The sequence below is a fragment of the Cervus canadensis genome, chromosome 3 (genome assembly GCF_019320065.1).
Source record: "Cervus canadensis isolate Bull #8, Minnesota chromosome 3, ASM1932006v1, whole genome shotgun sequence".
Taxonomy (NCBI): Eukaryota; Metazoa; Chordata; class Mammalia; order Artiodactyla; family Cervidae; genus Cervus; species Cervus canadensis.
Genome location: NC_057388.1, coordinates 18001549 through 18578264, shown reverse-complemented (window position 1 = coordinate 18578264; position 576716 = coordinate 18001549). Strand labels below are relative to the sequence as shown.

The 576716-nt window shown below is 37.1% G+C and overlaps 1 protein-coding gene across 1 annotated transcript; it reads left to right on the top strand.

Annotated features, from left to right (window-relative positions):
- The first annotated feature begins 113461 nt into the window (after positions 1–113461).
- On the top strand, positions 113462–565987 carry THSD7A (thrombospondin type 1 domain containing 7A). Its single transcript, XM_043462735.1, has 28 exons — positions 113462–113746; positions 296382–297213; positions 348099–348347; positions 351051–351232; positions 396147–396302; positions 397380–397592; positions 459704–459898; positions 471041–471275; positions 476134–476249; positions 487238–487370; positions 488770–488873; positions 502859–503053; positions 504495–504758; positions 519936–520114; positions 522394–522399; positions 524398–524531; positions 529519–529672; positions 532392–532536; positions 534091–534206; positions 537642–537759; positions 538007–538152; positions 538572–538746; positions 549923–550096; positions 553621–553716; positions 556745–556827; positions 557175–557385; positions 559811–559898; positions 560576–565987. The coding sequence occupies exons 1-28, from the start codon at positions 113587–113589 to the stop codon at positions 560658–560660; spliced, it is 4944 nt and encodes a 1647-aa protein (XP_043318670.1). The 5' UTR covers positions 113462–113586; the 3' UTR covers positions 560661–565987.
- The last annotated feature ends 10729 nt before the right edge of the window (positions 565988–576716 follow it).

Genomic DNA, 576716 nt, shown 5'->3' with positions numbered 1-576716 from the left:
AGAATGATGTGGTTTGGACTTCGAGGGAGAAGAGGCAGGTTAATCAGTTTACTCTAGAAATTGACAAAAATCTTTCTTTTTTTCAGTTTTAAAGATTTGTATTCTTATTTGCTTTATCTTCCTTTCAGTTTGGCTTGTGAATATACATCTGTCTACTTCTGTATATGTATTTACACACAGACATACATTCCCTCATAGAGTTAAGCCATAATATATATAGTAAGTCTAATTTAGAGATATTTTCACTAAAAACTTAATCATCTTTTTTTGTCTCGATTTTCTGAGTAAGGAAAGGAGAGTGTTTGTTTTATCAAGTCCAAGCTCACTCTGTTCATTGCACTACAGGCCATTAAATTGGAGACTAGGTGTTGAGACAAGGATTAATGACTTTATTTGGAAAGCTGGCAGACCGAGAAGATGACAGACTAATGTCTCAAAATAACCATCTTGTCAGAGTCTGGATGCCAGGTTCTTTTATAAAACAGAGAGAAGGAAGAGGTAGTAAAGTAAAAAGGTCATGAGTCTTGCAGAGGTCTCCTGGAATGGCCAGCCTCAGAGAGGGAATGTGTTAATTTCGTCCTCCAGTAGCCATTCACAGTGGACAGGATCAGACTCTTTCCCTGAACAAAGGCAGTTTGGTTTAACATTCAGGCAGATGGGCACAGTTCCCTGAGGCAGGCCATTATGTATAGACAGTATCCTTTTAGTAAACAAAAGCAACTGGAAGCAGAGGTTAAAATAAAAAACACATTCAATGAAGAGTCAGATTTTGTTGATCCCTGTAACAGTTACAAGGTTAGTCTGAAATGGCAGCGATGGATTCTAGCCAAAACATAAAGGGATTTTTTGTTTGAATTAGCAGAGTAATATAAAAGCAAAGTGCTGGATTTAAACTCCATTAACTATCTGAGGACCTTTGGGCATTTTCTTAGTAATATGACTTCATTCATAACCTGAAAAGAATAAATATTATAGAAATTATATTCTGTAACTAAGTACTAGTTTTTCTTTCCCTGAAGACTATAAGTACTCCTTAAATATTCATTCATTCTTTTAAAATATTTCCTGTATGTTTCCACAACGTATGGGGCAAGCATTGTAAAGGATGAATATAGTCTCATCTTGCAGAACTTGAGTTTTAAAGGATGCAGATTTATAACTTAAAAATCCAGGTGATTTGGGCTGTGGAAAGGAAAATTTTAGTTTGCTCTATGAATACAGAATCTATTCAGTGAATCTACTCTGGTGTGGGTGAGGATCTGGGCAATATATAGGGGTTAAGGGAGGTATTATGTGGCTACAATCTGAAAAGTTTGGAAGGTTAGCAGAACCAGGTTATGAATGGTCTAATGAATTATGCTAAGAATTTTGAAACTCATCTCATTGACAGTGGCAAGCTGTAAAATGGTTTTGATATGGAAATGAGTGAACAGATTTGCATTTTAGAACATTGTTTAAATTGATTTGTCAATTAGGATTCTTTTAAGACAGGATTTATTCCCTTTAAATCTTGATAAAACTCCATGTCAATAAAGTCTTATCAGATACTGCAAAAAAAAAAAGCAGGGGGTGCGGATTCCGTCTTGTTCAATTCTGTTTGAGAGTTATCTATTTTGTACCTATTAGGTATATTGCAGCTTGCTAGGTTCTATGAAATATAAGACTCCTTGAGACCACACTGAAGCTCTCCGAGTTCTTAAAGTGATAAGAATGATAATTGAATAAGAATAATTAACGAGTAATCCCAGGGTTAGCACAAGTTTGCCCGACATATAGTGAGGCCAAACAACCAAAATGTCAGAGTTTGGGGCAGAGGAAGTTTTATTGCAGGGCTATGCAAGGAAATGGGTGACTCATGCTCTGAAAATCCCAAGCTCCCTAAAGGGTTTCAGGCAAAGCATTTTTTAAAAGCCAGGTCAGGGAGAGGAAGTTTGCAAGGTACACGATCAAATTGTGCACAGTTCTTTTGTTGGCTGATGGTGAGGTAACAGGGTGGTATCACAGAGTTTAACTTTATCAATCCTTAGGCTCCAGGAGGCCTGGGGCTCTGTGCTCATGGTCATCAAGTAGTTAACATCTTCCATTTGGGGTGTGTGTGTGTGTGTGTGTGTGTGTGATATCTGTAGAACAACTCAGAAAATCTGCATCAAATACTATCCTTTAGGTACTTCAGAGAGGAGCTTAAGCAGAGGATATGGGGAAAGAGCTTATCCTGGGAAGCGCCCATATGGACCTGCTTGATTAAAACCATATTCTCTTGATTTATAGGATTTTTGATCATTTGTTGATTTATGGGGTCATATGATCATTGGTTGACTGTTTTCTTCCATTTCCTTTTTAACCAATGCAAATCTTCTTACATAAGTGCCTTGAAACCATCCTCTTGGTCTTCCTCTCTCCCATGGAGTTTAATCTCCTGACAACCTTGGGTTTCTCCAAGAAAATTGTTTCGTGCAGCTGTCTTTTGAATTTATGTCTGCAACCCCCAGTTACCTTGGAACTTCAGTCTAAATAGCATATAGAAGACAAATGTATTTATTTCTAGAAATTGAAGATGACATAAACAGATGGAGAGATTTCCATGTTCCTGGGTAGGAAGAATCAATATTGTGAAAATGACTATACTACCAAATGCAATCTACAGATTCAATGCAATCCCTATTAAATTACCAATGGCATTTTTCACAGAACTAGAACAAAAAAATTCACAATTCATATGGAAGCACAAAAGACCCCAAAGAGCCAAAGCAGTCTTGAAAAAGAAGAATGGAGCTGGAAGAATCAAACTTCCTGACTTCAGGTTATATTACAGAGCTGTAGTCATCAAGACAGTATGGTACTGGCACAAAGACAGAAATATAGACAAGTGGAACAAGATAGGGATCCAAGAAGTAAACCCATGCACCTATGGGTAGCTTATTTTTGACAAAGGAGGCAAGAATATACAATGGGGGCAAAGACAGCCTCTTCAGTAAATGATGCTGGGAAAACTGGACAGCTACATGTAAAAGAATGAAATTAGAGCACTTCCTAACACCATACACAAGGATAAACTCAAAATGGATTAAAGACCTACATGTAAGACCAGAAACTATAAAACTCTTAGAAGAAAACATAGGCAGAGCACTCAATGACAGAAATCAAAGCAAGATCCTCTATGACCCACCTCCTAGAGTAACAGAAATGAAAACAAAAGTAAACAAGTGGGACCTGATTAAACTTAAAAGCTTTTGCACAGCAAAGGAAACTATAAGCAAGGTGAAAAGAGAACCCTCAGAATGGGAGAAAATAATAGCAAATGAAACAACTGACAAAGGATTAATTTCAAAAATATACAAACAGCTCATACAGCTCAATGCCAGAAAAACAAACAACCCAATCAAAAAGTGGGAACAAGACCTAAACAGACATTTCTCCAAAGAAGACATACAGATGGCTAACAAACACATGAAAAGATGCTCAACATCGCTCATTATTAGAGAATTCAAATCAAAACTACAATGAGATATCACCTCACACTGGTTAGAATGGGCCTCATCAAAAAGTCTACAAATAATAAATGCTGGAAAGGGTGTGGAGAAAAGGGAACCCTCTTGCACTGTTGGTGGGAATGTAAATTGATACAGCCACTATAGAAGATGGTATGGAGATTCCTTAAAAAACTAGGAGTAAAACCACCATATGACCTAGCAATCCCACTCCTAGGCATATACCCTGAGGAAACAGAAATTGAAAGAGACACATGTATCCCATTGTTAATTGCTGCACTATTTTCATTAACTAGAACATGGAAGCAACCTAGATGTCCATCAATAGATGAATGGATAAAGAAGTTGTGGTATATATACACAATGGAGTATTACTCAGTCATTAAAAGGAATGCATTTGAGTCAGTTCTAATGAGGTGGATGAACCTAGAACCTATTATACAGAGTGAAGTGAGTCAGTAAAAGAAAGACAAATACCATATTCTAACACATATATACAGAATCTAGAAAAATGGTACTGAAGAATTTATTATCAGGGCAACAATGGAGAAACAGACATAGAGAATAGACTTATGGGCATGAGGGGAGAGGAGGAGAGGGTGAGATGTATGGAAAGAGTAACATGGAAACTTACATAACCATTTGTTAAATAGATAGCCTAAGGAATTTGCTCTATGGCTCAGGAAACTCAAACAGGGGCTCTGTGTCAACCTACAGGGGTGGGATGGGGAGGGGGATGGGAGGGAGTTTCAAAAGGGAGGGGATATATGTATACCTATGGCTTATTCATCTTGAGGTTTGACAGAAAACAGCAAAATTCTGTAAAGCAACTATCCTTCAATAAAAAATAAATTTAAAAAATATATATCTTTTAAAATATTACTGATTGCTTTTCATTGCATTACTTTGATATATCATCATACTAAAATTGGGTGCACTGATAAATGTTTAACAAGTGATACTTAAGGGGGAAAGCATGCTCCTGTCCCTGGTGCAAATAATTCCATCATTGCAGATTCCACACTTCCAACTTGACATCACTCTGAAGTGATGTTCAGAAAGAGATATTCACAGTGGACTGTTTTAAGTTGGTATGAGCCAGCTCTGGCACATTGCTGAAACATTTCCTTCCCGCAGCACAAGGTGATTGAGTGGGACAAAAAATGTAGAGGGCAGAGAACTCTGAAACCCCATCATGCCTCAGATGCACCGAACAAGAGTAAAATGATGCAAGGGAAAATGAATTTGAAAAAATTCTTTCAATTTTAAAATATTAACAATGTTCCTTCACTTCTGGGCTTAGAAGCTAAGAATATACTAGCAGTTAGCTCTTAGTCTATTAACTTGCTTTCAGTTTTGAAATCTAGTCCATAAATCTAGCCATTAGAGAGCTATTTCTAAAATACTAATGTGGGGAGAAAAAATAATCTTCCCTCTATCCATCTAAGTTCTTGGCTGAGACCCACCTCCCCACTCCACCTTATAAAAATCAGATTAACAGTACAAGAACAGAAGTTTAATAAAACATATATATGTCTTGTATATGTGGGAGTTACCCAGGAAAAGTAACTCCTTCTATGGTCCAAGCCTTTATGTTAAATACCATTGCAAGCTAAAGAGAAGAAAGTGTTGAGATTGGGGTGAGGAGAGATTCAGTTATGGGAGATGAGTATGCAAAGCTGAGTAAGCACAGGTATAATTGTCATGAAGATTTAAGTCCCTGCCCTCTTTATTAATAAAAGAGTTTTTACCATTTTGCTAATCCCCTTCTTCCTGAGATAATGAAGAAGGCATTCTTACAAAGGGAAATTTCCCTCATAAATGTAAATTTTTCTTATAAAAGGATAATGTCTCAGTTTTCAGAGTTTTTGCTAGATCTGCTGTGCTTAAAAATAATTTTATGCCAAAGAAGCATATTTTGGAGTGACAAATTCTGCTCCCCTTCACTACTATAATATGTTCTGCTCTTCTACCTGCTTTTTATTTTATTTTATTTTATTTTTTCTACCTGCTTTTTAAATTAGTCTGTTTCATTGGTATTGTGCTTATTTTACTTTTTCTTGACCTGCTTATGTTATATTTAAAAATTAGAAATACATAAAAATAAATGTAAAAGTATTATAGTTCTCTAACAAGTAGGTCAGTACTGTAAATATTTTTGAGTTTCCTTCAAATCTATCTGGTCTCTGATTCTGTGCATGTACATTTGTATATATGTAAAATGTATTTGCAGATCAGATTATACTGTGTACAATGTTTGTATTTGTTTTTCCTTAAAAAGAAATCATGCGTATTTTCTATATGAAAAATTTCTAGTAAACCATATTGGTAGTAGTTAGATCATATTTTGTGGTAAATATCATGTTAGGTAGATAGAATAGGAAGAAAGAGTCCAAAATGGCAGTGGCTAAAAGAAAAAGAAAGGAGGAAGCCCGAGAAAACAGAACAAAAGTAAATCCACAGACCAGAGTGAGAACTTCAGGTGAAACAAACACGCTTCCTTCTTGACCAGCCCAGTTGGCTTAGGGCAGGCTCAAGTAGGGGAGGAGACAAAACATATAAAAAGAGGAAGCCAAGACGGATTGAGGCCTCTCCTTTGGAGTCATCTTGCCCTCACACCTCGAGGGTATACTAACCTTTGTTTTTTGAATAAAACTGAGCTGTAACCGAGCTGTAACACTGGTCCACTGTTTCAAATCTTTGCTGCAGTGAGACAGAATTGAGGAAATTATATACTCCCCCGACAATCAGAATAAATTATTTGTGTAATTTTTAAATTTAAGTAAGGAGGTTACAGTTATTCAGTATTATGAATAATGCTTCTGAAACTATGTACCTCAGATTGGGACTAAACCCACACAGCCCAGACTCAAACCTGGCCAAAACTCGTGTTTTCTAACCGAGATCACACACCTGGTGTCAGGACTTAATAAAGCTCAAGTTCCTTCTCATTGCAGAAAGAATTCAGTGAGAGATAAAGTCGTTAGGGGAAGCACACTGACTGAAACTGCCCACCCTGGCCAGGCACCATAGTAACCATTTGCATGAGTTGTTTTATGACAGGAGGTCCTGGTAAGGAACAGGGAACTAATAAGCCACTGCCAACAGGGAGAGTTCAGGAAAGGTCAAAAATGACACTACATGTGGAACCATGTCACAGAATCCTCACTGCCATCCATCTTGGCTGAACAAGGGGTGCACCACCAGGAAGGACTCCGAGTCAGAATGATTGGCTAAAGACAACTGGGAAACTTAATCCCATCACCATTAAAGCTGGGGTTGGGAGAGAGGTGGCAGCACAGTTCTTCTGGGTTCCATTTCTCTACTGCTGTCCTCCCGGGCATCCCTTCCCAAAAATTCTCGTGCTTTGTCAGCATATGTGTCTCCTTGGACAATTTATTTCCAAGTATTAGACAAGAGCCCACTTTTGGGCCCTGGTGGATTTATTTGCAGAGAAGCATATGCCACAGATAGAGTGTGGGCCATCTCAGAAGGTGAGAGGAGGCTTGAAATATGAGGTGGTTAGGTGTTATGGGCTGGCTAATTTTATAGGCTGAAGAATGGGAAGATTATTTAAACTGTTTCAGGGAAGGGGAAGGGATTTCCAGGAACTGGCCCACCACCCACTTCTTGGTCTTTGATGACTGACCTCAGAACTGTCGTGATGCTGGTGAGTGCGTCATTTAGGTTGCTGATGTGTTAAGAGTGTGTTCTCTGGCTCAAGGTCTAGTGGAATTTGACTTGTCTGCCATCTTGGACCTCATTGGTTCTAATCAGTTTATGTCTTGTCTTTGGGCAATGTTTTTCTTTTAAAGTTTATGTCCTGCCCCCTTCTCTCCTGTTTCACCTTGAAAACACAATTCTTTATATGCTTTTAAATTATTCCCCCCTTGGAGTAGCCTTTCACAAATTAAATGAATGTTTCAAAGGAAATCAGTTGACAAGAACTTAGATACAGCTTTCAAAATGCTTAGAAGAAAGTATAGTAACCCCCCACCACCACTCCCCACTAAGCTGGGCTTTACCTTTTCCTCAGACTCATTAAACTGTAGACAGTCTACTTCCTGACCCTGGATCCTTGAATTACCTTTTCTTAGAGTGTTTACTGTAGAAAATTTGTAATTGTTCATTCTTTATTTTCCCATTGAGATGTACATCTTCTTAAAGATCTTTGACAGCTTTTTCTTTCAGGACTGTGTTTCTCAAAGGCTTGGGGGCTATCCCTCTAAAATGTAATCATCATGGAAGATAGGTGCTCTGTCTTCTGTCATAAAAATAATTGAAGATATTTTTCCCTTGGGTGAAGCCAGTTAGTAAGGTGGCCTAAGATCCTCTTGCTCCATCTCTTAAAATTCTCCAGCCCTTCCTTTCAGAGTAGTTGAGTTCAGACTAAACTCTGGCCTCTATTCTGTTATAAAAGCTGTGATCACAGTCTTCCTTGGCCAGTGTAATTTTTATTTTGACACACCATATGGGCTGAATTGTGCCTCCACCCCCTAATTCATACATTGAAATCTTAACCCCAAGTACCTCAGAATGTGGTTATATTTGGAGATTGGGCATGTAAAGTGGTCAGTAGAAAAGATGAGGTCATATGGGTGGCCCATGTTAGGATACAGACATACAGCAGGAAGACCATTTGAAAGTATATAGAAAAGATAGCCATTATAAGCCAACCCTGCTAACACCTTGATTTCTGACATCCTCTTTTCAAAGCTGAGAGAGAATAAACTTCTGTAGTTTAAGTCATTCATTCTTGGTCACCATAGTAAAATAATAATGCCTCACTAGTAGAATATGAGAGGACCTGTCTTGTTACATCATCAGTATTTAGTGCTTAACATTTTAAGTGAAAGTTTCTCAGTCATGTCTGACTCTTTGAGACCCCATGGACAATAGAGTCCATGGGGTTCTCTAGGCCAGAATACTGGGGTGGGTAGCCTTTTGCTTCTCCAGGGGATCTTCCCAACCCAGGGATCGAACCCAGGTCTCGCACATTGCAGGTGGATTCTTTATCAGCTGAGCCATAAGGGAAATCCAAGAATACTAGAGTAGGTAGCCTATCCCTTCTCCAGAGGGTCTGCCCCACCCAAGAATCAAACCGGGGTCACCTGCATTGCAGACAGATTCTTTACCAACTAAGCTATCAGGGAAGCCCAAACATTTTAAACTATTTACTAAATTAGTAAATTCAAAATTGTTTTTGATCGACTTGCTTTGTATTTACATTAGTTAGTAGTAAGGTTTTCTTTTTCCTGTGTTTATCATTTACCCTTGTATACATTAATTTTTATACATTATACATTTTATACATTAATCAGTATAATTAATGCCTGACCCATTTTTCTTTTGTGCTTTTAATATTATTGTTCTTAAAAATCTTTCTGAATGATTTTTCATATTTGAGTATCAAATGATTCCTCAGTTTGTCATCTTTTTTGCTATTTTCTTTAAACATAGATTTCTGTGATATATTTACTTTTATACTTAGAAACCTGTCTTTTATCTAAGGAATAGAGACAACTTTTCCTTGGATACTTTTTTCTAGGATTTTTTTTTTCTTCTAGTGTTTCTAAGATTAAAAAAATAGTTCAGTGCTTTAATCCATCTGAAATTTATTCTAGCGTGATATGGGAGTTGTTTATTTTCCTAACACCTCTTCAGTTCCCTATTAGCAGTTACTAAGTAATACATTCTGTTTATTGACTTGGTGGTTTATGAACTAGTAAATGTTATATAGTGTGTGTTCAGATGTGTCTGACTCTTTGTGATCCCATGGACTGTAGCCTGCCAGCCTCCTCTGTCCATGGAATTTTCCAGGCAAAAATACTGGAGTGAGTTGCTATTTCCTACTCCAGGAGATCTTCCCAACCCAGGGACTGAACCCACATCTCATGAATCTTCTGTATTGACAGGTGGATTCTTTACCACTAGTGCCACCTGGGAAGCCCAAATTTATATTAAAAGCATATCTCTAAGTTATGTCTTGCCCTCTATGTTTGTATAAATAGCATGCATATAGCATGCATGCTACTATACTATTATACAACTTTTTTATTATTTAAATATGATAATGCAAATACTTTCTCAAGACTTTTTATAAAAATTCTTGGCTCATTGTTAATTTTCTACTTGAACTTCTTTATCATTTCATTAAATTTATTTTCAATTCTCAACCCCATTGGAGTCTTATTTTGTGAAGAATCCAGCCTTTTAATAAATAATTTGTTCCCTTTCAGTTAACAAGGATTTTTTTTTTTAATCTCTGATAATTTAGTTATTTTGCATGTATTTCTATAAAAATGTAGTTTATTTAAAAGCATATTGCAAGTTAGTCATTCTTTCCTTTCCTTACTGTTGTTAATGATTTGGTTAATGGTTCCCACATCCATTAAATAATCCATTCATTTGGTGCCCGGGAACAGTCATTTAACAAACAATAATATAAATATTTTTCAGTTACTTGTTCTCTTCTACTTCTGTATTTTTAAGTGAATATTTTTGAAATGTAGTGAATGTCTAAAAAATGATAGTTGTTTTTGCTTTATCACTTCTCTGCTTTAGGACTTGAAGAATGAAATTATTACTGATGCTATGAAACATAGTGTTCCCACCTTTAGCAAGGAATTTCTAATGTTTTGTTTTTAAGTATAAAGCTGAACAGTAATTATCTCTGCAAGTTTTTTTTTTTAAACTAAGGAATGGCATTGAATTTTATCAAAATTATTTGAGAATGGTATTGAATTTTATTAAAATCATTTGAGTTAGATCACATTCTTACTCTTCCTTTGTTCACATAGTTATACCTATAACATTATACTGACACCTACTGCTAAGATATTAATCTGTTCCTATAATTAGTAACTGTTCTATTATGCACTTGAATTCCATTGATTTGCTAGTAGCTTGTTTAGCATTATGAAATTCATGTTAGATCATTGGTTGTATTATAGTATATGGCTTTATTACTTTATTAACAGGCACTAGAAGTTTGACTCTCTTGAAAAACTCAAGTTGTATACATTTCTTGCAAGTTAATAATGAGGTTCTTAAAAATCTCAACTTGAACTTATAGGAAAAAACTGAAAAACTTTTAAAGCTGTATAGAGAAAAACTAGGCTTAAAATACCTGTTTGTTTTTTCCAAAAAGAAATATCTGAGTAAAAATAACTCTGTGTTGCATAAATAATTTTTGTATCAAAATCCTATTGGCTAGTCATATTGATAGTATTGTCTACATTAAATGATTTTCTGACTTTCCATATTTCTTGCCTAGGAAATACTGAAATATCTTAGGGATGAGTGAATATTTCTTGAATGTTTTATATAGCATTGTAATTATACTTTTTTTCAGTATTGTCAGTTTATAATGTGACACATATTCTTAAAAATCACCTACTATGAAAAATGATTCAATAAAACACTGTAAGGATTATGGGAAAAAGTTGAAACCTCATAAAAATGGAAGCATAGATTTATATAAAATATATGAAAACTGCGATAAATATTGCATTTACACATTTTAAAAAAAGACTTGAAACTTTGCTTATGGAATGAAAGTTAGAAAAGAGTTATCTCAAAGTAGTGAAAGTAGGCTTAGCTGAAATACAGAAAAAGTTGTAACACCATTTGTGGGTGTATGTGGCTCACAATTCACACCAAACGGGTGGCTGGAAGGATGTGTGTGTGTGTGTCCTTGTATTGTGTATTTCTACCATCTCTGTTCAGCTGGGTGCAGTTTTCTGCCATCACCAAGTATTTCTTACAGATGAAATTACATTTGTGTTTACTTAAACACAAAATTCTGGATATGATAAATTTTTCTCCTTAGTATTTCAATCATGTTGGAACAAATTCACTATTTAAAACAGCTGTTAGAACAAAACTGACTTTATGTGGTGAGCTCAAGTACCTAGTCTGGTAATTCTTTTGGAACTAATTCTTTTGTGTAATTTTTTTTTTTTAAATTTTTTAGATCTGTTCAGGTTATCTTCTTTTGGAATTATTTTTGGTCATCTCATTGATTTTTATCTGCAATCTGAGTGTGTTTCTGCTTCTGTGGTCTGATTTTAGTCTTTGCCTTGGCCCGATGCCCAGCTCAAATCTTTGTATATGAGTCAATTGGGAAAAATAGGATGAAACCAATAGTTCCCAAAGGAAATTTTTATAACACCTTCTTCCTCATTTCTCTGCTGTGCTTGAAGTCATGCCTGATTTGAAGCTTTTTTTTTTTTTTTTTGCCAAAACAGTGCAGTGTAGAGTTTGTACAGCTACTGTTTTCTGTGAAGCGTGATCATGATAGTCTATAAAATAAGGATTCCTCTCTTACTGCCATTAGGAGTGTATTCTGTAATATGACAAAAGTTTTTACAAGAGCTTCAAGTAAAGCAAATCATTTAGTATTGTTATTTTACTAAATGTCTCAAAAATGAAATGTAAATATGGAGAGTTACTTTACAGCCTCAAAAAATTTTATTTGCATGTTGAACAATTAGATCCATCATTTATTCAAAATCATGTTAAAATGTGAAACATACTTGCTTGAAAATGCTAAAAGTACCTTTCAAAAATAACCACAATTACTGGACTGAGAAAATGCTGAGAAATACAAGCAACTCACTGAGGTATAATTCATTGAAAAGACCAGAAAAAAGATTTCAGTGCACTTCACAGCTAAATAATGTTGCTTGTGTATTACTTATTCTTATTCAACCGTGGACTATGGTAAATGGTTGCTCACCCCTCATGGTAATGATAAGAGTTATTAATAATAATGTTATTCATTCCTATTAACACTCCTATCAATGGTAATAATTCAAGCTAGTATAATATAGTAAATTGTAATTTACAAAATAGTCTCACTTATATTATCTGTTTGATGAAGCAGGCTTCCTGATGACAAATTATTCCATATAACCATCCATCCGACAGAACCAGTGTCTGTTCTTCAATTAATATGGTAGAAACCATGTTAATTTGTTCAGCTGTAGTCGTTGACAGTGGTTATATAACATAATTCCTTAGAAAATCAGATTCCTTGGTTATTTGTCAAAATATCTGTAGTTGCAGAGCAATTTTAAAATTATCAAGTTAGTAGATTTTCAAGAAAAGAAAGCTTACCCTAATAATATAGGCAAGTTGAATCTTAATCCATAGCAGCTGGATGTGATGTTAGCAAGGTAATGAAATAAGAGGTCCCCTACTTGTATTCCGCCATAAGAACACTAACTTGGTAGTCATCTGTGGACAGAAGTGCCTTTCTGGGAACTTTGGGATCCATTGGGAGGTAGGAGGCTGTGAAAGCCTAGTAGAGGTGAAGACTGAAAAGGGTCATTTTAAGAGGCCAAGTCTGCATCCTGGTGGCAGGCTTGCTGACAATGGTCCCAGTTACTAGCCTGATGTAGTCTTGTCACCTTGTAGACCCAACCACAGCCGCATTTGGGCTGGATACTCCCACCAGCACCATCTCCCAAATTTTTGTTTCAGTGTACTTTTTAAGTTTCACTTGTGATTTCTTTTTAACTCATGGTTGTCCAGGAGTGTGTTATTTAATTAGCACATATTTCTGAATTTTCCATTTTTCCTTCTGCTGTTGATTTTGTTTCATACCAGTGTGTTTGGAAAGGAAACTTGGCATGATATTTTAATTGTCTTAAATTTACTAAGACTTGTTTTGTGACCTTACATATGATCTATCCTGAAGAATATTTTGTGTGTGTTTGAAAATAATGTGTGCTCAGATCCTGTTGCGTGGAATGTCACAGACATGTCTGTTAGGAATATTTGGTTTAAAGTATAGCTCAAGTCCAAAGTTTGCTTATGCATACACTTTTGAGATTATCTATCTGTTGTTGAAAGTAGGGTATTAAACTTCTCTACTTCTGTTGTATTATTTATTTCTCCTTTCAAATGTGTTAGTATTTGCTTACTAAATTTAGGTGTGCTGATGTGGTGCATGTTTATTTATAGTTGTTATATGCTCTGGGTGAATGAATCTCTTTATTATTATACTGCTTTGAGTAATTGAAATTTGGCAAGAGACTGTCTTGGGAGTTAGCCAGTGGTCTTGTGGTTAGGATTCAATGCTTTCACACTGTAGTCTGGATTTGATTCCTGGTTGGGGAACTGAGATCCTGGGAGCAGCAGAGCATGGGCAAAAAAGAAAAAGAATAGATCTTAGCAAACCCACACAGTGGCTATGTGAGGTGATGGTTGTGTTAATTAGCTTGATTGTGGTAACTCTTTAAAAACATATACATATATTAAATCATGTTGTACATCTGATATATATATATGCTTTTAGTTTGTCAGTTATACTTTAATAAAACTGAGAAAAACCATTATCACCTAATTTAAGAGTTCTAAAGGAATGAAAACAACAGCAATGACCATAGCTTTCTCTTGACTATAACAAAAGTGAGCCATAGGAGCAATAAGTGCAGTATCAAGTTGATTTTGTCTTCATTTGCAGATGGTCATGTCGCTGTTTTTTAAAAAAAACTTTATTTTGTATTGGGGTATAGCTGATTAACAGGTTATGATAGTTTCAGGTGAACAGCAGAGGAACCGAGCCACAGATGTACATGTATCCATTCTCCCCCAAACTCCCCTCCCATCCTGGATGCCGGGCAAAGCTGAGCAGAGTTTTCTGTGCTGAACAGTAGGTCCTTGTAACCAACAGGGTCGTGCAGGTTTTATGCCATGCTTTCTCTTTGGTGGCTGAAGAGTGTATGTATATAAAGACATGCCTTTTGACAATTCACTTTAGCTAAAGAGAAGCCTAGGGAAGTAATACACTGTCTAAAATAGCTATTTTTTTTCCTGAAGTTTGTTAAGTTTTGAGTCATTGAACATGTGATGTTTAAAAATCTTTTAGACAACAAATTTTAGGAGAACTTTATCGTTGTACACTTACCAGTTTATGATGTCTCTCTCTCTCTCTCTAGTCCCTCACTCATGCCTGACTCTTTGCAACCCCATGGACTGTAGCCTAACAGGCTCCTCTGTCCATGGAATTCTCCAGGCAAGAATACTGGAATGGCTTGCCATTCCCTCCTCCAGAGGATCTTCCTAACCCAGGGATCACACCCTGGTCTCCTTCATTGCAGGTGGATTCTTTGCTGTTTGAGCCACAAGGGAAGCCCTTAATGATGTCTACTCTTAAAATATTCCAGAAAAAGTGTATTATAACCTTGACAGTGACACAGATGTCTCATGGAAAGAGTTCTGATGCCTCATGCCAGAAGGAGAGGGAAGGGTCAATCTGGAGGGGAGAAGAACTATATTGAGCCAAAACAGCTTGCTTGATCCCAGAAGCCAGAGTGTACTTAACTGATGAGATCAAGACTTGAACGTGTTCCAAGTGTACCTGCACGGTACTCACGTGTAATGACTTCAAGGTCATTTGAGCTTACGGTTGTAACTAGGCCTGAATACTCATCTTAGTTCCTGAGTTTCCATAGATTATAAACATAATTTGTTCAGAACATATTTTTAATGTTTATATGGCTTGAAATTGTGAAACTGGATAGAATTAAAAGCAGCTTGCAGAATAGTGTCACTAAATATTATTTCCTAATGTTATTAATAGATCTTTCCACTGATCCCTACGCATATGAAGTGAGGGAGAATTAAATCTATTTACTGTATTTTCAATGTGTAACATCATTATTTGTGTAAGCTAGTTATTGTGATGATTGTGATTACTGAGATTAATGTATCACATTAGTGCCTAACTGAAGGGAGTTAGACACTGCTGTGGTTTAAAGCCCATAGTGGGTTCAGTACCTATTCTCAATTCTAAAGAAGCTGAATTTAGATGAAGGTGAAGAGGTCTGCCTGGCTTTCCCAGTGGGTAGAGCAGAGGAAACCTTGGAGAAGATTAACTGAAAGAAAATTGAAAGGCGTTTTTCTTCTTATTTTATATGTACCATCAGTTCAGTTCAGTTGCTCAGTCATGTCCAACACTTCGCAACCCCATGGATATAACATGCCAGGCTTCCCTGTCCATCACAATCTCCTGGAGCTCGCTCAAACTCATGTCCATTGAGTCAGTGATGCTATCCAATCATCTCATCCTCTGTCGTCCCCTTCTCCTCCTGCCTTCAATCTTTCCCAGCATCAGGGTCTTTCTCAATGAGTCAGTTCTTCGCATCAGGTGGCCAAAATATTGGAGTTTCAGCTTCAGCATCAGTCCTTCTAATGAATATTCAGGACTGATTTCCTTTAGGATAGACTGGTTTGATTTCCTTGCAGTCCAAGGGACTCTCAAGAGTCTTTTCCAACACCACAGTTCATTTCCAAATTTTGGTGAATTTTACTTCTAGTGATTGATATGTATATACTTGTACATGTTTTGATTAAAAAGTCAGGATTCCTTTTATTAGTATCTTGAAAGTGAAAATGGCATTTGCTTTGTCATGTCTGACACTTTGGGTGATTGTAGTCCTCCAGGGTCCTCTGTCCATGGGAACCTCCAGGCAAGAATACTGGAATGAGTGGCCATTTCCTTCTCCAGGAGAGCTTCCTGACCCAGGGATTGAACCCAGGTCTCCTGCATTGCAGGCAAATTTTTTTTTTACCATCTAAGCCACTAGGGAGCTGTGGTCAAAGCACTTTGGGCTTTTAGGGTTTCATTGTTTCATATGTTAAATGAGGATTAAAATGTCTTTGTGTACTATAAAAGGTTGTGAGAGTGAAATGAAATAATGTAATAAAAGTATTTTTTAAGCTGAAAGGCATCGATAATGTGCTAAGTAATAGTATTGTGTGTCCATGTAATGCTGAAAGAACTTAAGCATACTATACTTTTTCCCACTTATTTACTTTTTTTTTTTGAGACTTTTTCTTTTCAGAACACTTGTAGATGCTCTGAAATTGAGGGGAAAGTACAGAGATTTCCGACATGCTCCCTGCCCCCATGCATATGTACATGTTAGTCGCTCAGTCATGTCTGACTCTTTGTGACGCCATAGACTGTAGCCCTCCGGACTTCTCTGTCCATGGGATTCTCCAGGCAAGAATACTGGTGTGGGTAGCCATTTCCTTCTCCAGGGGGTCTTCCTGACCCAGGGATCAATCCTGGATCTCCTACATTGCAGGCAGATTCTTTACTGTCTGAGCCATCAGGGAAGCCATGCCTTCATAGCCTCCTCCATTGCTGACATCCTCCACAAGGGTGGTACATTTGTTATAACTGATGACCTTGCAGTGAGATATCATTGACACCTTGGATCCACATATTACCAGAGGGGTCATACTTTGTGTTCTGCATTCTATAGGTTTGGACAAATATATGAGGATATGTGTCTGTCCTATGGTATCACACACAGTATATTCACTGCCCTAAAAAATTATCTCCACTCTGCCTATTCATCCTTCCCTACCTCCTAACCCCTTGCAACCTCTGTTTCCTTACTTTTATGTATTCCAGAATGTCATACATAAGGAATGAAACAGTACATTGCCTTTTTGAATTGGCTTCTTTCACTTAGTTATGTTGCTCAAATTTTCTCCATTTCTTTTCATGGCTTGATAGCTCATTTCTTTACTATGTTCGATATTTTGTTATAACCTATAAGGGAAAAGAATCTGAAAAAAACATATATGTATGTTCAACTGAATCACTTTGTTATATATATGAAACTAACACAGCTTTGTAAATCAACTTCTTTCCTCACTGGAAAGGAGTCATGAGATGGTGGAGAATGGAATAGCTTTATAAAAAATAACAACAACAACAAAAACTGCATGCCAACATATTGAGTGATCCATAGCACCGAGGGATTGCCAGGTGGCTCAGTGGTAAAGAATATTCCTACCAATGGAGGAGATGCGGGTTTAATCCATGGGTTGGGAAGATCCCCTGCAGAAGGAAATAGCAACCCACTCCAGTGTTCTTGCCTGGAAAATTCCATGGTCAGAGGAGCCTGGCGAGCTACAGTCCATGGGGTCACAAAAGGGTCAGGCATGACTGAGCAGCTGAGCACGCATGGCACAAAGAAGGTGCACAACCTAAGTGTTGGAAGGAAGCAGTAAAGGAGAAAAGAAGACAGAAGGAAGGAGCAAAAAAGAAAGGGGTGGTTAGATTTTGGTTATACAGGTTGGTCATTGTTTGCTACTGTTTGCTACTAATAGTAAGCTAATGTATTGCCTGAATATTTGGAACTGATTTTCAGAGCATCTAAGGCTTTACTAAATGCTTTATGATTTCCGAGGCTGTCTTATATATTCCATGTATTTAAATGGATATGGATGTATATTTCTAAATATATATCTCCATGTGTCTAATTACCTTTATTTTTCTGTTATTCAGGGGCTTCCCTGGTAGCTCAGCTGACAAAGAATCCACCTGCAATGCAGGAGACCCCAGTTTGATTCCTGGGTCAGGAAGATCCCCTGGAGAAGGGACAGGCTACCCACTCCAGTATTCTTGGGCTTTCCTGGTAGCTCAGCTGGTAAAGAATCTTCCTGCAATGCGGGAGACCTGGGTTCAATCCCTGGGTTGGGAATATCCCCTGGAGAAGGGAAAGGCTCCCCACTCCAGTATTCTGGCCTGGAGAATTCCATGGACTGTACAGTCCATGGGGTCACAAAGAGTTGGACATGTTGAGTGACTTTCACTTTCTGTTATTCATGCCTTCCTGTGTGTGGGTTGATATCTTTCATTTCACTACATTAAAGCTATTTGGGCAAATCACTGCTGTATATTTTCCTTGTATATCAAAAAGAATAAAAAGTTATCAACAGTCCAACAAAAAGTTTTACTGTGGCAGGCATTTCTCCTTTAATAAATGTGAGTAAAAGGTGATGTTTATTGTTGGTGTTGCTGCTAGCTTACTTCTGCCTCAGAGAAACTAGCAGGCAGCGTGATTATTACAGCTGTCCACAAAAGCAGATTGTGGTACTGATGGTAATATGGACCTTAGTAAAATAACGGAGTTCAATATGTATGAAATTTACTGGCTATATATTCTATTGTATATATATTTTCATAGTTAATGACTTGACAGTTAATAGATAGATCATAAACATTGCTATTTAGGTTTATAATAATTACCATGGAGACCACATTGGTAATTATTGCCATCCAATGCTCTCACAACTCTGTTCTTCTCTAGAGATACAGACTTCATTGTGAGAATCAATCACTAGGTTTCCTTACTGTGGTCTAATGCAATAGATATTAAATCATTATATTTCTTCATTCACTAAGGTTGAGAGTGAGTTTGGACTCGAAAGCAGTTCCTATTCTGTAATAAGCTATTGGTCTCAATTATAGGTAGATTTAGAATCTCATTATCCCTCTGCTGCAGAGAGGGAACCACTTCTGAGCATTTACCCTGCATTTTATATGGCATATGTTAACAAACTATACATCTTCTTTTGTGTGTCATGATTTTCCCCCCTAATATTCTTTGGATTGCATTGTTAGGGAGGAAAAAACTCTTTACTAGATATTTTTCCAATATAAAAAATGCTTGTTAATCAGTTTGAAAACTTGAAAACAAATATAATCAGTCTCAGATTGTTAGTTCTCTACTGTTAAGAGACAATTCCGAGAGCTTTACATGGTATGAATGTTTTATTGAGTGAGAAATAAACTCCAAGAGTAGGGTTCCTTCAAGTCTTAACCTGACATGTTGCTCATAATGTTACAGGATGACTTACAAAGTGAAAATCGAAGTTTTTTAAACTTTACAAGGATTAGTTATTACTGTGGGGGTTTCCAGAGAGCAGGGGGTTGGAAAAAATGATTAACTTGGAAGATGCCATAAGTTTCTTTTATGATTATCAGAGGCATTTATAAGAAATGACCTAAAGTAACTTTCCATTATATCTATGAAATTAGCTAGACTTAGTTTTTCTTATGTGGCTTAAGTGATCTTTTGTCTGCTTGGGTGTTTTTAAGCTTGGTCTCTATTTTATTTCAATACTACTATATATCATATACTTTAAAAAATTTATTTTTTAATTGAGGGATAATTGCTTTACAGACTTTTGTTGTTTTCTGTTAAATCTCAACATGAATCCGCCATAGGCATACGTGTATCCCCTCCCTTTTGAAACTCCCTCCCACCTTCCTCCCCATGCCACCCCTCTAGGTTGATACAGAGTCCCTGTTTGGGTTTCCTGAGACATACAGCTAATTCCCGTCGGCTATCTATGTTACATATGATAACGTAAGTTTCCACGTTACTCTTTCCATACATCTCACCCTCTCCTCCGCTCTCCCCATCTCCGTAAGCCTATTTTCTATGTCTGTTTCTCCATTGCTGCCCTGCAAATAAATTCTTCAGTACCATTTTTCTAGATTCCGTATAAATGTGTTAATATACCATACTTATATTTCTCTTTCTGACTTACTTCATATCACATACTTTTTGTTGCCTCACTTAAACCTGTAAGATCTAGGTTAAAACAATTTTCAGTAAGTTAAATGATATAGCCTTTCCTAATTATATTGGTTAAAAGATCAAAACAATATTCAGAATTACTATGCAAACTAATTTTTGTTAGGTATAAAATTTTAAGCATTAAATTGCATATTTCTTTAAAGAGTCTTCTTTTGTTGAATGCTAGGATGTTATGCTTCTCTGTGCTTTTTTTCCAGGAAAATTATTTCTTATGGATATTTCCTAACACTAGCTACAATGTTTTATCTGCAAACTTTCGAATTTACCAAGAAGCATTTGAAGTACTAGTTAGTATTTTTATTTTGTATCATAGTAGTACAGTATGATCCACATGTGAAGATATTTAAAAGTTTTCTCAACTTTTAAATTAGAGCCTAACCTTAATATGCTGTCTTCCACAGAAATATTACTGAAGTAAATCTATAGAATTATATAATATTGAAATATGGATAACTGACAGAAAGTAACAGTATTTTTACCTGAAACTCCATTTCAATTTATGAGAACGGGCCATTTTAATATTCTTTCTACTTCTCCTTAAATATTATGGTGTGCTTTCTGTTTTATCCCAGTATAACATTTGCTGAGAGCAAAGGCAATGAATTCCACCTATACTGGAGGAAATTTATGTGCCCATGGATTTCATCAGCCTCATGAAGAATATCATGACTCCACAAAATGTAAAAGCTGGCACTCTAGATGGTATACAGAATTTTGTGTATGATTTAGGGGTTCACTTATTTACCAGAGCCTATTTATATTTAAGTATATTTTTATTTTGTCACATGAAATATTCCAGCATTCAATAGGCCATATAAAAACCCAAGATTATAACATTTTTCTTGCAGACTCAAAAGCAGGCGGCGCTTAACCTTCAGTTTAGAATCCTGCCTTCAGTCTTAACAGCTATTGCTTATAAACAGCTCATCACTCCTCCAAAGACAGCAGGGTTGCTACTGGGCAGTGAGAGACTTCTCGTATTTCTGAGGTCATCAGTTGTGGGCGTTTTTCTAGAATACCTGAAAACAGTATACTAAAATGTGAGTTGTCAACAAGATGATGATATTAACAGAATATTAATAGTTCAAAACACTTTAGTATGAAGGTTTTAAAAAAGGCTGTTCCATTGATATCAGGCCTCTACTCTGGGAGAAATTAATTTTGATTAACTTCTGTATAATTTTTATTTTGCTAAGCTATGCTACACAAATATTTTTTATTCTTCTGTCCTTATGGTCTCAGTGGAAGAGAAACTCTTGTCTACCCTTTAAATTTTACTGTATACCCAGTATTCTGACTTTTGCTCAGAGACTTTTGTTTCCATGATTATTCCTACAAACCTCTATATGATATCCCTCTCATTTTCCTTCAGGTTGTAAAATGCTTTTCTTATATTGTAAAAACTTATATTTAGTTTCTAATCCTGCAGTCTTTCTAGTTCCAGTGTCTTTATCCCTTCACACCTGAGCTCCTTGAAGAGGCAATTTATTAGCTTTGTCTCCAACTTATCTCAATTTACTCTTCAAATTAGTTGACCAAGTCAACTTTAAAAATCTCTTCATCTTGACTAAAGTTTAAAAAGGCTTCTTCTTAATTTTAGGCCCTTAACTTACCTTTCCTTAGAGCATTTACTTCAGAAAAAATGGAATTTTCTGTTCTTTCTCTTCCCTTTGAAATATAAATCTTTTAAAAGACCTCTTGACAGTTTGGGCTTCCCAGGTGGCACTAGTGGTAAAGAACCTGCCTGCCAATGCAGGAGACATAAGAGAGGCAGGTTCAATTCCTGGATTGGGAAGATCCCCTGGATAAGGAAATGGCAACCCATTCCAGTATTCTTGCTTGTAGAATCCCATGGACAGCGGAGACTGGCAGACTACAGTCCATAGAGTCACACAGAGTCAGACGGTTTTATTGATAAAACCAAGGAATGTCTTTTTCAAAACCTGGGAGCCATCCGTCAATCATTAAGAAAGATAGGGCCCCTGACGGCCAGTTTCTAGGCAAGAATGGAAAACCTACAATGGGGAGGCACTTTGCTCCAGATTGTAAAACTATCACCTGTCATGAAGATGGGAGAAGATCTGTAAGGCCAGTTAGCAAACTGTGGGGGCCCAAGATGCCCTGACTCCATCTCTTAAAACTCTCCAGTCCTTTGCCTCAGTGGAATTGATCTCAGGCTGAGTCTGTCCTTTCTTCCCTCTGGCAATAGCCATGAATAAAGTATTCCTTGTCTTTTTAACTTTGTCCAGTACGATTTTTTGCTTCGGCATGGTACAATCTCTTTTCTTCTCTAGTCCCTCCTCTTTATCTTCTACCACTAAGATCACAACTTTTCTCTTAAATTAACTCACTTGTGAAAAACGTTTCATTAATTGACAACCTCATGGCAGCCCACTTCAGTATTCTTGCCTGGAAAATCCCATGGACGGTGGAGCCTGGTAGGCTACCTTCCACGGGGTCGCAGAGTCGGACATGACTGAGCAAGACTTCCAAGACTATTCCATAGTGATAACCATGACTTTTTTCTTAAATTAGATCAGAGCTCTTTGACCTTTTCTGATATTGTTCCTGATTTCACAGTTCTTTAGCCATAACTGTTGGTAATCCCTATGTATTCTTCCTTCATCGTTTACCTGTATATCTCTACTTTGTTAACTTCAAATATATTTGAATTCTCAAGTACGTGCTTATGGCTTTGAAATATTCTTCAAGCCATGCTTCTCTTGGGTTGCTAGGCCATGTTTCCAGCTTCTTCCATGTATCTTCACCTTATGCCTCATAAGCATTTCAGAACTTCAATTTATTTGGAACCTCACCTTGCAGCTTTTTCAATACTCTTTTACTGGATGAGTGCACATCTCTACACACAGCTGGCCAAGCCAATAACTTGGGCATTGACCTAGAGCAGATTCCTTAATTTACTTTTTCTGATACAAAGGAGGTGCCTAATAAATTTTGTTGAATAAAACAATATACGGATAATATTTTACAGAATCTTATTTTTTAACCTGACTTTTTATCTTCTCTCTGAATGATGGCCAGGGATTGAGATGTAGCCAGAATGAGTTAACAGCTTAGAAAACTTAACCTGAGGACAGGGATGCTGATAACGTGGTGATAGTTGGTTGCTTTTTGAGATATTAAAAGCCTAGCTCAAAGCATGACAATAATTAGTTTATAACAACATTTCAGTATATGAGTGCTGCTGCTGCTGCTAAGTCGCTTCAAGTCATGTCTGACTCTGTGCGACCCCATAGACGGCAGCCCACCAGACTCCTATGTCCCTGGGATTCTCTAGACAAGAGTACTGGAGTGAGTTGCCATTTCCTTCTCCAATGCATGCATGCATGTAAGTCGCTTCAGTGGTGTCTGACTCTGTGCGACCCCATGGACAGCAGCCCACCAGGCTCCTCTGTCCATAGGACTCTCCAGGCAAGAACACTGGAGTGGGTATATATGAGTGCAGTATACTCAACAACAGGACAAACTTTCTGTAAACTGTCATGTACAGACAGTTTAAACTTTGTGTACCAAGAAGGAAAATGGTTATGTAGGTCCTTATATCATCATTTAAAATGTGATCATATAAAATTGTGAAAAAAACATTCTAATCCCTCCGCTGATATAAAACCAGTTAGAAGGCAGATTTAGCCCACAGGCTATAGTTTGTCAATCCACACTCTGTAACATATTATAAATGAGAGTATCACATTCATGATGCAGTGAGCCTGTCTAAAGCCTTTTAAAAAATTAATTCCAAATCTGCCACCAGTTATACTGTGTGGTGTGGATGCATGCATGCGTGTGTGTGTGTGTGTGTGTGTGTGTGTGTGTGTGTATGTGTGCATGCATGTACATACATATTTTTTGTTGTGTTGAGGGTTTTTTATTGGGACACAGTCTTTTTCATACCGTGGGCTTAATTTTTATTCCTCTGTGTTATAGTTTCTTGGTAGATATAATTGGTAAAGAACTAAATGAATTATTTAATTGAATTTTTATTGTGGTTATATGTGAACAACTAGTCTATGTCTCAGATGGTAAAGAATCTACCTGCAATGCAGGAGACCCAGGTTCTATCCCTGGGTCTGGAAGATCTCCTGAGAAGGGAATGGCAACCCACTCTTGTACTCTTGCCTAGAAAATTCCATGGACAGAGGAGCCTGGTGTGCTACAGTCTGTGGGATCCCAAAGAACTGGATACAACTGTGCAATTAACACTTCCACTTCCAATCATTAAATGGAAATGAGATGAATTATAGTCATTTCTTGTCATAAAGTGTGAAACTAGTATTAATCTAATTGGCAAATGCTAGGAAAAATGGTAATATTTGTATTTATCACAAGATTATGTTCATGATGTAGATTTCATTGAGAAGAGGTATTTGTAAGTTAGTTTCTTTCTAGTTTTATGGAACTCAGAGATGCTTGTTGTTGTTTTCTTTCACTTGATGGGAGCTGATTGTGAGCATGCCTTGCAGACCAAGGGAGTTCAGAGGCTTTTACATCTGTCAACAGCTCTGGTAACCCAGTGGGAGTTTGAGTTCTGTCTTGATTTGGCTTCCTCCTATCTACTTGCCTCCTGTCCTACCGCCTTCCTCCTGCGTTGCCTTCCTCTCTAAATTCTCTGATCAGTGTTGTGAGTTCTAGTCCATGTAGATTTTGCTTAGTTTCTTCTTAATGCATGTGTGTGTTTGGATTTTTTGTTGTTGTTTTTTAGTTAGTAACATTGGCAGCTTCTAAAGGAATCCCTAATCAAGAAGGTAGGCATATTTCCCTGGTGCTATGAAACTGAGGTTTAGTTTGAGGGTTTGATCCATTTCTTCTCCCCCAAAACATGTATTTTGTGGGATTTTCCTTTTTATGTATTAAAATTTTTTTAATTAAAAAAAATTTTTTGGCTCTTTTTAAAGGTGGTCAAAATCAAAGTGTTCAGTCTAAAACACTGTCATTTAAACAAGAGGCTAGTCAATATTTCAAATAAAAGGACACATTATGATTTGAATATTGTTCCCACCAAGGGAAAATTAAATCTGATTTATTAGCTTGACAGATGATAATAAATTTTTTTAGAAAGTCTGTTTTTCTTTTACTGCTTTTCGGTTGTTCTGTGCCTGCCATGTAGTTAAAGGGAAATTAGACTTGTAGTTCCTAAATCTTTGAATTCAACCAATTTATTTAGATCCATCTTATTATTTTGAATAGTTGCTCAAAGTGGCTTTGGCCACTTAATAGTCCAGTCTGAACCTCTCACATGGTTGATCCAATAATCACTTATACTTAAAAGAAAGATGGCTGGACTCAAGGCAGCCACGAAAGACTAGTTCTAACCACTGCCCTCCAGTGGAGACACCGGGGCTTCCCTGGTTGCTCAGAAGCAAAGAATCTGCCTACAGTGCAGGAGACCTGGGTCCCATCCCTGGGTTGGGAAGATCCGCTGGAGGAGGAAAAGACAACCCACTCCGGTATTCTTGCCTGGAGAATTCCTTCATGGACTGAGAAGCCTGGCTGGCTTCAGTGCATAGGGTCACAAAGAGTCGGACACAACTGAGTGACTAACACTTTCACACTTTTTGACACTAGCAGTACAGGAAGTTAAATGTTCTCATATTACTCAAAGAACAGAAATCCTCAGATAGTTCTTGATATTCATAAACTTAGAGTTGACAAGTAGTAACCAGAGATTAAGAAATTAAGAGGCTAAGACAACAGAAAAAGGAGAGCATGGCATGCAGGAGAGAGTAATCACAATTTAACTCATGCTTTTGGAGGCTTTGCAGGAATGCAAGCTCACAGTTGTCAATTCCTAAGATTTCTTTCTTTCAACTGCAGCTAAAAGTCTGGAATTTATTGTTGGAGTGTTATGGGTTGAGTAGTGTTTCCCCACTGCCAGCTTAAAATTCATATGTTGAATCCTCACACCAGTGGCTTATTTGGAGTTAGGGTCGTTACAGAGAAAATTAAGTTAAAATGACATTCTTAGTTTAGGTCATAATGGAATATGATAGGTGTCCTTATAAATATCGAAGCACAGACACACAGAGAAAATGATGTGAAAAGACCTAGGCCTAGGAGGCCATCTGTAAGACACAAGAGAGAGGCCTGGAATGAAACCTCCCCTCACAGGTCTCAGATAAAACCAACCCTGCCAACTCCTTGATTTTTGATTTCTAGTCTTTTTGTTACATCGTAAACTTCTATTTTTTATGTCATCCAGTTTGTGATACTTTATTGTGGCAGTCATAGTATACTAACACATAAAGTCTTCCTGGGTTTCAGGTATTGGTAACCTGTTGAATTCAAGTTGAAATTAAATCATTATCTTCATCCGTTTCCCTTTTGACTCAGAATTACAGCTGATTTCAACAATTTTATCATCAGAGGCAAAGGCAAGTGTATGTGCCTATCTAAGGATGTTGAGTGATGATTGAACATTTAGTAGTATATTTGGGATTTGTCTCAATCATTGTTGTTGGATAATAATTTGGTTATTATATTATGTTATTAGGAAACAGGGCTTCCCAGGTGGCTCAGGTGTAAAGAACCCATCTGTCAGTGCAGGAGACACAAGAGACATGGGTTTGATCCCTGGGTACGGAAGATCCCCTGGAGAAGGGCATAGCAATCCACTCCAGTATTCTTGCCTGGAAAATCCCACGGACAGAGGAGCCTGCTGGGTTATAGTCCATAGGGTCACAAAGAGTCAGACGTGACTGAAGCAACTTAACACACACAACAATAATTGCTTGCTAATTAGTACTTATTTTTCCTTTATAAAGGCCTCAAATTCAAATTATCCAAGAGAGAGGATTCAGGTGGTTGAAAAGCCACATGCTGGATCAAATACTTTTATTTATCAATGTTCAATTACTTTTTTTTCTTAAAGCAGATCATCTAAATGGTTGAATACCATTTAGGCTAGCATTTATAGATGAGGGAGCAGGTCACGAGCAATCACTGTATGAGGACTCACCTATGGTTGTGGGTATAGAAGGTAATCAGTCTTTCATAGACTACTCTCCACAACAGTTTAGCTCATTGACAAATGCATGTAAGGTTTTGGTCACATAAAATTTGTCCAGAAATTTATAATATTCACTTACTGAGTAATTGAAGAGAGAAAAGTTAAGCTCAAATATCTTTACGGTTGGTTAAGTCTTCCGGCATCTGTGTTCATCAAACATTTATCCAAATCTGGAACAATATAATAATCATAGTTGCAGGCAGAGAATAGGATGCTTTAAAAAATGATGTTTAAACATAGTATCATTCTAAGCTATATTTAAATCCCATATTGTTTAAGAGTATAGTCTTGTTGGTTCTGTTAGTTAAATGACTGTTGAAATCAACTGATACATGCTGCTAGCAGTTTTATGTAGTTCATAATCACAAGCAAGTCTATTGTTAGACTATTTTCTTTTACTATTTTATACTAAACCAGATCTTAAATCAGTGTATGCTATGATAATAAAATTCAAGAAAGAGTTAAATATGTATTTCAATAAGCTAAGAATTTTTTGCATAGTAAAAATTATTTTAAAGAGATATGACCAAGTCAATTAGATACAACATTACTTTACATGTCTCATTTTCTCAGTCTTTGAAATTAAGTTAAAAGAAATGGATTATAAGGGCCATTTTAGGACCAAGATATAAAAGCAGAAGGGTAGGTAGTTTTGTCTCCGTTAGTTATGGAAAATGTGTTTTATTTGATGGTTAGAAGAATATTATGGAAAAGTGATATTCATGGAAATATTAAGTTCTTTGGTATAATTTTTTTCTTTACATCCATTTTGCTTATGGCACAAATGGGCTAGAACATACATTTGAAGAAGTTACAGCCTGTTTTTTTTCCCCTATTTTAAATTAATGAGCATTTATCGAAGAAATTTTTTTGAAAGAGAGAACTGCCCACAGACTTTAGCATGTACCTTAGAAGGCACTGGTGTCAAACAAGGCCATGTCACTTGCAAAACAAAGTCTGCTAACTGTAACTATTACTTTTACCTGCTTAATGAGCAGCAGACCTCCTGAGTGCATATAAGTAAGCCATTGTTTAGGCATTAAGAGAACCTAGGAGGGGGACTGTGACGACCAGTGAATAATACAAAATCTATTCTCCTTTGAAGATTCTATAACTCAGAAAATGCAGGAGGGAAATATGATTTTGGGAAGACAAACATTCATTTTTAGTAACATTTAGCCACGCTGGAAAAACTGATGTTTGAAGAATAATGCTCTATACTTTCTCTGGAGAGCTTTGCAACTATCTGCCACACCCATGGCATCCTACGGAGCGTTTATGCTCTGTTTGGTAAAACCCCTGGTGATGGACTCATAGTTTCTCTCCCAGTGCTGTGTACTGATGGCCCTAAATAATATATAACCCCAAATTCTAAACTGTGTGTTTGCCATTGACTTTATAGGAGGAACATATATCAGAGTAAAGACAAAGATCACGGTTTAGACAGCATGATTTGTTTTTGAGTTATAGGACTCAATTTTGATTGATATATGTGTAGCAGCTGGCTTTTGATATGAAATACAATTTAAACCTTAGAGATCTGTTAACTAAAGAGTCATCATTGACATTAATCAAAGTTACTCCATACCGGGAAGTGAACTCATACAGTACGGCATCATTGTTGAAAGTATATTGTAAGCATCTGGGCAACATATTAAGATGTTATGCCCAATTTTAATAGGCTGATGTGATACACAGTGCATAGTACTTTTTTCTTTAGGTGATATGAAAATAAATAGAAACTATTGCATACTTGCTTCCTTTCATTTACCAAGTGCCCTTAACTCAATTTTTTAAAACCCAAGCTATTCTCACTGTTCTGTTCAGTTCAGTTCAGTTCAGTTCAGTCACTCACTGTCGGGCAGGTGAAAAGCCTGGTAGCATCCTGAGTCATGACAGCATTCAGTTCCGTTCAGTCGCTCAGTCGTGTCCGACTCTTTGTGACCCCATGAACTGCAGCACGCCAGGCCTTCCTGTCCATCACCAACTCCCAGAGTTTACTCAAACTCATGTCCATTGAGTCAGTGATGCCATCCAACCATCGCATCCTCTGTCTTCCCCTTCTCCGCCCACCTTCAATCTTTCCCAGCATCAGGGTCTTTTCAAATGAGTCAGCTCTTCACATCAGGTGGCCAAAATATTGGAGTTTCAGCTTCAATATCAGTCCTTCCAATGAATATTCAGGACTAATTTCCTTTAAGATAGACTAGTTGGATCTCCTTGCAGTCCAAGGGACTCTCAAGAGTCTTCTCCAACACCACAGTTCAAGTGCATCCGTTCTTTGATGCTCAGCTTTCTTTATAGTCCAACTCTCACATCCATACATGACCTCTGGAAAAACCATAGCCTTGACTAGATGGAGCTTTGTTGGCAAAGTAATGTCTCTGCTTTTTAATATTGCTGTCTATGTTGGTCATAACTTTCCTTCTAAGGCGTAAGCGTCTTTTAATTTCATGGCTGCAATCACCATCTGCAGTGATTTTGGAGCCCCCCAAAATAAAGTCTGCCACTGTTTCCACTGTTTCTCCATCTATTTGCCATAAAGTGATGGGATGATGCCAGGTGCCATGATCTTTGTTTTCTGAATGTTGAGTTTTAAGCCAAGATTTTCAATCTCCTCTTTCACTTTCATCAAGAGGCTTTTTAGTTCCTCTTCACTTTCTGTCATAAGGGTGGTATCATCTGCATATCTGAGGTTATTGATATTTCTCCCAGCAATCTTGATTCCAGCTTGTGCTTCATCCAGCCCAGCGTTTCTCATGATGTATTCTGCATATAAGTTAAATAAGTACAGTGACAATATACAGCCTTGACATACTCCTTTCCCTATTTGGAACCAGTCTGTTGTTCCGTGTCCAGTTCTAACTATTGCTTCCTGACCTGCATATAGGTTTCTCAAGAGGCAGGTCAGGCAGTCTGGTATGCCCATCTCTTTCAGAATTTTCCACAATTTATTGGCAACATTAACCAGCAGTTATAACTATCAGAGTACTGAACTCCAAACGGGGAGTTCATTTTTCCAAATGTAACACAGACTGTTTGACACTTTACCAGATGACAAAAATAAGTGAAAAGTGTACAACTCTTAGCCAGTCAGTCATGTCCAACTCTTAGCAACTCTATGGATGGTAGCCTGCAAGGCTCCTCTGTCCATGGAATTTTCCAGGCAAGAATACTGGACTGGGTTGCCATTTCCTTCTCCAGGGGATATTTCCGACCCAGGAATCAAACCCAGGTCTCCTGCATTGCAGGCAGATGTTTCACCGTCTGATCCATCTTTGCTTTCAGATAAGTGATGAGTGAGTTTGATTGCAATTTATAATATATATTGATATTGTAAAGTCAGTTTTATCATATTAACATTTGTTAACCTATTTCATTTTCTTTTATGTGTTGCTAAAGGTGATGTCAACTGTACTATTTTTTCTTTGAAATACACAGATAAACACCATAAAAATTAGCAGGAGACTGCAGGAAAAGTAATTTATTGCTGTGCTTTTTAAAAAATTGGGCTGCCAAATGTCCATCTCATTTATGAGACCTTTTGCTTTTATGGCTCAGACAGTAAAATGTGGTGAGAAAGGAAATTTTCTGGAATTAGTATATTTTTGTATCTTCCCAGGTGCCTGGGCTTCCCAGGATGTGCTAGTGGTACAGAACCCACCTGCCAATGCAGGAGACATAAGAGACACAGGTTTGATCCCTGGGTCGGGAAGATCCCCTGGAGAAGGAAATGGCAACCTACTCTGGCTGCCTGGAGAATTCCGTGGACAGGGGAGCCTGACGGACTACAGTCTACAGGGTCACAAAGACTTGGACACAACTGAAAGGACTTGGAATGCACTCAGTAAATCTTAAGTACAGAAATCTTTTATGTTTTCAAATTAGAGTATCCTCAGACGCTTTTAAAATGACAGACTTGGAAACCCCATCTGCAGCTCCTCTGCTAGATCTTGCTGAAGTCGAACCCAAGTTGCTGACTAGTTAACAGCCGCTGCCTCATAGTGGTTCTAATGAAATGCTCCTGAGAGAGGGACGTGTGGGAGATACTAAAGCAGCAATAGTTGGTCTAATCATGTGAACCCATTACTATTTTCTCTTACATCATTAATTAATAGATATTTATTCAATATGCATGATCAGTAGTTCAGTATAGGTTTATGTATTTCTATTGGAAGAGATCAAATGGTTCAGTCTGCTTATTTTTTGATTTTGTTGTCATTGATGTCATTTGTTTAGGACACTAACATTTTTCAAAAAACATTAAAGTGAAAGTCACTTAGTCATGTCCGACTCTTTGTAACCCCAAGGACTGTAGAGTCCATGAAATTCTCCAGGTAAGGATACTGGTGTGGGTAGCCATTCCCTTCTCCAAGGACTCTTCCCAACCCAGGGACTGAATCCAGGTCTCCCACATTGCAGGCAGATTCTTTACCAGCTGAGCCATAGGAAAGCCCAATTAGGTTTTCCACTAATACATTTGAATTTTTTTCAAAAAGGAAACAGCAGGACTAAAGAGGAATGCTATAGTTAATTTCACTTTTTTGGTGTCAGATTGTTTGAAATCTGATGTTTATCCCTAAAACCTATGTCACAGAGCTTACCAGCTGTTTTCTTCTAGAAGTGTTGTGGCTTCATAGCTTAATCCATTTTGATTTGATTTTTGTGTGTGTTGTAATATAGTGGCTGAGTCTTATTCTTTTTCATGTGTTTGTCCAGTTTTCTCAGCACCATTTGTTGAAGACATTGTCCTTTTTCTGTTGCATATTCTTGGCTTCTTTGTCTTAAGTTAATTGATATATACGTGTGGATTTGTTTCTGGGCTTATTGTTTCTGTTTCGTTTATCTGTGTATCTGTTTTTATGCTAATACTATTTTGTTTTACTACTATAGCTTTGTAATGTAGAGGGAGCACAGTGCCTCCAGCTGTTTTTTCTTTGAATTTCTTTGGCTATTCAGGGTCTTTTGTGTTTCCACACAAACTGTAGGATTGTTTTTTCTAGTTTTCTGAAAAATGCATTGAAACCTTGATAGAGATTACATTAAATCTGGGATTTCCTTGGGTAGTATGAACATTTTAACAAATTGTTTTTTCCAATCTTGTCTTTCTGTGTATTTGTGTCTCGTTCAGTTTCTTTCTCCAATGTTTTATTGTTTTAAATGTACAGATCTTTAACCTCCCTGGTTAAGTTTATTCCCAGGTATTTTATTTTTTCTGATAGGATTGTTTTCTTGATTTTTCTTTCTGATACTTCATTATTAATATGTAGGAATACAGCAGAGTTTGACATAATGATTTTGTACCCTGCAACCTGGTTTTTTTTTTTTGGTAGAAACTTTATGGTTTCCTTTATATAATGTCCTCTGAAAATAGTGATAGTCTTACTTCTCCCTTTATAATTTGGCTACCTTTTATTTGTTTTTCTTGCCTGATTGCTCTTTAGCTAGAACGTCCAGCACTGTGTGGAATAAAGATGCTAATTGTGGACATACTTACTTTGTTCCTGATGTTAAAGGAATAGCTCCTAGCTTTTCACCATGGCGTATAGGATTAACTGTTGGCTTGTCACATGTACCCTTTTTTATATTGAGGAACATTCCCTCTACACCCACTTTGTTGAGAGTTTTTATCACAAGTGAATGTTGACTTTTGTCTCTTTCTGCGTCTGTTGAAGTCATCATATAATATTTATTTTTTGTTTTGTTAATGTCGTGTGTCACATTGAATGATTTGTGGGTGTTAAATCATCTTTTCATCCTTGGAATAAATTCCAATTGATCATGGTGGGACTTCTTACATTTTTTCTTATATATTGTTGAATTCTCTCTGCTAATATTTTATTGAGAATTTTGAATTATTGACTTGTAATTTTCTTATAGTATCCTTGTTTGATTTAAGCATCAGGGAAATAATAGCCTCTTAAAATGAGTTTGGAAGAGTTCTTTTCTGTTTTTTTTTTAAAGCATTTGAGAAGGATCAGTATTAATTCTTTGAATGTTTGGTAGAGTTCACTAGTGAAGCCATCTGGTCCTGGAGTTTTGTTTGTTGGGAGGTTTTTTACTGGTGAATCTGTCTCCTTACTATTAATTGATATGCTAATACTTTCTATTTCTTCCTAGTTAAGTCTTAGGAGGTTGGGTTTCCAGGAGTTCATTCATTTTTTCCCTAGGTTGTCCAATTTGTTGGCTTGTGATTGTTTATAGTAATCGCTTATAATCCATTATATTTCTGTGGTGTCACCTGTAACATCTCCTCTTTTATTTCTGATTTTGTTTATTTGCAGTCCCTCTTACCTTTCAGTTTAGTTAGAGGCTTGTCAATTTTATTTATTTTTTCAAAGAACTGTTAGTTTTATTGATAATCTCTGTTGTCTTTTTATTCTTTATTTCTGCTATAATCTTTCTTTCTTTCCTTCTACTGATGTTGGGGTTTGATTGTTCTGCTTTTTCTAGTTCCTTGAGGTGTAAAGTTAGGTTGTTTGTATGAGACGTTTTCTGTGAGATAGGTATTTATTGTTATGAACTTCCCTCTTAAAACTTTTTTTTTTGCACCTCCTAAATTTTGGTATGTCATATTTTCATTTTTGTTTGTCACAGGTATTTTGTGATTTCTCTTTATTTCTTCTTTGATCTAGTGGTCGTTCATTGTCATGTTTTCAATCTCCACATTTTGTGAATTTTCCAGTTATTTTGTTTAATTATTTTCTAGTTTCATACTATTGTGGTTGGAAAAGATGCTTGATATGATTTCAGTGCTTTAAATTTTATTAAGGATTTGAATTCTTTGACTAAAACTTAGAGGTGAGGTGGACTTACCAAAAATAATGCTGCTGCTGCATGACTTCAATCATGTCTGACCCTGTGCGACCCCATAGACGGCAGCCCAGCAGGCTCCTCTGTCCCTGGGATTCTCCAGGCAAGAATGCTGGAGTGGATTGCCATTTCCTTTTCCAAAATAATGCTAGTTAGCTCTAAACCCCTCAATTACAATATATTGCTTTCACCTCAGACTTATTAATTAAAATAGCTTTCTTTCTTCTGTATCCATAGATATAAATTAAGACTTAGAATATTAAATGAAGTATAGGCTCAGTAAATCTTCAAGATCCTTACTTGGCATCGGAATGAGACATATTTCTCTTTATTTTTAAAAAACCTCCATCTGTCAAGAAAACAGACAGGAACCATCAGAGATTTGCTATTATAATTGACTTTTCAGTGTTTTGTGTGTGTGTGTGTTTCTAAACAAACTAAATTTTCATAGACTAGAACATTTAATATGATTTTCTAGAGATAAGCAGAATAATACCCTGCAGAACCGAGAAGCATTTTAGTACTACTTTTGCAGTTAACCAAGCAAACAATTAAAAAAATTACATAAAGCCAAAAAAACTGAAACTTACTAAAGTTTTATACCTTTTTCCAGCTATTTTAAAGAAAAAGACCAAGGAAATGTATTAATCTTTTAATAAAATTCTGCTTAATAATTCCAGTCACAAAAGCATATGCAAATACTCATTTAACTGTCATTTTAAGTGAGCATAGTTTTCTCTTACCTGGTAACATTCAGGAAACTATTTTGACACCTATACCAAGGAGCTATCCCTGGTAAGAAGTTGTATTTTTTGTTCCTGTTACCATAATAACTTTCTGGTCTCAAGCTGGCTGATTTTTTTATTTTAAGTAACAAAGTTAGCACATTATCTTGTCAGAGGGTTAGGAAAAATATGTCTATACAGATACATGAAATCATCTAAACTGTGGTGTTTATCAAGGATATGGAAGCACTGGTGGGAGCTAGCTGAGTCCATTCTGAGTAATTGTCAGTAGAGATGAGTTTGGCCATTTTCTTTTTGCACTAGGAAATTTAACCAATATTGGTGAGTAAATATTGATACTGCATTTCTGCATTCATTAAAATGCAAAAGCTTCTCATTTTGAATTCCATGGGTGTGTATTAGAAGAAGGAAAGGATTAAATGGAAATACCCTGAAGTATAAATGTATTCATGGGATAGATAATTTTCATCTAAGTACAGTTGGATTTGCACAGGAATCCATATTTACTCCTAGTGGGCTTTGAGATGATATACCATTTGGGGAGAAGAGAATCCCTGCTTGATCATGATAGAAACAACATCAGCAAATACTTCGTTCATAAACAATTGTTTCATGCCATAAATTTATATGCTAACTTGTTAATTGATTATTTGCCCTTTAGATAGCTGTAATAATGAATGACCCATCCTTATTTTAAAAGCCTTCATGAGTTTTTCTCTGGGTCTTAAAAATGATTTCTTTTCACATTAAAAACCATAGCATTAAAGTTGCTTTCTCAAACGGTGCTGTCCACCAGCACCAAATTTTATAGTATGTTGTTAATATTGTGTAGACATAGCTCCATTTAAGATATAGTTGGAGATATAATGCACACTATGCATTTCTTTTTGGAGAAAAATAGTACAGTTACCACCAAAAAATTGATAGACAAATACCACTTATTCAGAAATTGCCTTGGATTACATGGAAAAGAAAATGTGTAATGAGGAAAGCTATGTGTTTAGAATAATATATTCTAAACCTAGTGCTACCTTCAAAAGCAGTGGGACTGCAGAGGTGGCAGTGTCTTTCTCTGTCAATAGGTCCAAAAGGAGATAGTTTAATATTTTTGTGCTGAACTCAGGTGACGTGAGAGTAATAGTTGGCTACTGTGTATGTGCTTGCTTGCTTACTTAACAGTCATGCACTAGCTTGGGCCCTGCTAACAGCCATGCTTTTCCATGCTAGATTTTACCTCTGCCTGTGCTGCGTGGATAAACAAGTCAACTGTTCAGAGTTTCCTCAACTAAATTCACCACACATTTATTGAAACTACATGTGGAAGATATTGTTCTAGGCGTTATAAGGGATAAAAGTGAAGTGATCTGAAAGGCATCAAAGAAGAGCTGTATAACTGTTGAATAAAGATGAGTTTAGGAGACACATGAATGCAGAATGCTTGGTCTCATTTTGGAATATTGATCCAGTGTATGGAAAAGGAGTTGGTAGGGGAATATCTTGAGAGTCCCTTGGACTGCAAGGAGACCCAACCAGTCCATCCTAAAGGAGATCAGTCCTGGGTGTTCATTGGAAGGACTGATGCTGAAGCTGAAACTCCAATACTTTGGCCACCTCAGGCGAAGAGTTGACTCATTGGAAAAGACCCTGATGCTGGGAGGGATTGGGGGCAGGAGGAGAAGGGGCTGACAGAGGATGAGATGGCTGCATGGCATCACCGACTCGATGGGCATGAGTTTGAGTAAACTCCGGGAGTTTGTGATAGACAGGGAGGCCTGGCATGCTGCGATTCATGGGGTCGCAAAGAGTCGGACACAACTGAGCGACTGAACTGAACTGAACTGATGGTTGGGATAGGTTAAAAAGTTAAAATGGAAGATTGTTTCAAATTTATGGGAAACTTAATGCTCTTACCAAGAGTTTGGGTCTTATGTCGGGTCAGTAAGGAAGCATACTTTGGTTCTGACTAATAGGTGACCTCCATCCTCACTGCATTAGTTCAGAGTATCATCTTTTCTTATATGATGGCTTCAATGTTTTTCCATCTACACCTCCATTGTATTAACCCTCGATTTCATTCTAAGCACAGTGAAATGAGGGCTTCCTAGGTGGCGCGGTGATAAAGAATCTGCCTGCCCGTGCGGGAGATGCAGGAGACATGGATTCTATCCCTGCATCAGGAAGATTCCCCCTGGAGAAGGGGATGGCAACCCGCTCTAGTATTCTTGCCTGGAAAAATCCATGGAAAGAGGAGTCTGGCAGGCTACAGTCCCTGGAGTTGCAAAGAGTGAGACATGACAGAGTGACTGAGTGTGCACAATGCACGTGCACGGACACACACTCTGAACTGAAGACACGTTCCCTTCCTATTGTGTAAAATCCAATACGTGTCATTTTACCTCTCAAGATAATTTAAGTAGGTTTCCATTGCTTATAGGATAAATTCTAATCTCTGAGTATAGCCAACAGTATCATTTATGACTTCCCCTTTATTTCTTCCCTGGTTGTTGCTTCCACTTTCTACTTTGTCTTTCCAAACCTGTTTACTATGCTAATTCAGATATACCTGATCTTGCACAAATTATTCCTTTTGCCCAGAATACTTTCCCTTTCGTTATGTTGCTTACTCAGGGAGTGTCTATAAAGGCTTCACAAACCAACTTAGTAATCATCTTCTGTATGAGAACTTCTGTGGCCCCCTCTCTGACTCATCATGGTTTTATCACTCATGATGAGCGTTACATCATGCATTACTGTGCGACTGTTGTTTCATGAGCACTCTCCACTTGTTGGATCTGCAATACTGTTATTTGTTCAAATCTCTTTTCCCCATTACGTGGTCATTCTTGAGAACAGAAATTTTATTGTATTTGAACATTTTTCATTTTTTGGCTTGAGATTTTTCATCTTGATATTACTTTTTGAGCCGTTCTGGACTCAAAGGGGTCCTCTTTAAATAAATGACAAAGTGAATATCACTGTAGACAGAACCATGCTAATTGTCTCAATTACTATCACTCTAGGTTCTAAACACATTTCTAAATGGAAAAAAACACATTCACATGCATAGCTTAGGAGGAGAAGAGCTTATCTAAAACAATTGAAAAATCAGTGCAGAGATTAGTTCACTCTTTTGGAGGCTATAGAATATTTTTATATCTTTTAGTTGAAAAGCATTTTACTCTGTTTACAGGAATTTTTAGAAAAATATATATTGAGTCATTTTTTACATTCAGATGCTCACTTGTAGGTTTGCATCACCGTTTGTTTCCATCACAATTTAGGACCTTCTTCTACTAGCTCATTTATAGAACTGGGACATCTGCTACTCTTGGACATTCAAGCTCATGTAAGAGCCAGCTGCATCATACATTATTTATTTGAACAGCTGGTTGATTTGTAAGTTTGTAAAAATTCTTCCTCTAAAAGCATCAATGTATGATTTATTTATTTTGTATTTTCCTTTTTTGCTCAGTGAATTTCAATATGTACAAGATTCTATGAACAGGATCTGGGTAATTAAAATAATAACAGTAAGAAATCCCTGAAACAGTGGCATCCATCCCTTAAATAAGGGAAAAGGATACATTGGATAAAGGAAAGAGATGGCATTATTTTACATTCTGGGAGGCACTTATTAATGTATCCAACTTATATATTGAAAAACTATTTTTGTTTATATAAGTACTTATGAGTGGATCAGTCAGTAAAATTGATGCATATAAAAAATGCATGACCTAGTGGTAAACAAAAGTTTAAACAGGTGAGCTTTAAAGATTTATTTTCTAATTGGTTCCTGCAAACTTTATCAAATTATTGAATTAAGTAGTGACTGAATTACTTTTAAATACTAAGATTTCAATAATTAAAATTAGAGAAAAATATTTTTGGAACTTAATATATACTTTTTCTTCCTAAAATGGTCATGTCATTTTTCTTTGTTGTTGTTATAAAAGTATAAGGCTGATACTGTCAAAAACAAACTGATATTACACTGGACTATATACATATTTATCCTGTGTATTTTTTCAAGATGTTCACTGAAGCACAGAGGATGAAAAAAGACTTAAATACCACACAAAGAATGCTTGAGAAGTCTTAGTGTGTTATATGAATGCTTACTTATTTGTGACACTTATTTGTCACACACTTAATGTGACACTTATATGTGACACATTTGTGACACATATAATGCTTACTTATTTGTGACACATTCTCTTGTATTCTTAATTAGCTGAAGCTTAGATCTTGAAGCAGTAACTTTTATGGCTAATTTATGTGGATCACAACACTACATTATGGGTTAGTTCATTACAATGAGTACCATATTATGTGAGTTTTGATGTTTTTAAACCGTGGATTTTTGATTATATGTGAAAATTAACATTAGTATTTTTTGTGCAGTGAATATGATGTTGCATAGTCAAATTATAGATTCTTTTGCAATTATCTCATTACATAGTTACAATGCATAATTATTATCGAAGATTTGGAAAGTAGAGAATTCTCAAGAACATACAAAGAGTCACCTTTTGCCTTGTGTCACTAGTAGTGTATCATGTAGTATATACACTCTTAGGAAATTTTCATTTAATGTGTATTAAACGTTTCCCATGCAACTGAAAATCTTCTATGATACATTATTTTTAAAACATTTATTGTATTCATTCATTAAGAAAATCTTTAGTTTACTTAACCAATTCCTGTATCTGAACATCCCTGTATGTTGAAGACACCACCTCTTGTGCTCTGTTCTGATTGTTAGAAGGTCAGCAGAATATAGTGTGTTATCAGGAGTATTGTTAATAGACATTTGCTATTCGTAAGTCAGGAACCATTTAAAAAGTGAATCTTTTTCATTGTATGATAAAACTATAATTAAACATTGCTGTAAAGAACAAGGGGAACCTCCATCTTAAGTGATATTGATACTGTTGATGTACTCACCAGAAATTTTACACCTCTTAGCTTTAGCTGCAAAACAATGTGTTGTATATTTTTATAATTTCTTTAGTAAACAAATATGTTAAATGTATGAAAACTTTTAAGGTATCTCAAGAGCAGAAATTCACCCAAACATAATATAAAAACCAGAGCTTTCCCAGTCTCATTTCTTGGGTATACAAAGTTCAAAACAATTAATGGGCACACCAGAAGTGTAAGATGATACTTTGTCCCAACCTCACTGGATATTTTGGAGGGTTTTGTGTGTGTGTATTTTACCCAGTCGTTTTTTTTTTATCTATTGAATGTATTTTCCCATCCATTCCAGTTTATTTCCTTAACTAACTTTGAAGGTGCACACTTTTTTTTCCCCCTTCTTTTAGAAGTTAGTATTGAAACAGGTGTTACTAGCTAGGTTTACATTCAGCCAGCATGTTGCCTGTTTCCCAAAGAATCCAAGTACTACAGAGTGTGCCAACACTGGTCTCTCTTCTGATACAAATGCTCTTGTTCAGTATTATCATTGTCCCATAAAACAAGAATTGATTTAGATTGACATATGTACTTACATATGCACTTTTCTCAGCTTAATATTTTTCTTGCATCTCCAACATTTCTTTTCCTCATTCCTGAAATGTCCATGTCAAATATGTGTGTATACTGTATCTTGCACATACTATTCTGGATGCCTTTTATCTGCAAGTATTGCAGAGTTTTCATTTGGATTTTTTGATAGCTGTATCATCATTTATGAGATAAGAACTGTGCAGACACAGTGTTTTTCAGAAAGTGTGGTTAATTGTCAGTATTTTCCAATTTCAGCCTACTTTTGTGCAGGTTACTATACAGTGGAGATCAGCTTAATTTACATAGCTGTCAGTGACATTCTGGCTTTAAATAGGATTCTCCTTGGTCTGTACCCTCTTGATCAAAATCATATTTCTTAATCCTTTGCTCTTCAACCTCAGTCTGTTTTGGGGAATACGTTAGGTAATGGAATACATGCAAAATGAAAATGTTTAGAGTTTAATTCTATCAAAATTCTTTATATATATGGCTCAACCTATATTAGCTGATAAATGGCATCCTTCATTTGTTTTTAAAATCATAAAACCTGATTCAGAATGTAACAGTATGAAATATCTTTGTATATTTTCCAGTATGAAAATTTCTTTTTGTTTCATTGAATATTCTCATGATTTTGTGATGGTGTGTAGCAGTGGAGGGGGAATGTCCCTTAATTTACCATGTTCCTTGAAAGTCTCCAGACTGAGACTTTGTGAGTAACCTCTGAGGCATCAGAGTAGTGTAGCTTCCAAGATAAACTGCATTTTGCTTTGTCTTTTCCTATCTTCTAATCGTGGAGATTTTTGCATGTGAAATGCTTCATGGTTCTACTGTATCTTTTCCTCCAACATCTTGTCTCTCATTTGTCTCATCAACTTCCATAATTCTAACATCTCCTGTTTTCTGTACAATTGTCAGTTCTGTAGTCTAGTCATGATATTAATGTTCTGAAATATATTACTGAAGATTGCATCCACTTGTTTTTCTGTTTCTCAATTTTATCTGAACTCTTTTTCTCTTATGCATGTCTTATTTCATTAATTTTTTTTCATTACATTTCTTTCAGAAATTTGCCATTTATGACTATTTTGGTGACCTTATTTTCCTGACTTTACAGGGTCGATATATCAGAATCACTTTGGTAGTAAACTTCTGCTTGGACTCCAAGGACCTGCTATTCTGTAGGTTCAACATTGTTCCCCCCCACCCCCACCCCATACACACTTTTTCTTCCCCCAGACACCAGTGCTGCTATTCAGTTCACTTATTAAGGAATCAGAGCCTTCAAGCTAGCTTCTATAGACCTGACTATCTTAAAGTCACTTCCAGGGACACCAGAAATACCCTTTTAAGCCCCTAATAAATCCAGCTTCTTACATAATTTGCTGTTAAAACTGTGACTAGATAGATACTAATCATAGTGGAGCAAATTTAATCATCAAGAACTATCCTTGGTAGTCCAAATGGAAATTTTCTACCTTTTCTGAGTTCCAGGAGCACCTTAGAGATATTGGCATATTGATGATATGTTTTTGTACATGTCTGGTTTTCTCTGTAGAGTCTGGTGTGGTGTGATTCCTATAGTGGCAGTAAGCCAAGTGTGGCTACAGATCATTTGAAATATGATTAGTCTGAATTGATGTGCTGTGTGTGTAAAATGCATACCAGATTTTCATGACTCAGTATGAATAAAAAATGTAAAATATCTTATTATTTTATTGTGAACCATAATAGCTACAAGCATGTTGCGACTTGTAGCACACATACACAAATGTTTGCAGAAATCTTTACTATGTTAATATGAAATCAGTTCTGAAGTCACGTAGTTTCCAGGAAAATACCCTGGTTAAAAGGAAACCTAGATCATCTGGCCTGTAGACTTACCATTTTTCCTTTCAGTTCTGTGTCTTGAAAGGAAATACACAGAACAAGAAGCCCACTGAATCATCTTCCCAAGCTAGAGCTCACTTCGTTTTTCACACCCATCTGTGGCCTTGAGGTAGAGCAGTAATAAAGAGCAATAACTAGTTAAATCGTGCCTTTGAGGTCTGAACTGTGCAGCTTCTCGTGTAATAGGGATTAACTGAAACCCTGAGATTACTTAGGCAAATACGTGTTATCTGATAATGATCCATTCTGGCTGCTTTGTGTCACTTGGAGTCGTCACTTTGGCTTATAATGCAAAGTCTGGTGACGATCTGACATAGACTTGCTCTCAAACTGGCCTTGTGTCTTTCCAGTGTCAAATGACCTTGCAGCGCTTGATGGACTTCCCCACCCCCCACCCCCACCTCTAAAGCTGGGAGCACAGCAGTGTCCACTTGAATGGCAAATTGTGATAAAGTAGCAGGAGTGAAATTGCATAGCATAATCACTGCAATTTTTTATTGAATTGAACCCTTTGCTCTTTTTCTTGACAGAACAGTTTATTGAATGTGCGTGTGGAAAACAAAGAAAGGCAGTAAAGAAACATATCATTTTTTTCTGTCTGAGAATAGAACAGAGAGAAAATGTGTCTGCTTTCAGAGTGCACTTCTTAAGTGGAAGAACATTTTCAGGTGCAAACAGACTCTTTAGAAATATTATAAAACCGTGCCGCTCAAGGGCAATTCAGTGACTGATGAGGTTTCTGTCTGGCAGCCCTATCAACTTGAACAATGGAAGTTTCTTGTGTCCTTTATTCCTGGGAAATAGAGAAATTCTACCGACTAATAAAAATTTTTCATTAAAAGGTAGAAAGAAAATTTTAACAGATGGCTAATGTTTTATTTTGTACATTCAATAAGAGAAGGTCTGTCAGCTGCAGGTTGAAGTTTTATAATGAACATGATTTAATGGAAAATCGTTTCTTCAGAATTTCAGGTAGAAATTCACAATGGAAATTTCTAGTTTGACTCATAGGGTGAGGATTGGTCCATTTGGCATATTTCAGAAGCTTCCTAGCTTTTCTTAGCACTCTTGAACTTCATAACCTTTGAAAATAAAATACTGAAATTGTTTAATTTCACAGATTCTTCAGTTTAAATTGGAAACAATGGTGTTGTCCCAAAATGTTTTGGTGAAATTTATCAATAAACTTAAAGCCTCAAATTCAGATACTGGATTTTATTATTTAGTTACTGCACATACCAATGGGCTTTCCAGGTGCCTCAGTGGTCAAGAATACACCTGCCAATATAAGAGATGCAGGAGATGAGGGTTCTATCCCTGGGTCAGGAAGCTCCCTTGGAGGAGGAAATGGCAACCTGCTCCAGTATTCTTGCCTGAAAAATTCCATGAACAGAGGAGCCTGGCAGGTTACAGTCCATGGGACCGCAAAGAGTCGGACACGGCTGAGTGCACACACACACACACACACACAACAATAGATGACTTTGATAGAATATTTTCACTGATGCTGTAATCTCAACACATTCTAGTTATGAAGCATAGGCTTTTGTCATATATTTTAAATATTCTTGAAAAAAGTAAAAAGTTGAAGTGATTATCAAGGGTCTTGGGACTTTCACCCTTTTGTTAAGTTTTATTTACTCTTAATAGGGTTTTTTGTTAAGAAAATTAGAAGCATATTTTGCAGTTAAAAAAACCCCTCCTTTAATACTAAATGGGAGTTTCCCTGGTGGCTTATATGATAAAGAATCCACTGCAATGCAGGAGACCTGGGTTCAATCCCTGGATTGAGAAGATCCCCTGAAGAAGAAAATGGCAGCTCACTCCAATATTCTTGCCTGGAGAATACCATGAAAAGAGGAGCCTGGTGGGCTACAGTCCATGGGGTCACAGAGTCAGACATGACTGAGTGACTAACATTTAATACTAAATACCATGAGCATAATATTGTTTTTCTAAAAGTTGCTTAGCATGAATACCATGTTATTAAGTGTTTTGTTTTGGAATTCTTCCAAGCAAGGAATATTATACTTAAAACTTGGAAAAGTTTTAGCAAATATACTGTAGAGAAAAAGTAGGCAGAATGGCTATTTAGCAGAATGGCTCAAAAAAGCTGGCATTTATTTTTTTCTTCTCTGGGAATTCCCTACTATCCATATGAACTTCCATTATTACTGATAAATCTTAAATGCAAACTAATAAGGTCTTACTTCAAAAAGAGTTTTACTTACAGCAATCGTAGTGGCTAAACACCAAAGTGTAGTCACTCTTGAACATCCGTTAGCTGTTTTTCACATTTCTCTTATATTGGTTTTGCAGTGTACATATTTGCTAATTGAATGAAACAGTTTATTACTAAGCATTAGTGTAAAATTAAGAATTTAAGTGAATTTAAAATTTAAGAATTTTAAACAGCAGAAGATAAGAATTTCATCCCCGTTCCCCCCACCTCGCCCTGCCGTCAAAGGGCTTCCCTTATGGCTCAGCTGGTAAAGAATCTGCCTGCAGTGCGGGAGACCTGGTTTTTATCCCTGGGTTGGGAAGATCCCCTGGAGAAGGGAAAGGTTACCCACTCTGGTATTCTGGCCTGGAAATTTCCATGGACTGTATAGTCCATGGCTTTGCAAAGAGTCAGACACGACTGAGCGACTTTCACTTTCACTTTCCCCATCAAGGCCTTTGGTTTTATACATTTATATGATTTTCACAATTTTATTTTTCAGTCTTTAGAACTAATCTTACTTGGAGGTAGGAATGCTATAATGAATTACACTCTTCAAGATGATCTCTTTTAGTACTCTGGGTCTTCAGTTCAATTAAGTAACATGTATGTAGAAAAGAATTGAATGGTGTTCAAAAATGTGTGTTCGAAAACTTTATCACAAGTTTTTATTGTGATAAAATATAATGTTATACTTATCTAACTGTTGATGTAATGATTCACAATATATAAAGAAAACTTAAGATACTAAAGTATGTTTTATCTGATTTAGCAATTCATATATCAGCTTTATTAGAAATTACAATTTGTTTTCTAAACCCAGGTTTATTAAGGTACGTATTATACAAATAAAATGGAAAACACTTCTTCATGCAAAATGTAAAAATGACCTAAATCTCTGAATGGCTTATTAAACAACAAAAATGTGAAATTAATTTTGTCATTTTAATTAGTATATGTAGCAATCATCTTGTACCTGATTTTATACCATCTGTTTGGTATTTTAAAACTCCCTACTGGTTTACAAGTTCTAACTTAAAGAATAAGTAGTACTAGATAATTTTCTTATAATTCCTTTTCTCTTGTAAATCAGTGTGAATGAACAGAAAACCACGATTTATTGCCTGTCCTGTGCCCTTTATATCAAAGGTGCTGGTTCCTGGTGGCCCAGATTGTGTAGGATGATTCTTCTGGTGCCTCGTTCCTTAGATTGTGTCCTTAGGCTGGCTTCCTCACTGAAGTGTGTTTCTTTTCCTGGTAACTCGGTTCCCTTCTCAGCCTGGAAGCCTAGTTACTGCAGTGCCCGGGCTGCTACTGTTTTGGCACTGATGGGCTCCTGCTGTTTTGGCATAAATGTTGCATTTACACTCTGAGAATAGTTTTCTTGGCATTTGGGAGCGCTGTTATCATGAACATGATGAATTCATGAACCAGAGTGTTTTTGCACTCTCTATTCTATTTTTCATGTGTTTAGTATCACTCGTTATGGTGCTTCAAATAGGCATTCATGATTTATTTTCACAGTTTTGCTAAGAACACAGTGTACAGTCAGATATGTATCCCAACAGATTTTGTTTTCCTATGAGGTTATGATTTATCTAGTTTATATTTGTCACTTAAAAAAACTATTTTCATATATGTTTAGGTTTCTTTTTTAGAAGATATATATGTGGTTGAAAAGCTCACACTTTGGGATAAGACATAGTTGAGTTTTACACTGAGCTCCACTTCTTACTCTGTGATTTTGGAAAAGTTATTCTATACCTAAAGACCTAGTTTCACCTTCTGTAAATGAGAATAGTACCTTCTTTATAAAGTTGTGATTAAATTGAATAATGCATCTAAAATACATAGCACAAGGAAGATGTTGAACAAATTTTACCATCTCCATACCAGAAGGAAATAAAATTTGCAAATTACGTTTCTGACAAGGAATTTGTACTCAGGTGTATAAAGAAATTCCCAAACCCAACAAATAAAATAATATTCAACTTAATTGCAAAATGATTTATGTTTTGGGAAAGGTGAAGTTGATAATACTGTCCCTTATTCTTCTTATGCAGTAAATCAAAAACCCTGGACATTATGAATGATGTGCATATGTGTATATATCATGTGTGTGTGTGTGTGTATATATATATATATATATATATATATATATATATATAATATGATAGCTTTTAATGGTGGAGAGAACACAGACCCTCTAGGGACCTTGGGACCCAAGAAGCATGATGGTGAATTTCTTGAGTTTTTCTTTTGCTTTATGTATTCCAAACTAGGCCCTAAAGTTGGAAACCTAGAAACACCAATAGGCACAGACAAAAAAAAAGTGTCCTAACAGAAAGCTTGCCCTCTGCAGCCCAAGGACCAGACAAGCAAAGACAATCTATCAAGATAGACAGTAATCTCTCTACAGAAGCCAGACACTGAAGAAGACAACTTGGTCCCCTCCCTCCCCCTTTCCACTCTCACCAAGGTATAACAAGATGCCTCAATCCTCCCACAGGAGAGGTGTCCAGCAAGGCCCAATAGGGAGCCAGGATTTCTCATCTCCAACAGCCAGCTATCTCTAAGACCCCCATTATGTCAGTGGAGACCACTTAAAGAGCTTGGACTTTCATCCTTACCAAGAAGTAATGAAGAGTCCCTCCCCACCTCACTGGGACCGTTTCAGAGAAGCCACAGTGGAGAAGGAGATAGAATTGTGCAATTAGAGGAACACATAAATAATCTCCATAAGATAGGTCCATGGATAGATGTTAGGACTAGTAGGTATCAAACAAACAGGCACAAATCATCTACATCATCTCCAGTGTCCTCCTCCTACAAATATATTTGGTTATTAAATAAGGATGATAGTCACTACAGAGTGCAGAGTCCTGGCAAACACCACTTTAACCAGGTCTTTGAGGTTAACATCCCAGTAATACTGATACATACTGACCTCATATATTCCCTGATACAATGCACTGTGAAGGGCACAGCGTCTCTGTATGATTTTTCCCAGTAATGTAAAGTCTGAGCCTAATTATGAGAGAACATCAAACATCAGAGGAGGACATTCTAAAAAAGTAACCAATCAGTAATCTTCAAAAGTGTCATGAAAGACAAGGGAGGGCTGAAGAAATCACAGATTGGAGGAGACTAATGAAACCTGCTCATGAAATGCTGTGTGAAATCCTGAATTGGATCCTGAAACATAAACAAGACATTAGAGGAAAAATTAATAAAGTCTGAGCAAGTTAAATGTATTAGTTAAAAGAGTAAAATACCACACCAAGTTTAATTTCTGAGTTTTGATAAATACCCTGTGGTTAAAACGTTAACAGAAGGAGAAGCTGAGTGAAAGGCTCTTCTTGGGTATAAGCTGTACTGTTTTCAAAACCTTTAAATATGAGCCTGAAATTACCACAGAATAAATTTTTAAAATTTGAACATTTGCATCTGAAGCGAATGAAGCAGAACATATTGATTGTGGTCAATAAATTAATTTCTGTAATCATGTCACAATTCACTGTTTAGTCCCCTATTCACACTGTTTTTCCAGCCTGCTTAACTGACATTTCCTAGAAATAGCTTTGCTCCACAGTGTAAGTGTTCTCAGTGTAGAAATATTTGAGTAACATGATTCCCAAGGACCATATAGTTTTTTTTTTTTGTATTTAAGAAATATAAAAAATATGTCATTTTAAGGTTATTCAAAAGCATTTATTTTTTAGGAAAATTACAATGATAAAAAAGAGTGCTTGTCTGAAAGATGATATTTTGAGTGTCGATTTGAATTTTTTCAGTTTTTGCTTCGAAGAAATATTTACGTCTTGTGTTTGGGTGACTCTAAGTTAGGTAATGTTGTATAGAATTTAGGATAAAATTTAAAAGCCATTAAGGGCTGATTACATTATATTAACAGAAAGTGAGAAGATAGCATTTTCCATGTTCTGTAAGAAGTTGTGTTTGAAATATCTGATAGGTTATTTTTTTATTTTAAGCAGATCCAGAAACTTATCAGAGCTCTTCTTGTAGAGTGAGAAAATGCTGGAGGTACAACGAATGGTGAGTGAGAACCCTGCAGTACCACTTGGTGGTTTACCTAATGCTTCATATACATCTCATTTAGTTCTCACTAACAATTTCTGAGTAGCTTAAAAGTACGAAAAATCAACCCCACTATCATATTGGAGTAAAGGAGTTGGGGAAGATGCTACCTTTTTACTTGAAAAAGGACTCTTCTGACCAGTCAGTGTCAAAACGAGTAAAGTGAATATTGTGCAAGGAGTTAAGGTGATTTTCCTTTGAACTGTTTCTTTGTAATAAAGACAAAAAGAGTTTAGTATGTATAGAACCTAACTTTTTATGGCTTGTACATATTTGTTGATTTACCTCTTTTTTTCCCCCTCAGCACTGTGTCTGTCATTTTGTGTTTTTGTCTGAGCTTTCTACTATGTTGTGGAGAACAACCAGTGCAATAACATAAGCCTCAGAAAATGAACATCAGTTTTGAGTTTTGTTAAATTAGCTTAAGAAGTTTGTTTCATTTTATCATTGTCCAGCTGAGATAAAAATTTACAAGGAATTTTAGAGTCTTTCTAATGGGTATGTTATGGATCTCATTTGGAGTTTAATTTGCATTTCTCTGATGACCAGTGATATTGAACTAATTTTCCTGTGCTTATTTGTTATTTTTGTCTCTTGTAGAAGGTCTGGTCTAATTGTTTGTCTCTTTTTAATTTGGGTGTATTTTTATTATTGAGTTCTGAGTTCATTATTCTATCTACTTGTTCTTTGGCAGAAAGTGCGTTAAGAATATTTTCTGTTATGTGTGATTTGCCATATTTTCTAAATAGCCTTTCAAAGAGCAGAGTTTTAAATTTTAACATCCAGCTTATCACTTTTTGTGTCTTTAGTTTGTACTTCTTATATCTTAGAAGTCTTTGCCTGCTCCTGGGTGGCAAATGCATCTGTTGAACTTAGGAATGTGCATAATTTTAGTTTTTACATTTAGTTCTATAATTCATACTGAGTGAATTTGTGGACATGGTAAAATTAAGATTCAATATTTCTATTTTCCTATGGATAATTAGTTCTTGCACTACTTGTTGAAAAGGGTATCACCCACTGAATTGCTTTGGTATTTCTTTTGGAAATCAAATGGCCATGCATGTGTGGGTTCATTCTTTTACCAGCTGAGATACAAGGGAAACCCTTTTTTTTTTTTAACCCCATGGACTATACAGTCCATGGAATTCTCCAGGCCAGAATACTGGATTGGGTAGCCTTTCCCTTCTCCAGGGAATCCTCCCAACCCAGGGATTGAACCCAGGTCTCCTGCACTGCAGGCAGATTCTTGGGTTCACTTTTGAACTCTCTATTTGGTGTCACTGAACTTTAGCCTTTTTTCAGTCCCAGGCAATGGAGATTACTGTAGATTTATAGAAATTTTTTTCAATCAAGTATTGCTAGTAAAAGATTTCTTTTTTTACATAACTGGTTTATCTTTTCTAGACTCTTTATTTCCTTATATATTTTAGAATAAGCTTGACAATTCTAAGAATAAAAGCCTGCTGCATCTTTGGATAGGGTTGTCTTAAACTTACAAATCCATTTGGGGAGAATTTGCAATTTAATAATATTAAGCCTTTCTATTAGTAAATATTGTGTGTGTTTGTGTGTGTATAATATAGTATATAAAACTATATAAGAGGATCTAGTGTATATAATCGCTATTTAGAACTTCTTAAAATGTGTTTTTGAGAAAATATCTGAGTAGATTTAAGAGAAATTCAATATAAAGCAAATTGGTAAGCTGTGTTCCCATGTCTTTGGCTTTTCGTAACTGAAAACAGTTGCATTAAGGTCTCTAATCTCAGTGAGTAAACGTTTCAAAATTAGGACAACATGGGTAAAATTGGTTCATTATAGGGAGTCAGACCTGAAAAGAACTAGGGCACAAGAAAGATAATATTCTTAGAACCTGACCCTAAACTATTACATTTTGACTTTTCATCCCAAGAACTTCCCTATTTAAATCTTTTCCCCCACACAGGTTTGTTCAGTCTCTCTGAAAGTTTTTTGTTTTTCTCCCTTCATATATTTTTATTGCTTTGTGACATATATGGAATACCAGACTTTTTTCAGTCTATTTACACAGGGCCTCCAGGTCCATCCTGTACTTACTCCTCCCTGCCTGCTCTAGTCTCCAGCTGATCTTCGTGTATTCCTAATCACAATTCTGCGTCGTTACAGTGGAATATGATTTGTTTGGTGGAGACCTATGTGTTCGTTCATATTAGCTTGGCTATTCCATTATTCCTCTTCACTTAAGCAAGTTGTTATATGCTGTCATGTACATATGTTTAATTGTAAAGACAGGAAAGAATAAGACTTGAACAGGTCTTTTTATTCTTGTCATAGTTTTTCATTTCTGTGTGGCAGACTGGTTTTAATGTCAAAACTGATCAGTTACAAGTGGTTTCCTGCCATGCTGTATGGCAAAAGACGGAAGCTGCAGCTCTACTTGCTGGTTAAAAAGTAGCATAATCAATTAGCAATGTCTACCAGTGTTCTGGGTGGGAGCTGCCAGTGTGTCCAACCAGCATTGTATTAGTCACCCTGAATGTGGGCCTATCCCTTTGCTGGTCCTCACATCATAAATGTGGTTTAGAAAGCAATTGTACTGTTATTATCTCATTTTAGGTGTAGATTTCTAATATTCTTATAGCATATGATGATGTTGTAATCATTTATTTTGGTTTCATATGAGCATTTTTTTAATCACTGCGTTTCCATTTCAAACCAAGCTTATTGTTTCTCTCTTTCCTCTGTCTATCTGTCTGTCAGTCTATCTCCTATTTATATTTCTCTCTGTAATAGATAGAAAAAAAATCAGTCCATCATCACAGATAGATTGTGAAGACCTGGGCCAAAGAGCATTGATTAACTTAAATGGCATCCTACATTCGGAAAAGCATTATAATCTAAATATGAAATCTTTGAAAAGTGATTTGTAGTTACCCCAATTATTCTATGTTAAAAATTTGATGTTATGTGGAAGCAATCATTAGGTACTGTTTTTCCTCTTACCTTCTTGGTACCCACATTGTTTCAAGTCTATAGACTGTGTGCTTTGGCTTTGGTTTGCTGTTTATATGCATGGATACTCCAGGAAGGTTAAGACTTGACTACAGATTTTATTTATTTCTTTTTTTTTTTTTCTTTTTTTTTTTTTTTTTATTAGTTGGAGGCTAATTACTTCACAACATTTCAGTGGGTTTTGCCATACATTGATATGAATCAGCCATAGATTTACACGTATTCCCCATCCCGATCCCCCCTCCCACCTCCCTCTCCACCCGATTCCTCTGGGTCTTCCCAGTGCACCAGGCCCGAGCACTTGTCTCATGCATCCCACCTGGGCTGGTGATCTGTTTCACCATAGATAGTATACATGCTGTTCTTTTGAAACATCCCACCCTCACCTTCTCCCACAGAGTTCAAAAGTCTGTTCTGTATTTCTGTGTCTCTTTTTCTGTTTTGCATATAGGGTTATCGTTACCATCTTTCTAAATTCCATATATATGTGTTAGTATGCTGTAATGTTCTTTATCTTTCTGGCTTACTTCACTCTGTATAATGGGCTCCAGTTTCATCCATCTCATTAGAACTGATTCAAATGAATTCTTTTTAATGGCTGAGTAATATTCCATGGTGTATATGTACCACAGCTTCCTTATCCATTCATCTGCTGATGGGCATCTAGGTTGCTTCCATGTCCTGGCTATTATAAACAGTGCTGCGATGAACATTGGGGTGCACGTGTCTCTTTCAGATCTGGTTTCCTCAGTGTGTATGCCCAGAAGTGGGATTGCTGGGTCATATGGCAGTTCTATTTCCAGTTTTTTAAGAAATCTCCACACTGTTTTCCATAGTGGCTGTACTAGTTTGCATTCCCACCAACAGTGTAAGAGGGTTCCCTTTTCTCCACACCCTCTCCAGCATTTATTGCTTGTAGACTTTTGGATAGCAGCCATCCTGACTGGCGTGTAATGGTACCTCATTGTGGTTTTGATTTGCATTTCTCTAATAATGAGTGATGTTGAGCATCTTTTCATGTGTTTGTTAGCCATCTGTATGTCTTCTTTGGAGAAATGTCTGTTTAGTTCTTTGGCCCATTTTTTGATTGGGTCATTTATTTTTCTGGAATTGAGCTTCAGGAGTTGCTTGTATATTTTTGAGATTAATCCTTTGTCTGTTTCTTCATTTGCTATTATTTTCTCCCAATCTGAGGGCTGTCTTTTCACTTGACTACAGATTTTAAATGTGTTGCTAAAAGAAAATACTGGAGCAAAGACATTAATCATCAATATTGACACTCAAGTTTTTACTGATTCGCTAGATTCTAGGTATAGAAGTAAACAATAATACCACTCTTTAATGACCAGTTTACTTATTACTTGTCTAATTAAAAACATTTTACCTCTCTGAATGATTTTTCTGACAAGTAAATTATGTGACAGAGGTCTATGGACAATTATTTATTTCTTTGCCTTATCTATATTTAGTGATAACTTACTTCACATCTTGTATGTTATATTTCTATATTAATTAGACAAAAATTAAATGTATTTAAACAACTTTAGGAAGTATATTTTTTCGTTATTATTATTTAATGCAGTTTTGTATTAAATATTGAATTTTAAGTTAAATCATTGCTCTGATTTCTTGTTCAAATAAGTGAGAACAAAGGATTTCTGTGTAGGCCTTTCTTGCTGTCACTTCCATATTAATTCAGCAAACTGCTGTACAGAAACTACCTTTTCTTATGAACTAAATTTATTAGGAGCTATGTTCTTTTTAATTGTGAAGTGCTTAGATAGAAGTTAGCTTCATTAAAATGTCAATTTTCTGTATTTTTTCACTAAGATAGTAAAAACATTTTGTCAAATAATTTAATTCATTTTAAATCTCAGCTGGAAGAAAGCTGGGCAGATTGGTCTCAATGTTCTTATTCCTTCTTTAAATCATATTTAGTGTGATTTAGCTCATCCTAGTATGATTTCTTTTTCTCTTTAGTAAATCTGATATTTCAGTCACATTTTCTCATGTAGTATACAGAACTGACATATTTATTGGTCTCTTTTTATATCTATTATGATACTTCTATTGAATTTTTAGGTAACATGAAGTTCATGTATTACTTGACTATATATTGATCTACTTTTAAAATCCATTACATATAATATTTTTAATTATATAAATACTTTTAAATATCTGAATCATTTACAGTTTTTACAATATATTACAAATTTTTAGTTTTTTTAGCATTTATGATGGGAAAATTCTTTTTCATATTTACTTGTGTGTATTCTTTCCCTTATATTCTATTTTATTTTATGTATATTGTTAAAGGAGGTGATAGTAATCATTAATAGCTATAATTTGTTTTTTATTTTTATTGGACAGTAATTAAAATCAATTATCAGCATCATTGTTCATGGGATGAACTCTGGAGAGACACGGGTGGGTAGAGCTGAGTGTTATCAGCCAACAGGTGCTAAAAGAAAACTTGAAAATGAGCATATTCTCCCACAGATAAAATGCAAAATAAGTTGAGGGCTGAGGTATTCTCTCTACTGCTCAAAGAGCAGATTGCTTCTTGAATAGCAAATCTAATTCTTATATTGACTGTAGGGTAAATCTAATCAGACTTTTGCAGAATAACCATAAAGAAGTTTCCTAATTTAACCTACTATCTGTGTTGAACAGTCCAGCCCAATTTTTAACTGATGTCCAGAGGCCAGAGAATAAGGTTTCATAATAAAAAGATTTCAATTTTCAGGATAATTACTTGTTAGACCCTTATGAGAAAGACATCTATTCTTTTAAACTTTATATATGCTTGACTGAATATGATTGCTGTTTTATTTTTTTCTCCGATTTCAAATAGCTTATTGTAAACTTTAGAACCCATAATAAACTTGTATTGGCACTACCTCTTTAATACTTGTATTTTATGTATGTAAACTATTGTTGTTCATTCATTCAGTCATGTCCGGCTCTTAGCAACCCCATGGATTGCAGCACGCTAGGCTTCCCTGTCCATCTCTATCTCCTGGAGTTAGTTCAAACTCATGTTCCTTGAGTCGGTGATACCATCCAACTATCTTATCCTCTACTCTCCCTTTCTCCTCCTGTCCCCAAGTCTTTCCCAGCATCAGGGTCTTTTCCAGCAAGCTGACTCTTCACATCAGGTGGCCAAAGTACTGGAGCTTCAGCTTCAGCATCAGACCTTTAAATGAATATTCAGGACTAATTTCCTTTAGGATTGACTGGTTTAATCTCTGTGCAGTCCAAGGGACTCTCAAGAGTCTTCTCATCAGTTCTTCAGTGATCAGCCTTCTTTATGGTCCAATTCTCACATCTGTACATGACTACTGGAAAAACCATAGCTTTGACTATATAGACCTTTGTAGACAAAATGATGTCTCTGATTTTTAATATGCTGTCTATGTTTGTCACTTAATTTCATGGCTCAGTCACCATCCACAGTGATTTTGGAGCCCAAGAAAATAGTCTGTCACTGTTTCCATTGTTTCCCTATCTATTTGCCATGAAGTGATGGTACTGGATTCCGTGATCTTTATTTTTTGAATGTTGAGTTTTAAGCTAACTTCTTCACTCTCTCCCTTCCCTTTCATTATTAGGCTCTTTAGTTCCTCATTGCTGTCTGCCATTAGAGTGGTATCATCTGCATATCTGAGGTTATTGATATTTCTCCTGGCAATCTTGATTCCAGCTGTGCTTCATCCAGCCTGGAATTTCACAATGTTTTGCATGTAAGTTAAATAAACAGGATGACAATATACAGCCTTGATGTACTCCTTTCCCAGTTTGGAACCAGTCCCTTGTTCGTTGTCCAGTTACTTCTTGACCTTCATACAGGTTTTTCAGAGGGCAGGTCAGGTGGTCTGGTATTCCCATCTCTTTAAGAATTTCCCACAGTTTGTTGTGATCCACATAGTCAAAGGCTTTAAAGTAGTCAATGAAGCAGAAGTAGATGTTTTTCTGAAATTCTCTTGCTTTTTTTATGATCCAACAGATGTTGGCAATTTGATATCTGGTTCCTCTGCCTTTTCTAAATCCAGCTTGTACATCTGGAAGTTCTCAGTTCACTTATTATGAAGTTTAGCTTAAAGGATTTTGAACATTACCTTGATAGCATGTGAAAAGAGTGCAGTTGTGTGGTAGTTTGAACATTCTTTGACATTCCCCTTCTTGGAATGAAAACCGACCTTTTCCAGTCCTGTGGTCACTGCTGAGTTTTCCAAATTTGCTAGTATATTGAGTGCAGCACTTTAACCAGCATCATCTTTCAGGATTTGAAATATCACAGCTGGAATTCCATCACCTCCATTAGCTTTGTTCATAATAATACTTCCTAAGGCCCACTTGACTTCACACTCCAGGATGTCTGGCTCTAGGTGAGTGGTCACACCTTCGTGGTTATCTGGGTCATTAAGACCTTTTTTTTGGTACATTTATTTTGTGTATTCTTGCCACCTCTTAATATCTTTTGCTTCTATTAGGTCCATACCATTTCTTTCCTTTATTGTGCCCTTCTTTGCATGAAATATTCCCTTGTTATCTCTAATTTTCTTGAAGATATCTCTAGTCTTTCCCAGTCTGTTGTTTTTCACTGTTTCTTTACATTGTTCACATAAGAAGGCTTTTTTAAATCTGTCCTCGCTATTCTTTGGAATGCTGCACTCAGATGGGATATCTCTCATTTTCTTCTTTGCCTTTCGCTTGTCTTCTTTTTCAGCTAGTTGTAAGGCCTCCTCAGATAGCTGTTTTGCTTTGTAATTGGCCATTCCAGTTTAATTCTATTAAACCTTCCTCCCATAACATACTCTATATATTCAGAAAGCCAGTGACACTAGTCTAAGAAATGAAAGACGGTGCAAAGTGGGATGCAAAACACTCATTCCTCTGTCCCCCGCTGGTTTACATCTAAGGGTGTGTCACCTCCCAGGGCCCGCCTCTTCAAGTGAGGACTTTCTGTCCCGTGTTTGGTCATTAAAAATCCTAAGTACTTAGGAGCTTCAGGCTGTGTGTTTGTCACTTTGTTTCCCTTTGCCTCTGCGCAGTGTCTGTGAGAAAAGATTGTAGAATTGAAAAAGCTGTCCAAATTGCGGCCGGGGGCCCATTCCCAGCGATTTCTTCCTTGAGTGAAGGAAGCCTTTGCACATGCCCTTCACTCCAGGGATTTATGCCTCGGAGAACCAAGTGTCAAAAGTGAAACTAAGTGACAGGATAAAGTGCGGTGAATTCCAGTAGTGCCAGGTAAGTAGAAATCACAGCATGCTTTTGGGTAAATTTCTTTTTTTCATTTTTTTTTTTTTCAAATTTGGTGTAGTCTAAAGTTAAGTTTCAGAAATCCTAAATTTAAAAACAGATTTTTTTTTCTTGAAGCTATTATACTATTTTCACTTGCACTCCGCTTATTTCACATTTGCAAAGTTGACACATCCCAGGGTAATATTTCCTTATAGCATTAATTGCTTACTCTTTAGATATTTGTAGCCATTACAGTGATTTCTTTGAAGACAAACTTAGGAAAAGTAAATTTTTTTATATTGAATAATCTCAAATGTTATCAATTTGTTTAAAATAATTTATTTGGTAATAACCAAATTTATTATTCAAATCTAAAAAACTCATCATTTCAATGCTGCCAACATCCAGTTTCTTTTTACCCTATTAGCTGGCTTCATGGCATTTTTCTGTCTTTTGTTGTTGTTTTGTTTTTGTTTTTTTGCAGACCTCTTTATTGCAACTTTTAAAATACAACTTTTATATAAAAATCATATAAAATATTTAATCTAGATTAAAAGTCAACATGACTGATATGATAGAAGTAAAATATATGGCAAGAACAGACTGGTGGTTTCAGCAGTGAATTATGGAAGACTGTTAACGTTCTCGGATTTCACCTCTGGGTACTTGGTCATAGTTCTATCCAGACAGCAGTGTTTTCAAGCTTTGTAGGCCAGATGGTACAACAAAGAATTTTAGGGAGGAGAAAAAAACAATTAACAACAAACACACAAACTTTTATTAAAAAAGTTTCTTATTTGTTCATTTAATTAGAATAACTATTAAGTCCTGATTAGATATATGTAATCTCAGATTGCCAGTTTCTTTTTTTTATTTCAGTATAGTGGTTAGATTAGGTTGAAAGATCCAGAAAAATGAAAGAACTCACGATTATCTTTTAAATTAAATTGTTGTTTATTTATAGTCATGGAAATTAACAATGTTTAAATGACTTAGGAGTTTATATAGTATTTTGAAAGAAATGAAATTTAGGTATACCTGTTAGCTGAGTAAATTGAATCTTGCTTTTTTGAGATTTCACTTGTCTTCTGGTCTAGTATAAAGAGTGTCCTAAACTGAGCTTCAGATAACCAGTTTTACTCCCAATTCTGCTTCCAAATAAATCACTCCTTTACCAAGTATATTATCAAATTATTCAACACAAAGTTATTGTCTCCCCCAAATTTTGTAATTAATTAATTACATTACATTAATATATTACATTATTATACATTATATATACATTATATATAATATATTATTATATACACATTATATATACATTATACATATTATAATACATTATATTACATTAATATATTACATTACATTAATACGATATAATGCAAAGGATAGGAAGCCAAGGCTTTATCTAACATCTTAATTTTGAATAATTATTACTGGAATATGCTACAGGTACTTTGTTTAAATAAAACCAGTGTAGTTTGTTTATATATAAAATTTACTTTTAATAATAAATAATATTTAAAGCGTATAGTGATAAAATGATTTTTGGAAGGCAAGATTTAACAAATTTATTTAATCACAGTAAGCTTTTATTTTAAAGTTCTTTAGTAAATTTAATTGTGCTTTTATCTAACATTTATATTTTGAGTAAATACAAATGCAAAAGCAAAATGTTTACTTTTATTAAAACTTGGAGATCCCGAAGATGAAGTAATATAAAAATAGAAGCTGACACTACTGGCATAAATTTTCAGTGCTAATTAAGTTGTGGTCTGCTGGTTCCCATATGTTTTGCTTGGTTGCTATGATCAGTGTTTTCTTATCTCCTGGGCTTGAGGAGATAAGTGGAGGTCCATGTGCCCATGGCCTAATGAGTACTGGGCAGTTAGCCTAAGTGAAAATTTAGCACTTCTTCTATTTTCCTTTGTCATTATTTTTAATCTGCCTTGATATTACATCAAACATTTCTCCTTTAAGCAAATGTCTTTGCCTATTGATAAACTCAAGAAATATTGATAACAATCTGTTATACATAATGCAGAATGCAAGGTTGTAGGAAAAGCACTAAAATGGTCCTTGTTCTTAAGGAGGTTCTAGTAATGTAGAAAGTTTAGGTATGTAAACAGTCATTTTATACACTAGATCATTGTTTTCAAAGTGGGTGTAATCATGTTTGTCTTGGCAAGTCAAGTAATAAATGGAATGATTTTAATACACATTTAAATCCACATGCACATCTCTTGTAAATTACTGTTCATTGCTAATATACTGTCAATATTTTGCAGTTGTGAAAATGCCTTAGAAAATGGTTGGAAAATGCATAAAAATGGGGAAACTCTGAATTATTGCATGAGGGTCAAATAGGAATGTTGTACCTTCCTTTTTTTTAATACTATTTTCCTAAACCCATTCTAGCAAAGATAATTAGTTTAGAAATGCAGTATAAAGGCAATATCACACAACTCAGACAACAAATAACAGTAATCACTCATATTTAAATTTTAAGTTATAAAACCTATGAGGTGTTTGCTTCATATTGCTTATTTTTTAAAAGATGCTACATTTCTATAGAGAATATTCTATATTCATAATTATTTTATTCAATCTGCATATTAATGAGAGGTGTGAATCAGTTGTATGTTACTGATTTTTAAATATATTTTGTCTTCTATCACTTATAGCTTTTGATTTATGGATGTTGGTATCATAATGTCACATATATACAGATATTTGTCTGTTATATTAATTTATACTAGGAAGTCAAAATAAATTACAAATGCTGTTTCCTTTGTAGAATATTCAAATGCTCTACTATATAGGTCTAATGATAAAATATCCTCTTTCTACTTCACTTCCTTTGGCATGTATCTCCCTTTAATCAATTATATTTTTCATTAGAATTTGCTTATGTACTATTTAATAAGCTACTGTTCTTGAGCTCTAGGCTTTAAAATATGCTTATTGATATCATTTGCATGGAAGAGATAAAACTACTCTATTTGCATTATCGTCATCTTTTTGCATTCTTCCCTTTTTGGTGTTTGTATTTGACACATTCTATTTTACTCTGTGTGTGTGTCATCGTCTGCATTTACTTCAGGTGCATTATGGGAACACGATGCTGGTATAAAGATTTAGACTTCACAGCTGCACCAGTTAGTTGACTCGATTCTTAAGGAAGAGTTTAGGGGACCATTCTTCCCAATACTTTTACATATTTAAAACTTTTGTGTATTACTTGGGTACACATTTTTGGGTTATACTAGGTCTCACTTAGGAATTTGTGGAAATTGTCCAGTGTCTTTGGACATTAAAAGTTGATATGAAGAATTCTAAGACCGTTCCAAAAATTTCTCTGTTTATTTCTCCATTTATGTTTTGATCTTTAATCTAGCTGGACAAGTGATAGTTTCTTTGATTTCAGTTACTGGTAACTTTAGTAGTATATGTTTGCATGTTGTCTATTTTGCCATTTTTTGGCAGTAGTATTACATGTTTCTACCAAAGTTTAGATTCAAATATACTTGTATTTTAAGACTTTACTTATTTGTATATCTGTAATTATTAATTTTGTTCCACTGTTTACTTTCTTCTTTAATAATATTCTGTTTTCATGTTCTTTAGTTTGTTTCTGTCAGGCTTATTTTAATTTTTCTTTAATTTTTGTGATATTTAATTTTAATGTCACATCTTTCCTGAACTCTTTACCTTTCCATTATATCTATTTCTGTTTTCTCACCATCTCATCTCTAAATTCTTATATTTTTGTTTGGTATGCTTGATCGTAAAAGCAGCATCTTTATTCATTTTGTGAATTCATAAGAGAAGTTTTTGGACTAAATGTTTGTGTATTCCATGGTATACCAGGTTGAATAGTGTCCCTTCAAAATTTGTGTCCTTCCAGAACCTCAGAAGATGGATATTTGGAAATAGGGTCTTTGCCTCCATAAGTTGGTAAAAAGAGGTTTTGAGGAATTAGGGTGGTCCTTGAATCCCGTGACATGTCCTTGTAAGAAGGCCATGTGGAGACATAGAGACTCTGGGAAAATCCATGTGGCAGCGGAGGCAGAAGCTGCGGTAATGCAGCTGCAAGCCAGGGAGTGCCAAAGAAAGCCAGCAACCATCAGGGGTGAGGAAGGCACAAGGGAGGCTTCAGAGAGCGCGGCTCTGCTCACTCCTCGATTTTGGACTTCAAGCTTCTAGATCTTGGGCAGAATATATTTCTGCTGTGTTAAGCCAACCACTTTCTGGTAATTTGCTCTTAGGAAGCTAATATAATTGGTAAACTTGCTGTAATGAGTTTTCTTCATCTGCCACTTTTCTTTTTCTTGTCTTACAGTATTTTTGTGTGCGTGTTATATGCTCTATACTAATCAGTCCCTTAAAGAGGCGGTGTTTCTGTTTCTTTCATTTTTTTAATCATGGAGGACCAGGGGTGTTTTCTAGCCAAACAAATTTTTGCTAACGACCTAGGGATTTGTGTTTATATTTATTTATCTGTATTCTAAGCCAGTGGAGATGGGCGACTGTAATTTTGCACCCAGTAAAAGATGTCTTTTCTGCCAGAATAATGTTTTCTTTTATGGTTTGCATATGTGCTCTCATCCTTAGCCTATGCATCTCATTAGTGCCACTGAAGACTTGAATTTTTGATTTTGCATCATGGTTTGGTCCCTTTGATCTATTCTGTAGTTTCCAGTTATAAAGCTAGTATTTGCTTTTCTGTATATTCTCTCATTGGCTTTAAGGTATTTTTTGAAAGACAAAGTGTGATGCCAATATCCTACTACCATTTTCACACAGAAAGTTCTTTAACTAATTATATAAATGGCAGTCCAAGTTTAATTTGCTTTCTATTATCCTAGTAGGAGACAGTTTAATATTTTGAGTTGAGTATATGGGATCCAGAACCCTGTAGCTCAGATGCAAGTCCCAGCTCTGCCGCTTTTTATATCTTTGGGGAAATTACTTTTATCTACTTCAGTTTGCTTGTCTATAAAATGTAATAATAAATAGATATCTTTTAAAGTTTCTGAGAACACTAGGTTATCTCTGTAAAGTGTCACATATATAAAATCTTTAGTACCTGTTACTATAATTTCCTGTTCTATTTCATTCTTGTTCACAGATAGGTGTGCCCGGAACAAGCAAAAGATCTTATTCTGGAAACCATCCAGATATTTGCAAGTAATTGTTATACTTTAATTCTGTCTTAGTCTTTACTCACTAAAAAATACTTATTTTAATATCATTGAGATTACTTTATCAATCCTTAATTTATTCTTAGTGTTCATTTCTGAATTTCCATAAATTATCTTAAACTTCCCTTTAAGGATTGTGAAATGGCTGATTTCTCTCAGAATCATGAACCATCCTAGCAATATGTAATAAACTGGAAAAAAAAATCTTGGAAAATATTTCGTTTTTCTGAAATTTGCTGGAAGAATAGCTAACAGTGTAACTCAATTTCTTACTAAAAGTAAAGGGGGCTTTTATGTTTGAATACTTTCTATAACATTTAAAAATCCATTGTCCTCCTGCTAAAATTGTCTCATCTCACCATATGAGATCATCTTTTCTGATCCTTTTAACATTCTTTTAGCATAAAATTCTAGCTTTTAAGCATCAGATATTCTTGGTACTAGGTGGGAAAAAAAAGCTACTACTAAATGTCTTTGAAGAAAAACTGAATTTCCATGTTGAAATTAGGATTTCCAACATGACATAAACTGAGTAGAACTGGGAATTTTTCTCTGTTAATTTCTATGGCTGATGTTATAGTGAATGTGAAATCAGGGCAGGATCAGGGCAGGTCATCCTTCCAAATCAGAATCTTAGAAACATGGACTGCATTACAGACCAAGAACTTTTCTACTTCTTAGGTATTCATTTTTCCTTTCAAGTAAATGAAGGGATAATGTCAATCTTGAGTCCTTTCACTAAATCCATATACTTTTGACTTGATGAAGACTAGTTTAATTATGATTAGTTTAATGTAAGTGAAGAATGTGTTATGATGATTGAGTAAGATGCTCCAGATGATGCTAATATTGTAGAAATGTAAGCACTCTGACATTATGGCCTACTTCTTGTAAATCAGTGTATATGAAATAAGGAGAACATTAGCTAGTTTATTGATTTTCTTCAACTTGTATGTAATTCCTAAGCCATACATATCCATGTTTAAATGCTTATGCAGTAATAAGATTTAAATCTTCTTTTTAATTGATTAGATTTCAGATGTTTAGGAGAATGTCTTCAGACTTTGCATTTAATTGAAATTGACATTTGTAGATGTCCAGAAGGTGAGACCTTAAGTGAAAAACTTGCATTTTTATTTTCTGTTTCAAAAATATATTTTGATGACATGTCTCTTTGTCTTAGCTGGCAAGAAAATCTGGAAATAAACTCAGGACCTAGTTTTAACACTGTCCTTAAATATATATCTTGTGGTCCTTTTACTCACTTAGGTGGCCTGTGATATAATATATCCATATATCCATTTATTTTACATTGCTTTTGAGCTTATAACCTTCTTAAATTTCCTTGAAAGGAGACTGAATATTTGTTAAGGATAAAGGATACTCTCCATAACCATGTATATTTAAAATATCCCATTTAAATTTTACTTTAGAAGTATTCTCAGTACTTCTTGTGTACTTATCATTCTTAAACTTATGATGATGCAGTGTTTGTTTATACATGTAAATGTAACTGGTAACAGAGCTTTTATATTGACATATTTGAATTGAATTTTAGTCTCAAAATGAAACTCACCCAGGAAGCTATTTGAAGAAACATGATTAATCTTTGAGTAAATAAGAGTGGACCAGGTAGCTACTATCAAAGACACCACAAATATGGTAGCTTACAAAGAAAGAAGCTTCTTTCTATTTCACATATAGCCCTGGGTAGGCAAGTTCTACTCCACTGAGTTACCCGGGGACCCAAGCTAGGGTGGTGGCTCTGACATTCTCACCATACATAGGGCTTCCTACCTAGGTCATGAGGTGGCCGCTCGGTGGCCAGTCTGCACTATCTAAGGAGGTGGACCAGATGTCCACTGAAAATGTGTTGTGCTTTTATAGCCTTGCTGGTGAGCCATGTTGGCAATGCAGTTTCAGCCTTCATTGTAGCTTTCGATGTTACCTGTATCCACACTCCCATCTCCAGCTCATTTATCCAGTCTTCTCTGTTGCTACTTCCTCAACCAAATCTCATTCTACCCACAAGGAGCAAATCATGGTTCCCAAATGCACCATGTCATGTTCATAATATTTATACATCATTTTCCATGTTTTTTCCTGTACCTCTGACACCTTTTCTTTTTCTCAGAATGCTTTATCAGTCTTCAATACACAAATCTCTGTGCCTTTGTTCAAAATATATTATATATCCCAGTTGTATTGTAAACTCTTTGTAGGCAGCTACCATGACTCACAATCATAGTTATGCCATTTCTGAGCTGTGTGACCATGAGCAAGTTATTTAAACTTTCCATACATCATTTTCCTTATATGAAGTTGTGATAAATCCTTGGACAGAGGAGCCTGGTGGGGCACAGTCCATGAGATCACAGAGTTGAACATGACTGAGCCACTAATACCTAGGGGTTAGGTAAAGATTGAATGAACTTATCTAGGCAGAGCTCTTTCAAAAATAGCTCTTTCATCAAAAATAGTATAAGCACTCCACAGATGTTAGTTATTCATAGTTATCACTGTCTTTTGTGCCTCTAAGATACATAGCTTCCCCATAGGTTTCAAGAACATTTTTTACTTGATTTTATTTGAAAATCACAACCTACATGGTGAATTTCATAAGTTCACAAAAGACAAACAACTTGGTTTGTGACTGAGGCTATAATGAGAATTAGAAAGAGAAGTGATTGTGATGGCCTGGAAGGAAGGATAAACCAGGGCCAGGACAATAAAACATAATGGCTTATATTCATCAAGAGTCTTTTTCAGCTGATTCATGTCAATGTATGGCAAAAAACATTACCATATTGTAAAGTCATTAGTCTCCAATTAAAATAAATAAATTAATTTAGATAAGAGTATTTCTCTCTCAGGCAGGCAAAAATACCATTCCAATCGCATTTTATGCATGGCTTCAGGATGGAATTTATTTCTGTAAAGAATGTCAACACAAATTGTATTTTCTGTGTTTTGTACTATTCCACCAATAGGTCAGACAACTTGAGATAAGAATTCATTGTTCAGTGTATTAATACATGTTCACTTGTGCAAATATGTACATAAAAAGATGTCTACCAAGTATTATTTGTAATTTTAAAAATAACAGAAATAACATAAGTACCTAAAAATAGAATATTGAGTAAATCACCAATGTTTAATGAAATATTACATAGCTATTAAAAAGAATACGAAAAATCCATATTTATAGGCATAGAACAGTATGTTGAACTGTTACCTGAAAATATAATATAATCATAGCAATATTAATAACATTAAATATAATAATTTATTATTTCTGTGTCATTTCATAAATGTTTTTAAAAATTATATACATAGTACATTTTTACCTCTAGAAGGATACCTATTTGAGCTGTAAACAGTTCTGGACAACAGTTTCAAATCTGTATGCTTGGTTTACTATTTGAACCATTTAAATGAGCATATATTGTTTTCTAATAAAATAGTAATTTCCACCTAAGAATATTTCCTCTCAAGTATCAGGAATGCAACTTACAGTTCATCTTTGAAAAAGAAAAGGTACAGTTTTATGACCATCCACAGATTTGCAACTTAGCTAGACACACATACCAAAGGAACATTATCTTCTTATCCATTGCTTGATTTACTGGTTATCTTCTGGTTTGACCTTATTCTTAATTCTGAGTCTCTTATCAGCTCTAGATTTCTCTGATCCTTTAATTGGCAATGCCATTGAGAAGAAAATGCTTTTGTTTTTGACAGTTGTAATAGTGGTCTTAGAGCTGAGTTTTACTCTTCTGGCTTTCTTTGTGAGCCCATCCCTGAATCAATCATTGTGATTTATTGGAAGAGTACTTCATCTATGTCAGGCCAGACATGCTATATTAGAAAATTTGCAACATAATTAAAACCTTCTATTACATAAGGTGGTTTTATATTTTACCTTAATACTTTCCTTTTGTATTATATGTAGAAACAAATGTCCATTTTACAAAAAGATTTTCATAAATGTTTATTTATATTTTGTTTCAGTATGCTGATGGTCTCTTGGTGTTTAGCTCTTCACCTATTTGGTATTATTTGAGAGAAAATAATAAACAGTTATTCCAGAATGATTACTTTCCTTCTTTCTCCATCAATTCAAATTGGCATTTTTATATCCCTCTCACTTGCAAGCAAATACTTCTGGACATGCACATATAATATAGAAGTACTTTTGTTTTTGAGAGTTTTTGCTATTTGTTAAAGAACATTGGCTCTTTCACATATTTTTTTTTCTGGTCATAACAATATAACTTATTTTACACTGGATTTCTATTTATATTTATGTGTTTTGCTGTTTATATGTGTCATACTGTGCTAAGATGCTTCAGTCATGTCCAGCTTTTTGCAACAATATGGACTATAGCCCACCAGGCTCCTCTGTCCATGGGATGCTCCAGGAAAGAATTCTGAAGTGGCCATGCCTTCTTCCAGGGGGTCTTCCTGACCCAGGGATCAAACCAGTGTCACTTATCAAACCTTGCATTGGCTGGTAGGTTCTTTATTAGTAGCGTCACCTGGGAAGCTCTTTCTCTTTTTCTCTCTCGTGGTCTCCTTTGTTATTGTTATATGACATTATTCCTTTATATTTTGTGTCTCTTTTAAAAGTTTTTCTTGTTATTCTGAGGCTTACGTGAAATAACATGTATTTATAATGGTATTTTAAACTGATAATAACTTACATTTAATTTCAAACAAACACTCTATACTTTTATTTCTCTTCCCTCCACATTTTGTCAACTGATAACATACTTTATGGGCTTCTCGGGTGTAGGAGGGTCCAGTGATGGTACTCCTGAGCTTTAATTTTGTCTTGCAGTGGCTTTCTTTCATTTCTGGAAAACACTTTTTCTAGGTATAGTATTCTTGGTTGGCAAGTTATTTTTTTTTCTTTCAGCACCCTAAATGTATAAAACCACTGCTTTGCCTTGGTGTTGCCGTGTTTTCTTGATTTTTTTTTTTTTTGTCATCCATGTAGCCTTGTGTTGGTATCTATCTGTGCATCTGAGTAAGCAGACCTTTCCTCTACTCTTTACAGACTGGTTTCAGTAGGCAATGACATTCTTCTGTTGGTTCCCCAGGCTGATGGAATTATCTCCAAACTTGCAATCAGCCTAGGTTGGAGCTGGGTCATATGACTGTTGCTGAGTCTGCAGTGGGTTCCACAGTTGGTGAACCTGTTACCAGGGGTTAGGCAGACTGATCACTTGGTGAAGGAGACTACCTCCAACACCTTGTTCAGTAGGGTTTGACACTGGGCACAGGGCTGCTTTAGGGTTCATTCGTATTTGGATACAGAGAGACTGGGTCACAGAAATATAAGCAAGGTATACAGATGACCTTGACTCCCACCAAGTCCTTGGGAGAGCGCCTTTCAGATCATCTGGGGAGTCTGTGGGCAGTCAGGACTGTCCTCTGACTGCAGCTGAGAGAGGATGGAACCATTGCTGTTTAAGGGTCCACAACTAGGATGAAGTCCTCAAGACCTCTTCCCTGAGTTGTGTATGGATAGGACTCGTCCTGGGTCACTTAGTATATATGATGCTAGTGGTGGACTCAAAGGCCACTGGGGCTGTAGCCAAGTCCATAGGGGTCAGGGTTTTTCTAAGTCTGTAGCCAGGAGTCAGCCATCTCAGCATTGGGCTGTTTTCCCAAAACAGTCCTCCTCAGTTTTAGACTCCTTTGGGGTTTCACAGTTTTCTACCTGGATCCCAAAGCTCCCACAAAATCACTGTTTTCTATATAGATGGCTGCCAAATTAGTACATTGAGGGGGGATATGAGCAGGGGACCTTCTAGTCTATCATTTTGCAGCTCATTGTTTTGTTTTTTTTTAATCTATGTCTTTCTTGTTTTATAAACTTTGCAAGAAAAGTCCTTCTATAATTTCTTTCTTTTTCTTGGTTATTGTTTTCCTCCTTTTCTCTCATGCCTCCGAAATTTCCACTGCAGATGGACGGAACTTTATTGAAATAATTGACATATCTTGTATGATTTCACATCTTTGTAATTTTAATTTTGATATGAGGGAGAATTGCTTAAACTTCATTTAACTTCATATATTGGGGTTTATAAAAATTGGTTTAATGCAATCTGATGTTCATTCTTTCTATTGCAGTTTTTAATTCAACTGTATTTTAAATCTCCATTTCTTGATCTCAGATTTGTTCTTTTCAATGAGTTCCAACCCTGTTTGAATAGAGACAGAATAGTTTTGAATCCTATCATGATAATAAGTTAGACATGTTTGAAAAATTCCTTTTTTTTTTTTTTAGTAGTTTTATTTCCTTGACAAGACATATGCTCTAACGTCCACTCCCCACTTCTTTAAATAGTCTATCATATTTTCACTTGTTTTGTAATGGTGTTTCTTTTGATGGTATTTATGAGTCAACCCATGGACTATTGAAGCCTGGCTTTGAGAATTTGAGCATTACTTTGCTAGTATGTGAGATGAGTGCAATTGTGTGGTAGTTTGAACATTCTTTGGCATTGCCTTTCTTTGGGATTGGAATGCAAACTGACCTTTTCCAGTCCTGTGGCCACTGATGAGTTTTCCAAATTTGTCAGCATATTGAATGCAGCACTTTTCACAGCACCATCTTTTAGGATTTGAAATAGCTCAACTGGAATTCCATCCAACAGTACATGAACCATGAAATTCCAGATGTTCAAGCTGGGTTTAGAAAAGGCAGAGGAACCAGAGATCAAATTGCCAACATCCGTTGGATCATCAAAAAAGCAAGAGAGTTCCAAAAAAAAATCTACTTCTGCTTTATTGACTATGCCAAACTTTGACTCTGTGGATCAAAACAAACTGTGGAAAATTCTTAAAAACATGGGAATACCAGACCACCTTACCTGCTTCCTGAGAAATCTGTATTCAGGTCAAGAAGCAACAGTTAGAACTGGACAGCAGACTGTTAGGGAACAGCAGACTGTTCCAAATCAGGAAATGAGTAGGTCAAGGCTGTATATTGTCACACTGCTTATATAACTTATATGCAGAGTACATCATGTGAAATGCTGGGCTGGATAAAGCATAAGCTGGAATCAAGATTGACAGGAGAAATATCAATAACCTCAGATATACAGATGACACCACCATATTGGCAGAAAGCGAAGAACCAAAGAGCCTCTTGATGAAAATGAAAGAGGAGAGTGAAAAACTGGCTTAAAACTCAACATTCAGAAAACTAAGATCATAGCATCCATTCCCATCACTTCATGGCAAATAGATGGGGAAACTGTGGAAACAGTGGCAGACTTTCTTTTCTTGGGCTTCAAAATCACTGCAGATGGTGACTGCAACCATGAAATTAAAAGATGCTTGCTCCTTGGAAGAAAAGCTATGACCAACCTAGATAGCATATTAAAAAGAAGAGACATTACTTTGCCAACAAAGGTTCATCAAGTCAAAGCTATGGTTTTTCCAGTAGTCATGTATGGATGTGAGAGTTGGACTATAAAGAAAACTGAGCACCAAAGAATCAATGCTTTTGAACTGTAGTGTTGGAGAAGACTCTTGAGAGTCCCTTGGACTGCAAGGAGATCCAACCAGTCAATCCTAAAGGCAATCAGCCCAGAATATTCGTTGGAAGGACTGATGCTGAAGCTAAAACTCCAATACTTCGGTCACCTGATGCAAAGGATGGACTCACTAGAAAATATCCTGTTGCTGGGAAAGATTTAAGGCGGGAGGAGACAGGAAAGACAGAGGATGAGATGGTTGGATGGTATCACCAACTCAATGGACATGAGTATGAGCAAGCTCTAGGAGCTGGTGATGGACAGGGAAACCTGGCATGCTTCAGTCCATGGGGTCTCAAAGAGTCAGACACGAATGAGCAACTGAACTGAACTGATGGGTAAAGTCACAAGTTTTAATCATTCCTGGTAACTTAGATGAATCCTATTAATATCTCATTTGCATTCTTCAAAGTTTAGTACCAGATGAGAGCAGACATAATTTTTTCTGTGTTGGATTTACTTTGTCAGATTAGTGGTCCAGCAACCTGGGCAAAGTAGGAAGGTAGGACTCATCCAAAACAACTGTGGCAGGAGAGAGCCCCATTTCCTATGTGACAAGCAGAACAAGAGGCCCCATGCATTTTCTGTGCAGTGTGTTAGTAGAAAGTAAGCACAGTTCAGTGGTACTTCCAATTGTGGTGACTTCTGACAATTCATCTGTTCCCAGGGGCTTTGAAAAAGACATAGGGGTCTTTCCCCAGGGCCTTATCCCCCTGGGTTAGGGAGTATCAACATGGTTCAGCAGTGATTTCTTTTTTCTTTTTCTTTCCTTCCTTCCTTCCTTCTTCTTCCTTCCTCTCTCCCTTCCTTCCTCTCTCCCTTTTTTTCTTTCTACCAAGTAGCCTCTTTCACCACAAAGAATCCTTAAGTCTGGCCTTCTTTCAGTTTCTATCAGGACTCCTTTTTGTGGAAGATACAGTCCTTAAACTTTCAAGTATGTCCCTATCAGCCCTCTCTAGTTTCCAGGCCTCATGCCAAAAATTAAGTTCATTTATGCCTTTAGGTAAAATTTAGGGAAAGGGGGAGAGTTGGACATGTTTGATAAAATTTGCTTTCTTACTCAGAAGTAGGTTTGATTTTTAATCTATCAAAAAACTCACTTTTCCCCATTAATTATATCTTATTACACACAACTTATCATTTAGGTCTTTCCATATAGAGTACTTGGATATATTTTTGTTTGCAGTCTGATATATTTGATATCCCTGCAGTTTAGTTTTATCAATGTGATAAACATCTATCCCATGTATTCATCCAGATTTTTAATAAAAGAATGAAAAGGAATCAATGTGTAGTTTGTCTCAAGAACTTACTTGAGGTTGTCAGCTCTTATATTATGATCACTAATATCCTTAATTGTCACTGTTCACAATTTAATATTTTACTATATTGTTCTTAAGAACAGGCTGTGTTGTGTTTGTTAGTCACTCAGTCATGTCCAGCTGTTTGTGATCCCATGGACTGTAGCCTGCCAGCCTCCGCTGTCCATGGGATTCTCCAGGCAGGAATACTGGAGTGACTTGCCATTCCCTTCTTCAGGGGATCGTCCCAACTCAGAGTTTAAAGCCAGTCACCTGTATTGCAGGCAGATTCTTTAACATCTGAGCTGCCAGTGAAGCCCAGGGTCAGTGGGTCAGTCAGTTCAGTCTCTCTGTCATGTCCAACTCTTTGTGACCCCGTGGATGCAGCACGCCAGGCCTCCCTGTCCATCACCAACTTCCGGAGTTTACTCAAACTCATGTCAGATCATGATTGGGTGTGACCTAAATCAAATCCCTTATGACTATTCAGTGGAAGTGAGAAATAGATTTAAGGGACTAGATCTGATAGACAGAGTGCTGGATGAACTATGGATGGAGGTTCGTGACATTGTACAGGAGACAAGGATCAAGACCATCCACAAGAAAAAAGAAATGCAAAAAAGCAAAATGGCTGTCTGAGGAGGCCTTACAAATAGCTGAGAAAAGAAGAGAAGCAAAAAGCAAAGGAGAAAAGGAAAGATATAAGCATCTGAATGCAGAGTTCCAAAGAATAGCAAGGAGAGATAAGAAAGCCTTCCTCAGTGATCAGTGCAAAGAAATAGAGGAAAACCATAGAACGGGAAAGACTAGAGATCTCTTCAAGAAAATTAGAGATACAAGGGAACACTGAATGCAAAGATGGGCTCAATAAAGGACAGAAATGGTATGGACCTAACAGAAGCAGAAGATATTAAGAGGTGGCAGAATACACAGAACTGTACAAAAAAGATCTTCACAAACCAGATAATCATGATGGTGTGATCACTCACCTAGAGCCAGACATCTTGGAATGTGAAGTCACGTGAGCCTTAGGAAGCAACACTATGAACAAAGCTAGTGGAGGTGAAGGAATTCCAGTTGAGCTATTTCAAATCCTAAAAGATGATTCTGTGAAAGTGCTGCACTCAATATGTCAGCAAATTTAGAAAACTCAGCAGTGGCCACAGGACTGGAAAAGGTCAGTTTTCATTACAATCCCAAAGAAAGGCAATGCCAAAGAATGCTCAAACTACCGCAGCGTTGTACTCTTCTCACACACTAGGAAAGTAACGCTCAAAATTCTCCAAGCCAGGCTTCAACAGTACATGAACCGTGAACTTCCAGATGTTCAAGATGGTTTTAGAAAAGGCAGGTTAACCAGAGATCAAATTGCCAACATCCACTGAATCATCGAAAAAGTAATAGAATTCCAGAAAAATATCTATTTATGTCTTATTGACTGTGCTAAAGCCTTTGACTGTGTGGATCACAACAAACTGGAAAATTCATAAAGAGATGGGAATGCCAGACTACCTGACCTTCTTCTTGAGAAATCTCTTTGCAAGTTAGGAAGCAACAGTTAGAACTGGACATGGAACAACAGACTGGTTCCAAATAGGAAAAGGAGTACGTCAAGGCTGTATATTGTCATCCTGCTTATTTAACTTATATGCAGAGTACATCATGAGAAACGCTGGGCTGAAAGAAGCACAAGCTGGAATCAAGATTGCCGGGAGAAATATCAATAACCTCAGATATGCAGATGACACCACCCTTATGGCAGAAAGTGAAGAAGAGCTAAAGAGCCTCTTGATGGAAATGAAAGAGGAGAGTGAAAAAGTTGGCTTAAAACTCAGCATTCAGAAAACTAATTTCATGGCATCTGGTCCCATCACTTCATGGCAAATAGATGAGGAAACAGTGGCAGACTTTATTTTCTGGGGCTCCAAAATCACTGCAGACATGAAAGCCCAGGTTGAAGGACAGTAAGAAACCTACTTTGCTTAAGATTTCATACATTTTGTTAATATTTTCCACCTTTTCTTAATTTATAAGGTTAAAATTTTACAAAGAAAATGAGGATAGTCTATGTTATTATTTACTAATGAATTTTGCTGTCTGTGATCTTTGCTTGCTTTTTAAGAAAGTGCTCACAAACCATGCCCTTATTTCAGGCAGACCTCAGAGATATTGTAGGTTTGGTTCCAGACGACTGCAATAAAGTGAGTTACATAAATTGTTTGGTTTCCCAGCTCATATAAACGTTACGTTTATACTATAGTTTGTTAAGTGTATAATATTATACTTTAAACAATGTGCATACCTTAATTAAAAAATACCTTATGACTAAAAGATTCTAAGCATCACTGAACCTTCAACAAGTTTTAACTTTTGCAATAGTGACATCAAAGATCACAGATCACCATAATGAATGCAATAATAATGAAAAAGCTTGAAATTTAGCCTCATATTACCAAAATATGACACAGAGACATGAATTGAGCTCTTCGAAAAAATGGCACTGATAGGCTAGCTCCAAGCAGCATTGGCACAAACCTTCATTTTGTAAGAAACGCTGAATCTGTAAGGTGCAATAAAAGGAGGTATGCCTATTATTTATTTTAGGCTCTCAAGTAAAATTGACGTTAGATTCTCTTTCTAGAGTGTTCAGTATCAAATTATCTCCCTTATGAAAATGCACCCAATAGCTTACATTAAATTGAAAATGGAAAAAGTCTGAAACGCAAATGGTCTGCAAAATGTAAATAATTTTAGCCCCATCTGCTTCAGATATTTTTGGAAAATGGAATTTTGGAGCACTAAAACTGAAATACCATTTTCATATTTTCAGAACGTATTACTGTAATGTTGCAGACACTGTAAAATCTTATACCTATTTTTGTGTTAGGGTTCTGAGACCACTTTACTAAGAGTTGCCTTGTATACAGAAAAAGCCACGCGAAGATACAAGTACCTACATGCCAATAACTTGAAAAGAGGCATTAGAATGAAAGAGGACAAAGAATTTAGTCACATAATTTTTAGGAAGTGTGAACTTGAATTTGATTTAGCCATTCATTCTATTGTCTTTAGTAGTCAAGTCACTCAAACAGTGAAATGGGTAAGTAGAATTAATAGTCAATAAATTCCTAATATGCCTCAACTCTGAAAATTCTTCAACAAGTTTCTGTTTCTACCTTTGTGGTGATAGCTGTCCGGATGTTTTGTTACTCAGGAGCCATTTTGTTTGTTTACATTTCAAATGCTCTGCCTAGGATAGACTTGCTAAATAATTAAGCCTGAACACCATTTGGATCCTCCATTCGGATCCTCAGTCAAATGACTGTCACATAATTATTGCTCTGCTTGAACAAATCAGTATCTAAAAAAGAGATCTATGACTAATCTGGGGAAATAACACTGCTCCCTTTAACTGTTTCCTATGCCATTTGCTGTTGCTTTCTGTTGTGACTGTTTGATGCTACAAAGATGTAATCTTAAAATTCTACTGTCACTATAAATGTGAATTAGTTTTTTTGTAAAAACATTTTAAAATTATGGAACTCAGGAGTTACACAAAATGAATCCATCAAAAATTTAAAATCTCAGTTTACTTGAATTATTTAAATAAAAAGTCATAAAAAATATTAGAGACTTTGGAATAAGTTAAGAATAGATGGGTTCTCTAGGCAATTTGGGTTTAGTGATTAAAAAGCCAGTCTCCCTCACTTTAGGGAAAATGCTAACAAACCTCCCCTCCCCCCATAGTGCATACTAATGTATGTTTTGTTAGCCCTTGATGGCTGGAAGAATCATTTTATTCAGTAACTGAAGTCTCATACACCCTTGCTCCTGTTTACCCCGCCTTGTAACACAGATGGACTAAATGGGCCTGCAATTCCTCAGGGTTTTAAAAAATTCACTGTTGTGGTTTAGAAATTGTGGCTGCACCATTGACTTCCTACTAAAATAGCCTATCTCAGTATGGTATTCTAGATGTAAAGCCTGCATAAGATGAAACCATATCCCTAACATCTCTTTATGGACTGTTAATCACCAAAGCAGATAATATAATGGATTGCAAATATTTACTAGATTTTCACTTCTATATTTAGCTGAGATTAGATAATTTAGTTAGGGTTTGCAAGACAGTTTCTTCCAAAGAGTTTTGTAATTCTGAATTTAATAAGGAATAACTCCAAGAAAAATACTATGCATTATAGTGATATTGATTGTTGGCCATGAAATAAAAAATGCTTTCATTTCTGATATATTATGTAAAAACTATAAAAACAGACATAATATTATCTATTCACGATATACAGTTGCATGCTTAGGTTTAAAAAAAACATGGCTCCATAAAAGCTCATTGAGGTTTTTCCCATGGGAAAGCAGGAACAGACAATTCTGTTCAAAGGGCAGAAAAACAGAATAAAATGAATATAAATCTTAGGGAAAAGGATATCAGTTTCATTGATGCTTTACTGATGAACAGTATTCATTTCAAATGCATTAATAAAAACCTGTCTCACAGATAATTTCCTTCTCCCCAAATGGACATTGCTTTATTCAATATTTTAAAATTTCCTGGTGAGAATCCTTACGGGGGAATATTTAGGCCCTGATTTGTTTGTCATTTTATTAAGTTTGCTTCTTTAGCCCATATCTGTTTTGAAAATGCATAGCCTCAAACACAAGCCCGCTGAATAAGCAAATCATATAGGAAAACCCACGTAAGGAAACAAAAGGCAGTAACAATAAGTCATATGTAAAAACATTTATCAGTGATGATGCAAATGAATTCTGCAAGGAGATGTTTCATAGAAACTCATTAAGATAAAAATCAGTGTTGGGATATATTTGTTAGAGTAAACTCTAAAATCATCACAAAGAAAAAGGAACTTTGTACTTGAAAAGATAATAAAGCCCTGTGATTTTCAGACTGAAAACCACAATGTTTAGGAACTAAGCAGTATAAGTGAAAGATTCAAAAATTAAGTGGGAATAAATTTAAAACTGTGCAAAACTGCTCTAGGAGGCCTGCGTGACACAGGCTAAATATTTAATGATTCTGTTTCTATACTATAGAGAGATCTAAGATGCCAAGTTGAAAGTCCTTATAATGGGCATATCTTGAATAAAATGTAAGAATCAATTACCACAACTTTGTGGCACATACAGCAATAAATGTACTAAATCAAGAACAAGTCAGGTTAATTTGTGTTAATCTGGTCTTACGCTTGGCCATTTATTTAAAGTATGCTGCAGAATAATGTAGGAATAATAACTATTTTACAAAAATTCTTCACATGGAAATAAAAAAGAGACTGTGTAGTTAAGGTCTAGGGACACTCTATTAGGGCCTTGAGGGTGAGATAATCATGGGAACAGGGAGGCTTTTATGCCACTTCCAAGGGAAACAGCGCGTGGTGTGGTATACCTCTGAGGTTGTTGGTGATGACTATAGAATTAAGCCTCTGGGACGTTTTGAGGGAAGGGTAGGAAACTGTTTGGGGGCTGTCGGAGGCTTGCCTAATATTCCTGCATATCCTTAACCCTAGCATAATTTTATCACCTCTAACCTCTAAAGCTATAATGCAAGATGTGTGTAAAACCAATTTGCTTTCAAGTTCAATCTGTGGAAAACAAAAGCTTCAAAATGTGAACAAACAAAGTTTAGGGATGGATGGAATATTTTCAAATGTAGTATAAGGTGATTGAAACACTATTGGATTGACTTCTGATGGGAGTGAGTGGGGCAAACTACATTCTAACACTGAAAGGATTAAGGATCATGTTTACTCTTGAATGCCCCTATCTAAGCTTGTGAGAACTTTCCATTTTTCATACAATCTATTGATTTCTCTTTGAGTTAACTCATATCTTAGTTTTTACCTTGTTTGTAAGGCTGATGAATTTGTTGAGGATGGAACTAAAATAATCTTGGCAAAAACATACTGTTGTTCTCTGGAAAAAATTAATACAGTAATTTGAAAAGATGAACACACCCCAGTGTTCATAGCAGCATGATTTACAATACCCAAGATATGGAAACAACCAAAGTGCCCATAAGCAGATGATTGGATTAAGAAGATGAAGTATATATTTTACAATTGCATATTACTCAGCCACATAAAAGAACAAAATGCTGCCATTTTCAGCAATATGGAAGAACTTAGAGAACATTATGCTTAGTGAAATAAGTCAGAGGAAAACAAATAGTGTGATATCATTTGTATGTGTAATCTAAATAATAATACCAAATGAGTGTATAGACTAAACAGAAACAGAGATACAGAAAAACACACTTCTGGTTATCAAAGGAGAGATGGAGACGGTATAAGATTAACAGATACAAACTACTGAATAGAACAAAGTTGCAAAGATGTATTGTGTAGCACAGGGAATTATACCCATTATCTTACAGTAGTCTACAATGGAAAATAACCTGCAAACATACTGAATCACTATTTCGTATACTTGAAACTAATGCAACATTTTAAATCAGTTATGCTTCATTAAAAGCAAAATAATAGCAAAATAAAGTCAGGAGTACAGGCACAGGCATGCATATATATTGTATCTGTATTCTCAGAAAAAAAAAAAAAAAGAAATGTTGGCTTTCTTTCAGGATTGGGAAGTTGGAAGGGATTGTTGTAGAGGCTAACGAAGCATGATGAGCCTTAACTGGATCCAACTTAAAAAATCAAAACAAAATGAAGCAAAAGCCACTAAAGTTATTAGTTAGTTATTGCTAAAGTTATTAGGATAGTTATTATTGTTGTTGTTGAGTTGCTAAGTCATGTCCAACTCTTTGTGACCCCATGGACTATAGCCTGCCAGGCTCTTCTGTCCATGGGAGTTTCCAGGAAGAATACTGGAGTGGGTTGCCATTTCCTTCTCCAAGGGATCTTCCTGACCCAGGAATTGAACTCACGTCTCTTGCTTTAGCAGGTGGATTCTTTACCAACAGCCACCAGCAAAGCCTTTGAATAACAGACCTTACATCTAATTGCCCACTTAAATTGTTTTCCCACATGTTTACATATTATACTTGTCAAAATGGGACCTTGGTCATTGCTTTAATACCACATTATCCATCTTGGATAGCATGAAAAATGAGTATGATTGAGGATCAACAGGAAAAATACCAGTTTTAGAACAGAAATTTCATAGCATCTTATTGACTGAATGAAACTTGGTCTTTTAAAAATTCTTTCCATGTAGACATGATATTAACAGAGATATTAGTAGACCTGATACAGAAGCATTAATGTGAGGGTATTTATACAATTTATTTCTCCTATTTAGAGGTTAGTATCTATGAAAATTGCAAATAATCATTAATGTGATGTGGCTATTTACTTACCTGATGATGAGAGAAATATTTCTCTAAAAATATGACTTAAAGATAGGTCTTAATCCAACAGTCTCTTTTTAAAATGATTTTTCAGAGCACATTAGCCAAACTGATAAAACTTTAGTTGAGTGTGTAACATCTTTTTGTAAAGATATATTGTTAATTGAAAACCTTGGCTCTCATTCCAAAATTTAACTTTCCATCAGACTCATCAATAAAAATATATTTGACATAGAATAATGTAATTCTTTCTTTTCTTCCAAGGGCTCTTTTTGTCTGTTCCTCTAAATTATGTCATATGTTAGCAGTTAATTACCACTTAATATTTCCACCCTTTTGTATAGAGAGTGACTTCCATAATATATTTGTCTTTTCCTAATAAACTAATTTGATAGTTTGACATCTGAAGTGTAGTTTAAAAGTGAAAGCGAACAATGGATAGGTTAAAATGTGGTGAGTGTTAAAGTGGACTATAGCGGGATGTTTTTATTAGATTTGAAATACTATATCTTACAACTGAAAATGCAAATTATGCTGTACCATAATGTTCCTTTCAAGCACACAAGATAAAATTTGCATATCTAAATTGAATCAGGCTGAATGGGTTTCCCTGGTCTCTTTCCCTTGAGCAGCAATCAGCCTGGAAAAGCTTGCAAGTGGTCCCAATAGCGAGTTTTTTAAGTCCACATTCAAGAGTCTTCTTGTGTGTGTATGTCTACTGAGGTGTATCTACATGTATCAGTGATGTATAAATATCAATATATCCATACTCTATTTTTATTTTAATTTCTTAGGGATTTATAGCAAAACTTTTCCATCTTCTGATGATTAAATGCTTTACATTTTATGTTATTTTGGTATATTTTTCAAAATCTTTCTGCCTAATGTCCACATTGTGCTTTTTCTTTTACTGATATTATTGTTAGTTGATGTTTTAGACTGTGGTATATACCTGAAACTTTGAGTTCTAAATGAAATTATCTTTACATATTAATAAAGTATGTTCTCTTCCATTCATCTTTAAGGAAATAACTTAAATATTTAATGAAAAAGAATAAAGTTTTATGGGGCTATTTGTTACCCAAATATATCCTATATTTTATTTTTTAAGTACAAAATTCTTATTCAAATTGTATTTTTTAGTCTCTTTTAATTATAGGTATATGCTGTAACTAAATTTGCAGACAGTCAACTGTTCAACAGATAGAAAGTTCACTCAAGAATAGAGTTTACTTAAATTTTAATGTTTACAAACATGCTAGTTTAACTTTCTTTTTTTTTTATTTTAACTTTCTTCAGTGGAATTAAAAATGTAGTTTAAGAACTTTGAAATATTGTCCTGGTTGATTACCTTAACAACATTTATGTGTGTATATGTGTGTGCATGCTGAGTCATCCATGGACTGTCCCCATGGACTGTAGCCTGCTATGGAATTTTCCAGGCAAGAATACTGGAGTGGGTTGCCATTTCCTTCTCCCGAGAATCTTCCCAGTCCAGGGATTGAACCTTTGTTTCTTGCATCACCAGCATCTCCTGCAGGTGAATTCTTCACCACTGGACCAGTAAGTTTAGATAAAATGAATATAACACGGAAAGTTTTGGATGTAATGGACAACTACGTCATTATCAAGACCAGCATTCCAGGTCAAACCCCCCTGACTCTAGATGCTATTAATAAAAATCAACTTTAGCTATGTTTAACATATTTTCAACTTTTAGGAATTTTTGGTAATTAAAATAAATCCCAAGTATTAACAAGTCAACAATAACCTTATGCCAGTTAGTGTTTAAACAAATTGGCAGTGTTTCTGTTTTTACAATATGTCAGATTCACTCCCAGTATATTTGCATCTAGAGGATTGTATGTTTTATCCAAATGTCATAGAAGTATTTCTGTGATGTTCATTCTTTTCCATTATAGGTCATTTACAAGATACTGAATTTATTTCCTTGTGCTTTACAGTAGATCCTTGTTGTTTATATAGAGTAGTGTAAGTCTGTCGATCTCTGATTTATCCTGCCACTTCCCCTTGTGTAACCATAAGTTTGTTTGCCATATCTGTGAATCTGTTTCTGTTTTACATATTAGTTCATTTGTATTATTTCTGTAGACTCCACGTACAAGTGATATCATATGATATTTGTCTTTCTCTGTCTGACTGACTTTACTTAGTATCATAATGTCTAGATGCATCTATGTTGCTGCAGATGGCAGGCATTATTTCATTCTTTTTCATAGCTAAGTAATATTCCATTATATATGTATACACATATACACAAGCACATCCCTATATACATATGTATACCACATGTTTTTTTATCCATTCATATGTCAGTGGACACATCATTGCTTCTGTGTCTTAGCAATTGTAGTTGGTGCTGCTATGAACATTAGGGTGCAGGAATCTTCTCAAATTAGAGCTTTTGTCTTTTCCACATATATGCCCAGAAATGGGATTGCTGGATCATAGAAGAAACTTAATTTTTCATTTTTTAAGGGCTCCATACTATTCTCATAGTGGCTTCAGTAATTTAAATTCCCACCAACAGGGAGGGTAGAAGGGTTCACCTTTCTCCATACCCTCTCTAACATTTATATTTGTAGATTTTTTTTTTTTTCTGATAGCCATTCTGACCAGTATGAAGTGGTATCTCCTTATAGTTTTAGTGCATTTCTCTACTTATTAACATGTTTGAACAGTTTTTCATGTGGCTGTTGGCCATTTATATATCTTGTTTGGAGAAATAATTATTTATATCTTTTGCCCATTTTTTGATTGAGGTTTTTTTTTAAATTTTGAGCTGTATGACCTGTTTATGTTTTTTCGAAATTAAGCACTTGCTGGTTGGAACTCTTGCAAGTATTTTCTCCCAATCAGTAGGATTTTGTTTTGTTTTGTTTTTAGTTTCCTTTGCTGTGCACAAGCTTATAAGTTTAATTATGTCCCACTTGTTTATTTTTGCTTATGTTTCCATTACTCTAGGAGATACATCCAAAAAAATATTACTGCAATTTATGTCAAGGGGTGTTCTGCCTGTATTTTTTTTTCCTTTATGAGTTTTATAGTATACACTTATATTTTGGTCTTTAAACTGTTTTATTTTTATATATAGTATTAGAGAATATTCTCATTTCACACGTGGACATGTAGCTGTCCAGTTTCCCTAGCATCACTTATTGAAGAGATGGTCTTTTCTGCCTCGTCTGTTCTTGCCTCTTTTGTCATAGATTAATTGACTAAGAGTGTGGATTTATTTCTGGGTTTCTATCCTGTTCTGTTGATACATGTGCCTATTTTTGTACCAGTATGCATACTGTTTTGATTACTGTAGCTTTGGAGAAGGAAATGGCAACCCACTCCAGTGTTCTTGCCTGGAGAATCCCAGGGATGGAGGAGACTGGTGGGCTGCCGTCTATGGGGTCGCCCAGAGTCGGACATGACTGAAGTGACTTAGCAGCAGCAGCAGCAGCTTTGTAGTATAGTCTGAAATCAGGGTGTGTAATACCTCCAGATCCAGTCTTCTTTATCCAGATTGCTTTGGCTATTCAGGATATTTATTGTTTCCATACAAATTTTTAAAAAATTATTCTATTTCTGTGAAAAATGCTGTTGGAAATTTGATAAGAGATTACATTGAGTCTATAAATTGTCTTGGGTAATGATTCTTCCAGTTCAAAAACATTTCTCTTTTCCATCTGTTTGTGTCAGCTTCAGTTTTGTTTTTTGTTTTTGTTTTTTTTAATCAGCATCTTCTAATAATAGTTGTTCAGAGTACAGGTCTTTATCCTCTTCAGGTAGGTTTATTGCTGGGTATTTTATTCTTTTTGATGGATAGTAAATAGGATTGTTTCCTTGATTTCTTTTATATGTCATTATTAGTGTATTGAATTGCATTCAATTTCTTTATATAAATTTTGTATCCTGCAACTTTTCACCAAATTCACTGATGGCCTCTAGTGGCTTTCTTGTGATATCCTTAGTATTTTTTATGTATAGTATCATATCATCTGCAAACAGTGACAGTTTTACTTCTTCCTTTCCAATTTGGGTTCCTTTTATTTCTTTTTTTTCTCTGATTGCTGTAGCTAGGACTTATAAAACTGTGTTGAATGAAAGTAGCAAGAAACAGTTAACAAAATGGCAGCAATAACATACATATTAATAATTACCTGAAATGTAAGTGTACTAAATGCTCCAACAAAAAGGCATAGACTAGCTGAATTGATGCAAAAAAAAGACCCGTATAAATGCTGCCTACAAGATACTCACATACATACTGACAGTGAAGGAATGAAAGGAAATAGGTATCCCATACAAATGGAAATCAGAAAAAAGCCATCGTAACAGTACTTATATCAGACAAAATAGCCTTTAAAGACTGTTGCAAGAGACAAAGGCAAAGTCAAAGACAAATTACTACATAATTATAAAGGGATCAGTCCAAGAGCTATAGCAATTGTTCATATATAGGATCACCTCAATATATAAGGCAGATATTAACAGACATGAAAGAATAGTAGTAGGGAAATTTAACACCTCTCATCAATTGGCAGGTCATCTGGACAGAAAATTAATAAGGAGACACAGTCCTTAAATAACACACTAGACCAAATCAACTTAATTTATATTTATAGATCATTCCATCTAAAAGCAGCATAATACACATTCTTTTCAAGTACACGTGGAACATTCTCCAGGATAGATCACATGGTAGGCCACAAAATGAGCCTCAGTAGATTTAGGAGAGTTGAAATATCATTTCAGTCATTCTTTTCTCAAATTTATTTTTATCTAGAATTTCACTGGAGTATATGAATGTTAAGACAGTTTAATATTTTAAAAAAACTTCCTAGAAAATAAAAAGATGAAATGCAAGAATACACCACCAGTACTAGTTTTATGATGGAACTGACCGTGACAAAGTTGCACATTTTATTATTTAAGTGCATTGCCACTATGTTGTAAACATGACTTCCAAAATCCTTGGTTTTGTAGTGATTCCTACTGTGATCTCTCTCATGTTCCCAAGTTTTAGTTCTTTTCTATTTGTGCTTCTTTTCTTCTAGGTAATGAGAGGACTTAGCAGAGTAAGCAATCACTATTTGAAGATATTTGGGCCTTTAAGAGGGAACTACTTTATGAATATGGCAATTTTCCATAATATTCTATAATTTTAGATTCTGTGTAAGGGCTATATACTTGGTGTATATTATTCATGATGAAGATACATATGCGTATATTTGTACAGTACATTGATTTATAGATATGTGTACATATTCATACATTTATATTGCCAAGTTGGAGAACATATACTAGTACTTTATTATAGTATGGTGATGATGGTTTAGTCACTAAGTCATGTCCAGCTCTTGTATAGTCATGTCCAACTCTTTTTTAGTATAAGTAAATGTAATTTTATATATAAACATTTTCCTCATATGTATTTATATCTGTTGAGTTGTCTCTAATTCATGTGAGTAGTAACTTTTAGCTTGGTTGTAGTTTCTTGGACACACAGAGTTCTCTCTTTTTTCCACTTTCTCCACTGGAATAAATGGCTAATTCTGATTTGTTGATTCTTTGAAGAAATATGTAGGAAAAAAATGAGATTGATGAAATTTTTAAAACTTATGAAATCAGTTTTTGCTGGAATAAAATTTTATTAACTATTTTGGACTATAATTTGGCAGTATCTGAGTAAGTGAAGACATATTTGCTTATGATGAAGCAATAGTATCACATGGGATGTTTTAAGGAGAGAAACTTGCCTGTGTGCCCAAAGATGGTATACAAAGATGTTCATGGCAGCCTAATTTTTAATAGCAAAATAGTGAACTCAATCTAAATGACCACCAAAAGAGGAATACATAAATAAAATAAAATATGGTTAAAGTGAACAAGCACTATTTGTCATCTGTGTTGACGTAGATTGGGAGATATAATAGTTTGAGTTGCACTGAAGCATATCCTGAGGCAAGACTTTAAGTGCAGATAGTTTATTTGGGAGAGCGTGCATGCTAAGTCGCTTTAGTAATGTCCGTCTCTTTGTGACCCCAAGGACAGTAGCCCACCAGGTTCCTCTGTCCATGGGATTCTCCAGGCAAGAATACTGGAGTGGGCTGTCATGTCCTTCTCCAGGGGATCTTCCCGACCCATGGATCAAACCTGGGTCTCTTAAATCTCCTTTATTGGGAAGCAGGTTCTTTACCACTAGCACCATCCGGGAAGCCCTACTTTGGAGATAATCACAAAGGAAACCAATAGGTGGTGGAGAAATGAAACAGAACAGAGAAGGAATCCAATAAAGGATGTGTTACCAAGTGATTCACAACTGTGAATAACTGGGACGAGCACAGTCCTGCTGAAGAACTCTGGAAGACTGAATAGGCTCACTTAAGGGATGCAGGGTGTCAGCATCCATCAGTTGCTTGTTAAGGGCCGCTGTGCAGGAGGAGAGGAGCTGATTTTGATCCTTCTGGCCTGATGTGCTGGGATGGGTGGACTTTAGTGGTCCAAGATAGGGATGCGGGTGCTTGCTGTTGAAAGTCAGGACTATTGGCAAGTGCCTGGGGAAGACCTTGGTCCCTACCAAACTGATGAATGTGCTTGTTGGTGAGGATTAGTGGGAGGGTAAGGAATTAAGTTGGGGATGCAGGACAAATTCCATTTACATGATTTTCTTTTGATCTCTACTAAGTAAAAATATTTCATGTAAATATTATAATATATTAATGTCTTTCTGTTCTGATATGAATGCACAGATATTTGGGATGGCATTTTTAAAAGTTTCCTACAATTAAAAATAAACTAAAAATAAAGTATAATGAAAAAGCCAATTAGCCTTTTATTAGCACACACTGATTCAGTTCTGAGAGTAAAGATACATATTATGAACTCCTTGAGATCAGGTATCATAAAATTTTATTTACCAGAAGATATACAAAGAATCTTGGAGGAAACTTGTAAAACAAATGCCAGAATTAATTAATTCTGGATTTTAGTTTACAAAGTCATATCTCTACAGGCATTCTAGGCCAGCTGTGAGTTAGCCTTTTTGGCTTTAGCCATTATAAACATAATTGTCTCATACTTCTCTGATGTACTTTGGTATTGGTTAGGCAAGAAATTTAATGTCCGTCTTAACTGATCTTAGTATATAATGTGTGGGCTCAGCCATGTTTGACTCTTGTGACCCCAAGGACTGTAGTGCGCCAGGCTCCTCCGTCCATGGAATTTTCCAAGCAAGAATACTGGAGTGGGTTGCCATTTCCTCCTCCAGGGGATCATCCCTTTCCAGGAATTGAACCCACACCTCTTGAGTCTCCTGTATTGGTAGGTGTATTCTTTACCAACTGCACCACCTGGCAAGCCCCTTGTATAGAATACTGGCATCAAAAGAGATAAGGCCCTAGGTATTAAAGGCATCTTCCAGTGGATGTGAATAACCAAGACAACAGGAAATTTAAGAAGCTGGTTATTTGAGAGTCTTGATACTCCTCGATGTAGATCATAGTAAGTCTATGTAGATGGGTTTTCCATTTTTTTAGTATCTTGAGAAAATCATCTTAGATGCAGTTGTGAAGACAGTAAATCTCAATCCTTGTATAGAATCAACAAAGAACAGTAAGATATAAGTTTTCTTCCCTTTATTATGATTACAAAGGTACTGATACCAACAAACGTTCCCTGTGAATGTTAAGAAACATGTTGGGAAATGAGTGAAGTGTGTATAACCCCATTCCAAAATATATCAGCTCATGAGGCAAAAACTTACTTGCGATGAGCCAGTTGAAGGCTGTGCTGTCTAAATATCATGAAATGAATTTTATCAGCCTTACAAATAGCTGCTTTCTTAGTAACCGAAGGCTGTTAACAATATTTGGTGGGTAAGAAAGGGTGTGTCTAATTTGTTCTTTTGGCGGTAGTAAGAACTAATAAAACTAAAATGAAAAGGCAGAAGATGGAAATGCTTAAAGCCATACAGATAACTACTTCACAGAAACTATCATTTGAACTAAAATTATGAAATATTTTTTTAAATTATGAAATATTGATTGGAAAAGAAACTTGTCTTCTGTTCCTAACATAATTATAATGTGAAGAAATATAACTCTTCTTTGAAAATGAAAAGTCCTTTGTGATACCAACACTGAGTAATTTTAAAAGTAGTAAGGATGTAGTCCATTTAAAGCTACTGTCCAAAAATAAAGTATGGCAAAGTAAAATCTCTAAAGTTCACAAGGCATATAACATTTTGTTGTATATGATTTACAGGTCTGAAAAGTCACTGCTTGGTTTGATTAAATTCTAGACAAGATAATCTTGCAAAAGTAACGGACCAAACACTAACCCCAGACTTCATACTGATTCCGCTTTTCCCTTAGGCAGTATGTAATGCCAGTATGTTTCAGGGTTTGTTTCTGAAGCTTGATGTCTAAGTACCAGCATTCTTCATTGCGTACTGTGTGAGCTCTAACTAGTTAGTGCCTGTGAAGCATCCTGAAACACAAGCTGCCGTGTCCGTGTATCATGCACTCCTTTGCCTTCCTGTTTCTCGACTGGAAAGGCTTAGTTTCTCCCACTTTCTGCTAGGCTCGCAGCATGGGGTTTAAAGTTGCCAAAGTATTAGAACTGAAAGTGTGGATAGATAATCTTTTAAAGTAGATACGGTTCACATTCTGTTTGTGTCTTCACATTGGTTTTAAGTGAAATTACCTGTTATGAAAGGGTTCCTAGATGAAGCTAGTGGTAAAGAACCCACCCGCCTTTGCAGGTAAGAGATTGCCTGTAAGAGATGTGGGTTCGATCCCTGGGTCAGAAGATACCCTGGAGGGGAGGGCACAGCATCCCACCGCAGTATTCTTGTCTGGAGAATCCTGTGGACAGAGGAGCCTGGTGGGCTGTAGCCCATAGGGTCACACAGAGTGGGACACAACTGCAGTGACTTAGCACACACACACCGGGAGAAATATCAATAACCTCAGATATGTGATGACACCACCCTTACCGCAGAAAGTGAAGAAGAACTAAAGAGGCTCTTGGTGAGCGTGAAAGAGGAGAGTGAAAAAGTTGGCTTAAAGCTCAATATTCAGAAAACTAAGATCATGGCATCTGGTCCCATCACTTCATGGAAAATAGATGGGGAAACAGTGGTTGACTTTATTTTTCTGGGCTCCCAAATCACTGCAGATGGTGATTGCAGCCATGAAATTAAAAGATGCTTATTCCTTGGGAGGAAAGTTATGACCAACCTAGACAGCATATTAAAAAGCAGAGACATTACTTTGCCAACAAAGTCTAGTCAAGGCTGTGGTTTTTCCAGTGGTCATGTATGGGTGTGAGAGTTGGACTATAAAGAAAGCTGAGTACCAAAGAATTGATGCTTTTGGAACTGTGGTGTTGGAGAAGACTCTTGAGAGTCCCTTGGACTGCAAGGAGATCCAACCAATCCATCCTAAAGGAGATTAGTCCTCGATGTTCATTGGAAAGACTGATGTTGAAGCTGAAACTCCAAATCTTAGGCTACTTGATGCGAAGAGCTGACTCATTGGAAAAGACCCTGATGCTGGGAAAGATTGAGGGCCGGAGGAGAAGGGGATGACAGAGGATGAGATGGCTGGATGGCATCACCGACTCGATGGACATGGGTTTGGGTGAACTCTGGGAGTTGGTGATGGACAGGGAGGCCTGGCGTGCTGCGGTTCATGGGGTTGCAAAGAGTCAGACACGACTGAGCAACTGAACTGAACTGAACCTATTATAAAGTGTGAATTTTATCTTGTGAAAAAATTTTTAGCCTGATAAAACCCACCCATTCCTTGAAGAAGAAAGTTTAGAGAAGACAGCTTTGACTGCTATGAATGAACAACAAAGCATGTAGTTGAAGAGTCAGAGAAACTTGTCAAAGCAAAATCTAAATTTTCTTTAAAAGGTTATTGAGGAGAATCTGTATGATCCTTCACTAAAATTTTTCATCAAAAGTAAAGTTCAATTTTCACAATATTTATCAGTATTATTATTTTTGTTCTTAATCTTACAGTGTATTATTTCTTTGAATGGATTGTCATTTCACTAATTATATGAAAAAATTCAAATAAGACTTTCAAAATGGAGACTCCTTTTTTGAATTTTAAGAGATTCCCTTTTTCTTTCTAAGGGTAATTAGTTATTTTGTTCCAGTTATCTCCGTTTCCTTCTCAAGAGAGCTGTGCTAGCACTGTGTCACTGAGATACCATACTCACCATGACGTTGGTTATTCTATCTCAGGACCTTTCTTGTGATATTTTTTGTATATTAGACCACTAATTGTGTTCTGCACATTTATATTTCTGCTTAGTGCTCCAAGATGAATTTTTAATTTTCTTGTTATTGATTTAATTTTATATGCTTTTAAGTAGATTAAAAAAATCATACAAACAGTACTTACATATTTTGATACAGAAGTCAAATATCACTGGAGGACAAAAACCAAAGGGAAATATCTCCTGTATCTTATATCTTTTATATCTTATATATTGAAGTTGAATTTCTAAAAAGTACAACAGTTTAAAGGATAGATTACCCTTTAAATTTTAATGAATATTGCCAAATTGCTAAGAGGTTGTACCTAAAAATTATCTCACTGTAGAGTGTGAGAGAGCAGGCTTATCTACAGAATCTCTTAGAGCAGCCTGTAGCTGCTCCTGGAACTGGGGGATGATGGAGCTGTTGACTGACCTGTGGAAAATAAATAGGCGGCATTACTGTAGATGGTGTTCCTTCACCAGCACCATTTTGTGCTGGGTGCACAAAATGTAGGTGTCTGCTGCTGCTGCTATGTCACATCAGTCGTGTCCGACTCTGTGCGACCCCGTAGACGGCAGCCCACCAGGCTCCCCCGTCCCTGGGATTCTCCAGGCAAGAACACTGGAGTGGGTTGCCATTTCCTTCTCCAATGCATGAAAGTGAAAAGTGAAAGTGAAGTCGCTCAGTCGTGTCCGACTCTTCGCGACCCCATGGACTGCAGCCCGCCAGGCTCCTCCATCCATGGGATTTTCCAGACAAGAGTACTGGAGTGGGGTGCCATTACCTTCTCTGGTAGGTGTCTACTAAATGCTATTAAATATACTTGAATCTTGCTAATACTAATATAATAGGTAAAAAATTGGCTTCTCATTGCTATTTTGAATTTAATTTTTTAAATTATAAGGTTGAACTCTTTTTTTCTTGTCTCCTGGCCGGTTGTATATCGCTTTCAATGAACTCCCTATTGATAAACTTCATCTGCTTTTTTATAGTATTGTTAAATATTTGTCGTGCTAGGGATTTTATATGTTAAAGAAAATTGAAGGAGAGCATAGAAAAAGCTTCTTTCCAGTTTTTCTTGGTCATGGGAGCTTACTCTTGATGTGTTATTTTAATTAATTATTTTAGTTAAATTATTAGTATTTAATAATTTTTGAAATTATAATGACTAATTTAGTAAGTAATTGTTAAATTATTTTAATTAATTATGATGAAGCCACATGTCATCTTTTGGCTTCTGAGTTTTTGACTATGTTAGCCCTCCTCACTCCAAATTTATCAAAATATTCTCCCACATTTTGTATTAGTACTTGTACAGTTTTGTTTTATTCATGATTCATTCATCTGTAATTTGTTTTAAATTTTGAGGAAAGATTCATTATTCCTGACTTCCAAATGGCTGGTACTTTGTTCAAACAACATTTTCTGTTTTATTTTTTCTTTGCTGATTTGAAATGTCACTTTTGATCTATTCTAAACTGTCACAAAAACTTTTTTTTTGTTTGAAAACTTCTATTTATTGATTGGTGTGCAGGTCCACAGTTTTGCACACCTCGTGCTGTATATTTCCATTTAAGTACTAGAATACATTTATCTGGTTTAATATTTTACTATCACTTAATCATATGGAATCATGTAAGGAAAATATGTATGAAGTGGATTAGCAAGCATGAATTCCAGTTGAGCTACTTCAAATCCTAGAAGATGATGCTGTGAAAGTGCTGCACTCAATATGCCAGCAAATATGGAAAACTCAGCAGTGGCCACAGGACTGGAAAAGGTCAGTTTTCATTCCAATTCCAAAGGAAGGCAATGCCAAAGAATGCTCAAACTACTGCACAGTTGTACTCATCTCACATGCTAGTAAAGGAATGCTCAAAATTCTCCAAGCCAGGCTTCAGCAGTACGTGAACCATGAACTTCCAGATGTTCAAACTGGTTTTAGGAAAGGCAGAGGAACCATACATCAAATTGCCAACATCTGCTGGATCATCGAAAAAGCAAGAGTTCCAGAAAGCATCTATTTCTGCTTTATTGACTGTGCCAAAGCTTTTGACTGTGTGGATCACAATAAACTGTGGAAAATTCTGAAAGAGATGGGAATACCAGACCACCTGACCTGCCTCTTGAGAAACCTGTGTGCTGGTCAGGAAGCAACAGTTAGAACTGGACATGTAATAAGAGACTAGTTCCAAATAGGAAAAGGAGTATGTCAAGGCTGTATATTGTCACCATGCTTATTTAACTTCTATGCAGAGTACATCATGAGAAACACTGGGCTAGAGGAAGCACAAACTGGAATCAAGATTGCTGGGAGAAATATCAATAACCTCAGATATGCAGATGATACCACCCTTATGGCAGAAAGTGAAGATGAACTAAAGAGCCTCTTGAATGTGAAAAAGGAGAGTGAGAAAGTTGGCTTAAAACTCAACATTCAGAAAACTAATTTCATGGCATCTGGCCCCATATCGTCATGGCTAGTAGATGGGGAAACAGTGGCTGACTTTTTTCCGGGCTCCCAAATCACTGCAGATGGTGATTGCAGCCGTGAAATTAAAAGACACTTACTCCTTGGAAGGAAAGTTATGACCAACCTAGACAGCATATTAAAAAGCAGAGATATTACTTTGTCAACAAAGGCCCGTCTAGTCAAGGCTATGGTTTTTCCAGTAGTCATGTATGGATGTGAGAGTTGGACTATAAAGCTGAGCGCAGAATTAATATTTTTAAGCTGTGGTGTTGGAGGAGACTCTTGAGAGTCCCTTGGACTGCAAGGAGATCCAACCAATCCATCCTAAAGGAGATCAGTCCTGGGTGTTCATTGGAAGGACTGGTGTTGAAGCTGAAACTCCAGTACTTTGGCCACCTCATGCAAAGAGCTGACTCACTAAAAAGACCCTGATGCTTGGAAAGACTGAGGGCAGGAGGAGAAGGGGACAACAGGGGATGAGATGGTTGGATGGCATCACCAACTCTATGGACATGGGTTTGGGTGAACTCCGGGAGTTGGTGATGGACAGGGGGGCCTGGCGTGCTGCAGTTCATGGGGTTGCAGAGTCAGACATGACTGAGCAACTGAACTGAACTGAAAGTCACTTAGGGAAAAACTTGCCCTTTATATTTAAATTTAAAGGTAGTTTTTTCCTTATTTTGGAAAAATCCCCTGAGAAAAATTCAAATTTTCTTTTCCTAACTGTCTTGTACAGCCCTTATTAATTCCCAAGTTTTTAAGCTTAGTTTATTTATACATAGGAATTCCTTTCACTATGTTTTACAAATGATTATTCTTAGTTTCAGGGAATTAATGATCATTTTACATACTAAAAATTTAATTTTTTGACTTCTCGGACATTTAAAAGGCTTTTCTGTTGATATCTTTGGTTTTTTTACATATATGATATTATAAATTTAGTTACTGATAGTTTTTACTCTAATAGTTGTTTATTCTTTCTTTTGTCCAATTATATTTTTTGTACCATTAGAATAATTTAAAACTTAATTGGCAACATTGGTATTTGTATCTTGTTCACTAATTTAGTGAGAATATATTGAAATGTTTTCTGGAGAATGCAATTACTTTGTGGTAGGGGACATACATCTTTTATCATTATGAAAATATCAGTGTATCTTTTGTTAAGAAACTTTATCAAATTTCCCTTTGGTATATTATAATGATCACAGAATGTGTCTATCTCTCCCTAGTCATATGGGGAAATATAAAAGTCCTGATATTCAACTATTTGCATTCTGGGCATAACTCTAAATAATGTTTTGTAGCATTTTATTTTTCTGCCAAGTAACTAAGTTTGCCAGTATTTTATTTCAGAATTTTGCATCTGTATTTTTAATGAAATCTTTTTTAAAATTGAAGTATATTTGGTTTACAATATTGTGTTAGCTTCTGGTGTACAATAAAATGATTGTACTCCCATAGCTTAGCTGTTGTAAATAGTGCTGCTGTGAACATTAGGGTGCATATATCTCTTAAATTAGTTTTCTTTGAATATATGCCCAGGAGTAGAATTACTGGATCATATAATATCTCTTTTCTTAGTTTTCTAAGGAACTTCCATCACATTCTCCATAGTGGCTGCATCAATTTATATTTCCACCAACAATGTAGGAGGGTTCCCTTTATCCACACCTTCTCCAACATTTATTATTTGTAGATTTCTTGATGATGACCATTCTGACGAGTGTGAGATGATACGTTGTAGTTTTGATTTGCGTGTCTCTACTAATTAGTGGTGTTAAGCGTCTTTTCATGTATATACATGCCATCGGTAGGTCTTCTTTGGATAATTATCTATTTAGATCTTCTGTCCATTTTCTGATTGGGCAGAAAATTTGTTGTTTGTTTGTTTATTTATTTATATGAAGTGCTACATGTGGTATTTATATGAGGCTTGTATATTTTGAAAATTAATCCCATGTCAGTCACATCTTTTGCAAATATTCTCTCCCACTTATCTTTTCATTTTGTTTATGGTTTCTTTTGCTATGCAAAAATTTATAAATTTAATAAGTCCAGTTTGCTTGTTTTTGCTTTTATTTCTTTTGCCTTGAGAGACTGACTTAAGAAAACAGTGCTTAAATTTGTGCCAGAGAATGTTTTGCCTATATTCTCTTCTAGGAGTTTGGCATCATGGGTTATATTTAAGTCTTTAATGACTTTGAGTTTATTTTTGTGTATGGTTGAGGAAGTGTTCTAACTTCATTGATTTACATGTGACCAGCTTTCCCAACACCACTTGCAGAAGTTTATCCTTTCTCTATTGTGTATTGTTGCCTCCTTTGTCAAAGATTAATTGACCATAGGATGTAGATTTACTTCTGGACTCTCCATTCTCTTCTATTTATCTGTATGTCTGCTTTTGTGCCAATACCATGCTTTTAAAATTACTGTAGCTCTGTAGTATATTGTCTGAGGTCTGGGAGGATAATGCCACCAGCTTTGTCTGGCATAAGAAGGACTTATACAGACCCTTCTGAAACTCTTCCAAAAGACTGAAGAGAAAGGAACATTCCCAAAGTTATTCCATGAAGCCATCATCACCCTGATATCAATACTAGATAAAGATATTACCAAAAAAGAAAGTTAAAAGGCAGTGTCACTGATAAATATAGATGCAGAAATCCTCAACAAAATATGCACAAAAGAATCTAGCAATATATAAAAAGGATCATTCATCATGATCAAGTTGGATTTATTCTGGGTTCACAAGGATGGTTTCAGCATACTCAATCAATGTGCTACACCATATCAGCAACAGAAAAGACATAAAGCACATGATCACCTCAGTAGATATGGAGAAGGCATTTGATACAATATTCAGTATCCATTCATGATAAAACTCTCACCAAAGTGGGTATACAGGGAGCATATCTCAGCAAATAAAAGCTGTTTATGACAAACCTACTGCCAGTATAATACTCAACAGCGGAAAACTGAGAGCCTTCCTGCCAAAATCTGGAACAAGATAAGGATGCCTACTTTCACCACTTCTATTCAACATAGTGTTATAAATCCTAGCCACTGCAGTCAGACAGAAAAAGGAAATTAAAAGGTATCCAAATTAAAAGAGACGTGGTAAAATTGATGACATGATACTCTGTATGGAAAACGCTAAAGACTACACACAAAAGCTATCAGCTCTAATAAACTAATTCATCAAGGTAGCAGGATACAAGATTAACATACAGAAATCAGTCACATTTCTTTGTAAGTATAGACTGTCAAGTTTAAAACGTTTAAAGCTTGTGTTTACCTGCTTAGTCCAGAGACATTTTAGAGGATGGTCTGTTTGTAGTGAGTTTGGAGTGGCTGAAGGAGTCTTGCATGCAATTAGATGTGCCACGCCAGTGATATATGGAACTATAAGATGCTCAGTGTCTCTGTGTAATGGCAACTTAAGTTTCCTGTGGTCATGTAGGGAAAAGAAAGTCAGGTTTCATTTCAGAGCAGTATGTATTCATGACCTTTTTGCTGAGTGGTGAACTCTGTTTAATGTTTCCATTCAAGGTGCTGCAGTAATTGTTAATTCAACAAGAATCTTAACTAAAATATAAACAGTTGAATGAAGCTTTCAGTGCAGATTTTACTGGTTTAAAGAAGATTAGCCTCTTAATTGTAAGAAATTATAATGATTTCTCTGTTGCTGTTACTCAATGACTTCTCTTTAGTATACATTGACTTGTGGGATTTAATTACCACATTTATATTGTCTCACCAAAATTAAGTAGAAAATTCAATGAATCTGGCTGCTTTTAAGTGTTTTGCTATTAGATTAACAAAAGATTTTCAGAATATCAGGGTGGATTGAGCAGGAGAGATAGCACACTACCATTCCAGTAGCCACAGCCAATAATGAAATTTTGCATGAATTATGACTAGATCTAAATAATATTAATAAATAATATTTTATATAGATATTTTAATGAAAACTGACAAATCAAATGAACCATATCAGTGTCTCCTCATCTCCAGGTTTCAAAAGCAACACTTTATGATAATCTCTGGGTCACATAGTTATCAGGGAATTAAGATTATAAAAAATATTAATTAACGAAGTAACCGGTATACTGGAAACACCAAGATAACCTGGGTATTCTGTAGTTATCTTTGTTGAAACACAGACTTGGTGTTTTGCAAAGAAATCATTTGTTCTGCCTTAGTGAAGCTAATTATTCTCAGCATGCAACCACTGTTTCAAAAAGGCACATCAGCCTTTGCTGTGTTGCAGGAATTAAAACCCAATCAAATGAGATAATGAAGTGCATACAAAGAATATGATTTCACTTTTGCAATGCAATAAAAATGAAGGCCATTAAAAATCTTGCAAAAATCATAATTTAGAGAGGAAAACATGCTATAAAACAAATGTTTACCATTTATTTTAATTACTTATTGCTTAGAGGTAAGCATTAGGTTTATTTATGGTGTGGTTAAGACTCTTCTTTTCAATGACTGAGGAATATGGTGGCTAACTGTCCAATATGAAGCAGCATAATGCAGGAGCTTTTTAAATTTCAAAGAAAACTAAAAGGATATAGTCCATATTATTCAGGGATAAAGCTATATACCTGTAGGAATTTCATGATAAAATACTAAGAAAGTGGTTATAGTAAATAGTAATAGACCAATATTGGTGCTCCTTTGTACTGCTCCTATTCATTGAAAAAATAATAGCATCTATGTTAATATCAGCAACATATTACCTGTTTGAAAATCTCTATTTCCTCTCTTTTTCCTGTGAAACTTACTTTTTTCTAAGAGTATATAAATCATTAGTATAGCCTCCCATAATTGCATAATATGAGAGCAGAACATGATAGGGTGTGGGTCTGTCATTCCATTTTACTGAAGAGAGATCTCTTGTGATTTAAACCCATTGAGTTAGTACTTTTTTCAGTCGATTGTTTTGGTGTTTGTTTTCTTCCACACTCACCATTGTCAGTGATTCATCCTGCTCCCACCAACACTACCATTTTAGTTACCTGGGGTGAAATTAGAATGGATCCTCGGTTTTGTCCCTAAGCTTATTATGGGAGAGACCAGAGGAAGCTTTCCTTTCAGCTGCCAACACAGCACAGCCATTGCCGCAGCCCAGAAAGTGAAAGCAGCGGGATCCAGACATCAGCAATGACGACGCAGAGAGCCTGAAGTCTCTGCTCGTTACACACTGTGGGGGCTACCTGTCTGGAGCAGTTTGCCCTGCAGAGTATTGATTGAGGATGACGCCCACTGTTAGTTATTTACATGTCTAACAATCCCTGGGGTTAATATGTTCATGGACTTTTCTCTTGCTTCTGTGTCCTGTCTTCATTTTACATTTTGCCTTGGTTTTTGTGATGCTATCCTATGTATTATTTTGTCCCAGGGTTGAGGAACATGGCAGTTTGTCTAGCAGGTACCCTTCCAAGCTCCTTAACGTGCACACAGGAAGACTCAATGAGTCATGTGTGGTGTCTATGTATGTCACTGTATCTCCAGAGCTTCACAGTTCTTGGCACATGGTAGGCACTCAGTAAATATTTTCCCATTGGCTGAATGAATGGGTCAGTTTTCATCAGAGGTTTGATGTGGCAGACACAGTGGAGATCACACAAGAACTGCGATGAAATTAACTTTCCGCAGTCACATCTCGGTTACAATTTAGCAAGCCCTGGAAAGAGCCTTCATCTAGATGCTTGGCTTGTGTGATGTTGACAGTGTTGTACTTGTCAGTATTTATATTCTTACTTGGGGCTAAAAATGTAAAGATTCCAGAATATTCAAACAGCTGCAAAATGTGGTTTCTGTCACTTTTAATTTAAAGACACATGTGTTTATAAGGGCATTTTGTCCACACTCTCAAAAAGCCTTAAAAACATTGGAAAATGAGATATGTTGTGGATTAAATAGTCATGTTTGCTAAGACACTTTTGCAGTACTGCTTTTATTCACATCCCAGTTGAGATGCTTATGTGCATTTCTTTGCAGTTGAGGAAAGTAAAATTGGATAGTGAGCTGTTCAGCCTCAACTTGGCTGTTCTCAACCCATTACTCAACTTAGAAAGGGAAACAGGTTTGGAGTACCTTTCTGTCCCCTTTATCATCTGCTGGGATCTGCAACATTTTTTGTGCCACCGATTAGCACATGAAAGAAAAATTATTTTCATTGTAAATTGCAGAAGGATGCTATTGTCATAAACTGAGACAGGTTAGCATCTATATCTCAAGGGAAAAACTTTTGGAAGTAGCAGATCTGCCAGTAGCAATTAATTAGAAAGCTTTTCATACTGTTTTCAGCTGCAGACATGTACTAGCAGCTAGAGAAAATTGATAGTGACGTCCACTGTCACCACAGGATAGCACAAAGGATGGAGCTCATTTACTGACATTTGCTTTTTTCTTAAAGTATCCTGTCTTCATCTTTTGTTGAGCTTGATTTTCATTTTCAAATGCTGAATTCAACATAACTATAGATTTTTTATGGCCTTGCAATGCGCAGTATGTAAGATGTAAGCATATCTTTCTCCATAAGAATGAATACATCTTACATTTGTGAATGCCAAGAATCAGTGTTGAACAGTTATCTCTTCACCACCTACTAAGCTGAAGTATAAAGAAAGGCCACACTTTTAGTAAACAAAGATATATCAGCTTAAAATACCAGTAGCAAGACTGTCAGAAATTGTCATTAAAAAAAAAAAATAGGCATGACTTTTATATAACAAATTGTTTTATCTTAAGGACAAGCTTGAGTTTTTAAGTTCCTTTGTGGATGATCATGTATGCCAAGATTAATTTTTCTTAGGAAAATATTGCTACTGAATTCATTCTGTACATCTGGTCCTAGGACATTTGAGTACAGTTGTTTATCTCTGAGTCTAATTACTAAAAAGTTACTTTTAAATTTTAAGCACATGAATTATTTAAATTATTTTCCTTTTTTTCATAAGCACTTTTCATGCATTTATGTCATGGACCTTGTACTACTTAAATAAATTCAACTTAGACAAATAGAGGCTTCCCCAGTGACTCAGCAGGTAAAGAATCTGCTTGCAATGCAGGAGACACAGGAAATGCAGGTTCAATCCCTGGGTTGGGAAGATCCCCTGGAGGAGGAAATGGCAACCTACTCCACTATTGGTACCTGGAAAACCCCAGGGGCAGAGGAGCCTTGTGGGCTACAGTCCATGGAGTCCCGAAGAGTCAAACCTGATGGAACAACTAACACTTTCCCTTTGTGTCTGTTGTATTTTTAGTGCAGATATTCTCTACAAAATCATTCATTTTCAGAAACCTGTCTCTCACTCGGCAAAATAACATATAGGGAGATCATGGTATCTTACTACCATTTTTTTGGCCACACTGTGCTCATGGGGAACTTCCCAGATGAAGTTCCACAACCCCTGCCGTGGAAACTAGCAGTTTTAGCATGGGACCACCAGGGAAGCCTGATATGCTACTACTTTTAAAATCATCGCTAAGCACATGGGCAAATTGCTAAACTTCTGTGTTTCTTTTTTTTTTTTTTTCTGTTGTCACATAATGATGCAATTTCCACTTCTGTTGTGAAAGGTTTAATGGACATTTAACATATGAAAGTAATGAACATCAGTTTGCCTTCATAGTTGATTAAAAATATAAAAGAAAAATGCAACTAGAAAATGAAATTATTGACTCCCAGTTAAACATTATGGGTTGAACATAAGAGTTCTCTGTGCTTCATCTTCAATCCCCACTAAAACAACAGTAGCAGAATTTTAAATGTATTAAAACAGGGCTGTCTGGTGATGAAACTAAAATCTAATGCTGCAAAGAATAATATTGCATAGGAGCCTGGCATGTTAGATCCGTGAGTCAAGGCAAATTGGACATGGTCAAGAAAGAGAGATGGTAAAGAATAAACATTGACATCTTAGGAATCTATGAACTAAAATGGATGGGAATGGGTAAATTTAATTCAGATGACCATTGTATCTACTACTGTGGGCAAGAATCCCATAGAAGAAATGGAGTAGCCCTCATAATCAATAGAAGAGTCTGAAATGCAGTACTTGGGTGCAGTCTCAAAAATGACAGAATGATCTTGGTTTGTTTTCAAGGCAATCCATTCAACATCACAGTTATCCAAGTTTATGCCCCTACCACCTATGCCAAAGAAACTGAAGTTGATCAGTTCTATGAAGACCTCCTAAAATTAACACCAAAAAAGATGTTCTATTCATCACTGGGGATTGGCATGCAAAAGTAGGAAGTCAAGAGATACCTGGACTAACAGGCAGGTTTCGCCTTAGAAAACAAAATGAAGCAGGGCAAAGGCTAACTGAATTCTGCCAAGAGACTGCTTTCATCATAGCAAATACAGTTTTTCAACAATGCAAGAGACGACTTTACACATCAGTTCAGTTCAGTTCAATTCAGTTGCTCAGTCATGTCCGACTCTTTGCAACCCCATGGACTACAGCACACCAGGCCTCCCTGTCCATCACCAACTCACAGAGTTTACTCAAACTCATGTCCATTGAGTTAGTGAAGCCATCCAACCATCTTGTCCTCTGTTGTCCCCTTCTCCTTCCACTTTCAATCTTTCCCCGCATCAGGGTCTTTTCAAATGAGTCAGTTTTTCACATCAGGTGTTCAAACTATTGGAGTTTCAGCTTCAGCATCAGTCCTTCCAATGAACACTCAGGACTGATTTCCTTTAGGAATGACTGATTGGATCTCCTTGCAGTGCAAGGGACTCTCAAGAGTCTTCTCCAACACCACAGTTCAAAAGCATCAATTCTTCGGCACTCAGCTTTCTTTATAGTCCAACTCTCACTTTATAGTCCAACTCTCATACCTGACTACTGGAAAAACCACAGCTTTGACTAGATGGACCTTTGTTGGCAAAGTAATGTGTCTGTTCTTTAAAAGGCTGTCTAGGCTGGTCATAACTTTTCTTCCAAGAAGCAAGCGTCTTTTAGTTTCATGAGTGCAGTCACCATCTGCAGTGATTTTGGAGCCCCCCAAAAGAAAGTCAGCCACTGTTTCCACTGTTTCCCCATCTTTTTGCCATGAAGTGATGGGACTAGATGCCTTGATCTTAGTTTTCTGAATGTTGAGCTTTAAGCCAACTTTTTCACTCTCCTCTTTCACTTTCATCAAGAGGCTCTTTAGTTCTTTGCTTTCTGCCATAAGGGTGGTGTCATCTGTATATCTGAGGTTATTGATATTTCTCCTGGCAATCTTGATTCCAGCTTGTGCTTCATCCAGCCCAGCGTTTCTCATGATGTACTCTGCATATAAGTTAAATAAGCAGGGTTGCAATATACAGCCTTGACATACTCCTTTCCCTATTTGGTACCAATCAGTTGTTCCATGCCCAGTTCTAACTGTTGCTTCCTGACCTGCATACAGGTTTCTCAAGAGGTAGGTTGGGTGGTCTGGTATTCCCATCCCTTTCAGAATTTTTCACAGTTTGTTGTGATCCACACAGTCAGAGACTTTGGCATAGTCAATAAAACAGAAATAGATGTTTTTCTGGAACTCTCTTGCTTTTTCAATGATCCAAGGATATTGGCAATTTGCTCTCTGGTTCCTCTGCATTTTCTAAATCCAGATTGAACTTCTAGAAGTTCATGGTTCATGTACTGTTGAAGCCTGGCTTGGAGAATTTTGAGCATTACTTTGCTACCATGTGGAATGAGTACAATTGTGCAGTAGTTTGAACATTCTTTGGCATTGCCTTTCTTTGGTATTGGAATGCAAAATGACCTTTTCCAGTCCTGTGGCCACTGCTGAGTTTTCCAAATTTGCTGGCATATTGAGTGTAGCACTTTCACAGCATCATCCTCTAGGATTTGAAATAGCTCAACTGGAATCCCGTCACCTCCACTAGCTTTGTTTGTAGTGATGCTTCCTAAGGCCCACTTGCCTTTGCATTCCAGGATGTCTGGCTCTAGGTGAGTGATCACACCATTGTGATTATCTTGGTCGTGAAGATCTTTTTTGTACAGTTCTTCTGTGTATTCTTGCAACCTCTTCTTAATATCCTTTGCTTCTGTTAGGTCCATATCATTTCTGTCATTTATTGTGCCCATCTTTGCATGGAATGTTCCCTTAGGACCTCTAATTTACTTGACGAGATGTCTAGTCATTCCATTGCTATTGTTTTCCTGTCTTTTTTTGCATTGATAACTGAGGAAAGCTTTCTTATCTCTCCTTGTATTCTTTGGAACTCTGCATTCAATTGGGTATGTCTTTCCTTTTCTCCTTTGCCTTTTGCTTTCTCTTCTTTTCACAGCTTTGCACATGGACATCACCAAATGGCCGATACCAAAATCAAACTGATTACATTCTTTGTAGATGAAGATGAATAAGCTGTGTACTGTCAGCAAAAACAAGACCTCGAAGTGACTGTGGCTCAGATCATCAGCTTCTCAATGTAAAATTCAGGTTTAAACTAAAGAAAGTGAGAAAAACCACTAGGCCAGCCAGCTACGACTTAAAATCCCCTATGAATATGCTGTGGAGGAAATGAATAGATTCAAGGAATTAGAACTTGCGAACTGTGGATGGATGTCCATAATATTGTACAGGAGGCAGTGAGCAAAACTATATCAAAGAAAAAGAAAAGCAAGAATACAAAGTTCTTATCTGAGGAGGCTTTACAAATTGCTATAAAAGAAAAGTGTAAAACAAGGGAGAAAGGGAAAGGCATGTCCAACTAAGCACAGATTTGTAATGAACAACAAGGAGAGACAAGAAGGCCTTCTTCAGTGAACAGTGTATAAAACTAGAAGAAAACACCAGAAGGGTAAAGACTAGAGATCTCTTCAGGAAAATTGGAGATATCAAGGGAACATTTTGCCAAAATGTTCACAATAAATGGGCACAATAAAGAACACAAAAGGTAGAGACCCTGTAGATGAATGAAGAGATCAAGAAGAGATGGAAAGAATACATGGAAGAACTATATAAGAAGGATATAGATGAGCTAGATGACTGTGATGGTGTGGTGAGCTGCCCTGAGCCAGACATTCTGGAGAGCGAAGTCAAGTGGGCCTTAAGAAGCACTGCTGTTAATAAAGCTGGTGGATGTGAAGGAATTCCAGTAGAGGTATTCAAACCCTAAAGGATAATGCCATCAAGGTGTTGCATTCACTATGGTCAGCAAATGTACAAGACTTAGCAGTGGCAACAGGACTGGAAAAGTGAGTCCTCATCCCAATTCCTAAGAAGGGTAGTACTAAAGAATGTGCTAACAATCAGACAATTGTACTTATCTTCCTTGCTAGTAAGTTCATCCTTAAAATCTTGCATGCTTGGCTTCAGTACTGTGCAAACCAAGAACTTCCAGATGTCCAAGCTGGATTTAGAAAAGGAAGAGGAACCAGAGATCAAACTGCCTACATTTGCTGGATCATAGAGAAAGCTAGGGAATTCCAAAAGAAACATCTACCTCTGTTTCATTGACTATGCAAAAGCCTTTGACTGTGTGGATCATAATAAACTGTGGAAAGCTCTTAAAAAGATGGGAATACCAGACCATCTTACCTGTCTGTTGAGAAATCTGTATGTGGGTCAAGAAGCAGCGAACCCTATATGGAACAACTGATTCGTTCAAGATTGAGAAAGGAGTAAGACAGGCCTGTCTGTTGTCACCATGTTTGTTTAATCTATATTCTGAGCACATCATTAGGAATGCTGGGCTGGATGAGTTACAAGCGGTAATCAAGATAGGCAGGAGAAACATCAGCAACCTCAGATATGAGAATGATGCTACTCTAGTGGCAGAAAGTGAAGAGGAACTAAAGAGCCTCTTGATGACAGTGAAGGAGAAGAGTGAAAGAGCCAACTTAAAGCTAAACATTAAAAAAACTTAGATCATGGCATCTGGCCCCATTACTTCATGGCAAACAGAAGGGGAAAAGGTAGAAGTAGTGACAGATTTCCTCTTCTTGGGCTCGAAATCACTGCGAATGGTGACTGCAGCCATGAAATCAGGATATATTTGCTTCTTGGCAGGAGAGCATGACAAACCTAGACAGCATGCTGAAAAACAGAGACATTACTCTGCTGACAAAAGTCTGTATAGTCAAGGCTATGGTCTTCTCACTGGTCAAGTATGGTTGTGAGAGCTGGACCATAAAGAAGGCGGAGTGCCAAATTATTGATGCCTTCAAACTATGATGCTGGAGAAAACTCCTGAGAGTCCCTTGGATAGCAAGGAAACCAAACCAGTCGATCTTAAGGAAAATCAACCCTGAATACTCATTAGCAGGACTGATGCTAAAGTTTAAACTCTAGCATTTTGGTCATCTAATGACTCACTGGAAAAGTTCCTGATGCTGGGAAAGATTGAGGGCAGAGGGAGAAGAGAGCATCAGAGAATGAGATGGCTGGATGGCATCACCAATGCAGTAGATGGGAACCTGGGCAAACTTCGGGAGATAGTGAAGGACAGAGAGGCCTGACATGCTGTTGTCCGTGTAGTCGCAAAGAGTCAGACATGACCAAGTGACCAAACAGCAGCAATACAGGGCTTCCCTAGTGGCCCAGTGTTAAAGAATCCACCTGCCAGTGTAGGAGACATGGGTTCGATCCCTGATACGGGGAGATCCCACATGCTGTGGATCACCTAATCCCATACACCACAACTACTGAACCTGTGTTCTAGAACCTGGGAGCCACAACTGCTGGAGCCCATGTTCAGCAACAAGAGAAGTCTCCACAACCAGAAGTCCAAGCCTGGCAATTGGAGAGTATCCCCTGCTCGCCACAACTAGAGCAAAGTCTGTGCAGCAGCAAAGACCCAGCACAGCCAAAAGTAAATAGATAAAAATGTTTAAAAATGTGTAAGTACATGAGAGGAATTAGTACAAATAGTGTAGTGTCTCCAGACTTGCATCTCCTGCTTGTTTGTTTTTTTTTTTCCCCCACCACTGAGAGCTACCTGGGAAGCCCATAGCTCTCTAGAGAGCTGAAAACATGTTAAGAGGGGTATATCATCTAGGTAATCAGACAAAGAAAAATCAGAAGGCTTTTGGGTGACACAGTTGTCTGAAATGCAGGAATTTATGGTTGAGATATTACTATTTATTTATTAAATCTATTCCATTTTCTTCCTCTTGAGCCTACAGGGAGATAAATTTCCCAGCCTCCCTTGCAATCAGATTGTGACAATATGATATCTTTTTGTACAATGGTATACAGAGATAAATAATGTAAACATCTCATAGAACTATAGCACTCTCTTGCCCTCTTCTTTCTTTCAGAGGCAACCATATAGAACACATGTTGAAATACTGAATCAAAAGATGGAAGTACTCTAGGTCCCTGGAAATTAGAACAGTTGAATCAGTAAACTTAAATATAGATCAATTGAAATGATCTAATCTGATGAATATTGAGGGTGGGGGGGAAGATAACATGACCAGTGCCTCAAAGATCTGTGAGACAGCATCAAACATGACAACAAATAGGTCATGGAAATCCCAGAAGTAAAGGAAATAGAAGGGAACCCGAAAAAAAATGTATTTGAAGAACTGGCCCTCAAATTTGATGAGAATTAGGTATTAACCAAATACCTAAGGAACTCAACAAAGCCTGACTAGAATGAGAAATCTACGTCAAATACAGTAAGAATTTATTATAAAACAAGAGAAAAAAAGACTCATCAAGTCCAAGGAAACCACAATTGGAACCATGGGTTAAATCCGTTTCATCTTCCTTCACTAATTAGAGTCATTTTAGGATTTACATGTCCTCCAAGCAGCATGTAACCTGGACAGTAAGCCATGTGACTGAGTTGTTTGCTAGGAACTTGGAGTCAGCTGCTTCTAGTTCCAGCTGAGCTGGTTAAGACAGGATAGACCCACCGATCCTTTAACTGGGCAAGTCTGAGTATCCTCTCCATGACATTTTGAACATGCACGGTCCTGTAGCTTAGCTATCCATTTCCATAATAACAATCACCACAGCTTTTTTTCCAGTCACCTTTTCTATGCTCCCCATGCCTCAAACTGCCCTGCTTCATTATTCATTATCCCATAATTGCCTGGAGCTCCTTGCCTTTAGGGAGGCAGATTTGAGATTTGGAAATTAACAAATATATGTAAAAATAACTCATAAAACAAGGAATTCATCCTAAGGGAAATTAAAAGTATATTTTGAACTGAATGAAGATGAAACAATATGTCAGACTGTATGTAATGCAGAAGAGCAAGGCTTAAGAAAATGTTTTGGCTTTAAGGCCTACTTCAAAAACCAAGAAAGGCCTATGTCAAAAACCAAGAAAGGCCTACATCAAAAAGCAAGAAAGGCTTACATAACTTCAGTAAGTAACCTAAGTACCTAAATAACTTAAGGCCTCAGTAACCTAAGTTTCCACCTTAAGAAATTAGGGGGAAAAAAAAAGCAATTAAGCCTTTGGCAAAAGAAAAGAAATTATAAAGTTAGAGTATAAACCAATGAATTTAAAGAAAGAAAATCAATAGAGAAAAATTGAAGAAATCAGAAGTTCTATGAAAAGACTGGAGAAAAGGACAAACTTAACTAGGATGATTAAGAAAAAAGAAAACAGACATGAATCACCAAAATCACGAATGAGAGAGGAGAACTCAGTATCAACTTTATATAATATTTTTTGGTTTAAACAACAGAAAGTATTTTAATTAAGGTATGTATGCTTTTTTTCTTTTTTGAGACATGCTGTTTCACACTTAATACACTACATTATAGTATGAAAATAACTCTTATGCCCTGGGGAAGCAGAACATTCCTGTGACTCCCTTTATGATGATGTTTGTTTTATTATGATAGTCTGGAACTGAACCACAGTCTCTCTGAGATATACTTCAGAGTGGAACAAAAGTAAACCATTTGATATATGGTCTGTTGATTTTTGATTACAAAGTGCTGAGACTTTTCAGTGAGAAAAATGGCAATCTTTTACAATTGAGTGTCCATGTGCCAAGTAATGAGTTTAGAACTTTACTATCATACCATGCATAAAAATTAACTCAAATGGATCAGACTTAAACCTATGTGGCCACTGCACCTATTGGTGGTGTGCAAAGGGCCACCATGGAACTCAGCGTTGCTGGTGTCTTTTTAGCCTGTACATTTCTGAAGGCCTTGGTGATTCGTGTGGTCTCTGTGTGTCCTCTTGGAGGAGCATAATATTTTCTTTGGTCTTCCTTTTCCTTACATAATATATTTAATCCAGCATGCCTCTTCCTGCCCTGTCTTCCTTCACTGTCATTTCAGTTTCCATAAGTGTTTATCCAGGCTTCTAGGAACTGTCAGTTTGCACCACCCCTTTTAGTCTTTGGCAGAGTATTAAAATTTGTATCCTTAGTAATACAAGTTAATAAATCCTTCTCCAAGTTAATCAATCTCTTATCCCCATGGATTCTGAACCCTAATCAAACACGCTCAAAAGCAAGCCTCTTGAACAGTCTTCTGGCTCATACCAGTAGTTGCTAGCTAATTCTCATAGCTACTTTGCGATTTCAGCCTTTTATTCTCTTGACAAACTCAGCATGACTAGGCTGACTTAAGGCTGTGCTTGGCCTTCCCTGGCAGCTCAGCAGGTAAAGAATCCATCCGCAGTGCAGGAGACCCAGTTCAGTTCCTGGGCTGGGAGGCTCCCCTGGAGAAGGGGTATTCTCTGGTATTCTTGGGCTTCCCTTGTGGCTCAGCTGGTAAAGAATACACCGGCAATACGGGAGACCTGGGTTTGATTCCTGGGTTGGGAAGATCCCCTGGAGAAGGGAACAGCTGGCTACCCACTCCAGTATTCTGGCCTGAAGAATTCCATGGAGTCACAAAGAGTTGGACATGACTGAGTGACTTTCACTTTCACTTTCTGGATTTTGAGCATTACCTTGATAACATGTGAAATGAGCAGAGTTGTGAGGTAGTTTGAACATTCTTTGGCATTGCCCTTCTTTGGGATTGGAGTGAAAACTGAACGTTTTCAGTCCTGTGGCCACTGCTGAAATTTCAAAATTTGCTGACATGTTGAGTGCAGCACTTTCACAGCATCATCTTTTAGGATTTGAAATAGCTCAGCTGGAACTCCATCACCTGCACAAGCTTTGTTTGTGGTGATGCTTCCTAAGGCCTACTTGACTCCGGGATGCCTTGCTCTAGGTGAGTGACCACACCATCGTGATTATCCAGGTCATTAAGACCTTTTTTCATATAGTTCTTCTGTATATTCTTGCCGCCTTTTTTTTTAATATCTTCTGCTTCTTGTTAGGTCCGTACCACTTCTGTCCTTTATTGCGCCTATCTTTGCCTGAATTGTTCTCTTAATATCTCCAATTTTATTGAAGAGATCACAAGTCTTTCCCATTCTTTTTCCACTATTTCTTTGCACTGTTCACTTAAGAAGGCTTTCTTTTCTCTCCTTGCTGTTCTCTGGAACTCTGCATTCGGTTGGGTATTTCGTTTCTTTTTTCTTTTTCCTTTTGCTTCTCTTCTTTTCTCAGCTATTTGTCAGGCCTCCTCAGCCAACCACTTTTCCTTGTTGCATTTCTTTTTCTTTGGGATGGTTTTGGTCACACCTCCTGTACAATGTTACAAACCTGTGTCCATAGTTCTTTAGGCACTCTGTCTACCACGTCTAATCCCTTGCATCTATTTGTCACTTCCACTGTATAATCATAAGGGATTTGATTCAGGTCACACCTCAATGCCCTGGTGGTTTTCCCTACTTTCTTCAATGTAAGCCTGAATCTTGCAATAAGAAGCTGATAAGCTGATGGTCTGAGCCACAGTCAGCTCCAGGTCTTGTTTTTGCTGACAGGATAGAGCTTCTCCATCTTCAGCTGCAAAGAATATAATCGGTCTGATTTCAGTATTGACCATCTGATGATGTCCATGTGTAGCGTCATCTCTTGGATTGTTGGAAGAGCGTGTTTGCTATGACCAGAGTGTCTCTTGGCAAAAGTCTTTTAAACTTTGCCCTGCTTCGTTTTGTACTCCAAGGCCTAACTTGCCTGTTACTCCAGGTATCTCTTGACTTCCTGTTTTTGCATTCTAATCCTTTGTGATGAAAAAGGCATCCTTTTTTGGTGTTAGTTCTAGAAGATCTTGGAGGTCTTCATGGAACTGTTCGACTTCAGCTTCTTCAGCATTAGTGGTTGGGGCATGGACTTAGATTACTGTGATGTTGAATAGTTTGCCTTAGAAATGAACTGAGATCATGCTGTTGTTTTTGAAATTGCACCCAAGTACTGCATTTTGGACTCTCTTGTTGACTGTGAGGCCTACTCCATTTCATGAAGGGATTCTTGTCCACAATAGTACATATAATGGTCATCAGAATTAAATTCACCCATACCTGTCTCTATTTTAGTTCACTGATTCCTCAAATGTTGATATTCACTCTTGCCATCTCCTGGTTGACCACGTCCAGCTTACCTTGACTCATGGACCTAACATCCAGGTTTCTATGCAATATTGTTCTTTACAGAGTTGGCTTTTGGTTTCACTACCAAACACATCCACAGCTGAGCATCTTTTGCACTTTGGCTCAGCCTCTTCATTCTTTCCAGAGCTATTTCCCTGCTCTTCCCCAGTAGTGTATTGGACACCACTTGACCTGGGAGGCTCATATTATGACATTGTATCTTTTTACCTTTTCATACTGTTCATGGGGGTTTTTTGAGGCAAGAATACTGGAGCAGTTTGCCATTCCCTTCTCTAGTAGACCATGGTTTGCCATCTAGGCTGACTTAGTGCTTACTCCCAGCTATCAACCCGAACACTAGGAGAAGTGGTATATGCCATCTCTTAACAGGGAGAGGGGGGCTGCCTCTCAAGGCTTCAAGAGTTCAGAGGAGTCTGGGGAACCAGACATGGGGGCATTGACTCACATATCAGGTTCCAGTTTTTTCCAAGCAGATCCTAATCTTAGCTTAACACATGGGTCTCAATTGACCATTCAGTTATCTTTGAAGTTGTCAACTCTTAATGATTAAGTTTTCAGTTGGATTTTCAGCTTTTTTTTCCACTCTGCCACAGTAGGAGATAAAGAGTCTGTTTTTCAGGGTTCCTGGTTTTCATATTTAGTTTTCAATTGTTTGTTAAAGTTCAGTACATTTTCATTATCCACCTGTAGGCCACCAGCACAACTAGTGATAACTAATCAATTCTGTTGCCCTTGTATACATTATTCCTCTGTACTTTTGAACATCTGAATCATTGCATTGGCCTGAGTGTTGTGTATGGAAGCATTCTCCCAAGTTAACCCCTGGTGAAATGTTTTAATTATTGGGGTAATAAGTTGTATCAGGACTATTGATGCCTCACATACCACCCAGGATGGGGTCCTTATTGTAAGGTTTACAGTGAGTGATCCAGTCTCCAAACATGGAAGGATCTGAACCAAAATACTGTGCATTTTTACCTGATACTCAAAATAAGGAGTCTGAATACTCATAGCAGATCTTTATTGGTTCCAGAGTTAGTTTTGAGTAAAATGGAGACAATCTGGTGTTTATTTTCTTTCTGTAAAAAATATACTGACAAGCCAGCAAACTAATAAAACTAAAAAACTAATAAAACTAACCAACCAATAAACAGAACAAAGTAGTTATAAAGAAAAAGGAATTAGAAGGAAAATAGATGATTAGTATCAGAGTCAGAACTGGGGAAGTAAAATTCATGGCTACTTATTGCAAAGATAAAAAGTGAAATATTTTATCTTTTAATAGTCTGGTGGGTGTGGCAGGAAGGGGGAAATAGAAAGAAGCCCAAAATTAGTTTTTTCTACCCCAAATGTTGGTCAAGTATGACACCTAGAGGCCACACAAACAGAATCCCTTTGGGTAACTTTTTATAAGGCAAGATGTGTTTATGTAGAAAATTTCTTTAAAGTTATTTCAAAACAGATATTCTTAGTGTGTCATGTAGTCCTGAATAACAGTTATATTCCCTCATTTACTCATTATTTTTCTTCATAAAAACTGGTGATATTAAATGTTATTTCCCTCTCTGTCAAGTAAATGAATTTTTGATTGACTTTAAGCGCTGATCCTAATCACTGAAAGTCATTGTCTGTATGTCTTTTGGGTCATCAAGTATGGCTGTATACTTATTTATGTTCTACTGAAAGAGAAAACACATGTATACATCTGTGCACACCACCCTCTCTGGAATTTGGAAACAAGAGCAAAAATAATAAAGACAGATATAAGAGCAACACATGAGAGGTGATAGGGTCAGAATTGTCTTCTTTCTAAAAATTAAAAAAACCATAAATTCTTTGCCCTTTTTCATCCATTGCTTTGGAAACTTTTATTGCCCTGGCTCATTACTACTTGAACAGTTCTTCATGAAAAATGATGAATGATTGACTTCAAGGCAGGCTGTGCAGATGGTCAGTTTGATCTGCATCTTTGAGACATCTCATGACTAAATGTTGACATCATGTCGTTAAACATTTGTGTGTTATCTATGTCATATGCTAGAAAACAAAGATTGCTGTGTCTTGCTATCTCTTGCTGTTTCTCAGTTTTATTGGTAAGATTTATCTAACTGGATACTATAGCTTTCACAAAGGAACATGTATCTGAATATATATATCATTTATCTGTCCTCAGAGACCCATACATTTTTGTCCTCAAGTGCAATAATGACATTGTTATAGATAACATATGTGTCAGTGGTGGAGACAAATGTTTCTATGACTTAGTTTCTGTAACCTTGTCCAGAGGTATCTATTACTAATTGTGCATGTGCGTGTATCTGCAGTGATTTTTTTTAACTGTTTAAAATTTAAAAAATCATTAATTGAAATATAGTTGATTTACAAATGTTTCTGGTGTCCAGCGAAGTGATTCAGTCATACACATAGGTATATATCTATTATTTTTCAAATTCTTTTCCAGTATAGGTTATTACAAAATAGTAAATATAGTCCCCTGTGCTATACAACTGGCCCTTGTTATTTATCTATTTTATAGACAGCAGGGCATCGCTGGTGGCTTGGACAGTAGAATCTGCCTGCAATGTGGGAGACTTGGGTTCAATCTCTGGATTGGAAAGATCCCCTGGATCAGGGCATGGCAACCCACTCCAGTATTCTTGTCTGGAGAATCCCCATGGATTCTTGGGGAGGAGCTTGGCAGGTTACAGTCCATGGGGGTCACAAAGATTCAGACATGATTGATCAACTAAGTACAGTGTATATCTGTTAATCCCCAATTCCTAATTTATCCCCCTTTCCTCTTTGATAGCCATGAGTTTGTTTTCTATCTATGACTCTATTTCTATTTTGTAAATAACTTCATTTGTATAATTTTGTGGATTCCACATATAAGTGGTATCATATGATGGTCGTCTTTGCCTGACTTACTTTACTTAGTACGATAATCTCTAGCTCCATCCATGTTGCTGTATATAGCATTATTTCATTCATTTTTATGGCTGAATAATATTATTTGGAGTAATCTTTAAGCTTTGTGTAAATTGAAATTAAAAGAAGGAAACCAGTTGTTGGCTGGTTTCAAACACTGCAGCAGAATATGAGCCCTAGTTGTGTATTTTAAATCACAGCAGATTTGGAATTAGCACCAATCCCCCGTTCTGTATAATGCTTGAAAGTGTAGCCATGATGTTTTAACTCTTGACCAGCTGAGGAATTATTATACAACTATGGATATATATAAAAACCAGAATCTTAAATTTTCTTTTGACATTAAGCGATTAAGTATAGCATCTAATAGCTTTTCAAAGGGCTAGGTCATTATCCTGTACATCAAATTGTCCTAGCTTCACTCCTTAGATTCTGTCTTCTGTTATTTAATGACTTTCTACTTGGTGGATTGGTTTGGGAATTCCCAAGATTGCTTAGAATGGGCTGATTAACTGAGTACTTTGAATGCTGTTTGTGCCAGAAGTAGAGGATTTTAGGGTTTATCACCCTAACATCTGAGAAATGAAACAGGATAGGAAAACACTGCCTTTGTAGAGTGGTATTACAGAGTGTTCTCTAAGAAGACAGAACCAAGGAAGCTATAGCAAATCCTATTCTCTTCTTTGGTCTAACTGTTGAAACAAGTGCTCTTCCAGGCAGCCACACACAAGTTGGAATCAGGTTTTTTTGTATCCTTTATCAACCTATAATCTCTTGATGGTTGCCTACTATTTTTCACCAGTGAAGAAATAGTAATCCACACTAGCTTATCTCTCCTAATCACAGACTCACAGAGGGAAGGCTCTCTGAGCTTTTAATTCCCTCTTAGAGGCCTAACAGAGTGGAAAGTAAACAAAGACCAAATTTGCAACCTTCAACATTGCTAATTTCCTCTGATGTCAGAATGCTTAAATAGGCAGGACCTAGAAATTATTTGATCAAACCTGCTTTTAATCTAATGCATGCAGCAGGGCTGTGTCTGGAATGATCTGCAAAACGACAGGCTTCCCAAGAGAGCTTTATGGAAGGTTTCCTCTTTCAGGAACAGTAGCTTCCTCATTTTAAACTCTTTGCTTGGCTATGCTGATGGAGTAAATTCATAAAGAGTAGTTTTCCTGCTTTTTAGATTTTATTTTTTTTGGCCAAATATTGCTGACTGGATGTGAATAGTTTTCTTTGGCTTTCTTTTTTGCCTGGTTTTTAATTGGCTAAATGCCTTGATATTATTTTAGCTTTACTAGGAAATGAATTAGTAGAGGTTATTATTGGGGAGAAGAGAGAAAGGGCAAAGCATTATCAGACTTCACACACATTTCTTTATTACTACTGGTTTAAGAAGGAGAAAACAAAGAACAAAAGGTCCAAACCCATTAAATTATATAAAGACACTTTTCCTACAGTAGTGTTATGAGAAATCAGTGTCAAATATTTTTAAGTAAAGAATTTACTAATTTGGAGATACACAAATGAAAACTCAATTTGTTCTTTAATTTTACTCAGAACTGTGTGAATCCTTAAAAGTAACATAATTTTGACAGAGGATAAAGGGATAGCACTTTTATATTTATATAAATATAAAATATTTTATAAAATATAATTTTATATGTGAAATATAATGTTACGATTAGTTTTTGTAAAATGTTATCCATATAATTAGGTATCACAGTGAATACTTATTAATACTAATTCGGTTTTAAAGGCTGTTAAAAGACAATGTACTTTGATTTCTAACAGATCAGTACTGCTCATATTTTTATTGAAGATAGAATTAAGTTAAAAAAGGAAGATTTTAAAAAGTTTAAATGCCTTTCAACAGCAAGTAAATATTTCTGCTGTTTTCCTATGTTTTTCACGTCTGGTGATAAGTACTGCTCCCCACATAAAGTAATTCAGAACCACTGATGCTTTGTGTAAAGAAATATATACTAAGAACAGGCCACTGGATCTAGCATTTGACTCCTTGGATGACGATGAATTTCAATGCCTGTTATTTGTCATGCCGAAGCCTGTCGGGTGATGATTCTTTTTATTGGTGTATCCCTCCAAACATATTTCATCACGCCATGTGCACCGGAGTTCTTTGGGTGTGTTGGATCCGGGTGTCCCCTCTCCGGGGCACTCGCCTCCTCTCTCGCCCTGGCGCTCTAGCCGCCCCCCGCCTGCAGCGCCCTCGGTGCCGGGTCGGCTCACGCCCCCTCCTCTCTCTCCCGCCGGCTGCGGCGGGGGCGCGCTGCCTCCCGGACTGCAGGACCTGCTCCGTCAGCTGGGGCCCCCTGCGGACGGCTGCCTCCCTCGCCGCCAGGACCTGCCACTCTGCGCGGAATGGCAGCGGCGGCAGCATCCCCGCCAGCGGCGGCGGCGGCGGCCACCGCAGACGCTATTGTTCCCCGGTGTTAAACGCGCTTTCCCTCCTTTTCATCTGACACGAAAACGAACAATAGCGGGAAAGAGCTTTGCGTTCTGTACTTGGGAAGACATTCCGAGGGCGAAGGAACATTCCCTGCCCGCCGCGTCCCCTTCAGCGATCCGGACCCTGGAGCGGCTGCGGGCGGCATGGGGCTGCCAGCGGGGCGCTCGGCGTCCCGGAGCCCGGGCGCTGCGGGCCGGCGCCCGGCCGCCCTGCCGCTCCTCCTGCTGCTGCTCTGCCCGGGCGCCCGCGGGGCTGCGGCGCCGGGCGAGGCGGAGGCACCCATCCTCTATCTGTGGAAGACTGGTAAGTGGAATGGAGCCCCCCGTGCTTCCCATCTCCGCGTCTGGGTCCACACCACGAAACTGCTGGGCTTCAGGAGGGACCCCTGTGCTTCTTGGTGACCTGGGTGTGCTGGGATCCTAAGGTAAAAAGTATGATTCCTAGGACGCGAATTAGGTCGTGTCCGAGGCAATTAGGAAAGAAGAACCTAATAACTAAAAGGCATTAGTGAGTCACTGGAATGATATTTCCCTCACAGCTTCATAGTTAATGAGGGCAACCAACGCTGCACTTTCATAATTAAGTGCAATATTTTTAACCTCTCTGTTCTCATTCTGCTAGGACTTTCTTAAATATATTTCTGGCAAAGAGCAAGCAAACATTTAGCCCCGGTTTTTATCCTGTGTTAAGGCAAACAGTTCGCTCCATGCCATGATGTATACGGATACAGACTTAAATTTTAAGTGCAGCTTATGTGGGACACGTGGAAACGAGCCAAGTGAGGGCATGTCTAACAGTTAAAGGCAAATGGGGCGCCAATGAGCTGGCTGAGACCTTGTAAAGCTCCATTCTTAATGAGTGAATTGTGGGGTTTTTAAAAGTGTGTAATGGTTAGGATGTTTAGGTTTAAACTTTTCTTGTCTTGAAAAATTTTTTTTTGCTTTGTTTTCAACCAGCCAAGAAAAGCAAGCAACTAATTGCCCCTTGGAATCTCCCAGCAAAGTGCTGACTAGAGGTCCTGGTGGGGCAGTGACAGGCAGGAAAACAATACCAAATGAGGAATTACCACTCCTCTCCCGGGGCTCCTCTCTCCTCTAAAGGACACTGAGAATTCTTCAGCTGACCTGAAACTTCTGGTTTATAGGAAGATAGTGGGAAGCATTATGCTTAATGCTTCTGGCTAGGGATGATTAAGAGTTTCTTGGCAGTGCCTAAACATTAAGAGAAGGATGCAGTAGATATGAGTAGGGAAGGTATATTATTGGTCATGGGATCACAAATGAGTTACAGAGAGTGACTCCTACCTGACTTCAGCTGTTTTTAGAGCTCTAAGGCAGAGACAGATTAGTCTGCACTATAATAACATTGATATCCTGGTTTTTTAAATAAAAAAATGTTGCATCTGTGTAGCAACTTAGTGAAGAGATTGAATAGAAACTTGCCTAAAGCCAAAGTACATAATTTGCCTCAGAATGTTGCATGAAATAACACACATGTACACATGTTTAGAAAAGCCTTTTGGATATTAGTGTGAGTCGTTCTTGTTACCACTTGAAGTTTAAAGATCGACTGATTAGTTGATAAAGATGAAATCAAATAAATTTTTTTTTTCAATTTGAAGTAAAGAGTTGAAGATCTCTGATTTAGCTAAAGCCAGGGTTCAAATTTATACTTTTAAAGTACTAAGAGCTGAGCAGCAATTCAGATCAAAGATGAGTCTAGGCAGCATTCACTGTACACAATCGGCCAATATGTGTCAATATCAATGTTGTGATGGAAACATAAGCCAATAAACAGTTTAAACTAGTGGGAAGCTCAGAAGAGCAAGGATATGGAGACCTTGATTTCAGTGTCTGTTCCAGCTGTTGCTCCCTTCAGGAACATTGGAGTGTCACTTAACTTTTGATCTCCAGTTTACTCATCTGCCTGTAAATATGACCTCCTGACTATTCTTCATATGAAGATCAAATGAGTGAGTGATGAGAATGTAATCTTTAAACTTTAGAGTTATGTGCATGGGCAGATATAAGCTAGTGTGATGAGGATAATGTAATCTGTTTTATGGTGAGCCTTGGTTTGGTGAAAAAAAAAAGGTGAATTAAACAGGAGAGCAAGATAAGGACCTTTTTATCTTTTTCTGGAGGGAAAGTAGAATTTACCATATCTATGAAGGAACTGAGAGTAGTTATCAGAGGAAATAGGGAATATTAAAGAAGAAGGATAAATGTAAATAAAAATACAGAGATGATAGAATCATAAGTGTTCCTCATTTGATGGCACTAAGGAGACAGGCAGGGATTTGGGAGAGAAAATGAGGTGAGACAGTCTTAAGATTCTGGTGGGATAAGCTTGGTCTTGCTAGAGCAAATTATTTAGAATCACATTATTGGTGAGATCATTGAATTAAAGTGATTTAGTGAAAAGTACACTGGATGAAGAGCTGAGAGAGGAACTTAACACTGTGTTTGGCACTATCAAGTTTTAGAATGTTGGCAAGGTCATTCAATGACTTTAGTTCTTGGTTTCCTATTTTGTGATATTTACTGACTAGGAAAGATGATATTTAAAGGCTTTTTCAACCCTAAAGTATGTGCACATATGCACATACATACAGCATAAACATAGCTGTATGCATCTATACATATATATAATATTTAAACACGTATATATACATATAGGATACATATGTACATAATGCGTAAGGTTTAGGATATATAGTATATATTATTGGAAAGTTTAATGTATAAGGTGTTTTGAATTAATTTTTTTAAGTCAGTTCACAACAAAGAGTTGTTGAGGACTCACTGTGTGACTTACGTGAAGTCATTGTGGTAGATGATTAAGATACTGTTTTCCCTGCTCCCAACAGAGTCCGGTTGAATAATATACAACACTTGGAACATGGCATACCATACTCATGAACAGAACACTATGAGAGCAAAGAAGTTGTGTAGCTGATAGAAGGAAACAATAAAAATGTAAAGCATGACAATACAATATTCATAGGTCTTATAAGTATTGTAGCTCAAGTCTGGAATATTTGATGGGAATGAATAGATTTAGTGCTAATGAGATGAGTTGGGCCAGATTGTAACAAAACTTTAAACCTATGAGAAAGATATTATAATCTAACCTATAAGCTGGTGGAAGCCATTATAACTTAGAGCAGAGTAGCTTTTCCTGGTAAATTTTAGGTTCTTGCCTCATTGCCAAAGAATTTAATGAGAGATAGTTGATAGGTAAGAAGTGGATTTATTTAGAGAAAAACACACTCCACAGACCAGAATGTGGGCCATCTCAGAAGGCAAGAGGCCCTGAAATATGACTTGGTTAGTTTTTATGGTTTGGGCAATTTTATAGGCTAATGGGTGGGGTTTCCCTGGTGGCCTCAGCAGTGAAGAATCATCCTGCCAGTTCAGGAGACTCTGGTTCAGCCCCTCTGGTTGGGAAGGTCCTCTGGAAAAGGAAATGGCAACCCACTCCAGTATTCTTGCCTGGGAAATCCCATGGATAGAGGAGCCTGGTGGGCTATAGTCTATGGGGTCGCAAAAAAGGAGGACGTGATTTAACTACAACAACCTCAATGAGAGAGAAACTGTTGAAAGAGCCTGACAATGTGTAGTCAGAACAGGTCCAAAGAAAATGCCAGTAGGTGCTAAATGAAGAAGATATCTTCAGAAGGGAATGGGGCACAAAGTGTAAGACATTTCCGAGAGTCTGGAAAGGGATTATGAAATATTTCAGAAAAGATCAAGTGAAAGAAGGAACTAATAAGATAATTCTTTTGGGAAAAGACATTTTAAGTAGAATGGTAGAGCTAGAATCTTGGTTGAATAATAAACCAGATAGTGGGAAAGTTATAGTATTGATACAACCAAGTGGTATTTAAGCCTTTCCACAACACTGTTGCTTTTCAACAGAGAGAAAACCCAAAATATATTATAAAAGTAAATGTTTCAATAGTTTTATGTACAGTTAAAAGGTAACTTTTAAAACTTGAAAAACATATTTCATGTATGCAGAGTTAGAGAACTTACATTATTGGAAGGTGAATAATTACTGTTACTGATAAGTGTTAGTTTTTTTACTTTTTAATATTCTTGAATATGGAATTGTTTCAATAATAATTATGGCTAATTATATTCACCGAGCAATTCCAAATGAAATGCATTGAACAAAGTATGACTGGCTTAACATGAGTCAGGCAGAAAATGGTAAATACATCCAACTTTAATCAATTTAGGCTGCAGATATATATTTTCAAAAAAGTTTTAATGAAATAATTGAATTTATTTTTATAACAATGAAATTACACTAAAATCCAAGAAATAGATGCACACTTCAGTTCAGTTGTTCAGTCATTTCCGACTCTTTGTGACCCCATGGACTGCAGCATTCCAGGCTTCCCTGTCTGTTACCAACTCTCAGAGCTTAATCAAACTCATGTCCATTGTGTCGGTAATGCCATCCAACCATCTCATCCTCTGTCATCCCCTTTGCCTCCTGTCTTCGATCTTTCCCAGCATCAGGGTCTTTTCCAATGAGTCAGTTCTTCACATCAGGTGACCAACATATTGCAGCTTCACCTACACCCTAGCCACACAGCTTCAGATACAGCTTCAGATACTAGCCATTTTTCAGAATCAGGTGATGAGGATGTATATATAATTAGTTCTGAGTTTTTTCTCAAGGAAATTCTCACATTAGGCACTTTTGACCTGGGTTCATCCAGTGCGAGACAGTGCTATTAATGACTGTCACTTTGTGTTTTACACGGTTAATTGCACATAAAATAATTGTTTCATCAGTTTAAAATAAAAACAGGTATTATCCTTTTTTTCTTTCTGTACTAATATAAAATATTCTGCAATGTATATGAAAAAATATCCATCCTAGTCTTACCATTCATTAAATAACATAGGAGAGAGGAATGTTATTCCAGGTAGTAGGAACGTAAGGGGGACATTATCTTAAAAAAAAGTTTGCATTTCAGTTGTGATTATAATTTGTCTTAATTTGGAATGTGACACAGTTTGCTTATTAAATGAAGAATAGAGATGGAGCAGAGGGAGGGATGGACAGAGTGTGGGCATCAACGCCAATTAATTTGGAATAACATAGATCAGAATGTTTTTGTCATGGTACCTAAATTATTTCATCACCCTGAATATTTTCTTTCATCCCCAGTATGGATAAACATCTTGTTTTCTGTAGGGGTTTTTTGAGGATTAAGTATAATAACATGTGTATATACTAGTAGAACTTCATACATATTGGGACTTCAATGAATGTTAAGGTATATTATTGCTATTATTCTATTATATAATAGAATGGTTACTTAATTTTATGACCCATAGTAAGTCTAATAGTGCCTTAGCTTTCTGTAAAGGATCTGTTTTTTGTAAATGCACTAGAAATTGCAAATTGATACAATTATAGTGCTAGATAGTCCAACAAATTATAAGAGAAGCAGCATTGTAGAATGGGAAGACCGTGGACTCTGAAATCAGACAAATCATTTTAAATCTTGCCTCTGCCTTATTGGTGAAATTACTTATATCTGACTTTTTTTCTTACCTTAGACTGGTGACAGGAGTTGTGAAATGAGAGGGCATTTGTAGAGTTTTAAAAGGTAGTAAATACTGTTTAGCACAGTACCTAAAATATAGTGACTATATTTTTAAAAAATGTTAATTCTTTTCCCATTCTTTACCTTTTTCTCTCCTAAAAATGGCATAACTTGAAGGAATTTTACTGATCCAACACATTATTCTGTTTTCTCCAACTAAGAAACACCAGGACAAACAAACCAAATCTAGAAAGAAATGTTTTATTGTAGACTTGTCTTTTTTTTGTTGTTATTTAATTACTTTGGCTCTTACATGTAGACAACATGGACCAAAGACCATCAAAATATTCTGAGCTGCAAATTCAGGGTGAATTATATAAATATAATTTTTATACTTTATTTTGTGTAGTTTCTTAGGATTTCTTCGGAATCTGAAATTGCACATTCTTGCAATTATCGGTGTCACCAGTGATTTCCAAATTAAATATATTCACAGTAGAATTGCTTGTGGTTTATGATTTGTTTAACATCTTAGGTGATTATTTAAATAAATAAAAATCTACAGTTTGTGTCCTATTTTCCTGCTCATCTTTCTTAGCATACATAACACATTTAGCGCTCCAGTTTTATTATGAGCTTATTGATTATTTGGTCCAAAATTCAAATGCTTAGGATTTGTGAAGGTTTTATAGCTCAATGGACTGTGGTAACACCTATCACTCCTAATGCAAATTATAGGTAGCTACCCTGGAGAAGGAAATGGGAACCTACTCCACTATTCTTGCCTGGATAATCCCATGAACTAGAGGACCCTGGAGGGTTACAGTCCATAGGGTCACAAAGAGTTGGACACAAGTGAGCAACTGAACATCTGGTTTGTAAAATAATAAAAGGTCCAGTCCAGACTGAGATTAAGAATTCTGTGGAGCAGCGCATACTGAGGTCTTTTTCTGCCTTTTGTTGTTATATAACAAAAGGTGGGAAGAGACGGGTAGGGTGAGGTGCTGACATTCTGATTAGGTTATTGGGGAAGTGTGATATGCTTTGAATCCTTTTAGGCAGAAATGAAGCCTCTCAATCTCTGATTTAAGTTTGCATGATGACACTGGACAGTGGGTCTTTCTAGAATGGGAGTGTGGAAGCCTCCAGGCTTCCTAATATAAAGGCACATTAGCGAGGTCCTTAATAACAGAAGCACTGGGGAAGTGGCATCCAGGAAAATACATCTTTCCTATCACAAGCGTATCATGGAGTGTGAGTTAGAGGTGCCAGTGAGTCATAAGATAGAGAATTTTTTCTAATTTTCTTCATTGGAACTTTACACTTGACACTTCAGAATGAACTAAAATGATGAAAAATAAAGGAATTTGCCTTTAATGCCCAAATACCTAAGCAATAAGAAAAGTATTTTATTTAAAGGAAGAGCTATAACAATTGGGCTTCCCTGGTACCTCAGCTGGTAAAGAATCCACCTGCAATGCAGGAGACCCCAATTCGATTCCTGATCAGGAAGATCCCCTGGAGAAGGGATAGGCTACCCACTCCAGTATTCTTGGGCTTCCCTGGTGGTACAGACCACAAAGAATCCGCCTGCAATACAGGAGATTCGGATTCTATCCCTGGGTTGGGAAGATCCCATGAAAAAGGGAACAGCTACCCATTCCAGTATTCTTGCTTAGAGAATTCCATGGACAGAGGAGCCTGGCAGGCTACAGTCCATGGAGTCGCAAAGAATTGGACATGACTGAGCCACTTTCACTTCACTTCACTTATAACAATTAAAAATAACCCAGGAAGGAGAGGGGAGGGAACGTGAGTACTTAAAACAGTGACACCACAATGAGGTACCATTACACACCAGTCAGGATGGCTGCTATCCAAAAGTCTACAAGCAATAAATGCTGGAGAGGGTGTGGAGAAAAGGGAACCCTCTTACACTGTTGGTGGGAATGCAAACTAGTACAGCCACTATGGAAAACAGTGTGGAGATTCCTTAAAAAACTGGAAATAGAACTGCCATATGACCCAGCAATCCCACTTCTGGGCATACACACTGAGGAAACCAGATCTGAAAGAGACACGTGCACCCCCAATGTTCATCGCAGCACTGTTTATAATAGCCAGGACATGGAAGCAACCTAGATGCCCATCAGCAGATGAATGGATAAGGAAGCTGTGGTACATATACACCATGGAATATTACTCAGCCGTCAAAAAGAATTCATTTGAACCAGTCCTAATGAGATGGATGAAACTGGAGCCCCTTATACAGAGTGAAGTAAGCCAGAAAGATAAAGAACATTACAGCATACTAACACATATATATGGAATTTAGAAAGATGGTAACGATAACCCTATATGCAAAACAGAAAAAGAGACACAGAAATACAGAACAGACTTTTGAACTCTGTGGGAGAAGGTGAGGGTGGGATGTTTCAAAAGAACAGCATGTATACTATCTATGGGTGAAACAGATCACCAGCCCAGGTGGGATGCATGAGACAAGTGCTCGGGCCTGGTGCACTGGGAAGACCCAGAGGAATCGGGTGGAGAGGGAGGTGGGAGGGGGGATCGGGATGGGGAATAAGTGTAAATCTATGGCTGATTCATATCAATGAAAAATAAATAAATAAATAAATAATCCCTTCTCTTAAGGGATCATTTACTAGAAAAAAAAAAAAAAAAACAAAAACAGTGACACCAAAAGTAATGTCTATTGCTTCTGATATGTCCTTGCACCTAACCAAAAAGATATCTTCTCATCTTCTAGAAGAACTATTGAGCTAATTGGTATTTTGCATAATTTAACATGTGAAATCATAATCTTTGGGATATCATTTTTATTGGCTCTATATTATTGAATCAGCTGTACTATGAGAAAAGAAATGAAATAAGGGCAGATGGAGAAAATCACAAATAAAGACAATATAAAGACAACCATTTTCAAATGGCACATGTAATCAAGTAATGTTCAGATGGGCTCATGTTCCAGGAGCCATCAGAAAGAGAGATGGTTCATGTAGAAGGTGTGACATCAGTTAATTCAGGAGAAGCTATGAATGACTGCTAAAACTTGGAAAGAAAGTAAGACGCAAGAGAGAACAATAAAACAAGGAGAGAAAAAACAGGCAAATCATTTACATTCTTTTAAGAGCTATGTTTTAATAGGCTTTATTTTTGAGCAGTTTAGGTTTATAGAAAATTAAGCGGAAGTTCAGAGTTCCCATATACACCCCTCATCCTCTCTCCAATTCTCCCTATTATTAGCATCTTACACCAGTGTGGTACATTTGTTAAAATTGATGAGCCAATATTGATGCATTATTATTAATTAAAGTCCATAGTTTGTGTTATAGTTCATTTTATATGAGGGTTCACGCTAATGTACTTTGGTTGATTTTGAACAAATACATAATGACATGTATTCTCTAGTATAGGTATGGACTATTACAGTGTCATACAAAGTAGGTTCACAGCCCTAAAAAATCCTTTATGCTTCACATGTTCATCTCTACATCTGTCCATCTCTCCTCCCAAATTGCTGGTAACCACTGGTGTTTTTGCTCTATCCATACATAGGCTTTTTCAAGACTGTCATGCAGTTGGAATCTTACAGTATGTGGCCCTTTCAGATTTATTCTCACTCAATAATGTGATCTAAGTTCCTCCGTTCTTTTCATGGTTTGATAACTCATTTATTTTCTTAAATTTATATTTAATTGAATGATAATTGTTTTATAACGTTGCGTTGGCTTCTGCCATACAACAGCATGAATCATCCATAAGTATACATATGTCCCCTCCCTCTTGAACCTCCCCCGACCAGCTATCCCCGCCTCTAGGTTGTCACCCAGCGCCAGATTGAGCTCCCTGTGTTTTACAACAATTTTCATTAGCAATCCATTTTACATATGGGGATATACATGTTTCAATGCTATTCTCTCAATCCATCCCATCCTCTCCTTACCCCTTTGTGTCCCAAGTATGTTCTTTATGCTTGCATCTCTATTCCTGCCCTACAAATTCATTCATCAGTACCATTTTTCTAGATTCCATATATGTATGTTAATATACAATACTTTTTTCAATATTCCATTGTGTGGCTATAGCATGGTTTATCCATTTACCTATTGAATGACATCTTGATTGCTTCCAAGTTTTAGAAATTATGAATAAAGCTGCTTTAAACATCCATATGCAGATTTTGTGTGGACCTGATTTTTTAGCTCTTTTGGGTAAATACCAGGGAGTGTGATTGCTGGATCATATGGTAAGAGTATGTTTAGTTTTCTAAGGAACTGTCAAACTGTCTTCCAAACTGTACCATTTTGCATTCTTGCCAGCAGTGAGTGAAAATCCCTCTTGCTCTGCATCCTAGCCATGTTGTCAATGTTTTGAGTTTTAGCTATTTAAATAGGCATCGGTTATATTTTCTTGTTATTTTCACTTGCTATTCCCTAATGAGAGATATGATGTTGAGCATTATCTTTTCATCTTGTCATCTACATGTCTTCTCTGGTAAGGGATCTGCATTCTTTTCATCACATGAATGAAAGTAGCACAAGTCAGTAGAACTCTTACTTATGGAGTTCAAAGCCTCAATCCAGGCTGTGCTGCACATACTCCATTCTTCTTGTTGCCCTGATAATGTGTCCCACAGTGAAACACAATTGTTCATATAAAGAGAAAACATATATGGGAGTTAAATAAAGAATTAATGGAGGTGGGTGTATACTTGGTCGAGTTCTGCCCTGAGTGGGAAACTTTGGGAGAGAGTTTGAGAGCGACGGACAATATCTTGAAAGAGAAGCAAATGGCCTGATACAGCAGCCTACAAGCTTGTGAGATTTTTAAGTGTACTGTGAATGTCTTATATCTCTAACTTACTCCAGTCTGGTTCATAAATCACGTACATAGCTACCTATCCACTTGTTCTTGCATGGAGGAAGCCAGGAGCCGGCAGAAAATTGAGGTGCAATATCCTTCTGAACTTCTGGGGAACAGGGGAGGTTCACTGTCCTGAAGCCATGGGGAAGTTGACCTGAGAACCAAGCTGTCAAGGTTAGTCTGCCAGTCAGATTACTCCCACAGACCTTCCTATAGACACAGAGTGCTGAGCACCACCAGAATGGGAGTAGTAGGATGATGACTCAGAATGGGTAGTTTGTGTGCACAAGGGTAGAAATATAGCCACCAAATTGCTCTGGTGAGAGAGCCTGATAGAAAGTTAGCTTTTCCAAACAAATGTATCAGGCACAGGTGTGGACTATGTGGTTGGAATAATTTAACCTATGGTATATGGCCAATGTGGGGCGATCTAATTGTGACAGTCTGGGTGAGAAGTTATCCTTTAGATTATTACAGCAGTAGCAATAGCTGGTGACTGCAGCCATGAAATTAAAAGATATTTACTCCTTGGAAGGAAAGTTATGACCAACCTAGATAGCATATTAAAAGGCAGAGACATTACTTTGCCAACAAAGGTCTGTCTCATCAAGACTGTGGTTTTTCCAGTAGTCGTGTATGGATGTGAGAGTTGGACTATAATGAAAGCGTGGAAGAATTGATGCTTTTGAACTGTGGGGCCGGGGAAGACTCTTGAGAGTCCCTTGGGCTGCAAGGAGATCCAACCAGTCCATCCTAAAGGAGATCAGTCCTGGGTGTTCATTGGAAGGACTGATGCTGAAGCTGAAACTGCAATACTTTGGCCACTTGATGTGAAGAGCTGACTCATTTGAAAAGACCCTGATGCTGGGAAAGATTCAAGGCAGGAGGAGAAGGGGACGACAGAGGCTGAGACGGTTGGATGGCATCACCAACTCAATGGACATGAGTTTGAGTAAATTCCGAGAGTTGGTGATGGACAGGGAGGCCTGGTGTGCTGCCGTTCATGGGGTCGCAAAGAGTCGGACATGACTGAGTGACTGAACTGAACTGAACTGAGCAATAGCTGGACATCCTGAGTATTGTAGACGGATAGGTTTGCAAGTATGTTCTATAGCATGCCTGCTAAAGAAGGGCATCAGAACGCAAATGGTGCCAGTTTGGGTTCCACTATGTAAAAATCATTTTGAGTTTTCTGCATTCAGTACTTCCCTTTGACAATGAGTGAGAGTGGTTGCAGAGAATTGAACCCATATCTTGAAATGAAATAAACACTTGATTGCTCAGCAGTTAAATAAATGTATGTGTGCGCGTTTGCACGTGTATGTAATAAATAGAAAGGGATGTTCCCGTGGAGACTTTTGAGCTGGATAGACATGAATCTTGACCTAATTTTGTTGTTTATTGAGAATGTGATCTCTGATCTCTCTGCTCTTGTTCCTCAGACATACCATATGTATGAGGTTAGTATCTACCCCTCCAGGTTGTTTTAAGGGTAACTTGAGAGAAACCTGTAGTGCACTTAGGTGATGCCTGGCACACATCAGTGCTCATAAACATTCTCTCTGACTCGGCGTGATCCTGCTGTGAGCTATGGATGCCTCCTCTCTGGGATGGGGTTTGTTTCCTGGATCTCTCTGCATTCTTTCCTTCAGTTTGATTCTTCTTTCTTTCTTGCATCTGCATTTCAAGATTCTCTGCAATTGATGTTGCTCTTCTTTCTACCTGCTGTCAGAGCCACCCATGTAGTTGCAAAACCCTCAGTTTTGCTCTTTGCAGAGTTTTCAAAGTAGTTCTAAAACAGAGACATTCTACCTTAGGGTTTTATTTTTACTGTGATGGTGCATATCTTTGTCATGTAAAGAATGCTGGAGGTGTGACTCCTTAACTGGGGCAGTGTGTTCCAAAATTCCTTTGTGTGAAAACACCTAAGAATATTCTTGGCAAGACTTTCCTGGTCTGTGATGCTGTGAGTGAAAGGGTGTAGGAAATGCACAGACAGCGCTGAGGCTTCCTTTCTCAAGGTTCTCTTTCCTCTCTATAATACGTTATCTCTTTCGCTCCCTCACTCCTTTCGTCCCCCCCCCGCATGTAAATGTATGTGTCATGTATGTGCACATCTTGTGTATATATAAATATCCTACTCACACACCTCAGTACATGTGGTTCAAAATCTTCTGAAGGAAATTAAACGGTTTCTCAATTTGGAGGAGAGATGGTTATTCTACAGATTTATTCTAATTACAACCTGTCTAGCTGTATATTCCCTAAATTTTTATAGCATTTATAAAATTGTGATAGAATTACAGTAAAAATTTAATGTACCATTACAAGCATACATATACATGCACACACATACCTAGATACATGAATGCATGCAACATGACATATACATGCTAATAGCACAATCATTTATGGTTAAATGATTGCACAGAACTTCACATATTCTGGTATCATGGAAATTATTATACCTCCTCACATGTGTTTTATATCTAACATTTATAGAGGTGAGTTTTAAAAATGTATGCAATTAGGAATACTTTTCACTAAAATATTAATTACAAAATTTATATTAAAACTTTATTTTAGAAAATTGTATGCCAATTTAATATTCGTCGGGAGCCAACTCATGTATAAGATCTCATTACCTGAGTCCTTGCATTACCTCCCACTAACTTGTAGCTTTTATTTTAAGATCCTTTTTATGTCTCACCATCTTCCTGCATTTGCCTCTCTGGTGCCTGAGCAGGCTTCAAACTGCAGTCCCTGTGCAGATTTCCAAGAAGTACTTTTCTTCTAATAGCACTGCCGGCCAGAATGTCCAGTAACATTGCTTATATGAAGTATTTCTCATAGATAGTTTACACTGATTGGGCTATCATTAAGGCAGTACATGTCACAACCTCAGGTGGAATGATGTAGATTAACTATTGTTTTATTCTACATGTGTGTATGTATAACGTATATATCCAATGTGTTTTTTCTATGGGAAATATAGTTTACTCAGAGCCACTACATTATACAACTCCAGGGACTCCAGTTACGTTTCTTTTTTTTAAAGGTGACTTTTTTCTTCATCAGTTTGTGTTGATCAGGTTCAATAAAACTGGCAAGTGCCTAGAGCCTGTCCTATGCCTCGCTCTATGCTAGGTGCTAGAGCTCAAACATACACAGCACATAGACCCATCCTTTCGGAAGTCCCCTATCATGGATGTGCCTGTGCTGAGTTGCTCAGTCATGTCAAACTCTTCGTGATCCCATGGACTATAGCCCACCAGACTGCTCTGTCCATGGGGACTCTCCAGGCAAGAATACTGGAGTGGGTTGCCATGCCCTCCTCTAGGAGATCTTCCCCATCCAGGGATCAAACCCAGGTTCCCGCATTGCGGGCTATTTCTTTACTGTCTGAGCCACCACATAAGCTCCCGTATCATGGATAAATAAGTAATTAATTCTTAGTGAACTTACTGCAAAAAACAGAAACATATAAAAATATAGAATGAGAAGGGGGTGATTATCTTAGAGAAGGAGACAGGGAAGGGAAGATTTGCATAATATACAAATTGAAAAATAAACAGTTTACAAAGTGGACAAAGGCTGAAGAGGGAAGTCCGGGCAAAGAGGAACAGTTGTGAAGAAAGTAAATGCACATGTCCAGGGGCAACAGGAAGTTCTGAGGTATGAGCAGAAAGAAGGTAGTGTGTGGTCCACAGCAAACAGGCTGTCATATGGAGCTTAGCTGCTGTTTGTAATTATTTGACTTATGGAATCTAGAAGCCCAACTCTATTTGGATAGATAAAATATTACTAAGAATAAAAATATATTTGGAAATATAAGTCAAATGTGAATTTATGGATTTTAGAAGATTGTTGATTGTATGAGTAAACTGTTCTAGCTCTTATTGCAAACTTGCTATGAGCATTGCTGTCTTTATTAAGTAATGTTGATTAAACACAGTTACTTCAAGAGTGGAGTATCCTTTCAGGTTTACATATTAGGGTGATTTAGTATTTTATCTTTTCCTCTGCAGTTTTGATTAGACCAATGTTGAAATGAATAAACCCGAAATCTATGTATTATTTGTCTGAGAAGTCAGTGACAGAGAATATAAATGACTGAAGTGGACCAGCCATGGTATAAAGGCTGGTTAAGCTCACTCTTCTCTATGGAGACTTGGTTAATTAAAGAAACTACACAGCTTCTCACTCTGCTGTGGGTCTGTTGAGTTCCACCATTTAGAGTTGAGGTTCAGCTGAAAAAATTCTGAGAAAAGGGACAATTTGTTTTGTTTAGTCACTAAGTCATGTCCAACTCTTTTTCAATCCCATGGACTGTAGCCTGTAGACTCCTATCCATGAGATTTCCCAGGCAAGAATACTGAAGTGGGTCCCCATTTCCTTCTCCAGGGAATCTTCCTGACCCTGAGATTGAACCCATGTCTCCTGCATTGGCAGGCAGATTCTTTACCACTGAACCACCAGGGAAGCCCATAACAGACAATACTGTGTGCCAAATACAGTGTCTAGTGAGCCAGAGTTGGATTATGGGGCAGTAGTTCACAGTCTGTTTGACCATCATATCAAGTCTTTAAACATGTGAGGTTTAACCATAGGATGGAAAAGATATTAAAAAAATTTTTTTTTGTTTGAGAATGACTAACATGAGAATATATGAAACTCCAAAATCAAAGTATTGAACAGTCCTGTTTCCAGTGAACATCAACATTTCCCTCCACTTAACATGCTGTGCTTCATTCATTCTTATTAATGAACATGCCCCTGGAATGAGAGAGACTAGCAGGAGCAAGGCATTTGCTGCCTTGAGGTGGTATATGTAATCACAAAAGTGCAGTGGAGATCATAGAGTTCAATCTCGCTATAAAACAGCTTCTTCTGACAGCTTGCAGTGGTGACTGTACACCTCTAATTGGTGCGCCATCAGACTGGATTTGGATTTATGGAATCACATAATTCATAAGGAAAGCTTTGAGTGCTGCTAAGATACATTTCTCTCCCTGTCCGTACTGCAAGATTTAATATAACTTCTTCAGTTCTATTGGCTTGTTTTATACAAGTACTGGCTTTGGACTCCTTGAGCTGTGAAATATTCCACTGGAAGAGAATAAATATTATAGAGCAGATAATGTGGACTTTCAAACCTGGTTGATCAAGCACTCCACACCGTGGGCATCATGATGTCCCAAATCATGATGAAAGATCTCAGAGATCTCAAGATCATTCTTCCAAAAGTAATTTTGTCTCTTGATAGAATCATCTACAAGCTGAATCAGTTTGATGATTTAATGAAAAATGTGAATATTAGAGGAAAGAGTGATTCTTGTACTCTTGTCATTGTAGATAAGATGAATCACTCTTATTGGCCGTATGCTGAGTATTAGAATTGCTGTCACAGAGCCATTTTTACCAGCTTTATTGGACATAATTCAGATGCCATACAGTTCACTCATTTAATGCGTGCAATTCAATAGCTTTTGGTATATTCACAGAGTTGTGTATCCTTCACCACAAACAGCTATAAAACATTTTCATTACTCCAAAAAGAAATCCTGTACCCCTCAGCCCTTGCTCCCAAACTTCCATTCTATGCTGTCAGACCCAGCTCTGGCAAGTATTAATATACTTTCCATCTCTTTATGTTTACCTATTCTGGACATTTTACATAAATAGAGTCATACTTGATGTGATCTTTTGTGACTGGATTCTCTCACTTAACATATTTTCAGGGTTCATCCATGTTGTAGTATGTAGTAGTACTTATTTTTTTATGCCAAGTAGTACTCCATTTGTATGGATATACCACATTTTAAAAGTCCATTCATCAGTTGATGGATATTTGAGTTGTGTCCAGTTTTGGTCTGTAATGCTGCTAAGAACATTCATGTACAGGTTTTGGTGTGGCATGTATTTCTGTTTCTCTTGAATATATACTAAGGAGTGAAATTGTTGGGTTTTATGATAAATATATTTAATCATTTGAGGAACTGCTAGACTGAGCCATATTATTTTTAAAATTATTTTTAACTGTTTGTTTTATATCAGAGTATAGTTGAACAGTGTTGTGATGAACAAGTGTACATACACATGTATCTATTCCTTTTCAAATTCTTTTCCCATTTAAGTTACTACATAATATTAAGTAGAGTCCCCTATTCTATACAGTAGGTGCTTGTTAATTATCCATTTAAATATAGCAGTGTGTACATGTTAATCCCATACTCCCAAACTGTCCCTTCCCCAAACCTTTCCTCACTGGTAACCATAAGTTCATTCTCTAAGTCTATGAGTCTGTTTTTATTTTGTAAATAAGTTCATTTGTATCATTTCTTTTTCGATTCCATACATAAGCAATATCATATGATACTTCTCTTTCTCTGAGTTTCTTCACTCAGTATGAGAGTCTCCAGGTCCATCCATGTTGCTACAAATGGCATTATTTCATTTTTTTAATGACTAATATCCCACTGTATGTATGGACCACGTCTTCTTTATCCACTCCTCTGTTGATGGACATTTAGGTTACTTCCATGCCTTACCTATTGAAAACAGTGCTGCAGTGAACATTGGGGTGTGTATATTCTTTTGGACCATGTTTTTCTCTGGTTGTATGCCCCCAAAAGTGGGATTTCTGGAACCTATGATAGCTCTATTTTCAGTTCTTTAAGGAACCTCCAAACTGCTCTCCATGGTGGCTGTACCGATGTACATTCCCACCACAGTGTAGGAGGGTTTCCTTGTCTCCACATCCTCTCCAGCATTTGTTGTCTGTGGATTTTTCAGTGATAGCCCTTTTGACTGGTGTGAGGTGATATCTCATTGTAGTTTCGATTTGCATTTCTCTAATAATTAATGATGTTGAACATCTTTTCTTGCGCTTCTTGTCTATTTGTATGTCTTCTTTGGAGAAATGGCTATTTGCGTCTCCTGCCCATTTTCTGATTGGGTGTTTGTTTTGATGATATTAAGCCACATAAGTTATTTATAAATTTTGGAGACTAATCCCTTGTCAGTCACATCATTTGCAAATATTGTCTTCCATTGTGTGAGTTGTCTTTTTATTCTGCTTATGGTTTTGTTTGCTCTGAAAAAACTTGAGTTTAATTAGGTCCCATTTCTTTATCTTAGTTTTTATTTTCATTATTCTCATAGACAGATCAAAAAGATATTGCTGCAATTTATGTCAGAGAGTGTTTTGCCTGTGTTCCCCTCTGAAAGTTTTGTAATGTTTGGTCTCACATTTAGGTGTTAAATCCATTTTGAATTTATTTTTGCATATGGTGTTAAAACATATTCTGATTTCACTTTTTTTACTTGTGGCTGTTCAGTTTTCCCAGCATCGTTTATTGAAGAGACTGTCCTTCCTCTCTTAAATAGTGTTGCCTCCTTTGTCATAGATTAATTGACTCTAGGTATGTGGGTTTATTTTAGACTTTCTATCCTGTTTCACTGATGTGTGTTTCAATTTTTGTGCCAGTACTATACTGTTTTGATGACTGTAGCTCTGTAGTATATAGTCTGACATCAGGGAGCCTGATTCTGCCAGCTCCACCTTTCTTTTCCATGCTTGCTTTGACCGTTTGGGGTCTTCTGTGTTTCCATACAAATTTTAAGATTTTTTGTTCTAGTTATATGAAAAATACCTTTGGTAATTTGATAGGGATTGCATTGAATCTGTACCTGTAGATTTCCTTGTGTAGTATAGTCTTTTTGACAGTATGATTCATCCAGTCCAAGAGCATGGTATATGTCTTTTTCATCTGTGTTGTAAAACTTTAATCCAGTTGTCTTCTGATTGGTGGGGCTGTGTTCATGAAAATTTCATGAAAATTTTTCATGAAAATAAAATCACATTTAGAAGAAAAATCTTGAGTGCACTTGATAGGATGAGTTGGAAGAAGCTTCTTTTGGGGTTTTAATCTGATCATATAGTGAATCTTCAGTAAAGAAAAAGTAGTTGGGATGGGAAAGCTGTGATAAGTTAAAGAATGAGTGGATGACTTAATCATATGTATCTAAAATGCACAGAAATGAAAAATTTAAATGTTAACAAATTTTAGAAGTTGCCCATTTGGTGGTTTTTGCAACGTAGTGAGTGTAATAACAATTCCTGCTTGTATTCTCATCAGTTCAGTTCAGTCGCTCAGTCGTGTCCGACTCTTTGAGACCCCATGAATCGCAGCACGCCAGGCCTCCCTGTCCATCACCAACTCCCGAAGTTTACTCAAACTCATGTCCATTGAGCCAGTGATGCTATACAGCCATCTCATCCTCTGTTGTCCCCTTCTCCTCCTGCCCCCAATCCCTCCCAGCATCAGGGTCTTTTCCAACGAATCAACTCTTTGCATGAGGTGGCCAAAGTATTGGAGTTTTAGATTCAGTCCTTCCAATGAATGCCCAGGACTGACCTCCTTTAGGATGGACTGGTTGGATCTCCTTGCAGTCCGTGGGACTCTCAAGAGTCTTCTCCAACACCACAGTTCAAAAGCATCAATTTTTCGGCAGTCATGGTACTCTACAATTCTCTAAGCACTCATACTCAACATGTCCTTTTGCTAAATTCTCATGATCTCTACATTAGTGCCAGGCAGGACATATGTTCTTCCATTTTAATGAAAGAATAAACCCATGTTCCTAAGGTCAAGTGATTTCCCCCAAACTGCACTGTTAGTATAACACTAGCAGTCAGTATAAATATCTTACTGTCTTTGATATTATGACATAAACAAAAATAAAAATTTTATACACAACACTTTAACTTATATGCCCTAATATTTTAATTGAAGAAGAGATAGGGAAAATATTCTTGGGTATGTTAAGAATGAGCTTTAAATATTTAAATTAGCATTATGTAGGATAGCATGTAGCATTAAGTAGAAGGAAGTGGCAACCCGCTCCATTATTCTTGCCTAGAAAATTCCATGGACAGAGGAGCCTGGCAGGCTATAGTTCATGGTGTTGCAAAGAGTCAGACGTGACTGAGCAACTGAGAACACATGTAGTATAAATATGAGACAATAACAGACATTTAGTTTGAATACTTTCAGATAAGCATAGGGAGATGTGGTAAATGATTACAGATTTGGATATTAATAATTATTTTGACTATTTTGTATCTTGATTGAGCATTTAACAATTTCCTTGAGATTTTAACATTTACTATAATAGTTTTCTTCAGTTTTGTGACATAAAATAATGACATGCTTTTTTCTAAATAATTCATTATCCTGTAATCAAATGTAAATGTATTGTCATATTGTTCCACAATGCAAAGAATCTTCACATTGAAAAGTGAAAACTACTGCTTCAAGTCATAACTCAATATTTAATTTCAATTTATTGATGTTATCCTTTTTTATTCCTCTTTTTTAAGAGTCTTATATGGATTTTGACTGTAGGTTTTCTTGACAGTGTAACACAGGAGTTTATACTAAACACCATAAAACAAAATATCCCAAATCTTCTTTACATCTCCCCAAGTGTCCCACAGAACTTCTCTGTCTGTCCTGTAGACTCACAAACGTACACACATGCACGCAGGCACTTGCTTACACAGTCTCCTTTCCATCTCCTAGGAGTCTCAGGTTTCTCTCTCTCTCTTTTTAAGCTTTTCTTTACTGCTGGCCTCTTTGTAGCCCTTCTGTTCTATTAATTTCCACCCATTCTGTGGTTCCTTATAGCTTAAGGAATAAAGTATATATATATATATATATTAGTGGTTTGATTTATAATATGTAAAATATGATGATGCATTATAAAAGTATCACAGTTTGTAGTCTTCCTTAAGGAGTGAAGATTTGCCTTTAAATTTAACTTGATTGTTTTTTTTTGTTTTTTTTTTGGCTTTAGTTTAATACAATAGAAAACAGTAAAAGTAGTCAGACCATCTGTGTTGTGTTTTGGTACAATATTGCGCTCTACCTTTAATTTCAGGGACTGGTTTTCCAAATATATAAACTGATGCAGTTTCTTGAATAGGCTTATTATTGACAGCAAAACTGCTGACTTGCAGTGTCCTGTACTGAGAGACCATCTTTCCAGCTGTAGAGTTCCTTTTCTTTTCTTCCCAGAAAGAGACAAAGTGAAAACCTGCCAGCATCATTATATTTGCCTGCAGGCAGGGAAACTATGATACATACACTGTATGGGATACAGCTGTGAAATGAGCTATAATTTATTATTGAAAGTAAAAGAACTAGTGTAAATTTATTCAAATGAAATTCTTTGCAAACATTACAGTAAATAGGCTTGGGAGCATTCTCATTCTGTCTCTTGTACTTCAAAAATAACTTTTCTGAAGACACTATATCTTACGAAATGTGATGAAAGAGATGAAAATTAGGGTTGTAAGTGTTCATGAATTTATGTGGTAGGTTTTTCCTACTAGTATAGTAGGTTTTTAAATTCAAATTCAGATCTATGCTTCAGTTCAGTTCAGTCACTCAGTTATGTCTGACTCCTTGTGACACCATAGACTGCAGCACGCCAGGCTTCCCTGTCCATCACCAACTCTTGGGGCTTACTCAAACTCATGTCCATCGAGACAGTGATGCCATCCAACCATCTTACCTTCTGTCGTCTCCTTCTCCTTCCGCCTTCAATCTTTCCCAGCATCAGAGTCTTTTCCAATGAGTCAGTTCTTTGCATCTCATGGCCAAAGTATTGGAGTTTCAGCTTCAGCATCAGTCCTTCCAATGAATATTCAGGTCTGATCTCCTTTAGGATGGACTGGTTGGATCTCCTTGCAGTTCAAAGGACTCTCAAGAGTCTTCTCCAACACCACAGTTCAAAAGCATCAATTCTTTGGTGCTCAGCTTTCTTGATAGTCCAACTCTCACATCCATACATGACCACTGGAAAAAACACAGTGTGACTAGACAGGCCTTTGTTGGCAAACTCATGTCTCTGCTTTTTAATATGCTATCTAGGTTAGTCATAGCTTTTCTTCCAAGGAGCAAGCATCTTTTGATTTCCTAAATATAGGACCAATGTCAAAAGTCTGTCTTGACAGAGTGGATGGTTAACTCCTAAATGTATCATGAGCACATTGAAGGATCATTTAACCCTCAAGTATAAAGTATCCAGCCAGATAGCAGTTTTACTTGGAGGAAAATGTGGAATATTCTAGAATGTTCTATTTTGAAGGTCTTTACTAACTTCTGTACAGTACATGTCCTTATTTTAAGTTGTGTTGTATGTGTGAGTGTGTGTGTATTTGATAATTCTCTTGGTTAATGTGCACAGGAAATTTGGTATCTTAATCAAAGTCTGCTTAGTGGACAGAAGAGACATTATACACAAATCGCCAAGTTTTAAAATATTGTAATCCAATAAGACGTACTTAACAATAACATCATAGTGCACATAATTTAATATGCAGTTTATCATGATGCATAAATGTCTTCAGAAGGTTGAAGTGCAGCAGAGTCTTCATTATGAACAAAATTTTATTGCTGAATAGAACTATGAGGAAGTTCTGTGAGAAATGCTTCATGGGTAGGATGCTGAATTAAGTGATATTTAAGTAGTCTTTTAGTCTTTCTGATTTAGTGATTTTTCTACATTTAAAAATGTACAGAGACTTATATCATTCTTCTCACATCTAAAACTTTGAGAGTTGAAGTTATTCTAGTTCTGTGCTAATATTGTCAATGATTGTGCCTACATGTACATGTGTGTATTTCTTTTATTATATGTTGCATCATATTAATGCATCTAGAATGGACAGATGAATTCAAGTGGTACACAGACTGTTGTTATTTCATCTTCTAAACAAAGCTGTTCTCCCCTGTTCCATTTTAATCTATTGCAAACATGTTAGTGATATCAGCATTAGGTATGGTGCCCTCTGAGCCCTGATATTTACTGCACAAACATTTTCCCCTACTCCTGTCTAGATCCTTGTCTAACAGTGGGGAAGTGTAGACTCACAGGACTGATCCTTTGGTCACGGAGCTCATGAGAGGCAGAGACAGAGCAACCATAAATCAGTGTAACTGGGGCTATGGAGGAGGCATGTTTGAAGTGCTCTAAGGACACTGAAGAGGCAGTGATCAATTTGTCTGGACTGGAGAAGGGCGAGGACGAGGAGGGAAAGGCTTGACAGAAGCGGATGACTATAAAGCTGAGAGTTGAAATGATGGGAGAGCATGCATACTAAAGGCAGAAAGCTATGAATTGACAATCTCAATGGATTTTATACTGCAAGTAGCTTTCTCCCTGCCTGTGAAACTTGTAACACCTCCCTGTGGGTATCTTCAGCAACCTCAGTGATTCCCATCGGTTTTATTTCTTCTTTCATAAACCTGCCGGCTTTATGCAGCAGCTGCCATTTCTACCTCGTTTCTGATTCCTTGTTTGGTCTCTTATAATGTCTACTTGAGCTCCATTTTCTGACCCTAATCCTAGCTAGTTACTTTTTCACATTCTTCGCTTCACAGTTTAACCAAACATTCAGTTTAGGTCAGCTTCTTTGTCGAGCCCACTGTTCCACAAATTCCAACTTCAAAATGAACCCAGAAATATCCAATGACTGTAACTGGTTATTACATCCAACTTCCAGCCATATTTACCTTGAACCATGTGTTATAGCATTTATGCTTTGGTACAAATGAACATTCTTTGGGGCTTTAGTGGGAAAGTCAATGAAAATTTGTGTATAAAAGGGTGTTATATGTCCATTAGATCCAGGAATTAAGCAAGTGAGCAAGTTCAAGATTTACATAAAGTAGTTCATTTGTATTTAAAAAGTGTCTTAGCCCTATCTTACTTGATGATATATACTGGTGCTTACTCTAATATTCAGTTGGTTAAGTCTTAGGGCTCCTCTTCATGTGAAATACAATTTGATGCATTTGTAACTCTATAGTGATATGGTTGTGAAAATCCTGCTATAGTAAGTGAGCACTCTTAAGCAACCACTCAGAAAGAGAAGGATAGTGCTATGTAATAAAATGTAATATTTGAAGTTCTTGGTACATAAGCGACAGATAGCCATAACTCTAAGAGTAAAAGATTATGGGATCCAAAATTTGCTCTGCTGTGAAGACTCAGCTCAAGTACCACTTCCTTGTGAAGCTTCTGTGATTTTTCTTCCTGGTGGGTGGTAGCACCTTAAAAGACAATATTTCCTCTTCTTTGCACCCAGCTGAGGAGGTGCTTTCCCAAAATACCTGTAACTTTCTTTTTGATACTTTATATGTCTCTTACTCTTGAAATGTGAACTTCTTTAGTCAGAGGTTATTTTAATCACTTTTGTTACTCAGTATGTATTACATACCTGATGTCAGTATATGGCTGATGAATGAATAAATTACCTTATTTTAGATCACATAATTTTTATATCACTTTTGTTTTACTTCATAACATTCATGGACAATTTTCTTATTTTATTAAATAATTTAGAAAAGTTGATATTTTTAATGGAGTATATTTTCTATTATACTGGCCATTTAGGTGGTTTTATTATGGAAAAGATGCTAAGAATTAAATTCGTGTAGGTATGTCTCTTTTGCACATCTCTGAGTGCTTCTTCATGACACAGTCCTAGAAAGAAAGTCATTTGGTTAGAAGGATGAATTCTCTTAAGATTCTTGGTACAGATTGTCAGATTATTATAACTACTAGTAGAGAATGGATGGTGCCTCTGTCACATAACTAAAACTGGGCATAAAAGTTTACAAACTTTTGACAGTATAACAAACCTTAAGTCTTCTATCTCAATATTATCATTATTTTTAATTGATACATTTTAAATATGTTAAAATATATTTTTACATTTTAATATATAATTATTTTTGTTAGTTTTGGTTTATTTTGAAACTGTCCTGAAGATGTTGGAGCTGGACCTGGGAGGTGTTCCAGCCTGGCATAATCAAAACATTTCACAAGAGGGAAGGAGGGCTCTGTGGAGCTGTGCATGGTGATAGATAGGGGAGAGTCGGAGAGAGGCCTTCCAGGGTGCTTAGGCAGGAGAACAATGAGGCATATAGAAGAGGCACATGGGGGTGGGTATCAGTATTGTTCTGAAGTTTATTGTTTGTCAGTTATCATTCATTTTGGTTTTAATTTAGAATTATTAATCTTAGTTGAGATTTGAGAAAATAGGCTTAAAAAGTTAGCTTTATAGGGGGCAACTCTTTTTTTGGTTAAAAAGTTATAAAGAATTCAGGCTTGTGTATTATAGTTGTAGTGAAATATTCATTGATTTAAAAGTCATGTCAGGTGATTTTTTACAAGATCGTGTCAACATGATCATAACTATGTCTTTTACTACTCATGTCATGAATTTTTAGAATCTATTCTTTTTTAGATTCTCTTCCCATATAGTTATTACAGAATATTATGTAGAATTCTCTGTGCTGTACAATATGTCCTTGTTGATATCTATTTTTAAGACAGTCATTCATAAATGGTTTTGAATATAATATATTATCACCACTTCTGAATAAAATTATTGTGGTTTTTAATATTTCAGATGTTTAAAATTGCATATGATTATGAATTTGTCTTAAAGTTGAAATCACTATGATTTATTTTACATTATGTTAACTAGCTGACATTTCCAAGCCATAAAAGCAGATGTGAATCAATAAAATTTATCATCAAATCTTTGCATCTGTTCATGATGCAAGGGAATTACGTTCTCTAAAGAAGTTTTAGAGTAGTGTTAAGGATTTCCATGATTATTATTAGGGATAATTAGAAATCTGTGGCGGAGAAGGCAATGGCAACCCACTCCAGTACTCTTGCCTGGAAAATCCCATGGACGGAGGAGCCTGGTGGGCTGCAGTCCATAGGGTCGCGAAGAGTTGGACACGCCTGAGCGACTTCACTTTCACTTTTCACTTTCATGCATTGGGGAAGGAAATGGCAACCCACTCCAGTGTTCTTGCCTGGAGAATCCTAGGGACGGGGGAGCCTAGTGGTCTGCCGTCTATGGGGTCACACAGAGTCGGACACGACTGAAGCGACTTAGCAGCAACAGCAGAAGTCTGTGGAGATTTTTGTTTAAATATATATGATATTTATATATGTCTGAATGCATTGCATTAATAGGCTAAAGAACCGTAGCCACAAGTGAAATAGCAAGTATATATACTTTTATTTAGTAAGCAAAAGTAATATTATATAATCACATTATTGTGATTCTTCTATAAGTACTAACAATAATAAATACAATGTAGTATTTCAATTAATATTTGATGACTGTAAGATCAATCATTGGGATGTAGAAAAGAGACAGTCTCCTGTTTCTCCAAATTCCTTTGGGAATGAGAAAAAGTATTGCAATGGAAGCATGAATGGAGAACTAGAATGAATGGAAGAAGTCTGGATGTGTGAACCAGAAGTTAAGAGACTTGCCATGAACAGAAGTGCAGGTAGGTGGTAGGCTGAGATGGAGTGGCTAAGAGGTAGGTGATGGTATAATTACAGTCCTTGGAAGGAAACCAGTGCAAGGATTCAACTTGTTACTCAATTCCCATAACTGGGAGGGAACCTGAGGGCTTGAGGATAGTGAATAAGAAAAAAAAAAATTATCAGGCTTAATTATCAGAATTAATGTTGTTTCTTTATGGAGTCACCAGTTTTGTGTAAAATCTCTCTGACTTTTCCACCGTCTCAGTCAAATGATCCTGGAAGCAGGCTGGGTGGGCTCAGCCTGCAGATGGGGCCTCTCAGGCCCCAGGTGTGGGGACTGAGCACTACCAGGCAGTTCATTAAACAAACAATGGAAGTGTTCAAAATGAAGTCACAATATTTAAAGCATTAAAGGTGGTATAAGCCGGGTTTCCATTTCCTCTGTGAAAGGAAAGAGAGATTAGCTTTAACCATTAGTTAGGAATTGACGGTCACATGATATTGTAAACTTATAATATATCAGCCATAAGCACTATCTTGGCCAGTGTAATTCGTGCATATTGGAAAACTGTGTACAGCATTTTATGTAGCACATTGAACACATCTCCAAAAGCCTCTTAAGTAACTTTCAATGTTGGGTTAGAAGTTGATATGTATCTCTGGGATTTTCTGTTTATTTTTACATCATGTATGTCAGGAAATCTCTTCTTCATGTCAGTGTTTATTGGGAAACTAATAATTTTGAAACATCTTCAGAAATCTAGCTGAGCATATGTTTTCTGGATAATAGTCAAGAAATCTGCTATTTTTCTTTTAATACATAGAATAAATCCAAGAACCCACAAAAAGAGAACTTTAATCATTTAATCAATACTGTGCATAAATATCTTGCTTAGAAGGAAAGAATACCTAAACATATATTTCTAAAATCTAATTTTACTAATTTGGAATAGAAATGAATGATGATTACAAATAAGTTCTATTTAATAACAGAATAGTCTTCAGTGGCAGAGTAGGAGATAGGTTGTGAAAATGATTGAATATTCATTTAAATTTCTGAAATAGAAATTGTAAACCAAAATAATTTTAATAACATTTCAATTGCCTTCTGAACAAGATAATTTAATAATGACACATTTACTATACACACAGTGTCTCTCAACTGAATCTGTTGTCTTTCTAGTAATGACACTTATGAGACAAATTCCTCCTTGTCATTTCGTCTCCTTGTCTCCTCACTCTATCTGTTAGAGACCTAGTTGCTCCCTGATATCTAACTCATATTCTGGAGAAGCTTTTAGTTTTACACTTTGAAATACAGTTGTACTCAAATGGAGTAAGAAATCATAGACTTTGAAATTTCTGCTTTTAGGTCTTTTGTTACATTTTGTGTGACTTGCTTAACTTTTTCTAAGTTTTCCACTTCTCAACTAAAAATATATTGATTGTAGTTCCTAGTGTAAAAAATTACAATGACTTAAGATAAAACCCCCAGCCAAGTATGGTCATTCAAACTGAGGCATTTATAGTAGCCACAAGGCCCAGCACTTGCTGTTCTCTCTTCCAAAGATACCATTTGTCCCTACTGTCTTCACGCCTGCTCTTCCTTCAGATTTCTCAGGAAAACATTTACGTTATCTTATCATCTTATATAGTCTGTTAGCTCCATCTGTCTTTTTCTAGATACAGGCACATTTTGAAAATATATGAGCAGTTATTTGATTAATATATGTCTTCTCACAATATTTTAAGCTTTCTGAATGGAAAGGTGCTATGCCTAGATTTTCTCATCTTTGTATTTTGATAACATAACACAGAGCTTGACACATTTTACGAGTCTAGTGCTAGTTAAATGGATACATGCATGGATGAAAGAATGAATAAATATATGGTAGTGGAAATATTTAATGAACATTTAATATGTCAGATATTGCACATCAGATAACACACGAATACCCAAAAATCTACTAGGTACTTTTATATTCTCAGTTTAACCACAGAAAGCGTGACTAACTTGACAATGATACACAGATGGGAAAGAGCAGAACTGGAAAAATAGTTTATTTCCCATCCTGCTTGAAACTCAGCCTCTCTCCATCCTTCCCTTTTATTTTTTCCATTTACTTCTAAATGCACTTAAGATGTCCCAGTATTAGTACCTGCAGAGGATCCAGAGACTTTTTCACTCGGTCCTTCCTTGGCTTCTCCCACAATGTGGTGACCACACATTTACAATTCCAGATTCAACAATCTCAGGCCTCTAGCACAAACTCAATGTTTCTTGAACTTTGTTCTGTATCAGAAGCATGGGAGGAAATGTTCATTACGCACATACTGTTTCCCCACTCTGGGACTGTTAATTGAACAATGCAGTCTCCAGGAGATGATATTGCAGTTGCCATGCTGCATCAATGTTGAGGAATGTAAGCCTGAGGAACTCTGATTTGGGAACAGAAACAGATTGTGTGGGTTAGGTATAGTGCAAGAAAGTGATACAGTCAAAAAGATTCCTCTGCTCTAAAAACAAGAAGTTTCAGCCTTGGGAAAATGAACTCAGTGTTGCAGACAAAACGTTTTGTAAAGAACATAGATTTGTCTTTATGATTAAGAGATAGTTGTACATAAGAGGCAGAAAAACTGTCAATATTAAATGGCTTTAAAAATCATATGTAAATACTGCCTGTGAGATGAGAAATTTTCATTTTGTAAAAATAACAGTAGAACAGTAGAAGCGCTTATGTGAACTGATTTAAATGTGTTCCTAATAACCATGCTATGTGAGACTGTGCATATATATTCTTAAATATGTATCACTGTAATTTTGTAGAAAGTTTGCCTAATTAGAATAATACACTATGTATGTAATATCACAGACTTTAAAATTTTTTGCTCTTAAGTCAGAAAAACATGATCATAAGTTAGAGATTTATTGTGTTTATTTTTGTCATTGTCTGTATTTTTGTATTTTTATCATTTTTTGTTGTTGTTGTTTGGCTTATTTTTCCCTCTCTGGCACAAAAGAAAAAACATGTAGCTACTCACTTCTCCAAATATAAACAGAGTTTACTTATTTTTCCAATTCTCTAGAAAAGTATTTTACAAATTTGAAGTAATATGTGATAAACATTTATATGGTTAGATGTGAATACTTAAAATTAAAACTCACGAACATAGATTACATTAATTTGGAATTCATAATATTTTGAGGAGTGACGAAAGTTCTAAACTCAGGCGTGCTGGCTTTTTTTGTTTTTACTGAAATACAGCCGATTTACAATGTTATGTTAGTTTCAGGAGTACCATGCAGTGATCTATTTGCATACATTGTGGAATGATCACCATGGTAAGTATCAGTCTGTCTCCATACAAAGTTATTAAAATACTATTGATGATATTCCTTATTCTATGTACTACATTTTATGACTTGTTTACTCAGTTCAGTTCAGTCGCTCAGTTGTGTCTGACTCTTTGTGACTCCATCTACTGAGGCACGCCAGACCTCCCTGTCCATCACCAACCCCCGGAGCTTACTCAACCTCATGTCCATCGAGTCGGTGATGCCATCCAATCATCTCATCCTTTGTCGTCCCTTTCTCATCCCACCATCAATCTTTCTCAGCATCAGGGTCTTTTCCAATGAGTTCTTTGCATCAGGTGGCCAAAGTACTGGAGTTTCAGCTTCAGCATCAGTCCTTCCAATGGATATTCACAACTGATTTCCTTTAGGACTGACTGGTGGATCTCCTTGCAGTCCAAGGGACTCTCAAGAGTGTTCTCCAACACCACAGTTCAAAAGCATCAATTCTTCGGTGCTCAGCTTTCTTTATAGTCCAACTCTCACATCCATACATGACCACTGGAAAAACTATGGCTTTGACTAGACGGACCTTTGTCATCCAAATACGTCTCTGCTTTTTAATATGCTGTCTAGGTTGGTCATAGCTTTTCTTCCAAGAAGCAAGTGTCTGAATTTGATGGCTGCAGTCACCATCTGCAGTGATTTTGGAGCCCCCCAAAATAAAATCTCTCACTGTTTCCATTGTGTCCCCATCTATTTGCCATTAAATGTTATGTAACTGTAGTTTTGTATCTCTTAGTCCCTTTCAGCTCTTTCGCCCCCCACCCGCCAGCCTTTCTACAAGTTAACGTAATGTTTTCCTGAGATCTGTCTGTGTTGTCACAAGTGGCAATTTTTTTTTATGGCAAACATTCCATTGTCTGCATCTTTTTTATTCATTCGTGTATCAGTGGATACTTAGATTTCTTGCATTTCTTGGCTACTGTGAATATGCTGCAGTGAACGTTGGAGTGCACATATCTTTTCAAATTAGTGTGTTTGTTTTCAAATGCCCTGGTGTAAAATACTGTTTCTGGCACTTTCTAGTATTATTATTTTGGACATGTTTCTTAAGCACTTTATCCTCAATTGAGTCAGCTGCACATCACAGATTTTCTGTCAGCATTAGGTGAAATAATGTATGTTAAAGACTTAGCGTGGTAGTTCCTGTACTTAGTTAAAAAAAAAAATAATGCAGTGAGTCAGTATTGACGCTTAGTACCACATCCAGCAACTTAACTTTCTGAGCTGCTCTAGGAGCCTCTTGAGACTCCTGCAGTCCTCACCTTTAGACCACTCATATATACTCTTCATTGCGCTCTACCTGGGATCCTGGATCTACTGCATGTGTTCTAGATACATTCAGTGGAGCCAGCGTCTCACATGCCTGTTGAGTCAGTGTACCGTCTTCACAGGTTTTCATGTGTCAAAGTCAGCACAACTGTTTCATTTTATATATGTCCACTGTAATATCAAAATCTATATTCTTGCTGCTAAATAATTGTGTAATCTTCAGCTTCAACAATGGTAACAAGTGGATTGGAGTTTTCCTTATACTCACTTTTAGCTGTTAAAATCTCTGTCATGATGCCTCAAGGAACACTCTTCCTATACCATAACAATTTGGATCTGGTTTTGTTTATAAAACAATTATTAAATAAAAGACAATTTTTTAATATTCATAGGAACTTTCAGTATGAGAGATGAAACCCTAAATAATTCTTTTTTCTTTTGCTACCAGTGAATAATACAGATAAATGTTTTAGAATGACAACCAAGAATATCATCTAAGGTATGAGTGCATTTATATTGCAGGTGTGCTTGTATGCTAAGTCACTTCAGTTATGTCCAACTCATTGCAACACCATGGACTGCAGCATGCCAGTCCTATATGCATACTTTTTATTTAAGAAGATTGATGAAGCTTCTTAGAATAAAAAAATCTTTATTTTCTAGTGAAATGTGTTCTTAGTCCCTCTTGTTTTACAAAATGGAATAGTCTTATTAACTGAGCATTAATGTTTTCCTGATGCAATTATGAAGTAATATAACTTGGGATATGATGTAGTCTAAAAATCAATGTAATTGAAAACAGTATATCATATTAAGTCCATAAAAATAAAAAGGTCCTAAGTGCTGTAGAATTTTCTTCACTGGAAACTTAAGAATTTATTTGTCCAAATCCATTTCCCTATTTTAACCGTTCTGATAACTAAAACAAGGTAGGAGACAGTGTAAGAGACATAAAAGACGCAAGTTCAGTTCCTGGTGGGGAAGATCTCTGGAGGAGGGCATCGCAACCCACCCCAGTGTTCTTGCCTGGAGAATCCCATGGACAGAGGAGCCTGGTGGGGAAGATCCCTGGAGGAGGGCATCGCAACCCACTCCAGTGTTCTTGCCTGGAGAATCCCATGGACAGAGGAGCCTGGTGGGGAAGACCCCCTGGAGGAGGGCATCGCAACCCACCCCAGTGTTCTTGCCTGGAGAATCCCATGGACAGAGGAGCCTGGTGGGGAAGACCCCCTGGAGGAGGGCATCGCAACCCACCCCAGTGTTCTTGCCTGGAGAATCCCCATGGACAGAGGAGCCTGGTGGGGAAGACCCCCTGGAGGAGGGCATTGCAACCCACCCCAGTGTTCTTGCCTGGAGAATCCCATGGACAGAGGAGCCTGGTGGGCTACAATCCATGGGGTTGCAAAGACTCAGACGTGACTGAAGCAACTTAGCGCACATGCATGCAAAGTGCTTTTTACATTATTTGCTAATATGTTTAATATTATTTCTTTACTCTAGCACTGTTTTACCAAAATTATGAATGTTATTGCTAATATATATGCATGTGTAATTCTTGATTTTTCAAAATAAGTAAAATGATTTAAAGAGGATTATCTGATTTATCAGTTATATATTGACTTCACGCATTAATAACATAAAATATGTTCATATTTTTATTTCCACCTTTGTGTGTATTTAAAAAACATAAAAACGTTACTCAAATCACCTAAATAATGGTTATACAAAATGCTCAATTTATGAATATTCATCAATAATACATGATTTATATATAAATGCATTTTTGTGTGTTTTATTTTTTAAAAAAGTAAGAAAAAAGAACATAAGTCTATTATAGTAGTAAGAAGATAGTGTGAATAGTTATACCTTCACCTGTTCATCTTAATAGGACATAGATGGTTAGATGAATCCCATACAAACTTTCTATCTTAACTGCGCATTAATTCAGATCAATGCTTCTGCCTTTGCCTCTGCCTGTGTGTTGCTCACAATGTCTGTGTGTCATATATTTTATTTTAAGATAAAGGTCTAGGTGACTGAGTTAAGTTTTCTCTTATAAATTATTAAAAATATTATTAGTTTCCCAAGCAATAATTTAAATTGAATGCAAGTAAATTTAATAACTATTTTGAGGCCATTCAAAGTAATGCATCATGGATTATCTATTGAAGTGCTGTCTTAACATGTGAAAGTGACATTCGATAAGCTTCTACACTTAGAGTAAATCAGAGAGCAAATGAGGGACGTAGGAATTTAAATTGCCACAAAAAACACTGACTTAAATGTGTTATCCTTAAATAGCATCAGTGTTCTCATATATAAACAGTTAATCAGTTAAATATAAAAGCAAATTTTTAATTTTTACTGGAGGTAAAAGGTAAGAAAATATGCATAAAAGCATAGAAGGTATAAATATTTATTCAGAGTCATTTTGATTTACAGCATTTCTGAATGAGAAATTTTCTAAATTGTGGAGTCTAGCTAGAATTTACCTCAAATAATTTATTAGTGGCTTCCTTTAGAGAGCTTTTTTCAGGCTTAGAAGTGAAAACAAAATAAAAAAAGAAAGACTCTTTGTCCCATATTCAATTTATTTCACACCTGAGTAGCATCTTGGATGGCAGCTCAGATGGTAAAGCGTCTGCCTACAATGCAGGAAACCTGGGTTCCATGCCTGTGTTGGGAAGATCCTCTGGAGAAGGAAATGGCAACCCACTCCAGTACTCTTGCCTGGAAAATCCCATGGATGGAGGAGCCTGGTAAGCTACACTCCTTGGGGTTGCAAAGAGTCAGACATGACTGAGCGACTTCACTTCACTTTTGGATGAAACCTCAGCAATATTATTTTAGCATGCATACATTTGAACCATATTACACATGCTGTGACTGTGTACCTACAAAACTCAACATGGTATAGCAAAGTGTTACCATTAATGGGAAGGTTTGCTAAGTGACTGGATGCAAGAAAAATATACACAAATTAGTAGTTATATTTAAAGTAACTAACCAAACCACTGGACATGGAACAACAGACTGGTTCCAAATCAGGAAAGGAGTACATTAAGGCTGTGTATTTCACCCTACTTATTTAACTTATATGCAGAGTACATCAGGAGAAATGCTGGGCTGGAAGAAGCACAAGCTGGAATCAAGATTGCTGGGAGAAATATCAATAACCTCAGATATGCAGATGACACCACCCTTATGGCAGAAAGTGAAGAAGAACTAAAGAGCCTCTTGATGAAAGTGAAAGAGAGTAAAAAAGTTGCCTTAAAGCTCAACACTCAGAAAATGAAGATCATGGCATCCAATCCCATCACTTCATGGCAAATAGATGGGGAAACAGTGGAAACAGTGTCAGACTTTATTTTGGGGGGCTCCAAAATCACTGCAGATGGTGATTGCAGCCATGAAATTAAAAAATACTTGCTTCTCAGAAGAAAAGTTATAAACCAACCTAGAGAGCATAGCAGAGACGTTACTTGGCCGAAAAGTGTCCATCTAGTCAAAGCTATGGTTTTTCCAGTAGTCATGTATGGATGTGAGAGTTGGACTATAAAGAAAGTTGAGCACCGAAGAATTGATGCTTTTGAACTATGGTGTTGGAGAACACTCTTGAGAGTCCCGTGGACTGCAAGGAGATCCAACAAGTCCATCCTAAAGGAAATCAGTCCTGAATATCCATTGGAAGGACTGATGCTGAAGCTGAAACTCCAATACTTTGGCCACCTGATGCAAAGAACTGACTTGTTTTCTAGTATATGTGCTGCGAAGCGAGCACCAAAGAACTGGCTTCTTGGAAGAGACTGATGCTGTGAAAGATTGAAGGCAGGAGAAGAAAGGGACGACAGAGGATGAGATGGTTGGATGGCATCACTGACTTGATGGACATGAGTTTGAGCAAGTTTTGGGAGTTGATGATGGGAAGGGAAGCCTGGTGTGCTGCAGTTCATGGCATCGCAGAGTTGGACCTGACTGAGCGACTGAACTGAACTGAGCCATATTCTAAATGGGAAAAGTATCATAAAAATGATAACAATTTCCAGATTAATATGTATGTGATGTAACCACAGTACCAATGGATTTCTGTAGAAACCTATACAAAATTATCTTAAAGATGATCATAAAAGCTAATGAATGCTTGCTAAATGTTGACTTCTAGGTGTCATTACATTTTTAAAAAACATGAAAGTTGCTCAGTCCTTTCCGACTCTTTGTGACCCCGTGGACTGTAGCCCTCCAGGTTCCTCTGCCCTTGGAATTCTCCAGGCAGGAATACTAGAGTGGGTTGTCATTCCCTTCTCTAGGGGATCTTCCTGACCCAAGGATCAAACTCAGATTTCCTCAGTTGCAGGCAGATTCTTTACTGCCTGAGTCACCAGAGAAGCTTGCTTAAAAAAAAAAAGGGTATCCTGCATTTAAATCCAAATAAATATCAGACACATATTTTAGCACAGTTCTAGGAAACAGTCAAGGCATAATTATGAGTATTATAATTTATAATGATCAAAAATTTTTTGAAAATAGTTGATGGGTTGACCTTATAAAAATTGTTGAGCTAGGTGAAGTTTTATTTACTTGTTTTCTGACTCTTCTTTTGAGTCTTTCTTGAGCCCTTATTTTTACTCCTCTCTACTCAAATATCTTTCATGTTTCTTGGGGCTTTTCATTCCAGCAGTTCTTTGCACACTACGATTCATTGGTTCCAAAGTTTTTGGTCTCTATCCTCGTCAGGAAGCAGAAAGAAAGGGGTTCAAAGAACAATCCAACAAATGTGTATTTATTTATAAATTAGTACAAGCCTTCTGTAGTAGTATATTTTTATTGATATGTATTTGAAATATAAGTAAGTATTGTATTTCAATCATATCTTATAAAACTTAAATCTATGGGCCAGTGAAATGAATTATAATGATTGGAGACTACAAATTGTATTCGATTTTAACAGTCTTTGTTTTGTTTTGTTTTTAAATCAAGCCATTACCAGAAAAGTAATTGAAGGCCATCTGCTATTTGTAAAGCCTGATTTCCTGTATGTAGATGGCATCATTTTCTGACAAATCATAAATGGCTTGTAAATGCTACTAGGGGCTGAGTTTAGGATTATTAGGATATCATGTGACTCTTGAGTTTCTAAAATCATTTTTCTTTCCTCTCCAAAAAGACAAAAAAGTTTTCTGCGTATGCTTATATGTGTGTTTGTGTGTGCATATGTGTGTGTATATTCACATATATTTTTTAAAATATAGCTAATTTTCCTAAGAATGCTGTAATTCATTAAAATGATTATCCATTTAATTTTGTGCAAAATCCAAAGTTGGGTTTTGCTGTAGTAAAAATAGAAACAAAAACTCCTTACAAGTGTTCATTAGATATAATCTGTTTAAAAAAACAGCAACTACTAAATTCTCTAACTTCTAGGTATAACAACATTCAGAATTAACATGTATAACAACATTATACATGTTAGAAACTGTTCTAGAGGATAAAAAATCTTCAAGGCCAATGATAGTATTTATATGGTGGATAATTTGTTTTGTTGTTCTTGATACTTTGAAAACAAAATCCTATTTCTATTCTGTTGCTGTATTGTCCCTAAATACGGCACAGGTTAAATAAGTTACCTTCTGGTGCTTAGTCCTCTGCCATACATAATTTGCTTCTATTTTGAAGAAGACAAAGATGGCATGAGTGCTTTTGTATGATAGGCGAGTGGGTGGGAGGGATGTTGAAAAATGTTTCACTGGCAAAGAGACTTATATTTTAAGTGACTTTATGAAGATGAGCTTCTCATTATTGATTCTTAGGTCTTAGGTGACGATATTAAAGCTTCCTGGAAAATTAAGCAAGCTTAATGCTGGTACAGACCCCTTAGCTATGCTACTTTCTCATTCACGGTGTGGATTAGCACGAGATTGACCTGAATTAAATCCTTATATCATATTGCTTGTTAGAAAAGAAGCAGGGGGGAGAGAAGGAAGTCGATGTATAGCACAGAAGAGATTTCCATTTTCCTTTATATTTCGTCTGAAGGACATCACTAATGAGCATTAATTCCTGAGTATAAGCTTAATATGGATATAATTCTAGACCAGAGGGATGCTATTCAGTTTGACTTAATAAGAAATTCTCAATTGAATTTTGCAGAGAAACAGTAATGATTGACTGGATAAGCTCTGAAGTACTGACTATAATTTTTCAAGTTATGAGTAAAATTGTTTTTTATGCATCTGTGTAACATATCCTTTATTTTACTATTGAAGAAAAATGTGATATGAAGTATAACTCATGTATCTTGACCTCACAAACTTATTTATCTTATACCCTCTGTGTTTTACTGGCTTTAATGTAAGTGAAATATATTAGAATATAATTACATAAATGAAAATATAATTTAGAAAATCTTTATGTCCTTAAAAGTTCTGCTTTCCTGATTCTTCTCTACCTTTTTCCTCACTATATTACATTTATTTTTGAAAACATAATCTTAAGATTCATTCTGTTTTTCTTCCTAAACTTTCCACAATTTTATATGTTTTTATGTTAAATAATCTGATCACCAGATTGAAAAAAAAATCTGGACATTTAGTGTTTTTTACTTGTTCTTCCTAAAAATTTTTGGAAAAGTCAAGGAATACATAGGCAGAAAAATACTATACTAGAAGTCCAAGGCAGCATAGTTAACATTAAGCATGAGTATTTTCATTTTGTTTTATTCAGCTATTTTTTAGAGTTTGAAATTGGCTGCTTATAAAATTTTATTTTTTTTAACTTGAAAAGTATAGCATTTCCAATGACTTTTAGAAAGAATGTATTACTTAATGACTATGTAATTATTCCTTTTTGATTATTTTTTTATGATTTTTGTATGTTTCTCCATTTTGACATCAAAACAATATATCTTTTTTATTGTTTTCATTTCAGACTATTTCCTTAGATTTATAAAAGTGAAAAACACAGTACATAGTATAATCATGATTTCCAAATTCTTGAGTTTTTGCTAATTTTTTTTTTTTAAGTCTAAATTTTATTTTTGTAAAAAAACTGATTTCTTCCCCAGAGGAAGAAACATTTTTCCAAGTTCACTGTTCAGTCTCTATATGTCATAGCTCTTTTTGTCATTGCTCTATGTTTTTCCATTATGTACTGGAATAATTATTTTGGTGTTGTCAATTATGTTTTCTTGCTTAAATGTGAATATTAAACCTGCCGTTCCATTTCGATGACCTGAAACACCTATGACTGCCTCAGTCTCTCCTTTCACCCTTCTTACTGTCTTACCATTTCAACCCGTTAGCTTCATTTCTTCATGGTTGTCCCTTTCCCTTGCATGGAGACTATATGATTCTTTTATTCTTTCAGAGATACCAAGCAGTTTAATGTAACTTTTTTCCTTTCCAGTAATAACTCATTAAACACACAACAACAAAATTTTAATTGATCCATATGTACCTTGAAATTATGGTGCTCTGGCACAGTGCAGAGATTGAGAAGCCACAGCCCGCAGGCCAAATCTTGCCGCAAACCTCCTTTTGGAAGCAAAATGTATTGGCACAGAGCCTTGTCCATCCTTTTACATGTTGTCTATGGCTGCCTCTGTACCACAATGCAGAGGTGAATAGTCATGGTAAAGACTATGTGAATCAAAAACTCTAAACTGTTTACTAGCTGGCCCTTTATAGAAGATGTTGCTCATTTATAACATAGCAGATTAAAAAAAAAGTTTTGTTATGTTTGCTTTAAGCTACCCATGTATTTCCCCTCTCTATCTTTTATTGAAATCACAGATACTTTATTAGATACAGTTGGGAGCTATTATATTTACTCGATGCAGAATGTATAACCTTGGCTAGTTTATTCACATGTACTCTGGAATTTGTATTTGAATAGATTGCATTTTGTGGTGAAGCTCTGATTAAACTGTCCCCACTACAGGACTGCTGCAGATATATTGCGGGAGAGGAGAGTTGATAATAAACTCAGGAAGACAGAGTTTGGAGTTGGGAGTCAGGTTGTTAAGGATACATATACCATGAAGAGTAGTCTGCATTGGGCAGCAGCCATTAAGGACTTTTCATCAAGAGAGTGACATTCTGATTTATGCTTTAGAACAAGCAGATTGCCCTGCCTCTGCGGAAAAGCTTTGCTGTAAAGTCGAAGAGCTTTTCCATTATCAGCAGAGTGATCCAAGCCAGAAAGGGTAAGAAACTTCAGTCAAGCAGTGATGATGAAGAGGTAATAGAGCGATGTTTAGAGAGTAAAAGCAATGACATATAAGATGGGAAGAGTGATACGGGGGAAGTGGGAAAGAGTTCCAAGGGTTCTAGTCTGGATTACTGTTTATGGCAGGGAATGCACAGAGAAGAGAGGTACAAACTAATGGTTTACTTTTTAGACATATGAAGGTGAATGTGTTTCTGGGGAATTTAGGTGAACTTATAAGGTGAATAGACTACCAGGAAACAAGAATAAAATTAGGGAAAAACTTCCAGGGATAGGACTAGGAAATGCCCCAAAGCGAGGGATAGGCAAGGAAGAGGAGGAAGCAAGCAGGAGGAAGCATGAAGCATCCACAGAAAGGAAATGGTGCTATGCGTCATTCATTTACACACCTCACTCATTTTATGCAATTCCTCTGTGACTTTGCGACGTAGAAATTATTTTTCATTTGCTCACGTGAAGAACAAATAGCCATCAGTACCAAAATCTGAGATGTAAAGAACTAGACTATATAGATTTCATGTCCTTTGTGCACAATCAGTCACTCAGTAGTGTTTGATTCTTTGCGACCCCATGGCGAAGAGCCCCAGGCTTCTCTGTCCGTGCAATTCTACAGGCAAGAATGCTGGAGTGGGTTGTCATTTCCTCCTCTAATGGATCTTCCCAGCCCAGGGCTTGAACCCTCATCTTCTGCATCTCCTGCATCGCACGCAGATTCTTTACCACTGAGTCGCTGAGCCCTGTGTTCTGTTTCTGTCTAAACATTTTCTTAAAAAGAAGACAACAGTAAATACCTAGGCTGCCATAATTTGCTAAGGAATTTTCTTTATGAAACTTTTGTTTACGTGAGCAGACAAAGGTTCACCGTGACACATACTTTACCAAAATTACTCAACTGTCAAAATCAATTCAGCTTTCAGAAACTACAGTTGTTCCCTAGTTCTTAATAGAAGGTAAATATATCTGATCTAACTGCTTATATTCCACAATTTCCTAAGAAAAGCAAATAATGATGTGGGGAGAATAATGTGTTTATTTGTAGGAGAGCAGTCCCAACAAAATTGCCATAGCTATCTACAATAAGAGATAACAAAATCCAGTTGCCAAGTGAATTGGATGGAGGACACTTGGTGGTAATCAGAACAAGCTGCTGAGACTTGCAAACCTGAAGGTTTTAGGCTGTAATGTCAAGCTGTACTTGTTTATATACTAGTTATTATATTTATGATTACTTTTATTTCTATGTTACTATACATTTATTTCTCCAGGGAATCTTCCCAACCCAGGGATTGAACCCAGGTCTCCTGCATTGTGGGCAGATTCTTTACCAGTTGAGCCACAAGGGAAGCCCATATATTTATTTATACTATATTAATTGATATTGACTAGCCTGTGTCCCACCAGGTTAAGTAGTTATTGTTAAAGCTGTCTGCAGAAGTAAAAGTTTCAAATATAGTTTTATTTTGATCTTGTAAATTTTTAGTAGATCAGAAAATTATGCATGGTTAAATTTTCAGCCCACCTAACTGTTTTTTCTTCTTTACAATAGTATAAACTTGATTGCATATTACAATAGAATACAGGGGGATATCTAGAATGGGTTTTTTCATTTAAAAACATTGTGAAGCAGTAAGATTTGTGAGTAGTCAATGTAGTAGAAAAAACTTGTTTATTTAAAACTTTATCTCTTGAAGAAAATTGATAGAAATTAAAATAAAATCACCTATTGTCTCACTGACTTGAGTCTATCAGCCTTAGACAGACTATAGACTATGGTCTATCAGTCTTCCTATTTTATTTTTATAAGCTTGTAATAATACATATTTTTGGCATTTATATGTATCTACATATATGTGTGTACCTGAATCTAAAAATCTTAAAAATCATTTGGTAAAAGCTTTTCTAGGCATTAAATAACCATATTTTTTATCAGTGTTGATCAGTGTAGTAAGCTTCAAAATTTTTGCAGTATTAGGAAAATTTCAAGTGAAAAAAATTCCTTGTTTTTAATGTAATTTTAAATTTCATCACACAGAAATGCTCCTACTCTCTCCCACTAGGAAGATCTTGCTTTATAAATTTAAATTTTTTTTTGTTGTTATTGTACTAAAACAGACAAGGAACCAACATAGGAGAATTTGAAGGACTGTGTGTGAAGCCATTCTATTGCCAAGTAGGGAACTGATTGTTCTTTACTTAAGCATCCCCAGATCTCTGTACAGTTTTTCTTACTGTTCCTTCTGTGTAAATGTTGCCAATCTGAAGATATGTTACAGCTCAGCTTCCTAATATCAGTTCAGTTCAGTCGCTCAGTTGTGTCTAACTCTTTGCAACCCCAGGGACTGCAGCGCACCAGGCTTCCCTGTCCAACACCAACTCCCGAAACTTGCTCAAACTCATGTCCATCAAGTCGGTGATGCCATCCAATCATTTCATCCTCTGTCGTCCCTTCCCTCCCCCACGTTCAATCCTTCCCAGCATCAGGGTCTTTTCCAAGGAGTCAGTTCTTTGAATCACGTGGCCGAAGTATTGGAGTTTCAGCTTCAGCATCAGTCCTTCCAACAAATATTCAAGACTGATTTCCTTTAGGATGGACTGGTTGGATCTCCTTGCAGTGCAAGGGACTCTCAAGAGTCTTCTCCAACACCACAGTTCAAAAGCATCAATTCTTTGGTGCTCAGCTTTGTTTATAGTCCAGCTCTCACATCCATACATGACTACTGGAAAAACCATAGTTTTGACTAGACAGACTTTGTCAGCCACCTAATGTCTCTGCTTTTTAATATGCTGTCTAGGTTGGTCATAGCTTTTCTACCAAGGAGCAAGCATCTTTGAATTTCATGGCTGCAGTCACCATCTGCAGTGATTTTGGAACCCCCCCCAACATTAAGTCTGTCATGTTTCCACTGTTTCCTCATCTATTTGCCATGAAGTGATGGGACTGGATGCCATGATCTTAGCTTTCTGAATGTTGAGTTTCAAACCATCCTTTTCACTCTCCTCTTTCACTTTCACCAAGAGGCTCTTTCCTTTTCGCTTTCTGCCATAAGGGTGGTATTATCTGCATATCTGAGGTTATTGATATTTCTCCTGGCAACCTTGATTCCAGTTTGTGCTTCATCCAGCCCAGCTTTTTGCATGATGTACTCTGCATATACGTTAAATAAGCAGGGTGACAATATACAGCCTTCACGTCCTTCTTTCCCAATTTTTGAACCAGTCTGTTGTTCCATGCCCAGTTCTAACTGCTGCCTCTTGACCTGCATATAGATTTCTCAGGAGGCAGGTGAAGTGGTCTGGTATTCCTATCTCTTTAATCATTTTTCACAGTTGGTTGTGATTCACACAGTCAAAGGCTTTGGCATAGTCAATAAAGCAGAAGTAGATGTTTTTCTGGAATTTTCTTTTTTGATGATCCAGCAGATGTTGGCAATTTGATCTCTGGTTCCTCTGCCTTTTCTAAATCCAGCTTGAACATCTGGAAGTTTCCTCAGCAATATTGGTTGTCATATAGTCAACACTGTTATGATACAGTCAGCATCATTTCTTTTCTATTTATTTATTTTTAATTTCTGTACAGTATAACAGTATTTGAGCTGCTTAATTTAATTTTGAACTCCAAATAATTTGGTTGCACTCATTATAGAACACTCAGAAATTTTAGCCTAGTCATGTAGGCTTTTATTTTCACTTTGATTGAGAAGCCCATGAATATTTAATTTGCCCCTTCTAGACTTCAAATGGATAAGGAAATGCAACCCACTCCAGTATTCTTGCCTGGAGAATCCCAGGGACAGGAGCCTGGTGGGCTGCCGTCTATGGGGTCACACAGAGTCAGACATGACTGATGTGACTTAGCAGCAGCAGACTTCAAAAAGTATCTTTATTTCACTTAAAATCTCTATTTCAGTACACTTCTTGTATCTCCTTGCCTCCAATCTTATCTCCATAGTTTTATGGAGATAAATAAATATTGAAAGTAAATAAATAAATATTGGAAGTAAATATTTATTCAAATAAATATTGGAAGTAAAGTATCAATGCAGAACAAAGATTGTGTTATTCATATTCTATAAAATTTTAATATTGATTCTAGATATGCAAGATCACATGTACAAATTGACTTTCTCCAACAAATAGTTATGACAACAAATTGGACTCCCAGAAGTCTCTATCACATAAATCCCCCATAAGGAGTTTAGAAGATGCTTAAGAAGAAGTGCACCCTATGAGTAATTAATTATTCACAAACTGCCATTAGGGAAATACAGATAAATTGCAATTTAACAGAAGATCAAGAGAGTTTGTAAAACAAAAGTATTTTTTGTGTTGGTCCTTAAAAGACATGATTTATTTACTTGGAAAAGACAGTTGTGGGGTCCACAATTTGCCTGTTAGACCAGAGTGGCCTCCTAACTGATCTTCTCGCTTCCGTTCTTGCCCTCCATATAGCAGTCCAGGTGAGCACGCCCGCTCTTAAAATACTCCAAGGGCTTCCCTTTCCCACTAAAATAAAAGCATAGCCATTTACAGTGGCCTGCAGTCCCCTACATGATTGGTTAATCATCCATCTTTCTGATCTAATCACTTGTGCCTTTCTACTTTGCTCAACAAAGTTCCAGGCACCAAAGCCATCACTTCAGGCCTCTGTACTTTGTTAATCCCCTTGCTTAGAAAGCCTCTTTGGATCTGTAGGGCACTGGGTGCATTGGATCATTCCGGTCAGTGCTCCAGTGTCCCCTATTCATTGAACTTTTCCCTGACCATCCACTCTGTCTCCTCACCCTGAATTACTATTTGACAAATCACTCAGTTCTTATTCCTTATAGCACTTACTGCTATAAAGCTTCTTACTTCTTGTAGATTTTACTCACTGGACTATAGTAACAACAGCTAACATTTAATTGACAACTTATTTTCTGGTGCCTAGTCTGTTACTGAAGTGAAGTGAAGTTGCTCAGTCATGCCCGACTCTTTGCGACCCCATGGACTGTAGCCTACCAGGCTCCTCTGTCCATGGAATTTTCCAGGCAAGAATACTGGAGTGGGTTGCCATTTCCTTCTGCAGGGGATCTTCCTGACCCAGGGATCGAGCCCAGGTCTCCCGCATTGCGGGCAGACGCTTTACAGTCTGAGCCACGAGGGAAGCCCTAGTCTGTTTCTACTCAGTAGTAAGTATTAACTCATTTAGTCTTAGAGCAGCACTAGTGGTTTGTTATAGTGTTATCTGAATTCTATGACTAATGAAATCCGGTCACAAAAGACTTAAAGACTCCAGGTAAATGATAGCATTGAGATATGAATAAAGGAGCCTTAACTCCAGAGCCTGTGACTTTCCCTATGGCTCTGTGTTACACTCCCGCCTCCACACTAAGTCTTCTTTGTTAGTATCTAAGAAAAAGCGTTATTGGTACTCAAATAGTTGTTGAAAATTTAAAAAGACAGGCTGTAACTTGAATAGTATGTATATGGGCATGCATGGCTTATATAAAAGCTGAAGGGAAAACAGTTCCCCAGCCGTGAATAATACCAAGAGTCTCTCAGGTAAAAAAAAAAAAAATCAGAGGGCTATGTAGGGACTATTGAATACCTTAGAAATATAATTCTGTTCAGTAGATTTGGACCAGACTACCGAAGATTACATGCCAGGTAACATTAAGCTGTTGAAATTAAACAGTTGAGGTATTTCAGTAGGAGAGTAAGTATCAAATCTGTCCTTTTAAAAGGATTGTGGCAGAATCATCGAGAAAGAAGAGTAGAATACTAAAGGTGGGTATACCATGACTGCATTAATAGAGGCAAAAGATATTGACATAAATAAGGCGGGCTTAGAGAAATGATTGGGATGGATTAGAGGCAAAAGATTGTTCAGAGGCTGAATAAAAACTTGTAGGATGGTGATGTCATTAAAAAAGAGAAGAAACAGAGAAGAAAACCTGCATAGAGAAGAGGATGAGTTTGGATTTGGATATGCGGACTTAGCAGTGACTGTGGGACATTCAGTTGGACATTTCAGCAGGCACTGGCAACCTGGAGAGTGGTCATGAGTAGTGAGAATGGAAGTTATGTGTGTGGAAACACCATTCCACTTGGAGTCATTCTCTAGTACAGCCAATTGAGAATGAATAGAGAGAGAAAAGAAAGGTGAAAGATCCTAGGACAGCATCTTTGGAGCAAAGGTAGGAACAGAACCCAGAGAAGAAGGTCACAAAGGATCCAGCATTCGGGAAGACTGAGGAGGAGAGCACGTGCCACAGAAGGTAGGGATGCTCAGGAGTGACATTGTTCCTAGAGAAACCGATGAGACTGAGAGCTAAGAACAGTCTATTAAGATTAGTTCATCAGTGAAGACAGTATCCAGACTGCAAGTGGTAAATGCCCAGGGAGGGCAGGCATGTGATATAAGTGGACAAAGATGAGTTGATAAGCATGGTAACGACCTGGAGAAAACGGCTCACTTTAATTTTTTTCATAGATTTGTCTTTTTTAAAACAAAAAGATTTGTCTTTTGCTAGGTTCACAGCAAAATAGAGTGGAAAATACAAAGAGTTCCCAAGTACCCCCTGACTCTCAGGCAAGCACAGCCTCTCCCACTATCATCTCCCTGAGGGAGTGGTTACATTTGTTACAGTTGATGAACTGACATTGGCCCATCGTAATCACTTGAAGTCCATAATTCATTTAGGATTATGTTAGGGTTTACTCTTTTTGTAAAGTCAATGTATTTTGATAAATGTATAATGACATGTGTATAGTATTATACGGAGTATTTTCACTGCCCTAAATATCTTGTGCTCCACCTGTTTACCTAACCTATGGCAACCACCGATCTTTTCACTGTCTCCATAGTTTTGCCTTTCCCAGAATGGCATATAGTTGGAATCATACAGTATGGTCCTTTTTCAGACTGGCTTTGTGACATTAATGTACATTTAAAATTTTTCTGTGGCTTAATAGGTCATTTCTTTTTAACATGGTGTAACATTCCATTATATGGATGTACCACATGTTATTTATGTATCCACCAACTGAAAGAAACCTTGGCTGCCTCCAAGTTTTGGCAATTATAAATAAAGATGCCATAGACATCCATTTTTTACTGCAGTAAAAAAGCAGTAATTTTACTGCTTCGGGTAAAATTACCAAGGGGTATGATTACTGGATCATATGCTAAGCGTTTGTTTAGTTTTGTAAGAAACTGCCAGACTATCTTACAAAGTGAGTGAATCATTTTTCTTTCCCATCAGCAGTGAGTGAGAGTTACTCTTGTTCCACATCCTCACTAGAAGTTAGCATTGTCTGTGTCAGTGTTTTGGATTTTAGCCATTCAAATAGGTGTGTAGTGGTATTTGGTTGGTATTTAAATTTGCAGTTTCCTAAAGACATATAATGTGGAGCATCTTTTCATATGCTTATTTGCCAGCTGTACATCTTTGGTGAGGTATTTGGCTCATTTTTTAATCAGTTTTTTAATTCTTAATGCTGAGTTTTAAGAGTTATTTGCATATTTTGGATAATAGTTCTTTATCAACAGTGTCTTTTCAAAATTTTCTCCCTGTCTGTGGCTTGTATTCTTACCCCTTTGTCATTGTCTTTCACAGAGCAGACATTTTTAATTTTAATTAAGTTCAGCTGATCAATTATTTCTTTCATGGATTGTGCCTCTGATGTTTTATCTAAGAAATAGTCACTGTATGCAGGGTTATCTACATTTTCTCCTATGTTATCTTCTAGGAATTCTATAGTTTTGTGGTTTGCATTTATTTCTGTGATCCATTTTCTGTTCATTTTGGGGAAGGGTATAAGGTCTGTGTCTAGATTCTTTTTTTTTTTTTTCCCCTGTCAGTATCCCAGCCACATTTGTTGAAAAGGCTGTCTTTTCTCCATTAAATTGTTTGCTTCAGTTTCAAAAGCAGCTGTTACACAACTTCATGTGTTTTGTCCTCAGGAAGTCCTGGTCAGTCCAGTGTTCCCTAATCATTTTAAGGTTCATTGAATCCAGAAATCCCCAAAGCTAACATTTTCTAATGCTTAAGTGTTGGTGATTAATTTAACATTTATATAAACTATTGTAGGTAACTCTTGCCACTAATGTGCCCTGAGGGCCACTAATTTGTAGCCACTGTGTTGTGTGAATGGTTGGTTATAAAAGAGAGATTAGCAAGCATAATTAGTTGTTTCATGTTTTAATTTTTGTCAGCTGGGTGTGGAGGGAGATCAATATCAAAGAAAGATATTTATTAATATTATTTGCAAGTAACAAAAGTCAAACTACATTTTTTGTTTGTATGTTTTTTAATGAGCATTCCTTTGAGAACTCTGGCATCAGAGTTCTGTGGTTGAAAAATAAATCAAGGTCTCAGGTGCCTTTTGCCTTTTTTTACTTCACCTTTCTTAGCATTTTTTGTAAGGTCACAGCAATTGCAAGACAGCTAGCTGCTGCACCTCTAGACTTAGCAACCACACTCCAGGCAGAAAGTGGGGGAGGCAAAGGAAAGCTACTTCTTGCAAGGCTTACACTTTTTAATAAGAGAAGCTCTCCTCCAGGGTTTTCTAGCTATATTTGTTGGTTGGCCACAGCCCTGTAGCTTGACTTTTCATGACTGCAAGGGAAAATGCGCAATTGGTAATTTTGCTTGCTTCTCTCTATTATAGAGGAAGGTGAGACAGCAGAGGGTTAGTGATGGCTTTTGTATGATTGGTCCAGTGTCTGTCCCAGTGTGGAGGTGGGAGAAGAGTGAATATAAGTAGTAAACAAAACATTCTCAAATGGGATAAAGGATCTGCTGGAGAAGGAACAACTCAGCATTCAAAATAACAGGAAATAGTAAGTAAAGCAGATTACTTTTTTGAGAAGAGAGAAAGAAATGAACTAATATGCAGGTCTACTCCATAATGGATAAACCGGGTTAAAGGAAATTACTTAAGATTGAAATTGGAAATGAGATTGAGGGGAAAGCAGAAAAATATCTCCAAGATTTAGTGAAAGATGAATTAAAAATTACAAATTAACTCATTTGAGTTTTGAGAAAGGTTTTTTGGGCTTTTTTTTGGCTATTGTCTTCCTTAAGTGTTACTTTCTTCATTAAGTATTACTTTTTTCATTAAGGCTTGGCAAACTGATTGCAACTGTATGTTGAGGGCAGGATATATTAAATTTAGTTTGGGCTATGATATAAAATATTGAAACTAGGTGAGTGAATTTATTAGAACATGATTTTAATAATCACAAAAATGGAAGAAATAAAAGCATGGTGGGACACATACTATGCCAAAAGGAACAGGAGATGTTTTAGGGACAAGATTAAAACAGTAAAGATAAAGAGTAGGTAAAAATGGGAATGAACAGATGAATCAGAGATAATATTCCACACACTGTGAAATACTACATATTGTGAAAGCCCTCCTTATACAGAATGTTAATGCTCAATAAAATGTAGTCTAGTATTGAAAGTAAGAGTGAGCTTACAATAATAGAAAGGAAATTTGAAGGATCAAAAATAGTAATAATAAATCCAGAGTCATAAATCCCACAGTGAAGCCAAGGCTGACCTGGAGTGTGTACAAATAATCAGGGAACTGGGATTTTCTAGGAAGCTGAAGACAGGAGAAAAGACTGTGGAACTAGAAGAGGTAGGCAGTTGGAATTGAGATTCCCACATAAAGTTCAGACATGTGAAGAGCTATGCACCTTTGCAAGAAAGAAAATAAAAGAGGACTATAATCATAGGTCTCCATCTCATATGTTTAAAGTTCAAAACTGTCCTATCTAAATAATGTGAGAAGTTAATTCATAGTGGTCCCTTTTGGGTTCCTTAAAGTACTTGGCAAAAATCACCACAAGCCCACAATTTGCAGTATTCCTATAGCCTGAATATTTGCTCACAATATCCTGTTTGCAATACACACACAAACATGCACACACACACATACACACATTGACTAAGGCTCAAGAGAAACTATAGACCTTATTATGTTACTGCATGAAATTTCTGGCCCCAGTCTGTATGTTTAGAATGACTGAAAAATTCAATATGGAGTGAAAACTTCTGAGAACAGAAAAGGTTACTATCCAGGAAAAGGAGGAATATTTGAAAGGGAAAAAATTAAGCTAGAAACAAATAGAAACAATAATAATTGATATTAAGAATTCAGTGGATTATTTAAGAGCAGATTAGGTATGGATGAATAAAGAATTAGTTACCTGGAAGATGAAGAAATTAAATTTAATGGAGGAAAAATATTGCAAATTATGGAAGAGGTTAAGGGGCATTGGAAAGAAAAATGATATGATTAAACTGATGTCCAATTGGAATTTCAAATGATAATATTTGAAGAAATGTTGGTTGGGAATTTTTCAAAAATGGTGAAAATATCTCCTAAAATTCAGGAAGCATTAAAAAAAAAACTCATTCAGAATCGTATATATATATGTATATATATATATTGATTTCCAGAAAGAATAGCAAGCAAGTATTAACTATAGCAAGGTTAGGGAGAGAGCCCAGTTTCAAAGGAGAAGGTATTGACTTTTATTTTGTAACTTTCTGTACAATTTGAATTTGTTAATGCTGTAGTTTTCAGTTAACAGGGTTTTTAAAACTTTATCTTAAGAATAATTAAATTTTATAAACAACAGATAATAAGTGGGTAGTTATGGTTTATATCAATTAATTGATCAACCAAAGGGGAATTGATTTTCATTTTTTAAATTTCATTTGGATTCTCCTAAAAGGACATTTTTATCACATCTTTAATATGGAAAGACAAATATTTCCTCTCGCTAATATGCAAGAATATCTAACTAGGAAGGTAGTGTTGCTTTGACATTTCTGTACTACGATATTTATATTGTATGATAGAAATTGTGAATACAGATACAGACAGTACCCTACCTCTTTCTTCTCTAATTTATTAGCGATTTGACTTCTAACTTCTCAATTCTGCATTTGTTTGTTTGAGGGCCTTCTCTGGCCATTAAAGCCTGCTTTCTCTGCCTGGGAAGAAGGCCACATATGCCAGAAAATTAATGTTCTTGTAGTAGCCCCCAAAAAATAGTAGGTAAGAGTTTGTGTATAAATACCCCAGCTCCCTTGCCTCTCAGCACTGTGATAATGAATTGTCAATTTCATATTGGCTCTCAGAGTTTAAGCTTCTGTTGCTTTCTGTGACAGCTAATTTAACATGTGCCCTTTATTGACTCCCCCACTCTTTTGGGTCTCACTTTCTTATCCCTCTGGCAATGTTTCCTTTCAAGGAAGTAAACTGTACACACTGGAATCATTGTGTTAGACTTTGCTTCTGCAGGAACTTTAACTAAAACAAAAGTAGTTATCTTAGTTTATTTTCCTAATTGAGATTTCAATAAAATAGATGTTCTTCAGTCATTAAAGTGGAAAACTTTACATAATTTGATCACTCCTTATGGAAGAGTATTTCAGATACCTAAAAAGAAGTCCCTATTATTGCAGAAATAATTCCATCTCCTTTTCTGTAGCCACATGTGCCACAGCAAAGCATTTCATGGCAGAAATATCTATAAATCTAAAAAGTAGGAGAGAATCACAAACACAATTTTACATATTACATGTGTATTTTATTTTGCATATGTACTGCTTTTCCAAGGCCATTATTAAAGTTTCTGGCCTCAAATTTGTTTAAAACCTTTGACTGATTTAGGTGATGAATATTGCTTACTCAACTTTGAAAGTTTCAACAAAAGAGACCTGAATTGTGATTTCTGTCATCCCCATTGCCTGAAGGTCACTACTTTTTTTTTTCCCCTAAATAATGATTATAGTTCATTTGGGAAACTACTAAAAGTACAAGGAATGAATGACTACTTTTTTCCAGAGTACATGTGTGTATGTGTGTGTGCTTAATTAAAAACTGTCTTTGCCTTCTGCAATAAAGACATCATAGCTCCATCTCTAAAAATATATTTTTCATGTTGATTCCTAACATCGGGCCGATCATTTGTGACAATCTGGCAGGTTATTATAGCCACGGCAGATGGCCTTAGACTTTAATCAGAAAATCCAAACTGAAGGTCCTGGATTTTCTTTATATTTTGTCCTAAAGTATGAAGTGCTACAGAACAGATGGGAACATTCCTACTTGTTGGAAAAACAATTTTTTTCCCAGTAAATGGTTATCAATTACCTTACATCCTAGAGTCTAAAACTATGGTCACTAGCCAAGGGTGATTTTGCCCTCTTGGAAACACTTGTTGGTATGTCTGCAAACATTTTTTATTATCTTGACTTGAAGCAGTGGAGAGAATGGTGCTCCTGGCATCTGGTGGATTGAGGCCAAGGGTATGCTGAGCATCCTACCGTACAAAGCCCCCTTAACAAAAGATGTAGAGCCTGGGAGATCCTGGTCTGTATGTTGGGAGAATTTGCACATGTTTCTTTTAAATTACAGCTTCTTGAGACACTCAGATATTATTTTCCCCTTAAAGTTTTGAAGATAGAACCCTTTATCCCTTTAACTGGATTTCAAAGTAGAGAAGAGGGGTTGATTTGTTATCAATATGGAGCCAAATCATTTTATAGTTTGTTAGTATCTCAAACAGATGTTCAATAAATATACAAGTAAGAGTAACATGTGACTTGCAGATCTTACTTATTTAAGATCCACCCAGATTTTGATAATAGCTATTTCACTTGTAGCAAACACATTAACTATATATGGAATAAAACAGACTCTGAGAAAAGATTGTTAAAGTGGATTTTTACATGGAAATGCAGGTTGCAGAAAGATCATCTCTATCTCCTGACCTTGTGGAGTACTTTATGCAGCATATGCTTCTACTGATTCATACCCAGCACCCATGTTTTATTTCTCTGTCCAGGATATCTTATTACTACCTAATGCTCCCTATGAAATTATAGCTCTGATTGTATTAATTATCCATTGCTGTGTAAAAAAAAATTCTAGCGAACCTAGTGGCTTAAAATAGGCATTTATCGTTTCACACAGTTGTCAGATCAGAAATTTGGGGAGTAAATTAACTGGATGAGTCTGGAATAGGATCTCTCATAAGATTGAAGTCAAGATATTTGTAGAACTACAGCCATCTGAAGGCTTGACTGATGCAAGAGAATCCACCTCGGAGATGGCTCATTTGCATTCCCAGCCTGTTAGAGCTGGCTCTTGGCTGGAAACCTCAATTTCTTACCATGTAGACCTCTGTGTAGGGCTGCTAATACCCTCAAAACATGGCACCAGCTTCCATTGGAACTAATAATCCCAGGGAAAGCAAGGCAGAAACCAGAATATTGTTATGACCTCATCACTAAAGTCATTCACTATCATTTCTGCAAAATCTGGTTGGTTATGAAGATCAGCCTTATTCACAGTGGGAGGAAACTGTATAAGACACAGAAGCCAGGGGGTGCAAACTATTGGGGGGCACCTGTGATTCTGGTCCCCACACTTTTGATATATTCAATCAAATATTTTACTAAAATTAGCCAAAGTTCTCTCTTCCTTCTGCATGTTATAGAGTATGTTCATAAGCTATTTAGCTGTATTTTATATTAATTCAGCACCCATTGATTGACTTGAAAAAGAAAGAGGCTACTAGAAGGAGAGAAATCAATAAGCAAGTTAATATAATGGTTCATTCAAAGTAGGATGAGGACTAGGCTTATGAAAGCATAAATAAAGAGTGGTGGGAAAAGATTGGGGAGATGTCAGATTGGGTACATAAATATTCGATGTCAGAGACCTAGATTGCAGATGATTCTGAGAAATTTTACCTCTGCTTGTAGATAGAGCATGACCTTAAGTAAGATAGCAAAACAAACAGATAAAGAGTACTTTTAGATAATGAATCTAGTTTTGATCTTTTGGGCCTTGATATGTCAGACAAAGAAATTCACATAAAAATATCCAGGAAGGAGGTGAAAACTTGAATTTGTTTTATGGGAGAGGGTACCTAATTAGAGATCTTGTCAGGGAATTAACTGCTCAAAGGTATAGTTAACACAGATGAAGTTGAGATGGTTGTGTGGGGGGTGAAACATTAACACTGAGTGGAAGTAGATAGTTTTTAAAGATTGATGAAATGCTTCTTGATGCCTGTGTGCTAAGTCACTTCAGTCATGTCCAGCTCTTAGCAACCCTATGGACTGTAACCTGCCAGGCTCCTCTGTTCATGGGATTCTCCAGACAAGAATACTGGAGTGGGTTGCCATTCTCTCCTCCAGGGGATCTTCCTGACTCAGGGATTGAATCCGCATCTCTTACCTCTCCTGTATTGGCAGTCAGGTTCTCTGCCCTCTAGCACTGCCTGTTGTTGCAAAGTTGCTAAGTCACTTCAGTCGTGTCTGACTCTGTGCGACCCCATAGACGTCAACACCAGGCTCCCCCGTCCCTGGGATTCTCCAGGCAAGAACACTGGAGTGGGTTGCCATTTCCTTCTCCAATGCATGAAAGTGAAAAGTGAAAGTGAAGTCGCTCAGTCATGTCCGACTCTTAGCGACCTCATGGACTGCAGCCTACCAGGCTCCTCGGTCCATAGGATTTTCCAGGCAAGAGTACTGGAGTGGGGTGCCATTGCCTTCTCCGCTAGCACTGCCTAGGAAACCCCAAATACTGTTTTCTAATTTAAGTAACTTGGTTTAATGATAAGAACATCACATTGTGTTAAATCTCTCTCTGGTACTAATTAGTAGATTGATCTTTGACAAATCATTTAATTTCTCTTATCCTTACTTTTCAATCTATTTAAGACTTTATAGTACATATATAGTACTATATAATTGTATATAGTATAGTTTATAGTCTATATATTCTATATAGTATAGTTCTATACTATAATTCTATATAGTACTATATAGGAATCTATATAGTACTATATGCTGCTGCTGCTAAGTCGCTTCAATTGTGTCTGACTCTGAGCGACTCCATAGACGGCAGCCCACCAGGCTCCCCCGTCCCTAGGATTCTCCAGGCAAGAACACTGGAGTGGGTTGCCATTTCCTTCTCTGATGCGTGAAAGTGAAAAGTGAAGTCGCTCAGTCATGTCCCACTCTTCACGACCCCATGGACTGCAGCCCACCAGGCTCCTCCGTCCATGGGATTTTCCAGGCAAGAGTAATGGAGTGGGGTGCCATTGCCTTCTCCGATATAGTAGTATATAATTCTATATAGTACATCTTTGTCAAAAACTTAATGACACATATATTCACATTTGTTTTATGTGAATATTAATATTTTCATTCATAGGATTAGAATAGGAACAAAATAAGATGATGTATATAAAAGTATTATTCGTGTAGAATCTGCATGATGTTTAAAAATAAGGATGTTATAATTTTTGTGTATATATAGTTGGTAGACTCATTGGGTATATTTCTTAGTACATGATTTCAGTTTGACAGTTTCTGTTCTATGAGAGTAGTTTCTAAAAAAGTCAGTGTACAGTTGCTCTCTTTTAATTGTCCCTCTAGGTATAAAGCATGAATTGTGATCTCTGAATATAAATATCATTCTTCATAATTATAAAAGTAGTTATTTAATTTTTAAAAGTACTTTCCACTTATTTTGATCTCTTCAAAAATAAGAACTTGATTATATTAAGCTTCATTTTTGTTGACACAATTAACCACATTCAAATCTTTGAAAATGGAGAGAGTAACATGGGAACATATACACTATTGTATGTAAAATAGCCAGCCAGTGGGAATTTGCTATATGACTTAGGGAACTCAGAGTTTGAGTTTGTTACTCAAACTCTGTAACAACCTAGAGAGGTGGGATGATGTGGGATGGGGTGGGAAGTGGGAGGGAATTTCAAGAGGTAGGGGACATACGTATACCTATGGCTGATTCATGTTTATGTATGGTAAAAACCAACACAGTATTGTAAAGCAATTATCTTTCAAATAAAAATTAATAAATAGGTGTGGAACTACAGCTACCAATTAAATAAGTATTACAACTTGGTTAGTCATAGTTAAAGCATTATCTAGGAAGAAATAATGAATGGCTTTATGTTTGAATCAAGAGTTGAAACATGTGACAAAGATGTTCTTGTCTTTTAGGAATTCCTAGGAATCTGTTTAGTGGTTTACCTTTTCCAAAGCCCTATCTAGAAACCAATACCCAAACTCTGTTAATGTATCCACTGCATAGAGAAGGGTTTTGTTATTGGAGCAGATACAATTTTATAGCCTCCATCATGGGATATGTTCAAGATTATCATAGAAAAAAATACCAAATTTAAAAGGAACCCATGCCACAATTCCCATATCATTTGTTCCATTCCTGTTCAGTTAGTTCAGTTCAGTCGCTCAGTCTTGTCTGACTCTTTGCAACCCCATGAACCGCAGCACACCAGCCCTCCCTGTCCATCACCAACTCCCGGAGCCTACCCAAACTCATGTCCACTGAGTCGGTGATGCCATCCAACCATCTTATCCTCTGTCGTCCCCTTCTCCTCCTGCCCTCAATCTTTCCCAGCATCAGGGTCTTTTCAAAAGAGTCAGCTCTTTGCATCAGGTGGCCAAAGTATTAGAGTTTCAGCTTCAACATCAGTCCTTCCAGTGAACACCCAGGACTGATCTCCTCTAGGATGCACTGGTTGGATCCTCTTGCAGTCCAAGGGACTCTCAAGAGTCTCCTCCAACACCACAGTTCAAAAGCATCAATTCTTTTGTGCTCAGCTTTCTTTATAGTCCAACTCTCACATCTATACATGACTACTGGAAAAACCATAGCCTTGACTAGACGGACCTTTTTTGGCAATGCAATGTCTCTGCTTTTTAATATGCTGTTTAGGTTGGTCATAACTTTCCTTCCAAGGAGTAAGCATCTTTTAATTTCATGGCTGCAATCACCATCTACAGTGATTTTGGAGCCCCCCAAAAAATAAAGTCAGCCACTGTTTCCCCACTGTTGCCTTGAAGTGATGGGACCAGATGCCATGATCTTAGTTTTCTGAATGTTGAGCTTTAAGCCAACTTTTTCACTCTCCTCTTTCACTTTCATCAAGAGGCTCTTTAGTTCTTCTTCACTTTCTGCCATAAGGGTGGTGTCATCTGCATATCTAAGGTTATTGATACTTCTCCTGGCAATCTTGATTCCAGCTTGTGCTTCTTCCAGTCAGCGTTTCTCATGATGTACTCTGCATATAAGTTAAATAAGCAGGGTGACAATATACAGCCTTGATGTAGTCCTTTTCCTATTTGGAACCAGTCTGTTGTTCCATGTCCAGTTCTAACTGTTGCTTCCTGACCTGCATACAGGTTTCTCAAGAGGCAGGTCAGGTGGTCTGGTATTCCCATCTCTTTCAGAATTTTCCACAGTTTATTGTGATCCACACAGTCAAAGGCTTTGGCATAGTCGATAAAGCAGAAATAGAGGTTTATCTGGAACTCTCTTGCTGTTTTGATGATCCAGCAGATGTTGACAATTTGACCTCTGGTTCCTCTGCCTTTTCTAAAACCAGCTTGAACATCTGAAAGTTCGCAGTTCACGTACTGCTGAAGCCTGGCTTGGAGAATTTTGAGCATTACTTTACTAGTGTGTGAGATGAATGAAATTGTGGGGTAGTTTGAACATTCTTTGGCATTGCCTTTCCTAGGGATTGGAATGAAAACTGACCTTTTCCAGTCCTGTGTCCACTGCTGAGTTTTCCAAATTTGCTGGCATATTGAGTGCAGCACTTTCTCAGCATCATCTTTTAGGATTTGAAATAGCTCAACTGGAATTTTATCACCTCCACTAGCTTTGTTCATGGTGATGCTTCCTAAGGCCCACTTGACTTCACATTCACATTCCTGTTAAATGTTTTTAATTTAATATGAATCTGCTGAATTTGACTTCACTAATGCCTTTCTTTACATCTGTGGACTTCAAGTGTTAGGGAATTCTATAGGATTGTTACCACAGATGGACGTTGGAAATTTGGGAGACACAGAAATAGATAAGATCTAGGAGCCACCTTCAAGCCCTAGTCTGGGTCCTCAGTGATGGGGATGATCTACCCACATAGGTAGACTTTGAATCATATTAGAATACACTGTATGGTAGTTAATAGCCACAGTTGGCTTAAGGCTACAAGTTAGTGTTTGTGCGTGCGTGCATGTGTGTGTGTGTGTATGAGAAATTAATTTACATTTGTAACTGCTTTTGTTGCACCATTATGGCAAAATGATGGCCTTATGAGTTTTATTGGGTCTATTGGCTTTAACATTCTCTCTGTTGTTGAACCTGTTATCTTTACTGAATTTTGACTTCTTGTGGAGAAAAAAGTGTAATAAGTCTCCTGAAAATGTTATCAAATGCCAGAAAGTGTCCCCTTCTGCTCATAAGAGACAGCTGTAACTTTGCATTCTCTCAAGGAAATGGGCTTTTCAGAAACTGAGCTGAGCAATTTATATTGCTTTTTGTATTTTTCCCATTGCACATTATCTCTGGTGATATGCTGTCATACAAAATAAGCATTGCTTTCCATTCTGGTCTCAAAAATGAGAAATTATATCTTTTAATGCTTTTATAACAACTAAGAATATACACATAATGAATGCCTAGATGAACAAATGTAGTATGGTTAGACTTCTTCACATTAAATCAACTGAAACATCTATAGCAGTGTTTCAAAGGTGATAGCCATTGCCACACTGATGGCTGAAATACCTTAAATTTAAATTGGGCCTGATGAGACAGAACCACTAATAATTGGAGTTTCACTGTTTTCTTTAAGCTGCCAATAGTTTCAAGGTCTCCAATGTTAAGACTTTTAAATGGAAACAGTTTTATTAATTTATTAATTTGGCTCTTTTAGAACACTTCTATAATGTTTCATCAGTTCATTCAGTAGATATAATATCTACATTTTCAGAGGCTGATTTTTTTAAAAAAATTTACAAATTGGGTATGAAGAATGGAATGATATAATCCCATGTCTTATGAAACATTACAAACATTAAAACAGAAGAATCCAAAAGGGACAATCATGATGTAATTCTTCACCGACCATAATATGCATTCAAAGTAGATTCTGTATAAAGTCAGGAAACGGAAAATGAGATCTGATTATAATGGACCACCCACTCTATTAAGGTTGTGAATAGTGCCCAGATAATAAAGGGAAGGTTTTTTATTTTTTTTAATTTTCTTTTTCTCTCTCAGGGACCTCTGAAAAAATATAAAGCCGTCAACATTTCCTTCCAGGCATGTAGTCTCAGCAGTTTGATGTATTTCATTATTGGGGCTGAGTTTTCATATGCAGATTCAGTCTCTGGGGCAGAATTTCATATGTGAGTTTAGAACAGCTTCTTCTACAAATTTGTTAGCTGCCCTGGGGGAGAAGATGAAACATATGCCCCAACGTTCATGTTTCTGATCATTGGTGGTCTGGAAGGATGCAATTTTCCCCCCAGTAGAACCTATCTAGAGAATCATTTTCAGTTTGCTTCATTGAAATTGCAATTCCCTTGGGTCAGTTGTGCCTTAGGGAACATCTGCTTCACCATCAAAAGAGGTCTACAGAGGAAAACTACTCTCCTTAACTTACCTTTTAAAAGAATACCAGATCTCATTTATTTTACTCACCAAATGTGCCCAACAGTGGGGACGTTTGGGGAGAATATTAGAGAATATGTAAGTATTTCATTATTTGAATGTTCATGGTTATTTTATATTTATGGAAAGCAATTTTATCCTTTTTTGTTTTTTAAAATTGTTACATACATAACAAAATTTACCATTTTCACCATTTTTAAGTGTACATTTCTGTGGCTTAAGTATGTTCACGTTATTGTGTAGCTGGTACTACCATCCATCTCTGGAATATTTTTTATCTTGTTACCCTGAAACACTATACTCACTGAATAATAACTCCTCATTACCTCCTCTCCCCAGGCCCTGAAAACTACCATTCTACTTTCTGTCTCTATGAACATCCTACTCTAGGTACTTAATGTAAGTTGAATCATACAGTATTTGTCCTTGTAGCTAACTTGTTTCACTTAGCATGTCTTCAGCATTGTATCATGTGTCAAAATTGCCTTCTTTAAGACTGAATGACATACCATATTTATTTTATTTATTCACTCATCCACCAATAAACACTTAGGTTGCTTCTACTTTTTTGTCTGTTGTGAATAATACTGCTATGAACCTGAGCGTACAACTATCTCTTCAAAACTCTACTTTCATTCTTCTTAATTTTTATTGGAGTGTAGTTCAGGTGTAAAGCAAAGTGAATTAGTTAAACACATACATATTCCATTCTTTATTAGATTATTTTTCCATATAGGCCATTACTGATGATTGAGTAGAGTTCTCTGTGTCCTTATTAGTTATCTATTTTATATATAGTTGTGTGTAAACAAATGAACTTACTTACTTTCACTTCTTTGAGGTATATACCCACCTGGAATTCCTGCTCATATGGTAATTCTATTTTTAGATTTTTGAGGAACCACCATACTATTTTTCACAGTAACTGTACCATTTTACATTCCCATCGAGACTACACCAGGGTTCTATGGATGGACCTGGAGATTATCATACCAAGTAAAGTAATTCAGACAGAAAAAGACAAATATAATAATGTGATATTGCCTATATGTGGAATCTAAAAAATTATGCAGTTGAACTAATTTACAAAAATAGAAATGGGCTCACAGACTTAGAGAAGGAATTTATGGTTACCAGAGGGGAAGGGTGAAGGGAAGGAATAGATTGGGAGCTGGGGATTGACATGTACATACCACTGTATTATTTAAAATTGACAGCTGACAAGGATCTACTTTATAGCCCAGGAAACTGTCCAATATTCTATAATAACATAAATGGGGAAATAATTCAAAAAATAATAAATGCATGTATGCGTATAACTGAATCTCTTTGCTGTACATCTGGAACTTATACAACATTGTTAATCAACCATACTCCAATATAAATTTTTTTTAAAATGCCAAAACCTTTGAAAAGTGAAAGGTTGGCAAACACATACACACACGTATATACACATACATATAATGAGTGATCCAAGAGTTTTGTACAATATTTGGTGGTTATGTTTTATGTAATATTTCTGTGTTCCCAAATAGTAAATGGAAATATAAAAAGTAATCCTAGTACCACAGGTTATCATTCCTAAAAAGACGATTCTAAATCTCGAGTACTAGAAAAGTATATGTTTCAAGTTAAAAAAAAATAAAACAGTACATAAAGGGTTCAATTTTTCCACATACTCATGAATACTTGCCATTTTCTGTTTTTTTTAAAGTTAATAATCATCCTAATGGACATGTTGACTTCACTTTTTATTACAAGTAATAGCTCATTAAACAGTCTTCTTATTTTCTTGGAATACATTTCTAGATAAAGATTTATTGGCATAGAAGCAAGGCTAATTGTATGATTCTTAGTAAATTGCCTTTTAAATTATTATTCTCATTTATATTTCAGCTATTGGTATGAGTGCCGCTTTCAACAGAAACTAACCACTGCTGGTTATCATTATTATTTAAGTTTGAATAACTTCTTATTGAAGCTTTTTTTAAAAACAGTGAAGTTTCACAACACTGTATTTATTTAAGTAGTGTTTATTTACAGTGTTTCAGGTATACAACAAAATGGTTCATTTATACATATATATCCTTTTCAAATTCTTTTCCTTTATAGGTTATTGCAAGATATTGAATATCGTTTCCTGGCTACAGAGTAGGCCCTCATTGTTTTATTTTATACATGGTAGTGTGTGTCTGTTAATCCCAAATTCCTAATTTTCCATTGCTCCTTCCTCTTTGCTAACCAAGTTTGTTTTCTGTATTTGTGAATCTGTTTCTGTTTTGTAAATAAGCTCATTTGTATCATTCTTTAAGATTCCACATATAAGTGATAAATATTTGTCTTACTCTGACTTGCTTATTAACATTATTTTACTTTTAAGATGCTTGAGTTAATAATTTCTATATGTGTGCTAGTCATTTTAGTCATGTCCACTTTGTGACCCTATGGACTGTAGCCCACCAGACTCCTCTGTCTGTGCGATTCTCCAGGTAAGAATACTGGAGTGGGTTGCCATGCCCTGCTTCAGAGGATTCTCCCCACCCAAGGATGGAACCATCATCTCCTGTGTCTCCTGCGTTGCCGGTGGATTCTTTACCACTGAGCCACCAGGGAAATCCAATAATTGCTATATATTGCGAGTAGTCATAAAAATGTTTTTAGGTTAAACTTAGAAAGACTCATTGAAATAGTTTTCATTTAGAATTAAACTACTGGTGAAGAAAATTAAATTTGTCACTATTCTTGGATATGAGTAAGTGAAGTGGCTATAAGTAAACTGTTCATTTGCTATATGTATATTGAAAAACTACATGTAGTACTTTATAAGTAGTTGGACCTCAAGAACTATTTGCCAAAACTAATAAATCAATTAAGTTATTTAGAATTACATGGGGAATGGTAAAGATCTTAAATATAATTACCAGAAGTGTTTCTAACTAAGCGTACTAAAAATGTTTTTGCTTAGAAAAGTATTTCCCTAATGCCTATTATTTTGGAGAATAGATCCTGCAAAAGAAAGATAATGTCCAGTTAAACTCATTTACATCACACGCTAATGTTAAATGTTAACCCAGTGATAACCTTACAAACTCTCTTAAGCCCCAATCAAGGGACCACCTTAACTGATTCTTTAATAATTAATGCTTGTTTGGTTACAGATATATTCAAAATGGATTTTATGGAATAACTTGCTCTGCAAGTGATTATTTTAAAATCCATTAAATTTACTATAATAGGCCATGTGTTTGAGAGTGTAAAAGATTGTGATGCTTGTGATATTGAGGTTGATTGTGTTCTAGAAAACTTGTAAGCCAAGTGATTGTAATTCAAAATACATTTTTTCATTTAAACATTATAGTTTTAGATAGGGCTTCAAAGATGAAGTGTTCTGTATTGTAATTTAACAAGGGATCATAAATTGGCAATCTTTTCTTTTAAAGAACTGAGATGTATATTAAACACATGGAAAACCTCCCAGCTCTTTTGAAATAAAACCATGGTCTCACTGTCCTTGTTCAAGAAGTCTATTCCTATGTTCAGAATCTCTAAGGTAGAGTTGGAGATCACTTTTGATCATACCCATCACTAATTTCCTAAATAAGTACTACTTAAATAACCAAGAATAGAAGAGTGACTAGGTAATGCATATCCTAAAAAGAAGTTTGAGTGTCAAGCCCTGCAACCTGAAGATTCCTATTCACCTCTCCACTCTCAGAGAGTAGATTCCATAATTCCATGTTGCCACAACATGAATTACATGCCATTGGCTGTTTATTTCCTTTGGTATTAAGATAGTTTGTGATTACATTGCTGATGTTAGAATTTGAAATATGAAAACCTTACCAGGTGGTTTTGCCTGCTAACAAGCATATGCTTTCATTTGCTACTGTCCTTAAAGTAGTATGGGCTGATCAGGTGGTCAGTAGTGAAAAATTTACCTGACAAAACAGGAGACCCAGGTTTGATTCCTGGGTCAGGAAGATCCCCTGGACAAGGAAATGGCAACCTACCCCAGTATTCTTGCCTGGGAAATCCCATGAACTGAGGAGCCTGGTGGCTACAGTCTTTTGGGGTCACAAAGGGTCAGACACAACTGAGCATGCATACATGCCTTTTAATGTGTTATAGGACAACCACCACCCTTGGTAGTAACCCAGGCTTCTTTGCAAATGAGCTTTGAAGTCAGGTCACACTCTCAGCATTAACATAAGTACCGTCATTAGGATACTACATAGTATGACAAGTATAGTGTTCTTACTCCAATTCTGATTAAATACTTCTTGTACATTACTAATAAAACACTTCATGAGCATCTGACTGGATTGTATTTATTCTGAATCTTTTGATTATAAATGAGCTTTCTCATATTACAAAATATCTAGAGGGTAGTCAATATATTTATTTTATTTTCCTTTCAGTTCCTCATTCAGTTTGTAAAAGTGAGCACATATCTCAGTTGTCTTGAGGTCCTTTCTTATTCCACCTCTTTGTTGCTTTGTTCTCCTCCCAGATTTCTGTATCTCTATGCAGAACTGTTTCTTCCTTGCAGTTTTGTTTTCCACAACCCATTGTGTTCTATCACAAAATTGCACTAAAATCTTTCATTTTCTAAGTAAAAAGAATGCCATAAAGTTTTTTTTTTCTTTCATTAAACTTTCAACAAGGATTAGTTAAGAATCTTTTATATGCTTTTATGTGCTATGAGCTCTCCCAGGTCCTTCAGTGAACATAAAACCCTACAGTCCTACCATCTTGGAGCTTACTTTGGGGGTAACGCATGCAATAAAAGTGAAAATACTATGTAATCAAATATGTAACAATTTGAGAAGTGATTTAAAAAGAAAATGTACACATTAACAATGTGTTGCAGCCAAGTTACAATTTTAAATAAGAGGGTTATACTAGATCTCCTTGAAGTGCCTTTAAATAAGGAATTAATACATCTAGAGGAATGGCGTTTCAGGCTGAGGAGACAGGCCAGTACAAAGGCATGGCTGGTATGTTTGAGAAGCATCAAAAATTCCAGAGTGGCTGAACTGAATTAACAAAATGGGGAGAATTACAGGCAAAGAGATCAGAGAGATTATGAGGAATTAAATCATGTTGGGCTTTGTAGGTCACTCTGAAGAATGGCCTAATTCCAGATAAAATGGCATACCAGTACAGATTTTTAAGCAGATGAATAACGTGATCTGATTTTTTTTTTAATTAAAGTGTCTTAAACCCACATAAAAGTTGAAATAAAATGCAATGTATCTATGTACACTCTTTTCCTAGATTCATGAGCTCCTTACCTCTTCCCACAGTTGCTCAATGTACACACACAGACACACATTGTTCCACTTTGCCAGTCATCACATGTTGTCTCCAGACATCATGACACTTCCCCCCAAACATTTGGTTTGCCTTTCCCAGAAACAAAGACCTCCTACAGAGTGCCATCTCCATTATCATACTGAGTGCAATAAGCAATAGTTTCAACTTTCCCCAGTTTCTCTCAAATATCCTTTTCACTACCTGGCTATTCTGTAATCCTGGATAAGCTAATAAGGCTCACTCATTGCATTTGCTGAGCTCTTCATTATTCCCTATTTCTGAGTTCTCCCTCCTGTCTTCTTCATGGCAGCTAATTTCTGAAAGAATTCAGGTCTCTTGTCCTGCAGATCACCCCTCATTCTGTATCTGTGTGACAGGCTCCTGATTATATTAGATTTGGGTTATAATATCATACTATACTTTGCTTCTTTCTGTATTCATTGGCTAGTTTGGCAGAGTAAGTCAATCTCATATTTACAAAGTTCACATGACATTCACTTGTGTAATCTCTAGAAGGACAAACATTGAACCAGTAGAGTTATTTCTATAAGTCATATTCATTTTAAATGATAAATGAGACTCTTGGTGAGATAAATTATCTTGGGATCAATACCTCTGAGTTTGCCTTGGAAAGTTGTGTCTTATTTATCTACTTTGTTTTTTCCCTCATAGGGCAGATAGTTGATTTCTAAAATTTGGAAATTTCTGGTTAGATGTGTTATTGATGAAATTGCTGTTCAGATCTGATGACATTTTAATATAGAACAAAAGTGGATTAAATGACCTTTGCTGCAGTTGATGTTGGCCTTTATTCTTGTTAAGTGACTGGGCAATTTATCTAAGTTAAGGGAAATGTAGTGATTGCTAAATCAACTGTCATAGATAAAGATATACACCATTCATCTTGAAAAGGTTCGCCAGGCAATAGTAATAAGAGAAGGTCAAGGGGCATGGGACTTCATAAACCTTCTTTTAAAATTCATTGTCCTTCCACATTTAAGTAGTAGTATTTTTTTCACTCTTAGTTCTGTATTCAGGGTTTCGTATCACTGAATAGACACTGTACACACCCAGTAGTTAGAAGAGATTTTGCTGGATCATTGTAAAGTCAAACTGTTAGATTTTGGTCCAGGATAAAAAATAATCTGTGTTTATTCTTCTTGATGGGAAAGCAAGCTCAAATAATTATGACTTTAAGTTGCTTAGGTTCTGGCATATTTCTAAGGAAAGTGGGATTTATTTCCTTATAGTGTTGTACATGTTTAGGGTATATAGATTAGAAGGGACAGAACCATAGAATCATAACCAGCTTGGGTATAAAATGGAAGACTGCTGCTGTGTACTTGGCATGAAACTATTCAAGAGAATTGGTCCTTCTTCAGGAGAATTGGAGCGGGTGAAATGTTTAGTATTCTCAGTGATACAATGTGTGATTAAAGTAAACCAAGAAAATGTGGTTGAAAAACAAAATTTCAGTTGGCAATAGCTGAAGTTCTTTCTCTATACAAACCGTGTATATTCTAATCATTCATTGGCCTAAGCAACTTTTAAGTAATGAAAGCATTTGTTAGTTCTGACTTTATTTGCAGATCTTCATAGGTAGCTGGTTACCTGTGGTACTAATGGAAAGTGATATTCGTGTTGTTGTTCACTGGTATTTCTAACTAACACATGCCAAGGCTGGGCAAGTTTACATATGGTTATGTACTTTCAAATCATTTCTTCCTGTGTTACAATGTGACTTATTAGCCTCTTGAAATCCTTGTCTCACATTTTAATGGCTTTTCCTACCTTAATATTTAACTATATAAGCAGAGAAATTCACTTAATTTAGTTACTTCATTAGAAATACCGTATTTGCCAGAAGGCTGGAGTTGAATAAATTAACTTCCTAAAGTCCCTTTGAAGTACTATGATCTATTAGTTTACTATATTTGTTTACCCATAATTACTCAAAATTATGAAATCAATATTTAGATTTTAATAACATTTCAGGATATTGATCTGATTCTCGTTGTGATCTTTACATGACAATCTATGTAAGATCATTATAATTTCATTCCCTTCCTTTTACTTTCTTATTTATCTATTTATAGTAGAGATTATTTGTAAATATTGTTTAATTTCAATTTCTCTTTAATATCAGAGGCATCTGTGCTGTGAAACACTGACATAACCTTTTCACTGTCGTGTGAATCATTCAGCTTTTGAGATAGTTGAGACAGAATAATCGTGTTGGACTGAATTAAATCTTTTGGAACAATAGATTAGTACTAATATATTTTAAATGAAGAATTGCAGGATTTATTTATGTTCTTTTTCTGATTCTCAATTGGAAAGAAGAAATAAAAATTGGTAAAGGGAGAAAAATGTTTAACAATATAATGAATAACTCACAGATTGTAAAGTTTACATTCTTTTAAGAATTTTGCAAAATTTGACTGACCTCCTTTTTATACTAATCATAGTCTGTGGTAACTACTCCATAAGCAAATTTTACATTATCTTTCCAACTGATATTAAAAAAAAAAGTACATCATCTTTAAATGCTGATAAAATGAGTAGTAGAGAAGAGCTTTGAAAAACAACTAGAGCAATTACTGAAATATGTTTTCTCCTGAAAACTCAGAAACAATATTTAATGGCCAGGCAAAATAGTGCTATAATCATTAAGGGAAATTATGTTCCAAGGATAAGTTAAGGTGATAAAAACTGATTGTTCATTGATAAACTAAATTAGAAGAGCTGACAAGCTTTATTAGTACATCTACTTGACTTTTTTGAGTAAGACTATTTTCAGATACCATGCTATATGTTAGGTTTATTTATATAAAAAGTATTCATATGCATATATTAATATAGATATCTGTGTTTATATGTGTATATACAGGTACATATATATCTGTTCGGGTATTATGTGCATATATGTGTATGTATACATACATATTTATATACACATTACAAACAAAACAATATATAGTAAAAATAGTCTTAATTTCTATGAGCACAAAAGGAGAAAGCATCTCACACAACCTAATGGAGATCTAGGCAACCAAAAATTAACCCAAAAAAAGGTGTTCTAGCTGAGGCCTGAAAGTCAAATAGAGTTGCTAAGGTGGAGGAGGACAAGACGGGAGAAGGCATCTAGACAGAGAGAACAGCATGACTGTTTCTGACTGTGAGATGATTTGGGTACCAGCGGGTGTGTGTGCTGAGTTGCTCAGTTGTGTCTGACTCTTTGCGACCCCATGGACTGTAGCTCACCAAGCTCCTCTGTCCATGGGATTCTCCAGGCAAGAACACTGGAGTGGTTGTCATTTCCCTTTCCAGGGGATCTTCCTGATGGACCTGAGTCATCTGAGTTGGCGGATTCTTTATCACTGAGCCATCTGGAAAGCGAGTAGGAGCATAGTTTGTTTTGGGGGAAAAAAAGATATTTGTAAAGGAAAGTAATAAAACAATTCAGAATGGCTTTATCTGTCATAAAAAAACTGTTATTTTCATTTTATTTTGTGATTAGTGCAAGGGACACAAGAATTTCGAACAAGTAATTGGGATGACATTAGTTAGAAGACTATTATGATATCAAAGGGGAAAAATGGTTTGAAGGCTGTTTGTAAAAACAGTTTTTGTTATTGTTTATAGTTGCTCAGTCATGGACTGCATCCTTCCAGGCTCTTCTGTTCATGGAATTTTCGAGGCAAGAATACTGGATTGGGTTGCCGTTTCCTTATCCAGTGGATCTTCCTGACCCAGGGATTGATCTCATGTTCCCTGCATGAGTGGATTCTTTACCACTGAGCCACCAGAGAAGCCCCCTGTAAAAAAAAAAAAAATTAGAGAATTTTAAAATTTGTCAATTTTCAGCTCTTTCATAGTGTATTGGGCTTCCCAGATGGCACAGTGATAATCTGCCTGCCAATGCAGGAAACTTAAGAGACAGTTCAGTTCAATATCTGGATTGGGAAGATCCCCTTGAGTAGAAAATGGCAACTGCTGCAGTATTCTTGCCTGGAAAATTCCATGGACAGAGGAGCCTGGCAGGCTACAGTCCATGGAGTCACAGAGAACTGGACAAGACTGAGCAAACATAATGAATTACTGCTCATTCACATGTTAATACAGTCTTTTCAATGGCGTACTTCTATATACAAGGAGATAATGCCCCCTCTTATAAAAAACATGCATTCTAAAAGCATCCTTGGGAAATAAGCTCTAAGAAAGTGTTTCTAATAAGTCATTCTATCTAAATATGTGATATATTGACCAAAATTGTGATGGTCAAAAGTATTATTTCTTTTTCAACAGATTTTTAAAACAGATTTTAGATTTCCCTTTTCCATGGAAAAAACAGATTGTTAAATATCTTGTTTAACCAGTAATGAAATATGTTTTATTAATGAACACCAAAGGCAATTTTGGGATTTAGAAATAGAAATACTTTTTAAAAACGGAGTATAAAACTCTTACATAGTGTTTGATGTGATTGGAGTCTTCCTCTGGTTTCACAAACAGCAATTAAACCTTCAAGGTCTGCCAGCAGAGTTTTTGTTGGTTTGACATGTTTGTAACTTTGCATTAGACATGTTTGTATTTTATCACAATTTTAACAGCATGACAAGTTTGTGTTAGAATAATAAGTTAGAATAGTATAGTTGAGTAGTTTTTGTTTTCCAAAATATGTGAAGTTAGTGGATAATTAGTTTTTGAATACATAAAAAATGATTAGTATCACATTAAATTCATAATTCGTTTCCAGTTGAAAGTATTAATTTTGATTATCTGGTTTTTAATTGGCTGTTTGCTGATATTATTAGCACAGTATGTGCGAAAACCTCTGGTACAACATGAAAGCAGTAATAAAATCTGTAAGCCATCCACGAAGGGGACTCTTACAAATGCTGTGATTACGTGAGCCTGCAGGCTACATGGCCGTAATTGACCTACTGTGAGGCTAGAGTTCTGCAATCCTTCCTGTAAGCTCAGCGAATAAAATTGGATTTCACGATGTTTATATTTGTTGACTGATATTTTTGAGTTAGCAAAGTTCACATGATGATGAAAAGCAATTCCTGCTTCTATCATTGTTCTTTGGATATGAATTGCAAAGTTACATCTTAGTTTCTCTTTTTTTTTTCTGCTAGAATTTAGCTACATAGATATTTTTGAAATGACTATCCAGTAAATATTGCTGAATCTTCTTAGTTTCAACACATTTATTCCTTCCTCTGTGTAAATATACTTTACTTGTAGTCCTATAAATCTCTCCAAATTTAATTCAGTTAATTTTTTTTATATTCTGGTTTGATAGTTTTACGCTTCTTAGCTAGTTAGTGGTTGTAATAGACATCTTATCAGAAATATTTAAATTTACAAATCCTGAATTTAATTACTGTCTCTTCCTCCTGCAAAATGCAAGTGCCTTAGACTGTTTTAAATCACAAAAAAAATAAAAACAAAAAAAAATCAAATCACATATTGATTACTAACCTAATTCCACAGTGATAAGTGAACAGACTCTGGTATGATTTCAATAACATTAGACTATGAAAATCTATGGGTTCGCAAAGAGTCGGACACAACTGAGCGACTAACACTTGCTTTTTCTATTGAACTCGTGTTCCTTAGAACATTACTGATGGGAATTCTTTGAAGTTTGGGTTTGAAGTATTTTCTGCAAAAGTGATTTGTGTTTTTTTCCTGCCAAGTCCCTGTATCATAACCAGCGTGGTGTCTCTTAAAACTGATCCTTTCCTTAAGGTACTTTTGGCCAGAAATCAGCAAACTACAGCCTTAAGAACAAACTCAGGCTGCCTGCTGCCTGCTTTTATGATTTAAGTTTTATTGGAAATACAGCCACAGTTAGGTTTTGTCCTTGGCTGCTTTTACGACTGTAATGGCAAGATTGAGTGGCTCCACAAAAACCATATGATTCACAAACTCTCAAATATGTACTGTCTGGCCATTTGCAAGAAAACTTTGTCAACTATGGTTTTAGAGCATAGAGGTAGTATGAATTCCAACCCCACCCCTAAAGGCTGATTTGTGGTTATGAATTATCACAGTTTTTAGAGTACTGACTAATGAATACTGACAGTATTTAGAGTACTGACCTGGTGGGAGTCCTAACATCCTGCACTGGTCTTTGGAAAAAAATCTTAATTTATTTTTTAATAGGAGGAACATTGCTTTACAATGTTGTATTGGTTTCTGCCACTGTACAATAGCACAATATGTACTGGTCTTTAATTTGACTTTCATTTGGAGCTGGTTTAAGACTTTATCATATGTCCAGTATATCTTTAACCATTAAAGCTAAACCCTGTACCATCAAAGATGAATGAAAGATATCTCTGGCAAATACAGATTTTAACATCTTGTCTCACTGAATTAATATGAGAATAAGAATATTAATATTCTGGAGATTCAATAGTCAGCTTCTATTTGGTCAGTAACAAAAAAGTACCTCTAATCTCAGTCTAACAGTCTACTCACTCTGGCAAGTTTTATTTAAAGCAAAAGACAAGGAAGTGAGAGTTTATATTTCTGTGACACTACTCTTGCTCCTGCCCCAAAGTGTATTATCAACAAAGAAAGAAGGGTGTTTTTTTAAAGAAAAAAGAGTATTTAAATTATCCTTTAGAACTTCCAGTAGCTTCCCATCTCTCTTGGAATAAAATCCATATTCTTTATCATGATTATCTAAGCCCTGCATCACTTTACCTGCATGACTTAACTCTCTGATCTCATCTGCCATTTTCTTATCTATTTTATAGTCTACAGTCACACCTGCTCTTTTGATATTCCTTGGTATAAGAAGGATATGTCCATCTCAATGTCTTTACCACTCCTGTGCCTAAGTATTTTGGTCCCTTAATGTTACCCTTTCAGAAAGGATACTGCATATCCTACTTAAAATAGTACCTTCACCCATCACTTGCTACACAATGAGCCTGCTTGTTATTTCTTCCTCTTCCCTACTGATGTTATTATTTCTTTGATACTGGTTTCAATTATCTACTAAATTATCTACTATCTTTCTCTCCCTACTAAAGTATGTTTCATGTGGTTTGTTGTTCAGTCGCTCAGTCGTGTCCGACTCTTTGCAACCCTAGGCTCTTTGCAGCACTCCAGGCTCCCTTGTCTTCTACTGTCTCCCAGAGTTTGCTAAGGCTCATATCCACTGAGTAGATGACGCCATCCAAACATCTCATCCTCTGTCTCCCCCTTCTCCTCCTGCTCTTAGTCTTTCTCAGCATCAGGGTCTTTTCCATTGAGTTGGCTCTTCACTTCAGGTGGCCAAAGAATTGGAGCTTCAGCATCAGTTCTTCCAATGCATATTCAGGGTTGATTTCCTTTTAGGATTGACTGGGTTGATCTCCTTGCTGTCCAAGGGACTCTCAGGAGTCTTCTCCAGCGCCACACTTTGAAAGAATCTGTTCTTCAGCTGTCAGTGTTCCTTATGGTCCAACTCTCACACCTATACGTGACTACTGGAAAAACCATAGCTTTGACTACATGGACCTTTTTGGCAAAGTGATGTCTCTGCTTTAAAATGTGCTGTGTAGCTTTATCATAGTGTTTCTTCCAAGGAGCAAGTGTCTTTTAATTGCATGGTGGCAGTCACCGTCCCCAGTGATTTTGGAGCACAAGAAAATAAAGTCTGTTACTGTTTCCATTGTTTCCCCATCTATTTGCCATGAAGTGATGGGACCAGATGCCATGATCTTCGTTTTCTGAATGTTAAGTTTCAAGCCAGCTTTTCACCCTCCTCTTTCACATTCATCAAGAAGCTCTTTAGTTCCTCTTTGTTTTCTGCCATTAGGGTGGTGTCGTCTGCATATGTGAGGTTATTGATATTTCTCCCAGCAATCTTGATTGCACCTTGTTTCATCCAGTCAGGCATTTTGCATGATGTACTCTGCGTATAAGTTAAATAAGCAGGGTGACAATATACAGCCTTTACATACTCCTTTCCCAATTTTGATCCAGTCTGTTGTTCCATGTCCAGTTCTGGATATTGTCCAGTCCTTCTTGACCTGCATACAAGTTTCTCAGGAGGCAGGTAAGATGGTGTGATATTCACCATCATTTTAAGAATTGTCCACAGTTTGTTGTGATCCACACAGTCAAAAGCTTCATTGTGGTCAATGAAGCAGAAATAAATGTTTTTCTGAAATGTCTTTGCTTTTTCTATGATCCAACCTCCATGATTCGTGAGATTAGGGACATTGTACTTGTTCGTTATTGTATACAAGTACATGGTCAAGTTCTTGGCATACAAAGGGGGTTCAGTTAACAGTATCTGAATAAGAAGATGAATTCGAACTCAAACTTACACAGACTGCAAAATAAAAGTTTACCCTTTCCATTGTACCGCACTCTTCTTATTCCTAACTTATATTTAAATCCTTTTAATTTCATGGCTGCAGTCACCATCTGCAGTGATTTTGGAGCCCAGAAAAATAATGTCAGCCACTGTTTCCACTGTTTGCCCATCTATTTGCCAGGAACTGATGGGACTGGATGCCATGATCTTAGTTTTCTGAATGTTGAGCTTCAAGCCAACATGATTTTGGGTTTCGTCATTGACTATTACTCAACAACATAGCCTAACAGCACCCTTCCTTTACCCCTCATAGTTTTTTTTTTTTTTCTGGATTCACGAGTGAGATCTAGATACTTAGTGTGTATAAATATTAGTCTAAACTTCTGAAACTTCCAGGAGCAGTCTATAGGCTTCAGCCTCTAGTGCTAAAGTGGTGAAATATGGGAGCTGGGTGTCCTAGACTGGAATGGAGGTTGGTGTTAGGGGAGAAGCTGTCAGCAAGCTGACAAGTAGGAAATAACCTGTCTAGTTTGAAGGACAATAAGTACTTTAAAAGTTGTGTTTACATTGTTTTCTCTATGGACTTTTCCTCAGACTCTAATATTAAAGTTACAGGACAACATGGACCTTTGACTCTGTTTCCGATACATGTAAAATGATATCTGCTACATATTAAGGGCTTAATACATATTTTTGAATGTATAAAATTGATATTTTTTGAAGGTAAATTCAATAGCATTAGCTTATGGACTGGATGTGATAAAATGAGAAGAAAGAGAAATCAGTAACTTAAAGAATGAAGTTTTATTTCTGAAGGAAAGGGAGGACTATGAGAACAGATTTATTGGTGATATAAAGGGTTTATTTAGGATATATGAAGTTAGGGATGTATATTAGATATCAAAGTGGAGATGCAAAGTAGGTAGAAAACGTGTGATTTAGAAATTCAGGGAAAAGACTATGGTTGGAGATATCAATTTAGAATTTGTCCATGTTGGGCTGGCTAATGGCTGTACAGGACAGCAAAGGATTCTCTGAAGGGTACTTATAAGGGATGGCTTCTGCATTCAAAAGATTATTTTGGCAACAGTGCAAAGAATGAAGGAGAAATGTAGAAGAAACTGTTAATACTTGAAGTGGGAAATTAATATTTTATGCAAAATAAATGAAAAAGATAAATCCTTAACAAGAATAGAAACAAGAGGAAAAGAAAGGCAGTAATGGCTTTTTGTGCATTTAAGGAGGTGGGATGTTTAGATTTCACTGACATAGTGAATATGGAGAGAAGAAAAAGAAAGTAATCACAGGGGCCTGAATGAATAACTGAGTGCTTTGACTATGTAAGTAAAGAAACTAGAATATAGGGACGTTCAAAATCATATGCAACCTTAATGTTAGTTTGAGATAGGTTGAGTGAAGTAGACCATTCAGGTATGACCTCAATCAAATCCCTTATGATTACACAGTGGAAATGACAAACAGATTCAAGGGATTAGATCTGATAGACAGCCTGAAGAACTATGGAGGGAGGTTCATGATATTGTACAGGAGGCAGTGATCAAGATCATCCCCAAGAAAAAGAAATGCAAAAAGGCAAAGTGGTTGTCAGAGGAGGCCTTACAAATAGCTGAGAAAAGAGAAGCTAAAGGCAAAGGAGAAAAGGAAAGATATACCCATTTGAATGCAGAATTCCAAAGAATAGCAAGGAGAGATAAGAAAGCCATCCTCAGTGATCAGTGCAAAGAAACAGAGGAAAACAATAGAATGGGAAAGACTAGAGATCTCTTCAAGAAAATTAGAGATACCAAGGGAAATTTTCATGCAAAAATGAGCACAATAAAGGACAGAAATGGCATGGACCTAACAGAAGCAGAAGATATTAAGAAGAGGTGGGAAGAATAAACAGAAGAAATATACAAAAAAGATCTTCATGACCCAGATAACTATGATGGTGTGATCACTCACCTAGAGCCAGACATCCTGAAATGCAAAGTCAAGTGGGCCTTAAGCAGCATCACTATGAACAAAGCTAGTGGAGGTGATAGAATTCCAGTTGAGCTATTTCAAATCCTAAAAGATGATGCTGTGAAAGTGCTGCACTCAATACACCAGCAAATTTGGAAAATTCAGCAGTGGCCACAGGACTGGAAAAGGTCAGTTTTCATTCCAATCCCAAAGAAATGCAATGCCAAGGAATGTTCAAACTACCCCACAATAGCACTTATCTCACATGCTAGTAAAGTAATGCTCAATATTCTCCAAGCCAGTCTTCAATAGTACGTGAAGCATGAACTTCCTGTGTTCAAGCTGGTTTTAGAAAAGGCAGAGGAACCAGTGATCAAATTGCCAATATCCATTGGATCATCAAAAAAGAAGGAGTTCCAGAAAAACATCTACTTCTGCTTTATTTACTACGGCAAAGCCTTTGACTATGTAGATCACAATAAACTGTAGAAAATTCTTCAAGAGATGGGAATACCAGACCACCTGACCTGCCTCCTGAGAAATCTGCATGCAGGTCATGAAGCAACAGTTAGAACTAGACATGGAACAGCAGACTGGTTCCAAATCAGGAAAGAGTACGTCAAGGCTGTATCTTGTCACACTGCTTATTTAACTTATATGCAGAGTACATCATGTGAAATTCCGGGTTGGATGAAGCACAAGCTGGAATCAAGATTGCTGGGAGAAATATCAATAATCTCAGATACTCAGATTACACCACCCTTATGGCAGAAAGTGAAGAAGAGTTAAAGATCCTCTTGATGAAAGTGAAAGAGGAGAGTGAAAAAGTTGGCTTAAAACTCAACATTCAGAAAAAAAAGATCATGACCTCCGTTCCCATCACTTCATGGCAAATAGATGGGGAAACAATGAGAGACTATATTTTTGGGCTCCAAAATAACTGCAGATGGTGACTGTAGCCATGAAATTAAAAGACACTGGCTCCTTGGAAGAAAAGCTATGACCAACCTAGGCAGCATACTAAAAACAGAGACACTTCCCTGCTGACAAAGGTCTGTCTAGTCAAAGCTATGGTTTTTCCAGTAGTCAGGTACAGATGTGAGAGTTGGACCATAAAGAAAGCTGAGTGCTAAAGAATTGCTGCTTTTGAACTGTGGTGTTGGAGAAGACTCTTGAGAGTCCCCGTGGATTGCAAGGTGATCCAAGAAGTCAATCTTAAAGGAAATCAGTCCTGAATATTCATTGGAAGGACTGATGCTGAAGCTGAAACTCCATTACTTTGGCCCCATGATGTGAACAACTGACTCATTGGAAAAGACCTGATGGTGGGAAAGACTGAAGGCAGGAGGAGAAGGGGATGACAGAGGATGAGATGGTTGGATGGCATCACTGACTCGATGGACATGAGTTTGAGTAAGCCCCAGGAATTGGTGATGGACAGGGAAGCCTGGCAATGCTGCAGTCCACGGGGTCACAAAGCGTTGGACCTGACTGAGTGACTGAACGGACTGAACTGAGTGAAGTATCTTTTAATATCATAAAAGTAGTTTTTTAGCTGAAACATGAAAATGTAGGTGTATATGCAGATTTTTGAACATGTCCATTTTTTTCAGACTGGTTTAAAAATGCATCTCTGGCATATTTTTACCTTTATTTGTCTAAAGAAAGTGAAAGTGAAATTTGCTCAGTTGTCTCTGACTGTTTACAACCCCATGGACTGTACCCTGCTAGGCTCTTCTGTCCATGGCCAGAATACTGGAGTGGGTAGCCGTTCCCTTCTCTAGCGGATCTTTCGATCCCAGGTCTCCCTCATTGCAGGCAGATTCTTTACCATCTCAGCCACTGGGGAAGGTCAAGAATACTAGAGTGGGTAGCCCATTTCTTCCAAAGCACATCTTCCCAACCCAGGAATCGAACTGTGGTCTCCTGCATTGCAGACGAATTCTTTACCAGCTGACATAAGAGGGAATCCCTTCTATCTATCTAAAGGTTGTTATAAATGTATAATTACACAGCAATTTTTTTTACTTTATTTCAGGTTATTTAACTGAAAACACCTGTATTTTTTAAAAGAGTATTTCTTTGAAACTTAAACATATTAAAAAGTTTAACTTATTTTTATAACAAGTGAACTGCACAACTCATATGCCTGGAATACATGCATTTGTTAACTCAGATATGTGATTACATTGAAATCTCAATCCTAAAAGTAAATGACACAGATGGTTTCCTTAATATAACATCCTCTTTTTATCTAGCCTATAGATAATATTCCCTTTACTGTGTTATTTAAGCTAGTAGACAAGTTAAAAAAAAAAAGATTTCATATTGAATTGTTTCAAATACCCTTGGTGGTGGTCATGAGCTGTATTGCTAGTTATCTGAGAAAACCTAGTGCTGGAAGCAGACTTCCTGGCTGTCTTCGGTAGCAGCGCCTTTGGCTCCATTAGCAGTGGGTAGCCGTGGTGCTGATGCCAGGACCGTGCTTCCCCTGGGCTGCTCCCAGCCATTGACTGCCCCACCGCAGGGGTACCAGAGCCAAGACGGTCTGCTCAGCAAGAGATCTTCTCGTTTGTATTTTTGGTCCAAACACTTCCCATCAGCCTGAGACTTCCCAGAATTGTACCGCATCAGAGGCTTTGTCCATCCCATTCTATGATCCTGTCCTATGACCCTACCTGGGCCATAGGTAAGACAGCGCATCAGGGACTGCAAGGCTCCGCATTATTTCCGCCCCTTCCCTTTCAGTCATTTTAAAGCATGTTTATTGATTTGGGGCTGTGTTCAGGCTTCGTTGCTGCCCTGGCTTTCTCTTGTTGCAGTGAGTGGGGTCTCCTCTCCGGTTCTGGTGTGAGGGTCTCTCATTGCAGTGGCTTCTCTTGTTGCAAAGCGCGGGCTCCAGTAATTGTGGTGCGTGGGCTCAGCAGTAGTGGCTTACAGGTTCCAAAGCTTAATCTCATTTGTTGGGGCCCATGGGCTCAGTTACCCTGCAGCATGTAGGATATTCTCAGACCCGGGATGGATCCAGTGTTCCCTGCATTGCGAGGTAGATTCTTAACCACTGGACCACCAGGGAAGCCCCCCCCCCCACTTTTAGTCTTAATTAGCATTTTCTCCATAAATATCTTACATGTCCAATCCCATCTTGGCATCTGCTTCATGGAGGACATAAAGTGTCATCCCTATATTATTGTGTTCTTGGGTTTAAGATTTTTCATATGACCTTATTGTTTTCATATTCATACTTTTAGTTGGAATTACGGTAATTCAGTGTGGACACTTGCTATTTGGAGAAATGCTTTATTGAAGATTTCTGTGAAGTGTTCACCTGTTTTATAGCATGTGCCTAAACCAGAGTTTGTCAGCATCACCGCTAATGAAGTTTTTGGATAGCTCTTTGTTTTGACAGCTGTCCTATCCGCTGTGTGAATTTCAGCAGCATCTGTGGCCCCTCTACCCACAAGCTGTCAGTAGCGCTATCTTCCAGGCTGCAGACATTGTCACATGTCTCCACACGTTGCCAGTGGCCTTTCATAGGCAAAATCATTCCCAGATGTAGAAATACAATATTTGATAGAATCAATTATACCCTAGGAAACAAGAGAAGATTTGATCATTACAGCTGAACCAGTAGGAAAGGTTTTTAGGAGATGGCACGGAGACAGATTTTGAAGAATGACAAGGATTTCCTTACCTTCTAGGCAGTTTTAATTGCATGACTTAAAACATAATAGCAGAAATAAAAGCACGCAAAAGAAAACCCTTTCCAAGGAGACTGCCTTGATATAATCAGAAGACATGTCCTTTACCGGCAGTGGCACAGTAATAGATATGTAACTTCTCCAACAGTAGTGTTCCGTAAGGTAAAAGCTGTATTTCTTGTTTCATTCCCTTTATTCTCTCAGTTGTTCACTAAATGCTGTGTGCGGCCTCATCGTGTGACTTCAGTGTCTTCTCTCCATTGTAGTGCCAGCTACTAAACCCATGCAGTCTGTGTCAACATGACATTTCATCACGTGAAGCTCCTACTCCCAGCTCTTTCCTACATTTTATTATCTCAGTCTCTTTATTGCTGTTCTGTATTTGTGTGATGTTATTCTCATACTTTCCTTTAGTTCTTTAGACATGGTTTTTTTTCACTTCTTTGAACATATTTATAATGTTTGATTGAGATATTTGTCTACTAAGTCCAATATTAGGGCTTGAGGTAGCTTCTGCTGACTTCTTTTGTCTATAAATGGGTCAAAGTTTAAAATTTCTCTTATGCCTTACCATTATTTTTGTTAAAAAGTGGAAGTTTAATATAATGTGACACCTCTGAAAATGATACCCCTCCCCCTGTTTGCTACTGCTGTTGTGATAGTTGTTTATATTGTTCTGTATCTGTTGAGTGACATTCATGAACCAAGTCTTTAAAGTTAAGATCTAATTCTCTTAAAATCTGTACTAATGCCCCTTCTTTATTCTTGATATTGATAATTTATGTTCCCTCTCCCTGTCATCCTTCTCTCTCATCAGTTTTGCTGGAAGTTTATAAGCATATCAGTGTTTTCAAAGAGAACTTTCTTGAGTGTTTTACCCATGTGTGATCTCAAACCTCAGAACAGTTTTAAGGAGGGATCCAGTTTTAAGGCGGGTCTAAGTTTTAAGATGGGTCTGTCCTTAATGTGGAAACTGGGCCCAGATGACCCATGGTGATAGTGGCAGCTACAGCTGAAACCGTGATGGTGCTACTGACTGCAGCCATGAGAGGGAGAAATGATGCTGCGTTTTTAATTTCCCAAACTCCACTTTTCCAGTATCGTTATATTGGAAAGTAATTGATTTTTATATATTGCAACCTTGTATCCTGCAACTTTGCTATAATTGCTCATTAATTTCAGGATATTATTGTTCATTCTTTCAGAGTGCCTTCATAGATGATCATGTCTTTTGCAGACAAAGACAGTTTTAAGTCTTACTTTCTGATCTGTATGCCTTTTTTTTCCTTACTGCATTAGCAAGGACTTCTGGTACAGTGTTGAAAAGAAGTGGTGATAGGGAACATCCTTGCCTAGTATCTTATCTCAGAGAACACTTAGTTTCTCACCATTGAGTGTGATACTAACCGTAGGTTTGTTATAATGTTTATTAAGAATGTTCCCCATATACCTAGTTTACAGAGTTTTAATTATGAATGAGTATTGGATTTTGTCAGACACTTTTTATCAATCTATGGATTTGATCATGCAGTTTTTTTTTTTTAATAGCGGTTATTTTAATTAATTTTCCAGTGTTGAACCAGCCTTGAATACTTAGGATAAATCCTGCTTGGCTGTGGTATATCTTTTAAAATGTTTTTTAGATCTGATTTGCTAACATTTGTTGAACATTTTTGTGTCTGTGTTTATAAGCAATACTGATTAGTAGTTTTCTTGTAATGCCTTTTATCTGGTATTGGTATTTATGTTAATTTCCTGTAATGAGTTACGACTACCTCTGCTTCTGTCTCCTGAAAGAGATGGTAGGAAATTGACATAACCCCTTCCTTAAATGTTTGGTAGCATTCACCAGTGAACTTGTGACTCACATGGGCCTGGTAATTTCTGTTGTGGAAGTTATTAATCATTGATTCATTTTCTTTTGTAGATATAGGCCTATTCACATTGTTTGTTTCTTCTCGTGTGTGTTTCAAAAGATTGTGTTTTTCAAAGAACTGGTCCAGTTCATCTAAGTTATAAAATATGTGGACACAAGGTTTGTTCATAGTACTCCGTTACTGTCCTTTTGGTTTTTGTGGGACATATGGTCATGTTTCCACTTTCATTTCTTATATTAGTTAATACTTAGTCCTTGATTTTTGAAAAAGGACCCTGAATTTTTATTTTTCACTGGACTCAGCAAATTATGTGTTAATCCTTAACTCTTAAAGGTGTACATAGTTTGGAAATTTATACTTTAGTAATCTAGTATATCATTTGCTTGCCTTTATATGATTTCTTTTGGCTTTGTTCTGAGTTTTATTTTGGAGGGGGAAAGAATTAAAGATTAAATTACAGAAATATCAAGAATATGTGTTTGCTTTTCTGTTCAACTATTTGCGTATTAACAATTTATATGGCAAATACTTTTAAAAATTTCTTCCAACATTTTGTCCTAGAAGTGTTTTCAAGAGCAAATGACCTTTCACAAATTAGGAAACAGCTTCATTTCCAATAACCTGCAAAGTCATATTATCTGAAAGCTCCATTATCTGAAACAACCTTGATCTCATTCTCCTCCTATTGAAGCTTTTCCCAGAAAGAAAACTTCTTCACTCCTGAAATTTAGTCAGTTCACCAAGTCTTACCAGTTTTGTCTTCTAAACAATTTAGCAAATGACTCACTTCCCTCCATTTCCACTTCTATAATCAGACCCTGTGTACTTCAGTTCCATTATACCAGACCTTTCTGTCTTGACACTGTGCCAGACTGCTTTTAAAATGAGTAATCATGTTATATACAACTCCCCTATTTAGAGTTCCTTAGCTTTCGAATTAAAGCAGAAGTCCCTTCACATGATATAGATTTATTCATGATTTGGCCAGTGGCCTCAACCCTCTTGTCTGAAACCTCCATGTATATTCTGACATGCAAAAACTGTATTTCCTTGAAGGTGACCTGTTGTGTGAATATCATTGTGCCTTCCTACATACTTCTCTCTGCCACTAATCTCTAGTTTTCCATTGTTCTGTTGGTTAATGCCATCCTTAAGAATCAAGAGTATGTCAGTTTGTCTGCGATACTTTCCATGTTCTGCCAGGGAAACTAAACTCTCATAGCTTGATCCTACACAAGATCCCCCTTTCCATCATTACAGCAGCACATATTCATTGTAGAATTATTGTTTGTTTACTTATACATATCTAAACATATTAGGTAATCTTTTTCTTACAGGTAGATGCTGTCTTCTCTATATGCATCTCCGGCACCTAGAACAGGACTTGACATATGCTAGACTTAAAACTTATGGGATGAAAGAATCAGTGAGTGAACCCAAGAAGCTAAATTGATAAAACTAGTTTAGATATATAAGTGTGTTTGTAGTCATTCAGTAATTTAGCATGGATAAGGAAAGATAGTCACTTTATGATGGAGAATCCTGGTAAACACTACCTTAGCCAAATGATTAAGGTTAACGTCCCTAATGAAGATCAAGATTACCAAGCCTAATGATGTCAAACTGAAACAATGTATACCTTACATATTAGGATGAGAAAGTACTCCATCTCTGAGGTATTTGTTCATAAAACCATTAACTACAAGCTTATCACGAGAAGAACATCAGACAATCCCCAATGAAGGATATTTATAAAATATGTGGCTTGTCCTCCTCAAAACTGTCAAGGTTATTAAAAAAATGAAAATCTGAAAAATGTCATAGTATCGAGAATCCTAAAGAGACATGACAACTACATGCAAGGAAAGAATCTTCAATTAGATCTTGAAACAGTAAAAGATATTAGAGAAAAAATACTGATGAAATACACACAAAATCTGGGATTCAGATGGAAGTAATTTACCAAAGTGTGTTTCTCAGTTTTGACAAATGTGCTTTCTTTCATTTCTTTGAGTATAAGATGTTAACATTAGGGAAGGTTGTAAAGGCTATATTTAAACTCTTTATACTATCTGTGGCTTTTCTGTAATTTTGTAGGTATACCAATATAAATGTTCATACACAAAATATAAAGACTAATGCCGCAATTGAAAATACTAACAAGTGAATACAGTTTCTAGTTAATGGTTAGTTAAACACAGTATGAAAATTTACATGAACACTATTAGTCTACATATTTTAATTGAAAACAAATGTACATTTATTAGTCAGTCTTTTGATGTCAGGAAAAGGCTTGCCCTACAAGTTTATTGTCTCATGTGTTGGTACATTATTCAGTATGAACATAGGGCTTAATTTAAATTCAATAAGTGAGTTATATTAAGGTCAAAAAAGATATCTCCTTCTAAGAACTTTTTTTTAACCTTAGAGATCACTAATAACAGGACAGCGGATGTATTAAAGACCGTTATCTGCTGTACCCAACCTACTGTGTGAGAAATCATGAGATGTTAAATTTTTGTGAAAGCTGTGGATTTGTTTTGTGTTCCTCAACAATGAGGGGATCTCTAGAAGGAAGGTGCAAGACCCTTCAAAATGCTATATAGTGTCAGGCCGTGTCAGCTTTGTCTGTATTAAGTGTCTGACAACATTCTGAGTGGCTGTACTGAGAACAATGGTAGGAGCCATCAAAAGTTAACAAAGTGAAAGTCACACAGTTGTGTCTGACTCTTTGTGACCCCATGGACTATACAGTCCATGGAATTCTCCAAGCCAGAATACTGGAGCAGGTAGCCTTTCCCTTCTCCAGGGGAGCTTCCCAGCCCAGGGATCAAACCCAGGTCCCCTGCATTGCCAACAGATTCTTTACCAGCTGAGCCACAGGGAAGCCCCAAAAGTTAACAAGATTATAATTTATTTTTGTTGTTGTTTAGTCCCTAAGTTGTGTCCGACTCTTTGAGACCCCGTGGAATAGAGCCCGCCAGGCTCCTCTGTCCATGGGATTTCCAAGGCAAGATTACTGGAGTGGGTTGTCATTTCCTTCTCCAGAGGTTTATTTAATGATTGGACATTCTACTATTCATTAATTTTACCTAAAACTTGAATTTTTAAAAATCAAGACCTTTGTAATTCTTTATAGACTGTTTGAATATCACATAAATAGGCAAGAAGTGCTTTTTGGAAAGATGTCTAAGTGCACTATAGAATTATTGGTTGGTGACCATACCGTGGGATTGGGCAGACAGATCTCTATTAATTCAGCTCTGAGTATTTTATAGATAATAATAAAAATTAGTGAGTTTTCACACTAGTTTGTACTTAATCTTCATGTGGCCATGTTGTAGTCTTTCTCGGGAGTGAAAAAGCAGTTTTCAAGAGGAACTATATCACTGAGAAAATACATTATATACTAAGAGGAATTAAAATGCAGTAACTGAAAATAATATCTGACACTAGAATGGATAGGATTAGATTACAAAAGAGAGTGCAGTGTTTATTCTTAATTATTTAACATGCTCACAGAAATACTGCTCTCCATTGCACTCATCACCAAATTGATGAGACATTTGAACATGCAGAATATAAGTTTGACCTCAGACTTAGATGAGTATCCCCAGTGGATGATAAATTTATTTCCAGTTGCTATAAATTTCAGGTCTAAGAGATAAGGAAATACAATACCATAAAAGTAGGTTCAGTGTTACATTCTAAACACCTTCACTATTTATTATTGAGCTGATTTGTAAAGATAACCAAAGTCAATAAAGCATTGCTTTGTGTCTTATCTATTAGGGCAGTAAAATATTTGTATGCTTTCATAAATGTTAATGAAAGAGACTAGGTAAGCAAATGTCACTGACTGCAAATTAGAGTTTGGAAAGACAGTAATATGTTGCACGGTAGTTTAAATCATAAATTTTCTTGATCTTTACCCTTTGAATAAAGGATAAGGCCACCTCGATGTAGCTGAAGTCTTCAGTAAGGGAAAGGAGTCAGGACTCTTGATCGCAGGCACACTTCTAACCTTAATGGTAATATTTTTGAAGAATTGTATCAGAAAGTAGCAGATGGTATGGTGAACCTCAGTGAACAAAACCATAATGACACAAAAGACAGCCATTAATTAGGTATGAATTACTGTGTTTTAAAGTGCTGGCTGTGGAAGGAGAAATGCCACCTTTGAATGAATAGCTTCCTCTGTCTGACCTGACCTCCTCCCACTTAGATGTGAAGGTGATAAATCACGAAGTGCAGCAACAGCAGGGATCCTTATTAACAGCTACATCCAAGTCATCTGGCAATCACTGCGAGTGCCAGTGACTCGCACAAAGGGTTTCCTTCTCAGCTGAAAGGATGTGAATTTTCTATGAGAATTTGTTAGAAGTGGATGGGATGTGGAATCCTCCGGGTTGTGAGTCTGAGCACTTCATCTACTAGACAAGGTAGAAATTCTTAGAACGTGCTGTATCAACACACGAAGGCATCATCACACTGATTTGAATTGAGAATTTTATATTATTAGAGTAGGTATATTCTTGAAACAAAAAAATGACTATTCAGTTTCTCTTTAATGAAAATAAAATTGAAGCAATGAGCAAAGTATTTGATTTTTACTAATCACCTGAAAGAAGAATCAAATTTTTAAATGACAACTTAAAACAGCAACTGGATTTAGTTGTTTTCCCTCTCTCAGCCTAATTGTTACAGAAACAATTGAATCTGATCATTTCTTTTAAAAATATATTTTTCAAGTTTTCTTAAGTTCAGTCATTCTGGTACTGCCTCTGAGTTTGACAGCTTCTACTGAAAACCATAACCAGATGACAAGCAAGAAGCAGTGAGGTTTAATTTTGATTTTACAAGTTTTCAGTACTCCCAAAGTTAAAAGTTAAAGACTTGCTTGAAGGAATAGAAAGAGTTTGAATTTAAGAAGCCTAAGTTTAAGCCCCAGATTAAGCCTTGTGTGACTTTGGACACATTACTTATCCTTGAGACTTAGCACTCACATTTATAAAGTAAAAATTAGCATGCCAGCATTATCTAGTATAAGGATTTTGGGGTGAGCACCATATTTAAAAATGTATACATGTGAGCTTTGGAAATAGTAAACTTATATATAGTTTAGAAGTAATATGAGAACTTTCTTCAACTATATTCTTTGTTTCTGTCATCAACATAGTTATTAAAAATTGATTTATAGAGATGCTGTATACCTTTGCCTTTCATTTTCCTTTTGCCTTCCTAGAGGTGTTAGCTTTATAATTTAAAAATATTTGTTATCTTAGATATACTTTAACCAGTGAATACTCAAGTTTTCATTTATCTAACTAGTATTTTATCTGTTATAAAGATAATAATACAACATTAGATGAGATCAAGCACATTCAGGGTGGTGTGGCCCTAGACAAAAATAATATAATATTAGACAACTTGATTGAAAAATTGCTCATGAGTTTATTTTCAGTGTTCATTTTATATATATATATATATATATACACACACACACACACATATATACACACACACATATGTGCATAATGTATAGCATATATATCCCTGCAAAATTTATTATTAAGTGTTTTAATATTTTAGATACAGAGGATGGGCACAGGATAAAGCATAAACATTCACTCAGAAGTTGGTATCACATGAATGCTTCAGATGAAGAGACGTCTGTGTTCCCTTTGTATCTATTAAGCAGGGACTAACTTTCCTGCTAGAGATTAATTGAAATAGTCTTTCCTATAAAAATACTGAATCCCTACGCTGTACACCTGAAATGAATATAAATCAACTATACTTCAATTTTGGGTCTTCCCAGGGGACACTAATGGTAAAGAATCTGCCTGCCTGTGCAGCAGATGATCCCTGCGTTGGCAAGATTCCCCTGAATCAGGGAATGGCAACCCACTCTAGTAGTCTAGGTGGCAGAATCCCCGGAGAGAAGAACCTGGAGGGCTACAGTCTATGGGGTTGCAAAGAGTTGGACATGACTGAGAGTCTGAGCACATATTTCAATTAAAAAAAAAACTTTCCTATGTCAAGAGTGCAAAGCAAGGTGATCTTATAGAGAGTCAGACATTTTATATATATATCAGAAGGAAAAGCCATAATACATTTAAACACACCTAGCAGATTTCCTTGGACACAAGGGCAACCACGTCTGCTATTCTGGTGTAATTATTAATATCATCCCTTGCGCTTTCTGTTTGGACAATGGACTGTATAATCATTTACATAATAGGTACTTAGCAAATGTTACTATTCTTTTCAGTATCCTAGTTTGAATAATAATAATATATATGCACATGTGCATGCTCAGTCATGTCTGACTGTATGCGACCCCATGGACTGTAGCCCACCAGTCTCCTCTGTCCATGGAATTCTCCAGGCAAGAATACTGGAGTGGATTGCCATTCCTTTCTCAAGAGGATCTTCCAACCCAGGGATCGAACCTGGATCTCCTGCATTGCAGGCAGATTCTTTACCATCTGAGCCACCAGGGAAGCCTGATAATGTATATGGTCACCACTTAAAATGGTAATTTCATTTTTTTTTTTTTTACAGAAACAGTATTATGGTAAAACTAAAGTCATTTATTTATCCATTCATTCACAGCAATTATTTGAGTTCTTGCTGTGTTCTGGGTACTGTTCCCTAAAATTGTAGGGAAAAAGATAAATAAACTTCATGACCTCAGGGAATGTATATTTTAGTGAAAAAGCAGACTCTAGAGTAGTAAATAAATATACAATATACTTTTAGGTACTGACATGTACTTAACATAATCTAAAGATAGGTAATTGAAAATAAAATGTTGTGGGAGAATGTAAGCACATTGAGATAGAGAAGACATCTCTCATAGGACGACACTTGGGAAAACATCAAATGATCTGAGGGAGAGTGCCATGTAGATATCTTAAAGAAGAGCTTTTCCAGGAGAGAAAACACCTTTCTTAAGTGTTCAGCCACAGACTTTCCCGGTGGTCCAGGGGCTAAGACTCTGTGCTCCTAATGCAGGGGGCCAGGTTTCCCCCATGCTGCAGCTAGGACCTGCTGCAGTCATAGAGTGTTCAGCCATTGAGGTGGAAAAGATACTTGGCATATTTGACTAGCAACAAGACCAGCGTAGCTGGTACAGAGTGTGCAGAGAATGGATGGGGTTGGAGGGAGGTTGAGTGTCATGGTAAAGAGTCTGAATTGTCTTCAGAATGCACTGCGGAGTTACTGGAGGTGGATGCAATCTTAATTTAGCTTCTAAAATGATCATCCTGTGTGCTGTGTGAAGAGAAGACTGCAGAGAAGTGTATCACATTCCTCAAATGTACGTCATCAGGTGTTGTCAGCTGCACACCTATCTCTGAGCTCATTGATCCTCATTTCACCCACCCACCTTGGTTTCCAAATTAACATGAGCATGACCTGAGATTACCTTTTCTCACGCCTCTCCCCTTCCATTTTAGGGTGTCACTGAGGTGTGAGACGCATGAGATCTTACTAGTTAGTGTCCATGCAAGTACAATCTGTAATTATAAGGGGATTAACTCTAGAAGAGAGAATGTGGACAGTTTTTTTTCTCTCTTCCTCAGAATTGTCTTGAGTTAGAGTAGCTCTTGTGGTCTCTTAAATATTTGTCTTGAAAGAGTGAGCAATGCATTATTCTTGGTGCCAATCCATGGGCAGCATTGTAGTGCACTCTGCTATCGGCTCAATTCTCTATCTCACCTACCATTTCCATTATTCTGTATCCTTTGGGAATGCACTTCCTAACACAAGAGAAACATAAATTCCTTCCCTTCCTCTACTTTCTGGGGAAAGCAGGCTAAGTAAGATATGAAGAAGAGGACAAGTATAAAGATCAGTTGACAGTATATTAAAGTCATCCAGGAAGGAGATGCTGGTGACTTGGAACGTAGTGTTTGCTACTGTCTGGTAATCAAGAATGTGATTTAATTATATTTTTTCTATTTCCTTTCTTCATTACCATACTACCTACCTGATTTTTTATCCTTGCAAGAATGAAATACTGTTGAAGATGGTTTTATTTTGATCTTTACCCTCCTCCAGCAACTTTTTTCATTTTTATAACTATGTCATTCTAGTACTCAAAAGCCTTTGTCCTTCAGTTTATCACCATATTAAATTTTAATTCTTTTGTTTATGTTTCATGCTCTTCCATTAAGTGAAAGTGAAGTCGCTCAGTCGTGTCCGACTCTTTGCGACCCCATGGACTGTAGCCTACCACGCTCCTCCATCCATGGGATTTTCCAGGCAAGAGTACTGGAGTGGGTTGCCATTTCCTTCTGCCTCATTAAAACTATCCAAATTTATGTCATACTTCTTGAAATATAATAATCTCCTTACTGCTCAAACGTATGTTCTTATTCTTAGCATTTTCCATATGTTACCTTCTCCACAGCCAAATAATATCAAATAGTGACAATTTTACTTCTTCCCTTCCAAGTTGGATGCTTTTTCTCTTTCTTTCTTGTCTTTTTTTTCTTCTTTTGGTCTGATTGCTGTGGCTAGGCCTTCCAATACTGTGTTAAATAGAGGTGGCAAGACTGGGCAGTCATGTCTCGTTCCTGAAATCTAGAAGAAAACTTTTTAGATTTTCACTGTTGAGTGTGGTGTTAGTTGTGGATCTGTCACCATCTTATGTGTGTTTAGTCGATCAGTCACGTCAGACTCTTTGTGACCCCATGGACTGTAGCCCGCCAGGCTCCTCTGTCCATGGGGATTCTCCAGGCAAGAATACTGGAATGGGTTCCCATGCCCTTCTCCAGGGGATCTTCCCAACCCAGGGATTTAACCCAGGTCTCCCACACTGCAGCTGGATTCTTCACCATCTGAGCCACAACAGAAGCCCGTGTGGATTTTTCATAAATATGCCTTATTGTGTTAAGATATTTACCTTCTATATCCAGTATGTGAAAGTTTTTATCATGGATGAATTTTGAATTGTCGAACGCTTTTCTGTATCTCTTGAAATGATCGTGTGATCTTTATCCTTTAGTTAATGTGATGTATCACATTGCTTAATTTGCAAATATTGAACTATTTTTACATCCTTGATGTAAATCTCACTTGATCATATACTTATTCCTTTTTATATATTGCTGGATTTAATTTACTGATCTTTGTTGAGGACTTCTGCATGTATACTCACCAAAGATATTGCCCTGTTATTTACTTTCTGCCCTGTTGTGTCTTTGTCTAGTTTCAATACCAAGGTAATGATGGCCTTGTAGAATGAATTGGGGAAATGTTCCATATTCTTCAATTTTTTGAGTAGTTTGGGAAGGATAACTCTTCTTTATATGTTTGACAGAATTATCCTGTGATGTTATGTGGTCCTAGACTTTTGTTTTCTGAGGTTTTTTAAACTACAAATTCAATTTCGCTATTAGTGATTGGTCTGTTCAAATTGCCAATTTCTTCTTGATTCAGTTTTGGCAGGTTGTATATTTTTAGTAATTTCTCCATTTTTTTCTTAGCTGTACAGTTTGTTGGCATGTAACCATTTATAGCATTTCCTTATGTTTTTTAAGATCTTTGAGGTTTTCAGTTGTTATTTCTCCCCTTTCATATCTTATTTTGTTTAGTTGGGTTCTCTCTTTGGGTGAGCCTGGCTAAAGTTTTATCTATTTTGTTTTTGTCTTTTCTAAAAAACTAGGTCTTGATTTCATTGATCTTTTCTCTTGTTTTCATGGTCTATGTTTTATTTATCCCCTCTCTGATCTTTATTATATCTTTCTTTCTGCTGACTTTGGGCTGTATATTTCTTTTCCTAATTCTTTCAGCTGGTATGGTAGGTTGTTTGAGACTTTTCTTGTTTCATGAGGAAGGCCTTTATCACTGTAAACTTTCCTCTTATAACTGCTCTTACTGCATACCCTTGGTTTTAGAAAGTTTCATTTGCATTTTCTGATTGCATCTTTGGTTTCCTCATTGACTCATTGGTCTTTCCATATGTGTTCCATTTGCTATATACATTTAGGTGCTCCCTGTATTGGGTGAGTATATATTAATGAGTGCAGTGCCCTCTTCTTGTATTGGTCCCTTAATCACTATGCAATAACCTTCTTTGTCTTTTGTTATAGTCTTGTTTTGAAGTCTGCTTTGTCTGATATGAGTATTGCTACCCCTGGTTTTTTGTTGTTATTGTTTGCATGAAATATCTTTTTCCATCCCCTCACTTGGTCTATGTGTGTCTTTAGTCCTGAAATGAGTCTCTTGTAGGCAGTATATTGAAGAGTTTTTGTTGTTGTTGTTTTTCTCATTCAGCCACCCTATGTCTTTTGATCAGGGCATTTAATCTACTGAAATTTAAATAATTATTGATAGCTATGTACTTATATGGACTTCCTTGGTGACTCAGTGGTTAAAAAACAAACAAACAATGCCTGCCAGTGCAGGAGATGCAGATTCTATCCTGGGTCAGGAAGATCCCCTGGAGAAAGAAATGGCAACCCACTCTAATATTCTTGTCTGGAGAACTCCATGGACAGAGAAGCCTGACCGGCTATAAAAGAATCAAATACAACTTAGCAACTAAAGAACATCAGCAATGTACTTGCAAGTCATTTTATTACTTGTTTTCCAGTTGTTCTATAGCTCTTTTACATTTATTTCTAATTCTTTTTGTTTTTCTTATGGTTTGATACTTTTCTTTAGTAGTATGTTTAAATTATTTTCTTTTTGGTTTTTGCTTATCTGTTGTAGGTTTTCAGTTTATGGTTACCAGAGGGTTCACATGTTGACCCATAATTATATCTACTTGCTCTAAATGGTAGTCTTTTAAGTTAGGACACGTTCTAAAAGATCTACATTTTTTAATCTTCTCCCCACAAGATGATTTTGTATTTCTGATGTCGTGTTTTATGTCTTTGTGCTTATCCCTTAGCAGTTTATTATGGTAGTTATAGTGGTGTTTACAATATTTTGTCTTTTAATCTATATACTGGCCTATTTAAGTAGTCATCAATCCTTACTACATATTTGTCTGTCTTTTCTAGTGGGATTTTTTCTTTGCTGAAGATTCTATTTTTCCATTTAGAGAAGACCCTTCAACATTTATTTTAGGGTAGGTTTAGTATTGATGAAGTCTTTTAGTTTTGCTTGTCTGAGAAGTTCTTCATCTCTCTTTCTATCCTAAATTATACTCTTTCTAGGTAGAGTATCCTAGGTTGCAACTTTTTTCCCTTTCAGCACTTTGCATATATCATGCAACTTCCTTCTGACCTTCAAAGATTATGCGGAGAAACCAGCTTATAGCCTTATGGGGATTCCCTTGTATAAGACTCTTTGTTTTATTCTTGCTGCCTTTAGAATTCTCTATATATTTTTGACTTTCACCATTTTGCTTGTGATGTTTTGGTTTGGGTCTTTGGGGTTCATCTTGTTTGAGTCTCTCTGTGTTTTCCATACCTGAGTACTGTGTCTGTTTCCTTCTTCAGGTTTGGAAAGTTTTCAAACATAGTTTCCTTAAATACAATTTCAATCCCCTTCGTCTCTTCTCCCTCTGAGACACTGACCTCAGATATCTTTTTTTAAATTAATGTATTATTTTGACTATGCGGGGTCTTTGTTGCTGCACAGGCTTTTCTCTGGTTGTAGTGAGTAGAGGCTACTCTCTGGTGGGGCATCGGCTTCTCGTTGTGATGGCATCTCTTGTGGAGCACGGGCGCAGCGTGTCCGGCACATGCAGCATGTGGGCTCCATACTTGTGGCTCCCAGGTTCTAGATCACAGGCTCAATAGCTCTGGCACATAGGCTTAGTTGCCCTGCAACATGCGGGATCTTCCTGGATCAGAGATCAAACCCGCGTCTCCTCCACTGGCAGGCAGATTCTTTACCACTGAGCCACCAGGGAAGCCTCTCAGAGATCTCTTAAACTATATTAATTTTTTAAAATTTGTTTTTCTTTTTGCTTTTATGAATCAAACGCAAAAAATCAATTAGGGATTGATTCAATTATTTAATCTTCCAAATAACTTATATGTTCTCCTGTATCAGTCTGTTAGTCATTCCCTCTAATGTATTTTTTATTTCCTTCTAATGTGTTTTTTTATTTGAAACTTCATTTCTGATTAGGTCTCTTTTACGTTTCCTAGTTCCTTGTTAAAACTTTCACTGTGCTAATTTATTCATTTCCCTAATTTAGTTAGCATTTTTATCACCAAAGCTTTGAATTCTTTATCTGATAGGTTATTTCTGGGGATTTTTAGGGACTTTTTTTTGCTCTTTCCGTGAGAGCACTTCCTCTGCCTCTACATTTTGCTTAACTTTCTCTCCCTCTCTGAATTTAGGTTAAACAGTTACCCACTGAGATCTCAAAGGGATGTTCTTATGTGGGAGCATCATTATACAAATTGTGTGGACCCAGTGCGTTTGGTGGAAAAGCTGGCTTTGCCGTGGATGCTCAGGGGGTACTGGCAGCCCCCACTTCGGTACGGGCTGTGACTGGGGATGGAGGAGCCGGGTTTGAGTTGGGACTTTCCCCTGCTCAGTGGCCTCTGTCAGGTTGGGATCTGTTCCCAAGCTCTTGCAGCAGAAGCCCGGGGGGTTGAGCGCAAGCTGGCCCTGTTCCCTTGATGTGTGTGTTTTCTTCTGTCCCCACGCTGGGCCCCGTGCCCTGGAGTCAGCGGAATGCCGAAGCAGAAGGGGGCTCGTGTAGGCTCTCGGCTCGGGTGAGCCGCAGAGAACTGTCCAGGCTGTCTCCAGTGCGCCGCCTGCTTAGACACCAACGATTGTTTCTCTCATTTTACGCAGATGTAGCCTTGTGTGCAAGTTCCCTTTGTCACTTACAGTGGGGCACTGACCCCGGCTACTGCCGCCCCAGCCCCCTTGTGGACCCACACCGCAGGACAGGCAGGCCCTACGTGGACTTTTTGCCTACTTTGGGGCAGAAGCAACTGCTGCCGGGGCTGCAGGCTGCTTCCAGCGTTCTGCTTGAGTAAGTGCCCATGATCGCCACCCTGCCCCACCCAGGCTCCGCCGAGATGGGGCACCTCTCTGTCTGTCGGCTGATCTTCACATTCTGGCATATAAAATATTCTTCTCATTATGTCAGCAAAATGAAATAAATGTCAGTATCCTTCTTTGAAGGTCAAAACTGCCTTTTTAAGTCATTTAGTTCTTAGTTTTCCATTTGTGTATATAAGTATCATAGGTGTACTTAGCCCTTTCTTTTAAGTATCAAGAAAAATGATGGCTTTCTTTTATGATTTTGGTTCCAGACGAATAAAAGCAATATTGAGGTTTCTGATGGCAGCATTAAAATAGCTTTGAACAGCCCTAGATATTAGAAAAGAAGGAGAAATTTGTTCTGACTGTTATCATGTAGACCTAGTTTAGTGTTATTATTCAGAACATCTTAGATGCATCTATGATGTTAGCCAGGTGATATCTGTATTTCCTCTATGGGTTCATCATTAGAAAATAATGCATTCAATGTCTATAAACACTATATTTCCTGCTTCTTTGCCTTGATGTTAATATGAAAATTTAGTTGTAAATTAGATATATTAAAAAAAGGATTGTTGAACTTTAAGTACTATGTGTTTACCATGGGAATGTTTAGAACTTAATAAATTTAATTATGTTTAACACTTGAAGTAATATACTGCCATTTGAGTATAAGAAACCAGGTCATATTGGTTCCATTTTTCTGGTCATAAGTTTTTCACTTTAATACAGAATATTTTATGTATATATCCATTTTACACCCAGTTAAGAATATAACAACTAGATATTTATAATTATAAACAAAGCACTTGGTTTTGCTTTCCCGTGATTCAAAAGTGTTCTTATCCATCCAGGAATGAATACTTAACAATTTTAGCATCATGTCACACTATGTCAACATGAATACCAGCATCAACATGAAGATGTGTTAGTCACCTTATGTAAGGCAATATATAATTTCTGACTTTTGGAACTGTCAATCAAAATTCAACAATGGCGGTAACTGACATAGTGTGAGTGAAGCGCCTCATACCTATAGTGCATGGATATGTCATTTATGTTTTGCTCTTTACTCCTGTATGCACTATTCCCACAGAAAATGCAATTCTCCAAGGGATTTTTTTTAGAGGCCAAAAACCCAGCATGGTAAGTTCTTGTTGAGAACTGAGATGGGATTGATTTGTTCAGTTGGTGACAATAGAACTGTCATCAGAAATTGTCAGTAATTTTTCTCATACAAGTATATTTAATTACAGTTCTGGATAGTCAACACTAGCCTATGCTTTTTGAATATTTATGTTCCAAGGGTTATGTTTATTAAAAGTTCATAGTTATAAAAGGTAGTTCAGTGTCACTAAATATGTTCAAGGTCATCCCAATGTACATGTGGTCTTTGAAATTACATTCTTTGAAGGCATTTACAAAAAAATCTGTGTGAGGTAAATAGGTTACAAACTTTGAAAAGGATTCATCTGAAGAAATAGGCCTTCAGTCACGGTTCACATGCCCTCACCTCCATTGGATAATCTTACAGTAGGGTCACTGCCATGGGCCTCTTACATGTACTTTCAAAGCTGTAAAGATAACTAACTCTGGATTCAAGGTTAGGCAGAGTTGTAAAGATGGAGTTGAAACCACATTTACTGTTGTTGTTTTTTTGTTGTTGTTGCCTTGTAAATAATTGAAAGATCTTCATGCATGAGTAAATGTGTTGTTTTCTGTTTTAAATGTAAACTATATACTCTAGGTACAGTGTAAACTATATTTGACTTTATAATGTGCTGAAAACATTTTGAAAGATGAAAGGACATTGATACTTAAGGCTGGAAGAGTAATCCCTTAGGGTTAAGCTCATGAATGAGAATCAGTTTCATGTTTAACGTGGTTTCACTCACTTGACTCTGTTCTGCAATATGCCACATGGCTGACTGCCCTTGGTTTTCAAAATTTTATTTTATATTTCTGAATTGTGGCTTATCTATTTAATGATTATGTATTATCATACTTGAAGCAGTACATGGTCAATTTTTCAAAATCTTACTGTCAGGGTATTACCAAAGGGTGTTATGTGAATCTCTATCAAAGTAAAAATGTGTTCATGTTTTGAATGATCAAATATGTGCCCATGTATTTGATGCTTAATAAAAAAAACACCCTCTCTTTTGTGCAGATAAAATCATACCTCTGCTGTGAGGATTTTTCTAGAGAAATACTTTTTAAAATCCTTAAGTAATGAATGGTATTGGTCTTAATATATGTGTGATTGTGTGAATATTCACTTACCACTTTTGCTGAAATGCCTGAAATGCATAATAACATACATAAACATTAGTATACTCATTTAAATTTTAGTGTCACACTGAAATAAGCTGGACTTAGGGTGCCATTATTTATGATAATGATTTGGATAATCAGATATATAAGGCTTTTTAATAGCGTTTTTTTTTTTTTAATAGTGTTTTTGAAGGAGAGGACTGGAAGGCCATGTGTCATAATACTTTTTTTTTTTTCATTTATTTTTATTAGTTGGAGGCTAATTACTTTACAGTATTGTAGTGGTTTTTGTCATACATTGACATGAATTAGCCATGGATTTACATGTATTCCCCATCCCTATCCCCCCTCCCACCTCCCTCTCTACCCGATCCCTCTGGGTCTTCCCAGTATACTTCTTATATCAACAAGATTTCTCTGTTTCCATGGCACAAATTAGATTCTTTTACAAAAGTTATCTGAGAGTTAGTCTATAATTTGATTTCCTTTGTCATTTCAACCACATTACATTTCTGTTTTACATGTGGATCGATTTCTGTCTGGCTTCTTGCTTTTATTATTTATTTAGATCAGGCAGTTGAACTTTAACTCCACAGATGAAATAAAGTAGATAATAATGAAATAATAAAAGAAAAAATGATCTTGAGATAATAGAAATAGACCAGTTTTGACCCAAGCAATTGACTTTAAGAATTCACCGTAAACATGTAATTTCTATTAATCTCTCCAAGGCATAATGGAAGTACTTAGAATTCTTAATTTTATGAGTTAAGCAGATGCATTATACATAGTTGATGAATCTTTCCTGTCAGGCTTCCTTGGTATCTCAGCTGGTAAAAATCCGCCTGCGATGCAGGAGACCCAGTTCGGTTCCTGGATTGGGAAGATCCCCTGGAGAAGGGCTAGGTTACCCACTCCAGTATTCTTGGGCTTTCCTGGTGGCTCAGCTGTTGTATTAAGAAGCACTTATTCTCTGTCAGCAACATGGTAGGCACTCTTGCACAGTAATCAGAGGTTATCGTCCTTCAAGGATTTTCAGAATTCATAGATACAAAGCTTATCTTTATGAAAGGTAGCAAAATAATTAAATAGAAAAATACTTCATTGTATATAATGGAACACCAATATAATATTATATGACATTGTATATAACACAAGACAAATAATCTGCATAGTTAATAAAATTACAGGATTTCAAGGAGAAAAATAGATTCAGTTTATTGCAAAGGGACAAAGTTAAATATGAACTGTCTTGAAGGGAGTTAATTAGGGTACAGAGAGGTCCAAAAGAACATTTTTAGGCATATAGTAGTCAAAGCAAATTGCAAAGTGAGACCATGTATGTGTGGTATGTCTTGGGGAAGGTGGAGAAGCTGTTTTGACTATAGTAGAGAGTTGGTGTAGGAGAAAGAAATATGGATGAAAAGATCAACCAAGGTTGCCTTGTGGAGGGTGAATGAGTGCACTACCAGATAAACATCTGAGGAGCTATCAGTGGATTGAGAGAAACTCAGGAGACAGAAAATAAAATATTAAAGGGAAATTCAGCGAAAGAGATGACTTAGAAATGGGTGGGCAGCAGGCTACAATAAATGAGTAGTATTGCTCCAAAGATAAAAGAACTGAACACAGAGTTATAACTACTGACCAGTGTTCAGGAGGATAAACATTTACTTAGCTGAAATGTTTGGGTGACGAAGAGAAGTTGTGGACAGAAATAAGCTGTATTTAGTTGTTTTTGAAAAAGGTGAGGAAGATAAAAACATGGTAGTCAAAGAGTAACTTTAAAATATTTATTTTATAATATATTGTATGATATAGATTAATACTTTGTACTTTAAAGCATTGTTTTTGTATAAGACAAAAATATAAATTAAAAAGCAGTGAAAGTAAGTTTAAAGAATTTAGAGTACATTTAATATCCTCCAGAAGCTCCATTTGGAAAAATGTGCAAAATATTTCTCAGTTTAATTAATTACTAGCATAATTATTATCCACTAATATTGTTTTTAAAAATGCTTCACTTCTTTATTTTAATTCATGTTAAACATATTGAATATAAAATTCCAAATTCTAGTTCTGAGCTCAGTTAGATTTAATATTTGGTGCCATGTCCAGGTGCAAAATAATTCTGCAACAAAGATAGGTGAATCCAAAAAAAAGAGACTATATTAGTATACATGCTTACTACATCATAACAGTCATTTTGAATCTGCTTACTAATGAGAGAAATTAGGCTACTGTTGTTGAATACCTCAACATTAATTATTGGCTGGTTGTATCTGTGTCTTCACTAATGTCAATCAGTTGTTTGGCAGAGTAATTGAAAGTCTTTTTTTCCCTATGCCTTCAATAAACAGGTCTAAAACCTACTGAAGTTCTTTATTTCAAATATTTGAACAAGTCAGCAAATTTTGATTCCAGATACATGTGCACAGTGCCAATGGGTACTTCGTTTGCTTAAAATACTACCTTGAAAAGACAGATATATATATTTATATGCTTTCCAAGCCATCTACTAGGCAGAATCCTTCTCAGGTCAGTTCAGTTGCTCAGTTGTGTCTGACTCTTTGCGACCCCATGGACTGCAGCACGCCAGGTTTCCCTGTCCATCACCAACTCTTGGAGCTTGCTCAAACTCATGTCCCTCGAGTCAGTGATGCCATCCAACCATCTCATCCTCTGCCGTCCCCTTCTCCTCCCGCCTTCAATCTTCCCCAGCATCAGGGTCTTTTCCAGGGAGTCAGTTCTCCGCATCAGGTGGCCAAAGTATTGGAGTTTCATCTTCAGCATCAGTCCTTCCTGTGAATATTCAGGACTGATTTTCCTTAGGATGGACTGGTTGGATCTCCTTTCAGTCCAAGGAGAATTCTTGTACAATTCTTCTAGAAGGCAGTAAATTTGGATTTCATTTTTTAATGAAAGAAAACTTTTCAGTGTACCTTTAAGTCTGATTCTTCTTGGGAGTGTTTTACCTGAGCAAACCAGCAAAACATTTGATGGTATAAATGATGTTCATGATCACTGTCCATATATCATTGTATTTGCTCATGTGCTTGCCTGCTTGCTTCTAAAACTAGTATAGAATTTTTGGCCCTTCATGCTTCTACTTCTTTCTTGCATTGCACTAAGAAGGATGCAGTGAAAGAAATTCACATGAAATATTATCTGTTCATAACCTTACTCTAGACTCTGTTTGATTAGTTGTTACTCTTACAGAGCATGGTCTGTCTTCACAAAACACCACTTTTGCTAAATGTCATCTAACCATGCACAACATATCTTTCTCCATATATACTCTTATATACTGTCTCAAACTAAACTTTTTATGAGCTATGACAGAATACTTTTATGTTTGTATCTCCCTATGAGGAACATCACCAAATTACTTAATTTGACATGCCTCAACTCATCAGCAGTGTTCTCTGTGTGATTCTTCCTGAAAGTTTGCTGACAGAGGATTTCATTTCAGTTGTCACCATTTTGTTTAACATGTACTATTTCAGTCATTTTCTTTGACCAGGGCAGAAGAAAGCTATATTCCTCTAATGGTACAATTTCATTTCATTATTAAGTAAGAAATTTCAAGATACTTCAAAATACTATTTAATTTAGAACATTTCTATGAAGTGATAATTCATAACTCAATATTGCTGGAAAAGAGACAGAAGTTTGTCATTATTAACAGAATCTTTAGTTTTAAAATGTCTTATTCACCATGAAGCCTGAAGGTACTGGAAAATAAACACATTGTTACTAATATTTAGTGTACGTATTGATACTGGCTATCTTTGATTCTGATACAGAGTACCTGTCATATTTTGAGGGAAGTTTAGGATTTGATCAATGCAAATCTCAAAGTACAGAGTACAGTTACACATGTTAGTAAGTGCTCTGTGAATTATAATTCAAATAATATTCTCAGTCATTCCATAGATCAGTTTCCTATTAGATATGACTATATTGTCATTGTACCCTGAATACTGGAGTGGGTAGTCTATCCCTTCTGCAGCAGATCTTCCCAACCCAGGAGTCAAACCACGGTCTCCTGCATTGCAGGTGGATTTTTTTACCAGCTGAGCTACCAGGGAAGCCCATACCCCCTCCAACCCCACAAATGACTGAAAAAGAGTTTGTAATAGGAAAAGAAAAATCAGCATTGTCAGTTTTTTGTTCAATCATGTTTGCGTACTTTGTCCTATCTTTAATTCATGTTCACACTTTCATGTCATATATTTATTTTGGGAAAATTGATTTATGCTACTCTCAATTGTGTAATGGATTTCCCTTGGGACTTAGTGGTAAAGAACCTGCCTACCAAAGCTGGAGATGTGGGTTCAGTTCCTAGGTCAGGAAGATGCTTTGGAGAAGGAGATAGAAACCCACTCCAGTATTCCCTGCCTGGGAAATCCCATGGACAGAGGCCTCCTCTTTTATAGTCCATGGGGTTGCAAAAGAATCAGACACAACTTGGCAACTAAATAGCAAGATTATATAATACAACCAATGTATTAATGTACTAGGAAACTCTAATATGTTGAACAAGTGAAAATGTAAGATAAGATTAAATATACCTTTGCTTGATCTAATTCTGACTTTTAGAATCGCATAGGTAGCCAATGAATTAAGTAAGGCACCAGTATTGTCTTGTACACCAAATATTAGCAATTCTTAATGTGTTCTTTATTTTATAGATAAAATATAATTTGACTAAAAATTAATAAAGTACCTGGAGAACTTTTTGTAGATTCAGATAAAGCAAGTCTGGAGTGGAATCTGAGGGTTTGCATTTTTAACAAGCTGCTGGTAACTCAGGCTTGTGGCCCCTGGACCACACTTGTAATAACAAGATTCTGCAACACTTTAGTGCATCTTCTCACAAACACCTTTAGGAAGCTTGCTGTAGACAGCTGTAGACAATGGGGTGTCATTTAAGGGTTTTGTAAGAGAAAATAAAATCAGGTTTATTTTAAGAACCAAATAGAGAATCAGGTTAGTAACTTATTGCAGTTGTTGTTCAGTTGCTCAGTCGTGTCTTGACTCTTTGCAACCCCATGGATTGCAGCACACCAGGCTTCCCTGTCCTTCATCTCCCAGAGCTTGCTCAAACTCGTGTCCATTGAGTTGGTGATGCCATCCAACCATCTTGTCCTCTCTTGTCCCCTTTTCCTCTTGCCTTCAATCTTTCCCAGCATCAGGGTTATCAAATTATTGCAATAGTCAGGTTAGAAGGGCTAACATCATTAATGGAAATGAAAAATACTGGCTGTATCCTAAGGGAAAAGAAAATCTCAGTAATATAAATGACCAAATCCTATCGATATTGGAGTACTTTTAAATGTTGAGATGCTTTTCTGTCATCAGTATAAAATAGAAATAGCAAATCTCCTTCTAGGTAAACAGGAAAATATAAAGAACACAATGATATCTTTCATTTTTTAAAAGCATGAAACCCTCATTGGTGTTCCACATCTATTCATTGTGCTAGATTTGGTAACTGTGTATTTCAGTTATTTCAGCATTTTGATCTCAAAGTGAATTTAGAGAAAGTGTAGTAAATGAAGATATTCCTTGTAATAGGTGTTTTTAGAGATGATATATTTATTAACTTACTGCACCACTGGATCACTGTTTTAAATTGCTCCTGCCCCTTATTAGAGTATTAACCATTTCGGATTTTACACTTTCTTTGTAGGGAGTAACAGAACAGGAAGGGAATGGCTGCAATTAGAGAATGAAAATATGATAGCCTAGAAAAGAAGGTCAGTGAAAGGAAAGACTAGGAGATGGTAGGGGAGAAATGAATGAGTTCAAGAGAGTAGAAAATGAGTATCTGATGATATTGGTAAGAACCTCAAAGTGAGAACTTCACAAATATGTATCCATTGCCTGCTGCATTCCTGGTAAAAGGTGGAATATAGTCAACTGCAGTCTGCGTTTTCATTAGCAAGACAGTACCTATTAGGTGATAGAATATCACACTGGGGTTCAAGATTAAAATCAAAAATAATTTGGTGCCTTTAACAGGGATCTCAGAACCTCTGTCATCTAGCTACTGTTTGGTGTATCACGTAGCTCTCATCCGAACTACAGCAACCTTGTCAAGAGGTATTCCCCAAACCTCTGGTTTTCATTATAAGAGAGGCAGGATAGATATGAGAAATTACTCTTTGGTGACTGAAAAGTAATTTAGAAAACATGCAACCAACTAGGCATGATGTATTTATATTTTATGATTCCCAAGTCAGTGTTATTTCTTCAGACTATGGGAAACGGTTAAAGGGAAAATAAGTTAATTTCAGCACTACTCACACACTGGTCAGAATTCATGTGGTACTCACAGATAAAATAGCCAGTGTGGAAAAAATATTGGTCCAAACTGTATTTCTCCTTGATTCAGGTATTCTGTGGGGGGAGTCACAGCCTGTTTAGAATATCAGCACAGTCATTGTCCACCTCAATTAATTTCATGCAAAGAGGGGAAAGGGAGTCATTAGGACGCAAAAAAAAAAAAAAAGAAAGAAAGAAAAAAGAAAATCAATTCTGAGCATCTGTCTGCATGCAGACCTCAGGCCAAAACAGACTGAGTACCAAAAAGTAGACAAAAGGGAAATCCTAGATTTCACTGTGCAGTTCTTTGGTGCTGCTCCTATTATGGGACTAATGGGACTTTCATTTTGAATCATTGTATTTTACAGCTGCGTGTAATCATTATTCCTAAGACCTAAAACCATGATGTGTGGGAGAAGCTTTAGATGAGGTGAGGCATGATGGATTGTCATGGTCAAATTATTAATAGAAAGGTTCATTTTCTAATAGAAGTATAAAATATGGTATTTTATTTACATCTCCCTGTTGAGCTCTGGTTCCAGCTGCCAAAATGCACTGTATCATTCAGGACTACACAACTTTGCCAAACGATCTAGGGCATTTGGCAGAACATCTATCAAATTTTATTGTACTCTAGTTCTTATGAAAAATGTTTCACATCACCATGTTTCTCTAGAAAGCAGTTTTTTTTCTAAATACTGTTAAATCATGATCAGACCACAGTGTGATAACCACAGTGAAAGAAGAAGAGTGCAAATTAGTGTGCTAATTGAAATTATTTCTGTTGAAACACTAAGATTTTATATCACTTTCAGTATATTTATACTATAAATTAAATTTTAATATTGAAACACTATTAAATTATTGTCTCTTTTTTATAGATTTTAAAAAAAGAGACATACAGGATAAAGTCATTCATGAAGGACACCTAGCAAATAATTATTGAACATACAGTTTGAACCAAATTATGAATCTAATCAGGCTTCCCTGGTGGCTCAGTTGATAAAGAATCTGCCTATGATTCAGGAGACCCAGGTTCTATCCCTGGGTCAGAAAGATCCCCTGGAGAAGGAAATGGCAACCCAGTCCAGTATTCTTGCCTGGAGAATCCCATGGACAGAGATGCCTGGAAGGCTACAGTCTATGGGGTCAGACACGACTGAGCAACTAAACCACCACATGAATCTAAACCTAGCACTCTTGATAATTAAAGTTCGGAAAAAGTGAGATAGATTTACAGTAGAAGTCATGCAAATACTTTTAGATGTTCAAGTAAATGTAATATGGATGTTCACATCTATTTCATGCACATATATAAACATGGAAGAATAACATGAACATCACTGTATATACAAATAAAAGTCTATATGAAATGCATAAAGTAGATTATTTTAAAAAACTAATTAACCAAAAAGAAAACTAATTAACCAAATAACATTGTCATTAAAAAGACAAATAATTTTCCATTTTTATGGCCCTATTGACATTTTGCTTTTCAATCTGGGTTCTAAACTAATGTAAAATTGTAGAATGATACAGTAGTGAATCTTAGTAAATCCAGTACCATTCAAAGCCAAACAAGCTAAACCTTTCATAACTTTAATAACAAAAATATTTTAAAGAACAATATATCTTAAAATGTTTGATACAAGTTTTCAATCATGGGAACTGTGTGTGATGCTTAAGCAAGCTCAGTTCTTATATACAGTTTCTGTTAAGAACATCTCAAATTTAAGAATATAAATATAGTCTTGTTAATTCTGTTTTATTACATGTGTAACCAAGTTAACAAGTGTTACCAAGGCATCCTGGGAATTAGAAACTGGGATTTATTTTAAATTAATGCTTCTACAGGTTAAAACTTCAGCATTTTTTCAAATAAAAGTGCAGAAGATTGACATTAAAACTTAAAGCATGTTTTTCATTGAATCATGTTTCAGTAGGATTTTAAATTTTACAAAAAAAGTATTGATGAGTTAAATGGCTTTTCTGCTATTTCTTTGTTCGTAATTTTGAGAAGTTTCTTTAATTTATTCATTGTCCTTGCCCTAGGCTCTATAGTGAACGGTTGTATTTAGGGATTTTTAAAAATTCTGTTTCCCTGATTTGGTCTGGGAGGAACATCTCAACATTTCCTTTTTTGATTACTGCACTTACAGCTTACACAGCAGGCTTGATCAGTAGTTTTTAGCTGTTATGTGTACCTATGCATATGTATATCCTTATGTTCATGCACTGATTTGGGTATTCAGATATATATATATACATATATATATATATACACACACACACACACACACACACATATATTTAGGTATATAAGAAAGAAGAGAACTGTTTTTCTGTAACATTTTTTTTCCTTTTTAAAAACTTAGCTTCCTTAAATGTTCACAATAAATTGAAAACCACATTTAATATACCAAGTATCAAAATATCAAAACTTAGGCTTAAATAATGCATTGCTGGAATTCCCAGGTGGTTCAGTGGTAAGGAATCCACCTGCAATACAGGAGACTCAGGTTCAATCCCTGGGTCAGGAAGATCACTGCAGATGGAAATGACAACCCACTCCAGTATTCTTGCTTGGAAAATCCCATGGACAGAGGTGCCTGCTGGGCTACAGTCCATGAGGTCACAAAGAGCTGAACATGATTAAGTGACTAAACAACAGCAATACATTGCTATGGTGAGGAAAAATATATACACATATATATGTATATATTGTTACACATTTTTTTTCCTTAGTTAAATTTTGCCTAGTTTTTGATCCACACTAATATTCCATGTGACCTGTTGTAAACAGTCAAATTAGTATAAGGGCAGCTGTCCATGCCACAGAATAAGATCAGGGGAGTGTTACCTGAAAATGTTTAATAAAAAGATGGTCTGCTGCATATACCAAAAATGGAGCCATCCTGACTTGATTGCAGGGATACTTTGCACTCTATTGAATTCTGTGCTAGAAATTATTATAGTTTGGCTTTAAAACTTTCAAATTTTGGTGCTAGAAAAGACTCTTATGAGTCCCTTGGACTGGAAGGATATCAAACCAGTCAATCCTAAAGGAAATCAACCCTGAATATTCATTGGAAGGACTGATGCTGAAGCTCCAATACCTAGGCCACCTAATGCAAAGAGCCCAATCATTGGAAAAGACCCTGATGCTGGGAAAGATTGAGGGGAAATGGAGAAGGGTGCCGCAGAGGATGAGATGGTTAGATAGCATCACCAACTCAATGGACATGAGCTTAAGTAAATTCTGGTAGATAGCGGAGGATAGGGGAGCCTGGCTTGCTGAAGTTCATGCAGTTGCAAAGAGTCAGACAAAGCTTAGTGACTGGACAACAACAAATTATCCAGCGTATCATTTCATTTACTTATTTATTGGTTTATTTTTCTATCTCCTCAATAGAACCAAGCTCTATAAGGCCAGGGCCTTTTTTCTTTCCTTCATTGCCCTATGCAGCATACTTTGAACAGAGCCTAAAACCTAGTAGGTAATCAGTGAATATTTGTTGAAAGAATGAATGAATTTATTTCAAAAAGATAATTCTTGGGTATGGAACATACTCAGGTTTTATTTCTACATTTATTTTTGTACATAATCAAAACTCTTACCATGATGTTTCAGAGAGGTGATAAAAATAATTGTATGGATATTAGAAGGGAAGTTTGGCATATGTAAGACATTTTAAAGACATATATTTGTCTCTCCAGACCAGTATTTTAAATTCAGATTATCTGTATATCTAAATACCAAATGAATAGCAACTTCAAGTTTTCAGTCTTAAGAAAAAAAGCACATCAACATGATTAACATAAAAAAATAAAGGAAGCAAAGAGAGATCAATGTACTACTTAGAAATGTAAACTAGCAAGAAAGCAAATTAATTCTGTGACCTCAGGTAAATTACAGACTTTTTGCATCAAGTCTTTTACATTTTAATAGTGAGAATGTTGAAATAGATTACTTCTTGGATTGCTTATAGCTCAAAGATCTTTCATTAATGTATATGGCATATAAATGTGTTCTTATTTAAGGCATATGAAGTTATTACCACTTCACACAGTTTTATTAAAAAATGCTTATTGATATTAACTGAGAATCATGAAGAAAATCTATGAAGACAGGCATATTATATGACCCCAAAGATTTACAGTTTGACTAAGAAGACAAAGTAGTATGGAGAAAAAATGCAAATGAACCTGATCAGTGGTATGATGATAGTGTATGGTGCCATGGTGTGTGCCCTCTGGGGGAGGACCTAACTGGGTAGTGAGAGACAAATAAGACTTTTTTGGAACAAAATGTAGTTTAAGCCATTAGTGTAAATAAGAGGACAAACTAACCAGGCAAAGGAGATGGGAAACTTTTGAAGCTGGGAAGAATGAAGGAATAATATTAAGGACTCTTAGGGGTAAAAGATAATAAGAGTTCAGTATGTTTGGAGCACAGAGAACAAAAGAGAGACTCCAAATGAAATTGTAACGGTGGAGGGGGCAAGATAATAGAAAGTCTGAAACAGCACATGAACTCTGCATTTTGACCAAAGGCCATTGTGGAATGATTGAAGAACTTAAAATAAAAATGGAAAAATCAGCTTTCCAGTTAAAGATCACTGGGGCGGTAACTTGGAGAATGAATTGAAGAGGAAGAAGACACAGGGTAAAAAAGCTTTCACTGACTCTCGGTAATCCACATGAGAGATGCCCATGGCTGCTTTAGGACAGGAAGTATGAATGGAGTTGGTTGTTGAGTCTCTCAGTTGTGTCCAACTCTTTGTGACCCCATGGATGGCAGCACACCAGGCTTCTCTGTCCTTCACCATCTCCCAGAGTTTTCTCACACTCATGTCCATTGATTCGGTGATGACATCCAATCATCTCATCCTCTGTCGTCCCCTTCTCCTCCTGTCTTCAATCTCTCCCAGCACCAGGGTCTTTTCTAAGGAGTCAACTCTTCGCATCAGGTGGCCAAAGTATTGGAGCTTCAGCTTCAGCATCAATGAATCTTCAGGGTTGATCTCCTTTAGGATTGACTGGTTTGATCTTCTTTCCAATAAACTCTCAAGAATCTTCTGCAGCACCACAGTTCGAAGGCATCAATTCTTTGACACACAGCCTTTTTTATAGTCCAGCTCTCACATCCATACATGACTACTGGTAAAACCACAGCTTTGAGTATATGGAGGTAAAGTATATGAAGTAAACTATATGGTAAATTATATGGAGTAAAGAACATGTGAGGTTCTTTAGGGTTATTTGAGGGAAAATGTGTTTGGGGCATGAGGTTTGTTTTGTTTTGTACATGTGTATTATAGAAGTAGAAAGTGGAGTGAGGTGTCGTTTCCTTCTCCAGTGGATCTTCCCGACTCAGGGTCTCTTGTACTGCAGGCAAATTCTTTACCACTGAGCCATCTTGGAGGGAATCTTGCTAATTTAGGTTTTATATAGGTAACCAAAAGGCTGACCTTTTCTTGAAAATGAAAGATGTGACACTTGACTGTGTGTGAACTTTAGAAAGAACACATTGGCCCTCACACAAAGATAATATGTTTGTACAGGAAAAAATAAACTCCAGTTCTTCTTTGTGCAGTAACAGTTACAGAATTCCTCAATGAGTGTAAAATGATAAATTGGTTGATGTTTCTTTGATATCCTTTTTGCTTTCAATAATTTCCCCCATTTCAACATTGGTGTCTATGTTTAAAGCCTGTTGAGACAAAAAAGAAAATTTACAATCAAATGCAAAGTTTTATATGTCCAGACTTATTTTGTCTTAAATTATTTGAACAAAAATAGGACCAAACTGTGCCTCTGAATATGTTGTTTTGTTTTCTGTGTTTTTAAATTTGCTGTGGAGCTTTATAAATTACTCTTTAAAAGGATTCTAATTGTGTGAAGACTTCTTAAGTTTTCTGGATATTTTAAAATTTAATTTTTATTTTATATTGGAGTATAGTTGATTTACAGTGTTTTGTTAGTTTTAGATGGATAGCAAAGTGACTCAGTAGTATATATACATATATCCATTCTTTTCAGATTTTTTTCCCGTATATGATATTATAGAATATTGAGTAGAGTTCTTGTGCTAAAAGTAGGTCCTTGTTGATTATTTTATATGTGACAAGGTGTGAATGTTAATCTCAAACTCCTAATTTATCCCCCCTTCCCACCTTTTACCTTGGGTAACCATTAATTTGTTTCTGAAGTTTGTGAGTGTATTTCTGTTGTGTAAATAAGTTCATTTGTATCATCATTTTTAGATTCCATATAGAAGTGATATCATGTGATATTTGTCTTTCTGTGACGTATCACTTGGTGAGATAATCTCTAGGTTCATTCACATTGCTGCAAATAATGTCATTTCTTACTTTTTTGTGACTAATACTCTATTGTATATATATGTACTAGTTCTCTGTTGATGGACATTTAATTCCTTCCATTTCTTGGCTATTGTAAATAGTGCTGCACTGAACATTGGGGTGCATGCATCTTTTTGAATTGCAGTTTTTTTCAGGATATGCCAGGGAGTGGGATTCCTGGATCGTATGGTAGCTCTATTTTTAGTGTTTTAAGGAACCTCCATTCTGTTCTCCACAGTGGCTGTACCAGTGTACATTCCACCAACACTGTAAAGGGTTACCTTTTCTCCACACCCTATCTAGCATTTATTGTTTGTAGACTTTAGGATGATGGCCATTCATTGTAATGAATGTGCGATGCTGTGTGAGGTGATATCATTGTAGTTTTGATTTTCATTTCTCTAATAATTCGCAAAGTTGAGCATATTTTCATGTGTTCTTTGGCCATCTATATGTCTTCCTCAGATAAATGTCTATTCAGATTGTCTATCCATTTTTTTATTGGGTTTTTTTTTTTTATACTGAGCTGAATGAGTCATTTGTGTATTTTGGAGAGTAATCCCTTGTCAGTTGCTTCCTTTGCAAATATTTTCTCTCATTCTGGGGGCTGTCTTTTCATTTTCTTTATGGTTTCCTTTGCTGTGCGAGAACTTTTAAGTTTAATTAGATCCCATTTATTTTTGTTTTTCTTTTCATTACCCTGTGAGTTGGATATTACTGTGATTTATATCAGTGTTCTGCCAATGTTTCAGGTGAAGATTTCTTACTAGCTAATTCTTTAGTCAATTCCTTATCCTCAATAGGGTAGGCTAATGATATATTAGGACCTACTGATTAGAGCAATTTAGGCACAGATTGATGATTCATTTAAAGGAAAAAATGTGAATGCTTATCACAGTGGAACCCACTGTTTCATAGTAGACCCGAGCTTGAATGTACTAGCAACTAGTTCCACACAACATGATCTTTTAATTATCTATAAAAACTATAGAATGTGCCAGTATTCAAACTGAAGATATTTTAATAGGTTAATATAAATGTGAAAACATTCTTAATAATTTATCAGATTAGACATAGTAAGCAAAACAACCATTGCTCAAATTGTGTATACATATATACTAAGGTAGGGTAAGCAGTTTGGTAGAAAGAATGTAGTTTAAATATATCAAGTTGTTGAGAGCACCTCTTTCCAGGTGGTGCTAGTGGTAAAGAACCGGTCTGCCAATGCAGGAGACACAAGAGATGAGGGTTCGATCCTTGGGTTAGGAAGAGCCCCTGGAGGAGGGCATGGAAGCCCACTCCAGTATTCTTGCCTGGAGAGTCCCATGGACAGAGGAGCCTGGAGGGCTATTGTCCACGGGGTCACAAAGAGTTGGCCATGACTGAAGCAACTTAGCATGCACACATGCATGATCAAAAAAGCCCCCATACAAAGAGACATACAAACAGCATTGCAAAATATGAGCTTGAGGACCCTTGTGTAATTTTGCATCTTCTGTGCTATCGATATATATCAGAGAAAATTAAAGTACTCTCATGAGGATGTAAGAGTGCTCTTCACAAACTTGTTTTTAAGCTCTGGTCCCCAAAAAAGTGTGTATATCCTCTTATGTAGATTACTTCAGTAACAACTGAAGATATATTGTTGACTGTCTTTGACAATACATAAAGTTTTTTGTTTTAAATTTTATTTTTAATTAGAGGATAATTGCTTTACTATATTCTATTGGTTTCTGCCATAGAGAATAAAGTTTTGAGAGGATGGTTGTCTTAAATGTCATAGAGAGAATTTTGGATTTTGGAAGGTGCAGATGGGTAAAGATCTCGGAAGAGATTATATAGAAGGCACTCTGCAGGCTCTACATGAAATAAATATCATAGGGCCCATATGGAGATATGAATCTGGGACTGTAGGCACAAAAGTACTAGTTATGGACCAGCCAGGAGACCAACAAGTAACACTTGATATCCACATGTTAGTTTGGAACCAAATAAAAGACAGATTGAATAATGCCCATCCACATTGGAGAGGGCATCCTTTACTAAGTTCTCCAATTCAGAGGCTAACCTCATCGAGATAGCCCTTTACATTCAACACCCAGAAATAATGTTTAACCTGGGAGCTCCATGGCCCAGTTAAGTTGCTGCATAATATTGACCACCAGATTTAAAAGCCAATTTGGAGACTACTGTAGGCAACAGTGATGTAAACATAAATATGATTCATGACAATAAGAGCAAGATACATTGTATAATACAAGGCATATATTGAGTTAGAAGATACCTACCGAATAATCTATTGGGCTTTGTGATTTTTGTTGTTGTTGTCATTGTTGAAGAACTTAGTAATAGAAATTTTACAGGGTCACTGTTGAGTTTCAGGATTCCAAGGCCTAAAATCTGAGCAAGGAAAGCAGGAGAGCAGGAATCTGTGGCTTGAGGGAGCATGGGTGTCTGTGGGAGGGGTCAGACAGCTTTACTCACCCTTGTGCTCTTCCCCATAGGATTCTGTATATCTGCATCCTCCTCCTTGAAACCACATGTTGTACTTTCTCTTAATCTCTGCTTCATTATTATCATCTGCAATGTGCTGGCTGGTGAGATGAATTAGATGTGTCTATTCAGGATTGAAGAGTCACAGAGGATTGAAGAGGACCAGGGTTCAATCCCTGGGTTGGGAAGATCCCCTGGAGAAGGCAGTGGCTACCCACTCCCATATTCTTGCCTGGAGAATCCCATGGACAGAGAAGCCTGGTGGGCTACAGTCCATAGGGTCGCAAGAGTCAGACACAACTGAGTAACTAACACTTTCACATGAGGAAAAATAAGAATAGTGTGCTTGCTTGGGTCCCCTTCTTAACATGATTGTTCCTGGATTTGCTCAGCTAACTTGGATACTCCTCTTGCAGTGGTCATGCTAAACAATCTGTTGTAGTTTGCAATTCTTTGCAATTCTTTGAATTCTTCCCCTAGGTTGGGAAGATCTGGATGAGGGCATGGCAACCCACTTCAGGATTCTTGCCTAGAGAATCCCTGTGGACAGAGGAGCCTGGCAGGCTACAGTCCATGGGGTCACAAAGAGTTGGACATGACTGAGCAACTAATCACACACACACACACACATACATATATATATACAATTTTAAAGTTTTAAGAAATAATACCCTTGTTGTATGTGATGCACTCTTGATATTTTTCCTTTTTTCCTTTTCTATTCTATTATCTTCTACTCTATTCTGTTCTATTTACTTTTTTAAACGGACTGATACTGATCCACCTATTGGTTGTCACCATTTGGAAAAAAACTGTGTGGCCAGTTTTTTCCATTTAATAAATTCTGAATCATGTTAAATACTAAGGACCTGTTAGTAAGAGTCACAGAGTTTAAGTGACATAGGAATATTTGTCATCAGTGTACCGGTTGCACTTCTAGAGATTTGCCACTAGACTAAGAAAAAATGATCATCTGACCTCTATAATAGAGGTTGAGGGAGGGGTATATTTTTTTTTATTCCTTAGAAAAAGAATCTCACACATAAGACATGTTTAAAATTGCTTCCTGATACATACATATATATATATATATATCACGATGGTGTGATCACTCACCTAGAGCCAGACATCTTGGAATATGAAGTCAAGTGGGCCTTAGAAAGCATCACTATGAACAAAGCTAGTGGAGGTGATAAAATTCCAGTTGAGCTATTTTAAATCCTGAAAGATGATGCTGTGAAAGTGCTACACTCAATATGCCAGCAAATTTGGAAAACTCAGCAGTGGCCACAGGACTGGAAAAGGTCAGTTTTCATTCCAACCCCAAAGAAAGGCAATCCCAAAGAATGCTCAAACTACTGCACAATTGCACTCCTCTCACACACTAGTAAAGTAATGCTCAAAATTCCTCAAGCCAGGCTTCAGCAGTATGTGAACTGTGAACTTCCAGATGTTCAAGCTGGTTTTAGAAAAGGCAGAGGAACCAGACATCAAATTGTCAACATCCACTGGATCATCAAAAAAGCAAGAGAGTTCCAGAAAAGCATCTGTTTCTGCTTTATTGACTATGCCAAAGGCTTTGACTGTGTTGATCACAATAAACTATGGAAAATTCTGAAAGAAATGGAAATACCAGACCACCTGACCTGCCTCTTGAGAAACCTGTATGCAGGTCAGGAAGCAACAGTTGGAATTGGACATGGAACAACAGACTGGTTCCAAATCAGGAAAGGAGTATGTCAAGGCTGTATATTTTCACCCTGCTTATTTAACTTACATGCAGAGTACATCACGAGAAACGCTGGGCTGGAAGAAGCACAAGCTGGAATCAAGATTGCCAGGAGAAATATCAATAACCTCAGATATGCAGATGACACCACCCTTATGGCAGAAAGTGAAGAGGAACTAAAAAGCCTCTTGATGAAAGTGAAAGAGGAGAGTGAAAAAAGTTGGCTTAAAGCTCAACATTCCGAAAACTAAGAACATGGCATCAGGTCCCATCACTTCATGGGAAATAGATGAGGAAACAGTGGAAACAGTGTCAGACTTTATTTTTTTGGACCCCAAACTCACTGCAGATGGTGATTGCACCCATGAGATTAAAAGACGTTTACTCCTTGGAAGGAAAGTTATGACCAACCTAGATAGCCTATTAAAAAGAAGAGACATTACTTTGCCAACAAAGTCCGTCTAGTCAAGGCTATGGTTTTTCCAGTGGTCATGTATGGATGTGAGAGTTGGACTGTGAAGAAAGCTGAGCACCAAAGAATTGATGCTTTTGAACTGTGGTGTTGGAGAAGACTCTTGAGAGTCCCTTGGACTGCAAGGAGATCCAACCAGTCCATCCTGGAGGAGATCAGTCCTGGGTGTTCATTGGAAGGACTGATGCTGAAGCTGAAACTCCAGTACTTTGGCTACCCCATGTGGAGAGCTGACTCACTGGAAAAGACCCTGATGCTGGGAGGGATTGGGGGCAGGAGGAGAAGGGGACGACAGAGGATGAGATGGTTGGATGGCATCACTGACTCGATGGACATGATTTGGGTAAACTCTGGGAGTTGGTGATGGACAGGGAGGCCTGGCGAGCTGCGATTCATGGGGTCGCAAGGAGTCGGACACGACTGAGTGACTGAACTGAACTGAACTGAATCTGCTAAAGGGGCAGAAAGACAGTAAATTCATACCTTATGCTTAGGGCTTAAATGAGCAGATAAGTGCTCAGTTCATGTTTTTTTAAACTGTTGGTCACACTATAACATGGCATGTCTTATAAGTTAAGCTGAAAGAGGCATTTAGAGAGGAAAGCATTATAAGAATAGACTTGAGCCCTGTAAAGTAGGATCATCTTTTCTTCTTTTCTTTTCTTTCTTTGGCCTATTTTGTAGTTTCTTCTAGTCCTTCCTTGATTTGAGGAAGGGAAGTGTAATGCAAATACCAGTCTCAAGAGTTGAGTTTTGCGTGACTTCACCTGGCTGTTAACTGGTTCAGCTGCAGTGTGCTATGCAGAACTGTTAATTGATGAGCCATAGTGTTGGAACTATATGTAGATTACCGCATCTGGGTTTGGAAGAGTTAAGAGAGATTATCTGTCCTGTCAATCACTCTTTACATATACATGGACATACGAAGATGGGCAAATAGAGATGTAACACTTCGGAAGTTCAAAGGAAGGGGAAATTTGACACTTATTCCTGGACTTAAAATGTTCACTTTGGAAGGAATTTAAGTTTGTCTGATTCTCGGATTACTGTCTGCTCTGTGTTCTGAAGTATGCCCTTTTAAGAAAGCTGTTTAGAAAATTGATGATTTCTAAATGGGAAACAGAACAGTTTGATTCCTATAATAACTTAGAACCAGTCACTTATTACCTGATACTTGGACATGAGACTTGATGTTAGAATTAAAGAGAAGACTCCTATAAGTAAATGAAGGCAGAATCTGAGTTTGTGGCAGCAAATTTGACATTTTTGTTAGGTTACTAGGGCATCAGTTTAATCTGGATCATGGATAGCTAAGATCTGGCTGGTAACGGTGCCCATTGGAAGTGAAAATAACTTCTAATATTTGAAGGTGAGGAAGATACTTAAAACCTAACACCTAGATTAATAATTATATTTGTGCTATATCAAATTGTTGACTATTTTCAAAAAGTAAATGACTATAGTAAATGTTAGGAGGCATCTGTATGATCCGTAAACTCCAAAGCAAAATGGCATTTTATATGATGAAAGGAAAAAAGTTATCTGTTCCTTTCACTGGCTTATGATTACTTTTTATGACTTAGAAGCCCAAGCACAAACCAGTAATGAATAATCTTTAGCTACTGTAGTAGTTGTGGACAGTAATATTAGAGTTTAATATATAGGATCAGCCCTTCACCCGGGAGGTCATTTTGTATGATGCTGTCATCGTTCTCTTTGAGTAAATTCACTCTTTATACAAGTCCCAGTAAATAGCTGCAGTATAATCTGGAAACATGAGGTCTTCCCTGGTGGCTCAGTGAGAAAAGAAACTGCCTGCCAGTGCTGGAAACACAGGTTCAGTCCCTGGGTTGGGAAGATCCCCTGGAGAAGGAAATGGCAACCCACTCCAGTATTCTTGCCTGGGAAGTCCTGTGGGCAGAGGAGGCTGGCGGGCTATAGTTCATGGGGTCAGACATGATTCAGCGACTAAATAATAGCTGTCTGGAAACAGACACCATAAATACAAGTTCTGTAGTTTTCTCCCTTCATATTATGTGGTTTCTTGCAAGAAGGTTGCTTTTCAGCATTTCTCTTCCTGTGTTACTTGTAAGAAGATTTCAGCTGAGCATTTTTATTTGTTTCTGGGGACAAAAAGAGAAATCCAAATAAGTGAGCCCCTGAAAGATAGTCTTAAGGTTTTTGTTGATAGGAATACAAAGATGGTAAGTAAGTATTTTTTATCTCAACTGGGATATTCCCGTATCAATTGGAATTTGACCACAACACTCTTGTTCAGAATGCTTACCCAAACAACAAAATTGGAGCACAGATGAATTGTCTGTTACTAGAATCACAGGGTTATATCAGTTCTCACTGAGGTACAACCAGTTAGCTTTTTTTTTTCCTTAAAAATAGTACCACATTTAGTACCTACATTGTGCCATGTCTTATAGCTTCACATTTATTACTTCACATAATCATAACAACAGTCTCATCTGGTAAATAATTAAAATGCCGCTTGCCTGATGAGGAAATTGAGGATATATAAGCATGAAAGTACAAGTGTGAGTTTATATGTAGAGGAGGAGAAACATAGGAATGAAGAGATTAATTGATTTTATAAGAAAAATTTGTCCGATTGAAGATTGAAGTGATATTTCAAAACTTTCATTTGGATCTGAGAATGTCACGTTCACCTGGAGGAATTGACACAATGAATCAGTAGGACAGAGATTTAAACTCTGGGCGGTGTGGCTCAGGAGTAGGCAGTTTCTGCTCTTCTATAAAATCTTTCATGTGTATAACATGGAGTGGAGGACAGAACCGTGGCTGCAAATTCCAGAGGCGCAAAATCATCAAAACTTTCTTGTCTGTGTGTTCAATTAAATACTTTGAACACAGCTGCTTATCTGATTTATTTGTATTCCTTCAACTTTCTAAGACTTTTTAGCAGTCCTTGGAAAGTAAATAAGACAGCATTAGAAATATTCCTGAAGCTTTTTCTTCAAGAAAAGTAAGCTGAAGATTTTTTGCTGAATTAAAACTCTTTTATACACATGTTATTTAAATACATCTTAAGGTCATTTAATACATAAGTCTTTTTTTGCTGCTTTCAAACAATCTGAGCTATATATTATATTATATTAGGTAATAATCACAATCATCATTTGAATAGCAAAATATGAGGTAATTAGATCCTGCTGCTGTTGCTATTAGATCCTAGAACTTACTTATTTCAGCTATCTATTGTTCTGTTCTCATTTTTGATATAACCTGCATAATACTGTGATCATCTAAAGCAGATGATGGTCTTTAAATAGGGACTTGTAACATAGACCTTTTAAAAAATCAATTTATTTATTTTAATTGGAGGATAATTGCTTTACAGTATTGTGGTGATTTTTGCCATACATCAACATGAATCAGCCATGGGTACATACTGTATCTTTTCAGAATCTTAGGTCAAATAATAAAGCACTCATCTTCCTCAGAGCATTATGCAAACTTAATCCATCATGGTTTCTTGAGAAGTAGGTCAGCATACAGATTCTCTCTGCCTTAGAACTCAAGAAGTACTTTTTAATTCTGCATGCAAGAATTCAGCAGGGGCTATCCACTCTGGATTTTCTGGCTACCCTCAAATGATTCTAGCCTCCACTCCCTTGGGACTTCAAGGTTAAAGCTTTCTTGCATATTATTTTAGGTGAAAACTTATACTACCTGTTGTTGAGTTTCATATCTGAGACTTAGCCTTGATGAGTCAATGCAATAAAATCAAAGTTACTGAGAATCTAATATTCCTTCCCCAAGTGATCTGAAAGAAATATGAGCTATAGGAAGTACATGTATTTGAAATGAGAAAAGTCACTGAACAATAACTGACAAAGTTTTTTTTTTCTCGCTGTGTGTTCATGCATATAAAACATATTTAACTGATCCTTGGTGCACTGGTTCTAGAGGTTTATTCCATGGCCCACTAGCTTCCATGTGAACTGGGAATTTGTAAGAAATGCAAATTCTTGCGCCACCCCCCAGACCTACTGTGGCAGAAACTCTTGGGGTACGGCTGTGTGATATTTGTTTTAATAAGCCTCCATGGGATTCTGATGCTTTTTAAGGCTTTGAAACTACCACTTTAATACATATAACAGACCCCTCAATTTTCTTGAATAATTGAATAAGTGTTTTCAGTAAAGTGACACTGTAAAGCAGTTGTTCCGTATATTCACAAGGTTTTTTAACTATAGTGGCATTAAAGAAGTTATAGATAGCACGTATAGTTTACTTGCCCTTTTGAGAATTAGCAGTCAGTCAGACGGGTGGTATGAAGTTGTGTCTAGGTAGGAAAGCCTATTTGCATCGATCCTGTACAGAATTCAGAGTACCTTCAGCTTCTCTCCCAGGGGAAGGCTTTAGTCAGCAGGAAATGCTACATTTCTTGACAAAAACTTGCTGTGTGGCTTCCTAGTCATGTTACCTTCTAAAAAATCTTTCATTTTTCTGTTTATAAAGGACTATTCTTTTTTTTCCACAATGTCCAAGTACTGGTTCCTTCCAGAAATTTAATATAACATTATCAAAGCTAAGTTAAACTACTTCTTATATGTCTGTAAAAGCCTTACTATATTAAAAAAAAAAATATGTCAGGTACAGACTGAAATATAGACCAAAGGAAACAGCAGTTGAAGATGGCTAGAGAAGAGATTCCTTCTGGTTCCCTCCATGCTAGCTATGAGTTATGGCTATAAAATCAAATCTGAGTCACAAAGGATTCAACTGCCCGTAACTCATTTCCCACGCCAAATCATGAGCCTGATAAGTCAGAAAGCACAGCAGCCGTGACACTCAGGTGGTATGTAAATCATGTCGCAGATTTTTATTATCTCAGGCTGATCTGGCTGTTGTAGGGTATTTGTGAGTATAAATTCATGTGGTTAAGAGAATCAGTCATTTAGGAGGTTTCATTGGGTGTGCCTACTGTGCACAGACTATGGGGAATATAAAGACGCATGTCACATTGAGCTTGTCCTGCTTGAGCAGAGAGCCTACAAAAGTAGGAAATTAAATATTCTGAGGAAATGATTCAGAAACCCTCCAGCTTTGTCCTCTTCATAGACTAGCTTGGCCTTTACTAGGGATTTTCATGAAAGCAGGGGTCTTATCTTACTCATTTTTACTTTTCAAGAGCTTAATACAGAGTTGAGTACACAGTCATTTCCAAGTAAATCAAGGTTATTAAATTTCTTTCTTTTCTGAATTTTCCTTATAATTTCTCAACCACTCATGTAGTATCCAGCATGTATTGCCTAGGTTTCCATTATGTTTCCTATGTTGATCTACTTTATTTGCCCACATATTATACAATGTCTAGACATGCATCAGTCGCATTAAATGAAATTCCACATACCTAAATGCCTAAAGATTATGCTTAGTTGATCCACAGTGACTATTTGTTAATGATTGTAGACATAGCATATTGAAGTACAGCATATTAGACCACGATACAAGACATGACAATATAACACTGCCAACTGAGTGAGTGGTCCGAAACTTAGAATTCAGAGGAAACATAAATCCCTGGGCTAGAGTAAAAGGAGAAAACATTAATGGTACAACAGTTTGGAGCTAACGTGGGATTTAAAGGTATTCTACTCAAAAGTCTCCATGTTACAGCTGAGAGAATCTAGCTACTGAAAGAGTAAATGATTTATTTTAAAAGTCCAATGGTTTTATGTTTATTTGTACTTTGTTATCTTGAGTTGTTGATAAGATCTTATTAGTTATTGATTTTATCAGAAATTTTGTGCACCCTCAGTAGAAAGTAATACAGTTGTAACAAATATATTAGAAAGCAAACAGTAAACATTTATAATTTCTGTCTATGATTGCTTATTTTATTTTTAGGCCTATGGAAACACTTTCAAACCTGTAAGAAGCATGAGCAAAATCCATTGGATTTTTTCTAAATTAAATATGTTTTAATAGTATCTGTAATTATGAAATATTGCAGATTTATGACAAGTATTTCAACATGAGTTGAAGGAATAAGTATAAATGCTTAACACTGAACACTAGATTATGACATTGTCCCTGTATTATCTTCATAATATGTAAAGTATCAGTTTAACTAGTTTTAATTCTAGGCTTTGAGCCAGGCATTTTGAAAATTAATAAGTTGTGATTAGGCACAGAAATTTGATTTCATTTCCAGGTTAAAGGAATGAGGAGAAAAAGAATTTATAGTGGGGAAGATTGCTAGAAATGTTTGAGGAACCTCTTGACATCCCTCAGTCTGATTCAGCTATATGCTATTTTCATCGGTTTAAGAAATCATGGAGAGGGAAAAAGATAAAATGTACATATTCAAATTGATGACAGTCTGTTAGAAAAAAAATGAGAAAACAGAAAGTGATCCTTGAATAAAATATTTTATTTGTATGAGCATCTTTCACTTTCAAGAGTTATTTTGGCCCAAGCCAAATGAATTTCAAAGGAATATCAAATAAGCATTGAAAAATGCAGACATGGAAATGAGAATATACCAGAGAATGCTGAAGGCTTTAGAACAGATTCCTTTGGGTCTCTCAGCCTCTGGTTTCTGTGTGCATTTTATATTAATTAAAAATAAAAATAAGATTTCTCTACTGCAGGGGAAGATCTTAGTCTCTCTGATGGTTTTGCCTGCCAGGCATACACATCTGTGGTTTTGCAGAGATTATGATGATAGACTGTATTGATTCTAGCTAACAAATAGTAAAACAAAAATCATTTGGGGCTCCCCTTAATAATAAATGCCCAGACTTTTCTGTGATTTCTGAACACAACAGAATTATATGAACTAGTTCAGGAAGCAACCAAAATACTTGGTGTATGAGACAGGGTGTGGTGATAAACAGAAGGTCTGTAAAAATTTAATAGCTCCATAACAGAGAAGCAAAACCAGGAGGCCAAAGAACTTTTGCAAAGACAAACTGTGCTTACCTTCCCACTGTGCTTCACTGAGATTTACAGCTGCTTGGGCGTGAATTCAAAGAAAAGCAGTGGAAGGAATCAGAAATATTAATGGTATCATGGCTAGAGACAGGAGTTCAGAGGTCTGTTTTAAAGTGGTTGTTCTGCCTCATGGACAGAGAGGATGATCTCATTTCCTAAACTCAGTGTGACCCTGTTAGTTCTAATGGTTAAATCATTTTGAAAATTCATTCCATTTTCTATTTAAGCCAGTTGCATGTTTTATGGAGAAAGTTTTCTCAACTTCACTTTTGTCTTCCTCTTCAGTTCATGTTTTAAAAAATAAAGAATATGACATCAAGGAGACTCTTCTTGATTCTACAAACAATTAAGCAAAGAGCAAGAACAGGCTGAGAAACCCTGAATCAGAGTTGAGTGGATTCCTTGGTATCTGTTCTGTTCAGATAATGACAAGAGGGTGACTGATCACTCACTTACCAATAAGTCATTGGTTCTTTAGGCTCTGATAAATGTATCTTAATGATTTTCTGTTAAGCTTAGGCCTAATCTTTGAAAGTGATTAAAACACATTTCTTCTGTTTTGTATTATTTAACTAGGTTTATAGATAGAGCTTGTTTTAAAAAGCAAATGTGTTCCTGCCAAGTAGTTGATATTTTTGTTTTTAAATAATATCCTTTTAAGGTCTTCAGACAATTTTCAAAACTCAAGTGATGGAAACTTTTAAAAAGGAAGATAAACCTAAATTTATAGGGTTTAAATGGGTGTTAATATACTACTGAACACAAGTGAAACACATGTCCTGTTTTAATAGACTTAAAGTTCAGTTCAGTCGCTCAGTCGTGTCCGACTCTTTGCGACCCCATGAGCCGCAGCACACCAGGCCTCCCTGTCCATCACCAACTCCCAGAGTCTACCCAAACCCATGTCCATCGAGTCGGTGATGCCATCCAACCATCTCATCCTCTGTAGTACCCTTCTCCTGCCCTCAATCTTTCCCAGCATCAGGGTCTTTTCAAATGAGTCAGCTCTTCACATCAGGTGGCCAAAGTATTGGAGTTTCAGCTTCAACATCAGTCCTTCCAATAAACACCCAAGACTGATCTCCTTTATGATGGACTGGTTGAATCTCCTTGCAGTCCAAGGGACTCTCAAGAGTCTTCTCCAACACCACAGTGCAAAAGCATCAATTCTTCAGCGCTCAGCTTTCTTCACAGTCCAACTCTCACATTCATACATGACCACTGGAAAAACCATAGGCTTGACCAGATGGACCTTTGTTGGCAAAGTAATGTCTCTGCTTTTTAGTTTGCTGTCTAGGTTGGTCATAACTTTCCTTCCAAGGAGTAAGCGTCTTTTAATTTCATGGCTGCAATCACCATCTGCAATGATTTTGGGGCCCCCAAAAGTAAAGTCAGCCATTGTTTCCACTGTTTCCCCATCGATTTGCCATGAAGTGATGGGACCAGATGCCATGATCTTAGTTTTCTGAATGTTGAGCTGTAAGCCAACTTTTTCACTCTCCTCTTTCACTTTAAAAGTAGATTGTATAGCTGCTAAAATATAAAGGATATTTTTGCAGACTAATGGCATTTTCTTTATTTTGTGAGGAATTTTAGCCTCTGAAATTTCATTGTGTGCTTTCCCACTTGCAAGTATAATGTGCAGTCCCTGCTTTGAAAAGTCATTTGCATCTCAATGAAAGTAACAGTTTGATAAATATTTAGTGTGCATTCATACTGAAGACCATAGCCTTTAGATTACACTGGAGCATTATACATGTAGCTAACTATTACAAAGAGAGATGTGTACAACTCACAGTGTGGCACCTTTTTAGTAGCACATTTTAATATATATAAGGTGGCTGATAATATTACATTTATGTATGATGTACATGGAATAACAAATCTTATATAAATTTTCAAGTGTAAAATTACAGTAATTCTGAGACATTTTGTAAGAAACAGATCAATGTGGCTTCAAAGTATATTAGTAAGAAAAACCAGAAAAACCTGGATTATTTCTATAGCATGGAGACTGTATAATAGAAATGTAATTCTTGATAACTGTGTGCATTTATTGTTACACCATATTATGTGCTGGCTCATTTTATTCAAACAGTCTGTATTATGGACAATCAAGAAGCCCCATTATGTGATAGGTATTCTTAGAGACACTGAATAATGGTAAAATTGGAATACAGAAGATGAGGTTTTTGAACCATGAAAGACAATGAGTTATTTTGGTAATCTGTAATATGCTCAGATTAATTTATAGAAACTAATTTGTGATGGGTTCTGTTATTCCAAAAACATTTTCCCATAATAAGGGAATCCTTTGCCCACTGAACCAAGTTAGTTTAAATGTGTTTAAAATATAGTGCAAATCTTATTATAAAACCGGATTAAAAAAAAAAACATGTAAAAGTTAAAAATCCTCCTGCATCCCTCAATCCCCAGTTTGAGGGCATATCTCCTTCTGTCCTATTTTTGTAAAAGGAATTTTTAAAAAGTGGGACTACAGTGTAAACCCAAGTGCAATAATCTGATTGAAAGGGAAATGAGGAGGAAATGAAAGTCCCAGGTGCCTGTGAAAAGAAACTAGGACTCCTGGAATCACTGTAACACTAAATCAAATCAAATGTCCCTGGGTCGGTCACCTTCTGGAAGCAGACTGTGTAGCTAGGCCTGGCTCATTTAAATTTGGTAACACTTTTATATTAGATTACCAAAATGTATAATAGGTACTTTGAAGCTATATTTCCTCACCTCAGTATCTGAGACATGTTTTTAGAATGTTTAATTATTTCTGTTACTCCTGTTAGGCAAATATAATCATGATGAGGCTTTATATTTTACTTAGGACGCCATCCCTATAGGTTTGAGTCAATTTCCCATTATTTGATAATATTATCTCAAATTGTCAGTGTAACAATGACAAATACTTTTAAATTACATACAGTAACCCAACAGTGCCTTTATTCTTCCCCTCTGAATGGGGAATTAATCACTTCCTTAAATCAGTCATAGTACTTTGAATGTATTTTTTAAAGTCACTTAGTTGTGAAGTGTCAATTAATGATTAGCATTTCAAATATGGTGCAGCCATTAAACTTATCTTGGGTGAAGCACCCATTGACAGTGTGTTTTCTCTTTGGAGAGCCATTTCAAATGAGGCATGTTAAATTATTTGATTTTCTTTATGGTACCCCATAATATAGTTCCCAAACCACCATTTAATATGGTAAATTATGCCCCCAAAGGTCTCAAAAGCTATAGAGCAATTGTCTCTAAACCTTTTCTTGGTCATGAACCATGAATAGACTGTAAGCTAAGCATGTTCTCCCCAGGAAGTGAGTGAGAGGAGGAGCAGCACATCCGTGAATTCACATGTAATTCCTGGACCCCTGGTAGCCTCAGGTTACAGATCCCACTCTGGGGAACAGGACTGGTGTAAATGTTTCCCAAGGGTTGTAAAAACTGCTCTTTATGAAGCCCTTCCACAACTACTGTTGACCCTGAGCACTGTTGACAAATGGAGAGGGAAGCGCATAAAGATTCAAAAGCTGTGTGAAAGTGTTGGCCTTTGGGAGGAGATTTTGTCTGTTGAAACAGAAGGGAAGGTAAGAAAGAGAAAGCAGTTCCATAAAGTAATAGTAATAACAATAACAAAATAATAATGATACAGTAATAGTTATTATTTATTTAAGCCTATCATGTGGCAGACTCCATTATAAAGCACTTTGCATGCATAATTTAATTTGATCCTTGCAACAATTCAATAAAATAGAGACTATTAAAATTTCAGTTTTGCAGATGAAGGAACTGAGGAACTATTTTTCAGAGGCTAACTAACAGGTCGATGCCACCATTAGTAAAGTATTGTAGAAGACCCTGGCTCCAAAGCCCAGTATCTTACACTGTGCAATATTTAAAACAATGGCAGCTTTTTTGGTTTGGTAGCAGAAAGTTGAAACTCATGCTGATGTTCTTTCTGATCTAAAGTGTGAGATAAGTTTATATCTGGGAACTAAGGGGTAAGTTTGGTTTGGGAATATTTAAAGTGCTTTTATTTTTTGATGGAATATGTGTCTCAGAATTGACTAGGGAAAGTAATATGATTTGCAGAACTTATATGAAGATAAGGATCATGGATTTATAGTGAAAATCATGTGGCTGATGAGTAGTTTTTTTTTTCAGTAATTCTGGGAAACTTCGGTGTAGGTATGGAGAAAGTGAAAGTCACTCAGTCATGTCCAACTCTTTGTGACCTTGTGTAGCCTGCCAGGCTCCTTTGTGCATGGAATTTTCCAGGCAAGAATACTAAAGTGAGTAGCCATTAGCTTTTTCAAGGGATATTCCCAACCCAGGGATTGAAACAAGGTCTCCTGTATTGCAGGCAGATTCATCTTCTGAGTCACCTGAGAAGAGAAAGCGTACAATAAAAAGATATTAGGGTACTGGTAGGGCCACTAATAAAATTATAGGGCACCGTGTCAAAGACAAATAAGGGAAAATGTGAGAAGATCAAAGAAGTAATATACTCATGATGCCAGTGAAGTTGGAAAAAAAAATGTTATAGTGGGGATAGTTGAACAATCTAGTTGGAAGATAAAAAAAAATTCAGAAAGCATAATCTAGCAATAGAATTGATGATTTTATATGAAGATTGCCTTTTTACTACAGAGTGTGACTTTGGGGTGATTGGATGAAGGAGATGAAATTCTTTTAGGTGCAAGTGACAAAAAAGTATACCTCAATTGATTTAAGCAAAATTAGCACAGGTGTGGAGGGTGAGAAAACTATACATAGTAGGCTATAGGTGGAACCAGCCATGTGTAACCTTTTGAGGCTCCAAATACCACTGAGACACCCAAGGATCCCTATCTCCTCTCCTGTTTCTCCCTCAAAGAAATTCAGTGAGAAAGAATCTGTACCCAAACAGATATTCTATTGATTGCCTGTAATCCGTAGTCCCTACAAGGTTAAGTCATTTAAATCATATCTTGTGCATGAATGAGAAGAAAATCTTGTAATTCTGTTAGCAGCAAGACATATTTAGGTATACTAAGGTATGCTGTTTTCTGTCTGCTATTAACTTACTATGTCTTTAAAATACTGTGTTTCTTATATATCCTTATGTTCAGTTTGAAAATGCTGAGGATTTTGTATTTCAGGCAGCCTAGTGTTATTACAAGTAATTGTATACTATGATTCATTGCTTGCAGTTTTGCTTTAAAGTTTGATTAAAAGTTCAAATAACTTGTAGGTAGAAACTGTCTTTTTCCCACTTGTATTAGGGGATCCTAATGAGGATTTCCAGGGCTTTGTTCCTCTCAATTAAATACTTGTTCTGTATATAGAATTAGTGTAAAGATTGGTTTATGGTTCAAAGATGCCACTAATTAAGTGATAATCTAATGTATTCTGAAACCTGTTGTGTTTTCAGCTCAAGTCTATGTTTGTTGCCAATTATACTTCCAATTAATTCCAGTTTCAATGTGTGAACTGTTTTCTGTTTCACTGCACTGAATAGAGGGGATGCCTTTAACTGAAGCTTCTCTCATCTTCCAACTTTGCTCTTCTTTGGGAAAAGATAGGCTTTATGAAGCATGTTAACTTGTTCAGTGCATTTCAGTAGGTCCTTTTGTCCATCAGTGTCCATTCAGTTAGGGAATTAGGAAGATAGAATAGGTATATGTGAAGTCAAATGTAAACAGACGCTCATAGTATAGTCAGACACCACTGTATTTAATTTTAATATTCTCTGAACAAAAATCATTTTAATGCACAATTCATATAAGGTATCATGCCTGGCACTTTGCTGGCACATAGTAGTAAATTTTTGTAAACATTTAAGACTACAGATACCTTCAGATAATGGCAAAAATTAATTCCAGAAGAATAGGAAGTTTTCAACCGTGATTAATGAGGGAGGCAGTACAATAACTGAAAAAGCTATGGACTTTGGATACACACTGGCACAGTTTTAATCCTGGTGCGGCCACTTATTGGGTGTGGTGAAATTAATTTTATTTGGTAAAATAAATTATATTCATTCTGAAATAAGGTTTATCTGATCCTGTTATTTCTGAATTACAAAACAGGAATAATAACTAATAAACACGGGTGTTTGTGTGTGCGAGAACTTGAAGCTATTTCTCATAGTTTACAGATGTGATCCTTTGTCTATAATTAGCAACTTAACACAATTTGGGGAAGGGCTTTCTAGCTTTTTTGACTCGCAAGCTTTGAACCCTGCCAGTAAATTTGAATGATATGTGCAACAGTACACATTAGGTTACTGGGGAGGAGTGAGACCAACGGGACAACCATTCACAGAACTGATCTTACCCAGAGAGAGGCAGTAGCCGAGAGTGCTGTGCATGTCTTCCCCGAGCAGGAATTCTCAGGTCTGAGTATGTCCACTCAGAGAGTTGTTTGCTTGTTTGGATTGTTTTTTGTTTAAGTGTAGTTGATTTACAATGTTATATTAGGTTCAGATGTACAACAAAGTGATTCGGTAATACACTCACGTGCATACACACACACACATATACACTTATGCTCTATGGTCTTTTTTTCAGATTCCATTGTAGGTTATTGCAAGATATTGAATAGAGCTCCTTGTGCTATATAACAGGTCCTTGTTTATCTATTTTATATATAGGAATGCATATATGTTAATTTCAGATGTCTAATTTATCCCTCCCCTCACTTTTCACTTTGGTAACTCTAAATTTGTTTTCTTTGTCTGAAAATCTATTTTTGTTTTGTAAAGTCCATCTGTATCTTTTTTAGATGTAAAACAATGTAAGTATTCTATATTGTCTTGATTTATTTCATCTCAGTTCATCCATGTTGCTGCAAATGGCATTTTGTTTTTTTTTATGACTGATATTCCATTGTAGGTACACACCACATCTTCTTTATCCATTCATCTGTCCGTGGACATTCAGGTTGCTTCCATGTCTTGGCTATTGTCAATAGGCTGCTGTGAGCATTGGGGTGCATGTATCTTTTTAAATTATTATTTTCTCCAGATATATGCCCAGAAGTGGGATTTCTGGATCACATAGTAGGTCTATCTTTAGTGTTTTAAGGAACCTCCATACCATTCTCCTGTATGTAAGTGGATATGTAACAATTTACATTCTCACCAAAATTCCAGGAAGATTTCCTTTCTTCCACACCCTCTCCAGCATTTATGATCTATAGACTTTGTGATGGTGACCACTCTCACTGGCATGAGATGATACCTCATTATCGTTTTGATTCACATTTCTTTACTAGTTAGTGACGTTGAATATCCTATCTGTATGTTCAAAGAGTTGTTTAATGGACTGTCTTCTTTGGAGAGTTTCCAGAGGGCTGAGCATACATGATTGTAATTTTCTGTCTAGAGAAACTAAGAAGAATTACACTGAGCTAGCCTAGTCCCGGAGCAGAAATAAGTTTGAAGGGAAAAAAGTATGTCACTGACCATAATAGTGATAGTAATAATTGTAACTAATAGATTCTGAATACCTAGCCTGAGACAGATGGTGTTCTAAATGCTTCACATATACTGTAACATTTAATTGCCAAAAAGATCTTATGAGATAGGTATTTATATTATACTCATTTACAAATGAAGGAACTGAAACATAAAGAATTATTTAATTTGCTCAGGCACAATTTTAAGATGACTCCCCATGATTCCCAGCTCCTGGTTTTTCAATCAAATACTAATCTAGGTACTGCTATGCAGATATTTTGCAGATGTATTTAAAATTCAAATTCAATTCACATTAAGATATGGAGATTTATCCAGGTGGGCCTGACTGACTGAATCACGTGAGCCATTTTAAAGCAGAGAGTTTTCTTAAACTGGTGGCAGAAGTCAGAGATTCAAGCTGCAAGAAGGTCTTGAGGGGCCGTCACTGCTCTAATGATGGAGGGAAAGATGGGAAAAGACCTGGGAATGACCCCTACCTATAGCTGGCAAGAAAACAGGGACCAGAGTTTTGCTTTCTAACTCAAAATGTGACATGAGGAGCAACATCACCTGGGAGCTTCTTAGAAATGCTGAATATGGTTCCTGCCCAAAACCTAGCAAGTCAGAATCTGCATTTTGACAAAGTAGCTTATTTGCACAGTCATGTTGTTGAAGCACTGCACTAGGAGAAAAGAAAAACACAATAGTTTCTGTATAACAGTTCCTGTCATTTTCCAAGTAGAGTGTAGCTGAGGAAGATATTAAGGGAACTGGAAATACTTTTCTTCATTTTCTAGTTTTTTAGTATCCTTCTAGAGAAGGCTTCCCAGGTGACTCAGTGGTTAAAAAAGAAATCCGCCTGCCAATGCAGGAGACGCAGGAGACATGAGTTCAATCCCAGGGTTGGGAAAATGCCCTGGAGGAGGAAATGGCAATCCACTCCAGTATTCTTGCCTGGAGAATCCCATGAACAGAGGAGCCTGGCAGGCTACAGTCCATGGGGTTGTAAAAGAGTCAGACACAACTGAGTGACAGAACACACATGCCACATGCCACACGCACAGAGTGAATCGTAGCGATCTGTGGGGCTTAGAAAACACCATTCAGAACATTCGAAGGATGAAACAGATTGCTGAACTAAGAAGGAAAATAAAAACTCACATCCATGGGTCTTCAGATGATTTACATACATCTTTAAAGAGAGATCTGCATATTAACAATCTGTATGCATTGTATATGAAATCCTGATAATATATTTACTACATGCTGCTTGCCTTGTCTGATTCATCTGAATATGCAGCATCCTTCATAAAGAAAAGAACCCAAACATTGCATTTTTTAACAGTTTGAGTGGTGTGTACATGTTGAAAATACAAGTGGAGTCCTAAAATATTTTATTGAATGTTCAAACTTTAAAGCAAGCATCACTATTTTAAATCATGCGTGTCCTTTTTTTTAAGTAGTAAGAATTATAAAAATAATTTTTAAATATCGGTATATGAAAGCTATGTTGTTTTTTGTGTTCTTGTAGAATAAAATTAATAATCAAACCAAAGATTGCATCACTTTAGAGAGGACAGTGCAAACAACCTAGGCATATGGCGTAGGTAGCCTGTCCCTTTCCCGACCCAGAAATCGAACCGGGGTCTCCTGCGTTGCAGGAAGATTCTTTACCAACTGAGCCATTGAGGAAGCCCATAAATTTACATAGAGTTGTTTTAATGTTGCCATTTTTTTTCCTCTGTGAAGCTGGGATTACTTGTAGATGAAGTCTGTTCTTTTTCCCTAGGTTATGAAGCAATCATGAATATAGGAATACTTTATTGGGTAGATAAAGCCGTGAGAGCAAACAGGCATGAAATCCAGGGCACAATAGTCTCAATAAGAGATTGCCATTTAGATCAAGGTAAATTATTACATTTCTTAGAAATGTTTGTGAGAGATAATTTAGTCTTTCACCTGCTTTCAGGAAAAACCACAGGTAAACAGGCAAAACATGAAAACACTCCAACTACAGTTTTAGCAATAAGATGATTTTTAATAGAGCCTTCATGTGTGAAATTCTTGCCACTTGGTTATACATTGAGCTGTTCATTTTTTCTACTGAAGCCAATATATGTATTGTTAATTTGCATTAGTAATCTGTGTTAGACTTGAATCTTTTAAGTGGATTTGTTTTGTCAGTTGAGAAAAGTAGAATTACGTAAAATCCAACTACTTTCCAAAAGTCATAAGACATTTCCAGTAACATATGGTTGGTTTGTATTTTAAATGAGTGCCCTTTTCTATGTTTTGCACTACTGTTGTAGAAAAGGAGACTACATTATTGAGTCAGTTTCCCTTTCGTTATCCCACGAGTTGAAAGTCTGCCAGAACTTGATCCAGCAAGTATTACCCATTTAACATGATCTACAATCAGCAGAGCTTCTGTAAAAGAGTTCCCATCTTTTAGCACATGGTATTCCTTGTGGTTTTCAGAAAATAATTATTAAAATAGTGAACCTTCAATTATTATAATTTTAAAAAATATGGACTTCCCAGGTGGCTCTAGTGGTGAAGAATCCCCCTGTCAGTGCAGGTGCCTCCCTGGGTCGGGAAGACCCCCTGGAGAAGGGAATGGCAACCCACTGCAGTTTTCTTGCCTGGAGAATCCCATGGACAGAGGAGCCTGGCGGGCTGCAGCCCATGGGGTCACACATGTCAGACGACTGAGCGAGTAAGTACACACGGCAAAATAAATAGAACCTTGTAAAATTTTAAACTAATAAATACTGTTTCCATATACTTTTAAGAATATTCTTCTTACACACTGTTCTAATTCAGCTTCTAAGCAAGTGAGCAGATTTTGTTTAGAGCCACCTGAGGTGTATCGGGACAAAGTCTGTGTGTACCTTTTCAGTGTCCTTTTTTGACATTTCCATCAATACAAATTATAATCACTTTTATAACACACTTTGTTTACGTGAGATCCAAGAAATCATGTATGTGATACTGTCACACCTAAGTTACACAGGTGGAGAAGTGCTGTCATCAAGCAGCAAAATTAGCTTGTCTGGAAATTAAAGTGTGATTTTGAAGGAGAATTTTTAAAATGTTACATGCAACATTTATTTATTTAAAGTGCATTTTTATCACCATAACTAACTTTGAAGGTAACACACTTGCTCAAATTTAAAGAATTCTTTCTGCACTGTGCCTGGTTTACTTATAAATCATATATTATAAATTCACATATTATTTTTATGCATAATTTAAGTGTGCTGAACTCAGTAATTGTAGTCATAAAATTAGAGAATTTGCAAACTGATGACAAAATTAAAGACCAGTGATAATAAATAGCTAGACATTTGAAATATACAAAGTTTACATTAGTACTTTTTACTAGGAAGACATTTCTAGTGGGATTTCTTTTTTTTCCACAGGGAAAAGGCATTAAAAAGATCATCTAAGTAGAGCAGTATTACTAGATTATGGGTTTAATTTTACTTAAAGTATATTCATGTACTTCATTTTCTCTGTGGCAAAAGGACATATTAAAAAAAAGTGTTTTAAAGAGTGAGACTGCATACAAGTAATGAAATAATGCCATCTGCAGCAACATGGATGGACCTAGAGATTATCAAACTAAGTGAAAGTCAGAGAAAGAGAAATATATGGTATCATTTATATGTGGAATCTAAAAGAATGTTACAAATAAACTTATTTACAAAACAGAAACAGACTTAGATAATAAACTTATGGTTGCCAGAGGGGAAAGGTGAGAAGAAGTATAAATTAGGAGTTTGGCATTAACTTATACATTCACTACTTTATATATAGTAACATATATATACAAGTAAACTAGATAATTGACAAAGACCTTCTGTAAAGCACAAGGAACTATGCTCAATATTCTGTAATAACCTATATGGGAAAACAGCTTAAAAAAGAATGGATACATATGTGTGTGTGTGTGTGTGTGTGTGTGTGTGTGTGTGTGTGTGTATATAACTCAATCACTTTGCTATACACCTGAAATCAACACAGTGTTGTAAATAATGTAAAATAAAACTTAAATGAACAAAAAAAAAGAGGCTGCAGTGCTTAGATAGAATGTGAAATTCCATCCCTCAAGGTCAGCCTCAAACTAATCTGAAGTCACACTGCCTTATCAGTATGACAGAAGTTCATTTATTTTCTTGCTGCAAATTTGCTGTATTGGGCTTTTCTGTCTTTTAATTAGTTATCTGCCTCTTAGCAATGTTAAGGAACCTTGACATTTTAAATGCAAAAGCAAAACAATCAGTAACATTTCAAGGCACCTATGTATAGACGTGTTTATTATTTTAAGTCCCTTTCTATAAGAAATAAACTTGACTTCCATAGCTGACTCAAAACCTGGTCTGATTCTCTAATTTTAGGTACCTATTTAAAATGATAACAGCTGTTAGTTTCTGTAATTAATGTTTCTCTCTCTTCACATTACTATTTCTGAAACTAGCGAATTCCTTAATCTTTGTACTTCCTTTCAATGTTGGATGATTTCCAAGCTGAAGTGTTGTTTTGAACCTAAATAAAATCAGTTCAGAACAGCTCTATGATACATTGAGAAATAAAGGTGTCTTTGGAGAGAGAACTTCAAGTGCAAATTAACTTGAAATAATTTAAACTGAGTGTGGAATAATTTGCAGTCTTTCTTCTGTGTAGCTATGGGAACTGCTTGTATAGGCCTGGTTGGGGGAGTCACCCAACTACTTGGAATTTTGTCACATCTGTCAGCTGTAGCTAAATGGAAAATATAGTAAAAGCTAACATTACATAGATTTGGCGGATTCCCTAGAGGGTCTTGTCTCCTTGCAGTGGTGAATAAATTATGTGAGAGCTGAAATGAAATACAGTATTGTTGATTTGCAATTTGAAAGATTGAAAAAGAAATCATTTCTTGGATTCACTGTGTAAATTCTTCACAGTCAGAAGCTCCTATCCATTACAATCACATCTTCTAATCCCCGAATCAGCCCAGGGTTATCTAGGAAGGTTTTGGTTTTCTTCTGGTTTGTAAATTTTTTATGAAAATATTTTACAGAGAAATAATCATTAGATCATATTTGGATATATACAGTCAACAAATTTCCATTTTTTGAAAAAAAAAATTACATGAAATCAGACATGCCAGCAGACCTACAATTTTATGTGTCAGACTCCATCAAAGCTAATTTAATGTGATTATACAGTTAAGAAAAACAATAGCTTCCAGATCAAGTGGTGGCACTCGTACAATTAATATATTAGTTGAAACCCCAGGTTTCATCAGTAGTCTGTTAGAAATTGGCACTGTGAAGTGATTATTTACATGCATTTAATTGGTGTTAATTTTAGTGGAGAAACTTTTGATTTTCAATTCCTAGGAAGGCTCTTAAGTATAGAAGCTAAGCTCTGTTTTGTCTTCTTACTATATATGTTACTGCATTCCTACACAGAGATCTTTAACTAGATAGGAAATTGATAACAAAAACTTTCTGCATCATCTTGAAGAGTTCTTATGAAGGTTAATGAGATGACATTTGAAAGCAATTTATAAACTGTAAAGGATCAATAATGGTTATTATTATCTTTTGGGGTTCAATAAGCAGCTGAAGAAAAAGAATTGTGCACATCTCTTACCTGTGTATTCACATAAAATGTTTAACTCAGTACATAATCTCAGGATTTGCCTTGATCATGCAGAAATATTTACTACATATTAAATTTATACAGAATACAACATGAGCTGCAAAACTGTGAGTCATAAGCATCCTGAAGGGGGTTGTTGTCCAAAAATGTGGCAACATATAACAAACATAAAAAGAAAACTGTTAGCTGAATTATGGAAAAATAATATTTTGTTCTTCCTGAAGGAACCCGTGAGGACTTTTGCACTTAAGTTAGACCTTAAAGAACTGATGAGCAGTCAACAGTCTGAGTAAAATGGGGATGTTATTGTAGGCATAGGGAATGTCCTGGGATATAGGATGCAGAAAGGTTTTGGAAGAGTCAAGGCAAAAGATTGATTGACCCATGACAATACAGTTCGACCCAAGAATAGGAAAACATTAAACTATTATGTATTAAAACACTGGAAATTGCAACATTTATTTGGAGTTGTTGTTTACATGCAGTTGTGTCCAACTCTTGCAACCTCATGTGGGCAGCCCCTGGTGGGCTACAATAACAACTCCAAATAAATATTGCAATTTCCAGTGTTTTAATGTATAGTAGTATATTTGACTTTAAAGTTCGTAGATCTTTCATCATAGAATTGTTTTCCTGTTCATCCCTTATGGATCATAATATACTTTAAAGGAGATATTGGCAAAACAGAGACTATATCAAGAGCAGTCATGATAATGAATCATCTTAGAAAATATGACAACGTAAAGATGATTAACCTAGAAGTAGTCATTGATTCATTTATTCAGTTAACATTTATTGAGTGCCAAATATGTGCCAGACTCTCTGCTAGATGTTACAGCTCCAGGAAATTATGAAGATATTATCTGTATCCTCAATAGCCTACTTAGTATTAGAAAGAGAAATAAAAGAAAATACTGATTAGCATGTAGTGCTAGCTACATGCATAAGGTACAATGGAAAGATAAAACCAAGTACCCAATCTGTCTCAACATGACAGAGCAGAATGGCCTGACCAGGGAGATTTTAACTGAACTCATATTACAGGACCCAAGAGAGTCAGGCTGTCAAATGAGATGGGAAAGATATTGAGAGAGGATTTATTTGATTGATAATATGGGAAACTAACGGTTGGTGTGACAGTATATTAGAACATAGTAGTAAATAATACTGGAAAGTAAATGGAAACAGATTCATAAAAGCAAGCTAATAGTTTGAACTTCATTTTGCATATGGTGGTACTCCAAAGGCATTCCTTGTTTTATTTAGAGGAATAACCACACAAATCCATGTTTTGGAGACACTTTATGACCCCGCTGCCAAGAATACACTGAAGGTGAGCGTAACCGCGGACAACGGGACTAGAAGGCTATTGGATGGTCCACAGTTTTGACAAAAGGCTGAACTAAGTTTCAGCGCAGTTTGGTACATGTTGAACAGATACAGACGTGCAGTAATGCAAGGGGTTTAGGAAGACTATAGTTTCCAGCCTGTCATTGATGAATACTGGGGTCTATTACTAAACTAGAGAATATAGAAGTGGAACCTGGTTTGGTAGGGAAGGTGATGAATTCAGCCTTAGTTCAGACATGTTTTGACCTTCTGTGTGAGACAAAGATGATATTCCATGCTGATGAAATTGGAATAACTAATGTTAAATTATCCATACTACCAAAAGCAATATACAGATTAATGAAGTCCCTATAAAATTTCCAGTGGCATTTTTCACAGGAGTAGAACAATTCAAAAATTTGTATGGAATCGCACAAGACCCCGTATAACCAAAGCAATATTAAGAAGGAATAATGGAAGTATCACATTCCTTGATTTCAAACTGTATTACAGATCTATAATAACCTAAGTAGTATGATATTGGCATGAAAGCAAACACATAGAATACAGAGCCCAGAAATAAACCTATGAATATATGGTCAATTAATTTACAACACAGGAAGCAAGAATATAAAAAGGGGAAGAGACAGTCTCTCCAATAAATGTTGCTGAGAACTGACCAGCCACATGTGAAATAATGAAACTGGACCACAATCTTACACCATACACAAAAGTTAATTCAAAAGGGATTAAAGATATGAACATAAGGCCCGAAACTGTAAAACTCTGAGAAAAGACTGTTGACAGTAAGCTCCTTGACAGGTATTGGTGATCTTTTTTTTTTAAATCTGACACCAAAAAGTAAAAGCAACAAAAGAAAAAATTAAAAAATGGGACTGTATCAAACTAAAAAGCTTTTGTGCAGCAAGGAAAATCATCGACAAAAATGACACAACCTATGGAAAATGGGAGAAAATTTTGCAAATCGTATATCTAACAAGGGGTTAACATACAAAACATAAAGAACTCACATAATTCAATAGTAAAACAGCAATCTCAGTTAAAAATTAGCAGAAGATCTAAATACATTTTTTCAGAGAAGACATAAGGAAGGCCAGCAGGTACATGAAAAGGTGTTCAACACCATTAATCATCAGGGAAGCCAAATCATAGTAAGGTATAACACCACACACCTGCTAGAATGACTATTATCAATAAAACGAAGGATGACAAGTGTTAGGATGTGAAGGAAAGGAAGCCCTTGTACCCTGTTGATGGGAACCTAAACTGATGTAGCCACTGTGGAAAACAATAAGGAAGCTCCTCAAAATTTAAAAATATAACTACCATGTGATCCAGTAATCCCACTACTGGGTATCTAGCTAAAGGAAATGAAAACAAGATATTTAAGAGATATCCATATCCCCCATATTCATTTTGCAGCATTATCTACAATAGCTTACACATTGAAACAACCTAATAAGCATCCAGCGATGGGTGAATAGATAATAATATTGTAGTATGTGTGTATATACACAATAAAATATTATTCAGCCAAAAGTGAGTGAAATCTTGCTATTTGCAGCATCATTCAGGTTCCTTCAGGGCATTATACTTAATAAACTAAGTCAGAGAAAGACAAATATGATATGATCTCTCTTACATGTGGAATATAAGATAAAAAGGTTGAAGATACAGAGAACAGATTGGTAGTTGTCAGAAGCAGAATATGGGGGTTAGGAAAAATGAGTGAAGGAAGGCAAAAGTAAAATATGCAATTTAACATTTTTAGAATAGTTACAGTTTTCAACCTATGGCAAAATCTGTTTAACAAAATAGAATGAGTCTAGTGAGCTGTCATGAACAATGGCCAAAAGCATAAATGTAGTGTGAGTTCATTAATACATGTATACTTGTTCCCATGCAAATAAATAGCTTTAAAAGATACATGCCATTGTTAACTATGGTCACCTCTTAGAACAAGTAGATGCATTTTTAAAAGGAAAAAATTAATTTCTTTATATTAGGGTTATATTCCAGAATGCATCATATCACCATAATACATCAGTTCAGTTCAGTCTCTCAGTCGTGTCTGACTCTTTGTGACCCCATGAACCGCAGCACGCCAGGACTCCCTGTCCATCACCAACTCCCAGAGTCCACCCAAACCCATGTCCATTGAGTTGGTGATGCCATCCAACCATGTCATCCTCTGTCGTCCCCTTCTCCTCCTGCCCTCAATCTTTCCCAGCATCAGGGTCTTTTCCGATGAGTCAGGTGGCCAAAATATTGGAGTTTCAGCTTCAGCATCAGTCCTTCCAATGAACACCCAGGACTGATCTCCTTTAGGCACACTAAAATTTTTGCCAAATAGTCCTCTAGAATTAGACTTTGAACTCCCACTCATACTCCACTATTGATAGGACATTCTCTCCATATTATATTACTGCTGACTCTTCAATTATTGTTGCTTCTTATCAAGTGCCTTTAGGTATGTGACTTTGCAAACCCTAATCTACTAGATCAGGAAATCCATGTTTGACATTCAGAGCAGTTTATACTTATGGAGCCACAAAGACAGAAGTTTAATCTTCTTTCCTGTGATAAATCCTTAAAATAATATGTTATTTCTTGATAATTTCATCCTTATTTATGGATTTAATTACCAACCATGTTGCCAACTCATTATTTTCAACTGCCTACCAAACACTTCTCAGTCTTTGTCTCTTTTGCTAGATAAATAAATGAATTTGTATTTCCAAGAAATGAAAAATAGCAGTTTAATGCATATAGGTTGAAAAATTGGAGTAGGAAGCCTATTGCGTATTTCAGTTCAAATATTGTGGCTATGTTCAGAGTAACACTGCTTAAATAGAACCCGCTTGGGCCTTTTCTGGTTGCTATAGACTGTGTTTAACAAACTTGGTGAGCAGTGAGATGAACAAGCCCCACACTTATGAAAGCTTCTCCACCTCACATTCAGTTGTTGGGCTCACAGTCAGCTGCTCTGGCTGCAAAGCAGCATCTGTCATTTCAGCTCTCTCATTGGTATTCTGCCCTGTATCTGAAAATGCTCAGTATTCAGCATAACTAGAAAACTCCGCCATGGAGATATAGTGGAGCTTGAGTTTTTGGTTTGGAACAGACATAAAAATGCAGGATGCTATCTCTGAATCTAATTCTTTGCCAGTGAATATTGGTCCAACTGTGGTTTCTGGTGGCCTGGGAAGAGCATAGAGTTTGTCTACTTTTTGCCTTTACTTAAAATGTGTGGAGGCACATGTGAATCCCAAACTCCCTAACTATCCCTCCCCCTTCCCCACTGGGAACCATAAGTTCCTTTTCTAAGTCTGTGAGCCTGTTTCTGTTTCATAATAACTTCATTTGTGTTACTTCTTTCTAAATTCCACCCGTAAGTGAGGTCGTGTACACAGTGCTATATATAAAAATGCGTAGCCCACAAGGACCTACTGTAGTACAGCGCAAGGGACTCTGCCCAATGTTCTGTGGTCGTCTGGATGAGAGAGAAGCCTGAGGGAGAATGGGTACACGTGTGTGTGTGGCTGGGTCATGGCGCCTTGTACCTGAAGCTATCACAGCATTGTCAATCAGCTGTACCCCATCATAAAATAAAAAGGGTTTTTAAAAGTTTGGAGGTAACTGCAGTAGCTGAAAATGCCATATCTAGAGTGACATGGTAAAAATTCCAAAATGAAGTCACTAATCACATATAGAGTCAGAAAGATAGCCAAGAGGTTCAGCCAAATGAGATTCTGGGAATCAATGAGAAATGAAGCAAGTGCTTCAAAACTTAGCTATGCTAACTTGCATCTTTATAAACCTACATATTTAAAATCTCAAACACAAAACTTATTTGAGTGCTCTTGTAAACTTAATTACTGAGATGCTTGGGAAAAATAAGGGAAATTATTCCTCTGAGTTTTGTGAAATAAATTACTCCAAAAATAGATTTGTTGAGCTTTCATGAGATAAGTAAAATAGAGATGCCTTAATGAGTTGCAAATCTGATGTGTTTCAGACTTTTTTTTTCAAAAATATGTATGTAATAAAAATAAAGTGAGCTGTATATAACCAGCTACCATTTATCATGGTACATGAATGAGATACATAGATTTTCCGTGCACATGAAGGGAAGTGAAGTCGCTCAGTCGTGTCCAACTCTTTGTGACCCCATGGACTGTTGCCTACCAGGCTCTCCAGCCGTGGTATTTTCCAGGCAAGAGTACTGGAGTGGGTTGCCATTGCCTTCTACAGTGGATCTTCCTGACCCAGGGATCGAACCCAGGTCTCCCACATTGTAGGCAGATGCTTTACCATCTGAGCCACCAGGGAAGATCTGTGTACATATATTTTGTAATTTGTTCCGCTGGAAATGTTATTTTCCTTATTTTCAAGATGAGGAAAACAGAGAATAAAGGTAGTCAGTAGCAAAGGTATTCCTCTTAATGGATCACAGCCTTGTCATGGCACAGGGGATGCATAACTCAATAAAGCTCTGAGCCTGCTGTGCAGGGCCACTGACCATGAACGGGTCACAGTGAAGAGTTCTGACAAAACGTGGTCCACTGGAGGGGGAGATGGCAAACCACTCTCCCGTATCCTTGCATCGAGAACCCCGTGAACAGTAAGAAAGCACAGAAAGATATGACAGCAAAAGGTGAGCGCCCCAGGTTGAAAGGTGTTCAGTACACTACTGGAGAAGACTGGAGGGCAGTCACTAACAGCTCCAGAAAGAATGAAGTGGCTGGTCCACAGTGGGAATGATGTGCAGTTGTGGGTGTTTCTGATGGTGACAGTAAAGTCTGTGGCTGTAGAGAGCAGTATTGCATAGGAACCTGGAATGTTAGGCCCATGAATCAAGGTAAGCTGAGTGTGGTCAAGCAGGAGATGGCAAGATTGAATGTCGACATCGGTCTTAGGAATCAGTGAACTAAAATGGACAGTAATGGGAGAATTTAATACAAATGATCAATATAATACAAATGAACATTATATATATATATATATATATATATATATATATATATCCCCAAGGGATATAATGATCCCTTAGAAGAAATGGAATAGCCTCAGAGTCAACAAAAGAATTCAAAATATAATACTTGAGTGCACCTTCAAAAATGACAGAATGACCTCAGTTTGTTTCTAAGACCAATCATTCAACATCACAGTAATCCACATCTGTGCCCCAACCACTGACACCGAAGAAGCTGAAGTTGAATGGTTCTATGAAGACCTACAAGACCTTCTAGAACTGACACCAAAAAAACAAACAAACAAACAAAAAAACTGATGTCCTTTTTCATCAGAGGAGATTGGAAAATAAAAGTAGAAAGTCAAGAGATACGTGGCATAACAGGCAAGTTTGGCCTTGGAGTACAAAATGAAGCAGGGCAGAGGCTAACAGAGTTTTGTTAAGAGAACACGCCGATCATTGCAAACACACTTTTCCAACAACCCAAGAGGTGACTCTCCATATTGAAATCATCAGATGGTCAATACTGAAATCAGATTGATTATATTCTTTGCAGCCAAAGATGGAGAAACTCTGTAGAGTCAGCAAAAAACAAAAACTGGAACTGGACAGACTATGGCTCAGAACATGAGCTCCTTATTGCAAAATTCAGGCTTACATTGAAGAAAGTAGGGAAAACCACTAGGCAATTCAGGTATGACCTAATTGGATCCCTTAGGATTACACAGTGGAAGTGATGAATAGATCCAAGGGATTAGAACTGGTCGGCAGAGTGCATGAAGAACTATGGAAGGAAGTTCTAAGAAGGAAGAACTATGGAAGGAAGATCTAAATATGTCTAGAAATTCACATTGAAAAATTAATTCCAGGGTTCACACTTCACATGTTCAAAGGTTTACCTCAAGAATATTTCCTAAAATGTTCTTGTAATTTTAAGGGAAGTTGTTTTCCTTAAATTGATTTAAAGCCATCATATTTAAACTGTTTTGCAAGGATAGCTGAGATACTTGTGTGGAGTGGAAGGATGGAAAGGGAGGCAAGATAGGTTGAGCTAACTGAACTCTAGCATCTTCTTCCAGCTAGTTCAGCTTTATCCTTATTTTTTATGTACATGGTGTGCATGTGTGCTCTGTTACTCAATTGTGTCCACCTCTTTGCAACTGTATGGACTGTAACCTGCAAGCTGCTCTCTCCTTGGGATTTCCCAGACAAGAATCCTCAAGTGGGTAGCCATTCCCTTCTCCAGGGGATCTTCCCATGTCAGGGATTGAACTCGTGACAATGTGTCTCTTGCATTGGCATGCGGATTCTTTACCACTGAGCCATTTGCTAAGCCTTTATGTACATTGAGCATCTGCCTAATATTTTAGCCATTTTAAAAAAGAAATACTCAGCTACTAAATCTGAAGAGCCAAATTTCAAAACCAGTGGCCTAAAGCTATCCTTTTTTCCCATGGGAGGTAGAGAATTGCTTTTGAAATAATGCACCCATCATATAGCTATGGGAATTGATCACCTTATCCACTTTATTTATGTAAATTATGATCTTATTTAGATATAGCAGAACCACTGCAAGCACACACACCAGTAGGAACTACATGAAGCTATTGCACAATAGATATAATTATGCCCAATCCAAGTACTCATTTTCAGATTTCAAATTTTGTAATTATAATTTCTACTCCTACCTTACTGCCGCATATTTTGGTTGTTATTCCCAATATCCTCATATTTTATTAAGCTAGAATCCTTGGATCCATTTTTCTCTACTCAAGCCTCTCATAATGTCACATGCTACTCCCCTTGACATTGGTAACTCCATCATCAACACAGGCTTTTCTGTGAAATGCGTTTTATTAACAGAATTTGTTTTTAGTTTCTCTGCCTGCTGAATGACAGAATATTTCTCTAATGCTATGTGAGATTTTTAAATATTCAGTTTTTGTTAAATTATTATTTTATGTCTGAATATCATATATTTTGAGAATAGCCTCTAAGCTTAGGAGAAATGTGAATGTTTTCTAATATCATTTATATGTTTATATAATATCCCACAGGAAGCTATATGTAGGAAATTATAACATTTATGGATCACTGTTGCAGAAGGACCTATAGAGTATGAATTTTGGAAGTGCTTCAAAGGCAACTGTAACCTAATGGGAAAGTAGATCTCTTTCTGCCAAGTTATCCTCTCTTCAGACTTTCTGGCAGCTTGTCCTCTCATTCCATTACGAAGCCTCCACTGACCCCCTGGGTCAGATTAAAGACCTCTGTTTTACTCTCTTATTATCATGTACTTTGCTAGTATTTATTACAAGTGCAATTTCCGTGCATTTTACTATGAACATTTGATTAATGTCTGTCTCCCCATTGGACTGTGAGTTCCTTGAGGGCCAAGGGAATCAGTCTTTTTGTTCATCTTTGTACCTTCAGTGTCCACCCTAATGTTAGACCTAGCAGGCTCAAAAAATAAGTCTTGAATAAATTAAAATAAATTCATCCATGTGAATGCTTTCCTTCATTTGGAATTACTTTCACCCTAAACTTTAGAGGATATGAAAGCTTAACACATTATGGACATTTTGTTCATATATAAGTCATTTCTCCCCAAAATATAAAAAGTTTCTTTTTTTTTCACTTTTTTAAGGTGAAGAATTGCCTAAATTGTATGACTTTATGACTTCAACATTCCACTTAAATTTATCACTGATACCTATCTACCTTAGGTAACATTTTATTACTTAGAAAATACTACTAAGAATGTAAAGGAAAACTGAAGACTGTTTAAGGAAATATCATCTAGATATCCCAGTATTTGAACACTTGTGTTCAACTCAGCTTGCATTTTAAAAGGGAATATTTCCGCTAAGGAGGGAGGTTTGGTGTATCAGTACAAAAATGCATATAGTTTTAGTCTCCCCCATACATATATATATGAATATGAACACATATACATATATAGACACACATATAAAACGAAATCTTATAGGGAAATTGCTGCCTTGTTTTCCCCCTGGGGAAAATGTGAGAAAGCATGAGTTGTTTGGGGAGTGGCGTAAATTTGCCTTCAGGGAGCTACTATCTCCACCAAAGGGCAGTGGATCACCTGTGCATCATGGAGCAGGAACCTCAGTAAAACAAATCTGTCTCAAACGGGAGTTTCTTTGAAACTCTGAAACTCAGTATTTCTTCTGAAATACTGGGGCAACTTCCTTGAATAATAGAGCTGAAGGGAAAAGACAAGCACCAGCCTCAGCACAGGTTTCATGATAGGAGGTCACTCTAAGAATTTCAGGAGAATATGGAATGCTGTTTGTTTTCTCCATTCTTAGAAGAATATGTGGTGATACTGACAATTTAGGTTCATATTTGGTATTTAATTTGGATTCTCTATTTGCTAGAAGCTAAACAAGTCTCATAATAGTCTCTTTGAAATAAAATGATATGTATAATTGGCAGTATTTATTAACAGCTGAAGCTTTAAATTTAATGCAGGCAGGTAGAAAACTCTGGAGCCCAGCTTGGCAGGAATGCTCAGTGACTATCTTTGTCCAAAGCTAAATTTTTTTCTCATTCATTCCAAGTGGGTGAGAGCTTTCTTAGTAGGAGTAGGTTCCATACGTGAAAAACTATCTTTACTCCATTTACTACTGATTTCTAAATGTTTGACCTCTATATTTTTTGAAATTGTGGATTAACCTTCTTGCCTCAAGGAGAATGGCACCTGGGAATGACATTTCCATTTTCCAAAGTAATATGACCATAGAAGCAGGACTAAAATGGCTCATGACATTAACCTATGACTCTTAAGAGGATAGCATCATTTACCTGGTTTGGTAAAAGAAAAAAGAAAACCATGATTTCATGTTCAATTGACCAAAAGAAAGAAAATGAGCATAGACACTGCTTTTCAAAAAGATCCTCGAAATGTTTTCTCAGTAGGATGTGTCAAGGCCAAGGTTACAGAAGTCATGTCTACTCTCTGCACTGTCAATTACTCAAGTCATAACCCTGTTCCAGTAAAAGTTTCTTCTTTATTCCTATCCAATTAGGGAAAATGACAGTTAAGATAGAAGTATTTTATTGCACACTGAGATATAGAAAGCTGTCATTGAACCAGCAAGTACTTTGACCTGACATAATAGTTATCATTTTAACAGCTTTAACCAATTTGGCCATAATTATTGGCCAATAGCTTGTCAAACTAAGAATTTCTCAGCTCAGACTCTGTCGCTTAATCTTTTACGACATAGCCCTAGCATGGCCAGAGCTTACGCTGTTGTATCTTGAATGTTTTCTCTGTATTGTGTAGAAATTCTTATCCACATTTTAATCTTAAAAAGAAGGAAAGTCTACAAAAACTGATTCCTACTTGAGAGAACAAATAGAGGAAAAAGAGACAAAGACCACGGTGGGGTGGGTACTACTTTTTAAAATATTTACCCTTTCTATGTACATGAATTCCAGTGAATTCTCTCTTTACTATATTTCTCTTTGTCATGGAGCCATTACATTTTACTTACTATAGACCTCAGAGTGTTGCTGTGTGAATTAACTCGGGTAATGCAAAGCGAGCGCAGAGTGGTCAACTTGATGAAGTGTAGGCACCCCAAACTGTTGTCTCCTGGTCACTTTCCTTCTCCTGCAACCCCCTTTCATACCCACCTAACTTCCCATCTTGTCAGTCTCCCACCACTGCTCTGTAATCCTACACACTTGCTCCTTCTTCTCCTGTTAAGAGTATTTGCTCATGTTTTCTGTCTGCCTGAAATGTCCTGTGCTTGCCTGCTTCCATGGCTGCTGCCTCATCATTCAGTCTGTGTTTAGGTTTTACCTTTCAGGAAGGTCTGTCTGCATCCTAAGCAGTGGTCCCTCTGCTTTGCTAAAGCAGCATCCCTTTGTTCTCTAATGGCATCTTGTCATTTTCAATGTACAGTGAGTGATAGAGTGCAAGGCCCGTGTTCTTGCCATTAGACCGTGTGCCAGTGAGTTTCAATTCAGGTTGCCCTTTAACAAGTCTAGGGGGCATGGAAACAGTATTGGTGCTTGGGCTTCATCTTCTTGAAATTTCCAGTAATTGATCTTGAGTAAGACCCAAGTATCAGTATTGTTTAGGAGTTCCCCAGATGATTTTAACCCACAGCGTAAGGAGATCTGCCCTGCGCTGCAGAAGTGCACTGGTTGACTTCACCGGTCACTAGCATAGGACTTGGCGGCTATGTGACCCATCCTGACCAACTATAGAATACACATGTTAGAATTAATGTCTGGCTTATCACTGGCATTCTAGTTCTCTTTGTCTGTCAGAATATTCCTTGGAGATGATAAAAACTATTAAGCAGTGATACTCTAAAAGTTGAAAAGAAAAAGATATCTACAAGTATAACAAACTCTTCTGAACTTCAGAATAATAATTAATCCTGTTTTCCCTTCCAGTGATGAAAAGAAAATGTTTTCCTTCAGTTTTTTCTTTTTTTTTTTTACTGAGAAGAATGTTTTAAGAGTCTGCTATAAAATGTGACGATAAGCTGTGTGTACGTGTGTATGTATATTTAACTTTTCTTTCTTTTGAGAATCTATCCATAGATCACTAAAACCATAAACCAGTATCTTTCTCAAAGGACAGTCATTCTGACTTATTTTGATCAAAATCATTACATTTTAAATATATAGACTTCTTTGACTTACTGCTCATCAGGAAAATTCCTTTTGTTTTTAAACTGTTGTCTGTATTTTACTGCACATTTTATTCACAGATGATGATTTCCTTATATAACCAAAGCCAGAAATGGAGTGAGGCAAGTCAGGCATTTTTCTCAGTGCAAAATTTAAGTGAGGGAGTCCCACTCAGTAATCAAAATAGTAACATTTTAATGTAATACATTTAGAAATGCAAATTAATGCAAAAAACCCATCATGAAGAAAATATCAAAATTGTAAATGAAGATTACTGCCATATTGAGCCATAACACAGTTTGAGGCAAAAGGAAAAATGTGCAGCTCTAGATATATGGTTTGATGTATTTTAAATGGATAATTTTTTCAGAACATTATAATTGAAAAATGTTTAAATGATATTTGTGCTAAATATTTGGTACAAAATCATTATAATTTTAATTCATCTGAAGCTAAAATTATTTTAGATTGTCTCTTGGTCAAGAGAAATTGTCAAATGTGGCAATGTTCTCAATTCAGTAAAAGCTAGAGTTGACATATTTCCTTTTGCCTCCAACATGTCTCCTCCACACTGCATTGTGACTCATATAATGACTTTTTATTTATAAAATAATTTAACTGTCCACCAAAGGTAAATATGTGACACTATTAAACCAAAGTGAAATTCTTACAAAAGTTAAAAGTCAAATGAAGATGATTGTTCTGTACTGATAATGAAGATTTAACATTATGCCCTTTGAAATGTAACAATATGGTACAAGCATAAATATGCAATATTGGTTCAAAATGGAAGGGTAATAGAACCATTCATGATTATAGGATTAACACCTTAATTTAATCTAAGATAGTATACAGTGAGAGCATTTTAATAATAGAGTATAAGGTACATTTACTGGCTAGATATCAGCCTGACCATTTTATTTAAAACAGGGCATTTTAAATAACAGTTGTACTTGCTATCACTTCAGTTCAGTTCAGTCGCTCAGTCAAGTCTGACTCTTTGCGACCCCATGGACTACAGTACGCCAGGCCTCCCTGTTCATCACCAACTCCCGGAGTATACTCAAACTCATGTCCATCGAGTCGGTGATGCCATCCAGCCATCTCATCCTCTGTCGTCCCCTTCTCCTCCTGCCCCCAATCCCTCCCAGCATCAGGGTCTTTTCCAAAGAGTCAGCTCTTTGCATCAGGTGGCCAAAGTATTGGAGTTTCAGCTTCAGCATTAGTCCTCCCAATGAATACCCAGGACTTATCTCCTTTAGAATGGACTGGTTGGATCTCCTTGCAGTCCAAGGGACTCTCAGGAGTCTTCTCCAACACCACAGTTCAAAAGCATCAATTCTTCTGTCCTCAGCTTTCTTTTATAGTCCAACTCTCACATCCATACATGACTACTGGAAAAACCATAGCCTTGATTAGACGGACCTTTGTTGGCAAAGTAATGTCTCTGCTTTTTCATATGCTATCTATGTTGGTCATAGCTTTTATTCCAAGGAGTAAGCGTCTTTAATTTCATGGCTGCAGTCACCATCTGCAGTGATTTTGGAGCCCCCAAAAATAAAGTCTGTCATTATTTCCATTGTTTCCCCATCTATTTGCCATGAAATGATGGGACCGGATGCCATGATCTTAGTTTTCTGAATGTTAAGCTTTAAGCCAACTTTTCCACTCTCCTCTTTCACTTTCATCAAGGGGCTCTTTAGTTCCTCTTCACTTTCTGCCATAAGGGTGGTGTCATCTGCATATCTGAGGTTATTGATATTTCTCCCAGCAATCTTGATTTCCAGCTTGTAGTTCCTCCAGCCCAGCATTTCTCATGATGTACTCTGCATGTAAGTTAAATAAGTCGGGTGACAATATACAGCCTTGATGTACTCCTTTTCCTATTTGGAACCAGTCTGTTGTTCCATGTCCAGTTCTAACTGTTGCTTCCCAACCTGCATACAGGTTTCTCAAGAGGCAGGTCAGGTGGTCTGGTATTCCCATCTGCTTCAGAATTTTCCACAGTTTATTGTGATCCACACAGTCAAAGACTTTGGCATGTTCCCTTTAGGAATCTGTTAAATAGACAACCACAGAATGAAAATAAAATTGAAATTGCTATAGAAATTTTTGATCACCCTTACTTGGATTACATGTATTAAGATGAAATGAGTATTTTGTGTTTTATTGCCCCAGTAAGATTTCATGATAATCCAAAATACATTCTTAATTGAACCTTTTCCTTGTTTGTTTTTTAATGTTATATGCATTATATATGTCTGGTCATTTACTGGTAAAGCTAAGCATCGCAATTTAGAAAATTTAAAACCACAACAACAAAAAGATTTTATGTGATCATCTTTTGAAAGGTTGTGTAAAACTGTAAATGGGTTTTGCAGCTATTTAGCACATTGGAAATTACAATGAATAATAAATAAATGAAAGGTGGCTCTATGGGATTATTTCTAAGCATGAGGAATTTTTTCTAGACTTCAAAAACTCATGCCTATAAAATCATTTTGCTTTTGTTCTTACAGTTTAAATAGTCAGGTATTTGATTATTACTAATAAACCATTTATAGCTCTGAATTGCATCTGGAACTGAAATGTAAACTCTTTTATCCTAGGAGTTTGTAATGTCTTATAAATAAAACCATTTCGTGCTACGGGCACAACCAGAGGCTATCAATGGAGCTGGTTTCCCTCTCATTTTGAAAACTGATTTCACTAGTTCTGGAAGCATCAGAAAAGCAACTGAAAGTATTTGCTACTTTCCCTTCCCACTGTTTACCACTGAGTCCATTAATGTTCCTTTGTAGCCTTTAGATATTCCATAGACAGGACAGAAGAACTCTTCATTATCTGCTGCTGCTGTTGCTGCTAAGTCGCTTCGTGTGACCCCATGGACTGTAGCCCACCAGGCTCCTCCGTCCATGGGATTCTCTAGGCACGAGTACTGGAGTTAAGTTGCCATTTCCATCTCCATTCATTATCTGCTGTTAACCTATAGAGCTGCACATGTGAAAATCACCTACCAAACATCTTAGGAAACTTGTTAAATCTTATGAAAAGTAGCAACATTTTTTTATAGAACTCAGGGAGTCTCATCATCTAAGCCCAGTTTTGTGTGCAGTGTGCTGGACTATTAGGAAAATGTGAGCATTTAAGAAGAGATTTCAGTTTAACATCATTGCAGTAAACAGGGAGAATATTGGAGAGGGGGTAATTTTGAGTATTAGGACCCAGTTTTCTTAAGATATTCTGAAAGCATCATGTTCTTCAAAAAGATTGGATTGAATCCCTGTGAATAACAAATTTCTACCAAGGACTTTGAAATATGAGTCCTGTGCTTTTGGTGAATAAGTTAAGGCTTCCCTAGTGACTCAGATGGGAAAGAATCTGACTGCAGTCCAAGGGATTCTCAAGAGTCTTCTCCAAAACCACAGTTCAAAAGCATCAATTCTTCAGTGCTCAGCTTTCTTTATAGTCCAACTCTCACATCCATACATGACTACTGTAAAATCCATAGCCTTGACTAGCTGGACCTTTGTTAGCAAAGTAATGTCTCTGCTTTTTAATGTGCTATCTAGGTTGGTCATAGCTTTTCTTTCAAAGAGCAAGTGTCTTTTAATTTCTTGGCTGCAGTCACCATCTGCAGTGATTTTGGAGCCCCCCAAAATAAATTCTGTCATTATTTCCATTGTTTCCCCATCTATTTGCCATGAAGTGATGGGACCAGATGCCATGATCTTTGCTTTCTGAATGTTAAGTTTTAAGCCAGCTTTTCATCCTCCTCTTTCACGTTCATAAAGAACCTCTTTAGTTCCTCATTGTTTTCTGCCATTAGGGTGGTGTCATCTGCATATCTGAGGTTATTGATATTTCTCCCAGCAGTCTTGATTCCAGCTTGCGCTTCATCCAGCCCGTCATTTCTCATGATGTACTCTGCATATAAGTTAAATAAGCAGGGTGACAATATACAGCCTTGACTTACTCCTTTTCCTATTTGGAACCAGTCTGTTGTTCCACGTCCAGTTCTAACTGTTGCTTCCCGACCTGCATACGTATTTCTTAAGAGGCAGGTCAGGTGGTCTGGTATTCCCATCTCTTCCAGAATTTTCCACAGTGATGTATACAGTCAAAGGCTTTGGCATAGGCAATAAAGCAAAAGTAGATGTTTTTCTGGAATTCTCATGCTTTTTCTATGATCCAGCAGATGTTGGCAATTTGATCCCTGGTTCCTCTGCCTTTTCTAAAACCAGCTTGAACATTTGGAAGTTCACAGTTCACATATTGCTGAAGCCTGGGTTGGAGAATTTTGAGCATTCCTTTACTAGTGTGAGAGATGAGTGCAATTGTGCAGTAGTTTGAACATTCCTTGGCATTGCCTTTCTTTGGGATTGGAATGAAAACTGACCTTTTCCAGTCCTGTGGCCACTGCTGAGTTTTCCAAATTTGCTGGCATATTGAGTGCAGCACTTTCTCAGCATCATCTTTTAGGATTTGAAATAGTTCAACTGTAATTCCATCCCCTCCACTAGCTTTATTCTTAATGATGCTTCCTAAGGCCCACTTGACTTTGCATTCCAGGATGTCTGGTTCTAGGTGAGTGATCACACCATCATGATTATCTGGGTCATGAAGATCTTTTTTATATAGTTCTTCTGTTTATTCTTGCCACCTCTTCTTAATATCTTCTGCGTCTGTTAGGTCTATACTTTTTCTGTCCTTTATTGAGCCCATCTTTGCATGAAATTTTCCCTTGGTATCTCTAGTTTTCTTGAAGAGATCTCTAGTCTTTCCCATTCTATTGTTTTCCTCTATTTCTTTACATTGATCGCTGAGGGAGGCTTTCTTATCTCTCCTTGCTATGCTTTGGAACTCTGTGTTCAAATCGTTATATCTTTCCCTTTCTCCTTTGTTTTTTGCTTCTCTTCTTTTCACAGAAATTGGTAAGGCCTCTTCAGGCGGCCATTTTGCCCTTTTGCATTTCTCTTACTTGGGGATGGTCTTGATCCCTGTCTCCTGTATAATGTCACAAACTTCCGTCCATAGTTCATCAGGCACTCTATCAGGTCTAGTCCTTAAATCTGTTTCTCTCTTCCACTGTATAATCATAAGGGATTTGATTTAGGTCATACCTGAATGGTCTAGTGTTTTTCCCCACTTTCTTGAATTTAAGTCTGAATTTGGCAATAAGGAGTTCATGATCTGAGCCACAGTCATCTCCCGGTATTGTTTTTGCTGACTGTATAGAGTTTTGTCTATACAGTCTTTGGCTGCAAAAAATATAATCAATCTGATTTCAGTGTTAACCATATGGTGATGAGCAACCTAGACAGCATATTAAAAAGCAGAGACATTACTTTGCCAACAAAGTTCTGTCTAGTCAAAGCTATAGTTTTTCCAGTAGTCATGCATGTATGGATGTGAGAGTTGGATTATAAAGAAAGCTTAGTGCTGAAGAATTGATGCTTTTGAACTGTGGTGTTGGAGAAGACTCTTGAGAGTCCCTTGGACTGCATGGAGATCAAGCCAGTCCATCCTAAAGGAAATCAGTCCTGAATATGCATTGGAAGGACTGATGTTGAAGCTGAAACTCCAATACTTTGGCCACCTGATGCAAAGAACTAACTCATTTGAAAAGACCCTGATGCTAGGAAAGATTAAAGGCAGGAGGAGAAGGGGGCGACAGAGGATGGGATGGTTGGATGGCATCACTGATCCAATGGACATCAGTTTCAGTAAGCTCCGGGAGTTGGTGGTTGACAGGGGGGCCTGGCGTGCTCTAATCCATGAGGTCTCAAAGAGTCGAACATGACTGAACGACTGAACTGAACAAAACTGAAATCATCTAAAAATACTATCCCAGCCCACTTTTCTTAAAACTTGGATTTAATTACGTGGAGAATTCAGAACAGTGGGGAAAATATTCACACTGACACCATATATATATAATAACCAGTCATGCCCAGGCTCTGATTTAACTTGAGATGTAAATGTTTATCTTAATGAAATAATTGGCCATTCAGGATAGAAGGCTGGATTACATGTGCCTTGCTCTGTTTTACACTTTCCTCCATCCGTGCCTCTATTTTAAGACTTGACATTTACAGACATCATAAAGTTGTGGGGCTTCCCTGATAGCTCAGTTGGTAAAAAATCTGCCTGCAGTGCAGGAGACCGTGGTTCGATTCCTGGGTCAGGAAGATCCGCTGGAGAAGGGATAGGTACCCACTCCAGAATTCTTAGACTTTTCTTGTGGCTCAGCTGGTAAAGAATCCACCTGCAATAAGGGAGACCTGGGTTTGATCCCTGGGTTGGGAAGATCCCCTGGAGCAGGGAAATGCTACCCATTCCAGTATTTTGGCCTGGAGAATTTCATGTATAGTCCATGGAGTCACAAAGAGTCGGACATGACTGAGGGACTTTCACTTTCACTTTCTAGTGTAGCTCTTTAACTCTAATTGTGTCTTCTAAAGGTTTACTGTTTGTTTGATTCATTTATTCTTGTTTAGTTATGCTGATGTATTGTGAGGTTAAAAGCAATACTTCCATTTTGTATGGGGAAGAATGGACTTCACATCCAGAATAGAGCACTGCGCTGAATTCAGAGACCTATACTTCTTGGTCCAATTTGCTATCATGACTCCCACCTTGATCTTGGAAATACCACTTCAGCATTCTAATTTCACTATACACAAAGTGAAGCATTTGAGTTCAGTGGTCTCTGAAGCCTCTTTTAATTTTAAAAGAATATGCATTTATTTAGCTCTTAATATTAAAATTATACATATTGTTTTCTCCTAATTCACATACTATTTAATGTATGGCTTGAAAAGTTTTCTGAATGCTTTTAATAAAACAAATGAACAATTCATTTCACATTTTTTTCAAGGTTGTTTTATGTAATTCTGTTATAGTAATTCATAGGGAATTATTAAAAAAAAATCAGAGTAGATTACTCTGTGTCATACATTGATTTATGAATGGGTTACTGGTAACAAAATATTTGTTTAATCATTTACATTTTTTGGCATTTAGACTGTGGGCCCATAGGGAATATCATCTTTTTCAGGAATATGTTTATTGTAGTGTGGCTATAATCTAGGACCAGTGCAGTTGCATTGGAGAGGAAACATGTCTTTCCTTTCTCCATTTTGCCCTACTTTTAATATTAATTTAAAACATTATTATATAACTGATCCTATAAACTTTGGAAGCTAAGTTTTTGATAAAAAAAATGGCCCATGATTAATAATGACTATTAAGAAGAAAGGGGAAGCATAAGAAACACTACCAATGTTCATGTTTGTAGGTTAAAACAATATTGATTTTATAGGAAAATGTAAAGAGAATTGTTAATAAAGCTGAGAATACCTCTTATATTGTTCAATCACTAGACCTGTATCAATTCAGACAATTAACACTTAATATAAAACCTGCTTTTTAAAGTAAGAGTACTATTTACATTCTACAGTATATGAGTATTTTAGTTTTTCCGACTTAATATGCTTGTATTAAATTAGATACCATTTTTAAATGAAGCATCCAGTAATGAAATTTCAAATGTTTTAATTCCTCCTTTTCCTGAATTGTTAGCTAATTCCTCCTATAAAATGGAGTGTCATTTTTCATAGTTTTGAAAAGAAAACTTTATTTTACATTCTTTTTTATATACTTTGTAAAACATAACTTAAAATATTTTTAGCAGAACGTTGTACTATAGATTAGCATAATATTTAAAGGAATAAAGTTTCATCAATATTGGACAGTCAAATGCATTATGTGTTCCTTGATAATAAATTCATAAAAATAATATTCAATAAAATTGTTTCATCTCTAATATATACTAGTTGCTGTGATAGGCGGTATGTAATAGGCAGAATATAAATTATAATAATATTGATTATTTCCTGCTATCATTTGAACACCCACAAGAACTACCCAGGATAATTTCTAAGTGTGTGTGAGTATTTTTTTTTTTTTAAACTCATTCCTTGTAGCCTTTTGAAGTCCAAATAATTAATTAAGAATCGATGAGGTAAATAACCTGGTCATCTTTAGCTGGTTAATTAGAGGAGGGTTTACTTTGAAGAGAATAAAGCCTTTCAGTTGCAAAAGACATCCTAAAGCCCTAGATAGTCAAGTAATTTTTAATATTTGTTGTCTCCTTTCTCATTCTGTATAAAAATTTACTCTTGGGGCTAATTTTGTGCCTGTAATTTTGTATTCTTTTTCTTTAACAAGGGTTCCCAAATTGTACAAGCTTCAGATCCCACAAAACCTGGATCTGTTCCTGCAGCTATAAGTGTCTGAAGTGGGTTGCTTGTCTTTTAAGACTGTTGAGACTGCTTTTTTAAATTGGACCCCATTATCCAATTTACTTGACCTCGCCCTCTAGTAAAGTAAAATTCCCTATACACAGGGAGTTTTATCTGCAAAGAGCTGGAGATTACAAAAGGAGGTGAGGGCTCCAAACCCCTACATCCCGATATTTTGAGAAGGGGGATTGTAATGGTCACATTACAGAATGTTTTGTTGAAAAGAGATGAGAACAGCTTTTAAATGTGGGATGTGTGTAGCTAACCAAGAAAGGTTCAGTTGAGGACACAATAGAAACCCAACTCACATTTGCCTTATTTTCCTCTGGGGTTTTAGGTCTCAACCTTAGCACTTACTGGTTCTCATCATACCATATTTATTGAATTTATATGCCTGCAAAGCTGTTCTAGCTGGCAGGGTCTGAAAATTATTGGTAATTAACATTAATGGGCAGGAACAATTTCAGTGGAAATTGGCATCATGGCATAATAGCTAGTTCAGAGGATTGGCCCTTCCACTATTCACATTTCCTCCTTAGAAATAAGCTTTGTTGCATCATCTTATATATGCAGAGACAACTGGGGATTTTTCCATCCTTTTATTTGAAATCTAAACGTGCTTATGCATCAAGAAGCAGTCAAGTAAACTCTGCTTGACATCACAGACAAAGCCTTTGATGCTACTTTACCTGTGGATCAGTATTGATGGCTCCTGAATTGTGAAATTCTGCTACAAGTAACAGACCCGTCAATTTGATACCTAAGTCACCTTTTTCCTTTTCTTTGATTTGCATCCATCTTATTAGAAAGTGACGCTTTTATTGATTCCATTCAACCCTTGAGAGAGGAGATAAGAAAAACGAAAATGTGACAGAGATAAGAGGCCGTCAAGGTGATCCATGGGTAGAGTCTAAAGGGAAGGATTGTTCCTGAGGAAAATTGGGATCTTAGTAAATGCTATTAAGGGTACAGTATTTAGAGGTTAGAAAAAGCCCTTTAAAGGTTACCATCATGTACTTAAGAGTCTGTTCTGCTCTTCTATCCTTGGTTGTAATCTAAGTGCATCAGAAAGCATGTATCTCTTTTATGTTTCTGTGTGCAAAGGTTTTTACAAGGTACAGTTGATAGCCATATACAACCAGGCATCAGGGTCAGTGGCTATTTGCTCCTCATTGCTGAGTGACCAAAATGTCAAAATATGTCTCTGAACCTTAGGCACATATAATTTCTGATCTCTAGGTTTTTACTCTCAGTAATAATAATGCTAAGTGGTCAGTTTAATTCTCATAGCATCCCAATGTGTTGTATCTTGTTACTGTCCTCTATATAAAAATGAGGAAACGGATGCTTACAGAGACTAAGTAAAACAAAAGAAATATAAGACAAGCATCTACACAAACACAAATTAAATTGATACCACGTATGCTATTAGCAGAGATCTTCTGACTGCCTTGGTTGTATTTTGTTATAAATAGGGATAATATACATATGCTTTGAGGTACTTCAAACTACTGCTACTCAAAAGCTCTATTGTCTTAGCTAATTTCTTTGCCTTATATTAAAAAAAAGTTTTGAGTCTCTTCTCAAATTTTCTTGTCATTTGAATTATCTTCAATTCAATGTTATTTGTTTTTATTCATATATTTTTTATTATATATATATCATATCTCTTAATATCAGTTTTGATACATTTTCTGTTTTTCTAGGAATTCAGTTCAGTTCAGTTCAGTCGCTCAGTCGTATCCGACTCTTTGTGACCCCATGAACTGCAGCACGCCAGGCCTCTTGGTCCATCACCAACTCCCGGAGCCTACCCAAACCCATGTCCATTGAGTCGGTGATGCCATCCAGCCATCTCATCCTCTGTCGTCCCCTTCTCCTCCTGCCCTTAATCTTTCCCAGCATCAGGGTCTCTTCAAAAGAGTCAGCTCTTCTCATCAGGTAGCCAAAGTATTGGAGTCTCAGCTTCAGCATCAGTCCTTCCAATGAACACCCAGGACTGATTTCCTTTAGGAGGGACTCGTTGGATCTCCTTGCAGTCCACGGGACTCTTAAGAGTCTTCTCCAACACCACAGTTCAAAAGCATCAATTCTTCTGTGCTCAGCTTTCTTTATAGTCCAACTCTCACATCCATACATGACTACTGGAAAAACCATAGCTTTAACTAGATAGACCTTTGCTACTTTATTCTTTTCTCATTTCTGTAGGTTAGTACTTAGATCATACTTTTTACAGTTTTTTTAAGTACTTTTAATTTAAGCATTTAAAATTATAAAATTTTCTCTAAGAATTAGTTTAGCTTTATCTCACAAATTTTGACATCACATTTTTATTCTCATCTGCCATGAAATAGTTTTTAATATATGTTGTGATTCCTTATTTGATTCATATGCATATTGCTAATTTTCAAGCACTCAAGGAAATTCTCTTTATCTTTTTGTTACTGATTTATAGCTTAATTCCACTGTGGTCAGAGAATATACTCTATTTGATATTAACCCTTTGAAATTTATTGAGATTTGCTTTGAAATCTGCATGTGGTCAATCTTAGCTCTTATTTTGTGTATAGTCAAAAGAATCTATTTATTGTACAGCTCTGGGTGCAATGTTATATGTATGTCCATTATGTTGAGTTTTGTTAATCATGTTGTTCAAATCTGAATTGCTCGTGGTGTTATCTATAATTCTTCTATCGGTTAAATAAGAGAAGTTTGTTAATGTCTTGACATTTGTCTGTTTCTCCTAGTTCTATCAATTTTAGTTTTATATGTTTTGAGGCTGGATGTTACTTAGGTACATGGAAATGTTTTATTATTCTGTTAGATCAGTATCTTATTATTGTTAACTGTCTGTCTTTGTGTCTTTTCTTAAAACACTTTGGCATTAATATATCTGTTCCAGCTTTCTTTTGGTTAGTGTTTGCATGCTATAATTTGCTTCATCTTTTGACTATAACTCAGTTTCTGTACTCTTAAAAACAAGAGTTGGGCTTCAGTTTTATATCCAATCTGACCACCTTTGTTTTTTTACTAAGAATATTTATTTAATTTACATTTAATGTGAATTCATGCATTTTGGTTTAAATATACTATTTTTTGTTTTTCCATTTTTCTATTTCTTCTGCATATATTTTTCTCTCCTTTATTTCACTAATTATTTTTACTATCACTTTCTTTTCTGATAGCTCATTAAGTATATGTTGTTTGGATATTCTTTCAGTGGCTTAACTTTGTATTCATTAAAACTTAACTCTAAATTAGTAGTTCTATCTAATCCCAGACAATTTAATGACCTTAAAAGTCTTTGCCTCTGTTTACCCCATGTTCTATTGTTAACACTCACCTGGATCTAGCTTTTCAGTCTTTATTACTTCCTGAAGGATTTCTTCTTGGATGTTTTTTTCTCCTGTTAACCTTTTTGATTTTTAAAGATTTTTTCATGTCCCATATGTTCTTTTTTTTTTTTTTCAATCTTTGCATCACTTTAGACATTTTAATTGAATATCTTCTATCTCACCAATCCTCTTGCTGCTAAATCTCTGTTAAGTTTTAATTAGACTGTTATATTTTTCACTTCTACATTTTATATTTGATTGTTTTAAAAATAGATTTCTGCTCTCTTCAGATATTGTTCATCATGTTTTCCACATTCTGAAAAACATTCATCATAGTTACTTAAACTGAAGGCCTGATAACCTTGATAACACAGATCTCCTATATTTTGATATCCTAAGCAATTTTTGGCTGAATCCCCGCTATTGCAATTCTTTAAAAGTTTTTTTTTTTTTTGGTGGGGGTGGGAACTCTGTATAATTGATGCAGTCTTCCAGATAGGATCTTTGTGTGTGTCTGGTGTTAGGCTATGAAAATATCACCTTAATCTAGCCTGAAATTCAGCTGGTTAGAAGCTGAATTTCAGCCTTCTTGAAAGCTTATTTTTTTCCTTTATCCACAAGTATAGCCTTTAGAAATTATAGCTGACAGCTGAGTTGTTTGTTTGTTTGTTTGTTTTTTCCTTCCTGGTCAACCCTGGGCATAACATTTTCTTCCGAGGTCCATAAAACTACTAAAAGTTCTAATATTCTTTACCTCTTGGCCATAGTTTAAGAAATGGAAAATGCCTCAAGTTGAGACAAATCTCCAGCTGCCTATTCTGCACTTCATTTTTGTCTGGATATTAGTTCTTCAGGCTCTTGCTGCATTCATATTTTTCTGATGACATTGAACATATTTTTTTTTTAATTAGCTTTTCTAATTGTTCTCATTGGAAAGATTGATCAGACAGAACCAAGTATGTAAGGGTCAGTGACAGAAGATGTCTTTCTTTGTTTCAACAATTTGCACATTTTCTCAATTCTGTTTATAACAGTTTTCTTATTTTTATACTGAACTCTTCTATACATAGGTAATTTATTTTGGTGTATATTACCAGGTAGAGATTTAGCTTCTTTTTTCAAGAGTTCAATGTTACTTATTATTTATTTTTACTCATATGTTTTTATTATGAACTATTAATATAAAATGCCCCTTCTTTATATTTTATTTGCATATGTATGATTCTGAATATTGTACTATGTTCAGCTGAACTGTTCTTCAGTTCTTACTTGTCTGTCATTTTTTTTTTTACATCGTTTTGTGACAATATAAAAGCAGACAAGTCCCAATAGCATTGCTTGTATTCATGTTTACTTTACATAGAGCTGATTATTTAAAAAAAAATATGAAGTTTGGAATCATTTTCTCTTTCAAAATTGTTTCGTTAGTATTTTTATTTGACATATGTTAACCTGAATATCCTGTTAGCCTTTGCTCTACTTGTAAGTGTATGATAGTTTTTGTATGCTTTGTATAAGCTGATCTTCTGAGTAGGTGCAATGCTACATGAGGGTAGGAGCTGCATTACTTAGAAACATCAATGTATATCCAGATCTGGCACACAACTTAGCAGATAGTCGCTACTCATTATCTCTTCATTGAAAGCATGAGTGAATTTATGAATTATTCTTGAAAAAAAAATTGACTTTTTTCCATATTAATTCTTCATATCTAGGAGCACATGCCTCTCTGACTTGACTGATATAAAGTTCTCTTTTATAAATTAGTATAAAATAATTAGTGATCTGTACCTTCCAAATCTTAATATACATACAAATTATCTAAGCATCTTCAAAAAATGTAGATTCTGATTCAGTAGGTTTGGGTTTGGGTTTGCAGATTCTGAATTTCTGATATGCTCCCAGGCATTACTGATATTACCATTTTCTGGGGCACATACTCTAAGTAGAAAGGGTCTAGACTCTTAAATATGACTTATGTGAAAATTTGTATTTTAACTGAATTAAGGTGTTGTGCTCATTGGAACAAGTTTCTCCTCACTAAAGTGTAAGTAGTGATAAATCTTTCTAATTAGGCAGCTGAAATTTTATTCATTAGTATGTATTCATTACACAAGTATTCATATAGTAGCAGTTAATGTGATATGTATTGTCTGAAGCATTGGGGATAGAAAAATAAAAAGAGAACAGTTAGAGTTGTGCCAAATGGACTTTTAGAATTCCGGGTGTGAGTGTAGGTTGCTTTAGTGCCTTTAAGCACATTAGAAGCCCCTCTAATGTAATGGATACCTACTGTAATAAATGGGATCTAAGTTACTCATATCCAGTCATTTACACAGTAAGGGAATCGACAACAAATGGGTAATGACCAGAAGAAAAGTCAAAGTGTTAGTCACTGAGTCATGGTCAACTCTTTGCGGCCATATGGACTGTAGCCTGCCAGCCTCCTCTGCCCATGGAATTCTTCAGGAAAGAATCTGGGGTGGGTTGTCATTCCCTTCTCCAGGGGATCTTCCCAACTCAGGGATTGAACTCAGGTCTCTTGCATTGCAGGCAGATTCTTTACTGTCTGAGCCACCAGGGAAACCAAACTGGAAGAGCTAGAGGTAAATGAAAGACACGTTTTCTGTTGTTACTGTTGTTTTTTTTTTGAATTTGAGTAAACTCAAAACCCCAAATATGTCAAATATTTTTCCTTTGGAAATACTTTCAAAAAGTGTGAAGTCCTAAGAAATATGCCTTTTCTTGATCAAATTCCCATTTTTTTCACTCACCCTGTTAGACATCTTGCATTCTATGGAACTCTGCTAAGAATCTTAAAATATTTTCCAGTGCATCTTACATGCACTCATTTTCTTTTCAAAACAAGCAAAAATTATCATGTTTTTCAGGAGCTACAGAGAAGTCAGAGATAAACGAATTCCCTCACCAGTAGACTCTGCTTTATAATTCCGTATGTCATGGAAACTGCAAGATATCAAATAATAATTGAATTTTTATGGCATAAAATTCTGAAAACTGCTTACCTACAGTTAAAAAAATTCAGCCATTGGCAAAATGAGTTTAAAAAACCTCTACAAGATGGAGATTTCCTGTGAGAACTGTGACTCTCAAATCTTAGGGGTAGTGTTTGTCACACTGAGAAACCCGAATGCTTGGGGAAGATAGCAATTATGAAAATATAACAGATCCTCAGAGAGACTTCCTGACATTGAAGAAAATGCCATTGAAATAATGATTCAACTATTAACACCATCAGGGTGAAAGAAAGCCTATGCGAGGAAAATAATTTGAATTCCATCACTTCTTGTCCTTATCTTCACAAGGATATTAGCAAGTGACAAATAAGACTAAAATAAAATACACATGATAAACATGCATCTTTCTGATGGCAGTCTCAGGGAAAAAAATAGAAAAGAAGGAAGAAGGTTAATACTGTTAAGGTTTACTAAGTTAAATCTCATTTTCAGCAATCATGGGTGGCTCTTTCTTAAAAAGAAATATTCATGCTTTACAATTTGACTGTCTAATGTCCTTGAGGCTTGAGTTAACTTTTAGGCACAAATTTTCTTAAGCTACATTTATTTTACTCACCTAGTAGCCCTGCAATGAATGAATTTTTGATGTTGAAATCCCAGACTGCAGGTCCCCTTTTGATGCCGGCAGGGTGACTATCCCATCTAGAGCTTGACTTTCATTACTGTCACTTTCTGAGTGTAACATAACCTTGACCTCCATAGTCAGGGTAGTCTATTTTCTAGCCTCTTGATAATTCACACAGGATGTCAAACTATTTATTTTAATTCAGAATCTTTTCCTTCGAGGATTTCTAGAAACAGCCATCCTCTGCTAGCTCTTACAGCTCACCAAGTATATATTAAGGAGCAAAACCGGTTATGTCTTAAGTAAATGTGAGCTGGAAAAAACTTTTGTGTCAATTTTTATTGGCAGTCTCGCATTATATTGGGAACTACAAAATGAGTGGGCTTCCTAGGTGGCTCAATGGTGGAAAAAAAAAAAAAGAAAAATTCACCTACCAATGCAGGAGATGCAAGTTTGATCCCTGGGTCAGGAAGATCCTTAGGGGAAGAAATGGCAACCCATTTCAGTATTTCTTTTCCGGAACATTCCATGGACAGAGGAGCCTGGCAGGCTGAACTCTGTAGGGTTGCAAAGAGACCAATACGACTGAGCATACTCACAAAAGTAACATGACAAGGCTCCTGTCCTTGAGTAGTTTAAAATCTTATTGGAGAAATAGTTTTACATATGCAAAATGCTTTGTAAGTAAAATAGGACACAATGTAACAATAGATCAGGACGTGTGAGACAGATAATGTAAGAAATTCACACAATTAAAGCATATTTTTGAAAGGATGTTGAGATTTATTAATACCTGTAGTAAAGTTTCGTAAGCTATATTAAGCTTGGATACACTTATGGAAAAGTTGCCTGTGACTCCCCAACCTGGCCCCAAGCTCCCCTTCCTTTTCAGACTTATGTCCCATGTGCTTATTTATTTATACAGTCCTCGTTTCCTGGTTTTGTTCATGCTGTCCCCTATTCCTGGCACTCTCTTCTCCCACACTAGGATCTGTCCAACCTTATGTCCTGTGATTTCCATTTCTATCTCCCCAACTGAAATATCACTATTTCCATCAAACTTTGTGTTCCCTAGTAGGAGTAGAATATCCTTCTTTAGGCCCCCAGTGAATTCATTTTCCTCTCTGACTGTAATATATAAAACTTACTCTACTATTTAAAAGTATTCAGTGTTAACTTGTGATATATGACAAGGAACTATGATTTAAAGCATGTCATTAAGGCTATTTTGCTAACGTGTGTGTCTTCACAGCCCCACTCTTCAAAATAATACCAGCAGATTACATAAATTTATTGCATGGTGGTTTTAACAATTGTGTTGTATTGAACTTACTTCAGAATTTGTTATAAAAAGTCAATAGTTGATTCCTTTTTCTCCATATCATATTTTTAAAAGATAATAATGTTCATTCATGTTTTTCTACAATAAAAACTATTTTGAATTTTCCAATAATGACTTTTTGATAATGTGAAAGAAAATTCCCGAAAATCCATCAATAGATGAATGAATAAACAAAATGTGATTCACAATGGGCTTGTCTAAAATAGTCAAACTCATAGAAACAGAGTATAAAAATGCTGGTTTCCAGAGGCTGGGAGGGGGGAAAATATTAATCCATGGGCACATTTTAAAAAGTTCTAATGATCTGCTATACAACATTATACCTATAGTTGATAAAGTACACTTAAAACTTTGAATGTATATCTCATGATAAGTGCCCCTACCACAGAAAACCGAACTTTTTAAAAATTAAGATTAAACTCTGGTAAGGAGGAACACAGTCTTAGTAATCCAAATTCAAGTTTCCTCTGTCCTGCTGGTGTGTCTGTCCTATTTAGCCTAGAGACCATCTGCGATCTGTGAGCCCCTGTGACCTTTGTACTCCAGCAAATAATGAGCATTCAGTATAGAATGCTCAGAACATTTTTAGCACTGGAATTGCTTCCTATAATGAGAATTTCATTTACGAGTGTAATGTCGATTTAAATAATCCTTATTTTTTTCCACCAAAAGAATACTAAATTGACGTAGATAGATGTGTGAAGTGGTTGCCTTGTAGTTAGTCTTTCTTTGTAGCATTATATGTACACCATATCAAAGCATGCAGACATATATTATGAATGTTAGCCTTCAAATGTAAACTAAAAGGTTACCAGTTCTGGGCAATGCAGGGGAATTACAGCCTTCGGAGGGTAACCTCTCATGCATAACTGCATGATGGCACCTCAAGAACATGGATCAGAGTTGCTGATCAAGGAATCTGGAAGAGCTCAGAGGTAAAACGTACCTCTAGTTCCCTGAGCCAACCTCTGGGTAAGGCTTCATTGAATAAACAGGTGTTCGGGGACAGGAGTTTCAATATATGCCTCTGTCCTAATGGGGCTGAGTTAGCCAAGCAATTACCAAAGGAATAGCCATAGTGAGTAAATCCATTACATAGCATAGTATAAACTGAAAAAGTCTAAATGTTGATGGAACATGTGTGAGATGAGTTAGCAGAGTTAAGAGGCTTGGTTAAGACTCATCATGTTGAAATGGATATGAGGTTATTATTTTTTATCTCAATTAGAATAAAAGATATGTGGATGTTGTCAGATATTTTATTTGTCTAGTCTGTTTTGTTTTCTTTACTAGTTTCCAGATCGCCCTATCGTATTATGGCACAATCATCAGGGAGAGTTTAGCTTAGAATTCTTAGAAAGATTAATTTATAGAAATATTGGGAAGAAATCTCTAATAAATAAAGCTCTCTACCAGCAGAATGAGTGACATGGCTAAACAATGAGCTCTTGTCACCAGAAGTATTCCAACTGAGCCTAAAAGAACCAAAGAAAGATTATATTACAGGATCTCCATGGATGCTTCCAAGTCACAGATTCCAAGATAATGATACTTTTTGTTTGTAAATTAATGAATTATTTTTGGAGCCTGAGGTCACTTTGATAATTTACTAAATAGAGTTTGAGAAATGGAGTCCCACTGTGAGCTGTTCATCTGAAATGAAGTCTGCTACGATAGAGTGTGAGAGTAGAAAGTCAGGGAATGTGAGCTGGGAAGTCAGGACACCTGGGTTCTGACCCAGGCTTGGATGATACCTGTGTAAGCTGCACTTGCCTACCACAGTCTGAAGATCCCTGGCCACAAAATGCTGCACTGTTTATCACAGTGGTGTCCTTAGTTTTATATTTTACGATTTCCATGAATGTGCAGCTGTCAGCTCTCGTATTCCTCATCTAACCATCTGCCTTAGTTGATTCACTATCATCCTCTTGGAACCAATTAATCAGTGAAGCCATGTGAAATTATGCCCTGAGTTAATTTCAATTGATACGTATATTTTTAAATGCATCCTTACTGTGATTTTAATCAAGCAAAAGAAGTATCACATCTACATGTGTCTTCAAGAAGACTAATGGTGTGTCTTAAAGTATAGATTGGCCTGATACACTGGTATTAATGTAATAGATTTTTAAATTATAGTTATTTAATACTTATGGAATTTTTCAGCCATGGAAATTTAATAATAAAGGAGAAATGTATACCCAAACACAAAAATGTGCATAGAAAAAAAATCAGAAAATGAATGTTTTTTTCCTGACTCCCTAATTCTGAATAAGATCTTAATGTTTTAGGGTAAAATTAACTCTTCCTAAAGATATAATGTTCACAGTTACTAAAAAAACCAATTAACAGAACTATATGCATCTTCAACACTGCTTTATTGGTGACATTTCTTTGAAGATAAAACTGAATATCTGATTTTATTAAGAAAGGACATGGATTGTGTGTGTGTTAATCACTCAGTGTCCAACTCTTTGTGACCCCATGGACTGAAGCCTGCTAGGCTCCTCTGTCCTTGGAATTCTCCAGGCAAGAATATTGGAGTGGGTTGCCATTTCCTTCTTCAGGGGATCTTCCCGGCCCAGGGTTTGACCCTGGCTCTCCTGCATTGCAGATGGATGCTTTACCGTCTGAGCTATTAGGTAATTAGAAATACTCAACATTGATCAAATCCTGTTTTGGCTCTGCATTTTATAACTTAGTTTGGGGCTGTCTTACATATGCTGTATTTTACAAAATGAAATTATTATATGAAAAATACTGATCAACTCTAATTATTGAGAAATTTGTAAATGTTTATGGATAATATTTTATTGTCAGAGTTGGGAAGATCCTTCTAAAAAATCAAGCTATTCTTCATTTCATTTCTGGGGAAACTTAAGCTTTTACATTCAAATCTTCAATTACATACAGATTATTTTTCATTGCATCCTATAATTTTGGACTCATGCTTAACTTTATAAATTTACTTGACTTTCTCCATAATGGAAATAATAATTGAAGGTCTACTAGACATTTCCAAGTTGCTGATATTGCAAATTACTGCCCTAAATTATAAACTCAAGTTACTTGGTTATATAGAGTTTGAAAAGATTAACTTGGCTTCAGAGGAAATATTCTGGTAGCAAAAATTTGTTGTTTCAGGTACTTGAATTGCTTACTTAATTACAACATTTAGTGCAATGGCAACTATGTGGAAATTATGAAAATATATAGCAATGCATATGGACATTGATTAAAAGGTAACCATGAAGGAAAGCTTCTAGTCTCTTTTTAAAAGTCATACTTCCCAGTTTCCTAAATGTATAACATTTTAAGTAAGAATATAAAAACTGAATTTATTGTTATCCTTAATAATTGCCTGTAATGTAGTCCTGCCCCAGTGAGCAAGAGAAAGAAATGAACACTTATTGTGTGTGAGCCTTATTAATTGCTATATCATATTGGGGGGGGGGAATCTACTTTGGTCTTGTTTTCCTAGAGTTGTTTATTATATGCAGAAGAATAGTAAACTGTAAAGTAAACCTAAAATATGCTTTACAAAAAAGTAACAGGCATGCACATATTTGTTAATGAAAGTAGGGGCAAAAAATATCCTAAATAATCAAAGAATAAAATGTTTCTAGATGAACAATGAAAACAGCTCTAATGTCAAAAGGTTATTACTTCCATTCATTTTGATCTTTACATTTTGTGAAGATCATATCCATAATCTCACATTAATGGCTAAAACTGTATTGTAATTATTGTATGTAGTTAATGGTGTAACATCATCAGAAGGATGTGAAATATATTGTAATGATAACTATGTATTTAATATGCTAGGCACTAGACCTAAGATAATAATGGTGGCATTTCTGAGCTACTGTCTTTTTTCAGTGTTTGATAAAACAAGGAAAAGTCTATTCAATCTAAAATTGCCTCTTCCCTTTTTGGTTGAAGGTTTCAAATAAATTGCCTCTAGGCCCAAGGAATTTAAGAATTCCCCAATGCTTTGAACTGGACAGTAACTTCCTAGAACTTTGACACTATGTTGCTATATCCAGAAGTTTCTTAAAGTTTCATAAGATTATAGATTGAATATAAAAAGTGTTGGCTGAAGTTTGTTGTAACATTTTATTTTTTTAAGGCAAAATGTACATAATGTAAAATTTATCATTTTGCCATTTTCGATTGAACAGTTCAGTGACCCTAAGTATATTCATATTCTTATATAACTATTACCAGTGACCATCCCTACATTTTCCTCATCCCAAAGAGAAACATCCGCATGCATCAAACAATAACTCCCCATTTGCTTCTTCCTTTTAGTCCCTGGTAACATTCTGCCTTCTGTTCTATGAATTTGGCCAACCCAGTGCCTCATATAAGTGAAGTCATACAACATTTGTCTTTTGTGTCTGACCTACCTCACTTAGCCTGTTCTCAAGGCTCATATATCTTGTAGCATGTATCACAATTTCATTCTTTTTTAAGGATGAATACTATTCCATTCTATTTAATGCCATATTTTGTTTACTCTTCCATTTCTGATGTTTCCACCTTTTGTAGTGCTTTCTTAATGAATATCTATTTTCTTGCCTATCACAGCACCTAGCACATTGTAGGCCCTCTAAACACTAAATATTTATTGAATGAATAAACATGATAAAAGTTCAGGTTTCTTCAGCTTTCAGCAATTTTGTCCTGAAGGGATATTGTTCTTAGATGTTTTTCATTTGGCATTTTTAGAAGAAAAACAACACCACAACCAAAAAACTCCCCATCATTTGCTAAGCATGAGATGCCACTTATGTGCCATCTCAAATCTCTATGGCTCCACCTCCACCTCTGGTTACTCCTGTGACTTCAAATTATGCACAACTTTAACTAGATTTGTGTGACTTCAATTCACCAACAGCTGAGCAGCCTGATTTCCCAGAGCTTCTCTGAGGATGCGTATAGAAACCCACTTGGCACTCACTCATGAACAACTTGACATTGGGAGAGAGTTACCAATCATGGGGTCATTCTTGGCCAATTGGGGAAAGGACCAAGAGAATATTTATTTTGTGATATCAAAATGTCACCTGCTTTGTGATATCACCTGCTAGGCTGACGTACAGTAGCTTACTACTGAGAGTTACTAAGACTCTGACTGTCTGAAAGATTGAGATGAACTGTAGGTAGGAAGTGAGGCATTTTATGTTATCTAACATCCTTGGAGAAATTAGTGCCACATTAAACATTCAAAAGACACTGGAGACATGGTCCACATCATATTCCCATCTAATTGGCCTGTTGTGTTTCCAAAAAAGGTAGAACTGAATGGATTGTAGAAGATAACAGCAAGTTGCTCTAAACTTAACCACGTATTAGGCCGATTTGCAGATGGTATGAGAGATGTGGTATTTAAACTACAACAAATCAACAGGACCTTGGTAGGCAGATACTGATCTAAAAAAGGTTTTTTCCTCAATTCTCATTAGTAAAATGAATCAAAAGCTTTGCTTTTACTTGAGTCTATATAGCAGACACAATCACTCCCTCATCCTGAGACAACATTTACACATTTGTCAAAAAGAAAATCCCACTCAGTTCAATCACTCAGTCATGTCCTACTCTTTGTGATGCCAGGCTTCCCTGTCCATCACCAACTCCTGGACATTACTCAAACCCATGTCCATTGAGTTGGTGATGCCATCCCACCTTCTCATTCTCTATTGTCCCTTTCTCTTCCTGCCTTCAGTCTTTCCCAGCATCAGGGTCTTTTCCAATGAGTCAGTTCTTTGCATCAGGTGGTCAAAGTATTGGAGTTTCAGCTTCAACATCAGTCCTTCCAATGAATATTCAGGATTGATTTCCTTTAAGATGGACTGGTTGGATCTCCTTGCAGTCCAAGGGACTCTCAAGAGTTTTCTCCAACACCACAGTTCAAAATCATCAATTCTTTGGTGCTCAACTTTCTTTATAGTCCAACTCTCACATCCATACGTGACTGCTGGAAAAACTGTAGCTTTGACTAGATGGACTTTTGTTGGCAAAATAATGTCTCTGCTTTTTAATATGCTGTCTAGGTTGGTCATAGCTTTTATTCCAAGGAGTAAGCGTCTTTTAATTTCTTGGCTGCAGTCACCATCTGCAGTGACTTTGAAGCCCAAAAAAAATAAAGTCTTTCACCGTTTCCATTATTTCCCCATTTATTTCCCATGCAGTGAATACCACTGTATTCATGACATTGCTAGTTGGATTTGGTGACTAGGAAGTGACAATTAGATATATCCTAATTTAAAAAAAAAAAAAAAACAGGTGGCACCCTCAAAACTCTGACTGGGAATCTTAGATTACCCAGTTTATAAGATGTATTTTCTACTTTACATTACTGCAGGTGACAGTATTGCTTAACTCTCTGTCATGATATAAAAATCCCCTTTCCTCAATCTCCATAAGATTCTCACTTCTTTTTTGAAAAATCTTTATTGGAGTAGAGTTGCTTTACAACGTTGTTAGTTTCTCCTGTAGAGCAAAGTGAATCCATTGTACATACACATGTATCCACTCTTTTTTTTTTTTTTTTCACAACACAACAATTTTTTTTATTACTCAGATACATATTTAGGTAGAAACACACAATAAAAGCATTACAACGATGACTGAAGTGCCATAAACTGATAAAAATGATTAACAAAACTCACTACATCTGAGGACCAAATGAAGAGTGGCAGAAGAGACGCTGATACCTAGGAATACATACATTACACAGAATTGTTTTCCCACTGTTTTTACATCATGCTGTTATCTTCCGTCTTTAAAATTCCATCATTAAAATTCTGTTGAAGCTCTAACAAATCTACAAAACTTCCCCTAAGCTGCCATATTGGTTCCATCACTTAGATTTGTTTACTTAATTTTCTTGTATTTATTTAGTTATTTAGTTATTAGTTGGAGGCTAATTACTTCACAACATTTCAGTGGGTTTTGTCATTCATTGATATGAATCAGCCATAGATTTACACTTATTTCCCATCCTGATCCCCCCCTCCCGCCTCCCTCTCCACCCGATTCCTCTGGGTCTTCCCAGTGCACCAGGCCCGAGCACTTGTCTCATGCATCCCACCTGGGCTGGTGATCTGTTTCACCATAGATAGTATACATGCTGTTCTTTTGAAACATCCCTCCCTCACCTTCTCCCACAGAGTTCAAAAGTCTGTTCTGTATTTCTGTGTCTCTTTTTCTGTTTTGCATATAGGGTTATCGTTACCATCTTTCTAAATTCCATATATATGTGTTAGTATGCTGTAATGTTCTTTATCTTTCTGGCTTACTTCACTCTGTATAAGGGGCTCCAGTTTCATCCATCTCATTAGGACTGGTTCAAATGAATTCTTTTTAACGGCTGAGTAATATTCCATGGTGTATATGTACCACAGCTTCCTTATCCATTCATCTGCTGATGGGCATCTAGGTTGCTTCCATGTCCTGGCTATTATAAACAGTGCTGCGATGAACATTGGGGTGCACGTGTCTCTTTCAGATCTGGTTTCCTCAGTGTGTATGCCCAGGAGTGGTATTGCTGGGTCATATGGCAGTTCTATTTCCAGTTTTTTAAGAAATCTCCACACTGTTCTTCCATAGCGGCTGTACTAGTTTGCATTCCCACCAACAGTGTAAGAGGGTTCCCTTTTCTCCACACCCTCTCCAGCATTTATTGCTTGTAGACTTTTGGATAGCAGCCATCCTGACTGGCGTGTAATGGTACCTCATTGTGGTTTTGATTTGCATTTCTCTGATAATGAGTGATGTTGAGCATCTTTTCATGTGTTTGTTAGCCATCTGTATGTCTTCTTTGGAGAAATGTCTGTTTAGTTCTTTGGCCCATTTTTTGATTGGGTCATTTATTTTTCTGGAATTGAGCTGCAGGAGTTGCTTGTATATTTTTGAGATTAATCCTTTGTCTGTTTCTTCATTTGCTATTATTTTCTCCCAATCTGAGGGCTGTCTTTTCACCTTACTTATAGTTTCCTTTGTAGTGCAAAAGCTTTTAAGTTTCATTAGGTCCCATTTGTTTAGTTTTTGCTTTTATTTCCAATATTCTGGGAGGTGGGTCATAGAGGATCCTGCTGTGATTTATGTCGGAGAGTGTTTTGCCTATGTTCTCCTCTAGGAGTTTTATAGTTTCTGGTCTTACATTTAGATCTTTAATCCATTTTGAGTTTATTTTTGTGTATGGTGTTAGAAAGTGTTCTAGTTTCATTCTTTTACAAGTGGTTGACCAGTTTTCCCAGCACCACTTGTTAAAGAGGTTGTCTTTTTTCCATTGTATATCCTTGCCTCCTTTGTCAAGATAAGGTGTCCATAGGTTCGTGGATTTATCTCTGGGCTTTCTATTCTGTTCCATTGATCTATATTTCTGTCTTTGTGCCAGTACCATACTGTCTTGATGACTGTGGCTTTGTAGTAGAGTCTGAAGTCAGGCAGGTTGATTCCTCCAGTTCCATTCTTCTTTCTCAAGATTACTTTGGCTATTCGAGGTTTTTTGTATTTCCATACAAATTGTGAAATTATTTGTTCTAGTTCTGTGAAAAATACCGTTGGTAGCTTGATAGGGATTGCATTGAATCTATAGATTGCTTTGGGTAAAATAGCCATTTTGACAATATTGATTCTTCCAATCCATGAACACGGTATGTTCTCCATCTGTTTGTGTCCTCTTTGATTTCTTTCATCAGTGTTTTATAGTTTTCTATGTATAGGTCTTTTGTTTCTTTAGTAGATATACTCCTAAGTATTTTATTCTTTTTGTTGCAATGGTGAATGGTATTGTTTCCTTAATTTCTCTTTCTGTTTTTTCATTGTTAGTATATAGGAATGCAAGGGATTTCTGTGTGTTAATTTATATCCTGCAACTTTACTATATTCATTGATTAGCTCTAGTAATTTTCTGGTAGAGTCTTTAGGGTTTTCTATGTAGAGGATCATGTCATCTGCAAACAGCGAGAGTTTCACTTCTTCTTTTCCTATCTGAATTCCCTTTACTTCTTTTTCTGCTCTGATTGCTGTGGCCAAAACTTCCAACACTATGTTGAATAGTAGTGGTGAGAGTGGGCACCCTTGTCTTGTTCCTGATTTCAGGGGAAATGCTTTCAATTTTTCACCATTGAGGGTGATACTTGCTGTGGGTTTGTCATATATAGCTTTTATTATGTTGAGGTATGTTCCTTCTATTCCTGCTTTCTGGAGAGTTTTAATCATAAATGAGTGTTGAATTTTGTCAAAGGCTTTCTCTGCATCTATTGAGATAATCATATGGTTTTTATCTTTCAATTTGTTAATGTGGTGTATTACATTGATTGATTTGCGGATATTAAAGAATCCTTGCATTCCTGGGATAAAGCCCACTTGGTCATGGTGTATGATTTTTTTAATATGTTGTTGGATTCTGTTTGCTAGAATTTTGTTAAGGATTTTTGCATCTATGTTCATCAGTGATATTGGCCTGTAGTTTTCTTTTTTTGTGGCATCTTTGTCTGGTTTTGGAATTAGGGTGATGGTGGCCTCATAGAATGAGTTTGGAAGTTTACCTTCTTCTGCAATTTTCTGGAAGAGTTTGAGTAAGATAGGTGTTAGCTCTTCTCTAAATTTTTGGTAGAATTCAGCTGTGAAGCCATCTGGTCCTGGGCTTTTGTTTGCTGGAAGATTTTTGATTACAGTTTCGATTTCCTTGCTGTGATGGGTCTGTTAAGATCTTCTATTTCTTCCTGGTTCAGTTTTGGAAAGTTATACTTTTCTAAGAATTTGTCCATTTCTTCCAAGTTGTCCATTTTATTGGCATAGAGCTGCTGGTAGTAGTCTCTTATGATCCTTTGTATTTCAGTGTTGTCTGTTGTGATCTCTCCATTTTCATTTCTAATTTTGTTAATTTGGTTCTTCTCTCTTTGTTTCTTAATGAGTCTTGCTAATGGTTTGTCAATTTTGTTTATTTTTTCAAAAAACCAGCTTTTAGCTTTGTTGATTTTTGCTATGGTCTCTTTAGTTTCTATTGCATTTATTTCTGCCCTGATTTTTAAGATTTCTTTCCTTCTGCTGACACTGAGGTTCTTCATTTCTTCCTTCTCTAATTGCTTTAGGTGTAGAGTTAGGTTATTTATTTGTCTTTTTTCTTGATTCTTGATGTAAGCCTGTAATGCTATGAACCTTCCCCTTAGCACTGCTTTTACAGTGTCCCATAGGTTTTGGGTTGTTGTGTTTTCATTTTCATTCATTTCTATACATATTTTGATTTCTTTTTTGATTTCTTCTATGATTTGTTGGTTATTCAGAAGCGTGTTATTTAGCCTCCATATGTTTGAATTTTTAACAATTTTTTTCCTGTAATTGAGATCTAATCTTACTGCACTGTGGTCAGAAAAGATGACTGGAATGATTTCAATTTTTTTGAATTTTCCAAGACCAGATTTATGGCCCAGGATGTGATCTATTCTGGAGAAGGTTCCGTGTGCACTTGAGAAAAAGGTGAAGTTGATTGTTTTGGGGTGAAATGTCCTATAGATATCAATTAGGTCTAGCTGGTCCATTGTGTCATTTAAAGTTTGTGTTTCCTTGTTAATTTTCTGTTTAGTTGATCTATCCATAGTTGTGAGTGGGGTATTAAAGTCTCCCACTATTATTGTGTTACTATTAATTTCCTCTTTCATACTCGTTAGTGTTTGCCGTACATATTGCGGTGCTCCTATGTTGGTTGCATATATATTTATAATTGTTATATCTTCTTCTTGGTTGATCCTTTGATCATTAGTGTAGTGTCCTTCTTTGTCTCTTTCACATCCTTTATTTGAAAGTCTATTTTATCTGATATGAGTATTGCGACTCCTGCTTTCTTTTGGTCTCCGTTTGCATGAAATATTTTTTTCCAGCCCTTCACTTTTAGTCTGTATGTGTCTCTTGTTTTGAGGTGGGTCTCTTGTAGACAGCATATATAGGGGTCTTGTTTTTGTATCCATTCAGCCAATCTTTGTCTTTTGGTTGGGGCATTCAACCCATTTACATTTAAGGTAATTATTGATAGGTGTGGTCCCGTTGCCATTTACTTTGTTGTTTTGGGTTCACGTTTATACAACCTTTCTGCATTTCCTGTCTAGAGAAGATCCTTTAGCATTTGTTGAAGAGCTGGTTTGGTGGTGCTGAATTCTCTCAGCTTTTGCTTATCTGTAAAGCTTTTGAATTCTCCTTCATATCTGAATGAGATCCTTGCTGGATACAGTAATCTAGGTTGTAGGTTATTCTCTTTCATTACTTTCAGGACGTCCTGCCATTCCCTTCTGGCCTGGAGGGTTTCTATTGATAGATCAGCTGTTATCCTTATGGGAATCCCTTTGTGTGTTATTTGTTGTTTCTCCCTTTGCTGCTTTTAATATTTGTTCTTTGTGTTTGATCTTTGTTAATTTGATTAATATGTGTCTTGGGGTGTTTCGCCTTGGGTTTTCCTGTTTGGGACTCTCTGGGTTTCTTGGACTTGGGTGGCTATTTCCTTCCCATTTTTAGGGAAGTTTTTCAGCTATTATCTCCTCGAGTATTTTCTCATGGCCTTTCTTTTTGTCTTCTTCTTCTGGGACTCCTATGATTCGAATGTTGGGCGTTTCACATTGTGCCAGAGGTCCCTGAGGTTGTCCTCATTTCTTGATCCTTTTTTCTTTTTTCCTCTCTGCTTCATTTATTTCCACCATTTTATCTTCTACCTCACTTATCCTATCTTCTGCCTCCGTTATTCTACTCTTGGTTCCCTCCAGAGTGTTTTTGATCTCATTCATTGCATTATTCATTTTTAATTGACTCTTTTTTATTTCTTCTAGGTCCTTATTAAACAGTTTCTTGCATCTTCTCAATCTTTCTCCAGGCTATTTATCTGTAACTCCATTTTGTTTTCAAGATTTTGGATCATTTTTATTATCATTATTCTAAATTCTTTTTCAGGTAGATTCCCTATCTCCTCCTCTTTTGTTTGACTTGGTGGGCATTTTTCATGTTCCTTTATCTGTTGGGTATTTCTCTGCCTTTTCATCTTGTTTAGATTGCTGTGTCTGTAGTGGGCTTTCTGTATTCTGGAGGTCTGTGGTTCCTTTTTATTGTGGAGGATTTACCCAATGGGTGGGGTTAGATGATTGGCTTGTCAAGGTTTCCTGGTTAGGGAAGCTTGCGTCAGTGTTCTGGTGCATGGAACTTGATTTCTTCTCTTTGGAGAGCAATGGAGTGCCCAGTAATGAGTTTTGAGATGGGTCTATGTGTTAGGTGTGACCTTGGGCAGCCGTATGTTGACGTTCAGGGCTATGTTCCTGCGTTGCTCGAGAATTTGCATGATATGTCTTGCTCTAAAACTTATTGGCTCTTGGGTGGTGGTTGGTTTCAGTGTAGGTATGGAGGCTTTTGGATGGTCACTTATTACTTAAAGTTCCATGTAGTCAGGAGTTTTCTGGTGTTCTCAGGTTTTGGGCTTAAGTCTCCTGCCTCTGGATTTCAGTTTTATTCTTCCTGTAGTCTCAGGACTTCTCCAACTATACAGCACTGATAATAAAACTTCTAGGTTAATGGCGAAAAGATTCTCCCCCGTTAGGGACACCCAGAGAGGTTCACAGAGTTACATGAAGAAGAGGAGAGGGAGGAGGGAGATAGAGATGAGCAGGAGGAGAAAAAGGGGGACTCAAGAGGAGAGAGACAGATCTACGCAGTTGTCTGTTCCCAGAGTGTTCTCCGTAGCCCAGACACCTACAGAGATTCACAGAATTGGATTGGGAAGAGAAGGGGAAAGGAGGAAATAGAGGTGTTCTGAGGTAGAAAACAGAGAGTCAAGATTGGGAGAGAATAATCAACACACTCCTGAATAAAAATGGGAACTGAATTTCAGTTTAAAAATAGGGCTTCTCTTCTTTTTTTTTTTTTTTGTAAGGTTATAGTGTATTGAAAATGAAAATTAAGGAGTAGTAGAAGAGTACTAGAGGACTTTAAAAGAAATAAGAGAAAAAGAAAAATAGAAAATAGAAGAGAAAAAGGAAAGAAAAAAAAAGAAAAAAAAATTTTTTTTCCCTAATTAAAAAAATCATAAAAATCTATGAAAATGAAAGTTAAGGAGTAATGGAGTAATAGGGAATTTTAAAGGAAAATAAAAGAGAAAAAATAAAAAAGAAAAATTTAAAAAAATTAAAAAAAAATTTTTTTTTCTTACTTAAAAAAAAAAAAAAAAGTAAAAATGTATCTAGGAATTTCTCTGGAGCTGTTGTGGTCAGTGTGGGTTCCGCTCAGCTTCAGATAGCTCCTCGAGCCAGCTTACACTTCTCGATATCTACAGGCCCCTTCCGGTGTAGTCGGTGTTTTCTACAGGGATTTTAATCTGTTGCACCAGTCCCTTCTGAAGCGGTTCCCTTTGTTTATTTGGCTTCTGTTTGCCGGTCTCCTCAGAGCCTCATTTCCGCCCTGACACAGGCGGGCGGAGGTGGACTCTTATCCAGGTAGCTAGTTCCGTCGCTCTGCGGGGAGGGGCTGGCACTGCCGGGAGGGGCTGGCGCTGCTTTCTCCGTCTGCGCTGCTCAGGCTCCGGGCGGCTCTATATGGAGCACGCACCGCGCTGCGCGTGGTTCCAGCCCTCGGGTGTTCCACAAAAGCGCGGAGCAAAAAGCTGCGCCCGCTCTCTGTGCCTTCCCCGTCAGAGCGGTCCAGGCAGCCAGGGGCTTGATGGGCGCACTCTCCCCAGGTGTGGCGCGCCCACTCCCTTCCGCGGACCCAGTCTCAGTTTCCGCTGGCGCCAGTCGGGTGCGCGCGCCTTCTGCCCTCTGCGTCCCCAGCCCCAGTCCCGCCCGCGCCGGTCGGGTGCCTGCGCCCTGTGTCTCGCCACGAACTTCCCCTCTTCGCTGCCTCCTGCCTCAGGCGGGGCTGGGCCTGTCCGCAGCCTGCGAGCTCTTCTCTGGACTTTCTCGGTCCGTTGTTTTGCGAACGGCCGGCAGTGTGTTCGGGCCGGTTAATTTTCTCTCTCTCTTTTGGTCTCCCACAGTTCAAGTTGACAACTCACAGAAGCTCCCTCGGATTGTCCTCAGGGCACTCAGGCCCGGACCCTACCCCAAGCAATGCCGCCTAAGACTCCCTTCCCGGGACGGGTCTCCGTCCTTAGCTCTTTTGTCTCACTTTTTATCTTTTATATTTTGTCCTACCTCCTTTCGAAGACAATGGGCTGCTTTTCTGGGCGCCTGATGACCTCAGCTAGCGATCAGAAGTTGTTTTGTGAAGTTTGCTCTGCGTTCAGTTACTCTTTTGATGAATTTGTAGGAGAGAAAGTGGTCTCCCCGTCCTACTCCTCCGCCATCTTGGCTCCTCCCCCCTCTCCATTCTTTTATAGATTCTTGTCCCATATATGCCATTACAACATATTGAGCAGAGTACCCTGTGCTATATAATAGGTCCTTATTAGTTACCTATTTTATATATAGTAGTGTGCATATGTCAAACCTAATCTCCCAATTTATCCCTCCCCCCACTTCTCCCTTGGTAAACATGTTTTCTATATCTGTGACTCCGTTTCTGTTTTGTAAATAAGCTCATTTGGACCATTTTTTTAGATCCCACATTTAAGGGATATCATATGATATTTGTCTTTCTCTTTCTGACCGACTTCACTCAGCATGGCAATCTCTAGGTCTATCATGTTGTTGCAAATGGCCTTATTTCATTTTTTATGGTTGAGTAGTATTCCATTGCCTATATTACCACATCTTCTTTACTGTTCCTCTGTTGATGAATATTTAGATTGCTTCCAGGTTCTGGCTATTATAAATAGTACTGCAATGAACATTGGAGGTACTTAAATCTGTTTGAAATTATAGTTTTCTCCAGGTATATGCCTGGTAGTGGGATTGCTAGGTCATATGGTAATTCTATTTTTAGTTTTTTTAAGAAACATCCACACTATTCTCCATAGTAACTGAACCAGTTTGCATTCACTTGTAGGATGGTTCCCTTTTCTCCACACTCTCCAGCATTTATTGTTGGCGGATTTTTTTGGTGATGGCTGTTCTGATTTTTGTGAGATGGTACCACATTATAGTTTTGATTTGCATTTCTCTAATAATTAATGATGTTGCACATTTCTTCATGTGCATCTTGGCCATCTGTATATCTTCTTTTAAGATTTTCTCACTTCTTTTTCTTACTGGCAGCTTCCATTAGGCTTCTTCCAACAGCCTTTTTTTAAAAGCACCTTTGGCTCTTACTGACACTTTTTCCTCATTGCCCTTTTAACTTTGGCCACTGCCTGGTTCCAGCATTCCATTCCCATGCGTTTGATTTTGGGTTATGGCAACATATATCTTTCAGGACCATAGTCTATGTTAGACATCTATTGCTACATAACAAATTGCCTCAAAATTTAGCTGATTATAATCAATAAAATCATCTTAGTTTCCATGTTTCAAATTCCAGTTTCAAATTTCCATGAAATCTGGAAGTAGCTTAGCTTGGTAGTTCTGACTGAGTCTCTTATGTGGCTGTGGTCAACACTGGCCAGGCCTGCAATTTTCTAAATATTGACTGGTGCTGAAGAAATTGCTTCCAGGGAGATCATGAGTCAATGGCCTTTCATGGAGTCTAGCCTAAAGAAATCATCTCTGATGCATGCAGAATTTAAAAGATTGTCACAAAAAAATGAAATCTTTCTGTGTGAGAAAAAAGCATTTCCCAACTTTATCACATATTTTCCTCATAATGTTGGTTCTTTTTTTTTTTTTTTCCATAATGTTGGTTCTTAGTGTATTATTTCCAATAGTGATATGAGACGATGGAAGTTAATGACATGGTACATATTATATTATGTTTTACAAAGGAAAGAAATCAAGATTCAAAGAGGTTAGGTAATTTTCATAAGAGAGATCAAATTGATAGGGCCTGAAAATAGATTGCTATATTTGGTAACTGTGAAATCAGCTTTTCTAGTCACTGATTCATCATTCATTGTCTCATCAGATTTAAAGAGCTTGTTCTAATTTTTGTACACTTAATTGGATACTCTTATATAACTTCTTATTAAAGTTTAATTACTTATTGAAGATGAAAGCTCAGCTTGACTTCACAGTGATCTTTCCTTATCCACCAAACTTATTTGCCATTTGAGAGTTATATTTTAAATTAAAACGAAATTAAAACTCAAATCAAAAAAGTTATGAGCGCTCCTATTTTTTTTTTCCTCTAAAAGGGAAATTTAATCAGTTTTAGGTCAGTAAATATTCAAAATTTAATTGTTTATGCTCATAAATCTACACAAAGGGGTCCACTTGGCAGAGTGCATACTTATAATTGAATCAATTAGTATAATATAGAGTGGCATGATATGCCAGGTATTTGAATTACCAATACTATATGATTATTTCAAGACAGACATTTAAGATCACATGTTGGCTTCTATCCACGGAAAAAAATCCCTTGAAATGACCAAATCAATACAGAATAAGCAAAATTATTTTTCAGTGTTGGGAAAAAGGAAAGACACTAGAATTCTTCAAAAGCTTTGAGGTCTTTCGTCGACCACAGTACACAAAGGATTGGATTTAAGGGAATGAAGACTATCTGCATGTTAAAATAGTCAAAGGATGGACTCTGAGGAAATGAGCACATAACATTCCTCCAGTAGGAGCCCAGATTTAAAAAAAAAAAAAAAGCAGTCTGTAAATTATCAGGAAAAAGTGTATATTTGTAAATGGCTGTCTGGAGGACAAGCTGGTACATTTGGATGGACACATTTACAATACTGGATGTATCAAAAGCTTGAAAATTTGAAAACATTTTGACTAAATTACCTGACCAATATAAAACAGTGATTGTTTATTGTAACATTCTGTATAGTTTGGAAACAATTTTTTAAAAGACTTAAATTTCCAAAAGTAGAATATCAATTAGATAAATCACTGTAAATTGATACAACTTGCCACACAATAAAAATATAAATCTAATTGGGCAAATATGAAGAGTATCTGACTTTAAGTGTTTAGTAGGATCAGTCTTTGTATTTCTGTGTGTATGTACGTGTATGTGTGTGTGTACCTGAGCCTGCCCACCATGTAATGAAACGGAGTGACTTTTATAGCAGATTGTAAAGTAAAATAGCAGATTATAAAGCAACTTATAGCATGACCTTAAATTTATTTAAATATATTTTTAATTGCCTAATAGAATGATAGCAAAATATGAAGACTATTTACCTTTAGTTTCTGGGAGTTATAAAGAATTTTCTGATAATCAGCAGTCATAGTTGTTTTTTCCCTGTGTATTTACTCAAGTATAAACAAATAGAATTTATTTTTTAATTCTGTGACTTGTATATTTCAAAAATAAAATATGGTGCAGCAATCTTGAGACAGAAAACAGTATATTACAAAGCTGTGCACTCCTTGATCTTGGTAAACTAGGACATGCTGTTCCATAACCAAATCCAGGAGGGAAAATGCACCATCTCATTTGAAAGATGCAAACATATTTAGTCAAACAAAAAACTGGCTCATTTGAGAGTTTTATAGCAAACAAGGACAGAAAGTAGTTTGCATAATTTTCTTATGCTCCTTTTATAGTGTTTATCTTTTATAAGGCTCTTTGGAACAGTTGCTAGCCACCTGTCAATAATGTGGCCTTTTATAGACTCAACCTTTTATTGTTCTCATGCCCTTGACATATAAAAAAAAAGCAACCTTAGAAGGAGTCCATGTTGAATATGGTGGGCAACATACTAATTTTAAATTTAAAAGACTGTCTTTTGTAGACTGAAATAAAGAGAGAGTTTTGAATGACATGAAGAGAATAGGCGTGCTATGAAATCCTCTTTAGCAGGAATAAAAATAAATTCATTATTTTATAAACATTTTTTGAAAGTTAGTTAAGAATCATATTTAAAGCACTAGCCAGTAGAAAACTAAGCCACATAGAATTCATTTAAAGTTGTTGTAACAATTTTGGATAATTTTGCATCAGTTCCAAGTGAAAATATTTGGACTGTGACTCTAACAATTACATAAATATTTTGTATATGTAAACAGTTGTTGAAACTTCTTTTTGCTGGAATAAGACATCCAGTGTTTTTTCTCAATTTACATAAAATCTGTCAAGCTAAGTGTTCTACATACATTTATTGACCTGCATCCTAAAAGCACTTTTCGTGATACTGAATGAACACAGTCCTATAAATCTGTATGCAGGAATACATTTCCATTCATAAAGGAATATTACCCAAGCCCTCAAGTAAAAAGCTATCTATGTTTTATTTTGTACAATTAGATTCCTAGTTCTCTGAATATAATCATGAACAGGAGCAATAAATGAAGCAAGTTTCAAACCAATGTAAATTCTTTCTACTCTTGTTCAAAAATAAAAAAATCAAACATCCTGATACACACACACAACATTTCCGACACCATTTCCCACTCTAAGTAATATAAGATGTGGGGCTACAATTTAATATCTATGCAGAAATATATAAATTAAAAATATCACATTCTCATGTTATATTTGGGAGACAACTTCATGTTCTCCTCGATAGAATTTCAATGCTGTGCTTTCAAATTGCACTTCAAAATATTTGTAGTTCTTAAAACATGGTAGCTAACTGGGCTGACAGTTCTTAGCTGTCAAGAACAATTTTAGATGTGATCCCCTTTCTGTTCAATGTGTGATTATTTTAATAGTACGTGGAGGACAGAGGTATATATATATATAGCTCTTTATCAGGTATACATTGGTGAAGATCTGGTTTTTCAACTGGACACAGTGTAATACCCACGGTGCAATGAGAAGATAAGAACACAGATAAGATGCCTGCAACGTGAATGAGCTTTCTTTAAGTTCAGTTGTGACGACATTGCCACCTCCACTTTCACTGGTGCCCTCATGCGTTTCTTTTCCTTTAACCTAGTGAGTAATTTTATAGATCTCTAGAATTTTCTTGGGCTATCTCCTGGTTCTCAGTGTAAATATACTTGGAATAAAATAAACCCAACAATGTTATCTATAACTAAATGATTAATAGGAATCTATGATAATATTTTTGAAATGAAAATTGAATTTGTATATAGAATATATGCTCTTTCTAGTTATCTAAGTAAACATTAGAAATATTTATTCATTATCAGTGTGTATGAAATAGTGTAGATGTTTCCTTGAATTCAGTTTTTTTCCTGTTGGCATTGATATTAAGCATGTAATGCTAAGTCATTTCAGTCATGTTCAACTCTTTGTAATGCTATAGACTATATAGCTCACCAGGCTCCTCTGTCCATAGGATCCTCCAGGCAAGAATACTTCAGTGGTCACCTTGCCCTCCTCTAGGGGATCTTCCTAACCCAGGGATTAAATCCGTATCTCTTAAATCTCCTACATTGGCAAGTGGCTTCTTTACCACCGGTGCCACCTGGGAAGCCCTAAGCATGTAACTAATGCCTTGAATAAAAAGATCTACAAAACAAATTCTCTCTTTCCTGAACAAAATAATTGAGGAAATTCATTCAGAAGCCAGCCATGAAAATTAAAAAGATATGATCAAGCCAAATTTTGCAAAAATATGCAGAGTTCTATTGTTAAGGGGCCATAGAACCAGTCTAATGTGATTAACAGATATTGTCAAACAGTTATTTAGTAAATTAACTGAAATAGTAGTAAACATGATGTGAGAAACATGCAGGGCTTCACCCATCCTTATTTATCTAGAGTAACTTTCAAACTTAATAGTTAACTAGTAGTGTATATTTCTGCTTCCTAAGTTCAGATGGTTTGTTTTTTAGTTATGTGTGTTTGCTTACTCAGTAATCACATACAAACTTAAAGCCAGTTAACATTTTGTATAATCAGATGTCTGTAATAAAATATTTTCATCAGTTAGTTGAAGCATACCCATTAGTAGTAGTGCAACCTACCTAAGGAGTACAATTAAACATTCTTAAGTGGCAAATCTGTAACTTCTATTTTTACTTGGAGGATAAAAGACTAACTTCTTAATAGTCCTAATCTGATTTGGCCTATTCAGTCTGATTTCATATTTATATCAAGAATTAGAAAACAATGAATTATTAAGAAGTTCTCCTGAATTATACCTGGGTTTTATACTTTGAGTTAGTTCAAGACTCCTACATTTTGAAATTTAGATTTAATGGTATGTGACTCATAACTTGATGATCTAACATAAATGTGTCTTTATGTGCTGTGTTTAGGTTGAGAAGTAAACGTTGTTCAGGTACAATCAGGAAAATGAGTAGATAGCAAAGATGTATGTAAGTAACTAAAATTATATATGTATACATATATATATATATATCACTATGTTCGCTTGAGAAGAGTCCCATATTCTGATTCTCAAACTGGTTATTTAGAAAATCTCTAGGCAAGCATCAACAGATTTCTGAATACATATTTTCCTTTGATAAGTTGAAAGTAATATTAACATACTATCAGGTATTCTATGTTTAAAAATGTAACAAATTCATTGACCTTCTTGGCTTATAAAGTTTTGACATCAGTACTATGGGAGGACTGTTTCCATAAATGTATGTTAAGCCCCTTATGACTCATTACATATGCATATGAAGTTCATAAAGTAATGATATGGGTATGCCACATATCGAATTCTTATCTTCATGCAACTGTGATTAGTTAGAATAATATTTTCAATCAATCTCTTTTCTATTTACAACTCCACTATTCCATTTGTAATGAAGTTAACATCTTCCCAAGTTGTAAACATCTTCCTAGTTAAACAAAATTAAACATTTAAATAGAAGCACATTCTTCATATCTCATTCTTTGTAGATTAATTTTGTACAGGAGTATTTAAGTCTAAAGCTCTAAAATCTAGGATAAATCATAAAAATAAAAGTCAGAACTTGAATCTGAAATCCAGGATGGTTTAGTTATTCATTTCAGATGTGAACTTGGCAAGTCACTTCTCCTCGGCACTTGTTTTCTTCATCCATAGAGTGAAACTGCTGGCCTAGTTTAGTGGTTTTTTACTTCTCAGACAGAAGCCTCTTCTCAAACAATATATATGTACATAATCTCAACATGTCTAAAAATGAACGATATTAATGGAGCTTTTCTTAGGGAAGAAGCCGTGAGGAAGGAGGACAGTGGGGTGGGGCTGAGTGACCCGAGAGTCCAACCCTGTATGCTGCCTGTCCCCTTCCCACATAACCTATTGAAGATGCTCTAGTCTATATCAAATAATCCCTCAGATGCCATGGATGCATTTTGAAAATAATGTGACTATATGATTTTTACATTTCTTTAAAATTCCAAAATAATGTAATCTCAATTACATAAATTGATATTTTTCTGTTAAAGCCCTGAGAATCCTATCTTTAAAAAACAAATGATATATGCAAATATAAGTTGGTTTTAATCTATGATAAGAAGGATTCTAAGGTTAAGAGCCCACATTTCATATTAAAGCCTCTGACTTAAGTATTCCATAAAATTGCTCTATAATGCCACCACATAGTTCATATTTAGGAAATGAATAAATTGATAAAATATGAAGTAACCTTTTAAGATGCAGAAAATTACAGAAGTCTTTTAGCTAAATTTTTATTCTCTTGTCCATCTGTACATTTTACTAGTGGAGATGAGAAAGAAAAAATTTTTTTGGTAAACTTAAAGGCAGAATATGCTATAAAATGAAGATTCTTCACTCCCCAGCTTTGGTTACCAGAAAGTAAACACTTCTGTCAACACATGTGTACAACTAATAGATTCTTGAGGTCATAGGAGGTAGAGCAATGGAAAATGAGGGAGAAGAGAGCACATTGTACAAAATAGTTAATTGCTCAGGAAAACAAAAGCCTGCAGGAGACAGAGTTCTTCACAAGGGGTCATTTTCTTTGCCAGTTAGTGAAATGAATGTGATGGATGTAAGGCAAGTGTAATAGGTTTTCGCTGTGAGTAGTTTCTAGTGACCTTTATGAGCAAGGGTTCTCTTCTACCTCACATTAAGACAAAGCATAAAAGTAAGTTTTCAGTAATCCCAAAAGGACTCAAAGTGGACCTGTCCCAGCAGTTACCTTATATAAATTCTGTGACACAGCTCATCTTCCGCAAGAACAGATCATTACTTTCCAACAGCCCTGTAAAGAGACCTGCTTTATCACACTTCAAGATCTAGAACGTTAACTTCCCTTAAGTGTCTTTCTGGAACGTGAAGTCATGTGTGGTTTTCTTCTAGTAGCGCTGTGAACTCTCGTATTTTTTTTAGGTCCCTGGGGCCGATGCATGGGAGACGGATGTGGCCCAGGAGGCATTCAGACCCGGGCAGTGTGGTGTGCGCATGTGGAAGGGTGGACCACGTTGCATACCAACTGCAAGCCGGCAGAGAGACCCAGTAACCAGCAGAATTGTTTCAAAGTCTGTGACTGGCACAAGGAGTTGTACGACTGGAGGCTGGGCCCGTGGAATCAGTGTCAGCCGGTGATTTCAAAGAGCCTGGAGAAACCGCTGGAGTGCGTTAAAGGAGAGGAGGGCATTCAGGTGCGGGAGATAACGTGCATCGAGAAGGAGAACGATGTCCCTGCGGAGGATATCATCTGTGAGTACTTCGAGCCCAAGCCGCTCCTGGAACAGGCCTGCCTCATCCCCTGCCGCCAGGACTGCATCGTGTCCGAGTTTTCCACCTGGTCGGAGTGCTCCAAGACCTGCGGCAGCGGGCTCCAGCACCGGACGCGTCACGTGGTGGCGCCCCCCCAGTTCGGCGGCTCGGGGTGCCCGAACCTGACGGAGTTTCAGGTGTGCCAGGCCGGCCCCTGCGAGGCCGAGGAGCGCAGCTACAGCCTGCAGGTGGGGCCCTGGAGCACGTGCTCGATGCCCCACTCGAGACAAGCGAGGCAGGCCAGGAGGCGGGGGAAGAGCGGAGAGCGGGACAAGGACCGCCGGAAAGGGGTCAAGGACCCAGAGGCCCGCGAACTGATCAAGAAGAAGAGAAACAGAAACAGGCAGAACCGCCAAGAGAACAGATACTGGGACATCCAGATCGGGTACCAGACCAGAGAGGTTATGTGCACGAACAAGACGGGAAAGGCTGCTGATTTGAGGTAAGGTATCTCTGTGTCAAGACCACGTGTTAGAGAGTCTTTAAGACCTGTGGTTGGAAGTCCTGAAATTCGTATGTGTGTCCACCTAGGGCAAGCCCCCCTCCCAAGGGGGCATTTTTCATTTTAAGGCACTTAAATGTTTGTGGGTTTCCTGAAGTTATTTCTGTTTTGTTCATACTTAGGCACTCTACCACTAGAGCTCATTTAAATTTTCCTGTCAAAATCTAAAGCTTAGGAGATTCTCTATGAGATGATACTGCTTGTTTAAGTCAGCAATGCTGTTTTCCACCTATAAGAAGGGAAAAAAAGACTTACATAAAGGGCTGGAGTTTAGGAATGTTCAATTCAGGTACTTATTTTAGTGAGACTAAGGCACCCTTGCAATTTCTAAGTTTATAGCATTTTCAGAGTTACCCTATAAACAAAATTTAAACCACCACCCAGGGAGCTATTTGTAAGAATAATTCCTTTCACATTTTATAAAATGGAATAACTTTCCCCAGAGAAGAAAAGGGGGAACCAGCAGGAAATAAGGTAAGGAGAAGTTATTTAATCATGAGTAGCTTAGTTTAGAAAACATGTAATTAATTGGCTGCTTTGTCTAGACAGAAATTATTTGTCAAATTATCTCTGGGTAAACAAAGACTGTATTATGAAAGACTTTCTCATGTATGATTTATTTATTGTGAAAATATTCATTGAGGATTATCTGAAGGATATGAGGTTCTCTGGATATTCTAAATTTTGCTCTTGGATAAGTCAGACCATCTGGGAGTGGCTTATCTGGATCATTTGCATAATTGCTTCTTCTGAAATATTTATGCAGCTATGGTTTGGAGTGAACTGAGAGAAATTATGGTAACATTACTTTGAATTTTATATCATATTTATTGTAGAAATGACATTGAAAGCGTCATCTCCTCCATCACACAGTCTGTTCTCTTGATTAAAAACACATAAGATAAATTTCACAGAAGTCTCAATCCATGTGCTTCTGGTGAGCATCTGGATCGTTTTCCTTATGGCCCCTGGAAATCTTGTAATAGATCACGTTTTCCTGTTTACTTTGGCTCTTGAGACTGTAAATAGGACTGCGTGGCATGCCTATTATTTACTAACCACTGCCTCCCCATCCCCCGCCACTGGCTTCTTTTTCTTCTCATCTTGATTATTTTCCTTCATTCATTCTTGTCTAATGATTTTACTGTCTATGGATTTTGAAAACTGACTGAAAGCCTTTGTGAAGCAGGAGACAATTGAAATAAGTGAGAAAACAGACAATTGATATATCTGCCTAAGACAATTTCTCTCATCATAGTGTTGTTCTGGTTGCTATTTTTAGGATATTTGCTACTCCCTTTTTTTAAATTACACAATTGTATTTTCTTTCAGCCATTCAGTAATTTGCTCTTTCTGTCTATTCAGAAGTTTGTCCAACTATTTTTCTGGTCCTGCTGAAGTATACTTCTGCTGCCTTCATTACCCAGGCTCCCTATAAGCCCTTGTATGTGTGTGTGTGTGTGTGTGTGTGTGTGTGTGTGTGTGTATTCGCCTCTGATGCTGTGTCATGCATATTTTCAGTTCATTCTCTGTTTTCTTCTTTTCTGACAGACCTTTTCCTGGTGATTTCCTGATCTCTTTTCCTAAAGTATTAGTTATATTAGTTATTTGGCTCCCACCATTTAATTGAATGAGCCTGCAAGGCAACTTGAGTTTTCTCCTGCTGTCACTGGGTTAATATGCTGTAGACATTTAATTTCATGTCAACTACTGAATTAAAAGTATAATTAGAATAGTAGCTACCACTCCATGGAACCTGATATTCCCAACCAGTTATTTGGAAGTAAATAGATTTAAAAATCTGTAGATCTCTCAGGTTCTTATTTCATTAGACATATCATATCTATTCCAATAAAATTACAGTTGCATGTATGTTGCAACTTACTTAGTTTATACTAGGGTATAAATTAAACTTTATGTTAAAACAACTTGCTTCATAATATTTCTCTTATTTGAAGACCATACAGATTATATGAATCTCTCTGGTTAAGAGAGTTAGTTTTAGTAAAGAAGAGACAACAATTAGATATTTTTGCCTACATTTTTCTCAAGCATTACACAATATCAGTGAAGCTAATAAAGTGTGAAGAGTAGATGGATAACTCCAACAAAGAACAGGGCCACAGGTGCAAGACTTGATGATTAAAGTGTTTCATCTTATATCAAATTCAGACACCGTTTTATTATGTAAGAGAATAAAAAGTTATTTAGCAAAGCTAAAAAGGCCTATTACAAAACTTAAATAAACTTAGCTAAATAAATCTTAAGAATCCTGGGTAAGCAGTTCATAGCGTAAATAAAAATTTTAGTAGAATTGCTGCTAGAACTTCAGAGCTAAAGATGATAGATTTGCTTTCTGCTTCAAACAGACTAAAATCAATAAGGATGAAAAATGTGAATGAGTGTCCATCTTTTATGACAACGGGAGACAATCACAGTCCCAAACCATAATTGATAGAGAAGATTTGGCCACTGCAGTGAAATTAGATCTACTTGAGAGAGGACAATTAGAGAGGGACATCATGTTGTTACATCTTTCATGAGCATTTAGAATCTCTAAGAGTAGCTTGAAATTTCTGAGGTGCCAAGTCAATGACACATCTTAGAGTGGCATGAACTGTGTTCGTGAAAGGGCTGCTGGAGCATCCTTGGGTTCTGTTTGAAAACAGAATGACCTGATAGAAGGACTGGAGGAAACTCAGTATGCCATTATTGCTAAGGAAAGACTCTTAGTTTGATGGACTAGGGGATTAAAATTTTGATGACCAATAGAACAGAGTTATAAAGCATTGCACACACCATGACATAGGGGGCTTCCTTGTGAACCTGTGATTTCCAGCTGGGCTTGAATAGAGTCTTAACCTAGGTAAAGAGTTGTTAGGGAAGTATTGACAAACAGCTCTGCAAGAAACCAAACATATTAAAGGAAATACGGTCTTCTGAATCAAAACCAGAAGTTTAGTGATCATAGAAGAGTCAAAAAAGTAGAATTTTAAAACTGATTTGTCAGAGCTCAGAAAAGAACTATAAAACAGGAAAATCAAATTTATATTGCATAAATCAGTAAGCAGAAGATATTGGTACAAGGTGTCGGTGAGATGGAAAACAGTTTAAGAACATCAAGTAAACTCCAGTTAAAAAAAAAAAAAAGATGTTAGATCTGGAAACAAAAGAGATCCATATATGAAATACTGGGATTCCTCAAGATAAGACCAGGAAAAAAAATAGATCAGAAAAAAGGAAAGCAAAAGAAGATAAATCCTCTAAAATATAATCGAAGACTTTCCTGAGCTTGAAAATCTTTAATCCACAGATTGAAATTGCAAAGGGCCAATATTCTGCTAGAGGAGACTGAAATAATGTTCTTGTGGAAGAACTAATAGAACAATTTTATGGCGAGAAATAGACAAAGAGACACCAGACCAAAGAACAAAATAATACCTAATTCTGAAACACTAGAAGCATTTCCTTTGTAGTGAAAAATAAGATAAGGCAGCACATTATCTCCACTGTTAACATTGATCTGTTGGTACTAGTCAATGTAGTTAAAAAGAGAAAGAAGTTGAAACTGGAAAGCAGGTGGAAATACTAAGATTTTTTCTAGATGTTTTAGAAAAGTCAAGATACTCAATTGAAAAAAACAGTATAAACAATAAAATACCTCAATAGGATGGATGGACACAGGGATAATATCCCCAAATCAATGTATCTCCTAGATGCAAACTGCAATTAGCTAAACATGATGGAAACAAAGTACTAAAACATCCCATTTACAATAGTAAAAAAATATGTAAATAAACCTACTTACAAAATTTCTGCACAGAGTACCAGACTAGGAAAGGTACAAAAGTAAATATGTGCCTATCCAGAACATCTAGTAAATATATCAACTGTTCCTACAGTGTTGCGGTAAAACAAATGAGAAAAGTAAGTAGAAGCCAGGAAAATTCTGAAAAATCAAAGTAGAGAGCAAAGACTAATGTCACCAGATAATTAAATGCATTGTATTCTTTGAATAATAATAACAATTTTATGTTAGTGCATGAACAGTCAGATCAGAAAAGAGTCTAGAAAAAAGATCCTGAAAACCCTACAACATGGTGTGGGTGGTGAAGGAACATTTCCAAGCTGGGGGAAAAGATACAATGTAATGTTTGTTTTGTTTTGTGGGCAATTGCTGTGCCATGTAAAGAAGAAGTGGGGAGGGCAGAAAAATTGTATCCCCTTTTCAGTTGTATCCCAAAGTCCAGGTTCATTTAATATTTAAAAATGTTCTCTTTTTAAATAGTTGAAGAAAGGATAGAATGCTAAAATCTTAAAATAAGGAAGGATGCCTTAGGCCAAGGAATCCAGAGGGCATACAGGAAAAGATTGATCTATACTATTTATTGGAATAAAGAAAACCTTGCTTAGGAAAAATTGTTATCAATGAATATCCAAATAGATAAACCAAAAAAAAAAATTTGTGATATGTAAAATTGACACAGAGCTAGTTTTCTTAATGCTAATGAACTCCTACAAATCATTAGGGGAAAAGTCCAAAATCTAATGTGGAAATCGACAAAAGTTCAAGAGAACGAAAAGACAAACCACACTGAGGAAAACATCTGCAAGACACATTTGATAAAGGGCTGCTATCCAAAATACATGAAGAACTCTTAACACTCAGGAGTAAGCAAACAAATGACTGGATTAAAAAATGCACTGAAAACCTTTAACAAACACTTCACCAGAGAAGATATACAAATGGCAGATAAGCATATGAGAAGATGCTGCATGTCATACGTCATCCAGGAGATGCAAATGAAAACAGTAGTGTGATAACACCATGAACCTATTAGAATGGCCAAAGTCCAACACACGGACAACACCAAAAGCCGGTGAAGATGTGGGGCAGCAGGAACTTTCCTACATTGCTGTGGCACAGCCATGTTGGAAGACAGATTGGCAGTTTCTTAAGACACTAAGTATACTCTTACCAAAGGATTATGCTTCTTGGTATTTACCCAAAGGAACTGAAAACATATGTCTACGCAGAAATCTACACATGGATGTGTATAACAGCTTTATTCATAATTACCAAAATCTGCAGGCATCCAAGATGTCCTTCAGTAGGTGAATGGATAAAGAAACTGTTACATTCAGACAACAGAGTATTTTTCAGTGCTTAAAAAGAAATACACTATCAAGGCATGAAACACATGGGGGAAACTTAAATGCATATTACTTTGTGAAAGAAGCCAAACTGAAGAGGCTGCATAGTGTATGCTTCCAACTATATGGCATCCTGGAAATGGCAAAACTATGGAGACAATAAAGAGATCAGTGTTCCAGGGGTTAGATGAAAGGGTAGGATATATAGGCAGGGCACAGAGAATTTTTAGGGCAACAAAACGACTCATTAGTATCATGTAATACTATGATGATTGACAAATGTCCGAACCCATAGAATGTACAGCACCAAGAGTGAGCCATAATCTAAGCTACAGGTTGTGGTGATAATGATGTGTCCGTGTAGGTTCATCAGTACCGCTCTAGTGGGGGATGATGATAATGGGTGAGGGTATGCATGTGTCGAGGCAGAGGGTATATGGCAACTCTTTGTGTTTTTCACTCAGTTTTACTGTGAACTTAAAACTGCTCTAAAAATCATGTCTATTAAATTCAGCAAAGGACAGGATCAGGTCAGAGAAAATATGCTAATCCTCAATCATAATTAAGAAGTATAAAACATTGTTCCATCTCATTTTCACCTGTCAGATTAGCAAATAAAAATGTTTGGTAGTGTATCAGGAATTATAGCCTCCAGGTTTGGTGATTCATTAAGCGGACTCACAGGAATCAACATATAACTGCATTCATGGGTAAGATTTATTACAGTGAAAGGATACAGAGCAAAATTAGCCAAGGAAAATGTGCATGCAGAGAAGATGAGAGGAAACCAGAGGCAAGCTTCCAGGGTCCTCTCTCTGAGGAGTTTCAGCCTGTGCCCATCCAGCCCAGAAATGCAACAACACGGACAAGGTGTTGTCCCCTGGGGAAGCTCATTAGAAGCTCAGTGCCCCCAAGTTTTTATTGGAGTTGATGACATAGGCACTCTCTACCTAGCATGTACAAAAATTCCAGACTCCCAGAGGGAAAACAGTGTTCTCCATAAATCAAAGTGCTTAGACAAACAAATTAGTCACTGAGAGCCACTTTATAATTTAGAGCAGTTTTATCATTTAGAGAAAATTTGATATCAGTGTAGGGAACTGCTTAAAAGTTAAGTTACCAGATGCCAGCTAGTGGCCAGTCCTGCAAACAAGGCCCTTGTTCGGATAGAAGCTTGAGACTTACTGTTGTATCAACAGTAGTATTTAATTAGGGAAAGAGACCCTCTTATACACTGTTGGTGGGGGCAAAAATTGGTAAAAAAGTATCTGAAAAATAGTTTAATAAAATGTGTCAAAATTAAAAATACATGTTCCCTTTGGCAGTGATTTTATTTCTAGAATAAATGCATCTATATATAAATATATGTATAGCTCTCATTATACCATGATTTGTTACAGAAAAACAATCTAAAACCCACCAGTAAAGGGCTACTTAAATCATGGTGCTTCCACACGTGGAGGGTTTCCAAGGTGGTATTTGTGGTAAAGAACCCGCCTGCAAATGCAAGAGACGTAGGAGATATGGGTTCAATCTCCTGGGTTGGAAAGGTCCCTTGGAGGAGGGCATCACAACCTACTCCCATCTTCTTGCCTGGAGAATCCCATGGACAGAGGAGCCTGGTGGGCTACACCCTGTAGGGTCTCAACATGACTGAAGCGGCTTAGCAGGAATGCCACATACGGAATGTCATTGCAGTTATTACCAAGTGAGGTTATGTATCTCAATACAGACTGCTATAACAAAGCATCATAGACTAGGTGGCTTATAAATAACAGAAAAGATTTTTTTCTCACAGTTCTGGAGGCTGAGAAGTCCAGGATCAAAGCATCAGCAAATTTGGTGTATGATAAGAGTCCTCGTCCAGCGTGCAGGCTCCTGACTTCTCACTGTATCTTCTCCTGGCAGAATCGGGGAGTGAGCTCTCTCTAGGGTTCCTTTATGAGGGCACTAGTGCCATTCATGAGAGCTGCATCTTCATGATTTTCTCCCAAGGTCCCAACTCATAGAATCACATGGAGGGTTAAGGTTTTCATCATCTGAATTTTAGGGGGACACAAGAATTCAGTCCATTGCAGTATGTGACTTCTATTTAAACTTAAATAAGAGAGTAAGGGGTTAGCGTTTTAGTTTCCTGCCTTGAAATTAGCCAGAAACACCAATAAAAGAAATAATCACTTTTATTTATAGTACTAAAAAAAAGGAAGTTGAAAAAGTATCCACATGAAAATTCCAGATGTAATGGAAGGAAGAATCTAGGACTGAGAGGTGTGAAGGAGATTCCTTTAATTAGAACCCAATCCAGGAAGATCCACTTAAGAATCTTTTCCTTTGGAGTATCTTGATCCTGCTAGGTGGACATGGCCCATCCACAGAAGAGATGGGGAAAGTCCCTTAGAAGCCAATTCCACATTCATGTACCACAGGGGAAGTGTAACCCTAACCCCTCATCTCCTGGCTGAGTTAAGTTGTCAAAAGTGAAGTGGAGAAGAAGTGGGTATAGGAGGCAGACATTTCTAGATTGTAGCAAGCATAGTTTTAAAGCTCTTAAGATTTAAGCCTTGGCCGTAGGTCACGCTCACATCTGGCAATCTTTTAGCTGTCCCAGCTCACCAGTTCCTGGGTCTGCATTTCAAAGGCACATATTTCAGGAAGAGCTATGAAATCTATATGTAATTCAAAGCATTTAGTCAAAGTAGGACCTACTTTTGAAAGTATCTTCCATCTGAACATGTCTTGTTTCATTGTGTTATCCAACAAAGGCAACTGGTTGCAAGTATAAATCCAATAGAAGCAATGCTAAGGAGTGTGGAAAATTCAGCCCAGTAAATTCCTGAGGGAATAAGATTTAGGATTTAAAACAAATTTCTGTTGGCTAAGCCAAGAAAAAGTAGATTTATAAAACTTCTAGATAACTCCATATATCAGACATTTTAGGCACAAATATAGAAGGATTAAAAAAAAAATCTCGATCCATAAATATAGTCAACTCATCTCTGACAAAGAAGTAAAAGCAATACACTGGAGAAAGGATAGTCTCTTCAACAAATGATGCTGGAACAAGTGAATATCCAAGTGCAAAAAAAATCTAGACACAGACTTTACACCCTTCACAAAAATTAACTCAGCCTCCAGCAAACAAGATGCCCTTTCATAGGTGAATGGATGAACAAATTTGTTTACATTCAGGCAATGGAACATTATTCAGTGCTAAAAAGAAATGAGCTATCAAGTCATGAAAACACATGGAAGAAACTTAAATGCATATTACTAAGTGAAGGAAGCCAATCTGAAAAGGCTACGTACTGTGATTCTAACTACATATGTCATATTCTGGAAAAGGCAAAACTATGGAGACAATAAAAAGATCAGTGTTGCCAGGAGTTAGATGGGAGAAAGAGGTGAAAAGGGAAGGCTTTTAGGGCAGTGAAAATACTGTGCATAATATTATGATGATGAATAGATGCCATTATACTTTCATTCAAAGCCACAGAATGTACACCACCATGAGTGAACCGTAATGTAAACTATGGACTTTGAGTGATAATGATGTGTCAAAGTAGCTTCATCCTTGGTTAAAAAAATAATGTACTTTTCTAGTGAGTGATTTGATAATGGGAGAGGCTTTACATGTGTGGGGGCAGGGAGTACATAAGAAATTCTGTGCCTTCCTCTCAATTTGTGGTAAATTTAAAACTGCTCTAAAATAAGTAGTCTTTAAAAAAAAAAACTGCCTAATACATGAAGAAGAAAATAGTAACTCCTAGAAATACTGACACATTGGAGTATTTTTCTCTGAGTTTGTTACCAATTTTCTTTTTTTTAGTCTCTATATAAATGCATCTTAGCATTTCAGTAGTGATGAATCATGCTCAAGTGACTGATGTTTTTTCCTAAACTCATGCTTTTTTTACATATCCTCTCAATGTCAAAACTAAATCTTATTGAGCAGGAAATTGTATTTCTTCTCAACAATCTCTTTCTGTGTGTTTCCTGTTTTACATTAGAATATTTGTTAACTATTCCATCCTTCTTTTTTAGGCTTGCTGTCTAGAATGGTCATGTAAAAGCTACGGACTTTACAACAGCCTGAAAATTGCAAAATTTAAGTAATAGATAATTAAGAGAAATATGTACTTAATAAGAATAGGGAAACCTATGCTCTCATGGCTACACACCATTGCACAAGTCATTTAAACTTTGTGGGACTTAAGTTTTTTTACCCATAAACCATATGTGTGGACAGCGTTAGGCAGTGATGAGTGAAAGAAGGAGGGATATTTAAAATTCTCCAATAGCCTTCCAGGTTTTGTGATGACAATGAACCTTGAACCAAAATCATACCTAAAATTGTGGGTGTAAAACTGTATATATTTTCTTGGCAGAAAGTTAATTAATTTTCAACATGTTCCACAAATCACTTGATCGTGAAACATGGAAATGAGTGTCTATGCAGGGCTTGTAGAATAAGACCGCTGTCCTGGTCTTGAAAGTTTCCGCGAGGTTTTTACTTGGTTGATGTGCTGTATGGTTCTTGAGGCCCGTTCCCAAGTTATAACTGTGAATCAGTGAAATTGAAAATCTTATCCTAAGCTTACCAAAAAGGAGGTAGTAAATTGCCCACTTTTTAAAAAGTAATACTGACTATTTTTAGGTTACTCAGAATCCATTTATAAAATTGCTATTTCTCATGCTTAAATAGCAGGCTTTTAGATTAAAAAAACTTTCTGTAATATCCCATGTTGATTTGCCTGCCAGATACTCACCAGTATTTCTTTCCATCTTGCCTCAGCTGCATTCTGGCCACATCTTACTAAAGAAATAGTCAATGTGCCCATATTCTTTTGTAGATAATATATGGCTAACCAGAAAACTTTGACTTTTCTCAAGCCGACCGTGTATAGATTATATTTAGTCTCAGAGAGTCACTCTTAACCCTTCCAGATCCCACTTAGGTGCCTGGAGATTCATCTCTGAGATGCACATTAATAAGACTTTCCAGTTCTCTTCTTCCTGGTTGAATTCGACCCACGGGAGTAAGCAAGGTCTATCAGAAAGTGGGAAGAGAAGACGATTGGGGTATTCATTCTGCCTTCTTGGGTCACCAGTGGCTGAGTTTTTCTAACAAAATACTTCAGCCTTTGCCTAGCAGTCTTTTCCTATGGCTCTACATCTGTCTCAATGCTACTAACATCCTTTTCTTGGTCCCTTGATAAACCTTGGGATGATAAATTTCTTCATTGTTTAAGCCCCAGGGTGCTTCACCATGCCTGGACAATATAACACTGCCCATGCTGTTGTTAATAATCCTTGTATTGAACTCTTCTGAATTAACTCCTGGAAGTCTGCAGTTTGCTTTCTCACTACCCCTGACATACACTGGAATATAGTAATAGAGCCAGAGAACTACTTCTGTGTCATTGCTGATTTACTTATTAATTAACTTAGTCTTTATTTACTCCCATTCAACTAAGCGCCTGGCCAATAAGCAGCCTCCAATAAATGTTTGTCAAATACTAAAATTTAAGAAAGTATTTAGTCTTAGAACTTGAGCCTTTTAGTGAATAGTAGGGAGTCAAGTAAGGCCAATAGAAAAATGGAAACTTCTTCAGATTGTTGAAGAAAGTAACCAAAATATTCAACTAAGAGAATACAGAATATATAGAATGTGGAATATAGATATTAGGTCATTCCAGTGACATCCATTAGGATATATTTCAATATCATTGTGCCTGGTTAGCACCAAAGAATTGCTGTTGCCTAGTTAGATAAAATATATCTCTATAAGAGTTTAAAAATGTACCATTCCTAATACTGTAAATGTATTCCTATAGGTTATAGGCATTAGTATATTTAGCTTAATCTTTAGTCTGTTTATTAGCATTTTTACTTATACTATAAGCGTATTATTTCTGTTTACATCTTGAAGCTACTAACCTACTTAAACTTACTCTTACCTATCAATTAGTTGGTGTTGATAACAGCAAACTAAAAGGCTGATATTGTCAATATCCACATATGTCAGATTCAAAAATAGCAATGTGGCCCTCAGGGTCACTTCTCATATCCTAAGGTACCACTGTCTTATCATGCCTGGATATCTTCACCTCTTGTACAGCTATCTCTGTTACCTCCCAGGACTGTTTTTTGATTTAAATGATGATCCTATCATGGGATAGTTTTTTTTTTTTTTTTTAAAGGCAACTGTTAGGTAGCTTTTAAAATATGTTTGACTTAAAGGAAAGCATTTAAAGCCAGGGGCTAAGCTTAAGCCACATTGTAGACATCACTGCCTAATGCTCCTTCATATAAACTTTACATAAAGTTCATTCCAAATGCCTTTCCTCAGAGCTTTGTTAATATCTCTCATTTGATTGTTCTAAGTTTAGCTTTCTCCCCTGAGCTGGTGTGAGAACTTGTTTCCTTGAGAAACTTCCTGGAGCGGGCACTTCCTACACAGCATGGCCAAGGATTGGGCAGTGACCTTGTGTCTCCTTGGCAGCAATTTTGATCTCACCCATTGTTCTCTTTTATTTGCTGGAATTCTACCAGCTTTATATGGGTAGTACTGAATCTCTCTTTGACTGGAATATAACAAGAATTTCAATGGGAGGAAATAACTTTCAAAGGAAGAAAATCCATGTGGGATAAAGATTTTAGCAAACCATTAATGCATTATTTGAATAACCTAATTAAGAATATGCTCACTCTTAGAATCTACTAACACATTGTGTTAGTAACTTCATGTTTATATCTTATTTCCTCCTTAAAATTGTTGCCTACATACTGGGCATTATTTTAGGCTTCTTATCACACTTTCACCTTGCTATGTTCTTTATTGTCCTAAAATATATTATTTTATTACAGAGCTGTTATCCAGTTTTACTCCAAAGATTTTTTTGACAACTGTTTTTTTCTCTATGTAGTATAAGTATGTGGTTATTGATACTACATTTTGAAAGAATGTCATCATGGAAAATTTGTTTGGGTAGTATTTACCAGGATAGCGATTGAATTGTAAATGAACAAAATCCCTGCACTGTGCTTAACACAAATAGCCATTGTACTCTGGAGATCTTGGAATGTTGGTACAGTTTTGTCCAGTGTAAAGAGCTAGAACAAAGAAGCATGTTTTTGATTTTAAAAAATCAATCTTGACCACTGATAGACAAGAATGCATTAAATTTTGCTTTGATATTACAAAAAAAGTAATAAAACTTTGAAAAGGCTTCTAAAATCTTAAAGTCAGACTACTAATTGATGTGTATAATACATGTGTTGTTGTTGTTCAGTTGCTAAGTCGTGTCTGACTCTTTGCTGTGCCATGGACTGCAGCTTCCCTGTCCTTCACCATCTCCCTAAGTTTGCTCAGACTCATGTCCATCGAGTCAGTGATGGCATCCAACCATCTCATCCTCTGTCACCCACTTCTCCTCTTGCCCTCAATCTTTCCCAGCATCAAGGTCTTTTCCATTGAGTCTGCTCTTCACATCAGGTGGCCAAATGTGTATGTGTATATAGACAGATAGATAGATAGTACTCCTCTTGACAGATGGATATAGATAGAAATAAAATGGATATAGATTTTAATTCAAGAGTAATAACTATTAATTTATCAGAAATTTTTTCAATAGTACAAAATTTGTATACTTTCAGATTTCATGTAAGAAATGATATACTGATACATTTTGGATTTTACATAGAGTTTTAGAAAGCTCATCAAAAATGATGTTCTCTAGCAAGTTCACATCTATCAAGGATCCTGTAGAGTAAAAATTAAAAAAGAAATAGGTGAACTAAGATATGGTATACACTATATTGTTCCAACTCTATGTAAAGCATTGTCCCTTTATTTGCTATCTGAACTTTATGCATGAGAAACAAGAAAACAGTGAAAAACTAAGCAAAATTATCTTAAGTTGCTATAACTCAATAAAGACTCCAGAAGTTTCTGTCCTTTATGAGTTGTGTAATATATAGATCATAGTTGCTAAAAAAAACACACCTGATGAAAAGATAAGTGTGAGATAAAATGACTGTAGTTTTCAAGAGAAAGCTGCATCTGTATTGACTAGAATAATATGATAAGGCAACAGAATTTAACAAACTTCCCAAAAATGAATTGTGTTTACCTAGGTTTGGTGTGATGAGAAAAGTGAGCATTCCAAGTAAAGCATAGTTTTTTTAAAAAAAATCTCAGAACTGGGAAGGAGCAGGTCATCTCTAGAGGGTGGTGAAGATAGTAAGATAAAAAATCTGAAGGGCTTTTTTAGTAAGCAGGAACAGAATTATGTTCACAAACATAAATGGCATGTAGAATGAATTGGAGGGCCCAGATGTTAGTGTATAGGTAGCCAGGACTAGGTCATGTTTATAATCCAAGAATGGGGTGAGGAATGTCTGAATCATGGTATCAGTGCTGGTGATATTGAGGTGAAATAGACAACACAATCAGTTTAGGAGGAATTCAGTCTTGGCAGTTTCCATTGAAAAGTCTGATTCTATCTTCGATCTCTGCCTTCTATGAGCCTCTGATTTCCACAACTCTGAACAATAAATAACAACATGTTAGGATAGCTAAGTTAGCTAAAATGAAACACTGGCAAGTAGTAGAAACAGGAAGAAAAGAACCTGCCTTTACTGTTTTGGTGGTCAGCTATTTCATGCTCCTCAAACAATATATAGGCTTTAAACTGGCCATTATATTTGGGATACCACTTACAAAACAGATCATAGCCAAGAATGCCATGCTTGATGCCAAACCACTGAAGCTGATCCCTAACTGTCCCTGTGTACAAATTTTCATGATGATGATAAGTAAGGTTTTCCTCTAGTCTTTGTTCAATATGTCCATGTCAACATGTCACTTTTGATCGTTATAATTATGTATGCTAGCCAAATTCTACACTCTGCAGGCTCAGTCCTTTCAGAAAGGAAGAGAAAGGGATGCAAAGAGATTCCTTTTTAATAATTACTTCATTCTACTTATTCAGTTCAGTTCAGTTCAGTCACTCAGTCTGACTATTTGCAACCCTGTGGACTGCAGCACGCCAGGCTTCCCTGTCCTTCACCAACTCCTGGAGCTTACTCAAACTCATGTCAATCGAGTCAGTGATGCCATCCAACCATCTCATCATCTGTTGTCCCCTTCTTCTCCTGCCTTCAATCTTTCCCAGCATCAGGGTCTTTTCAGATGAGTCAGTTCTTTGCATCAGGTGGCCAAATTATTGGGGTTTCAGCTTTAGCATCAGTCCTTTCAAAGAATATTCAGGACTGATTTCCTTTAAGATGGACTGGTTGGATCTCCTTGCAGCCCAAGGGACTCTCAAGAGTTTTCTCCAACACCACAGTTCAAAAGCATCAATTATTCGGTGCTTAGCTTTCTTTATACTCCAACTCTCACATCCATATATAACTACTGGAAAAACCTTAGCCTTGATTAGACGGACTTTTGTTGGCAAAGTAATGTCTTTGCTTTTAACATGCTGTCTAAGTTCATCATAGCTTTTCTTCCAAGGAGCAAGCATCTTTTAATTTCTTGGCTACAGTCACCATCTGCAGTGATTTTGGAACTCAAGAAAATAAAGTCTGTCAGTGTTTCCATTGTTTCCCCATCTATTTGCCATGAAGTGATGGTACCAGATGCCATGATCTTAGTTTTTTGAACGTTGAGTTTTAAGCCAGCTTTTTCACTCTCTTCTTTCAGTTTCATCAAGAGGCTTTTTAGTTCCTCTTTGCTTTCTGCCATAAGAGTGGTGTCATCTACATATCTGAGGTTATTGATATTTCTCCTGGCAATCCTGATTCCAGCTTGTGCTTCATCTAGCCTGGCATTTCCCATGATATACACTGCCTATAAGTTAAATGAGCAGGGTGACAATATACAGCCTTGACGTACTGCTTTCTCAGTTTGGAACCAGTCTCTTGTTCCACCTCTGAGTTTAATTGTTGTTTCTTGACCTGCACACAGATTTCTCAGGAGGCCGGCAATGTGATCTGGTATTCCCATCTGTTTACAAATTTTCCACAGTTTGTTGTGATCCACACAGTCAAAGGCTTTGGTGTAATCAATAAAACAGAAGTAGATGTTTTTCTGGAATTCTCTTGCTTTTTCTATGATCTAACAGATGTGGCAAATTTTATCTCTGGTTCTTCTGCCTTTTCTAAATCCAGCTTGAACATCTGGAGGTTCACAGTTCACATACTGTTGAAGATAGTTTGGAGAATTTTGAGCATTATTTTGCTAGCATGTGAGATGAGTGCAATTGTGTGGTAGTTTGAACATTCTTTGGCATTGCCTTTCTTTTTGATTGGAATGAAATCTGACCTTTTCCAGTCCTGTGGCCACTGCTGAGTTTTCCAAATTTGCTGGCATATTGAGTGCAGCACTTTCATAGTATCATCTTTTAGGATTTGAAATAGCTCAACTGGAATTCCATCCCTTCCACTAGCTTTGTTCATAGTGATGCTTCCTAAGGCCCACTTGACTTCGCATTCCAAGATGTATGGCTCTAGATGAGGATGACACTATTTTGGTTATCTGAGTCATGAAGATCTTTTTTGTATAGTTCTTTTGTGTATTCTTGCCACCTCTTCTTAATAGCTTCTGTTTCTGTTAGGTCCATACCATTTTTGTCCTTTATCATGCCCATCTTTGCATGAAATATTCTCTTTGTATCTCTAATTTTCTTGAAGAGATCTCTAGTCTTTCCCATTCTATTATTTTTCTCTACTTCTTTGCATTGATCACTGAGGAAGGCTTTCTTATCTCTCCTTGCTCTTCTTTGGAACTCTGCATTCAGATGGGTATATCTTTCCTTTTCTCCTTTCCCTTTATCTTCTACTGATTCCCCACCCCTACGTCTGCCAAAGTGTGTGACTTGGATTTTTTTCTTCTAGATAATGAGTAAGAAGGACTTCCAATCAAGGCATAATAGATTAGTGGGAGTGGAAACAGGACCAAGCCAGCAGAAGGCAAGAGAGACTCCTGAGGCCCAAAATGTGAGGATACCCTCATTTCCAGGGTCCTGCCAGTGTTTCCTTCAGTTTTGCTCCATAGGTGCTTAGCCTGACTTTACCTCACCCTGCGTGAGTTGGGAATGAATTGACTAATGGACCAACTGCTCTCTTCCAAAGACTGATCTTCATCTGTATCTGTATATTTATTCAACAAATGAGTCCTTATTATGTGCTTGGTTTTCCCTGGTGTCTCAGCAGTAAAGAATCTGCCTGCCGATGCAGGAGATGTGGGTTCGATCCCTGGGTTGGAAAGATCCCCTGGAGAAGGAAATGGCAACCTACTTCAGTATTCTTGCCTGGAGAATCCCATGGACAGAGGAACCTAGCGGGCTACAGTCCATAGGGTTGCAATAGCCCATAGGGGCACAAAAGAGTTGGGCACAACTTAGTGGCTAAACAACAATTATGTGCTTAATCTTTTTTTTTTTTTTCTTTTTTTTTTTTTCATTTATTTTTATTAGTTGGAGGCTAATTGCTTTACAATATTGTAGTGGTTTTTGTCATACATTGACATGAATCAGCCATGGATTTGCATAATCTTTTAATTTGAAAAGTAGTTTTACTAGCATTGGCCTTGGGTATCCCTGCCTTATAAGTTAGATGTTGTAGGAATCTAGCAGAATTTTAGGAAGGTGCAAGGCACTGTGGAATAAAGTTTGAACTGATGCAAAATTATGAATTACTTTTTCTTTGAGCCAAAGGGTCTTCATTTGTGAGAGGGCTTTTGAGTCTATTTTTCACTTGTGTCTTTCTTTTCTGTAGTTAACTGCATATATCTAAAGCCTTTCTAAACAGATCCATGTGATGACATTTTGGAGACTTTCTCTACTCAGTCTCATTTCATCTGGCTTTGATTTTGTTCTTCTATGGATATTGATTATTTAATGTAACACAACTCATATAAGCTATTCATAATAATACATGGCTCTTCACTCTGTTACTAGAAAAGAATAGTGAGGGGAACAATTTTAGGTATTCAGCCAGGTTAGTAAGAGAGAGAAGTTAAGGTAGATGAGTCTTGGTGGACCTTTTAAAGGAAACACCTTGCTCTTTTGGTTAGTTTGAAAAAAAGATGTAGTGTCACCATCTGCTAGGAGCATACAAACTAACTAGTATTACACCCTCAATGAATAGTTTTATGGGGAAACATTCATTTTATGCAACTGATGTAACTGACAGAACACCAGCATCAAAGTTAGACTGCCTGGATATAAGTCAGAATTCTATCATTTATTTTCTAATTCCAAAATGGGGATAATATTCCTGCATTATATAGGTATAAGAATTTTTGTGAATATATTAAAAGCTATCTGTGTAAAGTTGCAGTATAAATTGAAGTGGCTGAGCAAAATGTGAATTTTTATTAATAGTTAAGTACGGCTTTAAAATGATCAGATGGCAAAGATCACTGAAAATGAAACAAAAGAGAAAAATGAAAAGAACCACAGCTCTTTCCATTTTAGATTCTTAAAATCCCTTTTGAAAGGGCAGTTATATTACATAAGAAGAAAGAAATCAATATACAATGATTTACAAAGTAAAATAAATACCTTTTTACATTTATTTGTCTTTAGTATGGTAGGATAAGACCAATATTAATGGTAATATTTACTTTATAAATATATACATTTTACTGTGGATATGTTCTTCTGATAAGCTCATAGAATCTTGGGTTTTACTCACGCAAGACAGAAAAACTAATTTAAAATCTAGAAGGATCCAATATATAATTAGCAAGATATTACCTTTAGCTATATCCTACTAAGCATGAAATAGAACTATTTTTGTAAAAATTATATGATTATGAATAGTCATACTACAAAGGATATTTAAAGATAATTTTTGTATGAATTGTGATATTCAACAACTGTTATATATATATCTGTGAGAGCTAATGTCATTACTATTTTGATCTTCAGATAAATCCATGATTTCTGTGAGGAATTACTGCATCACAGATTTCCACTGAAAAATATTTTAGTGACCTACCATTTCTTAATTATTTTGTCTTTGTTTCCCAGTAAGACACTTCATGCAACATAAAGCTAGATATAAAAAAGGTACTACATTTATATATTGTATTGCTAAATGTCAGGGGTTAATGTCTTCAGCAACCTGTCCATAGAGACAAAGTCTGGGTCTTAGTTCAGAATGCTGTGGGATTTTTCTACATAGTACAGATAAATCAAGGAAAGCAAATTAAAATAAATATGCAATTAAAAATTAAAATATGAAAATAAGGATTGTGTTAGAAAATTGTGAAGAAATTGTTACTAAAAGGATGTCATAATTAAAATCACATAAAGTTTATATCTTAGCAGGAGGAAAAGAAGGGGTAGCAAAGAACTGAAAGAAATGGAAGCATTAAAAAGCGAATCAAAACTAGTTTTAATTGAATTTGTCAAGATTTGGATGAGGCAGAGTTGAGTGAAACACATAATAGATCATGTCATGTAATGTTAATTTTGACAACTGTAAATCAGACTAGGAAACACTGTGAACTCGTCATGAATGATGCATATGCTCTGCTGAGGCATCTCAGTTTTAGACTTGCAAATTTGATTTCTGGAACTGTTTGCATTTGAACAACCAAAGCAGAGTGAAATAAATCCGTTTGAAAAGAAAACATTCCCTAATGTGATTTGCAGAGTTTCTTGGTAACAGTGCACTGCTGACATATTTTGCATAGCTTCATTCTCTCTTACTTTCCTTATGAAGCTGACAGCCTGGAGCCCAGGAGAACCAGAGGAACAGGAGAAGCTGACAATGAGTTGGGAGTAGGGTCAGGGTTTGGAAGTAGGTCCTATTTTGTTGCTAGGGTCAGGGCTGTATAATCCACAGTGAGCGTTTATTGCTTGTCAGGGACATTTGCGGAGAATGGAAGGATGGAAAGGTATAGGTTGTATGAACGGTAATGATGAAAAAGGTCCGGTTCTCTCTTCTTGAGCCTAAATGAAGTGACTCAGCTGTGCTGTACATTAATTTGCCTTTGATAGTAAGAACATGTTTTGTATCATTCACGTGCTGGGTTTTGTCAGCTATAATGTGAACTTCTTGAGAGTGTCGCTGTGATTCTTGTCCCCATCCCTCCACTGTGAGAGGACTCTGAGGAGGTGCTTAGCACTCGACAGCTTCCAAAAGATGAGGGAGTGTAATCATTAACCTAGGAAATGCAGCCCCTGAAACTGCGTCCATTGTTCTGCATGGATCCTCTCTATTAGAAATGAATACGTTGGCAACGTCAGTTTTAAAAGCTGAAATTTAAGATATATCTTATACCTGTAATCTCTTTACATGCATTACATTTATTTCATTAGTATGCAAATGCATGACAATACTCTATATGTAAATTAAATACATTAATCTAGGACAGTAACCTTAATACCGTAAGTATATCATTGATTTTAAAAAAAGTTTCTGGTGAATATTGTCCAGAAACCTTTTAAAAGGGAAGATGAAATTTAAAAAATGTTAGACGTCTTAAAAAAACAATATTGTAACTATAAAAATAAAATAGTAGAAAAGCTTTTAAAAAGTACTATTCATAATAGTGTAGCATACTTCAAGAAAAGAAAATGTTGAGCACTTATTGGAATTACAATTTTAAGGTATGTGTGAAAGAAGAAAGATATGAAGTACAAATAGAATCGTTTTATTTAGATAACTAGTTTTTATTGAGAAAATCATCGCATAATTGTCATCCCCATGGTTTGCTCTTACCAACTTACTCTCCAGACTTGAAAGAGAAGTAAACTGGATATTCAGAAAGTGTTGCCACAGACTAGAACCTCACTGTAAGTTAGACATGAGTATTACCTAATTGGAATCGGGATGTGCTGTGTCAGTAACTCTAGCTTATACAAAGGTGGAAATAATGTGAGATCAGCACAAATAAAATATTATAAAATTGTCACATTATTCTAGGAAGACTACAGAGTTAAATATTAATTATATAATTCAGAAATTCATACATATTTAAACTGAACAAATTAAGATCACTTGATACTCCTATTTCCTTGTGCCTTTCTCCATATCCCCTATGGCCTTGAGCATACAAAGACTGTAAAATAAATTTTAAAAAATTGTTCTTTATTCACATGGCTATTTTAATTTAAAAATATTCCATATTATATAAATATTCAGTACTATATAAATCATATCAAAATTTATCTTTGAAACTTAGTTGCTAATACCTAGATATGGTAGCAAAAATCATAGTTTAATCACTTATGAGGATGTTTTTCAGATGTCAGTATTATAAAATTACATTGAAGTTTACATGTCAAAGTTTTGAAAATCTAATATATTTCAGTAACAGTAAATAGAACCATCTTTTTGTTTCTTATTTGCTGATCACATTTCCTTGCTTTGTGTCCTCTAACTTACATATTAATATTGCATAATATGATTACTTTAAAAAATTATATTTATTACTCTTCATACACAATTCAGTTCAGTCCAGTCACTCAGTCGTGTCTGACTCATTGCGACCCCATGGACTGCAACTCACCAGGTTTCCCTGTCCATTACAAATTCCCAGAGCTTGCTAAAACTCATGTCCATCAAGTTGCTGATTCCATCCAACCATCTCATCCTCTGTCATCCCCTTCTCCTCTTGCCTTCAGTCTTTCCCAGCATCAGGGTCTTTTCTAATGTCAGTTCTTCACATCAGATGGCCAAAGTATTGGATGTTCAGATTTAGCATCAGTCCTTGCAGTGAATATTCAGGACGATTTCCTTCAGGATGGACTATTTGGATCTGCTTGCAGTCCAAGGGACTCTCAAGAGTTTTCCCCAACACCACAGTTCAAAAGCAAAAGCTTTTGCTTTATGGTCCAACTCTCATATCCATAGCTGACTACTGGAAAAACTATACCTTTGACTAGATGGATCTTTGTCAGCAAAATAATGTCTGTTTTTTAATATGCTGCCTAGGTTGCTCATAACTTTTCTTCCAAGGAGCAAGCGTCTTTTAATTTCATGGCTGCAGTCACCATCTGCAGTGATTTTGGAACCCAAGAAAATCAAGTCTGTCACTGTTTCCATGTTGTCCCATCTATTTTCCATGAAGTGATGGGACCAGATACCATGATCTTAGCTTATTGAATGTTGAGTTTTAAGCCAGCTTTTTCACTCTCCTTTTCACTCACCTTCATAAAGAGGCTCTTTAGATCATCTTTTGTTTCTGCCATAAGGGTGGTGTCACCTGCATATCAGAGATTATTGATATTTCTCCCGGCAATCTTGATTCCAGCTCGTGCTTCATCCTGCCTGGCATTTCACATGATGTACTCTGCATATAAGTTAAATAAGCAGGGTGACAATATACAGCCTTGACATACTGCTTTCCCAATTTGGAAACAGTCTGTTGTTCCATGTCCGGTTCTAACTGTTGCTTCTTGACCTGCATACAGATTTCTCAGGAGGTAGGTAAGGTGGTCTGGTATTCCCATCTCTAGAATTTTCCATTATACACAATGGAAACAGACTTATTTTTCTGTTAATGTAAACAATACCTTTAAACTGAGAATAATATATTAAAATATAAAGAAAAAGTAAAAGCCACCTAGAATCTATCTGCCCTGAAATAATCATTATTAATATTTTGGTGTCTATGCATCACATTATGTATTTATTTTGTATCATGTAATTGTGCTTAAATTGAACTGTATCATACATACTAAATTTATTGTTATTTCCATCCTTGCTCCATATTAAAACATCACGCACATCTCCATTCCTCCATGGAGTGTTGTGTTAACAAGCTATATTCATATGCACCTACACATATTGGTCTTACATATGCATACAGATGCACAATTAACTTTTTTTCACATTTTAAAAAAATAGATCATATTGTATACATTTTTCCATTTCCTATTTTCTGCTAAACAAAATCCCATAGAAACCCTTCCAATTTATACAGAATAGCTCTATACCATTCTTTTTAAACTCTTAAATACCCTGTTGGTACTGTTAACTTTATTTCTGGTTTATGACTACCAGAAACCAACATACAATAAATATCCTCATATATATGTCCATTTGAATTAGTATTTTTATTTCTATAGGGCATACTACCAGGTGGAAGATTTCTGGGTCAATTTTTAGTTTAAACTATTTCTAGATGATTTCTGAAAAGATAGTAACATCTAACATTTCCATTACCAGTGTTTAAGATTACTCTTTTCCTCACATTCCTCTAAACAAAAGCTCTAAATTATTGGCTGTTTCATGCTTATGAATAGTATTATTATTTGAATTTTCAGTTTCCTGGGTAACAAACCTGAGCATTTTATCATTCGTCTCCTCTTCTGTGCATCTGTGTATATAATCAACAAAAGATATGTATTTCTTCTCTTTTATGTGTGTTGTTCTTACTAGTTTATAGTAACTCTTGTTATGTTATGGTAACTAAGTCTTCATAACATTCATTAATTTTGTTTTTTCAAATTTGTTAATCTGCTGACTAGCACAAGGTTTAAATTTGGAAAACATCAGGTTGTTTTTTTTCTTCTTTTAAAGCTTCCACATTTTCAGTTGAGGTTAAGATGGCTCTTCTAGTTAAAAGTTACATACTTAGTCTCCGAGATTTTCTCATAAGACTTGTGTTGTTTTAATTTTCCCTTTACATTGTTTCTATAAGCTTTCATTTATAAATTTTCCTTCCTTTGGACATCTATCTTTGTTGGCACCATTTTAAAAGGTCTTATTTTTCTCATTTCCTTGACCTTTCAATATCTCAGATTTTTCAGATTCTAAATCTGGATTCTCCATTCTGTACGACTGATCTGTTTATCTTCTCCTGTTCAGCACCCTGTACATTTTTCTAAAGGGAATATACAGTGTATTTTTCCATATTTGTAATGAAAAGTGTGCGCCTTCCTACTTTTTTTTATAATTTTCTAGCTATTTTAACACTGAGATCTTTAATTATAGGACAAACTGTGTTGTGATTTTAACTGGAATAATTTATATTTGAATATAATTATAAACTATCAGCAAGGCTGTATTATAGTTTTCTATTTCTTGTACTCTTCTGTTGTGTATCATCCTTTGAAATAATACATTATAATTTGTATATCAATTCTGAATATTTCTAGCTGTCTTTGGTCCTAAATATTTTATAGGTGATTTTTTTTTCTTACTGATATAAATAGAATTTCTAATATTTCCATATCTAGGTGGATAAAGCTATTGATATTTATATCTTTAACATATCCATCCACATTGCCAATTGTCTTTTAATTCTAAAAATGTTTTATTAGAATATCTTGATTTTTCATAATATACAATGGAACCATTAACAGAAGAAATTTTTCTTTAATCTCTTCCAGTGTATGTGTCAGTTCTTTCATTTGAATGGTATTTTTACTTGGGTGAAAAAGCAGTTTCAACTATAATAGTGATCAGTAAAATTGGTTCCCTGGGGAATTTGTTTACATTCACTGAAATAATTATTTTTATTTAGTTTTTATTTATTTTTATTAGTTGGAGGCTAATTACTTTACAATATGGTAGTGGTTTTTGCCATACATTCATATGAATCAGCCATGGATTTACATGTGTTCCCCATCCTGAACCCTCCTCCCACCTCCCTCCTCATCCCATCCCTCTGGGTCTTCCCAGTGCACCAGCCCTGAGCACTTGTCTCATGCATCCAGCCTGGGCTGGTGTTGTTAGTACAGAAGAAGAAAATGTGATCTAGAGGCATTAACTAGTAATGTGGTATTTGAGTTCTCTTTTTCCTTCAGAAGTCTTGCAAATAGGAAACGTCAAATTTATTCTGTGCTTTAGATTGGAATTAATATATGATAAAAATAATTAGAGATGATTGGCCTTATAACACTGATTGTGCTATACAGTCCATGCAGATTGAATTGTGTCTAAGGAAGTGCACAGTTATTAGTTAAGAGTTCTTGTTCCAGTAATTACCACTGGAGCTGGAGCAGGTAGTCAGACCTGTGGTCTTCAAATGCAGTAGTATGTGTTCTACCTCTGTAATTGAAGAGAGACTCTTGATAATGGCAATTTTCAATTAACTCTACGTCTTCAATAGCCTATTACTTAAAGAAGAGTAGTTAAGTATTGAAACAAAGCATTGTAGTTAATTTACCTTTATCCTAGTTCACTCTCTAATTAGACCAGAGATTAATATCTAACAAAAGGTAAATTTAGTATAACAACAAAAGAATTGGTGATTGTTGATATCTGTGGTAAATAAAATACTAAATAGTGTGAGCTATCAATGTCATTTGCCAACCATAAAAGCATTAGAAATTCATCTCATATCTCTTTTGGCATTCATAAAATGTAGTTATAATGTCTACCTCCAATAAGGATTTGAGGGTGGTTTACAATAATAAAGCAAAGTGAATTGGAAAATGAATGAGTGATATATATGTATATATATATATAATGTTTATCAGAGAATATATATATGTCAGAAAATCAAAACTCATTTCATTATTTAATAATTTCCCCTTTGCCTGTTGTTGAGTTGCTAAGTTGTGTCTGACTCTTTTGCAGCCCCATTGACTATAGCTTGCCAGGCTTCTCTGTCCATGGGATTTCCTAGGCAAGAATACTGGAATGGGTTGCCATTTCCTTCTCTAGGTGATCTTCCCAACCCAGGGATCGAACCCGTATTTCCTGCATTGACAGATGGGTTCTTCCCCATGGAGCCACCACAGAAACCCTCCCCTTTGCTTATTTTCCCTTAAAGTAAAAAGGGAAAGAAGCTGCAGAGTTGTATTCTCTCTAGAAAAGTAATTAGAGCAACAGAAGAACTAGACTTTCCAGAGCACTGTGGGCTATGGTGAAACAGACCTTGGGGAGAGCTAAGAAGGGAATGACTCAAGTGAGAATGAGGGGGAGTGAGAAGGCAAGAGGGAAGGGCTGAAACAATTTAACAGTGAGCCACTTCCTAGCATTTAAGTGAGTAAAAGACAGCAAGCAATTTAATCACTGCTGCTGGGAAACACAGTTTATAGACTCCTTCTAATGTGTGAGAGAAATTGAGAAAAGACTGAATTTCAACTTTGATTTTTAAACATCATATTTGGATGAGATGAGGCAGTGCCCTCCAAAGTTTTATTTCTGCATCTCCTGATATCCTTGGATCAAAATTGTCAGACCATATGGCTGTTTACAGGACCTGTGCCTTAATCTGTTATTGACATTTTCACATATGTCATCTTGACTTATAATAAAATTTATATGTCCAATTTAGTGGGAAGATTTGAGGCAGAAATCTGACCACCACTCTGAACTAATTCCAGGTGCATTTTGTAATGATGCATTTTTCCTCTTAAAAGTAGAGAAATTGAGAACTAGGGCAACGTCATGAAGGTAGGAGTAGTGAATATGTCAAAATTTACAGTGAGTAGTAATGATGTTAAAAATGTGTTTGCACTGGTTTAGGGATATACATATAAAAAGTGAACTGTTAAGAGGTTTTAATCTAGATTTACTGTGTAGCACAGGGAATTCTATTCGGTATCTTATAATAACCTATAATGGAATATAATCTGAAAAAAATATTTTGTCTATTTAAAATTTTTGTATATAACAATGGAAGTATCACAAGTAAATTTATTCAATAAATAGTGCTGTGACATTTGTTATATATAATAATTTAGTAACAAAAGATCATTTTTAAAAATAAGTTTAAAACCTACTGTATACTATACAGCAAAATGAATACTAGTGGGATATTTTTAAAATGTTAAATAATGGAGGAAAGTAGAAGAAAACAAATATTATCTAATTTATGGATTATTTCCTCCATTAAAGTAATTAAAATAATGGAGGAAATCACAGAGGTCAAAATTATATAATGTGGTAGATAAAGTACACTGTGTGAGACCAGAGAAATCTGGACTAAATCAATGTTCTTCTACTTACTTCAGACAGACTACATTGACCATAATTGCACATTACAATTAGAAACTGGCAACTGAAAGATAGCTAAAAGAAAAATATATACTCTCCAGCTAAAGAGGGGATGAAGCTAAAAAATTGAAAGCCACTTATAAATAATAGAAATTGCGTACATTATAAATGAAAATATATAATTTGGTATTTGGCCAAAACAGTAATTACAGACCTAAGTGAATTTATTAGAAAGCTGGTACTGTATACTGGTCAGTTATCTTATCTGCAAATAATTGAGTCCATAATAGCTAGTTTAAAAGCAGAAAGAGGTTTATTATTGACAACGGACAGAGTGCAGATTTCCAGGGAGAGCCAGGGAAACAAGGTTTGCTGCCACATGGCCAGAAGTACCCAGTCCCACACGGGAGAGCACCAGCAGAGATCAGTGCTTTATTCAGGACTCCCTACCAAGCATCCCAGAAGCCAGAGGCTGCATTGTAGCTGGTGAAGAATAATCAGACATCTCTGGGACTACTTGCCTTCCTCTCAGGATGAGCTAGTTTCTTATGTTGCCCGTATGGGTGTGTGGGTGTGGGTGTGCGTGAACTCACGTGTGTGTGCACACTCAATTGTGTCCTACTCTTTGAGACCCCGTGGACTATAGTCCACCAGGCTCCTCTGTCCATGGGATTTTTCTGGCAAGAGTACAGGAGTGGTTGCCATTTCCTACTCCAGGGAATCTTTCCAACCCAGGGATCGAACCCACATCTCTTGCATCTCCTCTATTGGCAGGAGGATTCTTTACCTCTGCACCACCTAACTTGCCTACAGTTGTGTTCATAATCATTCCAAGCTGCATATAGTTGCATTTTTTTATGAACTCTAGGTCATATGTGTAACACAAGCTGAAAGGGAACCAGAGACATGTGGTCTTCATCCTTCCGGTCTCTGATGTACATGAGATATGCTCCAAGGAGATTGGAATCAAGTGAAGTAAGACAGTCTGTGCTATTTGCCTTAGTAAGTCATCCTCTTTTTTGGATGCTAAGTATTTATAATACTTTTATTCCATTCTGATATTTCATATATCAATATGACAACAACATGCTACTGAAATTGAACTAGCCCTCTGACAAAGGAAAATAGGTTCACCTTTTCTCCAAATTCTAAAAAGTACTTAATTCTATCCCTTGTAATATTTATTTCTCTAAATCAACTGTAGTCCAAAATTTAGGTAAATGTGTATTGTGATATTATTCACCACCAACATGCCATATAGAAAATAGAAAGGACAACAGGTAGGAAAAATTAATATGATTACTCTAAATGAATACATATATACATAATAAAACAAGAAAGAAAAGTGAGCCCAACGTTTCTGTAATTGTTCCAAGGCTCTAGTTGTGATATGTAGGTTAATTCTTTCAGTGTGTATGCAGTTTATCTTTCACCTTCACCTAGAATTGCAGCTGATGGGGATCCTTTGCTTGGGGAAAGGACACTAACCTTGAATGCCCTGTCGGTTTGAGATTAGTAGATCTGCCTTCATAACACTAGACATTGCAGTACCAGGGGCGTGTGTGCTAAGTCGCTTCATTCGTGTCCTACTCTTTGCGACCCTATGGACTGTAGCCCGCCAGGCTCCTCTGTCCATGGGATTCTCCAGGCAAGAATACTGGAGTGGGTTGCCATGCCCATCTCCAGGGGATCTTCCCAACCCAGAGATTGAACCCAGCTTTCCCCCATTGCAGGCAGATTCTTTAATGTCTGAGCCACCATAAGCACCTCCATTCTGAAGCTGCATCTCCAGTTGTCTGTGTTGATCACAGGATCAATTACTACAACCAATTAAGTAACCCTTCCTTTTTATGCTGATTGATTTAGTGGCATGAAGAACCCAAAACAGCCTGTTTTTTGCTCAGCTTCCAAACCACTAAAACTAATCTCCTAGTGGAAGAATTCATGATTTGTAAGCTAAAACTTCTTTAGCAGGATGTCCAAAGTCCTGCAAACGAAAATTTTTTCAAGTGGATCACTAAGTGTAACTCCTTATTCTACCCTTTTGTTCACAGAAACATATACATTGCCTCTGGAAAAAATAGCACCATATATTTGCTGCTGGTTCAGGTAAAATATCCCAACTTCACCAACTGTTATTTCCCAGGTGGTACCTTAACTGAAACATCTTTTGACCATTTTGTCTTTCCATAGGGCCAGTTACTTCTGAATGGTGGGGCTACATGTTAAGACCAGCGGGTTCAATTATGTTCATTTCATTACTTTCATTCATTTGCTATAAAATAGGTTCCCTGTTCAGAAGCAATAGGGTGCCATGACTGAATAAGGCATTTAAATAAGTCCTAGAGGGCAGTCCTGGCAGAAGCATGGTGAACAACGAAAGCAGATTCACAGACCAAGGACTTGTCTGTTCCCTTGAGATCAAACTGCACCCTACTTCTAAGATCAAAGACTATATCTGCAGCCAGTCACAGAATTGTTCTCGCAGAATATGATGCTGTACCAGAGTCTCGCAGAATATGATGCTGCCCACTGCTGCTGGCAGAATAAACATTGAGAACAGTGGTGTCATTTAGCTTTGATGAAGCAAAACAAGTATTTTGAGCTTATGCAAAACCTTCATCCTCGCCAGTCTGAAGAAGCACTGAGGTAACTGAAGAAACCGCCTGACATCATGGAGATTCGGTTTGGATAAAAAGAGCAAGCATGACTTTGTGCAAAACTAAGACTCTCTTTTTCATTAATTTATTTTTAATAGGAGGATTAATAAGTATTTAATAGGTATTACTAGGACTTAATAGGTAGGTTTGTTCCTAAGTATATTATGCTTTTTGTTGCAGCAGTGAATGGGATGTTTCCCTAGTTTCTCTTCCTGATTTTTCCTTGTTAGTGTATGGGAATGCCAGGGATTTCTGTGTGTTAATTTTGTATCCTGCAACTTTACTAAATTCATTGATTAGCTCTACTAATTTTCTGGTGGCATCTTTAGAGTTTTCTTTCTTTATTTTTTGGAGGCAAGAAGAGACTAATTGGGGGGCCAGCAGCCTGAGAAGATGGCAGGCTAATGCCTGAAAATAACCATCTTCTTGGGGTCTGGGTGCCAGGTCCTTTTATAGATTAGAGAGAAAGAAGCAATGAGGAACTAAAGTCAAAAGGCAGAATAGAGAGGGGGATGCAGTGGGGAAGTAAAGTGAAAGGGTCTTCAGTCTTGCAGAACATCTCCAAGGGAGTGTCTTGAGTTTTCAATATAAAGTATTATGTCCTGAGAGCCTCTTTGGCTCCACAACTATTGTTTCTACTGAGCCATAACAGCCAGGTTCAGAATATTTGGGGCAAATGTCTGAATGAGCTGGAAGAGCTTAATTTCTTTGCTTGTGAGCTTGCTTGCTTTGCTCTTGGCCTCACTCGCAGCTGTGCATTAACTTAGTTTACTTAATAAATGGATCAGATTAAAAGCACTACATGTTGTGTATATTTCCTCTATAAAAAGAAATTAAAGTACTGAGCAAGAAGGATTTACCAAGTGATTTCAAAAAAATACTGCTGCTCTTCACATCATACCTAGTGAGGGGCCTTTCCTCAGGACGTTTCTATTACCTGGGGTTTGGGAATCTAGTTAGACCGGTTGATTGATGACTTGTGGCTGTGCCCTGGGAGCCTGCCGTGTGGGCATGCACTCTGAGATGATTATGGCGGAGGCTGCCTCCTGCAGACTCCATGAAGACCATGCTATGGTGGGGAAGACAGCGTGGGGTCATCTTGGGTGCTGGAGGGGCAGGGAACCCCAGCAGCAAGAGTGTGCCACCTTTCCTTTAGGCGATTCAGATACGAGAGCTTGGGGCTGGAGAGCTAGCGTGAAACTCAGGCTTCTCAGTAGAGACGCTGATAGCAGCACTTAACAGAACTAGAAAGCCAGTGGCGGCAACTCTATGTATTTGAAAAATTGTTCAACATTTCATGGTTGCAATTACCTTATCTATAAAATGGAAGAGTTAGTTGGGGGAGTATTATTTTGGGTTCCTGTCAAAGAAAAAAAATGCCTTATGGTATTTTTATGATACTTATGGCCAGTTGTAGCAGTGCATTCTGGATTTCCTATCACCTTCATCACCCTCCTGTGTTTTTATATATTGCTTTGATTCAGGAAGTGTAAAGCTCAGTAAATAATGTTATAATGTTATTAAATCTACCTACGTATTATGTTTAATTAAAAAATACAGTCTGTATAGTAGTTTTTCTGAACTAATAAGGAGATTCAATGCCTAGCAAACCATTAAATTGATGTTATGGTTATTATTAATATTAATGAAATTGATCATTAATATTTATCACTGTGTAAACATTTAATATATAGTAATTATTTTCAAGAGTAATATAATAGATCTCCTGCCTGAGTACACCGTTATACATTAATGTTAGAATTACTTTACTCTAAAGAATAGCCTTAGTAATTAGTTATAGAAAATATGTGTGATAAAATAACATATTGTAGTCAACTCACCCTGCTAAAATTAAAATCTATATATTTAAAAGTGCCATCTGCATATATTTAAATCATTGCCTTCATCCTATAAAATAAAAATTGGATTCATTTCTTTTTATTGCTCACTAAATGTTGTTTTAGATAGATCTTCCCTAACACTTGAAATAGACTTGTCGTAAAACAAAACTGTATTTTAACTGGAAAAAAACAATCTTCCCAAATTCCGGTAGTTTTGACAAATATATGCAAGTTATTATTGTCCCGATCAGACTTCCATTTATAACTCAAAGCCCTGTATGTCTTATAACATGCAAATAGGTATGTAAACAGAGAATCTACCCTCTCCCTTTTCTTAATCTTCCTTAAACATCCTCGCCCATGTAACTCTGTATTTCAACAAAAGAACTTTCTACCATTAAAGAGAAATAACTTTGAGATTACAAGGTACATCTATTGCAACATAGTGAAGAAGTGATGCAATCAAAGTATAGTCAATAACAGGTACTTTTCCATTAAGTTGAACAAATGCTCTAGCATGAATCCCCATATAGTCAGAGTGACTTTTCATTTTTCATGTTTATTTCATTTTATCTAAAGATGTTGATTTTAAAGTCCTGTTTCTGAATGTCTTGATTTCTTCCCTGAGTCTTTTGAAGAATGCATTATGGAAAGGCAAATAGAATTATCTTCTTTTAAAAGATTTAGCTTTCCCCTTTTTTCTCAGTGTATAAATAACAAGGCAAACTGTTTTTCATTCCACAGAGTGCACATTTCAAGAGTTTATTAAAGAGTTTTTGAGTAGTGGTTGTGAGATTTTATTGTAAAGTACCTGTGTCTCAAGAAGTTTTTATATCTTCTGATTAAAAGCCCCTTCTCCAGTTTTATCACATATGGAACACTCTTTACTACCAGTATGCTATGTTGATAGTGATTTTTATCCTGCTGGGTTGTCTCCATCATATTGTTTATTAATTGAGTATATATTATCTATTTCTTGCCCAATATTGATACATAAATAAACAAATGAATAAATAAGATAACATTACAGTATTTGAGAAAGAATAAAGTCCAGTAGGGGAGAAAATAGCATCACACATGCAGAAACTGTGGGCTTCCTGGGTAGCTCAGCTGGTAAAGAATCCACCTGCAATGCAGGAGACCCTGGTTCGATTCCTGGATCGGGAAGATCCCCTGGAGAAGGGATAGGCGACCCACTCCAGTCTTCTTGGGCTTCCCTGGTGGCTCAGATGGTAAAGAATCCACCTGCAATGCAGGAGAGCTGGGTTCAATCCCTGGGTTGGGAAGGTTCCCTGGAGGAGGGCATGGCAACCAACTCCAGTGTTCTGTCCTGGAGAATCCCCATGGACCGAGGAGACCCCTACAATCCCTGGGGTCGCAAAGAGTCTGACACAACTGAGCAACTAAACACACACAAACTTTAACCCTTGATATTAAAAAAAAAATTTAATAAGCTTCTCTGCATAAGCTGGGAGTGAGAACCTAGGATTCCCTCTCTCTAAAGTCCCTTTAGCCCCCCTTCCTAAAGCCTCGCCACCCTGTCCTCATGAGTATTCAGCTAGAGCCTGCTTCAGCACTCCCACACCTGGTCTCTTTTCAGGCAGCTCTTTCTGAGTGAGTAATAATAATATTTAGGAAAATTCCCTCTCAGGAGGCAGAATTTCTGCCTCCATTTAGGTTTTACCTGATTTGAACCAGCTTACCACAGTTTGTCAATCCTGGTGATTCTTAGAGACCAGCTTTGCCACTTTGTCATAGTGGCTAAAGCAAGGTTCCTCAAATCTGGGTATGTCATTTGCTAATCTAAATTGATATTTTAAATTCCCCACTCTTAAATTCAGTATTGAATAAAAATGTCATAAGCTTGAGCAGGTCTTTGAAATATTAAACTAGCCAGAGAGAACCAGGAACTGAAGAGCCGGGCAAGAGTGCAGTTGGTGTTCTGTGTTTCCACATTCGTGAGACTAGGGATCGCATGAAAAACTTAAAAGTCAGGAGAAAGGATCAGTTGGACTCTAGGGCAGCCATTGTGGGTTTTTGAGCAGACGATAAATTGAATAAATGTAAACTTATCAGGTCATTCTGACAGGTGAGTACAGGACTCTGGATACAGGGGCAGATTAAAGAAAAATGGTGGTTTATCCTTTTATGCCTGTCATGGGACATGGAATACTTGCCTCAGAATGCTAAGAATGGAAATGGAGATCAAAGGATGATTTGAGAAGATGCCCTGTATAAGGATTTGTGTTAGCGTGTTGCTAATTAGCATAAGAGAGAGTTGACAGTGAAGAATCAAGAGGCTTGGAGAAGACAACTCAGAAAGCCAGTTTGAGGGGAAGATGATGAGTTCTATGTGAGAGCTCTTATATTTGAGGTAGATAGAAATAGGTCCATAGTTATTTTAGTTGAACATGATTATGGATGCTCATCTAAGAGAGTGAAAGTTCAGAGAAAATAGAAAAAGACCAGAGACATATCAAAGAAATGGTCATCAAAAGCAGGAAAAGTGATATTATTTTAGAATAACTGCATTATTTTTCTTATAGTTTTTTGAATTAGATTCCATGATCATGGCCTATACTACTTTCAATAGTCACTAGGAACTTTGGATTGTCCAGGCACTGGGTAGTTCACCAAATCAGGCAAATGTTAATTAATCCAGTGTCTATATAGAAAAGAATTTCCAATCATTATCACTGCCCCAAAGCTTTCTTGCCTTTAACTTCTATTCCTTACCTGAAATATATTCGACTAATTCTCTCTCTCTTTTGTATGTTATAAAAGTTATGACAGTTAATCAGTTGTTTAATTTTAAACTTAGTAAGTTGCCTTTTAAATAACTGATATGTTCTTGTGATTTATAAAAGAATATATGTTTGGTTATTAGATGACCAAAATGTATTTCTCATGTATAATTGGTCTTCATCATCCATATTTTCTGGCTCAGAGTTCCCCAAACCATAGAAATTCTTTGATAGTGATGAAAGTGTCTTTGTTATGTCAGTAGGTGATTTTTGAAAAGCACCTAAGGGTAGGGGCTGATTGTCAGTGGAGCCAGCTTGTGATGTAAGGGTTGGAACTTTCAATCCCGTCTCCCTCTGCCCCCTCCACCTTCCAGAAGAGGAGAGGGGCTTGAGGTTGAAGCAGTTGCCAGTGGCTAATGATTTAACCAGTCTTGCTTCCTTAAAAACCCCCAGAAAGATGGGTTTAGAGTGTTTCCAGGTTGGTGAAGTGCAGGCGCAGATGGAGTGACAGGCCTGGAGACAGCCTGGAAGCTCCACCCCCTCTGCATCTCTTGTCCTGTGCATCTCTTCTGTCTCTCTTTCCCGAGTTATAGCCTTTTATTACATAAACCACTATTCTGGGAAGTAAAATGGTTTTAACTCTGGGTTCTGCAAGCTGTTCTAGCAAATTCTTCACAGCCGAGAAGCAGGGTCTTGGGAATCTGTGGCTACAGTCAGTCAGTACAGAAAACATCCTGGCGTCTGAAGTGTGAGGGTAGGGACAGTCTTGTAGGACTGACGCTGTCACCTTTGAAAGCTGACACTGTCTCTGGGTAGATAGTGTCCGAAGTAAGTTGACCTCCCGAACATCCAGCGAGCATCCAAGAATTGCTTACTGATGCTGCACACCCTCTCCACTGCCACACACACACATTAGAAATTAGATGCAGAATTCAAAGTAAGAGCTAAAATATTTCTGTGGCTATGTTTCCCTTCTCTTTTCCTTTAGACTGAGTTTTGAAAAAAGAGGCAAACATTCCTTAATGCTGAAGAGGGCCTTTAATGAAAGGAATTGCCCAAATCAGTCACGCCAGGTGACTTCTAAAACACCATTTTAGAAGTCTGGTAGGTAGTTCTCACCCTGGCTCAGAAAGCTATCTAGAGTCTCCACTGGGGGCGGCTTTGGGGTCGTGCCGTGAATCTTCACCGTGGTTCTCCTACTGGAGCAGCATGGGCGATAGGGAAGCAGCTGCACGCAGCACTGGCATGTGGAAGGATAGCAGATGCATGCGCTGGCCCTTCCCGGAGGCCGCCCTGCTGTGGAGTGTAGCCCGCTACTCAGCACACCAGTGCTGGCGCCCACATTCAGCTGCTGACCGGCAGCGCGGCCTCGGCTCTAACCGGAGCCTACGATCCCTCCAGCTGCCAGGTGACGCCGTTTGGCAGCGCTCCCAGCAGCTCAACAAAAGGTTTTCAAATAGCGAAGCCAGGGGAAGACCTCTGCCTTTATAAGGAAAGTAATTTGACTGTGCATGCGTTTTGCTTCCATAAGAACTATTGCTTCTAACTCACTGAATTCTGTGAAGGAAAGGGCACACTTCGAGAATGAAATTAGAAAATATGTAAACTGTTCATTCAAATGGATAAATAAGTGTAAAATTAAAGGAAATCGAAGTTTGTGCTTAGAAAGCGAACGCTATTTGAACATAATTAAAGGCGGGAAAGGTATTTTTTAAGTTCTAGATTCTCAATTTGTGATTAATTGTAACATTTAAAATAAATGGCTTCAAAACCATTTTAGAGCATAATTAAGAAATATTTTCTGAATATATATGTGTGCTCTAATTTTTCACTAGTTTTTGCCAGTTCCCAGTTCTGAAAAATTCAAGACAGAAATAAGACAGTCTTACGGATAAGATCTTGAATAATGTTCTATGTTATGAGTGCAGCCATACTCATGTATTTAACCTTCCCATTATTTGTAGCCATTTGTGTTGTTTACATATGTTTATAAATGTGATAAATGTCCTTATATTAATACTGTATCATTGTGGGAAAAAAGGAAATACCATTTGAACATAGTTAGAGTGGGAAAGGTATTCTTTTTAAAGATTCAGTATGAAAATGCAAGCCAGTAAGAATTTAGATTGGTTAGATTATGAGGACTTAATAATTTTTATTGAAGAAAGAGACTTTCGAGGTCTTTTCAGAAAATGTAATTTCATCATATAGAAGAGTCACCTGGTCAGAGTCATGCAACTCAAGAGTGGCAGTTCAGAAATGACTTTGATCTCGTCTATGAATACAGCATTCATCTTGTAACAAACTGGGGACTCAGAAAACTAGGCAGTCCTATTGATCATCTCATTTATTCAGTTGAAAAAAGGAAACAGTAGATCAGTAGGGAAAAGAAACATATATTTGAGCATTAAATTCTTACATTAATCTCTGAATATGATTTTAAAATTAAATCATTTGTGTGTAAGCATAAGAAATGGAACTGCAGACATAACTGTCAGTTGGCTGATGGCTATCTTGTGTATGTGAAAAATACATCTGCCTCAAAAACTGTAATTTTTTTTCTCAAATAGTCAGTAGAGTTATAGTAATATTCTGTATGTGTGTTAAGTTCCACACCCTTTTATTTTCTTTATCATTTTTAAAAAATTGAATTATAATTAATTTACAATGTGGTTTCAGGTATACAGAAAAGTGATTCAGTTTATATATATATACACACACACATATATATAATTTTTCAGATTCTTTTACATTATAGGTTATTAGAAGATAATATAGTTCAATACTCTGTACAGTAAGACTGTGCCAATTATCTATTTTATACATAATAGTATGTATATGTTAATCCCAAACTCCTAGTTTCTCTCTCACCCCACACCCTGCTGTCCCCTTTAGTAAACACCAGTTTGTTCTTGAAGTCTGAGTCTGTTCCTGTTCTGTAAATAAATTCATTTGTATTCTTTTTATTACATTTCACACTTAATTGCTATCATATGATATTTGTCTTTCTGTGTCTGACTTAGTATGATAATCTCTAGGGCCATTCATGTTGCTGCAAATGGCATTACCTATTCTTTTTATGGCTAACTAATATTCTTTTGTGTGTGTGTCTATACCACATCCTCTTTATCCATTCACCTGTCAATGGACATTTAGATTGCTCCTCTGTCTTGACTATTGTAAATAAAGCTGCTGTGAACATTGTGCATACCTTGTATTTTGCAGGTCAGGATAAGGACAATCACTTTCATTAACAGAACAGTTTATGTAATCCGATAAGACATGGGACCATGATGCCTAACAGAGTATACAAGCTACAAATGTATTTTGCTTTATACCAACAAAATGAATTTTTTAATCTACTCTGAACATGAAATTGTGTTTGTTCTCTTTGTAAAACTTGGAGATGCTTATTAATATTATGAAAAGTTTTAAGATATTATCCTTTATATAGAAAATTCCCCTGTAACATTAATGGTGTTACTGAATTTATTTACACCTTTGCAGGATGAAAACATGCCCTTTAAACCACCTAATATCTGATAATAAATCCCATTTTGTGTGATCTACTCAGTTTCTGCTTTCTGTAGGAAGAAAGGCTATACTCTTAAAGATTCCTTTGTCGACTGTAAATAGTGAATGATTCTGTTTTGGGGGTAGTTGAGAGAGCTGTAGATCAATGTTCTCAAACTTCAGTGTGCTCATGGATCACTTTGGAATGTAGTTAAAATACTAATTCTGACTCAGTAGTGAAGCCTGAGACTCTAAGATCCTGCATGTCTAGCAAGCTTTCAGTTAATTGTCAAGGCGTTTGTCTGCAGACCACTTTTAATACCAATATTCTAGATTATACTAAGCCTTCAGGAATAACTTCCACCTCCAGAGCCCCTAACTGCAGATGTTAGACTTCAATGAGACAATGAAAAACTATTCTGATCCATTTTATTACTGTCCCTGGATTAGAAACAGTAGGTCTAGGGTGATTTCCAAACATAACTACTATGACGCCTGTTTTCGTTTTTGCTTTGTTAGGAACAAAAAAAGACTTCTTTCATATATTGATACCTATCTATCTATAGATTGATCAGGAGGAGAGGTGAGAGAGAAAAGATTAAACAAGTTGATTCTAAGCAAAGAAACTTCAAATGGGGGATTTACAGATGTCACGTTTTCACCACCTCAGTGCAAATGTTCAGCCTACCTATTTGTAAGGGACACACATTTCTTGCTTATAACTTATGACATTTTATTTTCATTCTGTTATTAAATATTTTTCCTGAGAAGGAAAAATTGCCACATGGTGCTACCTAGGGAAGGATGTTTCAGGCCACATTTCAAGACTTTTCTTGAGCGTGGGCCATAACACCTAGGTCCTGAGAGATACAGAAGATACAGAGAGATACAGAAGACAGGCGATGAGACTCCAAATGACAAGTGGTGTAGACAAAAGTGGATAGATAGAAGTGGGCTAGTATTATATGGAGACAGTAAGGAGACTGAGCAGAATTGCAAGGTACTGAGGAGGAAGACTGAACATTAGTTTTGCTTAAGTGATGACCAGAGTGTCATGGGGTAGTGACAGATTATAGAGAGCTTTGATTACGAGAAATGGAAGTTTGGACTTGGTCTTGAAAAAAATGAGAGATGTGGAAAGTTTCTTTTTAAGAAGCTAAAGAATGATCATGGTATTTTGGGAGGTTATTATGCTACCTTCAGAAAGAAGGTATATTTTGACAGGTATTATGATTATTAAATGGGCTACAGAAATAATTTTCATATAAAATATTTGAAATGGGATTTTATTTTGTGTAATACAATTTGAATTATCAAAAATGAAATGAAAAGTGACCTACAGTTTATCCATTTTAACCTTGCCCTGAAATAAAAAATGTTAAATATACTGGATGATCAGGTTTAAAAGTAACTGTCAGAAATATCTGTGCTCTTTCATCATTTAATGAAGTATCTTTAAAGACAAAAATTAAACTTTGCCTTCTCCACTTTTTCATTTTTTTCAATCTGATTCTTCTCTTTGTGATACAAGGTGATTAAGCAATACCTGTTTTTGTCTCTAAGCCAGACTTTTGTTCTGTTCGGTCTTAGCCATCAGGGCTATCCTGAATATACCACAGAAACAAAAAGGAAACTTTCATAGTTTCTACATTCACATCTTCTACCATGCTGCTCTACAGAGGCATAGCCTTTGCTTTTGATCCCCAGAGGTGTATGTTCTCACGAAAACCATAATAAACCGAAACGGGTGGTTCCCTTAAGCTCTCTCATGTCACCTTTTTGCATGACCAGAACAAAGGAGAGAATGGTCAATGATGGCAGCTGAACAGTTTAGTAAATGTCAGTGATTTGGTGACTGTATTTAGTCTCACTAGCAATTGCAAAATGAAATTAATAAGCACCACAGTGCTCACAGACCTATCAATGTCCACTGTAAGACCATGTATGAATTATTCAGGCCTAAAATGAGCCCCAGATTTTATTTTCCTGTGCTCCAAAATCACTGTGGATGGTGACTGCAGCCGTGAAATTAAAAATTGATTGTTCCTTGGAAGGAAAGCTATGACAAACCTGGACAGTTTATTAAAAAGCAGAGACATCTCTGTGCTGACAAAGGTATGTAGAGTCAAAACCATGGTTTTGCCAGTAGTCATGTATGGATGTGAGTTAGACCATAAAGGAGGCTGAGTGCCAAAGAAGTGATGCTTTCAAATTGTGATGCTGAAGAATACTCTTGAGAGTCCCTGGGACTGCAAGATCAAACCAGTCAATCCTAAAGGAAATCAACCCTGACTGTTAATTGGAAGGACTGTTGATGAAGCTGAAGTTCCAATACTTTGGCCACCTGATATGAAGAGCCAACTCATTGGGAAAGACCCTGATGCTGGGAAGGACTGAAGGCGAAAGGAGAAGGAGGGCAACAGAGGATGAGATCGTTCCACAGCATCATGCACTCCATGGACATGGATTTGAGCAAACGCCAGGAGATGGTGGAGGACAGAGAAGCCCAGCATGCTGCAGTCCACAGGGTCACAAAATGTCAGAGATGACTTAACGACTGAACAACAACAAAATGAGCCCCAGTGTGTGAGCAATCAGCTACTCCGGTGGCCTTGGCTGTGAACTCTGATATGCTTATGATTTTTATAAGTATACAAGTCATCTAGAACTTTAAACTATGATCCTTAATTCTGGATCAGTCTGCTGGAAATTCCTGCATGTTGGATATGTACCAAATATGTCCATATCAAATTAAGATACTAATGTTGAAATCAATTATCAACTGCCAGAAACTTGCTTTTCCACTCCGTGTTCTCCATTTCAAAGTATTGTAGTGGTGCTCACCAGATCGCCAAAGCTAGAAACCTCCAAGTTATTTAGTGACTCCTTCCTTTCTTTTAACACCTTCAGCTGTCCATCAGGTTATATGGTCTCTAACTTCCCTTTTGATAGTTTCTGACTCCTTTTAATTTCTCCTGCCATTGCTTTTGTTCACACTTTCATATGCCTCATAAGCAGAAATATCTAGTTAGAATTCCATTTCTGCTACTTTATCTAGACTTTCGTGAGACATTTGGATTCCATTTTTGTGGCGCTAGTGGTAAAGAACCCGCCTGCCAATGCAGGAAATGTAAGAGACATGAGTTCAGTACATGGGTCAGGAAGATCCTCTGTAGTAGGAAATAGCAACCCACTGCAGTATACTTGCCTAAAAAATTCCATGGATAGACGAGCCTGGCAGGCTACAGTCCATAGCATCACAAAGAGTCAGACATGACTGAAGCAACATAGAGATAGAGCTTCATCTTACAGAATAGTTTCAAGGACTTCATGAGATAGAGATATTTTAGGCAGAACAATATGGTATAAGGCTCACAGTAGGCATTCAATGAAGATTAATTTCATGTGCACAATCATTCCTCCCTCAGTTTGACCAGTGTCTAGCACACAGAAGGCACTCAGTCTATGTTTACTATAAATATTAATGGTGTAATCATCATCATAGTCTCTCTGTTTCTAATCTTTTACCCTGTTATTCCATCCTCCACCCTGCCACTGGAATTTACATGAAATGCAAATATCATGTCCTTTATGCTCCGAAACTTTGAATGGTTCTCTCATCCACAGAAGGTGCTTTTCTGGATCTACATAACTGTCCTTGATCTGACCCAGGCTTCAATTCCACTCTTGTTTTCACTGCTCAACAAAAACTCCTTACAATGAGGCCAAGGAAGAAAACTGTATTTCCCCGACACACCAACAAACAAAAGGCTATTTTTCATGTTTCCATCGATTACCTTCACTCAGTCTGAAAAGTAATATATTGTTTAAAATTCACTATAATAATGTACTACTTCATATATCCTTCTGTGCCTCCGCAAGCAGAATTGTATGATTCCAGTTTAATTACTATAATCTCATCTTTGTGTTTCTGACGCCCAATATGTAGAGTTACTTGATTTCACATTTACTGAAATAATGGTGTTAGACAATTAAAGGAAAAATAAAGTATAAATAAATAGGTATGTTACATGTCTCATATATTAAAAACTATATAATCATATCACTTAATATTGTTCTCATGTTTATGCTGCTGATTTCTATGTAGAACCTGCATTAAAAGTTGTTAACATGGATCAGGAAAATGTATGTGGTTTGACTTTTCCCTAATTACTAGGTCCTCCTTAAAACAAGTAGCACATTTTCAAAGTGCTAGGATGGTGCAAATCCTGGAATTGTGAAATAGTGAAACTAGTGGATTCACGATGTATCAGTAACCCTGGCATTGGTCTCAGCTACAGCAGTTTGCTCTAACAGAGATTTATAATCAGTTTAAACTGTTTGAAGAAGGGCAGAGTGACTAAGAAAATAGACTCTGATTTTAGAAAATGCAAGTTCAAATTTCAGTTCCCTCCTTACACATTCCCATATGATCTTGAACACATTGCCTAACCTTTCAGAAACTCTTTCTCTATAAAATAAAAATAATAATGGTACCCACACAAAAGGATTATTGGTTGTTCAACCGCTTAGTTCTGTCTGACTCTTTGTGACCCCATGGGCTGCAGAACGCCAGGCTTCCCTGTCCTTCACCATCTCCTGGAGCTTGCTCAGCCTCATATCCATTGAGTCAGTGATGCCATCCAACCATCTCATCCTCTGTCGTCCCCTTCTCCTCCCACCTTCAATCGTTCCCAGCATCAGGGTCTTTTCCAATGAGTCGGCTCTTCTCATCAGGTGGCCAAAGTATTGGAGGTTCAGCCTCAAAATAAGTCCCTCCAATCAATATTCAGGACTAATTTCCTTTAGGATTTCCAAGGGACTCTCAAGAGCCTTGTCCAAAATCACAGTTCAAAAGCATCAATTCTTCAGCACTCAGCCTTCTTTATGGTCCAACTCGCACGTCCATACATGACTACTGGAAGAATCATAGCTTTATCTGTACAGACCTTTGTCAGCAAAGTAATGTCTCTGTTTTTTAATGTGCTGTCTAGGTTGGTCATAGCTTTTCTTCCAAGGAAGAAGTATCTTTGAATTTCATGGCTGCACTCACCATCTGCAGTGATTTTGGAGCCCCCAGAATAAAGTCTGTTACTGTTTCTATTGTTTCCCCATCTATTTTCCATGAAGTGATGGGACCAGATGCCATGATCTTAGCTTACTGAATGTTGAGTTTTAAGCCAGCTTTTTCACTCTCCTTTTCACTCACCTTCATGAAGAGGCTCTTTAGTTCATCTTTTGTTTCTGCCATAAGGGTGGTGTCATCTGCGTATCTGAGGTTATTTATATTTCTCCCAGCAATCTTGATTCCAGCTTGTGAGTGATCCAGTCCAGCATTTTTCATGCATGAGGTAATATGAATTAAGTTTTAATGTTACACTGTCAGACTTTCAGACACACAAGACTCACAAGACTGCCATCTGGTATTAGTCTGCGTAGAAAGATATAGAGCTTGTTATCATTGTAGCCATAGTCATTCCTCATCCAGAAATTCTTCTAGAAATTCATGCAACACATTTCAGGTGGAAGAAGGTAATTCTACATCCAGCAGGTCAAAGAGCAGCCTTGCCTTAAAAATATCAGCCCTACAGGCACTGGTATCTCTGGAAGTGATCTACTTGTAATAGCCTGTAATGTCTTCAGTAAAACAAATCCTAGTCCAAGAGTTTAGGGAAGCACAAAACTGTGGCTTCCTACCAGGTAGTTTTAGTTTCTCCACAGCAAATTGAATTTATCAACTTGATCATTGTATCATAAATAATATCTAGTAACATAGCTGATATTTCAGCTTTCATCAGGTTACCAGGTAACTGTAAGAGGAGGTATTTAACTGATGGTCAAATTCTCCACAAAAGATTAAAAGGGATTATTAATTCTCTGCCTATACATAGAATATAAACTTTGTAAGTATTACATGTGTGTATGTGTGTGTTCAGTTGCTCATTCATGTCCAATTCTTTGCAACCCTATGGACTGTCACCAGCCAGGATCTTCTGTCCATGGAATTTTCCAGGCAAGAATACTGGAGCAGATTGCCATTTCCTCCTCCAGGGGGTCCTGCCAACCCAGGGATCAAACGCACATCTCTTGCATCTCCTGCATTGGCTGGCAAATTCTTTACCATGAGCACCACCTGGGAAGTCCCATATATGCATATATGTATATGATAACAATCTGATGAAGTGTTACAAATGAATCTAAGAGGAAACTAAACATGGAGGGTTTTGTATGAAATGAGTTGTAAAGATCGTCATTTGGTCATTATTTTGCCTGATTTTCATGGAATAACTTGTGTTGTTCATCACAGAGAAAGTTTTGCTCTTAGGTTAGTGTTGTTACCTAATGCATCATTAGTAGTCAATACATGACACATTAGTAAAAATGGGATTCTGGCCCTCTCTGTTGTTATAAGGAGCAACAGAGCTGACTCATAGGACCATTTTCCTGCCACTCTCAGATGATTCTTCTGCCCAGACTTCCCAGCTCAGACAAATTGACTTTGACGTTTTGAGCTCTAATTGTTTCCTAGGAATGCAATTTTCGTACACATGCCAGTAGAATTAAGAAGATTGAATGTGAGTTGTTACATTAAAATGGACCTGCCTCTCTGTATGGTTGATTATCACAGTTAAATATAGCATCTGAATGATGAGACAGAATTATCAGTGAACTCTCCCATTGGAACAGATGCTCTATTGTGGCAATAGGCCTCCTCTGTCTTATAAACATGAGATACTAGTTATTGGTAATGTGCAAGAGTTCAACTAAGAATCAGCGCAAGGCAATCTAATTCCAGGAAAATCCTTCAAAGCGCATAAATCCGAGGTTGATGACATTCTCTAACATCAACTTCATCTTTGTATGTAGACATTAGGATTAAGAATTCAACATCCTTTCTGGAAGGAGAGTGGGGGAAAGGTACTCTCAAGAGTCTTCTCTGACACCACAGTTTGAAAGTGTCAGTTCTTTGGTGCTCAGCCTTCTTTATGGTCCAACTCTCACATTGATTCCAACTGCAGGATGGAGAGCCTTCATCAGTCCTTGGGAAACTTAGGACTTCATTTATAGTAGGCACATCTCTCAAGGCAGGTCTCTCACCAAAATTCTTCGGATTAGTGTCTGGCCGCAGTTTGCTAAAATGGTAAAAGCACATTATCAACAGCTCATGCCTTGCCTTGGTGTGGACCCAGAGTGCAAGCACAGACAAAGAGCAAACACTGACTTCACACTTCGATAGGTCACAGTTTGGTAATGAAATCAAAGCACATGATCAAAAGCTCATACATTACCTTGACATGGAGCCAAGGTGCAAGCACAGAGGAAGAGCAGGCACTGCCTTCACACTTCTGATAGGTAGCAGTTTGCTAAAATAATAAAAGGGTGTGATCAATAGCTCATACATTGCCTTGGGATGGACCCAGAGTGCAAGCACAAAGAGCAGACATTGACTTCACACTTTTGATAGAGATCAAACCCTGAGCCTTTGGAGTAGGAACACTGACTCCAAGACCTTAGACTACCAGAGAACTAACCCTCGGGGTTATCAAACAGTGAGAACTCACACAAAGGAAACCACTGTAATACAAGACCCAGCATCACCCAACCACCAGTAGCACTCTGCAGGATGCCTCATCTAAAGGACAAACAAAGCAAAAATACAAACCCAATCATCAGCAGACAGGATTACCACTTCACTCAGTGTTGCCCATCAGAGGAAAAAAAAAACAAAAAAACTCAACATAAATCTCACCCTATAAGAAACTTACACAAACCACTGGACCAACCTTAGTGGGCAGAAACCAAAAGGAAGAAAGAATTCAACCTTGAAGTCTGGGAAAAGCAGACCTCAAACACAATAAGTTTAAAAAAAATAATGAAAAAGCAGAGAAATACTACATAAATGAAGGAACAAATTAGAAAAACAGAAGTCCAAATAAATGAAGAGGAATTAGGCAAACTACTTGAAAAAGAACTCAGAATAATGATAGTAAAGATGATCAAAAACCTTGACGACAGAATGGGGAAAATGCAAGAATCAGTTAACAAATACCTGGAAGAATTAGAGTATAAACACGGAGACAACACAATTACTGAAATTAAAAATACTCTAGAAGGAATCAGTTGCAGAATATCTGAAGCAGAAGAATGAATCAGTGACCTGGAAGATAATATGGTGGAAATAACTTCTGAAGAGCAAAATAAAGTAAAAAGAATGAAAAGAAATGAGGATAGTCTAGAGACCCTGTGGGACAATATCAAATGCACCAACATTCGAATAATAGGAGCCCCAGAATAAGAAGAGAAAAAGAAAGGATATGAGAAAAATTTTGAAGAGATTATAGTTGAAAATTTCCCCAACATGGAAAAGGAAATAGTCAATCAATTCCAAGAGGCACAAAGAGTCCCGTATAGGATAAACCCAAGGAGAAACACACCAAGACACATACTAATCAAACTAACAAAGACTAAGCACAAAGAAAGAAGATTAAAAGCAGCAAGGGAGAAGCAACAGGTAATATACAAGGGAAACCTCATATGCTTCACAGCTGATCTTTCAGCAGAAACTCTTCAGGCCGGAAGGAAATGGCAGGATATATTTAAACTACGGAAAGGGAAAAATCTACAACCAAGATTACTGTACCCGGCAAGATCTCATCCAAAATTGATGGAGAAATCAAAAGCTTTTCAGACAAGCGGAAGTTAAGACAGCTCAGTACCATCAAACCAGCTTTACAACCAATGTTAAATGGACTTACATAGTCAAGAAATACAAGAGAAGAAAAAAGATCTACAAAATCAACCCCAAACAATTAAGAAAATGGCAATGGGAACATATATATCAATAATTACTTTAAATGTAAATGGATTAAATGCTTCAACCAGAAGACACAGACTGGCTGAATGGATACAAAAACACAACCCATATAATATGCTATCTGCAAGAAACCCACTTTAGACCTCAAGACACATATAGACTGCCAGTGAGAGGATGGAAAAATATATTCCATGCAAATGGGAAGCAAAAGAAAGCTGAAGTAGCAATCCTTATATCAGACAAAATAGATCTTAAAACAAAGAAGATTACAAGAGATGAGGAAGGACACTACATAATTATCAAGGGATCAATCCAAGAGGAAGGCATAACAATTGTAAATAATATGCACCCAACATAGGAGCACTTCAGTACATAAGACAAACACTAACAGACATAAAAGGAGAAATTGGCAGGAACACAATAATAGTAGGAGACTTTAACACCCGACTCACACCAATGGACGGATCATCAAAACAGAAAACTAATAAGGAAACACAAGTCTTAAATGATACATTAGAGGAGATGGATGTTATTGATATCTTCAGGATATCACATCCAAATGCAGAAAAATACATCTTCTTCTCAGGTGCACATGGAACATTCTCCAGGATAGACCACATCTTGGGTCACAAATCAAACCTCAGTAAATTTAAGAAAATAGAAATCATATCATGAATCTTCTCTGACCACAATGCTATGAGACTAGATATCAATTACAAGAAAAAAAAAACTCTAAGAAACACAAACACATGGAGATTAAACAACACATTTCTAAATAACCAACAGGTTACAAAAGAAATAAAAAGAGAAATCAAAAAACTTCTAGAAATGAATGATAATGAAAACATGACAACTCAAAGCCTATGGGATGCAGCAAAAGCAGTTCTATGAGGGAAGTTTATAGCAATACAATCCTACCTCAAGAAACAAGAAAAACATCAAATAGGCAACCTAACTTTACACCTAAAACAACTGGAAAAATAAAAACAAAAAAACCCAAAAATTAGTAGAAGGAAAGAAATCGTAAAGATCCGAGTAGAAATAAATGAAAAAGAAATGAAAGAAACAATACTAAAGATTAATAAAACTAAAAGCTGGTTCTTTGAGATGATAAACAAAATTGACTAATCTTTAGTCAGACTCATCAGGAAAAAAAGGAGAAAAGAATCAAATCAACAAAATTAGAAATGAAAAAGGAGAGGTTACAACAGACAATGCAGAAATACAAAGGATAGTGAGAGACTATTATGAACAACAATATGGCAATAAAATGGATAACCTGGAAGAAATGGACAGATTCTTAGAAAAGTTCAATCTTCCAAGAATGAACAAGGAAGAAATAGAAATTATGAACAACCCAATTACAGCACTGAAATTGAAGCTGTGATCAAAAATCTCCCAAAAAACAAAAGCCCAGGATCAGATCGCTTCACAGGAGAATTCTGTCAAACATTTAGAGATGAGCTAATGCCTATCCTTCTAAAACTCATTCAGAAAATTGCAGAGGAAGGAACACTTCCAAACTCATTCTACAAGGCCACCATCACCCTGATACCAAAACCAGACAAAGAAAACACAAAAAAAGAAAACTACAGGCCAATATCACTGATGAACATAGATGCAAAAATCCTCAACAAAATTTTAGCAAACAGAATTCAGCAACACATCAAAAAGCTCATACACCATGATCAAGTTGGGTTTATTCCAGGAATGGAAGGATTCTTCAATATATGCAAATCAATGTGATACACCATATCAACAAATTAAAAGATAAAATCCATATGATAGTATCAATAGATGCAGGAAAAGCCTTTGACAAAATTTAGCACCCATTTATGATTAAAACTCTTCAAAAAATGGGCATAGAAGGAACCTACCTCAACACAGTAAAGGCCATATATGATAAGCCTACAGCAAACATTATTCTCAATGGTGAAAAACTGAAAGCTTCCCCCCTAAGATCAGGAACAAGACAAGGGTGTCCACTTTCACCACTGTTATTCAACATAGTTCTGGAAGTCCTAGCTACAGCAATCAGAGAAGAAAAAGAAATAAAAATAATCCAGATCAGGAAAGAAGAAGTAATGCTCTCACTGTTTGCAGATGACATACCATACATAGAAAACCCTAAAGATAGTATCAGAAAATTACTAGAGCTAATCAGTGAATTTAGCAAAGATGCAGGATATAAAATCAATAGACAGAAATCACTTGCATTTCTATACACTAACACTGAAAAATCAGAAAGAGAAATTAAAGAATCAAATCCCATTCACCATTGCAACAAAAAGAATTAAATATCTAGGAATAAATTTACCTATTGAGACAAAAGAACTGTACACAGAAAATTATGAGACACTGATGAAAGAAATCAAAGGCGACATAAACATATGGAGAGATATTCCATGTTCCTGGGTAGGAAGAATCAATATTGCGAAAATGACTATACTACTAAATGCAATCTACAGATTCAATGCGATCCCTATCAAATTACCAATGGCATTTTCCACAGAACTAAAACAAAAAATTTCACAATTCATATGGAAACACAAAACACCCCAAATATCCAAAGCAGTCTTGAGAAAGAAGAATGGAGCTGAAGGAATCAACCTTCCTGACTTCAGATTATACTACAAAGCTACAGTCATCAAGACAGTATGGTCCTGGCACAAAAACAGGAACATAGACCAATGGAACAAGATAGAAAACCCAGAAATAAACCCTTGCACCTCCTTTTACAAAGGAGACAAGAATATACAACGGGGCAAAGACAGCCTCTTCAATAAATGGTGCTGGGAAAACTGGGCAGCTACATGTAAAAGAATGAAATTAGAACACTTCCTAACACCATACACAAAGATAAACTTAAAATGGATTAAAGACCTACATGTAAGACCAGAAAATATAAAACTATTAGAGGAAAACATAGAACACTTGATGACATAAATCAAAGCAAGATCCTCTATGACCCATCTCCTAGAGTAATAGAAATTTAAAAAAAAGTAAACAAGTGGGACCTGATTAAACTTAAAAGCTTTTGCACAGCAAAGGAAACTATAAGCAAGGTAACAAGATCACCCTCAGAATGGGAGAAAATAATAGCAAATGAAACAACTGACAAAGATTAATTTCCAAAACATACAAGTAGCTCATACAACTCAGGAAAATAAACAACCAGGAAAATAAACAACCCGCTCAAAACGTGAGAAAAAGACCTAAACAGACATTTCTCCAAAGAAGACATACAGATGGTTAACAAACACATGAAAATAGGCTCAACATCGCTCATTATTAGAGAAATACAAATCAAAACTACAATGAGATATCACTTCACACTGGTCAAAATGGCCATCATCAAAGAGTCTACAAACAATAAATGCTAGAGAGGGTATGGAGAAAAGGGAACACTCTTGCACTGTTGGTGGAATGTAAATTTATATAGCCACTATGGAAGACAGTATGGAGATTCCTTGAAAAAACTAGGAATAAAACCACCATGTAACCCAGCAGTCCCATGCCTAGGCATATACCCTGGGGAAACCAGGGTTGAAAAAGACACATGTATCCCATTGTTCATTGTAGCGCTATTTTCAGTAACTAGAACATGGAAGCAACCTAGATGTCCATCAATAGATGAATGGATAAAGAAGTTGTGGTACATATACACATGGAATATTACTCAGCCATAAAGAGGAACACATTTGAGTCAGTGCTGATGAGGTGGATGAACCTAGAACCTATTATACACAGTGAAGTGAGTCAGAAAGAGAAAGAGAAACATCGTATTCTAATGCATATATACGGAATCTTGGAGAAGGAAATGGCAACCCACTCCAGTATTCTTGCCTGGAGAATCCCAGGGACAGAGGAGCCTGGCGGGCTGCTGTCTATGGGGTCACACAGGGTCAGACACGACCAAAGCAACTTAGCAGCAGCAGCATACAGAATCTAGAAAAATGGTTCTGAAGAATTTATTTACAGGGCAGCAGTGGAGAAACAGACATAGAGAATAGCCTTATGGACATGGGGAGAGGGGAGGGGAGGGAGAGATGTATGGAAAGAGTAACATGGAAACTTACCTTACCATATGTAAAATAGCCAGCAAGAATTTGCTGTATGGCTCAAGAAACTCAAATAGGGGTTCTGTATCAACCTAGAGGGGTGGGATGGGGAGGGCAATGGGAGGGAAGTCCAAAGGGGAGGAGATGTATGTATACATGTGACTGATTCATGTTGAGGTTTGACAGAAAACAACAAAATTCTATAAAGCAATTATCCTTCAGGAAAAAATAAATTGAAAAACAAAAGAATTCAACCTCCTTCTATTTCAAGGAGGAATAGTTAGATAAGAATTTGAACGTAAATACCTTACTGGTGACTAAATATTCTAGATCTATTTAGAGGATATCTCTACACAGTATAGCTTAATAAATTTTTATTTTTAATGTTTGTTGTTCAGTTGCTCACTCGAATCTGAACTCTGTGACCCAATGAACTGCAGAACACAAGGCTTCCCCGTCCTTCACTGTCTCCCAGAGTTTGCTCAAACTCATGTCCATTGAGTCGATAATGCCATCCAACCATCTCATCTGCTGTCACCCTTCTAATGCCTAGGATGCATTTAATTAATATACTCATATGTAGACCTTGCATTAAAGTATGACTGGAAAAAGTTGATGTATTTGAATAAGCCTCCATTATATTTTTAGTTGACAGCTAAAATTTCAAATGATATTAAAAATAATGGTAAGCATAAATTAAGTTGCTTTTTTCTATTCAAAATAATATTGTAGCAGTTAGCCAGGCATGTTTATTTAAATCACTAAACAGAGTGAAAATTATCTTATGTTAACAGTTCATTTTCTAAGTTAAAACAAATCTGGAGTGAGTAAAATGAACAATATGGTAAACTTAGTTTCAGCTAATTTTGCTTCTATTTTTATTTTCTATTTCCTGCGAATGGTTTAACAACTATTACAAACTAAGAGGAAATGCAAGTGTTAGCTTGGAGTCTAACAGCTTTTACACATTATAAATGTTGGTACGTTTTCAATGAAATTGGAATTGTACTTCCAAGTAGAAATAAGCATGTCCAAGCTGATTTTGCTCTGGAACATTCATGCCTGCCTACAAAGTTCATGCCTACCTACAAGTCTGTGATGAGAATATTAATTCTCATTTGCAGCTTCTGCCAGCAAGAGAAGCTGCCAATGACCTTCCAGGCCTGCGTGATGACCAAGGAGTGCCAGGTGTCCGAGTGGTCAGAGTGGAGCCCCTGCTCAAAAACGTGCCATGACACGGCATCCCCTAAAGGCACCCGCGTGAGAACTCGGCTCATCAGGCAGTTTCCTATTGGCAGCGAGAAGAAGTGTCCAGAGCTTGAGGAAAAAGAGCCCTGCGTGTCTCAAGGAGATGGAGTTGCCCCCTGTGCCACGTGAGTTAATAAGGACAGCGACCTCTGTTGCCCATCTGCCCAAACTGCATATTCCTTTAGCTGATTTCAGTGGGGTGGCGTGTTGAGAAATACTGATTTTTACAAATTCTAAGTAGAAATATATCTCTACCAACACTATCTGATAAAAACAAAGAAAAAAAAAATACCAGTTTTACTAATGAAAGTGTCAGTAACAAGCTATGTTTCCCAATCTCCACAAAAGTTGGATTTTTAGCAGTAGTTCTTTGCATATTTTCTGTAATGAGGATTGGCAAGCTTTTTCTGTAGTGGAGAAGATAGTAAATATATTAGTCTTTATGAGCCACATGTGTCTCTGTCACGATGATTCACCTCTGCCTTTGGATCTATAAGCAATATGTTAAGAAATGAGTGTGGATATGTTTCCATAAAATATATTTATAGAAACAGGACAGGTTGAATTTAGCCATAGTTTGTCAACTAGTCTATAAGGTAAAATAATCTTTCAAAATATAGATTCCTTTTGCCTATTGAGCAAGCCCTATTAAAATTCAGTACTGTGTAAAACAAATCCTATTAAATATAGTAGAATACTACATCAAAATAATAAGACTTTAAGCTCTCTCAGGACCAAGATTGCTTATTAACCTTGGGTGTGGAGATTGTTTCTTCTTTAATCACTGATATATGTCATAGGACCAGGCACATAGTAAGTACCCAATAAATGTTCATCGAATTCAGATGAAATAAGATGATTTTGAAATATTTGGCACTGTAACTATATTATTTTTATCCTTAAAAATCATTTCCAAGACATTACTGTGAATTAACTTGGTGATAAATATGTTTCAGGTTAGTCTGAATGTAGAGTATTTACGAAAAAAACTTACACAATCTTAGTTTATCAGTAGATACCCACAAGCTTCATTGAAAGGTTCCCTGGAATATTTGAAACATTTAGAGAACAGGCTTACAGCTTGCACTTGATGAACCAGTGAAGAGGAAAATTACCACTACCACTGACGCTGCTGCTCCTCCTCCCATTTCTAACAGTAATAATAATAATAACAAAGAATAGTAATGATTCGTACAAGATCTTCAGTTATGCAGCACTGTGGAATCCTCCCTTCTCCCCTAATACAGCCAGCTGAACACTCTGAAGTTTCCTTCCAAACTTCTCTGCCTGCCCCTCTGACTTGTATGTTCCCCTTGGCATAACAGTTTCAGGGAAGCTGCCGGGTTCTCTAGTCAGAGTGTTTCATCTCCTGCGAGATTCTTCCATTTTTTTAATCTCAAGCTAGGATATCTTTATCCTCTCAGTTATTCAAACATCATTAACTATTAATTAAAATAAATCCCTATTCTAAATCTCTGTCTTCTAACCCTTTGTGGATAGTAGCATATTTTTTAAGAATGTGTAATCAATTTACGTTACTAAAAAATTTCTTTCTCTCACAGGACTCCTTAGGATGACCTATGTTGGGATGCTGCTCTATAAAAAATAAAATTTTCGTTTTAATTCCCCTAATGAATGGCTTGTTTAGTTTTCTTTTCTGTGCCACCTCCCAGTCTCTCCTCCCAAGGCATCATTTATCGATGATTTAAAAATTGACCTGAATACTTCACTTCCTTTATAAATATATGTCAAGAGCATTGTTCTTTGATGCCCTAGACCTGTACCTCTGTTAAGCCATGAATCCCCACTTACAAAAATTGAAAAATGGGCATGAAGTTCACCTTTACTGACATGAAACCTTACCACTGACAAAGCAAAGCATCTAGATCAGACATCCAAGAGCCCATTTAACCTTTTTGTCTAATTGAGATGAGCATTAGCACATCCATTTGTACCTGTGTTGGCTGTTAATCTGATTACTAAGGAAGCATCTTGGTAAAAATGACATAAAGTACTCCAAGAGCCATTTTCTTTGTGCTTTTAGAATATCCATTTTCCTTGAGGTAGAGAAATGCCATCACTGTCTATCTTCAGTGACATCAAGACCCTGGCTATCTCCTTAAAGCATGTGTTGGGCTGACAATCCTCTGACATTTTTTTCACATCATAATCTTGATTGGAGCTTTAATTTAGAAGCATAGATCATCTTTCCTGTGTTCCACTGATTAGAAACGTCAGCTCTTTTCATCGTTCATCAGTACTCATCAGGGATGCTCAAATGTTACAGGAGAGAAAAAAAAAAAAAACTCTTATTCTCAGCAATAAAGAGAAAACTCTGAATTATGTTATATTTTTATTACAAATACACAATCACAATTTTGACCAGTGTGAAGAAGGAATTTTCATACATTTTATTAACGACAAAACAAATATTTGGGTTCATCATTTAGAATGTTCTCCATTCTCAGATTTAATCTTCCTTTGTTTATAAACATGAAAAAAAGGGCAAGCCTGAGTTCAGCTTAATTAAACGTAAAATTTCATATATTCAGCATTATGCTCTCTTTGTATAAAATATTTATAAGTAACTTCTAGTAGTTGCAATTAAAACTGTATCATCTTAAATTTAACCCCTCTTTAAACGGAGCAGCATAAAGATGTAGAAGAAGGGATCGAAACTGAACCTGTACCAGAGATGTGGTCTAAGATTGATTCAAGGGGAAGAAATTGTTCAGATTAATTTTCTTGAGGGGAAAAAAAACAAATAGGATTGGAGAAAAGTTGTATTCAGTGAACACATGGCCACTGTCGGCATTTTCTTTATCTAGGTACAGCTGGAGGACCACGGAGTGGACCGAGTGTCGGGTGGACCCTCTGCTCAGCCAGCAGGACAGGAGGCGAGGCAACCAGACGGCCCTCTGCGGAGGGGGCGTCCAGACCCGAGAGGTGTACTGCGTGCAGGCCAGCGAGAACCTCCTCTCGCAGCTGAACACCCACAAGGACAAAGAAGGTAAATCTTGTTTTCTTCTCAAGTACTCACCTGTGGAGAGCAGGCATGGGATCATCCTGCAGGGATTATATATGCAGCCATTTGGGGGCACGAAGAGCCGTATATTTGTTCACATTATGGCGGATATTAACTATGTTCAATGGTAGTCTAAATGATGGTTATAAAAATAATTAATAAAGTTCCATCTTTGGTTCGTTCTGGTTTGCTGACAAGCCTCTCTTTAAATTTTGACTTCAGGTTCTGAGTCAGAATTTAGCAATTATAAAATAAATTATAAAATTTATTTAAAATAAAATTTATGTAAAATAAAAAAATAAATTATAAAATTATAAAATATAATTTAGCAATTATAAAAATAGAATAAACATGTGTCTTATAAGGATACATATAGGATGCAAATATGTGTTCTAAAGCTCAAATTTCTTTTCTTCATATAAGAATAAGTAAAACCTGTATGTTAAAAAAGAAAACTTGTTCTGCTGTTTTACAATGATGTTGAAAAAATAAATTAATTATGGTATTGAGAGAAAATTCACTTTGAATTTAAAAGAAATAGAGAATAAAACTACAGGAAAAGATCTTTAATCCAAAGGCATAACTTAAAAACAAAAAGACAAACAAACAAACAAAAAGCTTTGATTAAATGCTTTAATTTGGTAGACATATCTTAGAATTTTTTTGGTCTAAATCTCAGTTTGGGGACAAGATGTGATAAGTGTACAAAAGAATAGTGAGTCCAAGATGGTCAAGATTAAAAGTACATATTGTTGAATATTACTATTACTCTAAAATTCTGATCATCGTTGGACTGAGCCTCTTAAGAGCCTCTTAACATTTTACTACCTGAGGGACTGCAGGACTTGTATCACTAATACATTCAGCCCATATTGATTAGTGGCCAGAAGAGCTCCAAAAATTGTCTATGGTGATGAGGACAGAAATATCAATACAAATTTCATGTCAGGAAAATGCTCATGGTCATCATGAGGGCACACAGACCAATAGTCATAATGCTGTATGAAAGTGAAAGTGTTAGTAGCTCAGTCCTATCTGACTCTTTGCAACCCCATAGACTGTAGCCCACCAGGCCCCTCTGTTCATGGGGTTTCCCAGGCAAGAATACTGGAGTGGGTTGCCAGTTCCTTCTCCAGGGGATCTTTCCCACCCAGGGATCGAACCCAAGTCTCCTGCATTGCAGGCAGATTCTTTACCATCTGAGCCACCATAATTGAGTTTTAGAATAGCTGTGGTGAGAAAATAGAGGAACCTTGATAACGGAGGTGGAATTTGAGCTGTTATGATGCATATACTCCATATAGTTAAGCAGGTCAGGCATGCAAGAGGGAGTTTATTCTAAACAGAAGGAACAACATGGATTAAAGGTGAAAAAAAAAAAAGGAATAAAAAAACTAAATATTCAGAAAAGGAATATGACCAAGAAGAATCATAAAAGCAAGGGAAGAACCAAGAGAAAAAGACATTTCATAAAACAAAAGGAGAGAGCGCTCTTTTGCCTCCCACCAAAGTTGCAGCAGCAGTAATTCTTGGGAAGTAAGGACTAAAGTTTTGCATTTGCAGCTTGCAGAATTTAATTGTTTTGTATCCACTGGCTTTACACAGCATGTTAACTCATTTAGTAATCTAGCCTAGGGATACCTTTTACTACTAATATGTCTTGCGATTTTAAGGAAGTAGCATAAAACATGTAATGTTAGTACATTAATATTTTCTTAGTCACTTTAATGGCTACATTTTTAACATCCTTTGGTGAATTTATTATGGCAGTCCTTTCAGAGTAGTATAATTTCATTGCTAGAGGTAGATCAGATTTTAGTTTCTGAATGTCAATTATATCCTCTAGGTTATTACTTTCAAAAGATCCTTCAGAATTTTGAATTGTAATTGGACACTTTTAAAAATAATTTGTCATAGAGTTCCCTGACTACTGCTGTCAAGGCACTGCAGAACAATAAAAATAAAAGTCACAGGAAAAAAAGATAAGATGCAAAGAATATTATTATTAAGATGTATCTGTTGGGCTAATGCAAACACCAAAGCATAGATATGGAAGTAGTCAATTCACCTGAAATTAATATTTAATCTTGTAAGTATATAACATAAATAACTTAAGAATCTGTGTCCTTTCATGTCAAAGATCAAGAATATTAATAAGCCTCTTATAGTCTTTGCAAAAACAGTTGATTCTTGCTAAAAGTTGCAGTTATTTTTTCCTCAGAATTTAGACTATGTGAGTTCCCCCTAGTAGTACTCAATTTTCCCCAGTAGGAAACTTGTTAGATATACCAGCATCCCAAGGGTAACATGTGAATACTATAGATAGGTGTGAATAGAGAACAATTAGACTGTGGGCTGTGAAGATTATTCACAGTCTTTTTCAATAAATACGAAAGAATGAAAGCTTACTTTATAAAAACAGGGAAACCTCTCAGAATAACTTGCTTTTTCAATCCCAGCAAGAAGGTACTGATCTCAAGAAATCCTGACTGTTTAGCCATGAACAGGGTATCCTAAGTGCAATTCATATTGCACTTAATTTGAAGAACAAGGATTGCACTGTTGTTTTTGTAGATTCTCTCTGTGTGTTTTATAAATGTCTTTTCACATATAACCAAACTATTGAAAATACTTTAACTCAAAATACTTTAGCCCCAACATAAAATTTCTTTATACAAAAATACTGAAAACAAGTGATATGACATCAACTTCCTTTATTATCTTGGTATATCATGTTACATAGAATTTTGATAATGACCACCATAGCACAAAACCAAGATCACTTTAAATTACTTTATTCATTGATGTATTTTCTGCTATTAACTGACTCACATCTTACAAGGCCGTAATTCTTTTCCTTGGAGCTAATATATTTAGTTTTCATGAAGTTGAAATATTTATTATTAAAGTACTCACAAAGTAAAAAGTATAATATTCAAAACTTGGTACAAGTTGAATTACCAGGATAGTTATTAAGTTGGTGATGGCATCTACAGACAATGGGAAAAATATGTCTACTTGATATTGGAGAGTATCCACATTTTATTCATGGAATTCTTCCAGTTCTAACAGAATATTGAGGTGATCAAAATTTCCATTATCACTCATTTAGAAGAAAGACTTGACAGGTTCTCTGCTGAGAAGAGTCAGCAGTAAAATCTTGACAGTTTCTGTGAGCTGGCTGTTCAGAATTCCAGTAGTCTTGAAAAATGTCCAACTTGTCCTGGCATGAAATCTATCCTCAAAATGTGACAGGAAGAGGCCTTGCCCATAAGGTTATCAGTGTAACTCCTAGAAAGCTGAGGGACGTGTTACTGATCATTAGATGCATAATGTGAATTGACTCTTGGAAGAGTTCATAGTGAAATGAAAGTAGATTTTAGCTATAGTAACTCAAGACACCTTCCAGTTGATACAGATTGAACATGTTTTCAAACGAGGGAAGCCAAAGTTATTCATTATAAAGCACCATAAAGCTGCGAATATCATAGAAAATTGTATAAGATGCTTTTATACAAAACATAGCAAATAATCCACACTTATATCTGGATAAGGCCTGTGAGATTTGCAGTTACTAAGAAAGACAGTCTGGATAATAAGCCTGTATGATGACACTGAATGAGACAAACCAGCAGAAAGGTTTGGAGGGTCAATAGAAAAATGGATTGAAGGCAGGATGGTTGTACTGTGAATAGGTAGACAGAAGGATGAATAAAGAACTCATGTTTTCACATGTTTTGCCCCCCAAAATGTGAATAAAATAGTCACCATCCCTATGAAGTACAAATTGTTTATAGTTGTAGTCTTCTAACTGTAGTTTCCACAGACTACCCTGCTTCAGTCAACACTGTTTTTTGAGGGGGAAAGACTATTCTTATATATATGCTGCTCTTTCCCTGTTATTTCAGAAACTAAATATCAGAGTACATTGAAGCCTAGTGCTGCACCTTCCCTGTCCATCACTTTTGAAGTAACAGGTTGGTGAGACTGTTTTATGTAACATTTCAATCAGAAATGTATGTCAAGATTCTCTATACCTTCCCTGATATAATTCTTAAACCCTCTAGGAAAAATAGTAGTTTAGTTTTACTTTCTATTGTCCTTGAAATAGACTTAAAGCTGGGGCTTCCCTGGTAGCTCAGATGGTAAAGAATCAGCCTGCAACTCAGGAGACCCTGGTTCATTCCTTAGTCAGGAAGGCCCCCTGGAGAAGGGATAGGCTACGCATTCCAGTATTAGGCTTCCCTGGTGGCGCAGATGGTAAAGAATCCGCCTAAAATGCAGGACACCTGGGTTTGATCCCTGGGTTGGGATGATCCCCCGGAGAAGGGCATGGCAACCCACTCCAGTGTTCTTGCCTGGAGAATCCCCATGGACAGAGGAGCCTGGTGGGCTACAGTTCATGGGTCCCAAAGAGTTGGACATGATTGAGTGACTAAGCACACATGAAATAGAAATGATTTTTTGTCTCTTGGCTTTCTATAACATCATAATATAGATATAAATATTGTAGAAAACATAAAAGGATTTTTGAATTTACTAACTATATAATGTCTCAGATATCATAATTATATCAGTTCAGTTCAGTTCAGTCGCTCAGTCGTGTCTGCTCTGTGACCCCAACAATTGCAGCATGCAAGGCCTCCCTGTCCATCAAAACCTCCCGGAGTTTACTCAAACCCATGTTCATCGAGTTGGTGCTGCCATCCAGCCATCTCATCCTCTGTCATCCCCTTCTCCTCCTGCCCCCAGTCCCTCCCAGCATCAGGGTCTTTTCCAGTGAGTCAACTCTTTGCATGAGGTGGCCAAAGTACTAGAGTTTCAGCTTCAGCATCAGTCCTTCCAGTGAACACCCAGGACTGATCTCCTTTAGGATGGACTGCTTGGATCTCCTTGTAGTCCAAGGGACTCTCAAGAGTCTTCTTCAACACCGTAGTTCAAAAGCATCAATTTTTCGGTGCTCAGTTTTCTTTATAGTCCAACTCTCACATCCATACATGACTACTGGAAAAACCATAGCCTTGACTAGACGGACATTTGTTGGCAAAGTAATGTCTCTGCTTTTAAATATACTATCCAGGTTGGTCATAACTTTCCTTCCAAAGAGTAAGTGTCTTTAATTTCATGGCTGCAGTCACCATCTGCAGTGATTTTGGAGCCCCCCAAAATAAAGTCTGACACTGTTTCCATTGTTTCCCCATCTATTTGCCATGAAGTGATGGGACCAGATGCCATGATCTTAGTTTTCTGAATGTTAAGCTTTAACCCAACTTTTTCACTCTCTTCTTTCACTTTCATCAAGAGGCTCTTTAGTTCACCTTCACTTTCTGCCATAAGGGTGGTGTCATCTGCATATCTGAGGTTACTGATACTTCTCCCGGCAATCTTGATTCCAGCTTGCGCTTCATCCAGCCCAGTGTTTCTCACAATGTACTCTGCATATAAGTTAAATAAACAGGGTGACAATTTACAGCCTTGACGTACTCCTTTCCCGATTTGGAACCAGTCTGTTGGTCCATGTCCAGTTCTAACTGTTGCTTCCTGACCTGCATACAGGTTTCTCAAGAGGCAGGTCCGGTGGTCTGGTATTCCCATCTCTTTCAGAATTTTCCACAGTTTATTGTGATCCACACAGTCAAAGGCTTTGGCGTAGTCAATAAAGCAGAAATAGATGTTTTTCTGGAACTCTCTTGCTTTTTCGATGATCCAGTGGATGTCGGCAATTTCCTCTGCCTTTTCTGAAACCAGCTTGAACATCTGGAAGTTCACAGTTCACGTATTGCTGAAGCCTGGCTTGGAGAATTTTGAGCATTACTTTGCTAGCGTGTGAGATGAGTGCAATTGTGCAGTAGTTTGAGCATTCTTTGGCATTGCCTTTCTTAGGGATTGGAATGAAAACTGACCTTTTCCAGTCCTGTGGCCACTGCTGAGTTTTCCAAATTTGCTGGCATATTGAGTGTAGCACTTTCACAGCATCATCTTTCAGGATTTGAAATAGCTCAACTGGAATTCCATCACATCCACTAGCTTTGTTCCTAGTAATGCTTTCTAAGGCCCACCTGACTTCACATTCCAGGATGTCTGGCTCTAGGTGAGTGATCACACCATTGTGATTATCTGGGTCATGAAGATCTTTTTTTGTACAGTTCTTCTGTGTATTCTTGCCACCTCTTCTTAATATCTTCTGCTTCTGTTAGGTCCATACCATTTCTGTCCTTTATTGAGCCCATCTTTGCATGAAATATTCCCTTGGTATCTCTAATTTTCTTGAAGAGATCTCTAGTCTTTCCCATTCTGTTGTTTTCCTCTATTTCTTTGCATTGATCACTGAGGAAGTCTTTCTTATCTCTCCTGGCAATTCTTTGGAACTCTGCATTCAAATGGGAATATCTTTCCTTTTCTCCTTTGCTTTTCGCTTCTCTTCTTTTCACAGCTATTTGTAAGGCCTCCTCAGACAACCATTTTGCCTTTTTGCATTTCTTTTCCATAGGGATGGTCTTGATCCCTGTCTCCTGTACAGTGTCACGAACCTCCATCCATAGTTCATCAGGCTGTCTGTCTATCAGATCTAGTCCCTTAAATCTATTTCTCACTTCCACTATATATTCATAAGGGATTTGATTTAGATCATACCTGAATGGTCTAGTGATTTTCCCTACTTTCTTCAGTTTAAGTCTGAATTTGGCAATAAGGAGTTCATGATCTGAACCACAGTCAGCTCCCGGTCTTGTTTTTGCTGACTGTATAGAGCTTCTCCATCTTTGGCTGCAAAGAATATAATCAATCTGATTTTGGTGTTGACCATCTGGTGATGTCCATGTGTAGAGTCTTCTCTTGTGTTGTTGGAAAAGGGTGTTTGCTATGACCAGTGCGTTCTCTTGGCAAAACTGTATTAGCCTTTGCCCTGCTTCATTCTGTACTCCAAGGCCAAATTTGCCTGTTACTCCACGTTTTTCTTGACTTCCTACTTTTGCATTCCAGTCCCCTATAATGAAAAGGACATCTGTTTTGGGTGTGTGTTCTAAAAGGTCTTGTAGGTCTTCATAGAACCGTTCAATGTCAGCTTTTTCAGCATTACTGGTTATATAAACATGTATAAAGTTTGGTTATGAACACTTTTGTTGTAGTAAATTCATGAATGTGTGAACAGTTTTCATAATTTATCTTTTTTTTTTAAACATACCACTTTGTGCTCTGCTAATCTTCATATGGTAAATGAAGAAGGAAGTAAGTCACCTCATTGTTGTGTTTGAGAAACATACCCTACCTACACTGATACAGTGGGTAGTAAAAAGCACTGTGATATAGAATAATTAAAAAATAAGAAATCCCTGCAGGAATCAGGCCTTCCTCAGAAATTGGTCCTCTGGATATTTTGTGGAAGAAAAGAGATGTTTCCCTATTCCCCTACAGAAATTTCTTTGTGATCAGTAGATACAAAATAGAAAGTGAAATGCAAGAGGTTTCAGCCACTGGGATGGAAATTAATCAAAACTTACATACTGGGAATTAGATTAAGCTGGTCAGTGGTCTACACTGGGGGTTACTTAGTAGAGGAAGAGCTTACTAATGACGTGTCAGGAAAAATTCAACCAAAAAGATAATCAAAGAAAAATGTAACGAGACGGCTAGGAAGTCATGTAATCATGAAAACAATGCTTATAATACCTTTGACTTAGTCAATGTTTAATAAACATTTATTGTTTGACATGTTTACTCTCCCCTTTGTTAAAGTGGTGCAATTTTTCAAATTTGTCTGAAAATTTGTCTCTTTACTGCTTCAGGTGCAATTAAACATTGTCTCTTTTAGGTAGGGACTCTAGTCACACACATCATCCTTCACCCCTGAAGAATTACTATTCACACCTCTGACTTTGAATACAGGAAACATGATCTAGTTGTTAGATCAAATGATGAGAATAAAAATTTATACATTTTGTGTCAGGTGGGCCACTCATTTAAGAGACTATTTTTATTTGTCTTTTTTTTCTCTTTTCTAATTATATAGATAGCTTAAAAAACTTTTGAATATTCATATTAAGGCTACTTTCATGAGAATCCCAGGCAGATAATCAGGAAATATGGTTTTCATTTCTGCTTGGCCTTATATCCTGATGTCCGTTGCTTATTTACCTAAAAATATTTAATGACATTTATGCTATATTTAATCAATATGGTAGACTAGCTGAAAATCATATTTTTTAAAAAGATTTATTTATTGATTTATTTTTGTCGGTGCTGGGTCTTCATTGCTGTGTTTGGGCTTTCTCTAGTTGCAGTAGGCAGTCTTCTCATTGCAGTGGCTTCTCTTGTTGCAGAGCACAGGCTTCAGGCATGCAGGCTTCAGTAATTGCAGCATGACTCAGGAGCTGTGGCTCACTGTCTCTAGAGTGCTAGCTCAGTAGTTCTGGTGCACGGGCCTGGTTGCCAGCGGCATGTGGGATCTTCCCAGAGCAGGGATCAAACCCGTGTCACCTGCATTGGCAAGCAGAGGATTCTTAACCACTGGACCACCACAGAAGGCTCTGAAAATCATACTTTAAAAAATACTTGGACATTCAGGATGCAGAATTTTTTAAAGTACTTTTAAGAGCAGAACTGAGGTCTTGATAAACTAAATGATTTCCCAGTAATGAAGGCTGAGTTGATACCTTCTGTGATTGCCCTTGGGAGGGGATGGTATGGGAAAAGGGTTTGCATTATGGGGATTTGGGAGCGTGGAACCAGTAAGGGGCATGACATTAACATGTGCTCAGAGAAAGAGAGCACAAGCAGAAGTAACTCTATTACTTCATCAATAGGATCAAGGAGTGAGCAGAAAAATTCAACATACTTATAGACAGAGATAAAAATGAAGCAGATCAGCTTCAGCCTTAGATCAGGGCAAAAACAAACCTCTCCTAAACATTCCAGCTATGGCCTGTACTCATATGAGTTTAAGTTTCAAATTAATGGTACTTCCATAAATCCTGAGGCCACAAAGCTGAAAATTAATGTAAGAAATGGTGTCAGGCAATTGTATTACCAAAGTGCCTGACATAGCAAAAGTAAAAACTCTAAAGAGAGAGACATTTTAACCTAAACTGCAGGATTTTCCTGGATAAACGACGCCATTCAAAATTGTGAGGTACATGAGGAAAAATAATTCATTGTAAACAGAATTTAAAATGCCTAACAAACAGTAAAATTTGACTCGCAAGTTTGGAAATATTTTAAAAAGCAGATACAGACTATAAAATACGTATGTTAAAACTTATTTAAGATGTAAAGGAAAATTACAACATTAAATATAATGAGGCACAATTAAAAAGACCACATTTTTAAAAAGAAAAGAAACAGAAGTTCTAGGATGTTCTAGGACTAAAAAGTACTATAACTGGAAATAAAGAAATGGATAGATTACACAGATTGAGATAAATGATTATCAATACATTAAAGACAAATGTAAGCAGATTATCCAAAATGCAACATTGAAAATAGAAGTTGAAATAAAAACAAGGATAACAGTCATACAGAATTAAACAAGAAGGTTCAGAGTAAGAGAATCAGAGAAAAGATAAGAGATATCTAGAATTGATGAAGGAATGTACAGAATCAAGAAAATTCGCTAGCAATATAACAATATTTGTATAAATTATATACACTACAGTGGGTTTTCAGCTAATGAACTCCAAAGACATATTAAAAGGAATATAGGGAAGGAAAAAAGTTAATTACAAAAGAATTAACAAATTAACAGTGAAGTTCTCAACAGCTACAAGAGATCAAAATAATATATTCAAAGTTATAACCTTTGTCAGAGTCAAAGGTTATTATAGAAAATCATTTTGTCTTAATTATTATGATACCAATCAGATGTATTGTATGTGTTTTGCCATGATCAAACTTAAGACTGTGGATTACTCAGTGCAAGCACGTACCACTGGTGAAAAGTACATAAACACACAGATTCATACATTGTACTTCCCAGGCAATAATGCCATCTTTATATACAAAGTGCAGATGAAATTTTTATTTTATCAAGGAAATAAAATGAGATTTAAATTTTATACACACACACACACATATATATATGTGCAATGTTAACACTATCCAGAAGATTGAATGGCTGGATTGTTTAAATGACATTTGATAGAACATTTTCTTGGGTAATCCAAATGCCCAGAATTTTCTCCAGTAGTTTTAGAGTGAAGGATAATCTTCACAAACATAAAACTCAATACAAATTATATTGCTAACTTGATATTGTTCAATGAAGCATGAAAATGATAACAAATTTTTAAAACTGAAGGAAACATCTGAAAATTCATAAGTATCTCAAGCCTATCTCCCTTTGTATCATTCTCATTTTTTTTCCTAGTTTCTTAATGGTAAAGGTGAGTGACACTGGCTTGACTACCTAGACAAAAGTAATCATGAAAAAGGAATTATTACTCAGAAAAGATAACAAAATTCATTATGTATGTTGGTGTCTTGACAAAGTTTGGTGTCTTTGACAAAGTCGTAGATGATAGACTGTTAAATATGTGAGTTGTATTAAGCTAATAAAGATAAAACATTCTGAGAAACAAAAGACCTATACATAGAAAACTATAAAACACTGATGAAAGAAATCAAAGAGGACACAAACAGATGGAGAAGCATACCATGCTCATGGATTGGAAGAATCAATATTGTCAAAATGGCTATTCTACCCAAAGCAATCTATAGATTCAATGCAATCCCTATCAAGCTACCAACGGTATTTTTCACAGAACTAGAACAAATAATTTCACAATTTGTATGGAAATACAAAAAACCTCGAATAGCCAAAGTAATCTTGAGAAAGAAGAATGGAACTGGAGGAATCAACCTGCCTGACTTCAGACTCTACTACAAAGCCACAGTCATCAAGACAGTATGGTACTGGCACAAAGACAGAAATATAGATCAATGGAACAGAATAGAAAGCCCAGAGATAAATCCACGAACTTATGGACACCTTATCTTTGACAAAGGAGGCAAGAATACACAATGGAAAAAAGACAACCTCTTTAACAAGTGGTGCTGGGAAAGCTGGTCAACCACTTGTAAAAGAATGAAACTAGAACACTTTCTAACACCATACACAAAAATAAACTCAAAATGGATTAAAGATCTAAATGTAAGACCAGAAACTATAAAACTCCTAGAGGAGAACATAGGCAAAACACTCTCCGACATAAATCACAGCAAGATCCTCTATGACCCACCTCCCAGAATATTGGAAATAAAAGCAAAACTAAACAAATGGGATCTAATGAAACTTAAAAGCTTTTGCACTACAAAGGAAACTATAAGCAAGGTGAAAAGACAGCCCTCAGATTGGGAGAAAATAATAGCAAATGAAGAAACAGACAAAGGATTAATCTCAAAAATATACAAGCAACTCCTGCACCTCAATTCCAGAAAAATAAATGACCCAATCAAAAAATGGGCCAAAGAACTAAACAGACATTTCTCCAAAGAAGACATACAGATGGCTAACAAACACATGAAAAGATGCTCAACATCACTCATTATTAGAGAAATGCAAATCAAAACCACAATGAGGTACCATTACACGCCAGTCAGGATGGCTGCTATCCAAAAGTCTACAAGCAATAAATGCTGGAGAGGGTGTGGAGAAAAGGGAACCCTCTTACACTGTTGGTGGGAATGCAAACTAGTACAGCCACTATGGAAAACAGTGTGGAGATTCCTTAAAAAACTGGAAATAGAACTGCCATATGACCCAGCAATCCCACTTCTGGGCATACACACTGAGGAAACCAGATCTGAAAGAGACACGTGCACCCCAATGTTCATCGCAGCACTGTTTATAATAGCCAGGACATGGAAGCAACCTAGATGCCCATCAGCAGATGAATGGATAAGGAAGCTGTGGTACATATACACCATGGAATATTACTCAGCCGTTAAAAAGAATTCATTTGAACCAGTTCTAATGAGATGGATGAAACTGGAGCCCATTATACAGAGTGAAGTAAGCCAGAAAGATAAAGAACATTACAGCATACTAACACATATATATGGAATTTAGAAAGATGGTAACGACAACCCTATATGCAAAACAGAAAAAGAGACACACAAGTACAGAACAGACTTTTGAACTCTGTGGGAGAAGGTGAGGGTGGGATGTTGTGAAAGAACAGCATGTATATTATCTATGGTGAAACAGGTCACCAGCCCAGGTGGGATGCATGAGACAAGTGCTCGAACCTGGTGCACTGGGAAGACCCAGAGGAATCGGGTGGAGAGGGAAGGGAGAGGGGGGATCGGGATGGGGAATACGTGTAAATCTATTGCTGATTCATGTCAATGTATGACAGAACCCACTGAAAAAACAAATAAATAAATTTAAAAAAAAAAGATAAAACATTCTGGATAATAATGTTATGACACAAAAAGTTATTAATGTGCTAGACACATTGAAACTTTCCCAACTTATAAAGTCCAATGAAATACTTAAATACCTTTACTTAAGACCCAAACACTCACTCTAATAGGAAGTAATACCATAATGATGATGATGATGATATGAAAACAGGGTGTTGATTGTGTTTATTAAGGGTCGCAAAAGAGTCAGACATAACTTAATGACTAACAACATTAACAGCCAATTGCTTAATATTATTTTATTTTCATTAAAGTAGACTTGATTTATAATGGGTTACTTTCAGATGTGTAATAAGGTGATTCAGCTTTTCGTATTCTTTTCTATTATAGCGTATTATGAGGTACTGAATATAGTTCCCTGTAATATATAGTAGGATTTGTTATTTACCTATTTTTAAATTTTCATTGGAGTATAGTTGATTTACAATGTTATGTTAGTTTCATGTGTAAACCGGATCAGTTAAACATACACATATGTCCACTGTTTTTTAGATTTTTTTCTTCATACGGGCTTCCCTGATAGCTCAGTTGGTAAAGAATCCGCTATAATGCAGGAGATCCCAGTTCAGTTCCTAGGTCAGGAAGATCAGCTGGAGAAGGGATAGCTACCTTCTCCAGCATTCTTGGGCTTCCCTTGTGGCTCAGCTGGTAAAGAATCCACCTGCAATGTGGGAGACCTGGGTTTGATCCCTGGGTTGGGAAGATCCCCTGGAGAAGGGAAAGACTACCCACAGAATACTACCAGTATTCTGGCGTAGAGAATTCCATGGATTGTATAGTCCATGGGATCACAAAGAGTCGGACATGACTGAGGGACTTTCACTTTCACTTTTCTTTTTCCTCATACAGATCATTGCAGAATATTGAATAGAGTTCCCTGTACTATATACTAGGTGCTTATTAGTTATCTATTTTATATACAGTAGTGTGTATATGTTAATCCTAATCTCCCAGTTTATCCTCCATTTTTCTGGTAACCATAAATTTGTTTTCTGTATCTGTGACTCTGTTTCTGTTTTGTAAATAAATTCATTTGTATCATTTTTTTCAGTTCCACATATAAGTGATACCATATGCTATTTGTCTTTGTCTGACTCACTTTACTCCGTATGACAATCTCTAAATCCATCCATGTGGCTGCAAGTGGCATTAGTTTGGTTTCTTATGGCTGAGTAATATTCCATTGTATTATGGAATCTTCTTTATCCACTCCTCTGTCGATGGACATTTAAGTTGCTTCCATGTCTTGGCTCTTGTAAATAATACTGCTATGAACTTTGGGGTGCATGTATTTTTTTGAATTATGGTTTTCTTCAGATACATGCCCAGGAGTAGGATTGCTGGATCATATAGTAGTTATATTTTTAGTTCTTTAAGAAACCTCTGTACTGTTCTCCATAGTGGCTGCACCAATGTTACATCCCCACCAACAATGTAGGAGGGTTCCCTTTTCTCCACAGCCTCTCCAGCATTTATTGTTTATATATATATTGATGATGGCCATTCTGACTGGTGTGAGGTGATGCCTTATTATAGTTTTGATTTGCATTTCTCTAACAATGAATGATGTTGAGCATCTTTTTATGTGTTGGCCATCTCTATGTCTTTTATGGAGAAATGTCTATTTAGGTTTTCTGCCCATTTTTGATTGGGTTGTTTGTTTTGTTTTTTGCTTTTAAAAAAATTAATTTATTCATTTTAATTGGAGACTAATTACTTTATAATATTGTGGTGGTTTTTGCCATACATTGAATGAATCATCCATGGGGCTACATGTGTCCCCCATCCCGAACCCCCCTCCCACCTCACTCCCCAACCCATCCCTCTGGGTTGTCCCAGTACACTGGCTTTGAGTTCTCTGTTTCATGAATCAAACTTGGACTGGTGAACTATTTCACATATGGTAATATACATGTTTCAATAGAGCTGTTTGTATATTTTGAAGATTAATCAGTTGTCAGTCGCTTTGTTTGCAAGTTATATATAGTAGTTTGTATCTGCCAATCTCAAACTCCTAATTTACCCCTTCCTGGCTTCCAGTTTGGTAATCATAGATTTGTTTTCTACATTTGTGAGTTTGTTTTTCTTTGGTAAATAAGTTCATTTGTATCATATGTTTTTAGATTCCACATACAAATAATATCACATGATGTGTGTCTTTCTCTGTCTGACTTACTTCACTTAGTATGATAACCTCTTGATCCATCCATATTGCTCCAAATGATATTTTTTCCTTGTCTTTTTATGGCTCAGTAATATTCCATTCTATGTGTGTATACCACATCTTCTTTATCCATTCCTCTGTTGATGGATATTTAGATTGCTTCCATGTCTTGGCTATTGTAAATAGTGTTGGTGTGAATACTGGGGTGCATGCATCTTTTAAAATTAGAGTTTTATCAGGGCATATGCCCAAGAGTGGGATTGCTGGATCATATGGCAATTCTATTTTAGTTTTTTAAGGAACCTCCATACTGTTCTCCATAGTGGCTGCACTAATTTACATTCACACCAACAACATAGGAGGGTTCCCTTTTCTCTACACCCCCTCCAACATTTATTTGTAGAGTTTTTGATGATGACCTTTCCAACCAGTGTGAGGTGGTATCTCATGATAGTTTTGATTTGCAGTTCTTTAACAATTAATGATACGGAGCATCTTTTCATGTCAGAAAAGATGCTTACGTCACATGTTTCATGTCACAACACTCAGAGGAGCACCTTAGTCGCTCAAGTTGTGTCTGACTCTGTGACCCCACGGACTGTAGCCCACTAGGCTCCTCTGTTCATGGGATTTTTCCAAGCAAGAATACTGGAGTGGGTTGATATTTCCTTCTCCAGGGTATCTTCCCAACCCAAGTATCGAACTGGGTCTCCTGCATTGCAGGCAGACTCTTTAGCATCTGAACCACCAGAGAAGCTTGTGTCAGAGGGTTATTGTTAAACTCATCCTGTGTCTGTTCTCCCAAGTATTGCTTTTCTGAACATCAGTCACAGTCTGATTAATGAAGTGCTACAATTTGGGTACCTCACTTGGTATTTCTTCATTCACTCATACATACTTATTGAGCAGCTGTTACGTTGCACCATTGACTTAGATGTCAAAGATAGAGTATTTTAAAAAGCAGACTTGACCACTGTCCTCAGTATTTAAGGCTACTAGTAGCCTTGTATTTAAGGCCTGTTTACTGGAGGTCAGAGTTGCCTCTTCACAAGGCTGACATGGGGAGGCTTCTACACACTGAAGAGCCAGTTTGGTGCTTTTTAGTTAAAATACGAAAATACACTATATAAACGTGGTCCATGCTTAACAGAGAACTTTTACCCTTATCCATTGGGTATGTTATTTTTCTGGAAATCACATGTTTTCAAAATGTAGCTTAAGAATCACCTGTATGCTTTAAGAAAATGCAAAAAATCCCTGAGTATTATCCACTGGGATTGTGATTCTGTAGGTCTGAAATGGATGCAGAAATCTCTTTTTGATAAGCACCATGATGATTATAATCAGGGGATGATTTTACCATAAATCTCATGATGGTTCTTTCCAAAGGCCCTTTCCAAAGCCTTTGGAGAGACTAGAATAGACAAAGGGAAATCCCCCCCCCCCTTTTTTTCTTTTGAGGCCCAAAACGTAGCATTTTTAAAAAAGCAAAATTGCAAGTACATAATCTCTAAGCTCTCTATCACGGTTTCAGAAGGGTCTTGTGTATGTGAAGGGCCCTGACCTTAAGCTCCATGAGTTTTTTAATGAATCTGTTCTAAATTCTAACACAGGTTTTTTTGTACTCTGCCAAAGAGGATCAGTATATTAGGATAACAAACAGAGATACAGGCGTTCATGTCCTGAAAACAGGTTCCCCGGAGTTCTGGGTGTAAAACTGAGGAGAATGGAGTGACTGGGAAAAGTCACTCTGTGTCTTCAGAAGTGAAGTAGAACTTTCAGTTCTGATATTGGTCATGTTTATGTTCATTGACCCCTAGTTTTAGGTTCCCGAGCTGCTGATCTTTAGAAGACCGTGATACGTTGCTAGTAGTTAAGTAGGAAATTGGAGGGGAAGAACACTTTACACTGAGATGCTGTTTCATCTTACTTTATACCTGTAACCCAAGATGGGAAGAAGCCATAGCTGTTAGTAAAAGACCTTCCATTAATGAAAGAAAAAGGGTGTATAAAATGTCACATAACCCGACGCTATCAAGTGACTATACTGTGTGTGCTTTTTGTAACCCTTAAGCACTTATTTCATCGAGTCAGTTGTAGATGAGTGATAGCACCAGAAGGAATTTTGAAATGAGTACTCAGGGACCTGCACTGGCGAATGAACACAGTTTTTTTCTTTTTTTTTCTGAGGCACACTCCTGCCATCTAAGAATGTAAAAGAAATGGTTTGCGGCGGGCTGTTCCCTGCCTTGCTGATGATTGCTCAATAGGGAGTAGCTACTCTCACCAGTGTTAACAGAGGAGTACAGACTATATTGTGGAACTCATTAATATTTATTCCTGCTGAAAGCAATGGGCAATAAAAAGGGAAATAAACCGAGGAGAATAGCAATGGGGAAAGGAAGCCATGCCAACAGATTCATCTTGAAAAGCTTCACCATTTATTGCACACAAAAAATACACTTGAAGTGAAGGAATCCATATTATTAGTTCAGAACCCACTCAAAACGCCTCTTATGGGTCAACTAATTTATGAGAAAAATTGTATGTTGAACACAATTTAAGAATTTAAAATAGCCATCCATACTCTTGCAATTATGTGATTTTGAGTTATCATTTTACACAAAGCTCCATTTTCTCAGCATCAGAGTCGATGCTCCTGTCTGTAGACAAGAACTTCCTCTAAGCCAAGGATCCCCTGTCTGTTGCAGCAGAGACCAGTGGCATTTCTCTTCCTTTTCTCATGCTGCTCCTATATTATCTGACTTGAAATGCCTTCAGCCATTGTCACAACTATCCAAATATCTGCTGTTTCAAATCATCTTTGTTGTACTGTTAAGATTTCAGTGATCTTCCTTCATCGAAAGCCTGTGCCTTTCTTATACTACATTACACAAGTTCCCATTTGATTACACAGAATTCTATGCTTTGACAATTGTGTCATGAGTATTATGCCAACTCCCCAAGATTATAAGCTTAGAAGGAGGGAATGGTGTTTTTCCCCTCCTAAATTTTAATTTATCCATCATTCTTACCAGAAGTCTGGGTGGTTTGCTAACTGTGTCATTTAGAAATATCTTTAAGAAAGATTAAAAAGCCCTTCAATGAAAGGATGTTGACTTCCTAGACATCTAATTTATAGTGTTTCATTTTGGATTAATCTTTATGTCTCACTAACTTCATTTTTTTCTCCCTTTGTTTGCCTTTCCTCTGCAAAGGCTTAATGAGATAACATATGTAAAACACATCCTAGCATAAGGCTTTGTGCTTATTATATGCCAAATGAGTATTAACTGCTTTTGTTTATGTGTTTACTTTTCTGCTTAAATTGAGAAAAAGGAAGGAATTTTTTTAAATGATAGTTTTACTCTAAGCATTTTGCATGTGATAAAGGCATAATTGTATCCTAGCCTTGCTAGTTGAGAAACATCACAGAGAATGTATAATTCATGGAGTCTCTTTTCAGTATGTCTCAAAATCCTTTCGTATACTTACATTATACATGAAATCTCTCCTTTCTTGGAAAAAGTAGTCTTCCTTTGTATTATTTCAGAGTAAAAAGAAATAGAACTATTTTACTTCTGTGTTTATGGGAGACGGAATAATTACCGCTTCCCTCACTTTGTGACGCTGAATCCTTGAGAAGTTTAAGCAGCACTCTGTTGCTAAAGGAGTCTGATGGAGATACTTGCAATAATCCTGGGATTGTGTCGTTGCTCTGAAAGCACATTTGACTCATTGCTCAGCCTATCCCACACTGGTTTATCTGCCTTTTATGGCACACGGGATTCGTGGGCATCTAAAGTCATATTTGTTAGGCCTTGGTATTGTTCAGTGACTTAGTTGTGTCTGATTATTCGTGACCCAATGGACTGCAGGCTTCAGTGTCTTTCACTATCTCCTGGAGTTTGCTCAAATTCATGTCCATTGAGTTGATGATGCCATCCAGCCATCTCATTCTCTGTCACCCACTTCTTCTCTTGCCTTCAATCTTTCCCAGCATCAAAGTCTTTTCCAGTGAGTCCACTCTTCGCATCAGCTGGCCAAAGTATTGGAGCTTCAGCATCAGTCCTTCCAATGAATATTCAGGATTGATTTCCTCTAGGGTTGACTAGTTTGATCTCCTTGTTGTCCAAGGGACTCTCGAGAGTCTTCTTTAGCACCACAGTTCGAAAGAATCAATTTTTCAGTGCTTGGCCTTCTTTATGGTCCAACTCTCACATCTGTACATGACTACTGGAAAAACCATAGCTTTGACTATATGGACCTTTGTTGGCAAAGTGATGCCTGCTTTTTAATATGTTGTGTAGCTTTGTCATAGCTTTTCTTCCAAGGAGCAAGCATCTTTTAATTTCACGAATGCAGTCACCAACTGCAGTGATTTTGGAGCCCCGCAAAATAAAGTCTGTCACTATTTTTATTTTTTCCTTGTCTGTCTGCCATGAAGTGATGGGACTGGATGCCTTGATCTTACTGTTTTGAATGTTGAGTTTTAAGCCAGCTTTTTTCAGTCTCCTTTTCACTCACCTTCCTGAAGAAGCTTTTTAGTTCTTTGGTTTCTGCCGTGAGGGTGGCGTCATCTGCATATATAAGGTTACTGATATTTCTCCCGGCAATCTTGATTAGTTAGGCCTGGGAGACTTTAACTTTTTTTGTCAAAATAATGTTAATAAATACATGCCAAAAATTACAAAAAATGGCTTGCTGTTTTACATGTCCTCAGCTAGGTCTGGTTAGAAAGGCTTGGGTCAATTAAGTTCCTTCTGCATTAGGAATTTCCAGAAGTATTTTGAGACTTTTTAGTCAGGTCTTCACTAAGAAAGCTATTGATCCATTTCTCACTGTCTTTCAAAAATTCATAGAAAGGGACTAAGCAAGAAACTAACATGTTGTGATAGTCTTTTCCCGTTAATGCATAACTAGATTTTCACAGACACACCAAGACAGTAAGTGACAAGAGAACAGACTTAAGCCAGTTTTCTGACTCCAAGTCTAAATTCTGTCTAGTCCACCTCTGCCCTATGAATTTGCTTCAGAATAAAAAACTGGACACAGCAGCTATCCACAACCTTATCAAAATCGTCAAAACTAGTTGTAGTATATTAAATGATCTGTCCTCAGAAATATCACAAACTGATGATATTTCTGTTGCAAAAATAAACAAAAATGGCCCTTATAACAGAAAATTGAAAAAAATTAAGGATAATTTAATTGCCTTTTAAGATTCAACACCATTAAGAGATTGATTCCCCAGTATGGTTCTATGAGAGATCAATATGAAGTCTTGCCCACATCAAGTCTTGTCAAGTCTTGTCAAGCTATTGACATTTGAACCAGTATTGTGTTGAATCATATGAAATTATTAGTTTTGTAGGTCAAGAGCTGTTGATTAGTTGCAATTTCCTGTATATCACCTGAAAAGGTACCTTTACTGTATTATGTCAAGTCACCTAGTGTCTATAGATTTTCCACTGTCAGTCTCAAGCCTGCAGTGAGTGGTTATGAGTTGTAGTCGTTGTTTCCACATGAACAATATATATTTGTGCTGTGTGCACGTGCTTTAGAGAGGGTAATGATTGTCTTCTGTAAAATTATGTAAATTTCCCCATAGTGGATATTATTTGTGGGAAGATGGCTTATATTGATGGCTTGAGAGTGACTTGAATTTTTCAAGCAACTTTTATTCTATGTGCAGTTAGAAATCTGCATTCAATTATGTGATTTTTAATACTTATCTGTGCCCCATTTTGTTTTATGTAAGCATATAAAATAAAGGGTGATACTGTCATTTTAAGAATAAATGGGTGAAGAATGTGGGACAAAGGAAAAATACTAGTAGAAAGAGATTATGAACTCAAAGATGAATATAATAATATACAAAATGTGTGTCATAAGATCCTAGAAATTTCTCGAAGTGAGACTAATAGTTTTAGCTTTAAGCTTGTAGTAGCCAAGCAATGAGGAATAATATGTTAATTATGAAATTCACAGCATCCATTAGCAATACATAAACTGTGAACTTCCAGATGTTCAAGCTGGTTTTAGAAAAAGCAGAGGAACCAGAGATCAAATTGCCAACATCTGCTGGATCATCGAAAAAAGAGTTCCAGAAAAACATCTATTTCTGCTTTATTGACTATGCCAAAGCCTTTGACTGTGTGGATCACAATAAACTGTGGAAAATTCTGAAAGAGATAGGCATACCAGACCACCTGACCTGCCTCTTGAGAAACCTGTATGCAGGTCAGGAAGCAACAGTTAGAACTGGACATGTAACAACAGACTGGTTCCAAATAGGAAAAGGAGTACATCAAGGCTGTATATTGTCACCCTGCTTATTTAACTTACATGCAGAGTACATCATGAGAAATGCTGGGCTGGAGGAAGCACAAGCTGGAATCAAGACTGCTGGGAGAAATATCAATAATCTCAGATATGCAGATAACATCACCCTTATGGCAGCAAGTGAAGAGGAACTAAAAAGCCTCTTGATGAAAGTGAAAGAGGAGAGTGAAAAAGTTGGCTTAAAGCTCAACATTAAGAAAACTAAGATCATGGCATCTGGTCCCATCACTTCATGGCAAATAGATGGGGAGACAGTGGAAACAGTGTCAGACTTTATTTTTTGGGGCTTCAAAATCACTGCAGATGGTGACTGCAGCCATGAAATTAAAAGACGCTTACTCCTTGGAAGGAAAGTTATGACCAACCTAGATAGCCTATGAAAAAGCAGAGACATTACTTTGCCAACAAAGGTCCATCTGGTCAAGGCTATGGTTTTTTCAGTAGTCATGTATGGATGTGAGAGTTGGACTGTGAAGAAAGCTGAGCGCCAAAAAATTGAGGCTTTTGAACTATGGTGTTGAAGAAGACTCTTGAGAGTCCCTTGGACTGCAAGGAGATCCAACCAGTCCATCCTAAAGGAGATCAGTCCTGAGTGTTCATTGGAAGGACTGATGCTGAAGCTGAAACTCCAGTACTTTGGCCACCTGATGCGAAGAGTTGACTCATTGGAAAAGACCCTGATGCTGGGAGGGATTGGGGGCAGGAAGAGAAGGGGATGACAGAGGATGAGTTGACTGGATGGCATCACCGACTTGATGGACATGAGTTTGGGTAAAGTCCGGGAGTTAGTAATAGACAGGGAGGCCTGGTGTGCTGCGATTCATGCGGTTGCAAAGAGTCGGACACGACTGAGCAACTGAACTGAACAGATTAAACAGTAGAAACCAGTTGTAAAGGAAAAGCACAATTTCTGGTTTAAGAGTCAGAAAGAAAATTCACCAGTAGGCCTTAATAAAGAGGACACTGTGACGATATTGCTTTACAGCCTCATTAACATCTTTAGTATCAACACCACCATGAATTTTATAAGGAAGCTTTTTCTTTACGTGGTTTTCCTCAATGTAGGCCACTTGCATAAATATGAAAGTATAACTCAGGAAAGGCAAATCAGTAGGGATTAATGTGATATGGTACAGATTTATAGGTCTCTGCTAAGCAGGATAACCCAGGGATAGAGCTGAGAGTATCTCTGAATGGATGTGTAGCTATTCCCTCAGGCAGCCCTCCTCAGAGCTTTGATAGATGTTGAGAGGCAGAGAGTTTCCTTACATCCCCTGACACAGGGATCGGGAGCATTGTTATTCCGAGTTCTGTTTAGTTGCACTTAAATGCAGAGACACATATTCCAGCCATGGTCTAGGTGAGAAGAGGATTAGCATCCTTAAAAGAAAATCGAAAGGCTTGACAAAGACATAAGCTTGAATAAAATATGATCCCACTTTGAACAGTGAGAAAAGTTCAGCCCTAACTAGATGTAGGACAAGGAGGAACTTTAGACACAGATAAGGGAATGTCAGAGGTCCTTAAATCTATTCCAGCACACACCCCATGGACTCAGGTGCAAGGGAGACCGAGCTTCCACATTAATGCTGTGTCTTAGAAGAAGCAGTTTCATTTTTTGGTGTCTTCTTCAAGATAAAATTATTTACAAATGTAAATCTGTAGACCTAAATGAGTTAATTTGAAGTAATTGATGATAACAATGAGGAGGATTGAGAAGGCAATAGACACTATATGTGAGATGCTCGTCTGTTTTACCATTAGTGGCTCTTTGGGCCTTCACCAAAAGCCTAAGAAGTACCATTGTTATATAATACTGACGTACAGAAAAATTAAATATTTCTACCAAGGCATACATAGCTAGTAAATATAATAACCCAGATAGTGAATCAAAAAGCCTGCTTTCTGAGCCTGTGCTCTTAACCAGTATGCCGTAGAGTTAGGGTTCTTAATTATAAGACAGTTTGATACTGGGAAAAATTTAAACTCCCCTCTTAAGTGACATTTGTTTTAAAATATATTGTTCAGTCACCCCATTGTGTCTGACTATTCACAACCCCATGAACTGCAGCACGCTGGGCTTCCCTGTCCTTCACCATCTCCCAGAGCTTACCCAAATTCATGTCCATTGCATTGGTTTCTTTTAAATTAGGTCTCAGAGCCAGTGGCTTATATAATAAGGTTATTCCTGTTTAATAGCAGAAAAACTGCATATATGAAAATGTCCATGTTTCTATTACTATGTCAGAAAATTAGTCATTCTTTCATTTATTCAACCAATATTTTCTGAGTGCCTTCTATGTCTAGGTAATATTCTAAATGGTGAAAATAAAGAAGTAAACACAGACAAAATACTTGCTATGAATTTTACGAGACAGGTTAAAAGCAAAGAGATAAACAAGCAATCATCAGATAGCAGTAAGTACTATGCAGAGGGTCAAAGTAGTGGGATATGAGAGAGAATGATGGGGCAGTGATATTTTTTTGATCTTCAGAGTATTGTTTAGCTTCCCAAATTTGTATATCTAGCCTAAAGTTCTCATCTGAGAAATAAAAATTATATAATGACCTTTCTGTTTGACATCTCCAGTCAGAACACTCAAGTATATTTGTCTCCCTCCCACACATTCTTATAATGGCAGAATAAATGAAAGTTTTAAAATAATATTAGAGTACAATATACTTGAATAGTGCAAGTTCCATTATCTACTTGGTACACATGTCAATATAAATCCTTTTAAGCTACTTAGGGGTGAAAAAATCACTATCAGAATAGGCATAATATAGGCACCAAACATAATAGTTGTTTAGTAAATATTTACTGAATAAATCAATAAACGGACTTAATAAATGACTCCCAAGGGTTGATATATATGATTTCTAATAATCATAAATTTGGCAAAATTTCTTCTTCTGATAGCTAAAGAGATGAAAGTTCTAAGATACTCATATTTAGAAATATATTTTTAAAAAACCTTGTAAGTAAATATTTTATATCATCAGAAAATCAAGCATATTGTTAGGCTTCAGCTTCCAGCTATAATTAAGTAACCCTCTCAATAAGAATAATTGTAAAATTGAACAAAATTACAAAGCAGCTGGTTTTAGGTATTAAACAGCAAGCAGCATAAAATTGCAGTCATAATTGTGAGGTAATCAATCACCTCAGTCTACTACTTGAGACTCTTTCCTAACACAGAGCAGAAAAAATGAAGACAAGCATAGCTTCAGGTCTTACTAAAATAAGAAGTCAGAAATCTGATTCCAGGATGCTAAAATGACTAGAAATTTCAGTGCAGCGTACAGAGAAAAGCAGCTGCACTGAGGGAAGTGGGGTGGAGTCCAGGCGTCTGTGTGGGATACTCCATGGAGCCTGGACCTGGGCGTTGTGCGGACGGAGACTCTGTGAAGTCTGGCAGAGATCCTGTGCTGCAAGGCTGATAGAACAGATAGTGCCGTGCTAGGAGATGTCAGAGTTCCAGCCCTGGAAGGATGAGAGTACTCACTGAGCACCTCAGCCCTCATGGCTTAGGAGTAGGACCGTCCTGTCACCACCAGATTCAAATCTGAACCAGACAAGCCTGAATCCAAATGAAACCAAGTTTGAGAAGATCAAAAGGATCTACTGGCGATTTAACTGTTTAACAGAAAAAAATTCATAAAGGAAGATGATGCAGTTCAGATTTCCTGCAACATATTATTCACAAAGTCTAGAAAGTGTGTGATAAACCTTTACTCCAGGGAATTCCCTGGCAGTCCAGTGGTTAGTGTTAGTCACTCAATTGTGTCCAACTCTTTGCAACCCCGTGGACTGTAGCCTGCCAGGCTCCTCTGTCCATGGAAGTCTCCAGACAGGAATAGAAGACTCAGCTTTTTCACTGTTGGGGCCCTGGGTTGAGCCCTGTTTATGGAACTAAACCCTGTAAGCCACGTGTGGTGCAGCCAAAAAAATTAATAAGTTCCTTTACGTGCAAAATTAAAGAGATCTGTTATCAAGAAAAAAGTCAATAGAATTATATCTGAGAGGATCTAGATATTGCAGTTAACAGACAAGGAATTTAGGGAACTTATTATTGTACATATTTTCAAAGGTTTAAAGGAAAATATTGTCTTGGAGAGTGAACAGCTGGGAGTATAAAGAGAAAGTTAGACATTTATAAGAATATGGAAATTCAAAAATGTAACAGGTCTGCAATTTAAAAAATACATTCAGTGTGCTTGTCTCTTAGTGCTACCAAAAGAAGAATTAAGTGATCTTGAAAATATATCAATGGAAATTGTTGGATCTGAGTAAGAGAAAGGGTTATTGATCTTGAAGACAGATCAATAGAAATGATCAGATTTGAAGAACAGAGAGAGGAAGAGGTGGGGGCAGGGAAAGTGAAGAGAGACTCAATAATTGGTAAAGTAATATTAAAGTGTTAATGATACTACAGGAAAGAGAGAGAGTGGTCTGATTAGAAAGATATTTGATGAAATAAAGGCCAAAATATTCTCAAATTTGTTGAAAAAGAAACCATCAACTTTCATATCTAATAAGCTCAGCAAACCCCAAACAAGATGAATATAAAGACAACAATGGCGACAACAACAACAACAAAAAAATATTAAACTCAAATTTCTGTACACTGAAGATAAAGAGAAAATTCTCAGAGCACCCAGAGGAAAAGCCACATGATATATACATGTGAATAAAGATAACAAAGGATTGAAATCTCATCAGAGACAATTAAGCAATGTTTCTGCTGGGGAAGAAAAAAAGTCAACTTAGACCTTGGGAATTGAGTAAGTGCCTTCAGGCCTCAGTTTTCTACCTTCCCCAGAATAACATCCGAATTTACTTTGGCAGGACAGCTAAAGAATCTGAGGGGCCTCCACCCTTTCTTTAGTGTCAGAGGCCTTTATCCGGCAAAATCAAAACCCAGAGTCCTGAGGAAAGGACCAGCTTTTCTTCTCATATCTATGGTTTCTCAGGTTTTTTTGGTGCCAGCTGATCACTGTGAGTCTTCACAAAATGAACATGGCTGAACAGCTTAAATCCTGTTGAGCTGATTGGCAAACTCCTCTAACCTGAGGACAGAGCTGAGAAATACCACAGCCAGGAGGGTTCTTTGATGAATTCATCAAGACTGGAGACAGAAATCATCTTGACAGAACACAAGAACCAAGCAAAATACTTAAGAGGCAGGATCCCGAGTTTTGGATCCTCTTCTAACTATCCTCTCAAGAGCCCTTTTCAGGTTGTATCCACCTGGTCCTTCATCAAGATGGAGCCAGAAGCTTAAAGCCTCTCTCCGCCTCCATGTCTATAGTCTCTCCTTTCTTGGGCTGTAATGCTGACATTTTCTTTTTTCCTCCATGTTCAGGAGTTCCTTGAGCCAGGTTTGAAAGTGAAAGTGGCTCAGTTGTGTCCAACTCTTTGCGACCCCATGGACTGTAGTCCATGGAATTCCCCAGGCCTCAGTACTGGAGTGGATAACAATTCTCTTCTCCAGGGGATCTTCCCATCCCAGAGTTTGAACCCAGGTCCTCCTGCATTGCAGGTGGATTCTTTACCATCTGAGCCCCAGGCTAGCCTTGTGTCAGGTTTAATGGCTTTTAAACAAGTAGCTCTTCATGTAAACTTTGAATGATGTGTAATGTTAGAAACCAAGACCATTCCATTTTTTTAAGCTATACTTGAAAATACTCAGAAAATAACCCCCCTCTTAATCAGGAGAAGGTCAGCAGAGTAAAAGGAGAATTCCCCACCCATATACCTGTACATTCATTACTTCAGGTTCTCTCATTTTTGCTTTCGGATGAAAAAACTCATCTGAACTGAGAACAGGGAATTTGAAAATAATAGGAGAAATTAGGAGTAAAGTCTTTAAATTACAAAAAATATTTATAGAAAAAGTAATAAGGTAAAAATATCATATGCAAAATACGATTAAAATAAAAAATGAAAATGAGAAAAATAATAAGATTTTGATTATTACAATAGGCTGGAAGTCAAGAGAGAAATAAATATGAGGAAAATAAAGCTTAAAGAGTTAAAAATCTGTGAGGTAAAATATAAGGGAGATTCGTTAATAATTAATAAAAATTCAGTTAAAATTGATTGATGATTTGAATGTGAGACCTAACACCATTAAATGCCAAGAAGAGAACATAAGGGGTAAGCTCCTGACATTGGCCTTGGCAATGATTTTTAGATTTGACACTAAAAGCAAATGCAATGAAAGCAAAAGTGAACAGTGATGTAGTGGAGCTACATCAAACTAACAAGCTTCTACTCAGCAAAGGAAAGCATCAACAAAACAGAAAGGCAACCTGTGGAATGGGAGAAAATATTTGCAAAGCACATATGTGATAAGAGATTAATAACCAAAATATACAACTCAATCTGCTTTAGGGATCTCACACTTTCTCCCACAGTTTTACTCATTTTCCCTAAAATGATTTTGAGTTAGTCACTAAGTCATGTCCGACTCTTTGAGACTCCATGGACTGTAGCCCATCAGGCTCCTCTGTCCATGGGGATTCTCCAGGCAAGAATACTGGAGTGGGTTGCCATTTCCTTCTCCAAAATGATTTTATCAGCACACATAAGTGAGTCAAGGAGATCACCAGTATCAAAACTTCATCAACATTTCCTAATGAGCTTTGAAATCTATAATGGCAGATGTTTTTGAATCTCCAATATCGTTTTCCAAGCAGTTTTATTTAAAAGAATATAGTATAAACTCAGGGAAAGTATTCAAACTCAGTTTACATGCTACCCTAAATTAAAATGTGGACTTAGGCTTACAAGAATTTTATTTAGGAAGAAATACATCCCTGATAGTGAAAGGTTGTTGCTGAACGATAAAATGCCGGGATTCTTGGCCTCCAGAGGAGATGAATTCAATCCGGGGCCAGAGACGAGGCTGGACCGCTCAGAGCTTTTGTGTAATAAAGTTTTATTAAAGTGTAAAGGAGATAGAGAAAGCTTCTGACATAGGCGTCAGAAGGGGGCAAAAGAGTACCCCCTTTGCTAGTGTTAGCAATGGAGTTATATATTCTCCAATGAATCCAAAGAATGTCTGGAGGTTGTAAAGACCTCACCAGACCTACTCCCACAATTTACATTTTAAGATAACAGAGTTGGCCAGAAGGTCTAATCCAAAGATTGTCCTCAGGCAGGATACATCCTTGTAAAGACCAGACCTACTCCCATAATTTATGTTTTAAAATAACAGAATTAGCCAGAGGGTTTAATCCAAAGACTGTCCTCAGGCAGGATACATTATTGTTATATAGTCACTCACAATCTGAGTAAGTAGGTTGGGCCATTTGGCGGAACCAACTTGAAGATAAAGTCTGGGGTACATTAACATAGCTTAAGACAACATTTCCATAAGAAAAAGAAATGTATTGATTAACTCAAGGTTTGAGAGTAGTTAGCTTCAGGTGAAACCAGGTGTCATGGCAACACAGCATTTTAAGAGAAACCTCCTTTTAAATTTGTATAGAGAAGAAAAAATATCGCTGGTTTGTTTCCTCCTGCTGCTTAAGAGAGAGAAAAATGTCTGGCACTTGCAGCCTCTTTCCTCCGTTTGGATACCCCTGGCCTTCCTGCCTGTTACCCTCTCAATAGGAAAAAGTATACCCCTGAAGAAATAGTTCTTAATATTCTTATGGCCAAAGACAAGAGCAAGCAGTTCTTTACCAGAGTGTGCACATCTCTGTTCTAGAATATGAATGAAACTTTCTGAAAGATAAGTATTTAGGCCACAGAGATTTGACATCTTATGCTTAGCTTCAGTTCCAGTCCTGTGTAGCTATGTTTCTCAAAAGGTAGTCTGAGCATTACTTACATCAGAATCAACTGAAGTGCTTGCTATAAATCCCTATTCTGAGCTTTTTCTTAGGTTTCAATCCAAATGCGGTGCCCACAAATCTCTGGGCACAGCACCCAGAAGTCCGCATCTTTAAAACAAGCCCTCTTCTCACTCCCACCTTCCAGTAATTGTTGCATGTACTGAAAATTGGGAAGGCACTGTTGTAAGGTTAAGCATGGATCCTGAAAAACCATGATTCTACGCCCCAGGCCCAGAAATCGCTAACTTTGCATGTTCCAAAAAGTTCTAATGCTACATGATGACTTTTTCCAACAAGCGATGTGACTCAGTCGCCTTTGACCTTTTGTTTGGTATTTTAGAAACACATGCTAGAGTTTAATGCTAGAGACTTTAGTGCTTTTTTTTTTCTTCAAGAAGTCAGCATGGACTTCACGTATCTTACCATGAAGGGGCTGAACATTAGCAGCACTCATGTTATAGCCTATAGGGGTAATCTAGACATCTTGGAAACTTTGTTTGAATGTCAAATGCAGCAATTTCATCTAGACCTGCCAATTCAGCTGGCAGCTGCAGCAATGAGTGGACTAAATGGAGTGAAGCTTAACAAGGCAGGAGTAGACATACAGAGAGGAGGAATGGGGATTCCTGTCAACTGGAATGTTGTATGGAGCACAGGACCCTGATCTTCTGAAAGGCATTGTGAGGGAAAAAAAAAAAAAAAAAACACCTCATCACAGTCTGAAAGGTAAAGAACAATGAGAAATGATGCAATGACAACCAAAAGTTCAGTATTAGTTGCTTGGACCAAAATCTTTGGTGTCACTCTTGATTTCTCCCTTTCTCACCATCAGTTCCTTGGGAAATTCTTCCAGCTCTACCATCATTATTTATCTGACCACTTCATCTCCACTATCACCCCTGGTCTGAAACACTGTCTTCTTTTGCCTTTATTGATAGAATGGCATACTAACAGGTGTCACCATGTCCCTTGTCCCCCCAAAATCCATTCTTGGCACAGTAGCAAAGCAGTCATTTAAGACTGTAGTCAGGCTGTGTCCCTTCTCCACTCAAAGCCGTGCCTCTGCTGAGGTTCCCTCCAAGTAAAATCCATCCCCTTCCCCTGCCCCTTGTCTCTGACCCCACTTCCCATGCCTCTATCTCCTGCTCCTTTTTCTCCAGTTCCTTGAGCCTCCTCTGCAGTTCCTGGACCACACCTTCTGCCAGGAATGTTCTTCCCCCAGATAAGTGCTTGGCTAACTCCATCCTTTCCCTCAGCCTTGTCTCAAATGTCTCTTTCTCCAAGAGGCTAGATGTGATTGCCCTACTTTAAATTGCCCACCTCTCCCCATCACACTCCCAAATCCCTTCCTCTGCTCTTTTGTCTTTCTTCGTGGCTCTTTTTGCCTTATACCATGCTACGCCAGTTAGTAGTTGATTAAGCTTCTTGTTACTTTTAGGTTTCTCCACTCCTTCAGTGAAAATTCCCACTGCAAGAAAGCTGGCACCTTTATCTGTTTTGTTCTCTGCTAAATCCTGAACATCCTATGTCCCAATATGTGCCTGGTACTTAGTAGGTGTTGAGTCAACATTTGCTGAGTGACTTACTTAAGTAAATATTCACAAACACTGGCCCTGACAAAGTGTAAGGGCAAATGTAGGAATAATTACAAAAAGATTAAGTGGAGAAAATTAATTAGAAGAAGAATCAGATCTGAGATCTGCAAAAATAACTAGGTGGGTCAGAAAATCTGAGCGGGCATGGATCCAATAGACTCATTATGACAATAGCTTATTTGTAGGTGGTAAGTAGTTTTGAGGTTACAGGTCATGGCTGCCCACAAATCATGCTTTTGGCCTTTGACTCAGCATTCCAAGTTTTCTTTTATTTTTAATAATGACATTATAAGCCAAGACATTACAAGGAAAAGCCATAAAACTTCTCTAAGCTTTTTGACAGGTACATCCTCTGTCTATGCAGTGATCAGGAAATGAGAGTTTGCACTTGGAATTCTATGAACAGAGGTTTTGAGAAAAGAATGAAAAATTTCAGGAAAAACAGAAAATCTCATTCTGGAGGTATTATATTCACCTCTGTTTGCTTCTGAATAAGGTGTAGCTGGGCTTCCTTAGTGACTCAAAGAATCTGCCTGCAACGTAGGAGACCCAGGTTTGATCCCTGGGTCAGGAAGATTCCCTGGAGAAAGGAACGGCTACCCACTCTGGTATTCTTGCCTGGAGAAGCCCACAGCCTGGCAGGCTACAGTCCATGAGGCCACAGAGTCAGACACAGCTGAGCGACTAACACTTTCACAAAGTGTAGTCAGAGAGTAACAGTGGCAGCAACCTGCTATGGAGAAACTTGAGTTAGTGCAAGTTTAGCATAGATTTGTTTTTCTTTCCCAGAAGAACAGGGAAAAGTTGATCAAATATGCCAGTGAATGTGTCTATGCTTAAGTCATTATCCCAAGTTATTTTTTTCCTATGGAGAAACTTGAGTTAGTGCAAGTTTAGCATAGATTTGTTTTTTTTTCCCCAGAAGAACAGGGAAAAGTTGATCAAATATGCCAGTGAATGTGTCTATGCTTAAGTCATTATCCCAAGTTATTTTTTTCCTTCAATATCCCCTTAAGCTTGGTATTATTTACTGAATTGTCCCCTCCCCGAATTCATTTGTTAAAGCTGTAACCCCGTGTGACTTTTCTTGGAGATAAGGTCTTTAAAGAAGTAATTTTGGTTAAATGAGATCAAAAGGGTGGGGCCCTAATCCAATAGGACTGGTGTCCTGAGAAGAAGAGGAAGACACCAGTGATAAGCACACGGAGAAAAGATTGTGTGAGGACAATGAGACAGCAACCAGAAGAGAGGCCTCAGGGACCCTGCCTGCACCCCTGTCTGGGACTTGCAGTCTCCAGAACTGTGAGCAAATACACTTCTGTTGTTCTAGACGCCTCCTCTGTGGTATCTCGTTATGGCAGCCCTTGCAGACTGTCACCCTTGGTCATCAGAACAATTATATTTGGAGGAGCTGGTTGCAGGCCTTCTTTGATTGGATATTCTGACTTTTTAATAGCTGTTTTTGAAACAGTAGTTGCAGTTCTTTGAAATTCTAACTGTTAAAGTTCTCTGTCATTATATTGTGGATAACAATACAGGCTCCAAACATCTGCTTATTTTAATTTACAACATTTGTTAATGTTTTCTAGGTTAGGGGCGTTGTAGATAGGAATTTGAGTCAATAATACTGTGGAAGATTTTAGTGTAACTTTTATATAGATTATTCTACAACAGGTCCCATTTAATAAAAAAAGGTGGGGGGAGAAAAAAACCTTTGGTATCTGCAGTTACAACAGATGGCACATCCCCATGGTTAGGAGAGTGGTGTCCTCATCAAGCTGTTGATAAAGTTTGTGAAATTTAAATCCTAACATGATTGGCATTGCTATGAAGATATATATTTTGAACAATCCCATGTATTTTTAAATGTCCTTGTTTTGTAGGAATAAGGGTCACCAAGAGAACTTATCTGACATATGTTTGTTCCTATAAATACTTAACAGTGTTTTATTTGAGTCAAGACACAAGGATAGTTGTTCTCTAGGCAATATGGCATTGTGAGCATAGGCATATGGATCTCTCTCTGTAGTTCCCTAAATTGACCACTCGGAGTCCATAAATAGAGAACCTGCATCAGCCCTTGAAACCAGTGGAGAGCTCATTCAGAGACTAGACGCTTAAAGCAGTTTTTGTTTGCTAAGATGATAATGATATAGGATTGAAGGACCAGAGGCACCAGGGCAAAGGAACAACCCCTGTGAGATGGAGTAAAATTCCTAAGAGAAGTAGGAAGGGACCTGGCAGTCCTCTCCCTGACACCAACAGAGCTGAGTGAAGGCTGGAGGCAAAAACAGTAATAAGCCCATCACTTGGTGCCCCGCTTACCCTGCGGCAGGCAGGCTCAAACAGCACACCAGCTGGAGGGTGGGTGGAGTCCCTTATAGAAGGAAGATGGCTTTCTTACAAGTCTGCCCAGTCTGTCCCGTTGACAGCGCCAGTGGTGTTCATGGACTGGCTCTTTTCACCACCATTAGTCTCCTCAACATCCGTAATTGAAAAGTTAAAGCTCGAATATATAGCTGAGAAGAAAAGAAAGAAAAATGCTCTCTTCTTATTTTAATCTGGACCTAAGTATTCCTTAAAAGGAATATTTGAGAACAACCTTATCTAAATGTCTGAAATGTATTCAGTGCACCTTTTACTTGACTATTAAAACCAAGATAGAGTGAGTCTAGAGGAGCTTCCCTGGTGATTCAGTAGTAAAGAATCTACCTGCCAGTTCAGGAGATGTGGGTTTGATCCCTGGGTCAGGAAGATCCCCTGAAGAAGAGAAATGGCAACCGTTACCCTCTTTAGTATTTTTTCCTGGGAAATCCCATGGACAGAGGAGCCTGGTGGGCTACTGTCCATGGGGTCGCAAAAGAATTGGACACGACTGAGCAACTAAACAGCAAAAATAGCAGAGCAAGCCTAGACTTTAACCCCCAAAGATTAAACAGATAAATTAGATAAATGTAAATATACCACAATTTCAAACACAGGGACCATTCAAACAGTTTTGTTCTGAAATTGTCTAATATAAGAAAAAAAAATTGGATAATGTTTTGTGACCTCAGTCAAATGTTTTGATTTGATTCAAAAGGTTATCCAAACAGCAAACACAAACAAGCACAAAGAGGAGGCGAATTAGGTCAAACAGGAGGGGCTGGGGATGAAAATCGTGGTTATCAGTTCATAGTTCAGTTCAGTTCAGTCACTCAGTCGTGTCCGACTCTTTGCGACCCCATGAACTGCAGCACGCCAGGCCTCCCTGTCCATCACCAGCTCCCGGGAGTGCACCCAAACCCATGTCCATTGAGTCAGTGATACCATCCAACCATCAGTTCATAAGCTTCATAGAGGCAGCGATAGGTCCATCAGACACTGAAAATATTAATTATGGTGTAGAAAATGAACTCAAGACATGTGTGCTTCGTAAATAAATGTCTTGTGTTAATTTAAGAAATGATTAATCCAAAACAGTAGCTCTATAATGAATTAATCATAGCCAGAAAGGACTGCAGTGAGCTTCAAAGTACATTAAATACTGAGAGATAATTCTCAACCATCATTTTAAATATGCTTGGAGAATTGATTAAAGTATAAGTACATTATCTTAAAAACAATGCCTTCTATTATTAAAAAGAAAATAGGTTTCATGCCCTCATTAACTATAGTAGTCTGTGAAAGATACAAGAAATTTTCTGTGATAAAGTTTAGTACAAGAACATCTTCAAAAAGCTTTAAGCAATCACTGATATGAGTAGAATTTGATTAGTTTTCAGAATAAAGACTTTCTTTATTTGCTTGACATAAGTTCTTTATTCTGCCTCTAGCTGACATGTAAGTGGGTGTTGAGTAAACCATCAGTAGAACCTTCATGGAATTAAAACTACTTTAGTTAAATAGACCCTAAATTACTAACACATAATAAGAAAAACAAATCATTATTGCCACTGCCATTGACCCTCTAGCATCCTTGTGCAAAAGGTTCCCAATACAATGGCAGAGCTTTGTACAGAGTTGGCATCTAATACATATTTTAACACATTGAATAAAATAAGAACAAAGGAAAGGAAAGCCATTTGTAACTGATTTTATTTGTAGATCTTTGGAATCTCTTTCATTATCAAGCACCTTTGTATTTAATAATGGTGTTTGGTCAGTTCCTACACAGAAACCAACGTTTAAACCCAAGAGAATTTCCTTGTAATTGTGAATTTGCAATCAAATAAGCTTGTTTGAAGAAACAGTGCTATTTCAATAAAAAGATAAGATTTTCAGGGAAGGCAGTGGATAATAAATATAGTATCAGGAGACTTTACGTAAAATGCTTAGCCATTTTCCTAAATGGATGAATGAATTGTTAAACCTATTGCATTTTTCTCAACCTTTGAACCTTAATATATCTTTTGAATGACTCAGAGGAGGCATATCATTGTACATACAGGTTTGAAGTATGCTGGGTGTGAAATCTATCATTTAAAATGTTTTGATAGTCGAAATATAAATTTTCATGATAAAAAGTTTAAAATACACATTTGGTACATTTTTAGGCATTAGAACAAAACTTATTTAGCTTTAAAAATTTAGTATTAAAAATAGATGAGAATCTAAAATGTTTCTTATTAAAATACTGAGGACTCATTGCCAGATGAATATCACTCCCAATTTCCTCGGTCACCCCCACAGCAGTAACTAAATAGACTGTTTAAAAAATATATTATGTCTTCTAGTCAAGTCACACTTCATATTATAGACTTCCAGAAGTTTGGGGTAAACAATTGGGGAAGAACATGGCTTCAACTAATTGTCATATCATGGTATATAGCAAAATGGGTAAGGGCATGGTTGCTAAAGTCAGATACCAGCTGCCACTGATTAGCTGTGTGACCTTAGGCAAGTTACTTAATCTCTGTGTGCCTCAGTTTCCTCATCTTCAAACTCGGGGTTACTACAGTTATACCTACTTCATGAGATTGCTGTGACAATTAAAAGAATTTATTTAGTGAATTCAATGTAAGTATTTACTATTATTATTATCATCAGTATAAGTACAGAACATCCCATGTTAATAGTAATTTATTAATAATTGGATAGCCAGGTCTTGATACCTTGTAGAATAAAAATTTAGTTTCATTCCCAACTGATGTTTGAAAGTCACATTAATTTTCACTTGTTGGCCACAAAGGCTGATGTTGGATTATCTTGATAGCCTCATTTACAGTTATGACTTCCCTGGTGCCTCAGATGGTAAAGAATTCACCTGCAATGCAGGGGAACCATTTTCAGTCCTTGGGTTGGGAACATCCCCTGAAGAAGGGAATGGCTACCCACTCCAGTATTCTTGCCTGGAGAATTCCATGGACAGAGGAACCTGGTGGGCTACAGGGATCACGAAGAGTTGGATATGATTGACAGACTCACTTTCACTGTTATGACATATACACATAATATTAATAGTCCCCATTAACTGTATTTTAATACATTATGACCTATTCAGATGTATTCGCCTGTGTGTGTGTGTGTTTGCTGAACCTTGCTCACTCATCCTTCCAAGATCACGTGGGGTAGTACCTAGAAGTACACGCTGAAGATCCTGGAGCCAGACTGCCCGAATGTGGATCTAGCTACTGTTTCCTAGCTATATGACTTTGGGAAAGTTCCTTAACTTTTCCATACTCAGTTTCCCCATTTGGGAATAATTATCCACCACCACCACCCCAAAGGGAGATAACTGAAATACCTGTCCCATGGGGTTTTGTGAAAATTATATGACTTAATATTTGTTAAGTACTTGGGGGTCATAACATTGCCTAGCACATTGTAAATGCCAGTAAGCATTTTTTATTAAATAACTCACATGCAATCCATCCACAGGTGGGACTCCTATTCTAAATTTGATGTTTGACATTCCTTGCTTTTTCTTATATATTTTACATGTCCATGCTTTTCAGCCAAAGAACACCAGGAACACACTTGTGTTTGAACAAGTTGGATTTATTACTTTTTGCAGCAAGTGTGCACTGACCCCTGGACAAAACCGTGGGCGTCTCAGTAGGAGTGTCAGAAAGCACTTATTTTAGCATTTGGGCTTCAGTTAAGCAGTTATTTTAGGGGAGTTTAAGTAAGTGGGCTTTGCTATGGATTGAATGCTATAAGGAGGCAAGTGTGATTCTATAACCAGATTTATCTTTATAAACCTTACTGGGAAGTAGCAAAGACCAGAGGGAGACTTAAACTGTAATAGATAAAGAACAAACCTCACTCTTAATTAGTTGGGAGATGGGAATAGTTGATATTTTGGTGGTTCCTATGGTGACCTCATTTTCACTTAGACAATGAAGTAGTCTTATTTTTTGTCTTACTCCAGGAGAGCCTAGCTGAAAAGACCAAGCCAGTTCATAGACAATGGTGGCCACTCCCTCTTTTCAGACACATATTTATCCCCAAACATGATGATAATGCTTGCTTTTTAAAACTATATAAATAGTGTCATTTCGTATATATTCTTCTTTGGTTTGCTTTCTTCACTCTGATACATTTGTGCATTTCATCTTAGTGGTGATTGTACTATAGTTTTATTTGCACCTCTGTATAGCATTGTATTGACACAGTAGTATTGACACCATAATTTAAAATCCGTTCCCTTTTTTTGGACACCTGAGTGTTGTTATTCCTAGATATTTTCAGTTATAAACAATGCTGCAGTGACAATTCTTGTAAATATTTCCTGAGGTAAATGATGTCTGATGACTTTTTCCAAGGTATATACCTGGGAGTAAGCCTGTCTTCAAACATTTGAGGATATTCCAAGTTATTTTCCAAAATATTGAAAACAACCTAGTTTTCTAGAAGCGGTGTTTAACTGTTCTGGCTGCTTCGCATCTTCTTCAGCACTTGGTTTGTCAAACATATAAGTTTTTGGATAAACTAGTAGATATAAAATGTCATTTCTGATTTTATTTTTCTATTAACTCTCATGCCTTTGACTTTTAATGATCTCTTCTCTTGTATTCATTTCTTCCATCTTATATTCTCTTTGTCCCATTTTTTTCTGTTTCTTTGTTTCTTCTTTCTTGCCTTCCTTTAAATTTATTACAACAGTTTTGTTATTGTTGTTGCTTCCCTTGGTTTAGAGGTTATACATTCTTATCCTATTTATATAAAGAGATTACCTTAAAATATTAAGGTCCAGACCCAAATGAATATAATCTATAATTAATATGCTAACCTTGCCAAGGGCTGTAAACTATCTTACCTCTGAGTACCTTTCACCAGCTTACACATTATATAGTCTTGTATTTTAGTTCTACATTGCTATTTGTAACTGTCTATATTAGATTTCTATAACTACTATAACAAATTACCACAAACTGAATGTTTTATCTTCTAGTTCTGTAGGTCAGAAGTCTGACATGGGTCTCACTTGGCTAAAATCAGGGCTTTGGTAGAGCCATATTCCTTTCTAGAGGCTCTAATGAAACATTTGTTTCCATGCTCATTCGGGTTGTTGGCAGAATTCAGTTTTTTGCAGTTGAAGAACCAAGATCTCTGTTTCCTTGTTAGTTGTTAATTGGAGACTGTCCCTAGCTTCTAGAAACCATATTCTTTGGCCTTTACCCCTTTCCTCCAAAGCCAGAAATGGCAAATCCTCTCATGCTTTGAATCTCCCGTCTTCCTTATTCCATATCTCCTTTCTGACCAGCTGGGAAAGGTTCTCTGCTTTTCAGGACTCATGTGGTTAGATTAGGTTGATTTAGATAATCCAGGATACTTTCCTTATCTCTGGTCTTGAACCCTGAATCATATCTGTAAAGTCCTTTTTCCCATTAAGATAATGTATTCACAGATTCCAAGGATTAAGGCATGTGATCTTTAGGAGACCACTGTTCTGCCTACCACACTCCCTGTTTAAACATCAATTATGCTTTTACCGTCCCTGTTTGCTCTTACTCACGTTTAATCTTTTCTTTGGTCACTGTTCCATCTGCCATCGGAGTCCCTGCTTTTCTGTTCACTTCCCTTTGTGTGAGAAATAAATCCTTTAGAAATGTACTTAATGATGGCCTGTTATAGTTAAACTCTTGAATGTTCTGACTGAAAATGCCTTCCTTTGTCCCTGGTAATTAAAGAACTCTAGATATGCAGGTTCTATGACCTGGGATCAGTAATGCCCCAAGGGAAAGGCCAGCTTTAGGATTCTGATACCATAAGGGATTTGGGCTCTGGATCTGGGGAATCACTTAAGGATTTTCCTTTCTTGTGATCCCAGTTATAAAGTTGAAAAGTTTTATTTTTAAAATAACATATAGGCTTCTGCTTCCAGGAAGATAGAAAAGATGTAATTTTTCCTAATTCTCTCACTAGATTAAAAAAAAAAATCCTGTAGTAAACAGACCATAAGATGACTCTGAAAGATGGAGAATGAGGCAAACAAGCTAGAGATTTTAAAACTTAAGAAATGACAAATGCTGAGTTCCCTTGGTTTATCTTTTCCTCCCATGTCTCAGACTTGGAGTGAGAGAAGAAAACCACCCAGAAATGCCAGTGGGAGCAGATTTTGAAAGGCTCTAATAGATACCTATTCAGGCAATGTTAGACTTTGCTTCAACACCATATGAAAATTAAAATGTATTCTCTATCTATAAAAAATTAAACATGTATGAAGGAGAGACACTGGTTGGTAGAGTGGATTAAAAAATATGACCCAACTATACACATTCAACAAGAAACCTCAAATATAGCAATATCCCAGGTTGAGAGTAAATAATGAAAAACAATAAATCATGAAAATATTATTCAAAGAAAAGCAGGAACGGGGTATATTACTATCAGACAAATTAGGTGTCAAAGCAAAGAAAATTACCAGAAAACTACTGTAACTCACTGAATATGGAACAGGAAACTTCTAGCCAGACAGTAGTAAAAGAAGGAACAAAGAGCAAGATAGTAGGACCAAAAGGAAACTGCAGACCAAAATCCCTCATAAATATGGATATAGAAACCCATAGCAAAATATTAGCAAATAGAGTTCAGTTATATATTCTAGGAATTGAAGACTAGGACCAAGTACAGTTTACTCAGGGGTACACGGCCAGTTCAGTATTGGAAAAGTCAGTTCATATAATCCACCATGCTAACAGGCTAATGAGCAAAAGATCATATGATAATACCAGTCAGTGGAGAAAAAGCACTGAGCAAAATTCACCACCCATTCATCATAAAAACTCTCAGAAAATACCAGCCAGTGGAGAAAAAGCACTGAGCAAAATTCACCACCCATTCATCATAAAAACTCTCAGAAAAATAGGACTAGAGAGAAACATCCTCAACTTGGTAAAGATCATGCACAAAAACCTATAGCTAATGTTATACTTAATGGTGGAAGACTGAATTTTTTCCCTGTAAGGTTACGAACAAAGTGGATGTAGGCAGTCTTTGTAGCTACATCACTCTACTCTCTCTCTACATTATGGCAGTTCCTTTTTATCCGTGTGTCATCACATGGCCTTCTCATAAGGACACCTTAAGACTTGCCTGAGTCCAGTAGGACCTCATTAGCTGATTATTGCAGTGACCCTAGATCCAAATAAGGTCATGTTCTGAGCTTCTAGAAGACACGAATTTGAGGCAGGGTGGAGAGCAGAATACTATTCAACCTGGTACATGTACCCTAGCTGTATCAATATCAATATTCTGGTTGTGGTATTATACTATAGTTTTGTGAGATCTAATGGGAGAAACTGGGTAAAGGATATGTAGGATCTCTGTGAAATTACAATTTCATGTGGATCTCTAGTTATCTCAGAATAAGACATTTCATTTTAAAAAAATTACATATTCACTATTCTTAGGGATTATACAGAGAGTATATTTTCACAATACCATATTGGCCTCATTACTGGAAACAAATGATTAAGTTTATCTCCTATAATGAATTTTTGTTTATTGTTATACTGTATACAAATGCAAAATGTTTCAGACCTACAAAAAATTGCTTTATTAAGTCCAAAAAATAAAATTATTTTATGATCTTGTGAGCATACAGAGTACATATAATTAAAAACCCTTTAAGTCATATGAGAACAATAAAATATCTCCTTTATTTTCAAGAGACCAACAATAAGACTTAAAAAAATCTAATGTATACTTCTTTGGACCTTATGCTAGAAGAGCAGTTTCTTAATAATTTCTAATGAAATTTTATAAGAATGATGACTGGGCCATGCTAAAAAAATTTAGTTCCCCATGTTTGAGAATAAGGGATCAGCAATAAATACTATATTATATAATATAAAACTGTAGGAATTATATCTCACAAATTAAACTAGCACCTAATAAGATCTTCTGTGTCTGTTCTTTACTTCATTATTGAATCACACTGATTACAGATAAATCTTGGGCCATTGGAAAAAATTAAAAAAAGACAGCTTTTGAAGAGTTCAGCTCATACCTGTGATTTACATTAATCAGCATATACTGTTTAAAGGCATAGAGTTGACTCTGCTGAACCCATGCTCTCACTCCCCAAGCCTGCTCTTACTTCCCCTGATGGTTTCATCCTGGTTACCTCCACCAGTCAGTCTGTATACTGGTCATGAGGCTTGAAGTGGTAGCCCCAGTTTGCCACCTGTTTGTATGCCAGGGAAGGTCTAAGACAGAACCCAATCAGTCAGATCAACAATTGTGTGATTCATATTTGTAAAACTGGCTGAATACATTTATTTACAGTATCTTTTTTTAAATAAAAACACTGAAAATGCAAAAAAAAAAAAAAAAATCAGCATATACTGGATAAGAAAATCTACAGTGAAAATCACCAAAGGAATAGAATCATTCACAAATACATATTCTCCCCCTGTGTTTATTTGATTAATGACAGATAGATAGAAAGTTATCTGTGAAATTGAGGCTTTTATCAACTGAAAAAAATGCACAGTGTGAAAGTTGTGAGTTAAGTTTTATTTGGGGCAAAATGAGGACTATAACCCAGGAGACAGCATTTTAGATAGCTCTGAGAAACCTCCAAAGAGGTAGGGGAGAAGGTCAGTGTATATATATGTCATTTTGATGAAGGGAATACGTGTGATCAGGCATACGTTTTTTGCAGAAGGTTGCTGCTAATCATAAGGAGCAGATGTCACTATAAAGGATTTTAGTGTTTTTCTAGATATGAGGAGATGCAAGAAGTGGGCTCATAAAATCTTCTGAAAATATCTATCTGAAAGCCTGCCCCATTAGTTTTACCCAGAGCACAGAGTGCCTCCTTCTGGGTCTCCACACTGAACCCCTTTCAGGGTGTGTTGAAGGTCAGCTGTCACAGCAGCTTGTGTTTAATCCTTGAAGAGGCAGATGGCAAGTGCCAATTTTTAGTTGGCACTGTTTTTCAAGAATTGTATTATCTCTGTGTTGAGTTGGCCAGCTTAGCAGAGGATTGTTAAGCATATTTTGCTTCAAGCAATACTTCGTTAAGCCTTTATTCATCATATTTCTTTCTTAATAGTTAAAGAATTGTGACTGGTTATTCTTTGCTTACTCAAAATACGCAGAGTTAAAATTAAACACTCGAAAAATGGCCAGGAATTAATATTTTTATCTGTTTCCTTAATTAAAAAAAAAAACAAAAACCTTGTTTCCTCCTAAAGTTTTCAACTTTCTATATAAAATAAATATCTTCAGGCTGTAATAGTTCTCACAATTGTATACTTTCCAACTCTAATTTCCAAAACTGTATAGTAACACTGAACCATAAAGTTACTTCAGTTCACTGAAAGTAAAACTCAGAGACTTTTCAGATAAGTATACATATAACCACTAATTAAATCTGCCTGCAATGCAGGAGGCCAGGATTCAATCCCTGAGTCAGGAAGATCCCCTGGAGAAGGGAATGGCCATCCACTCCGGTATTCTTGCCTGGAGAATCCTGTGGACAGAGGAGCCTGGTGGGCTACAGTCCCTGGGGTCACAAAGAGTCAGACATGATTGAGCGACTGACACTTTCACTGAAAGATTCCACAAATGAAAGAATTACTTACGTTAACTTGAAGTGATAGGAGTTTTTCTTGTGTATTATAGAATTACGGTAGTCAAGGTTCTCTGGAGAAACAGAACCAATAGGTTGTATATAGGTACACTATAGGAATCGGCTCCCAGCATCCTGGGAAGAAGGCCACTGGTGTACTTTCTGGCTTCCCAGAACCAGACATTCTGGTGTCCAAGAGCAGAAGATAGATATCCCAGATAAGGAAGAGAAAAAATGGACCTTCCTTCACTTTTTTGTTCTATTCAGGCCTCAGTGGATTGAATGCTGCCTCACCCACAGTGGTGAGGAAAGTCTACTTTAGTAGACTTTGGTCTACTGATTCAAATGCCAGTCTCTGCTGGCAATGACCTCACAGACACACCCAGAAACAGTGCTTCACCATCCCTTAGCCCAGGCAAGTTGCCACATGAAATCAACCATCCCAAGACTCTTATGCCTGTAAAAATATTAAAAGCAAGTCATTTTATGTCAGATATGTATTATTGATGTCATTTTTTTAAATATTCAGACAAATGAAGCATTTATTTCTGTATTTTCTGTCATTACTGTGCCAAGTACTTTCACTGTTGGAAAGCAATCCAGTTAATCATTTTTGGCTTTGGCTAATGTTAGGATACAAATTAGTAGCAATTCTGATAAACTTAAGTGAGAATGCTCATGGTGCTCATGTTAAGCAAGTTAGGGATGCCCAGTCATTTATTTTCACTTCATTGTATATGGGAGGGGAAGAGGGGAGGACTGTTACTGAGAAGGGGAGGAAATAAGTACTTCTTGGAGAAAAATTCTGTAGAATATTTTTCAGAACTGAAAACTGTGGCAGAAAGAGGAGTTAATACACTAGCCTTTATGATTGTGTGTGTTTCTGTGTGTAGAAAGTTGAGGGATATGCAAGTACCTACAGTTTGCTTTCCTGTTTAAATAAACTACAAGTAGATATATTGAGTATTTTTATTTAAAAGTTGGGATATTATGGTTTAAAATATTTTATTTTCTCTGTGATCATCTATATGCAATCCCATGTAATTGGAATTTCATAGTCCTTTACATGGGCTTCCCTGCTTGCTCAGCTGGTAAAGAATTTGCCTGCAATGCAGAAGACCTGGGTTCAATCCCTCGGTTGGGAAGATTCCCTGGAGAAGAGAACGGCTACCCACTCCAGTATTCTGGCCTGGAGAATTCCATGGACTGTATTGTCCATGGGGTCACAAAGAGTTGGACACTACTGAGTGATTTTCACTTCACTTTTACATAAAGAACATAAGAGTTAGATCTCTTATTATGGCATGCTTTTTGTGCTACGTGGATGGGCTTTTCAGAGTATCAGCCTATAACAGAAGCTGCTGCTGCTGCTAAGTCGCTTCAGTCGTGTCCGACTCTGTGTGACCCCATAGGCGGCAGCCCACCAAGCTCCCCCGTCCCTGGGATTCTCCAGGCAAGAACACTGGAACAGGTTGCCATTTCCTTCTCCAATGCATGAAAATGAAAAGTGAAAGTGAAGTCATTCAGTCATGTCCGACTCTTAGCGACCCCATGGACTGCAGCCTACCAGCCTCCTCCGTCCGTGGGATTTTCCAGGCAAGAGTACTGGAGTGGGGTGCCATTGCCTTCTCCGATAACAAAAGCTAGCTGTCATTAAAGGAAATGTGTGTCTAAGACATTTGCTTCTTTAAATTTTTATGACAGTAGTAAACTTGATTCTCCTCTGATGTCTTTATAGCTTCAAGTATCTTTCTCACTTAGTCATTTTTAACCAGAACTATGGACACCATCTGACATTAACTGTCAAGTGTATGTGTTGTACAAAATAGCCAAATTGCAGTCATCAAAGGAAGAAAGAAGCATGGGCTAGCAGTATTTATCCACAGTTCATTGATCAACTCATGAACACACATGGACAATTATAAATGAGTCCGCTTAGCAACTCTTGAGCTTTGGATCACATACTCAGATGGTGTACTCTTGAAAGTTCTGGAAAGTACCTGGTGAGTTATGCAGTTGGAGATAAAGATGCCGCATTTGGCCCTTCATCATATCCACCAGGTACCTCTCTGTGGGCCAAAAGAGAACAGAGACTATTGTGCCACAAGGCGCTCAGTGGAGATTTTCCGTAGACATTTATTTCCCCTCCTACTCTGTTCAGTCCTCTAAAGTAAATTCTACATTTTTAGAATCTGACTATAAAGCTTTAGAAATAAAATTAGCCTTAAGTATTGTTTTATTGGCTAGGAATATTAGACTCAGCATTATTAATTGCATGGCTAATTGGTGGTGAAGCTGGGGATTAAACAATTTTAGGACTTCTAGCCCAGTTTCCTTTGACTGCACTACATTGCTTCCTCTTCCTCCTTCTCCTTCTCCTTTTATTCTCAGATGGAGCTGAGGAGCATTGCAGTAATGTCTTGGTGACACTTCTCTAAGCATTTTTCCTTCTTCATACACATAGAAGAATCATATTATTAACCAGTACTATGTTTAATTCTTAAGGGATCTCTCTTTGTCTCCAAACAGCCTCAAAACCAGTGGACTTGAAATCATGCACTGGCCCTGTCCCTAACACGACACAACTGTGCCACATTCCCTGTCCTATTGAATGTGAGGTTTCACCTTGGACAGCTTGGGGACCTTGCACTTATGAAAACTGTAATGACCAGCAAGGCAAAAAAGGTATGTAATACTAAAATGGCATGCTTGAAACTCCCGTCAATGGAGTCAAACTATGAATTATTAGCAAACGCTGCTGTGTGTTCCTGTGATCATTTGCTGACAGTATTTTCTAGAATGCCTAAAGAGTATTGATCACAAAAGGAGTATAAACCCACTCTGGTGATGATACCAGAAGATAAAAACTTTCATTGCCTGACCCATAGCTAGTACCTAATAAATAGAACTCCTTATTATTTTAAGATAAACAAATAATGACTATTACTTTTATGATGCAAATGTTATATCTGAAAGAAGTAAAATAAATGCAGTTGTTTCCCATGTGGCAGGCACGGTAGAATGATTTTCACATGATCTAGTAATTGAAAACACTTTTCTGTTTTGTTTCAAAGGATGGCTTTCTAGTGATTCTAGTATGTTCACTTAGTAATAGACAGACTTACTAATTTTGTCATACAATGTCAGACAAAACAACACTTACATGCTATTAAAGCACAGAGCAGGTCTTTGAATACTCCTCATTAGAACCCAGATGGATTATATCCCTAATTCAGATTTCTGGGGAGTCTAAAATCAACTAAGGCTCAAAGATACAATTTCCTGAGATCATCCAACTTCTCGGAGGTTCCTTTTCAAGTTTAACCACATAAGCCTGTTGAGGAATTCAAAGTAATACCACTTTTGTCTGGTCATGAATATTTCTGAATAGCTTAAGATTTTATGGTGTCTTTGGAGATTTTATTGTCTTTGAACATTTTATAACTACAGACTTTCCAAATTAACCAAAAGCAAAATCTCCTCTCTTTTTTTCTCTCTCTCCAGCTCTTTTCTCGCTTTATTTTTACTATAGTAAGCTAACACCAGAAGTCCCTCTTTGGCCATTTGTTCATTCATTTATTCATTTAATAAATTATTAATGAGCTCCTATTAAACTAGCATTTGGGGATACACTAGTGAATAAAGCACATATGAATTTTACCCTTTACCCTCATCCTGCTTTCACTTAGGGTTTCATTCAGCCTTCTGAAATACTCAACCCATGATGGTAACAAAGAATATTTTCCTTCCCCAACAATTCAGGTTTCAAACTGAGGAAGCGGCGCATCACCAGTGAGCCCACTGGAGGCTGGGGAGGCAGTGGGAACTGCCCTCACTTACTGGAAGCCATTCCCTGTGAGGAGCCCTCCTGCTATGACTGGAAGGCACTGGGGCTCGGCGACTGTGAACCAGACAATGGCAAGGAGTGCGGTCCAGGCACGCAAGTCCAGGAGGTTGTGTGCATCAACAGTGATGGTAAGAAAGATTACCTACCCTCCTTTGATTTTATGGTTGTCTGTTTGACCCTGGAGAAATACCTCTCCTTATGTTAAAATATTATGTCTTCTCGCATCATAGCTGGTTCTGTTTACAAACAAACACAGAAACAGCTGCCCCTTCCATCCTTCCTTCTTTCCTTCCTCTTTCTTCTCTTATCTCTCTTTCATTTTTTCTGATGGTGGCTGTGGAGAGGGTCTTTAAACAATCACAGGGTATTTTCTACTTTGAAAACAAGTAACATGCAATAAGAAGTGTAAAGACAAGGTGTAAAATGGACAAGTTAAAAAATAACAATGAAAGGGAACATTTTTCTAAGATTTTTTAATTTGCCATAGAAAGTGATATGTAAATAAAGAAGGGTTGTTAGCTTTGGTTGACTTGATTTCAGAAGACTTCCTCTCCCACCCTGACCCTGTGTCTTAGTAATGATTACCAAGCCATGAGGCCTATTGCAGCCTAGAGTTCCTTCTGAATCAACCTTCTGAACTCTAGGACTCTCCCTTCCAGGAATGTCATAAAGCCCCCCAGGTGGGGATTTACCACAAAGTTCTCTTCTTGAACCACAGGAATTACCCTGGACTTTTACAACTGATTTTTGTTTGATAAAATACACTGTCTTGTTCTTAGTCTTGACTGAAGATTTTTGCATCCTTTCCAAGCGTGATGCTACTGTTTCAGGGAGATTCCCCCTGATTCTTTAGCAATCCCTGAATTACACTTAGGAAACACAGAAGTCCCCCAGACGCGGTGTAAACCTGGCTAAAATTGTCTCTAAGGTTCCCTCCGACTCTGGAATCCAATGACTCTGCACATCAGAGCAGCGTGAGCACCAGGCCCGGGGCCCCTGTGGCAGGTGCTGCCGTTCACAGCAGACGCAGACTCTCTGGTGCCCCCGCAGGGCCGCTGGAACATCTGGTAACCGTCAGGATTCCTTCTCTCCTGTTTTCTTCCAGCAAACAGAATCTTTTCCTCCTGTGACTCAATCACTGCTCAGTAGAGAAAGATACCCTCTGGGGTCAGAGCCTGACAAACACTGCCAGTACTGAGAAATGAGCCTTGCAGCTTTGAAACGAGCAGTGTTGTCTCGGTCTGGTTCTCAGGCGGTCGTGCAGGGCCGCATCAGGCAAAATCTGAACCCGCACTGGAGGCTGGAAGGGGAATGTGAAGCAGGGGATTCGAGCTCCAGATACTTAACAGTGAATGTTGCTCTCTTCTCTGTAGATATAATTAGTTATGATACATCCTCTGTTTAGCTTGTACCCAGTTCTCCTCTAAAGGGAAAGAAAAGAGGATTAACATCTAGGAGAAAGGACGCAAATGGAACGCATCCTGTTGTGTTTATATACCCACTTCAAATCCTAATTTGAATTAAATGACACTACAGTACCATGTCAGTTGCTGGAAAAGCAGTAAGGGTCATATTTATTTTAGCATCATTAGTAACTCCCTTAATGATACTGCTTCTTGATTCCTTTTCCTCAATTTAAATAATTTTTCTTAACCTCCTAGAGACCTAGGGAGAAACTGGGATCCCAAGTATTATTAAAAGTATATTTGTGTGGGCTAGGATGAAAATAGCTCTAAGATGAAAAGTTAACTGTGCATGGAACTTCTGGATAAATGTTATAAAATGAAAAATCAGATCTTACATATTGCAGTGGTCTTCCTGGACGTTTGTACAAATTGAATACATTTGAAATACACTAAAGGAGCTGACTATTTTAAAAACATCAGTGATTAATTTTGTCAGGTAAAAAATATTTTATAGGACAATCACTTCCTAAATTTTCTTATGGAACGCTGAGACAAGCAGACAAATGAGTTAGCTATGTCTAGTTACATTGAAAAGTAATATATGTCATAATCTAAAACACAAGTTGATAACTCAGTATACATAAGCAGATTTCACTTTGCCCACCAAACAAAGACAATGAATTTTAAAAGGTAAGAAATGTGTTATTGAAATTCAGTTTGTTATTATTGTTCTTTCTCAGGACATCTCTGTCATTGTGTTTTACTCCCTGACATATATTAGTTGTAGTGCAGCTCAATACTTTAGCTGGCTCAACTACAGAAATGTATAAAATCCAGAGAATCTTTTATTATAAATCCTAGAGCTGTTCAAACTTATATATACCTGAAACATAATTGCACTGCTAGAATCAGCACAGAAGCTGGGGACCTGTGAGTACTATACGAGCATTATCATGTGGTCATCTGGTAAAGTGTTTAGCAGCTGCACCGAATGTCATTTTGTAATTAAATTGAGCCCGGGGAATTAAAGTTGATTAGTTGTACAGACTGTACCTCTAGGCCTGTCTGTGGCTATAGATTTTGTTTTATAATTAAGTTACAGCTCAACTAGAGAAATGAACAATTAGAGCCTGTGAATCTGACAAATAATTAAAAGAAAAAAAACTTTTTTCTCCCACCTTCCTCACAAATTTCACAACTTTGTTAATGATCACAAAGTGTCTAAGGTCTCTTTTCTTCTGAATTATTCTTTACTAGGCTTTTGAGATCATTAGGATTTGCTGCTTGCTGTTATTGTTCATTTTCCCAGTTGACTTCTAAGGAGCAGGGTTGGGGAAGAGTTGGAAGAACCCCCAAGAGAAGTTTTGTGTAGATTCTCTGACAGACAGAAGGGTGTAACAAAAATGAGAGACAAAGGAGAACTCAGGCAGGCAATTAGCCTCTCCAGAAAGCGAGGGACGTCTTATGTGCAGCAGAAAAAAATATTACTCATAATTAAAAGAGCTTCAGAAAAGCAGTGCCAGATCTCTGAACACAAATGCAGGAGCTCTGCACCAAAGGTCTGGAGTGATGGGGCAGGGGGCACGTGGGGTCCTCAAGGATGCTGAACCTGTGAGCAAACCCAGAATCTGCCTTCTTCCAGGTTTTGCAGGATTTGTTTGTGTTTTATTTAAAGGTGTAAATTGATGAGGCAAGTGTACTTTGTTTCCCAAATTGGTTCGTTAGAGATGGAAGGAAAGCAAGGCTATTAGGCTGAAAGTGAAAAATAGTCTATAATCTTACTGATTATGTTAAGGATACTGTAAATCAATGTTGTTTCCATATAAGATGATGTAAAATCATATTATCCATATAAAATGATACTGTCCATATTTCATTATCATATGTTCTATTCCAGGAATCTGAGTACTGATACCTTTCTGTGTAAATTTCAAAACTACTGTTTCCCTGGAGTTTCTATGCTACCTTTCTCATTTTTATTCACATGAGTAAAAGTTAACATCTAACCAGTGACACTGACATGCGTGAGTCACATGCGCACTTGACAAAGATTTTTATGAAACCCTAAAATAATATTTTTATAGAAGTAAATCAATACAATCCCTAATTACACAGCTGCTAATATTAATAGTATGGTAGTAAGAGCAGTGTCCAGCCATGACCTGCTAGTGTATTATACTGTTCTTAAAGCTCAATTCCTTCCTCTTCTATTAGGTAAAGTGTGTCAAAATTCAATTAACTGGGAATGTCATGATTATATAGGTGACCTTAAATTATTGCAATTCATTTGTTAAGAGTAACTGACTTACTCTAAATGTCATTAACAACAAATGTTTAACCTACACCTGAACCCTGATTATAGCACACCATTGTGTCATGGCACTGTGGTTAAAAACTATTAGATTTCTAAGAATGCCAACAGCTTTTTCATGTATAAATAAAAAAAAAATGTATACATAATTTTAGGGCTTTCCAGGTGGCTCGGTGGTAAAGAATCTGCCTGCCAGTGCAGGAGACACAAGTGACGCAGGTTCAGTCCCTGAGTTGGGAAGAACCCCTTGATTAGGAAAAGGCAACCCATTCTGGTATTCTTGCCTGGAAAATCCCATGGACAAAGGAGACTGACAGGCTATAGTCCATAGGGTCGCAAAGAGTCACACATGACTGAGCGACTGAGCATACACATAAATAACATTAGATGTTTTAAGTCATCTATAGATAGATATGAGATATATGTACATATGTGTATTTTCATTATATGCAAGTATTTTTTCAAATCACCCTGTAAGATGCTCGATCTGCTTTGGCAAAAGGTATCTTGGATCCCCCAGTATCAAAATCTCCTAAGTGTGCTATAAAACCAGATTCCTGTCTTATCTACAGACTCACTTGATTACAATATATGGAGGCAAGTCCCAGAAAGCTGCATTTTTATGGACATTTCTGGATAATTTTGATGCATTCACAATGAAGTTTGTGAAACGCTGTACTAAAATGAGAAACGGATTGTTTTGGTGGAACCTAGGAACTGACTCTATTATCCAAAGATTCCCAACACCAAAGAAAACTGGCTGGATTTGGGCAATGCTGAAGAAGACATAAGGTTAAGACCACTAAGAGAGTAGTACTGAAGCAGGTCTTTAAAGTAAATTTTTCTGCCTGTTTTAGGAACCATTTCTGTATATCGGCAGAAGTTCCAAAAGAACAAACTGTGAAAGATGGTTGAAGATGACTCTAATATCCAAAGCACTAACTTGTCATATGACTTATTAGTCTTTCTTAATTTTTACCACCAATTTCTTCCTCTCCCTCATGGAACGAGATATGTGTCCACATATGAGTAGAAGGAAGGAGAGACTTGAATACTCTTTCTTTCCCAAGCAGTTCATGTTGTACTTCTTTATTCCCAGGTATTCAGTATTAAGAGAAATGTAAAACCTGGTATCTGAGGTAAATCAGAATAAGCACCTAAAAAGTATGGAAAATTTTTGTCTCTGGAAAACAGGACTCAGTATGTGGAGAAATGGGGCAAGCCTGTTCTATTTTAAGCCTTGTAGTACATACCATGTATATACAATTTGCAAATCATGTAAATGCTGAATTAATTTGTCCAAATATATATTTATTAGAGAACCACAGTTTGGAGGGGGATAGAGGTATGTGGAAAAGAGTATAAGAGATAAGGAGGAAATCATCCCAGGAATAGAGATTACAAAGCTTCTAGTTGAAACTACTGTTTGGTCTGATTGAGAACATTCATGAGCTGCCTTGGAGACATAGACCATGTCAAGGACTGGGGTGCCCACAGTTGATAAGGATGTGCTCTCAGGGAAAGCCAGTCAAATGGGGAATGAAGAAGCAAAATAATGAAAGGGGAGTGTGTCTTGGGCACCCAAGACCACCTCAGGTTCTTTAATTAAGGAGAGGAACTTATAGAACTCAGTGCATGATTTATTTTGTCAGAAGGACACAAAGCAAAATCAGCAGGAGAAGAAAGGCACATGGGGCAAAGTCTGGAGAAAAGCAGGCACAAGCTTCTGAGAGTCCTCTCCCAACAAAGTCACAGAGGACGTGCGTCATTTTTCCATGAGTGGATTGTGGCATGTGTGAAGTGTTGTCTCCCAGGAAAGCTCATCTGAGCCCAGGAGTCCAGAGTCTGTATTGACTCAGCCATGCAGTCACCTTCTGTTTGTGTGCTGTGCCCAGCTCTGTCCGACTCTGCTGCCCCAAGGTCTAGCACACCAGACTCATCTGTCCGTGTGATCTCCCAGACAAAAATGCTGGCATGGGTTGCCATTTCCTCCTCCCAGGGGATCTTCCTGATCCAGGGATCGAACCCCCTCTCCTGCATCGGCAGGTGGATTCTTTATCACTGAGCCACCAGACGAAGCCTCACCCTCTAAGTAGCACGTACCAAAATTGCAGACTCCCAGAAGGAAAACAGTTTTTCAGTCTAAGCAGCAATTATTTATAAAAATGCTTTATGCACACTGAGCAAAACTTTATTTAGAGAACATGGAAAGTGCAAGTCGCTCAGTCGTGTCCAACTCTTTGCAACTCCATGGACTGTCCATGGAATTTTCCAGGCCAGAATACTGGAATGGTTAGCCTTTCCCTTCTCCAGGGGATCTTCCCAACCCAGGGATTGAAGCCAGGTCTCTGGCATTGTGGGCGGATTCTTTACCAGCTGAGCCACAAGGGAATCCCAAGACCACTGGAGTGGGTAGCCTATCCCTTCTCCAGGGGATCTTCCCGACCCAGGAATCAAACCAGGGTCTCCTGCATTGCAGGCAGATTCTTTACCAACTGAGCTATCAGAGAAGCTCAGAGAATGTGGAGCCTTGCAGATATTCAAGTTTCCAGATGCAAGCCACGGGCCAGCTGAATGAGCTGAATGAGTGTCTAAGGCTAACAGTCTCAGGCCTGCTAAGTGAACTCCTTTCTGCACAGAGAAACACCAAAGTTTCAGACTCAGTCTAAGCAGGTGAGACACTCTGGAGTGTAAATTAAATCCCAAAGCTTGTAGTTTTAAAAATAAAGGAAAAAAAAAAATAAAGGAGCTGGGATTTTATACTCTCAAACCAGTCAACCACTGGCCCACAGATGCTACCTGGAAGGAGGAAGGTGGGTCCAGGAAACTTCCAGCTGTTATGACATAATTCTTCATGAATTCTCCAGTGAAATTTAAGTAATTCTATTTTAAATTAAATGGACAGTGGAATTTCAGAAAGCTCAGAAACTTAAAAACACCCAAGTAGCAGGCATTGAGGTTGTTCAATAGTTGAAAATGTTGGCATGTCTTTTCAAGAATTTGAAATTGAGAAACCTATTCTTAAATATTTTTGCTTTTTTCCATCAGGATAATACCCTTTGTGCTATATCTTTTCATAATTATTATCAATAATATACAAGAACCTCATAATACAGAAGGGGGAGTGATGAAAATGTCAGTTAAAATTTGTGTAAGTTTAGAAGGGAAGCTAACCTAAGATTTGCTTCTAAAACTTTGACAAGAACTTGAGTTCAGATCAATTGAAATATCTGTAGAACACAATTTCAAAAGCATGATCACTCTTTGGAACTGGAATCTACTTCTTAACACAAATTACATAGCCATTATGTGGAAAAGCTGATCTTTTTAAATGCATGAATATGTCCTATAACTGAATTGTTTTTCCATAATTTAGGCAATAAATCAACTAAGGAGTTTCCTTCCTGTAGAATGCTATGTCATTTAATGTGTTTGGAATATAATTAGGTTGGATATTATGCTTAAATCTAAGCTTTCTTACTTTACAATCAGGATCATCTAACACTGTTGGTAAGAGTTTGTTTCCTGTAATTCGGTTGAGATTCTCTATTCAATTTGTTGTAAAGATGAAAGTCATTCTAGCCTTTTTAGAAAGTTTAAGACATTGAAGCTATTCTTCAGTGTTGGTTTGTAGTAATCACAATTTTATTCTGGTCTTAAAAAATCTGGCATCAGATGTCCTGATCTAGCTTCGTGCATTTGTATGTGTGAGTATGTGTGAGTGTGTGTGGTATGTATGGATCTCCCTGGTGGCTCTGTGGTAAAGAATCCGCCTGCAATGCAGAAGACACAGGTTGTGTCCCTGGGTTAGGAAGATCCCCTGGAGGAGGAAATGGCAACCCACTCCAGTATTCTTGCCTGGGAGATTCCATGGAGGAGCCTGGCGGGTCTCAAGAGTCAGACACAACTGAGCTTGCATATATGTGTGATATGTATATTATGTTTTCATATGATATAAATAAAAAATATTTTTTTTATTTGTAAGGAAATCATCAGGATTGAGCCAGTGTTCTGTTGCCTAGCAGTATCTTAGCAAACAGTAGAGTTTTATAAGGAAGTTTCTTCTTTAAAGTAGGATAGTTATAGCAGAAACCTCAAATGAAAGTGAAGTGAACAGTAGTTTGCTAACCACTTAACTGGATTATATAAATCTCCCACTGAGTGTTATTTACCACTTGAAATGGCAAATGCAAGAGAAAGAAAATAGCTTTTCACTTTATCATAAGTGGTCAAGTGCCTTAACATAACCCAGGGCAGCCAGTTTTCTCATAGCTGGGCCAGTAAAAGCCAGTATGATAGAAGACACATCTTTCAGTCATTTTAGGCTGGAGTTTGACTATTAAACCTAACAGATTCTCCTAACAGATTCTCATCCCTTACACTGTCTCTCTCTTGTTTGCGTCTGTGACTTTGTTTATCTCTTAATCTCTTCTAGCTGACTTGTTTCCCCTGATTTCGTTGATTCTCCATCCCTCTGATTTCTTTCCTACCTCTCACGTCATGTGTCATGTAACTAATGCCAGGTAGTAAACCACCTCAAAACTCACTGGCTGACACAAAACCAATTAGGATTTCTCATGATTCTGCCGCGTTCCTGTTCAGATTTGACTGTGCCCACTTTCAGAGGTTTGGCTGTGCCTGGAACCAGATGCAAGACGGACCCCCTCACATATTTTCCAGCTGATGCGAACTTCCCGCTGAGGTGTGTTGGTACTTCTTGACAGGGACTCTCTTTCTCACTTAGGCTGGACCAGCTTCCTTACATGGGGAATGTAGGGCACTGCTTTAAAAGGACGGAAACAGAAGCTGACAAGACTCTTGAGCTTGTCCGATGTCACTTCTGCCACATTCTTTTGGTCAAAAGACGTCCCGATGACAACTCAGATTAAATGAAGAGAGAAACAGGCTCTACCAGTTGATGAGAGACATTACAAAGAATTGTGGCAACGGATTTAATTTACCACAGTCCACCATCTGGTCACAGTTGTTTTCATTCCTCTAAAATGCAAGGTACACCTCCTTTTCACCTGAGACTCAAAATTCTCAGGCAGTTATGTCATCAGGCTTAAAGTTTACCATCTCATGAAATGCATCTAGTTCAGATGCAGATGAGGCATCTCAGGGACAGCAGTTCGGGTGCAGCACCTCTTTTTTTGGCTTCCTGGATGCCTCAGGGCTTAAAGAGTCTGCCTGCAATGCAGGAGACACAGGAGATGTCTGTTTGGTACCTGAGTGGGGAAGATTCCCTGGAGAAGGAAATGGCAACCCACTTCAGTATTCTTGCCTGGGAAATCCCATGGACAGAGAAGTCTGGCGGGCTACATTCCACGGGGTCACAAAGGTCGGACGTGACTGAGTGACCAAGCGCTCACACACACGCTCTTTTTTATCTGTATTCTTTTTTACATATATGCTTTGCGTTCTTATTTTAAAATGAGCCATTTTTCCCCTGGAGGCAATTTGTCAAGTTCTTTCCTGTACATTTCAAAGTCATGTAGTGCTATTCTTTAATTATAGACTTTTTCTGAGGAGAAAAAATAAACCTTAAAATATAAAAATAAATATATAACCTTCCTATTGAAGTGAAGTGAAAGTCCCTCAGTCATGTCCAACTCTTTGCAACCCCATGGACTATATACAGTCCATGGAATTCTACAGGCCAGAAAACTGGAGTGAGTAGCCATTCCCTTCTCCAGGGGGTCTTCCCAACCCAGGGATCAAACCCAGGTCTCTAGCATTGCAAAAATATAATGACAGTCTCATCTGATCAAATTAAAATTATAGAACTTGACATCTTAAACAGAATTGTGCTTGTGTCTTCCACATAATACCCCCTCCACAAACACAAAATTATTTCCTTTGATAGGATTAGAGTGTTTATTTTTAAAAATTGTAAATGTTCAAGTGCTTTTGTCTCTAACTTGTATATCATTATTCCTTTCTTTTTTCTGTGAATTTAGAAAGTACTCAGTCCTACAGAATCTCTCAGTTTATCTGCATGTCTGAATTATTTAAGGTGTCAAGACATGGAAAACATAACCCTCATATTGAAAGATATTTCAATTTGGAAATATAATAAAAAGTTTAATCATTAAGGTAATTTCCCCCCAAAATGAAACTCATCCTTCACCTGACATATACATTTCTTCAAGGTCTTACCCTACACTAGAGCATGCTTTTCACAGAGTGATTTGTGAAAAATAGTTTTCCTTAAGACAATGACTTCATATAATCCTTGTTTTATGTTACTTGTCGCAAAGAACCTGATTTCAGATTGAAATAGAAATTTATGGTTTCTAGGTGTGGCTACTCTCAAGTCAGAGGAATTTGAACAAAAAAGACAAGATACCTTCCCCGCAGATACAACATGCAATGATGTAAGAGGGAGCAGAAGATCAGAACAGACTCAAAGATGAGAAAAATAGGAAGCGTTCAGCAGTCCGTGGTCTACACCAGTTCTGAAAGCCAGCCTGTCTCCCCTGTCTCAGGGGAGGGAAAATTCCTTGATCTAAGCCAGTTTTTGTTCCTTGAGAGTGGTTCCCTAGTCTATTTTACTCCTTGGCTCTTTGTTCTTCCCTTCTGAGCTTTTGGATTTTCCATAATATGTCTCACCTTTTCCGTAAGAAATGCACATTTATAGCTGAGGGGCTTCCTTAGTCTGCCTTCTCCTCATGTAAACCAGAGAACCTGGAATCCTTTTATTCCTTTTGAAATGTTTCAATTTCTCAAAGACCTTTTATTCCTTTTGAAATGTTTCAATTTCTCAAAGACCAAGCTGACAGTGTTTTTATCAATACAGCACTGTTAAAATGTTGTGGGTTTCCTAAGAATCTCATTGGAGGTCACTCTGTGGTACCAAAGCTGTATCCATAATGTGGATAATTTGATTTTGGAAAAAACCTCTATCTGGGGCCATGTATGAGGCTGCTATGGAAACTGCCTTTAAGAATTTTAGAGGCCTTCTAAAAGAGAGTCTTCTAAATACCACTAAATTTTTCTGAGGTCTTATCAAAGAACTTCTAGCTGCATCCTTGAATTGATTTTTATCCTATGCCATTTATTACTCTAAAAATATTTCTCTCTTCTTCTAACTAGAAGAAAGAAACAAGTTTATTTTCTATTTCAGCACATCATGGCATCATCATTAATTCCAACTGCACATTGAGTTATTCTTTTTGTAGTTTATTTCTCTCCCTATAGCATATGATTCTCAGTGGAAAAAAGTTAAATTGACAATTTTTTAACATCTTTCCTGGAAACATCTAGATTCATAGGTTCATTTAATATTTTCTATCTTGCAAGTTTCTATAAGCAGCAGTTCTGCCAATTTTTTCAAATATGTAATATGAGACTCTGTCTCCATCCTCTGTTAACAATCTTCTCACCAACCTTTCAGCCTTTGCTACATTTTGGCCATGCTATTTTTTCTTTTTTGTTGTGGTTATTGTTGTTATTGTTCAGTCACTAAGTTGTGTCCGACTCTTTGCGACCCCATGGACTGTAGCACGTCAGCTGATGCTGTTAATAACAAACTCCTCTGTCCTCCACCAACTCTTGGAGTTTGCTCAAGTTCATGTGCATTGAGGTAATGTTTTAGGTTTATGTTACAGAAGACCCCGTTTCTAGGTACCAAGTTCTGTACCAGATCTGTATGCCGGATAGCAAACCACCCTTAAACTTAACAAAGTTTTTTTCTCAATTCTATTGGTTGGCTGGGACTCTTTGGTCCTCTTTGGTTCCTCCTAGGCTCACTGGTCAGGTGTACTCCACAGGAGGGCTGTTTGGATGTTGTCTAAATTGGCCTCAATAATATCAGAGAAGGAACTTTGTTTTTCCTCCATGTGTCTTCTCATAGCCCAGTGGACTAGACTGGCATAGTCTCAACATAATCACAGAGCAGTGTTCCAAAAGGGCAAAACAAGTGAAAGATCTTATAATATCTGGAGTCTGGGGCAGCCATAAGGTTACTTCTAAAACTTTCTTTGGGTCTAGCCATATTCAAGGGATACTGGACTCAATTATACTTTTTGATTGGAGGTACTTGTCAGAATTTGTCTCCCACAGGTTATTTGTGTTTCCAGTATGCTATATCCCTTCTGTGCTTCTTCCTTAAGTGTTAATATTCCCCTTCAAACTTCTGTTTTTGAATTATACCTGACAGCTCCAGCTAAACCCTACTGGCATTTCCAAATTAGTACATACCAAAGTGAAATTCATCATCTTCACTCCAAAATTGGTTTCTCCTCCTGGTTTCCTCCTCTCATTCATAGCACCAAAATTTCCTCAGTCCTGTTGATAGAGTCAAAACTGTGAGGAGACATAAAGGAGGTGAAGAAGTCACTCCATGAGAATTTGGGGAGATAATGTTCTAGGTAGTTGTTCTTCAATTGCTCAGTCATGTCTGACTCTGCAACACCGTGGACTGCAGCACGCAAGGCTTTCCTGTCCTTCACTGTCTCTTGGTGTTTGCTCAAACTCATGTCTGTAGAGTCGAAGATGCCATCCAGCTATCTCATCCTCTGTTGCCGCCTTCTCCTCCTGCCTTCAGTCTTTCCCAGCATCAGGGTTTTTTTCCAATGAGTTGCCTTTCATACCAGGTGAACAAAGTGTTGGAGCTTCAGCTTCAGCATCAGTCCTTCCATTGAAAATTCAGGGTTGATCTCCTTTAGGATGGACTGGTTGGATCTCCTTGCAGTCCGAGGGACTCTCAGTAGTCTTCTCCAGCACCACATTTCAAAACACATTTCTTTGGTACTCAGCCTTCTTTATGCTCCAACTCACATCTGTACATGACTACTAGAAAAACCATAGCTTTGACTAGACAGACCTTTGTCAACAAAGTGATGTCTCTTCTTTTTAATATGCTGTCTAGGTTTGTCATAGCTTTTCTTCCAAGGAGCAAGCATCTTTTAATTTTATGTCTGCAGTCACCATCCACAGTGATTTTGGAGCCCAAGAAAATAATATCTGTCACTATTTCCACTTTTTCCCCCATCTACTCATCATGAAATGATGGAGTCAGATGCTATGATCTTAGTTTTTTGAATGTTGAGTTTTTTTTTTTTTTGAATGTTGAGTTTTAAGCCAGCTTTTTCACTCTCCTCTTCCACCTTCATTAAGAGGCTCTTTAGTTCCTCTTCACTTTCTGCCTTTAGGGTGGTACCATCTGCATATCTGAGGTGGTCGATATTTCTCCTGGAATCTTGATTCCAGCTTGTGCTTCATCCAGCATGGCATTTCACCTGATGTACTCTGCATATAAGTTAAACAAGCAGATGACAATATAACCTTGATATATTCCTTTCCCAATTTTTTTTTTTTTTTTCCTTTCCCAATTTTGAACCAGTCCATTGTTCCATGTCTGATTCTAACTGTTGCTTCTTGACCTGCATACAGTTTTCTCAGGAGGCAGGTCAGGTGGTCTGGTATTCTGTCTCTTTAAGAATTTTCCAATCCATGAACACGGTATGTTTCTCCATCTGTTTGTGTCCTCTTTGATTTCTTTCATCAGTGTTTTATAGTTTTCTATGTATAGGTCTTTTGTTTCTTTAGGTAGATGTACTCCTAAGTATTTTATTCTTTTTGTTGCAATGGTGAATGGTATTGTTTCCTTAATTTCTCTTTCTGTTTTTTTCATTGTTAGTGTATAGGAATGCAAGGGATTTCTGTGTGTTAATTTTATATCCTGCAACTTTACTATATTCATTGATTAGCTCTAGTAATTTTCTGGTAGAGTCTTTAGGGTTTTCTATGTAAAGGATCATGTCATCTGCAAACAGCAAGAGTTTCACTTCTTCTTTTCCTATCTGGATTCCTTTTACTTCTTTTTCTGCTCTGATTGCTGTGGCCAGAACTTCCAACACTATGTTGAATAGTAGTGGTGAGAGTGGGCACCCTTGTCTTGTTCCTGATTTCAGGGGAAATGCTTTCAATTTTTCACCATTGAGGGTAATGCTTGCAAAATGGCTATTCTACCCAAAGCAATCTATAGATTCAATGCAATCCCTATCAAGCTACCAATGGTATTTTTCACAGAACTAGAACAAATAATTTCACAATTTGTATGGAAATACAAAAAACCTCGAATAGCCAAAGTAATCTTGAGAAAGAAGAATGGAACTGGAGGAATCAACCTGCCTGACTTCAGACTCTACTACAAAGCCACAGTCATCAAGACAGTATGGTACTGGCACAAAGACAGAAATATAGATCAATGGAACAGAATAGAAAGCCCAGAGATAAATCCATGAACTTATGGACACCTTATCTTTGACAAAGGAGGCAAGAATATACAATGGAAAAAAGACAACCTCTTTAACAAGTGGTGCTGGGAAAACTGGTCAACCACTTGTAAAAGAATGAAACTAGAACACTTTCTAACATCATACACAAAAATAAACTCAAAATGGATTAAAGATCTAAATGTCAGACCAGAAACTATAAAACTCCTAGAGGAGAACATAGGCAAAACACTCTCCGACATAAATCACAGCAGGATCCTCTATGACCCACCTCCCAGAATATTGGAAATAAAAGCAAAACTAAACAAATGGGACCTAATGAAACTTAAAAGCTTTTGCACAGCAAAGGAAACTATAAGAAAGGTGAAAAGACAGCCCTCAGATTGGGAGAAAATAATAGCAAACAAAGCAACAAAGGATTAATCTCAAAAATATACAAGCAACTCCTGCAGCTCAATTCCAGAAAAATAAATGACCCAATCAAAAAATGGGCCAAAGAACTAAACAGACATTTCTCCAAAGAAGACATACAGATGGCTAACAAACACATGAAAAGATGCTCAACATCACTCATTATTAGAGAAATGCAAATCAAAACCACAATGAGGTACCATTACACGCCAGTCAGGATGGCTGCTATCCAAAAGTCTACAAGCAATAAATGCTGGAGAGGGTGTGGAGAAAAGGGAACCCTCTTACACTGTTGGTGGGAATGCAAACTAGTACAGCCACTATGGAGAACAGTGTGGAGATTCCTTAAAAAACTGGAAATAGAACTGCCATATGACCCAGCAATCCCACTTCTGGGCATACACACTGAGGAAACCAGATCTGAAAGAGACACGTGCACCCCAATGTTCATCGCAGCACTGTTTATAATAGCCAGGACATGGAAGCAACCTAGATGCCCATCAGCAGATGAATGGATAAGGAAGCTGTGGTACATATACACCATGGAATATTACTCAGCCGTTAAAAGAATTCATTTGAACCAGTCCTAATGAGATGGATGAAACTGGAGCCCTTATACAGAGTGAAGTAAGCCAGAAAGATAAAGAACATTACAGTATACTAACACATATATATGGAATTTAGAAAGATGGTAATGATAACCCTATATGCAAAACAGAAAAAGAGACACAGATGTACAGAACAGACTTTTGGACTCTGTGGGAGAAGGCAAGGGTGGGATGTTTCGAGAGAACAGCATGTATATTATCTATGGTGAAACAGACCACTGGCCCAGGTGGGATGCATGAGACAGGTGCTCGGGCCAGGTGCACTGGGAGGACCCAGGGGAATCGGGTGGGGGCGGAGGTGGGGGGGGGATCGGGATGGGGAATACATGTAACTCCATGGCTGATTCATGTCAATGTATGACAAAACCCACTGCAATGTTTCAAAGTAATTAGCCTCCAACTAATAAAAATAATTGGAAAAAAAAAAAAAGAATTTTCCAGTTTGTTGTGATCGCACAGTCAAAGGCTTTGGTGTAATCAATAAAATAGAAGTAAATGTTTTTCCTGGAATTTTCTTGCTTTTACTACGATCCAAACGGATGTTGGCAATTTTATCTCTGGTTCCTCTGCCTTTTCTAAATCCAGCTTGTATATCTGGAAGTTCTCAGTTTGTGTTCTTTTAACTCTAGCTTGAAGCATTTGAGCATGAACTTGCTAGCATGTGAAATGAGTGCAGTTGTATGGTAGTTTGATTCTTTGGCATTGCCTTTCTTTGGGATTGGAATGAAAACTGACCTTTTCCAGTCCTGTGGCCACTGCTGAGTTTTCCAAATTTGTTGGCATATTGAGTGTAACACTTTCACAGCATCATCTTTTAGGATCTTTTAGCTCAGCTGGAATTCCATCACCTCCACTAGCTTTGCTCATAATGATGCTTCCTAAGGCCCACTTGATTTCACATTCCAGGATGTCTGGCTCTAGGTGAGTGATCACACCATTGTGGTTATCTGGGTCATTACAACATTTTCTGTACAATTCTTCTGTGTTTTCTTGCCACCTCTTCTTAATCTCTTCTGCTTCTGTTAGGCCTATACCATTTCTATCCTTTATTGTGTACATCTTTGCATGAAATGTTCCCTTGGTATCTCTAATTTTCTAGTCTTTCCCATTCTGTTGTTTTCCTCTATTTCTCTGCATTGTTCACCTAAGGCTTTCTTATCTCTCCTTGCTATTCTTGGAACTCTGCTTTCAGATGGGTATTTCTTTCATTTCTCCTTTGCTTTTCACTTCTCTTCTTTTCTCAGCTGTTTGCAAGGCCTCCTCAGACAACCATTTTGCCTTGTGGCATTTCTTTTTCTTGGGGATAGCTTTGGTCACTACCTCCTGTACAATGTTATAAACCTCCATCCATAGTTCTTCAGGCACTCTATCGGATCTAATATCTTGAATCTCTTTGTCAATTCCACTGTATAATCATAAGGGATTTGATTTAGGTCATACCTGAAGGGCCAAGGTTCCCTACTTTCTTCAATTTAAACCTGAGTTTTTCAACAACCAGCTCATGATGTGAGCCATAGCTGGCTCCTGGTCTCGTTTTTGCTGACATCATCTTTGGCTGCAAAGAATATAATCAGTTTGATTTTGACCATCTGGTGATGTCCATGTGTACACTCTTCTCTTGTGTTGTTGGAAGAGGGTGTTTGCTATGACCAGTGCATCCTCTTAAGAAAACTCTGCTAAAAAGGAACATCAAATGCAAGACACAGAGGTGGGAACTGCTTTGAATCTGAGGCACAATACAGTGGTCAATGTGGTTGGAGTGGAGCATCTTAGGGGCTGAATAATGAGGGATGAGCTGAGAGAGATTATGGAGGAGGAAAACAACACAGGGGCTTTGATCTTCACTCTAAGATGGAATCTGTTGGCGGGTTTGAGTAGACGAGTAACTGGAACTTTGACTTTTGTTTTTAAGAATCATTCTTGTTGCTTTGTTGAGAATGAACTTTCAAAGCATGAATAAGAAGCAGTGAAGAGGCTAGGGCAGTAATTCAGGTGAGAGAGAGTGGTGAGGCTTAGATAAGAGTGGCAACAATGGAAAGGGTGGCGCTAGTTTAAAGGAGATAGACTGATTGTCTGGGAATCACTAAGGCAGTTAATAGAGACGGTGGGGTCCCATGAGCAGATTTTCCTTATTTGGGGGTCACAGGTCTCCAAACATCCTCTCTTGATTGTGTGATTTAGCTGCTTAAAAACCTCTCGATGGCTTTCAGGTGTCTCCTGCATAATGTTCAGAGCCATTTAGGAATCACCGTATGTCTTCCCTGATCTCATCTGGCCCTTCTATCACTCATCTTTCCGTCCTTCTGTTTCTTGCATCATTGTACATTTTAGAGAATTTGGTTATTTCCAATTATTCCCATTCCAATTATTCCCATTATCCCCTCTATACTATTTGTCACTCTGGGGATAGGGATCATGTCTTATTTATTTTAGTATACTTATTTCCTAGCACTGTGCTCCACTTAAGAGATTGGCAATAAGATTCATCACTAATTTCTTTCTTTTATTCCTGAACCTTTCATCTTTTCAGGAAATCACTCTCAATTTCTCCTTAAGTAAACTTTTGTTACTGCTCTCGCTGCAAATTCAAACTTTGCCTACCAGAGGTCAGATTAGACAGGACACCAAATTGCACACTCTATTACCATCTCAATGTGCCTTCCAATTCCATTACTCTCACGTCCCAGTACACCAGAAAACAGCCACTGTATTTGCATAAAGAGAAAAAAAATAAACAATGTTTATAAAAACCTATAATCTGAAGGATTCATCTCACAGCATTTTATCATTAATCTGATTTTTGCTGAGATTCAGTTTTCTGGAACCCAGTCATTAAAGCAGTAAGTATGGGTTCAGACGCTAACTTTACCATTTTCTTTGGCAAGTTTAAATCCTCTGTGACTAAGTTTCCTCATCTATGAAATAAGAATAGTGCAGTTAACTACTCATAATATTGTTGTGGATTATAAATGAGTTAAACTATGTTAAATGGTAAGAATTGTGCCTGACACATAATAAATACTGTTTAAGTATTTGTTGTTACTTTCATTCATCTGACGTGAATTCAAAATATAGTGAAAAAGGGAGCTAAGCATAAAAACCATTCTTTTTTGTTTGTTTGGCTAAGGATAGTAATTGTATTAATTACTCATACTGATCAAATTATTTATAGCCTATCATTTATTTTTATAACACTGTCATAAAATAAGTATTATGTGTACATTTTTGTATATATTCAAAACCATGTGTTTATACATATATCCTTAAAAAATGAGTGCTTGCTTTTCTGTTCTATTAGCTATCAGAAAATAATAAGTACGTAATAGTAACATTCCATCATAGAAAATCCTTTCTCTTGTTACACAAGGAAGTAGATCTCTGAATTGACATTTCTTTTTTTCCACTGAACACATGCTATTGACTCAAATTAGTAATTGAGCTAGTAAAGTCTCCTGAAGAGAACTAAGATCATTTGAATTTGACCAAATTCTGAAAAGTAATTCTCACAACATTTTGCTATTAGTTTAAAATTAGATTATGAGTACATTTTTTATTCATATGATATAAGGATTGTACTCTGGCATGGACAGAAAATTTTTGTTTTCTTTCTGTCCTTGGAAAGATAACATTAGTGGCTATAGTCAGAAATGGGACTTCACTTGACTTAGATCAGGGAGTTTTTTGTGGAAAGGCAATTAAATATCTGAGAAAATAAATCTGTAGTAATCTTTGAACTCTTCAGACTACTAGTCTCCCACAGTACTCCCCAAAAATCCATATTAGGAGGTGAAAGAGTAGATGCTGCTTAGCTGTGAGCCTCGCTTGGTCTAAGATTTCTTATTTCAGTAGCACCTGGTGTTGAAATGGGGAATGAGGTATGAAAAGCTGTAAGGTTAGTACAGTCAGCTTTACCAGTAGGCTAAAAGGGGATAAAGAATTTAAGTAAATTAACCATTAAAAAATTTTAAATCTTTGATCTTATATCTTAAATCCTTAATTAAAAGAATTTGTAAATTGATACAAAATTTTTAAAGATACCTGTTCATCATATGTTGCTTGCCTACTCAACATTCATTCATTCCCTTTCTCATTGACTATACCTCTGACTTTTCTTTGAGGAATTTATCCATCCCCCAAACCTATTCACAAAGCTTGCTGGGATTGTACTTGCCAAAGCCATATTCCATCTACCTGCCCATAGAGATTGCTTTAAGGATGAGCATATGACCCAGTTTGGGCTAGCAGGAGAGGATACACCCAAGAACTTGTGTGGAAATAACCAAAAAGATATTGTAACTATCTATAGAGTCTCTACATAATCTTGATAACATAAAAGACAGAAACAGAGGTATTTGTTGGTACCATTTGAGTCATTGAATATATCCTCACCTGAAGCCATTATTTAAATCAGTAAAGTCTTTTCTTATTTTTGTCCCAGAATGGATCTAACTGATACAAAAAGAGACTAGAAAGTTAGTTCCCACTTTGAATGAGTGACTGTCTGGGCTCATACTCCCATATGTATTCAATAATTGCCTCTAAGCAATTATTCAATCTCTATTTTTCTTAAGAATATGTCAATGAAACATTTTCAAAACCTTTAGATTATTTAAAGAAGGGTCAGATGTGGCTTTTTTGAATAAATTAATTTATCTAGAAGATTTCTCAGTAAAAACAATGCAAGGTGACAATTTGATGGAAGAAGGAGGACTTGTTTCATACCTTTAAAGCATTTGATATTAGATTAAGAAAACATTAGTTGTCCTTACCAAAGCAGAAGTAGGCCAACAGAAATGGTGTAGTGTCTAAAGTGCCTCAAGGCATCTGTTTTTCTTTCCCACTGTTGTTACAAGATGCTTTTTATCCTTCCTGTTCTCCTCTACTCTTTTGACATTGAAACATTCCATTGCTGGACATCATTGTAGAGATCATAAAAATGACATGATGTCACAGAATTTCTTCCTGATATTTTTAATATTAAGATTCCAAAATGTCAGCTTTGATTCAGAGCTTTATCAGAAGTTTTAAATAAGAAAAGTATACAGTGAACCTTCTGAATATTTGGTTTGGGCTTTTCTAGGCTGCACGACACAGAAGATGGCCAGATGCCACGAGAGAGCTAGAACCCTGTAGAGAAGTTCTGATCAGATCAACGTTTAGAATTGGTTTGAACATTAGTTAGATTGCTAAGAGTATGCTACTTAGACTCACTCATTCATCCATTTCACAGCGTGTATTTAATGCTATATTTCAAGCATTTTGTATTAGGTTGGTACAAAAGTAATGGCATTTTTGCATTGTTGGATTTTGCCATTTGATACTGTAATACATTCTTAAGTAAATGTGGTTATGTTATACATCATTTTAATGCACATTTCTTGTTTTATGTTTTTTGCTAAAGACTTGTTACTTGCTGTTCATTTTATATTTTCGACTATAGAAATGATGTTAGACAAAAAGCCAATTTGAGTACTTTTTTTTATTTGAGTTCAAAATGGGTTTTAAAGCAGCAGAGACAACTCACAACATCAACAATGCATTTGGCCCAGGAACTGCTCAGGAACATACAAGGCAGTGTGGTTCAGGAAGTTTTGCGAAGGAGACCAGAGCCTTGAAGATCAGGAAAGTAGTGGCCAACCATCAGAAGTCCACAGTGACCAACTGAGAGCAATCATCAAAGCTGATCCTCTTAAAATAAGTTGCCAAAGAACTCAATGTCAGTCATTCTGTGGTCGTTCGACATTTGAAGCAAATTGGAAAGGTGAAAAAGCTCCACAGGTGGGTGCCCCATGAGCTGACCACAATCAAAAAGTCATTGTTTCAAAGTGTCATCTTCTCTTATTCTGAGCAGCAGCAAACCACTTCTCATTCAGGTTTTGATGTGCGAGGGAAAGTTGATTTTATGTGACAATGAGCGATGACCTGCTCAGTGGTTGGACCAAGAAGAAGCTCCAAAGCACTTCCCAGAGCCAGACTTGCACCAGAGAAAGTCCCGGTCACTGGTGGTCTGCCAGTCTGATCCACTATAGTTTTCTGAGCCCCTGTGAAGCCATTACGTCTGAGAAGTATGCTCAGCAAATCGGTGAGATACACTGAAAACTGCAGCAGCTGCAGTCAACATGTTTGGTCACCAGAAAGGGCCCAGTTCTTCTCCATGACAGTGGAGAACTGCGCAGTGCACAACCAATGAATGCTTCAAAAGTGGAACAAATCTGGCTCCGGATCTTTGCCTCATCTGCCGTATTCACCTGACTCCTCACTACCACTTCTTCAAGCATCTCAGCAACTTTTTACAGGGAAAATGCTTCCACAACCAGCAGAAGGCAGAAGATGCTTTCCAATAGTTCATGGAATCCTGTAACATGGATTTTTATGCTACAGGAATAAACAAACTTATTTCCTGTTGACAAAAATGTGTTGAATGTAATGGTTCCTATTTTGATTAATAAAAATGTGTTTGAGCCTGGTTACAATGATTTAAAATTCACGGTTCAAAACTGCAATTAGCTTTATACCAACCTGATAGCATGTATTCATGTAACCCAACCCAGCTCTGACTTGTTATTGCTCAGAAGCCATTAAAGAGGCCAGGCTGGTGGAAAGGAAAGCTTGCTTTATTTTGGATGTTGGCACCTGGGGCCAAGGGTACACCTGCCCAAAGGCCACCTTCCCCCACTGAGAGTCAGTGGGCAAAAGCTTTTATAGTCTGAGGGAGGGTGGCCACATGCAGAAACAGCACAGTTGGCTCTGACTTGAAATTGGTCATCTTGAAATTGGTCCTCAGGGGTCTGACCAGCATCATCTTGGTTGTTTACATCTTTAGGTCCAGAGGTGGTTGTTTCCATTTCTTGAGACCAGTCCTCAGAATGGTGTCTGCTATATCATAGCTAGTCTGGTCATTGTGTAGTTAACTTCTTCCACCTAGTAGGATTTCAGTATCTACCAGATAGCTCACGGAATATGGTTCAGAATATTACCGATAGACCTTGAGAAGGAACTAAAGGTCTTTGGCTACACTTAATAACTAACCTATTATTATTTGGTTTTCTTTAGCTGTTTTCCTTTGTTTCTGCATGTTCTCACCTCTCTGATTAAACTTACTGTTTGGCTATACTTTTTCCACAGACGAAAGGCCAGGCTGAAATTGTTGGCAAGGATGTAGAGAGAAGAGGACCCTTGTACACTGTTAGTGGGAATGTAAATTGTTTCAGCCACTGTTGAAAAATGTATGGAAGTTCCTCAGAAAACTAAAGATAGAGCTACCATATAAACTAGCAACCTCATTTCTGGGTATATGTCTGGACAAAACATTATTTCAAAAAGATATATGCATCCTAATGTTCATAGGAGCATTATTTAGAATTGCCAAGATATGGAAGCAAACTAATTGTCCATCAACTATTGAATGGATAAAGAAACTGTGGTATATACACATACACACACACTCACAGTGGAATACTAGTCAGCCATAAAAATGAAAAAAATTTTGCCATTTGCAACATGTTTGAACTTGGAGGACATTATTCTAAGTGAAATGTCAGACAGAGAAAGACAAATGCTATTTGATATCACTTATATGTAGACTATAAAAAATACAGTGAACTAATGAATATAGCAAAAAAACAGACTCACAGATACAGAAAAAAAGTAGTGGTTACCTGTGGGATGGGGGTGGGAAGGAGTAATATAGGGGTGGAGGAATGGGAGGTATACCGCTATTGAGTATAGGACAGGCTCAAGGATGTGTTGTACAACATGGGAAATATAGCTGGTATTTATATTAGCTGTAAATAAATGGGAAGGAACCTTTAAAATTGTATAAAAGTATTTTTAAATAAAAAATTTTAAAAGTATTCTGCGCTGGAGGTGGTATAATCAGATGATTTAGAAATAGAACTCCAACTACAGCAGGGAGGAAAGGAGGTTGAAACAGATGCTCTTATTCTTCTTTAAACTAAACTAAGTATATGTGTCTTTAAAACCAAATTTGATCTAGGAATAATCCTGAGGATTTTGTTGTAGTGGAATTTGGGTTTCATCAGTGTTGTCAATGCTCTTGTTCCCCTCACATGTTAAATTTAGAAAGTGAGGGAGTCCATATGTTTTGAAATTTTCATTTTATATATTTCATCAATCCTGAAAGATTTTTATAGGTTGCCATAATGCTAATGAAAAAAGGAATATTCCAAATTAGTATGATATAGCAAGTAAATAAAGAAAGAAGTTATACTGAACACTTTATTTTTTATTTATTTTAAAGAGTCTCTGATAATATAGCTGTAAGAATGTCTTTCATAATTACTGGAAACATTCATATCCAAATGTTACATATACATACCTCTGACCTCTACATAAAAGTATAAAAGATTGATAGACTATTATAATATTGATGAGAGTTGTAATTTTTAAATATCATGTTTTAATATGCTAGGAATACTTGGAAAAAAGTTGTAATTGTATTAATTCTGTTACTCAGAAGTAGTAGGGTTGTTTAAGTTTTGTATTCCTGGAATTGATCTAATAATTTAGATTGTCACAGTGATTAAATTGTAATCATAGCAAGGATTAAAATGTTGATTGTTCTTATGTTTTTAATTTAAAATTTTACTTTCTTCTATTTTCAATTTAATATGAAGAAAATTATATTATGTATTTTACAGTACTTTAATACATTCATTTATAATGCAATTTCTTAGCAGGGTGGAATTAAATTAAATAATAACTTAATGCTGTTTAGATGGACTGTACTCAGGTATGGTTGATTGATTACAGTCAGGGGAAAACACCACACCAGAGTTGCATTTGAATCATAAAAGAATCCTTTACCTTTGTTCCCAAAGTCAAATCCTCTTCTTATAATTTGATAAAAGCATTTCAAAATGGATTTACTGAAGGCTTACAATGTAGCTTTGGTCAATAAAAAGGTTAGTATTAAATGTGAAAAACATGATAATATGTATGAAGAATGTGCCTTTCATCCTCAGAAAATGGAAGTGTTTATCTCTTTCTAAAATTAAGAAAGGAAAGACTGGTTCCCTGGTGTTTCTTTTTAAAGAATACCATAATTATTTAGTCAAATTCAGGGGAAAAAAATATTTTTTGAGCTTTTCTTTTACAAAATTGTACTTCATGTGTGTTTGGGGGTACGCATTAACCATACGTTCTGAAATAAATATATCTTGATTTCTTAACAACTTTACTCTTTCTCATAGAAGAATGGCATTAATTCGACTGAAGCCTAGTGGTCCATATCATTCTAATCTGACTGCCCACATGCAGAAAAGGAGGAAAATAGAGTTCTGGGGCCCTTCAGAGTACCTAGGAGAGCTCAGATGTATGCTGCGCTTCTGCCTGGCTAGGCACATATGATGTACAAAGATTGAAAATGTTTTTACAACCAAGTCACCACTCTACTTATGTAAAATATTTATTTGTCTTTTAAAGTTTCTACGTCCATAAAAGATTGCTCATCTGAAGCAACTTAGTTTCAGTTTCACTGAAACACTCAGAAGTATTACTCTGAATGAGTGGGGTTTGTGCTTTCTGTAAAATGGTACGAGTCTTAAACCTGCTCGAGCTGAACCTGTCAAGCAGATCATGAGCCCTGTTGTATCAGGAGTGGATCACATGGCACAAACCTTTGAGCTTTATGCCATGCTGGGAAGTTGTGCAGCAAGACTGTCATTCACCTAGAATGTAGGATACCTTCATTGGGAATGTGCCTGCTGAAGTTCTCCACTACACTGACTTTCAGCCCTTCTCAGAGCTCGATTCTGAGCGCCACCACAGAACCAGGATCCAGTTCATGTTTAAAACCATGCAGGGAGTTTCCAAACATATGAAAACACTGCAACAGCAACAAAAGTGAAAATTGGTGAAACAATAGTGCAGTCAGTAAAAGAGCACCCATGCCGTGAAATAGGAGCTCTTACATAAAAGGGGAAGAGGCGTAAATTATTCTCATCTTTTGAATGTAAACAGTGTATATTATAATCTTCAAGTATGTTCATTTGTGGCCTTCCCAGATGCCTCAGTGGTAAAGAATCTGCCCGCCAAGCAGGAGTCTGGTTTATAGAGTCACAGAGTCAGACACCACTTTGTAACTAAACAACAGTGTTCATCTATACAACCTCTAGTAAGCTACTCTGAGGAGTAACACCCAAAATGTGAATTCTTAAAGAAAAAAATTGTCTACAGCCTATACCAAAGGGAGTAAGAATGAAGTATGCAATCAAGAAGACCTAAGGAACTGCAAGAAACAGAATAAAAAGAATGTCTTTTTGTAGGGAAGCATATTAGTTTTAATAACTACTGTGAAGGAGGACTGTACAATATATTCCAGTCTATTGATCTCTCTGTCATTCTTTTCTAAACTTTCAATTATTCACTGCTGAGTCATTTTTCAAAGTTACAAATTCACTTTTTTGGTAAATTTTTTTGACTGGGAATGTACAAATTCCTTTTTCCCTTTTTTTCAGAAATGGTTGTTTGGTTTTGTCAAATAACTTTCCTATGTATGTTGCAATACTCCTATGATTTTTCTTTCTTATTGTGGTGATGGGATAGAGTTCATTAGTTGATTTTTGAATGTTAAACCAGATCTATTGGGGATAAATCCCACTTGGTCATAATGCATACTTCCTTTTATACATTGTTGGATTTGGTTTATTATTATTTTGTTGAGAATTTTTGCATCTGTGTTCCTGAAAGATATTGGTCTGTTTTTTTCTTTTCTTGTAATGTTTTTGCCTGGCTTTGTTAATAGGGTAATCCTAACCTCATGTTTAGGAAGTTAGAAAGCATTCCCTCTGCTTCTACCTTTTGTAAGAGATCACAAAGAATTGGTATAATTTCTTCCTTAAATGTTTTATAGAATTCCCTGGGGTACCCGTCAGGACCCTACACTTTCTGTTTTAAAGGTTATTAAATATTGATTAATTTCTGTAATAGATATGGGCCTAATCAGACTGTCTGTTTCTTCTTATGTGACTTTTGGCAAAATGCGTCTTTCAAAGGGAGCTGCTTCCTATTTTTGTTATTTTTTTCAGGGGTTGTGGATATACAGACACAGGATCAAGAAGGAAGATAGATCAGTGAAAATGACAGAAGAATCATTGTATAGAAATACAGAGAATAGTAAATGTCCACATGACTTAAGAGCATGTTTATTTGGAGGATACACATAATTTACAAAGGAAAACCTCTCTTTATATGTTATGTGTATATATTTTAAAGCATTGTTATTGTTAGTCCCTTTAAACTTTTTAAAGAATACAGCAGTTTATAAGCAGTGTGTGGCTAGATAAAGACATAGTCAGAGGAGTATCTGAAACAGGGTTGGAACTGACTGACTCTTCAGTTCGCCTCCCTCTGTTCTGGAGTCAAGCTTATCTCCTCCTTTTGCTCAGAATGTGGTCCTAATACCAGCTGCATGGCATCTCCCAGGCTCTTGTTAGAAAGGCAGTATCTTGAGCCCCAGTCCAGACCTTCTGAATATAAATCAGCATTTTTTAAAAATTGAGGTATAGTTTTTAAATTTTTTAATTGAAATACAGTTGATTTGCAAAGTTATATTAGTTTAGGTGTACAACAGAATGATTCAGTTATACATATATATCTATATATTCTTTTTTAGATTCTTTTCCATGTGCTTTTGGAGAAGGCAATGGCAACCCACTCCAGCGTTCTTACCTGGAGAATCCCAGGGACGGGGGAGCCTGGTGGGCTGCCATCTATGGGGTTGCACAGAGTCGGACACGAGTGAAGCGACTTAGCAGCAGCAGCCATATGCTTTATTATAAGATATTGAATGTAGTTCCCTGTGCTGTATAGTAGGTCCTTGTTGCTTATCTATTCTATATACAGTAGTGTGTATATTTTAATCCCAAGCTCCTAATTTATCCCTCCCTTCCTTAGCCCTTTGGTAACCATAAGTTTTTTTTCTGTGTCCCTGAGTCTAAATCTGTTTGGTAAATAAGTTCATTTGTATAATTATTTTAGATGCCACATATAAATGATATCATGTGATATATGTCATTCTCTGTTTGGCTTTCTTACTATGATAATTTCTAGGTCCATCCATGTTACTGCAAATGGCATTATTTCATTCTTTTTTGTAATTGAGTAATATTCCATTATGTATGTAAGCCACATATTCTTTATCCATTTATCTGTCTGTGGATACCTAGGTTGCTTCCATGTCTTGGCTACTGTCAACAGTGCCGCTATGAATATTGGGGTGCATGTATATTTTGAATTATGGTTTTCTCTGGATACCTGCCCAGGCGTGGGATTGCAGGATCATATGGTAGCTCTATTTTTAGTTTTTTAAGGAACCTCCATATAGATCTCCATATGGCTGCACCAATTTATATTCCCACCAAGAGAGTAAGAAGGTGGATTATGCAAATCTTAAATGAATTTAGACAAAACTGACATTTTTACTGTATATAACATCATCATCTAGGAGCTTGGTGTAGTCTCCATTATTTATCATGTTTTCCTTTATTTTTCTCAGTAGAGATTTGAAAATTACTTTTTATGTTGAAGAAAAATACTCTTAGAGAAAGATGGAGTGATGTGATTACTGCCATTACTTTCATTTTCTAATGCCTGTAACTCTCATTTGGTAATCATTTTCTAAAGGCAAAAGTCAAATTAGCCATGTTCTTAGAGGAATCAGAAAGCTCAGCTTTTACTTATTATTCTGCTTCTGAGTAGTTTTTGTATAATGCATCGAGCTGTCTGAAACTTCCATTCAGTTCAGTTCAGTTCAGTCACTCAGTCGTGTCTGACTTTGCAACCCCATAGACTGCAGCATGCAGGGCCTCCCTGTCCATCACCAACTCCCAGAGTTTACTCAAACTCATGTCCATTGAGTCGGTGATGCCTTCCAACCATCTCATCCCCTGTCATCCCCTTCTCCTTCTGCCTTCAATCTTTCTCAGCATCAGGATCCTTTCTAATGAGTCAGTTCTTCACATCAGGTGGCCAAAGTATTGGAGCTTCAGCTTCGGGATCAGTCCTTCCAATGAATATTCAGGACTGATTTCCCTTAGGGTAGACTGGTTTGATCTCCTTGCTGTCCAAGGGACTCTCAAGAGTCTTCTCCAGCACCACAGTTCAAAAGTATCAATTCTTCGGCGCTCAGCTTTCTTTATAGTCCAACTCTCACATCCATACATGACTACTGGATAAACTATAGCTTTGACTAGATGGACCTTTTTGGCAAAGTAATGTCTCTGCTTTTTAATATGCTGTCTACGTTGGTCATAATTTTTCTTTCAAGGAGCAAGTGTCTCCAGACCTTTGTTGGCAAAGTAATGTCTCTACTTTTTAATATGTTGTCTGCTGCTGCTGCTAGGTCTCTTCAGTCGTGTCTGACTGTGTGCAGCCCCATAAATGGCAGCCCACCGGGTTCCCCCATCCCTGGGATTCTCCAGGCAAGAACACTGGAATGGGTTGCCATTTCCTTCTCCAATGCTTGAAAGGAAAAGTGAAAGTGAAGTCTTTCAGTCATGTCCGACTCCCAGCGACCCCATGGACTGCAGCCTACCAGGCTCCTCTGTCCATGGGATTTTCCAGGCAAGAGTACTGGAGTGGGTTGCCATTGCCTTCTCCAAATATGCTGTCTGGGTTGGTCATAACTTTCTTTCAAGGAGCAAGCATCTTTTAATTTCATGGCTGTAGTCATCATTTGCAGTGATTTTGGAGCCCAGAAAAATAAAGTTTGTCACTGTTTCCACTGTTTGCCCATCTATTTGCCATGAAGAAATGGGGCCAGATGCCAAGATCTTAGTTTTCTGAATGTTGAGTTTTAAGCCAACCCTTTCACTCTCCTCTTTCACTTTCATCAGGAGGCTCTTTAGTTCTTCCTTTTTGTCATAAGGGTGGTGTCATCTGTATATTTGAAGTTATTGATATTTCTGCCAGCAATCTTGATTCCAGCTTGTACCTCATCCAGCATTGCTCATCATGTACTCTGCATATAAGTTAAATAAGCAGGGTGACAATATACAATGTATTTCCATTCAGCAATGTGTAAAATCAACACAGAAGTGAATGTGGTGTGATATATATCTTAGGTCTTACACGTTACCACTAATAAAATACCATTTTCCAGTAACTTTTCTTTGTAGTTTGGGCATTGAGAGAGTTGATCTGAGTTTGTCAACCATAATACTCCTTTTATTTCATTGGTATTCAGATTCTACAGAAATATTTCAAATGCCTCAAAGCACCTAGTGCAGATTATCATGAAAGGGACAGTGAATGTTAAAGAAAGGAAAAATATTATATGCACCTGTTGATAGTTTTAATTAAATGTGTGCTGTGCACTGATATTTTAATTTTCAAAGTACTTTCATTTTATAGTAGACACCAAACAAACATTACCACAATAAATATTTTCCGTAACAAAAGTGAAAGCAATGAGCTGATAGAAACTTTTAAAAAACTCTTAATATTATAATTTCCATAGCCCTGATGTAATCTGGTTCCTATATTTAGTGTTTTAGCATTAAACGGATCATCGTTTTATCTTTTATCTGTAGTAATTTATCTGTAATGATGCAGGATACCCTAAAATAATAGACAGTCTTCAGCTGTCAGTAACAGTTTTTATCTCAGATTATCTCTTATAGTAGCAACCAGAAATAAAAGAAACAATCCAGAAACCAAAGCCAAGGATAAGACAGGAAAATACTTTAAACCCGCCTGTAAGTGTGAACTCTCATCCACAAACATGAGAGTGCAAGGAAACTGTTATAAATCAATGTGTTAAAATATTTACCCAAAGAACATTTTAAACAACATTGATTTCGACTAGTTTTATTTAGGCAAAGTGACCTACTTCAGTTGGACATTTGCCTAGTGGCCTGTGGGGAAACATGCACTTTGAAAAGGAAATGGGGGAAGCAGGCTCTGACTCTTGGACTGCCAGCTAGGAATTCTGTCCTCTGGATAACGGATGATACATGTCCTCGCTCTATCAAATAATGCCATTTCCTTACCACTCTCCACCACTTGAATTTTTCCCTGATAGTATCATGAATATCCTTACTATCAAGGTCTTTATCAGGCTCTAATTCTTCTTTCCCTAGCACTGGTCACACCTTTCCTGGGTTTAGGACCTAAAAAGCTTAGAGACTGTAAAGTTTTAGGACTAAAATAAAAAAGCTAGATTGGTCCTTTATCAGAAAAGGTTTATAAAATCTTTTTAGAAAATAGGTATAATATTTTTCCATATGTAAGTAAAGATAGTCTGTTTCTCTGTACAATTTCCTTCTCACAGAATTGTTTACTTAATGTGCCCATGTTGAAGACACGATCACAAAAGGCATGTGGAAGGAAGTTGTTGTGGAAACATTTATGCATTAATTATATAGTATCTCCTTTATGAAAATCATGGGAAGAAATTTACTATTTTTTAAAATCAAGAACGACTTTACCTCCCCTGAAAATTGTCCTAAAAAATTCATTCTTGGAAAACTTTGATAATCAATCCCCCTTTATGTTGGCTGCTAAGAAGCTTAGAACTATGATTATGAGGAAACTGTAACCAGTATATGGGATTTTATATGCATAACTGCTTGTGTGAACATCATTTCTCCAATGTCTGTACTTAAAATAAATTTATTACTCAATTTTTTAATTACTGTTAGTTCACTCTTAGGTGTTACAAACTACATTAAACTTTTTTGGAACAATATGACATAGGAATTAATATATTAAATTCCTACATCCAGACATATGCCTGGAATTTTGAAATTGACCAGTTAGATGGTTGTGACTGCCTGTACCTGGAATATGCCAATCCTCTTTTCCTCTCACTCCCCAGTCAGTCATATGAAGGAAAAAGTCATACAGTGGAAACAGTGTGCTATGAAAACTCCATGTTTTACATTGTTACTGGAGTATAGTTGGTTTACAGTGTTGTGTTAGTTCCGACTGTACAGCAAAGTGAATCAGTTATATGTGTAAATATATCCAGTCTTTCTTATAGTCTTCTTACATATAGATCAGTGCAGAGTGCTGAGTAGAGTCCCCTGTACTATACATTAAATTCTTATTAGTTATCTATTTTATAGAGTAGTATGTATGTGTTCATCCGTCTCCCAATTTATCCCTCCCCCACCCTTCCTCTTGATAACCATAAGTTTGTTTTCTTTAAACATGTGGCTCTATCCCAGAGTCCTAAGCTTGTGACTCAGTGTCTCTAGAGAGTTCCGTCTCAGAGATAACATTTGCCAAATTAGCAAATAAATTTTTAAAAATTAGTAGTTATGTATAAAGTTCTTTGAAAATGCAAGGCTATATAAATGGACTTGGCATGTTTCATTATTTAAAGGTATAAGAGAATGGAAGGTGACCTAGATGACAGTTTTGTGATTGGAAAGCAGTACTACTAACAGGGCAACTCAAATGGAGCTTTTGTTACATTTTTGTTACTCTTTTGTTATGTTTTGTTACTCTTTTGTTACATTTTGTTACTCTTTTGTTATGTCTGTGCAGATGCATTCTGATATGTGAAATGTCTGAGTGTGTAGTATGTTTATTATCACAATCTAACTGAAAATGATCACTGCTTATCTGATAAAAGCACAGACATTTTAGAAGATTACGTTTTGGAGAGCAGTATTTGTGGGCTTTTCTTTCAAATAGCACAGTCAGCATCCTGATTTCCTCTCAGACCCTTCAGTATATTTGTAGATTGGTGGTCTGCATATTGATCCCTCTTGTTTCCATGACTAAAATTGATTCCTCCCGCCTGACACTGAGACCTTTGCCTGTCATCAAGCTTACTTTTTCTCTTATGCCAAAATGACATTTGATTAGATTATTCAACAGAAGAAGGCTTCTGTCATTGAGCACAATCAATATCCTTGTGTTCACTGATTTTATAGACCTGTCAGTGACTACCTTCATAAATGAAAGCTGGAATGGTTCAGGTTATAGTCAGATTATACCAAAACTTGAAGTTTTCTTCAACAGTTGTGAAAAGCTCTTTTGTCAACCTAAAATATTCATCAAGTCTATTTCTAAAAATGTTATGTACTCATATGCAAATATATCAGTCAACAGACATTTTCAAGCATTCAAGATTTACAAAAGTACATATATACATAGTTCATATTCTATATATGGACATATATAGGATAACAGTAGCATATATGAGATATTTGCATAAAAGACAGTTACAATAGAAATAGCACACAATTAAATTTAATTGAGTCATACTATTAATAATGATAGAAGTAATATCTATCGCTTATTATAACAACTCTTTTGTACCAGGCTCTTTATACCATGTTCAGCTTTTACGTCTCTCATACCTAATCTTCATAACAGCCCATCAAAAGAGTTAATGTTAAATCCATTTGCAGACAGGGAATTTTGGTAACCTACTCAAGGTTGTGCGGCTCAGACATAGTTTTAAGTTCAGCTCCATTTAACAATGTCTACAGTCTGTCAAAGTATCATGTTGCATCTCTATAGACTTTACAGATTTTCAGAGTTTAGGGATTCCCTCCAGCTATAGGAGGATTGGACAGAGTACAGATTGAATCAGCATTTCTTGGTGTGGTAGAGTTTCAAAGGGGTTCTGAGTTGGGGAGAAAAGGCACAACTTGGTGAGTAAAGGCAAGGGAGGAGCTGCGCATGCGTCCTGGAGAATTGAATGTGCTGTGTTCAATATATTTGCATATGAGTACCTAACATTTTCAGAAACAGGCTTGGTGAATATTTTAGATTGATGAAAGAGCTTTTCACAACTGTTAAAAAAAAACTTCAAGTTTTGGTATAATCTGACTACAACCTGAACCATTTCAGCTTTCACTTGTGAAGGTAGTCACTGAAAAGTCTATAAAATCAGTGAACACAAGCATAAGCTCTGATATGTACAGAGCTTAAGTTTCATCTGAAAGTAGTTTGGAGATAAACTGAGTCAATAACATAAGGTTATGGAAGGGTGTGTGTGCCACCTAATGGCTTGGTGTTTATTACTGAACATACCACATTTACTTGAAAACTTTTGGGGGAAAGTATAATACTATCAAATGTGGATTAAGACTACTGAATTAATCTGACAGAACTGGAGGATAGAGTCTGAGTGTCTGGAAGTAGAAAAATTAGGAGACATTTAAACTAGCCCAAAGATATGGAGCTAAGTTTCACAAGATCCTCGCAGTGGAACTAAAAGGCTAGTGACATTTTTACGGACAAATCAGATCTTTGCAATTGAATAAATAGTAATAGAAAGTTGATTCAAACATTCCTTCAAAATTTGGGGGGCTAACTAGAAAAGCAATCTTACCACAAAAACATTTTTATAGTTTATAGGAGCAAGTGACCTTGAGAAGAAAGGTTATTTAGATGAATTAGTTTGTATTTGAGATATTAATCAGCATAAGCAAGTGATGTGTGATGAATAAGAGATAGAACATCAAAAGAGAGGTCAGGAGGATAAAACCACCAGACTAGATCAGATCTCTAAGTAAATAAAGCATCAATTCAGTTCAGTCACTCAGTCATGTCCAACTCTTTGTGACCCTATGGACTGCAACACACCAGGCTTCCCTGTCCTTCACCAACTCCCAGACTTCGCTCAAACTCATGTCCATCAAGTCAGTGATGCCATTGAACCATCTTATCCTCTGTTGTCCCCTTCTCCTCCTGCCTTCAGTCTTTATCAGCGTCAACATCTTTTCCAGTGAGTCAGTTCTTCACATCAGGTGGCCAAAATATTGGAGTTTTAGCTTCAGTATCAGTTCTTCCAATGAATATTCATGGTTGAAATAAAATATCATTCTTGTCTGAGTTAATACTATATGCAGAGTATGCACTCGAAAATTTTAAAGGTAGTAATTTTATTTCTATTTTATAGTAGAATGAACTGAGACTCAGATTAAGTAACCTGAGTATAATAACTCAAGTTATTGAAGTCATAGCTATTAAATACTTTTACTATTGATAATAAAGAGTAATAATTAGGACTGATTCCAACAATAATTTTAAAAGCCAGAAAAAATATATTTTTTTGAGGATACTAGAGAGCTAACAAGACAGTGAAGAATTATAGGAAAAAGGTCTGAGAGGAGAATGGCAAAAATATGTTTGCTATTTGGATATCTCAGCTGTATGGATATTTACAACTCTAGAATGGGAGGCTGTGTGGCTGAGATGATTAACAGCTTTTAATAGCCAAATAGTGCTATGTAGACAAAATTAGAGTCCAGGATCAGCCAAGAAGGGGGCTCTAGTGAGTATATCAGTATTTAGGATGAGATCTCAAAGAACTCTACCCTAGGATAAATCAAAAGAATAAATAAATGACCAATACACAGAGAGTCTCAAGGCCAGCTTCAGATCACTTTAATCATGAAAATTGGATTAAGTTGTCCAGGATTGCAAGAGACAAGTACAGATTAATGAATACTGTGTGAGATTTTAATAGATCACTATCAATAACTGATAGAATAGTAACAGAAAAACCAGTAAGAATAACAAAGATTTGAAAAGCACAATTAAAAAATTTGAACTAGAAGAATATTATATCCAATAATCACAGAGTACTCTTCTCAGTAAATACAAAATCTTTAAATGTTGGGGAACATAAACCAAGTGTTAATATATGTAAAAGATTTCAAATCTTCCAGAATGTATTTTCTAATCATAGTAATATTAAGCTTGACATCAATATTAAAACAATAGATATATTCTTCATGTGTGGAAATTAAGAAATAATTTTCCAGTCAGTAAATGAATCAAAGAAAAAAATCAAAATGGAAAGTAAAATATATTTTTAACTGATTTCTAGTATAAACACTATGTATCCACACTTATGAAATGCAACTAAAGCTATATGTGAAGAGAAATTTATAATTTTAAAGACACATTAGACACAAAGGTATACTTAAAAAAAAATTAGCTGAGTATCCCTGTACTTTAAAGTATACTAGAAATAGATGCATAAATAATAAGAAGAAAATATTTGAGTAAAAAAAATGTGTGTAGAATAGAAAAGAAAGCATGCACTAGATAACGATAAAGGCACCCAAATTGGTCTTTTTAATAGACTAATAAGATTTATAAATCCACACAGAGACAAATGAGAAAAAAATGACAGTATACATTACCAATTTCAGAGTAAAAAGGGGAATATCATTAGGTATCATAAAAACATGAAAAAATAGTAAATGAATAAGATTAACTGATTGATGCCAGTTTAAAAATTTAGGTGAAAAGAACAGATATCCAGAAAAATGCAATTCACTAAAACTGAATCCAAAATAAATATCTCCCATAAACAAAAGTACAAATCCAGATGACTTTACTAGCAAATGCTGCCAAAATATTAAGGAAAAAAATACTGTCAGTGTTTATAAAAATTTTTGAGAGAATAAAAAATGAGAAATAATCCCAGCTTATTTAATGAGACCAAGCATAACATTAATACCAACATTAAAGTTGAAACTGGATATCAAAATCAGAAGCAAAAATTATAAGTAAAAGTTAGCAAATAATACCCAATCATATATAAAATGAGTTACAGATAATAACTAGTTATGGTTTTTTCCAGTAATGTGAGGTCAGTTTATCATTCAAAAGTCAAGCAGTTGATTCAATTAGTTAACAATGTAAAACAAAAAATACAACTTTCTCAGTAGATTCAGGAAGGATGTTTGATAAAATTTAACCTCTATTGAGGATATAAACTTACAACATTCCAGTAATGAAAGGAAACTTACTTTAAATTGATAAGTATTTGATAAAATTGCTAAATCATGCATGATATTTAGTGATAAAGCAGTGACATTACTTTGCCAACAAAGGTCCGTCTAGTCAGAGCTATGGTTTTTCCAGTAGTCATGCGTGGATGTGAGAGTTGGACTATAAAGAAAGCTGAGTGCCGAAGAATTAATACTTTTGAACTGTGGTGCTGGAGAAGACTCTTGAGAGTCCCTTGGACTGCAAGGAGATCCAACCAGTCCATCCTAAAGGAGATCAGTCCTGAATATTCATTGGAAGGACTGATGCTGAAGCTGAAACTCCAATACTTTGGCCACCTGATTCAAAGAACTGACTCCTTGGAAAAGACCCTGATGCTGGGAAAGATTGAAGACAGGAGAAGGGGATGACAGAGGATGAGATGGTTGGATGGCATCACTGACTCAATGGACATGGGTTTGGGTGGACTCTGGGAGTTGGTGATGGACAGGGAGACCTGGTGTGCTGCAGTCCATGGGATCACAAAGAGTCAGACACGACTAAGCGACTGAACTGAACTGAACTGATGAAAACTTTCCTTCTGATGTATTCAAAATATATAAAGAACTGCTACAACTCAACAGGAAAAACAGTCATTCCAATGGAAAAAAATCGGTAGGAGACCTGAACAGACTTTTCAAAAAAGACATTGTAAGCTAATATATATTAAAATATACTCATTAGTAACTAGAAAATGCCAATTAAAACCAAAATGCTATACCTCTACACATACACGAGGATGGCTAAAAGATCAAAAGTTAGTACCAAAAGTTGGTACATATACATATACATATACTTAAGTATATGTGGGGCTTCCCAGGTGGCTCAGACGGTAAGGCGTCTCTGCAATGCTGGAGACCTAGGTTTGATCCCTGGGTTGGGAAGATCCCCTGGAGAAGGAAATGGCACCCCACTCTAGTACTCTTGCCTGGAAAATCCCATGAACAGAGGAGTGTGGTAGGCTACAGTCCATGGGGTATAACCAAAATATTTTTTACAGCATTTTATACTAAAGCCAGACAGTGGCCTTAGTACACATACAAACAAGCTCACCTCTGCATGCAGACGAGGTTAATTGGCTTGTGGAAGCCTTGTTTTATCTGATAATGGGAGTGAGTGACTATATTGCATCAGTGAAGTGTGCTTTCATAATTTCTATTCTGGAAAACCTAACAAGTCTGTACTAGGTCACTTAGAGTCATGAAACAATTCTGAGAGTCATTCTCAGGGTACAAGGACATTCAATCGGTTCAGTCACTCAGTCATGCCCGAATTTTAGCGACCGCATGGACCACAGCATGCCAGGCTTCGCTGTCCGTCACCAACTCCCAGAGTTTGCTGAAACTCGTGTCTATCGAGTCGGTGATGCCATCCAGCCATCTCAGCCTCTGTCGTCCCCTTCTCCTCCTGCCTTCACTCTTTCCCAGCATCAGGGTCTTTTCCAATGAGTCAGTTCTTTGCGAACTGACGCAGTTCATGCTCTAACTCATGTCCATCGAGTTGGTGATGCCATCCAACCATCTCATCTCTCTCATTCCCTTCTCCTGCCTGAAGACAGTAGCTAGGTTTAATCAACAACTCTACTTATCTTCCATTCTGCCTTTCCTATTTCAAGAAATGGTTCAATGCCTTAGTTTAAAACTTTTGATTTTATGTTTCATGTATGTGTGTGTTTTATAAGTGTAGTTACCTTAACCTTGGAGACGGAAATGACAACCCACTTCAGTATTCTTGCCTGGAAAATGATATGGACAAAGGAGCCTGGCAGGCTACAGTCCATGGAGTCGCAAAAAACTCAGATGAGACTTAGCAATTAAACAACAACCTTAACCTTTGGTGTATAATTTACTTTCAGTAAGTTCATTAAATTGCTAATTAGGCATTATACTTCACTATAGCTAAAATACATGTTAAATATACATGCATAATACAAAGAGAAGCTCTTATTAATTAATAGGAAGGGGGATTGGCAAATACATTTTTAAAAATGATCACAGTGAAAAGTTTTCATATTTATATAAACAAATTACATTCACTACTTACTCAGTCACAGTATATTCTAAATCATGATGATACTGCTGCTTGGGATATTTTGCCAGGCCCTTACTGTGATTTGGCCAGTCACAATTATGAAATCCCAACTCATTTAGCCAATGCAGTACTCCACTTTTTTCGGCAACTTTAGAGATTATATCCCTCGATAGCACAACTAAGATATTATGTATACAAATCATCTCCAGAGGAATACTGGAAAGACTACTAACTGTGAATAAAGAGACATGAATTCTAATCCTAGTTCTGTCACCTACTGTAAAAATTGGACAAATCTTTTCTACTGTCACCAGGTCAGTTTATTCATCTCTAAAAAAAAAAAAAGGAAAAGCTCTCTTAAGCTTTCGTTTTCTATGATGATAAATCAGTATCTGGCAATGAATCCAGCCGTTTTAAACACAAAGACATTAAGTTGTTTTCATGATCAGTAGGTAAGTGAAATTTCTGTATTAAGTAAATACATTATATTTGATTATTGGTACTTGTGCTTATTTATGGCAATCTGGATTATTAAATTTCCTGCCTTGAACATTTACTGGATCAGAGAAGCATTCTTTTCTGTCAACTGAAAGATAGAAATGCATGGTCAAGTTGACAGCTGTCGGAGGTCAGCCAGGGATGTATCAACAAGTAGAAAAATAGGGTCAGTTTTGAGGGTTTGATGCCAATCTTGTTGGAGTTGTGACTATTAAGTTAAAATATTGCATACCGAACAACTGATTTTACTGTTCTGAGGCCAATAAGATAAATGCAGAGTTCAACAAATAAATTTCATTGTTAGAACAGAAACCAGAATCAGAGCAGAATTTTTCCATTTTCAGTTGAAGGCATGTATTTTAATATTTTCTGATGGAATGTTAATCAAGTTTTCCTAGAACAGAGACATGTTTGAGGCAAGAGAACTGTGTTTGGGGGGGATCTGTTAAGACTGCAGCCAAGGAGATGCAGATCTAAGAAGCACTTGAATTGTGTTCTGCCACGTTACAAAATAGGAGAAACTTACAAAGGAAAAAAACCCTAAGGTTTTATAAATTGTCAAGATTTAGGATTGGAGCTGGCAAGAAGTAAGGGTGCTGGGTAAGCAAGTATTTGACATGAGGGAGCAATGAAGTGAATATCAGATAGAGAAATACTACAGCCAGAAGGAAGAGTCCAGACAGAATGCTTCAAGTGTTCCAGGAGTGTCGCATGGGCCAGTGAGGCTGGAACAGAATATGAAAGCATTGGAAGATTGATGTGACCAAGAACCACACCATAGCGAGCCCTTTAGGACTTGGGAAGCCACTCCATGTTAATGGGAAGCTCTTGGAAGATTTCAGGAGAGGAATGATGTGATCAAAATTAGGATTTTAAATGGATGATCTGGCTGCTGAGTGGAGAAGAGCAGGAGTGGAAGCTGGAACCTACAAGGTGACCGAATCAGTAATAAAATGATCAGGATACAAATGAACCAAATATAATAATAACCATATAAATCAAGAAGCATCCTCATGCTTAGTAGTAAAATGCATTCTCTTTGCTATGAAAATATTAAATTAACAGAGAAACTTAAAAATGAAAACATCCAAACACATGTATTTTTTGCAGTGTCCCTCAGTGAGATTGTCTGTATATGCTGGTACCTCTGCTTTATTCTTGCTTCAGAAACGCTGCTGTTGATGTAGGATCTCTTTATCCCTGTGTGGTTCTCATAGAATTTTATATAATTTGCTTCAGAAATACTTTTCAAAACAGGTACTCTTTTTAAAGCACTCTTAGATCCTTCATCCCTTAATTCCAGATTCTTATCATGCCAAATCACTACCAAAAGCACAAGACAATAGGTACTGAGCACCACAGATACATAAATCTCAAACTGCAATGCACGACCCAGTAATGCAATAACTGTACAAATGCCATTCAACTAGCTTGCTTCATTTCCTCATTATACTGAATCCTCCGTCAGTTTTAACCAAATACAATTTCCCATGACCCTATTCACTAAACATGCCAATGTTATATGCATTTCTGTTTTTCATTCTAATGGAAAGGAGCTTCTCCCTGAGTCCACCTAAATCCTTTTATTATATAAATTCTCCAGTGTATTTAATTTTTTTTTACCTTAAATATATTTCTGCTTTTAATTTTGATGTTTCTGTCTGTGGCAGCTCTTTTATTCCCAATTGCACTATAAAACTGCTTTGCCTTTGTCTTCGAAGTCTTCTGCTCTGATCATTTAAATTAAAAAAGAGTCCCACGGATGCATGGATAAAAAAGGATGTGGAGGGGGGGGATGTGTGTGTAGTTGTTGTTCAGTTGCTCAGTCATGTCTGACTCTTTGTGACCCCTTGGACTACAGCATACCAGGCTTCCTGTCCTTCACTCTCTCCCAGAGTTTGCTCACATTCATGTCCATTGAGTTAATGATGCCATCCAACCATCTCATCCTCTGTCACCCTCTTTTCCTCCTGCCCTCAGTCTTTCCCAGCATCAGGGTCTTTCCCAGTGAGCTGGCTCTTCGCATCAGGTGGCCAAAGTATTGGAGCTTCAGCTTCAGCATCAGTCCTTCCAGTGGATATTCAGGGTTGATCTCCTTTAGGATGGACTGGTTGGATCTCCTTGCAGTCCAAGGGACCCTCAAGAGTCTTCTTCAATACCACAGCTCAAAAGCATCAATTCATCAGTGTTCAGCCTTCTTTATGGTCCAGCTCTCACATCCGTACATGACTGTGTATAATTGAATGTTATTCTGTCATGAAAAGGGAAATATTCTGCCATTTGCTTTGGACCTTGAGCATATTGTGCTAGTAGGGTGGGTCAGACAGAGAGAGACGAGTACTGTGTGGTGTCACTTATATGAAAAATCTAAAAAAAAAATTTAAACCGTTAAAAAGAAAAAAAAGAGTAGAATGGTAGTTACCAGAGAATGAGGGAGGATAAGATTGATTGTATTTAAGAGTACAGACTTGTTACTCTTAAAGTGGTAACTAAGCTGTGGAGATCCAATGTACAGTATGATGAATTTAGTGAGTAATACTATACTATAATTATGTAATGTGGTAATATTCCTTCAGTGACAGTCATATTATGTATGTATCAAAGTAACATGTTTTACACCCTGAATTTACAAATCTTAACATGTCAGCTTCATCAAACAGAAAGTAACTCCTTTACAATGTAATGTTCTCGGAAGCATAGATTGTAGCTGTGCTGTCCCTCAGTCGTGTCCAACTCTCTGCGACCCAGTGGACTGTAGCTCTCCAGGTTCCTCTGTCTGTGGGATTCTCCAGGCAAGAATACTGAAGTGGGCTGCCATTCCCTTCTCCAGGGGATCTTCCTGCACAGGGATTGAATCTGAGTCTCCTGCATTGCAGGTGTATTCTTTACAGTCTGAGGCACCAGGAAAGCCCATTTAGGTTGTGGCTGAGTTCTTTTGAAATACTTAAATCATTCCTACTTTAAGTTGAAAAGGCAAAAGGAATTACTCTCTCACATCAAATATTGGAAATGGATGTTTGCGGATAGTGATTTTAGAGAGAAGAATTAGAACAGCTGATGAAATGCAGTGGATTGTACTGCAAAATGTGTTTACCAACTGGGTGATCAGTGATTTCCATGCTTTCTTTGAAGCAGTGCTGGATTGGGGATTGGCTTTGTTTGAATTGCTTTCTCAAGAGCTATTTTATTCTAATGTGTCCTGAAGAAATGGAATGGGGTGAATTTCTATCAATACCATTCACTGGAAGGTGTACCAGAACATCTTGCTTATCTCATCAGATATATGTCTATTAAAATTGCCTTATTGATTTATGTTGAATAGTTTAATTTCTGGATTCATGGCATCTGTGTGGACTTCTATAATGAAGTCTCACAGTTATTTACCTTCAGTTCCTTTATTTACATAGATTCAGTTGCTGTTACCAAACCCATAACTTTTTCTTGTCTTTCCTACTCCTAAGTTGTTGACTTTGGTTCTACTCTTCATTGGCTGCATTTCTTCACTATTTCTTTTGTTTTGTTTCAAGAAAATTCTGGGTTTTTAATCCCATGCATGCTTTAGTGAGATTTACTGTTTTTATGTTTGATTCAGAGTTTCCTCACTTGTAAAAGCAAGATAGTATCTTCTGCTTCTCAAGATTATTTTAAGCAGTTTACATAGCACACGTATCTGGACCTTGGGAGAAGTGGAATTTGTGTTTCTTGGTGCATCAGATAATTGAACACAGTGTTGTGAAATAGTATCTATAATCTCTGTAATTGCCTTGTGCATGAGAAAATAACAGATATTTCTTCCCTGAACCCTAACTTCATATGCTCACTGAGTGAATAGTAGAAATCCAGCTATATCGTTAACAATGTGGTGTGACCCTGGGCAGTCTTTCCTTTTCTATGGCCCCCAGTCTTTGAACTGAATCACTTCCATATCTTTTCTTTCCACACTTTTCTACGTGAACAACAGTCTTTTATTAGAGAATTACAAGATATCAATCACATATTATTCAACTTCCACACCTTAGTTTCCTTTACTGTAATACAGATATGGTAATCATATGCACTTCGTTGGATTGTCAGAGAATTGCAGTTAGCTAAAACTTGTAAAACACTGAGTGCCTAACACATAGCAGTGTTCAAATGTCAGCAATTAGCAGTTCCAGATTGTGATTTTATGTTCATGTCCTTTTGAGTAGAAATAGAAGCATAGTGTTTTCATATGATCATAGCATTTGTTTATACTTCTGACTATAGAATTTATCACTTGAAAAATTTATGATCTTAGGATATTACTGACAAGTTTCCTCTGTTGGTCATTATTGTTATTCTGGACATTGACTTCCCAGTAACTTGTCTAAAAATCTCAACTCCCCAAATCCCCTGTTATTTTAAGTCTGTGTATTTCATCTCATGCGTTCCCCCAGGGCTTTGTAAGTCCATCCAAACCCAAGCAGAGTAGCTTATTATTCATGCCCTCAGGGTAAAGACTTCAAAAGTCTTAGCACATTAGCTATGGAACTCATTCTGCCAGCATATTCTCTCCTTGTTTGATCACATAGGCAGCCTCTATCCCATCTTTTGGATGTACACATAAGCTGAGTACTTTTTAAGATTTCTCTAGTTCAATAGTGGTTTTGATTTTTTTTTAATGGCTTCTGGAGAGCATTATCTTGGCATACAATGCTAGAAGATATAGTTTTACAATAGAAAGTATTCACTGTTGTGTTTTTTTTTTTCATCTTCATTGATACTCTAGCAGCTACTTACAGAATTGGGGGATAAAATTGCTGTCAGTTTGTAAGTGAATGTAATCATGGTTTCCTTAGTATTTAGGCTGATTTTTAGTAAAAGAATTCAAGTGTCACTGTTGTTTATGTCTCTTCTTTCTTTATTTGCTTACTCAATTATTATTTTTAACATTTATCCTCATAAGCATTAGGGCCAATGCTCCTTAAAGCTTAGTTGCCTAGTTACTGCATGTGTTCTGAACCTCAGATTATGAAAGTACAATGTAAAACAGCATATGCATGCAGGGTGTTAAAAATAAATCAAAAGGTGAGGTTATAAATCAGATAAAATTTTATCTGAAAAAAGAATTGCTTTGTAAGTCAATTATTTTTATTTTTTATTTTTTGCTTTTTTTAACTCTCCTCCTGAATGTTCTGTTTTTGACAAATTATCAGGCTCCAAGCTTGTAAAAAGAGATGTATCAAAGGTCAAGTTGCTTATAAAAGCATTACTGAAATGTCAGAAACAGTTACACTGCATAGAAAAATAAACCTCCAAAGAAATTAAGCTTCCATTTGTTAGAAGTTGTGACTTTACTGTGGTTCCATTTCTCAAAGTTATACTGTTTCCAGATTGTAATATGCTACATGGAATTGGTCTAATATAAGGATAGATTATACTCTGAAAGAAAAAGAAAATATATTTTGAAAAATGCATTAGTATATAGACTTGGGTAAAATATAAACTCATTTGTTTTACCAGTTTTTAGTCGTGTCTATAAGATACTTATGCCTGGAATTTGTCATGTTATTATGGAGAAAATATGAACTTTGGAGTCCAGGAATGTGGGCTTGAAATCCTGCCTCTGCATTAAATAACTGATGAATTGGGGCAGAGTTGGAAAAAAAAAAAACTTTGATTCTCTTTTTCAAATATTGTAAAATGTGACTAAGAAAAATATTTACCTATTGTCATGATGACGATCATTTGCTAAACACTTATGAGGTACTCAGAAATGTTATTTCATCTCCCTTAATTTAGAATATAATAATCAGTGCAAAGCTATTATAGATTTCTAAACAGAAAAGAAAGACAAGAGACTGTCTTACCTTGAATTGCAGTGGTAGATAGATTTAGATTTAGACTGGGGAGAAATTTAAGGTTCTTGAGCTCAACTGCATAATTTTTTTTGTTTCTTTACTTTTTTTTTTAAATTATAATGGAAACACTAGGAATTAAAAGAACAGAACTTGTAAATAAATTGTTGATTATACTCAAGCCTTTTATTTGTAGTACTTAACAAAGTATTCACTGACCAAGACACAAACACAGACCAATTTGAAAAGATGCCTTAATCTGTCGGTCTGTTTTTAAAAATCAGTGTGCTTTTTTGTATGCAAGCCAGCACACACCAACTGAATATTAGCATCATATTTACCTGATAAAATTGTGTAATATCTTTAGCCTAATCTAGTTATGTTTCAATTTTAGAAAGCATTTACTCTTTCCTGTAAGAGCAGAGTTCCCACTAACATATACCAATGCTTGCTTTTAGATTTCGGATCAATTTATATTACATATATATTGATATAAATGTGTGTATGTGTTCCTTCAGAGCAGCAATTGTATTTATTGACTTATGATTAAACAGCCCACCTACACTCATCAAAGTATGTTATAAACAAAATGATATTACCCCCAAATGTCTTTATTAGGAAACCACTACTATAGAACTTCATTACTTAGTCTGTTTATAGAAGACGAAGTTAAAAAAAAAAAAAAAAGAGCCCACTCTGGTTTACTTATGTCTCCTTAAAATACCTAAATTATCTCTTCAGTTCGGGGCTTGAGATCAACAACAACAACAAAAGTTATTTAAGAGAAATTAAGGTGATGCAATGGGCCAGTGTTATTTACTTTCGATTAAATAAATACATATAAATGTTAGTCCCAAATATGACTATGAGAATTTGATACGAACTATTAATCCATTCTTCCTTCCATCTGTCCTTCCTCAGAAAAAGTAGACAGAATAGCTCCGGAACACTGATGTATCAGAATCACTGAGGGATTTTTCCCCCCAAATGTATTGAAATGTAATTGACATATAACATTATATAACTTTGAGATGTACAAGATGTTTATTTGATACGCTTATATACTGCAGTTTGAGTAAACTCCAGGAGTTGGTGATGGACAGGGAGGCCTGCCGTGCTGCGATTCATGGGGTCACAAAGAGTTGGACACGACTGAGCGACTGAACTGAACTGAACTGATATACTGCAGTATGATTACCATCTTAGTGTGAAATGTCAGAGAAAGACAAATACAATATGATCTCACTTATATGTAGAATCTGAAAAAGCTGTAATTTCCAAGGGCTTGGGTAAGCAGTAATGAGGAGACATTAGACAAAAAGTGCACAGTTCAAGTTAGAAGATGCATGAGTTCTGGGGATCTAAGGCACCATGTTGTGATTATAAATGATAACACTACGTCATATATGTGAAAACTGCTAAGAGAGTAGATCCTAAATCTAAATCCTAAAAAAAAAAAGAAGAAATGATCATGTTGTGATGTGATGGTGGTGTCAGGGATCTTCTTAAAATAAACGCACGTCTAAGATCTTGCTGTGTAGATCCAACTGAGTGGCTGTGTAATGGGCCCTGAAGATGAGAATATTTAGATCTGTCACCGCTCCCCACTTTCCTCCAGGTTCAGAAAACTGTAAGCTAGAATAATTTTTCTATGTTTTCTCAGATTCTTGTTCTCGTTGGCCTTTAATTTTGACTTATGCTGACTGGTCCCTGAGTTCCGTTCTGGCTCATCTTTAACCAACCCACTCTTTCTTTATCAGTGCAGATGTTAATGTTTTATAGCACTCTCAGATTTACTTCCTACAAATATTCATTAATCACGGTTTGGCTTTGTTTGATCTTAACAGAGGCTTTCTGTTTCAATTGTTGAACTCTTTTTCTACCAACTGTAGCTATACTTTTTTATTTTTTTGTTGTTACAAACTTGTGATTGTTTTTAGGTCTGAGATGGTCCTGAGCAACTTTTTATAAATGTTTACTCTTGAGGAAATGGGCTGGTAGTTCCTAACAATCTGTGATTTTCAGTGTGGAAGTGAACAGCTTTTGGATCAATGAATAGGATCACATTTCTCTCATCAATTCAGTTCAGTTCAGTCGCTTAGTCATGTCCAACTCTGCAACCCCATGGACTGCAGCACGCCAGGCCTCTCTGCCCATCACCAACTCCTGGAGTTTACTCAAACTCATGTCCATAGAGTCAGTGATGCCATCCAACCATCTCATCCTCTATCGTCCCCTTCTCCTCCCGCCTTCAGTCTTTCCCAGCATCAGGGTCTTTTCAAATGAGTCAGTTCTCTGCATCAGGTGGCCAAAGTATTGGAGTTTCAGCTTCAGCATCAGTCCTTCCAATGAATATTCAGGGCTGATTTCCTTTAGGTTTGACTGGTTGGATCTCCTTGCAGTCCAAGAGACTCACAAGAGTCTTCTCCAACACCACAGTTCAAAAGCCATTCCTTCCATCAGTGAAGCTTTATTTTCCCTAAGATTCTTTTCTGTGATTTACTAGCAGATACTCCACTAGAGTCATCCATGGTAAAGAGACAGACTGTGACTTACTCAGCTGTAACTCTGAGCCCACAGAGTTTTCACGGTTCAAACTCTGTTTCCACATCGGGGTCGTCAGCCGGCAAAATGGAAGAACTTGGAAAAATTTAATGGTGATGGTTAGTTATTTGATTTAATTTCTACTTCAGAGCCTTCCGTATAGAACAGTCTCCTATATTTTACTGTTCTCTCTTCCTGGTTTCCAATCACTTAGCTTTCATTCCCTCAAAACTGTGTTCAAATTTCAGAATGTCTCCCTTTAAAAACTGTGTGATCTCTGATCACCCATCAATTCTATCAGTGAGCCAAATTTTACACTATATTTATTTCTTATTTATTTTTATTACTTTTATTGGTGTATAGTTACTTTATAATGTTGTGTTAGTTTCTCCTGTGCAGCAAAGTGTATAAATAAAATGTATACATGTATCCTTTCTTTTAGGTCACCACAGAGCACTGAGTTCCCTGCACTATGCAATAGATTCTCATTAGTTGTCTATGTTATACACAGTATCAATACTGTATATATGTCAATCTCAATTTCCCAATTCATCCCACCCACTCATCCCCCTGATAGCTCAGTTGATAAAGAATCCACCTGCAATGCAGGAGACCCCATTCGATTCCTGGGTCAGGAAGATCGCGGGAGAAGGGTTACCCACTCCAGTATTCTAGAGCTTCCCTGGTGGCTCAGCTGGTAAATAATCCGTCTGCAGTGTGGGAGACCTGGATTCGATGCCTGTGTTGGGAAGATCCCCTGGAGAAGGGAAAGGCTACCCTCTCCAGTATTCTAGCCTGGAGAATTCCAATCCATGGGGAATTAGTCCATGGGGAAATAGTCCATGGGGTCACAAAGAGTCAAACACGAATGAGTGACTTTCACTTTCACCCATCCCCCCTTGGTGTCCATACATTTATTCTCTATGTCTGTGTCTCCATTTCTGCTTTGCAAATAAGATCATCTCTACCATTTTTCTAGATTCCACATATATGTGTTAATGTGTGATATTTATTTTCTGTTTCTGACTTACTTCACTTTGTATGACAGTCTCTAGGTCCATCCACATCTCTGCAATTAGCATGGTTTTGTTCCTTTTTATTGCTGATTAATATTCCATTATATATATGTATGCCTCATACTCTTTATCCATTCATCTGTTGATTGACATTTAGGTTGCTTCCATGTCCTAACTTTTGTAACTAGTGCTGCAGTGAAGACTGGGTTACATGTGTCTTTTGAAATTATTTTCTCTGAGTATATGCCCAGTAGTGGGATTGCTGGGTCATATGGTAGTTCAAAGGACTTCCCTGTTGGTTCAGACAATAATATGCCCACAATATGGGAGACCCTGGTTCAATCCCTGGGTTGAAGATCCCCTGGAGAAGGGAATGACAACCCACTCCAATATTCTTGCCTGGAGAATTCCATGGACAGAGGAGCCTAGTGGGTTATAGTCCATGGGGTCACAAAGAGTCGGGCACGATTGAGTGACTACCACTTCACATCATGGTACTTCTGTTTGTAGATTTTTTTTTTTTTTTAAGAAACCTCCATACTGTCCTCCATAGTGGCTGTATCAATTTACATTCCCACCAGTAGTGCAAGAAGGTTCTCTTTTCTCCACACCCTCTACAGCATTTATTGTTTGTAGAGTTTTTGATAGTCACCATTCTGACAGGTGTGAGGTGATACCTCTTCGTAGTTTTGATTAGCATTTCTCTAATGATTAGTAATGTTGAGCATCTTTTCTTATGGTTGTTGGCCATCTGTATATCTTCTATGGAGATATGTCTAGTTCTTCCACTTTTTTTTGAATTGGGTTGTTTGCTTTTTGATATTGAGCTGTGTGAGCTGTTTGTATATTTTGGAGGCTAATCCCTGTCAGTCACTTCATTGGCAAATATTTTCTCCCACTCTATGGGTTATCTTTTCATCTTGTTTATTGATGAACATTTTTATGTGATAAATATAGTATCTCTAAATCATGTGGTCTTCTTAATCCTGGCAAGATTTCAAAGTCAAATATAGGTCTACTTAATATTTTTTTGTAATTTTTCCATTACTCCATAGACTTGTTTGTGCATTGTGATCTTATAATAGTTACTTGTAGAGTAACTATACTTTTTATTTTTGAGAATATAAAAGTGATCCCAAAATATAAGAGTGCCAAAAGTTGGTAAAACAAGAAAATTTACAAATTGACTTTGTTTTTTAATGTAGTCCTAAATGGCTTCCCTGATGACTCAGCTGGTAGAGAATCCACCTGCAATACAGGAGATGCAGGTTTGATCCCTGGGTCGGGAAGATCCACTGGAGAAGGGCATGCATCCTTTGTAGGCATGCATCCAGTGATCTTGCCAGGAAAATCCCATGGACAGAGGAGCTTGGTAGGCTACAGTCCCTGGGGTCACAAAAATGTCAGACATGACAGAAGCACCTGAGCACGGCACATCCAGAGTTTATAAAGGCTTGGAGTCATCCTTTTCCGAGCAGTGTGGTCTCCTGAGCCTAATCTTGTTGCAGCCATACCCAGAGCATTGGAAATGGATTTGTTGGACAAGGTATGTCAAGTAGAGACAGATGGCAGAATGTCTTAAAACACAACAGACAGGAACGCACGCTTGATCTGGAAAACTACAGGGAGTCATTAGAGGGTGTAATACAATCACAGCAATGTGGCTGGCTGACTATTTGGTGGATAATTTGCAGGACAGATTGGAGATATGAAACTTTCTCAGAGAAAGAATGAGAGGTAACACCAAGACCTGAAAAAAGGATAAACAGAAGTTTGAAAAGAACAGAACAAAAGGGAAAGCCACTCCCAACGCCCTCATCCTCAAAGAGCCTTGCAGAGTTGTAAGAGGGACTAACTGGGATACAGCCTGTCCAGTGCCTTAGGGGGACAGAGGATGAGTCTGGAGAGATCAACACAGGAGTTGTATTTCATTTCCAAGTACATGGGATTCTATGGAAATGCTTGATATGGAACTGTGTATTTACATAAGCTTTTAAAGTTAATTAAACCAATAGATGATAATAAATGGGACTCTTCTGTTGATGGTATTGATAACGCTTCAAAATGACCCTAAGGTATAATTGCTTTCATTTAGTAACATAATTTCTCTCATTTAGTACTGTAAAACAGTTCAGTGTAACTGCATCACTGCACCTCCAAAGAAGCTTTTTTTATTTCCCTTGTCTAGAAGATGCCTGTGAGGCTTAATGACTGAAAGTAGCTGTGTGCCGCTATTTAACATACAGTTTTTAGAAGTTGATGTAAATCATTTAGTGCATAGAGGAGGGACTGAAGGAAGATTATAGGATGCCACACGTCTTGGTACTTCTGCTTATCACTGTGGTCTAAATATTCTCTAATATAACCTTAGATTTTTAAATTTTTGATTGAGGCCCAAAAGACATTTATAACACAACTCTAAATAATTTTCAGAATATGAAATTTAACATCTAATGGTCATAATTACATAAATTGGCTTTTCCAAGGGTTTCTGTATTTTTCCACAACTTTAGCATTTTAGAAAAAGAAAAATACAAAATTACTGAATGGTGAAGTTTATGATGTGAGTCTAGTGCAATGATATTTGCTAATACCTTTCTGTAAGCCCACTTATAACCAGAATTAGGGAGGAGATGATTAAGCATGTTAATGCAAGTGTATTGAAAAACATGGTGTTTTGAATGGAGTAGATCCACTTCCACAAGGGTGCAGGGAGGGATGTTCAACTCCTCCACTGACAGGAGGAGATGAAAGTAGGCGTGATATTGTTATAATATGTAACTTTTTTTATCTGTGCACCAGACATTGAGCTAGGCACAATTAAAACATTTTTCTTGTTTAGTATGCACACCAGCACCAGAAACAAGTTTCTCATTTAATATGCATACCAGTACCATAAATATTTTGGCCTTCCCGGTGGCTCAGTCAGCAAAGAATCTGCCTGCAATGCAGAAGACCCGGGTCCAACCCCTGGGTTGGGAAGATTTGGAGAAGGAAATGGCAACCCACTCCACTATTCTTGCCTGGAAAATCCCATGGACAGAAGCCTGGCAGGCTACAGTCAATGGGGTCACAAGAGTCAGATACAACTTAATGAGTAAACCACCACCACTGTAAGTATTTAACTTCCACTTTGCAGATTAGGAAACTGAATCCCACAGCAATTAAATAATTTGCCCAAGAACACATAATAGTTAAGTGGTAGAGCCAGTATTTGCATCAGGGCTGTTTCACTTCTAGTTAACTAAAGATGTAAATTTGGAAGAGACGATGTTAACATTATAGATAATTTCAAACTCAAAAACAAGGAGACTGAAGTCATAAGAAAGAGCAAATGAAGAATGAAAATATGAAATTAAAACAATCTGAGGAACTAAGAATGAATTAAGCTTTCTTTAATCTTGAATAATGCCAAAGGTAAAATCATTGTTTGATTTGTCTAGAGTTTCGATGAAGTGAAATGTTAGTTGTTCAGTCATGTCCGACTCTTTGCAACCCTATGGACTGTAGCCTGCCAGGCTCCTCTGTCCATGGGGACTCTCCAGGTAAGATTACTGGAGTAGATAGCCATTCCCTTCTTCAGGCAATCTTCCTGACCCAGAGCTTGAACCCGAGTCTCTTGCATTGCAGGCAGAGGCTTTATTATCTGAGCCACAAAGGCTTCAGAGAATTTCCATAGTGTTTTTATAAACATGAGTCAGTTCACCTTTTACTTACTAAAAATAAGCAAAGCATGGTTTTGTTCAGACAGGTGAACAAAAGTATAATTGGAGAGAGCATAAAATGAAGTATTAGTTTCAGTTAAGAAATACATGTCACACCTTTATTGCAAAACACATGTACCTTCAGTTTTACCAGTAGCATATTTTACATGTAGAGAATATGAGTTTAAAAATTCAACATGATAGTTGATGTTAAACAGAGGCAGAAGCCATGGACCTGATAACCGTCTTTACTGTTTACTTATTTTTCTGCCTAACCCCAAGTGAAATCCTTAACTAGAGTTATTAGGAAAGGATGTCATTGATGTAGTAACAAAGAGTTGTTTGCCTAACACCCTATTCACCAAGTGGGCAATTTGCACTACAAATGCCCTAAGGTCAATGAAGCAAGAAATGCAAGGTTATGGTTATATTTAGTACTAAAATTTCATCATTTATTTATAACAAATCATTTTACTACACCTTGTTAGAATAGGTTTCTTCTCAAAAATGAAACTGAAGCTTGTATTATTTTTTATTTTATTTTATAGTTGATTTACAATGTGTTAGTTTCAAGTGTATAGCAAAGTGATTCAATTATACACACACACACACACATATATATATGTACATATATATATGGACTTCCCTGGTAGCTCAGCTGGTAAAGAATCCACCTGTAATGCAGGACCCCCTGGTTTGATTCCTGGGTCGGGAAGATCCCCTGGAGGATAATAAGGTACCCATTCCAGTATTCTTGGGCTTCCCTGGTAGCTCAGGTGGTAAGGAATCTGCCTGCAATGTGGGAGATCCGGGTTCGATCCCTGGGTTAGGAAGATCCCCTGGAGGAGGACATGGCAACCCACTCCAGTATTCCTGCCTAGAGAATCCCCATGGACAGAGGAGCCTGGCAGGCTACAGTCCATGGGTTTGCAAAGAGTCAGACATGACTGAGCTACTAAGCATAGCACAGCACATACATATATCTGTCCTTTTCCCATGTAGACTATTGTAGAATATTGAGAAATTTCCTATGTTATACAGTAGGTCTCTGTTGATTATCTGTTTTTTATATAGTGGTGTGTGTATGTTAATACCAAACTCCTAATTTTTCCTTCCCTCTGCCTTTCCCTTTTGGTAATTGCTAGTTTGTTTTTAAAGTCTGTGAGTCTATTTTTATAAAAAAAAGTTTATTTGTATCACTTTTTTAGATTCCACATATAAATGATAATATATATTTGCCTCTGTGTGTCTGACTTCAGTTAGTATGATAATCTCTAGGTCCATCCGTGTTGCTGTAAATGGCAGTATTTCATTATTTTGACAGCTGAATAATATTCCACTATATATATATACAACATTTTCTTTATCCATTCCTTTGTTGACGGACATTAAGGTTGCTTTCGTGTCTTGACTATTGTAAACAGTACTGCAATGAACATTGAGTTGCATATATCTTTTCAAGTTATTATTTTCTCCAGGTATATGCCGAGAAGTGGGATCGGTGGGTCATATGGTAATTCTATTTTTAGTTTTTTAAGAAACCCCCACACTATTCTCCGTCGTGGTTGTACCAGTTTACATTCCCTCCAACAGTGTAGGAGGGTTCTCATCTCTCCACACCTTCTCTAGCATTTATTGTTTGTGGACGTTTTGACAATGGCCATCCCGATCAGTGTGACCTGTTTTTTTGATTTGCGTTTCTCTAATAAGTGATGTTGAGCATCTTGTGCTTTTTAGCCATCTGTACATCTTCTTTGGAGAAATGTATATTTAGATCTTCCACCCATTTTTTAATTGGGTTTTTTTTTTAATATATTGTTTCATGAGCTCTTTGTATATTTTGGAGATTAATCTGTTGTCAGTGGCTTCCTTTGCAACTACTTTCTCCCACTCTACAGGCTATCTTTGTTTTGCTATGGTTTGCTTTGCTGTACAAAAGTTTTTGAGTTTAATGAGGTCCAGCTTATTTATTTTTGTTTTTCATCTACAAATTGGATCCAAAAAGATATTGCTGCAATTTGTGTCAAAGAGTGTTCTAAGAGTGTTATAGTATCAGGTCTTACATTTAGGTCTTTAATCCATTGAGTTTATTTTTGTATATGATGTTAGTGTTCTAATTTCTTTATTTTTACTTATAGCTGTACCGTTTTTCCAGCACAAATTATTGAAGAGACTGCCTTTTCTCCATTGTATATTCTTGTTTCCTTTGTCTTAGATTAATTGACCATAGGTGCATGGGTTTATTTCCAGGCTTTCTAACCTATTCTATTGTGTTTCCCTTTTTGTGCTGTTACAATACTATTTTGATAACTGTAGTGTTGTAATATCATTTGAAGTCAGAAAGCCAGTTCCTCCATCTTTTGTTTTTCTCTGTCAAGATTGTCTTGTCAATTCTGGGTTTTTTACATCTCCATACAAACTTAAAAAAAGCAGTTTGTTCTATTTCTATTAAAAATGTTGTTGGTAATTCAATTGGAGTTGCATTGAATCTGTAGATTTCCTAGGGTAGTATTTTGACAGTATTGATTCTTTCCATCTGAAAACATGATATATCTTTCCATCTGTGTGTGTCATCTATTTGATGATTTCTTTTATCAGCATATTGTAGTTTTTAGGGTACAAGTTTTTGTCTCAGATAAGTTTATTACTTTTGATTCAGAGGTAAATAGGATGTTTCCTTAATTTCTCTTTATGAGCTTTTGTTGATAGTGTATAAAAATGCAACAAATTTCTATGTATTGATTTTGTATCCTACAATTTTACCGAATTCATTGATAAGCCATAGTAATTTTCTGGTTAAAGCCTGTATCAGAGGCTTTAACTACATCAGAGCCTAGATTTGCAATATGGCTGCTGTCAGGGAAGGAAGACTTTTTTTTATCTCAGGGTCACTTGTTTCAGTTTTGCCTGGAATATGAAAACAGGCTGGAGATAACAAAACAAAGGTGGCAACGAAAAGAAGAGAGTGTGGACATAAAAGATAAGCTTAAGGATGGAAAGAGTTTGAAAAAGATGATGAAAATGGAGGAAAATCCTGAAAAAAATATATAGCATGAAGACCCTAATTTGTTTAAAAATATTTAAAAGTCAGTAGGTAATATATATGTAGTAAGAGTAGGTGATCAGTTCTGGGTGTTCATTGGAAGGAATGATGCTGAAGCTGAAACTCCAATACTTTGGCCACCTCATGCGAAGAGTTGACTCACTGGAAAAGACCCTGATGCTGGGAGGGATTGGGGGCAGGAGGAGAAGGGGACAACAGAGGATGAGATGGTTGGATGGCATCACAGACTCGATGGACATGAGTTTGGGTAGACTCCGGGAGTTGGTGATGGACAGGGAGGCCTAGCGTGCTGTGATTCATGGGGTCACAAAGAGTCAGACACGACTGAGCGACTGAACTGAACTGAAGAGTAGAAGAAGCTAAAGATAACATTCTTATGAGTTACATATAAATTGGTCAAAATAAAAACTGCACCAAAGGTACACAGTAAGTCAGTCTTTATTTTAGACTGTTACACTGGAGAGAAGCTAAAATCAACTATACAGAAACACGAGGCATTTCTAAGCACTGGGGTGAGCTAGTGGGAAAACACTGGAGGATATTAGAGATTGATCCTTGGGATGTTTTGAGCACATAGAGTTACTCCTGAGTCTGCAGATGTTTTTGTGTTTGTGTGATTAGACCGTCTGTGTTTGCTACTTGGTGCCCAATGAAGAAAATAGGCACCCACCAACCTACAGAGACTGGGAAATCAGGACACTATCTTTGATGTTTCCATGACAGAGATGGTTCCCAACTCTTGAGAAAGACATTTCCTGGGTTGTAAAACACTGACAAGAGGCTAGAAGTTTTACACAGATTTCAAAGGGGCAGAAAGAAAATTTACAACTTCAAGTTTTCTAAAATAAATTATCTAAGAGAAGGGAGGTCAGAGGCCCAGAGTCAGGAAGAAATCAGTCTAAAATTTAATCAAGCCAAGGGTAATGTTAAGGCTGTCTTGGTTACATTCTATTAATAGTAACCTGACAATTGGAAATACAATACCAGTGGCTTTTTCAAGAAAACAACAAATGTTCTGGGCTTTCCAATTCATTTTTTTCCCTTATCCATTAAATATTTACTGCAAAACTCTTTTAAGGGATCCAGATATAAAGATGTTGAATAAGATGAAATCTCTGGTCAGAAGGTTCTCATAGGCTAGTGGGGGTAAAGGCAAGTAAACAGATAATTGTAAACAGTCTTAAACAGTGTTAAGTCTACAAAACTGTGCAAACAGAGAGGATAGAGCGTAACTCCACCTGGGCAGTTTAAGAAAGTCAGAGGAGGTTTGTAGAGGAAGGAGATCCAGTCCTAAAGGATGACTTAGCAAGATGTGGGGCAATGAGGCGTGGAGAACCACGTACATGAAATAACACAGGAGCAAGAAAGCAGCGTGTCAGTTCCTGGAAAAGCAAATGGCTCTCAGTGGCGAGAATTCAGGGAAACCGTGAGGCAGTGATGGAAAATGAGGACGTTTTGTTTTCTGCCCTAGTAAGAATTTGGCCTTCAGCTGATAGGTATTGGGAAGACTGCGATGCTCATATCTGCATTTTAGAAATACACCCTTGAGGTCAGGATGGGTGATGGTCAGGATACTGTGATGGGAATGGCATGCAGCAGGAGACCAGAGGAAAGTGGGCAGTGATCTGGAAGAGAACATGGGGTCAGGCAATACTGAGTACATTGAATAAATCAGACCTGCTACTGATGTGATTACAGAGGGAGTGCAGAGATTAAAATTGATTTAGAAACTTCCCTTTGAAGTGGAAGAGATGTGTAGCATCTCTTCAAGAAGGGGAATGAAGAAAGAGTTACATAAGTTATGGGTCTTTTACTTCAATAGGTAGAGAGTGATTCTGAACCTACATATCTTACAGTTGTTTTAAAGTTCAGATAAGATGGTTATTTTAAAATGTCTTCTAGGAGATCTAGGCAAATAGGATCCTCCATTCTTTTCCCATCTCAATTCCCGTCTCAATTCTTTATTGCATTCATATCAGTTATCAATATATAAGTAAGTACATAAATAATAGCTTTCACTTTCAAAAGTCCATGTGAATTTTTAAGACAATTTCTGAAGACGTAAGACATCAACAACTCAATAATAATTGTTATGGTGGCTCTGGAGTTTGTACATGTCTGGCAAGAGGAATCTGATCCCAAAGTTACAATATTAGAGACTTTCTAACTAGTGTGATTAAAAAAAAATATTAACTGTATATCTGTTTTTCCTCTACTTTGATTTCTCCTTTCTGCTTACCCTCATCTCACTTTCATTACACTGATGAATTCTGATTTTACAATGCCTTCTGGAGGTGTATTGCACACAATACTACTGGGACTGTTAAAAATCAACAATAACAATCTCCACATTTCTGTGATTAAAAAATAATCAGGATGATGCAAGTGACATTTATGGAATAGGACTATATATATATATATATATATATGTATATATATATGCCTTAGATTAAAATATAGTCCATTGTATTTTAATGTATTATGTACATTAAAAATGTATTTAATGTATTAGTGTTGTGTTCTTAGTGACTGAGCCCCTAAACTATAAAAACCTTGACTCTATAAAGACCTTCATAAACCAAGGTTTGTCTTTTATATTACATTTAAGCTTCACCACAATGAGTGCAATAAACTTTTAGTATATACTTTTTCCAAGCAAAGAAAAAGTCTTAGCTTCTGACCTCAGTTCTCATCTTGTTTTATTTCTCTGGAAATCTTCATGAATTTTTAGTTTAATTACTTCAAGCAGATGTTCAGTTCTCTTATTCTATGGTAGGAAACAGCAGAATGAAAGGAGATACTTTAGAAGAGTTAGATTTTGGTGGTATCTATGAAAATAGATTAAACAAGGGGACATTTGGGAGTTACTTTAAAGATGCAAAATACATGTTTAAATTGATTGAAATGGCAAATTATTAAAAAATATTCTTGAGATTATATTTGTGAAGAAAAATGTTAAATGGGAGTCACCAACTTAAATATTTAAATATGTTTTTGAGCTCATAAAAATAAACTCAGGCATTTTCATCTTATTTCTCAATTTCTTGTTATTGGGTTTCACAACCAAGGTTGAACAAAATATTTTTCAGTTAAGGCATCAGAGCAAGACTAAATTGTAACATGTGGACAATGATTCATTCATTTATTTCTGTGTTATGTATTTCATGTAAAATATGCATATTTTTAGGATTTGGTTAAAATGTCTAGAGCTTGATGTGGACTGAGGGGATGAGTATGTTATCTAAAAGCAAAGCAGTCCTTCCAAATTTTTCATGTTGCAAATGCCAAAAAATATAGAATATTTAATACAGAAAGGCAAGCATAAGGAGGATTCTAAATGTTGGCATCACATTCAGAATAACAAGAAATTAACCTCAGAAAAGGCTTCCCTGGTGGCTCAGACAAAAGAATTTGCCTGCAATGCTGGAGACCCAGGTTCGATCCCTGGGTCAGGAAGATCCCCTGGAGAGGGGAATGGCAACCCACTCCAGTATTCTTGCCTGGAGAATCCTGTGGACAGAGGAGCCTAGCAGGCTATAGTCCATGGGGTTGCAAAAAGTCAGGACACGACTGAGTGAGGAGCACTTCACTTCAACTTCAGAAAAGTTAAAGACCAAAAAAAAAGAAACAGGTTATGTTCTGTGCCTGAATGAGTTGTAGAACTATGTTATTCACCATAATGGTAATCAGATGTGCCTGCCTGGATTTATGGGGATGCACATTCAGATAATCAGAGTCTCAAATGGTTCTATAATGGAGACATATGGTGGTTGAAAATGTCCTAATAAGAGGAGGGTTGATATGGAAAAATGGCATTTCCATTTCTCTCTATGGAAAGATTATAAATTAACCTGATATTTTATATGTTTGTGTTTAGTTTACTACTATATTTTCTCTAATAGTGTCATGTAAAACTGTTCTTACCTCCTTAAAATAATGTTTATGTATATATGATCATATGGAAATGTTAATTGGACTTATTATGGTGACTGTATATATCTAAAATTAATGTAGTGTTATATGTTAATTATACCTAAAAAAAAAAAAGATTGTTGTCATAATTAACTGGGATGATGTGTGTAATATTCATGGCACAGTGCCTGACCAAGGATGGACAATCAGTAACTATTCATCAAATGAATGTTTTCACCCAGGTATAAAGAGAGGCTTAAAGGGGTGTCCCACAGAGAAGTGAATGACGTTAGGTATGAAATCTAGATGAATTTGTTTTATATGCTTCTCTTTCATAAGGCGGTTTGGTTCTAATCAAACCTCAAGAGAATAAGGGCAGAAAAATCTTAAAGCAATCCTTTTCAAATTTTACCTGCATACAGATCACCCAGGGGTCATTTTAAAATGCAAGTCACAATTTATGGGTGGGAACTGAGAGACTGCATTTCTAGCAAACTCCAGATTGTGCATATGCCACCGGCTGTCCGCTGAATACACCTTAGCACAGTCCTTGAGCAGTGGAGTACATGGCCATTGAAGAAATACTGTACTTAGGCCCATATTCGTCTAGTCCAACCTTCAGTTAACTAGAACAGTAACTTCAGGTTAGTTAATTTATCTGTTTACGTAGCAGAAGATTATTTCATGTCTACTAGGTGCCTGGTGCTCTTCGGGTTCTAAGTATAATATAATGAGCAAGGCAGCTAAGAATCATGCCCTTGTCAAGCTCGTACTCTAGAAGCAGGATCAGATACTAGACATGTAAACAATTCATTACAATAGTTTCTAGTGAAACTAGAAAATGAGGCTTTAAATTATTAGACTTGCTCACTAGTGAGTAAGACTCACTAAAATGAAAATAAAATGAAGCTACTATGAAATTGTATCTGGTCAGTCCCTGATAGCTCAGTTGGTAAAGAATCCTCCTGCAATGCAGGAGACCTCGGTTCAATTCCTGGGTTGGGAAGATCCCCTGGAGAAGGGAAAGGCTACCCACTTCAGTATTCTGGCCTGGAGAATTCCATGGACTGTATTCCATGGGGTCGCAAAGAGTCAGACACGACTGAACGACTTTCACTTTCAAGGCTCCCCTCGCAAGGAGACAACTGAACTGAAACCTGCATGGTGAGAAGCAGTCTACTGTGTGGAGATATGAAAGATTCATGAAAAGCGAAGAACAAAAATGAGGCAACAATGAGATTGGCCTGTAGGAGAAAGAGGAAAAAAGCCACTGTGGCTAGGACATAATACTGGTATTTGGATGCAAGACCGAGATGGGCAGTCAGGAGCCATTGGGGGCAAACAGGCAAGGTCACACTTGACAAAGCTCGGGGGGCTAGGGAGGAGTAAACTAAATGCTAAAATCTTGGCGGTCAGCTCCAAAGTGGATCTTTAGAGCTCCACAGAGGGTTAAGGAGACTCTAGAAGGAACGTAACTACAGGAAAATATATTAATATATAACTAAACCAAAAATGATGAGTGAAAAAGAGCCAACATAAGATGTGGGACACAAGTTGAAAAAAAAGCATTCAAAAAGCAAAAAAGGTTAAAATTGTATATCTCTTAGGTTTATACTATGAAAGAAAGTGAAGTCAAAGTGTTAGTTACTCAGTTGTGTCCAATTCTTTGCGACCCCATAGTCTGTAGCCCACCAGGCTCCTCTGTCCATGGGATTTCCCAGGCAAGAGTACTGGAGTGGGTTGCCATTTCCTCCTCCAGGGGATCTTCCCAACCCAGAGATCAAACCTGGGTCTCCTGCATTGTATGCAAATTCTTTACTGCTTGAGCCACCAGGGAACTCAGATTTATGCTTATGCAACAGAAATATATTACTTATGTCATCCAAATTAATGTAATAACACACAGGTAGCAGTCTCTCCTCAAATGCTACAGAATGAATTCAATTTTCTGAGTAGAAATGATTAGGTAACTATTATAGAAAACAATACGGTAGCCCCAAACTTGCCTTACATTTTAGAGACTATTAGAAACAAAAGTGGATGAGAGTAGATGAAACAATAAAAGATAGCAACAAAGGAACTAAAACATATGCAAGTCACTCTTTGCACTAACAAAAAAAGTCTAGTAAACACAAGAGTCATCACTGTTATTTAAATTATAAAATATTACATGCCTTGTACTATAACAATTTTCTCACTCTATCATATAATCTATCATGTTCTTTATTGGGATATAAGCCTAACTCAAAAGAGATCTCACAGGTCAGAGTAACTAAAGGAGAATGAATGATGTAAAGATGACTCAGCTTCATTTTAGTGAGTCTTACTAGTGGGCAAGTCTAATAATTTAAAACCTTGCAAACTAGTGATTGTTAACATGTAAGTGCATTATAATTGACTTTTGATTTTGCCTGATGAATATGTTATTTTTTTTAAACATTTTTTTCTTTCCATTTATTTTTATTAGTTGGAGGCTAATTACTTTACAATATTGTAGTGGTTTTTGCCATACATTGACGTGAATCAGCCATGGATTTACATGTGTTCCCCATCCTGATCCCCCCTCCCACCTCCCTCTCCATCCCATCCCTCTGGGTCTTCCCAGTGCACCAGCCCTGAGCACTTAGAGCATTTCCAATTGACTTCTGATTTTTTGTCTTGTTTTTCAAATACATGAATAAACGACTGTCCATTAAAATGATCCTCCTAATCCTCCATCAGTGACAAAGCTGAGTTGTTTGCTTGTAATAATGAACAAAGGCAAGATTAGTCACCTTTTCTCATCTGAATGCATAATGCCTTAAAGCATACATTTCTGATATACTCATCCAGAATTATGGATATATTCTGTGGAACAATAGCAGATTAATTTTGCTTGTGTGTATATTATTTTCCCCTGTTTGAATGACCTCATTAGCTCCTACGCTTACCAGCTATGCAACAGAGTTCAGACTTTTTTCATACTGTATTTTGACCATTTATTTGTAATTATTCTAGATTTCTTTGGCATTTATTAACAGCAACAATATTTTCTTTCTCATTGGCCTTTTGTATATCTCACTTCACTCACTCAAAAAAACACCAAATAAGTGCCAGACTCTAGGGCTTTGGGGTAACAGGAAGAGTGAAGTGAGATGAAGCTAGAAAAGGAAGCAAGAGCCACGTGGTTTGAAGTCTTGTAAACTTTTGAAAAATCTAGCCTTTATCTTAAGAGCAAAAGGAAACTACTGAAGAGTTTTAAGCACTGGCGTGGCAACATCTTACTTCTGCTATTTGCACACCTTGTTTTTTTCTTCCCCCTTACCAAATGGGATCGCTATAGCCAGTGGTTTTATAATACTGTCCTACTATTTATGCTTCCTGTCTATTTCCAGGTAACAAAGTCATCTTTAAATGAAAGAAAAAGGTTGCCAGGTGTACAAAAATAAATTCCCTGGGAGACACAAGAGTTTACAAATAGTGACGATGAGTTGGTTTCATGAAAACAAATGGTGCATGCTATGGATAGAATCATTATTTGTGAATGATAGCTCATCTCCAACAATTAAATAAAGGGGGTAGACATATTTCACTAATGTCCTTTATTGCAGAGATTAATATCTATAAACATCATTTCCTAGGCAGGTATTACAGCATAAAATACTTGAAGCAATGTGTTTGATCTACACACCTAAGCACTGATAATAAAAAAGCCTCATTTGGGGATCTATCTGTTTATTCATTCCTGGTATTCTTTTAACATCTGGCTGTAATAGGCAGTGACTCTTTTTGTTTGTTTGTTCGTTTTTTGGCTTTTAACAGAGAACAAAAGGAAAGTAAGCTAATTTATTCTGGTGCCCATCTGGTTTCAGTTGCTCATTTTACATTATTTGAAAATGATGGACTGTTGGTGATGATGTCTTTCCCAGGAGAAGAAGTTGACAGACAGCTGTGCAGAGACGCCATCTTCCCCATCCCTGTTGCCTGCGATGTGCCCTGTCCCAAGGACTGCGTGCTCAGCATGTGGTCCGCGTGGTCCTCCTGCTCTCACACCTGCTCAGGCAAAACCACAGAAGGAAGACAGATACGAGCCCGGTCCGTCCTGGCCTACGCAGGGGAGGAAGGTGAGGTTACCAGCTCCAGAAGGGACGCAGACCTCTTCCAGGAGCTGCTGTGCCTTTCATTGTGTGTACAGCCCAGATACAGTGGTAGTTCCACAAAAATCAGCTTCCTGAAACCCAGCAAACCGTGGAGATTTAATATCTGGTGACATATTAGGCAGCTTGCTCCTGTTCCTTAAATTAACCTTGAACATAGATCTTTAGTAAAAGAGAAAAGACTTTGAAAAGTGAATTCACTTTTCCTTTCCTCCTTCTTCATAACTCAGGTTCTTTCTACTTCAAAGTGTCACACTTGTGGAGAAATCTGAAAATGACTCCTGAAATTCCAAATGTCAGGTTTCATTGTTTTCTCTCTATTTCAGTAGTCAGTTTTCCCCAGTGAAATCCTGTTCTACCTTCTCATAAATACTAAACTTTATTTAAAATAATCACCACCGTGACTATTGCTTGACTGAAAATGACATGGATTTTCTACCGTTTGGGTTTCTGAACATAGGCCCTGAGTCTCATATGTAGATTGTGTTCACTTTTAAAATATGTTGCTCCTAAATCACTTCATGCTATTGGGTGAATAAAGCACAAGCTTTTCATATATTCATACCATGCAAGCCCCATTGTCAGGAAATACAAGGCTCTTGGTAATTGTCTCTCAAGTTTGTATCTGAATGCTAATTTGGCCTCTGTGTGACTGGGTGATATAATGTCATACTTAATCTTGTCATTCTGGAAAATAACACAGGGGTAAGGAAAACACAGAAATAAGTCAAGTTCTGTCACATGTCGCATGTTCTGTCTCAAGAATATAGGCATACGTTATTTAAATATTATCAGGCTGAATGACTCTTTTCATTCACATTTAACACTAGTTAATGATTTCTATTTGTAGTAAGCACATGTTTCTTTATGTATACCCCCAGTTAATCAATTTTAGAAGAGTTTTCACATTGCCTATTTCATTTTTCTGTTTATGAAACATTTTAGTGATAGAAATCTGCTAGTGTTCTTTCTTTAATCAAATTTGCTTTCTTTGTATGTGATTCTGTGCAAAAATATAAGGCCAAAAATATGTTGGCCTTAAAGCATAGGAGAAAATTTAACATATTTAAAATAGTCAACCTATGAGAAAATTTAGAATTTTTTGTGTCCAAACACTTTTTTCTTGTCACCTCAATATAAATGTAATTTTTTGCTACCAAAATAAGAATGTATCTGTGGAACCTAATAGAAAAAATAGAACCTTTCCAAGAAAAAATTATATTCCTTATGTTGTCAAACAATAACTCTAACCTTGTATAGATCATATTCAGACTTCACACTCTATCAGCTCGAATTATGTCTTGGGCTTCATTAAAATTAAATCTGTGGTCACCCTGCTTCCTGTAAATCCATTATACTCTGCAGACACTTGCTGTGTGACTAGTAATGACTGACTTTTCGCCCCAGGAGTCACATGGCTGAGATTCTGCCATGCTTGCAGAACTCACCAGATCATTATTTCCGTAGACATGATGCTTCACACTGAAAGGTCATGAAATGCTTTAAAGGCAGGAATTTATGATTGCTCTTTGGTATGTATCATCTGCTTAGTTTGAAAGGATGGGACTTGGATAATTTTTAATGAAGGCTAACAGCTGCATCATAAGAAACACGTGCTGGAGAATTATAAATGTGTAAATAGTTAATCATAAAGGTGAGGTGAAAGTCGCTCAGTTGTGTCCGACTCCTTGAGACCCCATGGACTATATAGTCCATGAAATTCTCCAGGCTGGAATACTGGAGAGGTAGCCTTTCTCTTCTCCAGGGCATCTCCCCAACCCAGGGATCCAACCCAGGTCTCCCACATTGCAGGTGAATTCTTTACCAGCTGAGCCACAAGGGAAGCCCATGAACTCAAAACATCATTTTAAGTGGAAACTGTAGAGGATATTCAGTCAATGGGGAATCTGCTGTTATTTGTCTCTGTTAATAACAGCTACAGAAACTGGTATCATTATGTGAAATATTTAATAAAGGATTTGTCTTTTAAAGACAATTTAATACCTGTTATTTGCTTGACACTAAAACACATTTTCTTTCCTTCAAAATAAGTCTTTTCTAATTCTGAAAATATTTTTAAATGATTTAGAAACTAATTTGCAGGAAGTTTTAAAATACATTTCCCTGCCAATTAGATAACATTTTTATAATTCAGCACAAAAGCAATTTTTTCTATTATTCCCCCCAAATTAATACTTGTACGTGTCATGTGCGCATATATGTAAGACGTTTCAGTTGTTTCTGACTCTGCAACACTGTGGACCATAGACCACCAGGCAAGAATACTGCAGTGGGTTGCCATACCCGCCTCCAAGAGATCTTCCCAACCCGAGAATTGAACATCTCCATCATTAGCAGATGGGTTCTTTACCGCTAGTGCTATCTGGGAAGCCTGATCTTCTTAATTATCTGTGGATCAGAATATTATTGTAATAACCTTAAGGGTAAAGATCAAGAATGCTGCAGTGGGTTGCCATACCCGCCTCCAAGAGATGTTCCCGACCAAGAATCGAACGTCTCCATCATTAGCAGATGGGTTCTCTACTGCTAGTGCTATCTGGGAAGCCTGATCTTCTTAATTATCTGTGGATCAGAATATTACTGTGATAAACCTTAAGGGTAAAGATCACATTAATAAAATTATATATTGATTGTTTAGACATGAAATTAAATGATTTTCTGGTGAAATAACTTACAGGACAAGTCCATGTGCAAAGCATTTATCTGGATTTACAAAATAAATGCTGTAACCTATTCATTTGTACTTTATCTCAGTAAAATGTCACCATTATACATTATACTGGAGATTATATAACCTCTGTATTGATGAAGTCAAAGTTGTACTGCAGTAAGCCCATAAATTCAGTAACTAAATAGAATAATTGTTTTTCCCTCTTGGGAATTTTGCTGCAGCGACAGGTAACTCTCCATGACAGTCTGTCCTCCATGAAATGTCTCAGCATTACACCTCGGTATGAAAGCCTACCTCACAATCTTCATGCCAGAGGAAGAAAACAGCTGGGGACTCTTACCTGTTTTAAGAGAGTCAGCAATTAAATTCTTTCATCCAGAGTGATTTATATCATTTCAGTTGACATTTCATTATCAAAGCAGGTCATATAATCATGACTTGGATTTGAACCTAATTTCATCAGGGGCAGGGGAAATACATTTCTACTGTGTGCTGGAGAGAAAGGAATGCTGGCTACTGATCTTACCCCTGGTTTATCAGTCTTCTTTTGTGTATGTATCTGTGTATCTACCTCTATGTCTGTATGTATCTATATCCATGTGTGTATATATAAGTGTGTGAGATAGAGGAGTATTCCATATGACCCCAATGAACTAGACACACTCTCCACTGTTAAAATGTTATGACTCATTATTTCCTTATTCCTGTTAAAAGAATGGTAAAATAATAGAGTAGCACTTTTCTTTACCTCATGCTATACTTTCTTTTCCCCTTCCTTCCTGTCCTTTCTAGTCTCTTTAGCTCCCTTTGTTAACAGTTTTATCTGCAAAGTTATTAAGTGGGGCCAAACAGTTGAGCATCTGTGCCAGCAGGTGGGCAGGAGAGGGGTCTGTAGTGATCCAGGGTGAGTTGTCAGAGCCCAGCCTGAGTGAGGTGGGCATCCCAGTGAGAAAAGGGCGGCCTGACGTGAAGTGTCTGAGACACTGAGAAGTCTAAAGGGAGGGACACATGGATTGCACAAGAGTAAAAGCAGCAACCCAACACAGGATGCCAGGGCAAAAGCAGGATGCAGAGGGAATCTCAGCATTGAGGAGACCAGCCCAGTGCGGGGTGTCGGAGCCAAGCAGGGTGGAGGAGGGTTTCAATAATGTGGAGTGGTTGAATGCAGGTGTCAGAGTATGAGCAGGGTGATGACGATGGCCCGTGGGTAGAGCAGTGGGAGATTGGTGACGGGGGTTGGTTGACCAAATAGGTACATGTATTAAACATAATAGTTGGGTTTCTTATCGCTAAAGAAGGGAGTTTTGAATATGTTAAGAAAGAAAACTAGAGTAAACCTTGTTGTATTATATTGGAATTTGAAGTTATCAGTGTGAATTCCTGGTGTTCAATTTGTAAATCTAGACATAAAAGTGAAAGTGTAGTCATTCAGTCGTGTCCAGCTCTTTGCAACCCTGTGGACTATACAGCCCATGGAATTCTCCAGGCCAGAATACTGGAGTGGGTAGCCTTTCCCTTCTCCAGGAGATCTTCCCAACCCAGGGATCAAACCCAGGTCTCCCGCCTTGCAGGCGGATTATTTACCATCTGAGCCCCAGGGAAACCCAAGAATGCTGGAGAGGGTAGCCTTCTCCAGGGGATCTTCCCAACCCAGAAATTGAAGCGGGGTCTCCTACATTGCAGGCAAGTTCTTTACCAACAGAGCTATCAGGGAAGTCCTAGACATAGAAATACATAAAATTCAAATATAAGTATGATATATATTCATGTTATAGACATATACATGTGTTAGCTCTGTACTGAAATGACATGAGACCTTGATGTCTATTACCATCCTCCCATGAAAGGAGCCAGGGCTTCTTGGAGAAATAGCTGATTCTAGGGCTGGGATAGCAAAAGTACAAGATGTGCCTGGAGGATCTTGTGCCAGAAAGAAAAGAAGAGGAAAATATTTCAAAAGGTCACACTATTGTATATATAAAACAGATAACTAATAAGGACCTACCGTATAGCATAGAGAACTCTACTCAATATTCTGTAATAACCTATATGTGAAAAGAATCTGAAAAAAAGTGGATACACACACACACACACACATATATATATAACTGAATCACTTTGCTTTTTACCTGAAGCTAACACAACATTGTAAACCAACTCTACTCCAATATAAAAATAAAAGTGAAATTAAAAAAAGGTCAGGGACGCTAGCTTGAAGAGTCTCCCACTGGCCACATACAGGAGAAATGTGAATGCAAATTAACAATAATAACTATTTATATACATTAAGATAGGAAACCATGAATCCATACTTGATATAAATAAATTAATTGAAAGTTTGATGAAGAGCATTATATTTACAGTATTAAGTATCCTTCTAATGAAGAAGTTTGACAGACACTATGTTAATTCAATAATCAAAATTTACATCATCAGTAATGGGGCAAATACAAAGGATGTGTACCTGGTGTGGTACGAAGAGAGCATGATGTCATGTCTGTACCATCCCTGTCAAAGATGCATATTATAGAATCTGATCATGAGGGAACATCTGACAAACCCTACCTGGAAGATATTCTACAAAATAACTGGCCCCTAATCTTCAAAAGTGTTTAAGTTATGAAAATTAAGGAAAGACTGAGAAAGATTGAAGGAAACTAGCTGGACATAAGCTCTAAATGCAACAGTTGATTCTGAAACAGGTCCTTTTATTATAAAAAATGTTTTGAGATAATTGGCAAGTTTAAATGGGTCTGAGGATTGGATGGAAATAATGCATAAGTATTAGTTGCCTAATATTGAATATGCTTATATATAGAAAAATGCCCTTGATTGCAGGAAATACATACTGAAGTATTTCGGGTAATGGGGCATCATTTCAATAACTTCTTCCGTATGATTGAGGGGAAAAATTATTGGTAACATTCTAAATATCCCTATAGTTTTGGGGTTAGTTCAAAGTTAAAAATAATAGAATAAAAATAATTTGAATACAATTGCTTTTCATATAATCTTTGAGTAACTTTATGGATAAGGCAATGGCACCCCACTCCAGTACTCTTGCCTGGAGAATCCCATGGACGGAGGAGCCTGGTGGGCTGCCGTCTATGGGGTCGCACAGAGTCAGACACGACTGAAGCGACTTAGCAGCAGCAGCAGCAGCATTATGTAACCTATTATTTTGTGTATTGGCAGTACACAAAAATGTCATAAAATGACTTTTACTAAAATATTGTCTACTAAAATTTGGAAACCAAATCACAAATGGCATAAGTGAAGATAGTTAATATAAAAATATTTCTTTTCAACTTGAAAATAAAATTCTGTGTATGTATCTTACTTCAAAAGCCTTGACTTTTGGTTAAATAAGATTAATAATTTGCTTTTAGATTTGTTTGACACTTTGATGTAAAAATCTTCTTTGTATCTTGTGAAAATACAGAATGGGTCCCAAGAGCTACTTTAGAATTATTTCAGGAATTCTAAAAGAATTCAATCCTTTAACACTTAAGTTTGACATATTTTTGATATAAATAGTAGTATATTGAATTTTTTTAAAAATTGATGTTATATTTATGACCTTCTCCATTTTTTAACTCATGTTGCAGGTTCCTAACAAACTTTGTTTAAAAGGAAAAATGCTTTTCAAAGTGTTTTCCACTAAGTATAACAACAACTTCTGTTAGTTCTCATTACAGTCAATTATCTTTACAAAGCAAGATATAAGAGAATATTTATTTTTGCAGAGTTCAGAGTGACCTGATAGTATAACTTCAGCTAAGTGTTAGTGTGTCTTTACACCTTCTTTGTACTTGCAGAAAATAGATGCAAATTGAAATAAAATTATGCCAATTTTTCTTCACATAATTAGTAGTCCTCAGAAGTTTTACTTTGCAGTATAAAACATTGAGGGGATGAATATTTCTGTTTTACCTTGTTTCATTTTTACAGTGAAATGATTTTAGTTCTGAGAACCAGGAAGTACTTCTATTTCCTCTAGAGGAATTTGAAGAGATCAGGATCTATTTTATGTGCACATACTCACATAACTCTGACTTCTAAGTAAATACTGCCACTTCCGCACCTTCCTGCTACTGACTTTGAAAAAGCAGTTCTGCTTCAGTCTGTTCCTACATGACCACCACTTCAGTCTGTTCCTACAGTCCTGCAGGACTTATACAGACTTTACTGTGGGATGTCTTTAGTCCCTTACTACAAGGGGAAAAAAACGGAGGGGATGGTGGCTGCCCCAGTGTCTCTTGAGGTTCTCTATGATTAACGCACTTCCAGTTAAATTCCCTGAAATCATGCCATTGCCTTTCACCCACCAGTAGTCTGCTGTCAAAGGTATTACGGCTGCAATAGCAGGCAAAGTTACAAGTATCTTAAAATTGTAATTCACAGTACACTGTAATAGCCTCTTCTTACCCTGAGCCTAGTCCACTTTTTTATCCTTATGGTCAGTTACTTCCCTGTGTGAACTCTGCACTCCAGTTGACTGCATCAATATTGCTAATTCCCAGGGTCATACCTGCCTGAGTGCCTTAGCTTTTATTTAGTTTCTCTTCTGCTTAAATTAAATTTTCTCTTCCTTGTCTCCCTTCCCAGAACTCTGCTTATCGAACTCCTGTTTCTCCAAAAGTCATCTCAATGCCTCATCTCAACAACCTTAGTCATTTTTAGTATCCCCCAAACTAATGTAATTTTAAACTTTTGAATCCCAATTATACTAAATTCCTCTTTTAACGTAATTGTCATATTCTTTATCATTATATTATTGCATTCACCTAGAATTGTACTCAATTCTTTGTTTATATTATCACCCCTATACTTCTCTCCACTGCATTGTAAGATCCTTGAGAGTAGCAAGAATTATGTCTGTTTCTAACCCCTCTAGACTATCCCCTGAAGCATAGGTAACCATTGCATATTGCAGTCAGTACGTAGGTATTCAATTAATGTTTTGAAAAGGTTCTATTTTAAAAAACCATTTGTTTATTTTATTTATTTCTTTAGCTGTGCCAGGGTCTTAGTTGTGGTATACAGGATGTTTAGTTGCAGCATGTGGGACTAGTTCCCTGACCAGGGATCGAACACGAGCCTCCTCCATTGGAAGCTCAGAGTCTTAGCCACTGGACCACAAGGGAAGTCCCTGAAAAGATTCTTTTTTTTTCCTCTCCAATCTGTCATCTAAATTGTAAGGACTTCAATGCCACACTCAAAAACAACATAGCTCTGTTAAATGTCTCTTAACCAAAGTCTTTTGGGCTTGATGGTAGGGAGGAAAAGTCATTTGTAGTTTCTGAGAGAAGTTTTGCATATTATAATTGGCATTTTTGTATGAACATGAAAGTTTACTTATATAACAGAATTTCATTATCAGAGTATTATAAAGTCTTTCCTTTTGGTGAAATGATAGAAAGCCTAAATAGTCACATTAATATGAAGCGTATATTTTTATGTATAAGAGGGTTTTTTAAAAAAATACGCTTATCACTAATTTTGTCACAGATGACATTTTATAATCTCGTACTACAGGAATGGGAATATTCCCAGATGTCTGGAATTAAATCTTCCCATAAATAATAAATAAATTCAGTATCATATCTATCAATTTTTCAACCATAAAAGTATTCCCTGAACAACATGACAATGCTGCAGTGACTGATTATCCAAGCCATACTTTCCAAATTGCCACATCGTTGTTATAATTAAGACCACACTGGGACTTATCTGTGCAAATATCTTGACATACACCGAAAATGCTGATGTGGCTTTAATGTGGATTGGGGCAAGAAAATAAATAGTCTTTATGTTTGTAAACTTAACAGTTATCTTGCAGTTATGCTGATGTTGTAGAAGCTCTTTTCTTATTATTTTTTTCAAAACCAACCAGCCAATTCCAATGTCAAAAACAATTCAGAGTTTTAAAATCATAACTTACATGGCATACATATATTCAAAGTAAAAATGGGGTAAGTAAAAACACATTATTCAATTGAGGAGGGGTAATTTCACTATTAAATAAGAAGATATAGTTTTAAATGGTTATGTAAAATGAACACATTTTTCTACAGTTAGAATGTGTTTTCCTGAGAAATACCATTGGATAAATCTAGAGCCTCAGGGAAGTGGGTAATAAGAGTGCCCCAGTCCAATTACCAGGTTTAGGAGTTGTCCCTATTCAAATACTAAACTTCTTGCTCCCAGGACTGCTGAGCTGTGTGATGGAAGATAGGATATGAGCTGTGACAGATGTTTTCACCTTCATGAAGCAGGGGACAGTAAGGAAATGTTGTTTAATACAGGTTATTCTGATGTTGATCCCATGTTCAACACTGCATAAGTGACTAAATTGCAGTTAAATTATCACATAAATTGCCTACTGATTTATATGCTGAATAGAGGGATGTCCTTAGTCACAAATGAAATGATACCTGAAGATCAGCTCAGGGTGTGATTTTGCTTATTACTTTTACCCAGATCTCAAACTTTAGGAGCCATCCTCCTTGTTAATGTTAGTAGCTCAGTTGTGTCTGACTCTGCGACCCCGTGGACTGTAGCCCGCCAGGCTCCTCTGTCCATGGGATTCTCTAGGCAAGAATACTGGAGTGGGTTGCCATTCCCTTTTCCAGGAGATCTTTCCAACCCAGGGATCGAACCCAGGTCTTCTGCCATATTAAGGTCACTAGCTGTTGAATCACTTTTCTTAATGTTTTTAAACTTTTTAAAAACTTGCTTTCCTAATATCCAAAACCCACCTCCTATTATGTTCAGTATTCCTCCATTTACTGTCACAAATATGTGTGATGAACACCCAGGGATCCACCATTCCATGTGAACAACCAGTTATTTTCTATTCTTAAAATGAAATCCAGAGACTACGTAAGTGTGACTAGAACAAATTGTCAACAACGTAAACAATAAGTTCCTCCCAATACTCTGTTTTTAATAGGATAAAGCTTTTTATTTTCAACGCGGCATTACAAATAGCATTTAGGTAAAAACAAAAAAACACCGGACTACGCAAATTCCTAACTGCTTCTGTGACTGCATCGTTTAAGCTGTCTGGACTCATCCCCTTCATAATTTTTAACTTGTTCAGCAGCTGTGGATTTAAAATGAGATCCCACCTATAAAGTACTTATAATGGGGCCAGCATGTTAAAAAAGATTTCCATATTGACAACTCTACAACCACATTCTATTGATTAAAGGACACATGTGTTTTACTCTTTTTCATCTCTGAAATTACTGCATCTTATATTAGGTTCATTTTAAAATCACAGTGGCCAAACAGCAGTTATAATATAGTCGTCATTGCTAGTACTTGGGAGTTTCATTGTTATTCCTGAGAGCAATAGCAACCCCATACTATTTCTACCAGAAACAAAGAAATAAAAACAGCTAAGGGCCATTTGAGGAAGGAAAATAAACCTTCCCTTGGTTGCTCGCTTAAACTTTTCATTGGCAAACATCTTCTGGTACAATTAAAATAGAGCCACATTAGAACTTAGAAATGGGTACCAGTATCCTGGAAAAAAACCCTGGAGACAACAGGGAACACTCTTTAAGAAGTCCTGGATAACCAATGCATGTGATGCCACAGAGATGTTATATGTAGGAGAACACAAACTTTGATGAGTGTCAACTAATAAGCTACTTGAAAGATTTGGATTCTAAATATAAAGAAGTTTTAGAAATACCTTCCCTTTTAATGGATGTAAAAGTGGTACATTTTTTTAAAAGTATTTAAATAAGTCATACAAAGCTATTTGGGTGAGCATACAGTAAAAATTAGAGTTGATAAAAAAAGCATTGTAGTTTAATTTGCAGCCATTTTACTCTCTCTGGGACACATAAAATGATGGTCTATCTCACAGTCATTCACACATTTTAGATTTGAAGAAATATGGTGTATTATCCTTAATACATGTATAATGTATTCTTCAGTGATGCCATGGAGGGTCAGAAAGCATCTATTGATTTAAAATCATCCTAAATCCTAATTCACTGAAATAAAGCAGCACTTTGAAACCTAGAATTAAGACTTTCAGTTTGATGGATATCATTTGTGAACATACTGGGTTTCCCCCATCTATAGATTCTCAATGTCCATGTTTCCTCTGGTTAGGAATACATAGGCTTTGTTTGTTCCTCATTTTCATCTTCTCTAGAGAATAATGGCCTGTCTTTGAGGTCCTCCTGAGTCCCCCAAGCCGATTATCAAATATACCAAAAAGTTTTAAGTTTTAAGCCAGACAGTGCCATTCACGTGATTTGCCCTCCTAGCAGTGTGGTGGCCACATGTGCTAGTAAGTGGCCGGTATCATTCTTATTGTTAATTCCAAGGAACAGAGAATGATAAGGTTTCTGTTGGCACCATATCTAATCTGCTCATACCGTCTGTTTTTGTAGGTGGAGTTCAGTGCCCAAACAGCAGTGCTTTGCAAGAGGTACGCAGCTGTAACGAGCATCCCTGTACTGTGTACCACTGGCAAACCGGTCCCTGGGGCCAGTGTATCGAGGACACTTCAGTTTCGTCCTTCAACACAACTGCAACTTGGAACGGGGAGGCCTCTTGCTCCGTTGGCATGCAGACAAGAAAAGTCATCTGTGTGCGGGTCAATGTTGGCCAAGTGGGACCCAAAAAGTAAGGACTTGAAAACAACAATAGTTAACTCCTGTGGCCAGCCATCTAGGGATGGGCCCAGGCTTCACTTGCTTCATGAAATGAAATGTTTGGTGCTTATCATACCTGATCTCAAAAGTAAGACTTCTCTGTTTCGAAGGCAGCCACTGATAAAGTTATAACAGCTTGTACCTGGGATCCATAAATTCTGTAGAAATCTCTCCATGTGGTACCTGCTTTCAGTGTTATAGTAGCACTTTCTGCTTTTATTGAGCTAGTGAGGCAGTGAAAGAAGTGCTCACCCTAGGCCTGGCTGATCAATAGTGACAGTATCCAAAGTCCTAGCAGTGGAGGTCATCCATGACCTGTGTACCCGTAGGCTGTGGAGGCTGCCCGTCTAGTTTAATTGGGCAATAGCCTTCTATGACCTGCCTTTCATTTCCCTTAGAAGGTACTGTATCAAAAATACTGAGGCCAAACTTGCTACATCTTTTAATGGTTAAATGAATAAACCATTTACTCCCAAGAGAGAGCCTTAGGATAGGATGAGGGTTAGAATAAGCAGAAAAAGCACCAGTGTCTCACTGTAGTTAACAAGTAGTGTGATAACATGACAAACAGTTTGCTAGAGAACCCGAGAGTTGACATATTGTATGTGCCTTGTGAGAAAGTAAAAAAAAAAAAAAAAAATCAGCATAAACTGGGCTAATCATTTCTTGGAGAAAATTAATAAATCAGCTATAAAAATATACTACGAGGAAGAAAACTCTATCATTTGCGATTTAGACAGCATCCGTCTTTTTTTTTTTTTTTTTATTAGTTGGAGGCTAATTACTTCACAACATTTCAGTGGGTTTTGCCATACATTGATATGAATCAGCCATAAAGTTACACGTATTCCCCATCCCGATCCCCCCTCCCACCTCCCTCTCCACCCGATCCCTCTGGGTCTTCCCAGTGCACCAGGCCCGAGCACTTGTCTCATGCATCCCACCTGGGCTGGTGATCTGTTTCACCATAGATAATATACATGCTGTTCTTTTGAAATATCCCACCCTCACCTTCTCCCACAGAGTTCAAAAGTCTGTTCTGTACTTCTGTGTCTCTTTTTCTGTTACCATCCGTCTTTTAAAGCTCATATCACCTTAGCCATGAAAAACATGAAAAGTTAAACCCATCAGTTTTGCACTGGTATAAAAATGGCCTCATAATTTCTGAAAACTTGGTCAAGTACTCAAGTTTCATGTGTGGTCTTAAACATACTACTTAACAGATTCTGGCTTCAATTTTCAAAAATATTTGCAGAAATTTAATGAAAACAAAGAGTAGTAATGTAAGCACTCAATAAATCTTAGAAATTATTTTCTCTTGGAAAATTCAAGATACTTCTTAGTGTTTCAGAGAAATGATAATAATGTAACTGATATATGACAAACTCCAGGGGATAAGTAAAAATCTCATGATGACTTGTTTTTTTCTAATGCCCAGGGTTCTGGACTTTAGTAATATTTTGCCTCATCATTTAGTTAGAAATTAAGAAACATGCAAAACTGATGGGTTTTACTTTTCATGTTCCACATGGCTAAGATGATATGAACTTTAAAAGATGGATGCTACCTAAATCCTCAATGATAGAGTTTTCTTCCTCTTTGCATATACTTTTATAACTGATTTATTAGTTTTCTCCAACAAATGATTAGCCCAGTTATGCTGATATGTTTTTTTGTTTGTTTCTCACAAGGCACATACAATATGTCAACTCTGGGTTCTCTAGCAAACAAGTATGTAGTTAGAAAATACATGCCAAAAGATTTGAATAAATTGAGAAACTATTCCATATGCTTCATAGGCAGCCCCAAACCAATATTTCAGTAAAAATGATGCTAAATTTGTCATGAATGTAACAAAGGATATTAATGTGCAGTATATTAAAAGTCAATAACAGTAACAGCAAAAGTGGAAGTCCCAAGTTTTGAGGATTGTGGGACTTGCAGGGACAAGCAAAGGGGCAGAAATATTTGCTGCAGGGGGTTATCACCTGACCAACTTGTCATGGTTCAGATTGGAGGGTTATTGTTCTGAGCTTCTATGGGTAAGCTCACTCTGTTCCTCTTTTGCAGTTTCATTTACCTTTTAGATGTTACTGTTATATGTTCCTTCCTTATGCAAACTACAGAGTTTTTTCCTCAGCAGTGGATGTACATACACGCAAGCCTATGTGTGGTAAAGCCTGGTGGATTAATGTCATTAAATCATTCAATAGAAAGGATATCCTGAAGCCCCAATGTCAGAGCACCACAATAATCCATTAAAAATGCGCTTTACCCTTGCCGCCTTTATTCAATGACCTGGATACAGTATAGATTTGTTAAATCAAATGAGTTTCCTTTGCCCTTAAAGTTCTAAAAAATAAAGCAAATGCTGTGAATTCAAAAGAAAATATTACTACCCTTATGCCTAAATATGCTAGGTTAAATTCAGTGACTGCTTTTCCGTACTAGGCATTTGAAACAAAAATGCAAATAGAAACCTTGTTTTAAACTCCTCTTAATAAAACAGATTACTGTGCAATGGTAAAATCAATGTTATTGATCTTATCTATCCTCTGAGTAACAAACTTCAACTCCTATCACATCTGTTTAATTTGACCTTGAATAAGATTTGGGGGAAAATCAATTCCTTGATTTAAACCACAAACACTAAATACAAACAGCACAAAGGAGAAAAGAAGCATGTTGACTGAACCAATTGCCTCACCAAAGGAAGTCTGAATTCATTTCATTGGATGTGATCTAGGCTGTATAATTTATATTGGTCTGTTCATGTAACAGCTTTGTTGTTGGTAATTTTGTTCTCCACAGTTAACCAAATATCTTGCTGAGGAAATTTCTAAACTAAAATAGAATTTTTGAGGTTGTCAATGATAGCATTGTAAATTCCATTGATTTATTCAGAGTTAAAATTTGAAAAGCATGTAATTGAGTAATGCTCTTCCATTGTTAAAGTTCTAAAATTGCCTCATTGAGAAGGAATGCCTCCAATAATACTTACTAATCAATAATTCCATAGTTTCGACAAGAATTAACAGGATGATTATATGTGAGGTTTTTCCATATAATGTTTCCTGGTTAAGAATGTAGGTTAACTTATAATTCTAGTGATTTATAATCTCAGTTGTAACAAAACATTAACTTCTAATGATTCTTATCTAAATTTCTTTTCTGTTCACGACTTTGAGTAGGCATAGCAATTAGGAAAATCCAAGCGTATATTCAACATAAACCAGAGAGAATATTTCATTTTGAAATGTTGAATCCAATGAATTTTTAAAATCCACTTTCAGATAAAGCCTGGTGTTACTGAGTGAGCAAAAAAAAAAAAAAATCTATCTGTATAGTTGAATAGAATATAATACTTATGGATAAAATAGGAGCATAAATAAAAACTTACAGATATATAAAAAATGAAGTGTCAGCAAAGTGCTATATAGAAATTACGGGAAGGAGAGTAGTGATGTTGATTTATTCACTCATAGTTCAGTTCTGAAAACCTGATTAACTTACTTGTTGGAAGACAATTTATCTTGACCTACAAGAAATTTGACTTCTCCTATGGGGAGTATTTTTAAATTCCATTTTTCACTAATTTGCCAAGTTATTCCAGCAACAGTTATACTGGTTGATTCATTTCTTCACTGCCTCTTAACTTACTTGTCAGAGATGTATGATATCACCTCAAAAGAAAATTTCTTAGGAATCAGAACATTACTTTTAGTTACATGAATTATGTTTTATGTTTTGTTGTCCTTAGATGCATCTTCTAGTATTAATAACATTTGATTGCTAATGGTAGTAGACTCAGATTGTGAAGATGCAGAAAAGAATTAGGAAATGTAAAAATCATGTAACAAGTACACAATAAACAAAAAAGTATATTTAAAACTCAAACATCAGCTTCCTAAAATTCTTCTAGGAAGTGAAAACCTTATAAAGCATAAGGCATTTCAGTGTTTTGTCATTATTTTTCTTCATGTCCCTAATAATATATTTTATATTTTGGTGTTTTTGAAAAATTATGATTAAGCTAATTTTACTATAATTTATGTCAAGAACACAATGTTTTGTTTTTCTTTAAATTACTTATTGACTCTTTTTATTTATATCCATTCACTTTTTTTGTTCTAAAAATATTATAATTTATAAAAATATCTAAAATATTTAAAATCCAGTAGATTAAAACTTGGAAGAAAATGGAAGAAAAAATAAGAAATACAGTGAATGAAACCAAGAACAGAACAAAAATTGCTTATCTTAATTAGCTATATACTTTATTATTTTATTACTTATTTTTATGACATTCATAGCTATAAATACAATATTGGTTTTTGAGCATGTACTATCGATAGACTATGCCATTTTAAGTTTTTTTTTTGCTAAACATATTTTGTAAAAATAAAATACAGGGTAGCCTGGAAAATTATGATTGACAGTAAGCCTATTTAGTTATACAAAGGTGTAGAATTGGTTCCTTAAATTAGTAATTTGAACTTTCATAAATTTCTTATAAGGCATGTTAGAAAATGCAGATTTAGTAATAGACTGTTAAAAATGGATAGAGAATAATTATTATATTTTCTCCTACATAGTGCAATTACTATAATTAAATTTTAACTTCCTGCCTTGAGAAGCTTTATTGAGGTTCAGTTCAGAAGAATTATTTTAGTTGTATACTTCTTGTCAAAAAGTAGAAAGAATCGTGGAGGTTGAATACTACAGATGGATGACTGTTTAGCAATTTTAGAAGTAAAAATTCTCAAGATAGAAATTACCTGGTTCTGGATTAGTACAGAGGTCTAGTGATTTCCCTTTGCTTTTCCTAGGTGTCCTGAAAGCCTTCGACCTGAAACAGTGCGACCCTGTCTGCTCCCTTGTAGGAAGGACTGTATTGTGACACCGTATAGTGACTGGACATCTTGCCCTTCCTCATGTAAAGAAGGTATGCCCTGAAGAGTTCTGAAGGCAGTTCACCCAGGAACCCTCTCTCTAGGCCTCCAAGTTCCTCTGGCTGAGCAATGTTTTGATTCTTATATGGGGCTGGCTCTGTGATCCTGGATTGGGACAAATGCCATGAAATTTGGATTTCCTCCTAGAAAATAATACAGGTTGTAGAGTACCAAACAAATAAGTCAGATGAGTTTTATGCCAAAACTGACTTAAATAATGGTGTGATATAGACCTAAGTGAAAATATTCTAGATTTTATTATATTCATGTTTCCTTTAACATTGATTCTACAAGAATGTGTAGTGGCCTTGTGTATTTCAAAAAGAATACACAATGATTTTCTGAGTACTCATGGTTTTCAATCTACTTAGGTGCAAGAAATAGCCATGGGACCTGATTCACTACAGATTCAATTATGTGACCCAAAGGATGGGAATAAAGGAAAGAGGGAAACGATCAAAGTGTACCTCTGCCAATAGTTAACATGCCATGAGGCCTTTATAAGATGAGGATTTGTTCCCAGTTTGGTTTGGTCTTTTCTTGGTATGATTGTTCTGCAGTGTGTGGGTCATCTGCGTGGCGGCCCTATAGTGGGGCTAATGGCGACCTCCTCCAAGAGGGCTTGTGCCACACGCTTGAGGCCCTTTCTTACTGCCGCTGAGAAAGACGCCCTCACCCTCCAGGTGACTTGTACAGAAAGTGAACACCTTTTCTCTCAGTGTCACAAATGACATTGTCTCCTACTTTTTATTTTACTCTCCTGACAAATAGAGATAGTTTATCTTAAGTTTCTTTTATGCTTCTACTTGTGCTTCTTGACTCTTACCATAGGGATTAATGTAAGAATCAACTTCTGGTTTAACAACTGCTTTAAATTACTGGATTTTTTTTTTAATCCTGAAGATATTACATAAGGTTATAAACTTCATAATTGATTGTTTATGCTCTGTGATTATTTTATACCATTCAAATACGGGTTCCTTTTTATGCTTTTTCTATTTTAAATACATTGATATATAAAATAAATCACAAAGTGAGCAAGAATAGAAATACTTTCCTCTGTTATTTCATTCTTTAACATCTTATTTATTCACCTATTTATTTCTTTTTGGCTGAGCTGACTCTTCATTGCTGCACACGGGCTTTCTGTAGTTGCTGCAAACAAGGGCTCCTTTTCTTTCCATGGTGGGACTTCTCATTGAGATGTCTTCTCTTCTTGTGGAGCACAGGTTTCAATAGTTGTGACATTCAGGCTCAGTTGCTCTACGGCATGTGGGATCCTCCTGAACCAGGGATCAAACCCATGTCCAATGCTTTGGCAGGCAGATTCATTTTTTTTTTTTTAAATTGGAGGATAATCACTTTGCAATATTGTCTTGATTTCTGCCATACGTCAACATGTATCCACCATCAGTATACATATACCCCCTCCCTCTGGAGCCTCCCTCCCACCTCCCACCCCATTCCACCCCCTTAGGTAGTCACAGAGCACCAGTTCGAGCTCCCCGTGTCATATAGCAAATTCCCACTGGCTATCTGTTTTACATACGGTAATGTACAAGTTTCCCTGCGACTCTCAATTCCTCTGGATTCTTAACCACTGGATCAAAAGTCTTTTAAGGCATTTTAAAAGCTTTGGGACAAAAAGAGCATTAACTCTTCAAAAATGTTAATGACTTTAATCTTATTGATATAGTCATGTCTTTGTCTGTCATTTTTATCCAGATTTTCTTCTTTTATCTTCCCTTACTTTTTTTTTAATTTATTTAGTTTTGATTGAAGGATAATTGCTTACATTATGGCATTGGTTTCTACCAAACGTCACCATGAATCAGCCGTAGATTTACCCATGTCCCCTCCCACTTACACATCCCTCCCCCCTCCCTCCCCATAGGGTGTTTTCCCCTGAGTCATCAGCAAATTCCCATCTGCTATCTATTTTACACATGGTAACGTATGTTTCCATGTTACTTTCTCCATACCTCTCACCCTCTTCTCCCTGCCCAACCTCGTCCATAAGTCCATTCTCGGTGTCTGGGCCTCCACTGCTGCTTTTGAAACAGGTTCATCACTACCAGCTTTCTAGAATCCATATATATGCATTAGTATATGATAATTGTTTTTCTGACTTACTTCACTCTGTGTAATAGGCTCTGTGCTCATCCACCTCATTACAACTGAATCTGTCTCCTTACTTTCTTAAAAACTAAATAGCATATGATATCACAGAACTTTAACATTTGTAAGTACAATTTTTGAAAGTAGAAAAAAATTTTGCCTCTTCTTTATATTGGACATTTTTTCATTTTGAGTAAAATATTTCAAAATAACAGTTCTCTTGGTCTTAAGTATTTTAAAGAAATAAAGTAGGGACTTCCCTGATGGTAGTGGTTAAGACTGGGTTTCCACTGCAGAGGGCACAGATTCAATCACTGGTCAGGGAACTAAGATCCTACATGCTGCATAGTGTGGCTAAAAAAAAAAAAAAGCCTGGTGTGATTATATTTTTAAAAATTTTAAGAAATTAGCCATAAATATTCCATTAAACTGATTCTAGAATAGCCCTCCTAAAAATAAGGAATCAGGTAAATATCTCTCATTTCATTATACCTTCATTTGAAACTAATTTGGGATATTGAAATGTGTCCAAGAATTAGGTAATAGTTTAGTAGCCTATGAATTTGTTATCTTATTATGCATTATCTGTGTCTGGAAAAGGAAGAAAATGGATATAACTTATTAAAAACCTATAATTGGAAATTAAATAACATGATTTTTAATTTGGTCTCTGCTGATGCTTTTTATAGCACTAAAGCTGTTTTACTCTTCTCTGACCATTTATAAAATACAAAAAATTTTATATGACAAACTGTAATAACTTATATAAGGCACTTAAAAAAATTTTTACAGATGAGGGAACAAATAAATTGTAAATGCTCTGCATGTGTTAATTAAATTAATACTCATCTGTAATATATGTATAAATACGTATTGCATTTCTAATTTATTGATTACTGTATTTAACTAACACTTTGATGGCCCTACAGAGAAGAGCATCAAAGAAGCTTTTGATCTCATTTAAAATATAGAACTATTCTACATAGATCAGATAATGTAAGACTTGGATGACTCAGTAACAAGATTTAGTGGTAAAGCAGAAAGAGCTCTAGGGAAGAAACAGGGAAAATCTGTTGTGGGAGCAAATATCAGGGGAAATCTTGCTGAAAAGAAGGGAGAAGAGACCTTTTTGAAAGAGAGAATGCATAAAAGAACCCCAGGTGATCAAAAGCATCAGGAAAAGTGTCAGTGACCATGAAAAAGATGGACTGTTCAAAAGAAAGTGGGATCCAACCCACTGGAACTTGGAAGGTCTGGGGGAAAAGTCAGAATGTGAAGTTGGAAAATTGAGGCAGGTTGTAGAAGATTGAATTAGACTTAGGTGGCGCTAGTGGTAAAGAACCTTCCTGCCAATGCAGGAGATGTAAGAGATGCCAGTTCCATCCTTGGGTCGGGAAGATCCCCTGAAGAAGGAAATCACAACCCACTCCAGTATGCTTGCCTGGGAATCCCCATGGACAGAGAAGCCTGGTGGGCTAGAGTCTATAGGGTTGCAAAGAGATAGACATTACTGAAGCAACTGAACCTGCATGCATAGCAGGATACAATTTCTAGTTTTTGATTGAACGTAAAAATGAGTAGTGAGTTTCATGATGTGTGTGTATATGTGTGTGTGTTGTATGCATCAGTAAACAGGGAAACCAATTTTCCTGATATCAGGAAGCTTATTTTCTGGTAGTATGAGACAGAAAAGGCATTTAATGATTGTTCTAAGGTCTTGATGCTTGTGAAGGATCAAGTGAAGGATGCAGGGTAGGTAAGATGTGAGGTTAGGTAAGATGTGAGATCATTTTGGAGAATGGAAAAATGGCCAAGTTAAGTAACATGTACTAGAACTTGTAATAGGCAACATGGAATAGCCATGTAGTCGTTCATTTTAAAAGGAGTTGCTCAACACAGTTGCCACTGTTTCTTCAGCCATGTTTAGCTGCCTGAATGAAGGGAAGGTGTAGGAAAATAATTAGCATTGATTAAGGTCAGGGCTCTTCTAGAAGAGCACAAGAAAGGGAGAGTGGAACAGAAAGTCAAGAGTGTTTTCAATGGAGTACTTTTAATAATAATGGAGTATGGAATCTAAGGTGGGTTGGGATGGAAGTAAGGTCATGAAGAGGATGGTATAGTGAAAAAAGTAAGATTGGGAGAGTGGATTGGCAACCTTTAGAAGTTTAAAGAATTTTACTAAAATTAACTTTAACCTTTAGTATAGTAGGTAAAGTGGAAGGTTAGGTGGAATGGCCATAAATTAAGGTGTTTAAAGATGAGAATGTACAAATATTGATGGAAGATATCATCAGGGGATGACAGAAGAGCTAGTAATAAATGTAAGATGCACAAAAAAAAAGTCATTGGAGGTGAGGAGGTACAGCAATTCAGAGCCTCCAGTACCTTGAATAGAATAACTGTGTGGATGCCCAAACCAGCAGAGTGGTGGCAGGGGTAGGAAGAGAAAGGATTACAGTGAGGGATATTCTAAAACCATTAAGTAATGAAATGTTAGTTGATGACTGCTACAGAGTAGATAGATGATGGTAAAACTGATGACAGGAGCTTCAGAGGAGTTAGATATTATTGAATTAGTTAGTATCACCCACTTAATGGACCTGAATGTGACCAAACGCCGGGAGACAGGGTTGGACAAAGGAGCCTGGTGTGCTACAGTCCATGGGATCACAAAGAGTTGGACATGACTTAGCAACTGAACTACAACAGCGTTAAAACGAGGAGATAAGACAGAAATGGCTAGGTAGAGCCCACCTCCACTGACAAAGAATGTGAAGGGAAATTTCTAAGAAAAGACAAGCTGATAGACAGTGTGCCGCTTTGGGTTGTTGTTTTCATTAGCTCAGTCATGTCCAACTCTTTGCAACCCCATGGACTGCAGCATGCCAGGCTTTCCTGTCCTCCACTATTTCCCAGAGTTTGTTCAAACTCCTGTCTATTGAGTTGATGATGCCATCCAACCATTTCATCCTCTGTCGTCTCCTTCTCCTCCTGCCTTCAATCTTTCCTAGCATCAGGGTCTTTTCCAATGAGTCAGCTCTTCAAATCAGGTGGCCAAAGTATTGGAGCTTCAGCTTCCGCATCAGTCCTTCAAAGGAATGACTGGTTGGATCTCCTTGTAGTTCAGCAGACTCTCAAGAGTCTTCTCCAGCACCCCAGTTTGAAGGAATCAATTTTCAGTGATCAGCCATTTTTATTGTCCAGCTGTTAGATCCATATATGACTACTGGAAAAAACATAATTTTGACTATATGGACCTTTGTCAGCAAAGTAATGTCTCTGCTTTTTATTTGAGATGCTGTCTAGGTTGGTCATAGCTTTTCTTCCAAGGAGCAAGTGTCTTATAATTTCATGGCTGCAGTCACCATCTGCAGTGATTTTGGAGCCCAAGAAAATCAGGTCTGTCACTGTTTCCATTGTTTCCCCATCTATTTGCCATGAAGTGATGGGACCAGATGCCATAATCTTCATTTTTTGAATGTTGAGTTTTAAGCCAGCCTTTTCACTCTCCTCTTTCACCCTCATCAAGAGGCTCTTTAGTTCCTCTTCACTTTTTGCTATTAGGGTGGTATCATCTGCATATCTGAGATTATTGATGTTTCTCCCAGAAATCTTGATTCCAGCTTGTGCCTCATCCAGTCTGGCATTTTGCATGATGTACTCTGCATATACGTTAAATAAGCAGGTGACAATATATAGCCTTGTTCCATGTCCTGTTCTCACCTTTGGGTACAATGGTGGAAAGATTAGAGGATAGAAAAGACTGAAAAATTGAATTAGGTTGTGCACAGCATTATGCTGTGATCCAGGTGATGATGGAAGACATGCAGGGGGAATTGGAACTGCTAGTTTGTCAGGGCGAGTGATGTGAGATGTTTATTTGGGATGGTGTCTCAGCAGAAGGTACTGACTGCTGTAAAGTAAAATGCGTGGAGCCACTAGAATACTGGTCTCCTCTGGAGCTCCGAGGTGAGTGGCCAAGGAGTACAAGAATGCCAGTTCAGGAATCTGCTCTCCTGTGAGCAAGAGGTTCCGAGAGGTGGGACTGTGTTTGGCCAAGCTCAGACCATCTCACCACCAGCAGGTGAGCTCTGCCTCTTCTCTTTGGCAGCTCTCTGTTGAGTCTCCAAGAACAAAAGCCTTTCAGAAATCTAAACCTAGACACTCAGACTTAAAAAGAATAACTATCATTGTGTATTGAGGGAAAAATGAAAGACGAGGGGGTGGCAGAGGAGGTTGCTATTGAACACCAGTGCCAAGATGCTTTGTGCGCTGGGAGAAGCCTTTTCTGTTTTGCCTGTAGACTGCTGTAACTGAGAATGAAGATACAATGGTTTTATAGAAAACTTGTCTTTTGTTGCAGGGAAAATAAAGCAATGACATGTCGTTAGCTTTTCATTATTTGATATGAAATAGGAATGACGCAAGCTCCATTGAGATTACTCTGACTTCCACATACAATTTATAAATGTTTAAAAAGTTGAATGTTCAAAGATAGATAATAGCAAAAGAAAAGTAATTCAGGAATGGGGTTTTTCTTTGAAATGTAATTCTATAGGTAAAATTTACATTTTATAAGAGTCTTGAACTTATGAAAATGGGGCTCTAGCCTCCTTTTTAAATCATTTTAGATAAGTAACATTATAGTATAGTATTGCAGAAAGAAACAGCAGAGTAGCTTAGGGTTCCAGAAAGAACAGAGTAGTTTGAAATGTGTGTGGGTATGTGGGTGTGTGTTAATCACTCAGTAGTATCTGATTCTTTGTGACCCCATGGCCTCTGTCCATGGAATTCTTCTGGCAAGAACACTAGAATGGGTTCCCTTCCCTGGGGGATCTTCCCAACCCAGAGATCGAACCCAAGTCTTCCGCATTGCAGGCAGATTCTTTACCACCTGAACCACCAAGGAAGCCCCTCTCTAATGATAACGTCTTGAAAAATCAATGTTGATAAACATCAGTATTGAGTAGAGAGTAGTTTAATCCTCAAACCAGTGTACTTGTTAACTTTTCCAAATTTTCTTTACAAAGAGGCTTATTAAAGATGGAAAACATTTATGCATATAAATTGTTTGTAACTCATCTTAAAAAATCAATACTTTTGATCAAATAATACACTTGACTGCTCACAATCTGTTTGCTTCTTTTCTTTTTTTCTTACTACATTTATTGACTTGAGGGCTGGAAGGGATATTGCTGAGTCGCCTTTTCTAGTTTGATGCTCTCAGGCTGTATTCTTCTAGAATTACCCCCGATGGGCTCAAAACTGCTTTTACATTTTACTTTTTGCATGAAATGTTTCCCTTTCAATTTCTTATCCCTGTACTGCCCCACCTGTCATCTACCTCACTTCCAGCTTAACCCAGCTTGGTTTTGCCTGCCCTTTAAATCCTTCTATCAAGAAACTTCTCCAGTGAAATTTACCTTGAATGTCTTAAGATAACTGAAAAGTGTGTAGCCGAGTGAGAGATTATATATCCTCTGAGTCTCTGTGACCCATTACCACATAACTAGGTTATCCCTTTTTTCTCTACCTATCCTAGGCAGGTATTTTCAAGTATAAACACTACAGGAATATTCCTTTATTTTTCCCATGCTCATTATTTCCAATGAAAGTGATACCTTGTTTTTTTTTAATTAAAACTAAAGAACAGACTTAGTACCCAGATGAATAATTCTATAAGGAAATGGATAAAAAAGAACAGAAGATGTTAATTTATAATCCGGTTGAAAAGAAGTGAAATGAATGTGTTTGCTCATTCAGCAAACATTTATTAAGACTTTACTCTGTGTGATCATTGCTCTCCTTGCTGAAATACAAAGATAAATGGAAACTGTGTATGTATCCCCATCACATGCAATAAGTGGTATAAATGCAATGAACTGAACTGAACTATGAACTTTTCAAGTTCCACATGTACTAACTCAAGTAATTGGTAGGGAAGCTTCCATTTTATTTATTAAACTTTTTTGAACATGTGCTGTAGCTCTCCCCTTGCACTCTGATCTGAGGGCTCTGTAGCTGGCCTGAGCTCTACCGTGCTGTTTCGTTGCGTGTATAAGTAATTCATTAACTGAGAGCTGAGAAGAAATGAATCTCCTAGTTCATAGGAACGTGGATGTCGTAACACTTTCTGTGTAGCTCCATTAAACTTCCTGTCTATGTGTTATGGCTTTGGAATGTTCCATTTTAATCAGGTCACAATTCCTACCCTGTGGCCTGCACAAGTTTAAGGTATTTGAACTTTTTATAAGAATAAATGGATTCCCATTGTGGAATCAATTATGGAAGTGAAAAAGAGTTATCATAGTCTTATATATACCTAGTACAAGCTTGTGGAGATGGTGATAAGGCACTAGAATGTTTCAGAGTTTTATATTAGGAGGCTTTTTGCTTTCAAGTCAGTAAACAAACTAGAATTGAAATACTAACATTTGATTGCTGCTTCCTATCTGAACACCCTGGGTATATACCAAGTGATATCTAGGTAATCTATATGGTACCACTGATGCTAACCTCATTCTCCCCTCCAGTCTCCAGATCCCTTGACCTAAATTCTGTGTCTTTTATCAGCCGGTTAAAAAAAGTTACTGACTCAACAATTTCAACCACCCGGGAAACAAAGACCCCTCTGTACTCTTTCCCTCTTTTTCCCTGTTAAAAAACAAACAAATGTCTTCCTCCTTCCCTCAATGCTAAACAAATGATACGAATGCTCATTCAGTCTTTTAAAAAAGATTAAAGACAGATCATAAATATAAAACATAAGGAAAGTAATAGATAATAGTGTAAAAAAAAAAAAAAAGCATGGAGTCAGGTAGTAAATAGGGTAGAGGGAAGGGAGAAGAGAATTTATAATGTAAAATCAAAGTTAAGGTAAGCTTCTGTACTTGAGAAATTTAACTCTGAGATTCTGGTGAATAAAGCAAGAAATTGAAGCACAGTGGGTTCTTAACAGATTTTGAAGGGAAACAATATTTTTCCTAGCTCTAAATTATTAGAGGAATTTATCACCTGGGTCTAAAAATAATGGGCAGTGAACGATATAATGGATGAAGATAGCATTGCCAATTTTATTAAGAGTCCTATTGGCACTCCTTAGATCTTTCTTAGATAAATTATACTTAATATGTAAAAGTTGCAGTTGACATTCAGACTATGATTGCTACAATTTTTAAAAGCCTATGATAATATTTTCAAATGTGTTAACACTCTACTACCCACTACCTCCACCTCGTATTTCCCTATGTCATTACCTATAGTGTTCCAGTTGTTCACTAAAATAGTTAAAACAGTCATTAATAGTACAAGTTTCCCCCACTATAGGAAAAATCCTAAAAAGCTACATGCAAACCCTAGAATCTTAAATTGGGACATACAGGGTCAATTTTTCTAATAGATCTCAAACTCAGCTGTTTATCACCATTTCCCAGCAAGCTTTGTCAAAATCAGATTCCCACATCCACAGTTTCGCAACATCCAGATCCCAAAAATTCTCATTTATTAGTTCTAGGTACATGCCGAGAAATGTTTTTAGTTTTTTTTTTTTTTTTTTCAAAGAAATTATCCTGCATCGTCAGACATTTAGGATTCCCTAATCTGACCCATTCTCCTATCTAATACAGGCATCTCCAATTCACATTTCTGGGAATCAGTGGCCAGACCATGTTGAGGGGTAACCCTGACTCCATGTAAAATGATGTTCCGTTTATTGGAAACTTCTAATCATCAAATCATATTTTTCTACAATGACTTTAAGGATATTTCATTTCATTTCTGGAAAAGGAAATGGCAACCCACTCCAGTATTCTTGCCTGGAAAATCCCATGGAGGGAGGAGCCTGGTAGGCTACAGTCCCTGGAGTCTTGAAGAATTGGACGTGACTGAAGTAACTTAGCAGCAGCAGCAGCATTTCATTTCTGATTAAACTTTCATTGTGTTAAGGGCTACTAACCCTTCTAAATATCTTTTTGTAGTCTACATCTCAAATATTTAATTGTCTTATGAAAAAATGTAAATGCTTCAGGGGAACTCTATTAAATGACACATGACTACTCATCCTTAAAATGTATATATTGTAAGTTGAGATATATTTTATCAAAGCTGTCAGTCATATATGTCACCTGTTTCTCATACTAAAAAATTCTGAACAACTTTATATCAGTAACACTGTTAAGTTGATATCTTCATCTAAGGTAAATCTTAATTAGATACATTGTCTTTTAACGTAATTTGGAGTAATTTACTTACAATAATTATTACTATTTTGAATGCTTCTCTAAAAATTCTGCCTCTAGGAAATTACAGCTCAGATATTTAGGATGTGACCTGAATTAAAGATCTTAAATTGTTTAACATGAATAATGAATGACCAGAATAATTTATGAGTTATACATTTCAAATTAAGTGAATAGCCAAGAAATAGAATTTCACATAAAACACTGAATATATTCTCGTAAGAAAGGTTCATTAGATGTGTATGAGTCCCATGTGGTAAACAGGGCTATATATGAAATGGCATGAAAATAAACTTAAGGGAGAGAAAAATAAATTAATTAGATCTGTCATATTTCTCAAGGGGAAAGAAACATACGACAGAGCAGTCCCTTTGTAACTGAGCCTTAGGAAGGCTAGCTGACTATGGAACTATTTTCTCCATTCTTCACATTTTTAATATAAATTGCTTGGGCTTCCAATATAAGCAGTCTTTGGGAGAATTGAGGAAATGACTCGATGAGGCCTCTCATTCAGGGATGTCAAAGCAAGTGTAGCTGGAGGCAATGTAATTTCTTCACACAGGCTGGTATTTGGAGATTTCTTTATCAGTGCAGAGAACAAAGGTTAAAAAGCTGCTTCATTCCAGGGGACTCCGGAATCAAGAAACAGACTCGGCACCGGGTCATCATTCAGCTGCCAGCCAACGGAGGCAAGGACTGCACGGATCCACTCTATGAAGAGAAGGCCTGCGAGGCCCCTCAAGTCTGCCAAAGCTACAGGTAACGGGGTGAAAGAAAAGCCTGTGAGCAACGCACTGAGAGAAACACTTCCGGTCCTACGCTTTCCGATGTTAAAAAAGGAAGCGAACAGTATGCGCAGACTCAGTGGAGCTGAGGATGTTTATGACTGTGGGCACCATCTCTTGCCTTTTTTAAAGAGCTGCTTTGCTGCCAGAATCATCTCCAGGGACACAGATACTTGTGCAAACTTCGAAGCTCTATTTTTAGCTTCGGGAGCTTGAGGAAAATTCTTTTGTTGATATAAACTATAGGAAATGCAGAAAAGTGATTAATAATTATGAAACATGTGCTTTCAAAAATAGCCAAAGCAGTCCTTCCCCCCTGAGCTCCAGAGAGCACATGTTCTTCATGAATGCTGGCATTCTGGCTCAGGAAATGACATCTTTATATCAGTGATATTAATAAGATGTCTGTTCTCTTTATTTCTGGTCACCTCAAGGAAATTAAAGCTATTGAAGCTATATATATCATCATCATGATAATTATTAGAGATTTTTTTTTCCATAACTATTTTTAAGACGTACCTAATTGAAGCTTGATGTAGTGAAAACTTGCAGTCCTGACAAAACTTGCAGTGCCAACAAATGAAATATTATGGCATCAATTGATGGAATGTGTGATCACAAAATAATTTAAGATGAAATTGATGGCAAATTTGTCATCTTAGTTTATCAGTATTTAATTCTTAGATGACAGACAATGTAATTGTATGGTTACATGATGGACTTTAACTATTAGCCCAAACTTATTTATTTGGGGGATTTGTTTTTGTGAAGTGTATTATAAATTGTACCTTCTGAGTTACCCCTATGATGACAATCAAAAGAGCATTATACAAAAGCCTCATGTCTTGAATGCAGTTGTACAACTTGATTATAAAATAAAATATACCTTTTTAAAATGAAACACATCACTTCTGGTACTATCTGCTACATTTGCTGGCAATCCTAACCATTAAAAAGGCTAAATGTGGCACTTCTCTGGTGGTCCAGTGGTTAAGGCTCTGCTTCCACTGAGCGGGATCACAGGTTTGATCCCTGGTTGGGAAACTAAGATCCCACATTCTTCATGATGTAGCTTAAAAAAATTTTTTTTAATAATTTGAAATTTTTAAAGGCTAAATGCTATCAGTAGAGTTCATTCCTGTAGGAATTGACGGTGATGGACCCTTGTCTCCACTGCCATAGAGACTACTTTTATATTTAGTGCTGCTTTTTATAATTCCTTGATGAAGTTTAAATTGAATTTGGATAGGACTGAAGCATTGTCAAATCCCTTTCTGTAGTGGTCAGAGTCATGGCTCCTTGGCATTGTATCACTATAATTTCCCCGGCATCTTTGCTTCTGTCTCTATGCAGCTTCTGTTCTTTCCATGTAGGTGGAAGACTCACAAATGGCGCAGGTGCCAGCTTGTCCCTTGGAGCGTGCAACAGGACAGCCCTGGAGCGCAGGAGGGCTGTGGGCCCGGACGGCAGGCAAGAGGTGGGCGGCCCCATTCCACAGTTGATTTGCTTCACATTTCTCCAGCATCACTAATTTAACCACTAGCTTTCCTGTAGAGTTTGTTCCTCTGATGCCACACTAGGCAAGCAGAGCACATAAAAATCTGCTACTATGCATTCTACCACAAACCAGAACACGGAGACCTGTCTTTTTAAGTTGTGTCTTTTGTTCTTTGACATTAGTAGTTCATTTGTCATTGTTCTTGTTTTAGTTGTTCAGTTGTGTCCGACTCTTTGTGACTCCATGGGCTGTAGCCCACCAGGTTCCTCTGTCCATGGGATTCTCCAGGCAGGAATACTGGAGTGAGTTGCCATTCTCTTCTCCAGGGGATCTTCCCAACCCAGGGATCGAACATAGCTCCTCTGTTGTACTTCCATTCATGCTTATCTGAAAGATGATCAGAATGTACAGTGCAGCTTGTTTTGTTGTTGTTCTTGTAATTAGTTTTTGGCTCATGGTATTCCATAATACTTTGCTTGTCAGCTTAACAGTCAATAAGATTCTTACATCTTCGCCCGTATGCATTATGTATGTGCATGCATATAATGTAATATAATTGGTTAACTTTCCCAGAAATTCTCAGCAATGACTTTCTTGTCATTGTCATGGCTACCCCCAATTCAGTTCATATTTAGTACTGATTTTTAAATGGCAAACTTATGTACTCAAAACCTGCCATATGTGGACTGCAATCTGTCGACACTGCTAGATAACATGGTATCTTGCAGAAATGAAATATGGAAATATTTCCAGCTTTCCATGATTATTTACTAGATATTATGGATAATACTTTCATTCCAAGCTTTGAAAAGTGTTCTTTATACATGTAGCAAATTCATTCTGTAAAGAGTACATGATTCTTTTCACTCGTGTTGCTTATAGCATTTAATTCCAGATACATATTTAAAATATACTTTGAATGCGTAATTGAATACATAACCACCTCTCTTTAATTCATAAAAACATGTTTTGCACCCTCATTTGTAGTTACATATTTGATAATATTGCAAAAGTGTGAACATACAGAATTGGATTACAGTTTTTGCTGATTTCATCTGGGACCCCTTTTCTTTACAGAGTAAAGGTTGCTTTTTTTTAAATTTGAAAAAAAATAGCATCATTTTCGGTAAAAATCTTCTATTTTGAAAGTCATTTTAGAAATCTTCATTGGAAACATTTAGTTTACAATTAACGTTAACTAGTTAGTGATTTTCAGGATTTTGTTTTAATGCTTATTTTTCATTATGTATCCTCTACCATCAGCATCGGCTAAAAACTAACTCTCTCCCTTCACAGTTTCAGAGACTTAGGTATTTAGAGTTGAAAGTCTTTCTCCCCATTTCAAACCATTCACGAGAAATTGAGTGATATAAGGCTTTCTTGTCATGCCCTGCTGATTCCCCTTGAATCAAGCATACATTTGCATACAGTCTGGACCCTGCATAGAGTTAATAATGAAAACAGGCATGCGTTTAGGAATCAAGAAACCTAAAATTTAGTCCCAGTTCTTTCACTCACACAATGTGGATTTTATTCATCCCTTTACCTTTCTAGGTCTCAGTTTATTTAGATGGGGAAAAAAAGAGAAAAGAGGGCTGGACCAAATGATCTGTTATGATTTTTTCATATCCTACAATCTATACACAGATAATATCCTGCCATCAAAGTGTGACATGAATTTAGGTAAAACAGTTGAAAACTATATTTTTGTAGGCACTGAGGGAATTCTAAGATGTGAAAACTGTACAGGTTGGAAACAGCTTTAGTTTTGAACTCTTTTACTTGACTGCACAACCTTGGTTTATTCATTTCCTCTCTCTGAGGCTGAGAAAGTAATGATCCTTACAGTGCTTTGCACATAGTGAAAGTCGCTCAGTCGTGTCCGACTCTTTGCAACCCCATGGACTATACAGTCCTTGGAATTCTCCAGGCCAGAATGCTGGACTGGGTAGCCTTTCCCTTCTCCAGGGGATCTCCCCATCCCAGGGATCCAACCCAGATCTCCCACATTGCAGGCAGATTCTTTACCATCTGAGTAAATCTTCATTAAATGCTAACTCCTTCCCCCTTCCTGTTAGATCATGGTCTAATGAATGTGTGCATAGATCACTGTAGGCATAAAAGCAACAGTATTAACATGGGTCCTTAGTTTTTTATTGACACAGTCTATATAAAACATTTCTTTTGGTGATTACCAGTGATCTTTTCATTTCCAAATCTGAAAACCTCTGCTTATTCCTCTTCGTAGTTGACTATTCATTATAACAAGTAATGTCTGCATAAATATACTTAGAAGAACCCCTTTAAATTCTGTATGAAGATAATCTTTTTCTTTGTTGCCTTGATAAAGATTTTCTTTTTCCTCAGAGCCTATATTCCTATAGAAGTATGAAATGGAGAGAGTTAAGAGTGTAAAAATATCTTGTATTAATGGTAGAAAGGCAAAGAATTCTTTTGTTGATGGTCATGGCTGTTTTCAGCCCTCTGCACAATTGACCTGTCAGACTCTTGTTTTATTTCCATCTTTGCCCTTATCCTGAGACTTTTAAAAATGCCGAATTGTGCTCTTTTAAATAATTAAAATAAGAATGTAAGAAATTAGTATCTTACTAAATTGTAAGATGATGTATTAAAAATTATCATCAGTGAGCAGATTGCTGCTGCTGCTGCTAAGTCACTTCAGTCGTGTCCGACTCTTAGCGACCCCATGGACCTCAGCCTACCAGGCTCCTCCATCCATGGGATTTTCCGGGCAAGAGTACTGGAGTGGGGTGCCATTGCCTTCTCTGGAGCAAAGACTATGGAGAAGCTATTCCCCCTTCTAATACTTCAGACTTTCTAATTCCAGTCACCCTTGTGACTCTGATTGCATTCAGAAGACTGTGCAGAAAGAGTCATGAGTGTTGAGAAGGGATGAAGATGTTCAGCCCAGGGAACTTAATTTGTTTAGGGAAATGAGATCACTGGTAACATCGCCTAACAAGGAGGAGATAAAGACAGAAACCAATCCATTGCAAAAGTAGTCATTTGAACATAAAGAGCTTAAGAAAGAGCTAAAGGATGAGCTGGGACCTGACTTGTACCATAATATTAGATTAAATAGAAAGGAGAAAAGAACAGAAAATGAGAGCAAGTCTGTTAGTTAAGCATCGGAGGTAAGGAAAACAAAAAAAAAATTAAATGTGTTCACAGAAAAGTGGATAGATTGAAGCTCTGAAGATGTGAGCTGGAGCCCGGGGTAATTTTGTAGAGGGCCATAAATGTCAGAATCAGTATTTTAGACCTTGTTCGATAAGGGGTGCAAGCAAGGACCTGATGAAAGCAGTGTTTTATCTGTCAGCGTGTACAGAGTAAGTTAGAAAGATAAAGACACATAGCTCTGGATGCCAGCCAGGGCATTGTTGTAGCAATGCAAGGTTGAAGAACTCAGACTGGAACCACTGTAGTCAAAATGGGTAAAAATAAATGGATTTTCAACATGTGGTAGAAGAAAATAACTTTAGGACATAGTAGCAGACAGTAGCAGCAGAGATGGACCTAAGTAAGTCATAGACGATCATATAGATTTTAACTCTAATATTTTCAGTGTGTATGGCATAGAGGATTATTTTTTAAAGAGAGTTAAATACTCTGTGTGAATCTTCTCTTATAACTAAAAATCTTATGAAATCTCAGCTCAAATTTAGATTTTTATCTAAACTAATTGTAAAACACTGCATTTCAAGCCTCAAAAAGAAGAACAGGATTTATTCTGGCCTTCATTCTGATGTGAACTACGTTTTGAAGTGCTAATTTAGATTTCTTCAGTAAATAAAAATGTTGTATGAACCAAAAGAAGAATTAATTTGCTAAGTATGAATAGAAAGGAAATAATGTATGTGTCTCATATACTGCACATCATCACTCAGAAGAACACTTAGAAAGTCACCATTCATTTTTTCCAAAATGACTTGAGCCTTTCCTATTAGTAGAAAAAACTATAACTCTTAGTTCTTTTACCAGCTTCTAGCAAGCTGCCCTCATCGTCCTCGTGTGGAGTCACCTGTACCTACTGTTAGCCGCTTGCTAACAGCAACAACAAAAATAGCCAGTGCAGGAGCCTTAAGAGATGCGGGTTTGATCCCTACGTGGGGAACATCCCCTGGAGAAGGAAATGGCAACCCACTCCAGCATTCTTGCCTGGAGAATCCCGTGGATAGAGGAGCCTGGCAGACTATGGTCCGTAGCATTTGCAAAGAGTTAGACATGACTAAGGGGACTTAGCACAGCTCAGCCAGTATAGACAGATGTTCAGCTTGACTCTTAATTCTATTATTAGCATAGCTCCAGCTGTAGGAACTATCAGCTACGGTGATGCGTTGCAAGGGAGCTGGAAAGCAGTTATGCTCCCAGAGTCTCTTTAATGAGTCACTAACAGTAGCTGCTTATCATCCCAGTGCTGGCACTCCTTGTGAAGCAAATCAATGAAAATCAGCCTTCCCCACAAACGAGTTAGGATAACACAGGTGTAAGAAGATCAGAAGATTCTACTCCAGAAGATGGACTACATCCATCAGGTAGATGCAGTCATGACCAGGTCTACATCCTGTGTATTTCAAACCTATATGAAAGTACTCTCTATGGAAATGCTTTACATTAGAACACAATAGGGAGTTAGAAGTAATAAGGAACTTTATCAAGGCTTTGGATATTGAGAATGGTGCTTCCAGAAAATTTCATCTAGCAGTGGTGGTGGTTGTTTAGTCGCTAAATCACATCCGACTCTTTCGTGACCCCATGGACTGTAACCCACCAGGCTCCTCTGTCCATGGGATTTCCCAGGCAAGGTTACTGGAGTGGGTTGCCATTTCCTCCTCTAGGGGATCTTCCTGACCCAGGGATCAAACCTCTGTCTCCCGCATTACAGACAGATTCTCCACTGCTGAGCCACCAGGGAATCCCTCATCTAGTGGTATAAGCACTGAAAAGAGAGAAGAGAAAAAGAATTTTAAAGAAGGAATTAACAGGGTTTTGCAACTTTAAATCATTCTTAAATCTCACAGGGAAATTTTAGAAGGCTTTTGAAATAGGCATATTTCCTATAATATTGTCAATAAAAAATGCAAATAACAAAATTATATCTGCAGTCTATTTAATTTTTAAGTGTATACAGGTTATATTTGCTTTGTGCTATTCAAGTCACTTGGTATAAACTTTTAATAGAATTGTAACCTCTACTGTCTCTTTTCTCTGCTCACATTTCTACAGTTTAGGTGGCATTTAGAGGGCTAAATTATTGATTGGTCAGTGACTATGTCATTGAAACATAGCCCTACAGCTATAGCTAGAGTCGTCATTACATTTGCATTCAAAATAAAAGAGGTGGCTCATATTAATGACAGTTTTGGACATTTTATTTATTTTTTTCTCTATAACTGTCCTAAGGGGGTAATGTCAATCACTACTAATATATATATATTTTAACAGTGTTTATTACCTTATGGCATATTTATATCAGGAATATGATCCAAAAATATCATAGATTAGATCCTTGGATTTCATAAAGTCAAATTCATTCTTTCTCAGTCTCTGTGTTGATCTTGATGCTACCTCCTGCCAGGTGTATTTTCTGTAATTTAGATGGAACTAGAGTTAATAGTCCCCGGGGTCAACCCTGCCTGATCTCCCACACACTCTGTATCCTTGCGAGCCAGGGAATGTCCACTATGATGTTGATCCATCACTAAGATCCGACATCAGTCTTTACATGGAAGCCAGCCTGATTCAGGTGTGTTCTCAAGTCCAGACCACGGAAAAGAAAAAAACTTCAATTGTATGCAGGGAAGGGACGCTCCAGGCCCTGGGAGTCCTTACCCTATATCACATGTTGGTTAAAAAGGTTATAAAAGGAAAGTCTAGGAATAAAAAGGAAGGTTCTGATTTTCCTCCCAACAAAATTAAATCTAAATGAATTTGTGGAGGGTGAGATATAAGTATTTAACTATAATTGATGCTGTTATTTTTTGTGAGCAAATAGTGGCTTAAACAGTATTGGCACCCTTGGTATCTCTCTCTCAGTTAATTTCTAAAAGATTATACCTTAGAGGCATTATTGGGGTTAGGCCCAGAAGATCTGGTCCAATTTATCTGAGAAACTCACATTAATCTATTAATTTTCAGAGATTGTTTTATAATAGGAATGAAAATAATGGCATAGAAAGAGAACTAGGTAGAAAAGAGCCAAGGAGTTTGCTGTAAAGAAATTTGTGCAGACATGATTTTTAAACTCTTCTTTGGGCTAATATATAATATTGCATGTGTGTATGCGTTAGTTGCTCAGTCGTGTCCAACTCTTTGCGACTCCATGGACTGTAGCCTGCCAGGCACCTGTATCCTCCAGGCAAGAATACTGGAGTGGGTTGCCATTTCCTTCTCCAGGGGATCTTCCTGACCCAGTGATTGAACCTGGGTCTCCTGCATTGCAGGCAGAAGCTTTACCGTCTGAGCTACTAGGGAAGCCCATGATATTAATATTAACTATATTAATAATATATATATGCTATTAATGCTTACTGATTACTATACAACATCTTCATATTCTTCATTGATGTAAGTTGTTATTTAAAACTTCTAGAATTATTTCTGCTTTTAAATTACTTTTTCTAGTTTTCTATGAATATCAGCATTCTAGTTGATTTGGGGACTTTGGTTTTGTTTTAGATCTCTGAGAGCCCTGTCATAAAATAATGAGTAGCATTTGCTGTTTTTTAAATAGCTGATAGAATACGCTTGACACGGGATGTCTTTGTGATGGTTCCTCAGTGCCCTGTTCGTTGTGATGCAGTCAGTTAACCCTTCCCAGCTCCCAGTCAAGGATCTAACTGACCTTGGTCTGTGCTGCTCCACGGGGAGCTGATTATTATTTCCTAGTAAGTCTCTACACAAGGACTTTTGCATGTATTAAGAGTATCAGTGAGACAAGAGATCACTGGTAACTATTTAAGATCAACAACAACAAAAAAAAAGGTGCATTTCTTTCCATTCGGCCAGAGTTACATTCACAAATTGTAATTAGGAAGTGTAATTTGGCAGACTTGTCCGTGAAAATCTCTTTCACACAGAGAAAGACCAAGATCATTAAATCCACGTAGTAAAGAACTGGAGCCCTCTTGCATTATTTATAGGTTTGGTCTTATTTCTAAGCACAATTAGGTCTCTTGGTAACTAGCTCCCACTCACATTAAGCTTTTTCTCTTTTATTTCTACATGATCCATTTTCACTATTGTCCTTTTTTTTTTCTTTCGTAATACCATAGGAAAAAAAAAATTACTCCTCTAATTGCTCAGTCAGCTGATCATATTCTGTCTGCAGCGCTACCCAGACATGGTCGCTGAGGGAAAAGCCATGTTAATATGGCTCAATTTAATAAATAAGGCCTCAGAGCTCCTTGAACTCTTCGTTACACAGAATCTAACAGCTTTCACTCCACTCGGGCATTGATCTTATTCTGTTTCCTGTAATGAACTTCTGTGTACGAATTTTCAATCTAGTCGTTTATTTCACTCTGATTATTCAGACAAAATGACAACTTGGCCTTACATGCTGAAGGGTAATCCACAGACCAATAGAATACCTTCTTTTGGTGCATCTTGAATAGTAAGGGCATTTCATTCCTCTTCAAAAAAATGAAGATGAGCAACTCCATTCTGAATTCTATTAGATTTACTTCAGAGCTGCATCAGTAGCCTTCCATTTACATACTCATATATGCATAACCCAGATACCCATGTCCTTTTAGCTCAAACCAATGTTATCTATTCCCTTTCATTTCAGAAACCTTTATTATTCTCCTCTTTAAAACGTAACTCAAAATTCAACTTACGTGGAAACACTCTGGGATTGGCTCTACTTATTCTACTTATTAATCTTTTTATTTAAATTTATGGGATGTTTCAAAGATACACAAAAGTAGAGAGACTGATGTCATGAATAGTAGCAGTGTAGTCATCACTGACTTAACTTGAACAGATTGTAACATGTTGTCACTCTTGGTCATCAGCTGCTCCTCACACAGGTGAAGAGATTTTGCTGGAGTATTTTAAAACAACACCTAGTTAAGATACACATCTAATTTTTTAAACATAACGAAAGTATTATTATAACACTAAACAAAATTAAGTGTAATTCTTACCACATCTAATATTCATACCACATTTAACTGTCCCTCACTGTCTCAAAATTGTCTGTTTACAAGCAGTTTGTTCCAATTTGGATTCATGAATGTCTCCACATTGCATGTGGTTAGAATATTTCTTCAGTCACCTTTAATATAACAATTTGTTCTCCTTTCTTCAGAGCATTTACTTGTTGAAGAAACTGGCTTTCCTACTTATCTTTCCAACATTTCCTCAGTATTGTTGGGCTGAGCTTGCCTTGCTTAATTTACAAGTAACCCCCAAGGTAGTCACATGGATATCTTCTAGGCTTTCAGCCTGCTAGAAGCTGCCCATCCATGACACTTAAATAACTTCTGTGCTTCATATAAATAAGATATCATTATAAATAAAACAGATTGATATAATCAGCATAGAGTTAAACAAGGAATTTTGCATTAAAATAATTGTTTTTACATATGCTGACCTCACTAAGAAGCTTTCATGCTCATTTCCACGGTAATTTATCCATTGGGCAGCATGGGTTTGGGCCATCTTCCTAATAAGCCCTCAGCCCAAAGGAAAACTTGCATAATCATTATTCACAAGATTCACAATTCTCTGTGTATATGTAGCTTTCTCATGTGCTAGGCAACCAATCTTAGGATGATGCATCTTTTCTACAGTTAAAACCACCCTATTTTCAGTGTCTTATGCTTTAAGATGATTTCTAAGATTTATAAAGTTGAGAACTCAGATGGTTTCCTTTCCAAACATTTATATTTTCTTCACCCTAGTAGCAGGAAGTTCACTTCAGATTACATTCCTGTTTGAATTGTTGTATTTCCTCCAAGTCAGAATAGACACAAGTTGAGATGTATAAGTTTCAATATATTGTACAAATGGTACTGTTGCTGCTTGTTTGGATAACATTGCGTAAGTAATTCATTCAAAATACACTGCCTAAACTCTCAGATAAAGGGAGTGGAGTGCTGAGGGGGTTTCTGAGAACAAATATGGGAATTTTACACATTTTTTTCTTTTGAACTACTTGAAATACTTTTTGAGAGTTTGCATACTACAGGAATATAGGCTTTAGATTTATGTAAATGATATAGATTTGCACAGAAGAAATTAGTTTCTAGAATCGTGTTGATAGTAGTTTTACTTTATTTTGGTTTTTCATGTCCCTTAATGTGATGATGGTTGGAACAATTGTGAAAAAAAAATTTATAAGAGAGAACCTTATAAAACCTTAATGGAGAACCCAAGGCAATTGCATTTAGTTTAAAAGATTTATAGTCAAGTCTGTATTTCAGAGAGCCAAATTGGATGCTTAGATAAAACTCATCTTTTTTCAAAGAACATAAATTTAGTTTTGTAGATTTTTTTTTCTTTTAGTTATAAACAGTATGACTCTAATAACAGCTTAGAAATCTTATGGTTAAATTTCTTATTTTCCAAAATAATCATTTTTGAGGTCCCTACATATCCTGATGAGTAAAGATCTAATATTTTCCTCTTTATCAATCCTTCCTCTTATGCATCCTTGGGGGCAACTTTGGCCGCAAACCATCAGAGCTTCCATTGTATAAAGTGTTCAAGCAGGTGTAGAGAGAATTGCAAAATCACATGAGCTTATTAATATACTGCACTTTGTGGATTCCTCCTATACCAATCCACAGGTAACAGTCCTCCCACCTACCTGGCACTCATTTTGGTCTACTCCTTGTACCCCTTAGCTCATTCCCACCTGCTCAGCCTTTGTCAAGCTTTGGGAAATTGGACACCAGAGGACCTTCAGTTTTAGTAACAAGTCTCAGGCAAACATATCCTAGTGACTTGAATACTCAGGCTTGTAGGCCTTAAGCTTGAATGGGCATGAGGACCATCCGAGTAACTTGAAAATAAATGCATATTCCTTGGCCCCACACATAGAGATCTCATCCAGGAGCTTTGGAATGAATCCAGAAAGCTTCAACTTGAATAGCATTCCAGGAGTATCTGATGCCTCTGGAAATACACTGCCTACTAGAGCACTGGTCTCATTTCACTGATGCATGTTTGAATCTCCAGGGACCTTTAAAAATGATGTTAATGCCTGGGACCCTGCCCTCAACCAGTTAAGTCAGAATTTTGGAGTTTAGCAAGGGCATGCGCATGTTCCCAGAGTTATCCAGGTGATGATCATCTGCAGCTTGATGTGAGAGAGTCTGCCCAAACCCATGTCCATCGAGTCAGTGATGCCATCCAACCATCTCATCCTCTGTCATCCCCTTCTCCTCCTGCCCTCATTCTTTCCCAGCATCAGGGTCTTTTCAGATGAGTCAGCTCTTCGCATTAGGTGGCCAAAGTATTGGAGTTTCAGCTTCAACATCAGTCCTTCTAATGAACACTCAGGACTGATCTCCTTTAGGATAGACTGGTTGGATCTTCTTGCAGTCCAAGGGACTTTCAAGAGTCTTCTCCAACACCACAGTTCAAAAGCATCAATTCTTCGGTGCTCAGCTTTCTTTATAGTCCAACTCTCACATCCATATATGACCACTGGAAAAACCATAGCCTTGACTAGATGGACCTTTGTTGACAAAGTAATGTCTCTGCTTTTTAATATGCTGTCTAGGTTGGTCATAACTTTCCTTCCAAGGAGTAAGCATCTTTTAATTTCATGGCTGTTGATAAGGAAGCAGTGGTACATATACACTATGGATTATTACTCAGCCATTAAAAAGAATTCATTTGAATCAGTTCTAATGAGATGGATGAAACCGGAGCCCATTATACAGAGTGAAGTAAGCCAGAAAGATAAAGACCAATACAGTATACTAATGCATATATATGGAATTTTAAAAGATGGTAATGATAACCCTATATGCAAAACAGAAAAAGAGACACAGATGTACAGAACAGACTTTTAGACTCTATGGGAGAAGGCGAGGGTGGGATGTTCAGAGAGAACAGCATTGAAACAAGTATACTATCAAGGGTGAAACAGATCACCAGCCCAGGTTGGATGCATGAGACAAGTGCTCGGGGCTGGTGCACTGGGAAGACCCAGAGGAATGGGATGGAGAGGGAGGCGGGAGGGGGATTCAGGATGGGGAACACATGTAAGAAAAAAAATTAAAAAAAATAAAAAGCAGAAAAAAAAAATTCATGGCTGCAATCACCATGTGCAGTGATCTTGGAGCCCAGAAAAATAAAGTCAGCCATTGTTTCCACTGTTTCCCCATCTATTTGCCATGAAGTGATGGGACCAGATGCCATGATCTTAGTTTTCTGAATGTTGAGCTTTAAGCCAACTTTTTCACTCTCCTCTTTCACTTTTATCAAAAGGCTCTTTAGTTCTTCTTCACTTTCTGCCATAAGGGTGGTGTCATCTGCATATCTGAGGTTATTGATATTTCTCCTGGCAATCTTGATTCCAGCTTGTGCTTCCTCCAGCCCAGCGTTTCTCATGATGTACTCTGCATATAAGTTAAAAAAGCAGGGTGACAATATACAGCCTTGATATACTCCTTTTCTTATTTGTAACCAGTCTGTTGTTCCATGTCCAGTTCTAACTGTTGCTTCCCAGGGAGTTTTAAAAATTATATTAATGACTGGGACCCTGCCCTCAACCAGTTAAATCAGAATGTTGGAGTTTAGCAAGGGCATGTGCATGTTCCCAGAGCTATCCAGGTGGTGATCATCTGCAGCTTGATGTGAGAGCCTCTACCTAGCACTGGTCTGATGACTGCAGTCCACCAGACAACTCTTCTTCCAAGAGGTGAGAGTCTCTTGGAGCACTTAATATTTTTTCCTGTCACATCAACTTCCTTAAGTCTACCATTCTCCCCTCAACCAGGTTTTTATACCTTTAAAATTCATGGACCTCTGTTCATTTCATACAAATTGGCTCTTCTAGTGTTATGCATATTAAATGAAGAGAGATCTAGAACTAAGCAATAAGTGTTTTCACCTGCATTTGCCCAATTAATGCAATTTTTCCTAGAGCAGTACCAACAAGTTGTGTTCACTGTACACAGAGAAAGTCTTCCTTGGATAAAACTGTTAAATCGTTTTACATACTCCATCACACACTCCTGTACTACAGGGTGTTAAGTTTTAGCGTACAGATGCAGACCGTCCTATCTAACCTGGGGCCCTGTGTGCCCTAACGGTAATTTAGGATCAAAATGGCAGGCTCCTTCACCTTCTTTTCATGATGATAGAGTTCTGAGCAGAGCAGAGACCAGCTGCAGTGTCAGTCTAGACCATAAAGCTGAAAGGGCCATGTAAATCAGTCTGACTGGGCCATTTAAGCTGGTTCAATGAAGACTTAACTTTAGGACCAAGGTCTAAATGTTTCTTCTGCTTCCTCAATAAAAAATGAATTATTTCTAAAACCAATAGGGGGGAAATGGCTGCGGGAGGAAAGAGGACTTAGATATCACTTGCTCTTTTTAAGACATTTTTACCTTAAAGCAATTTTATGTCTATGTTCAATAGGTAATAAAACAATGACTTGGTTTTAAAAATTCAGTCGAACAATATTTTGGGAAAACTAAAATATGTAAACCAAAATTATTTGACCCTTTTTTGAGACTCCATGTGTAGTTATTGGAAATGTCAACTATGGTGTGATAGATTAAGATTGCTAAAAGTTTTGTCTTAATTTTTTTAATTGGAGGATAATTGCTTTACACTGTTGTGTTGGTTTCTGCCATACACCAGCATGAATCAGCCATAAGTATACGTATGTTCCCTTCCTCTTGAACCTTCTCCCCCGCTCGCACCCCATCCCACCCCTCTCGGTTGCCGCAGAGCACCAGGTTGAGCTACCTGTGGTATACAGCAACTTCCCATTAACTAATATATATTTCAGTGCTACTCTCTCAGTTCGTCCCACCCTTGTCTTCATTTTAAACTCATGGTTGTTATTTGTGCATGCGAAGAACTTGTACACAGAGGGAAGTAGGGAGGGATTTTGACACTGCCCTCTCCCATTAATCGTTAATCACTTCAAAGCCGTCACAAGAAGCTTTCAATGTAATTTTAGAAAGAAACATGCTTCTTTTATGCAAATGGAGCTCTGTGACAAGTTTCATAAGCATTCTCCCCCACCCAAACCTTCCAAAGAGTTGACTGCCACTAAGACCCTTCTATGGGCTTCCCAGCTGGCACAGTGGTAAAGAATCTGCCTGCCAATCAGGAGATGTGGATTGGATCCCTGGATCAGAAGATCCCATGGAGTAGGAAATGGCAATACCTTCCAGTATTCTTGCCTGGAAATTTCCATGGGCAGCAGAGCCTGTCTATTATCTCTTTTAAATAATTCATTTCTAAATATTCCACATATGACTTAATATCCTTGAAAGTGAGTATTAGTTGCTTAATTATGTCTGACTCTTTGCAGTCCCATGGACTGTAGCCAGCCAGGTTCCTCTGTCCTTGAAATTCTCCAGGCAAGAATCATGGAATGGATGCCCTTCTCCAGGGGATCTTCCTGACCCAGGGATTGAACCCAGGTCACCTGCATTGCAGGCAGATTCTTTATCATTTGAACCACCAGGGAAGCCCCCAAATCCTTAATAACATCTAATGAAAACTGCTGTGTGCATGTGTTTGCTTCTGTTGTGTCTGACGGTTATCTGTTATTTTTTAAATGCTATAGGATCAATTTAATGACCACTGTGATTACTAGAAACACTCCTACCAGATTTCTGCTGCAAATAAAGAATCAAAAGAGGATTTTTCCGACTAAGTAAAACAATGTTAGGTTAATTCCTGACTAAGGGTAATTACAGACATTCAAATTCATGATAAATAGCCCTTTGCGTTTCCTTTAGCCATTACTTGTCGAAAGCAGGATGGAGGGCAGGCTGGCGTCCATGAGTGCCTCCGGCATGCAGGCCCCGTGCCAGCGCTCACCCAAGCCTGCCAGGTGCCTTGCCAGGATGACTGTCAGCTCACCAGCTGGTCCAGATTTTCTTCATGCAATGGAGACTGCGGCGCAGTTAGGACCAGAAAGCGCACTATCGTTGGTAAGAATAATTGGGATACCAAAACCAGCCCTTGCCAAGGCAGAAAAACATAATAAGAAGTCAGAACAAGATAGTTCTGACAATATATTTGGAAAATGCACGGATATGCCTTATTCTTGCTGTCCTAACACTTAATATGGCAGTGGATTCAGAGCTGGATTTTAACATAAGGTGGCCGTGACAGATGCATTGTGTACTTTTAGTAGAAAAAGTAGCCTTGGAAGTTGAACTCTGTCTGCCTAAACAATCTGTGCTAGATTACTTTTTGGTTTAAACATGTACCTTTGTTGAATTACCAGTAGACTGTGAGGTGCTTAGAAAAAAAGTTTCTTAGGAACACAGGGAGAGGTTGAGACTTGACTTTCTTAAGTCGTCCTCCTTGTCACAACCTCAGATTATCCTTCATCATCTAGAAGAGAAATATGACATTAATTCTGTATCTGAAAGCTTTATTTTAAAAGATAGTCACAGTGGTAAAAAGCATAACGAGCAGAAACAGGAGCCATCATGCTGAACTAAACTCTGATGCATTCAAAAATACTGTCAGTGGCCAAAGAAACCGAAAAATATTCATGCTAGTAGAGTATTCAGAATTTGAAGTGGTAAGATGGACCAGGTGTCATAATGAAGACTATAAGGCAGCTTATGAAAGTTAAATATATATGTAAGACATATGTAACTTGTTATGTGCAATATAATTAATATATATGGCATAAATATATGTAATCTAATTAAAATAATGGTTTTATTCAGGCACATATTACTATTATACTCGTTTTTTATCTTACAAGAGAATTTATTTAGATTTACACATAAACTATTTCTAGTATTTTTATTTGATAGTAAACATTTTCATTTTTAATATCATTATTCCCTACATTAATCACCAAGTTTGTTAAAATGATTGTTCTTCAGGGCTATTGAAAGATGTGAAATTACAATCAGAAAAGTAAATGCGAAACTCTGATTTTCTGAACTATAACCCCTAATATAACTATACCATCTATTTGGACTTAGCAGAAAGTTAGTTAACTGTGTGGGCCTGTGCAGTGACTGTCTCTCTTCATGACATATTTTTGCACAGATTATAAAGGAGATATTTATGCAGTTACTTCAGACCTCCAGTCAGTGAAAGAATGTGATCATTTGAGAGGATTTTAATCCTTTCGAGGAGTGTAAAATTCAGCACAATAGTTAGTGCCTTATTCAAAATGGGCTATTTTTAATTGAGAAGAAAAAAGAAAATTTTCACCATGCAAAGCACCCAGTGCTAACTAAAACCTACATAAAAAGCACTGCGGAGGGAGAAACTAGCATTTATTTATAGGCTACAGTTGAATACAGTTAAAAAAAAGAAAGGAAGGTAGGAAAGGAAAAAAAAAAAAAACTTTGGGATGCTTGGTATTAATAACGGTGTTTTCCAACTTAATTTTCTCCACAGGAAAAAGTAAGAAGAAGGAAAAATGTAAAAATTCTCATCTGTACCCCCTGATTGAGACGCAGTATTGCCCCTGTGACAAGTATAACGCACAGCCTGTGGGAAACTGGTCCGACTGCATTTTGCCAGAGGGGAAAGCGGAAGTGTTGCTGGGAGTGAAGGTCCAAGGAGATACCAAGGAATGTGGTCAAGGATACCGCTACCAGGCGATGGCGTGCTATGACCAGAACGGCAGGCTCGTGGAGACGTCCAGGTGCAACAGCCACGGTAGTGTAGTTTTTCCTCACTGTCGCACACTTGTTATCTTTGGGGTTGAGACGCGCATGTTTCAGAGTGGAGGAAAATGAAAGGTTACCGAAGTGAGTTCTACACGGAACACTGGGGCACCACCACGCTGTATGCCCATCATTCATATATAACAGGGCATTCAGTGGCACTTGTCTCGTTGTCCAGAAGTTGGCAACAAAGTCCCAAAGTGACGGGGAAGCCTTGCTGTGCAGTGCTTAGTCATTCCGTTGTGTCCAACTCTTTGTGACCATATGGACTGCAGCCCGCCAGGCTCCTCTGTCCATGAGATTCTCCAGGCGAGAATACTGGAGTGGGTTGCCGTGCCCTCCTCCAAGGGATCTTGCCAACCCAGGGATTGAACCCAGGTCTCCTGCATTGCAGGCAGATTCTTTACTGACTGAGCCAGCAGGGAAGCCTTACATGTACACAAAACGGTGCCAGAGACCTCCTCTGGGGCTGATGCAGAGTCTGCTGAGTAGGCTTGACAATCCCCAGCAAGTCTGTGTACAGACAGTGGGGAGGAGTACAGAAGATACAAGTATAATTTGAGAATAAAGATTTGAGCTAGACAGACTTTTAAGAACTGAACTGGCAAGATTCGTGATGTGCCTAAGGTACATTCAGTGGCAGAGGAGAAAGATTGAAAGCCATAATTCATGAAAACTCAAGCATCTCTTCTTTATTCATCATTAAGTTGAGACTGGCCCACACAAACAAAACCAGAAAAAGGTGCATAGAGTTAGGAAACTTGTTTTCTAAAGAAAAAAAAAAAGCATATCAAAAAAGGAAACTAAGATACTGTGTTAATGAGTTGCCAAAAATTTGTAAAGAGTGGTTTTGACCAAAGTATGTAGTGAACTCTTTGGTTCTATGTCATAATATAGTCAGCTTTAAGCAATATTTCTTCATTCTTTTAATGTATCTGTATTTTATTATGGAATGAGATCAGTTTCCTGTGGGTCAGCCTGAATCACAGATGTCATTTGAGGATGTCACAGATGTCACAAAATATTTTTGTACCAATATTTGCCAACATTGGACAGTGGTCTTCCTCCCTTCATGGAGGTGACCTGAGAAAGATGAATTAAACTACTAGGAGAGAGGTACATGGTAGTTACCCACCAATCTTGCTGAAATAACTTCTGCTATTGGAACAGAACTCCTCCAGTTTTATTACATAGTTCAGAAGACAACATGAACTAATAGGATCATCTCACATATATAAACCATTATGGGGTATCATGGTGACACACTTGTGGAATCTCTTAAATCTGTCACCAAAATGAAGTTTCCAAAAACCCTGACTTTTTTTTTTACCTTATTTCATAATTACTGTTATATCAAAGTCTAGTGATAGGAGCCCCCATTATAAGACTCCATTATATTGAAGCTCTGGATATAAGAATTTTGCAGGTTAGTATATGTGTATTTCTAAATTTAAGACTATTATATGCATTTAGAATAATATTAAGTTTAGTATGCCTTGAAAAACTTCTGTAATTGCTTTTTTATTCTCTGTATCAAATAACATTTTTGTTGTTCGGTTGTTAAGTCAGTGTATCCAACTCTGCGACCCCATCAACTGCAGCACTCCAGGCTCCTCTGTCTTCTACTATCTCCCAGACTTTGCTCAAGTCCATTGAGTCAGTAATGCTATCTAACCATCTCATCCTGTGCCACCCTCTTCTCTTTTAGCCTTCAGTCTTTTCCAGTATCGCGGTGTTTTCCAAAGAGTGAGTTCTTTGCATCACGTGGGCAAAGTATTGGATCTTCAGCATTAGTTCGTCCAGTGAATATTCAGGACTGATTTCCTTTAGGATGGACTGCTTTGATCTTGTTCAAGGGACTCGCAAGAGTCTTCTCTAGCACCACTGTTCCAAAGCGTCAATTCTTTGGCACTCAGCCTTCTTTATGGTCCAACTCTAATAGCTGTACATGACTACTAGAAAAACCATAGTTTGACTATACAGATCTTTGTTGGCAAAGTGATGTCTCTGCTTTTGAGTATGCTGTCTAGGTTTGTTATAGCTTTCCCTCCAAAGAGCATGTGTCTTTTCATATCATGGCTACAATCACTGTCTGCAGTGATTTTGGAGCCCAAGAAAATAAAATCTATCACTGCTTCCACATTTTCCCCTTCTATTTGCCATGGAGTGATGGGACCAGATGCCATGATGTTAGTTTTTTGAATGTTGAGTTTCCAAACCAGCTTTTTCACTCTCCTCTCTTCACCCTCCTCAAGAGGCTCTTTAGTTCCTTTTCACTTTCTACCATTAGAGTGGTATCATCTGCATATCTGAGACTGTTGATATTTCTCCTGGCAATCTTGATTCCAGCTTGTGCTTCATCCAGGCCGGCATTTCACGTGATGTACTCTCCGTAGAAGGTAAAGAACATAGGTGCTATAAATAGCAGGGAAAATGTAAATGCACTTCCCATTCTGAGGTAATATGATGATAATGTAGAGGATCCATAGTTAGTCATTAAAATGTAAAATTGAAGGTCACTTTAAAAATGTTTCTCCTGACTTGTAGCATGTAAGTGTTTGCTCACATTTTAAAATGTTACTCGTAGTGAATCAGCAAGATAATCATTTGTTTTTAATATAGCCTGTAAACTTTCAGAATGACTCTCATCTGTTCTCTCTTTTACCCTGATTTGCTAATTAGATGCATGAGCACTTCAGTCAACCACTTAACAGTCAATCTTATTTTTAGACAAAAAAAGAAAAAAAAAAAAACTTTAAAAATATCTTGTGACTCTCGTGAAAATGTTTCAGTTCAGTTCAGTCACTCAGTCGTGTCCGACTCTTTGCGACCCCATGGACTGCAGCACGCCAGGCTTCCCTGACCATCACCAACTCCTGGAGCCTGCTCAAACTCATATTCATGGAGTCAGTGATGCCATCCAACCATCCCATCCTCTGTTGTCCCCTTCTCTTCCTGCCCTCAATCTTTCCCAGCATCAGGGTCTTTTCCAATGAGTCAGCTCTTCGCATCAGGTGGCCAAAGTATTGGAGTTTCAGCTTCAGCATCAGTCCTTCCAATGAATATTCAGGACTGACTTCCTTTAGGATTGACTGCTTTGACCTCCTTGCAGTTCAAGGGACCCTCAAGAGTCTTCTCCACAAAAATGTTTGATCCCTTGAAAAAAGTACAACTACAGAAAAAACTGAAATTGACCAAAAGCAGTAGACTTCCTGCCTTAGCACTGTCAATTTAAAGCGTGAAGAATTCAGTACTGTATTTTAAAAGAAAAGCACATCTAGGAAAAAGGTGGGTCCCTGGAAACACTGAACTTCATGGAAATTGTGAAAGGACCAAAGATAAAGTGAACTGTTCCAATTTAGTTCTTTGTGTCATTCAGTATCTCTCCTTTCTCATTAAATCTGATCTATGATGCATATCCAGTGGGATATTTTAGCGTTTACTAACAGTTTTACTCAAAGTGTGAGGAAATTGACTCTTGCCTGATTTCTTTGGAATTACTACTGATGTTCTGTCAATCCTGGTAGTGGAATGCTATCACTTTGGTACCCTATCCTAGGCGTTCTCTAAATTGCAGTTTCTATGACCCCTGCCTTTGCTCAGCCAAATCAGCTTTCCAGATGTATGGTGCAAATGGGGTTTTAAAGTGGCTTTCAAGAAAAGTCTCTTACAGCTTTCAGTTTAAACATAAAATTGATCCCCATGTGTGTGCAGTGCAAAGACAGTAATCCCCTGTCCTGTTCAATAGTAGCCTTATGGCATTTCTATTTAATCTGTGTTATCCATCTGTGGTTCATATTATCAGTTATTATACTGATAAAACAGTTTGACTGTCATCAGTTTAAGTATATTATTTTAGGTCATTTCCCATGTGGTTACCATTTTTTTTTAAACATCTGTAACTCAAGGCACAATTCTGTCTGGAATTTCTCATAGTGATAGACTCTGTACTGAAAAGCAATACCAATACTCCAAAAATCAGATCTTAAAGTATACCTGGGAGCCAAATAAATGTTCACCCCTCCTGATACATGGTGTTAAATATAGTTCCCACACAAATGTTAATATATGAATAGATTTTTGGCTATTATCTCTCCTAACCTCATAATACAAACTATGTATATTTACTTTTGCTATGAAATCTTGGACAGCGTCACTATTGGCAACAAACTGTAAATCACTCAAAAACCAAATTACACATTTTCTCCTCACTGCTAGAATCCTCTAAGACCTTGATTATTCTTGTTGTTCATCGCTAACTCGTGTCCAACTCTTTGCCCCCATGAACTGCAGCCCGCCAGGCTTCCCTGTCCTTCACTATCTCCCAGAGTTTGCATAAACTTATGTCCATTGATTCAGCGGTGCCATCCAACCATTTCATTCTCTGTTGCCTTCTTCTCCTCCTGCCCTCAGTATTTCCTAGCATCAGGGTCTGTTCCAAAGAACTTGATTGGTTTACTAGAAATTGATTGCCTATGCACATAGTACTAGGTACTTCTCCAGTTAATCACTCTTAAAATTTGCCAGAACAGGAGGTAGAATTTCTGGAATTATGATATCATTTAACCTCAATATTTTAAATAATCATAGAGGTAACCTAGCTTATGCAAGGTATATGTATTCAAGATTTTTGTTGAAATGTGACAGATTTTATTATGCTGTCCCTCAACCCTACCCAGATTGCCCAAAACCCCTTTTTCTGCTCAACATTTTGTATTTCAAAAACATGTATCACTCTATAACATTCCATGTAATTTATTTATTATATTTTTATCTATGTTGTATCTCCTGTACAAAAACATGGATTGATGAAGTTATCTTTGATTACTCTATTCACTCACGTATCCCAAGCACTAGAACAGTAGGTGCTCAGTAAGTATTTGTAGAATGAATGAATGAGTAAAGAGTTGGAGAGAATTTTTGTAGCTGTGTTTGATCCGCAATCAGGCTTGGACACTTTTTTCAAATAGTGTCCTTCCCTCTGTCACAGTTCTGGGATATAATCAAACAGATCACTGAGAACAACTGAGATCTTTGGAATAAAACATATGCATGCCACAAACTTTCTATATGCTACTCATCAAGTATGTATGCTTCTCTCTGCCTACTAAATTGTATGTAGGTTCAGAATTGCCTGATTTGTACAACACCAGGTTTGGACAACAGCTTATCTCTTGGTTTATATTAGTAACTGTGACAACTTGCTTTTTCCCAGCCTGTGTTTGCAACTTTAATTGGGAATATTGAATTTTTATTTAATTCTCTTTGTGTCCACTCAACTTCCCTTGAGAAAATAAGGAATAACATTTCTATTAGATTTATCTCAAAACAATACTTTCAAGGTGAATGGAATAAATTGAAAAAGTGCCAGATGCTCAAGTCTTGAGCTCTTTGAATTATGTAATTTCTTCCAGACACTTCTCTTCAATCTTTACTCTCAGCATATTTGTCTTTGATGTTCCTTATATCGAGTTTAAGCCACAGTGCACCCTCAACAGGTATTCTAAAATTGAACTCATTTTTATTTGTGATGTTTTATCATCTGTTAATGTCAAATAAGCAGAAAAGCCTAGCTTTTCTGAGCCCACACTATTATGTATACATAGGTCTCCTATCACATAAAAGTAATTTTATATATTGCTGTTGATACCTATCAAATACTTACCAACTTGGACAGACTCTGGGAAACTTGAGAATCAGCTTTTAGGTTAAGTTGCATGCACAGTCAGTTGCCTCATTCATGTCTGACTCTTTGTGACCCCATAGACTGTAGCCTACCAGGCTCCACTGTCCATGGCTAAATTACTTGTTATCAAATGTTTTCCTAAAGGGCCAAAAGCAAATATTTCAGGCTCTGCAGGCCAAAAGGTATCTGTAACCACTAGCCAATTCTGCGGTTATAGCATGAAAACAGCCAGAGACAATATGTGAGTGAATTGCACAGTTATGTTCCAATAAAACTTCATTTACAAACATAGGCTGTCAACCTAGGCTATCATTTGCCAACTGGGATTTGAACCTTTCTTACTCAGACCAGCAGCATAGACATTCCAGAAAAGCCACTGGAAATTCAGCCCACATTGCAGAGCAGCTGAATCAGAATCTGCATTCTGACAAGATGGTGGGGAGGTGGGGGTGTGCAGAGGGTGTCAAAATAATCAACACCTAATGGGTGATAGTTCACTTGCTTACCAGTTGTGGGGAGGAGCACAAACATTAGGAAGTTTTTAAAATTTGTAAATATGCATCTTTATAAAGTGAATACCTGTTTTGGTATGATTTTGAAAAGAGAATGAGTTCTGTAGGATCTTCTGTGAAAGGATATTGGCAAGTTAATGGTTGCCCTGAGGGAGAGGAAGGTCTTTTTTGGCTCAGATAGGGAAATAGGAGAGAGCTGTGTGTTTATTTACTGCTCTGTTCATAAACAGAGAACGGTATTGTATTAAAGTGTTGTGTGTGCTTTTGACTTTGTGCACTCAGTAGTCACAATCCAGTGACTAAATTCCAGGACTTTGTACTGCCTTTTGACCATCATGCTGTACTACTTGTTCCAGGTCACATTACACTCTTAATTATTTCAGTCTTTTAACTACAGTCGCTATTGAATTGTTCAGCATAGTTTGTCTAATGCCTCAGTAGTATAAGATTAATTTCCCTTTAACATTAATTCTAAAATATTATGATTTGTATTGATTCTTTCATGCTTTCTCTCTTTGCCTAGCATGTTTATGAATGGTATTACAGAGAACCTTCTGGACAGTAATGAAGCTTTAGCTTTAGCGGTTAGTCTTGGAAGCATCAGTGGGGTCCAAAGTATACCCATTAAAATTTGATATTTTGCAAAACCCTTTCTGGCACCCACAGTCATTCTTACAGGTTGCTTCATCGGGGGTTTGTACTGCAATACTAATTATTTTAATAAAAAGAAAGCTCTGCAAACTTTACAAGTGAAACAAAAGCTTTTTAGTAAGATGTTCTCATTTCATAATGATAGCTTACCCTTATGGCAACACTTAATATTATTGCATAATAACCTAAATGATCTACATCTTTATTTCACCAGTTGCCCGCAGTTATGATGTGGAATATTTGAAAACAGGTATCATGTTTGAATGATCGTCCCTCAATGTTGTAAGGAACTGTAAACGCTGGATGCTGCCTTATCAGTCAGAAATTCTTGTATACATGCCACAAAGTGTGGGGTCTTTTTCCTATTAGGATTTATGGGAACAAAAAAAAGACCATCAACAAAACTTAGAAAAGGAATGCATCCTAAGTGTATTTCTTGTACAAGTGCCCAACTGAAATTTTTTAAAATTCAGAGAGTACTTAATTTACAAGTAAATTTTAGATCTAGAATATATACTTTTAAGACATTGTGGAGTTCAGAGTACATCTGATAAAATTAATTATGGATATGAAGAAAGTAGATTCTGAAATAACCTACATGACTACTGAACCATAATATACCTGGAATGTTTTCCTTTTTGTAATGAAATTCTATAGAAGATGATATGTTTAATGTTAAAGGTTAATTAGAAACAAAATGGAGTGAGAAATTATTCCTTATTGTAGTAGATGCCTGTATTTGAGAAAGAGCATGTTTCATTAAAGCAGGAAAAAAGGCAATATAGAGAGTTTTTTAAATGAGCTGAAATGGAGTGCTGATTTCTCTAAGAAACTTTTTCAGTTGGTAGTATTTTTCTGATGTCTTAATTCATTTTAGAATTTAAACCTTTCATTTGATAATACAGATAAAGCTAGCGTTGGTTTTACAGTCATCTTTCACAATTGAGATCTTTTTCCCTTCAAATGTAAAAAGACAGGCAGAGAATGAGAAAGACTTTTCCTGAGATAGAAGATGCAAGTTTCAAGAATCAGGGAAATAAAGAAAGGGCTACTGTGGATATGTGGGTACAAAAAGAAACCAGGTACCTAGGGTGGACTGTAAATAAAGTGTGGATGCCAGCATTCTTTTCTAACAGGCGCCCTGAAGGAGGACCATAGAGGTTGAGGGTGACTTTCCTTGGCAGTTTTCCTGCAGCCACCATTCACGCTGTATGAGATGGGAATACTTCTGGTGTTATCACTAAGTTCTGTGTGCTCCACGTCACAGAGACCTCAGCCTAGTAGTACTTACTTATAAGCTTTTAAACTGGGCTCCATGGAGCCCCTCAGGCCAGGCTGTCAAATATAGCCTCCAGGATACCCCGTACACTTACTGCGCTTTCTACTATTTTAGGAACAAAGTATTTCACTGCTTAAAATAAAATTTAACTACCAAGGACAGTTCATTATTTGCAGCAGCAGCAGAGAAAAATCTATTTATCTTTGCCTTTATCAACAATATCTGCTATTATGTTTTATTCCACATCCTTTCTTTTGGGCTCAGACCCCTCCCCCTCCCCATTGCCTTAGAGGAAAGATAGCACTGAGCGAGTGAGTGGAAGTCGCTCGGTCGTGTCCGACTCTTTGCGACGACCCCATAGTCTATACAGCCCGTGGAATTCTCCAGGCCAGAATACTGGAGTGGGTAGCCTTTCCCTTCTCCAGGGGATCTTCCCAGCCCAGGAATCAAACCCGGGTCTCCCGCAGAGCAGGCTGATTCTTTACCAGCTGAGCCACAAGGGAAGCCCTAAGATAACTAACTTCAGTGAAACGATTAGGTGTGATAATCGTGCTGATAACGATGATAATTTGATTGATACAACCACAAAGTTGTTCATTACTCCTGTTGTGTTATGTTGTTCTTGAGGTTGTTGTAGTTGTTTAGTCACTAAGTCTTGTCCGACTATTTTGCTACCCCAGGGACTATAGCCTTCCAGGCTCCTCTGTCTGTGGGATTTTCCAGGCAAGAGTACTGGAGTGGGTTGCCAGTTCCTCCTCCAGGGAATCTTCCCGACCCAGGAATGGAACCTGTGTCTCCTGCATTGCAGGCAGCTTCTTTACCGCTGAGCCAGCAGGGAAGCCTATTGTATTATAAGGTTTCATAATTCATAGAGATACTAACTGACCCTCATATAGAATCCTGTTATATTAATGCCCTGCAAGTCCAAAGTAACTGTAATACCCATTAGTTGAATATAGTCTAATACCCTTTAGTTGAGTGTGGTCTCATTTCAGGACTCCCCCTATGGCTCGAGGGTAAAGAATCCGTCTGCAATGCAGGAGATACAGGAAACTAAAGTTCGATCCCTGGTCTTTTTCTACTTCAAAGTACCATCAAAATGATTATATAGTGAGCAAGGCTTATGCATAAGAATTTTTTTTGTAAATGCATGAAGAATTAGACATAAACCACATGGTTTATATTAGACATAAACCATATCGATGGGCTCAAAAAGTAACCTGAGAGCACGCCAACATATTTGTGGGCATTTTAAAGTTAAATTTAAAAGGAAAACCTTCACTTGCATTTACTCTCCAATGTTTAGCCATTTTTTCATAGTTACATTGAAAGCCAGCTTATCCCTGTAGGAAATTGTAGCTAATCTGCATAAACACAAAATGGTCATTTAAAATAGTCATTAAAAAAATATTCAAGAAGTTTATCTGCATAACAGTTTCCTCTCTCTTTGCCATATGTTTAACCTTTACTTCTTTAAAACTTTAAAGTATAAACTAAGAAGAAATTTTCTTAAGTTTAGGGGTTTTGTTTTTGTTAGCTTTTGCATTTTTCCCTTATCTAGAAATGGACATAAAAAGGTCTAATTAAACATTAAAACTCTGTACAGCTCAAAACATGAATCCAGTTTTAATGCATTATAATTGCAACCTATTGGAATGATCTGTTTCTCACTGGTCCAGGGAGATGCTGTAGGAAAAAGTTAAGAAGCATATAATGCAGTGTCTGAGTCATTCTCCTAGAGATTCACTGTTCATGTTAGCAAACATACAATACACAACAAAGAGAAAGCCCAGGGTAAAAAGACCTGTTTAACCTAGTTTAATGCAACAATTTTCCAACTTGCTTGACCATTTTATAAAAATCATGTTAACATTTATTAGGATCTTCCCAACCCAGGAATCAAACCCAGGTCTCCCACATTGCAGGCAGATTCTTTACTGTCTGAGCCACCAGGGAAGCTGAGAATCCAACAAACTAGTGTTTAAAGATCATCCTTTGGAAATACTTCGTGTCATTGTGTGATTCTTATTGACTAAAAGAACAGTGCCCTGCCTTGGATCCAGTTCAAAATAAATCACTCTGCTGTTTCAAAGTTAATTTATTTCCTATTACTTCATAATCTGAACACTCTGTCAAATATGTTTATATTGCTGACAAAGCCCTATTTCCAAAATGGGTTCTTAGAACATTTTTTCCAATTTTTAATACAATATTAGTTAAAATTGTAAATGTTAGATTTGAGGAGAAAAAGTCCATAAATGCCTTCATGTATCTAATTATTCTCAAAGTTTTTATTTTGGTTGAATAAGTAAACTTTGGATATGGGCTCTTACATAAATAAGTTTATTTCCTTTTTAAATAAAATATATACATCTGAAAGTAGAATTCATTTCTGACACTGACTACCTGGACTTGGGCTAAACTTCACAGGCTAAGGGTTCAGTCCTCTACAAGACTGCTCTCGCTTCAGACATGAGCTGTGCGTGTTCAGGGCTCCCGGGTGAGCCTCACTTCTGACCAACTGGCCACAGATTTAGGGGTTCCCACTACTCGCTCAGGTTCAATGATTTGCTGGGATGATTCAGAGAACTCAGAAAGCATCATACTTAGAGTTTTATTATAGCAAAAGGATGAAAATCAGAAACAGTCAATAGAAGGGATACATAGATGAAGGCTGGGAGGGTCCCAAACACGGGGCATCCGTGCTGTCGTCTCATGGAACCAGGAGACATCACCATCTTGGCCCATGGATGTCCTTTGCCAGCCTGAGCTTTTGTATCCAGAGTTTTCTAGTGGGGAAGGAGTTGTTATGTAGGCATTATTAGTTGAATCACTGACCACACAGTTAAACTCAATCTCCTCTCCCAATAGGCTGGGAGGATATCAAGAGGCTGAAAGTCCCAAGCTTTTTAAATACATGGTTGGTCTTCATGGTACAGTCATCCCCCTTCCTTAAACATCTTCTAATAAACTCACATGTAGTCTAAGAGGCCCACCATGAATAACAAAGATACTCCTGTCACTCAGGAAATTTCAGAGCTTAGAAGCTGTCTGCCAGGAATCAGAGAAACAGAACAGCCAAAGTCTTCATTATACAGCAGTGTTTTAGAGTTTGCTATTAGAAATGGCCTTGATCATGAACTACATAGGTACACTGCCTGAATCTGAATGCTCCTAGTCACTGGGTAAGCTATCAGTATTGGAAGAGCAACAGCTACAAAATCTGACAGCAATTAAAACTGATGTTGAAATTTTCTGAGAAAGTCTATAAGTACCTAGCAGATATGAAGAGATATGTCTTCACATGTATAGGAAACAAAAATATAAAAATAAAATAACTGTTTATTGCAGTTATATGAACTTACCCGAATACTTCATCATGAACATTTTAGTTGCCCAGGGTTGATTCATAACCTTTCAAACACTGAATATAAGAATTTTATAGGTAGAAGAGTTGATTATAGGAGTTTGGATATATACATGGTACTTTAGTTTCCCCAGCTTTTCAAGTTATTAGTTCTTAATATATAATTACAAAAGTATATTCTATTCATTTTGAAACTACTTTTCAGTGACCTTTTTCCAGTATTTTCAAATCCATAAGGACCATTGTAGCTAAATGTCCTCATTTGCAATTGCAGTCATGTGCATATAACACACATTTAAGCAGGATAGATTTTTCGGGTCACTTTTGAGATTAATCCAGATGTTTCCAATGGAGTGCCAGCCGTGCTCACTCACACAGCTGTAAATCAGAACCAACCAATATGTTCCACGTGCTTTCAAAATGAATTCTTTATCAGCAGTACACCTTTCAACAGCACAATATCATAATTGGGAAAGTTGTTGAAAGTTATTTTATCTGCACATTCATAATTCAAATGAATGAGGTGACAGGGTGTATCTCAAAGGTCCTCTGGTTGCCACTCAAAGCCTGATAATTTTGTATTCATTTCAACCTGAAAGCAGCCTTCAGAACAGATATAGATACAAAAACTACAATCAAATTCAGGAGTTTGATTTTTTCATGTGTCATATTCTGTGTTTGAGCTACCAAGTTTTAACACCCTCATTGTGAAGTCATTTATTTTATTCCAGCATTCTCGGGAACCATAAATTGCTTCAAGATGCCAGCAGTTTATTTAGCCTTAAAACGCTTCAGATGTTTCTGTCTTTCTATCCCCCATGATCGTTTGGCGTTAATTGCCCTCAAAAATGATCCTAGTGGAGAAGGCAGGGGAATGCTTATCTGGCAGTTCACTAGTAGCATTAAGGATTTTAATTGTACGAGATAAACATGACAGGCAATTATTGAATGTTGTTACACATTAGAAAATTAAAATGGAATGCTAAGCATTATACTCTTTTGCAGTTGTGTCTTTATCTCAGTGCCTAATTTGTATCTTTCAGCAATTTAATAGATTGAGTTTTATCGGAGAGACATTCTCTGGAATACTCTCTTGGAAGATCAAACATAAAAATTTTATATCTGCTTACTTAATAATACAATGTGAATGAAACTGAATTCAGACATGACATATTTCACCAATGCCATTGTACTTCAGCAGATAAAATGGAAAGAATTTCCATTTATCTGTTACTCTGAAGTAGTAACATGAAAAATCATGTGAGTCTACTGTCAGTTATAATTACTGAATGACAAAAGGTTAGAGGTTTGTTTTTGCAGTTATTTTGATGTTTTGCAAGCCAGGAAAGGTGGCGCTAGTGGTAAAGAATCTGCTTGCCAGTGCAGACGACATAAGAGACACGGGTTTGATCCCTGGGTCAGGATGATCCCCTGGAGGAGGGCATGGCAACCCACCCCAGTATTCTTGCCTGGAGAATCCCATGGACAGAGAATCCTGGCAGGCTGCAGTTCATAGGGTTGCAAAAAGTTAGATACAGCTTAGCACACACACATACACAAGGTAGGAAATGCAATTCTAGAAATATTTCAATAATTTATTATGTATGAAATACTAGTGTTCTTTTACTAAAGCAGTTTTGATAATACTTGGAAATAGTTGGCTTTTTGTTAAGTAATTGTCTTTTATAAACATTAAATAATTTGGTTACTGATGACATGGATTTGTAAGTGACTAGACATTTTTTGCTTGACTCAAAATGAATTATATACCTAAATATAAGAACTAAAACTATAAAACTCTTGGGAAAAAATGGGTGTTTTTGACCTTTATGACCTTGGATTAGATAATGGTTTCCAGATAGGACATCAAAGCACAGAAATAAAAATAAAAGTAGATAAACTGGACTTCATTACCATTTACACTTTTGTTCTTCAAAGGACACTAAAATAAAAGAGACATAATAAATGAGTTTTGACAAATGTATAAAGTGGAACACTCATATCCTGCTAGTGGTATTGTAAAATGGTACAGTCACTTTGGAAAACAGTTTGGCATTTCAGTAAAAAGTTAAAGAGTTATCATATGATCAAGTAATTCCGTTCCTAGATACATACCCAAGAGAATTGAAAACTCACGTGTACAGAAGCTTGTACACAAATATTCACAGCATTATTTGTAATGTACAAAGCATGGAAACAAGTAAAATGTCCATCAACTGATGAAAGGATTAAAAAATATATGTCCATACAATGGAATACTGTTTAGTTATAAAAAGCAATGAGGTACTAACAAATGTCCCAACATAAAAGAATCCTGAAAACATTGTATTAAGTAAAAGAAGCCCATCATAAAGCATAATGTTTGATTTCATTTTATAAAATGTTCAGAATAGGTGAATTCTTAAGAGATACGGTCTAGATTAGTGGTTGCTAGAGTACGGTAGGGGAAAATGGGAAATGGCTGCTAATAGGTATAGCAGTGGTAATGAAAATCTTCTGAAAGCAGATAGTGGTGATGGTTGCATAACACAGACTATATTAAAGACCAAAACATGAGCTGACTTTTATGATATATAAATTATGTCTCAATTAAGTTTTTAAAAGTCTACCTAGAGTTCTTAATAGAAACTTTTTACATTGTAGTCATTTTCAAAATGGAATCTTTGGCATTGATGTCAAATGACAAGAGCAGAGTGTTCTCTTGTTTCTGGAACGTTCTCACAGGCAGAGTGTGACAGAGGATAACATTTGACTCTTGACCAGGGGAATTTTGCTGTTTCCATTTACTTGTCTTGAGAAAAATAGGGATAAATTGATAACTGTGAAGTGCCAAGTTGGTACTGGGGGAGTGGTTAAGGAAAATGCTCCCATTTCTCAGGACAAATCTGCAGACTCTTAAATTAATTGACTGTGTGATTTGATGGAATGAGTGCTAGACTAGACTAGATCCTAGCCTCATCTCTGACTGCGTGACCTTGCCCTGTCATTTCTCTCTCTGTATTTTTATCTTATCTGTCCAGTAAAGCATCAGTACGTGCCCACTACATGTATGCTATTTTCAAGAGAATCAATTGAATACAGTATGTGAAGGCGCTCTGAAATTGACAGCACTATAATAATATGAGGCATTATTTATTTAACATCCTTCATTTTTCTTCATCAGACTTGATTTTCAATGAAAGCGAAACATAAGGTGCTAAGTTAAGTGGTTCCTTTTGAATATTGATTGAGAGGGTCTGGCTTTCTTCTTGAGGAAGAATGTTGCATGGACTGAGACACTTGAACTTATGTGACATTAGCAGATAGGATTTTATAGAAAACTGTTATACTTTTTTTTAATGTATTATTCTGGCAGCATGAGAATGACATGGCAGCAGACAGGTTACTGTCAATTAAACACGAGCTGTCAGAAAGTCAGAAATGTTGAAATATGGCGAGCATGAATCCTGAGCAGATCACATGGCAGCTGCTCAGCTGTTATTTTAACAGAGTCGCTGTCTTATCGGTCGTTTTCCTGCAGGATTTAATTTGAGTCCCTAATGACAGAGACACCGCTATATTTGCATGTTGCTGGCAAGTCAAACTTGGACCTTCTAAATGGGCTGGAATGGTGGGTGGTAATAGCCGAGTGACATGTGGAGGAGACAGCTCTTGTCTCATTTTTGTCCGCACAGGTTACATTGAAGAGGCCTGCATCATCCCCTGCCCCTCAGACTGCAAGCTCAGTGAGTGGTCCAATTGGTCGCGCTGCAGCAAGTCCTGTGGGAGCGGCGTGAAGGTTCGGTCTAAATGGCTGCGTGAAAAACCCTATAATGGAGGCAGGCCATGCCCCAAACTGGATCATGTCAACCAGGTATTTTCTGCTCTTGGGAATATTGTAAAATACTTCTTAGATGCACATTGAGCTCTCTTTTTTTTTTTACCCAAAATAGAGAATAAATAATAACCCCTGAATAAGATATTTGACCCACTTTATCTTTACCATGCCTGAGTAAATTATTAAAATTACAAGTCAGATGGATGATCTCTGTATTTGCAAGAGATTTAATATACTGTATGTGTATATATGTGCATATTAATATAATTCAATGGAAATAAATGAAATCTACCTTTGAAATACTGTCAAGGTATTTAATCTGTTGTTATACAGTAATTTGAGTGTTGAGAGCAAGATTGTCTTATCTGGTAAATCCATTAGACTCAGAAAAAAAATCTCAATTGCCAACCATACAAATTAAAATCAAGGAAAGTATGTATGGTGTGGGTCAAAAATTGGGGAATATATATTCTGTTTGATATGAAATATGTTAAGAAGAAAGAGATACGAAGATGGTGTCAAAGTAACTATGTTATCTATCAATTTGGTGATTGGCCTTTTCAGTGTTATTTGGAACTTTCTTTGACTTTGAATACACACTTTGTTAGCAGCTATTTATAGTTATTACTTGTATTCCACTGGAAATAAAGAGTGAAATATCTAATAGGGGGAATTGTTGAATATAAGATTACTCATTTAATGTAACATAAGATTCATCAGACAGTTATTGCCATGTTTGGCCTACATGAGAATTAACAGATAGTGAATTTCACACTAGATATGAAATATGTGTGTGACTATTAAGATGTATATTTAACTTTAAGTCTCAAAAGAACCAAGTTATATGTATGAACCAAATTTAAATATGTATGTACATTTCATACACACATAGATTGTCTAATTTTAACCTTCAAATACACTGCTAACCCATACACGTTTGCCTTCCCAAAATAACCTTTGTTCATCACAATAAAAGTAAATTATAGAAAAATAAAAATAACTTTTGAATAAAGCAATTAAGGGCCAGGAAAGTGGAGAATTAAATTGCACAGGAAGTCTTCTAAAAGAATGTTGATTTTTCCCAAGTAAAATCGCTTAACTTGCCCTTAAATAAATGCAACCAACGGTGAAGAATATACTGCACTGCTGCCATCTACTGGGAGTTGATTTTCTCTATCCCAGTAACTATTTCTGAAGAAGAAAGTGCATGACCCTGATGAAACAGAATAACTGAAATGTAATGTTTATTGTTAACAAAAGAATATTTTTCTACAAGTTTTGAAATATTGAATTTCCAATAGTAAACTTAAATTTCAATCATTTTTATCCACGTTTTGAATAACCGCTACGCATTTTCTTACCTTTAGTGTGTATGTGTACAGCCAGCCAGAATTTAAAGTAAGTTCTGTTTGCCTCAGCGTCTTTTATGTAGTGAATTTAGGAATGTTCCAAATGGCTGTGCCAAGCTGTCTTTGCTACTAAAACTGTTCCCTAAGCCGCTTCTCTGTCACTCTGATAAAATCTAATGCAGAGTATGATATCTGAGTATTTGTTACCAGTCTACTGGTGGAATATTGAGACATGTACAATGGAAAAATTGAAACTGAAACAGGAAATAATCGATTTCTGAGTCTTTGAGCATAAATATTCTACATTAAAAGTAGAAACTTCTAAGGATTTATTTGTTAGTAAAATGTAAGAAAAGTAAAGAATATGCAAAGGTTTGTATAACTGAAAATTGGGGGGGTTTTGGTGTAAATTTGTGAAAATTATAAGTCATATAGATTTTTACTGCAGTCATACATTCCTCAATAAGCAATCTGTGGTAGTTTGCCTTGAAAATGGTTTCTGAGGTTCCATTTTCCATTTGAGGAAGCAAATACTCATTTCCTCAGAAATATGGGTGAATGAATTGATTAAGATCAATCAGTCTGTAAATAGTCTACTCACAGTTTGGTCCACCAGATATTTGCAGTCATATATTAATTGCCCATGATACGTATTTTGAGGTCTACTCGGTTTTCTAAGATTTCTTCATCCTGCCTATCAAATCCTTTCCTGGGCTGTGCTGTTTGCAATTCGTTTGTGTATCTTAATTTTAAACAATAATGAGGAGTTGGTTTTTCTATTTCAAGGTCTAAGATAAATGTTCGAGTCATTTACCAAAAAAAATACCAAAAAAAAATAAAACCCACCATTTTTATATGGCTAATACTTGAAACTTAGAACGTGAGATCTTCTCGCCAAATACACTGACATTTTAACTTGTCTCTGTTTCTCTCCCTTTTCCTCATTCCTGGTGAACCCTGCTGCAGGCCCAGGTAAGAACTGCTAAACTTCATGGTTCATGATAGAGTGCTGTTGGTTTCCATTCTACTCCTGGCATCAGAGAATGTATTCTTTTTATCTTTTACACAAAAGAAGTCATATTTCTCATAAACTTTTCTTCTGCAGCTATTCCTTTTTTTTGCCCTAATGTGTTACATGTGTTTTCTCATTTTAAAATCAGGGCCTAAGGTACGGGGATAGGGGAGAACAAGCTTAAATCACTCGCCTTGAGAGGCAGTGACATCTCCTGTCTCATGCTTCTCAGAAAGTGAGGGAGAGGAGTAGGTGGGCTCCAAGTGGTTGCGGGAGGCCACTCTGAACTGATCTGTATTCTCTCCAGCGTAGGAGATTAAAATGAAAGCCGTCAAAGGACTAGGAAAGATGGCTTTTCCCTTTCAGTCGTTCCCTTCTCCACAACATGTGGGGTAATGTTTTACTAAATACTAAAATAGTATTTAATCCTATTTTAATACAGAACGCAACGTGAAGGTGATCACTTATGACAGTAATTACAGATTCTTACTCCAACAGTGCATGCTTTTTTCCTATGTGTAGTAGGTCAACTTTATTCACTTTACAAGGATGTTTAGTAAAATGAAAATTTGCACAAAGAATGGTTCCAATGGACTATTTAAATCTGTATTTTCTGTAATTGAATGACTATGTAAAATATTCACCTATTATTGTGTGTGGATGGGTATGTATAAAGTAAGAAATAGAGTTGAATTAGCATAGATTTTGAAATAATTTTAAGAGGCATTTTTCTTTAATGATTGAGTCAGCTCTGTTGCAGTGGATTAAAGTCCTTTTTTTTTTTTCCCCATTGATTTACTCCATTCTCACTGAGAAAAGACTATAGTTCGTTCATTGTGCTAAAAATCCTGAAACCAACCAACGACACCACTGCAAACCTGGACCTGCAAGCCTTAGTGGGCACCAGAGCGCCGACAATTTGCTTTATTCCATGTGGCCCTCACTGCTTTGTAGCTGTATAATATGAGACCAGTTTCAGACCTTACTTCCAAGCCCTAAATGACTTAAGATAACTTTATTTAAGATAGTGGTATTTCATATTATTTATCTTTTAATTTCCCATATGGAACATGAAAAAATTCTTACTGGTATACATACGTATTTGGAAAATGGGCCAAATTATTTTTATTTGAAAATAGCTACTTTTATATGCTGTGTTCTTACTGTTGTTCAGTTGCTAAGTCGCATCTGACTCTTTGTGACCCCTTGGACAGCCCAGTGCCAGGCTCCCGTGTCCTCCACTGTCTCAGAGTTTGCTCACATTCATGCCCGTTGAGTCAGTGATGCCATCTAACCATCTCATCCTCTGCCGCCCACTTCTCCTGCTGCCTTTCAGTCTTTCCCACAGTATCAGGGTCTTTTCCAGTGAGTCAATTCTTTGCATCAGGTGGCCAAAATATTGGAGTTTCAGCTTCAGCATCAGTCCTTCCAATGAATATTCAGGGTTGATTTCCTTTAGGGTTGACTGGTTTGATCTCCTTGCGGTCCAAGGAACTCTCAAGAGTCTTCTCCCAAACCACAGTTTCAAAAGTGTGGTTATGTGCTTACTTAATTACTTAAAAATTAATGATAATTCTTCTATTCATTTATTCATCTTACTCAACAAATCTCTATAGAATGCCTCACATACGAACACCCGGGCTAAGTACTGAAGACACAGGAAACTCTGAACAGGCGGCATGGCCCAGGAGGTTATAATACCGTGTGGTAAGGGTCAGTCCCGGAAAGTATGAGTGTGTCTGATGTGGTCCGTGAGGTCTGATCTCCAGCCACAGTGGGATAGCAGATCAGCACATCACAACAGGGCTAGCCCTGCCTGCCCTTCACTGCTGCAACTCGACCTCTCACGAGGGCCTCCATGTTCCTGTTTTAGGACGATGAACAGTGAGAGGCTGGTGTAAAAGTGAAATATCACGATTACTGCAATGTGAGGTCACCGAGACCCGTGTGTGTTTCAGGTGTATGAGGTTGTCCCTTGCCACAGTGACTGCAGCCAGTACATATGGGTCACAGAGCCCTGGAGCATCTGCAAGGTGACCTTTGTGAACACGCGGGACAACTGCGGAGAGGGTGTGCAAACCCGAAAAGTGAGGTAAGGCCAAGCAGGGAAGCCAAGGCGCCGCCGCCTCCCGAGTTCTCGTGTGCCAGCCTGAACTTGCCCGCCCCACAGGTCTCCTGAGTGAAATTGTCTTCAGCTTTACTTTTAGGGAGTCTTGGGTTCATGGAAAGCTCTGAGAGGATCTGCTTCCAGCAGCGGTTTGTCACCTCCATCTTCTGATTTTTGGAAGTTTTGCTTCACCGTGCTCTTGCCAGGAAAAAGCTGTGTAGTGAATGTGAGCTGGACTAAATGCAGATTTTCCAACCCCAATCAGTTCTTCCTTAAAGGTCAACTGTATTTCTAACCCTAGTGCAGTGATAATCTTTTATAAACTCTTTACCCTTAGCATCAAACTGCCTACCTCTTGAATACTCCCACTGCCCTGGGAAGCCTTCACTAAAACCCCTGGCTGGCTAGCGCCATTCACGTGTTATCTGTGGCCAGCAGCCAGCAGGGTAGCCACTCACCACGTGTGGCTATTTCACTTGAAATCTAAACTAATGAAAATTAAATAAAATGCATCTCCTCAGCCACACTAAACCCATTCTAAGTGCTCCATAGTGGGAGGGGGCTAGTGGCTATTCTTTGAGACAGCACAGTATTTTTCCATTGTCATAGAAAGTATGATATCCTTGTATACTACTGAGCAGCCTTGTTCTCTAATGCCCCACATACCCTTTAGTGTTTGAAAGATCCATCTACATGTCTGTCCCCTTTATTAGATGCTCTCTCTCCAGACTGAGACCCTGTCGTACTCATAGAAATTCTCTAAAACCCAGTACAATTGAAATATTGTAAAAAATGTGGTTTAGTTGCTAAGTTATCTCTGCCACTTATGACCCCGTGGACTGTAGCCCACCAGGCTCCTCTGTCCATGAGATTTTCCAGGCAAGAATACTGGAGCGGGTAGCCATTCCCTTCTCCAGGGGATCTTCCCAACCCAGGAGTTGAACCTGGGTCTCCTGCATTGCAGGCAGATTCTTTACTGACTGAGCTACAAGGGAAGCCCGTAATAAGTGTAATACAATTAAATTAACTCATTAAATTATACCTAAAGCATCTGCATATGATTCTTAAGGGTCTCAAACATGGGAAATCAGTATATGAGGCTTTATTATCTCCACTTTAAGAGAAGGTTCAGAAGTGCTAAGTAATTAATGTGCCTAAGCAGACAGTGAGTAAAGTGACAGAGTTGCATTGAAACTCAAATGTTTTGTCACTCTTTATGAATTTAAGATGACTGTTTGTTTATCTGTTTCAGTAGGAAAGTAGAGCAAATTAATGTTTATATCATAAAACCTTGGGACTCTGTGTAAAACATTGGCTCTGATAAAAATAATCTCTATCTCTCTTTTTTTAAACCTCACTCATCTTAACTCTCAAGTTATTTTTCTGAGTATTAAAAAGTGGATGAGATGAAGGGTGGAGGAAATTAGTTAATAGGGAAACTGAGAAGAAAAAGATATTCTGTTTTCTACCACTCTTCTGCCAAATTTAAATTTTATCTTTAAAATATAAAAGTATTTTCTTTATATTAAAAATTTGATAAAGTTTGGTTTTTTGTTAATACAAAAATTACAGTAGCTTCTTTCAGCTTTCCCTCTAGCTGTCTATTCATATATGTTGCTTCTTTTTGCTTTCCAAATGGCTATTGTCAACATTTTCAAACACATTTTAAACAAAGTAACTTTTAAGGTCAACTTATTTTTTCAGTAAACATTTTTAATGTAAATGGAGAATTGATGAAAATTTCTTATCATGTAATAATGTTCCTTAAGGTTAAATGTCACGGTAGATGCAACCATTGGGTGACATTTCAGGACAAATACATCTATAAGATAAGAAAGTGTGAAAGTGAAAGTCACTCAGTCATGTCTGACTCTTTGTGACCCTGTGGACTATACAGCCCATGGAATTCTCCAGGCCAAAATACTGGAATGGGTAGCATTTCCCTTCTCCAGGGGATCCTTCAGACCCAGAAATCAAATTGGGGTCTCCTGCATTGCAGTCAGATTCTTTACCAGCTGAGCCACAAGGGAAGCCCAGGAATGCTGGAGTGGGTAGCCTATCCCTTCTCCAGCAGATCTTTCAGACCCAGGAATCAAATTGGGGTCTCCTGCATTGCAGGCGATTCTTTACCAGCTGAGCTGCTAAGGTGGTGAGACATTGCAGAGACTGAGGAATAGTAGCAATTTGCCCTGGTGAGACAGAATATTTTTTCATTGACATTTTTCTAAAATGTCCAGCACACGATGATAATAAGAACCAGTCAGATTTGGTTATTTCTGTTGCTTTTGCAATCTCTGCAGGCAATCTACCCCCTTACTGCCACACTGTGGTGGGTGCCTGGCTCCACCCTTGGCCCCAGTTTGGTTCTAGGCTCTGTTTTCTAAAACAGTTTGATATTCTCACAGCATAATCCCTTCTCTTATGGAATGGAAAAAGTCCAGGCATTTGAAGAAAGCAGATGAACTCAAAGTGCCTTCCTTTGGGCTCAAGACTTGATCCAAATAGTTTTTTTGTATTGCGCAGTGCTAAATGGTGGTGGTGGGACTAAACCACTCTCACCATTCTACAGTGATAAAAATATCATTAGTACAAAATCAAATAAATAAAACTTACAAATAATCTGAATGTCAGCAAGAAGGGGTTTTAGCAGTTGTGGCACATTTAAATGCTGAAATTGCAAAATTCAAATGTAATCATTAAAAAGTATGTCTTAAAAAAACAGTTAATAAATGAGATGTTTATCATATATTATTGATGTTTTTCCTAAATGGTGCAAATAGTAGGTAAAGTTTATTCCTATTTAATGAAATGAAAATATATGTTTAAATACAGTAGTCTGCTGAGAGTGATTCTCTCTGATATAATGTAGTGAATTTTTTATTATTTCTTCTGATTTTCCTAAAATGAATTTATTACTTGTATAATAAAAACTGAAGGAAAAGAAAAGGCTTTGAAAATAAAGTTTTATGTACATAAGTACTTAATAGAGTATTGAACATCTGTCCCTAACTCTGGATCAATAGGTAATTTTGCAAGTTAATCCTTGTACATCATGTCAAAGCCTAACATGAATGCAATCTTTTCTTAGCAGCAAATCCAACTTTGGAGATTTAACTGTCCTGTCTGTTCCATGTCCTCTCAGAGCTACTGTCAACAGAGCATTTTTAAAATGCTAGTGAAGCTAGAAATTTTTTCCTAGGACACTAAAATTCTCCCCCCAAAATGTATAATTTATTTTTTTTCCTTCAACAATTAAATTACAAAAATGTCTGCATTTGCATGTTTTTTATGATTAGTTTTTATTTTTTAATTTATCTTTAATTGAAGGATAATTGCTTTACAGTATTGTGTTGGTTTCTGCCAAACATCAACACGAGTGATTTCTATTTATATTTATATTCAGCATACAAAAAAATGCAGAGTTGGGTATCTCTGTGGATATTTTTTCAGGTTACAAACCCAAGTAAGATGAAACCAACAGCATAGTTTTCCAGTTTTTTGATGTATCCCACAGGAAACCCACATTTCTCTTAAAATCAGCAGCACTGTATGGAAAGGAGATTCTGCAGAGTAGAACTGTCAAGATGCAATCTCCCTACTGATTGTAAATCCCTGAGAAAAATTGAGATTCCAGGTATAATTGGTAATATAATGCAAAACAGAAATAGAGACACAGATGTACAGAACAGACTTTTGGACTCTGTGGAAGGAGGTGAGGGTGGGATGTTTAGAGAGAACAGCATTGAAACATGTATATTATCAATTGTGAAACAGATCACCAGCCCAGGTTGGATGCATGAGACAAGTGCTCGGGCTGGTGCACTGGGAAGACCCAGAGGGATTGGGTGGAGAGGGAGGTGGGAGGGGGGATCGAGATGGGGAATACATGTAAATCCATGGCTGATTCATGTCAATCTATGACAAAAACCACTACAATATTGTAAAGTAATTAGCCTCCAACTAATAAAAATAAATGGAAAAAAATAAAATAAAACATTGCAATGGGTTTGAGAGGCTTAAGAGCCCAAGCCTTCCTCTTCATCTCCTGCAATGCAGTTCTCTTCCCAAACCTGTTAATTTGGTTGACCTTCTCTGAGTCACAAATGAGGGATAAAGTTTTTGTCTTCTGTTAGAAAAGTGCCTGGAGAGATTAACTATGGTAAAAAGCAAAGTCCAATAGTAGCCACTTTAATTAGATTCCCAAGAGATGAGTTAAAGAGCCCTTTATGACTGCTCACAACAGAATGAAATGTAATGAAATGTTTGGATTTATTCTGTTAAAAGAAAGCTAACAATAAAAAAGGTCAAGATATGGGAAGATCCCAGCAACGCCATTTAGAGAAGTCGTGCTATTACTCTAATGATTGTCTGTCACTTGTGGCTTTCTTTTAAGGTTATCAGCAAATGGGAAGCTAAAATTGCCTGTTAAATGACAAAATAACTTGATAAATATCATCAGTTACTTTCAAAAGCAGTTAATGAAACCTCTCCTTAGGAGATATCAATGTGCCTTGTCCTCCATCGTATGTGAATCTACCTTCTCTGTGGAATCCACTATTTTTCTTGAAAGGGAAAAAATGCATTATATTCCAAAATTGCAACCCATCTCTGAATATCTTTGGCCAACGCTTTAGTTTCTGCATGATATTTAGGTGTAAATAAATGACTCTCTCCTTTCAGAGGAAGACACATAGAGTTTGTATATACAGAGTATATACACATAGTGGCTACAATTTAAAAGATGATAATGATACATGCAAGCAGAGATTTTTAAATCATACTGAAGGGCTCCAACTATTTATGGGAGGCAGAGATCTTCTATGTCTTTATGTTTGGAGAATTGTATTCATTAAATGCCAAGCTCCCCATCCCCTGCCTCCATGGTGATGTCTTAAGAGAAACCTTGACCCTTGTGGGTTGGCCATTGTTTGATTGTTCAGATTCCTTCACTGATAGACATGTTTTCTTCTAGATGTATGCAGAACACAGCGGATGGCCCCTCTGACCATGTAGAGGATTACCTCTGTGACCCAGAAGAGATGCCTCTGGGCTCTCGAGAGTGCAAACTGCCATGTCCTGAGGATTGTGTGGTATCCGAATGGGGTCCGTGGACCCGATGCTCTTTGGTGAGACAATTAACCATTTGTTAATGTCAAATTTGCTTAATTCCTTACCACTAAAGCTTTTAAACTACTACTAAGAAAATAAAACTTGGTTACTGAATTAGTTACCAAAACAAGGTGTGCTGTTGGCTACTTCATTCTTACGAATGTGCCATTTAAAATCAGCAGTGTTTAGACTCATCCCGGCACAGCTTAGCCTCTTGCAAACCTTATACTCCTTCACCATCCTCCTAATCCTAGCACAGAAATGCCTTTAGATTGATTTATGAATACACAGCATGTTAAAAACTGCAGTAGTGATAATGATTCCCTCCAGGTAAAGAGATAAAGAATGAGACTCTAGTAAAAGTACTTTCATAGTGTCAAGTTGTTATCATCCCTTGCTTTTTGCCCAGTCCATTTTATTTAAATTGTAGGAATAATCTTTCACACCATGGGGGTATGGCAGCAGGAGTATTGACACTAAAACTCAAAAGATTCTGGTAAGGAAGAGAGTAGAAAGAAGAAAGCTGAGCATCAATGAATCTCTTTCCACGCACTGACTCTGAGCCTCTTTGGACCTGGAAAGCCAGCTTAGAGTTTCAAATTGCACAGAGCTTCTAGATTTCAGCAGCCCATGGGGCACTTCCATGGGCCCTGGGGAGGAGAGTCACTTGAAACAGGACTGGCTGATGATGTAGAAAATTTGGCTTACCCTGGGCACATTTGTAAAGCCGCACACTCAATGTGGCATCAAAAGCATGGAAAAGATATTTAATGTGTAATTTATTTGCTGAAATATAATATGGGACAGATATATGTTTTCAAGGAGAAATTAATTTTCTGTTCCAGTGTTAACATTATTAAGATGTTGATTAGCAGCCAACTGATAGAGCAGGAGCAAAACAGGGATGGCATTTGACTTGGATACAGAATAAACTGCAGGAAAGAATCAGCTGTTTCACAAGGGCGTGCAAATGATTTTGTATTCTAATTTCATAGCATCAGGTTTGAAGTTACTGTTTCTGCTCTTAATAACCAAATGTTTCGAAAACAAGACTGTACCAGCAGGAGAATGGCAGCCAGTTTTTTTTAAATTAGTGCTACCTTATATTTGTGTGCATGTTATGTGTGCACATTAGGAAAATATCAATAGCTGTTTATCCATGGACAGAGGAGCCTGGTGGGCTGCAGTCCATGGCATCGCAGAGTCAAACACAAGTGATAGACTAACACACACACATACACACAAGCTTAATTTTTCAGGTCCGAGAAAATAGATTATAAGTTCTATGACCTATAGTAAAGTTTGTGACCTACAGTAATTAGTATGAGCATATATGTTTGTGTATGGATGATGTGATGTATCTATTAATATTTGACACATAGACTCTTTTTTTAATCCCAGTTTTACTGAGAGATAATCAATAGACATGTTTAAGGCATACAGCGTGAGGGTTTGATTTACATATGTTGTGAAATGATTACCACAGTAGTTTCAGCTAGCATCCATCTTCTCAAATAAGTATGTTAAAAAGAAGAAAAGAATAAAGGGGGAGAAAAATATTCGACTTGTGATGAGAACTGTGAAGATTAACTCTGTTAACAACTTTGCTATATAAGGTACAGCAGTGTTAGCTACAGTCGTCGTGATGAACTTGATGTAGTTCAAGTGGTGGGGATGTATCCCGACTACTTACTGTCTTACAGCTGGAAATGTGTACCTTTGGCCACTTTCCTGCAGTTCTCCCTCCCCCCCACCCCCCCTTCTGTTAACTGCAAGTCTGATCTTTTTCTATGAGTTTTGTTTTGTTTTAGATGCCACGTGTAAGTGAGAGCATACGGTATCTGTCTCTGACACTTCGCTTAGCATAATGCCGTTGAGGTCCATCCATATTGTCACCAATTGTAGACATCCTCATTTTTTATGGCTGAATAATATTCCACTGCATAATTATACTACAGCTTATCTATACATCGATGGACATTTTGGTTTTTTCTGTATCTTGGCTATTGTAAATAATGCTGCAGTAAACGTAGGGGAGCAGATATATTTTCAGGTTAGACACATAGACTCTTAAGTATTGTCAAGTGAAGAAAAAGACACAACCTCAGAGTTGCCAGTTAAGTTTTGTTTGGGGATCTCACTGAGGACAATGGCCTGGGAGACGGCCTTTTAGGTAGCTCTGAGGAACTGCTCCAAAGAGGTAGAGGAGGATCCTGAATAAGCAGGAGTTTTTTGCTGGGAAAAAACATGTAGTCAAAGATCAAAAGAGTACTGCTAATCAGTAAAACAGAAATCTCTACTTAATGATTTTAGTGCTTTCCTATGTGTAGGAATATGCAGGAATCTGGGCTCATTGAAATTATTCCTTAGACATGTATCTTAACCATCTCAGGTCAGTATCCAAAGCATAGAACGGTGCCTCTTTTTCTCGATCCTGTTTGCCTCGGGGCACATCACCTGCAGCAGCTTCAGTGGTGATGGTTTGGTCCTTGTGGAACAGGGACAGTGGGAGCATTCTCTGTCTGCTGGAATGGCAGGCAGCATTCCCTGTCCACAGCATCTTAGAGCCAGATGGCACATCAGAAACTCATCCCACACCTGGACTTAGAGATGAGATTATTGAAGTTAACCAGTGGCCCAAAGGTTCTAACTCTTGCTCCAGTGCGTTCCTTAATACGTTAGCTCTTGTGTGGCCACATAGTCACCTTTCTGACGAGTTGTGTTATTCTCTGTCAGCCTTGCAATCAAAGCAGTTTCCGGCAAAGGTCAGCTGATCCCATCAGACAACCAGCCGAGGAAGGAAGAGCCTGCCCTGACGCTGTGGAGAAGGAACCCTGCAACCTGAACAAAAACTGCTTCCATTATGATTATAATGTAACAGGTACGTGAGTAGCCTTCACCGTATAAAGGCCAAATTCCATGTCAGTCAGCTTAGCAGCCTTCCCAGAATGTGGATGGTTCACCTCCATCACATGTCTTTTGGACATGCTACTTGGTGATTTAGTCACTAAGTTGTGTCTGACTCTTGTGACCCCATGGACTGTAGCCTGCCAGGCTCCTCTGTCCATGGGATTTTCCAGGCAAGAATACTGGAGTGGGCTGCCATTTCCTTCTCCAGGGGATCTTCCCAACCCAGGGATCGAACCCACATCTCCTGCATTACAGGCAGATTCTTTACCGCCTGAATCACCAGGAAAGCCATACACACTGCTTACTCCCCCAGAAGTAATTCTGTATTAACTGAAATAAATATTTATCTGTCTTATTTTTAATAAACATCAAGATAGAGAATGAAAATATCACACAAACATTAGCTCTTAAGGCAGATTGTGAATAGTCTAAGGGTTCCTATGTAAGACATCCTCCCACTTTCAGAAGGTGGAAATAAACATCTTTCCCATGGATATCAGTTTATTGAAAGATGTCTTTCTTCTTCAGAATATGTTTAATCATTATAAGTACTGGGACAGCAATTCTTTGTGTGGGGGCAGTTCATATGCATGATTAGTCTGATGTAAAAAGCATTTGCAATCTTAACCTTCCAAATAGTGTATGAAGATAACTTTTTAGTGTTATCAAAGGTATAGGTAAAAAAAGATGATTTTTTTAGAAGAAAAAAAGGCTTATCATAAATTCTGTTTTTCCCCAAACCCTCGTCTCATATGTCATCTAGGCAAATACTCTAGGAAAGAAGAGGTTTTTTTGGCTTATATGACTTGGGGCAACACTGAAGATTATTTTGGAATTTTCCCCCATGTAATTTTCATGCTGAAATAAACCCCAGAAACTGTACTATGACACATAGCAGTCAGCTTGATTTTTTGTTTCTTTTGGTTTTTCTCTTCAATTTGCTTTCGTGACACAATGAAATCACAGTTCTCTGGGGCAGGCTACATTACCCTGAGAAGAAAGATAAAAGAATCACCTTGCAAAAGATATTTGATAAGAGAAATAAATATGGCCAAGCTGGTTTTGAAATAAATAATACATTTTACAATATTCTAAGTATGGACAGCAAGTGAAATAGTTTTATTGGATGTAACTACACAAAATGCCAGCCATTAAAATTATGATTATTTTGCTAAAACAAAAATGTTGACATTTACATTTTTACTTTCATTAGGATAAACAGTTTCTAAGTGACATTTCACCTGCAGGCCACAGCCATTTATAGCATCACCAAACGACTAGCCATCAAGATGGTCAAGGAGACAGCTGCCTCAGGAATAATCCCTGTAGCTGTGTGCAGCCCCAGCAATTCCATTTGACTCTTGATACGTTCAAAGCTGGGACCCATATGCTCTGCATGTGGGATGATTGATGGTGGGGCTTAGGAAGCAGTTGTGAATTAAATACGGGATTCAGGTCATCCGAGTTTCATTGGAAATCTGTTCGGTACACAGCCTTCTGTTCTGATGCGCTGCTTCCCTTTCAGACTGGAGCACGTGCCAGCTTAGTGAGAAGGCAGTGTGTGGGAATGGCATTAAAACAAGGATGTTGGATTGTGTTCGAAGTGACGGCAAGTCGGTTAACCTGAAATACTGCGAAGAGGTGAGGGGAGGCTGTGTTGTATCTTTGTGAGTAAATTCTTCCCAAATAGTCTCAATTCATGCTGTGCCAAGTGACCGGTGCTTTATGCAGCTCTTTGCCAGCAGATGTTTTCTGCTAAACACCCTCTTGAAAAGAGACTCTTTCCAGCACTACTGATTTCTACACATAATTTCCTGTATTTTGTTCTGCTAGGAGCCCAAAGGTATGCTAATTAGCCCATTCCGAAAGAAATGCTTGGGTAACAATAAGTAATCAAGGTGAATGAAGGCAATAAATCTTAATCAGACTACTCATCATCTTTTGTAATTTCATGTGAGTTTTGTGTTGCCTGGGACACCTGCCAAGAGCCATCATTTATTCTCTCTGTTACAAAACATTGATCGCATGTGGTTTGGTAACAGATTTTGATATTAGGATCTAATACCCAGCTGTGAGAATCTGAGTCAGGTCTGGCTAAGAGGGAGCTTGAGATCTAAACAAAGGCATGGAGTCTGCCCTTAGTATCTTCTGGGTACAGAGAACTGTAACTGTTAATCCTCCAGTTTACAAAAGTAATGTTATCTTTTCTAATATGACCTTATGAAATGTGAGGAAACGTAGTCACAGTTTTCATGAAGCTGTACTTCAGGTTACAATAATTTTGTCTAATTTCCAGATGAAAAGGGTACTCATCTTCCTGACAGGTTTTGATTCCTCCTGAATTAAGGCCCAGTGGGTTCAACATGAGCCAAGACAAGCTGGAGCCTCCATAGACCTGGAACACCCAGGGAGGGACTTGTAACCTCAGTCGGGCTCAGTGGACATGCGACCACAACCTCTGTCTGCCTGTCCTAGAGGTTATTATAAGCCTATGGTAAATTATTCCAAATCTTAAGGGAAAACTCAAGATGGAAATATTTTAATCCATTTGATATCTTTGATATTATCATATAGACCTAATTTAACTTTCTATATATCTGTCCATAGGAACAGAGCTCCCAAATGCACTGAAAACAAACTTAGTTAATAAATTCCTCTCTCTGACAACATAATTCAGTCAATTATGGCCTTAGCTTTAATCAGAAATTTCATACCTGAATCAATTTGGCTTTGAAACTAATACCATCGAAGTAATGTGACCACTATAAAATACAATAATAACATTATTAGTGAGCATTATTTTTATAGTTATACACACAGGCTGGAGAGCATCCTGTGATCTGCCTCTCACATGAGTCTTTTTTTTGTTTTTGCAAATGCATATGTAAATGCCCTTCTAGGCCAGAATGAAACAACAATGAATAGCTCTGAGAGCTTTCAGAAAGCTTAACCCGAATCATAGAAGTTGTTGTCACTAAGTCGTGTCCGACTCTCTTACATAATCACACAAGACCAGTTTTTAAGTATCTCATATGACTCCAGAAAAAAGATATAAATAAAGCCTTTTATTTCTTAAATGTGAGTAAAAGTCTGAGAAATAGTTTTCGTTATGCAGAAGTCTGGATAAATTTACTTTTATGTACAAATATTATCATGTTTGAATACTATGATGACAATTAGGGATTCAAATTTTAGCACACACTGTATTCGGGGAGAACAGTGCTCCTCGCGCAGGAATTGGATTAAACAACTCATATCCCATTTTATCCACCCTATGGAAGCAGTAGAATTAAATAACAGCCCTGAGAAAAGCTGGCTGTCTTTTCTCGGTGGATTGGTTGCCTACCTCCTAATACACGTGCAAACCCTTCATTCAGGACAGCAGCGGTCGCTCACTCTTGCTGTTCCCATAACCGCCAAAAAGAAAGATGGCACTACTGTCCGACAGAGGGGAAAATCAGGGTTAAACCCGGCCAGCATTTCTACAGCACTTCTGTCTTTGATCTTTCTCAGACGTTAATTTACCTGATACCTAATAATTTGGTTTCTCCTTTCCTAGTCTTTGATCCCTGAACATACGTTTAGATAAATGATAGATTAGATAGGTGACAGAGGAGAAAAGAAGATACAATAAATTTAAGAAACACTATATTATAAAGCAACTGTACTCCAATAAAAATGAAGTAATAAAAAAATTAAGAGAATAAGTAGTACAGGGTTAAAATATCTTACTGCTAGATACCCAAAATGTCTGTAAACAGACATCCTTTTTAATCCCCTAGTGAAATAAATAAGCCAATAGTAATTGAATTCTGTGATTCAAATCCTTTCTCCATGAAACAAACCATCATGTACCTCAAAAGCAAAACATAATTTTTATCATATCACCTTAAGATTTCCATCTCTAATCTCCACTTACTTCAAGTGATTTTATGAGACTTAAGTGATATGGTAAAAGTTTTCATACCAAATGCTCAGCTTTGTCAAGTATTACTGGTGGAGAATATAACGGAGTGCCTGCTGAGGCTTCTGGTGCACAAATCACCGATCTGATCCTCTCCCAGTACATAACTTGGAGCCGGGAGCACTACTTGAACCGCAACATAACATTTCAGAAAATTTTTCTTTTGCCATTTTCTGCTATATAGATTAGACACTGTAAGCTTATCTTTCATGTAGAAATAAAAAAGTTCTTAAAAATCCCCAAGGATTACCAATTTGAAAAATTGCACTTTCCTAACCTGCTCTTAATTTTTTCTGTCTCAATGCTACTTTGTACCTTAGACTTTTAACATGTATACATACACAGTGGATAAAATCTCATCCTGTATTATAAAGGTAGAATACTTAAGCAGTGCAACTGAATGCAATAAAATACACATTATTATGTGATAAGAGGCTAATGCCAAAATAACAATTACACCACCGTTGGCCGCTGAGTTTTAAAAGAGAAAATATCTGTTAAAAAATTAATAAATATATATAAAATATTTGTAATAAAAATTCTAAAGGTCCACTCCTCCTTTTGAGAGAGGTAGCTTATTCAAAACTGTTTTATATTATGTTAGTACATTATATTTTGGGATTTGAGTGGCAACTGGTCTTTAACTTTTCTACTTTGCTTTTCAGTTTGACATCCACATGTAAAAATAATATCCCCCAAATGCAATTATATGTCTGTATGTTGATGATAGTCTTGGTGTTTAACTAGTAGAAAATATTTGTGCTTACACCTATTTATTCCTCCTTTAGGGAAATTCAACCAATATGGAGATTAAATCTTCCTTTTTTTCATTTTTTATTTTAAAAAGTCAATAATATATAAGTATATTATATAAATTTGCTTCTCCATTCATCCTATTCCTTTTGCCCCACCTCTCCTGGAGTGAACCACTTATATTTTCAATAGTTTGGGCCTTTGTCCTGCAGACATGTTTTTACTTTATTATGCATCTTGCTTATTCTTCCTCTCCTCCCCACTCCTGTCTTGCCCTTCCTCCTACCCTCCTTCCATCAACACTATACCATGGTCATGCCTCGGCATCAGTACAAACAGATCTACCTCTGTCCTTTCAGCTTGGCTTGGAGAAGACCTGGCAGATGAACACGTCCTGCATGGTGGAATGTCCTGTGAACTGCCAGCTTGCTGACTGGTCTCCGTGGTCAGAATGTTCTCAAACGTGTGGCCTCACAGGTTTGTTTATGCCTTATTTGGCATTTGATTAATAGTCAAGGAGTACAAAATAAAACGTCCCTCTTAGTTTAAGTCATATCAGACAATCTTCAGAAGGGTTGAATCAAGGTATATTTCTTTCCAAAACATCTAAACCTTTCTTGTTCCTCAAATCTCAGGAGAAATGTCTTTGACCCCTTCTCTGAGAAAGATACATGCTTGATAATATAGCATATTACTAACAGTGCATCGCGTTGTGTCTTTTAAGGAAAAATGATCCGAAGACGAACAGTGACCCAGCCCTTTCAGGGTGATGGAAGACCATGCCCTGCCTTGATGGAACAGTCCAAGCCTTGCCCAGTGAAGCCCTGTTATCAGTGGCGGTATGGCCCATGGTCTGCATGCCAAGTGCAGGTAATCAGTCTCAAGAAGTGGTATGGAAATGTGTATTCTTTATCTGCAGAGACTTGGTTTTAGAAATCCCTCTCAGAGCTTACAGATGGCATGTTTCTTGTTAGAGATTTTAGTACCTTGCCATTTCATAGCTGTTTAATTAGTTTTGATAACAAGCACTTCCTGTCCCGTATTTTAAAACCATTTGGAGACTGATCCATTTTAATGAAAATTTATTTGCCTGTCTTTGGCTAGAAAACAAATAAATTGTTCATGGTATGCTTTATAGCTAGTGCCCTACAGGACTTCTTCCCTAGGGCTTCAGATGCTCCTTAAACTGCTCATAAATCATAATCAGTGGTGCAGAGATGACTGTTGAACGATAAGCTAACTAATGAACTATTTTCTTTCCTGATTAGTCACTTCTTCCTCCATTTCAGGATGCGCAGTGTGGCGAAGGGACCAGAACAAGGAATATTTCTTGTGTAGTGAGTGATGGGTCAGCTGACGATTTCAGCAAAGTGGTGGATGAAGAATTCTGCACTGATATTGAACCCACTATAGATGGTAATAAAAAAGTGGTTCTCGAAGAAACCTGCACCCAGCCTTGCCCAGGTAACAACAGCAAAACAGAATTCATACTTTTGGCCATTCCTTACCAGGACCACGGTGAAGGGGTTGCATGTGTAAGTCCAAGGTAAGAGATGTCAACAGTCTTCTCATTCAGTAATACCTGTGCAAACAGCTAGAGGCTGTAGTGTGGATGAAGTGGGCACTGCCTCCTTCTTGCCAGCTGGGGGTGAAGTCCAGTTCCACATGAGCCTCTATTGACACTCACCCCCTTTGCAGATGAGTTTTAACATCTGCAAAGAATGGGAGAACATATATGTATTCAGGATTTCCAGAAAGAGAGAACGGAGAATGAGAGAGAGGCAGTGTTTATACACATAATGCATAGAGAAGGATTTAAGTCATAATGAAAGCTATAGTGTACAGTAAATTCACACCTAGATACACTGTAGTGAAAACACAAAATGTAGGAAAATAGAGAATTTATGAAGCATTCAGAAAGAAAAAAGCAGATTACCCACAACTGGAAGACAATCAGAATTAAACCAGATATTGTCTTAGTTAGATGGAAGTCAAGAGAAAATGGAATATATTCAGAGTGTGATACAAAGTAATCAACAACCTAAAATTCTACTGCCAGCTAAATTATCATTCAAGAGTAAGAAAAAATAATGCTTTGTGAGAAAACTTTCAAAGAAATCATTGTGGCTCAACGTTGGACACAGGAGTGCAAGCAAGTGAAATGTGGAAGTATCAAGTGGTGTAGAAATAACTAGCAGGAAGTGATATGTTAATGATGAGGAATTTGGGTTCATGCAGAGCACCCAAAGGCAGATAGAGTCAAAATAATTGCATTGTCAAGCATGACCTTGGGCCTTAAGATCAAGGGGCAGCAATATATTTGTGGGCTAGAAAAGAACAAGACTGGGTATAAATTGTCTATCTTTTTACATTTAATTGCTATTTTATATTGGAGCTTAATTGATTTACAATAATGTGTAAGTATCAGGTGTAAAGCCAAGTGATTCAGTTATGGACATATACACTTTGATATTTTTCCCATATAGATTATTTGAAAATGATGAGTAGATTTCCCTTTGTTATAGGGAAATTGGTCCTTGTTTTCTGCCTATTTTATAGATAGTAGTGTATATATGTTAATCTCAAACTCCTAATTTATCCCTCCCTCTCACCTTTTTCCTTTGAAAACCACAAGTTTATTTTTGAAGTTTATGAGTCCATGTTTTAGAAATAAGATCATTTGTGTTATTTTTTTAGATTCCACATATCAATGATAGCATGTGATATTTGTCTTTCTCTGTCAGACTGACTTCATTTAATACAATAATCTCCAGGTCCTTCCCTGTTGCTGCAAATGGCATTATTTCATTCCTTTTTATAGCTGAGTAGCATTCCATTGTATGTATGTACCTGTTTTTTGTGCATTCTCTCTTCCTGGACATTTAGCTTCCATGTCTTGGCTGTTGTAAATAGTGATGCAGTGAACTTTGGGGTGGGTGTGTCTTTTCCAGTCATACTTTTCTCTGGACACAGGCCCAGGAGTGGGATTTCTAGACCATACAGTATCTGTGTCTTTAGGTTCTTAAGGAACCTCCATGCTGTTCTCCACGCGGTTGTTAGCAATTTACGTTTTCAGCAGCAGTGTAGGGAGGTTCCCTTTTTTCCCAGGCCCTTCCTAGCATTTGCTCTTTGTAGACTTTTTGATGATGGTCATTTTGACAGGTGAGAGGTGATACCTCAGTGTAGATTGTAGATTTGATTTGCCTTTTTTAAATATATATGTTTATTTGTTTGTTTCTGGGTTTCTTTTTTCTGTCTGTGCTAGTTTTCTGTCACTGCATGCAGGCTTCCTCTAGTTGGGGTGTGCGGGCTTCTCATTGCGGTGGCGTCTCTTGTTGTGGAGCTTGGGTCCTGGGTGCCCACGCTTCAGTAGCTGAGCATCTCATGAGCTCCAGTTGTGGTGCGCGGGCTTAGCTGCTCCCTGGCATGTGGGATCTTCCCAGACCAGGAATCAAACCTGTGCAAGGCACACTCTTAACCTCTGAACCACCAGGGAAGTCCTTAATTTGCTTTTCTCTAACAATAGGCTATAGGTAGGACCTTTGTAGGTGCTTTTTTTCTTTTAAAGAGCATGAGTAAAATTTCCCTGTTGAAGTTGACTTTTTGAAAGCCTGCCCTGTTTTGAATTGTTATTCAATTATGTACCCCAGGCCATTGTCTTAAAGCAGGAGTCACTTACAGCCCTACAGTCCTACTGAGTTTTTAGTGCCGCTGAGCACATCAAGATTTCAATTTGCTTTTTCTAGAAATGGCCACAAGGCGGCAGCATTTATTCTTTCCAAACTCTGGTTATTGGGGCACCAGAGCCTTAGAGAAAGTCCTGTTCCTGGGTTGTGAATGACAGTGGAATGTAACGGAAAAAAGACTCAAGGGTTGTGGCTCGTTATTTCCTGCCCATGTTCTTCACCCCTGCCTGGACAAGTCCCAAACCCTTCACATCTGCCTGCCAGTGGTGCTGTCGTCTCTAAGTTGGGCACCTCAAAGGAGGGAAACTGGAGGTAGGAACCCTACCAACAGGAGCTATGGAGACCTGATAACTTTTCAAAGCTCTTCCAGCCCCACGGGCCCACCATCCTTTGGGTGCAATAGGTATCCCTGTTGGGGGCTGGCCCCTAGCCTGGACACTGTGCTTTCACCCAAGGGGACAAACATTCCGGGTCCAGCAGGGGCTCGTTTGCTGGCGCGTTGCTGTCACCTCCCTCAGCACCATGGATAGCCCAGTTGGGGGACCCAGGTTGCCCAGGCTCCAGGGTGTAACAGTAGCCAGGGTCACCAAGCCCTACGGGGAGTATAGGAGACAACTCATTTTACTTGTAAAATTACTACTTATTTTCTGTTGGAAGGTAGTTGCATCCCGGGGCTTGTTGTAGGTAGACAGCAACTAGATGCAGATACACATAGATGAGTATCTGGTCTTTTGAGGATGCTCTGCCCTGCTGGGGTATGAGAGTGGTGAGTAGGGTTTTCTGTGGTATACCATACACTGCTCCTTGTTGATGCTCTTTTTTGAGATATTTGAGTGTATATATGTTAATGGAAGATGAGATGGCTGGAAGGCATCACCAGTGCAGTGGACATGAACTTGGGCAAATTTCAGGAGATGGTGAGGGACAGGGAGGCCAGGCGTGCTGCAGTCCATGGGGTCACAAAGAGTTGGACACGACGAGATAACAACATGTTATCTCCAAAGCTTCCCTGGTGGCTCAGTGGTAAAGAATCCGACTGCCAGTGCAGGACCCACAGGTTCCATCCCTGAGTAGGAAATGACAACCCACTCCAGTATTCTTGCCTGGGAAATCCCATGGACAGAGGAGCCCGATGGGCTACATGAGGTCTCCAGACTGAGGCACCACTTAGCTATTAAATCACCACCACCACATGTTAATCCCAACGTCCTTATTTAAGCCCACCCCTGCTCTTCCCCCAACAAAATCCTAGGTGCATTTTCTAAGACTGTGACTCTTTGTCTTCTGTAAATGAATTCCCTTGTCTCCATTTTTAGATTCCATCTAAAGTGATACTGTAGGATATTTGTCTTCCTCTATTAGATGTACTTCACCTAGAATGATCATCAGTAAGTCCTTCTATGTTCCTGCAAACGGTATTAGTTTCTTCATTGAGATGGCTGAGTAACATTCCCTTGTACATAAGTACCTTTTTCCGTTCATCTCTGGAAGGACATGGGATTGCCTTCATGTCTTGGCTATTGTAAATAGTGCTTCAGTGAACACTGGGGTGGTTTGATTTGCCCAGTTACCTGGAACATTTTTCCAGTTATACTGAAACCCCAACAAACAGTGGGGTTTGCTCTTTCCAGTTATACTTTTCTCCAGATGCACACCCAGGAGTGGGATTTCCGGACCATAATGTATCTGTGTCTTTAGGGTTTCAGGGAAGCTCCATGCTGTTCTCCACAGTGGCTGTTAGCAATTTTTATTTTCAGCAGCAATGCAGAAGGGTCCCCTTTTCTGCAGCCCCTTTCCAGCACTTACTGTTTGTAGACTTTTTGACGATAGCCATTCTGACAGATGAGAGGTGATACTTCTGTGGAGATATGATTTGCTTTGTCTGACAGTGGCACTGGTAAGGATCTTTGTCGGTGCTTTTTTTCTTTAAGAGTGTGAGTAAAATTTACCTGTTGAAGTGGGGTTCTTGAATGCCTGCCCTGTTTCAAATTGTGACATGATTATTTTTTGAGGGCAGGAGACATTCACAGCCCCAGAGGCCTTGTGAATTTTAAGAGCCCCTGACCAGTTTTTAAAGTTGTTGTTCCTGGAAACGGCCACGAGGCGGCAGCACCTCTTCTTTCCTGCTCTCTGGTTATTGGGGCACCAGAGTCAGAGAAGATTGGTGTCCTGGGTTGTAAATCAGAGTGGAATGTGCCAGAACAATGACCCAAGGGCCTGTGTGTTATTGCTTCTTGCGCATCATTCTTCACCCACAATCTGGACAAATCCCAAACTCTTCAATTCTGCCCTTCCGAAGGTGCTGTCATCTTTAAGTCAGGCAGCTCTAAGGATGGAATCTGGAGGTAAGAACCCCACCACTGGGAGCCCTAGGGACCAGATGACTTTTCAGAGTTCTTCCAGCCCAGAAGTCCAACCTCCTCTGGGTGCCCTCAGCTTGGTGTGGCTGTGGAGGGCCGGCCCGGGTCCTGAGATTCTGCTTCCACCCAGAGGGAACAAACACTACAGGTCCTAGGGGCACTCACTTGTTGGCATATCCAAGGACCATCCAGCCTTTCACCCAAGGCTGATCATACTGCAGGGATGTGGCAGCAGCCCGGCTCCCAGAGGCCTGAGAGGAATATAGGAGGACATTCATTTTATTCGTCAAAGTAAAAATTTTATTTGAAATATAGTTGATTTGCAATGTTGAGTTTGTTGTAGGTGTACAGCAACTTGATAAGATAGATGAATATCTCATCTTTGGGGGATGTTTTTCCCCTATAGGGTATTAGAGTGTTGAGTAGGCTTCCCTCTGCTGTAACATAGGCCCTTGTTAATGCTCTTACAGATATTTGAGTGTGTATATATGTTAATCCCAAAGTCCTGATTAAACCCTCCCCACCCAACCCCCAATCTTTCCTCTTCAGTAACCCTGAGTGGTATTTCCAAGACTGTGTCTTTATCTTTTGTGAAGGAGTTCTTTTGTTTCAATTTATATATTCCATCTATAACTGATCCCCTATGACCTTTGTCTTCCTGTGTCTGATGTACTTCATCTAGAATGATCGTTGGTAGGTCCTTCTGTGTTCCTTCAAATGGCTGAGTAACATTCTCTTATACACACACACACACACAAACACACACACACATACACCCCACATCCTCTTGATCCATTCATCTCTGAAAGGATATTACAGTTGCCTTCATGCCCTGGTTGTTGTAAATAGTGCTGCAAAATGAATGTTGGGGTGCATGTTGTCTTTGCCAGTTATACTTTGCTCCAAATGTACACCCAAAAGTGGGATTTCCGGACCGTACTGTACTTGTGTCTGGGTTGTAAGGAATCTCCATGCTGTTCTCCAGGGAGGCTGTTACCACTTTTGTTTTCAGCAGCATTGCAGGAGGGTTGCCTTTTCTCCAGAGCCTCTCTAGCACTTCCTCTTTGTAGCCTTTTTGGTGATGGCCATTCTGATGGGTCAGAGTTGATGGTAATGCCTCTGTGTAGATTCGGTTGTACTTCTCTTAGTGGGCACCGGTAAGGATCTTTGTACGTGTTTTTTTTTGTTTTTTGTTTTTTTCCTTTTAAAGAGTGTGATTAACATTTACCTATTGAAATTGGCTTTTTTAAAGCGTGCCCTGTTTCTAAGTGTTAGTTGGTTATGTACCCCAGGCCATGACTGCAGGGTAGAAGATGTTTATAGCCCTGCAGGCCTTTTGAGTTTAATGTGCCCCTGCACTGGTCCTAAAGCTGCTGTTACCAGAATCAGCCACAGTGTGGCAGCACTTCCCCATCTCCGGTTATTGCTGAACCAGACTCTTTAAGTTGTGAGTGTGGAATGTGCCAGAACAGACACCCACAAGCTTGTCTCATTACTTCTTGCCCATCATTTTTCACCCCCACTGCCTGACAAAACCCCAAACCTTCTGTTCTTCCCTGCAGAGAGTGCTGTCTTTAAGTTGGACGCCTCTAAGGAAGGAATCTGGAGGTAGGAACCCCACCACCGGGAGCCCTGGAGACCAGATATCTTTTCAAAGCTCCTCCAGCCCAAGGGTTCACCATCCTCTGGGCACCTTAGGTGTGGTGTGGCTGTGGAGGGCCAGTCTGGGGCCCGAGATTGTGCTTTCATCCAGAGGGGACAAACACTACAGGTGCTGCGGTGCAAAGCTTAGTCGTTCAGTCACGGAGGACTCTGCGACCCCAGGGACTGTAGCCCGCCAGGCTCCTCTGTCCATGCGGATTCTCCAGGCAAGGACCCTAGAGTGAGTTGTCATGCCCTCCTCCAGGGGATCTCCCTGACCCAGGGGTTGAACCCAGGTCTTCCTCATTGCAGGTAGATTCTTTAGCATCTGAGCCACCGGGGAAGCCCAGGAATCCTGGAGTGGGTAGGCTATCCCTTCTCCAGGACATCGTCCAAACCCAGGAATCCAACAGGGTCTCCTGCATTGCAGGTGGATTCTTTACCAGCTGAGCCACCAGGAAAGCCCCCACTAGAGGTCCTACGGGGGCTCAGTTGCTGGCATATCCTTCTCAGACCCAGGACAGTCCATCCTTGAACCCAAGGCTGCTCAGTCTCCAGGGATGTGGCAGCAGCCCAGGTCACTGGGCCCTGAGGGCAGTTCATTTTATTTATCACATGAATGTTTACTTTCTACTGACGTATAGTTGCTTTCCAGTGTTGAGTTGGTTCTGGGGTACAACAACTTGAAGAGGTACACAGGGATGAACATCTGGTCTTTCGGGGGTGCTTTGCCTCTCTCATGTACGCTGAAGGGTTACCGAGGTTTCCCTGTGCTATACTGTAGTCCCTTGGTGATGCTCTTTATTAAGATGCTTGAGTGTGTATATATTAATCCCAACATCCTGATTAAACCCTGCCTTCGCTCTTTCCCCTTCAGTAATCCTGAGTGGCTCTTCCAAGACTGTGAGTCTCTTTGTAAATGAGTTTTTGGTGTCAGTTTTTTAGATTCCATCTATAAGCGATACTGTATGATATTTGTCTTCCTGTGTCTGACATAATTCACCTAGAATGATCACTGGCAGGTCCTTCTCTGTGTATATAGCCCTGTGTAAATATCCCAGACCATGTGGTGTCTGTGTCTCTAGGTTTTTAAGGAAACCCCATGCTGTTCTCCACAGTGGCTGTTAGCAGTTTACGTTTTCAGCAGCAGTGAGGAGAGTTCCCTTTCTCCAGGCCCGCTCCAGCACTTACTGTTTTTAGACTTTTTGATGATTGCCTCACTGACAGGTGAGAGGTGATCCCTCAGTATATAGACTTGATTCACATTCCTCTAATGATGGACAATGTTGAGGATCTGTGTTAGGTCCTTTCTTCTTTTACACAGTGAGTAAAGTTACCTGTTGAAACTGGCTTCTTAAAAGCCTGCCCTGTTTTGAATTGTTATTCTATTATGTGCCCCAGGGCATTTCTTGAAGGAAGGAGTCTTCCAGTCCGGCAGACCTTGGGAGTTTTAAGTGCCCCTGTGCATGTTTTAAAGTTGCTGTTACTCAAAATGGCCAGAAGGAGGCAGCATGTCTTCATCCCGACTCTGCTGACTGGGGCACCGTAGACTTACAGAAAGTGCTGCTCTGGGTTCTGAATGAGGGTGGAATGTGCCAGAACAGACACCCACGGGCTTGTGTGTCGTTACTTCTTGCCCATGTCCCTTCACCAGCCAACCCCCCACCCCAGACAAATCCCAGGCTCTCAAATCTGTCCTGCTGAGGTTTCTGTCAGTATTTGAGAACGGCAAATTAGTTCAAGGAGGCATCACCTGCCACCTGTCAGACCGGCCACCCTGTAAAGTTGCCGTCAGTAAATGCTGTAGAGACTGTGGAGAGATGGGAACCCTCCCACACTGTTTGTGGAAATATAAGTTGGTACAGCCGTTTAGGAGTGCGTTATGGAAGCTGCTTAAAAAACTAAAAATAGAACTACCGTATGATCTAGCAATCCCACTCCTGGGCATAATTCGAAAAAGATTCATGCACGCCTGTGTTCTTTGTGGTGGTGTTTACAATCACTGGATGTAATCTAAGTGTCGATGTAATTGACAGAGGAATGGACAAAGACGATGTGCTACACATATACAAGGGAATATAACAGCCATTAATAAGAGTGAAGCAATGTCATTTGCAGCAACAGCGATGGACCTGGAGATTGGTATAAGAAGTGAAGTCAGTCAGAGAAGGAGAAATACCATATGATGGTGCTTACATGTAGAATCTAGAAAAAAGATACAAAGGAACTATTTACAAAGCACAGACTACAAGAGCACAAAGTTGGTTACCGGGGGGAGGGGTTGGGCAGTGGATTGGGAGCTTGGGATTGACATGTGCACACTTCTCCAGATAATTGACAAGGCTCGCTGTGCAGCACAGGGAACTTGGCTTAGTATTCTGTAACAGTTTAATGGGAGAAGTTGAAAACTAGTGGATACTTGTACAGGACAGGGAATCACTTCGCCGTGCACTTATAGCTAACACCTCGTTGTTAATCAACTAAACTCCAATATAATTTCTGTTGTAAACAACTTGAAAAATTTCAAGATCTCATAGTAACATAGAACAGGGCAATTCACCATTTTAATTAAAGCAAATTAGAAATCCAGTGGGAGGCTCCTGTTGTAAATTACAATCTATTCATTTCCACTCCTCTCTTGCTAATTTTTTCCAATGATGGGTTTTAAAAGCTAGCAACATATGAGCTAATAAGCTTAAAGAGTAGAATACTGAGGTAGCAAATGCATTTCAAACAGTTGTAATTATCTTTGGCAGAGTGTAGTTTTATTATTACAGTGGTTTATGTGGCAAAATATAAAAATATATTTTATGTAAGTCAGTGCCTCACACTCTTTTATTGTTATTAAATCTTGGAAGCTTGACATAGATTATTTTGGAGTGCTAATTGTATAATCCACAGACTAACATTAAAAGATTGAGTTTTGTGTCAAAATACACTATGTCAAGTGATATGAGACGAGAACTTAAGCCTAGTAGTAAAAAGGTGTATTTTACTTCCATGGAGTTTGCAGTCTCTGAGATGAAGTTATACTACACTCATATTGACAGGAGTTCCTCTATTTCATTTTTAATAGTTTCTCCTGTATAATTAAAAACTGAGTGACCCAAAAGTAGCATTTGCTAAGGGATATAAATATTTCTAAAACTTTCTTTGACCGCTTAAAAATTCTTACTAGTTTCTTTCTCCCGAGCAATTCCAAAATTTACTAGAATTGCCTTCATTTTAGAATGACATTACATAGAGTGATAATGACACACTTTAATAAAGACCTACAAAAATCACTCCACTTTAGTATTATACATGTATCTGTTTGTCAATAATTCACATCTTTCCAGAACTTCTTAATCCTGGCACAAGAAGTTTTTTCATTAATCAGATCTCCAGGCAACTTTGTGCTAATGTTAGACATCTTCAGCATAATATAAGGCAATATAAATTAGGTGATGTGGCAGAAATAACTAAAGTGATAAGAACTTCTTATGGATCTGTATTTATCAAAAGGTACTGTACCCTCTGAACAGTATCATCAAGCAGTGTCCTAAAGAATGAATTAGTGTATGGGAAAGGTGTATTGCATTAAGTTTTCCCTGTTCTGAAAATGGTTGAAGATGAACACATACTGTGACCCAACAATTCCTACAGAACTATAACTAATTTCTAGTTATATACCCCCCCAAAAATACATATGTAAGTTCACCAAAAGACTCATTCTAAAATGTTCACAACAGCAATATTCATAATGAGAAAAATTTACAACTCTATGCACACCCATCAATAGTAGAATGGATATGTAAATGGTGGTATGTTTATATCAGAAAGCACAGCAGTAGCAATGAGCAAGTTGTGATGGATTGCACAAACATAATTGAGTGAAAGAAACCAAACATTAGAAAGTGCATGTGGTTCTACTCCATGCATAACATGGGGAGGGTTACTGAGATTCTGAGAACGCTTTGTCGCTTGATTTAAAGGTTGCTTACATGGGTATTTAATCCGATTGTGAAAATTCAGCTGTCTGTGCACTTCTGCTGTGTCATCATTTTGCATATATATTATTCTTCAGTATATAATTGAAGAAAGTGGCGGAAGTAGACTGAAGATACAGGTCAGAGGAAATTGTGTGCGTTATTGCCACACCAGAGCAGACTGGTCGGCTGTCTCACCTCCACAACTTTGGGAAGAAATAGGAACCAAGCCTTGGACTTCAAGTTCTTCAAAATACCTAGATAACAAGACCTATGTCTATTTATATTTTCTTTTAATAGTACCAAGTGCTTAGTAAACCTCTTTATGATGATAATGACAAGAGCTGTAGTAGTTGGTGTTAATTCAGTATTGTTGTCATTTAAAATAAAGGGAATCATGACAGATGAGCTGCTTTAAACATAGTTTACATTTGATATCATTGAGCAACACATAGCTTATACTCAGTAACATCTACTCAGAAAATAACACTATTAGCACAAATGTATAAACAGACTCTTGAGAGTCCCTTGGACTGCAAGGGGATCCAACCAGTCCATCCTAAAGGAGATCAGTCCTAGGTGTTCATTGGAAGGACTGATGCTGAAGCTGAAACTCCAATCCTTTGGCCACCTCATGAGAAGAGTTGACTCATTGGAAAAGACCCTGATGCTGGGAGGGATTGGGGGCAGGAGGAGAAGGGGGCGACAGAGGATGAGATGGCTGGCTGGAATCACCAACTCAATGGACATGAGTCTGGGTAAACTCCGGGAGTTGGTGATGGACAGGGAGGCCTGGCATGCTGTGATTCATGGGGTCGCAAAGTCTCAGACACGACTGAGTGACTGAACTGAATGTACATCTTACCGATATCATGTGTGACTGGCGTACCTAAAAACAATGCTTTATTGGCTTAAACATAAAATGATGATCTGGCTGGCTATTCTTTACAGATAAGGGTATAAACTACCAACCTGTGCTTTGCAGGGGACTGTTATTTGAAGGACTGGTCTTCCTGGAGCCTGTGTCAGCTGACCTGTGTGAACGGCGAGGACCTCGGTTTTGGTGGAATACAGGTCCGTTCCAGAGCGGTGATTATACAAGAACTAGAGAACCAACATCTGTGCCCAGAGCAGAAGCTGGAAACAAAATCATGTGATGGTGAGTGTGACCATCATAACACCTATTTATTTTAGTGTTGTGTTAATAAGCAAAAGAAAAAGTGTAAATTTTTCTGTTAGATAAGGAAATTTGCTAAGATCTCACTTTTACAAAGTTGAGAATTAGGTTAAGGGTATGATTCTGAATTCTAAAGATTCAGAGAAGAGTCTTGCCACCCTTCATAAGTTAGGTATGAAATACTTAAAAGTATCTCTAAGTTTTATGAGTTAAAGAAAGCTAAGATTTAGAGCATGTTGTTTGTACATACCTGTAACAATCCTGATCCAATGTGAATCTAAAAATATCCTCAGTTTATTTAAATCAAAAGAAAAATTACAAAGAAATAGCAAAATGAGACATTTTACTATATTCTCAGAAATTGATGAAGTATTGGTAAGGATTGGTCTGAATTTTGCATACAGAATATATAAAAATATATGTTTATGTGTCTGTGTGTATATGTATATAGACAGAGTCATGCATCTAGTAGAAGCAATACATCACATTTACAAAAATCACAAAGCATTATTGTTACCTAGCAGAGAATGTCTTGCTCAACAAAAAACCTTCTCATTCTTGCTTATGTTCTGAAGTAATTAAGGAGCGTGACATATATTAGTAAAGAAGGGCCAAAATCTATATTACTGAAAAGTTGAGGAAAGCTTAGAATTTTGGAGAACAATGCTCAGAATAAAAGCCACCTGAGCTAGATGACTTAACCCAAGAATTATTGAATTATCCACCTTATTGATTACATTTTCTCAAATTTACCAACCATATTCTGGTGACAGGGTAAGTAAAGGAGAAATAAGACAGCAGTTACAATAGATGAGTTAATTCCCAAGAAAAGAAAGAGAATTGTTTACACCATAATGATAATTAGGAATCAGCAACAACAATTTCAAAGAAATTCTCTCATGCACCCACAGAACTAAAAACTGAACGCTACATTTCTAGAGCATTAGATATCAAATGTTATGCAGGGTGCAGCAGGAAAGTATTTAGAAGGGAATTTAAAGCCTTACGTGCTTATACAGGAGAGAGAAAAGTGTAATATAAGCTTGACTTTCAACTCAATTTAAAAAAAAAGGAAAGAAAAGGGAGATAAAGTATAAGCAATACAGATAAATACAAATTCAGTGAGATAGAAAATAACCAAGATAATCAATAAAACCAATAGCTTGTTTTTTGATCAAAGTAGACCACTCATGGAAAACTCAATGAAACAAAAAAAGAGGACAAAGTTATAATAGTGATAGTGTTTAAAAAGTATAATTTCTGTGAATACATTTTGCTAATAAATATAAAAACTTGACAGCTATTTAGAATGTTATTTATTGAGAGTAATGGAGAAGCAAACCATAGATTCTGTAACATTAAAACCCAAGTGTATCTGATAGGCTCACACATGCACACACACTAAAACCTAATGGCTTTAATTTTGAGTCTTACTAAAAATTTAAACAACTCCCATGTATGTGAAATCTTAAGAAATGAAACAAAGTTAGGTAGGAAAAAAATGAGAAAAATCTCCCCAGTACAACACCAAAATCACAAACAAAAATAGTAAACAATAAAAATACTTTTAAATCAAAATTTAAATCCTCTACATAGTGAAACAGGAGGAAGGCATGACAACCCACTCCAGTATTCTTGCCTGGAGAATCCCATGGACAGAGGAGCCTGGCGGGCTGCAGTCCAGGGGGTCGCAAAGAGTCAGACGCGCCTGAGCACATGCATGTGGTAAAATAGATCATAAACAAGGTTACCAGACAAGCCACAGACATAGAAAATATATTTAAAGTCAATCTGAAGGAATTAGTGTCTAGAACACCTATCCTAAAACTTTTCAGCATTCCAAGACAATTTCACAGTTGCAAAATTGTGGAGGACCCCAAATGGCTTTTCTTTGATGTATACATATCAAACTTTTGCACGCTGAAAAATGACAACTGTTAGGTTTTTAAATATTTGATAACTTGTTTAAAACAATCACAAATCAATTGTATGTTATCACATTTCCCGAAAAATAACTATTTTCCAAAGCAAAAAGAAAGTACCTTTAATGACAAGCATGGTCTTGTTTTATACTTTTTCACATCTCAGTAACACCTGGCTTAACAGAAGACAGCTGGATTCTCTTATCTGCCTCTGCATTCAGTATATTGCCATCTTAGTTTAGTTTCTGTATGTGAAGGAAGTCCAGGCTTACTTACCCAAGTGTGTAGTTAGAGGGGAAAATCCTCACACACATACTCTGAGGGAACGCCAGAGGCATCCCTGGTCCCTGGACCATCATCTGAGAGCTGTTATTCTAGAATCAAAAATTCCCACAGCTCCGAAAAGGCATAGATTTCAGTAGAAGGGTTGGGGAGAACCAGAAGATATACATAAGCAGTTCACAAGAGGAAATCTGAATGCTGCCAAACATTTTCCTTACTGTTTGATAGCTTTGGTGATAGCTGCAAGTTAAAATGACAAGATAGCTTTCCACACCCGCAAGACTGACAAGAAATTTAAATCTGGGACTTATAAATGTTTGTGAGGGTTTAGAGTAATAGTAACTCTTATTCACTGCTGGGGAGTATGTAAACTGTCACCATTTAAAGAAAAAAAATGAGCTGTGTTTAGTAAAGTTTCAGCTATCTGTACAGTAATACCCAGAAATTTCCCTTCTAAATATTTACCTTAAAGAAGCACTAGGAGGCTTGCACAGGGCTGACCACTGAGGCACTGTTGTAATAGCATAAACTGAACACGGCCTAAAAGTCCACCCATAGAGGAAATAAACTGTAGTGGTTAGTATCATGGAATTCTATGTAGCAGTTAAAATTAATTGACTGTGTCTGTATTAAAAAATCACATAGAAATATTTCATCTATAACATTGTTAAGTTTCAAAAAGATGTATCATGTGTCAGTATAATGCTTTTTAAATTTTAAAACTGCCTAAAAATAATGCTGTAAGTCATTTATGGATTACATATATTTTTATTATAGTTGTATTCAAAGAATAGAAAGCCTGTCACCAAAATGCTTGTATCTACTTCAAAACAGTCTGTATTGCAAGACAGACATGGTGGGAGATCAGGAAGGAATATAATAGGACATCAAGTTTGTTAGTTTTTTTTACTCATCAACAAACAAAACTAAAGCAAATATGACTAAATGGTAATATTTGTTCAAATTGAAGGATGGGTAGTTGAATATATTTTTTCAGTTATTCTCTGTCCTTATTTGTATGTCTGATATAATGCTTTAAATAAAACATAAATTTAAATTGAAAATCTGGGTTCACATCAAATAGTATGGTAGCCGACTTGGAAAATTAGTTGGCATTTAGGCATGCATCTGGAATTTTGTAACATCTATATGGCAACTTCAGGATGGTGATTTCACATTTGAATCATTCAGGATGGACTTCTTATCCCTTTTCAAATGTTTATAAATATTTTGTTAATACCTGTCTCCATGATTGTCCCCCTGGCCTGCAGAACGCCTCTTAATGTGTCTTCTGCCCCGCAGATGGCCAGTGTTACGAGTATAAATGGATGGCCAGTGCTTGGAAGGGCTCTTCCCGAACAGTCTGGTGTCAGAGATCAGATGGGGTAAATGTAACAGGTAAACCTTCCATTCCTCTTTGTTCTTTGAGAGTCTTCCTATAACACACATGTAATTGGTTAAAGAAAATAATTAAGAAAACAGATATTCCTTCAGGATTCCACATGTGGTTGAATTCACGACACCTGAGCTTTGTACCTGATGACCAGTGATAAATTATTTTACTTTTAAATGTTTCAGTTAAATTCCCCCTCACCCAGCCATTTTAGAGATTACTGTCTAATTCTGAAAAATTACTATTATAAGTAAATCTCAGAATGTTTCCTTAAAAATCTCATATATTAATAACTTACTACATGCTAAAAAAGTCAGTGTTTTGTTGACTATATCTGCTTCTGTGCCTTAGAGGCAATATATGCAGTCCAAAAATATTGCCAAGAGAATATGATTATACAAACCCAAATATTTTGCTTAAATTCAGAAATCTGTGACCTCTAGTTTTTTTTAATTAACTAAGATACAAGATCTATTGGTAAAACTCAAGCTCAGAGGATATGAGTAGGCACTGTACCACTCTGTCCCCACTCAAACCTTATTATACGTTGAAAGGAGACATCCAAATGAGGAGCTTCTTTTTGGATTCCCTTTGACCCAAACAGACCCCATAGAATTAATCTACAATTACTAGAAGTTTCCTTATCTAAGTCCAGTAAATGCAAGGGATCCCAAAGACCTTTGAAGAGGGAAGAAAACTGACTCCAGAGATAGAATGAGCCACCCTGCAAAAATTTCCATATCAAGGAACTGAGGTCAGAACGAGAACCTCAGCGTCAAGCCTGTGGACCCAGAGATGGGTCCCTGGTGTCTGAAACAACGTATTTGTGGAGATCTGTCCACAGGACTCTCTGTAGTGTAGCCTGAGGTTGCGCTTTAACTATTCAGAGGACCTGCTGACTTGCTGCCATTGTTCTGACAGTCTGGCAGAAAAAAAGGTAGTGTGCATTTTGGTGCCTCTGAGTAATATCCATTTGTAAATTTAATTGTAACATCTACAGTAAGAGGACAGGATCAGGGATCAATATGCTTTTTGGAAAGCATAAATTTTTATATTGAATTTTAAATTACTTGGATTTACTGAAACCTAATTATGCATTTCCAGCCTATGAAAGCTAGAGCAGGATGTCAAACTCTATTCTTGTTGAAGATAAGATTTTATACATGAGCAATCTGAGTTAAGAAACACTTGATAATAGCAACTCTCAGTGGACACATCTATAATAAAGACAAGACACCTACCAGGAAACCCTTTGCTCTCTGATAGTGTCATTTTCTGGGGAAAAAAAAAATCCAAGCAAGCCACTCTCAGAGGTAACAGGGGGAGACAGAGCTCTGGGGAGAGGAGCACAGGCTTTCCGAACCTGAAGACATTAGAGAGGTCGTCCTTCCCAGGTGGCAGTCGTGGCAAAGAACCCACCTGCCAATGCAAGAGATGTAAGGGATGCAGGTTCAATCCCTGGGTCAGGAAGATTCCTTGGAGGAGGGCATGCCAACTCACTCCAGTATTCTTGCCTGGAGAATCCCCATGGACAGAGTAGTCTGGCGGGCTACAGTCCACGGGGTCACAGAGTCGGACACAACTGAAGTGAATTAGCATGCATGGATACCACTCAACTCAGGTGTTGAAAATGAATGTCTACCTTCTTCTCTAAACTAATCGGGAGTTTTACAGCTTTCCCAGTGAATCCTGTTAGTTTTCAGTGTTTTTTTCCCCCCAAATATGGATGCAAATAATCATTGTCTGACTTTTATTCTACACATTACAAGTTCTTTTCACACTGAAATTGGGGCTATTCCCCAATATAAAGGTAAGTCAAATTTTAAAAGACTTACCTGTAGAAATCATATTTTCCATTTCTTTTCCATATAGTAAAGTATCCCATGTATTTATCCCCATCTAAAGCTGTTTTATAGCAAAAAAGAAATTGGTAAATAATTTGTGATAAAACTATATGCATTCTTCTCCCATGTTTTAGGAGAGATGAGACTGTTTATGGGGAATAGACAAGCATGTAAAGTATATTACCTACCCTGATCGATTGTTCTAATTTTATGAATAGTTGTCCTTACAAGAAACTCACAATATTTTCCTTTGTCTTCATGTGTTTAATGCTAATAACTTCAGTACAGCATGTCACTCCAGCTGCCTTGCAATGACTAACCGCTTCTCCATAGCAATCTTTCTGTGAATATTTTGTTTATAATGTTAAGTGATAAGGCAAGGAATTAACACCTTTAATTAGATTCCAGAGGATCATCAGTTCCATAAATAAAGGAAAATTTTTGCTTTGCTGAAATTCTGTGAAATTGATCAAGTATGGTTTGAAACTATGAGTTCTTTACATGCTACCAGTTCTGTTTCTTAATGACATCTAGTCTCATCTTGAAAACTTCATTGTAATAACTGTGGCATATCTGGTACTAAACTGGAGAAGGAGGAGGAAATAAGAGGGGTCACTGGAGAACTGCAGTGTCAAGTTAAAACAACAGTGCAGACATACCACCTAGAAGCTGCGTTTGTTTTCTTATATACCAAAAAAAAAAAAAAAAGCCTGAATTAGTGTCTTTATCCAAAAGAAATATGTATTATAAAAAATCCATTTACAAGGTTGTCACATAAATCAAAAAGGTATCTTAAGTTGAAGACTGTTTATTCGCAAAACAAGGAAAGAATTTTAACCTTTAAGAATTAAATCTGCTTTTGAATGTTGGACTTGGTCTCAAAAACTGTGATGTTAACTTGCAGACAATTAGTGTTTTCAAAGTATCAGCTGTAAAGTCATCTAATCAACAGGTACTTACTGAGCACCTGCTGGGGTGGCCGTGCTGTGTCCTCTGAATGAGAAGGGTCTCAAGCTCCTAAACAAAGTGGTCAAGGTTAACCAGGGGTTCCAGTCAGCTGCCCTCAGAAGTCTGTGGGACTCCCAAGGAGGTTCAGGATTCAAAGACCAGTCTACAACAATGGCGTATTTTTTTTTTTAAATCACTGCAAGAGATGCTACTTATCAAAATATGATTTTCTGTTCTGCAGGGGGCTGCTTGGTGGTGCGCCAGCCTGACGCTGACAGGTCTTGTAACCCACCGTGTAGTCAACCCCACTCACACTGTAGCGAGGTACGTGTGAATTCACTAGAGTAGAAAAGCCAGCCACATCATTTGTCACCACACTGCTCCTGGTACAATCCATCCCCCCCCCTCACCCTGAAAAATGTCTTGAGGCATAAAAATTCTATTTGGGGACTTCTTCTTTTATCAGTATAAATAAATCTGAATGCACTTCCTTCTACCATTAGAATAAATTTATATAAGGTACCAAAAAAGTGTGTTCTTTTTTACATAGTGGTGACAGAAATTACGTGGAGTAAATTCCCAGAACAGTACTCCCTTAAAGCCTGCCCTTCAGGTCGGCTGTGGTACAAAGATCTCCTTGCATGTACAGTGTGAGTCTTGTTCTCCTGCAGACAAGGGTGTGCAGTTGTGAAGAAGGGTACACTGAAGTCATGTCTTCCAATGGGACACTTGAGCAGTGCACACTCATCCCCGTGATGGTGGTACCCACCGTGGAGGATAAAAGAGGAGACGTGAAAACCAGTCGGGCGGTGCATCCAACCCAGCCCTCCAGCAACCCAGCGGGACGGGGGAGGACCTGGTTTCTGCAGCCGTTTGGGCCAGGTGAAGTGACCAGACCCTGCTGATGCGGGATTCCTTGGCTGTATATTTAACCAATAATGAGCAAGCATTGTCTTAAGAGATAATTATGTCATCTAAAGTCATTTCTTTTGATACTGTCTTATATTCTTATAATTTTTATAATTATTAGGAAAAAGGCAATCATACTCAGAATTCAGAGATATGAATCTGCTCTCTTCTGAGAAAAATTCTAGGACTGATAAATTTCAGTCATAAATTTAAGATTATTTCCACATTGATTAAAGCAATCTAACAGTGAAAATATTAGGGGGAAAGTGTGTTGTCATGCAGAACCAGAACAAATCAAAACTATGACAAGACATTCAAGAATTTTCCATCTGACCACAGAGTGCTAAATATTTGAACCCTAAATAGGAAGGTCAGTAATGCAAGGGATGTTTGGCAGCCAGACCAATTTCTGTCAGTGCTTGGAGCTGCACACTCAAATACTCAGAATCTGTACTAGGACCAGATACATGGGGACAGGCGTGGAGCCTTCCCGTCTCAATGGGACAGTCTCAACTTGGAGACTGACCAGACCCATGGCATTAAACAGACAGCTCATAACGTATCTAGTAATGGACTTGAAGCCTGGAGGCTGATCACATTCTATCCTTATTCTGCACATTCGGTCTCCTCAGTTGATTCAGCCATATACTCATCCCTGGAACTAAGCTGGTGCTTAAAAATGTGCCACGGGAGCTGTATGTAACTCAGGTCATGCCACTTCTCCTCATACCCTAGAGGGATCACCACTTCATGACCAAAGGAAATTGCCAGGCAAAGCAAAGCATAAACTACTTCCTAACTCCATTAGGAACTTGACAAAAGAAGGAAAGAATCTGCATAGCTAGCACAACTGAATTTTTAATGCATGGAGTCAAAACACTTTACCTTACTGGTGAATCACTATTGGGATTTTTTAAAAGTATTTTCACTGCTTGGGTGATTCATATATAACCACATCACCCCTGACTTTATTAGATTTTGATCTGAAGATAAAATTTATTTTGTAAAGCTGACCTGTCTGTGTAAGCATGGGAGGCTCTCCTCAGTGTCCAAGATGGCAGACCAACAAATGGCCATTTGCAATCTTGACCTTAACCAAGAATCCAAGCAGATCTCCTCATATCAAAACCGTTTTTTAAAGATAACATATTATTATTGTCATTTTTCATTTTATACTTTTCCTAAAATGAACATTTTAATATAGTAAAAAGGTATACATTATAAAAACATACAATTAGACGTTGCTCTTGTTTTCTGAAAAACCCAAAAATATTTGTTGAACTTCTTTCAGAACAGATAAATCTAACAGTAGAACAGTTCTTTTGATTTTGAACTCAGTTTTTTTAAATATTCAGAATTGAAAAAAAGAATATCTAGAATATTAACTTGGTTTATTTCCAGCATACGAATGAACTCCTAAGTTGATCCAGCTCTAGGCAAAAATAATAATCATCATCATTATAGTACTGATTTGCTTTTGACGTCTTTCAAATGTTGGATAAACCAGAGTCTCTGTGGGGTCAGTTTGCCCAATCTATAATTTCAATATTAAAATTAATGTTTAGCTAGTTGGGTAAAACAGAAAATATATGTTGGTGTGAAGAACAAGTTAGGCAAAATCATTAATACTATCACCCATTTGAAGTTTATGCAGAATATAAAACAGAAGTTCAAAGAGAATGAGACCAGAAAACCAAATTTTAAAAGTTCCTGTCATAAAACTAGAAAAAAAAGTTCCTGTCTTGTCTGATTCCATAAATAGAAAAGATAGAAAAAAAGTTATTTTGACATTCTTTCATGTGTTAATCAAACTTGGTTATTTTTACAAATGATATTGTCAAATTAGTTTTAAGGCACACTCTAAAGTATAAACTAGATAAAGGATTATTAATTCCAAAAATGTTAGATGTATTTACTTTCAATTCATCTGAAAAAATATTTAAATGACAAAATTTACATTGAGATACCTGTCAGCATCAAGAAAGTTGTAGGAATTTCTTGAAATTGTATTATTTTCTTCTTTTCTCACAATTGACATTCTGAAGATAGAATGAAAATCAGAAGAAAAGATTTATATAGTGTAACACATGTTGAGTTTAAAGTAAAATCCATATAGGAAGTAGTAGAAATTTAGACATATTAACTTGAAATCTGAACTCGAATCACAAAATTATTTATCGTTTTGCAATTCAGTTTTCATTGATAATTTATCTTTAATGAAAGAGCATCTAACATAACAATAGCAGCTTTGCATTAATCATTAACTCTGCCTAAGCAATAATTCATTTTGCGTTTTGAAAGAATTTGGTCATATGTGACTGGTCGTTGGTCATAGTCAACGACTGTAATATATATAGCAGACTAAGGTAAATTAATGACCAATATCTATTCTTCTTAGATGGGAGACTAAAGACCTGGGTTTACGGTGTAGCAGCTGGGGCATTTGTGTTACTCATCTTCATTGTCTCCATGATCTATCTAGCTTGGTGAGTGTTTAAATATTTAAAAATCTAAGGAGATCTATTTCAGAGGAAATACTTTCAATTGGCCATAACCAGGAACAACAATCTAATGTCTCAAATAAGTATTCCACATTTATTTAGGGTTCATCTGAGTTTCTGAATAAGCATAGATGAATAGTCTAAAAACTACTGAATCTGAACAATTTCTGAATATGAGCCAGAACTGCCCCAGGTCATCTTCACAAATTGTTCCCCCTGGTTATGTAAGCACCATATATTACTTTGTATACTTATAGTGAACTGTACATTTTTTATTAAGTTACTACTGAGGAAGAGATTATGATAATACCTAATTCAACTGTCTTTTAAAACATAAGCTGTGTTATTTATAGAAGTTTGTGGACAAATATAAGTGACTATACTATAACATTATTCCATTATTAGAACCAGAGAAATTATATCTAGATAGTTTATCTTTTACAGGATAATATACTTGAAGGGTTCTGGTTCATGTTTACTCAGAGCATAAAACTGAGGAATTCAGAAACCAGAAAATCAAATTTGGGGGTTGAATTTAGAAAGTGTAGGCAATTAAGCAATTTTTAGGTTTATCAGTGTTTCAATTTTTTTCATTTAAAGCAATAAAAATTACAATTGAAGATTTTCTTTCTCACAGTTTTATTGAATTATTTTTTTAACAGCAAGAAGCCAAAGAAACCCCAAAGAAGGCAAAACAACCGGCTGAAACCTTTGACCTTAGCCTATGATGGAGATGCGGACATGTAAGTCTTAACTTACCCTGCAGCCTCCAGTTTCAGCTTTCTGCCTTTGCTGTAGATGTCCAGAGGCCACAAAGCTATTCAAACTGTGTGGATTAAACTACAGTGTTACTTCTTAAAAGATCATCATTAAGGAAGGAGTGAAAATCACAGTGCCATTGGATATACCAAGACAGTACCAGTTACATCGAAACCATCAGCCCTGAGAATTCTAGATTTAGTTGATACATGATGCATTCTGAGAGTTTTATGTGATCTTTTCTGAAATCTACCAACGGACAATTCACCTTCATCTCTAAAAACGTGATGGTGGGATTGACCAGTTTAGGATGCCTGATACAAGCCTCTGTCCGCAGTGTTAACCCCTAGTAACATTTTCGCATGAAGAGTTTAATACCAAAAGCTCTACACTGCTATATTCAAACATAACAACATGCCTACTCAATTGAATGATACACATTATTATGTCAGATTATATACTTGTTAATAAGCAGTTTTAATGGTGGCTAAAAATAAGCTCTAAACTGAGCAGAAAACCCATTGAATAAATTCAGCATCTTGGCGGTTGATAATAGTTTCACTGAGCTGCATTTCAGAGGCAAAGACCCTTTTGTAAGACTTCTTGTCTCTCTCCAAAGTGCGAATGCTGGACATGTACTAGTACTTTAGAAGCGTCCTCAAGTTCAGTATTTTACAATGGTTATTGTCTGGGAAACTAATTTGCTTGTGTTAATATAGTACATTTCTACTTTCCCTAATTTTCAAACTGGTTGCCTGCATCTTTTTTGCTATACGGAAGGCACATTTTTGCACTATATTAGTGCAGCATGATAGCGCTTAACCAGTATTGCCATAGAAACTGCCTCTTTTCATATGGGATGAAGACATCTGTGCTCAAAGCGTCGTGGAGCCATTTACAAGTTCTTGTGTCCTGAAGAGAGTAAAAGTTCCGCTGGGATGGCGACAGGATGGAGTTAGCTGTTACATCTGCTTTTACATACTTCCTCATCGCTGCAGCCATTGTGATGTCAACGACATGGCGATAACTTAAGTGTTTAAGTCCCGAACTCATTAACCCTCCAAAAGATGGATCCCTCTAGTCAATTTCTAATTGTACTCTGAAGGCTGTTTATGACTAGATTTTTATATTTGTTATCTTTGTTAAAAAAAGAAAAGAAAAGAAAAAAAGGAGCTAGTTGTCTTTTTAATTTTGAGCGGATGGAAAAAAATAACTTATTGGTGATTTTTTGTAACTAAAAGAAATCAAAATGGTCTGATTTTTTTTTTTCTCCCAGATTTGTTTTCCTACTTTCAGATGGAATGTATTTCAAAATCTATAGTTTAGTTTTTCTCAGTGGTAAAATTTGAAGCAAGTCTTTTTAATGTATGATATCAAAAACTAGAATTTTCAAAAGAGAAAAATAAATATTTTGTCCAGGACCTCATTAAATATCTAGACCAAGGGTAGCACATTTTTTTTTTTTCTTTGTAAAAGGTCAGATGGTAAATATTCCAGCCAGGTCTATGTTGCAACTTGTCCATTCTGCCATTGTGGGAACACAGCCATAGAAAATACACAATACGGCACATAGAGAATGAGCATGGCTGTTTTTCAATAAAACTTCCTATAAAGTCAGCAGGCCACATTTGCAAGTTGCGATTTGCTGGTCTAGAGGTTTTGTCCAGTGCTAATTCTCCATCATGTCATCTTGAGTTTTCACTCATTTGCCCTCTGACTGTGATCAGTGTTTAATTTCAAAACCGAAAAACAGTCATTAAATGTCTTAATCTATTGCAGGTAGTTATATTTTTCACAGATGTAGCCCTGGGAATGGCACAGTAAAATGATATCTAACTTGGCCAGTTTCTTGCATATGAAAAGAAAATCCAAAAGGTGCCATTAAAAAGCAATATCATTTTTCAGGCAACAACCTTTGGGAGAGGGGAGGACATCAGATGTTCAGGTCTTTAAAAAAAAAAAAGTATCACTAGCCATTTTATCTTAAACATAGCTGTGTTGGTATACAAGTGATTAGGACTAGAAGGTATTTCACCTTTGTACTAGAGTTTGAATTCACCCTACTCTTCATTCTAGATTACAAAGATTACAAAAGATAGATTAGAATCTGCAAAGATTACAAAAGATAGATTAGAATAAGCAGATTTCTACATATTTCAATAAACATTAAAGGTGGTATGCACTAATACTTTGGTCAGTATTTCCTGTGTTAAGCAATGTGTAAATCATTTCTGAGCAAACAGGTTATCAGGAAAATGAGAATTTTGCCTTATACCAAGGATTTCAACAAGGAAAGGCATAAAAACAAATTCCATCTCATCTGTCTTACTAAAGAGGAAGACAAAAATAATATTGTCACCCTAAAACTGTGATTGTCAATAAATGTACTCAGGGGTCTCCCAGATAATCAAGTTGATTTATTTGAGTAAAATGAGCTCCCATTTGTCCAAAATGGTTGAGAAAGAATCTACTACCATTACTTGAAGAATCTTGCTAAGTCTTATGAAATGCATGCCACACCTAATACCCTTGAAATTGTTGAGTTGAATAAATTGTTACTACTAATGCTATACTTATAATACTGTAAAATGGCATTCATTCAGAAAGCAGATAAGTTAAAATTAAATGAATTCATAGGTCAAAATTATGTTATGAAAATGCAAGGTGATCTTATTCATAAATTGACTACCTTTTACAACGTTACATGTGTGAAGTAATCTAGATTCAGTGTGACCTAATATTAGGGAGCATATTGGAAGTTCATCATTAGGGTAAATAAATACCAGATGGCCTCTTGTTAGGAAAGGTACAGGGAGGCTATTTTGGACAAATGAAGGTTACTATATTCATGTTTATAACATGAAAATGGCCTTATTTTTGTTCTTGGCATACGTCAATAATGAGTTAAATACTTTACTGGGATTTCATCAAAACAGTATTCCTCCTGTTCATTCTAAGAATTCAGGAGGGGAATATAGTAGTAACTTGTCTATTGACACTTTTGCCTTACCAAAATTGTCTGTGAGCCCACAAAGGTTAAGAATCACTGTTCTGTAAGTACGAAGGTCTGCTTGGTTGGAAAAAAAAAAAAAAAAAAGAAATGAAAAATATTGGCACAGTGTTATTTTGTTGGACTGTTTCCATTTAAACGGCATAGAAGTGGCATAACTGATCTATCTTGAAAGGGGATGATTTGTTCATTCATCAATATCTAGTCTAGGAAACTGACCATAATCCTTATTTCAAAGCCTTTTCGAGGACACTACAGTGTAGCTTAAAGCTAATTTGAAAAGGGGTTCATAAAAGCATGTTCTTAATTATAGCAAAGCACAAAGTACCTGTAATAAGACTAATATTTATTGAATTATCACACGTGTAAGACACTCTGCTAGATATTGTAAAATATTAGTAGCGGCTTTTGTTTACATGCATATCTAAGATGTTCAAAAGAAGGGGAAAAGCTTAATGAGTGAAAATGAAACACACATCAGCCCTCACTCCAGATCTGGTGTTCAGACTTGGTTGACATTTTTCCTCATGTGATGTCTGTGTGTCCAGCCATGCTGTCAGGCTTGGGCTGTATGTCTGCTCCACCCTCAGGCAGGTAGCCGTGGCTCCAGCAGCTTAATCTGAGCCCTCTTAAGTTCCTAGACATTTCAAGACAAAGTCAGTTATTTAAAACTTCTCATAGGAAGCAGGTAACGCCTCTCAATTTTTCTGAGCTCCAACTTGCTGTATGCCCTTGCTCCCTTACAGGGATGCCCAACGCCTGGCCTCTGTCCAGTCTGCACTCTTAGCAACAACTAGTCTTGTCTGCTTCCCCCAGAACCACCTTCTGCTAAACATGCCTGCATTTTTAATAAGAAAAGAGGTGACTACCTATGTCTCTTTTCTGCTGGAGTCAAAGTGTCGCTTAGAGAGTGAACAGTTTGGTTTAAACAGATTGTACCAGTCAAAGACACGGATCAAGAAAGGAGAGCTGTGGAGGACATCCCCCAACCCCACCCCACAAAAAGACCTTGTCTGTAAAAATGTCAACCCTTACCTTAGACTTAGTCCCACCCAGTACTCCCCCCGCCACCAGCCTTCCCCTGTGTCTGGCCACGTCCTACCCGACGAGACAGCAAGGGAGGCCTGCAGCTCTCCAAACTGACGGAAGAAGAGCCTGTCCTCAGGCTCAGTCAAGGTTTGAATAGACTTGCAAGAATCAGGCTTCCCACATGGCCCAGGGCCTCACTATCTGTAAATATATTATCAAATTAAAATGCGTTTCTTGTTCTGTTTCCCCTCTAAGCTTGAGGGTGGTGAAAGAAGAGCAGTCCGTGAACACCTCTCTGAGGAGTCAGGTCAGACAATGATGGTCCCTGGGTCTGGTTGAGCTGTGAGAACTGAAATTGCTGCGTGTCCCCTCTGGTGCTGCCCCCTGGTGGCCGGAGCTAACAGCGGATTTCAGGGTCTGAAACAGGAGCGCAGCGCGGGCCCCGCGGACGGGACTGTATAAAGGATGTTGTGCAGTGTGATTCGATAATTCTGTATCTAGCAGGGACACTGAAAAATGGTTATGTCTACGTTGTTAAATGAGCAAAACAAATGCTAAATGGGTAGAGTTCATTTTGTAGCTTTATGTTTTTGTGCTTCTACCAAGCCTGATCTTAAAATGGCAATTTTATGAAGACAGTTGTGAGAGTCGTTTCCAGCGATCAAAAATCTCTAGTCTATTTAGACTGTCCTTGGGTGTCAGTCTTCCTGTGTTTTGTAGGGTTTTTTTTAGCAATAGTTTCTAGATCACCTGCTTTGAACCCTCACTGAGCTTCTCCCAACTATTTTTCAGGACTCTATTTATGTTTATTTTTTTTAAATAAACATTAAGATTTCCTTTCTGGTACTTTCTTCTTGTCTATTTTTAGCACAGAGATTTTGAAGCGATCAGTATCTGTCATTGTAAAATATAACTTTATTAAATTTGCAATGTCTTTCTATAAATTATAACCCCCTAAATGTGTTTTCTTTTTGGTTAATTTAATTACCTGAGTATTTATTTTGTTTAAATAAGAAGGCAGCTGTCTAAGAAGTTTTTGTTAATATTACCTTGTAAATGGTGTAATGTAATTTATTTTAAATTATGTACATTTCTTTTTTAATGCACAAGAGGTCTATGTACAATTTACTACAGATTTGCAAATACTGTCACTAAGCTTTACTCAGTTAATACAGATGGCATGTGAAGATGTAATATGCTTTTTTACATTTTCATATGGGTTATTTGTAAATAACTGTTGCCGATAAACATAAACACGGAGATCATTTTCATTCTACTTGTGTGTATCTGTGTTTTAATTTGCATCATTTGTTGCTGAAGTGTGGGTTAACATTTATTTTCAGTGAAAAAAACATCTTTTTACTACCATATCGCCCTCTCCTGGGTCTTTTTGTTTGCAATCCCAATTTAGAATGTTTGAGATGCAAATCTTTAAGTGTCTGCAGAAGCCACAGTTTAATCATCCTGGACGAAGGACCTCTTGGTTTCCAACACATCACAAGGTAGGAAGCAGCAGGGGATGCTAAGACTCGCTGGAACATACGGCACAGCGCCTCTTCCCCCTCAGTCAGAAGGCAAGTCGCTCCCCGTCCCTCTTCCCTGTGTCTGCCAAGAGGAGACTAGCCCTTACAAACAAGGTAGAAGCTCATGCTTTAATAAATTAAGATTCCTTCACTCTCCAAATCAAGATGCACACGTAACAAATTCAGAAAGGGATGCACAAATTAAATGAATCATTGCAATTATTGTTAGGGTAGCTTGCAACTAAAACATTTTTTGAAATCGCTGTTTGCTAAAATATGACTAATAAGGAAGGAACCCATTAAATATAGTATATAAAGCTCAAAATATACAGCTAGACTCAAATGCTTGATGAAAAAACAGTGATTTGCAAGCTCCTGAGTTTCTATCTTATTCATTAAGATTTAAGAGGAGAATTTTTAAAATAACTAACGTATCTCTAGGTATTTGGACATTCATAGTCAGATCACTAACTTCATTTTTTATTTTGCAACTCTAATTAATGTCCTGCAAACACAAATATGAACATGACTGTCTACGTTTTGCTGGTTGGTCTGAGTCCCTAGTGATTCATTACACACCAAACAGACTCCAAAGAAAAGCCACCACACACTGCAATTTACAGGCCTTGTCAGTGTCCGTTACTCTGAAAACAGTATGTCCATACAGAAGTGCTTACATGCAGTCAGGCTTTCTGATGTTGCATCTTTTTTTTGTTGTTTTTTTTTCCCTTTTCTTTCAAGGATCACTCCCTCTCCCGCTTTCCACCTTCTACCGTAGCATCTCCCTGCCAAGGGAACTCAAGTTAACAATCTGATATGTATTCAGCCTTGTTTTTCTACTTGATCATATAATCTTATGAATATGATGGTGACAGGGGTGGAAAAAGAGAAGACAGAAAAAGGAGTTAAATTTAGTAGATACAATTGGAAAACAGCTTCATTTCTTTTCCCATTACTATTTCAAACAGAGTGAAATGTCCTTTGTCCTCCCCTTGGCAACACCTAAGGCAAATCCCATAGCTTTTTGGTCACAATTTGAGCTATGGAAAAGACTCAATCCAGGCTGGAACAAACATCAGTCTGTCTCATGGTTTTTCATTTCTTCGGTGACTAGCAAATTTGAACAATGTCTGTCTTTCCAATTGAGTTTGGTCCTCTCTTACATATCATCTTTAAATGGCAATTTTGGCTATCCCAAAGTAGTTGTTAATTTTAGGCCATCAATGAAATTTAAACTTTTGGGTAAAGAAAAATTTCTGAATTTTATTTCTCCACAATCTAGTTTTCTAGCCCAGGCAGAGATGATCTTAATGAGGGCCCATGCCTCTTCATCGTCCCCAGCTCTCTGCTCTTTCCTGACCATGCTCACCGTCCTCTCTCGATGGCCTTTGAGGCCAGCATCACATGGAGGTGATGAAGTTGGAACCAAATCTTCTCTTAAAACCAAACAGTTTCCTTAGAGCTCTGCCCTTACTGTTCTCTCTACCTGGAACACTCATCCCCTTGATGTAAGCCTGGCAGCTCCCTCACTGCATGCAGGTCTCTGCTCAAATGCCACCTCCTATGAGAAGTCCTCCTTGACTACCTTTATCCCTTTTATTTCCTCTTGCCCTTTTTTATTTTCTTTGTGGTCCTGATTTTATATATCTTTTTGGCCTGTGGTTGTGTTTTTACTCTCTCTCAGATACATGTGAGAGAGGCCAAGTCTATCTGTTTTGTTCCTCACCTGGAATCAAGTCCAACATGTAATAAGAACAAAGTCTTGTTGGATGAATAAGCGAACCAAAGAATTAGTGAACTGTGAGGTTAATGTACAAAGAGTCAGTAAGGTTAATTAGCAGATCAGTTATAAAGAGGGCCTCCCTGTGTGTGGCTCAGCTGTTAAAGAATCTTCCAGCAATGCTGCCTGGGTTCGATCCCTGGGTTGGGAAGATCCCCTGGAGAAGGGAAAGGCTACCCACTCCAGTATTCTGGCCTGGAGAATTCCTTGGAGAAGTCCATGGGGTCACAAAGAGTCGGACACGACTGAGCGACTTTCACTTCACACTTCAAGGTTACTTGACCAACTAATTCATTCAAAGCTTCAAGTTGTCAGTTCTCCGTCATGAATCATTTTATGTTATTTCACTTGCCAGAAATATGTTCACCTACTCAGAAAACACAATATTGTGACATGGGAAGAGCAGTAACAGACAGGCAAAGAAACTATATCAGTAATGATGAGCCTGGCATCAGATGAGTGACAGCTGAGGACATGCCAGCAAGATGTGGGTTACAGGGTTTGGAAACCTATCTTGAGAATGGAGTCTGTAAAAGAATTCTTTCATAGCTTTCTCTTATTTTCACTTCCATTGCATGGAAAATTCCAGTGGGAGATGTGAGTGAGCAGGGAATACTAGAAAATAAAGGAGGCAGGCAATCAAAATTTCTTAAAAAAACCCTTGTTCCAAAAGCAGCCTGACTCTCCTACTAAGTCTTACACTATTAATTTACTTTATGGTATAAAGTAAATTAGTATATATATATGGTATAATATAATACCAATAATACCTTGAGTGTCCCTTGGACTGCAAGGAGATCAAACCAGTCAATCCTAAAGGAGATCAACCCTGAATATTCATTCACTGGAAGGACTGATGCTGAAGCTGAAGCTCCAATACCTTGGCCACCTGATGCAGAGAGCCGACTCATTAGGAAAGACCCTGATGCTGGGAATGATCGAGGGCAGGAGGAGAAGGGGACGACAGAGGATGAGATGGTTGGATATCATCATTAGCTCAATGGACATGAATTTAAATAAACTCCAGGAGATAGTGAAGGACAGGGAAACCTGGCATGCTGCAGTCCATGGGGTCACAAAGAATCAGACACGACTTAGCAACTGGACAATAATACCGCCAAGTGATATACTATCTGCCTGCTTTAAAGCAGAAATACAACAATAAGAACAGAATAAAATTGCAATTCAGTGTTTCCCAAATTCCCATTACTCATTTTGGAAGAATAGAGGTGGACATTCAGCAAACATGTAAATACATGAATTAACCATTTAAAATCCATTCCTTCCAGAATACAACGTCTTGATTTCCTGGAAAAGTGAAAAGAATTTCAAAATCAGAGTCAGTTGGTGAGTCGAGGACTATGTTCCCCACAAACCACTGTCTTTCATAAACATGGTGATGAAAACCCAGTCAAATCACATCTAGTTTGACAGCTGATTTGTAACTGTACCCTTTCACAACTCATCTTTATAAAAGGCTCCCTCATTTATAATATTCATCTGGGGATTTTGGTGTTTATCACTTTTTACTATCTTTGCCAAAAGGCTACATGTCTTCTGATTACCTTGTTACCTACTGGAAAAATAATTTAAAAAATAAGTCAAGAAGTATCCTAACTGTAGAAGGTGTCATAATGGACAGGATTTTTATCTGATATCTGCTTAAAAGATCCTTAAAAGTTACAAGAAAATTCTTTTTTGTATGTTTATTCTAATGTCTATATGTAAGAATCCACAGCAAAATCAAATTAAAATGTCTCATAATGAAGTAGATAATGATGTACTGAAGCTATGTCTGGTAGTAATTATGATATAATGGCATGTCGCAAGAAGATTACAGCAACATTTGTTCAGCAATAGAAACTAAAGAGGACTTTGATACAATTCTCTTCAGAATAGGCATCATATTTGCCTTCAAAAATTAATAATCCCTAGTCAAAAATATTTCAGTGTAATTATGGATCCATGCCAAGGCATATGTAGCAGTAAATTAGTACATTTCTTAGATAACAGCGCCATGCCTAGACACAGTCCGTAAGTTTTAAGAGCAGTACCTTCCACTGACAGTTACCGGATCCTGCCTATTATACAAAGCTTGTTTTAAAAAAACAAAATAAAGCCAAACTAAGGAGGGATCAAAAATAATCCTTGACTGAAAGATCCTTTTTACTTTTTGGTAGGATATAAGAACAGTGTCAGAAGAACCAAAGAAAATGCAGGTGACTTATAAACTTACAAAAAAGATTCTCATGAACATTCATAGTTAAAGAAGTGCCATTTAAGACAAAAACCCTGTGGGTGAAGGAAAATGTTGTGACCATGCATGATCTTATCAAGTATGAGGCAAAACAGATTTTTGTTTATACTCATGAGGAAAATATTAAGTCAGTGAATGGCAATGTACCACCTTCTTAAATCAAAAATAAACATGTCTTTTGACAGTAATTCCACAGAGTAGGAAGGAAGGATAGATCATAGATAACAAGTGTGGTATGTGTGTACACTGTGGGTGTGTGTGCGTGTGTGACAAAGATGACAGGTAGGTAGATAATTGATGCAAAGCCTGTGCACAGTGATGTAGTATATGGAAGCAACATAATGTAAAAGTTTAAAAAAATTATGGTGCATGCATAACACGCAATACTATGCAAGATTCTAGAAGATCCTCTTATTTCTGCCTTTAATTTTTCAGAACTGAAGACTGGCAAAAAATTAGTGAAAAAAATCATAGCACGCACATATTCACAAAATATTTCTAAGTTATGCTCTAGAAGTAGCCTCCAAACCATGTATTTTCAGTGTTACAAACAACTGGAAATTGAGAGTCCAGATTTTTGCTACAGAATGAAACTCAAAAATATTTCATGGGGATCATGTACGTATAAAGCCAACTTAGAAAATGGTTACAGTTGAGGGCACTTCAATATAAATAAAAGGAAAGATAATGCTAAATATTTGTCATTTGGAATGTATTTTTTTTTCTAAGTCCCTATCTTCCAAAATAACTACCAAAACAACCACCACAACCCCGTGGCTCCTTGCTGCTAACCTGAAACTAAATAGATGTGGGAGTGCCAAAGAAACAACAAGAAAAGGAGGAGCCTGCCGTTTAGTAATTGCCTGGAGTTAAATGTAATGAGCTGAAAAGGAAGCTTTCTGCAACATTAGAGGGAGCAGCTGGAGAAAGAAGCCGGTTCCTATCTGTGATGGTTGGTGCTTACCAGCTAATGAGCAGGACATTCGCAGCTCATCAGATTTAAAAAAACACAGAACACTAACGTGGAAGCTCAGAGAACTGATAATTGTCTTTCTGATTAGATACCCAGCCTCAATTTTTGAAGCTAATTAAGTGGGGTGTGATGGGGGGAATCTCCAAAAATCTGCATTAGATGGCTCTGGGGGAAAAAAAGCAGAACAAATGTTTTTCTAATTGTATCCTCACTATGTATCTTCTGAAACACTCTGTTGGGACTTGGTCGTGAAGCCCGAACACAAGAAGCACATGAGAAACTTTTATCTTCCATTCAGAAGGAAAATACTGGGAATTGAGCATCAGTGGCCAATACAAAAGTAGCTGAAATGGAAAGTTAAATGCCACCTGAAAACATTCAGTTCTAATATACTGAGATTGCTGCAATAATGTAACTGTTGGAAAACTGGGTTTTCTAATTACTTTATAGACGAAATTACAGTTAATATCACTGTGAGTCTGAGAAGACCACTTGGTTAGTGAGATGTCTGAAACCTTCTCAATCAGACGGAGAAGTGGTGTTCACTGAATACAGGCAATGGCGGGTGGTCTCTCTCTCATTCATTTATTTACATTTTTGAGATGAGAATTTACATTTACATGATGAGAATCTACTGGGTGCCAGGTACCAGTCTAGGCTCGGAATGGTGGGAGGTGAGAAAGAGAAAACCCCAAACTGCCCTTACTGATAATAGATCTAATGAGGGGAAAGACAGTAAAGAAATAAGGAACACATTGTTGTAAATCAACTATATTCCAATAAAAATTAAAAAAAATAAAGAAGGAAATGTACTTGTTGATGGAAATTGCCATGGAGAAAATAAAGTAGGATGCGGTGAGAGAGAATGTTAAAGCACAGTATGGAGACCCCCGTATGAGGGTAATCCTCTGTATTCCTGCACCCAACTCCGTTGGGCAGGGTGGACGAGACGAGTGAGGACCCACCATGCCACCAGCAAGCAAGTCCCTGAGAGAATTCTACTCCGGGCAGACGCTGTCTCCCTAGAGAAAGCATCCATCCTCCAGGCTACCAGGTCAGCACCACAAGATGGACCTGCGCCCAAACTGGCTGCCAGTTCCAAGTCCAGGCTAACACCAGACTGGCTGCAAGCCAGACGGTCCCGTGACCCAAACTCAGGATAAATCCGTTGGCCAGCGTGGCTCAACCATCCACAACAACAAAATGCTAGAACCTAGCAAAAAGACGTCCTTCATCCAAAGCAAAGCAGCAGCCACAAGGCAGCAGCAGGAGGCGCTCAAACAGGAGAAAGTCAAAGCCCACACACCCCCGCAGTGGCAGGCCACACACTGGAAAACAACCTTCCAGTCCACACAAGGTCCCCGCAGGAGTGAAGGTGCTCAGCCCCGGGTCAGGATTCCCAGCCTGGGGGTGTGGCCGGCAGGAGCCCCCAGAGAATCTGACGTGAAGGCAGGCTCACGGGGCGCGGTGGTGAAGAAGCTGCCTGCCAACACGGGGAACAGGGGCTCAGTCCCTGGGCTGGGAGGACCCCCTGGAGGAGGGCAGGGCACCCCTCCAGTATTCTTGCCTGGAGAAGCCTGGCGGGCTCCAGCCCACGGGGTCGCAAGGAGTCAGCGAGCACACACACACACAAGGTTTGACTGCAAGACTCCACGGGACTTAGAAAAAGAGACACTCCACTCAGGACACGGAAAGGCTCCTGTGAACCAGGACATGGGGAAAAGCAGTTAGACCCTAAGACACTCAACCGAACCCACCTGCCCGGAGCTGAGGGATCACCCGCAGAGACGGCCGGTGTCAGCAGTGACCCGCCGGAGGGAGAACTCGCCGGCAGGGAATGGCTCATCGGAGTGAGCCCCATGGAAGCTGCCACTACTGCACCAAACAGCTTGTAGGCTCCCGACCTCAAGAGATACCCTGGGGTAGGTGAAGGAATAAAAATTACGGCGCAGGCTTTCAAAGAGTCAGTTACAAAAGTTAATTTAATTCACACTGATTACAAGAGAAAAAAAGCATATACAAAGATCCTCTCCACTTCACGTTATCACAGAAGTGCAAATCAGGACTTGAAAGAGGTACCACATCCCACTGATCAGAAGAGACATCCTCAAAAAGTCTATAAGCACCAAAAACGGGAAGGGGCTTGAGGAAAAGGGAACCCTCCTAAGCTGACATCGGGCATGTAAATTGCTAAAAAGTCACTGGGAGAACAGCACTGGGGCTCCTTAAAATCCTCAAGAAACACACACCATGAGATTCAGGAAAACTGTCCTTGGATGTATATCCCAAGAAAACTAACTGGAAAACAACGGGCAGCCCAACATTCCCAGCAGCACGGTTTATAGCAGCCAACGGACAGAAACAGCCGTCATGTCCATCCATGGCTGAATCCATAAACACAAGGCTCTATAGACACACAAGGGAAGGCTACTCAGCCATCAAAAAAAAAACAAACAAAAACAATGAAATCATGCCACCGCAGCAACCTACTAGCAATGATCACACGCAGTGACTAATCTGACAGAGGAAGACACGTATCGTGGTAGCCCTCGTGGGTAGAATCTGAAACTCGATAAAAAGTGCCTCAGTTAAAAAACCAAAACAGACCTGCAGACTCTGAAAACCCAGCCAGTGTCACCAAGGGCCAATCAGAGCTGAGAGTTTTCAATCAGGATGTTTGGAGTTACATATGAACACTCACATGTGTAAGAACCGGTCATCAACAAGGACCTACGGCAGAGCACATAGTGCCCCAATAAACCCCTATGATACCCTAAAGGGCCAAAACTCAAAAAAAAAAAAGCCAACATATGTATCAATCTATACCTGAATCAACTTGTTCTACACCTGAAACAAACACAACATTGGAAATCCACTATACTCCAGTAGAGAACAGTCCTCAACAATGGCTATGATATTCTCTCAGGAGACCACCTGCAGTGCAAAAGACCCGAGATTGATCTCTGGGTCAGGAAGATCCCCTGGAGAAGGAAATGGCAATCCACTCCAGTATTCTTGCCTGGAGAAGTCCATGGACAGAGGAGCCTGGCAGGCTACCATCCATGGGTCCCAAGAGTCTGAAACGGCTTAGCAACTAAGCCCCCAAAAAAACCACCATGATATTCGGCAGGCCTCCATGACCCAGGTTACAGTCACATCCCTGGATCCTTGGCAGCCTTGGGTCCCAAGGATGAACTGTTCCTGGGCTGAGAGAACTGAGAAAGATGTACCCAGTTAGACGTGTAGTGATTGTCCTGTTGGGGAAAAATCAAAATCTCTGGGGGTTCAGGATGGGGAACACTGTAAATCCATGGCTGATTCATGTCAACGTATGGCAAAAACCACTACAATATTATAAAGTAATTAGCCTCCAACTAATAAAAATAATTGGGAAAAAAAAAACAAAACAAAATCTCCAGGTCAGGGCTGGCCGCTCACAATGAAACCGAGCCTAGGAATCCAAAGGAAGCTGTACCTTTATTTCAAGATATGAAAAATGATCCAGTCTCCACCTCTCCAGTAAAGAGTTTCTATCTGAAAAGTTGTTCTCTAGAGTCACTCACAGGAAAAGCAACAGCAGTAGGGAAGAGCAGCTTTGACAGGCTTGACATTTGAATCGAGCAGACACTGAGTGGGATTGTGGAAAAAGTGATGAGACTTAGGCCTTGGGCATTTTTTCTACCATATTTCACTCTCTTTGTCATCTCCAGAACAGGACTTGACTAAGGCACTGGCACCCCAATAATCAGGCTGTAACTTGTAACAACAACTTTGACAGTGCTCGGGGAAACAAAACTCACAAGACCAAAGGGGCTCTAAATGAGTCTCCTCAACACAGCGCCTGGGCAGGTAACAGAATAAGGATTATAAAAAGACAGACTGCTGAGAAACAGATTCTTAAAGTTAATTTTAATTACATGGCCACCCTATGTTATTCAGATTTGAAGTCAATATCTAAGAGGTATCCCCTACCATTTATCAGAATGGACACCTTAAAAAAGTATACAAAAAAATAAACAGTGGGAGAGACCAGGAGAAGAAAAAACCCTCCTGGTCCATCGTGGGTATAAAAGTAGATAAGACCTTCATAGAGAACACCATTGTGCTACTGAAAAATTTCGAAATACTTTTAGAATAAGACCTGGAAATCACAAGATGGATCTGTATCTCCACAAACTCTAATTGGAAAAGAGACTTGGAGCTGACCAACCAGAGCAGCGCTGTCAGGAAGATTTAACAGGAAGACTCCTGTGGGCTGTTTCCTCTCTCTCTTGAGCCCCCAGTTCCTTATCAGGCTCTGTCAGGGGGAGAGGAGCAGAGCCTCTCCCAGGACGGAGAGCAAAGAGATGGGATGCTTGCATAGGATTTCCTTCATTAGCTTTTCCACACAGTGAAAAGTGACTATTTACGACCCTCTTTTCGTATGGATCGCCTCCGGCCTTATGGCCTCTATCACTCCTTGCTTCCTTGGTAAACTAGTCAAGTCTGGTCTCTTGATCTTTATCTAAAGAAGCTACTGGTATATATACTCTTAAAAATTCAATAAAGCACCTTTGCTCCATCAGAGCTTGGGTCCCCGTGTCTTTCTTTCTTTCTCTTTCTCTCTCTCTCTCTTTCTGGCTGATTCCCTGGAGCGCAAAAGCCGGCTGCGTAACCCAGGGAATATTAGCCTCTTTCCTTCTTTCACTCTCTCATCGTCGACTCTGGACCACCAGCTTCAGGTCCAATAAAGGACCAACCCAGCACTATTTACAGTAGTCAAGATTTGGAAGCCACCATAATATCCATCAGCAGACGAATGCATAAACACGATGTGGTATGTACAAAGAACGGACAGATACTCAGCCATCAAATACAATGAAATCAGGTCGGTGGCAGCAAGCTACATGGACCTCAGGGTCCTCATGCTCAGGTAACTGTGACAGGCGGAAGCGATCATCCAGCACACCTGGAGGGTGAAATTCCAAAACTGGTGCAAAGTGAGTCAATTGGAAGACAGGAACACACCTGTGGCCTTGGAAAAATCCATCAGTATTCCTGAAGACCAAACAGCTGGGTAGGTTTAAATCAAGATGTTTCCATTGCCATACACACACTTATAGGTGTAAAAAAGATCATCAGAAAGACCTGGTCTAGAGAAAAAGGGACCCCAGACAATCATCTACACTGCCCTAAAGGGACAAAAAGTGGGAGAAAAAAAAACAAGATACTAGTGGACATGGAGCAGAATAAAAATGCTGTACACCCTAAAAAAGTACAACGTTCAAAATCGGCTAAAAACGATTAGAAAAACAAGCTCCTTTTCAAATGAAAGGAAATGCCTTTGTGTCTAGGCAGGCCTCAGAGAACAGAGCAGCAGTCACATCCCTGAGGCATGAACAACCCTGGAACCACAGAATGGATCGTCTTAGGGCTGAGCGGGTTCTCGAAAATATGTGAACAAATTTTCCTCAGTTCTAGCTATAGGGTGTG

Coding starts and splice junctions, on each gene's coding strand:
- THSD7A (XM_043462735.1), top strand. CDS start 113,587: ATGGGGCTGCCAGCGGGGCGCTCGGCGTCCCGGAGCCCGGGCGCTGCG. Junction 504,759..519,935: donor GTCCAGGTGCAACAGCCACG/GTAGTGTAGTTT, acceptor TTGTCCGCACAG/GTTACATTGAAGAGGCCTGC. Junction 559,899..560,575: donor TCCATGATCTATCTAGCTTG/GTGAGTGTTTAA, acceptor TTTTTTTAACAG/CAAGAAGCCAAAGAAACCCC.